Source organism: Megalobrama amblycephala, linkage group LG8 (genome assembly GCF_018812025.1).
Source record: "Megalobrama amblycephala isolate DHTTF-2021 linkage group LG8, ASM1881202v1, whole genome shotgun sequence".
NCBI classification, from domain to species: domain Eukaryota; kingdom Metazoa; phylum Chordata; class Actinopteri; order Cypriniformes; family Xenocyprididae; genus Megalobrama; species Megalobrama amblycephala.
In genome coordinates this window covers 10,658,669-11,235,384 of record NC_063051.1, presented here as the reverse complement: position 1 = coordinate 11,235,384, position 576,716 = coordinate 10,658,669, and the positions used below count along the sequence as shown (strand labels likewise).

At 36.9% G+C, this 576,716-nt stretch overlaps 8 protein-coding genes and 1 long non-coding RNA gene across 29 annotated transcripts in view; 5 read left to right on the top strand and 4 right to left on the bottom strand.

The window, feature by feature from the left end:
- herc2 (HECT and RLD domain containing E3 ubiquitin protein ligase 2) overlaps window positions 1–9,924 on the top strand; it is a 62,476-nt gene extending 52,552 nt beyond the window's left edge. For 4 of the 5 annotated variants that reach the window (XM_048199233.1, XM_048199230.1, XM_048199231.1 and 1 more), the window contains 13 exons: window positions 201–362; window positions 459–550; window positions 644–783; window positions 1,704–1,891; window positions 2,025–2,222; window positions 2,308–2,391; window positions 3,206–3,347; window positions 3,459–3,653; window positions 3,776–3,888; window positions 6,473–6,663; window positions 6,778–6,883; window positions 6,973–7,185; window positions 8,895–9,924. In XM_048199233.1, the coding sequence (XP_048055190.1) occupies window positions 201–362; window positions 459–550; window positions 644–783; window positions 1,704–1,891; window positions 2,025–2,222; window positions 2,308–2,391; window positions 3,206–3,347; window positions 3,459–3,653; window positions 3,776–3,888; window positions 6,473–6,663; window positions 6,778–6,883; window positions 6,973–7,185; window positions 8,895–9,167 (2,097 nt within the window). In that variant the 3' untranslated portion in view covers window positions 9,168–9,924. Of the gene's footprint in view, window positions 1–200; window positions 363–458; window positions 551–643; window positions 784–1,703; window positions 1,892–2,024; window positions 2,223–2,307; window positions 2,392–3,205; window positions 3,348–3,458; window positions 3,654–3,775; window positions 3,889–4,376; window positions 5,208–6,472; window positions 6,664–6,777; window positions 6,884–6,972; window positions 7,186–8,894 lie in introns of those variants that run through there. The other variant, XM_048199235.1, reaches the window with a different exon arrangement.
- An 11,909-nt stretch (window positions 9,925–21,833) lies between these two features.
- Window positions 21,834–110,692, top strand: oca2 (oculocutaneous albinism II). Its single transcript, XM_048199229.1, has 24 exons — window positions 21,834–22,229; window positions 23,184–23,439; window positions 30,046–30,141; window positions 33,306–33,479; window positions 34,202–34,259; window positions 34,361–34,433; window positions 34,977–35,137; window positions 36,216–36,298; window positions 36,611–36,764; window positions 44,095–44,166; window positions 45,043–45,108; window positions 46,547–46,603; window positions 49,128–49,252; window positions 52,432–52,570; window positions 63,436–63,568; window positions 68,714–68,861; window positions 69,645–69,702; window positions 70,392–70,500; window positions 79,619–79,746; window positions 80,679–80,738; window positions 84,110–84,214; window positions 89,363–89,456; window positions 91,151–91,244; window positions 110,287–110,692. Exons 1-24 carry the CDS (start codon window positions 22,184–22,186, stop codon window positions 110,372–110,374), a joined length of 2,577 nt encoding a protein of 858 aa, XP_048055186.1. The 5' UTR covers window positions 21,834–22,183; the 3' UTR covers window positions 110,375–110,692.
- Window positions 70,381–73,840, bottom strand: LOC125273659. The gene is made up of 3 exons (XR_007186116.1): window positions 73,774–73,840; window positions 73,590–73,650; window positions 70,381–70,496 (listed from the first exon to the last, which is right to left on the bottom strand). It is a non-coding gene; the product is annotated as an uncharacterized LOC125273659 (long non-coding RNA).
- Window positions 110,693–153,641: 42,949 nt separating the features above from the next.
- On the bottom strand, window positions 153,642–308,467 carry LOC125273656 (gamma-aminobutyric acid receptor subunit gamma-3). 3 transcript variants are annotated; one of them, XM_048199226.1, is made up of 11 exons: window positions 307,478–308,467; window positions 307,232–307,338; window positions 304,621–304,769; window positions 263,003–263,070; window positions 212,852–213,072; window positions 204,955–205,037; window positions 169,144–169,281; window positions 166,865–167,017; window positions 163,143–163,193; window positions 159,139–159,338; window positions 153,642–155,690 (listed from the first exon to the last, which is right to left on the bottom strand). In XM_048199226.1, the coding sequence occupies exons 2-11, from the start codon at window positions 307,282–307,284 to the stop codon at window positions 155,412–155,414; spliced, it is 1,395 nt and encodes a 464-aa protein (XP_048055183.1). In that variant the 5' UTR covers window positions 307,285–307,338; window positions 307,478–308,467; the 3' UTR covers window positions 153,642–155,411. The 3 variants fall into 3 exon arrangements, with proteins under 3 accessions (XP_048055183.1, XP_048055185.1, XP_048055184.1); XM_048199228.1 differs by lacking the exons at window positions 307,232–307,338; window positions 307,478–308,467 and adding exons at window positions 279,292–279,355; window positions 279,840–279,978 and having other exon boundaries at window positions 304,621–304,751; XM_048199227.1 differs by lacking the exon at window positions 163,143–163,193 and having other exon boundaries at window positions 307,232–308,464.
- Window positions 308,468–310,574: 2,107 nt separating this feature from the next.
- gabra5 (gamma-aminobutyric acid type A receptor subunit alpha5) lies at window positions 310,575–349,925 on the bottom strand. Of its 6 annotated transcripts, XM_048199223.1 has the most exons (13): window positions 349,789–349,895; window positions 347,339–347,481; window positions 347,192–347,221; window positions 345,225–345,470; window positions 344,567–344,651; window positions 344,253–344,377; window positions 342,752–342,819; window positions 342,122–342,342; window positions 332,992–333,074; window positions 323,357–323,500; window positions 320,176–320,328; window positions 317,083–317,294; window positions 310,575–312,580 (listed from the first exon to the last, which is right to left on the bottom strand). In XM_048199223.1, exons 5-13 carry the CDS (start codon window positions 344,647–344,649, stop codon window positions 312,287–312,289), a joined length of 1,383 nt encoding a protein of 460 aa, XP_048055180.1. In that variant the 5' UTR covers window positions 344,650–344,651; window positions 345,225–345,470; window positions 347,192–347,221; window positions 347,339–347,481; window positions 349,789–349,895; the 3' UTR covers window positions 310,575–312,286. The 6 variants fall into 6 exon arrangements, with proteins under 6 accessions (XP_048055180.1, XP_048055178.1, XP_048055181.1 ...); XM_048199221.1 differs by lacking the exon at window positions 347,192–347,221; XM_048199224.1 differs by lacking the exons at window positions 347,192–347,221; window positions 347,339–347,481 and having other exon boundaries at window positions 349,789–349,925.
- Window positions 321,406–411,345, top strand: gabrb3 (gamma-aminobutyric acid type A receptor subunit beta3). Of its 6 annotated transcripts, none has more exons than XM_048199218.1 (11): window positions 321,406–321,686; window positions 347,217–347,264; window positions 356,838–356,929; window positions 357,062–357,129; window positions 374,246–374,466; window positions 376,773–376,855; window positions 379,023–379,160; window positions 384,481–384,633; window positions 404,456–404,700; window positions 405,506–405,586; window positions 409,223–411,345. In XM_048199218.1, the coding sequence occupies exons 1-11, from the start codon at window positions 321,592–321,594 to the stop codon at window positions 409,562–409,564; spliced, it is 1,566 nt and encodes a 521-aa protein (XP_048055175.1). In that variant the 5' UTR covers window positions 321,406–321,591; the 3' UTR covers window positions 409,565–411,345. The 6 variants fall into 6 exon arrangements, with proteins under 6 accessions (XP_048055175.1, XP_048055170.1, XP_048055172.1 ...); XM_048199213.1 differs by having other exon boundaries at window positions 321,524–321,686; window positions 405,506–405,559; XM_048199215.1 differs by lacking the exon at window positions 405,506–405,586 and having other exon boundaries at window positions 321,528–321,686.
- Window positions 411,346–472,464: 61,119 nt separating this feature from the next.
- atp10a (ATPase phospholipid transporting 10A) lies at window positions 472,465–530,255 on the top strand. The gene is given in 23 exon segments (XM_048199212.1): window positions 472,465–473,229; window positions 486,872–487,076; window positions 489,968–490,053; window positions 496,652–496,758; window positions 497,313–497,444; window positions 498,188–498,318; window positions 498,532–498,784; window positions 499,323–499,540; window positions 499,638–499,782; window positions 499,785–499,831; window positions 501,540–502,101; window positions 506,900–507,003; window positions 508,205–508,303; window positions 508,305–508,332; window positions 508,501–508,685; window positions 511,025–511,376; window positions 515,815–515,891; window positions 519,585–519,710; window positions 520,901–521,101; window positions 521,665–521,745; window positions 522,550–522,654; window positions 524,715–524,902; window positions 525,803–530,255. Coding segments are annotated over 23 exon segments (4,596 nt in total). The 5' UTR covers window positions 472,465–472,801; the 3' UTR covers window positions 526,539–530,255.
- A 32,573-nt stretch (window positions 530,256–562,828) lies between these two features.
- Window positions 562,829–575,379, top strand: ube3a (ubiquitin protein ligase E3A). 2 transcript variants are annotated; one of them, XM_048199207.1, is made up of 11 exons: window positions 562,829–562,988; window positions 563,913–563,994; window positions 566,922–567,039; window positions 567,232–568,478; window positions 568,599–568,743; window positions 569,006–569,211; window positions 570,960–571,124; window positions 571,209–571,364; window positions 571,457–571,530; window positions 572,533–572,676; window positions 573,956–575,379. In XM_048199207.1, exons 3-11 carry the CDS (start codon window positions 566,997–566,999, stop codon window positions 574,074–574,076), a joined length of 2,301 nt encoding a protein of 766 aa, XP_048055164.1. In that variant the 5' UTR covers window positions 562,829–562,988; window positions 563,913–563,994; window positions 566,922–566,996; the 3' UTR covers window positions 574,077–575,379. The 2 variants fall into 2 exon arrangements, with proteins under 2 accessions (XP_048055164.1, XP_048055163.1); XM_048199206.1 differs by having other exon boundaries at window positions 562,830–562,988; window positions 566,726–567,039.
- Window positions 575,380–576,496: 1,117 nt separating this feature from the next.
- cnga3a (cyclic nucleotide gated channel subunit alpha 3a) overlaps window positions 576,497–576,716 on the bottom strand; it is an 8,321-nt gene continuing 8,101 nt past the window's right edge. For all 4 annotated transcript variants that reach the window (XM_048199211.1, XM_048199209.1, XM_048199208.1 and 1 more), the window contains one exon: window positions 576,497–576,716. This exon is cut by the window's right edge and continues 1,553 nt beyond it. The gene's annotated coding sequence lies outside the window, so the exon portion shown is untranslated.

Sequence of the window (576,716 nt, the reverse complement as noted above, 5' to 3'; positions counted from 1 at the left end):
TATTTTATTTTATTTTATATTTTTTTATTTATTTTATTTTATTTTATTTTATTATTTTTTATTTTATTTTATTTTATTTTATTTTTATTTTGGGGGGGGGTATTGGTACTGGACAATTTTGAAAAGGGATTTTAAATAAAGTTTAGTTAGTGGTATAATATATAATGTATAATGCGTGCATTGCCTTTGCATGTGTATAGGTGGAGGCTCTGCAGGGTCACCGGGTGATAGACGTTGCATGCGGCAGCGGGGATGCCCAGACTCTGTGTCTGACTGATGATGACATGGTGTGGTCATGGGGGGATGGAGACTATGGCAAATTGGGCCGAGGTGGTAGTGACGGATGTAAAGTGCCTATGAAGGTGAGACTGCTTGTGCAGTTACTCAAGTATCAAAGCTTTTCTTGTTAGTGATTCCAGTATGATTCATCACATCTCATTCTCTCTTTCTCTGCTTAGATTGACTCATTAACTGGATTGGGTGTTGTGAAAGTGGAATGCGGCTCTCAGTTCTCTGTGGCTCTCACCAAGTCTGGAGCAGTTTACACATGGTAATCAATCCCACAATACCGTGGTACCATAAACAGATCTTTTATTTAGTGAGGACACATATAGAGTTGTTTACATGCTCATGTGTGATTTAGGGGGAAGGGTGACTACCACAGGCTGGGACACGGCTCGGATGATCATGTTCGCAGACCCCGGCAGGTCCAGGGTTTGCAAGGCAAGAAGGTCATCGCCATAGCAACTGGTTCTCTTCACTGTGTGTGCTGCACAGAGGATGGTAGGATTTTTTTAACCTTTGTTTTTTGTTTTGTGTTAAGCAGGTCTTTGTACACCTTATCATAATCTTGTTTAAGATCTTTAGGGTCTTTATGGCATTTATAATATTTTAAATGTAGTTGTATCAAATTTAAGGCCATAAAAGCCTTAAGTATCTTAAATGGTATAATAAAAGTCTTAATTAGAACAAGAAGTCTTAAATTTGGGGACAGTAAAACAGGAATCGTGAAATGGCTTACTATTAAACTTCAGAAGACGTTGATTTAATGGAATAAATGTAATTGATGCACGTTTCAAAGAAAAAATGTGACGCTGTTGCGCGTTCTACAGATTCATGGTTTCAGGGCAGTTTACAGTCTATGAATACTGTGCATTTATACCAATCTATTGCTCATGATCTACTGTTAAAGAATTATGATCATGTTTAACTTATGGTGTTTATTTCATTATTACAAACTCGTCACATTTCTAAAAAAGTGCAGCTGCATTGTATACAGAGATTACCAGGGTAACCGCTATATTTTCTGCTGTTCTAACTATGCTATTCTTAAAATTAGGAGATATATCATGTTTTAAATTTAAATAATAATTTAATAATTTTGACTCAACCCTTTTCTTAAAAATGGTTTAAAGGCTGAAATGTGAGGTTTATCATTTTATACAACTTTTTGCTTATTATTTGAATGCTAAAGTTAATAATTTTATGGTTTGGATTCTAGCATAGATTTTGCTCTTCCCCAACCATATGGTACTAATTTTGTTTGTGCAGGTCTTAAAAAACCTTAAATTTGATTTGAATAACCCTGCAGATACCCTGTATATAGATGTTTGGTATTTTCTTTCACAGGCTGGCACAGTCTGTATACTTAGTCATTTTTATTTTGTGGAGGATTTGCTAAATACATGAATGTAAATGCACAGGTGAAGTGTACACGTGGGGTGACAACGATGAGGGTCAGCTCGGTGATGGGACCACCAATGCTATTCAGCGGCCCAGGCTGGTGGCAGCACTGCAGGGCAAGAAGATAAACCGTGTGGCTTGTGGCTCAGCACACACACTTGCCTGGTCCACTAGTAAACCTACCAATGCTGGAAAACTGCCTGCTCAGGTACCGTGCCACCAAAAATTGATCGATCACATAAGACGACAATAATAAAAATGTCAAAGAACTAAATATTTAACCATTCATCATTTTAAATGTGCTAAATGGTGAGTGTAATTAATTAAATGTTTGTCTGTAGGTTCCTATGGAGTACAACCACTTGCAAGAGATTGCCATCATAGGCCTGAGAAACCGATTACTGCTACTGCACCACATCTCTGAGCTCTTCTGCCCCTGCATCCCAATGTTTGACCTAGAAGGACGACTGGGCGAGACTGGACACGGTGTCTCCGTTGGCTTTGACACACTCCGTGGAATCCTCATATCACAGGGCAAGGTGAGGATATTTTAAAGGAGTATTATTTATTTTAATACCAATTCCTAAGTATATTTTTTCACAGTTTTGTTTTCAATATCTATAGGAGGCAGCATTCCGTAAGGTGGTGCAGGCCACCATGGTTAGAGACCGACAGCATGGCCCAGTGGTGGAGCTGAACAGGATACAGGTACACTTGTGTACAAAATGTGGTTTGAGATCTGCATTCAACCCGCAATGCAGTAAATCTCACCATCGGGTCCAAAATTAACGTTTTGCGTGAATGAATAAATGAGTGAATGAATTTATTTAGTTATGTATTTTTAACATTTAAATGTTAAGTCAGTATGTTAAATAGTTACCCATTTGAAAGAATCAGACAATCATTATTTGTTGCAATTTTAAATTTTATTTAATTGTATTTGTTTTAATTTTGAAAAAACGTTGACCAAAACTGCATGTTATTTCCTCACCAAAGCTAATTTTTACTTGCATTTCCCACTTGGTTTAGGAGTTTATTAGGATGGTAAGCAGAATCCAAAATGAACAATTACTTTTAATGGGCCAAAATAGCTTGCGGGTTCTCAGTAAAATTGTCTCCATTTCCCTAATCACCGTAATTACTGTTGCATTTCCTGCTCCATCCTGTCAGCATGGACGAACAAGTACTGTGTACACCTTGTGATTATTTTCATCCATTTTATTTTAGCTTCCATTTTGAGTAAGAGTTAGCAGCACTAAATCCTAATATTTTGAGAGATGTGTTCATTAAACAGCGTATGAATGTGTGATTTATTTTTGGATCTGCTCATCATGAGATTTACCCCCAAATATGTATCTTCATGGGCCAGTGTCCCTCTAATAGGGCCCCTTGAGTCTGGCTGGGATCTGCAAACTCTTAGAGCTGGAAAGCATAAGAGTGGAATTTATACAGTACTTCAGAGCAGAAGTGCTATATATGGAGAACCCTGTAATAATTCATACTCTCTCATTCTTTCTATCAGGTCAAGCGTTCCCGCAGTAAAGGAGGACTGGCAGGGCCAGATGGCACCAAGTCAGTGTTTGGGCAGATGTGTGCAAAGATGAGCTCTTTCAGCCCTGACAGTCTGCTGCTGCCACACCGGGTCTGGAAGGTCAAGTTTGTGGGTGAGTTTATATTTAGAGAGGGATGCTTCTACATGAAAGAGGGGATTTGGAGAAATGCTCTTAGATCATGGCCCATCTACACCATGTTTCTAACCTTGTGTGTGTTTGTAGGCGAGTCGGTCGATGACTGTGGTGGTGGATATAGTGAATCTATTGCTGAAATGTGTGAGGAACTACAGAACGGTCTCACTCCTCTCCTCATCGTCACTCCTAATGGGCGAGACGAGTCAGGAGCAAACAGAGATTGCTTCCTGCTCAACCCAGCTGCCAAGTCCCCTCTGCACATCAGCATGTTCCGCTTCCTAGGTACCACCTGCTTGTGTTTCCTACACTGAAAAGACTTGATGGGAAAAGTCTATAATTTCACAGCTGTGGTATTTCCTTCATTAGATTTGTTGGTAAACTATTCTGTTTTTATTTGTGTACAGGGGTGCTCCTAGGCATAGCAATCCGTACAGGAAGTCCTCTAAGTCTGTACCTGGCTGAACCTGTGTGGAAACAGCTGGCTGGCATGAACCTGACCATTGCTGATCTCAGTGAGGTAGGACTGTGTGTGTGTGTGTGTGTCCAAGGTTATTATAATTAACTAAAATTCTTAAATTAACCTAGATTTTATAATTATTTAGTAGTAGTAGTAGTAGTAGTATTTAAGTTTATTTTTTTATTTTTTATCTTTTTTATTGTTTTGTTTCCTTTTTGGTGTTTTTTGTTTGTTTTTGTGGCTTTTTTGATGTTTTGTTTTGGGTTTGGTGTTTTGTTTGGGGTTTTTGTTTTGTTTTTACTGCTTTTTGGTGATTTGTTTTGTGGCTTTTTGGTGTTTGTTTGTTTTGGGGCTTTTTTGATGTTTTGTTTTGGGGTTTTTGTTTTGTTTTTACTGCTTTTTGGTGATTTGTTTTGTGGCTTTTGATGTTTTTTGTTTTGTTTTTGGCATTTTGTTTTGGGGTTTTTTTTTGCTGCTTTTTGGTGGTGGTTTGTCTTGGGGCGCTATTTTGTTGTTGGTTTTTTTTGTTGTTTTTTTTTTTCAATCAGCACTTCAGAATTATACATGACATAGTAAGTATGTCTGTAGTTGCAGCTTATGGCAAGGCCTCTTGAATCCATTATATAAATGAATATAATGAGAGCACATACCTATTGTGCATTTTGTTCCTTTGTCCTGATTGTGGTCAGCTGATATAGATGACAGTCATAAAACCTACCGCCTGTAATGCATATGTACTGTAAGAAGCTTTCTCTAAATCTATGTGGTATGTTTATGCTACATTAATACTGCATTTCTCAGCAGTTGCTTACATAAAACTACAGGAATGTTTTACACTTATACAAATACAGCTTTTTTTTTTAATTGAGTGATCTTTGAGGTATAAAGCGTGAGACAGTGTGCGCACATGCACGTGTGATGTGTAAAAATGAATGTGAGTGTACGCATCTCCTGCATTCACGCTGAGATCATGTGTTGCTGAGACGTCTGCAGTGATGGCGTTTCTCAGCACAGGATGTCTCTTGCTCACAGAGCAGCTGTTGTTTGTTGTTTTTGCCTGGAGATATCAGAAAGGTTAAAGAGAAAGATTACCAGGCACAAGACAACAGTGAGACGCTGACTGTGATGCACTCACTGACACCCACACATTCCTTTAATTCCTTTACTATGGTCATTTGCACAGGTTTAGATTATATTTAGTCATCTTTGTTGAATGAAGTCATGGAAACAGTCTCCTCCGTATAACATTCTCCTGCTAGATTACTCACATCATCCAACTACAACTTGAAGGTTCGCTAGTACCTGAATCTGAAAAGTGGCAAACTTTTATTTAAATTCACTGTAGTTTAAATGTTTGGAAGAAGTCTCTTATGCTGTAAAAATGATTGTATTTATCAAAAATACAGTAAAAAGAGTAATATTGTGAAATACTGTTACAATTTAAAGGGTTAGTTCACCCAAAAATGAAAATTCTGTCATTTATTACTTACCCTCATGTCGTTCCACACCCGTAAGACCTTTGTTAATCTTCGGAACACAAATTAAGATAATTTAGTTGAAATCCGTGAGGCCTGCATAGGGAGCAATGACACTTCCTCTCTCAAGATTCATAAAGGTACTAAAAACATATTTAAATCAGTTCATGTGAGTACAGTGGTTCAATATTAATATTATAAAGTGACGAGAATATTTTTGGTGCGCCAAAAAAACCAAAATAACGACTTATTTAGTGATGGACGATTTTAAAACACTGCTTCAGGAAGCATCGGATCATAAATGAATCAGTGTATCGAATCTGCTGTTCGGAGCGCCAAAGTCAAGTGATTTCAGCCGTTGGCAGTTTGACACACTGATTCATTTGTGCTCCGATGCTTCCTGAAGCAGTGTTTTGAATTCGGCCATCACTAAAGAAGTCGTTATTTTTTTTTTTTTTTTGGTGCTCCAAAAATATTCTTGTCGCTTTATAACGTTAATATTGAACCACTGTACTCACATAAACCGATTTAAATATAGTACCTTTATGGATCTTGAGAGAGGAAATGTCATTGCTCCCTATGGAGGCCTCACGGAGCCATTGGATTTCAACTAAAATATCTTAATTTGTGTTCCGAAGATTAACAAAGGTCTTATGGGTGTGGAACGACATGAGGGTGAGTAATAAATGACAGAACTTTCATTTTTGGGTGAACTACCCCTTTAAAATACAGTTTTCTATTTTACTGTATTTTAAAATGTAATTTAATCTTGTGATGTCAAAGATGAATTTTCAGCAGCCATTACTCCAGTCTTCAGTGTCATATAATCCTTCAGAAATCATTCTACAAAATTATAATATGCTGATTTGGTGCTTAAGAAACATTTCCTATTATTATTATTATTATTATTATCAATGTTGAAAACAGTTGTGCTGCTTATTTTTGGTGAATGGAAAGTTCAAAAGAACAGTGTTTATTTGAAATAGAAATATTTTACTGCCATATTTGATCAATTTGATTACATTTTTCATTTGATCAAAGGCTAAATTAAAGTACTAATTTTTTGTTTTAAAAAATTGAACCCTAAATTTTGAAGGATGTGTATTTATAAAAATAAAGTCTTGCTTGCTTTCCACAATATTTTACCTCACTTTTTTATTTTGTGTTAGGTGGACAAGGACTTCATCCCCGGTCTGATGTATATCAGAGATAACGAGGCATCTGCGGAGGAGTTTGAGGCTATGCCTCTACCCTTCACTGTGCCCAGTGCCTGTGGACAGGAAGTCCAGCTCAGCTCCAAACATTCCCACATCACCTTAGAGAACCGCAGCGAATATGTGCGGCTAGCAATAAACTACAGGTGTGACTAATTTGATTTTTTTTTTTTATAAAGTTTTACCAACAAATCCTGAGGAAAGAACCACTTCATGAATAAAATAAATATTGCTGGTTTGTTGTTGTCTTGTTCTTCCAGGCTGCATGAATTCGATGAGCAGGTGTCTGCAGTAAGGGAGGGTATGGCTCGTGTGGTACCGGTGCCTCTCCTCTCTCTCTTTACCGGCTATGAGCTGGAGACCATGGTGAGTGCTTCTTCAACATAAACACACTGAGCAAACATGTCGTCAGGAATCCTTATTAGACTTCATGTCACTTGTTTGTGTTTGTCTAGGTGTGTGGTAGCCCTGACATCCCCCTGCACCTGCTCAAATCAGTGGCCACGTATAAGGGGGTGGAGCCCACTGCTCCTCTCATCCAGTGGTTCTGGGAGGTGATGGAGTCTTTCTCTAACACGGAACGCTCACTCTTTCTCCGGTTCGTCTGGGGTCGCACACGCCTTCCCAGGACCATTGCAGACTTCCGTGGAAGAGACTTTGTGGTGCAGGTAACTTGTAACTCTGAAAAGCATCACTTGAATGGATGGTTTCACCCGAAATTAAAATCTACCCACCCATATGTCAGTCCAAACTGTGCAAGAGACCCAAGCGGTCACAAGGAGAACTGCACCAAGATGTAAACATGGGAGCGACCAAAAAGGTGTTTAATACAAGCAGCAAATAAATTTGGTTAGGAGCAGAAATAAAACGGGTTATCTATAAAAACAGTCTAAAGTGCTGGGTACATTATCAACTCTCCTCTTCATCATTTATGGACGGGAGTTTCAGTGCGCTCAAGCAGCGCTTTAATAACCTTGTTCAAATTCACTTAAACCATAATCCGTCATCCGTTCCTCCCTTCAACTAGTGACAGTGTAGTGACAAATTGGGTCCCCCTGAAATCGGGTCTCCATTAGGACCCCGCTCGATCCCATTGGTTCATATTGCTTTTAATATGTACTCTCTTTAGTGTCTGTTTACAAGTCCTACAAAATCATGTTATAATAAATGTTGTTTCAGCTATGTTATAATGATCTTATGTACTAGCATAGCAAACGGATACCCGGTTAGCCTGATAGCTTAGTTTATACATGCATTTTCACTTACCCTACATGTATTTACAATCATCTTTAATCTAATTGTGTTGAATTAAGTGAAGAGTTCATTTGCAAAAACGGATAACTCCGTTTTTATTAATTCTCATAAATCATGATTTTGATTGTGCATTCCAAATAATATCAATCAAACGCTGTTGGGTTGTTTTGATTTAGTAACTAAAACAATACAGGTAACTTACAAAATTAAAGTTCATGGAAAGTATGTTTCTTCATAAAATAATAATTTTGTTTTTTCAGCAAAAGTCGTTTTTTTCGTGTCTTTTCGAAGGGACTAGCAGCCTTGTCACCTGACCTGAATACTGCGCGCTGATTAGCTAAAACAGACTTATCGGGTTTTGTACACAAACAACAAGGGCGTTTGTCGGATTCTGCTGTAAAATGTGAACTCGCGATGCCTTGAAAGTGGACAATACTGGCTTTTTTAACACAAAATATTTAGGGTTCAGTACATCCTATATGTGGAGAATAACGCAGTCAGTTCATTTTTTTTTTTTAAAGTGGCGTTTATCGGTTTTTGCAAATAAACTCTTCAAGTGTTAAATGTCCAAATATTTCAGTTATAAATAAAACAAATTAATTATGCTCAATTATTCACTTAATAGGCTTTAATAATTATTATTTATAAATTAACAGTTAACTTACACTTGAATTGACAATCAAGTGTAAGAAGTTACATTCAATTTGTTTTCTTGCGCATAATATACATTTATTACATACAGTATATGGGTATTTTAAATCAATATAATTCATATATACTTAGGATAATCATTAACTGACAGTTTGGGGAAACCCAATTTCGAGGGAGGACCCAATTTGTCATGACAATGGCTACCCTAAATACTCAAATTTTCCCGCTTACTATTTGGAGCATACCATTTTTTAACTCTTGCTTCATCTTGATTAAATTAATAAACACAAGATGATTAAGAACAAGAGTTAAAACAAGTCGATAAATACAATGAATAGGATGGATAAAACCAACACACATGTGCACAAACATTTCCATAAATAGCTAACGTCCCCCCCTACAGTGCTTTCTTTATATACATATGTATGTGTGCATGTTGCTCATTTTTAGAGTTTTTGCCTTGTTTGCCCAGGTTCTGGATAAATACAACCCACCCGACCATTTCCTCCCAGAGTCCTACACCTGCTTCTTCCTGCTCAAACTGCCTCGCTACTCCTGTAAGCTAGTCTTGGAGGAGAAACTCAAATACGCCATTCACTTCTGCAAGTCCATTGACACGGATGACTACGCACGGATTGCTTTGAGCGGTGAGCCTGCCGCGGATGACAGCAGCGACGACTCTGACAATGAGGACGCGGACTCGTTTGCTTCCGACTCCACACAGGATTACCTGACAGGACACTGAACTCTTAACCGCTGGTTAAACTCCTTCTCACGAACACGCACATACACACAAACACACACACGCAGACATATTGTGTGTTAAGTTGTAGTAAGTCTTGAAAGTAAGCTGACAAGAAGAAAAAGAAGTTTAAATGAAAACTGAACTGAAGATGTTTGTTTTAACCTCACTTATTAATATGTGCATAGACACAAATACAACTAAATGAAGAGAAATAAGTGTATATCATGTGCAATTAGCTTTAAAGCACTATAAGCTGGTGAAAAGCAAGATAGAGAGTTTTTTTTTTTTTTTTTTTTTTAACTTTGTTGTGAAGAGAACCAGGAAGACAGGAGAAACTACACATCTCTTTGTGTTAAACGTTGTGTTCATGTTTTATTACAGAGGACAGACCGCTTAGCCTAGCACTGTGGTAGACGACTCCTGACAGGCGTTTATGTGAAGATCTTCACATCAATTTTGTGTTAAATAGCTAGTATTATGAACTTTAGCTTCGCCTCTTTATTTGAAAACGGCAGTGTTTCTTTAAGAACCTTTTTAACTTGGAGCAGGACATTTTGTGTTCTCATTTGGTCGGTGGAAGCCTGATCAGGGGTTGTTTTTAGGTTGTCGGTCACTATCCTCTCCTCCCATATGTGTCTGCACTGTTCTCCTTATGGAATGTATATAATTTGATTGTGCCATGTGTTTATGAGAAATCTCATTCCCATGTTATAAATAAATGTTAATTTCTGTTAATAAATTTAAACTTGGAAGTTTATTATTATTAATGTTATTATTATTATTTTTTGAATTTATATAATTGTATATTTTTGAGTGTTTGTACAGAATATAAAATTTGATACAGCCTTTAAAAACAACTAGCTGATACTGATATTTGTCAAAATATTGGTCAATATATTATTTGAAATGCATAGAATCTTTTTTTTTTTTTTTTCTTCTAAATTACATAATTATACATTTTTGTAGACTGTATGTTAGCATAGCATTTTGAGAAGTACCGACTAATATTATGTTCAATAACCAATATGATGGCCAAAATTATAAATCCATATTTTACCAATAGAACAGATTGGTAATGGTTGAATATTTTTGTGAGATTGAACCACACCCCCAAATTTTGAAATGTAAGCCCTACCTCCTAATACTTCCTTCCAGTGTTGATACTGGATGATGATAATAATAATAATTAATAATGATGAAGTCATACTCATTCTAAAACTACATTTTTGTTTATTTAATATTTAATAATCCCCAAATATGCGAGCACTTTGCCACGCTTTAGATTCAGTCTACTTTGGCTTTGGTCTTGTGTGGGATTTCCAGACCTTTTAAGGCACGTTCCTCTGAAACGTAAACGGTTTAATAAAATCCCCATAATGACTTGCACAACTCATACTGGCTTACGTGGTAGAGAGTGACCACTTCCACCCCTTTACAGTTCTCACGTGCAGCCAAAGGAAAGTCAAGTGATGTTTATCCGTGATTTGGCTGAGCCTTCAAGCTCTGCATACATTACTTTTGGTTCACAGGCTGTGTTGTTAATGGGCCACAGTAGTAAGCTAAGAGGTCAAAGGTTACATAGTAAACCTGCCTCCTCTATCCTCTGCCTACATCAAAGTGTGACGTAGTTTGAGGAGATGAAAGGATATTAGGGGTGCATGACAGAGGAAAAATGGGAGGAGTGTTGGCTTAATTTGGCTTAGAAATCAGGAGCATTCTTCATCGTCTTAATGCCTTTTTCTTTCTTTCATAAGCAGAAATCACAGAGCGCATTATGCTGGAATGTGTCAGGTGCTGTACTCATGTCGGGTTGGCTCCAGGCAGGCAGAAGAAATGAACCAGGGATGTAAAACTGTACTTCATTTAGAATGCAGCAGCAAGGTCTGACTTTACTGTACATTCTCTCATAAATAGTTCAAACAGCCTGAGAAGAACAAAACACTTGTTAAATGCCAAATAATATTATGGTAATATTTTATTTTGCACAATAACCAAAATGATGGCCAATATTATAAATCTATATTCTTAAACTAAATTTAGTTATTTTGCAAAATACTTAAATTTACTGTTGTATAGTATTAATACTATATGATACTCTCAAATTATACTCTCAATATTTTTAGTGGACCTCATTGAATATTTTCTGAAATGCAGCTTTAATTCCTCTTAAAATTGAGGTGTTCCTGTATTCTTCTTGCTCTTCCTGTCTATTCAGTAAATTAAATGTTATGCAAGAAGTGTTGAATTCATTCGGTAGCGTTGCATAAGTACCCACCACTGTAGGAGGGCATGTGTGTGGGCAATTTTTTCATAACTGACTTTAGAGGAATTTTGCGATTAGGAGAGCTCAGACGGCTGGGATCCTGTGATGGCTGGGTCTGTTGGATGTTTTGTGGGATCTCAATAGTCATACAGTATACTGGGTATTTTACCTGTGTGTCCCTTTTCCTCATTATCTGAGGACTCTATTTGACCTTACAAAGTCCAATTATGCACTTCAGTGGGTTTCACAGTCTCTTCCGATTCTGATGTACACTAAATGGGCTCCCATGCACAGGATCACTCTTACTGGTACATCATATCCAGGGTTTATTCTTTGAGGACTATGCAGGAAGTGCTTAGGAAATATACATTAATCAAAACAGCTGTCTGATTGAAGGAATAGTTTATCTTACTGATTACTCTCAAATCAATCCCCTCTCATCAGTATCATGCCTTCATCAGTGCATATTAAAATGAGGAAAAAGCCCCCCTTTTACCTTAATGACAACACCACTTGAGCATGATCTCTACAAGTTATGATCCAATGAGTTAATATCACAGATTTTCTTGTTTCATTAGTGACCTAGAAAAATCTATATTTCATATCCATTTTATACCAGAACATGGTTGTTATTTTTTTCTCTCCGTTTTGGTTAGTTTTTTGTTTGATTTTGCTTAGTTTTTTATTTTTGTTTTGTTGTTCTTAGTTTTTGTTGTTTTGTTTAGCTTAGTTTTTGTTTCATTTTGCTTAGCTTTTTTGTTTTTTTGTTTTGCTTAGTTTTTGTTTCATTTTGTTGAGTATTTTGTTTTTAGTTTTTGTTTTATTTTGCTTAGTTTTTTTATTTTAGTTATTTTGTTTTGCTGAGTTTTTGTTTTTTTTGTTTCATTTTGCTAAGTTTTTGTTTTATTTTGCTTAATTTTTGTTTTGATTAGTTAGTTTTGTCTTTTTGTTTGGTTTTGCTTAGTCTTTTGTTTTTATGTTTTATTTTGCTTAGTTTTTGTTTTTTGTTTCATTTTGTTTATTTTTTATTTTAGTTATTTGTTTTGCTTAGTTTTTGTTTTGTTTCATTTTGCTTAGTTTTTTAAAATTTGCTTAATTTTTGTTTTGCTTAGTTTTGTCTTTTTGTTCATTTTGCTTAGTATTTTGTTTTGTTTTTCTTAGTTTTTTTTTTTTTTTTTTCATTTTGCTTAGTTTTTTTTTTTTTTTTTTCTCTTTTTTTTTTTTTTTTTTTTTGCATTGCTTTTTGTTTTGTACTTTCCCAATGTGGTCTCAGATTTTTGGACTGCATTAATGTACATACGTGTGCATAAAAATCTGTCTTGTATGAAAATTCTGTGTTGTTATATTGGCCATAACCCTCAGAGAAAAGTGCAGATGAGTGAAGACCTCAGACTCTGCGCACTGGGCCAAAACCCAGAAACTACTAGAAGTCACATGAAAGTCTCTCTCACTCTTTCCTCTTCCCCACAGCGATCAACAGCACTCTTTCCGACCCGTGTGATACACCACATCACCTCCATGAACATTCAGCTCTCTTCTGCTTTTATTCTGCCTGCTTCATAACATTTTCACATTCATTTTATTCTGAAATGTGATGCACAGTGGCATGTAAGAAAGTGTATAATTTTAGGTGCAATGCACCCCCATCATTGAGTCCCTGCATAGAACTGTGTGTCAACAGTTTGCCACCCCGCTTTTGGATAGTTTAGGTCTTTTCTGCTAAATGCATAAAGATGATGATGTCACATGACCTCTGACATTGAATTTCAGGGTTAATTTGCCATCTCTGTGACCCATGCCATTGATCTGCACGGTATGTCTCCACATTAGTGCTGACACCGGTTGAGTTGTAAATTCAGATGTTTTTTTATTTGTTTTTTAAATTGATGCTTGAACATTTTACATTCAGTGGATGCAGATTGTAGAGAAATGTGGAAATATGTAAAGCTGTAAAATAAACAGATTAGGAGCAGGCAAAATTGTTATTGCTCAAATATTGCTCTTTTTTTTTTGCATCTCAAGAGACTGATCAACTGTTTTGAGTATCAATTTTGGAGACTGAGATATTAAATTGTTTTTGTTTTTACTTAGGAATATCTTTGAGAGAGGATTGGACCGCAGGTCTTGTGCAGTAAGACGGATGTAATGTAGGGCAGTGAGATTCCTTCAACTAGTGTAAGTAGGAGAAGCTTTAAGCAATAACGTCATACATAGTAAGTTGCTAGTGAGTAATATTTGAGTGTGGGCACAAGAAACAGATTAAAACGATCATTGTGTGTATTGTTTTGGTTTCAAGGGGTTGGGTGTCTTCAGGCATTTGAGGGAAAGTTGGGCATGCCTTAAACTCTAACATTGTTAATGAGTGTCCACTTCCACAAGGTCTGTGGGAGAACAGGAAAGAGGCAGGGCTGTGTATTCATTCTTTCACTCTCTCCTGTCTGTGGGTCACTCCCTCCATCTCATAGAAGAAGTGAGCATCTTCCTCCTCCTCCTCTTGAGTTCATGAAAACCTGTAGCCTGTGTGCGGCACTCGTGAGCTAGTCAGACCTGTTTGGACCCACTGGACTTTTTTTACTTTTTAATTACGTTTTAATGGTATATATATCATCATCATCATCATCATCCATCATCCATTATCTTGTTGCCCACTTCATTTAATTCTCTGCATTGTCAGGTAAGGAATTAAGTTTTGCTTTTTTTTTATATATATATATATATACAGTTAAAATTATACATGATAAGTAAAATATTTCCCTATATTTTTAATTCTATTTCTATAGTCTGAACAAACTAAACAAGAAAAACTTTTTAGTTTAGATCTTCTTGGTTACAAAATTACAACAGTGTATGTACAATTCACTTATAATTTGCATATAGTGTATATTTGATTTTGGATGTAATTTAAATGTTGAATAAATGTTGAAGACTGTCATTTCAATATTATATTTTATTTTATGTTGCAATTTGCGTTTTATATCCACACACACACACACACACACACAAAATCTCTCTGCGTTTTTTTTTTATTAATTTGAAATAGTCTCATTTTCATACACAGTATTTGTACTGAATGCATTTTTCAATGGATTATAATATTTCTTGCCACACAGAGAGAGGAGGGAGGGAGTAAAAAGGAATGTACAGTAATGTCTGGAGAGTGTGTGAGAGCTTTGTGTGTGTTAAGGTTTTTTAAGCAGATTAATATTGCTCTAATTCAGAGGAAAAGCCTCAAGCCTTTGCTCTAATTTGCAATACAGGCCTAAATCCATCCATATATCTGTCAATCGGACTGTCTGTCTGACTGACTGTCTGTCTATCTATCTATCTATCTTAGTTTTAATAAGTAAACATCTCATAACATTATGAGATGGAGTAAAGTAGAATTCTGAACCACTGATTTAACAACGAAATTGAATTCAACATTAATGTTTGGTTTTTGCAGAATGACTTGCTAGTAATGTCATCTGCACCTGAGTCTGCTTTTGAATCCCTCACCCTCCCACTGTTCGGCCCACCCTAAGACTCGCAAAGTATGGCCCACCTTCCATCTCAAAACTGGAGCCAGGCCTGATTTGAATAGGGGGTAGACAGAGAAATACCACTCTATGGCAGATTACATGTTTTTGCAGGCTGTGTTAACACATTTACAGTGAGCACTTTGTATTGACCACTGGCACAATAGAGCTCGTTTGGTTCAGCAACAGTGAGGAACGGAAATCAAACAAGCACCGGTCACTAGCCAATGCTCACAGGTCACTGATATGCCCAAGCATCCATTAAGGCAGACCTTGAGCTTTCAACACACAATGACTCTCCTCTGTGTGCACACGGCTCTTTGAGAAATGGGCGACCTCTAGTCCTAATCCAATTACCCTGGACACTCCAGAAAGGGGTTTATCAGCCCCATAACTAATTATTCCTTAAACATTATTGTTTTGGCTTCTCATTGATTAGTCATACCACTTTTAAGTTGGTTTGTTTTTTCTCACTCCCCCTGGTTGCTAACAACTACAAACACTTAAGTTCTTGTCTCAAGGACATAATGGCTCTCTTTTTTTCTGCACAAACACATCAAAGGGATTGGTCATAGACAGAAATAACTCTAAAATTTCATAGGCGTGTGTGAAGTGGTCATACTCTATTACATAAAAATGAATTTTAAGTAAGCTCGATCTGCTGCAATTGAGACTTTTTTCAAGAGGCAGTCGGCTAGTAAAAAAGGGCTTTTTTTATGTCGTGTCCTGACTTTTCTCACAATTTCCACTAGAGGGAGCTGTTTAATAAAGTCAATCTAATGAGTGGTGCTTGCTAAAACTATTACCATTGCTTATTCTTAGGGTTAGGGATTTCAGTATTGAATAGACTCATAGAAAATTGAATTCTTGGAATTAATAAGTTTATTATTTTTTTTTTTTTGTATTTAATGACTGAGATTAATGCAATATGTTTAATGCAATTACATTTAAATAATTTGACTTCATAATGGCTTGGAATATCTATATAATAGTTGTATTATATTGTATTATGTGACTAGAGATCAGTGGTCACAATATTTGTGTGTATAGACCTCTCTATCTCTATTTTAGATTGAAGAAAATTGGTTAGATTTAGAGTAGGGCAGTGTTATTTATGTACTATATAATATTCATGAATATTTTAAATTAGTTTTTTTTTTCCATTTTAATTTTAGTTTAGGTTTTAGTACTTTATGATATCATATAGTACTTTTAGTACTATATGATTGTCTTTTTTTATTAGTTTTTAAAATATTTGATTTTTATTTCTGTAGTTCTAGTAATTCTACTTAAACTTTTAATTTTTTTTTTTTTTTTTAAAGGTGCCCTAGAATTAAATTTAATTTACCTTGACATAGTTGAATAACAAGAGTTCAGTACATGGAAATGACATACAGTGAGTCTCAAGCACCATTGTTTCCTCCTTCTTATATAAATCTCATTTATTTAAAAGACCTCCAAAGAACAGGCGAATCTCAACATAACACCACCTGTTATGTAACAGTCAGGATCATTAATATGTATGACCCCAATATTTGCATATGCTAGCCCATGTTCAAGGCATTACGCAAGGGCAGCCAGTATTAACGTCTGGATCTGTGCACAGCTGAATCAACAGACTAGGTAAGCAAGCAAGGACAATAGCGAAAAATGGCAGATGGAGCAATAATAACTGACATGATCCATGATATTTTTAGTGATATTTGTTAATTGTCTTTCTAAATGTTTCGTTAGCATGTTGCTAATGTACTGTTAAATGTGGTTAAAGTTACCATCGTTTCTTACTGTATTCACGGAGACGAGACTGTCATTATTTTCATTTTTTAAACACTTGCAGTCTGTATAATGCATAAACACAACTTTATTCTTTATAAAACTCTCCAACAGTGTGTAATGTTAGCTTTAGCCACGGAGCACCATCAAACTCATTCAGAATCAAATGTAAACATCCAAATAAATACCATACTTGCACGATTAGACATGCTGCATGATGAACACTTTGTAAAGATCCATTTTGAGGGTTATATTAGCTGTGTGAACTTTGTTTATGCTGTTCAAGGAGCTCCGTGGGCGGGGAGCACGAGAATTTAAAGGGGCTGCGCAGCCTGAATCGGCGCATATTTAATTATGCCCCAAAATAGGCAGTTAAAAAAATTAATTTAAAAGAATCTATGGGGTATTTTGAGCTGAAACTTCACAGACACATTCAGGGGACACCTTAGACTTATATTACATCTTTTGAAAAGACGTTCTACGGCACCTTTAAAAAATGTTCATCAAATATTCTGCATTTTATTTTATTTAAAACTTTCAGTTAACTGAAAAAAAAAAAAACAATTAAATATGTTTTTAAGTGCAAGAAGACATAAAAGTATTCAAACACTGTCTGAGACATGGCTTTCTGGGAGAGCGCTTTGCATGTTTCCAAACAGAAAACTTCCCACACAGCGAGTAGCGAATTGAGTTCCCTTTTTAAGTTTCTTGCGCTTGAATATTTCAATTGGCAAGGCTTAAACTTTCCTGAAGATGCAGCCTGTCAACTGTCCTGAGCATCATTCACGTTCATGTTCTCACAATACTGCATTGCTAGAACTTATAAAAAATATTACCAGCCAACTGTCAATTGACAGCATTTCATATACTCGCCAACATAGATTTTTACTTGCATTTGGCGCTTAATGAGTGTTCATTTTAGGCCCTGCATTCATCTGATCGATTTTTGAAGGCAGCATAGAAGTAACCTTTGCTGCCTTTGATATCCCACATTCCTGTGCTTTCCATTCTGAGACAGTTGAGCTAAAAAATAAAGACGGCGTTTGATAGTTGCGGTTGGTGGTCAGTTTGTCCCTGCGTTCCATTTGGAAGGGCTCATCCCTATGCCCTAATTCCTTCAAAGGGTTTACCCTCCGAAGTGAGAGCTTCGAAGGGATGAAGGGTGTAGGGGTCAAAAAAACTATTTTTTCATAATTCAGCGTCATCTTAGACATCAAGGAGGCACCTTCACTTTTTCCCCCTGGTTTACTCTTTGTATTAATACACATTCATTTACTGTAGTAACATTACAAGCTACTGCCGGTCATTTACATTAAAAATATTTTGTCTATGTATTTGAAACATTTGAATGGACAGATAAAGGAAGCTGTAAAGTATTTTGGTTGAAGTACAATGTCACTTTGACCATAATAATGTACCAAATCTAACTCGTATAAATATTGCAGTTGTATAGAAAAATATAGGCTACATTTATAGGTAAAATCGAACTCCTAACCTCCTGTACCTATTCTGTGACGTCAAACAACTTCCCTGTGCAAAGGATCATGGGGGCCCGAAGTGTCCATCAGTTGTACCCTTCGAAATCCTTCATTCCGAAGGGCCCTTCAAAGTGGCCAGTTTTGAGCACTTCGGTTTGGAACGACCCTTCAATATGGCGGCCATGATTGTTTTCACTTTAAGTGCCCTTCGGAGGGCGTTATCAAATGTTGCGTCCCAATTCGCCTACTTATACTACATACTAAAAGTATGTACTGTTTTTGTAAAGAAAAAGTACATACTTGTGACTGTGTAGCAGAAAAGTATGCAAGCTTTGGGACATACTACCTCGTCATAATTGCGTCTTTAACAGACGTTCTGTCGCTTAGTTACGCAACCTATAACTGTTTACACTACCCTGTCAATCATCTTGTCACAGTTAAAATCCTCCACATTCAATTAAATTTAGAAATGTAGTCGAACGTTCGTCTGCCAGTCATGGGTCTTTCATGCAATAACTCTCCTCTTCTTTGCATAATGATGCATTTAAAAGTTAATGACCAAACGCATCGTTATAAAAGTTCACAATGCTGTTGCAGTTGAAATATAATGTTGATAACATTTAATAAATATCTTTTCGTCAGGTTAGATACTGATTATTAATCATTCAAGCCCCTTGATCTTAAAGGGATACTTCACCCAAAAATGAAAAATTGATGTTTATCTGCTTACCCCCAGGGCATCCAAGATGTAGGTGACTTTGTTTCTTCAGTAGAACACAAATGATGATTTTTAACTCCAACCGTTGATGTCTGTCAGTCTTATAATGCGTGTCAATGGTCACACAATTTATAAGAGTCAATAAACATGCACAGACAAATCCAAATGAAACCCTGCGGCTTGTGACGGCACATTGATGTTCTAAGACACAAAACGATCGGTTTGTGCGAGAAACCGTATAACAAAGTCACCTACATCTTGGATGCGCTGAGGATAAGCAGATAAACATCAAATTTTCATCCCTTTAAAGTCCGCGTGAACCGGAAGTTGCAAACGACTTTTCTCCAGTGTTGTGACGTATTTCCAAGTGAAGCGGAATATTGAATAGAGGGCAGAGTTTTACTTAAGCGCTCCTCCTCTCCATCTCTTTCTCATAGCAGACTAACGGTTGGAGGAGAGTGGTTTAAGCAATTTCAACCCAAGCCGTCAAACTAATGTCATTAGAGAAGGGGCACCGTTGCACAGGGGAGGAGCATTTTCAGATTTTGATTAAATATTACGAAGCCAAACTATTTTTTTGTGTGGATTGACTTGCACGGATGAATTGTTCACCACAAAACTAGCAATTTGAGCTAACAAAATAAATAAGGTCAATTTTGATTTCATGTGTACTTTAACCGCTCTGCTTAGCCGTCGGTCTCGCACATCTGTCATGTTTGTAGTTTTTTAACACTTTTTACTCGTATTTGTAGTTCTAATCGAATCCTCGTCCACAGCGCAATGTGTTATGGGCAATATTATAGTGATGGGAAGTTCGGATCATTTTACTGACTCGGACTTTTGAGTCTCGTTCAACAAAATGAACGAATCTTTTTTCGAGTCATTTCGTTCATTTAGTTCATTTTAGCAAAATGTAATTAAAATGTTACGTGTTACTTCCCCAACACATCTACTACTTATGCAAACGTTGATCCCACTACAAACAATACAAAACTACAATGCTATAAGATTCAGAAAGATTAATTCATTACCTGGTTTAGTTTAGCAGCTGATTAAGCTCACCTCACCTCTTGTCTGACAAGCTTCGGGTTTAAGTCATTCTTAATGACTGACAGGCAGTCCCATGCTAAACCAATGCAGTCTGAGCCGGTAAGAGAATTGATTAGTTCATTTCATGAGTCTTTCGGGTTTTTGGTCGTTCCTTAAACACGTGACGACCCATACACTACGCCAATGCATTCTGAGCCGGAAAGGAATTGATTAGTTCTCTTCATGAGTCTTTCGGGTTTTTGAGTCGTTCCTTAAACACGTGACAGACCCATACACTAAGCCAATGCATTTGAGCCGGAAAGAGATTGATTAGTTCTCTTCATGAGTCTTTCCGGTTTTAGTCGTTCCTTAATCACAGACCCATACGCTATTTCTGAATTTCTGTCACTGTTTTTGTTACTGTTTCTTGAGGATCTGTGGTGTGTTATTATAAATTAAAGCCCTGTTATAAATAAAATATTGATTAATTTATCTTTTTGACTGTCTATCTGTAAATAAACACTAGGCTATATAATAATATAATAATCCAAGCCTACAATACAAAGTATTTATAGCCTAGTTTGTTCATTTTTACTCCAATTTTGAGTTTGCTGTTATAATAATTGCTTTTCCTAGGCAGACTTGACATATTGGTCTAATATAAGAAATTGCTCAAAAAGGACATAATGACATAAATTAAAAGCAAATAACATTTTGAATTTGAATTATTATTAATGTTAGTTTAAAACATCAAGGTTATGATAACTTCAGCTTTAACAGTTGTAACACAAACTCAAACAAAACTGGAGAGTTAACGTTATTTACTAATAAATATAATGTGCTTGGGTCACACAGCATAGCATATGGGTATGTCACGTGATTAAGGAACGACTCAAAAACCCGAAAGACTCATAAAAAGAACTAATCAATTCTCTTTCCGGCTCAGAATGCATTGGCTTAGTGTATGGGTCTGTCACGTGATTAAGGAACGACTCAAAAACCCGAAAGACTCATAAAAAGAACTAATCAATTCTCTTTCCGGCTCAGAATGCATTGGTAGCGTATGGGTCTGTCACGTGATTAAGGAACGACTCAAAACCCGAAAGACTCATGAAATGAACTAATCAATTGAATCATCAGGTGAACTACTTCTAGCAGTACAGAACCTGTAGAATATTGCACATGCGCGACTGAACGAATCACCCCCCGAGACGACTCGTTCTTCCCGAGTCACATTAAATATTCGTTCAAAATGAACGAATCGTTCAAGAACGACACATCACTACAATATTAGCGGTTGGAAGTGTGCACGGATCTGCACTCCGAATTCTAACCGGAAAAAGTAGACCATCCGGGTATCTTTGGAATACTCATTTCAACATACTACGATTTGGGACATGCTAATTCTTTTTTTCGAATACTATTTAGGACGGATAGTATGTGAATTGGGACGCAGACTATAGAATAACACAAGACGCGTCACTGGGATTGTTTTGAATGGCAGAAAGTGCAACGCGCAATATGGCGGAATAAGTCCCGCCTTCAAAATAAAAGCCAGTCGCTGACTGGTAAAGTCATCGCGTCACTGCAGCAGCCGTTAGAAGCTCCGGTTTCTATAGAAACAGTGAGACGCGCGCCTCCGAAATTAGGCACAAGAGGCGCGCATTTCGGTCTGCTCGTGTGCATTAGCTTGATCCAGCCTAAAAAATACAGTTTTTTTTTTGTCATGATTCGAGCGTTTGGAAAAAATGTATGAGACAGTTGTTGTTAGATTTCATTGGTGATTACAAATATGAAATTTAATCCAAAGCTTGGCAAACAGCTTTGGAGAATTTGATGTTTCCCCATTCAAAGAGATAGGAGCTGCACTTGAATGCCTGAGAGGCGTTTCAAAGATGGCCGCCGAGTGAAATGACTTGTCTTAAAGGGACTTTGGCGTTATATCCCGTTTGTAACGCACCGTGTGTGTAAATATAATTTTTTTTGACCAACGTTTTCCATTTCTGATGTCATTTCCAGTGAGAAATATTAAAATATTTCCTTAGTTATCAACAAAGCAGAAGCCTGTCCAAAATCAGTTTACTTGTAACCTTACCTTTGTTCACAAATGCTGCCTGCCTGCAGTCTGATAAGTCAGCTACCTAAGTTTTCGGACGCAGCCATTGAGTAGACTCGCTCCCTCCCTCTGTCAAAATCGAGGCGTCGGGGGTATGTACAAATAATCTTCCCTCGCCCACTTGATGAAGTTGAACGCACTTCAAAATGGCAGCGGGGATTCCTCCGAGGGTAAGTGCTTAAGTAAGCAACTGTGTATATGTGGAGTCCTAGCGGGATGGGTTTCGCGGGAAATACGTTACTCGCTCATGCGTGTCTTGTCATATCCGTAAATAGAGAAAAGTTGCTCTGGCCTCTTTGATGCGTATATGGTGTGGGAGTGGCGTTTTTACATTTGTAATTTACGTTACATTTATTTTTATAACAATTGAGTAAGGTATTTTATCAAACAGATAAATTACTATATGTAGCTCCCTAACCGAGTTCATTGTAAAGTAGGCTATCTATTAAGGGTCATTTCATTATGGTGGCGCTGTGCTGGAATTTATTTTCAAGGAAGTATTGTGTCTATCAATAGGTAACTTATAGCTACAGTAATGTCTTCATCTAGTCAGCTTGAGAATGAGATAATTTCCATATAATCTGCATCTCTTAAGCCTAGTAGTGAATGTTTTATGAACAGTAGGATAACCATTTCCATCCACACAGTCATGCAGAGCCGAAACACAACCAAAACAATATTCTTCTGCCAATGCATGCAGTTTTGTTTTTGTAACCTCTAGACATAGTGTACCTTTAAGTGCTTTAGACATGAAAATCGCACAGGGACCTATAAAGGGGCTATAAAATGTGACCATACACTTTAAGGTATATATATATCTAATGTGTCTTGGTAACAAGTCCTGATGAAAAAATGTGAATTTTATTTGAGTGTATTTGCTAGCATGTGTAGCACTAGAGGGGACAGGTGCATCCTTATGGAATGAAATCATACGCAATACAGTTCTGAATCTCAAATTATTTCTTTCTATTCAACATTATTTTATATGTGGTTTATAAAAGTTTCTTACATTTTAATCTGGAAATGTAAGTCTCAAGACAAGTCTCAACTGCTAGTTACCATAAATATGACACCTATGCTGCATTAAAAGATCATTTGACCTCAATGTGCCCCTTCTCCCCCAGTTGCAGTCCAGTGTGCTGGAGTGAAGATGTACCTGGAGAATAAGAGTAATATTGAGGTGGAGATGTCTCAAACTGGAGGCCAGGGTCACTCCAGCAGGGTAGGCACCAGAAAGTCTGACACTGTGGCTGGGAACTTTGATGAGCTTCGCCTGCTGGAGGGATTCTCTGGTAAAAGAGAGACACAGAAATTGCTGCAGGCTGCAGCCATGCCCTCGGGACACTGCATAATCTACACTGACGTCCATCAAGAGGATAGGTAGGACAGAAGTTCTTGGGTATTTGATATATGGTATATGACTGTCAAATCTGAATTCCGTTAAAGGGATAGTTCACGCTTTAATTAAAATTCATACATCATCATTTACTAATTTAAAATTTTTCCAAACATAAAATACTTTCTTTTTTTTAAGGTACACAAAATAATTTTTCAACTGTTTTTGTCCATATAACAAACGTCATGGGGTACAAAACAAAATTGGATCCCATTGACTTTCATTATATTGACTGAGAAAAAAAGAATGGAGACATTTTTCAAATAAGTCATGTAAGAAAAATTGATTTAGGCCATCAATAGTGTTGGAGAAAGTTACTTTTAAAAGTAATGCATTAGAATATTGTGTTACTCCCTAAAAAAGTAACTAATTGCACTACTTAGTTACTTTTTATGAAAAGATTTCTCTTAACACAGGGACGGGAGAGGTGTCACAGACAATAAATGGGAACACAGATTAACTTGCGTTACTTATTTGAAAAAGTAACTCAGGTATTTTGTTGTAAATTTAAAACTAATGTGTTACTTTACTAGTTACTTGATTGCATAACTCGCATTACTTGTAATGTGTTACCTCCCAACACTGGCCATCACAAAGTCAAAATTACAAGTGGGAAAAATCTAAACTTTCTTTAAGCCCAGATTTTCCAAATTGGGGTTGTGTCAGTGAGAAAATATGGTGGATGTAATAGATGCAGCATCTATATTGATGGTAAATTTGTTGAAACTAAATTTATATAATTGTTTAATTTACAATAAAGCTACGTTGCATGAACAAAATACGATAGTATTGTACACTTACAATAAAACAATTCAATTTACAGCACCTTCATAAAAAAAAAAAAAAACACCTGATCCCCATTATTTATTTATTAGAACTAGAATAAAAAAAGGTACATTGCCATCTTGTTCCAACCAAAGTAACTTGAACGCACCTGATGGAAATAATTATGAAACTCGTAAATACAAACTTCCCAGGAGGATTTGAGTGTACTATATGTCAAAGATGATTTGGACAAACAGGTAGTCTGCCCCAAACATACTCAATTGGTTGAGCCAGAAGTAAAGCACAAACAGAACAATGTTGTGCCACCATCACAGTGTTTACACTCTTTAGGGAGATCAGTCTATGTACGACTTAGTTGTCTCTGCACATTAACATGTGGTAGGAGAAAGCATTTTTAACATAAATAAAATAACATGCGTCAACTTTAAAATATGTTTCTGAGAGACCTCGTGCCGGGAAAATCATTAATTTTGGGAAAAGAATCCTAATGTAAAATGTGCTTTACAAATTCATTAACATTGCACTTCTACTATTATGACTGACATTCAGCTGAACGCATTTGGCATATAAGGTTCCTGGAACCCTTTGTGAGAGCTTTTCTGTGTGAAACAGCTGCTAATCGACTCTAAAGAGGATTGGTGCTCACGTGTGGAGTCACATTACTGTAGTAACGTCATTTCAAATGTGTGTATATGTGGGAAAAAATGTGTGTGTGAGATGGTACTGAAGAATATGACGATGGGGGTCTTAATCTTAAGCTTGTGGTTGTGACACTTTCAGATTAGACACTACAGTTTTCAGCCATCACGTGGTTAATTGTTAGTCAGGCATGAGATCAGATCTGCTTCTACTCTCGTGACTGCTCTCCTGCAGGAATCCTTTAATGATAACCACTGCTCTCAATGAAATCAGCTGATCACATCACACAACACATCACAAAATATGCATTTCAATAGTTGTTTGTTCTCTCTTTCTGTCTTGTGGAAAATATTCCATATCTAGAAAGTTTCAATAGTTGTTTGTTTTCTCTCTTTTTCTGTTCTATGAGAAATATGCCATAGTTTATATATAACTATGGCAAATTTCCAATAATTCCACAATCAGTGTTGAAAACAACTAGTATTTTTGTGGATATCATGATGCATTTTTTCAGAATTCTTTTATGAATGGAAAGTTTAAAAGAACAGCATTTACTGTATTTAAAATAGAAATCTTTTGTAATGCTGCAAATGTCTACCTGAAATGCAATTTAGTGTCTCCAGTAGCATTATTAGACTTTGTATAATTAGACTTGTATTCTAAGAGGATGGTAGGTGTCCCACTGGGTTATGTACCAACCCCCCCTGCCCCCACCCCCCACCCCCCTTCCGTTTCATTCTCATCTGGACCTCACACACTCAGATCCTGGCACAATAAGAGAAGGCTTTACTTCATTTATAAATCCTGCATTCGGTGAGCTAACATTTCAAATCTCCTCTCCGTTGTGTAACTGCAGAGAGAGGGATTAAAGGCCTTGAAATATCCTGTCTAATCTCCCTTTTGCCCAAACTCAACACCAGGATATATCCTGGAGGCCATGGCTATTATGTCTTGTCTGGAGCACACAGACACACACACACACACACACATCCTGTCCCAGCTGTTTGCAGTGAACTGAGGCATCGGTAGGGGTGGGTGAGTTGTTTGAGTCCTCTGTAATGCTAAGCAGCTGAGGTTTGGGATTTGCCCAATGATGTGTTAGAATTGGACTGGGATTGACTCTATAGTCTGGCCTGTGCTGAGCAACATTGATCTATTCTGGCATTCTGCAAAGGCCTCTCCATAACTCACACACACAATCTCAGAGCCAATTGAAGAGATAAGAGGGACTTTACCCATTTAAACTGTCATTAATTATGACAAACAGCATTTTTCACAATTATTAGTAATCTGAAGAGGCTCCAGTAATTAGCCTGCAGAATTCTTGGGATTTCCATCTGTTCTATTCATACAGGCCAAAAAATATCAACACTGGTGTTGTCTCTGAGCAATAGCTGAGAACCAATCCTTTCACTTACCCTTCTTCTTCGTGAGACTCATATTGATTTTCCTGTTATTTACTATATGAGATGTGAAATGTTTGCTTTATGACTACAGTAAATCAAGATGTCCTTGTCTGAGGAGGTTGAGAGGATAAAGTGTGATTACCAAATGAAGGAATACTAACAGTGGCTCAAATTATATTGAAATTTATTATTATGGTACTACAGTTTGTGTGTACCATATTAATATATTTATATACTTTTTTATGATCCTTACATTGCAAAGCCATTAAAATGATAATTATTGATGTATGCCATATAGAGAACAATTTAATTTTAAGTAATTTTAATTTGGGAAGAACAATTAAACATTTAGCTGAACTTTAGCTTCTTTAGTTTTAAAATAAGGTTCCGTTTGTTAACATTGATTAACTGCATTAGTTAACTTGAACTAACAATGAAAAACACTTCGTAAGCATTCCTTCTTAGTTATTGTTAATTTCAACATTTACTAATACATTATACATAATACATAATACATTATTGTTTAGTTAATAATACTTTATATTTAAGTCATTTTTAATGGAAGAAATCCACAAAAAATAGTTTAGAATTAAACAATAATTGGCAGACCCCCTGCTTGACTGCCATGGAACCCCTGTTCTAGACTCTAGAACAGACATTAAGGGCACATATATGTGGCACATTTCACTAGAAACAACTGATTTCCTGGGTCAGGATTTCAGGCTTTATATGCATTATTTTCCCCATTTCTTTAAAATTGGAGGATATCTGATATATGACATGTGTTAAAAGATAAATACATTAAAATCATGAGACCGTGGCACTGACTTTTGTGGGGATTCATGCATTACATGAGCCTGTCACTGGCACAGATAAAGGTAACTGTTCAAACTGGTCCGGGTTCAAATCCCGGATGAACCCCCAAACTGTTAGATCAAAATCTCAATAATAGATAGAATATTTGTAATTCCAGTCATCAGTTAAGAAACAGGCGACCTTAACCCCTGTGATGTGTGGCAGCAGCAGCGTGAGGCCTCGGGAGAATGACCAAGCAGACACAGATCAAGTGTGGTACAAAGCATTCTCAAATTTATTCAGGAAGAAGGGTCATATTTATAGACACAGGTCAAACAACAGTCTCCAGGATGGCTTGAGCATCCAATCATACGACTTAAAAATCAAACCTTACCATGTATGGCATTTCAAGAAATATAATAACAAATAAGAAATGTATGTGCGTAAATGTGTGTGTGTCTTCAACCTCTGGTTGTGTGTGAGAGTGTCGGTGTGTCCAAGGACTACTACTTCTTGTTTTGTCTAGATAGGTACATGATGTGCACAATGGAAAAATCCCAAGACACAGAGAAAGTCAAAAAGTGAAGCCCAAGAAATAAGAAATTATTTAACAGTAACAAAGCAATTGTTTGATTTATTTCATTGTGCCACTGTGTTTTATAGCATGTAAACCAAGGACAGAACATTATTTTAGTCTTCAAGGCCCGGATAAGCAGAATGATGTTGTCCTTAAACCTGTCATAACCATGCCACACTATTGCCTCTGTGAATCTGCACACCACCTGATGCCCACATTCGCCCTGACAAGTTATGAGGTGTCGGTTAAATCATCAAGACAACCTGCCTACAGAAAGCTGTAGGAGGACACAATGGATCAGAAGGATGACTTATACAATTGCTGTTAATCTTTTGGACATGTAACCTGTCAGGGCCATGCACAGACATTTTGGGGGGGCCCTCATAATTAGGCTAATATATACAGTGGTATGAAAAAGTGCTTGCCCCCTTCCTGATTTTTTTTAAATTTTTTTGCATGTTTGTCACACTTTAATGTTTCAGATCATCAAGCAAATTTAAATATGAATCAAAGATAACACTAGTAAACACAACATGCAGTTTTTAAACGAAGGTTTTTATTATGAAGGAAAAACAAAATCCAAACCCACATGGCCCATTGTGAAAAAGTGCTTGCCCCCCGCTGTTAAAACATAACTGTGGTTTATCACACCTGAGTTCAGTTTCTCTAGCCACACCCAGGCCTAATTACTGCCACACCTGTTCGCAATCAAGAAATCACTTAAATAGGACCTGTCTGACAAAAGATCCTTAGTAGACCAAAAAATCCTCAAAAGCTACACATCATGTTGAGATCCCAAGAAATTCAGGAACAAATGAGAAAGAAAGTAATTGAGATTATAGATAAAAGGTTATAAAGCCATTTCTAAAGCTTTGGGACTCCAGCGAACCACAGTGAGAGCCAATATCCACAAATGACAAAAACATGAAACAGTGATGAACCTTCCCAGGAGTGGCCTGCCGACCAAAATTACCCCAAGAGCGCAGTGACGACTCATCCAAGAGGTCACAAAAGACCCCACAACAACATCTAAAGAACTGCAGGCCTCACTTGCCTCAGTTAAAGTCAGTGTTCATGACTCCACCATAAGAAAGAGACTGTGCAAAAATGGCCTGCCTGGCAGAGTTCCAAATTGAAAATCGCTGCTGAGCAAAAAGAACATAAAGGCTTGTCTCAGAAAACATCTTGATGATCCCCAAGACTTTTGGGAAAATACTCTGTGGACTGACGAGAAAAAAGTTAAACTTTTTGGAAGGTGTGTGTTCCAAAGTAACACAGCATTTCAGAAAAAGAACATCATGCCAACAGTAAAATATGGTGGTGGTACTGTGATGGTCTGGGGCTGTTTTGCTGCTTCAGGACCTGGAAGACTTGCTGTGATAAATGGAACCATGAATTCTGCTGTCTACCAAAAAATCCTGAAGGACAATGTTCAGCCATCTGTTCTTGACCTCAAGCTGAAGTGAACTTGGGTTCTGCAGCAGTACAATGATCCAAAACACACTAGCAAGTCCACCTCTGAATGGCTGAAGAAAAACAAAATGAAGACTTTGGAGTGGCCTAGTCAAAGTCCTGACCTCAATCCTATTGAGAAGCTGTGGCGGTTCACGCTCGAAAACCCTCCAATGTGGCTGTATTACAACAATTCTACAAAGATGAGTGGGCCAAAATTCCTCCACAGCGCTGTAACAGACTCATTGCAAGTTATCGCAAATGCTTGATTGCAGTTGTTGCTGCTAAGGGTGGCCCAACCGGTTATTAGGTTGAGGAAGCAAGCACTTTTTCACACAGGGCCTTGTGGTTTGGATTTTGTTTTCCCTTCATAATAAAAACTGCATGTTGTGTTTACTTGTGTTATCTTTGATCAATATTTAAATTTGTTTGATGATCTGAAACAATAAAGTGTGACAAACATGCAGGAAAAAAAAAAAAATCAGGAAGGGGGCAAGCACTTTTTCACACCACTGTATGTAGGCTACAACAAATGAAATTAGTTACATATTGTAGAACAGCTTTAAATTACTTTCATAATAATTTATTTAAATATGTCTTTTGTTGGCATTATGCTTGGCGAACTTAGAAAAGGGCCCTTATTTAGTCAGAGACAAAAAGGGCTGGTACATTTATGTTATGATCATGTAGCTTAGACCTTGTTTGACATTTTAAACCAAGATGATAGTGCTGTAAAGATGACTAAGAAGAGACCAAAAAGGAAGAATGACTTTCAGATCTGCTCAAAGACTTTTAGTTCCATTTTATTTCGGCTGACTGTTTTTATAGTAGAGTCATTAAAAATGGATGCCAAGAATTGATTTCTAAATGTGGCTGAGATGTTATTTATGACAGACATCATGCTCGGATTTAATAAGTCCTCTCCTTGTTTCCAGGCACAGCTTCAGCATGGTAAACCTCCTGAAAGGCAAATCCAACCAAGCCAACCACACAGAACGTTCACCTCTTCTCACATTACCCCAAAATGACAGGTGAGACTATGTATATTATTTCCTAGTTAGTTTCACAATATTTCGTTTTTGTTATTTTTTAGTTCTTGTTTTTTTTCCTTCTCTTCAGCAGTAAACAATTCAATGAAGGTTTGTAAATAAAAAAGAACCTACTGGAACATACTTCATAATAACTTTTTTTTTCAATTAGTCATTTGCAATCATTATATAATGCTTTGACAAGATCTGAAGTTGAAGTGCATTCATATACCAAACTGCACTATCAAAATGTAATGGCATTTCTGCCTATTTCAATATTCATTATTCATATGTTAATTGTTATAGAATTTCATATTCTTTGCAAGTTATTATAAAGCATTAATCAATCGTACACAGGAAATTTCTGCATCTTTCTTCCAAAGTTGCAGATTCTAAAGACCTGTTGACTTTGCTTTTGTCAAGGAGGCTTCTGCAGAACAGCTGTATGAATATTACCTGGGGTCTGTAATTACCGACCTTGTTCTCATTCAGTAATGAGAAAAAGTGGCTTTGTGACCTTCATTTTCAACAATTACTTTATATATTGCCAGGTTGAAGGCAAACACAGTTCCTTACATAATGTATGGCATTTTGATATCATGAAGTGGTCTTGACCTCTATGTACTTCTTAATTAAACCAAACACTGCCTGCAGTATGCTATCTGCACTCTCAGTTGTCAGGCTCTATAATAATCAGGAATGATTCCAACAGACCGAATTTTTCACAGCACAATTGCTTAACCAGTCAGGGATATGTTATTATTAGACATTTTATTTGCATAAGAATCTCCAATTTTCCATTTAAACATTTGGTATTTTTTCATACAAATCAATATTTTTTTTTTTTGTGGGAAGCAACTATAATAGTTCTTAGTTCTTCAATATTTTTTGTCATTTTGTTTTTTGTTCCATTTATTTCCTGTTTCCTCAGCATGTGTCCTTGATTCACCCATGCATCCCTACCAGAACTCTAAAGCCAGTGATTTTTATGTAACATTGTTTGAAGAGTCATAGGCATAAGGATTACACCTGTATTTAATTTTGTTTGGATGTACCAACAAAATGTTCTCTTCAATGCTGAATATTGCTATTTTCACTAAATTTTATTTTATCAGGTAAATAAGAAAATCTCATATAAAGCAGGATTGAGCAGGATAAGCCTTCTCTCATTGCTAATGAAAATTCAAATTGAATCAAACACAGGATTTTAATGTATTCATTGTTTGTCTATGTAAGGTCAAGTTACCTTTATTTATAAGCGCTTTAAATACAGATTGTTTCAAAGCAGCTTTACAGTGATAAACAGGAAAATAATGGTTCAATTATGCAAACAGCTGTAAAGCAGCTCTAAAGTTCCATTCAGTAACTGTGTGTAAAGTTCATATGGAGTTCAATTCATCATATAGCAGCTCTGGAGAAAACAGTGATGTCATCGTCCAGCCCAGTTCAGTTCTCATCCAATAGTGTCAGTGTATTCAAGTCATTAATATTTCTGAATATTAAGTGTCACAACTAAGAAAGCCAAAAGGTGACAGTGGCAAGGAACACAAACTCCATTGAAATCTTGAGAGAAACCAGGCTCATTCTCCTCTGGGACCCCTTATTGCAGTCTTCTCAGCCATAAGGTCGGGGCCCAGTAGGCTTTTTTTCTTTGAAGAAGAAAAAAAGTGATTCCCCTAGTCTTGGATATATGAGGTCAAAAAGGTTAAGAACCACTGCCTTTGTTGCTTTTTGAGATCGGCCTATAATAACATATAGTACCATATTAATGTATTTATAAAACTTTGTCATAATTCTTAAATTGCAAAGCCATTAAAATAAAATGTTTTAATGTACAGAGTAATATACGTCACATTATATGGTGACACTTTATTTGAAGGTGACAGTTACATGTTACTATATGAACTTATAGAAATAATAGTAAATTATGCATAATTACAAATAACTAACCCTAAATCAAACCCTAACCGCAACTCTATAGTAAGTACATGGAGTTAATATTACTCAGTACTTATGAGCAAGTACAACATAACTACGTCACCTTAAATTAAAGTGTAACCCATTATATTTTAATAATGAAACACTGCTGCACTTCTTGCTGTACTTAGCCTCTTGCTGTACTAGCTGTAGTTAAATTAAAATTCATTTTGTTTAACATAATTCAGTTTTTCACACATTAGTTTTATATTAAACAATTGGTGGGCCCCCTACAGTACCGCCACAGACCACTGCTATGCGTTATCATAACAGCCCTCTGAGATCAAGGAGCCTACATGCAGTAAACTGTTGTCATAGTGCTAATATGGCTGGCTGCTATCTGCTGCCCTCGGTAATACATTTTTCATTCCTTCTGTAAGGCAGTGAGCTGAATGCTAATGCTGCTAGCGATTATATTGTGTTCTCAGTTGGAATAATCTATCTTGCTGCCTATAATCAACACAAAAACCTCTAGTTATGCCTAGGAACTTGTATCCTGTCTTAGCATGACTTCGCCAGAACTGTGTATCATAACAAGCTTTTAACACCTTTCGTTGGTCTTAATCTCTGTCATGTGGCTGCTATTAGCATTTAGATGAATGATCACTTTCTACCCCTGCAGAAGTGAATCAGCCATATGTTTTACTTTGAATTACAGTAAAAGTAAGCCTAGAGGTTGTGGATTTTCACAGCTAGCCTATAAATGTGAAAATAATTTGTAAAGTGTTTAATTCCTGTGCAACTTGCAGCATTGAGTGGGACTCCAAAATGAATGATTGTTTCAAACAGGATTCCCAGGCAGGGTTGCCAGGTTTTCACAACAAAACTAGCCCCATTGCTACTCAAAACTAGCCCATTCACATTCCAGGTGGTAAAACCCTCTTTTTTGGGAAGGTTCCCTTGGTAAAATTTGCATTCCAGGAGCTAAATATCATGTTATTTTGGGTCGCTTCAACCCGCGGACATAAAAAAACAACCCACGGCAGCAGTGTAAAAGTAGCCCGATTCTTGACAACACTGTTCCCAGGTCAAACTATTTAATTTTTACCGCTAAACAGATAGTCCCACCCTAAACTCATTAACTGTTTGTTTGAGCCAGAAGCTGATGTCTCGGATTGCTCAAACAAACAGAGCAATATTTTGCAAGCACCACAGTGTCTAACCCATTGTTTTTATACTGTTTTATGCAGTATAACCTACATGACGCTGCATGAGCCCAGCCTGGGGTCTGGAGAGGAATCATGGGAGGCTAGCTCTGCTGAATTGGAGAGGAGGTGCAGGCTTGGCAGTGAGGTGACCAGTCTGTCCCACATCACATCCATGGAGAAATGTGAACATTACTTCAAACTGTCATCCCCCATCAGGTATGGCATAAATTCAACCGTTCAAACCATTCCAAATTTGGGGTCAGATAAGATTTTTTATTCATTTATTTTTTTGGGAAAGAAATTAATCATTTTATTCTGCAAGGACACATTATATTGATCAAAAGTGTCAGTAAAGAAATTTATAATGTTACTATTTTTACTATTGCTGTTATTTTGAACTTTTGTTTCATATTAGCATTCATTTTCTATTCATCAACGAATCCTGGCAAAAATGTTTGACAGTTTCCACAAAAATATTAACTGTTTTCAACATTTATGATAAGAAATCTTTCTTAAGGACCAAATCAGCATATTAGAATGATTTCTGAAGGATCATGTGACACTGAAGACTGGAGTAATGGCTGCTGAAAATTCAGCTCTGCCATCACAGCAATAAAATACATTTTAAAACGAATTTAAAAAGAATGTAGTTCTTTTAAATAGCTTTTACTGTGTTTTTGATCAAATAAACGCATCCTTTGTGAGCATAGGGCACTTTTTTCAGAAATATTGAAAAATCTTACCAACCCCAAACTAACTAAAGTTAAACAAAGTTAACAAAGCTGAGTAGGATAAGGCAGAAAGTATTAAATGGTTGTGCAAAGCGCTTTACCGTAGCTCTAATTCAAAATCCCCTCCGTTAACGACTGTCTGGGACATTAACTGTGTTTCTGTTGCAAAGTAGATGTCATAACAAATGCCTGCGTTTGCTTTTACAGATATTGCTTAAGGACAACAAAAATCATCACCATCTTCATCATTGTTGTTCTCTGTTCAGTAAGTTGTACAGACCTGATCAACGTTTATGAAGTTCATAGCTCAGATTTTATTTGTCTGCCTTTGTGACACTTTGAAATAACTATATTTATTTGAATCAGCTGTTTTTCAGCATGTATCCTGACAGGGAGAGCCCCTGGAGGATGCTGGCAGTCTCATCTACTGAGAGTTTCTGTATCCTCACCATTTGTGTACTTTAGGGAATCTGCATTGTTTGGCTTTGCTTTGACTAGATAAATAAGAATCATTAATGCACAAGTCAAATATTGTGATGATGCGTGCCACTGCGCTAACTCCTCAGACCCTGCAGGGATTTTATATTTGGTTCGGAGATTGCACTGAAGGGCTGCGCTAATTCATTTCCGTTTCTGTGACAATCTCACCATCTGCTATTTACAGCGGCCTGTGTCATGGTAACAGTCTTGCCTATGACTTTGTGCATAACAACAGATCTGCCTGATACTTGCGGCAATCTGTGAGTCCTGCAGAGATGTAGAGATGAATGTGAAGAGTGAACAATGCACTGAAGTGCTGCAAAGTACCTTCTGCTGGTGGGAGGGAATTGTCTGTCCAAAATGAAACGATGGCCAGCTGACATCTGTTCGTGAAACTCTTCCAAAACACTCGGGTTAATGCTTGATGGATATTTTGTGTAGTGTATTTTCTTTTATATCCCTAGTCCATGGAAGTTTTCCTTAACCCAAATGATCACTGTAGCCACAAATCTTACTGATTTTCGTGACAACTCCCTGCTGAAGCTGCAGGTTGGTGGGCCGTTTTTGGGAGGGATGGAAGCAGTACAAGAGGCCCAGGAGTATATTCTGATCCAGGTGGAGCAGACTGAGGAGGCGGGGCCTCGCCGGAGAAGAGCTCAGCAGGTTAGAGTTGTTTTCAACACAGCCAAAAGGAACAGTTATACACTTTATCTTACCAGCAGAATAAACTATTATTTAATATAGTTAAAGACTCAATGTGATGACCTTCACCTGTGGTTACTATAGGCACATTTCACAATGTATGGCAACCAGACAGTGTCAAAATTATTTTTGACTTAATTTTGAACAGTATATCTATTGTTTAATAAATTCAAACCGATCAATCTTTTTTTGTGGATCATTTCACTTGAAAAGTGTATTTATGCTTTAGTTTAGGGTCAGTAAGAATGTTTTTATGTTTTTGAAAGTCTCTTATGCTCACCAAGTCTGCAATGATTTGATAAAAAATATAAAACCAGTTAAAAATATTATTACAGACTGTAATACCCTTTAAAGATTTTATTGTTTTAAAATGTCATTTATTCCTGTGATGACAAAGCTGAATTTCAGCAGCCATTACAGTCTTCAGTGTCACATGATCCTTCAGAATTCATACTAATATACTTATATATACTTAAATATTAATATTATTTGGTGCTCTATGAACATTTCATTATTATCAATGTTGAAAACAGTTGTGCTGGTCAATATTTTTGTGGAAGCTGTGATACATTTTTTCAGGATTGTTTAAATAGAAAATTCATTCAAAAGAACAGCATAAAAGTAATTTCTTAAAATATATATATATATATATATATATTACTGACCCCAAAATTTTGAATTTTGAATATAATATAATATAATATAATATAATATAATATAAAGTCTTAAAATATATATATATATATATATATATATATATATATATATATATATATATATATATATATATATACAAATATGTCTTTAAAATAAATGCCACTTGTTGGTATAATGTTTTGTATTATATTGTTATATTATTACATTGTAGTATATCATGTAAAGTCTTTTATACATTTTAATGTGTCACTTATAAGTATCCAAATACTTTTTGAGGCTGCTGTATGTGAAATATAAATAGCAAATATTTTCTTTTCTCAAATAGTCTTTACGGAGATTATTCTAAACATTCACAATATAAACGGTAAGATTTTTCCAACAGGTGCTTTATAACTGGACAATACCATTGCATTCCCAACGAAGTGACCAAATTCTGAGAACAAGGACATTTGAAATGGTTAGCAGGTACGATTACACATTCCTCGTCACACAAGATCAGCACAATTCCATTAATGAACTGGCAAAGGATGGACCAAATGCAAAGACATTTCATGTTATACAGTGCTCATTATTGCATCTGCTGGATAATGAAAATGTAGAATAATCTTGTCATACAACTGTCAGATTTCAGATTTTAATTTAATCACATTTTAAATTGCACTTACAGTTCAGTAAACGTGATTATGTGATAATATGGGTTTTGCAGTAGTTCCTGTCATGGTGTGTGCTTTAATGTGTCTCCACCTCTGTAATCTGTCTCTTTGTCTTCCCCTCAAGCACTCCTATTCTGATCAGTGTGCAGGCCTTTCTGTTAGACAGTCAGGTGGTCCCTCTGTCCATGACTCACCAGTCGCTCTATGTAACCGTGGAAACACAGGTGCTTATCGCTGGATTGATCCTGGCAGGAGTCTATGTGCTCATCATCTTTGAGGTAAAATATGAGGTGTCGGTGTGAAGACATTCTTTTCACACTGCAAGATAATCCATTCAATGGTCTTTCATGACTCATCCCATATTTCATCCCCATAAACAAGATCATCGTGGCTGTTTTGCCACATTGACTCTGTGCAGAGTCGACTGAGGTTTGTATGTACATGTCTGTGGTCTTTTGTAACTTCTCAGGAGGAGTAGAAGTCACAGTGGGTAAAAGTTGAGCTTGCAAATCAAGCACTATTCTGATAAGTCCTGAGCAGTGGCTATTCATGATTTTTCTTTGTACCACTGTTGAGCACTAGAGGTCACTGGGCTCTACTAAACTTAATGGGAAGAGATTTCTACTGGCCCAGGCCCACACAAACTGATTCCACCGAAGTATGTTGGATTTGTGGAATATCTAAAACCGATGTATGAATCGAAAAGTGGATTTAGCTGGTCATATTTTAATGCAACACCAAATTGTATTGGTCCAAATGTGAGAAAGCAATTTTAATTTTTCCTTTTAACTTAGATACAGTTTTAAGCTTTGGAACAATTTTAAATGGAGAAAAGTTATGAGGCAAACTAAAGGATTCTTCTGCATTATTTCTAGGTCAATCATCAAATAAGCAATTTTGTGACACTGACCATGTGAACTCCTTTGTCGAAAATGTCAGATGTCCCTTGCTTCCATTGAACCTTCAAATCTTGCTGATATCATGAATCATCCAGTTTAGGACAAACTTATGGAGTTCATGCAGCTTGAGTGCTGCTGTCAATCAGAGGGACATACTGAATAGTAAAGCATTCTGTCAAAATTGTATTAAATAGAAGCATTTTCATTAGACTCTTTTGGATCTTATTGTAGTAGTAGAACTCAATTTTCTGGTCTCTTTCGCTCATGTTGCTTGAAATGGCCAGCTCTCCTGTGAAATGAATCATTTCCATTTTTATATTTATTCAGTTTTTGGTCACTATATATCTCTGTTAGTGTGAACAGCTCTTAAGGGATGTAGATTATTACAGAGCCTCACAGCAAAACACTCCTCCACATTTTTAACTTCCTCTTCTCCCTGTAGTGCACACTTTTTAGAGTTTGCGAGAAAGCTCCGTTTTAGTGTGGCTCCAGGGGGACATGAGGGCAGAGGGGACCTCCCTTCTTAATTACATTTATTTCTTCAGGAGGGACAACATGCTGTGTGTCGAATAGTTTAATTAGGCCTTTGTGAGAATGCTAATGGAGACACTGGGGGCCCATGTTTCCACTTTTACCGAAACACGACGTTTATACTAATGCTTCATAAATATGGCTACACTATCTTCAAGGTGCTAAGAAAATATACATTCTGTTTTTAAAATCAAACTAATGAATGAATTTTATGTTGATTAGGTGCTTTTAAAACAGGGGTACTTTTTTTTTGAGAACAGATAAAAGGTAAAGTTCATCAGATAATCATGACTGCTTTATTATATTTTATAAAACGGTTAGTTCCTGTCCTTTATTCTGATTGGTCAATAGCTGTGTTTTATTCACGATAAAACACGACTATGACCGTTTCACCCAACGGTTCTGTGTATCACTACACAACACCCTTAGCAACCACTCAGCAACGTAAACTGTATGTTCTCAATTGATATTTTTCATTATTAAAGCTTACTGTTTTATGTAGAAGAGTATTGTGAGAAAAGGATCAAATGAGCAGGTTTATTACCTGCATTCAGATTTAGCATTTTCCTTCAGGTCAGTCCCATGTTCATAATAAAAATCTGTTTAAATGTCCAATGTATTATCTTGACCTTTTAACAGTTAAGGGGTTTTTCCGTGACTGACAGCGCTACACTGCAAAAAATGCTGTTCTTACTTAGAATTTTTGTCTTGTTTCCAGTCCAAATATCTAAAAAATCTTAGATCAAGAAGCATTTTCTTGACAAGTAAAAATTATTTTCTTGTTTTTAGGAAAAATAAATCAAAATTAAGTGAGTTTTTCCTTAAAGGTGGCGTAGAATGGAAAATTGAATTTACCTTGGCATAGTTGAATAACAAGAGTACATGGAAATTACATACAGTGAATCTCAAACACCATTGTTTCCTCCTTCTTATATAAATCTCATTTATTTAAAAGACCTCCGAAAAACAGGCGAATCTCAACATAACACCGACTGTTACGTAACAGTCGGGATCATTAATATGCACGCCCCCAATATTTGCATATGCCAGCCCATGTTCAAGGCATTAGACAAGGGCAGGACGTCTGGATCTGTGCACAGCTGAATCATCAGACTAGGTAAGCAAGCAAGGACAATAGCGAAAAATGGGGAGCACGAGAATTTAAAGGGGTCGCGCACTGAATCGGCGCATATTTAATGATGCCCCCCAAAATAGGGAGTTAAAAAAATGAATAAAAAAAAAAATCTATGGGGTATTTTGAGCTGAAACTTCCCAGACACATTCAGGGGACACCTTAGACTTATATTAGATCTTTTAAAAACACGTTTGACGGCACCTTTAAAACAAGCAAAATAATCTGCCAATGGGGTAAGCAAAATAATCTCAATCCAAACTGAAAATAAGATTATTTTGCTTGTTTTAAGGAAAAACTCACTTAATTTTGATATTTTTTTATATTAATTTTAATATTTTTCCTGAAAACAAGAAAATAATTTTTACTTGTCAAGAAAATGCTACTTGATTTAAGAACTTTAGGATATTTTGACTTGAAACAAGACAAAAACTCTTAAGTAAGAACAGCATTTTTTGCAGTATAGTAAAAGCATTTGTCACTTGTGTCTTGTTCCATGTTCACAACAATTCAGTCTTTTCAGTGTAAAAGTCTTCGCTACTGACTGACACACTCATAAAGACATTCTTTGCTGTCTAATGGCGTAATAACGTAACTTCTGTTGCTGTTCACAGTCAGGGACTATTTTTTCCGGCAGAAGGAAGGCTTTTAGTGAAAGTTTACTTCATGAAATTTATTAGTCCACGACTTGAAGCGATACTAACCCCCCTTCCACCCCCCCAACTCAATTTTTTAACAGAAATTGTTTCATTTTTTTTTACGCTGGAACACAATTGGGCTAGTTTTGGCCGTGATTGTGTAGGTTTTGAATAGCAATTGAGCAGGTTTGTTTTACGATTCAACCTGGCAACCCTGTTGAAGACGCACAACAGTTCTGCTGTGGCTTTGTTTGGAACTATTTTCATTGGCGAAATTGATCAAAAACAGACAATATTGGCAATATTGTGTCAAAAATTTAACACAATATTAAGTTCTTGTTTATTGAACTATTAAATATCACTTTATGCACAATTTCATTGTGCAGATGTTCGGGAAAAAACAGCACTCTTGCTCGTGTGTTATCAAAACTATCATCTGATATAAATGTAAGACAAAAACACAAACGGGGGCATTTTTCATCCTCATATTTCATATTTTAATGGCATAGGCTTCACACAGACAGCTGTTACCCTACATCATGCTCGTAACTAAACTGCATGCAATATAAAAGGGCTTAGAGGTTAGGGCCAGGGCAGACATTTCAGTAGAAGCAACATAACACCTAAACAACACTTGCTCACATGGTCCATCTTAGTCTACATTAGTCTACATCTTCATTTATACTTCTGTAACTTTTTGATCTTGGTTTTTAATACTTGGAAACATAATCACCATTACCCAGTCCATTTAAAATAAAAATACTGCTGCTTCTCATTTATTGATCTGAATGGCAAATGATATAGCACACATGTATGTGTGTGTGTGCCAGATGGAAGGTGCAGCTGCCCAGATTGTGCCCTCATAATCAGCTTTTAATAGACTGCTGAATCGAATGATATAATACAGTACTGGACATTGAACTTCAAATGCCTTGGACCACTAGTAAAAATGCTCCTATTTAAATTTTTTTTTTATAATTACATTATTACCATAGCAATTTGAGTGAAAACAAATTAACATTTAAATGACTTTCAAAATGTCTTGCTATTTGGTTTGACCCACCTTTGCAGCACTTGAGTTTTTGTACAACCTAATGATTGTGTTGAGGCATGATTTGAGATCTTCAAAAGAGAGTCTTGTGTTTCAATGGAAGCAAGAATATCTATCATCATCAATACCCTTTTGTACAGAGGAGTTCACATGGTCAGTGTCACAAATTGGCTAGTTTGATTAGTGGCGAAGTATTAGTGCAGAATCTTAAATACTTCTTGCTCATTTTATGTCATAACATTTCTTAGTTTAAAATCTAAAACTTAGTTTATTTCCAAGTTAAAATAGATTTGATTTGCATTACAGATTCCACAGAAGTCTGTGGTCTCAGACATTAGGACCCCATTGTAAATAAGGAAGCATTTGTTGTATTGACCTGGCCTGTTCTTCCTATCTGCCTTGCACAGCAGCTTGGTGATAATCCTCAGAGCTGATCTAGAATCAGCACTCTGAAAACTACTTTGATTAAAAGGGCTCAGATGGTGAGTTTCATCAGCAACTCTGATAGCTAAAACTCATTTGCCCCAAGAGAGGGCAGAACCTGAAATCTGAGATATATAATAGTATGATGTGCTTATAAATATTAATATGCCTTAAAAGATTCATGAATAATGCATTTTCACATTCTAATTGCAGATATCTTGTAAACATTTTAATAATGGCTGATAGATTATTCCTAAATTAGACTAGAGCAGCAGTTTCTCAGTAACTGGGCGGCTTTTAGTATAAAACTAACATTACATCTCACACAGGCACATTTTGACATTTAATTTAGCCATAAACTGTTTCTTGGCCTATAATTAAGAGTAATTGGTTTAAATCACAAAATAGAGAAACATTAGTCTCAGAGGATACTTTCTTATGCAAAGCAGCACAATGTATATCCATGTTGCTGATTAATTCTGCTCAGAAAGCAGTGTTCAACCATTTATCTTAATGACCTGTTTTAGACTTACAATCACAACATTGCACCAAGTGTTCTTCCCCCTCAGGGAAGTTGTCGGACTGACACAGATTACTTGCTCCTTGGAGACTGGAGTCATTAGCTGTTAGTCTGCATGTTATGTAGTCATTGTCCTTCTTTCGCTCTTCTAGCTGATTACACAGTCTTGTAATGACTGCTCCATCTTGCCACATGACACTGAAAGAGGTGCATCAGACAAAGCTTGATTCAGGTGTCCCAGTCAAGTGCTCTCACCAAGAAAACAGATGCTGAAGATGCTGATATCTGACCGTGCACTTTAGTCCAGAGGGTGATTGAAATGCGGAAAATCAGAAGATGCTGTCACCTGACGCATATCTATTGTGGGGCGTAATTTATTCAATTGATTATCAGAGTGCACAAAAGGGTCAGAATGAATTTAATGTAAGAAATGAGGTGAATCAAACAGCAAAAGAACAAAAATGAAGTGTGGGGAAGAGGGTTATTTAGCATTTTGAATCAGCAAATTTGTTCAGTTGTCCAACATATTTAATAGTGTTTGTTGAGGCAGGAATCACTATTACCGCTGCTGATGCGGAGGGTTAGGGATTTGAACAAACACCTAGGGCCCTATAATACACCCGGCGCAATGCGACGCAAGGCGCAGCGCAAGTGTGTTTGCTAGTTTGCGTCCGGTGCCGTTCGCGTTTTCCCGTTCAGCGCCACATCCTTAAATTAGTAAATGCATTTGCGCCAGTTAGTGCGCCCATGGGCGTGCTGGTCTAAAAAAGAGGTGTGTTCAGGCGCATTGTCGGCGCATTGCTATTTTAAGGAGCTGAAAATAGACTGCGCCATAGACCAACTCAAACCTGGTCTAAAGTCTAAAGTCAATGGCGCAATATTTTTTTTGTTAGAGCGCGTTGGTAGAAACTGCGCTTCTGGGCGCGTCCACAGTGCGCTTATTACACACAGGGATGTGCATCACACAAACATGCCAAATATTAAAAACAAAAGGATTACAGTGTAAAAGAATATTATTGTGTACATAAATATAAAAATGTAATGGTGAATAGTCATTGCGTGTATTAGAATTAGGCTACCTATTTTCAATTCAGCCTATTACTACTTATAATGATGAACGAAATTGGCTAATTAATTGAACAATCGTGCCAATACACACACATATATATTAACTGACTCATCGCGTGTACGCCATGTAAACAGCAATCCGCCATGGCGCGAGCGCATCTCGCTCTTAAAGGGAATGGGAGATGACTCTCGTGCCCCGGCGCACGGACCGTTTTTCCGTCGTTAAAATAGCAAAAGTGGATTTGGACACACCCTGAGTGCACCTGCTCCGTGCGCTTTACACTTTGCGTTTAGATCGTTAAAATAGGGCCCTTAATCTCAAGTATTACAATTTTGTGTGAGAATGATACCTCATATCATGCAGCTTGTTTAGATGAGTTGTGCTATTCCTTTTCAAAGCAATCAGACATGATTTTTGCCTGGAGGGTGATAAAATGGCAAGAAAACCACATTGGCTTTTATTCAGGGCATAAAACTAATTTTTTTGCCACACCTGCCAATGGCCACTGACTTAAGAAAAATTACCAACCAAATTTTTACCAGCCATTACACAAAAACAGGCAGTTATAACACAAAAAATTTAAGTTGGCCTTTGTTGTTTGGTTACAGTTAAAAAAGTAGACAGTATCAGGGTTATTAGGATGCTGTCACTTTAAGACTAAATGCACACACAGATCATACGTTTTGTGTTTGTGTTCACTTAAGGCATAACCGACAATGTTTACTAAGATACTCGCAGAGACTGGCGTTTTTGACGTAATTTTGAATGAATTTTTTCATTGAAGTGCAGGAAGGCATGAAAGAGAGTTCAACTTCATGCATTGTCTGAGAGACGCGGCTTTCAGGTCGCGCGCTTCGAATGTTAAACTTCCTACACAGCGTGAAAGTAACAAATCCTCTTTTGCGTGTTCCAGCACTTGAATATTTACATTGGAAAGGCTGAAACTTTCGTGATGTTGAAGCACTGACCCATCAACTGTGCAGAGCGTAGTTCACGTTTGTTCATGTTCATGTTGTCACAACATTGCATTGTTAGAATTCAAAAAAATGTTTACTGGCCAGTTGGCGACTGACAACATATCCTTCACTCGCCAACTCCGATTTTTACTCTCATTTGGAGCTTGGGGAGCCCTGCTTATATTTAAGGAGAACATAATAGAGAGACTTTGGGGTGAGATCTTTGAACATCCTAACAACCATAACATGCTTAAATCTAGTTTGTGGTACATTGTGGCTATTAATATATGACAAAAAAAAAAAAAGAGTTAATACTGTACTGAAAAAAATGTTCCTCGACCTTATTAATTAATTAATTAATTATTATTATTTTTCCCCTGTGTTTGCAGATTGTTCACCGCACTCTGGCTGCAATGTTAGGATCCCTGGCCGCTCTGGCAGCACTGGCTTTCATTGGAGATGTACGTTTGGATTTAGAGAATGTTATTTATTCCAGTGACTGCAGTGATGGTCTTTAGTGTTATTAGCTTAAAAAGTATGAGAGAACAGCAGCATTCTGTCATGTGCAGAAGTCTGCATTAATAATATATAGTGGTAAATTTAGATTCAAATTACAGAGCATGAGCTTCATATAAAGATATAAAGATAAAAAACACCTACATTTACACAATTAAGTAAATCGGACTGGGCCATTTCACATAAATGGGATATCGGCAGTAATTGCACTGATTTACTCTGTGAAGCGTAAGATTGTGAATAATTTAAATCTTGACTTTCTCTCTGCGGCTCTACGAATTAGTTATTGTATTACAGAAATTGGAGATAAGTACATTATTTGAGCACAAGTGAAATTACTCAGTGCAGTTCTGTTTGTTTGATAGATGGAGTGCCATTTAAAAAGACCCAGAGCTTTGTAGTCTCAAATGTTTTTTTTGTTTGTTTTTTTTTAACTAAAAACTTTATGAACTCTGAACAACACTTTTTTTTAAGTTGAAATGTGTGTGTATGTGTATGTATGTATATATATATATATATAGTTGTTTCAACTTAATATTCAACAAAAAAAATGTGCCGCTGCCTTCAAATTTTAAGTTTAGTCAACTTGAAAGATAAAATTGTATTAAGTGAACTTGAATATTTGTGTTACCTCAAGTTAAATCAGGGGAAGTTATTCTAATGCAAAATGTTATGTTCTGTTGGTTAATTGTAACAATATATTTTTTTTTATCATAATTGACACCATTATTTCAAAAATTCAGAGAACCCAGTTACTGTAAGTCTGGAATGTTAAAATGTATCTGAGATGAGCTTCTCATTCCATTGTCTCTTTACAATAGAGGCCGAGTCTGATGACTGTTGTGGAATGGATTGACTATGAGACACTTGCCTTGCTGTTTGGAATGGTAAGTATAATTCTAACAGGTCTATAGTAGCTCTCTTGCAGCTTTTTTACTCAGTCAACATGAGTAACAGTAGTATAGTTAGTATATATTAAATGTACTGTTAAGTCACAGAAGGGCTTTTTCAAATGAAAAAAGTAAAAAGGTAAAATCTATTTATTAATGGTGCACCATTTGTGCTATGATCGTGAATGATACCTCAAATCATGTGAGATATTGAGAAGTGGTGTGTTGTTACTTTTAGATATGTTTGGACTTCTGAATTTCTACTAGTGGATGATAAAATGGGCAAAAACTACCATTGAATTATCTATCTGGAATTATCTAAGCCAAATCAAGCAACCATAATGTCTGCTAGACTAGGAGGTGGGCTCTTTTCCATGCAGAACACCCTAAAAACATCCTAGCAACCACATAGCAACAAGTTAAACCCACTCAGAACACCCTAGAAACCACATATCAACACATTAAAACCATATGCAACATCCTAGAAATTGTATAGAAACTGCATAGAAAAAATGCATAGCAACCACCACCATGTTTTCTTCAGAAAAAGAATCTAGTTATTTAATTCTTTCAGACAGCATTAGAACCTTGTCTCTGAAGTAATAAGGTGCTGTTGGAGAAAGATGTTCTGCTAAGTGCTTGACAAGCCCCTAATCCACCCCCTAACCTGAACCCATATCAGCCTCTCAGGCTGCTCAACCTGACAGGCACTTAGTGGGGCAACTTTCTTTAAACTGCTGTTAACCTAGCGCTTCTTTTAGAAAGAGTTCTTTAGGGTTCTGTGATCATTTATGGTGTTTCTTTGCATCGCACTTACTTTGCAGCAGCAGCACACAGGATTGATTTTAGAACATGTGAAATGTTTGTTGGGTATGGCTGGTTGTCTGCATATGACATTAGTCCATATTTTACATGGTAGTGCAACAAAATGTGACCAAAACATACGAATACAGATTAAAAACGCACAGCCTCTCTAATATTATTGCTAAAGTGCCACCCTTTTCAAGATCTCTGTTTGTTCAGCTGCTGTCTCCATGGAAACAAATACGTTCAATCAGCCCTCATCCAAAAGACTACATGTAGGAGTATGTGAGGAAAGGCATAAAAGAAAATCAGAGACTGATGATAGAAAATGAATCACAGCATCTGTCAATTTTAAAGACTGAGTATGAAATGTTAGCTTTAATAAACTCAGAAATATTAATGTTTCTCTTTATTGATTTTCTATATTTCAAGGATGTCTGTTTCTGTATCTTAGGCACCAAAAAAAAAAAAAAAAAATCAGAAGGATATATGTGGCATGAAATTGTGTGAGGGACCATGCGTGTGGCATTTGAGACGTAATGTGATTTTATAGCAACACATGTGGCAGTAAGCACTAAAAATAGAAAGCATGAAATGTTCAATTCTCATAACCCTTACTATTTACTTTCAGATGATACTGGTGGCAATATTCTCTGAGACTGGTTTCTTTGATTACTGTGCAGTCAAGGTGAGTTTTCTCAATCTTTATGTTGCACATGCTTGTTTGTGATTTATTTTGCAGATGTCTACTTAAGCAAAATTCAGTTTCTTGGTTATGTCCTTATATTCTCTATAAAATTAGGCCACTCAATCTATCCCACCCACTTTAAATCTAATGTTATATATTTTATAATAACATTTATGCACATTACAGTATATACAAACACATACAAATAACTACTAACTAGGGATGTCCCGATCACGTTTTTTTGCCCTCGAGTCCGAGTCCGAGTCATTTGATTTTGAGTATCTACCGATACCGAGTCCCGATCCGATACTTCTATAATACATGAAAAAGAATAAAGAGCGAAAAAAAACAGATCCAGGAACAGTGCTTTTCAGGTTTTTCAGGAATCTAACAATCGTTTTCACATACAGAAAATGGATAAAGTAATCAAATATAAAATATCACTGCATATTATCTTTACTGTATAAAATAAATAAAGATTAATCATTATTGAAGTTACAAAAACTATTCAGTCAAGAGCAGTGAGTGATTTCTTTGTTATTTGTTGTTTGATTTAACATTAAAAACAGGCAGCAGGAATAGTTTTTTTTCCCTATAAGACATGCACGATCCAGTACATATACTGTTACACATGCGCTGTCTTTCTCGACTAATATACGTTCACTTAAGACATAACCGACTATGTTTGCTAGGATACTCGCTAAGACGAGCATGTTGACATAATTTTTGTATGAATTTGTCCGCTGAAGCGCAAGACTTGAAAGAGAACTCAGTATTTGCGCGCTGACTGAAATTAGCGTGTGCGCGCTTCGGATGAGCGCACACAAATCTTCTCACAGCGCGTGCGAGTTCTCTTTCGCGTCGTGTTCTTGAAGGTTTAAATCAGCAAGGCTTAAATGAGTTAGTTTAAACACAGACAGCAACGTGTGCTGTTCAGGTCTCACCTGTATCAACACCCGGGTGATGACGGTGTAAATGACTGGACATTAGAGCATACGGCACTCGCAGTTAACAGTTTACAAAGAGTGTCTGTTTTGTCCACGCCTCTATGGTCCACGCTTTCTGATTATCGTTGTTGTAACGTTTTGCGCATCCATCGACTGAAACATACATTATTTGAACTCTGTCTGTCTGTTTTCCACGTTGCTATTTTAAACAAACCATTAACCAATAGATGCGTCGTCATTCGAGATGGACCGCGGTGCAAGTGCGTACCGAACCGTAAGTGGAGAACCGTAGGGTTCGATTTTTTACTGAGAACCGTTGCACCCCTAATACATATATATCCGAGTCCTGATCGGGTGGTAACGTCCGATTCCGATCGAGTCTGAAACCACGTGATCGGGCCCGATTTCCGATCACGTGATCGGATCTGGACATCCCTACTACTAACAGTCAACAACAAAAAGGTTGCATGTGGTCTGTTATTGAATCAGTCTTAAATGCTTTCATTTCACATTATTGATATCCCTGTTTTTGATTTAGTCAATGTGTAATCAATGTAATGCTACTTTACCCAGTTAGCTTTGGGGAAAAGGAGCAGCTGCCCTTAAAACCCCTATCATTCACTCTCAAGCAAAGTGATGAGAACCCCACAAATGTTTTATATATGAAATTTATGGGTGAATATCAAGTCCCAGTAGAGATGTGAAAAGAAATCAGAAGGAACAAATCTTTGCCAAATGATGCAAATGTTTATAAGTCTTGAAGAAAATGGGTTAGAAGTAATGAAAGCCTAAAAATAAATCTTACAATGAGCTTCATTGGATGAATATCTCATCCCTTATTTTCAGGAATTCTGTGCACTGCTTTTAAAGCCACACATTATGGATGTGTTCTGGACATTATGAGGGCACACGCTTATGTCCTCTCATCCCATTCATGAATATTAACAGAGTTCTGGACAAGGGCATGTCCCACAAATTAAAACATTGCCATAGAAACAACCCTCATGATTGAACACCATCTCACACTTCTTCTATCAGCATGTGTAGTCATATGTGGGTGTGTTACTCTTTGTTTTTTTGTCAGTTACCATCGTTTTGAGTCAGAAAGTGATGACATCACAGGTGGGTTACAACCCCCCCAGTGTTACCACTTGATTAGAATGATTCCAGACAGCCTGATAATGTCTCCATAGCGACAGGCTCTTAAAGTGCAGGTCTTTTTTATTTATTTATTTATTTTATTCTTTTCAGACTTGAACATTCTTTTAATGCTAAAGCTTGAATGAGCAAACACACTATGGATCTCTGTCAGTTTTTAGAGTGAATTCCTCATTAAAGTTCACTTTTGAACATTGTGTTCTGAGACCCCCTCTGAGGACCATTCTCGATTCTGTCTTTGAGGCGCTTTTAAATCTGTCTCTCCTTTCCACTGCAGGATTTTTTGAAACATTTTGTTAATGTTCATAAACAAAGGCAAGCGATTTTTCGCTTAATTTGTTTTTGACCCAGTTAGTTTTCATTAATGTGAAGTTACAATCTTTAAGGTATTCCCAACCATGTTCTTTGTCTCCATACAGGCGTATCAGTTATCGCGAGGAAGAGTATGGCCCATGATTATCATTCTTTGTCTAATTGCGGCCGTTCTATCAGCCTTTCTTGATAATGTGACAACTATGATGCTCTTCACCCCTGTTACAATCAGGTAATGGTCGCTCTTCCTAAATCAGTCTCTCTTCTTCTCTTTCTTTCTCTTCTGACCCAGTTTAGTAATGTGCTTACAATATAAGTCTCTGTGGCAAGAAATTGCACTGGAATAAACATTAAAATACAATGTTATGTTAGACTTGTGTATCTTCAGGAAAGCTCCTGAATGCCCGGCCCCATAGACTTTCATTAGCTACTTTCACACAGTAATCCCAGTAAATTACCATAAAATTACCAGAACGACTTTATTAGTAAATACACAAATATGCTGTTCACACAAGCAATGGAGTTCTGGCTTTTTACCATTAAAGGGATAGCTCACCCAAATAAATGTATACATTTCTTTGTTATGCTTCTTTGTAACCAAGCAGATCTCACCCCCCATTGACTACCATAGTATTTATTTTTCCTACTATGGTAGTCAATAGGGGGCGAGATCTGCTTGGTTACAAACATTCTTCCAAATATATTCCTTTGTGTTCAGCAGAACAAAGAAATTTATACAGGTTTGGAACAACGTGATGCGCCGTTGTCTTCATTCGTTATCTTCTTGCCTGCATGAGAAGCGATTTAATTTCAATTCGGTTCAATTTTAACATCATAAGGGGATGATCAAACAGAACTCATTTTTGCCCTTAAGAACATAAGAAGCACATAATAGTATCCAGCTACAGAGCCACAGTGCTGATGAATGGAAAAGAAGGCTGGGTCTCAAGCACAGCACGCTGAAAAAGCTGCGAGATGTGGCGCAACGGTCAAAGATGTCCATCTAGTGAACATTTACATAGAAAAACTATTAAACACATTTACATACAAAAACTGTAATCAGCACAGCATTATCACGTTATCTCCATTAGAACTTTATGGTTGGCCAAAAGCAGACTTCTTACTTCAGTGTGTTCTGACTTTGTACGTGCTCATACTGGTAATCTTCATTCTTTGTACACACACAGCACGATACCAGTAATTTATTGTTAATGTTACAACTTCTCATACCGGTAAATTGCCAGAACCGACACTGTATATGTCAAAAAATCAAAAAAAGAGTCTTTTCTCAGTAAAGACTGTGTGAAATGGGCTATTTTAGTGCTTTGCTGTACACCTGACTATTTTTTACAATCTGAGGAACGAATCCAAATTATTTTCTTATAGTAATTGACAGCAATTATAGTAATTGACAGCATGCCTCAGACGCTGTCAATAGAGTTTAACGTGCATTGAAGCTGGAACATTCCTTTAAAAGGAGGTTGTTTAGCTGGACTACTACTACTAAAAAAAAAAAAATTATTCCCAGAAGACCTTGGCTTTTTACTGGGCAGGAATGTCTCTGTCAGTTTGCTTAGAATTATATGAGGAGACAAAGAGTCATGTCTCTGCGCTATAAACTTCCCACTTCATTGCTCGTTTCAGCTCCATTTGAGCTTATTTTCACCTTCCATTCTTTCACCGTTACACATCGTCTCACAGTGTGATTCATCGGTACCTGTGCACATTATATTTGTTTTTCCCGAGTCTTTTATGTTTTATATCCTGATGTACAGCATTATTTATTTAGAGTCATGTTGGACACCCTGTTCCTTCAGAGGATGTGATGTGAATCAATTAGGCACTGTGTAAAATTGTTTCATGCCACATCACTGCTGAAAAAAAAAAATACCAACAAATCAACTTTTTTGTTTTTGGAGTAAGGATTTTTTTTTTTTTTAAATCCCTCTGCAAATTTCATCTGTCAAATTCTTATCATCTTATGTGGACCTTAAAAATCCTTAGTCTGGTAGAATAAAATAAATCTATATTTCACATATCCATTAAAATGTTATCCGCTGCCTCAGCACTTTCAAGACACTGCTGGTGAGAAATGACTCCTTTTTTTGATTATGCATCACCAATTGCATCTTCAAACACCTTCAGGGCTTCAGGGTTTAGAAACACAGGACACACACACTCGTTAAAAAGCGAATTTAAGAAATTACAGAGTTCAGCTTTTTGATAACAGGCAATTTGCTTGTGCAAGTATTTTTTTCATGCCAATTTAGCAGGGAAACTGATTTGCTTATCTTAAGATTTGCTTAAAATTCAGTGTTAATAACTAAAGTTGAATTTGTGCACCTCAGCTTAAGCTTTTGCTGTTGATGAATCAGGCCCTTTCCTCTCCATATTTTATGGTACAATTACAAATATGGCAAATATAAAACCTATGAGCCTGTGTAAAACTTGTGGTCATGATACTAGGATATTATGATGTTTACCATAGTGTTGCTATGTGATTTCTTAGTTGTTCTGTGTTGCTATGGTGTTCTAGGTAGTTGCTGGGTGGTTTCTACAGACCCAAATCAATCTATCCCATCACCAAGTCTCTATAGAGTGCAACAGTTGGGTTCCGGAAGTATTTTTTCCTATTCGTTTTCTCCCTAGGGAAATTGATTTTTAACGATAACTTAAAAACCTTTAAAGTCAGCCCTACTGTGAGCTACGAGGTTGTTAATAGATGCTATTTGCTTCTGCTGAAGCCATCAGCCTGCTTTATTTTAAAATAATCATGTTTTACAGCGCAGTCTGTGGTGAAAAACTTCATTACCCATGATGCTCTGCAGAAAATTCCACCAATCAGTCAAAAAAGGCAAAATGTGCTAAAAGAGCTCTTTAACTCCGTCTACTCCCATGAAGCACTGCGAATTACGTAATTGAGTCGATCTCGCTACGCTATATGCATATTTTGTAATTAACTTGAAGTATATTGTTTTTACATAATCAATATTTGTAAATGAGTAGTTTCATGTTTCTCCATTGTTTTTAATTCTTTTGTGCTGTTTGCAATGCTTCATGAGATTGTAATTCTTTTTACACAGTCTTGTACCTTTGACTTTTTTGCTTCAAGGCAAAGTTTATAATGTTATGATTCACCTCATACCTGGTTTGCTTGGTTCATGGCTTACAATGCTTTAACAAAGACCTTTTTAAAATCCCTAATGGAAAATTGAATGGAAAAAATATTTTCGGAACCAGAGCCGCTGAAAGAGGGGACGGGCACTAATGCCACCGCCTTATGTTCAGGTCCCACCCCTGTGGGATTTTTTTTGCATATTTTATGACAAAAATCGTGAAAGTATGATGGAAAGATTGATGTTCCAGGATCATCCATGCTAATCAAGCTTTGTAATGTCTTTTGTACTCTAGGTTATGTGAGGTGCTTAATCTGGACCCTAGGCATGTCCTGATTGCTGAGGTAATCTTCACCAACATCGGAGGAGCTGCCACTGCTGTTGGAGATCCCCCCAATGTCATCATCGTATCCAACCAGGATCTGCGTAAAAAAGTATGTAATTATTTCTCACCGTTACCGTTTGATGCTGGGTCATTCACGGGTGAAAGGATATTGTGCTGCTGCTGTGTGCCGGTTGAAAGTGTCTCGGGGAACTTGTTGGACAAATTATACATGACTGCACAAATAAACAAAACACATTTGCGACCAAGCATTTTTCTGGCATAGAATGATAGCCTCGTGCCAAACCACCCTGTCACTATCTACTCAAGGCTAAAACACCATGGCATCCTGTCTTACACCTCAGACTATTAATTATGTAGGAATACTTCTTGCCAGCTTCAGTCACACTCTGCCAAATTCTCTCTCTCTCTTTCTCTCAGCAGAGTTTGAATCTTTTTAACTTCAGTAAAAGCAAAACCACAAACCTGTAACAGTCATTGTGTATACAAACTCCGAAACCAGAATTTCCAACTAGGAGCATGCAGGATGTTTGGCTGCAATAGACTTGTTATTTATAGTTTCACACCTGTTTTCACTGTATGCGAAAACAGCAAGTAAGGTATTCACACTGCCCGCACATTAATTAATCTGACTGAATCCAGACAGTTTAGCCAGTTTTATTTATTATATTAGCACATTAATTACCATTTGAGTGTAAATATCCAATTCTTTTTGTATGTAAAACAGATTTTATGATGATCAAGTTTATGAAGATTCCCTGTTATCAACTGTGTTGCTTAAAGCTGTTGAAGTACAATGAAGCAATGCCTAGCTGATGGATGCGAGTGATTACAAAAATTTGGCATGTCCTTTCCTAACATAATCACAGAACAGAAGCACAAGCACTTTCTTTCATCGTTATACTACCTTGGAGTCTATGATCAAACTCTTTCCATCAAACCCTCACTCACAGGAAAACACAATTTAAAGTTCCATCCTGCCAATTGGACAAGGTCACGGGCAGGCTGAATAAACTCCAGGTTTCTGATGTGACCTCAAAGCAGAGAGTCTTGTGTGGTTCTGTGTTCATTGAGCCTTGTGTAATATCGGTTTGATTGAAAAGGTGAGGGGACTTTTTGTGATTTATTATTCACTTTAATGGAGGAGACGGAAAAGTGTGACCCAGGTTTGTGGCTGTGATTGAAATTTTCATCTTCACATTCAGACAGAGATCAATGCATAACCTCATCGGTGATATGACTAAATGCACAGTAAATGTCTTGGAGTTTGTTTGACTTTACTTGAGTGTCTGCCAGTTTGTGTTTTTGTAGTTGGGTGTGTTATTTTATTGCTCTTATTAAGGATTATGTATTTGAATGCAGTTCAAATCTCTAACTCTATGAGTGCATTTCATAACACAACTCAAGTGTGCATTGCGTTCTTGGTATTGCCGCAGGTTGGCATTAGCATAAACTGTCTGCTTTTCCCCTTTAAATCATCCACTGCATTGACAGAAGGTCAGTTTGTAAGAATGTTGCTGAGCAAGATAGATCTCATAAGTATGTTTACTTGAATAATCACATATCAGATTTAATAGCAAAGACATTTGAAGCTAGCTCTATCATCCCATGAGATTTGTTATTGTCACCATAGCGCACAAACGCACATTAAATGTGTTCATTGGATCTGTGCACTTGCAGTGCTTCAGCCTAACATTTGCATAAAGTATACTCCTGGCCTAAATCATGCACCTTGTTGAGGTGTGCTATTGCTTTTCTAATCAGACCTGGTGATTTACAATAAAACAGACAAAGAAAATCCCATAGATTTGCATTGAAATTGCACTGGGAATAGATCAAGGGAATAGAAATAGAACATCATACAGACTTGACATTGGCCAGTGAGCAACCAAAACACCCTAGAAACCACCTAGATTCCTAGTTTCCTCATAGAACTCATTAGGAACACAGTAAAACACCTTAGCAACTGCATAGCAATACCTTGGCAACCACCTGTGATGTGCATCAGAAAATGTTTAAAAGCCATGTGTGCTATTGTATTTGAATGTATTAGTTTATATGGTCAAAGTGTGTGTCAGTAAGTATGTGAAAGTGTCCAGCTAAAGCCCTGAATGAGACACAGAGGACGAAATAGAGCTCTTTCATCTCCAGCTCCAGATGCTGATTAAAGATGCTCTCTTTGGAGCCACTCTACCCTGCAGCTCTTTCTGTCACACACTACCACAGACACAATGACTAAAGACACAAAACCGTGTGTGTGTGTGTGTATCAGTGCAAAAGACAAAGCGAGCGGAAAGAGGGTGGCTATAAAAGTATAGGAGATCCATCTTTTTCTGACAGTCTATTTAAAAGGCTACATGCCAAAAGAACAGCTATATGCCTAAAAAGCTCAGTCTATTTGGAGCCATACATTTTTATGCCAAATAAACATCTTGTCAGCGAAATTGATTTCCAACCCCACTGCTCTTTTTGACAGAGATGGATGAATTAGTGTGAGAAGCACATTAAATTAGCTATTTTAATTGAGTGCTGCTTCACGTTTTAAGTGTGTTTTAAAGAGAGAATCTCAAGGCTGGCTTGGGTCATGCAAAGGTAAAGAGCGGACTTTTCTGCTTCTATTATAACCAATAATGGGATTTCGGGTGGTCTGAACATTCTGTCTAGGCTTGAGTGCCCCCAAAAGAAGTCAAAGCAAAAGATTACATGTTAGTTAGGTCTCATTTTCACCTGAACCAGATGGATGCTTGTGGACTGTTCATTGTAGGCTCTTGAGCAATTTCCATTATGATCAGGATAGGATGGTACTGTCATTCTTGATAAGATATAGACAGTCCAATAGCATTTCATCATGACTGAGGGGGGGACCTCATGCTTGGGGCAGTCATTAAATCATTCACTCAACTGCTTTGTTCAAAAACACTGATTCATTCTGGATATACCCTAAGTATTTCAATATACATCATGTTTTAGAGTATTCATGGTAACCTTTTACAATAAGGCTCAAATCATTAGTTAATTAGGGTATCATGAACTAACAATAGCCAAAATTCCATCCAAGGGATTTTAGTTCGCTAAGGGATTGTAGTTTGTGATGTATCAATTTTTTATCAGTAAAAGGCTGATTGGATGAAATTCACCTAGAGACAGAAAATTTCACATACTTAAACAAACAAACAATCGCACACATTTTCACTTTGTCAATAACAGAACAGTGCCAAAAGTGGATGGAAACTATGAATAACAGTTTTATAAAGCATTTATTATTCTAGGTGAGTGTTAAGTAATGTGTTCACTGTTCATTCATGTTTGTTTATTAACTAATGTTAAGTAATTAAAAGGTTAGTTCACTCAAAAATGAAAATTCTGTCATTAATTTTCTCATTAGTATTCTCAAAGCTTCATAAAATTAAGGTTGAACAACTGCAGTCATGTGGACTATTTTATCGATGTCTTCAGTGCCTTTCTGGGCTTTGAAAGTGGTGGTTAAATTGCTGTCTATGGAAGAGTCAGAGAGCTCTTGGATTTCATCAAAAATGTCTTAATTTTTGTTCTGAAGATGATCGAAGGTCGTACGGGTGTGTAATTAATGACAGAATTTTCATTTTTGGGTGAACTAACCCAAAAGTTCAGATGTTAAAGTTATATTAGTATATATGCAGAAATTAACATTAAGCTTGGCTTACAAATGCTGTAAAAGTTTTGTTCATTCATTCTTAGGCCATTATACACAATACATTGAACTAACATCAACAGACTGAACCTTATTGTAAAGTGTTAATGGACTCTTGGTAAGAAAGGTCATTAAACCCATTAAAACCCATCAACGAGGGCGGCTTAAAAATTTCATGAGAAGTTCAATATTTGCCATCAGTTTTTAATTTAGTTATTCCTCACACTCTTCCATTGGCGACAGAAAGGTGCCTGGTTTAAATTGTTGTTTCATCAGCTGGCTTTCAGAGCTGAAATCGCTGTGGGGTTTGAGTTAATTTGTGGCTCAGTAGAAACATTGTCCTTGCCTGTCAAACTGGCTGTTGCACAGGATGATACAGCGGTAATCATGCTCATGTTACATTTTCCACATCAAGGTCACTTCCTGCTGGGCTGCAATTGACAGTGGGAAGTTTCTCAAAAACCCAATATCCATAAACTTGCATTTCTGACAGGCCTAAATCTCTGGAGGGTGGAACCCATCAAATGTACTGAAGCCCCCTGCTCGAAATTTCCAACTTTATAAACATCATTTTGGGTTCCGTCAGGATGTTCGGTGATAAATATGCTCCTGTAGCAGATGCACAGAGGAGGTGCTGTGACAATACACGTGTGTGAAGAGCTGGACAGATTCATCCATTCTGTTCTGTAGGGAGAGATTGCATCTGCTGTAATTATTGACATGGATGCAGTGGTTTGTGTTATCTCTGTGTTACACGGGCCACATTTGTTTATATTTGAGAGGGCTTCTGTTTGTGTTGACAACATGCAGATGATGAATGGTGATACAACTTCATGTGAAAAAAATGACACACACACACACACACAATTCAATACATGTCATTTGCTTATCTGTTGATTGCTTTGTTCATTGATTTGGTACCTATTTTTTTGGCTCTTAAAGTCAGTCAAACATAACAGTGTTATGGCAGTACTAAGAGAGATTCCCTGCATTATGAAACACTTTTCTGGTTTACACATGTCTGTGTGTGTGTCTGAGGACTCGAGTTCCTGATGCAATAGAGGTAGGAGTCGATGAAACTCTAGGCTCTCTGTGAATGACTGTATGATCCAAAACTATATTTAAGCTCGTGCAAACAGGTGCTTTTATAGTGTATGTGGGTGATCTGATGTAATGTAGTTTATTGATCCTGTATTTAAGATTAAAAATTCTATTAAGTAATTTTTTTAAATGAGTGCTCTTATCACTGTACCTGACACTGATATTAGTGTCTTGAGGTACCACATCATTTTATTTTATGTTTTTGAATTTTTGTTTTTCACATTAAAAATTTTAATTTCAAAATTTAAAGGATTAGTTCACTTCAGAATTAAAATTTCCTGATAATTTACTCACCCCCATGTCATCCAAGATGTTTGTCTTTCTTTCTTCAGTCGAAAACATTCCAGGATTTTTCTCCATATAGTGGTCTTCAACAGGGTTCAACAGGTTGAAGGTTCAAATTGCAGTTTCAGTGCATCTTCAAAGGGCTTCACATGATCCCAGCTGAGGAATAAGGGTCTTATCTAGCGAAACAATCGGTCATTTTCTAAAAAAAAAAAATACAAATTTTATACTTTTTAACCACAAATGCTCGTTTTGCACTGCTCTGCGATGCGGCACGCATTATATAATCACGTTAGAAAGGTCACGCGTGATGTAGGCGGAAGTACTGCGGTAGTGCAAAAAACTCATCTCATATTCTCCTCCAACTTCAAAATCGTCCGACATTGGTTCGTTGTTGTACCTTTTTTTTTTTTGTAAAGGTTTTTTGACTTAAAGCCTTTGCACACTGAGTTCGAAATTCGAATGTGAAACTTTCGCACATTAAAAAATAAATTCGACCTCAAGTTATGTCAATTGCATTTGCACACCACCTCCGAAACTTTCATCCGTCAAAAAAATATTCGGATCAGGTTCGATTTTCTGCGTTTTTCGCATCCGTGCCACACATTTTGAGAGACGTTTTGACAATTCAGAGCCACCGTACGCGAACGCAAAAATCCAGAATGCCATCTGACAAGTTGATCCACGTCTTCTACAGCACAAAACAGCAGCACAACGTGCGGAATACAAAGATACAGAATATAAGACAGATTGTGTACTAAAGCATCAAACTGAGGCACTGACATCCTGAAGTAAACTTTGAAACGCTCGGGATAATCCCGCATCTCCTTGATGAGGTGAACTCTCCTTTCTCTCTATGCGATCGGGATTGAATGGACTAGGGCTGGGCGATATATCGCATGCGATTCTCACGCGCATTTCGTCAGTAAAGCGGGTTCCCTGATTACCGCTAAATCGCCATCACCTGCTTTCAAATGGAGCGCCATTTAACAGACAGAGCCGTAGTTCACTGATAAGCCACGCAATATCACGTTCATATCGCAGATGAATCGCCTTCGATAATGAACGCGATATTTGCGTGGCTTATCAGTGAACTACGGCTCTGTCTGTTAAATGGCACTTCATTTGAAAGCAGGTGATGGCGATTTAGCGGTAATCAGGGAACCGGCTTTACTGACGAAATGCGCGTGAGAATCGCATGCGATATATCGCCCAGCCCTAGAATGGACCCAATATTTCCTCTTTCTTTTTCTCTTTTTAAGAAGAGAGGAGATAACTAAATCGTGCTCACTGCTTGAAGACTTCATTTTGTATTGTTTTGCGAACACATTAATTTTTACGCATCGGACTCAGTGTGCAAGGTCTCTGTGCGTGACGATTTTCTATTGCGCACGTTCACTTTGTAAACACTGGATCGGTACTTCCTCTTACGTCACGCGTGACCTTTCCAAGGTGATTATGTAATGAGTGGAGCATCGCAGAGTTAGTGCAAGATGAGCATTTGTGGTTAAAAAGTATACAATTTTTGTTTTTTTTAGGAAATGACTGATGCTTTCGCTAGGTAAGACCCTTATTCCTCATCTGGCATTGTGTAGAGCCCTTTGAAGCTGCACTGAAACTGCAATTTGGACCTTCAACCCATTGACCCCTTTTGAAGTCCACTATATGGAGAAAAATACTGCATTGTTATCCTCAAAAACCTTAATTTCTTTTGACTGAAGAAAGAAAGACATAAACATCTTGGATGACATGGGGGTGAGTAAATTGTCAGGAAATTGTAATTCTAATTTGAACTAATCCTTTAAATTAGCTTTGAACATGCTATGTAAACTGTTGTTCTCTGCAATATATTATGTCAGTGAATGAGGGTGTGCGTTTTTGTCTGTATGCTTGTGTATAGACCTGGATTTAATTTCAGTCTAGTGAAGCCATCACCTTCTCCAGCAGTCACTTAATCCTTTTATTAAGCTCCAATCAGCCTCAGGATCTTTAGAGCCTCTGGAATCTGAATGAAAGCTCTGCCATACAAATAGATGGATGACATGGTGCCATATAGCTTAATAAAAAGCACAGTGCTAGAAATGTGCTTTACGAATCAACCTCAAAAGATGTTATAAAACACCTTGAGTTACAAAAAGCAAATAATGCTTTAAGACCAGTAACATCTGGAAAAGGGATGCCATGCAGCATATATACTGTACACTACCGTTCAAAAGTTTGCTGTCGGTAAGATTGTTTTAATGTTTTTGAAAAAAGACTCAAAGCAAGGCTGCATTTGTTTGATCAGAAATACAGTAAAAACAGTAATACTTTGAAACTGTTTTCTATTTCAGTATATTTTAAAATATCATATTCCTATCAGGGAAAAGCTGAATTTTCTGCAGCCATTACTCCATTCTCCAGAAATCATTCTAATGTGCTGATTTGGTGGTCAAGAAACGCATCATATTATTATTTTTTTTCAGGATTTCTTGATGAATTGAAAGTTCAAGGAAGAAAGGAAAATGGAAATGTGATTAGGAAATTATACCGTGATAAAGGTCTAGAATCACAATTTTTAAATTTCCAAAGTTTCCAGGTTTTCCTTTACCGTGGGAACCCTGAACGATCTTTGCTCGTCCTACATTTCCGAGGAAGCAGTCAGTCGTGACAGAACATCTTGTACTTGTGGCCTCTTTGTTTATTTGTTTGTTTTTCTCTGTTTGTTTGGGTTGTGCGAGTGGAAATGCCCACCCCCCATCGGTCTCGACAGGATCACTACAGCAGGGATGTTGCCATTTGGTCAGTCAAGCATCCATCTGTGGTGCTCTCTGTGGATCAGACATTTGTGGCTGGGCATAAGGAGTGTTTCAGGGTCGCTGAGGAGACATCTCATGCACCTTGTGCTCTCTCTCTCTCTCTGGCATCTACTGGGCCGTCAGTCACACTTCCAGAAATCTCAGCTGCCAATCAGCGCTTCACCAGGCCCCAAGCAGATAGGCTTTGGTGGACTCTGGTTTGACCGTGGCCCCTGACTGCTCACTAATCAGCTAGTGCCAACAGTGAAGGTCTTTTTGCATAGTTATTTCTCATTCCCTCTTCTCCCCCACTTCCATTGCTTTTTGAAGTTATTTTCTTGGCTGATAAAAGTGGGATAGTGACAACAGAAGTGAGGGGAGTTCTCACTATGTCTAAGTCATTATCAAAACATGCCTGCCTTCAGGACAAAACAAGAGAATCTACAAAGAATTATCCACAAACACTGCCTGTTGTCTGCAACTGCATTACTGACAAAGTAATGAGGACTTATGCATATACTCTGTATGATAGGGCATTCAGCTCAACAGCACAGGAAGTCCATGAGGAATAAAGCAGAGGACCACTTTAATGAAATGTTATCGACAGATCCCCAAGCCCAGCTAGCCCGAATGAATGTGTGAGGATATCTCTTATTTTTAGTCGGTTCAGTAAAGCTCTTGGCAATTAGATACACTGATGAAGAAAGAACTATCGCTAAAATAGTTTTTAATTTGTGAAAATGTTCAGTTAAAAAAGGTTGATTCATTTTAAAGTAAATTAAATATATATTTTTTAATGAAACTTCCATTATCATTCTTCTATATCATTCTTTATTTGAATCTTAAAGTGATAATTCACCCAAAAATTACAATTCTTTATAATTTACTCACCCTCATGCTGTTTCAAACCTCTGGAATTCTGAAACTTCTGTGACTGGATCACTAAGTCAATAAGTTGAAAGAACCAGAAGAGCTGGATCAGGTTGATTCTTAAAAAAAAAAAATAATAATAATTTATAAACAGTTTAATTGAAAACATCCCATTCAAAAGACTTCGCTTCTTGGCATGAGGGCGAGTAAATGATGACTTTTCATTTTTAAAGGAAATGTTTGTTCCTATTTTTATATCCATATGTTTTTCCCCTTGTCCTACAGCAATCCTCTTAGTTCTGCCTGTCTTTTCAACTTCTCTCTCTCCCCCTCTCTCTCCCTCACTATTACTTTTTTTCCTGATCTCCTGTAGAGGTCACTGTATACCAGTCTCATATCTTTTTGTCTCCATTCACGTTTGTCTGGCTTCTGAGATTAGACATGTTGTTTGTTTGCTTGCATCTTAATTTTTTATTTTTCTAAATCATACAAGGTCGTGTTTATCCTTTCAATCATGTTTTTGTTTTAAGGGTGGAGGATTTAGTACCTCAAGCTGCTTTAGGGATGTTATACTTACTAACAAAAAACAAACTGTTTTTTTTTTTTTTTTTTTTTTTTTTTTTTTATCTTTTTCATTTCTAAAAAGTACCTCTATGTCCTGGATTTTTTCCAAGCTTAAGCAATGTGGGGAGCCGAACTACAACAGGGATGCAATTATCTTGTATCTTGCCAGTTCCTTTACAGAATAGAGGAGACTGTGTCTAGTTGTCACACTTTTTTTTTACTCATTTAGCATTTTTCATGGTCCATTTCGGTATAGGCACATACACTATAAGCTATAAGCTTTAATAATACGTTATTATCTTTTCATTTTCCAAGAAAAAGATACAGTTAATTTAACACCTGTTGACCTTTTGTCAATGATTTTGGGCATTATATGTGCTAAATTGTCACAGTGGTAACCTGCCATTAAATAAACCTGCCATTCAAAACTATCACTTCTGCCAATATGGATCAGCGTTTTTGATGACATCACCCTGCACTTCAGCTTCTCATTAGATTTTATGTCCAATCAAATGCTCTCTAGAATCTAAAGCGTCCCGCCCCATACGTTGGTCTCTTGTTCACACAATTACTATTTTCTACATGGTGAATGACACACAGTGCACTATATAGGGGATAGAGAACGATTCCGACAGTGTAAATATACTTTCCATTGGGGCGAATGAGGTTTCACATTAGTGTCACACACCGTCTGCTTCAGTCCAGAGACACAATAGCACAGAGCGGATCATTTTCATGACTCGGCACAGACCACAAAACATATCGGACCTATTTGAATTCTACTCAGAATGCTATATTTTAAAGTGATATGGAGATTAGGAGGAAACTGCAGCTTTACTGAGATTGACTGAGATTGAGCTGGGATAAAAATGAAACGCTATTGGCTGTTTTAAAAAAGGGGAGGAGCTATTCGATATGTTCCACCTTGTCTTCCTGTTTCAGTGGAAATTACATCAGTACACTGAATAATGCTGCACGTTCCAAGGCACTTCAGTGGGCCTTTAAGAGGGTTTTAAAATAGGTTTTAAAACCAACATACAAAAACAAGCATTTGAGACTTTATATTTTGCATCAGAATAGCCCTGTGACAACTTCCCTTTGTGACAGCTATCTCCTTTTTCTCTCTCTGTGTGTAAATTATCCTTGTACAGCTTGTAAACAAGCATAGATACCTCACTGCAATGGGTTATACACCAGCCGTATATTGGGAGATAAGTCGTAGGATTAGATTTCAGGCCACACAGATCTATTTTACACATCTCTATCAGTGGTGCCATTTAAAAATTTTATGCCATCTGGTTATGATGAGAGATGGGGTGGGTGCACAGGCAAGGAAATATCTGAAGCTAGATGTTTAGAAGGCTGTGTGCTCTTGATATGAATGATAATTAATAAATAGGCAAGTGCATTTTAAGAGAATTTATGCCTTATGCAGGTGCTCATTTAAATCTTATATAAGTGTTTAAATGCATCAAGATTCAAGCATTAAAATGGGGAATATGATTCTGTTTATGAAATGTAATCAAGGCCTCCATCCACATTATATGGAGAGCCAGTAAAGTGGATGTGATCTCTACTTAAAATACTTGGAATAGATTTCATGAAATACCGCCGGAAAAATAATTGCACAAGTTCACTGTAGTCGCATTTTAAAAGGGTGAAAATTAACCCGCCCTCTTCTTCCTCTAGGGGATTGACTTTGCGTCCTTTACGGGTTACATGTTCCTGGGAATCTGTCTGGTGCTGCTGACCTCATTTCCTTTTTTGAGAATGCTGTACTGGAATAAGAAACTTTACAACAAGGAATCCAGCGAAATCGTGGGTGAGTATTAATTTATTCTGCTCTCTTTCTGTGCATCAGGTTTCCCAAAATCACTTGGATCTATCCTCAAGTGTGCTGCGGGGCAACTCGGATTTCCTCTCTTTATGATTCAAGCTCTTTTGTTCTGACATGTGCAATGAAAAATTTATTCATAATCTTATTGACTTAGATCTTAAAGAATGAGCAATCATTTCTAAAAAACATGGAGTGGTTGAGAGCACACTTGATCTTCCTTGTTGACAGCAGTTCTTCCTATATGAGAATGTGAATGAGTGTCATACACCCGTCATACACTATTTACACCAAATCTAATATCCTATCCAAAGCTCCTTACATTTGACCTTTGAGCCTCTGTGACTGGGATAGGCATAGTCTACCCTTTCATGGATGATTATAACCTCAGCAATACATCAATTTTTCATCCTCCCCTCCTCCCCCACTTCACACGATCACACTGATGCGTTTAGTCTCTCTGTACCCTTCAGGCTGTTTTCCCTGATATTTCCATTATTCTTATCGGATGAGCCTGTGCGGAAAACCTTAACGCGTCTGTATTAAATACATAAATCCTGTCATAGATGACCTCTCTCAAGACCTAGACTTATGCACTACTCTCAGACAGGACTGAGAGTACTGACTTTTTTTTTTTTTTTTTTTTGAGGGGTCAAGGTTTGGCTGGTTAGCATGCCCCATTTAGCCCTGCTGGTAGATGTCGTAATTACACCATCTGGGCTCACAAGGCATCCTTTTCCATTGACAGCCATTCAAAACTAATTTTGTATTTTGAATATTATATATACATTTTTTTTTTTCGGGAAACATTTATTTATTTAGTTGGCCTCTTCTTTTTCCCTTTACGCCACAATAGTTTTCTCACATTATTATCTGTAAAAATACATCCTAACAAAGTGCATGTTAGAGCATGGTTATGTTTGTATTGTAATCAGCCTGTCAGGTTGTATGTTTTACTTGTGTTTTGATATCTACAGTACCATTGTGTAACATTTGCTTGAAGTGTCAAGGAATTGTGCATTTATGACATTCTGAAGGAACAGGGCACATTTAGCCCAAGTGTGAAGGCGCTAACACCGCTAGAAAGGCTGATAAAGCTATCATAGACACTGACAGGTCAATACCACTCTCATCTAGGGAGTCATCTCTTCATCACCACCTCCACTGAGAGCCCAGACATGCTCTGTTCTTCCCCTCTTCTTTCAAAAACAGGATTTATATATTTTCTCAAAAATTTTTACATTCTGGCAAGTCATTGAAATTAATGGACAAACAAATAGATGTACTAGTAATGGATATTACAGTTTCCTTACCTTCACAGGCTCTTTCTTTCTTTCTTTCTTTCTTTCTTTCTTTCTTTCTTTCTTTCTTTCTTTCTTTCAACCCAAAATATTTTGAAGAATAATTCAACTGTTCTGTCCATACACTGAAAGTCAGTGGGGTCCAAAACAATACTGAAAAAAAACTTACCCTTTGAAGATTTCCAGCTTCAAATAGGATGCAAAAGTAAAAAAAAAAAGAAAAAAGAAAAAAGAAAAGAAGAAAAGTGGTAAAAAGTAGCACAATCCATTTGATAGCTTCTATTCATTTCAAAATAATCACATCTTTTTTATACAGTATATGTATTTCATTTGCTTTTTTGGATCATTTTTAACCTCAGTCAAATGGTTTTTGGTCTTTTCATTCCATTATCTGTAAATAGACAAAATAATCAGATGAGTCTTCCTCCAGTTGTCTAGCTCTCTCTCTACAGATGGCCATTAGCCTCTTGAGCAGCTGCTCCCTCTACTCCACAGAGACCAAGTCCTCACATCTCCCATACACCTCCACACCTGAGCTCACACCTGAAGTATGACAATAGGTCCTTTATAATAAACCACTCATTTCAGCCATTCATAGTCTGAATACAGGCTCTTGGGCTCCCAGAGAGGCTTTCACCATACCTACAAATCATAATGTGAAGAAAACACAAAACCTTTTCTATCACCGTGATGTTTTCTTTCTAAATGTTCTTAGAGTCGCACAGTGGTTGATCATCCAATTTCAACCAGGAATTTGAGTCATCCTTTGATTCTATGAAATAGCATGATGGTGTATGAGAGCTGCATGCTGATCAGCCCAGTGTCACAGCAGTTTTATATCATAATCTGCAAATATGGGCTGATATAAAGAGATGATATAAATATTCCTGTGTATTTTTACGTAGAGTGTGTGGTTCACGTTTCATACACAACGAAACGTACAATATTGACATATTGACAACACTAAAATATAAATTATTTACGTATGAGCAACTTTTAGGTGTACAAATGTGTACGAATTGTTATTTATCAATATTAAAATCATGGCAATAATATTTGATTCTATTGTAATCAATTGTTTTAAAACCATAAAACACGCCAAAACCCAACATGAAAAAAGTAAAAAAAAGTAATCAATTTTATTTGTGCGCTGTAATCCACATCTTTAGAATCTATACGTTTGTGAGGAAACAATCTTCTTAGCCATTCTCAGCAGAGACCGCAAACATTAAATCGGGATTGGGATAAGTCTAAGATTCTCAGCAATCATTAACCTTAAATTGGCTCTGTACCTTATATAAATTTATTACTCTATATACCGACATAGAGGACTGCGACTGCAACACGTCGTCATTTGAACTACTTTTGGTACTGCTTTTGATATTTTTTGCAATAAATAAATTATTATAATTCCACTTCATTTAGTGGAACATATAGTATAACTTTGTTAGGTGTCATTACCATTCTTATCAGTATTTGAGAATTTTAACAGAAACACTGTTTAGAAACAGTGATTATATTTGTTCATGCTTACAGAACACCTACACAAGAACTGTTATTTTGAAAAAACCCTGCAGGTTGCATGAGTGGATGTGTCACACCTAGAGACTTAATTACATTTATGTATGTTTTGTGCCTGTTATTTTAGAGATAAAACAAAATGACAGACAATCAACTAAAAAAAAGATAATTTCTTTTTTTCAGAAGGCAGAAGGGCATGCTTTCTCCCACACCATTTGCCTTTGCCCACTGTGAGGATTGACATCATCAGCATGGGACTAGCATCAGCCAGAATGCAAATCCCCCTTCCTGTGATTATTGGGTTATTTGGTGGCTGACACAGTGAGAGAGTGTTGGTCGGTGTGGAGTTGATGCAAAGTTTTAGAACTCTGCTCTATAAGGAACAGAACTTAAATGATCGTTTTTCGGTTCCCCGTGTGTGCTGCGTCTGGAACGAAAGACCTCCAGTAGGCCTGATGGTGACCACTCAATGCCAGTCCAATTTCTAATTCTGTAAAGCCTTAAGTCCCCACAGAGCCTCACTTTCAAAAAATCAAACCTGCTGTGCGGCTGATATAGTTTTCCAGGCCCTCGGCATGATGCATTACTGTGTCGATTGTGATCAGCATGTTTTTCCTTTGTCAATTAGCTTCTGGAAAGCTTTCCTAGCAGCCTCACCATCACATGGTGAGGAGTCATGCTGAAGGACTAGTACAAAACCTTGCCTCTTCTATATCTTTCTTTTTCCTTCTCCCTTATCTTCTCTTTCCTTACCTTCTCCATTCTTTTTGTAGCTGCTTAGTCTCTGCTTCATCCTCTTCCTTAATAATTAAAGAATTTAAATTCTGTCATCATTTACTCACCCTCATGCTATCTCCATCCATCCATCCATCCATCCATCCATCCATCCATCCATCCATCCATCCATCCATCCATTTATTTTTTGCCCTTTTTTATCTACTTTATTGACCATTGTTTTCTGAAACTGGTGTTGCCAGTTATTAAATATGAATAGTAAATGGCCCACAATGTCAGAGACACTCACAGCCATTTTAATCTGATGGGGAAAAAAAAGTATTTAAAAAATGTCACTAAATTAGACTTTTTGGGGTGTTACTTTTATAGAAAGTGCGTGCTTTCTTCCGTATCCGCGAATCCAACACATTAAACCCAATGTTGAAGCAAATGAAAGAACAGCAAAGCACAACTAGCACAACTTTTCAGTTTGACTGCAGCGCTACAGTATAAATAAGCAACAGTGACACATGGTAAAAACATTGTTACTCGCACTTGTGTGTTGCAACATTACTGTCGGATCCAATGTAGTCGACACTCATCTTTTATTTTCAGTCCCTCTTTGTCTTGTTTAAAAATGAATCCGCAGTAAAATGAAGCGAACAAATGAACAGCGTCTTACTGTCGCGATCGGTAATCGTAAATAAAGGTCATCCACTCTTTCTTAATGTTAGGATTACAAGGAAGGCAATTGAATGACTGTTTTTTCACAACTTGACATTTTAAAATGTCTTATAATTCTCAAAGGCATCTCTATCTTTTTGTTGTTGGAGTGATCCTGTGTTTCCGTCTCTCGTATTTACTACTACATGGTATGCGTGAATTGGTGGGCGGGGCTAAAGAAGCAATGATGTACAAGTAAACATAGATTTTCTTCTGCAGAGGCGGTCTTTCATCAAACTTTTATGGTATACTTTGACAAAATCCAAAACAAATTTTGGGAGCTTGGTTTCAATAAAAAACTATTTTTGGACTAATGAGGAAGTTTTGAGTTCTAAAACTTACAGGATATTTTTTATAGTACAGTGATCTCTTATATGTCAAAAGATTTGATTTCTCAATTTATGACCCCTTTAAGCCATCTTAAGCTTCATGTAATTTTTTTTCTTCAAATCAAACATTTATTTTAAACCATTATCGCTTCCATTAAAAATGTGACTTTTTTTGGACTAATTAATTTGGTCACAGTATTTAAAAAAAAAAAAAAAGATTTTGAGATTGGCTTGTCTGCATTTAACGGAAAAATTAAGTTATGAAAGTAATTGTCATAGGTAGTGATTACAGACATGTTAAAGATGGTCCAATTGCAAAGCTTTGGGCAAAAATATTCTGAATAAATTATCCCTCCCTTTTTCTTTTTTTTCTGTATTGGCTCTGTTTGACCATAAATCCCTATCTTTAATAGTACTTGTTATCTGTTTTTTCACAGTTTTTTTTTTTTTTTTTTTGGAATAGATTTGAAATTCTTATCTTAATTCGTATTTGTCTGTTCTACTGCTGAACCCTTTATCTTGTCACGATTTGTGTCGCCCTGCAGAACTGAAGCATGAGATTCTGGTGTGGAGGCAGACAGCCCATCGCATTAACCCTGCCAGCCGAGAGGAGACTGCCGTCAAGTGTCTTCTCATGCAAAAGGTGCTCAATCTGGAAAGCCTTCTGCGCAAGAAGCTCAAGACCTTCCAGAGGTACTACACTCATGCTCAATCCATTCTTTTCATTGTCTGTCTAGTTAAAATGGAAGCAGTCTGTGTACACCGTGCTTGTGTTTAAAATCATGGATGTATGATGAATATAAATGGTTCTTTAGTTCTTGTTTCATTGGCTAATTTTTTCACTTTTTTCACTTGTGTTGTCTAAATGTCATGAGGATAATGGTGGAAACAAAATGAACAAAACTAATTAAGCCACACTCATATTCAAGATGCATTCTCAAAGTCTCAAACCTTTTTGATATTGCATAAAATACCAAAGATATGTCTTCAGGTCACTTAAAAACACTTTATAAGGTCCAAAATATATCAATTCCCACTGCATGACACCTGTTGTGTCTGACAAAAACACAGACCCATAAGCCCAGGATGATAAACGAGAAATAATTAACATGTAGAAAAGTAGGTAATTGTTCTCAATTGCATAGGCCCTTCTTGTAGAGAGCTGAATTATTCATGCAGAATAATTTTGTTCTCAGTAGCTTATTTTTTATTTTTTATAAATAATTTTTATTTTTATTATAAATTCTTCTTTTAATTAAAGAAATTGGATTAGTTCTGCTTGTGATTTTGCGGAGCTTGTGGTTTGCTTTGATGACAGATAGAATGATCATAGAAACCATTTACAGCCTCACATGCTGAGTAGAAAAGGTTTGGGGTGACCACATGAAATCACCTCCTACTCATTTGCAGGTGTCCATGCTGGCTGAAAGGATGTGTTAACACACTCCATTCTGTTTTATTCCTTTCTTTTCACAGGCAAATATCACAGGAAGACAAAAATTGGGAACACAATATTCAAGAACTGCAAAAAAAGGTAAAACAAGGCTGCATTAAGATGGCTCTGATTGATTTAGTGTACCTCTTTGCTAACCCTGCCTTATCTTTCCGATGTTATCTTATTCAATGATAAGAAACTTCCAGTGAAGTCAGCGTTTAGAGCACTGGCTCTCAAATTCATTCATTCATTCATTCATTCATTCATTCATTCATTCATTCATTCATTCATTCATTCACTCACTTTGTACAAAAATAAACAAAATGTCCTTAACACATCTACGCACAAATTTACATTTATTGATGCAATAATATTATTATGAACTGCATAAGCATGTTCAAATTTAAAATTTTGTAATCGCATAAGCAACTGCAGAAGTGTTTACAGTGTTTATAGTTTGGTTTCTAAATAATGAATTGAAATTTGATGGTTTTATTTTTGCTTGGCAGCCAATAATTCACTAAAATATTGGTTAGGACACACTATCATTAGCCTTGTTGCAGTTGAATCTGTGTGTCTGGGTTATGTTTTTTATTAAATACCATTTATTGGAGTTTAATTGGACATATGACCATTGATGTCAAAACCAAAAGATATGTTTCTAGGTGCGTTCACAGCATCTCTTCCTTTGTAAACCCACAAGAAACGCTCGTTTAGAGGGCACAATAGGTATTAGACATGTTTCTTTCTGTCTCGTCTCTAAACATGTTTTTCATGGTCTTTTACAGCACAGAATAACTGACAAAATCCTCCTGGTCAAGTGTCTGACTGTCCTTGGGGTGGTCATCTTTATGTTCTTCCTGAACTCCTTTGTTCCTGCCATACATTTGGATCTGGGTAAGAGAGAGACAAACAAGGACACAAATAATCAGGCTTCATCCATTTCTATTGCTGAACTGGCCCTGCTGTTTACACGCCTCACTATCTAATTATGAGGGCTTGTTTCCTCTCTGTTTGAGCAGAGGAAATGGAATCACAAGAATACTTCACTATTTTGGAAATGATCAAAAATGTGCCAAATCCTCTACCACAGAGAAAACATTTCATTTTATATGCATTATATTAGGATGAGAGAATGAAAATAGAGAAACAAATGTTATTCTAATAAAGCTGGCCGGATCCTCCCATGATCTAATTGGTGCGTGTATATCCGTCAATGTGTTGATGTGGTAATTGTTTGCAGCTGGGCTTTAAATGTAGATAGAGACACTAACACAAAGCCATAACAATGGAGTAGCTGAGATTTAATAAGACAGCTAGTATTACTCGCCCCAAAATTAGTCGTTTGTTTCTGTTTTCATTTTTTTCGGTATATTTTTTTTCCCCCGCCACACAGCCTTCCTTTTTGCTCTAGCTTTGTCGAACTGGTTTATGTACATGTTTATTACACGGTGAATGAGATGTCAATTACTGATTGAGAACTTCACCAAACATTATTAGTGAGAAAGACTTGGTCAATCAGAGAATGCCAGTCAGCCATACAGCTCGCTTAGGTTGTTATATTGTTTGGGTCTGATTGTGTATTGATAATCAATTCTCAATTGTGGACAGTTTGATCTTATGGAGGGATGACACATGAATATTATTTTCAAAATGATCACCTCTCATCTTTTCATACATTTCATACAAAATCATGTTTTTTTTTTGACTTTCCACAGCTGTGTATATAATTAATTGGCCACTGATCACAAAAATAATCACTGTACATTACCATTTTTAAAAAAAACAGTGCGGTTCTGCTTTTGAATTCTCCTCAGTCCTTCGTTCTGATCAAAACCAGGGCTGGCCAGCATGGGCTGCAAATGACTGTCATTAGACTTTCATTAGGTTGACACATCACCACTCCGTTTGACCTTTGATATTGATTATTTAATCATGGGCGAGGATACAGTGCGCCTGCTGGAGGGCAGTGAAGCACACAGGATGCATTGTGCTCACAGAGCTCCACATGAGTTTCCAACGAAAAGCACATTCATGACAATTAAGTGATTCTTAAGCCCCAAGGCCATCCATTTCCCAGAAAAATTATGTAATTACAATTTGATTCTTCTCTAATTGACTAGTGAACATTAGCACATTTCTGTGAACAACATTAGCAGTAAAAGTGCATCTGGGGAGTTTTCTTGATTTTTAAGTCAATCAAAGAATGTCAAGGGGAAAAAAGGCTCTGAAAGGTAATTTCTATAGGTCCATGAAAACATTTATATGTAGGACATTTTTAGGAAGGTTTTTAAGAAAATATATCAGTTAGATTCTCAGTTTGAGATTTTACTCTGAAAGTAAAGATATTAACATGCTCTCAAAATCTAAAAAAAGGTTCATAGAAATCATCATGCAACTTTTAATTTAAAAATCTTGTGTTAATCAATAAACTTTGGCCTCTCTAACGCCATCTCTGTTTTACTCATAAAGTAACTTCTAACATGGGTTGTGATCAGGGCTTGACATTAACTTTTTTGCTCACCAGCCACTGTGGCTAGTGGTTTTCCAAAGTTACTAGCCACTCAGCATTTTCACTGGCCACAATTTTAATGTTGGTAAATTACATTTTATATGATTAAAGTTGACTTTGTTATGCTTAAATTACTTTATTTTGAGTCATTTTACTTGATTTAAAACCCTTTCAAACTTTTAAATGCAGATTGACCATCCAAATCAAGACTACATTGTATATCAGCTGGTATGTACAGGTGGGCAAGAGGTAGACAATATGAGCATGGGCTAATATGAGAAATTTGTAAGAAAGTTATTTGTGTTAGGCTATATAAAAGAACAAAGAAGCAAATTACAAAAACAATAGTAAATTAAAAATAATCTTTTTTCAGATACAGTAGGTTTATTTAACATATAGCCTAGCCTACATTTATTTAACATCTTTTGTTGTTTGATTAACATTAATGACAGACAGGTAGGCCTATTTAATTGCATGGACGTAACTGACGCATATTCAGTTATTACCCACCTGTTTATGTCCACTTAAGCCATAACCGACTGTATTCACGCGAGGTACTCCACACGATGGACATTTAGACATCTGTGTGCACGTGTATTTGACTATTAAGGCGCGAGGAGAACTGATCGCGCGCGCAACAGAGAGAGAGAGCGCTTCTGTTGTGTATCATTCAGCGCAATTCCGCCTATCCCTCCTTCACTAACTGCACATAAATAACGAATTGTGTGATTGGATTGTAATTTTGTGCTACGACGATCTTCGACGATCATTTGGCTGTAAACTGAAATTATATTCAACCCGTCAAAGTGGCTAGTGGGAGTGGCTGTCTTACCCACCACAGCTGAAATCTACCCGCATTTGGCGGGTTGGCGGGTGTTAATGTCAAACCCTGGTTGTGATGCATCTGAAGCTATACATATTGAATTTGTTCATTTTTAACCAACAACTCTTCTGTACTGTGACTTTGAAGTATTATTATTTTATTTAAATGTCGCCAGCCAATAGCCTACTGTAAGAAATAAAGGCCAAAACACAGGCAAAACACTTAAACTTGGGGTCTTTTATTCTCGACTGTGACCAAAGGGACACAGCATTTAAAAAATAGCTTTGGCTTTTGGGGTTGAAGATGAATGAGTTTACAGAATAGACTAAAATGTTTAGAAATAAAAAATAAGATAAGAATTGGTTTCCACTCTCCAAATTATAAGAATCAATGTGGCATTTAAAGACAACAAAAACAGAAAGACAACGGTAGTGGCCTTTACACCCCTGAAATTAAAACAGTAGCATATATAAGGCCACATGCATCATTCAACTATCACTGAATTGTCACAGTATTAGCTTTATCATAGATAAAGTCTTGAATTTTAAACAAATAATCCAACACAAATCCAGATTACACAAGTTTCAAAATATTTGCACAAAATGTACAAAATATGCATTTATGATTCAATATAAAACATAAATCACTCACCCTGAATTATTGAACACAATCCAAATCTCACAGAGGGCCTATTCAGCGTTATTTCTCCCCTCTAAATTTGATAAGAAAAGCAGTACTGAACTTATTATACAATAAACAGTTTTCCCACTTTATGCACAATATAATTTCCATAACATATTATGAAATACATTACAAAATCAAATACAACACTTACGCTTTTGATTCACGATTCACAAATGAGCTTGAGGCACGAACAAACTCTCCACGTGAGCTCGCAATCAATCCTCATGTGAACCAACTCTCAGGCGTGATCTTGACTCACCGAAACCTTAAAGGGCCAGTATCACAATGCGTTATCAGTGTATATACTGTAAATGTAATCTTCATAATGTAAGATGGTGATCTTAGACATTTACATTACAGGTCATTTTTCCCCCCGGTTACATAAATTTTAGAATTTAAGATCTGGAGCACATGCATATTAAAAATGACTAATGTATCTCATCTCTTGATATAGTCATTTATAAATAACCAAATTAAGATATAAGACAATTTATCTCCTGGGCAGCACAAAAGCAGTACCACCAAATAATGAATGAGGAAACAGAGGAAGATTAATCAAAGTAGAAAACACGCAACAGCTCATTTCTTCCTGGAACATCCTGAGAGAGACAAGAGTTCTTTATAAAAAGGTGCTTGTGGAAACACATTTGCTTTAAAAAGAAGAACATGATGAGGTGGTGTTTGTGTCTCACTCAACGGGCCGGAATGCCGGTGTTGTTTTGGGTATGATGAATGAGCCTCCAAGGTTTCTCAGCAAACTTCTTTTAATTGCAGGGCCTTTTTCTGTCTCCTTTTCTTTCTAATTTTTCTGCTCTGTTTGTGCTGTGCACTGCTGAAGGCCCCCAATTCTTCATCCATCTTCAGTTGGATGCCGTGGGGGAAAACTGAAGCGGAAAGCAAATCAAAAGTTACTTTTTTTGGACTTGTGTTGTGACAAAACCGTTCCAATGCCAGTGTGGAAGAAGTCTGGGATTCATTTCACACCACGCATGAGCTACACTGCCTGTGTGTGTGTATGTGTTTGTGCCATTCAAATCAGTGAATATAGTTTACTCTTTGAGAAAAGATACTTATAGCTACCAAAAAAAAAAAAAAGTGTTTTAAAGTCAGATGATTTCTGTCTGTCTTGTCTATCTGGTGGTGAATTGTGATTTATATGTCGTTACTTTTCACTAGAGAATAAAAACTTAAGGTATCCACTTGTGACGTGAAAGTTTTCATGAAATGCCTCATGTTGTGTTTGACCCCGAATTCTGTTTAATACCTCAAAAATCGTATTTATAATGTATCAGCTTGATACTTCTTGACTTTTTTTAATCTTTTGAGAACCCAAACAAATTTTGCAATCACAGTCTCAAAGAGATTAAAGCTTTATTATTTTCTTTCTCCTGGGTTTTCATTAGATGAGAGGATATTCAAAGACTCTGGTGGGAAATTGGAGCTTATTCTTGGAATTACTTTTATTTTAAAATATACATCTTTAGGGTATCATCCAAACATGAGGGGCATAACAGATATTTGAATAATGCATGTCACTTACAGACTCTTATTTTTACAGCTAATACATTGTATTATGTAGCAGTTACATATAAAAATTGCATCCTGATTGCCACAATCCACTATTTTTTTTTTTTTTTGTAAATGGACTTGGAGATTCCATTAACTAGTTACATAACTTTGTCTTCCATCGTTCAGCTATTCTGAACAACATTGCCTTTTATGATCTTTACCTTGTTTAAGTCAAAACCATCTTTCCTTTAATATATTCTCCTCCACAATTACAGTACATCTGTGTCCTCTCTGTGACTGCATCTGAATCTTTCTCTCTCTTCTTCTGTACTTTCTCTTCCCGTCTTTGGCTCTTCCTCTGTTCGTCCTTCTCATCCCTTATTAAATGATTTCCCATGGGCAATCTCCAGCACTCACCTGTTTAATCAAATTTTGGCTAAATTGGAAGCATACTGTCGCCCCCTCCGCTATGATTTATAGCGTATTGGTTTGTTGCAGCATTTACTGACCAGTGTTGGTCATAATCCCAAAAGTATTTGTTCATGCATGTGGTGTTTTGTGCTAAATGTGGGAAGCTTTAATAATAATAACTGTTTGACAATTGTCAAGCTTTTTTTAATGGAGGCACTTCACTCACTGTCATCGCTGGCTGGAGTTCAAAGCCTCTGTCTGGCTAACAGGAAATAGTCTTTCTGGTTGAAGTGGGGTCTTTAGATAATTGCTCAGTAAATCACTATTCTGCTTTGAGTGGTGTGGGTTAGATTTTTGACATTTATGACTATTTCTGGTGTCAAAATACTAGTGAGTTAGTTCATAAAGAGATTGTAAAACTAATCCATAGTTTTAAGATTGGACCACTCTGAAATGAGTGGTAAAGTCAAACGCTTTATACGATAAACAGATTTAATTTAGGCTTTTATTCACATATAAACATTGATCAGCAAACATAAACCGAAGCTCAACTGAAACTGCTTGACGTGCGAGAACAAACTTCTTCCGGAAGCTCAAACGTGCTGCATAACACACGAGAATGAACCTCAATGCTTAAGCCGCTGTTTGCCACAATTGATGTGTGAGCTGATGAATGTGAATGTAAGTCTAAATTAAATCTGTGCATCATATAAAGTGATTGAGTCTCTTCAGAAAATTTGGACTAAACCGCTCAGTTCATATGGATTAGTTTTGCTCTTAGTATCTCTTTATGAACTTTTTGAAGCGTCAAAATGGTAGTTATATAGCTGTCTAAGGAGAGACAGAAACCTCTCAGATTTCATCAAAAAGATCTTCATTTGTATTCTGAAGATGAACGTAAGTCTTAAGGGTTTGGAATGACATGAGGGTGAGTAATTAATGACAGAATTTGCATTTTTGGGTGAACTAACCCTTTAAATTCACAGAGTGCTGGTACAAAATGTTAAGGATGACTCCACTTTGCTGGACCCAAGTAGTGGGTTTTGCTTTAGGACCCAGATTTTACATGAACAACTCAAAAAAGATCTTGTTTATCGACCAAAAATATTAATAATAATAATAAACTGTCTTAAAGAGGACCTCTTTTGGAAATGTGTTGAAACTTATAGCAGTTATAAGGGGCGTGACATTATATGTTTGAAACGGTTGACCAATCCCAACACACTGTTACTGCCGACCAATCAGAGCACATTGTGAAGGGGCTTCATAGAGACAGGATTTAAACAGAGAGTTAGAGACAAGTCCAGATGCGACAACAATGTAAAATATGTTTTAAAAAAAGGTTTTTTTAATTCAAGTTTGAAAACTTATTCTAGTAGACCTCAAAAACAAAACCAAGACATTGTAAAAGTGCATAATATGGCTTCTTTAAAATGAAATTTTTCAATGATGTGTGCATTTTAATGATGGCACCTACTTTTGCATGCTTTTAATGTAACTAATACATTTGTGCCAAAATATCAACAAAGAACTCCCTAAAAATAAAGTTTATTAATTTTTATTTAATTTCAGTGTTTGCATTTAGCATTTTTTCCCCAGACCTGTGACCCATTTTTTGGATTGTGGCGCACCAGTTGAGAACCACTTCTATTGAGCCCCTTGGTGGTAACAGGACCTGATTTCTGAATGTCCACTTCAGACAAAGGCGCTGTGTTGTTATATGATAAAAATGTCATTTCGACCCTAAAGCTTTGATAGTGTGTGACCATCTGCTCAACACATGCTGCTTCAAGGACTAAACTCCTTAGAGTCCACACTACGTGTTCCTGCTTTTAACTCGAGGCCAAAATACAATCATATACACCATACCAATCGAACACCATCCACTTTTCAAGCTCTCATATTTGTATTCTTACTACATTGAGAGTTAATATTCAATAGAAATATTAATACTGCACAAACAAATAAATGTAAAATAACAAGAAATGTAATTTCTTTTGTTCACTGTTTTTTGGTAAATGATGACAAACAATGTACGGTGGAATACGATTTCCAAGAACCATTTTATCTGGATGCTTAGTTGTAAAAGACAACCTAGAGATGATAATCTACTACCTGCACTTAAATACATTTTAAACTCTGATCTTACTGCTTGTAAATGTTTCTCCAGGTATATAAGCATTCATCAACTGTACTAATGGCTTTTGTTTGTTTGTTGTAACATTTGCAGCTAGTCTTTTTTTTTTTTTTTTTTATGGTCAGTGTCAAACAGTTGCATGTAATATGCAGGTCCAGAATAAAGCCTGCTTTTTTGTGGCTATTATAGTAAAGGTCAAAGGCTGACATGTGACGCATTAGCCCTGATCTCTAAATGGCACACTTATTATGATGGACTTCTAACACCGCATGTGATGTAGCATTATAACACTGGCCCACGTCATGCCGTATTATTAGTCTCACTTTAGTGACTCGTACATTTTGTTCCTGACATGCTGCATGTATTTTTATTCCCAGAGGCTTCTGAGAAATGGTACATCAGCTAATCAGTATTAAAATATCTGCCAATATTTCTTCACAGCATGCACATTTCATGTTCATTTCAGTTAATGTCCTTTTCATTTTACCTCCATAGAATTTTCAGATTGATATCACAATAACATCTGAGTGGATTAAAATAAACAGGGTTTAGTAGTTGAATCTTATTTTGCTATGATATTTACTGTACAACTTAAAGGAAACATATGAAAATGAAAATTCTGTCATCATTTACTCAGCCTCTTCCAAACTTTTTTCTTTAGTCCACTATTTTTTCTTTAGTCCATGGAACACACAACAAATATACTGTATTTTTGAAAAAATGTTTCAAAAGGAAATATCACCCCCCCCCCCCCCCATACATTTCCGCAAAGATAAACATTGATAATAATTAGGAATGTTTATTGAGCAGCAAATCAGCATATTAGAATGATTTCTGAAAGATCATGTGACACTAAAATATTCAGCTAAAAATTCAGCTTTGCCTTCACAGGAATAAATTAGATTTTAAAATATACTAAAATAGAAAACAATTATTTTACATTTTAATAATATTTTGCAATATTACTGTTTTGACTGTATTTTTGATCAAATAAATGCAGCCTAGGTGAACATGAGATACTTCTTTTGTAATCAATGCAACTGAAGGCTGTACCAACCCGATCTCACGGCAATTCGTACCTATTTTACTAGGTGGCTAATTCATACAAATTTGTACGATTGCACTCGTACGATCTCACTTGTATGCATTTGTACGTTTTTTTGCTAAAGCGTACATATTTTACGAGTTGCTAAATTCGTATGAATTCGTATGAATGACCTACCCCTAACCCCGTCCCTAAACTTACCCGTCAATGGGGTGTAGACAAATCGTATGAATTCGTACGAATTAGCCACCTTGTAAACAATAGGAGGTCGTGAGATATCATTGGCTGTATGTATAAAAGCATACAGAATTAATTAATATGATTTACTCTCTCAAGGAAACCACCACATTTATGTTCTGTTATCTCTGTTGTAGTTGCGATTCCCATCGTTTATTTAGACTGAGGTAATTAGATCAGTGTCAAACACATCACAGAAGACTTTAATGAAGACTATCCAGTAACTGGCTTAGGTCTATTATTCTTACACCCTGACAACCTGTAGTCCATTGTGGTGTCGCAGAATTCCTGTGGTGTCAGTGTATTGATGTGCAGAGCGTTTATGAGTCTGTTTGAGGGGTGGCTAGACTGTGTTTCTAATTGAATGCCACTGTTTGGTCTCACTCCTGCTGACTGAGGATTTGTGTGAGTGGAATACCAGATTTAGGACCACTGTGGTCGGCTGATGAGAATGTGTTTGTGGTCATGGGAAGGCAAGATAGATAGAGGCATAACATATGATTGATGCATTGCATTAACTACCGGTCGGCTGTTTCCAGGATTCCATTATCTTAAAACCTTTACGTGCAACAACAGGAAATAAAATTGCATTTGTGTTCACAGTGTTCTCTGTACTTTTCCAGTGATCTTGGCTTGATGTACTGTTTTGTCCCTCAGGTTGGATCGCTATCTTGGGAGCTCTGTGGTTACTGGTGCTGGCTGACATTCAGGACTTCGAGATCATACTTCACAGAGTGGAATGGGCCACTCTGTTGTTCTTTGCTGCTCTGTTTGTGCTTATGGAGGTATGGTAATGCTCACGAACTGCACGCAGACATGCTTGAAAACACAAACGCCCACATATCCCAATGTTCTGTTATGTATTACATCACAGTGATGTCTAGTCATTGTTTACAAGGCTGAAAAGACAGTTTAGTTGGCCGCTGGCCCGTGTTGTTTTGTATGCATGTTCCAAGCTTGTCATGTTCAAATCAATCAATCAGTCAGTCAATCAATCAATCAATCAATCAATCAATCAATCAATCAATCAATCAATCAATTGTATGATTTAAATGCAACATCTTTTTTTTAATGTCAACTAAATTAATTTGCTCAATTATTGTAAGAAAAATTATTCTTTTAAATGTAATCTATTTTTAATTATTTTTTATTAAATATATTTTCATATATATATTAAATATATATATATATATATAACATTTTTCCTTTTTTTTACAAAACCGAGCCTAAGGGAAAAAAGTGCATTGATATAAAAGATAAAATATTTAATAGTGTATATAATAGAGTGTTGTTATTTTTATTTTTATCTTTCACATTCTTAAATAAAGAGAGTAAAAGAAAGAGGGTGACTTAGAGATTGGGAGTCTAAGTAAGGGAAAAGTTAGCATGTCAGCAGCATAAATGCTGGGTTTGCTGTTTGTGTTGGCTTAATCCTTTGTTTTGTAAGGAAGACAGTATTCACACAGGGAAGCCCACCCCTTGGGCCCAGTGGGGAGCTTAATGCTTCTCCAAGATAAACTGTTTGCCCTCTACAGCAGAGCCAACATTCACAATCACTCATACCAGTGTGCACCACAAGCAGCGAGACAAAAATATATGAATTTTGATATTCCACTTCCATTGTTTAAAAGATGGAAAATCAGGACTGTCAGGTTAAATGTCTGTTTTTTTTTGGTTTCTGGTCTATGGCTTGATTTTCTCTTTGGTGTGTTTTAAGGCCTTAGCCCAGCTGCAGCTCATCGACTACATTGGGGAGCAGACAGCGGTGTTGATAAAAGTAAGTATTTGCTCCAGAAATATTTTATACAGTCTTTGGGGGGGGATTTCAAAACCTATCAAAAAAGATAAGATATCAACTCTTGGGTGATACGATCACAAGTGGGGAGGTGACACATGTTGCTGTTTACACTTGGAAGTAACATCAAATGCCTCTCCTGTGGCTGTGACCACTTGTGATCGGATTTTGAGAAAAATTCTGTTTCTGCCTCAGAGTAAAGGCAGAATATGAGAATAAAATAAAAAAATAAAGTTATTGTGCGTCACATTGTAAGATATGATGTTGTAACTGCAAAATATAAAGTCGCAGTTATGAGAAACAAAGCTGCACTTGCAAGATACTGTATAGTCACATGGTGAGAAGTGTCACTTTATGAGATATGAAATCACATTTTGATATATAAAGAGATATTATGTGAAACAAAGTCCTAGATGCCTTTTGATTGAAATGGCCCTTCACTGTTCACATCAGGAAGGACTAGCATTTACACTACAAATGCAATGGGATCATATTACAAAGCATTATGGATGCTTTATACCTGTATTTAGCATTGTCCACATTTGATCAGATCACTCGAGAAGATTTTAATACCAGCTACTGTATAATCAAGGTCTATATGTTATGCAGCAGCTTAGCTTACTATGGAGTGCAAAAGTTGGGTTCTGAAGTATAATTCCATTAATTTTTTCAATAGGGGATTTGATTTTTACCAGTAACTTATACACCTTAATGACAGACCTATGCTGTGAGCAACAGTACAAGGTTGCTAATCGATAGTAAATACCCATCATTCCGCATTATTTCAACATTTTTTTTTAAAGCTGCCCTAGAACGTTCTTTCACAAGATGTAATATAAGTCTAAAGGCCCCGGTATACTTCAAACGAAATCGAAGAACGAACTGATGTGATGTCATTTCGAACAAAATCAGGCCCAAACGAAGTTCGTTTTGTGTTCTTTTTGGAATTTCGAAATGGCTTGCCAAAGCGAACTTTCAGGAAAAGTTCACTCCAGCTGCAAAACACCTTCGTACTACCATTGCGCAGTGACGATAACGTAATAGGAGGTGTGCGCCGAGGCTCCGCCTTCTCTCGCGTGGGAAGCGTCTCTGGTTCATTTCGTGTGTGTTTGAGTTCGTCGAGGTAAGATCTCTGTGGGTGAAAACATGAGCACATTGGATAGCCGCTTTTTTACTTCGTTTTACCCCTAAACGAAGAACGAAAAAGAACTTCGTTTGAAGTATACCGGGGCCTTAAGGTGTCCCCTGAATGTGTCTGTGAAGTTTCAGCTCAAAATACCCGATAGATTTTTTTAAATTAATTTTTTTAACTGCCTATTTTGGGGCATCATTAACTATGCACTGATTCAGGCTGCGGCCCCTTTAAATCTTGCACTCCCTGCCCCCCGAGCTCTCAACTATAATACAGTGCATAAAGTTCACACAGCTAATATAACCCTTAAATGGATCTTTACAAGATGTTCGTCATGCATACTGCATGCATGCTTCGGATCATGTGAGTATAGTATTTATTTGGATGTTTACATTTGATTCTGAATGAGTTTGAGGCTGTGCTCCGTGGCTAAAGCTAACATTACACACTGTTGGAAAGATTTATAAAGAATGAAGATGTGTTTATGCATTATACAGACTGCAAGTGTTTAAAAATGAAAATAGCGACGGCTCTTGTCTCCGTGAATACAGTAATAAACGATGGTAACTTTAACCATATTTAACAGTACATTAGCAACATGCTAACGAAACATTTAGAAAGACAATTTTCAAATATCACTAAAAATATCATGGATTATGTCAGTTACATCTGACATTTTTTCGCTATTGTTCTTGCTTGCTTACCTAGTCTGATGATTCAGCTGTGCACATCCAGATGTTAATACTGCCTGCCCTTGTGTAATGCCTTGAACATGGACTGGCATATGCAAATATGGGGGCATACATATTAATGATCCCGACTGTTACGTAACAGTCGGTGTTATGTTGAGATTCGCCTGTTCTTCTAAGTTCTTTTAAACAAATGAGATTTACACAAGAAGGAGGAAACAATGGTGTCTGAGACTCACTGTATGTCATTTCCATGTACTGAGCTCTTGTTATTCAACTATGCCAAGGTGAATTCAATTTTTGATTCTAGGGCACCTTTAAATAATCATGTTTAACAGTGGGAGTCCTGGTGAGAAACTACATTATCCATGATTCTGCAAAGAAATCTCCACCAATCAGAGAATTACAACAAGCAAATTTTTTGGCATCTGCCCTCTCACATGAGGCATCACAAATAACATAATAGATTCTTCCTGCTCTCTCAAACTACTTAAGTATTTGTGTGTATATATACATAGCAATGAACATAAGATATCAACAGCTTTAAATAAATAGTTCTATAATTCTCCACTGTTTTCCATTTGTTTTTCATCTGCGGTGCTTCAAGGATTTATATTTCTTTCCCCCATTAAAGATGTTAAGTACACAGTCTTGTACCATTGTTTTTTTTTTTGTTTGATTTTCAAATACATTTTTTGCTTCAAATTAAAGTTTGTAATGATGTGATTAAAAGAAAGGAAAGAACAGGAAAAATACTTTCGAATCCAAGGCCCCTGAAAAGCAGCTCTTCAAGCAGCAAGCAGCTTTTCTTTTTTCATACATAGACCATAATTCTAAGAGCAAGTGTTTCCACACATAAAAAAACTCCGTAAAACCAGCCAAATGAACCTCATTAAATAATGTGGCTGGCTGAAATTATTGTTATCTTTGATCCCGTAGTGGGGCTTTGTGAGCCATAAATAGAGAGATTTCCACAGGCCTGGAAGTGTCCAGCTTTGCCTGGCTGGCGATCACACTCTGATAGACCCGTCAGCTTGTGTTTGGTGTGCGGGCCTTTTACAATCACAGTAATTATTCATGACAGGTGCTGCTGTGGATCTCTGATGCATTCAATCCAATCATCAGCACCAGAACCCCTAAAATCTCACCATGTACAGTAGATAAACAACCAAAGAGAAGAATAGTGGAGAAACGACTGAAATAAAACCATGTTCTAATAAACAGGACGCGTACATGCTTAAAAAACAAAGCTACGGTGCATTTTCACATACATTATCAAGATGAAAAACAGGCATATGGTGAGAAAGTGTGTGTTTATGTCTGCTTGTGTACATGTGTGGTGTTGTGTTTTGGTTTATGAAAGCAACAGACCGTGAAATAATGAATTCAATGTGACTGTGTCATGAACACATTGTCTGCAAAGCCTCCCACCTTTGTGTTGGCATCTACGGGACTTGAGACTGACAGAGAGACAGGGCTTGTGTGTGCGTGTGTTTGGTTGTGACATATTTTATTGTTATCTTCTCTCCCAGGCAGTGCCAGAGGATGAGCGGTTGGCCATCGCCATCATTTTGGTCATGTGGGTCTCAGCGCTGGCCTCCTCTCTTATAGACAACATTCCCTTCACCGCCACTATGGTAAAGAACACGCACACACTCCATCAACCATTTGCACACAAACACAAAGATGTGGTAAAACAAAACTAGCTCTAAATCACACTATCTTCTCCATTATATTTAACTTTTCTTTTTCTTTTTTTATGGTTGCATCAAGATATAAAGTTGAATATAATCAATTTTATTATTTTAATCTTTTAAACTTCATAGAATGTTACTACAGTTCAATAGTCAATAGTTTTTTAATGTTTTTTGAAGTCTCTTATGTTCACACAGGCTGCATTTATTTGATCAAAAATGCAGTAAAGTATTATAAAATATATTTACAATTTAAACATTTTATTTTTTTTATTTTAATATATTTTAAAATGTAATTTATTCCTGTGATAGCAAAGCTACATTTTCAGCAGCTTTTACTCCAGTCTTCAGTGTGTCAGTCTTACAGAAATAATTCTAATATGCTGATTTGATGCTTGAGTAATATTTCTTATTATTACCAATTTTGAAAATAGTTATTTTATTCAGCTTAATATTTTTGTGAAAACTGTGATACATTTTTTCCATTTACATTTTTATAAACAATTTTAATTCTTTGATGAATAGAAAGTTCAAAAGCACAGTGACATTATACATGTTTGGATCAATTTAATTCATCCTTTATGAATTAAAAAAAATAATTTCTTTGTAAAAAATCTTACTGATCCTAAACTTTTAAACAGTATTGTATGGAGCACCTGTTTGAAGCGATGTGCCTTGCCCTTCAGTTGATGTATTAACAGTTGACTTTTGTTGTTGTTTATGCAATTAAAATGATAAATATAATTACATTTCCTTCCCAGTGGAGGGCCCGACACTTTTTTGGAATAGTTTTTAATTTCCATCTGGGCAAATTCTGTCAAAATAGTTATCAAAGATGAGGATATTGGGTCTTGAGAGCTAAAGCAGTGGTACAGTATCTAAGAATAAAAAAAAATATATTATATAACATTGTTTATTATGAAATGCTGTCAACATGCTGATTAAGAACGAAGTTAAATGTAGATAAAAAATTGTCTTGTTTCTGCATTGTTTTAGCGAAAGTATAAATCTATTTTGCTGTTCAATGCATTTTTGATACTGTTGTTAAAATAACCGCGTCATCTTCAGCTGTTAATGTGGCGTTTTAGTATCTTTAGCGGGAGAGAGAAGCAACGTGTACAGAATGGAAAAGGCTTGAATGAAGCGTGTTTAGCTCTAGATAAAAATATTAGAGGATAAAGCCGAAGGATAATTATCATAAACGAAACTGAGCGTTTGTGATGTGTACTGCTCTGTTGTTTTGATGTGCTGCTCACCTTACTGCTACCGTTGTATGCCTTGCGGTCCAGTTCGAACCAAGCCAGGGTCTGGAACCAGACCGCTAATTCAGGACTCCTGGCCTAGACAGTCTTTTATACAGATTTTTACAGCCAATGTAGAAGACAGGAGCTGTTGTATGTTAATAAATTAATTAGAAATATGTTTTTCAAACGTAGCTCATGCTGCAGGACACTGCCGTCACTGCTTGACGTGTCAACTGCCCACGTTCTGTTGACAAATAGGTGAAAAAAGTGCATCTTATTCTCTATAGTAGGCTGAATCGTGTGAGGAACAGTGGTGAGTGATGATGTGCTATCGGAGCAGCGCATGAATCATGTGTATCATGAAGGAACACGTGCTGTGAGCTGATATGATGAACATGCCACCAAACAGACAGAGCTGTGCTGCCAATCGCTCACTGCCAAATGAGCAGAAGGGAAGAATGCAGGGCAGATGAAGAGACAAGTCACTCCAGAAATCACTTAGCATTTCAAAAGCCTTTTCATTTCTTTCTTCTCCAGCGTTTTCCACACATTTAATTTGATCTGTCTATTTTGCCCTCTTTTCTTTCTTGCTTTCTCTATTTCTCTCACCTCTAGTAGTAGGGATGTGCAAAACTACATATTTTTAGGTTGCCTAAATGGCTAATTGATTACTCGAATTAGCCAGTTAATCTGACCCTGATTATATACATTTCTTAGGGAGCTTTTACATATAGATCTTACCCTGTTTGACTAGTTGGTTGTTGGACTAGTTGGCCACCGGTTGACCTGCAGCTTTCTTATTTTGCCTCATTCTCTTTCTCATCGTCTCTCTTTCTTTAGCTTTGTGAAAAAGGAGAGATAAACAGGGTGAAATGGACTTGAGCTCAGCATACACTTGTGGCGGCAATGAATCACATTGATTTTGCCGGACCCGTCACTGTATAAATACAGAAAACACTTCTCAGCAGTGCCCTCTAACAATCTAAATCTAAAAAGGCCATGCAGTTAAACAGGCACTTCATTTTTGTTGAGCACAGAATGAGCCTGTTTTTGACTCTAGTACCAACAACAAAAATCAGCATGCATTCAGTTATTTTGAACTGTCCTCTTGAAAAGTGGTATAGATGCTGGTGTGCCCACCAGACCTCATAACTAGCTTAACCAAAAGTCTCATTACTGTTAAGTTTCATTACTCATCACTTTTAAATCTTATTTGGTCAACCAGCTTCATAGAAAGACCTTTTAATGCTAGAAACCAGCACTAAGCAGAATATATATCGTCATGGAAATTCATGCTGGTCTAAACAGCAAATTTCTTTGTGTTTCTGTGGTCAGAATTTTAAATGGTATTTTATTGACTCCATATCACACCGACCATGCATAAAGCAATTTTAAATTGGCCTTCATGTGCTCGTCATGTCTAGGTCCACATATCAGACACAGTGTGTTAAGTTTGAGTATTCTATACATTTTCAAATGTGACACAATCACTGACATCCATATGGAGCATTGAACACCTGATCTGAAGATCAATACATTGTCTAGAAGTTGTTCCCTGGACTCGTCTATAAGGGATTATATATGACACATACATGGCCAAAGTCATTTCTCTCTTCTCCCTCACCATGTTTGTAGATCTCCTCTGTCCCTGGCCATTTGTTGGGTGACTTGCCAAGGATTCTTCTGTAATTACAACAAGTAAACTGGATAAAAGTGCCTGTGGGATTTGATGAAGGTGATCATATAACATGAACATGATTGACCGTTCTTTACTTGTATAACTATAGGTCCTGTCTGTGTGGTAGACCTAGTTTGAACCACAGCTGATGCTTTCAGGAACTCTCAGTGGAAATCCTGCAATAGATATACAAACAATCCCAAGAGAACCTCCTTGGGAGAACCAGTATATCCAACAGAATCTAAATCTGAATCTGACTGATGACAAATTAATTATTTATACAATTAAATATGTCCTTGGTCATTATGCAAAACAATTTAAACTATTTTTGTTTTGTAAATTTTACCTTTCTCCCTTGCCGCTAATCTTCTCCAAATCCGAGTTGTATCGCTCCAGTCTCTCTTTTTTTTAAATCAAGTTATAAAATAATTTCATATTTCATTATTATAGTTAAAAAGTTTGGGGTCATGCATTTATTTGATCGAAAATACAGTAAATACAGTAAATATTTTTACAATTTAAAACTTTTAAACTTTTCTAATTTAATATATTTTTAAATGTAATTTATACCTGTGATGGCAAAGCTGAATTTTCTTCAGTGTCACATGATCTTTAGAAATCATTCTAATAAGCTGTTTTGGGTCTCAGGAAATATTTCTTATTATTATCAATGTTGAAAACTTTTGTGCTGCAAAAGAATTTTGTAGAAACCATAATATATTTTTCAGGATTCTTTGATAAAAAGAAAGTTCAAACAGCATTTATTTGAAACAGAAGGTTTTGTATATGTAAACAATGTAAAAGTCTTTCCTGTCACTTTTGATAAATTAAATGCTTCCTTGCTGAGTAAAAGTATTAATTTCTTTAAAATTATTGAATGGTTGTATATATATCAATATATGATAAATATGGTTTCCATTTTTTGCTAATAGAGTATTTTATTGCAAAAAAAAAAAAACGTATTCAAGGTGATACAAGACATGGTTACTCTGTTGGTGTTACTTTTTTATTTAAAAATGGCTGGCTGTACATTATCCCTTATATTATCCTTATCTCTTCACATTTGTAAAAACAGAAGAAATGTCCCCAATAAATCTTGTTCCGGTGTAGCTGCTCATTTATAGACAACTTAATGAAAGTTTAATCCACATTAATTATCAAACAGTTGTTTTATGTATAAAAAATAGACTAATATGAGTTATGATTACAGAGATCATGTTTGAGATCTGTGAAAATGTTTCTATTCCACCTGTGTCAATTTAGGATTTTCCACACAGATTAAAATGTGCTATTTGCGCTCCACTGCAAACATAAAACTGCTATTTTCTTGTCAGCACAAGTGTATGGTTGCTTTGGCTCCTGGTGCCCTCCCATCCACGGTGGCGATGCCACAGCTGAATGAACCGGATGGCAAATGTAGTAGAAAATGTAATCACAGTTGTGCTGTGTAATTTATTCAAGTCGATTGCAGCTGAAGCCGCTGTTAGCTGGGAGGCCAGCGTGTAGCAGACAAGTGGCTACACACTGAAATCTTCGAGGCAGAAGGCATTTTCTGCAAATATGCAATCTTTAAATTAAGCTACACTGGTGGGAAGATCGAATGCTTATGTGCCTTGAGAAATGGATGCATGCGTGATTCTTGTTGTCACCACAGGGGATGCATTCTCTGCCTCTCACCGTTATATGCTCATGCTTAGCACTGATGGCTATAGCCATTGTGGAGCCATAAGTGTTTTTGTCTTGTTTATATCTGTGTAGATTTCATGCCTGGGCCAATGCGGTGAAGCTTGGTTCATACATGCTGTTTCATGAGGTTTTCATTTGCTATTTTTTTCGAACTGTGTGTCTGTGCAAAAAGAGAGGAAAATGGAAAAGAAATCTAATGTCATCCACTATTGATTTTCTTGTTCTTGACTAGTGCAGTAGAAGAATATGACTCAATCTGCTAATAGGTTGAACGGCTGTCAGAATTATTGAATATAACATTCTTCATGACCCTGACATTCACAATGCTTAGTTCTTGACAGATGGTTGTTTGTAAGAGGCATTGCTTAATTGTTTATTCTTCATTTACATTGCCTCTGACAATTATGATTCATGCCTTCTTTTTGTCAGTCAGACCATCCATCCATCATTAAGTTTGTTTATTTTAATTTTTTTTCCCCATAGATTCCCGTGCTCATAAACCTCAGTCAAGATGCCGATGTCAACCTGCCAATCAAACCTCTCATTTTTGCATTGGCTATGGGAGCTTGCCTTGGAGGTCAGTTCCATTTTTTTTTCTATATTATACTGTATATTATACAAGTGTGTTTTAAAACAAACATATCATTACAGCAACGTTGGTTCAAGTGGTTTGATGAACTGAAATGAACACTTCTTTTAAAAGACATCCTTTGTAGCATTTCATTTGAATTGCAAGCCACCTTCTACAAGCAAAGAAGTATTTGTTTCTGTGATATCCATTACTATTTTATTTTAGTAATTCAAACTTTCGAATCAGAAAACGGATCTTATTTTATTACATCGTGTCATCTTTAATAAGCTGTGGTTTTTCAGTGCCACTCACTTTTTCCTCACTCGCTTTCAAAGTACAGAGCACAATAGATTGCTCTACATTTAGGAATGTAGTGTGCTTACAAGGCCCTCTGAAAATGCCTCATTGCCTGTTTGGCTCTAAGGACAGAGAGAGAGAGATGTGGTTGTCCTACAGCGTAATCACAAGAGATGTGTTAGCTCTATTATCGATCCATGGAATGCTAAGGCAGGCTTCTGGTTTTGTTGTCACGCTGACACCTTTTGAAATGTGAACATTTCATATCAAGACCATTCTTCTACATGGCCCACCAACACACTATAAGAAATATGTCCTTTAGGAAATGATGAATTGATGGCTATAAACTGCTTTTAGAAACTTAAACCCCTAGAAGACATTTAGGAATTAAACTGAAAATGTGGTGTTGGCAATGCTTTTGTGAAGGAATCAAGATCCTTTATATTTAACTTTATTTTTGTTGTCTTTTTAATGTCTTACATCACAGTTGTAATTTGTGTAAAATATGTATTTATATAATTATTATTTCATAATTATGATTGTTTCAAACTCTGCTTAAATTATCAATGTTAAAAACATTTATAGGTTAATTTTTAGGTTATTTTTATAATGGATTTTCTTCATATCCAAGACAAAATATTAAAGGCGTTTGAATGATAAAGACATGCAAATGACCTGACCACTGTCTAAAACAGCAACTTCTGACATGCTAAAGCCACATAACACTGGCAGTTTCATCCTAGTTTTGCAAGTCTTATGAGATTGAGCTATGGCTTCAAATGTCTTTGAATCTCCACCAAACTACAAACTGATGAAGCCACTTGGATCAGAGGTGGGACAGTAAATTGAAGAACACATCTAGATGCTCCAGAGTAAATTTTTTTAGACATGCTATTGATGAATTGATGACCTCTGTCCTTCATCAGAAAGCTATCATGGCTGTGATTTGAGTTGGATTCTTCGTGCCATGCATTATCAAAAGAGGTACTACAAAAGAAACCCTTGCTAAATCACCACTGCAATTTAGCACTGAAGGTCATTTCATGGCTGATCCTCTAACAGGAGTGATTGCACATTGGAGAACTTTAAATTGCAATCAGCATAACAAAATCTGCTGTGCACATTGGCACCAAATCAATTCTAATATTCATTTATAAAGATCCATGTTTGTGCAGTGCTGTGTTTGTAGAGGACATGTAGTGCTATTTAAACATTTACAAATTCTCAGATCTCTCTCTCAAGGCAGACTCAAATGATTGGATAGAGTATACGTACATGGAAAAATTCACTGGGCAAACTTTTTTTTTTTTTCATTAAATATAAATGAATGTCTATGTTTATTCAGGCTATCAGAGTTATCCAAGATAGTCATTCATTTTTTTTCCCTTCTCTTTCTTTGAAAGGAAATGGGACACTGATTGGAGCATCTGCAAATGTAGTGTGTGCTGGGATTGCTGAACAGCATGGCTATGGATTTTCCTTCATGGAGTTCTTCAGGTATTTATATTGGGTACACATTTATTCTTCCACAGGTTTTATTAAAAATAGAGAGTCTTTTGTGTCCAACTGTGGTAGGAAATTGATCTCAAATTCCACACACATTTTCTGCTGTTTTTATTGTGTTTTAAAGAGACAAGTTATGCTAGTATTTTAATTAATTTTTTAATGCCACTCTATTTGTTTTCTATAGTCAGTATCCCATGACTCTATGTTCGGTTGCTTGACATTTTGGTCAGGTGGTCTGTTTCTTTCTAAGTGGGCAGTTCAAAATAAGCTGCGATGAGCACCAGACTCCGACAGGAAAAGAATATATGTTTTCTTCTTTGTCAAAACTAGTATTGCTAACAGCAAAATTACCCAAGAGTGCAAGAGTCAATCCACTAGCTTTATGTCCAGATGTTTATAGCCTTTTTTGTACTCTTACTTCATGTCCAGATGTTTATAGCCTTTCATGTACTCTTACTTCAGGGAAAGCTGTGAGTATTCCAGCCAGATCTGTTGGCCACTGGTAGCTTAAGTGACACTTAGGAGGTCTGTTTCAGGGCAAACTCTAATACACTGCTTGCAAGCAGCTGCTGCAATCTGCTGCTTCTCTGTGGCCGGTTGCATAAACTGCTAAGACTAGTCTTACAAATTATTCTTCAAATATTTTTCTTCTAGACTGTTCATAATTGTTTATACCAGTTACATAAAAACCTAGATTGGTCTAATTTGATACCTAAAAGTAAGACTGATTACCCCTAACTAACTGCTAGTTGATTAAATTAGTTCTTATAGGATTAGTTCAGTTCAGAATTAAAATTTAAGATTTCTGAGGAAAACATTCCAGGATTTTTCTCCATATAGTGGACTTCACTGGGGTACAACTGGTTGGAGGTCCAAATTGCAGCTTCAATGCAGCTTCAAAGGGCTCTACACATGAGATGGAGCTCTTGCCCTACCACGGTACTTCTGTACACGGTACTACATCACGCGTGACTTTCCAACATGATTACATAATGCGCTGTGTATCGCAGAGCAGTGCAAGATGAGCATTTGTGGTTAAAAAGTTTATAATTTTTTTGGGGGGGGAAAAGACCCTAGACCAGAGCCTTTTTCCTCGTCTGGGATCGTGTAGAGCCCTTTGAAACTGCATTGAAACTGCCCCAGTACCCCAGTGAAGTCCACCATATGGAGAAAAATCCTGAAACATTTTCCTCAAAAACATTAATTTCTTTTTGACAGAAGAAAGAAAGACATAAACATAACATTTATAATATAATTTATCAGGAAATTTTAATTCTGAAGTGAATTAATCCTTTAAGACATAGTCTTAACATAATGGCTATGTTTATGCAAATGGTATGTTCTTCATTCTCTAGTCATCACTTTATAAAATACATTATTTAAAAATGGAGCAATATCAGAAAGAGAACAGCAGAACCATCAGTTACAGTCAAAATGGCACTCAACACAATCTCACTTATTTAAATGTTGTCATGTGAATGCTTTAGTCTTTTAGACCAAGATAATGCGGTTTGTATTTTGGCTTTGTCCAACATTTATACATTTTAATCACACTATAGTTGCTCTTGGTGTTATGCGCATACTCTGAAACATACAGTTGACTGTATTTAATCCTTCAAATATTTGATTATCTGTTGTGCCATGTATACTTGGACAGAGAGATGAAGACTGTAGCTCGACTATGTAAAAATCTAGCCTGATTATATGTAAATGTACTTATTGGTTATTCTACTTTATTGCTTACTTATTGTTGCTACCAGTGTTTACTTAATATGCAAGTAAAGTTAAAGAAGAGAAGGACAATATATGAACTTTCTTATAAGTCCTCTGTATTAATATAATTTTTGTTGTGAACACATTTGTCTTTACATGTTCTGTGTAAAATCAATGTAAATGGAGCATGTTCACCACGTTCCAAAAATATCCCTAAGTGTGCCTCTCTTTTTAAGAAGTGACAGATCTAGTTTTAGAGAGACTCTTAAGACAGCTTGATTTCAAGCACTCTCTAGCGTATCAACAAATACATCTGAATGTGGAAAAGGAGCTGCTTGCTGATTACCTCTTGGTGAGAGGCTTGCGAAGATATTCACCGTCTCTTTTGATTCGGTTCTCCCTGCTTGTTACCACCTGCTCGATGGAAGTGCTTTCCATGCACATACAGATGCATGCAGATATCTGGCTTTCTCCCAGTTGGTGGGGTGTTGGTGGTCAATGGTGAAAAAGAGGAACTTGAATGCACATCTGATTGGACTGTGAAATGATCCCGGTGGGAGACAGTGGGGTCTTTCATGCGGAGTATATAGAATCTGAAAAGGAAGTTCAGACATGCCTAGCACAGAGCCAGACATGAAGGCACTTCACATTTTCACTGATACCTTTGGGACTTTGTGTCTTTGGATTTACTTAAATACTACTAACAGTTTACTTTGAAATGTGCTCAACCTCCTATAATTTATAAAAAGGCTTATTCTCCATTAATTTCTAAATATTTGAATGAATTATCTGTAAACAGTAGTGTGTGTGTGTATTTTAAAATGAAATAAATAAAATATATAAATAAAAATATTAAAATATATATATTAAAATAAATATATATATATATATATATATATATATATATATATATATATATATAATGTGTTATGTAAAACATACAATATTATATATAAATATAATTAACATTTTAATATTTTTCCATGACCTAACAATCCATCTTCATTGACAAGCAATCACTTACTATTTTGTGGTTCTTTTGCTTGTCTCTCTGAGGGGCACTTTTTAAACCCTGAAACAGGAGAAATCAATGGCATTAGCCAGAGCCCAAGGCCCCTCGGCTCAACACAGGGAAGGAACGGGAGCTCAGTCTAAACGGCACATCAGACAGGGAGATAAGGTAGATCAATTCAAGCTAATCTTGGGAGTGAATCCAATCCATCCTAGTGTTTGCAAGAACCCCAGATTCTGCCTCGCTCTTCACTTTTAGTTGAACGGCTGCCACTTGCTTCAGATTCTGTTTCAGTAATGAAGCACCTCCCCTAAGCCAAAGACCTGTTCACCACGTGCACTCATGAGATTCTCTCCTATTCATTCTAGGGCCCATAGGACTGTCCAGAGGCAGGTAGAGCAGCTGGGCAACTCTGGGCTGAGCCAAATGGGGATGGGCTGGTGGCAGTGGGTGGGTGGGGGAGGAGGGAATCGCCTCTGGGATCTTATTTTTTTTGGCAGTGCTAGGAAAACAAACAGGGTGGCAGCAGATGTTTGAGTAATTGCTCATTCATCATTAACCTCCCCCCTGCCTGATACTCACAGAGAATCCAAGTCATCCTTATCAACTGCTGCATATCATCTTAACCGCTTTTATACCACTTCAGGTACAGTCCCAGAAGTAGATAAATTGCGATGTAATCCTGGAATATTCTCTTGTTGCATTTTGGGGCTTCATTTGAATACCTTGTGATAGTTAGAACTTTGTGATGAATGGGTAAGTCCTCAGCTCAGCCGGTAATTGGCTGATTGGTCGGTTGCTATGGGGATGAAGGGGGGACTGAGACTTTCTCTGGTGCTTTGGTTAGAAACTAGTGATGGAACACCACTGAGCTTCACAAGTGCTTCACAAAGCAGCTGAAACTGTACTACACTGTTCCTCTCCTGATTTGTAAAATAACAAGACCACCTGAGCAGGGGACTAGTTTATTCTATTCTGAATCTAAGCACAATATTTACTATATACTTTTTTTTCTTTTTTTTTTGCTTTCATTTTAGCTTTAGCTTCAATCTTTTTAGTTAATGTACTTTAAAAATGTAGTTAAGCCAACTAAGGCTGCGTTTACACAGCAAGTCTTAAAAGGGACCTATTATTCAAAACTTACTTTTGCATGGTGTTTGGACATAAATGTGTGTTGTCAGTGTGTGTACACAACCACCCTATAATGATAAAAATCCAACCACTCCTTTTTTTTTAATCCCCATAAATCATAAGTAGTGTCTCAGAACAAGCTGTTTCCAGATCCCTGGCAGTGTGACGTCACATAAGCCACAGGCCCTGCCTACAAATGATGACAGACACTGCCGTTTTAACATAGAACCGCCCTAAAGGAGTTCACAGTCCGCCATTGCTGCACTGACGAGAATGTCTCCCAAGCGTTAGGTGTTCTGTAGCTGGATGGATTAATCCACATAGCTCTCTCCATTTAATCCCTAAATCTGAGCTGCTGAAGATGAGGTGGTTTCATTTTGTTTTTGAAGAAAATGCTCCCTCAACTCTACCGAAATTTGTTTATCTGCGCGAATCATTTCACACCGGACTGCTTTGTGAAGAATGCCAATACAAAGGGACAATACAAAACATACAGTCTCCAGAGTGATACTGGATACAGCAGTAATAAAGGTGAGGGCACTTTATTACAGTTCATCGGAGTTGATTTACGGATATAAAGTTTACCAGTTTGTTAAGCACCACCCGAAAAGGCATAATGTCCTTATATATTTGTTTACTGTTATTTGTAACGAGTGTTTCTGTGTACTTTGCTATGTATGATGATGATAATGCAAGGGAGAGAGAGAGAGTTTATAGATAATATTTTAATGCACACTTGCACTGTGTTATTTTAAGCTCTTACAGTGATCCCTGCCCAAAACATTTTTGTTGGTGATCACTTTACTATGCGACATGGACCTCGGGTTTTGAATGGATGTGCTTTTAAAATTATTCATAATTCACGCGGGGCGGTACCATTATTATTTGACAGCATGGATAAGTTAAAAGCTGTCATGGATGTTTGCAGTGCAAAATCTAATTGAACGTATATATAACAGCAGATCTACGGTTCTTTAGATCTAGAATTCTGAAGTAAAATAGCATGGTTGTCACAATTGAGTACTTGCTCCACCGCTTGCTCCATGCTACTCTTCAGCTCCGCATCGGGCCTCCTGTCTACCAGCTTGAGTTGAGGTTGAGCCCTTGGCTTCACATTAGCCAAGCCAATAAAAGCCAATCAAACTGTTGTCTCTTGTCTCTACCTCGACCGGTCAGCCCATCGGCTCCATCCCGGCTCTGCACTCCCTCGACTCAGCCTCGGTCAGTCATTGCTCTGCCTCTGCCGCTGACTTCGGGTCTCTGGCTGCGCCTCGACCCTCCACCCCTTTGGCTCCCTTGGGCTTCTCCTTCCCTTCGGCTTCCCCGTCATCCTCACTCCCTTTGTCGTCGCTCCTGTCTCCCGAATCCCCGTCTCAGCTTCGGGCCCGCACGCCAGCAGCTCCACCTTGGGCTTCCAGGTCGGGGATGTCGCCCTGGTCCGTCGACCGCTCTGCTCCGCCGGATATCGCATACACCCTGGTTCCACCCCCGCCGGCCATCCCCAGGTTCCACCTAGACCTTCAGTCAAGGCTTCACCCTGGCTACAGGGCTACAATCCCATGTCATTACTGTACTTTTCTGTGAAAGTGTAAAAGTGATCATGCTGCATTCCGTGTTGTTCTCTGACAATGAAATGAATTTAATCTAAACTTTGTACTTGCTCCAAAAGTCTTGGTCTGATCTCTCCCATTGTAAGTGACAGAAAGTCTTCCATTGGTGTTCAGATGAGTCCAGATTTTATTAAACCACGCATCACTTTCTTTTCCTGTCAATCTCCTGTCCTTTTCCACTCACCCTAGCCTATCCCAATAGTGGCGATATTGGCTTGTGATGACTCACTTGGCTCTGCAGCCTTGCTCCTCTGACCTCCATATATACTTTTTATCAGAAAACCATCACTGACTGTGTTTGGCATGAGGAGGGTAGTCAGAATGACCAAGGCTTTGGGGACCTGCTCTTACATGGAGCATGTTTATCACACCAGGGCAAGTTGCCTATATTGAGCACTTTTTTTCCCTATGCAACATCCATCTTCTGGTGGCATTTTCCATCTTTGGCCAAGCCCTCTTAGTGAACTGCAGAATTAATGAAGTGACATACGGAGACATACTCTGACCAGCTGTAAAACTTTAATGATGCAGAGCTTGTAAATCCATGTTATATACACATTATTGATAGGCTGTAAGTCTGCCTCCTGACACCTTTTTACACAAGTGTGACCTGAGCAGCTCTCAAGAGAAGAACCTGGTGGAGTATATAAGCAAAATAGTGAAGTTAACCATAACAGTTTCATAGTTAACCATAACAATTCGCGACCTAAGGACTCATTTGAACAGATTCATTTTAATGAATCATGACAACAACTGATCTGTCCACACGGTCTATAATGAATCATTTACTCGAACAACTCTGAAATGAGAACATAAGTGTGCTTACCCCATTTAGCAAGAGTGTTTAGTAAAATTAGCCTTAATAATCAACAGTATTTTCAGGTTATTTAAAAGGCAATGTGTAGAAAATTAGGCCTACCTATAAAATCAGTTAGTTTAGACTGGAGTGAGGTGAAACCAGAACAAAGCAAGTTGTTGTTAGCTAGGTGCATTCTATATGGTAGAAAATTATATTATTAGTTAATATAACTTCTAAATGCTACTTTTTAATACTTTTCAGGTTTAGCAAAAAAGCATATTCGCTTTTTTTTTTTTTTTTTTTTTTTTTTGCAAAGAAGGCAAGAAAGAATTACAATGAGAGTGACGGGTACTTTATTGTCAGTATCAGGCTCGCAGATCACGTGAGTAGGGCACTTTTTACTGTTTGTGTGGATGACCATGTCTGTCACCACCGAAGACCATTTTTGACCCAGGAAAAACCCTGCATTGATTCATTTGAATTGAAATATTTAATACTTTCACAGCAAAAATTATGTATGCGATTAATTTAGATTAATTAATCACAGAGTATGTAATTAATTAGATTAAATTTTTTACTCGATTGACAGCCCTAATATATATAATATAGCCCTAATATATAATGTAATATAATATAATATAATTTTTGTGTAAAATTACACTCTTTAGCTTTAAGATTTTTGTATTATTATTATTACAGTATATTTCATTTATCATTTACATGTACTCTTCCTGGTTTTTCTTACTTTAATTCTCTTGTTAAGATTATGTGGTGCTTAATACAAACACAGTACTCTGAAATGGTAGTTTCAATTAAAGGAAAATTAAGTGTCAGTAATGCATGTATTTTATACAAGATATACTGTATATTTGCATCTGTATGTTTGTATGTGGTTTACATTAAGATAGGTATAAATATAGATGTTTGCATTTGCATACAAATGCATCAGCATTTTCATTAATGCTGAATTAATTAAACTGAGTCTATTGCAAAACACTTCCAGCAAAGAATCCATGAATACCATCGACTTTCTTCAGGGCAGATAAACAGTCAGTGTAACTAAACAACAGAGACAATACTGTCTGATTTACTTGGAAAGGGCCTCATTCTGTTGTTTCCAATAGACGAAGCCCCGCTTTCCTCTTCTGTGGATCTCCCACGTCATGTGATGTAATTAGCATTCCCATTTTCAACCGCTGTGTCTTGATACCCCTGTGCCACACACAATACCAAACCTGTGCTTGGAGACTGCAGGTGTGTAATCTGCATTTGGCACTGAATCAATTACTTACCCTGTATGGTAAATCAAGAACAATGAATCCCATTCTGCATGGACCACCAGAGACAACCTCTCCTCAAGATGTAATAGCTGTACACAACTGAACACCTAAAGAGAAAATAATAGAGCAAATCTTTTTCACTGCCTCAGTCATGCACCTTCTGCTACCTTCTGGCTTTAAAACAATATTGAATGCATTTTATAACAATAAAACGGTTTATTTCATTGTTGTATAGCGTATTGTGTAATGAAAACTGTCTAGGTCTAGGGCAGAGCAGGTTGGGACATGGAAAGAAAACAGAAAGCAGACACATTCAAACATGGATGTGACTAATACAGTTTGAATGGAGATATGTAGTGTGGACACATACTGGACAGGGAGGATTGTGGAGGATTGATACAAATGTTTATATTGTTTTGTCCACTTGCCTGGAAATTAGAATTTTACTTTTGGTGCTTTGCTTAATCTATCAATCCAAAGAGTTGCAAAAGTGCTGAGATAAAGTTTTTAAGCTGTATTGTCCTTCAAGAACAAGTGGTAAACAAAAGTAATAAGGATAAGCAGGAGAAACACAAAAAAGTTGCCATAAAAAGTTTTCTTGAATGTTTTTCTTTAGTTTTCAATGCACTAAAGGGTTCTTTGGTACATAGATTTTGATTTTATTGGAGGCACAGATACAAAATCAAAGCATGGTTTATGCATGCAGAATTCCCTCAGAATTTTTTAGAGAAATAAAAAATTATGTTTTAGACCATGTCTGTTAGCTCTCGGGCCATCTATATGCTAGTGTATGCTTAAACATTGACAAAAATTACTTTTAGCAGATATACACATTTAAAATGTATAGTCTTTCTCTTTCAGGAAAGTGGAACAAATATTGATGGCTCATGGTGTGCCACACTGATTTTAGTCCAAATCCAATGCTCTCTAGAATGAGACTGAGCCTCCTCCTGCGACCAACCAGCATGTGCTGCAGCAAATCATAGTTCATGGATTAGTTAACTAAATTTTTCTTCCTCTTTTAATAGGACATTAAAAACTCTGCTTATCATGTGATTTCATTGGATCCTTAAAGGATTAGTTCACTTTCAAATAAAATTTTCCTGATCATTTACTCACCCCCATGTCATCCAAGTTGTCCATGTCCTTCTTTCTTCAGTCTAAAAGAAATGAAGGTTTTTGATGAAAACATTTCAGGATTATTCTCCTTATAATGGACTTCAATGGCCTCCAAATGGTTGAAGGTCAAAATTACAGTTTCAGTGCAGCTTCAAAGGGCTTTAAAAAAAAGCCCTTATTCTTCAAAAGCTTATGCTGTATGTCCTATGCCTTCCCTATTCTACTTACGGATCAATTTTTTTTCCGTAAGTAGAACAGGGAAGGCGTAGGAAGTACAGCGTAAGCTTTTTGAAGAATACAAAAATGCGGTTTTGGTGGAAACACTTGGACGGCGATCATTTGTTTATATAAAGCATATACATTTATATTTTTTTAGAAAATGACCAATCGTTTCGCTAGATAAGACCCTTATTCCTCGTCTGGTATCATTTAAAGCCCTTTGAAGTTGCATTGAAACTATCATTTTGACCTTATAAGGAAAATAATCCCAGAATGTTTTCATCAAAAACCTTAATTTCTTTTCGACTGAAGAAAGAAAGACATCTTGGATGACATGGGGGTGAGTAAATTATCAGGAAAATTTTATTTGAAAGTGAACTAATCCTTTAAGCATATCAATCGTAAAATCACAATTCGCAATAATTGATTTGTAGTTGGTATTTCTTTCTTTCTTTCTTTCTTTCTTTCTTTCTTTCTTTCTAGATAGCTAATGGTAAGGCAAGGTTTCACTTGTTCTTCATACTTCATACCAAAAGAATGCATTATTAGGCCACTTACTCGGACTGTGGCTGTATGACTGCTTTGATTTTATTGAAAGATTCAATTTCACTAAGATTGTACTGAGATTATTAAAGTCATTCAACTGTTTATGGGCCTATTTCTAATGCTGTGCTTAGAGATTATAATTGTACAATTGGCCTGTAATTGTTGAGAACTGAGCCACTTAAATGATTCTTTTTTCAGAGTAACTCGCACTATAACCACTTTTTTAACCTTTATGCAATAGCTTTTAGACATAATCATGATTGCTGCCCATTCAGAGCTTTTATGATCAAAGTTTCATGCTATTACCGGGCTGCAATAAGACCCCCTCTCCATGTCAAATGATATCACTTTCCCATTTGTTTGAAGCACTGTAAAAGTCTTTGCCACATAGGAATGCTTATTAGAAATCGGACTACATGCTAATGGATTTCCTCTTTAACATTAATTTAGGAACAAAGAGAAAAAGGCTTTTAAAAGTTTATCCTGATCCCGATGTTGCAGTCACCATTAAGGTGCTGTACTTCTAAAGGCTGTCAACCTCAAGTCTCATGTAATTTTGTTTGTGTGTTTGAGGGTGAGTCTTGGCAAATGATTAGGGGCCCATTATTGCAGATAGGGAGGACCTAGATTGGAGCTATTTATAGCTCCTGCTGTAGAGTCACATTGGGAGCATGATGGATGCTGTCAGGCTTCTGTAATTAAGGGAGGGAGTTTAAGTGGCACACCTGGGTATACAGGTTTACAAAGAAAGATCAGTGTGTGAGTCTGTGTGTGTGAGAGATGCAGGCTTTCAGAAGAACACATCCATTTGTGTAGTCTTTATATTATATTAGTTTAAATAATAATTTTTAATGGATTTATTATTTAACCTGAGAACAGTGACTGGTGTGTAAATTTAAATTCAGAAAAATATTACATTTTTGTTTGCACAATTTACTATACCAATTTCAATGCCACTCCAAATCAAATATGCTTCATTGCTATATTGTTCAAGAAGGTATTTGAGTAAATAATCAGTAAAGATCAAAGAAATGAATTAAAAGTAATTCAGCTCCATTTGCATTTCAAAGCCTAATGACAGATATCAAATATTTTGACACATCCATTTTTTTGTCCTGCTTGTTTACATTAATACCTCACCAATACAGCCATTTTGACCAGGAAGCGCATTTGATCGCCCACTGCTCAAAACCAGCTGCCTCTCTGTAAGTGCATGGGAAACTAATTAGTTTGAACAATACTGTAGAAAGAAAAAGATTTTTTCTCTTGTTAATTTTAGTATCAACGTGCTACTGAACTAGTGCTTTTCATATCATGGCTTTGAATTACCCAGTTAATTCAATTAGTTGAAGGGTTGTGATGTCTTCATCTACTATAGATACAGAAAGCTTGTGGTTTTAGCCTTGTGATTTCTGTCCCCGTTTTTTGATTTTCACACAGTAGTTTCACTTATATTCCTAGAGAGACCAGATTGATCTAATGGCCTAATGCAAAACATTGTTCTGTTTCTTTTTTGTAGTGAGTGGAATTGTTTATTGCTTGTTTGCCTCAGCATTACATTCTTTATAGTAGACAGCTCAGTTATAGCTAGTCTACTTCCACAGATTTCTAAAAATTCTTACATTTTTAAGGATGATATTGAGAGAGCTCCTTTACATGTTTTTTTTTTTATATATATTTTTTTAACATTTCTAATGAGACTCTATTCAGCTACCACTTTCATAGTGGTGGAAAATGCAGGCCTAAATTGTGTACACTGCAACAACAAAGTTTTTTAAATCACTTTTATTCCTCAAATCAGTAATCAATTTTAGTTTTTCAGTTTGTTAAAATGACCATACTTCCGGATATAAAGCCAGAGTGAACTATGATTACAGGAGCACCATTTCATTGACTTAAAAACATTTATAATGACTTTATATGAGATGTTATTTGTGGAACATAACATATCCTTACCTGATAGAGCTTCATTCAGCAGTGAAAGTAGTCTGGCTATCACCAGACCAAGCTCAATTTCAAATTGAACATTGGTCTGGGGAGTTTGCTATGTATTTCCTACTGCACAAGAGGCGTGATCAATGAGCATTAGTCACGCAATTGGATAGTCCTTCAACCAATCAGATCAACGATCCGGGTGACGTACTTTGCAGAGCGATGCGAAAACTCCAGACAGGTTTACCGTGTGTCTCAATCAGCTCCCTAGTTCAGTAGTCAGGGCACTGATCAGGGAATCAGCCACATTCACTTTCATGATATACTGATTCACGACCTAGGGAACTAGGGAGCTGATTGAGACGCCGGGTTAGTTTGTTTTGTTTTGTAGCATTGATCCGCGGTTTGCAGAAGCAGCATCGAGCGATTTTTGCAGGTTGTGCAAAAAACATGAAAGTGATCGGTATTTACACCCACCTGAGCGATTTGTTTGCTAACTAAAGAAGTCATTCAGCATCGTCGAGAGTTTAAAAGGCGACTCTGATACTGTTCTGGTTCAGTGTAAATGAACACAGAATATAGCCGCCCTAAACTACGTCATTGTCATGACAACCAAAAAGAATTCCAGTCAGCTCAGGCGGCGCGAGATTCAAGAAGCAGGGAGATGAAACATATAGAGCAAATAATAAATATATTGTCTACCATCAAGGGGCATTAAAGTAAAAGAGTCCTGTACTCACATCGTGAAGCAAACCACCAAAATAACAGCAGAGAATCATTGTGTGTCATCAATCGCCGTTTGTAATCTTCCTATGAAGAGACTGTCGGATCAACGCTCTGATACATTTCTCTCAGATAAGGTAAATGCTTAACACAATCGGCGTCACTGTGATTGTGCATTATTATTTTGGAGTGACGGTCGTGCGAGAGACGGGTAGATCAGATGAAAGCTGCTTGCTGTCGCTTCTCTATCGTCATCGTGTTATACCCGCCAATAGCGAGCCAGGTGGATAAGCCATTCTGTGATTGGTTCCCGCAAAAGTGTAACAGAAGCAATAGAAATGAATGCACGGGTTTCCAGACTGAGTTGCCGAGCTAAATCAAATCGCCGGCAGATCAGGCTGGGTTTACCCAGACTACAGTGAAAGGGTAATCACTTTAATCTTTTTGGATCATTTGATAGTATTTTATGTATTGTCTAGTTTCCCCGTATTATCACTGACATGCATTTGAGAATGGATATAAGTAACTGTGTAAAACTGCAGTTTGCAAGAAATAGAGGTGCACTCTCTGACCTCAAAACAGACACAAAAACACATAGAGGCAAAATAAATCTAGTTGGTTTCCCTCTGACTGATTCAAATTTTCATGCAAATACAGTTCCTTATCTTCTTTTTTATTTCAGAATTGTCATCCAGCATTTTATGGGGACTTTCCATAGACATAATAATTTTTATACTGTACAAACTGTATATTCTATCCCCTTACCCTAAACCTACCCATTACAGAAAACTTTCTGCATTTTTAGATTTAAAAAAAACAAAACAAAAAACACTTAGTGTGATTTATAAGCTGTTTTCCTCATCAAAAGATGTGCCCACAAGGACAATGATACATAGTATATCCCTTTTAAAGCCCTTGTTGCAAGCAAAAATAGTCTTGAGATCCCAATATTTTGTTGTAGTGTCTTATTGAAACATACTCTAAGAAATGTGTCCATTTGGTGCCCAAAACCAGCTTGATAAGGGCTTATTAATATTAATATGACTTGTAAACAAATTGTTCAGAAATTCAACCTATACTAGCCAATTTTGACAATGTAGTTTTGCACATCCCTACTTTCCATTCCCAGTCAGTCTCTTTCCCCCATCTGTTGGTGTGAATATACTTGTATTTCTGTGCTTGTACAGAGGAGAGAAGCAGCATATGTGTGTGTAACCATGGGCAATCATAGCCTATTGTACAAACAAACCCAGAGCTTGGATCACATTGTTATTCCCAGCACCATGCCAAGCCACTTTGGCCTTCAAAATCCATCATGTGCCCCCTAACTCTGGCATGTAAGATAATGGTGGATGTCCAAATGACAAACCATCTGGTGTGTCCCTATTGAAAAGTACTGAATGATGACGATGATGGCATTTATAATAATGTCCGTAATATCAGACCTAATCAACTCTGACCTTAATTTCCACTCAGTAGCGTGTCTTTGTGTGACTTTGAGAAAGTCATTTCCTTCACTAGTTTTAATGGCTTTCCACTTTTTTCCTCCAGTTATAACTAAAAATGGCCATTCTGACACTTTCTGAGCCACATGAGATGGGTTTTCACAGTCGTAAGGAAATGTTGTGTACATCAGCAATCTTGTAGTGAGATTGGGTGAGATTGCGGCAGATAGCTGTTCTGATCTCATCTCATGTTTGAAATTTCGAGGGTTTTTAATACAAAATGTGCCACATAGTCTATAGCCTTGAGCAAGGAAGGGTGGACAAAATGGATAAAAGAGTCATTCATTTTTCCCTCAACTCAAAACATATTTTCCACCAAGGTCATGCTTATGGATGTTGTAGTTTAGTGGTAAAGATCTGAGCTTATAATTCAAAGGTTTTAGGTTTAAAGACCATACAAATGCTGTGGATTAGCTGTTAGACATTTTGCATGGTAAAAATGGTCACTGTCAAATGACAATATATAGTTATAGTGATAATGTATAGATAACTTGTCAGGTTTAGTTAAATGTACAGTGTGGTGCGGTTAGGAGCTCAAAACTAACTGTATAATTATATACAACTAGATATAAATAGATTTACTGTAGGATTCACAAACTTTTATGTTTTTTTTAAGCTATTCTTACTTTAATGTTTTAAGCTATCAATACATCCATATTGTATGTTTCTATAAATGTCAAAAATATATAGGTATTATATGTATAGGTAATGTATAGGTAGCCTATTGTGTCTCACATTGTTTTTTGACCCGTCATCTGGGTTCCAGTTTTAAGACACCTCAAAGCTTTTTGTTATGTGTATAGTTGTTGTTATGGTAAAATACCTGAGCTTGTAATGGAAAGGTTGTAGATTTGAACCCAAGAAGGAACAATTAATGAGTTGCCATCATATAACCCTTGAGCAAAATATTTAAACTAAGGTTATTATGATTGTCCCTGTAGTAAAAAAAGAAAAAAAGATTGTCACTTTAGGTAAAACATCTGCTAAATGAATGTCATGCACTGAATAGCTTGAAAGACTGCCTCAGTATGCATGTTGAAGTCATTGTTGTCCTCAACATAATGGATGTATCACCTTTAGTCACATTACTTTTCCTTTCATTAGGCCATTAAAGATGAGACAAAACATGACTTTTATTTTAGGATGCTTTATGCAGTACTTAGTGCCATTTAATGTGCTATTTATTTTATTCAGCCATTTTAACAAACCACATGTGGAGCTGCTTTTCAGGTTGTACAACTCACACCTTTGATACTCTGTGTTTCGGTGCACATCGATTTGTCCACTTGACTTCTTATGAATCAGGCACCTGGCTGCTTCATTCACATCACTTGAATGTACATTAGCCGCCTGACCTGCCCTCACAACCTGACGCACGTGCACCTGCTTTGATGTATGTCACACAAATGCCGTATGCAGCTAATACACACCTGTTCCTTATGAAACCCAGCATTTAGTCTCCCCACCTGCCTTCCGGATACTGAACACCTGGCTTGTTCTCTGGACCAGCTGTGATTTTTGCCATACTCAACCTTAAAATATGTGCTTTCCAATAATCTAATCTAATTTTAGAGAATGTTAGAAATAGATGAAATAGAGGACAGGAAGCGCTGGAGGACACTTAAATTCCAATACGATTGTCTTACTCTCATGTCTCATTTTCTTTCTAGATTCGTGTGCTTTGACAGCCCTTTTCTCGGTTGATTTATTTCACCAATTTCTTATTTGGATTCCTTTCCGTCCACCGATTTTGATTCCTAATTTTATACAGTTTTTTTTTTAGTGTTAAGGAGACAAACTACAATTTTGGCCGTAGTTCATTTTTACATTCATTTATGCATTTTGAAAAAGTGACTTACACTGCATTTAGAGTACACATTTTATCAGTTCATGACATCTTTGAGATTGACTACTGAATAATCTACTGTTAGGGCTTGAAGAACACCTCAATTTAGCATCTTTGCTAAATCTCAAGCATTTTTTGATATTGTGATTTGCAACATTATCAGGAAACCCTGTTTCTTCCTCCCTGACCCATTTACTTGTTCTTTCACTCTTTTTATCATCCATTTGCTTTCCATCTACCTCCTCTCTTTTCCTCTCAATCAGTGCCCACTTGCTCTTCTTAGCTTGTTGATTTCCCAGTGTCCCAAGTGTTCTGTATTTACCCATGCACTCAGTCAGCATACACTGGGCTGCTGAAGGTATGCACTTGGGCTAAATGGATGTCCAGAGCTTTCATCCTCACAAGCAGCTTTTCACTCATTTATTCATTCCAGAACCCCTTTCTATGGGATTTTTTATTCAGCAACAAGACCTGACTCTTTTATGAACTATCAGTGAAGTAAACAGAACAGAAATTATTAAAATTGCATGTGGATTTTCAGTGTTCTATGAAAAGAAAGAGACGACTCAGTATCAGCAGGCCGTTGGGCAAAAACAAGACGGAATATTGAAACGGAATATTGAATAGAAGGAAGAGTTTTACTTTAGCGCTCCTCCTCTCCATATCTTGCTCATAGCAGACGAACGGTTGCAGAGGAGTGGTTTACGCGTTTTCAACCCAAGCTGTCAAACTGACGTTATCAGAGAAGGAACGCCATTCCAGACCGGAAGTAACTTTTCAGATTTTGATTAAAGATTACAAACAATTTTTTTCTGTGTTTTAACTTGCATGGATTAATTGTTTACCACAAGACCAGTAATATGCACTAACAAAGTAAATAAGGTCAATTTTGATTTCATGTGTACTTTAAAGGTGCAGTGTGTAATTTCTGCATTTTTGGTAACGGGTAACACCAAGCACACTTGCAAAAAAAACAACAACAACAACAACAACAGGTTTTTAAACAGGTTTCCTAAACATTCCACCATATGCCATTATAATACTTATTATAAATATTTTTTTCTGTAATCAAAAAAAAAAAAAAAATTAATTTTGGAAATTCGTCAAGGGCCTTTAAGCTTCAAAATCTAAGCACCCCCCCCCCCCCCAAAAAAAAGGCAAACTGTTAAACGGGGAACTGCTGCAGCGATTCATGAGCAAGTCATTTAGATTCAGGAATCGTTCTGATTCGTGAACAAAATGTCCAGTCTGATTTGTGAACTGAATCAACTACTGATTGATTGACAAGAACCAGTTGAGATTGATTCTTTACTGGTCTGTTCATTCTGTTTCAATGATCCAGTCACAAAGATTCTCAAGTTATCAGCTCACTGAAGGGAACAGATTTTGGCCTGTTCCCTAAACAAAGCTATATATGGCTTCAGAAGACGACATATTGCACAAATGTGGTACTGTATGAGCCACTTTTGGTACGTTTTTTTGTCATTAATGGTAATTTTTTTGTCATTATTGGAGACTACCAGCCATGAACCTTATGAACTTTGTTATATGGAACAAGAGCTACATACTGTATAAGGGGCTTTCAGACCAGAGGAACCTTTTCATGGTTCCTAGAACTAATGGTGGAAGTAACCCGCTTTTTGACGTGTTTGAGAATGGGAGCGCTATGGCTCAGGCTCTGCTGTTCTCAGCGTTGTCAAAATAAATGTCCGTCGCACCATCAAAATAAAAGTCACAACAACAAGCGTGGCTTAGGTCACTTCATAGTTCCTACTGGTGGTGTGAATGCAACCAGGAAAATGGCCCTAGGGGAACATTTAGTTATCTGGGAACCGCTCTGGTGGCTAGTTCCTATAACTCCTAAAAGCCCCTATTGATGCTTTAAAATTCTTCTTTTGTGTTCCACAGAAAAAATTAGCACTCAGTTTTGAATTGGAAACAGGGTGATTTAAAGGGTTAGTTCACCCAAAAATGAAAATAATGTCATTTATTACTCACCCTCATGTCATTCTACACCTGTAAAACCTTCATTCATCTTTGGGAACACAAATTAAGATATTGTTGATGAAATCCGATGGCTCAGTGAGGCCTCCATTTAGAGCAAAGCCATTCAAACTGTCAAGGTCCATAAAGGTACTTAAAACATATTTGAAACAGTTCATGTGAGTTCAGTGGTTCTATCTTAAAATTATAAAAGCTTAAAATTATAAAAAAAAATTATAAAATTATAAAGAATGCTTTTTGTGTGCCAAAAAAACAAAATAACTTTTCAACAATATCTAGTGATGGGCTGATTTCAAAACACTGATTCATGAAGCTTCTGAGCTTTATTAATCTTTTGATTCGAATTAGTGATTCGGATCTCCTGTCAAACGGCTAAACTGCTGAAATCATGTGACTTTGGCACTCCGATCCACTGATTCGATTCGTAAAGCTCTGAATCAGTGTTTTGAAATTGGCCCATCACTATATATTGTTGAAAAGTTATTTTGTTTTTATGGCGCTTGAACTGTTTCAAATATGTTTTTGGTACCTTTATGTACCTTGAGAGTTTGAATGGCTTTGCTCTTAATAGAGGCCTCATTGAGCCATGTGTTCCGAAGATGAACGAAGGTTTAATGGGTGTAGAACGACATGAGGGTGAGTAATTAATGACATAATTTTCATTTTTGGGTGAACTACCCCTTTAAATCACCCTGATGCTCTTTCATGTTTGCTGTGTGCTATTGTCCATTTTCCCTGTATAATCTGTTCACTTCCCTCATAATCTGTTGATTTCTTTTGTACTGATTTACTCAACAGTGTGTCTATGTGCAATTCTTAGTTCTGCTGATAATGTGTGAGGTTGGACAACATGTAGTTTAATCCTCATGGACAGATGAGATGCAGCACATTGAACTGAGGGTCAGAAGGGCACTGATGCATGCCGATCGAGTGTGGAGATTAGGCCAGTGTCCAGTTGTAATTACAATGGTAATTCCACTCTCCAGATGGATGCTTTTACAAGAGAGTACATCAAGGACGTCCACATTGACGGCTTTGCGGAGGCTGAGGAAAGCAGCTTACGTTAAATGGGGGGACGGGTATCATCAGTCTATTGCGTCTCGAGCCTCTGACTTCACCGTTAATGCCTGGAGATCATACTTTAATGCTGTTGTCCCTTGCTTTTGACTCTGCCATAATGTTTAAAGACTCACTTTAATACCACTTCGATGAAGCGGGTAACGTGCCTGCCATGCTCCTCAGCGGGAGAGCGTCGAGACCCCTGCTGTTCAGAATCGAATCCCACACGCACACACAAACAGGCATAAACAAATGCACCGCAGAAGGGAAAATAATGTGGAACTGTTTAGAAATTGTCATTTGATTGAAAGAGGAACAAAGATAGAGTAGGGATGAAACATAGGAAGATGCTGAGGGATGAACTTTTATTGGGACACAAGAATATCTATATTCCAGTCTTCCAGATTCTTGTCCTAAACGCTTCATCCTGATTTTTTTCAGTGTAGCAGTGTGGGATTTACAGACTTTCTAAGCTTCAGTTTTCATCTTGGTAGGAACTTTCATGTAGGGACTCTCACTGTGCTTTATTTCACAGGTTGGGCTTCCCCATGATGCTGATGACCTGCACGATAGGCATGTGCTACCTGCTCGCAACTCACATCGGACTTGGCTGGAACACATAAATGTCCCCTCTACATGGGGAGCCAGAAAGACTTTTGGTGTGTCTTCAGGAGTGTGGATGCATGTCTGTTCTTCTTGGATGGATCCTCGACCTTATTCATCCTGAGAGACTAATCTTTACATGTAGGAGAGGTACAGAGAAGATAAACTATGAGAACATCTGATCATCTGCTGTATTCTTACAGGTGTATCACACTGCTATGGTGCTACTGCTGTTTTGTGATAATGCTACAAATGTGACAAGTGAGAGATTTTTGGAAAACCTGTTTATATTTGCCAAAAAATATTAATAATAATAAAACAGAAGATTCTTTTTTTAATGCAGTTATCTGCTTATTTATTGATGCACAGTTTGGATTACAACATTTTAATTTTGAGACATTTTTGAAAGGGATCCTCTGTGGCCCACAATCGTTGAAATGTTTAAACTCTAACAGTGTAGAATTCACCCATCACAGTTTGCAATTAATTAGATATTATCTAATTCACAAAACCGGTCAACACTGTTTCATCTTATTTGTGAGCTCTAAGTACAGATACTGTATAATATAGGATACAATTTAATTGCAAAGGTTTAAAGGGTTAGTTCACCCAAAAATGAAATTTCTGTCATTAAGTACTCACCCTTGTGCCGTCCCAAACCCGTAAGACCTTCGTTTGTCTTTGGAACACAAATTAAGATATTTTTGATGAAATCCGAGGGTATCTGAGCCACACATAGGCAGCAACGACATTGCACCTTTTGAGGTCCAGAAAGGTACTGAAGACATCGTTAAAACCGTCGATGTGACAACAGTGGTTCAACCTTAATGTTATAAAGCTACGAGAATATGAAAACAAAACAAAAATAACGACTTTATTCAACAAATTCATCTGTCCCCTGTCATACTGCTACGCTATTTTTGTTGCAGAGCTTCAGTGTTTACGTCCAAACGGCGCCTTAGTATTGGCCAGCTCTGGTCACATGAGCAGCACGACGCATGCGTTTTTTGTTTTTTTGCACAAAACGTATTCTCGTCACTTCATAACATTAAGGTTGAACCGCTGTAGTCATGTCGACTGTTTTAACGATGTCTTTGTACCTTTTGAGGTCCAGAAAGGTACTAATGTCGGTGCTGCTTATGTGTGGATCAGAAACCCTCGGATTTCATCAAAAATATCTTAATTTGTGTACCGAAGACAAACTAAGGTCTTATGGGTTTGGGACAACATGAGGGTGAGTGCTTAATGACAGAAATTTCATTTTTGGGTGAACTAACCCTTTAATGACAAAAGTTTCATTACCACAAAATGTAGTTGGGTAGCACTTTCTGTGATGCCTGTTATGCACCTTATAATAAGTTTTGTGTTGTAAATACACTTTTAATGCTTACTGTACCTATTAGTTGTTATACCTTTTTTAACTATAATGCATTAAACATTGATCACAAATGTTTAAACGTGAATATGCAAGTATTAATTGTGGTAACAGTTATTTAAAGCAGTGTTTCCCAACCCTGTTCCTGGAGGCACACCAACACTACACATTTTCCAACTCTTCCTAATCAAACACACCTGATTCAACTCATCAGCTCATTAGTAGAGACTCCAAGACCAGAAATATATGGGCCAGATAAGGGAGACATCCAAAATGTGCACTATTGGTGTGCCTCCAGGAACAGGGTTGGGAAACACTGATTTAAAGTATTAATGTAAATATACCTCTGAAGATCTCTATAATGCATAGTGCAGTGTGTGGATGCAGGACACATAGAAAATGTTACTGTTATAGGTGTTCTCAGGCTTTTTGTTTTCAGTCACTGTTTGTTTGTAACAACAAGAAAATCTTGCATCTGACTGAATAGAGAGAGTTTATGTAATCAGTGATGCATTAGATGGCCTGTGTTTTAATCAGTGCACACCATTTTTTAATTTGGCCATTTTAGCACAGACCTAATTCATCATTTCTATCACAATCCACTACAGAACTACCAGCTTTATGAAGAATTAAATGTGTAAGTACTTAAAGTAAATTAATGCAATTATCTCTATATTAAACCCATGACTTGTTTTTAAACAGCTTAAAAAATGCCACCATATAAGAAAGAACCTTACTAAAACCCTCTATTAAAGTATTAATTTATGTGTGAATAAATAATAATCTGGAAATTGTAACTTCACATAAATGTATTTGATATAACTGATTTTGCCATTTACCTGTAGAGATTATATTTTTGAGGAGAGTCATGTCTAAATAATATAATCGCCCATGTTTCTTAATAACGCGTTTTGCCCCTGGTGGATAATTCTTTTTTTAACCCCCATTATGGACACTTGCTGAAAACCTGTAAAGGATGATCAGTTTGTTGCTTGTCTGTACATGTTCTGTGACTGGAACTAACAACTGCTGTACAGTAAAAAGAACCACCAAACCTTCACTTGAGAATTTGATTCAGTGGCTTTTAGAATATTTCATGCACCAGGCAGCTACATATTCAACCATGTCAGACAAAACACCTGTGTGTACTAAGATTCCTTGTTCCCAGCATCTCAATCATGCATGGGAAGAAATGATAAATCTCACAACAGCATTCAGTTTGAATGGGGAAAAGACATTAAGATTCATCAAGATAAGAAATGTTATATATAAACAGGAAAACTTGGGAGCAGTTGGGGGTTTGTTGCCTTGCTCAAGGGTCTCACCTCAGTTGTGGTATTGAGGATGAAAGAGAGCGCTGTACATTCACTCCCCCCACTGACAATTCCTGCCGGTACTGAGACTCGAACCCACAACCTTTGTCGACAGTCCGACTGTCTAACCATTAGGCCACGACTAAAGGTGGAGGAAATTAAAGCGACAAAGCGCTGCTGATTACCTCCAGCAGCCATGAAATGTCACAGGCGACTCTGGGCATTGAAGCAGTCACTCAGAAACCAGAATGCCTTTGCTTATTCCCTTGTTTCCATAAATGCCTAAACAATTTCAAATGTCAAAGATCGTTTTTGGGAAGCTGCTACCGTATGTCTTTAGTACATAAGAGGCTGTAGAATGCTACAAATTTCGCAAAAGTATTATTTTGCCTGATTTAATTATTATTTTGGCAGTTTAAAATACTCAAATACAAGGAAAAGCACATACCTATTACATTTTTAGCAAAATGCCAACATACACTGCGTTCCAAATTATTATGCAAGTGACATATCAGTAAGATTTCAGTACAATAAACATTCAGATTTTAGTTTTTCTAAGAAAATGTTTGTTTATTTATCCATGCCTTTTTAGATAACTGGTATCAATCTCAGACAAAATAATTTGCAAGGTCTATGGAAACCCTACTTAGAGGTTGTTCCACATTATTAAGCAAGTCACAGTTCTCATGTAATATGGGGAGGAAGAAAGATCTTTCTGTAGATGAAAAGCATGAAATGGTGCAATGTTATGCAAAAGGCATGAAAACAACTAATATTGTGTGAAACTGAATGGAGATTATCAAATTATCATGAGATTTGTGAGCGATTTAGAGCACAGCAGAACTCGGTCAGATAAAGGCTTATTAATGAAAGTTCCTGTCAAAAAAATGAATTGTATTAAAAGTACAGCTATAAAAAAAAAAAGCCAGTATTGAGCAGCAAACAGGTATTTGAAGCTTCTGGTGTCTCTGGAGTCTCAAGAAGCTCTCCATGCTGGCAGTTGTGCGTAAAGATGCATTTTAGTCACCACTAACCAAACCTCACAAAGAGAAACATTTACAACCAGGTGAGGAGTACAAAGACAAGTGTGTCTTGCCTACAGTCAAGCATGGTGGTGGGAGTGTCATGGTCTGGGGCTGCATGAGTGCTGCTGGCACTGGGGAGCTACAGTTCATTGAGGGAACCATGAATGAGCAGAGCATGATCCCCTCCCTTCAGAGACTGGGCCGCAGGGCAGTATTCCAGCATGATCCCAAACACACCTCCAAGACGACCACATCCTTGCTAAAGAAGCTGAGGGTAAAGGTGATGGACTGGCCAAGCATGTCTCCAGACCTAAACCCTATTGAGCATCTGTGGGGCATCCTCAAACAGAAGGTGGAGGAACGCAAGGTCTCTAACATCCACCAGCTCTGTGATGTCATCATGGAGGAGTGGAAGAAGACTCCATTGGCAATCTGTGAAGCTCTGGTGAACTCTAGCCCAAGAGGGTTAAGACAGTGCTGGAAAATAATGGTGGCCACACAAAATATTGACACTTTGGGCCCAATTTGGACATTTTCACTTAGGGGTGTACTCACTTTTGTGGCCAGAGGTTTAGACATTAATGGTTGTGTGTTGAGTTATTTTGAGGGCACAGCAAATTTACACTGTTATACAAGCTGTACACTTACTACCTTACATTGTAGCAAAGTGTCATTTCTTTAGTGTTGTCACATGAAAAGATATAATAAAATATTAACAAAAATGTGAGGGGTGTACTCACTTCTATGAGATACTGTATATAAGGATGTGGATTCTTGTGTAGTTTGTGTGTGTGTGCTTAGGCTTGGGAAAGAGGATGTTAAAAGGTAAGTCAGTTCTCCTCTGAGTCAGTCTCAGAATAAAGCACACTGGGCTAGACAGCACATATGGCATGATAACACTTCTACCATGGCAACATCTGCTGCGCATCTTCATCTCCTGAAAATCCACTGCATGTTTCAGACTCATAGAGCGTTAGCATACTAACACGAGTTATTTCCTTGTAGTATCACTGTGACACATTTGATGCAAAATAAGACTTAAGACATATTTTGCCCGCTATAAACAGGGAAAATTGTGCATTCAAAAGATTTTCCACCAAACGTATAAATAATCTTTTTGAAATGTTAAACCGTTCCCTTTTACACAGCAGCGCTACAATTTTTGTATTTAATTTCTTGATCTTTTGGATTTTGAATCTCTGTCAGCAACATTTGTCAGCTGGTTCCATTAGTTTCCAGCTTATTGTTCCCTTGACTTTCTATCAAATAAGGTAATGCAGAGATTTATAGGGTAATGGCTGCAGAGAATAGCTTTTAACATGATGCATTACATTTCTAAAATGTTCCCAGGTCTACAGGGTCTGATTAGAAATGTGTGTTAAATGGTGTATTGCAGAATTTGATGGAATGGGAGTTTTCTGACAGCTATACAGATCATTCTGATCATTTTTGTTTGTTTGTTTGTTTGATTCAATCAAACCAGACTATTTCTGTGTATCCCCCCCCCTCTCATTTTATTTACAAAAGCTCTAATAATAAAACAACAATCTTTAGTTTGTCCTTTGTGATATAACCTTTAAAAAAAGTGTGTGGAAACTGACTGCTGTGCCACATATTGCAATGTTATTAAATTTGTATTTGCAAATTGCACTTCATTTACCAGCTGAGGAAATTCAATCAGTTCAGTTCTACTTAGCGATTAAGTCTGTCATGTAAATTCAGTTTCTTTTGACTGGCAAATTAGACAAAAACAAGCTACAATGGAGAGTCAAGATTGTTACCAGGATTATTGGTAACATATAGCGTAGTAGACTTTTTGGAGGGCTCTTAAAAGCGAGAAATGGACAGATTTGTTTTTCCTGACAGGTTTGTCACTCATGGAGGACTTGAGACTGTGCGTGGATTTGTTCATGTGGATGTCATTTCCCTCCAGTTGCAGAGTGAATATATTTACATGGTATTTACGACTCAAAACGTTCTGTGGTATGAGCAAAGATGGCAGATTTCAAGTCCATACAGTACTGTGCCAGTCAAATAACTGTCATTGGCATGAGTAGCTTGTCAATGTATTATACAACCTCTTTGTTACAATTACGCAAATATTGCAAATATGCAAATTACTGTATTTTATACTTTTTTTTTTACAAATAGTTTTATATATATGATATATCTAAAATATAAGTATTTGTTCATGTTATTATGTAATTCTATCTAGAGATAGAATTGTATTTCTGTTTTCTACTAAAAGTCTTTTTTTTTTTATTCTGATCACGTGAAGGTCATGTTGAATCACGCCTTCCTTTCTCTTTTTTTATACCGAAACTGAAAACAATGGCATCTTTATGTCTCACAAATGTTTTCATCAGTATAGAAAACAAAAAGGGATCCTTTGCAATGCTTTGATTCAGAGTAAAGCCAATAAAGGCCTGCGTTTGAATTGTTTCGTGGTATTGCCATGACAGTCCTTTGGGAATCTCACAATTGGTGCAGTGTCCTTAAAGTATTGTGTTTTCTGTTTTATTTCACAGAAAAATTACATTGTTTCTTTCTTGTTTCAAGTGAAAATCACATCTCCGCGGCAGTGAGGTTGGCAGGAAATTGCATTATCGAAGGCTTAAACAGGCTTTTGGGTGGTGGCAACAAAGCACGTGAAGATACAATTTCATTATAGCTAAACTGATGCAATTTTGTCCGTCATTTTAGTGTGCCCCTCTGAGTTACTTTCTTCCAGGTTAGCCTTTCAAGGCTTAATATGCAATGTAAATGCCATTTAAAGAGCTGGATCTGCACCCCAGCTGCCAGCAGTGATTAACGTTAGTTAGCACTGAATGAGTCATTATTGTGGTGCTACATCACCCGCTATCTAATCTGCGTGCTTTACGCTTGTTTGAGGGCTGATCCCTAAGGGACGGAAGCGTTTGGATCTTTTCCAACCTCATATTCCTGTAGTTTTAGTTCTAGTCTGTGAATAACTCTAAAGTCTTTCGTGGGAGAACATAACTGAAAGTCTTGCCTGAGCTTGTCAAATGTCATTTGTTGCTGAAGTATCCAAACCCTCTGACACCAACTTTAAGAGTGGAATAGATACTGTCCTTACTAACTCATAGGCAGAGCAGCTTGTACAGTAGATCTAAGCTAATTGGATTTACTTCAAACCTATGAGACTCATAAAATGAGTGGCAAGTGTTATTCCGTCTAGTTCAGGAGCGCCTGAAAGTGCACAATTTGAGAAACCAATCACCTGGATCATAAAGGCAGTGTGGCATCGCTGAAGGAAAATGATGATACTGATTGAGTGATGGCAGAACACAGAGTCCCAAACAATACACATTTCACAAGTCACCATCCTTTAACTGGCAGTCTATTATACAAAGAAAAAATATTAGCAATACATGCACTGCCATTCAAAAGTTTGGGGTCAGTAAAAATGCTGTCCTTTTGGACTTTCTATTTATCAAATACTTCTGGGGAAAGCATATCATGGTTTCCACAAATATATTAACATTAAACATTTCTTGAGCACTAAATCAGTATATTATCGTGATTTCTGATGGATCATGTGACATTGAAGACTGGAATAATGGCTGCTGAAATTACTGCTAATGGTAGTGTGTGTGTGTGTTGCTTGCCAAAACTTTTTACTTTTTATCAAAACAACATGCCTTATTTTGAATAGACCAGAACCAGACTAAATGCATGATGCATATCATGCATTTATGCGTCTATATTTACGCATTGCCAAATCACAGAGGCTAAAGAGAGCATGCTGGATAATGAATGATGCTGTTTAGAAGCATATAGAAGCATTCATAAACATACAGTATCATCATTTGCATTTGAATATAGCATTTGACTAATCTATAATCTCCTTTATGCACGGTGTCGAATGGGAAAAATACCCGGTAAGCTGTGTAGGAGGCTTCGCCTGACATGGCGGTTTTACAATGTGAATTAAACTGTTATTCTTTTGTTCAACCAAGACAGATACTGTAATTGTCCTTTCAGCTCTCTGACCGAGTTTGCTCTTTCCCTGATTGTAGTCTGTGTCTAATTTTCATTGCCCTTCTCTCCCCAATACTACTGCATGCCGAGTCCGTATTAATTAGAATGGGATTAAATGGGTTATGTCGACTGTAATTAAGAAGTTGGGTTTAGAGCTTAGGGGAGACTCGGTGGAAGGTTTCTGAATAATCGAACCTTGGCCTGTAGAAGCCCAAAGTAATAAGACACAAGATGAGATCAGTGTTGGCGCTGTCAGTCAGCAACCTCTGTGTGTTTCCAGGGATGACCTTTGAAATTCATTCCAAAAAACAGCATATGTTTCCAGAGTTCATTCTAAACCAAACAATCGCAAAACAGACCAGACTAACAAGGTAAGAAAGAATACAGAAAGACTACACACTCAAGGTTATGTAAGGAATAATGGACGACGATCTGTTGAATTATTAGAAAATAATGCACATTCGAGGTGGTAATGCGGCCACGACGACAAGCAGCTGCACACCTGAGGTGTGCATTATTTTCTAATAATTCAACAAACTGGAGTCAATTATTCTGGTTATACTACTGTTACCACACCTCAAGATATTGTTCAGATGTTATTTCAAGACATTTGTCAGGGTTTTGTTCTTAAAATGTTCTTGTGTGTAGGAATTTATTTCGCATCTCATCCTACACCTTTGCTAATTCCAAAACTTAAGAGCTAGTAAAAGAGGCTTGAGCCATTGATAGCAGACTATCAGTTATCAGATTAGTTATTAATGCAGTCTGTTCCTCTCAATAGTTCTGTGTGTATCTGTATTGTATCGTGTAAATTCGGATGCGAGAGAGAGCGGGAGAAAGAGAGCATACGCTTTCTGTGCATAAAAAAACATAGTTTTGTGGTAAAAACATAAAAAAAAATTGTCATTTTTATCCTATTGTTTATTATATTTATTTGCTTGGCCAGCGTCGTTGTGGGTTTTCGTTGTTTTGCTGTTGTAGGACTGTAAGGACCTTTGAAATAACTGAAATCATTTGGCGAAGTGATATGTAATGTTCTCAAGACCTGCCTGGAACCACTTGCTGTGCATTTCCCTGAAAATAATTGCACACCTTAGAACAGGGATAGGCAAAGTCGATCCTGAAGTGCCGCTGTCCTGCAGAGTTTAGCTCCAACCCTGAAAAAAAACTTCACCTGCCTGTAGCTTGTAATCCTGAGGACATTGATTAGCTTGTTCATTTGTGTTTGATTAGGGTTGGAGTATGGAGTCAATTCCATGCCATATATATTTGCAAAACAATATTAGTTTAAAGTTAAAAGTTAAAAGTTAGTTAGTTAAAAGTTTTGCGGTAACACATTTCAATAAGGTTCATTAGTTAAACATTACTTAATGTATTAACTAACATGAACTAACCATGATCAATACATTTGTTACTGTATTTACTAATCTCCATTAATGTAATACAGTCGTATTTTCATTAACTAACAGATTAACAAGATTTTGATAATGCATTAGTAAATTTGGTAACACTTTATAATAACTGCACACTATGAAGCATTAGTTAAGCATTAGTTAATAGTTATTTCATCACTTATAAAGCATTAATAGACATTAGTAAGTAGTTTATAAATACAGCTATAATTGCTTTATTCTTGATTTATAAGCATATCTATAATGTGTTTAATAATTGTATTTTCATACTTTATTAATAATCAATTTATCATTTCTAAATTAAGTATTACATTATTTACAAACCAGTTATTTAGGAGTTGTCAGTAGTTCATTTAGTAAGTCTAAGTAAATGATTAATAAACTATTTAAACATTCATTTATACATCTTATTATTTAGACACATAGTAATAGTTACTTAGTGTGTTAGTAAATGTTTTATTAACACATATTCCTACTGCAATTCATGATTAATTCAGGTAGTTATAAAACATTTAGAAGTAGTCAGTTAACTATTTTTGTGAGCTCATCTAAAGCTTTGTAAAGCTTTTATAAATGAGATTTAAAGGTTCAGTGATCTTCTGCACTGCTGTTCTCTAATGTTTTAAAGTTAGTACCGAGGTAGTTTTGACACTAGGAATATGTTAATAAAGCATTTATTAACACACTGAGTAACTAATACTATATGTCTAAATAATAAGATGCATAAATGTACATTTAAATATTTTATTAATCATTTACTTACACTTCCTAAATGATCTTATGAACCAATGACAACTCCTAAATAACTGGTTTGTGAATAATGTAATACATAATTTAGAAATGATAAATTGATCATTAATAAAGTATGAAAATACAATTATTAAACTCATTATAGATATGCTTATAAATCAAGAACAAAGCATTTATAGCTGTATTTATAAATGGCTTACTAATGTCTATTAATGTTTTATAAATGATGTTTTATAAACTATTTACTAATGCTTAACTAATGCTTCATAGCGTGAGTTATTCTAAAGTGTTACCGTAAATTTTGAAATTAACAAAGATGAATAAATTCGGTATAAGTGTAGTTCATTATTAGTTCATGTTAACTAATGAACCTTATTGTAAAGTGTTACCAGTTTTGCAAATATATATGGCATGAAATTCCATATAAATAAAATAGTGCAAAAATAAAGATACAATAAACTGCAAAAATCAATGACTGCTGTAGAAGAAGCTAAAGAATTTTGCAACACATATTTTTCATGGTCACACTCACTAATTCATTTGCATATAAAATATGTCTTATATTATTTTTGCTTGCAAAAGACCTTGGGACCCACTTTATATTAAGTGGCCTTAACTACTATGTACTTACATTTAAATTAATAATTTGATACAATGCACTTATTGTGTACATCCATGTTTTTACATTGTACTTATATTTTAAAAACACCTGCATGTAATTACATCTGTAATTAATTTCTGTAATTACATTTATAATTACACTGTTGACCTTCCCTTACACCTTACCCCTACCCTTAAACCTACCCATACCACCAAACCTGTCCCTAACCTTACCCATATCCACCTCAATAGCAGCAAAAGTGTTTTGCAATACAATATGAACCCAATAAGTACATTGTACTTATTCTTTGATGCAAGTACATAGTAGTTAAGGCCACTTAATAATCAAGGTCTGGTCCCACTTTATATTAATTATTATATTATATTATTTTATATTTCAGGAATCTATACTAAGCACCTGCAACAAGCTGCGACTTCAAAAGTTGTTGATTGACAGTTTTGAAAGAGTTTTCTTGAAATCCCTGCGGCTAATATTGAAGCTCTTCTTGTATCCATGGATACAGCGATGGCATGCCGTATGTTTTCCTGTTGTTGTGAAAGGGTGTTTTTGGGGGCTTTAGAAAAAGCCAGCTACACAGACACAGGCACACAAGTCATGTCAGTGCCAGTGAAAGCAGTCTAGTCACTGTGACATTCATATTGATGACCCTCTCATTAGTCTTACCTTCAGCAGCATGGGGGCGGCCAGGGGTTGCCAAAAGCTTTCTACTGTCAAACACATACTTTTATTTATTTATTTATTTATTTACTGCCTGGGTTCTCTGCATCTTGTTTTCAAGGTTAGCCCCTCTTTTTTATAGTTCATTAGCATTGCTGAGCCCTGCATTATATTGAACTACGCATTATGATGCAGTGCAAAAATGTGAACAAATACTGTAAGAAAAATCACTGGATACTGGAATTGTGTACACTACTGTTCAAAAGGTGAATACTTTTGAACAAATACTTTTATTGAATGAATACTTTTATTCAGTAAGGATGTTATCTGTCTGTCTGTCTATCTATCCATCCATCCATCCATCCAAATGACTTCTCCACTGTATGAAGTGGAATACCGAGGAATAACCTTTTTGGAACAGCTTTTATGTTGGAAGTGCATGAAACAACTGGAGGCATCATCTGTGTCCATCAGCTGAGATAGATCTGGAGGTGACAGACATATACTACATGTCAGGGAAACACACAATGATACTAAGAGGCATGGATGCATTTATCATTTAAAGGATAATAAATATGAGAACAGTGGTTGCTGTACTCTAACAGCACTCAGCTCTGTTGGACACAGAGAAAACAGGGATTTTCTCTGAAAGGTGTTGTTGCTGCTTTGATAGCTTTGAGTGTACACAGTAAAAAATATTGCACTCGAAATGTCTAAATATTTTCTATCTTATCTCATCTCATCTGTGAGTAGACCTAAAATAGTAGGCTTTGCTCAGAAAATTTAAACGATCTCATGAATAAATAGAGCTTAGAGTACTATCATCACGTTAAACTTTTGAACCCAGATGTGTTTTAAAGTTGATGAGAATGAGACCTGGGGGAACTGGGTGTTTTTTTTACGCTACTGTGGAAGAGAATGGACACAAATGCCCATGGCCTCTGCAAATGTAATGATTATCTTTACTCAGCTCAAATAAAGATTTGAGATTGCTCATGACCTCATTCTCAGGTTAGCTGGCCTGAATTTAGCTATCAAGAAATTACATTTAGGCTATGTGAGACGTACTGACTAATCTTCCCTTCTCAGAAGATCTGCGTAATTCTCTCAAGAATTTCAAAGAATCTTCTTCATTTAATGAACATAGGACGAGTCTCTCCTTTGTCGCCTTGTCTTTTCTCTCTCTCCCGTCTATCCTTGCCTCCCTTTTCCTTTTTTTTTTTTACGAAAAAGATATACTTCCACAGCTTCCGGTTATGCGGTGACAATGCACAATCCAAAGATTTCTGTACCTGTTGTACTAGGTAGCACACAGATAGCTGTATGTATTTCAAGGTACTAAATTGATGCATTGAATATAATTTATAGAAATAGTATTTGCTTATCTATGCTATTTTTTATTTTTAATCGTTGTTTATTCAGTTAAACAGTTGTTCATTGTTTAACAGTTTGGTGTAATTCTCTATAATTATTTATTTTAAAAACATGACCCAGAACAAAGATTATAGAAAGCATACATACAGTCAAACCAAAAATTATTCAGGCATTTTTAATATTTTTGATATATTTTTACTAGTGGGTGCAGGACACTATAGTTCATTTAAGTGAGGATTGCAAAATAAAGTAAACTGTGACATATTATACCCAAAAATTCTTCATACAGTGGACTACCAGTAAAATTGATGATAAATTTGGAACCAAAAATTATTCAGAAAGATTATTTTTTTCTGACACAGTTTAACTCTGAGTTCTTGTCCTATTTTATTACCATTTTTTTTTACCAACTATAGTGAATAAACTATTAATGAATTAAATGTTCAAGGAGTCTGAATAATACATTTTGGTTTGAGGTTAAAATTAGGTTAAAATGATACTGATGTGAAACAGTAATATAGTAAAAATTGTATTACAGTTTAAAAATAACTGTTTTCTATTTTAATACATTGTTAATGTAATTTATTCCTGTGATGGTAAACCTGAATGTCTCAGTAGAAATTACTCCAGTCTTCAGTGTCACAAATATATAGAAACAGTTGTGCTGCTTAATAATTGTAATGGAAACCATGCTTTTTGGGGGTATCCTTTAATAAATAGAACATTCGAAAGAACAGCATTGATTTGAAATGGGAATCTTTTGTAACATTGTACATGCATTTACCATTCCTTTAATGCATTCTTACTGAATAATAGAAAAATAAATAATAAAAAAATAAATAATCTGATCCCAAACTTTTGAACAGTACTGTGCACTATTCCAATGTGGCTAGTAAACTTAATATTTGTCCATTCCTCAGCATTTTGTACATTAAAAAATATGTGTGCAATTGCTCAGGTGGCCTATATCCACACTGTAAAACCGAACAGTGAAATTAATTAAATTAAATGAGTTTGTTTCACTCAAATAATAATGAAAGTTCATTGTACTTAATAGAAAAAAGTTGCATGAACTCAAAATTTCATTGTAGTAAGCTGAACTTAATATGATTGAGTTGAGCTGCAGCAGATTTCTAATTCCCAGCATGCTTTGCGTCAGACCATATAAATAACTGTTGAAATTGTTATTTTGTGTGTTTTTGCACAAGATTAACATATGGAGATGTAAGTTAATGTTTAATGTTGTGTTATGTTGGGATTCAGGGGGGTTCTGTTATGTTAGTTTTGTAGGGTTACCACTGTGGTGAAGAGTAGAGGCTGTGGTTAGGTTGAGGATGAGCTGCAAAACATTTAAGACCGCATATGTTGTTTGATTACATATATGCAAGTATGTAATGACAGTCTCTCTGATAGTTATAATAACATGTGTTATTTGCTAACATTTAACCAAGATCTGAATGTGATGTTTATGTAAATTAACTGTATGTAATTAACATTATGATGAGTTGGGAAAGGGATGCTGGTGACGGGATTGTTATTGAGAGACACCTGTGCACCACACTGGCCTTGATCCGCTTCCATGGCTCTTAGCCCCGCCCCACTTGTCACAAAAATTTTAAGTTCTACCAACTTTAAAAAAAATGAGTTAGTTTACTTAAATGTTTTGAGGTAATAAGTTTCCTCAAATGTTTTGAGTATTCTGAACTTAGTGGGTTTTACAGTGCAGTAGTTCCTTCTTATCATAGCAAGTCACAAAATACACAAGAATGAAGTCAGCCTGTCCTTCTTTGACATGTTAACTTTTGCATTGTTATCTATGCCCTCAGTGAGAGGAGGTGACCCAGTGTCTGCTCACCCTATGAGTGACACATCTTAACAGCAAAGAACATCTTTTCTGCTCCGTCAGCAACACACCATCTGTCACATCGATAGGTCTCTTTAGCAAGAATGGCCTTGTGAATGTGTCTCTGATGCACAGAGTCTTCAGTTTGTGTGTGAGCCATGTCTCATGAGAACCCGAGTTTCAGGACATCACACTTGGACAGAATAACCTTCAGAATAACCTGTGTCACAGCCTGTGTGGCGTGTAATCCACGGCTATAGTCGTCGTCTTCATTCTCTTTTCCTTTTCTTTATATCAATTTTGCACCTTGCATTGACTTGTTTTTTATTATATGATCCTTTTATTGGTCAAACACTTACTTTGTAGACCCTCCTGAATAGCTTTGGTCAATATAAAACTTTATAGTGTTTTCAGAGAAGTGTAGCTGTTTAAGCATTAGTTTACAATATCTTTATAGGTCGACGGCCATTAGATCTCAGTTTAAAAAGCTGTGATTTTTGCGTAAGCTACTCTGCAGTTGGGAATGAGAAGACCTGCAGGCAGCAAGTAATATATTCAAACCAGTACTTTTCTGCAGTAATTAAGTCTTAAATACTGTATCTATTCTATTTCTTGTCGCTTCCGATAAAATGATCTTAATTGAAGTTTGATTATCTCCAATGACAATCCTATCTATGTTAATTCACACCACTAATGATAATAATAATACCTGCCACTTTTGTGCAAGGTTTATATTTTGATATAGAAATTTAATAGACTCCAGAACAGCACGTCTTTTATTTAGCGAAAAGCTCGACATTCAAATCTTTGATCAATGTTAATTACATGCAGGATAGAAATGTCATCCTTTCACTTAAAGTTTAATTTGAAAAGCAGTAAATGTAACAAACTCTACTCATTTCAGTCTGTCATCTAAACTTTTGCAGGCAGCTGTGAGCTCACAGAGTTCAACATACATCCTCACTGGAAGATTCACTTTTAAAAATTTGAAAGTAAAATGACTAAATAACATTTGTGACATTAATGACACAATTTGTTGTAACAAACAGTGCCTTCCTACAATACTTGACACGGTCTTTCCATCTGTGACCCAAAACGAATCATAATCAGGGGCAAATATTTATTACATTCATAATGGCAGAAGTATTTGAATAATACTTTTATTTGAAGACATCCTATTTTATATTCGGAACACTGTCTTGCATGCACAAGGGATTTATGTCATTGCTAAACATCCCTCTAAAACAAGGAGTTGTTTACTGCATTTCAAATCTTATCAGGATAGCCTAAATATGTGTATGCAAAGTGATATTTTGTCCCTTCTATGGATGGCTTAAGGATGGCTTGTGGTTGAGGAGAGGATTTTTATCTCTCTTGTTTGTAGAGGAGTGAGTAAATCTCAACAGTCATCTCTCAACTATCATAATAGGATATCATGCATAGTTATCCAAACAGCTTTGTGCCTCAAATTAATTCAGTTTCGAAGGCTGCAGACACAGACAGCTCTATCTCCAGGGAAATCATATCTTAATCTAAAGATCAACTGTTTTATTGTTAAAAAGCGAATTATTTTATCTTGTATGTGTGTTTTACCTTCTAAGCACACTTCAAAAAGTCTCTGTAGATACTTGAAGCATGTCGTTGAAATGATCTTGACAATTTATTTACATGTACTTCACAGCGCTCTTTATTTTTGACACTTTTTGACACTCTTGAAACATTTTCTTGTGTCAAAAGTGTCTTTTCCTGTTACCATCAGAGCAGACGGATGTACAGTGCCCTCCACAATTATTGGCACTCTTAGTAATTATGAGCAAAAGCAGCTGTGAAAATAAATCTGCATTGTTTATCCTTTTGATCTTTCATTCAAAAAATGCACAAAATTATAACCTTTCATTGAAGGAAAACAGTTGAAAGTGGGGGGAAACTCACATTATGAAATAAATGTTTTTCTCCAATACATGTTGGCCACAATTATTGGCACCCATAGAAATTCTTATGAGTAAAATATCTCTGAAGTATATTCCCATTCATATTTAAATTTTTTAGCACACCAGGGTGACTAGGAGCATGAAATTGTCCAGCCATGACTTCCTGTTCCACAGGAATATAAACATGAGGAAACACAAATGCCAAATTCCCGTAATCATTCATCACAATGAGTAAAACCAAAGAATATAGTTCTGATGTGCAGCAAAAGATTGCTGAGCTTCACAAAATAGAAAGTGGCTGTAGGAAAATACCTAAAACATTGAAAATTCCCATTTCCACTATCAGGGCAATAATTAAGAAGTTCCAATCAACTAAACATGTTACAAATCTGCCTGGAAGAGGACGTGTGTCTAAATCGTCCTAATGTGAAGTGAGGAGGAAAGTTTGAGTGGACAAAGACTCTCCAAGGATCACAGCTGGAGAATTGCAGAGATTAGTTGAGTCTTGAGTCTCAGAAAGCCTAAAAAGAATGATCAAACAGCACCTACATCCCCACAAGATGTTCAGAAGGGTTTCAAGAAAAATCCTCTGCTCTCATCCAGAAACAATCTCCAGCATATTCAGTTGTCAGACAAGACTGGAACTTCAAATGGGACCGGCTTCTATGGTCAGATGAAACTAAAAAAAGAGCTTTTTGGCAGCAAACCCACCAGATGGGTTTGGTGCACACATGGATAAAAAGTACCACATGCCCATGGTTAAATACTGCTGGATGTTGTAGGCCTATTTTTTCTGCTGGAGGTCCTGGACATCTTGTTCAGATATATGGTATCATGGATTCTAGCAAATACCAACAGATAAAAAAACTAAACCTTGCTTCTGCTAGAAATCCAATAATGAGATGTGGTTGGATCTTCCATCAGGACAATGATCCAAACATCAAATCCAACACAAAAATGGGTCACTGAGCACAAAATGAAGCTTCTGCCATGGCCATCTCAGTCCCCTGACCTGAACCCTAAAGAAACTGAGTGGAGTGAACTGAAGAGAAGAAGCACCAACATGGAGCTGGAATCTGAAGGATCTGGAGAGATTCTGCATGAAGGAATGGTCTCTGATCTCTTGTCAGTTGTTCTCCAAACTCATCAGGCATTATAGGTGAAGACTCAGAGCTGTTATCTTGGCAAAAGGAGGTTGCAAAAAGTTTTGAATAAAAGGGCGCCAATAATTGTGGCCAACGTGTTTTGGAGAAAAACATTTATTTCATAATGTAAGTTTCCCCCCACTTTCAATTATTTTCCTTAAATGAAAGGTTATAATTTTGTGAATTTTTTGAATGAAAGATCAAAAGGATAAACAATGCAGATTTATTTTCACAGCTGCTTTTGCTCATAATTACTAAGGGTGCCAATAATTGTGGAGGGCACTGTATTTCCTTTGGTCACACTTTACATTAGTGTTGTTCATGCTTTAGCGTGTGTACATTGAGTAAAGTAAATGAAGAATCATTCATTTAGCTTAATTTTAAGCTTGCTATGTAACTTTGGTCCTGCTCTTATATATATTTTTAACATTATTTATTATAGACATTAAAAATGCTCCCTAGTTACTCCAATTAGGAAAAAAGTTTTGTGAGTTGCTCCACAAGACTAAATAATTCATCACTTTGGATTTTTAAGGTTCTATCTGACATTTTTGTCAAAATTGAGTTATTTACAACTTATTTACAATATGTGATTTTTTTTTAAGTTATTGAATGCAAAAATGGAATGCTCAATATCTCAAAACTGCTCAGAATGCAGATAGAACCTTACAATTCCAAGGTGGCGAATTGTACAAATGATTTTACATCAAAAATATCTTCATTTGTGTTCCGAAGATAAACGAAAGTCTTACGGGTTTGGAACAACATGAGGGTGAGTAATTAAAGGGTTAGTTCACCCAAAAACGAAATTTCTGTCATTAAATACTCATTCTCATGTCATTCCAAACCCGTAAGACTTTTGTTCATCTTCAGAACACAAATTAAGATATTTTTGATGAAATCTGAGAGATTTTTTGTCTCCCATAGAAAGCAACGAAATTCCCACAGGTCCAGAGAAGTAGTAAAGACATTGTTAAAATACTCAACGTGACTGCAGTGGTTCAACCTTAATGTTATGAAGCGACGAGAATATTTTTGTGTGCAAAAACAAAACAATAAAGGCCTTCTGAAGTGAAGCGAAGAGTTTGTGTAAGAAAAATATCCATATTTACCAAGTTATAAAGTAAAATATCTAGCCAAAAGTTGAATACTGAAGGCGGTCTGGTGGAAGCTAGATATTTAGGGGCCCGAGCACAGGTGGTGTGAGGACCCTATTGGAACTGCTCAGTCAATTCTTCTTCTCCGAAATGAATCGCATTTTTGAGGGCCTAAACATGCTCGAAAATTCATGAAACTCAGAAGTGGTGAAAATTTACGTCAGATATGGGTTTCTGAATTAGGTATGGCAAAATGGCTCGATAGCGCCTCCTACAAAATTATAATTAAGAGCCTTTCACGCTGTTTCTTGTACAGGTATGAAATTCAGTAACAGCCCATACCTACAAAAAAGTTCCTGGGTGCAAAATCTGAAAACCCAACATGAAGTGAGATATTTTGAGTTTTCTCTGCAAAATTTTTGCAGTTTTGTGCACAAACACATCACTTCACTTCAGAATACCTTTATTAACCCCCTGGAGCCATGTGGAGTGCGTTTATGATGGATGGATGCACTTTCTTGAACTTCATACTCGTTGGTCCCGTTCACTGCCATTATTAAGCTTAAACGCGTCAGGATATTTATTAATATAACTCTGATTGTGTTCATCAGAAAGAAGAAAGTATACAAATACACCTAGGATGGTTTGAGTTTGAGTAAATCTTGGGGTTATATTTATTTTAAAGTAAACTAATCCTTTTAGGGAACCACTGTAGTCACGTTGACTATTTTAACAATGTCTTTACTATTTCTCTGGACCTTGAAAGTGGTTATTTCATTGCTTTCTATGGGAGATTAAAAAAACCTCTCGGATTTCATCAAAAATATCTTAATTTGTGTTCCGAAGATGATTGAAGGTCTTGCAGGTGTGGAATGACATGATGGTGAGTAATTGGTGACAGAATTTTCGTTTTTGGGTGAACTTACACTTTAACTGCTCATATACAGAATGTACAGTAGGCCTACTTCACTTTCACCTTCCTTTGTTATTCGGGGCTGCTGTTTCAGTGTAGTGTTGCTTTGCTTTCACGAAAATTATGACCAAATATCGTCGTCAACGAACCTTTATCACGTGTCGAAAACGAGACGAGACGCGACGTAAATTCTGGTCATGTGACAATGACTATAATTAAACGTATAATGCAATATTGTTGACGAATAAAAACGAGACTAAATGTGGTTTACAAAATAAAAACTATGCTAAAATGTCTGACAAGACGAAATGTTATAACGTTATTTCGTCTCGTTTAGTCGCGTTATTATTATTATTATTTTGCAGTTTTTCTGTCTCACTTCAGGAGCTGCATCAGATCGCACTGCGCAGACTCAGGCGACGTCACTTCTTCAAGCCCCACTCGCGGCATTTTTTTAGAAGATGCAGCTGCAGTGAGTTTAGCATAAGTGACAACAAACAAAGTTAAGTCTGACACAGAGAAAGGGACCTATATGTAGGGAAATAAGTAGATTTCCGTGCTCATAACTTTATGAAAAATGCACAGATCATAGAAAATGCACATCATTATTTAAAGCAGATTCTTAAGATTCTTACGAAATGAATCCAAAATCAACATAATATATTGCATTGTTCACAAGATAGGCTATTACACAGGAAATGATTTAACATACTTGGCTAAAAACGTGTCTCATCTTTCCGGGATGCAGTGTGTATCCAATGATCCCGGACCCATCCATGTTCGTTTTCCAACGTGGAATAACACAAGTTATTCCTGAGTTATTCCATGTCAAAAATAGCTGACATGTTATAAAATATGATAAAAATATTATTTTTGTCTTTTATCAGCAGTTTTTCAGCATGAAAATGTCCAAATGTAATGTAATTTATATTTTCTAAAACATTCTATCAAATGACTCTCCTTGCTACGGTTTTGGAGTTATGAGTCTTTACTTTTTTGTGTGTCGCTCAGGAAAAATAACATCTATTGACTGGGTTAAATAGAGTTGCATTACTAAAAAAAGAGACTAAAATACAATTTTCATTGAGCAAAATAGACTAAATGTCATCAGGTGTCGTCGACTAAAACTAGACTAAAATGTCATCAGTTTTCGTCGACTAAAACTAAACGAAAATAGTCATGGATAATTCTGACTAAAAAAGACTAAAATGCTCAGACCTTTAGTCGACTGAAACTTGACTAGACTAAAAAGTGTATGAACGTGACTAAAACTAATAAAAACTAAAATGACCGCTTGACACAAAGACTAGACTAAAACTAAATTTAAAACAGGCCGCCAAAAACAACACCATTTCAGTGTTGCTTTTATTCACCTGTGAATCCCAGAAAAGTGGTGTGGAGCATATAGGACAGGATTTTAAAATGTGTCAAAGCTCATTAGTACTGGATCTCTGCATCCATTAGCCAGGCTTGCCAATGGAAGGCAAGAGATGAGAGGATGCATTTGACAGAGATTCTAGATGTAAGATATCCCTGCAGACACAATAAGTATAATGGAGGGTGGGGAACATTCATGCTCTTTTTATAGGCTAGTGATTCTCTGCAAAGCAGCCTGGGGTGATCCTGCTACAGAAAGCTTATACAGTACCTACCTTGACTGTACCTACCTTTTTTTTCCAGAAGTTATTATTATTATTTTTTTTACCTTTTTTTTCTCACTCCTGCGTGAAATGCTTGACAGACCCATAAATGCTTTTATTTATTTATTTATTTATTTTTAAAGAAAGACGGGTTTATTGTTGAACATGTACTGTCCTGGCAGTTGTTTTGTCTCTTCGTCTTTTGTATATTGGACTTCGCCTTTCTAGTGTTAGACACATCTGGGTATGTCTCCATGGGAACACCTTCTATCTTGCTCCCACACCACCGTGTGGTGCCAGACTGAAGCAATCAATCTACCGATCCCATCAGGCTGAGGAGAAATCAGATCTATTAGTGTGCGCAAAGCAGAAATTCAACCTCAGGGTAGGGCTGTCAGTGCAGCCCCGGATAGGAGAAGAAGAGACACAAAATCTAATAATTGAGACTGAAATGCCTCTTCATACCAGAAGGCATCTGCTGTCCTAGAGAGAGAAGGTGTTTAGAAAGATTAAACATCTTCTGGTTACACAGCCAAACATTATGCTGCAAAAATAGAAAGCACTCGTTTGACTCCTCTTAGCATTCCAGTATAAGTTGCAGGTGTTCTTGGTTCACTGATTAGTATCATCAGAAATCTTTTTCTAAATAAAATGTAAAGTTTTAAAGGGGTATATGTATATATACATATATAAACAAATATATGTGAAAAAAATTGTATTTTCAACCTTCATTCTGAAATGAAAACTGTTATTACTGTTGTAAAGTGATTATAATGGGTTCTATTTGCTTAAGTGACGCTCACATCCAGTGTAGGCAAATGCCAGTTGTTAAAGGGTTATTTATTCGTTATTTACTCATCATGTTGTTTAATTTAGGCTTTTATTCACATATAAACACTCATCAACTCACACATCAGTCATGGTAAACGGAAGCTTGCTTGATGTGCGAGAACCAAAGAGATTCATTCTCCTGTGTTACATGAACCATTAAGGTTTGTTCTTGTGTGTCAAACAAGTACGGTTCAGCTTCTGTTTTAATGAATAAAATAAATCTAAATGCAAACTGTTCATCATATAAAGCACTCATGTTTCAATTTTAGACTAAACCGCTTAATTCATATGGATTAGTTTTACGGTCTCTTTATGAACTTTTTGAACCCTCAAAGTGGTAGTTGCAGACTGTCAATGGAGGGACAGAAATCTCTCACATTTCATTCAAAATATCTTTATTTGTGTTCTGAAAATGAATGAAAATCTTACAGGTTTGGTATGAAATGTGGGTGAGTAAATGTTGAAAGAATTTTATTTTTTGTGTGAACTAACCCTTTAATGGACACACTATGGTGTGATGATGACGTATAACTATTCGTCAATGTCTTGCTCTGGAGAGATATGCAATTGTATTTTCCCATGTGACATCACAGATCTCGCAATATCAAAACAAGATTTGGAGCCTAATTAAATAAATGCTTTGTTTTGAACGAGGAGGATGATTTAAGCTATGATACTATGAAAGGATATTTTAATGGTTCAAAGACCTCTTATATTTCAAAGGATCAAGGCAAATTGATTTCTCAAAATGACTACAGGCCTACAAATGAAGATGAATGTTTTTCTGTAAAGATGTGAAAGCATTGCAATATATTTAGATATGTAACTAAGATGGGTTATAAAGAATAGGATAAACTAATGTAACACTGTTGGGGTTGGGGATGTTCTGTAAGTTTAAAAAAATATTGAATTTCGAAAATTATTGAAAATAATTGAATTATTTATCCAAAATGAAAATTCGAAGTTATTCTTTCCATGGAACACACAAGGAAAATCTTCCCTTCTAATAAGCTGAACCACTGTGATTGGATCAAAAGGATGATTCATGAACTAATCCAGTTTTCAAGTTCAACTCACTGACTCAATCAATGAGTTGAATGTGAGAACCGAATCACTAAATGAATTGTTATTCTGATTTGGTTCACAAATCAGACTGAACCTTTCATTCATGAACCAAACTGATTTGTTCACAAATTGCACTTCAACTCACTGACACAATCTGATCAAGTTTGGTCAGTTCATCACACAAAGGTGTCATATAACTTCAGAAAATATCTTTTGTTCCATGGAAGAAAGGAAGTCATATTGTCATGCTAACGTAAACAGTGTTTCATTTTTGGATGCACTATTGCTTTAAACAAACAAGTATACAAACTAAAACCTATCTAAATCTAATTTTATTCCTTTACATGTGTATGAGGGTATTAGAGTTTGCTTCCTCTGTGAAGAAGCCGTATCCTACATCTTATAAAAGTTGAAAAGCTAATGGAGGCTAAAGAAAGCCATTTTAGAGCTTTCTGGAGAGCCCACAGCGTACTGATGTATAAAGCCTGAAAAGATGCTTTTCAGATGGACAGATTCCATTTAGGTTGCTCCTTACCTACGGAATGATGGGATGGCAAGGATGTCCAAAGTCTCCATGATAGACATACACTTTTCTGAATAAAAAATTAATTCACCTCCATTTTAAAATCAAAGGCCCATATCTCAGGGAACTGGGTTGGATGTTGTACCCTGTCATGTTGTATGTACTCTGTACATTTACCAGCGGAACATCTTTCATCTTTAACTCCTCCAGTAATCGTCATCTATGTTGAATGCACTATTGCAATTTGACAAACTGTCAAAACAGAGCATTCCTGGTTAGCTTAGTTATTTGCTATATGACTTTTATCCACAGTGTCTTGAAGTATAACAAATGTAGGGACAGTCCTCTGGGATATACCGGAGTTTAAATGGCTGCCTTATGATTGAAGATGTTTTTGGGACAGATCAATCTTTAATTATCTTTATCACCGCCTGCTGGCTGATATGACCATCAGTCATTTATACAATGGTTTGGAGGATACCTTAAAATGTCGGCATGTAGGTTACTGCAGTATATGCGTTGAAAAGAATCATTTCTACAACTCTGACAAGTGCTGAGATTTGTGCACAAAGCGTCATATCTCAGTGGGTGGTCTGCTGTATAGCTTGTTATTATGCTCAAATATACAGTATAAGAGAGGAATGAGCAATTAGACTACCTTTCTAAGTCATATATTTAAGAGAGAGAGAGAGAGAGAGAGAAACTACTTACTGAGAGCCTAAGAAATATTAAAGCAATAAGACATGTATGTTGCACACACAATGCTTTTTAGAGAACTCAGTGGTAAAATCACAGTTACAGTACATCCAGATTTAAAGGGATAGGTCACCCAAAAATGAAAATTTTGACATCATTTACTCACCCTCACGTTGTTCCAAACCTGTATAAAAATTCTTACACAAAGAAGGATATTTGGAAGAATGTTTGTAACCAAGCAGATCTCGTCCCCCATTGACTACCATAGTATTTTTTCCTACTATGGTAGTCAATGGGGGCGAGATCTGCTTGGTTACAAACATTCTTCCAAATATCTTTCTCAAGTTGTTCCAAACCTGTATAAATTTCTTTTAAGATGAGTAATTGATGACAAAATTTTTATTTTTCGTTTTTTTGCTTTTATAAAATGGCATCAACAATAGGCTGCTATGATAAAAGGCACCAGTGTTAAATGAAGAGTTACATTTATTACGGCTAATTATCAAATAAACAATTCTTCTTCCAAGTAGTTCATTATACTAACATTAGGCTGTTAGGCGGTTGCCAGGCAGCATAGCAGTTTGGCACATTAATATGGAATGTTCATTCACAGGTGTGCTTTTTTCTGGGGTTAAAATTTGAATTATCCATTTTAGAATTAATGTTTTATGACAATTGCATGTGTACTTTCATAAGATATTGCACTGTAATTAAATAAAGTGTTCGGAAAGTCACTCAGGACACACGAGAAAAGAAATTGGACAAAGGCTAATGGCAGTAAATCCTCACCCATGAAATTGCTGGTGTTAGAGTAAGTATATTGGAAAGCGGTACAGTTCCTGAGATCCCTGGAGACTTAGTGTCGACTGTCAACCATATCTGAAGCCTGACAGTATGGCACCCCACAATTTCTCCAAACATACTTTGATGAGAAGAATACAGGTTTTAGAAGGCAAGTACCAAAGTGATGCCTCTTTTGATCAGAGCTGATAGAGGACTCTCTTGCTCTCGACTGCTATAATGAGTTATTTGCATATCTATGACTAAAACATATTTCAATCACAAAGGCTTATCATTTATAAACATGTATCAAGTAATTGCAGGGAAGGGAAATGAGACTGGTTCTGCCTGAACCTAATTAGATTTCTTATCAGAAAATCGGGTATACAAAGAAACAATGCACTATTGTTGGCCTTGAAATTATGTACAGTTTGAACTTTTAGTTAACCTTCTGAATCAACCACTCTGTGTGAACTGTGTTTGCATGATGCATGAATAAAAAAAAATATTTGCTCAAAGAAATACATCACTTCATATTGTGTAATATTTCATTTTTATTTAATATTATATAGCTACGGGGCTGTTGAATTCTTGAATCGGATTGGCAGACGAACATTCTAAGGTGTGCAATTATTATTTATGGGCTTACAGTATTTCTATGTATGAATTCTCTAAAGATGAATTTAACAATACATGTAACCTGAGTCACTGTGCATGAGTAACCTTTAAACAGAGAGAGAGAGAGAGAGAGAGAGAGAAAACATATATAAAGTCAGCACAACACGGCTCCAAAAATAGAATATCTTTGTTTTGTGCCAACTTTATTTTGAGTTATTTTTGGCCAAGCACCTTCTTTGAGCAATCTGCTATTGATGTGCATGCTATTGTTTTGTGTTAAAATTGAACATTGAAATTTAACTCACTTTAAAGAATTTAAATGCTATTCACTTTGACAAATTCCGTTAAATTTACGGTAAAAAAAACTGCAGCTGTGGTTGCCAGTAATTTACTATAAAAAAACAAACAAACAAAAAACAGTAGCAGCATTTTAAGGTTTTTACAGTAAAATACCATATTTCATTAACTGATATAATGTTAATTTACCAACCTATTGAAGAACTAATATCTGTTTTGTACTTTTATAATACACTGACAACCATCAAACACAGTGGTGAGTCACATGATGATTCAAAGTTCATCACAAGCAGCTGAGAAGGACAATACTAATATATAGAAGGTGCACACAGTGTCATTCACACTAAACACCATCATGGTAACACACATGAAATTAATAAAAAAAATGCAATAAACATTTATTTAACAACATTAGATGTAACATAAAACCCTAATCTACATAACTGATTAGAAAAAAACTCTAATAAGAAACAGTTATTTCAAGAAAAATAAATCAAATGTGAAATGTCATGCAGGGAATTCTGGGAAAGTCAATTTAAGCTTTTTTGTTTTTTTGTAAACTGTAAAAAATGACTGTGATTTTAACAGTAAAAGACTGTAAAAATGCTTCGGTGAAAAACTGTCAATTGGTTTACAGAAAGTTTTCGTACTATATATGGTGAATAACTGTAATAGATCTAACGGTACATTTAATGTAATTTTACGGTAAAATACCGTTAAATTCACAGTTTTTGAAAGTGAAAAATAACAATTCATTGTAAAAATTTACAGTGAAAAAACGTAAATTGACATTCCCACAATTCCCTGCATGACACTTCACATTTGATATATTTTCGTTGAAATAACTCTGTTTCTTCTTAGTTTTTCTCATTTTTTTCTAATCAGTTCTGTACATTAGGGTTTTATGTTACATCCAATGTTGTTAAATTAATGTTAATTGCATTTTTAAAATTTCATGCATGTTACCATGATGGTGTTTAGTGTGTGTGTGAATGACACTGTGTGCACCTTCTATATATTAATATTGTTCTCCTCAGCTTGTGGAAAATCTGCTTGTGATGAGCTTTGATTCATTATGTGAATCTTATCACCACTGTGTTTGGTGACTGTCAGTGTATTATAAAGGTACAAAACAGATATTAGTACTTCATTAGGTTGGTAAATTAACATTATATCAGTTAATGAAATACGTTATTTTACCGTAAATTTTACTGGGATTTTTTTTTACAGTGTATAATGACATTCTTTTTCACTTCCAAAAACAGTATTTTACTGTAAAATTACATTAAATGTATTGGTTAGATCTATTACAGTTATTCACTGTATGTAGTACAGAAACTTTCTGTTAACCAATTAACAGTTTTTCACTGTAGCATTTTTACCGTTAAAATCATGATCATTTTTACAATGAGGCCAATGAAGGTTCCAGTTGAAAACCCCATGAGACATTTTACTGAACGTCCCAATTACTACCTCTGTACCTTGTACTGCATAATGATCAATTGTCCTGACCTGAGCGAACAACAGCCGAAAGAGAAAATTAGACAAAGTTAGAGTGAGTTAGTTGGGTGGTTCATCATTGCTCACAATTCCTATTGAATCATTACAATCCAAAGTATAACTAATTAAGAACAACATAACACAGCAAATTGCTTAAGTATCAAAAGGTGCAGCAATTAGTGATTTCACTTACCAGAGGTTACCACACAGCTATACGTGAACTAATACACGTTTGTTGTTTGGAAGTTCAAGCTGTTGGCATTACTATTGACAGAGGAAAAACTTTTGGAGTCCTGAGCTGAAGCAAATAGCTGAGAATGCAGAAAAACAGATCTCTCTTTCTTTTCTATTTTTTTTTTTTTTAACTGGATTTACACCATCTGCAAACAGAGCAAGATTCTGCAGGAAAAATAAATAAATAAATAAAGTAAAGAGGAATAAAGAAAAGCAGTGGGTGAAAGGAAAATTGTTATTTTTGTTATCACTACAGACCCAGAAAGGAACTTCTAAAGACACTCTCCTGATTAAAATGTAATTATGAAGTGGTCTAGCTTCCATCCATTTATGAGATGATAATGGTTAAAAGTATGACTATAATCATTTCTGTGCTTCTTTACGGCTTCAATAATGACATTGCTCGAACGATGAACTTCCACTTCCACCTCCAACCTGCTATTGTTACACTAATCAGTGGCCATAATTCAGTATACTGTCTTTTTTTCAGAAATTGGAATGGAAATGGAAATACTTCATCTAATAAAAAAATTCCCGTCAAACAAAAGGTTATTCTCATCAAATCACATTTTCAATAAAGCATAAAGCTTGTGATTCAAATCGGTCAGCAAAAATTCTGCTCACGCCTTTAGACATGTTTCTCAATGAAAATCTCTCTCAGGAAATTGATGTGCCAGTTCTGACATTTCATGACATCACTTTATTCAATTTGCTCATTGTCTTCCCTGTTGCCTTAGTAACAATACCTCATTGAGACTTCACTAAATAGAAAGGGGTAGATATTGATTGCTCCTAGAAAATTTGCAATGCTGAGATCTTTGGCCAAGTATTGAAGCTTTAAAAATGTGCTAATAGAGTTCAAAATGCGGAGTACAGAGCGACTGAATCCATTTCAAACTTCTTTTTTGTGTGTGTCAGATTTCATTCACATTACAGCTTCTTTTGCGGAAGAATGTTTGCCTGGAAACATTTTGAAACATCTTGTGTGACACTGGTCATCGTGTTAGAGCAAATTTTTCTCTGGATAGACAAATGTCATGTTTTCACCCTCTAATAGATGTGACAAGAGAGGGACTCGTATGAAGGCTCTTAGTGCTGGAAAGCTAAACAACTGAACTGTGAAAGCTTTCAAGGGATGGGAAGGAGGTGCAGTATAACCTTAAAAGAGGAGAGGCCTATAGCTCGGCTGGATCTGTGGAGCGTACACAATACCGCTCCATCTTTCATGTAGAGGCTTGTTGCTGCTGATGGACTTTCATCAGGCTTTTCTATGGAGGCAGAATGCTTGGTTATGGGAAAGATGAGAGACAGACCGTGACATTTCTGTCCTGCTAAATTCACAAACATCCATCACCCAATCTGGAAACCAGCCTTCATAAAAATAAACAGCAGCATGTGTTAGAAGTCTGGAACTGACAGCAGTGAAAATGACAGAGGGAGAATCACCAAATTGTCACTGTTATTCTGAATCTACATGATGAATTATATAAATAACTGGGTCAGTGACAAATTAAGATATCCGAGATGATGAACAGGAGAAATCTTGTAAATGTGCAGTTAAAAATGTAAGTGTCAAGTTCGTAGAAATATAATATTTGTATTCAAATTGCTCTCATACATTTTTGAAAAAAACAATTATCATGCCATTTTCATATACAGTAATGACTCAAGCAGTGTAACCATCAAGTGAATTCAAGCACTCGTGTACATATTTTGAAAAAAAAAAAAAATGTTCATTTCAAAAATATATTTTATACATATTAATGAACTAACCTTATCCTTTCACCAATAAAAATAAATAAATAAATAAATAAATAAAATAAAATAACATTGAAACAATCAACATTATATTCTCCCAGTATCCTCCTATATATTACATCCTGTGATATAATAAAAATAGCTTCCTATATGTTGCTTACACCACTTTAATTTGGTTTACAGATAATAATAAACTTTTCCAACTTTTCCTGTACTTTATACTGACTACTTTAAAAATTTGTTAGATTTTTAAAATATAATTTTCATGCCTTTAAGTGAGACCTTTTTCTTTGAGCAGTTATACCATCTAGACCAGTGGTTCCCAAACTTTTTAGCTTGGAGTACCCCCTGAAGGGATTACCATCCTTCTGCGTACCCCCTTTCTTCCACTTCGATTGCAGTCACACCTTTACCATTAAGGGACAATATTTGCCCCCTAAATTGATTTTTCAGTGCATTTTTTTTACCTTTCTGTATAACTTTATAAAATAAATACTGTTTTAAATAAAAATGTTCAATAGAGAAATATGCAATGATGGTAAAACTAAGTAAAACTTTTAAATATTAAACTAAAACCGCCAGTAGGTGGCAGCAAGTCGCTGTTTTTATGAGTGAGTCATCGAGTCATTCATTCAGTAATGAAGCAAGTGGCTGTAAATGAATCATTGAATCATTGACTCACGATTCGTTCGAAGCTGCAGAATTTGTTCGCGAAACACAGACGTGTGTTGTAGTTCTGCTGTGGTCGTTAGAACTATTATTTCATTGCAAAATAGAGTAAATACTGACAGTACTGTGTTTAAAATGTACGTTTTATTTTTTGACCTGTTGTATAATAATGTCACGTTTGCAGTGGATATTTGGGAACAATTGCATTCTTGCATGTTATCATCATTAAATTCAAGAACTCACACAAGGTATGTTTTTGTATCGGAGAAAGTTTGAGTCTTAAATCGAAATTAATCCACTATCTGTGTCTATATTTGTTCTTCATGCGAGTAAGTGCTAAATCCCTACTTTTACAAAGGTGCATTGTCGAGAACGACAGCAATTTAGCGCGATTTAAGAGCAGATTCAGCACGCAGTCTATCATATGGATGCTGCTTCTGTGGATACAGTCATTTTTGACTGCAACTGATGAGGTAATTTGATTAAATGTACTGGATTTACGACATTTTGGCAGTTAGAAATACATGCTCGATTTTAATATTATTTTAAGGTAGAATTAAATGAACTACTCAGCATTTTGTTCGCGTACCCCCTCTTTTCACCTCACGTACCCCCAGGGGTACGCGTACCCTAGTTTGGGAGCCACTGATCTAGACATTTTGAATTGAAAGGATTAGTTCACTTTCAAATGAAAATTACCCCCAAGCTTTACTCACCCTCAAGCCATCCTAGGTTATATGACTTTCTTCTTTCTGATGAACACAATCGGAGAAATATTAATAAATATCCTGACGCATTCGATTTATAATGGCAGCAAGCGTTACCAAACGAGTATGAGCTGAAGAAAGTGTTTCCATCCACATCCATATATCATAAACATATTCCCCCGGCTCCGGGGGGGTTAATAAAGTCCTTCTGAAGCGAAGCGATGCGTTTGTGTAAAAAAATAAAATATCTAAAAAAATAAGTAAAATATCTACCTTCTGCCAGACCGCCTTCCATATTCAAGTCATGAAGAAAGTGTAAACTGGCGTCACGTCAGTTAAGTTTTTTCCATAAGTTGAATGGGGAAGGCGTAGGACGTAGCGTAAGCATTTTGAACTGCTAGAGTTTTACACTTTTTTCATAAGTAGAATACGGAAGGCAGTCTGGTGAAAGCTAGATATTTCACTTCATAACATGTTAACCCTTAAATGCATGACTGTTTCGCCAATCATTCTTACATATTCGGGTCTTTATTGACCCGGATCTATATCTAACACGGAAGGATCTCTACCTGGCGCGATAATATAAAACTCCTCTGATATTAGAGTAGCAATTACAGAAGAATAAAATAAATCGTATTTTGTTACCTTTTGGAGCTTGAACGGGCTCAGTTTGAGCAGATATTTTATGCCATCATCACTGTCCTCATCAGAGCTTATTTCCCAGTAAATTCAGCAAATAATAGGCTAGTTTTATGTTTGAGGTCGCAAATATGAGCCCATTCGCGATCTCAAACATATTCTCAGAACTATATAATTTTCATCATCTTCAAAATCAATATTTCGATCACTAACAGCTTCACCAGTTCCATCCAGTAAGAGTTCTAGTCATATTTGATTGCGTTCAGCACTTGCTCTGCAGTAAATCGCTGAGCCATTTCATGTTTTTCTTATTATTTCGTTTTCTGTCTGAATGAGTCGTCACTTCAGCATTGTGTATCAGACATTGCCACCTTGTGGAATAAAGGTGAATTGCACTTATTCCGTCATCTACGATTCTAATAATTTTGTGCAGAAAAAAATATACATACACTGATACACACCTCGGGTCGTTAGCGACCCTATACAATTTTTACAAAAAAATAATTCAAAAATAGGCATTCTTTTATAATTTTATGTTATATTCTTTATAATGAATTGATTGAGGAATACCAAGAAGGTTGAAGTCTAACTTTAAAAAATGAATGAGAAGGAGGGTAGTGAATGACGTCTCGGGTCACTAAAGACCCGAGGTATGCATTTAAGGGTTAAATATGGATTCGCTTCAGAAGGACTTTATTAACTCCCCGGAGCCGTATGTGGAATATGTTTATGATGGATGGATGTGGACGGAGACACTTTCTTCAGTTCATACTTGTTTGGTAACACTTACTGCCATCATAAAGCTTGGATGCATCAGGATATTTATTAATATTTCTCCGATTGTGTTCATTAGAAAGAAGAAAGTCATATGGCTTGAGGGTGAGTAAAGCTTGGGGTAATTTTCATTTGAAAGTGAACTAATCCTTTAAGCCCCACAAAATTTGCTAAACAAAAGTTAATTTTCTGTATTAATACAGAAATTCAAAAAGTGTTAATCAAAGAAGTCACTGTCTGTATGAACTTCATTTTCAATGTATTTTTGATACATAATGAACAAACAAAGATGTCATGTCTGCTAGATGAAAGTGCTTTACAGAAAACTTACCACAGAGTTGTTAGATTAGATCAGATGATTTCAATGGATGTGTTTAGATATGCCTGAAGATCAAGGCTAGTGCAATTCTTATTTTTAGAATCCATTTCATTGGAAAGAATTTTCTCCAGAGCACAGAATCCATGGAATCAAATGACAGAGATACAATATTGTTGTTTAACACTGTCAGTGCAATCAGGTCATTTGTCATAACCCTCCATATTTATCTTGTGCATGGCCTCTGAACACTGTATGTATTGATTCAGTCAGAGTCGCTTTTTAGGACTGCGAAACACTCGAAATGCTCATGTTGGTCAACATTCGCAATACAAGATGTCATGCTGTCATGTGCCCTTCTCTGTACAATATATAGCTCCAGATTTTTCATTTGAAAGCTCTTTGGTAGCATTTAGAGACTGCAGGTTTATATATGAAAAACAAAAACATAAAATAATGAAATAAAATAAATACAAATAAAAAAAAGTTTGCTGAGACATTAAACATACACACTTGCTGTACCTGGGTTAGGAGGACATATAAATGTTTCATATTGAGTGCATACTTCAATAAAAAATGCATGTAGTTTTTTAGAGAAAAAACTATGTTCCACACTGTTAAATCTCTAAGTGAATGACAAAAGGTAAAACCACCATCCCCAGATAAACACTGCACTGTGTTCAGGGACATTGAAGACATAACTTCATAAAGTGAAAGCCAAATGGAGAGTTAATAATTCATAATTCTAGCCAGCTGAAACTGAGATGAAAAGGGTTTTGGGGCAATTTAAATTTGTGTTTTAAATTTTATTTAGGTGTTATTAGGTTATGGACACGAAAAAGTGCTTATGTAAAGCGATAAAATCGTTTATACATTCAAATGAACGGCCTGCAGGAACAGTGTGCACATATCAAAGGTTTAGAGTATGTATGAGGTTAACAAAGATTTGCTGTTATTCTGAGATAGGAAGGGCTTGACTTGTTAATATTGTAGCCTGAGGATAATTAAATCTCTCGAACTGAGCAGAATAACTTACATTTTTGTGATTAATTCATTGCAAAAGAAGCAAAAAAGTTTGATGGATTTGTGTTCGATAATATTATGCAGTCTGATAGGATCATCAGGGGACGTTTTCTCATATTATAATGAATGTGATGCAGCGGTTTTCATCTTCATCACTATATGGTAAAGTCACATAGCTTTATTCACTGAAAGTCTCATTGTTTTTATTTTGCATTATTCTTAAATGGAAAATTGTGGCTTTCAGAAAATGAAAAGATGAAGCTTTTGTTTTCAACCAAAACACTTCCTCTGTTATTTATGGAAGCTTGTTTATGCCACGGAATAAAAAAATAAAAATACAAAAGGTAACTGCGACTTTTAATCTCACAATTGTGACTTTTTTTTCTCAGAACTGAAAGATGAAAAACTTATGGAAGCTTGTTTCTGCCACTAAATAAAAAATGAAAAAGTTAATTGCGACTTTTTATCTCACAATTCTTTTTTTAATTGCGAGTTACAAAGTCAGAATTGTGAGATATAAACTTGTAATTCTGACAAAAAAATCTGTCTTTTTTACTCTTCAGAATTGGAATTTATAACGCACAATTTTCGAGTTTATAGCTCACAATTCTGAGAAAAGTCAGAATTGCGAGAAAAAAGTCAGAATTGTGAGATATAAACTCGCAATTACGAGAAAAAAGTCCGAAATACGAGAAAAAAGTCAGAATTGTGAGATATAAACTCGCAATTGCGAAAAAAGTCAGAATTGCAAGAAAAAAGTCAGAATTGTGAGATATAAACTCGCAATTACGAGAAAAAAGTCTGAAATACGGGAAAAAAGTCAGAATTGTGAGATATAAACTCGCAATTGCGAAAAAAGTCAGAATTGCGAGAAAAAAGTCAGAATTGTGAGATATAAACTCGCAATTACGAGAAAAAAGTAAGAAATACGAGAAAAAAGTCAGAATTGTGAGATATAAACTCGCAATTACGAGAAAAAAGTCAGAATTGTGAGATATAAACTCGCAATTACGAGAAAAAAGTCAGAAATACTCGCAATTGTGAGAAAAAGTCAGAATTGTGAGATAAAAAGTCTGTTTTTATTCCATATAAACTCCAAATTGCTATAAGTCAGAATTGCGAGTAAAAAGTCAGAATTGTGAGATATAAACTCGCAATTACGAGAAAAAAGTAAGAAATACGAGAAAAAAGTCAGAATTGTGAGATATAAACTCGCAATTGCGAAAAAAGTCAGAATTGCGAGAAAAAAGTCAGAATTGTGAGATATAAACTCGCAATTACGAGAAAAAAGTCCGAAATACGAGAAAAAAGTCAGAATTGTGAGATATAAACTCGCAATTGCGAAAAAAGTCAGAATTGCGAGAAAAAAGTCAGAATTGTGAGATATAAACTCGCAATTACGAGAAAAAAGTAAGAAATACGAGAAAAAAGTCAGAATTGTGAGATATAAACTCGCAATTACGAGAAAAAAGTCAGAATTGTGAGATATAAACTCGCAATTACGAGAAAAAAGTCAGAAATACTCGCAATTGTGAGAAAAAGTCAGAATTGTGAGATAAAAAGTCTGTTTTTATTCCATATAAACTCCAAATTGCTATAAGTCAGAATTGCGAGTAAAAAGTCAGAATTGTGAGATATAAACTCGCAATTACGAGAAAAAAGTAAGAAATACGAGAAAAAAGTCAGAATTGTGAGATATAAACTCGCAATTGCGAAAAAAGTCAGAATTGCGAGAAAAAAGTCAGAATTGTGAGATATAAACTCGCAATTACGAGAAAAAAGTCCGAAATACGAGAAAAAAGTCAGAATTGTGAGATATAAACTCGCAATTGCGAAAAAAGTCAGAATTGCGAGAAAAAAGTCAGAATTGTGAGATATAAACTCGCAATTACGAGAAAAAAGTAAGAAATACGAGAAAAAAGTCAGAATTGTGAGATATAAACTCGCAATTACGAGAAAAAAGTCAGAATTGTGAGATATAAACTCGCAATTACGAGAAAAAAGTAAGAAATACGAGAAAAAAGTCAGAATTGTGAGATATAAACTCGCAATTACGAGAAAAAAGTCAGAATTGTGAGATATAAACTCGCAATTACGAGAAAAAAGTCAGAATTGTGAGATATAAACTCGCAATTACGAGAAAAAAGTAAGAAATACGAGAAAAAAGTCAGAATTGTGAGATATAAACTCGCAATTACGAGAAAAAAGTCAGAAATACTCGCAATTGTGAGAAAAAGTCAGAATTGTGAGATAAAAAGTCTGTTTTTATTCCATATAAACTCCAAATTGCTATAAAGTTGCGTTGGCGCAAAAAAAAAAATCAGCTCACAATTTTCGACATTTTTATATCTCACAATTCAGACTTTATAACTCACAATAGTGTGTTTATATCTGACAATTCTGAGGAAAAAAAAAAGTCAGATTGCGAGTTTATATTTTGCAATTCTGATTTTTTTCTCAGAATTGCGACTTTATATCTCACTTGTGAGATATAAGTCACAATTACCTTTTTACATTTTTTATTCAGTGGTGGAAGGAAGCTTCCAGATAGGTTACATATTGAAATAGGATACAAGTATTTTAACATAAAATTGATCACCTTTAGCATTCAGATTGTGGATGATGTCATTACCCCCTGCAGTTTCAATAAAATGTAAAAATTAGGTGAGGTTCAGCTAGATCTGTTAAATATCGTATTAAATACAAATCCTGTAATGCTTCATTCAGGAAAGTTGGTGGGAAAACATATCTGTGAGACGGTGTGTGATGGTGCGATGTGATATAACCACTGAAACTCATCACTGGTGAGAGCTGACTGATTATGTCAAACAGCATGTAAGTTAGAGAAGGAGTTAAAATGTCTTTAAAAAGTAGGTCAGACACTCCAGTTCCAAATCAGTCATCTCTCATCTTTGGCTTCACTTCATTACACACAGAATGAACAATGTTCCCATAGCAACCATTCCAAGTTTAGTGGTAGAGAGATTCAGGCCTCATCAGAATAGAGGCAGGAAGAACATTTAAAAAAAACAAAAAACAATTCCACATGTTTAAATTCATTTTAATTCCTAATTTGTTTGCTACATTATTAGTTTTTACTTAGATGGCAATAGCTATCTGTATCACCAGCCAGTTTAAATTTAGGGAATATTTGTGGGTTCATGGGTTCGATCCCAGAGGATTGCACATACTCAGATACAAAATGTATAGTATAATGCAATGTAAGCCAAATGCATAAATGTAAATGTAAATGTAAATGTGTTAGGCTAAATTTCTAAAGAGATACATGTAAGGGGACACTGTTTTCAACTAAAAACTGTTTATGTGTTTTGGCCATTCATTTACACTACAACGGCATTTTGTGGGCCTGAAAATGCAAATTTTTGAAAACAGGTTTCAAATTGCAAGTTTTTGAAAACGATACAATTATTGTCTCCATGTAAACCACAAAAACGCGAATTTGTGAAAACAGTGGCGTCATGCGCATGCGTATTACGTGTTCAGTCTATATGCGTGTAGTGTTTCTTAACAAAGTGACATCGCCAACTACTGGTCTGGCAGCAAAATACAGTGTTTTTAATCATTTTCGCAGATCCGTGTGAATAGGGATCGTTTTAACAACGTTGTCATCTGTACGCAGAAAACGCAACATTAACAGAAAACATTTTATTACATTGTAGTCGTGTAAACGCACCCTATAATTAAGTGAAACACTCAAGATCAGCATTTTCACTGAAGCAATTTCAAGGGCTAGTGTTAATGAACCCTCTATATCATTTGTCATATTACAAATGCCATTTGATATTGCCTTTCCCCTCAAAAAATCATAAAAATGTGTGATTTAACAATATGTAATAACATGGCTCTTCCGGGTTAGTGAACTTTAGAGGGACAGTCTTTTAGATGAAATGTCAGATACATCATTATCTCATATTTTGACGTCATGTATCATCCATCCATTTGCCCAGGGAATCGGATCTGTGACATTATAAAATATAATCATCCACCCGTCTCCCTGTGCATTTTATAAATACTGTGTTCTCAAGGTTGGTAATGCTCAGTGAATTATTTTGAGAGCGCAGGGCTTTTGTGGATGCATGCGGAACACTAACAGCATTAACCTACTTTTAGATCCCCAGTTTTACACGCTTACTGCTTCTGATGTTTTCATTGTTTATTTCCTCTCAGAAAATAGGAAATTTTCATTTTTAGTTGTGATTTGCTTTTAGCTGAGATGCAGTTTTATCAGTCAACTATTGCTGAGTAATCTGCACTGCATCAAGAACACATGAGAATGCAGAAGCAGTTCTCTACCGGGTAGTGTTTTTAAAGGAATAGTTCACCCAAAACTGAAAATTCTGTTCTTATTTATCACGTACCCTCATGTCATTCCAAACCCATGCAGCCTTTAAGCTTTAAAAGTTCCTTCAGAACTGTTTTGAATCAACTGATTTATTGAAAATTCAACTTAAAAGAATAATTTGTGTGTTCCATGGAAGTAAGTCATGTGGCTTTGGATTAACATGAGGGTGAGTCAATAATGACAGAATATTAATTTTTTAGGTGTACTATCCCTTTAAGAGGGCTGATAACACTGAATATGACCAGTGGTTATTTTAATGCATAGGCACTGAGGCTGTTATTGACAGCTGCTGGGGCAGAAATCAATGTGGAATCGACTTGAACGCTCTCCTACATCAGTCTTATCGGACCATGTACTGTAAATTACAGTGTTAAATGAGATGATAAAAACAGATGAATGAATAAAGTCAACGCTTCCAGCTAGCAAAAGAAACTTGCTCCTACTTACAAAATACCTTTAATTTGTTGTAAATACATTGAACTAAGTCACTTATAAAGTGCAGGTAAGATTGCAGTGATATACAGAAATGGGAAAAAAGAAAACAAAGTTTTATTTCACATCTTCTGATTCACCTCTGCACTTTACAATTCAATTATAAAAAGAACTACATATATGAAAATAGCACAAGAAATAGAAATGAGTTTATAGACAGGCCAAAAACTCACATAAACCCTCTATTATCAAATCCAAATGACAACCCCATTGACAACACTGCACATTGTGAGCACTCACAAACCATAGAAACATGGGAAATTCACACCAAATTGTCATTGTAAACACAAAGCAATAATCTACAATGAAAGATTGTGTGTTAATGTGAAAAAGAGGTGCACGAAGTGTGCCTGGGCGACCGGGGCGATAGAGAAAATTTATTATTATTATTATTATTATCGCTATCAGGACTGGTTATATTTTCAGACTATTCCCAAAAACAGTACAGGCCACTGACATTGATTGCTACTATTCTGACCACTTGAAACAAAAAGCTTTCGGACACTTTCAAATGTGAGGAATTATGCTGTAATTTACCGTACTGTAAGGAACAAACAAATCCCAACAACATTATTAAGCAAAATGAATGATATGAATGGGGGGAGCCATCTTCATAGCAGATCAGTGAATGAGATTTCTTTGGCATTCAGCCTTTAACGATCGACCTGCACTTTGAAGGTTTTATTAATTAAATTACAAATTTCGATGATTTAAAAAGAAAGAAAGAAAGAAAGAAAGAAAGCATTGACCGCTTTAAAAACCAGATTAATCTGGTCTGCTTAGTGACTAGACTGTGGGAAAGATGCTATAGAATATGGTTCACCATGATTTTCCCAAGTAAGATGTGTTCCTGGATCAACATATTGTGTTGATCTTGGATCAACATTACACTCTGAAAATGTAGTGTTAACCCTATCCCTACCCATAAACGAGCCTTGTCTCATTAAAAAAACATACCTGTGGGCACGTTTTCACGAGTCGCAAAATACATACCAATACGTACATATCGCTGCAGTTTCAATGTGAAATGTCAACTGAGTGGCGCTAAAAGCATGTTCATTTTTTTTTTTTTTTGCCGGAACAGATAAATGTTAATATGGTACGTTTTTATGACGTTTTTAGACGAATCACCACAGTTCTGATTTGAAATTTTGTCCGGTGAGTGGCACTAAAAGTGTACTGCTCCATTATTTTTAAAAATAACGTACCACCAACACTACACCTAAACCTACCCAATAGTGTTAAAGGTGCCATCGAACGTTTGGTGTCCCCTGAACATGTCTGTGAAGTTTCAGCTCAAAATACCCCATAGATTTTTTTAAATTAATTTTTTTAACTGCCTATTTTGGGGCATCATTAACTATGCACCGATTCATGCTGCGGCCCCTTTAAATCGCGAGCTCCCTGCCCCCTCTGAGCTGTCGACCATAATACAGTGCATTTACAAAGTTCACACAGCTAATATATCCCTCAAATGGATCTTTACAAGATGTTCGATACATCGATTCCTGTGAGTATAGTATTTATTTGGATGTTTACATTTGATTCTGAATGAGTTTGATAGTAGCTAGGCTGCAGCTAACGGGCTAAAGCTAACATTACACACTGTTGGAGAGATTTATAAAGAATGTAGATGTGTTTATGAATTATACAGACTGCAAGTGTTTAAAAATGAAAATAGCGACGGCTCGTCTCCGTGAATACAGTAAGAAACGATGGTAACTTTAACCACATTTAACAGTACATTAGCAACATGCTAACGAAACATTTAGAAAGAAAATTTACAAATATCACTAAAAATATCATGATATCATGGATCATGTCAGTTATTATTGCTCCATCTGCCATTTTTCGCTGTTGTCCTTGCTTGCTTACCTAGTCTGTTGATTCAGCTGTGCACATCCAGACGTTCTGCCCTTGTCTAATGCCTTTCATAATGTTGGGAACATGGGCTGGCATATGCAAATATTGGGGACGTACACCCCGACTGTTACGTAACAGTCGGTGTTATGTTGAGATTCGCCTGTTGTTCAGAGGTCTTTTAAACAAATGAGATTTATATAAGAAGGAGGAAACAATGGAGTTTGAGACTCACTGTATGTCATTTCCATGTACTGAACTCTTGTTATTTAACTATGCCAAGGAAAATTCAATTTTTAGGAGGAACTTTGATGCTGTACCATGGGTGCAGCAGGCGCAACGATATTACCAAAGTCCCTTTAAGTCAAGTCATTTCACTCGGCGGCCATCTTTGAAACGCCTCTCGGGCATCCTGGGCATCATGCAGCTCCTATCTCTTTGAATAGGGAAGCATCTGATTCTCCAAAACTGTTCGCCAACCTTACGATTAAATTTCATATTTGAAATCACCAATGAAATCTAACAACAACCAACTCATACATTTAGTTTCTAAACGCTCGAATCATGACAAAAAAGCTGTATTTTTTCAGGCTGGATCAAGCTAATGCGCATGCGCAGACCTAAATGCGCGTCTCTTCTGAGGCGCGCGTCTGACTGTTTCTATAGAAACCGGTGATTCTAACGGCCGCTGAAGTGACGCGATGACTTTACCAGTCGGCGATTGACTCTTGGCTTTAGAAGGCGGGACTTATTCCGCCATATTGCACGTTACACTTTCTCCCATTCAAAACAATACGAGTGACACGTCTTGTGTTATTCTATAGTCTTTGATATTACGCAGCGGCTGTGACCCGTTTGCACAGGGAGCGTGCCTTGCAACCATGGCATGGAGACATTTGTGAGAGGCGCGGACATTTGTGACATTTTGCGACTCGCGAAATCGTTTCCACAGGTATGCCTATGTCTTTACATGAGACCAGGTTAAACCCAACCCTACCAATAACTTCTCCCTAAAATCAGAGGGAAATGATACAGTAGGTGAATATCACTAATGTAGAAGCACCAAACCCTGGTTGTAAGCCTAAATTTGACATAGACTTATCCCTCAAATCTGATCGGTTGATTGGAATTTTGTTCCAGGATCAACAAAGGTGTTGATCCAGGAACATACTTGGTGAAATCATGTTCACCAGAGTACTGAGTGTTCAGTGAATGCATGTTATATATCATTAAGGATAGCATATCCACCCTCTTAAAGGTCACTTGAATGTGTAAATCTTTTTTATCCTTGCAAACAATATAGATAAATATAAAAACCTAAACATTATATATTTTGCGCTTAAAAGATCCCCTAGCTTGAATGGTGAAGAAAGATATCCAGTAGCCTACATCCAATGACAAAACGTGACCAAATAAGCTTGAAATACATCCAGGGCTAATGCTCAAGATTTTCTATTTCCTTCCTCAGAGTACTTCGTCATTGGAATTAATGTCATTATTAGGCCACTATAAAAAGCAGTATAATTGGATTTAATTCCAGCATATGGCTTTAGGTAACTAACATGAACTTTTGGCAAAGTCAGATTTGTCTGATTCCTTGGGTGTGAAGAGCAAAAACTAAACCGCTGCTCTCGAATGATGGTTGAACTCGAATGATGGTTTGAAGCTCTAGCACCACTATAAATGAACAGCTAATAATTATTGTACGTCAAACTGAGTTAACAGCCGCAATAACAACATGTTAAAGCACTCACAGATTATCATCAAACAGAATCGCAAAACAGGTCAATAGTGGGCTGACACCTTCAAGAAGCCACAACAGAAAAATCACTATAGCGTCATGAAATGCAAGAGGAGAATCGGCTTGGCAGCAAATCACAGCACATTTCTGGTTATTCAGAACATCGTTAGCAGACTGTGAAACAATCCTTAAAGATGACCTTGGCACGAACTAAAATGAGTAAGTGTCAGAGATGAAATCAAATAAAAACGTGACTCCAAAGATTAAAGTTACAGAGAGTGGGTGGAAATGATTTGATTGATTAAACGTTGATACCTTCTGTTGGTCAGATGTATTAGAGCTGAAACTGGTGCAGAGCACGGTAGAATCCACAGCCCACCACAGTGGTATCAGATGGACCAAAATGCTACAATCATTGAGGAAGAAAACAACAATAATATTGCCTCTGGTGTGCATCACACATTAACATTTTACCTATGAGACAATAACGATAATGAAGATCATGACGACAAATTAATTAATCAAGAAAGCTTGAGATTGCCTCAGAATGTTTTCAGCTAATGTGAATCCTTTGGTAATGACTATAATTTGAAGTAGATACCTTATATTAATCCATTTGATCCCTCCTAATGGATCATCTCACAGTATCTCTGTGCAGGTGACCCTAAGGCAACACAGTAACAACTCTTATTGTGAATTACAGTTTGGTAATGAGCACAGTGAATATGTAGGGTTTACTGCAGTGTGCTGAAGATTGTTTGGTAACACTGTACAACCTATTTCAATTCATCACTAACATTCGCTAACGCATTAGGTATCATGAACTAGCAATGAACGATACACTTACAGCATTTATTAATCAAAGTTCATGTTAATTTATACATAAATTCATTTTAAACATTTCAAGTTGTATAAATTAACACAAGTTAATGTAATATGAATGAACATGAATTAACAATGAACATCAGTATATTTATAAACTGACATTAACCTAGATTAATAAAGGCTGTAAAAAAGCTGTTCATTGTTACTTCAATGATGCACTTTGTGCAACCATTTGAACCATTTTTGTAAGGTGTTACTGATTACTGTTTAATACTGACACTCCATCTTATTATTAAATGGATAGTTCACTCAAAATAAATAAAATCTGTCATTATCTACTTACCCTCGTGTTGCTCCAAACCTGTATGATTTTTCGGTAACACTTTATTTTATAGTGCCCTTGTTACACGTTACATGTAGTTACTATAGTAATAACTATAAATGATGCATAATTTCATGCAACTAACCCTAAACAAGCCCCAATTCCAACCCTATAGTAAGTACATGTAGTTATTATTATTACTCAGTACTTAAATGTATAATTACACCGTGACACGGTCACCTTAAAATAAAGTGTAACCTTTTTTTTTTGAAAATGACCACAACCCAATTGTATTGTTTGGAAAAGCACAGCCTTGATATTCTGCTAGATAATTCCAGTATTCTGTGAGAAATTTAATGTACAGTCAAACCAAAAATTATTCAGACATTTTTTATATATTTTTACTAGTGGGTGCAGGACACTATATATAGGATAGCAAAATAAAGTAAACTGTGACATATTATACCCAAAAATTCTTCATACAGTGGACTACCAGTAAAACGGATAAAAATTTGGAACCAATAATTATTCAGACATGTTTTGCTCAAGTGTTATCTGACATAATTATTTTTTTTCTGACACAGTTTAACTCTGAGATCATATTTTATTACCATTTTTTAAACTATAGTGAATAAACTGTATTAATGAATAAAATGTTCAAGGTGTCTGAATACATTTTGGTTTGACTGTATTTGAGAGTAAATTAACCTGCAAGTCCTAAACAGAACAATAAAGTCTGCAAATAATGCAAATGTGTCCATGAAGATCCAGAGACACCCACTTTTCCTTGATTTCCTTTGGGCGGTGTTGATTTTGCTATGCTTGGCATAAACATGCATAACAACTATTTTGCCAGTTGGACTGGACTGAAGAGTGAGAGTCTAAGGAACTTATGATCCATTCTATGCATGCACTTTTTAACTAATAAACTGATGCTAACTGACTTTAGGCATTTCAAAATAAAATATAGTCTACTATATAATTTATTAATTTAATCTTTAAATAACATTTGTTCTGTGTGGAAAAATTATGCTATAAAAATCTAGAAATATAGGCAAACACTTGCAATCTACATACTAATTAATATTCCAAATCTTCCAAAATGGTTCTACTCTCTTGCCATTATTGTGCTGATTCAGGGTAGAGCTTAATACTATAACATGCAGTGACAATGGGTTTAGACATGTTGAATGCATTAAAATAATGGATGACTATAACTAAAGGTTGAATAAACTCCAAAACAAAACCATCAGCGGTCAGTCAAGACCAGATGATGCTCTTGCCATCATTTCTAAGATTTCTCTGCCTGATGGCTTCTCCTCCAGTGGAAGGCACTATAGATGGCTCTGTAAGCTCCGCTTACATGAAAGCCGGTCTGGTTTTGACTGATGGCTAGATGACAGGTTTCCATTCATGTGAACGATCTACCAGGATTGTAAGAGACACCAAAAGTCAGAGGGTGACATGCTATACAAGGCATTTTTTTTCTCACGTTATCTTGGCCTAAGGATTTTTCACACCTTGACTTCTTACAGTTGCTCTCTCACCCATAAAAAGACGAGATTGTGGGAGAGGAACGTTGTGAATCATTTTTTCCCCCCTGGTACCTGAAGAACAAAAGGCAAAGATCTCTGCCAGAGAATTGCAACCACTTAAAGAGCTTGTGGCAATATCCTTCCTGACCATATAAAAACAGCCTGGTTTTAAGGGTTTTGACGTATCTGTTGTAGCTTTCGATTTCTGTAGTCTCATTTTTCATCTCCTACTGGAGAAGTCCTTGTATCACCACAGCTCAACTCTGATAACCGGTATCCGTTCTTTTTTTTTTTTTTTTACCGTACCTTGAAACTCCTGGTTCAGTCTATTCTTTGTTTCTTCTCTTGACCAAAAGTCAAGTCCTTTGTGTCATGAGGTGTGTAGGACCGCTAAAGATACAAGTAGCCTACCCAGTAGACAATATTGAACAATAGGAAAGAGGTGGGAAAGAAGACACGAGAGTATGCATCGAGTTCCAAAATGTCTATATGCACACGGCCCTTTCGCCATGCTCCATCTTTGCACTCTTCGTAGCAGCAGAAGAAACTCTGGCAGTCTTTTCCATCCAGGCACTCATAAACACAGGCATCATCAAACTCCTGCCAGTACATGGAGTTGTTGAGCGTGATAACTGTGGGAGGAGGACCCACATCCAGCACTGAGTAGTTCTGTTGGACAAAAAACAACATCCTTTTAGGATTTGAAGGGCTCTCGTTTGCAATAAACATCCAAAAAAACCTTGGAGTCATAAATTTGGATGTGTTTTGCATGTACTGTACACAATATTTCATCCGATTGAACAACAAAACTGTATTCAAAGTGTATGCTTGTACATCTAATCTATGCCATGAGCAAAACAAATCCTTTAGAGTGGGCTGTCAATCAAAGCATAAGATCATGGTGGCTTCTAAGAGATTCCCACTCACTTGAACTAACTTCTCTTTGGTGGGCATGTCAAGTACAGCATCAATCTCTCACAGCTAGGTATGCTGACCTGAGCATGGCTGTCTAAATCCTTTCTCGAAACCCTTTTAGACCACACAATGAAAACTCTCCAATAGTATTCTGCCACTTATTCCCAGTTATTTGTCTCATTATAGTGACATAACTAGCAAAGCATGGTAATTACAGAACTGAAAGATAATATATGTGAGATCACCTATAGGGTAATATTTGTTTCGTGTAAAATTGCTATGGTAATTATCCGTGCTTCTCAGCAGAGATAAGATCTAATCAAAATGAGTGATCGGCGAGAGAGTGGGAAAATTTCACCTGCGGAGACTGTCACCGGAGAAACACAATGAATAAAAAGTAAAACGTGCTTGCTCAACCATAATTTAGCATCACATTACACACATAGACAAAGACTAACAACATCAGCCTAATGAAATCATCTTTCCATACCATGCCGTCTTGAGAGATCGCCTATAACAAACACATATGCGAAAAGGGACTTCTGTCCGCATACATTTGATAGCAATAGTACATAACTATGTTATGAAAGTAAAACAATAATAGACTCTACCTGAATTATAATATCACAATATTACGATTTTCAATGCATTTTTGATTAAATAAACGCAGCTTTTTAAAAAATCTTACAGACTCCATTTTGAACTGTAGTGTATACGTATATATTCATATATATTTAATAATCACTGCTAAACCCTACTAATGCTACTTCCATAGCTTTTGCGTTCCTTCGCAGAACGTTTGCATTCTCTCACGAAGATATTTGCGTTCCCGTGCAAAACTTTTGCGTTCTCCTGTCTGAAATGAAGTCAAGAGCACATTATTTTAACATGAGAGTGCATCCATGAATCTATCATCCGTGGATTTCCTTCACTCTCGTAGAAAACTGGATGCGCAATCTCCAATATAGGCCTACAGTGCTCTTATGAACTGCCTCCCCTCTCGTTCAGATGTGCGCGTTCAAACTGTCCTGTGCACTCACGGATCTCTCTTTTACAAGAAATTTATTCTCTTCGCTTCTGGATTAAACATCAAAAGTTATCAATCAATCAGAATAGATGATTGACCAATTAAAATGCTAAACCGAATATGGCTAAGAGTGAATTGCACTTTTACAATTTAATAACATTCAATAATATTAATAAATGTATCTTAGAATTGGCTCGGAATGAGGCGCTTGGATGTTTTACATTCCCTAAATACTTAAAATGTGGAGACTAAATATACAACCATAGCAAATTTCTCATATTTGTCATATTAGCATAGCATTATATTCTATGGAATTAGTGCATTTGCAGACAATGTAGTGACCTGTAACCCTAACTGTATATTCACTGTTATAAAACATCAAACTGTTGCAAATAGTAACAAAAGTATTGGGATAAAAGTTTTAAAGTCCGGATATAAACACTGATGTTGCGCCAGCCACAATCAAAATGAGTAATTGACCTTTGAAACTAATGTTACGCTTCAAATAAAGATTGTATCTATTACATTATTACACCAGTAGGTGGGGACCAGAGACTGTTAAAATGTATTTGATTAATTAATTTCAACTATTAATTTCTTTAACATAACAAATTAATTTAAATGAATATATTTTTAAAAAATATATACGAATTTATAACGTTTTAGATATTTATAAAAAGACTCATTTATAACAACAAATAGAATGTTTTGATTTTGACAGAAGTAAATTACATGTCATTTTGTTTAGTTGTCTTATTTTTTTGTTTTCAGAATTGTGGGAGAACAGTACGGAAGAGGATTAGGGCTAAGCAATAATAAAAAAATAAAACCATCTCGAGATTAAAATTGTTAAACTTAGAGAAAATCTCTTTAAATTTCGAGAAAAAAGTCGAGATAAAATGTTGAGAATAAACCCGTTAAATTACGAGAAAAAAATCGTTAAATTTCGAGAAAAAAGTCGAGATAAAATGTTGAGAATAAACTCGTTAAATTACGTGAAAAAACTCGTTAAATTTCGAGAAAAAAGTCGAGATAAAATGTTGAGAATAAACTCGTTAAATTACGAAAAAAAAATCGTTAAATTTCGAGAAAAAAGTCGAGATCAAATGTTGAGAATAAAGTCCTTAAATTACAAGGAAAAAAGTCATTAAATTATGAGAACAAATTCGTTAAATTATGAGAAAAATGTCGTTAAATTTCGAGAAAAAAGTCGAGATAAAATTTTGAGAATAAAGTCATTAAATTATGAGAAAAAAGTCATTAAATTACAAGAACAAATTCATTAAATTACAAATTTGTTCTCATAATTTAACGACTTTTTTCTCGTAATTTAATGACTTTATTCTCATAATTTAATGAGTTTATTCTCAACATTTTATCTCGACTTTTTTCTCGAAATTTAACGAAATTTTTCTCATAATTTAACAACTTTTTTCTCGTAATTTAATGACTTTATTCTCAACATTTTATCTCGACTTTTTTCTTGAAATTTAACGAGTTTATTCTCAACATTGCATTTCGACTTTTTTCTCGAAATTTTATGAGTTTTTTCTCGAAATTTAACAACTTTAATCTCGAGATGGTTTTATTTTTTTTATTATTGCTTGGCCCTAATCCTCTTCCGTAGAACAGTGATCTCTATTTAAAAAAGCATTTTTTATACTTGAGTTCAAGTTCAAAATATATTTGTGAGAGAACGCAAAAGTTTTGCAAGGGAACGCAAAAGTTTTGTGAGAGAATGCAAATATATTTGCGAGAAAACACAAAAGTTTTGTGAGAGAACACAAATATATTTGCGAGAGAACACAAAAGTTTTGCAAATCTTTGAAAAACATTTTTTCCTCCCATCCCACTTTTTTTTTCCACCACCATGTCCTTTTAGGGGCTCCGTACAAACCAAAGCACATCGATGCTAAATAAAAACAAGTCTACTGACTGTATTAAAAATGGCCCTGGAAAATTTCAGTATTCATTTTAATATACATGGTGGACATGAAACTTTGATAGATGGCTAGAAGCTCAGGAGTCCCCTGTTAGAGCAAGAAAATGAAAAGAAGAAGGAAAAAAAAAAACATTCCCTTACATATATTGCGTGAACAGGATGCATAGCTTTCTCCTAAAAAAGGACAGCATAAACTCTGCAGAATAAAGATTCGGGCAGAACATGGTACTCACCGATCTTTTCGTCTTGTTGCAGGTTGGTCTACGAGCATTATAAGAGTAATAATTGAGTGTGGCATACTCCATGAGAGCAGCAAAAACAAACAGGAAACAGACAGTGACGAAAAGGTCCATTGCTGTGACGTATGAGACCCTGGGTAGTGATGTCCGTGCCACCGTGCTGAGTGTTGTCATGGTTAATACTGTTGTTATTCCTGCATAATCAAAAGAGGATATTAGATGGAAAGGCTGGTAACAAGGGAAACGCCTGCTAATGAAAAATATGAGCTAAATCATCTAAAGCGTACACTGACATGGTTAGCATGAGTAAAATGTAGTTTCACATCTCTGCTGAATACAAAACACTGTTATTTTTTGTCTCTAAGCTAATTATGTGACGCTTTTTCACTGAGCAGACCTGATTAAATTCCATCTAAGGTGCCATTGCTCTGGTTCTTGTTGGACACGTATGAAAAAAATAACTCTGTTCCAGCTGCCTCACTAGGCTGCCTATCTAAAATGGAACCTCATAAGTGACTGGCTTGACATAGGCAGAATTTTAATACAGGCAATACATGAAAGGAAAAAAAAGTAATGCAATACTTTAACCGCCACCATAATTCACCAATACCGCAAATTATTATTCTATTCCTCAGAAAGGAAAAAAACAACAACAACAACACTATTATATGCCTTTATTGTTGTTTTTCCTTTCAATTTGACACCTGTCCAGATGCTGAAGTCCTTCTCTTGCATATGATAGAAACAGAGACACCTGCAAATTAAAAAAATTCCACCCACACAAACACCTAGATTCTTAGAAGCGTGTAGACATTCTTAGCTTCACTCTTGCATGGACATTTAGAGTTGCCTCAGAGAAGCAGTGACTGTGCCCCTGTTTTGCAAGGGTTTCTATGGAAACAAGCAAGCTTCATCTATTTCAGAGAGAAATTTTGCACCCCATTCCTTTTTTCCTCTGCTGTTGCTGGCCACGGTTATTACCTTCACCTGTTAGACAGACTTCCCCTGACACAGTGGCACTTAGTTAAATGACTGCCTGCCTGAGTCAGAAAAGACTGTGAATGAAATATGCATTTCAAAATTGCACTCTTTCCTGAACTGCTTAGCTCCATTTTAGCCTCATTAGTTCTCTCATCTGTTTTTTTTTTTTTTTTTTAACGATGGATAAGAATGACATAACAACTGGCTGGATGTTCAAATGACTGTAATGCTGTACTTCCTGTACTTATCAGTGATGGTACCCAGGCAGTTGGTTTGTGGGTTGAAAGAGTTCGTAATGATTGTAGACCAGCTGTAAGGTGTGTTCAGTACTTTTCTACTCTTCCCCTAGATAATTTCCCTGTTTTTCCCCAATCTTTTCCAACTATTCAAAAGTGAGACATTTTGATTTTGAAAAAATTCATATCATTATAATATCATCAATATACACTACCATTGAAAAGTTTAGCGTAGGTAAGATTTATTATTATTATTATTCTGTTGAGTGATGTCTCTTATACTCACCATTTATTTGATAAATAAACAATATTGTGATATATTATTACAATAAAACCGATACTTTTTTTTAAAGTCCCCCTGTAGTCAATTATTTTATCCCTTAAATCTCATTTTTGATCACCAAAATTACATATTTAAACATTTTTTCCTGTGAAAAAAAATCTTAATGCCTTAAAATAGCTTGAATGTAACTCTACACCTTTGCCTCATTTAATATACACAGATCTATGAATATGATAATTAGCCCCGCCCCCACTCGCTCGTGCCAGCTCAGAACCACTCGGTCAACTTACTGAAGTAAACGTTGCACAATGGTATCGCTCTTTACAACATCGGACACATAACGGTAATTAATATGATTAGCCTTTTTCTTGACTATGTTATCAATCAGGTAATAATGTTTTGCTAATGTTACACAAACCATGTTCACACTCACGAGTCAGACAGCTGCCTTCTAACAATCCTTAGAAACGCTTTGAACAACTCATAACGTCAGTGGAGAAAGGCATATAGTTCATCATAACATCGTAATATATGCATCATACACCCGCTATATTGATAAATCTACGCGATTTTACGTATCGACAGAGAAATATATACCGGGATAACCTTCTTTTGAGATTCCCTTGCGCGGTCAGTTAATGATATGCTAAAGCCCGCTGGCACGTTGACGTGATTGGTTACAAGGTAGTTTGTGATGTCAGAAACACCAGCGATTTCAAACGGCGGGTTTGAGACTGTCTTTGATTTACTGCAGTTTTTAAGAGAAAATACTCAGCAATGGTGTTGACTTATGAATTTGCACATGGTTTGCTTTAAAGCATGTTAAAAACACCAGATAGACATATGGACAACATTAAAAACTTGATTTTCACCACAGGGGGACTTTAAAGATTCTTTGTTGAATATATTCATGTCATATTCATATCATATCATTATAAATGTCTTATGTCACTTCTGATCAATTGAATGCATCCTTGCTGAATAAAAATTGTAAACATTTTCATGACTCCAATCTTTTGAATGGTACTGTGTTTTATTTCTGGTTCTTTTTGTTTTATATATCTATATTTTAATTTATTTTAATTTTAATTTGATTGAAATTATTATTGGAATGATAGTCTAACTGTGTGGAAGATTCATTCATTCATTCATTCACCATTTCAGTCGTATTCGACTCATCTGAACATGTAAACTCTAAACAGAAAGGCCTCCTGGTTTAGCTGGGACTTAAAGGGATAGTTCAACCAAAAACTTTTATTTGGGTGTTGAAAACCTTGAAAGGAGCTATTTCTACCTGGACTGACCTTTAAAATTACTTTCATTTGTATAACTAAATATAGTCAGGTAGATTTAGTCATATTAAACAATTAACACTACATTACAAGTATGTGGACACCCCCTTATAATTAAAAGACCTTTATAGTTATTGCTAGCAGGTATTTAAGCAATGAGCATTAAGCAAATAGACGTTTTTGTTGTTGATGTTGTTGAATGGGCATGCTAATTCCCCATGCACAAAGTGGGGAACATGGAAGAAATTGATTGCCCAGACCTGAACACCACTGAAGACCTCTGGGATAAATCTGAACAATGTGCCTGACCTCACTGATGCTCTTATCCTAGCAGCCGTGTTCCAACATAGTGGAAAGTCCTCCCAGCAGAGAGACATTTGTTATTGCAGAAAAAGAAGGACAAAATTCCTATAATCGCCCATGGTTTTAAAATTAACAAAGCACATAAGGATGAGCTATTTGGGTTTCTACATTGCTTTAGTACATAGCCAAAAAGTGTTTATTTAAATGTTACCACACAAAATGCATTTTCAGATTAAGCTGGACATATCTTCAACATCTGACTCACCACCCTATATTTGACCCCTCACAATTTTTCTGGGTTCTGTCTTGGTCACATCCTTTTCTAACCTGACATTTCCACGGCTGTGAGTCCAAGCTCTTTCTCTCTCCCACATTTTATCTCGGCTGCCTTTCTCTCTGGACTTCATCGATCAACCGGACGCCTGTAAAGCAAATCTCTACTTTTTCTCCTGCTCCCTTTCTTTCCACTGAAGGTATAATGACTTCTTTTGTCAGACAGATTAATTGCATTCATCCTTTTTCTTCTCAGAGTATGTTGCCAGTTTATTTCTTTTCTTCCAAACATAGATTGTGCAGGGCCTTTTCTTCAAGTTTTCTTAGCAGTTAGCTATAGGATCAGTGTAGACACCCAATTTATGTCAATCTATGACACTTTTTTTATGACTGTCACTGATCCTGCTTGTTAACTTGAGAATACTCAGTGGGAACACCATCTCAGGCCACACTTATCTGTTGTGTGCTTAGAGTTAATCCAACAATACAGCCTAAGAGTGGCAAGCTAATCAAGTTATATCATGAGATATATGGGGATACATGTAAAAAAAAATAATAATATCAAGGTCTAATTATTTGATAAATAAAAATAAAATAAAATAAAAATTAAAAATGAAAAAAGCAAGTTACCTTGACAAAAGTGACATTTACCAGGACAGGACATGGACTTAAAGCAGGAAACTATAAAGAAATGAGTAAAGCAAACATAAACAGAAAAAGCACTGTAATGAAACAAGAATAAATGTGAACAAACAGACACACTGAAAGAAAACACATAGATTTTCTTCTTATGAAAACATTTTTTTGTAATGAAACTGTCTTTCATTCTCATATGTCAACTTGAATTTCGTACACACAACCCGTATTCCGTACACACAATGTACTGATAATTCAGGAAATTCACTATAGCATTAAAGTGCCCCTAATACACTTTTCTTTTTCAGATTACCTTTCATGTAATGTGTAATATAGCTGTTTATGAATGTAAAAGACACACAAAGTTCAGATCAAAGTTCATGATAAATAGAGTTATAAGCCAATTGTCTACCATCGGGCCAAACAGTTCTAAGAACACTGAGGCACGGTTCCAGTTATATTTCCACTTGAGCTTTGTTCGCCACGGCAAGAATACGAACCATTCTCGGCCCAGAATTCTCAGCACGTTTGGCTAACTGTGCTGAACCATGCTGGTACAATGTGTGAAGTGACGTTGCCACTCAGGATTGGTCACTTGACCGATTATCGACGCTAATATTTAGCATTTTTATGGTTATCGGTATTGGTCATTTTCAAAACCGGTTTGCCGATAAAATAATTTAATTTTAAAATGCGCTATTTGGCTCCCACCTCTGTTGTAACTCACTACTCTGTGGCCTAGAGCAATGTCCACCCACTGCCCATCTGATTTGTTGGGAGTCACGAGTCCAGCCAATCAGTGCAGAAGGCTGAAGGCACTGAAAGTTTTGCACTCACACTCTCACAGAGCCCTTGTTATTCTTAATTTTGACATTCATTTAGATTTTTACACCAGACTTACAGTCAAACCAAAAATTATTCAGACATTTTTTATATTTTTGATAGCACACTATAGTTCATTTATGTAAGTGAGGATAGCAAAATAAATTAAACTGTGACATATTATAAAGAAAAATTCTTCATGCAGTGGACTACCAGTAAAACTGATAAAAATTTGGACACTTTGACCCGACCATGTTTTGCTTAAGTGTTATCTGACATAATTAAGATTAATTTTTTTTCTGACACAGTTTAACTCTGAGATCTACGGAAGAGGATTAGGGCCAAGCAATAATAAAAAAATAAAACCATCTCGAGATTAAAGTTGTTAGAAGTTGTTAAAGTTGTTTCGAGAAAAAACTCGTTAAATTTCGAGAAAAAAGTCAAGATAAAATGTTGAGAATAAACTCGTTAAATTACGAGAAAAAAAGTCATTAAATTACGAGAACAAATTCATTAAATTATGAAAAAAAATTGTTAAATTTCGAGAAAAAAGTCGAGATAACATGTTGAGAATAAAGTCATTAAATTAACGAATTTATTCTCGTAATTTAACGAATTTGTTCTCGTAATTTAACAACTTTTTTCTCGTAATTTAATGACTTTATTCTCAACATTTTATCTCGAATCTTTTCTCGAAATTTAACGAGTTTGTTCTCATAATTTAACGACTTTTTTCTCGTAAATTAATGGCTTTATTCTCAACATTTTATCTAGATTTTTTTCTCGAAATTTAATGAGTTTGTTCTCGAAATTTAACGAGTTTATTCTCAACATTTTATCTCGACCTTTTTCTCGAAATTTAACGAGTTTTTTCTCGCAATTTAATGAGTTTATTCTCGAAATTTAACAACTTTAATCTCGAGATGGTTTTATTTTTTTATTATTGCTTGGCCCTAATCCTCTTCCGTAGAGATCTTGTCATATTTTATTGCCATTTTTTAAACTATAGTGAATAAACTGTATTAATGAATGAAATGTTCAAGGTGTCTGAATACATTTTGCTTTGACTTTTTTCTCGTAATTGAATGACTTTATTCTCAACATTTTATCTCGAATTTTTTCTCGAAATTTAACGAGTTTGTTCTCATAATTTAATGACTTTTTTCTCGTAAATTAATGACTTTATTCTCAACATTTTATCTCAAATTTTTTCTTGAAATTTAACGAGTTTGTTCTCATAATTTAACGACTTTTTTCTCGTAAATTAATGGCTTTATTCTCAACATTTTATCTAGATTTTTTTCTCGAAATTTAACGAATTTGTTCTCATAATTTAACGACTTTTTTCTCGTAAATTAATGGCTTTATTCTCAACATTTTATCTAGATTTTTTTCTCGAAATTTAACGAGTTTTTTCTCGTAATTTAATGAGTTTATTCTCAACATTTTATCTCGACCTTTTTCTCGAAATTTAACGAGTTTTTTCTCATAATTTAACGAGTTTATTCTCAACATTTTATCTCGACTTTTTTCTTGAAATTTAACGAGTTTTTTCTTGTAATTTAATGAGTTTATTCTCAACTTTTAATCTCGACCTTTTTCTCGAAATTTAACGAGTTTATTCTCGAAATTTAACAACTTTAATCTCGAGATGGTTTTATTTTTTTATTATTGCTTGGCCCTAATCCTCTTCCGTAGAGATCTTGTCATATTTTATTGCCATTTTTTAAACTATAGTGAATAAACTGTATTAATGAATGAAATGTTCAAGGTGTCTGAATACATTTTGATTTGACTGTAAATACCGGTTCTTATCAGTCTACTTGATGTGTAATAATCTGTATTGGCATCGGCCCTGAAAAACACATATCAGTCGACCCCTAACCTGGCTACCAGTTTCTCTGTAGCTGGCCAAGCATGTTATTTGAATAAAGTTAATAATAAAATTAAAAGAAATTGAATCATCCTCCATAACGTGGTCACTATTAATACTATCTCATACCGTCTGTTAACTCTTGTGTTACTAAAGCAATGGCTGACACATTTGGATTACATTCCTAAGAGCTCCGTTATCAGTGCAAAATGTAACCATATCTGTACCAGCTGGGCCGGATCGGCACAGAATGGAACAATTAAGCATGAAAATGGTTTGGCACAACGGTAGAAAAACTGCTATTGTCTCCCAAAAGACAGAACCAATTCTGAACTGCCTAAAATGTGTCGTTCGTAAATCCAGTCTTACTACCTGACAAACTTACATAGGTTTGTGACAAATTTGCATAATGCCAGCCTATGGTCTTCATTGGCTGCCCGTGAACAACGTCTACTTCGACCCGCCCTCAAACACTGTAGTTGTACCTGAGGCCTGGAAGATTGTGGTTCGTGTTCTTCATGTTGTCATGTCGAGGAGACTCTGTTTTCTGTGCTGCAAAAGCACATCCACTTTGCATGCACTTCTAAAGGATGCCATTGTTACGGTTCGTATTTTTTCCAACACGCTGTAAGCAGTAGACCAATCACAATAGACTGGGCCAATCCAAGGAGGCGTTTAAAGAGACTGAGTCCTTGATCGAACCATTTGAGACACTGTGAGAAAAGAGGTGATGCTTGCTGCAATGTATATTATCAGAAAATTAAAGTGTTTATACTGACCATGGATGCATGTAAACCTATTGTAGGAGACCTCCAAAGCAAAACTAGGAACCTTTAAAATAGTATAATAGGGGCACTTTAAATCACTCCCAAAACTTTGCAGTGTGTGCATGGCCAAAGTAATTTCAAAGTTACTTTAACACTGCCTTTTTCTTTTCTTTTTTTTTTTAAAGAAACACAAACATCAAGTCACACATGAATGAATCACACAAGGACCAGTTGTCTGTATTTACTGCATGTACCTAGTGCTGTTCTGGCTGGAGTTGCATCTTTTTTGATCCAAAAGGACACCCAAGAGAGAACCACAGTAAGTATGCAGGGGATATAGGTCTGAATTGTGAAGTATCCCATTCTTCTGCTTAGGTCAAAATATACAGTCATCACCACATAGTCACCTAGAAAGAGAAAAATACATTGCCAATGAAACATCTCTAGAAAGAAGAAACCAATGGTGTCTCAAATACATTGATGTACTTCAATGACTTAACTTTATTCATACATGCATTGACAAAGCAAGTCTAACACTTCTGAAATGTGAAGGTCATATTGCCTTTATATTTTCTTTGAAAAGCCCTCCTGCCAGTTTTCATTTTTGTATTTTTTTTAGAGACTGACCAACCTTGAAAATATCTTAGCTCGGATTTAATTGCAATGTTTCTCCTTTCTTTATTGACATGGTTATATCTATATTTCAAGGCTATTTTTAAGTGAAATTTGAAATGGTACAAATAGAAAAATCTAGGTGTAAAGCTAATATGCAAAAACTCTCAATTATGGAGATCCTTGAGCTATGCTAATATACACTATAGATACTCATTTAAACCTCACAGGCCTAATCTGAAGTTTTCAAATGTCTGAAAAGCATCTTGTTTCTCTCATGTTACACTGATATTGTGACTTTTTTTCAGTCATTATTACTGTTTTGTCTGGAGGCCTAAACAAACCTTTTCACTTTCCATTGTAGCCTACAGAAGTGTCAAGTTTTTTTTTCATCATCCATACAATGATAAACAGTTTCTATTCATTTTCACAGGCTGAGAGTAAACTGTGTGGAATTACTAGGTCTTTTGATCTTTTTTCACATATTGCAAATCATTTTGTTTTAACAGTCAAAATGATTTGCAATATTTGGAAAAAGATCAAAAGACCTAGTACAGTCTAATAGTTTTTTTTTTTTTTTTTTACATTCATGCTGCAGTTCTTATATATTCGCCTCTTGTATTGATAATTTGAAAAACGATGGCAACGCTACTGTACTGTATGCAGTTTTCATTTGTTAATATAATCAGTATTACCTCAAAGCAAAGTTTGGTGCAACCTTTATCTCTCTCTGAAAATATGAAACATTACTTTATATTTTGATTTAATATAACTTCAATGTAAAATCAATTTGCACCAAAAATGCCATTCTGCATCATTCTTGTATAACAGATTTGGTATATGAATATGATAATGAAGATATAAAATTTCTAGTTCAGTCCACTGACCATGTTCACACTAAGATTTACTAGGCCCTGAGAAAATGTCATCCAATAGTGCACGTACAGAAGTGCTTTAACTGAAGTGACATTTCAACTGCTTACAATCTTTGGACCCAGAGATTTCAATCTTAATGGGGGTCTATTAAGATACTGCAGGCGGTACACATACTAAATATAAAACATTATATCTATATATTTATTGTCAAGCAAAACAACCTCATATATCATCTTTGGTTGATCTAGTCACTTCTATAGAGCGTAAAACCAACATTAAACAAATGCAAATGTCTGTCAACCAGAAAATACAATGGTGTGATGAATCCAGGACAATAAAAAAGATGTAAAGGTAGCTGCTTGAGAAAATAGGTCAACACTAGTTTAGCATAATTCAATAATGTAAATTAAAGGGAGATATTATTCTAAGCATTTTTAATCATACTACATTGGATGGGAATACCTGGGTTAGAAACAGTTGCTTTGAACCAAACTTCTAGCGCTATAACTTACATTATGATATTTACATCACCGTTCAAAAGTATGGGGTCAGCATTTTAAAAAAAAAGAAATGAATACTTATAACTACTTATAATCCTTAGTTATGCATTAAATTAAAAAAGTGACAGACTTTTACAATGTTACAAAAGTTTTCTATTTTTAATAAATGCTGTTAATTGAACTTTCTATTAATCAAAGAATCATGAAGAAAAATACAATAATGTCAATAATAAAAATGTTAATAGTAGTGATAATAATAAAGAATGTTTCTGAAGTAATGCTGATGAAAATTCAGCTTCACCATCAATAATACTTTAAAATATATTCAAACAGATAACAGTTATTTTAAATTGTAATAATATTTCAAAGTATTACAGTTTTTTATTTATTTTTAGCAAATAAATTCACAGTATTTTTATTTTTTAAAAAAATCCACTTTTGAACACTAGTGTATATCAGCCTTCTAAAAAATTCTATTTATCAATAGCCAATAAATAATCATAACCATACTCTCATTAGATCCAAACAATATAGTAGAAAATGACCTGCTGTTGTCTTAATTATATCTGTGGTGTTCCTCAGGCCCATGAAGTCGAACTGGTAAAGTCTCCATGACTTCTGATCAGCCGCCTGCACCGAGTTCTTCCTCCACTTGTAAATCATTTCATCTCGTGGGTATCCATCTGTAATTACATAGAGCATAAGCTATTGACCCCTAGCGCCCCCTTCACTTGTGATGGATGCCTGAGTGCAGCCCAGTGCCAGGCATCGAACTGGAGCATTTGTCTCTAGCCCAGAGCATGCTAATAAAACGCACATCACAGGCACAGGGAAGACAATGGCAGAGAGAGAGAACAAGTAAATGAGAAGTTTGGTTCGATTATACACAGCATCCATCTTGATGCTGACACCTAACCTTGAGATCTATGTCTCTCGCGTACAACCTGTGGCCCAGAAAAGAGATTTGAAACAGCCTCTCTTGAGGCTCAGGAGCTTTAATCTTAAAAATGATCACCGTTGCTGCTCTTGCATTGATTATCCATGTCTCTTAAAGGTGCCATTGAACGTTTTTTTTACAAGATGTAATATAAGTCTAAGGTGTCCCCTGAATGTGTCTGTGAAGTTTCAGCTCAAAATACCCCATAGATTTTTTTTAAATATTTTTTTTAACTGCCTATTTTGGGGCATAATTAGAAATGCGCCGATTCAGGCTGCTGCCCCTTTAATTGCTCGCGTCAGTTATTCATGTCAGTTATTATCGCTCCATCTGCCATTTTTCTCTATTGTCCTTGCTTGCTTACCTAGTCTGATGATTCGGCTGTGCACATCCAGACGTTAATGGCTGCCCTTGTGTAATGCCTCGATCATGGGCTGGCATATGCAAATTTTGGGGGCGTACACCCCGACTGTTATGTAACAGTCGGTGTTATGTTGAGATTCGCCTGTTCTTCGGAGGTCTTTTAAACAAATGAGATTTATATAAGAAGGAGGAAACAATGGAGTTTGAGACTCACTGTATGTTATTTCCATGTACTGAACTCTTGTTATTCAACTACGCCGAGGTAAATTCAATTTTTAATTCGATGGCACCTTTAAGCATTGCTAAGTGTATGATAATTCATGCTCTTTTTTAAATTTTTGCCTTAAAGGGATAGTTCACCCAGAAATGAAAATTATGTCATCATTTACTTACTTTCACAAAAAGAGAATTTTTAAAGACTGATTTCAATGTTATTAAACAACAAGATGCATGTGTCTTCTGGATCCATACAATATTTTGCCACTCTTCCATACAATAGCCATACTTCTGAAATAAACAGATCAATATTTAAATCCTTATTCAATGAAAAGCTTGATAAGTGTCTCTACTTGGCTAGTTCATGAGAGAAGTGATGTCGGATTGATTTGGATCTTTTCAATGAATCAGTTGATACAGTTCTTAATTATTTGTTAATGACTCAGTACCTGTTCATTGTAATTGCATGGCAAAGAGAGACCAGAACCATTCTTTAAGTTGTTGCAACCCCTTCAGCCGTGACTTATTCACGATACAGCATTAGCCTTGATTACCTTATTGCTTTTATAAAATGGTTACCACACAATACAAATATTAAAGAAAAAAGTAAAAAATAATGCATCCATCCATAAAAAAAAAATAGTAATCCATATGACTCCAGGGGGTTAATAAAGGCCCTCTAATGTGAAGCGATGTGTTTTTGTAATAAAATATATATATATTTAAAACCATAAATTCAAATAACTAGCTTCCGGTGGACGACTATACGCAGAATGCGCAAGTTGACTTGCGCCAAATGAGTAATCCTCTGACGCGATATATGATGCAGGATGTAGGAGTATTGTAAACTTAGGCATCTCTCGTGGTTCAAACAAATAGGGCTGTGCAACAGATTTAAGCTTCTCTTCTCTTCTATTGAAATCGTTTTAGACTTATAATCCATGACCGGTGATTTGTTTTGCTCTATCCTCTGCGCCTCTGCGTTTGTCATTACGTTGTGCGTCAGATACTCTTCTTCCGCAAATCGACTTGCGCATTCTGCGTATGGTCGTCCGCCAGAAGCTAGTTATTTGAATTTATAAAGTTTTAAATATGGATATTTTTCTTACAAAAACACATGGCTTCACTTAAGAAGGCCTTTATTAACCTCTGGAGTTGTATGGATTACTATGGATTTTTATGGATGGATGCATTATTTTTTACTTCAAAACCCCATTCACAACCATCATAAACCTTGGAGGACTGAGGATATTTTTAAATATATCACTGATTGTGTTTGTCTGAAAGAAGATAATCATATACACCTAGGGCAATGGTCGGCAATAGGCGGCCCGCTTTCCAAACTGGCCCGCCAGCAATAATATCTGGCCTGCGCCCGCAGCCAGATTATTTTTTATAGCTGCCGGTTCTGAAATAGATTTTTGTCTCGTGGTGCCGTCTAATATTATCACCGTGTCTACACCAGACACAACTTTTTTCATGGCACAAGCTAAAAGCTGTCTACACTGAACGCAACAAACCAACAGTTGCAAAGCACTTGGACTAGTCAGAAACAGAGCAGGGAATCTGTTCACTGTCGGGAATGTGTTGACTCACTGATTAAAATCACTGATTAAAATGGGTTCTATTATGTTTTTACGTGTCGCATAGTGCCGCTCGCGTCTGTTGTGGACACGGTGTTATATTCTTTGAAAACACCGACAACTTCATTGCAGATAAGACACACCGGCTTTGCAGGCTTTGCATTCACAAAACTATTTTCGCTGTCAACTTTCCTCTTTAGACTCTTTGATAGTGCCATTTTCTCTCACCAGCTAGCTTAAATGTTAACTTCACATACCTCCAAGCAGACAAACAATTAAAAAAAAAAAATTCAGTTTAGTACGTGAGAATGCCAAGGAATAATTCTGAGTGTAAAAGTAGGCAGTGTCAAATAATTATTACAATAAGTTAGGCTCCATTGTGTAACAAGCAAATTAAAATGATACTAATAATACATTTATTATTCACAATATGGAAAGAGGAAATAAAACAAAGTTTGTTAAGAGCATGACTCAAACATGTCATTAATAGGCTTATTCAAGTCCTCTTTTATTTTTTGAGGTATTTTTATCCATTCTGCATCTCCCATATGTGTGTTTTAGCAAGGCGGTCTGTGTTGCAAGTTGGTGAATGAAGATACTTGCCAGGTTACATGTCACTACTCTGCTTTATTAATTTATCCAGTGTAAAACCTGGGCACCACCACACAAATGTGGCTTTTTGTTAATGACTGTCCTACTGCAGGATTTAACACAGAGTAACAGCTCAATACCAGTTACAAAAGACACTGTAACAGTCTGTCACAGGCAATTCTAGTAGCATTTTTCATCAGTTAAATTATCCTTTGACTATGTTCTGGCCCACCATCTAGTGGCAAATTTTTTTTTTTTTTGGCCCGATGCCAAACTTAATTACCCCTGACCTAGGGTGTCTTGAGGGTGAGTAAATCATTGGATAATTTTAATTTTTGGGTGACCTATCCCTTTAAAGGGTTAGTTCACCCAAAAATGAAAATTATGTCATTAATGACTCACCCTCATGTCGTTCCAAACCCGTAAGACCTCCGTTCATCTTCGGAACACAGTTTAAGATATTTTAGATTTATTCCGAGAGCTTTCTGTCCCTCCACTGAAAATGTATGTACGGTATACTGTCCATGTCCAGAAAGGTAATAAAAACATCATCAAAGTAGTCCATGTGACATCAGTGGGTTAGTTAGAATTTTTTGAAGCATCGAAAATACATTTTGGTCCAAAAATAACAAAAACTATGACTTTATTCAGCATTGTCTTCTCTTCCGGGTCTGTTGTCAATCCGCGTTCACGACTCCGCAGTGACGCTGCTCTTAGTTCTTCGTCCGTGTATTCAGGTTCAAATAAATATGGCTGAGCAAAAAAATGCAAGTCTTCCTCTGTGTCGAAATCATTTGACATGTTTGTGAAGGTTGTTTTGTTTACAGCGTTGCGTCTCACTCAGACTGTAAACGAAGCTCGGGCGCACCAGATAACACATCAGCAGCGTCTTACGTCAGCAGCGTCACTGAGGAGTCGTGAACCCGGATTGACAACAGACCCGGAAGAGAAGACAATGCTGAATAAAGTCATAGTTTTTGTTATTTTTGGACCAAAATGTATTTTCGATGCTTCAACAAATTCTAACTAACCCACTGATGTCACATGGACTACTTTGAAGATGTTTTTATTACCTTTCTGGACATGGACAGTATACCAGCACAGGAACACAGGAACATTGGGTGAACTAACCCTTTAAGGTAAGTAAATAATGACAGAATTTTCACTGTCATTTCAAGCAGCAAGGGTGCTGGTGTTCAAGCCATTTATGTTCCATGATGCCTAAAGAGTTTTTGTTATTTCTTACAGAGCATTCTTTGATAACTGAGTGGATGCACTTCACCCAGACAGCATGATTAGACTTTCAAACAAATATATATTAATTCTGTTGAACACACAATGACCTGTGCTGTTAAATGGTAATCAAGACTAATAGCCATCTGAGGTAATTGTCATTCTCTTAACAGATTAAGCACACTAAATATGAAAAAATATTGCTAATTTTGTTTTTTGATTAATTGAATTTCATTAAAACCTCCTTGGTCTGTGCTGCAGAGGGCATTCAAGTAGCAATGAAGACGGTTGATGACATTTTTTACTAGTGAATAATAATCAGTATGATGTTGCTTAAGCATATAATGGGTCTTAAAGGTATAGTTTACTAAAAACTGAACTGTACTGAATGCATATGCAGAATTAATGTATTAAATCCTGAATTGAATATGCAATGACAAAACAAATCTAAAGACAAATCACTAGAACTATTCAAAAGAAGTGTTTTGTACTTACACTGTGCAATACTACTACTGTGTATTTTGGGGAGAATACTTGGTGTTAATTTAGCCATAGCCAGTGTGTCATAAACACCTGCTGGACATGCATTAAATTCACAATCCCGTTAATTGGCACTATCAAGAGCAGTAGTAGAGATATATATAGGGTTAAAGGAAAGGGGGGGAAACAAAACACTTTATTAATTGGCACTGAAATAAGCTGAAAAATCTTCATCCTCACTCTGAGTAAATCCCGTTGTGCCATCCCTGTGAACTTTGAGAAATAATTAGTAGTGTATTGTATAGAGTTTACAACTTCTTGGCTCAATCAGCCATAAAGAGGTTGCAAAGGATCAGCAAAATAGTTTCAATTAAAATTCTGTGTACACAATAGTAAAATAGATGCTGCCTCCAGATGATTTTCGGGGGTACCAGGGGGCCAGAGCTGAAACTGTATTCTCATTGTTTGAGTGTATGAATATAATAAATAAAGATATATTTTTTAAAAAGATATTTTTATTGGTATTATTGCTGGTAGAATAGTGAATGGTAGTAGTTTATAACAAAACTAAACACTCAAAACCTCTTTTTGAGTATAACGGTCCAAATGAATGCTCAACAAGCGCCAAAAGCAAAATAAAAATTGGCTTCGGCAAGTAAATAAAATTTAGCTAATGGTAATTTGGATGGACTTGATTAGAAACTAACTGCTAAATAAGTGCATAGTTGAAACAGCGATAACAATAGTCTGACCCTTGTTGTTTTAATCATGTGAGTGAATCAAATTAAAGACATTCACTACTGTGCAAAAGCCAGCAGGAAACATTATTTTTGATTTTTAGATGTTGCTTAACAGTATATACTTGGCCTCTGTTAAACTCTAAATGCCTTTTTGTCACTCAAAGCAAAACAATAAAAACACCTACAGCTGTTTTCCTTTCAATCATATTGTTGAACTGTTTGTCTCTCAGACATTATAATAGCCATCTGTGTCCACCTTGATGCTACAGTGATCTCTTTATGTTTCTTTTGATAATTATCCATGGTCAGTGTAAAAGATACATTCCTGCTCCATTTCATCACAACAGCCGCCCTGCCACCCTCTGTCTCTGTCTCCCCCATATGCATTGTCCTTGGTTCATTACTGTATAACCCTTAGGTCATGATGGGCTAAAAGGTACAAGCAAATTCCACTTAATCAGAGGAAAAAATAGCCATCGCCATGGGAACCAGAACACTATTCATTGGCTTCAGTGGGTGAAGAAAGGAGTGCTGATGAATCACAGCATGCAAGAGCTTCCTGTGATGGTGGAAACTTCAGGCAGCGGGAGGAAGACTATGAGATTTAAACCTAATAGGGTGTGTGGAGAATGCCTTGCTAGCACAACAAATAACTTTGTAATTTCATCATTCATCAACAAAGGAGCTATTGATTTGTGGAAGACTAAATGCGGGTCATACATTCCAGTTTAAACATTCTGCCTCTGTCCGCCAAAGTGGCTGAGAATGTCATGGTCATGTGGGCAAAAAAAGATTTATGGCTCATCTTATGACCTGCAGCAATACCATAAAATATGGAAAGAATAAACAGATTGATCTTAGTTTACCATTCACTCATTTTACACACATGTGCACGCACACACAAAAAACTGCACTGTCAGAGCTAAAATGAATTATTTCCAAAATAATGGACAAAAACAACTGACATTGATATACACTATCTCTCAAAAGTTTGGAATTTTTAAGATTTAAAAAAAAAAAAAAAAAAAAAAAATTTTTTAAAGAAGTCTTTCGTGCTCACCAAGGTTGCATTTATTTGCTCAAAAATACAGTAAAAACATTTGTGTAATATTGTGAAATTGTCTTCAGTGTCACATGTTCCTACAGAATTTATTCTAATATGCTGAAGAAACCATCTTACCGTGATTTTTTTATGAATCAAATGTTTAAATATATATATCATATATTTAATATATATATATATATATATATATATTTAGAAAATGACTCTTCTTTTTGCTAGACAAGACCCTTATTCCTCAGCTAGGATCATGTAGAGCCCTTTGAAGCTGCATTGAAACTGCAATTTGGACCTTCAACACGTTGGTAACTGTTGAAGTCCACTATATGGAGAAAAATCCTGGAATGTTTTCCTCAAAAACCTCAAAAACCAAATTTCTTTTTGACTGAAGAAAGAAAGACATACATATCTTGGATGACATGGGGGTGAGTAAATTATCAGGAAATTTTAATTCTGAAGTGAACTAATTCTTTAAATGTCACAACTCATCAATTTAATGTGTCCTTGATTAAAAGTATTCATTTCTTTTCTTTCTCTTTTTAAAATGACTTACCCCAAACTTCTGAATGGTAGTGTATCACAGATTCCACAAAAATATTAATCAGCAAAAACAATGTTTTAAACATTGTAAATAATAAGAAATGGTTCTTGAGCAACAAATTGACATATTAGAATGATTTCTGAAGGATCATGTGACACTGAAGACTGGAGTAATGGCTACTGAAAATTCGCAGGAATTAATTAATCCAAAAATGTATATTCAAATAGAAAACAGTTCTTTTAAATTGTAATATTTCACAATATTACTGTTTTTATTGTACTTTTTATCAAATAAATGCAGCCTTGGTGAGCCACTTCTTTTATTTGAATGGTAGTGATTTATTTTTTTTTTTTTATAATGAGTTAAGTAAAAATATCTTTTTAGTTTTAGGGTCATGATGATAATATGTAATATTAATAATATTAATATGGTAATATGTCAAAGATGCTTGTGGAAAAAAATATAAGTAAGCAAAAACCAAACATGTTTCTCCGATGTTTAAAAATGAGATATTAATAATTTTCGATTAAACATTCTTTCTTTTTGAAAAGCAGATCCAAATACAATTTGAATAAAATCAGCATGAGCTCTATCTTTTGTTATTTGATGAATAAGAAGGGGGAGAAGAGAAATACAGCAATGAAAATAATCTTGACTGACACCATTGATACAGAGATGTGGGGAATCATCTAGCAGAGTGGAGCTTTACATCTCACCAACAAAAGCAGAGCGAGTAAATTCTTTAGTCACACATTTTAAAAGAGATTGCAAAATCATCTCCTCTTCACTCAATAATCAGGACAGCTAGCATGCAACATTAGCATGAATATGCACAGAGAGAAAGTTACATTCAGACCAGCTGAGACATGGGTAAAACAATGGCTTTAGTCAAGGTTGGTGTGACAGATTTGGCCTTAAGTACTAAAGAAGAAAATAGACATGACGGTTATTGAGGAAGAATGACTAGGGAGTTTTAGATCTGCTGAAAGTGGGTGTCGATGGGTTTCAGTGTAGCTGTGGGCCATGCAAAAGACACAAAAATGGAAAGGGAAAAGTTATAAAAATATGCATAGGCAAGGCAAAAACAGAAAAAAAGGAGTAAACAATCAAAAAAGGAAAGACTGAATCACTGGTGGCAAAAGAGGTAACCTTGATATCAGCCTGGCTGTGGGAACTATAGTGCAAATATACATGAATTAGGGCTGGGCGATATATCACATGCGATTGTCACGCGCATTTGTCAGTAAAGCTGGTTCCCTGATTACCGCTAAATCGCCATCACCTGCGATATTGCGTAGCTTGTCAGTGAACTACGGTTCTGTCTATTAAATGCTGCTCCATTTGAAAGCAGGTGATGGTGATTTAGCGGTAATCAGGGAACCGGCTTTACTGACGAAATGCGAGTGACAATCGCATGCGATATATCGCCCAGCCCTAACATGAATACATCAATTTATGTACTGTATGTTCAGTGACTCTTCCTGCAGGTTATAATGTTACGCCAGTAGGTGGCGACAAGTGACTGTCTTAATGAGTGAATCATTGAATCATTCGTATTCATTCAAGTATGCTGATTCATTCAGGAACAATTCAAGTGGACTGTTTTAATCAGTGAGTCATTGAATCATTCACTCAACTGTTTTGTTCAAAAACGCAGATTCAGTCAGGAATGAAATGTCGCCTACTGTGTGTTGCTTGGAAATGAGCAACAGTTCTACTGTAGCTTCATTTGGAACTATTTATTGTAGGAGAAAAAAAACAGACCAAGCAACTGATACTGAGTCTAAAATGTAAGTTACTGTACACGATATTACTGAACTGCTGTGTAAAAGCAATGTCACACTCACACATTTTCCAAGCAAATTACTGTACATGTTTCTGTAAGCAACATGACCAGGATCTTTTGACCTGGCTCAAAGGAGCTGAATCATAAGTTATTACAGCATGTTAGCGCAGTTATTGATTAATGTGAGAAACGGTAAGAAACAGACATACTAAAACAGTACTTTGTTTTAAAAAGTTGTGGGGACAGATGGGGGTAGGGAAACCACAAATTGACAAAGGTTCATAAATGTTAATTAGGTTATGCACAAAAAATTTAACATGAGGTAGCAATCTTTCTTTTCAACCAATTCAAGTGCTCAAAAGAACTTCCAATTTAATTTTGCAAGCTAGCAAGTCCTGCTAGCAAATTGTTCAGGTTTTCTGCAGATCTTCTGCCAAACAAATAACAGGCTATATCTGAACACTGATCAAACCAATAGGCAATTTTCAATAACACAGAGAATGAGAAATGAGCAGCTAACTGGCTTTAAATTTTCTAATCGTCAAAACTGAATGATTGACTCTTCTGTGGAACACAAAACATGGGGTCAATGGGGTCCAATGTTGTTTGGACTTCTTTGGTGTTCTTCTTTTGTATTCAAGTTCCAATATGCAGCAACCTTACAAGGGTTGAGCTTTTATTGAGGGTCGGGCATTAATTTCACCAACTTTGTTGTTTGTAATATTCTTTTTTATGTGTTAACATGATCTTCTTAGTTCTACTTGAAGACATTTTTGTCCACTTCCCAGCAATACTTATTCACTAATCTTCACCAACTCCTCTGACATCTAGGTATTAAGAGATCAGCATGTGCTCTTTTAGTGCCCGTTGGAAAGAAAGAGCTGTGTTTCAAACAGAAGAGGTGCATGATCAAAAGGCAATCACAGCAGTCCCCATCATCATTTAAAAATTCCCACTTTATTTAATGAACTGATTCTGTCCTAGATCAGCACTATAATTGGTGTCTGAGTGTGTTGCTCAATTTGAAACATAACATCCTCCCTTTGTTCAACTCACAATATTACTGATTGCCTTTTTAATCAAAGCTTGGAAATAGGAGAGTGTTACTTTTATTTTTAGTCAAATATACCACAGTATATACCATTTAAAACTTTCAGCTGCATAAACTTTTTATCACCTTTTATTGTTTGCAAGCCTTTGATGATTCTATAAAACGAGTAAAGATAATGGGCAGGTCCTCTAATTTCACAGACCTTTTAAGTTTGGATTATGACAGTGACTTGATCCCTTAAATTACTTGAGGGAGCATTAAATAGAATGAGAAAAGATGTTTTGAAGTTGACATCTTATTACAACATTTGAAACACTAAAAATATAGATGATAAAAGAGTGGAGAGAGCATAAAACAAATTAACAGAAGAATGGGAACAAGCATAGAATTCCCTGATACTGACACAAAAAAGACAAGGTTTATTATGATTTATGTGCTGCACACCAGAAGCAAAAAGCTGCTAAATAAGCTGCCAATCAATTTGATTTTGGAAGTTATTATAATCTTGTGAATTGCATTTTTGCATACTGCTTAGTCACTTCCTAATTTCCAAATCTCTTCGTCATTTTGTGTCACCTGTCACTTCTTTAGTCTCACACATTATTGAGAACATTATTGGAAGCAAATTATTCTCTGGAAGCTTCTCTGTTAATAACCCCAACATTCATCAAGATCTGTTTTTGACCATCCTTTGAAAATGACCAATAAATGATCTGGCATTTCTGAGTGGAAGTGCCATCAGAGCATGAAAGCATTCATAATGGTAACATCTTCCCCTCCAAGCGAATCCATGAAGGGAAGTCAAAGCAATCGGATGAGTTAATGTCAGTGATTCTGTGCGGCTGGAAAAGCAGCTCCCATCGGTTAGGGCCACAAAAGGTGGTTTTTGCAGGTATTGCAAGCTTTTCCGCAGCACTTTGCCACCTTTTAAATGAGTCTGAGCACTCCATCTATCTTCATTACCAACTGTACAGAGTTTCATGACCAAAGACTTTTCAACAGGTCTCCAAATGGTATTTGGGTCATATTGCTTGATGGATTTGATGCATGTGGCCTGGACACAAACAGGTATTGCTTTATCTGAATAATGTGGTAACCATTATAGTGTAAATATTTGTTCCATTTGAATTCTGACATTTCTGCCTAGTTTATTCTTCCACTTCAACACAAATCACACATTGCTGTGATGCAATGTGTATAGCATCTAGCATCATTTTTTTTTGTATTCTGAATAATGACACTATTGTCTTCTGTAGTGCTGCTTATCATTTTCACTGGCCACAATTTTGACATCAATACCATGGGGGAAAACTGCAATATAGACCTTTTTAATATTATTTCATAATTTGGCAGCAGTTATATTAGGCTGCTGTCACTTTAAGACCTGACGCATGGATCCATTATACTGTTACACTTTTCTTTCTCAACTGTTTACGTTCACTTAAAACATTACTGACTGTGTTTACATGAATACTTGCCAAGACCAGCATTTTGACATTATTTTGAGTGTATTTGACTGGTTAACTCCCTGAGGTCTGAAAACGCGCCGGCGCGTTTTGCACGATTTTTTTCACATTGCAGCAAAACAGACTTAAAATACTCCGTCATTTCTTGTCATAGAGACATAAGTAATATATCAATTGAAACTATAGAATATCTTCTTTTATTTGTGTACACTCAGAGTAAAAACACAATGTTGTGCTTTTTGTAAAATAAAGAAAACTAACATGATGCGTGATCTCTCCTCTCCCTCTGAACGAAGTCCAATCTGATAGTTCTCAGAAAATGAACTGTAACTTATGAATACTAGTGACAAAAAAAATGACACTTACGTCTAAAGAAATGTTGAAATGTCAGGTTTTAAATCGTGCAAGTCAAATCGAAAACAAACATTCTGTGTTTATGTAATCTGTATGAAAAGAGAGCCATGTCAGAAGTCCTTGATTCAGCTCATTATCCGCTAATGCGGCCACGCCCACGGAGCCAGCGCTATTCAGACACAAATTCAGAGGCAATACATGCATTCATCGTCTCAATCGTGTATTTATTGTCTTGAAAAGTGTTTATTTGGATGTTAAAGCAATGGTTAGCGATCTCTAGAAGACATGCCGTTAGTTCCTAGTTCCTTTTCTTCTTTATATTATGAATTTGTGGACTAAAGGTGTACAGAGCGCCCTCCGGCTGCAAGTATGAATTAAAAACACAGTATCCAGCACTCATAGTGATGACAATAAATATTATTTCTCAGTATAGAAAATTGACATAAATATATAAGAATCCATCAATATTTCTCCAAATGTGCATGCTTTTAAGCTAAAAGCCTATATGAAATGCCATAGAGGTAACATAATTGTTCAGACACTTTGCACCACAGAAATACATTATATTTTAAAGAATATAATAGAATACCATTATTTTAAATTGTAATAATATTTCACAGTATTGCTGTTTATGATGAGCTGAGACATTATTACAGAGGGTTTTTTTCACAGCCTACCTGACTGATAGGCCTCATTAATATGCAAGTCATTTCAGATCATTACTATGTGATTCCTTTGTCTTCTCAGGTGTAAATGGCCCATTATTCATGCAGATTCACGCCCCCACGCATACTGTGTTTCTTGACAAAAAGTGTCTTACAAAAACTAAATCAATATATTGTTTTATATGAAGGAGTAGGCAGCATAATTTTTACATAATTCTGAAGCAAAAACTCTAGTCTACAACCTCCAATACCCAAAAGTCTTGTGAACATAGATTTAATATACTTTTTTTGGCCTTATTTCAGTGACTTAAGTTTTTTGTTTTTTCAATAACCACGCATAAACATTATTCCTTCAAAAATACAAACATGTACATACATGTTCCTCACATATTATTGTAGCCTAGTTTGTGCTGAATACAGTGTAATGACACTTTTTCCATTAATATGTTTATGAACAACTGAAAAAAGCACAAATGTCAGGGCATGTCAAAACTTCTCCAAGTCCCAAATCAGCCTCAGACTCCAGAGGGTTGAGTGCAATAAGCAGCATAAAAGAACTCAATTTAGTACTGAGAGGCGGCTTTATGTGTGCGCATTTTAGGTGTGAGCACAAAATATGTGGGAATGAGTAAAATTATGTGCAATACGTGCAATCCCACACCGAAATTCAAGCCCTGTAACACCAACCAGAGCAAATGAAACAAGTGAGTGAGGGGAGGCGGGTTTGTGTGTCGACTCGCTGCCGGAGAGTAAGAAAGCGCAGCTGGTATCGTGTATCTATTCTACGGAAAATGAGCATTGGAAGCGTTTCAGATATTTCAGTATAGTTATAGAAAAATCGACAGCACTGTAATGCACTTAGTTTATTATTTCAGACACCTTTTTAAAAGACTACAATTGAAAAAAGTATATATTATATATAAAATTCAACCCACCAAAGTAGCTAGTAGGAGTGACTGCATTACATGCCAGTTGAGAGTGAGGCCTGCATCCTTTTTCCGACTTCACTTCACTGTCCGATGAAATAAAAGACAAGAAGCCCAAAAATATATAAAAAATTATGCCACTTTAATGTTATTAGATAGTGAAAGGTCATATCCAGGAGGCAGGTGATAAACACAGGTAGAAAAGTGCCCACTTTACTCGACAGCTTGTTTCAAGTGGACCAGAGAGGACAAACCTGATGCCTGGTGTCAGGTCTGTAAAACACCTGAAAGCTCCTCATTCCCTGCAGGGCAGGTACAGACACAATGACTGGGGAGCGTTTCATTTGTCTGTTTGTTTATGCACACAGAGACTATAGCACTGTATGTTTGAGTATGTTAAATATGCTTTAGAGGACAAGCTGCTGTGCTGGGCAGTGAGGTGTGAAATATTAAAATAATCTTTCTGGCAAATTGCTCCTCTCGGGTGCAGATGAGGGACCATTTTGTCTGTGACTGATACAGGGGGAGGCATTTCAGTCCGAGTACGTTCGCTCCTATGTGGCCGCTAACATGAAAAGGTCTGCAAGGTCCTGCCTGATGGGCATTAACCTTCATTTGCATATCAATTGAATTTAAAATGCAAGGCCTGGAACCCAGTGCTGGTTTCGCAAAAACAAATGGCAAATGCAGCAGGGAAATGGAAGAAAGTGGCTTAGAGGAAGAAAAGGTCTGAGGGTGTCCTGAAGCTTGAGAGATTGCTTAATATGGCTCATTCTCCTTTTCTCAACAGTGAAAATTCGGCCCATACTGTGTTTTAGAGGCCCTACGGAGAAAGTTTGGCCATTAGACAAAGAGATCTAAAAAAAAAAAAACATTACTTACATCCATTGTCAAGAATCCTCAACTGAATTACATCATCATATAATACCTGGGGCCGGTTGCATAAACTACTAAGACTAGTCTTACAAGTTAGTCATCAAATTTCCTCAGGTTAATCTCGGCCCAATTAAATGGTAGAAGGCTATCACTTTCTGCTACAATTAGGTTATCAGGAATATCCCACCATTGTATTACATGATTCATGGTAGCTGATAATAGTATGTTGATTAACTATAATAATTCATCTGAACAGTTAAGTGTCCCACTTTAGTGAACATGTTGAGTTAAAGGGGAACACTACCTAAACAGATCTTTGCAAACAATTAAATACAGATATATCCCATCTTCTTGGTTTCGGCCATAATGTCATGCTCAATTGACCCTTCGCTAAGCCACGCCCGAAAACCGCCACAGGCCAATCGTAGTTTAGCAACCGTTACTAGGCGCGGGAGGTCTGTCAAGCTTTCAAGCGAGGGAACATGCCGAAGCGTTGTGTTTATGCATTGTGTTAATCTGATACCCGGTATCCTAACAGTTTAGACGGGGTGGTGGAATTTTTTTTCCTTCTCGAAACCTAAAGGCAGGAACACACCAAGCCGACGGTCGGCCGTTGGGCAGTTTTTCTTCGTCGGCTGAAGTTGGTCCTCGTCGGCTTTTTTTCGGCCGATTCGACATGTTGAATCGGCGTTGGAGGTCGTCGGTCCGTCGGGCCATCTGATCATTCTGATTGGCTGTTCAGATACTGCCGTCTGCTGTTTGGAAAGGCATTTCATCTCACGCAGGCGCAGAACTGACGTGCTACTTGGCTGTCGGCTGTTTAGCGTTGGTTTGGTGTGTCAGGGCAACTTTGGACACAGACGCTGCCGATGTGAGCCAACCCCGCAGTTTGCTTTCGTCGCCACTAGTTCGTCGGCGTTGGCTTGGTGTGTTCTGGCCTTAAAACCCAAGGGGAAAAGTACCGGTGTTCTGACAATTTGTGCTACCCTGTCAGATTTTACTACCTCCCATTGAAACAGTGGGTAACGTTGGCAAAATCTGAAAAAATGCTAACGTTACCTATCAGATTGTGCTTCCAGCGTGATATTAACGTGGTTTATGGCTTTATTAACATCTACACTTTCCCCAACCCTAAACCTACCCTTAACAATAATGCAAGTACAGTAATTGTGTGTTATTTATCATGATGACAATGATGTAATATTGATGTATGCATACAGTAAGTCCGGGTAGGTTAGCTAGCTAACTAACTTGGCACATCATTGCTTGGAAATAATGACGGTTCTTTGTTGAAAATGCATATATTTGAACTTGAAATAATAGGATTAAAGGCAAGACGGAGTAACGTTAGCCTGGCGTGCTAAAATTATAAGCGGGAGAATGACTTGGGTAAAGTTGGTTTTATATTCGCATATTCGGACTTCTGATAAATTCAGACTTTCCAATAAATGTGCAATAAATTAATGTTTGTGAATTTTAAGCAGCGACATGATATTAACAACCAACGATTGTCAACTTACAACATTTTTCAGTCGATCAAAATAGGCAAGTATTGTTTTAATGGCATATTTACTTGTGAATGTCAACTGAATGTCCAATGTAGTGTGATTAACAAGGCTATTGAATACGGATGTCCGAATGTGCGAATATAAAACCAACTTTACCCAAGTGGGAGAATGTTATCATTGCTAAGTGGTCAGGCTAACGCCATGTGTTTATTCCACAAAACGTATGGATAAGCTGTTTGATTTATAATTATTAGGTTATTTTCACAAATTTCACTTAACCTGCTGTGGATGAACAAAGCTTTTCCTCAATAAACTGTGTTTCCCATTTGAATGGTCAGAGTATGAAGCGGCTGCTGCTCGCGCTGGGAGCTTTAGCTTCAATTTTGATCAAATTATTTTCTAATCGGTTGCATATTATGTCGTGGATATATCCCTCGAATGCATACTGCAGTCCCTTTTGTCTTGCTCTCTCAGATATTTCACCTGTTCGCCAAAAATGACTAATTATCTCCTTGAAAATGTCTGACACCGGTGCATACACACTGTAAATGACTTGCCAGACGCGAAAGCTTGACAGGCGTAGCAACAGTAACTATGGAGGGCGGGGCTTAGCGAAGGGTCCATTGACTTTCGCAGGTAAGTTTAAAATATTCTGGCTGACCCCCCAGCGTGAGTTTTTTAAGGCGACCGTTATTTAGAACGTATCACTTTATGGTTTCCATGGTGACGAGTCATAGCTTGTCACGTATCACAGCACAGCGCTGTATGACTGATGATCTGCTTTTATTTTGTTTTTCCTTCTTTATTCAAAATATTCACAAATGTGTTAACAATAGCATGAAATATCTGATATTCCGATTGTCAAATATGCGCAAGTGGATGTGTTTTGCTGTTTAAACACCTTTATAACGATCATGTTAGTTGAGCCATATGCGCGATGGGCGCCACCATGTTAGTTTGCGAGAGAATCGGATCTGTTGGATTTACAACCCGTGAATTCATCCACTTCTCCCGAAATATATGAAAGTAAGTGAGCCAATGAACTGGGGAAGAATAGAGTAAGCTTTTAAGTTACTTTCACAATGTGTATCTGATATGAATAAAACGTGTCGTCTAATTATTATGGAAAGGGTTGTTATGTCGGCCCCGCCCCTTTTCAGCGCTGCGCTCGTTGTCTTTTGACTTCCGGCTTGTATTTCCACAGTGATCTTGTATTTATGAATGAACTGCTCATTTTAAAATCTTCCAGGTCTACTGACATTTGTTAAGACATCTGCTTTAAACATAACAATGCTCATGATAACTTTCTTTGACTCTACAACAGGTAAATCCACTTCACCAGTTAATTATTCTTATTCTTATTTCCATAGAAATATACAGGGCTACCGCAAAACCGGAAGTTCAAAGACAATATTCTAAAGATGGCGGCGCGCTTGTTTCTCTGAAAAATAAGGTCTATAGGCATCAGTGTGTATTTTACAAACTCTAAATGTATTGTTTTGTTAATACTCATGTGTATTTAAAAGTCTGAAACCTAAAATAAACATTATTTGGTTGAAAACACTGCATAAATGTGATATATGAAAAGCGCTGCGCGTGTCAGTCTCTGGTTTAGCGCCAGCCAAAGCGCGCACGCACGCACATTTGAATTTGGCAGTTGATCACGTAATGCGCGTACGCTCCAGGGACCAGCCAAGACTGATCACACCGGTGTGATCGTATGCGTTAAAGGGTTAAAAAAAAGAAGAAAAAAAAAAAAGAAAAAAGAATGATACAGACCCTATTGGCAATTATTAATGACTGTTACGTGTCATTATCCTCTGATATTTAAAGGGCAATTGATCATGATTTTTTTTTATTTATGTGATTATTTATCCCCCTGTCCAAGTTTTGCTGAATCCAACCTGCTCAGTGCAAAAATTACTGCCTGATATTATACATCAGGAAAATGTTACACATTTTAAGCATATTGTACACAGGAGGACCACAACTTTTGCTGTGCATCTGCATCTTATGGACCAGTGCCAAGGACAAGAAGTGTACAGAGGCAAAACAGAGAAGACAGATGGTTTTCAAGGCATAAAGGGTGTCATGTAAATATGCATCCCTGCCCAGTGAGGAGAGGGTTGGTTGGTTTGTTGATTGGTTGGGGGTGCTACGACATCTTATGAGCTACTTACAATGCCGTCCTGACATCTCTACATTGGCATTTCGCTCCAATTCAAACTCACACAGCGATTGTGATTCACAGCATCAGGCAGGTGATTTCCTCAGTGATCTAAATTCATGCCTTCACTGAAGCAATTCCCGCAGCAATCTGGGAGTTGTGTGACATGATAAGGTTAAATGCTGGGGATATTCCCATCGTTCTACTACTAATGAAGCCATCTTCAAACATCTTCAAACCATGAGTAATAACTTATGTTGTATTGAATGAGCTCTGTCTGAAATTAAGATTCTCCTGCAGCAGCCTGAAAGATGGCTGAAAAGGGTGAGTTTCTGAACACTGTCACTCTACAAATACCAAGTCATTCAAGTTTGCCAAATCACCTGTGAATGCTAAATTGTCAAGGAGCATTTAAATCTTTTTATTTCTATATAAAGGCTGACCATCTGTTTGTTTCCCCTGATGGTACACCTATCATTATGAGGACATTGGTTTTATACTGAGCTAATGACATTTTCGAGCCCTTACCCCTAAACCCTTAACCTACTCATCACAGAAAACTTTTGGCTTTTTTTAATTAAAAAAAAGAAAAGAAAACACTGTTTAGTATGTTTTTTTTTAAGCCATTTTGTTTATGAGAACACAGGAAGTGTCCTCATAAACCATATTTACGTTGTAATACCCATGACATTACACACATTTGTGTGCTCATATAGAACACACACATACACGTTTCCATGTTGTATGGAAACTTTCCATCAACATAATGCGTTGCGCTCAAATTCTTGGCTTAATTGATTTTCTGTACATATGGTTATAAGTATGATGTTGACTGAGTTTGGTCTGTTAATATCGCTGTCTTAGTAGGCCTACATTAAGCCACGTTAAGAAGATAGAATGTCCCGACTTTTTTGAGAGAAACCCCCCCCAGATAAATCGCATTGGTGTAGGCTATCAGCTGCATTTTATTATTACATTCAAAAATAATGTAGCTAAAAGTACCGGTAAAAACAAAATATTTAGAATTTTTAAGCATGTATACTATAAACATGTATTTTAGGCTATTTCCACAACAAATCCTTTAAATTAAATGGTATTCAATACAAAACAAGACTGAAAATATAAGTATAAAATAAATATAAACATAAATTATAGTGGCATTCATTACAAACAATATTTATTTAAAAGCCTAAACAAATTTATTTAAAGTGAAACTGAAACTGGCGTTAGGCTCCTCTCTCATTTGGCATGAATCCAATTGTTTCTATTCGCACTTGGAAGCTAAAATATTTATTATTTTGTTAACAATGCTTTCATGTCCCAAAACAGCATCCTTCACATGCGCAAAAAGGTGTTTGGAACAGGGTCGATTAGGATTTCAATATTAGGGGGGCTCAGCCCCCAATGAGGGTTTTAAAAAATATATAATTAATGAATATTGCATTAATTTCTAATCATTCTAAATAACCAGCTAATATACATGAATATTCTTTAACAATATCAACAAACTTTATTTTAGGCTACTTTATTTGTCTAGATATGGCAATATGTGGGTAAAATATATATTTTTTTTAAATATTTTTTCAAATACATGTAATGTTTTAAACACTATAGCTATTTTTTTAACTCTGCATTTGTGCAGTAAAATTAACTTGAATGAAAAGGAAGGATGCTGTTTTACGTGGAGTACAAAGCATTGTTAGCATAATAAATAATATAGTTTAGCGTCCAAGTGCGAAAATAGAAATATTTGGATTCGTGCCGAATGGGAGAGGAGCCCAAGTTTCAGTTTTGTTTTAAATAAATTAGTTTAGGCTTTAAAATAAATATTGTTTGTAGCTAATGAATGCCACTATAATTTGTTTGTTTTATACTTATATTTATCATTCTTGTTTTGTATTGAATACCGTTAAATTTAAATGATTTGTTTTGGAAATAGCCTACATGTTTATAGCCTAATTATTGTGAAAATTTCATTTTTACTGGTATTTTATGTTATTTTTGAATGTATAATACAATGTGACTGATACACCAATGAGATTTATCTGTTTTTTTTTCTTCTTTTCCACTCAAAAACTTAAAGGCAGGGTAGGCAAAAAATTTTGTTCCAAATTTGTTTAAACTTTCTATATATATCAATGCATAATTAAAATGTAAGTACTCTGATAAAAAGAGTATAAAAATCGAGTGACTCTAGACCGTTTAATCTGTATTAAACACAGCTCATTATTTCCATCCGGGACGAAACATAGGATTGGCTTAGGCGACTGTCACTCTCTCGCAACCATGGCAACCACCCTTTTGCCACACATGACCTGCCCACTTGCGCGCGCATGTTTGATTTGGGGAATTCAAGAGGCATGGATCCTAGGAATACCAAAACAATGGCAGAGAAACAGCAAGCAAAATTCACAGTACCGGCCTATGCAGTTAGTGAAGGCAAACCAGGCAAAAAAGGAAGACAGTAACAGTACAAGAAAAGGCAATGAACAAAAAGTCTTTGGATAAACAAAGAAATAAAATATCGGCGTGGCTTTCCAGCGATGGCGAGAACTGAGGGAACTCAAGGGGCTGAAAAGTGACTCCTTGATGGCTTTATTTCTGCTGGACAGGTAAATCTTTCTTTTTGTATTTTGATCATACATATTTTTTTGTTTATTTTTTCATGAAGCATGTGTCATTAGCACACGTAGCTGCGTAATATAGCTAACATAACATTACTTAGCGAGCCGTAGTAGAGACGATAAATAATCTATAGGCCTAGCTCAAGATGATAGCTATAGTGTTGAATTGTGCATAATTTTGCTTTAGATAACTAAATACATGTTTAACAGATAGTAGGCCTAACGTTACTCCGCATCTAGGAACTTTTCTTAGAACTATATTTACCCTCTGTCTAACTCTTTTACCATGTTCACCTGTAAGTTTATCTGTTTTTTTTTTGCCTTTGTTTTGTTTTTATATTCTCTACCTATGTTTACTGATGTCTTTATCTTGTATCTGTGTGTGTCGTACACACTTTGTTGTATGTGTGTGTTATTATTTTGTGTCTGCAATGCAGTTGTGAGTTGATATTTGAGTGTATGTTACTCTGTTTATCTGTAGAACAACGTATATGTTATGAATCTTAGACGAAATTCATCTTCATCACAGTGTAAATGATGGTAATGGAAAAACGTGTATCATGCAACCTGTTTTTAGCTTTGCCTTATAGATAACTAGCTCGTTAGCGAATCAAAAAATATATATTTTAAACTTTACCAATATCAATATGCTAGCTTGATAGTGAGTACTAAAATCTTGTTTGTTTATCTTCATAATTATAAAGTTATTTTTATTACATGTGATTCTGACATGATGTCACTACATGCACTGTGCTCCTTCCTCTCCGCTCGTCTCAGGTAAATAATGCGTCTTCCAGCTCAGTGGTCGGAGTCGCGCGTTCATGCGTTTTGGGGGCGTGGCTTTGGAAGGAGCCCAGAAGGGAGGGGGTGGAGTGAATGGAAATAATGAGCTGTCTTTAAAACAGTCGTGAGAGGTCTACAGACACTCGATTTTTATACTTTCTTTTTCAGAGTACTTACATTTTAATTATGTATTGATATATAAATAAAGTTTAAACAAATTTTGAAAAAAAGTTTTTTTATACATTTTTTTTTACCTACTCTGCCTTTAAATCTGACCTGGTGCATGTGACAATCGGGTGTGGCTATTTTCCAAAAAATAAGGAATGCTAAATGATAAAATTGTGCTTTATTATTAGAAACTGCATATTTACAAATTGGGATATATGCCAATAAAACAATTATATTGTGTCCATTACTCTATGGGCACTACCATTGATACAGGCTTCAAAAGGTATTTTACACTAGGCCTATATTTGTTTCTGCTTTTCGAGTGCGGAAGTATAAAGGTACTGATCTAGGCTATATAAATTATCTATTATAGATCAGATAAAGGTATACATACACGTCATGTACAAAATATGTAATTTTAATGACATAACATCTCATTATTACAAGAAAATATGTCGTTTTAACGAGAAAAAGTTATCGTTTTAACGACATAACATCTCGTTATTATGAGAAAAGCTGTCGTTTTAACGACATATCTAATTTTTACGAGAAAAGATGTCGTTTTATTCTGCATTTTTACATTTTCAAAAAGCATCATTTAGTATGATTTTTTTATAAGCTGTTTTTCTTGTTTAAAGCATAAACTCACTTAATTTTCGAAATTAAACAAAATTAAAGTCTCAGAAAACAAGACTTAATTTCCTGTCATTTTGTCTCCAAACAAAATGGCAGTTTTCAATTTATGATTTCCAATCATAAATGTCTCCTGTTTTAAGTTTGTACTGGAAAATGAGACAAAGGCGGAATAAAATCATATTTTGCAGTAAAAAACTTTAGAAGTTTAGTCAAAAATAAATTTGTTCTGCTCTAAAGATGAAGTAAAAATAATAAAATGCCCCAATTTTCAACAGATAAAAACAAAATCTACATACCAAGTTCAAGATTTTATAATTAGTAACAATTAGTAATTCAAAGACACAGACAACAAGTCTAAGATGCATGGTCATCAATTTACTAATTAAGTTATAAATGAAAAGTGTACAACAGAAAGTGCACGAAAAGTAGCAATAGCAAGCATAATGATCCATTTAATATATCAATGTTTCTTCAATTAAAAGTAGATGAATAGAGACTTTTTCTTATAGTCACCTGATTGTCAGATGTTTCTCATCTGCAGCAATTTTTGTATACCTCATAGCCCCATCAGTAAGGATCAAGTACCTCTTCATCGACACCAAAGCAAAAATGTGTTTGTTTGAACTTGTATTATACTGCATACTATTTAGCATTATCATTAGCATAACTACAATGACCATTATTAATATTATTCCCTTTGGGTCAGAAGAGTAAAGAACACTGTTGCAGAAATATCTAGATATATGTGTATATATCTTATGAGATAATCATGATTAAAAAATATTTTTTATTATATATATATATATATATATATATATATATATATATATATATATATATATATATATATATATAACCTGCTTTAGTACACCTTTGATTAGTAGTTTCCACACAATCTTTAATAAACATTACTGTTGAAATGGTGTAACACATACAGTAGCTTTCTGTAAATGGGTGTTCGTACGGTGGGTCATTCTGAGCATGGCTCCACAAATGAGTATGAAAAAAAAAAAAATAAATTTTGAGATGAGCAGAGAGCCTTGATATGTGTTAGGGGGTAGAAACAGAAGCTAGGTGAGAAATAGAAGTGAGAAATCATTACACAGAGACACAAACTTTTCCAAATTACCTATGCCCTTCTTTGCCTGGACTCTTAACACCACAGATGCATCACCCATTACCCATCACCCTTGAGTAATGTCACTCATGACACCCTTCTAATGAAGCCAGCTTTCAAGAGCCCATCGGACATGCAGAGTAATTACCAGCCTATCCGTGCCCTTGGTGTATACATGCAATGAAATCCATGGCCTAGTTTCTATATAAGAGAATAAATAGAGAGCAAAAATGAGATATTACATCATAAAGCATGAAATCCTAATCAGCTGTGACACATTCCCTACAGCAATACCATGTCTACCATCAGAACAGTGCACTTGCAATATTATCCATAAAATCCAATTTTACAGGCTAAATATCACTTCTGATTGTCTTTCTCAGTTAAAGGGGTCATTTCGTACATTTTCGCCTTATTTTCCCCCCTGAAGTCCATATATAATGTAATTTCTTTTATGTCAAAACAGTCATAATTTAGTTTTTCATGGGCAATTTCCTTCCTCTTGCACCTTTAAAATTAAACAGTACATTTCTTTTGCTGCTGAGACTCCAATAAAAACGCCCCTTTCACATGTGAAATATTGCCAAATACAGTTTGAATTGCTTTTGTGGCAAATCTGGTTTACTTGCTATTAATCGAAACTGTTATTGGTGTTGTTGTTATGAGAGAAATGTAATAAAATAAAAAAACATCCATTGAATCTAATAGTGGATTTTCAGAACATTTCTCACTTGTTTGAGAAGATATGCGAGTATTTCAAAGACATTCCAGGGCATATTGTTCTTCTAAACGAAACATTTACTGCATAAAAGACAACTGAGTGAGAAATGCTTTGGCCATTCTAAAAGATCAAAGTTACCTATATGCAACTGTAACCCTTCTGATTCTACTCCTCCGATTCAAACTGCCGCTTCCGGCATGGGAGGCGGGTGCGCTAATAAGGATGCTAATGACCACTGCCTCTATCATCAGTTGCTAGTGCGCCTCTTTAAAAGGGAGTGAGGTTTAGCTGCACAGCTCTTACTAGCCGGCATCCGTTATGCTCACCACCCTAAACCTCAATCCCATCCGGGTCACGGCACCAATGTAACTGGTCCTACTTGAGAAGGATTCCAGCATGAGAGGCAGATGCGCCAACAAGGACAGTAAAGGCCGCAGTCTCTAACTTCAGTTGCTAATCCGCCACTTGAGGCCAGGGGAGTGAGGTTTACTTGCACAGCTCTTACTAGCTGGCCTTTGTTACACAACACTCAGGCATGTGCACAGATAGACCCCAAGTGGTGCTCAAGCACCTGCCCTTTAGGCCTCTGACTAGAAAAGCGCCCTTTTTGCAAGACAGTTTTTTATTTTATTTTTTGTTTACATTTGGCCTGTGGCATCAATTCTCAGCGTGTGCACTCCAATTTATACTTATTCTTAACAACACACTCTGACATCCCTTGTCACAGCTACCACAGTGCTCTGCAGAGCAGGCATCTCCCAGACCTGCCTTTGTTGGTGACAGCCAGGTAACGATCATGTTTGCCCTAAACTTTGGCACTGTTTGTCAACATTGTAAAATTAAACTACTATTAAAACACTGTTTTGTGTGTATAGCATGGAAGCTTGTTTCCGCTACTAAATAAAAAAAAGTGGTAATTGCGACTTTTTATCTCACAATTGCGAGTTTGCGAGTTATAAAGTCAGAATTGCGTGCTTTAAAGTCAGAATTGCGAGTTATAATATCAGAATTGACAGTTATAAAGTCAGAATTTCATGACATAAAGTCAGAATTGCGAGTTATAAAGTCAGAGTTGAGAGTTATAAAGTCAGAGTTGAGAGTTATAAAGTCAGAATTGAGAGTTATAAAGTCAGAGTTGAGAGTTATAAAGTCAGAGTTGAGAGTTATAAAGTCAGAATTGAGAGTTATAAAGTCAGAGTTGAGAGTTATAAAGTCAGAATTGAGAGTTATAAAGTCAGAATTGCGAGTTATAAAGTCAGAGTTGAGAGTTATAAAGTCAGAGTTGAGAGTTATAAAGTCAGAGAGTTATAAAGTCAGAATTGCAAGTTATAAAGTCAGTTGAGAGTTATAAAGTCAGAGTTGAGAGTTATAAAGTCAGAATTGCGAGTTATAAAGTCAGAATTGCGAGTTATAAAGTCAGAGTTGAGAGTTATAAAGTCAGAATTGAGAGTTATAAAGTCAGAGTTGAGAGTTATAAAGTCAGAATTGCGAGTTATAAAGTCAGAGTTGAGAGTTATAAAGTCAGAATTGCGAGTTATAAAGTCAGAGTTCAGAGTTATAAAGTCAGAATTGAGAGTTATAAATTCAGAGTTGAGTTTTAAAAAAGAATTGAGAGTTATAAAGTCAGAATTGCGAGTTATAAAGTCAGAGTTGAGAGTTATAAAGTCAGAATTGAGAGTTATAAAGTCAGAATTGCAAGTTATAAAGTCAGAGTTGAGAGTTATAAAATCAGAATTGCAAATTATAAAGTCAGAATTGCGAGTTATAAAGTCAGAGTTGCGAGTTATAAAGTCAGAATTGAGAGTTATAAAGTCAGAGCTGAGAGTTATAAAGTCAGAATTGCGAGTTATAAAGTCAGAGTTGAGAGTTATAAAGTCAGAGTTGAGAGTTATAAAGCCAGAGTTGAGAGTTATAAAGTCAGAATTGAGAGTTATAAAGTCAGAGTTGAGAGTTATAAAGTCAGAATTGCGAGTTATAAAGTCAGAATTGCGAGTTATAAAGTCAGAATTGCGAGTTATAAAGTCAGAGTTGAGAGTTATAAAGTCAGAGAGTTATAAAGTCAATAAAGTCAGAATTGCAAGTTATAAAGTCAGAATTGAGAGTTATAAAGTCAGAGTTGAGAGTTATAAAGTCAGAATTGCGAGATATAAAGTCAGAATTGCGAGTTATAAAGTCAGAGTTGAGAGTTATAAAGTCAGAATTGAGAGTTATAAAGTCAGAGTTGAGAGTTATAAAGTCAGAATTGCGAGTTATAAAGTCAGAGTTGAGAGTTATAAAGTCAGAATTGAGAGTTATAAAGTCAGAATTGTGAGTTATAATGTCAGAGTTCAGAGTTATAAAGTCAGAATTGAGAGTTATAAATTCAGAGTTGAGTTTTAAAAAAGAATTGAGAGTTATAAAGTCAGAATTGCGAGTTATAAAGTCAGAGTTGAGAGTTATAAAGTCAGAATTGAGAGTTATAAAGTCAGAATTGCAAGTCATAAAGTCAGAGTTGAGAGTTATAAAGTCAGAATTGCGAGTTATAAAGTCAGAATTGCGAGTTATAAAGTCAGAGTTGCGAGTTATAAAGTCAGAATTGAGAGTTATAAAGTCAGAGCTGAGAGTTATAAAGTCAGAATTGCGAGTTATAAAGTCAGAATTGCGAGTTATAAAGTCAGAATTGAGAGTTATAAAGTCAGAATTGCGAGTTATAAAGTCAGAATTGAGAGTTATAAAGTCAGAGTTGAGAGTTATAAAGTCAGAATTGCAAGTTATAAAGTCAGAATTGAGAGTTATAAAGTCAGAATTGAGAGTTATAAAGTCAGAGCTGAGAGTTATAAAGTCAGAATTGTGTGATATAAAGTCAGAATTGAGAGTTATAAAGTCAGAGTTGAGAGTTATAAAGTCAGAGTTGAGAGTTATAAAGTCAGAATTGAGAGTTATAAAGTCAGAATTGCGAGTTATAAAGTCAGAGTTGAGAGTTATAAAGTCAGAATTGCGAGTTATAAAGTCAGAGTTGAGAGTTATAAAGTCAGAGTTGAGAGTTATAAAGTCAGAATTGAGAGTTATAAATTCAGAGTTGAGTTTTAAAAAAGAATTGAGAGTTATAAAGTCAGAATTGCGAGTTATAAAGTCAGAGTTGAGAGTTATAAAGTCAGAATTGAGAGTTATAAAGTCAGAATTGCGAGTTATAAAGTCAGAGTTGAGAGTTATAAAGTCAGAATTGCGAGTTATAAAGTCAGAGGTGCGAGTTATAAAGTCAGAGTTGAGAGTTATAAAGTCAGAATTGCGAGTTATAAAGTCAGAGGTGCGAGTTATAAAGTCAGAGTTGAGAGTTATAAAGTCAGAATTGCGAGTTATAAAGTCAGAATTGCGAGTTATAAAGTCAGAGTTGAGAGTTATAAAGTCAGAGTTGAGAGTTATAAAGTCAGAGAGTTATAAAGTCAGAATTGCAAGTTATAAAGTCAGTTGAGAGTTATAAAGTCAGAGTTGAGAGTTATAAAGTCAGAATTGCGAGTTATAAAGTCAGAATTGCGAGTTATAAAGTCAGAGTTGAGAGTTATAAAGTCAGAATTGAGAGTTATAAAGTCAGAGTTGAGAGTTATAAAGTCAGAATTAAGAGTTATAAAGTCAGAGAGTTATAAAGTCAGAATTGAGAGTTATAAAGTCAGAGTTGAGAGTTATAAAGTCAGAGTTGAGAGTTATAAAGTCAGAGAGTTATAAAGTCAGAATTGCAAGTTATAAAGTCAGAGTTGAGAGTTATAAAGTCAGAGTTGAAAGTTATAAAGTCAGAATTGCGAGTTATAAAGTCAGAATTGCGAGTTATAAAGTCAGAGTTGAGAGTTATAAAGTCAGAATTGAGAGTTATAAAGTCAGAGTTGAGAGTTATAAAGTCAGAATTGCGAGTTATAAAGTCAGAGTTGAGAGTTATAAAGTCAGAGTTGAGAGTTATAAAGTCAGAATTGAGAGTTATAAAGTCAGAGTTGAGAGTTATAAAGTCAGAATTGCGAGTTATAAAGTCAGAATTGCGAGTTATAAAGTCAGAATTGAGAGTTATAAAGTCAGAATTGAGAGTTATAAAGTCAGAATTGAGAGTTATAAAGTCAGAGCTGAGAGTTATAAAGTCAGAATTGTGTGATATAAAGTCAGAATTGAGAGTTATAAGGTCAGAGTTGCGAGTTATAAAGTCAGAATTGCGAGTTATAAAGTCAGAGTTGAGAGTTATAAAGTCAGAGTTGAGAGTTATAAAGTCAGAATTGAGAGTTATAAAGTCAGATTGAGAGTTATAAAGTCAGAATTGCGAGTTATAAAGTCAGAATTGTGAGTTATAAAGTCAGAGTTGCGAGTTATAAAGTCAGAATTGAGAGTTATAAAGTCAGAGCTGAGAGTTATAAAGTCAGAATTGCGAGTTATAAAGTCAGAGTTGAGAGTTATAAAGTCAGAAGAGTTATAAAGTCAGAATTGAGAGTTATAAAGTCAGAATTGAGAGTTATAAAGTCAGAGCTGAGAGTTATAAAGTCAGAATTGTGTGATATAAAGTCAGAATTGAGAGTTATAAGTCAGAGTTGCGAGTTATAAAGTCAGAATTGCAAGTTATAAAGTCAGAGTTGAGAGTTATAAAGTCAGAGTTGAGAGTTATAAAGTCAGAATTGCGAGTTATAAAGTCAGAGTTGAGAGTTATAAAGTCAGAGTTGAGAGTTATAAAGTCAGAGAGTTATAAAGTCAGAATTGCAAGTTATAAAGTCAGTTGAGAGTTATAAAGTCAGAGTTGAGAGTTATAAAGTCAGAATTGCGAGTTATAAAGTCAGAATTGCGAGTTATAAAGTCAGAGTTGAGAGTTATAAAGTCAGAATTGAGAGTTATAAAGTCAGAATTGAGAGTTATAAAGTCAGAGTTGAGAGTTATAAAGTCAGAATTGAGAGTTATAAAGTCAGAGAGTTATAAAGTCAGAATTGCGAGTTATAAAGTCAGAGTTGAGAGTTATAAAGTCAGAGTTGACAGTTATAAAGTCAGAATTGAGAGTTACAAATTCAGAGTTGAGTTTTAAAAAGAATTGAGAGTTATAAAGTCAGAATTGCGAGTTATAAAGTCAGAGTTGAGAGTTATAAAGTCAGAGTTGAGAGTTATAAAGTCAGAATTGCGAGTTATAAAGTCAGAGTTGAGAGTTATAAAGTCAGAATTGCGAGTTATAAAGTCAGAATTGCGAGTTATAAAGTCAGAGTTGAGAGTTATAAAGTCAGAGTTGAGAGTTATAAATTCAGAGTTGAGTTTAAAAAGAATTGAGAGTTATAAAGTCAGAATTGAGAGTTATAAAGTCAGAGTTGAGAGTTATAAAGTCAGAATTGAGAGTTATAAGGTCAGAGTTGCGAGTTATAAAGTCAGAATTGCGAGTTATAAAGTCAGAGTTGAGAGTTATAAAGTCAGAGTTGAGAGTTATAAAGTCAGAATTGAGAGTTATAAAGTCAGAGTTGAGAGTTATAAAGTCAGAATTGCGAGTTATAAAGTCAGAATTGCGAGTTATAAAGTCAGAGTTGCGAGTTATAAAGTCAGAATTGAGAGTTATAAAGTCAGAGCTGAGAGTTATAAAGTCAGAATTGCGAGTTATAAAGTCAGAATTGCGAGTTATAAAGTCAGAGTTGAGAGTTATAAAGTCAGAATTGCAAGTTATAAAGTCAGAATTGAGAGTTATAAAGTCAGAATTGAGAGTTATAAAGTCAGAGCTGAGAGTTATAAAGTCAGAATTGTGTGATATAAAGTCAGAATTGAGAGTTATAAGTCAGAGTTGCGAGTTATAAAGTCAGAATTGCGAGTTATAAAGTCAGAGTTGAGAGTTATAAAGTCAGAGTTGAGAGTTATAAAGTCAGAATTGCGAGTTATAAAGTCAGAGTTGAGAGTTATAAAGTCAGAATTGCGAGTTATAAAGTCAGAATTGAGTTATAAAGTCAGAATTGCGAGTTATAAAGTCAGAGTTGAGAGTTATAAAGTCAGAATTGCGAGTTATAAAGTCAGAATTGAGAGTTATAAATTCAGAGTTGAGTTTAAAAAAGAATTGAGAGTTATAAAGTCAGAATTGCGAGTTATAAAGTCAGAGTTGAGAGTTATAAAGTCAGAGTTGAGAGTTATAAAGTCAGAATTGAGAGTTATAAATTCAGAGTTGAGTTATAAAGTCAGAATTGAGAGTTATAAAGTCAGAGTTGAGAGTTATAAAGTCAGAATTGAGAGTTATAAGGTCAGAGTTGCGAGTTATAAAGTCAGAATTGCGAGTTATAAAGTCAGAGTTGAGAGTTATAAGGTCAGAGTTGCGAGTTATAAAGTCAGAATTGAGAGTTATAAAGTCAGAGTTGAGAGTTATAAAGTCAGAATTGCGAGTTATAAAGTCAGAATTGCGAGTTATAAAGTCAGAGTTGCGAGTTATAAAGTCAGAATTGAGAGTTATAAAGTCAGAGCTGAGAGTTATAAAGTCAGAATTGCGAGTTATAAAGTCAGAATTGCGAGTTATAAAGTCAGAGTTGAGAGTTATAAAGTCAGAATTGCAAGTTATAAAGTCAGAATTGAGAGTTATAAAGTCAGAATTGAGAGTTATAAAGTCAGAGCTGAGAGTTATAAAGTCAGAATTGTGTGATATAAAGTCAGAATTGAGAGTTATAAGGTCAGAGTTGCGAGTTATAAAGTCAGAATTGCGAGTTATAAAGTCAGAGTTGAGAGTTATAAAGTCAGAGTTGAGAGTTATAAAGTCAGAATTGCGAGTTATAAAGTCAGAGTTGAGAGTTATAAAGTCAGAATTGCGAGTTATAAAGTCAGAATTGAGTTATAAAGTCAGAATTGCGAGTTATAAAGTCAGAGTTGAGAGTTATAAAGTCAGAATTGCGAGTTATAACGTCAGAATTGAGAGTTATAAATTCAGAGTTGAGTTTTAAAAAAGAATTGAGAGTTATAAAGTCAGAATTGCGAGTTATAAAGTCAGAGTTGAGAGTTATAAAGTCAGAGTTGAGAGTTATAAAGTCAGAATTGAGAGTTATAAATTCAGAGTTGAGTTATAAAGTCAGAATTGAGAGTTATAAAGTCAGAATTGCGAGTTATAAAGTCAGAGTTGAGAGTTATAAAGTCAGAATTGAGAGTTATAAAGTCAGAATTGCAAGTTATAAAGTCAGAGTTGAGAGTTATAAAGTCAGAATTGCGAGTTATAAAGTCAGAGGTGCGAGTTATAAAGTCAGAGTTGAGAGTTATAAAGTCAGAGTTGCGAGTTATAAAGTCAGAATTGAGAGTTATAAAGTCAGAGCTGAGAGTTATAAAGTCAGAATTGCGAGTTATAAAGTCAGAATTGCGAGTTATAAAGTCAGAGTTGAGAGTTATAAAGTCAGAATTGCAAGTTATAAAGTCAGAATTGAGAGTTATAAAGTCAGAATTGAGAGTTATAAAGTCAGAGCTGAGAGTTATAAAGTCAGAATTGTGTGATATAAAGTCAGAATTGAGAGTTATAAGGTCAGAGTTGCGAGTTATAAAGTCAGAATTGCGAGTTATAAAGTCAGAGTTGAGAGTTATAAAGTCAGAGTTGAGAGTTATAAAGTCAGAATTGCGAGTTATAAAGTCAGAGTTGAGAGTTATAAAGTCAGAATTGCGAGTTATAAAGTCAGAATTGAGTTATAAAGTCAGAATTGCGAGTTATAAAGTCAGAGTTGAGAGTTATAAAGTCAGAATTGCGAGTTATAAAGTCAGAATTGAGAGTTATAAATTCAGAGTTGAGTTTTAAAAAAGAATTGAGAGTTATAAAGTCAGAATTGCGAGTTATAAAGTCAGAGTTGAGAGTTATAAAGTCAGAGTTGAGAGTTATAAAGTCAGAATTGAGAGTTATAAATTCAGAGTTGAGTTTTAAAAAAGAATTGAGAGTTATAAAGTCAGAATTGCGAGTTATAAAGTCAGAGTTGAGAGTTATAAAGTCAGAATTGAGAGTTATAAAGTCAGAATTGCAAGTTATAAAGTCAGAGTTGAGAGTTATAAAGTCAGAATTGCGAGTTATAAAGTCAGAGGTGCGAGTTATAAAGTCAGAGTTGAGAGTTATAAAGTCAGAGTTGAGAGTTATAAAGTCAGAATTGAGAGTTATAAAGTCAGAGTTGAGAGTTATAAAGTCAGAATTGCGAGTTATAAAGTCAGAATTGCGAGTTATAAAGTCAGAGTTGAGAGTTAAAGTCAGAATTGAGAGTTATAAAGTCAGAGTTGAGAGTTATAAAGTCAGAATTGAGAGTTATAAAGTCAGAGTTGAGAGTTATAAAGTCAGAATTGCGAGTTATAAAGTCAGAATTGAGAGTTATAAAGTCAGAGTTGAGAGTTATAAAGTCAGAGTTGAGAGTTATAAAGTCAGAGAGTTATAAAGTCAGAATTGCAAGTTATAAAGTCAGTTGAGAGTTATAAAGTCAGAGTTGAGAGTTATAAAGTCAGAATTGCGAGTTATAAAGTCAGAATTGCGAGTTATAAAGTCAGAGTTGAGAGTTATAAAGTCAGAATTGAGAGTTATAAAGTCAGAATTGAGAGTTATAAAGTCAGAGTTGAGAGTTATAAAGTCAGAATTGAGAGTTATAAAGTCAGAGAGTTATAAAGTCAGAATTGCGAGTTATAAAGTCAGAGTTGAGAGTTACAAAGTCAGAGTTGAGAGTTATAAAGTCAGAATTGAGAGTTATAAATTCAGAGTTGAGAGTTATAAAGTCAGAATTGCGAGTTATAAAGTCAGAATTGCGAGTTATAAAGTCAGAGTTGAGAGTTATAAAGTCAGAGTTGAGAGTTATAAAGTCAGAATTGCGAGTTATAAAGTCAGAGTTGAGAGTTATAAAGTCAGAATTGCGAGTTATAAAGTCAGAATTGCGAGTTATAAAGTCAGAGTTGAGAGTTATAAAGTCAGAGTTGAGAGTTATAAATTCAGAGTTGAGTTTTAAAAAAGAATTGAGAGTTATAAAGTCAGAATTGAGAGTTATAAAGTCAGAGTTGAGAGTTATAAAGTCAGAATTGCAAGTTATAAAGTCAGAGTTGAGAGTTATAAAGTCAGAATTGCGAGTTATAAAGTCAGAATTGCGAGTTATAAAGTCAGAGTTGCGAGTTATAAAGTCAGAATTGAGAGTTATAAAGTCAGAGCTGAGAGTTATAAAGTCAGAATTGCGAGTTATAAAGTCAGAATTGCGAGTTATAAAGTCAGAATTGAGAGTTATAAAGTCAGAATTGCGAGTTATAAAGTCAGAATTGAGAGTTATAAAGTCAGAATTGCAAGTTATAAAGTCAGAATTGAGAGTTATAAAGTCAGAATTGAGAGTTATAAAGTCAGAGCTGAGAGTTATAAAGTCAGAATTGTGTGATATAAAGTCAGAATTGAGAGTTATAAGGTCAGAGTTGCGAGTTATAAAGTCAGAATTGCGAGTTGTAAAGTCAGAGTTGAGAGTTATAAAGTCAGAGTTGAGAGTTATAAAGTCAGAATTGCGAGTTATAAAGTCAGAGTTGAGAGTTATAAAGTCAGAGTTGAGAGTTATAAAGTCAGAATTGAGTTATAAAGTCAGAATTGCGAGTTATAAAGTCAGAATTGAGAGTTATAAAGTCAGAATTGCGAGTTATAAAGTCAGAATTGAGAGTTATAAAGTCAGAATTGCAAGTTATAAAGTCAGAATTGAGAGTTATAAAGTCAGAATTGAGAGTTATAAAGTCAGAGCTGAGAGTTATAAAGTCAGAATTGTGTGATATAAAGTCAGAATTGAGAGTTATAAGGTCAGAGTTGCGAGTTATAAAGTCAGAATTGCGAGTTATAAAGTCAGAGTTGAGAGTTATAAAGTCAGAGTTGAGAGTTATAAAGTCAGAATTGCGAGTTATAAAGTCAGAGTTGAGAGTTATAAAGTCAGAATTGAGAGTTATAAAGTCAGAATTGAGTTATAAAGTCAGAATTGCGAGTTATAAAGTCAGAGTTTAGAGTTATAAAGTCAGAGAGTTATAAAGTCAGAATTGCAAGTTATAAAGTCAGAATTGAGAGTTATAAAGTCAGAGTTGAGAGTTATAAAGTCAGAATTGCGAGTTATAAAGTCAGAATTGCGAGTTATAAAGTCAGAGTTGAGAGTTATAAAGTCAGAATTGAGAGTTATAAAGTCAGAGTTGAGAGTTATAAAGTCAGAATTGAGAGTTATAAAGTCAGAATTGCGAGTTATAAAGTCAGAGTTGAGAGTTATAAAGTCAGAATTGAGAGTTATAAATTCAGATTTGAGTTTTAAAAAAGAATTGAGAGTTATAAAGTCAGAATTGAGAGTTATAAAGTCACAGTTGAGAGTTATAAAGTCAGAATTGCAAGTTATAAAGTCAGAGTTGAGAGTTATAAAGTCAGAATTGCGAGTTATAAAGTCAGAATTGCGAGTTATAAAGTCAGAGTTGCGAGTTATAAAGTCAGAATTGAGAGTTATAAAATCAGAATTGAGAGTTATAAAGTCAGAGTTGTGTGATATAAAGTCAGAATTGAGAGTTATAAAGTCAGAATTGTGAGTTATAAAGTCAGAATTGAGAGTTATAAAGTCAGAATTGCAAGTTATAAAGTCAGAGTTGAGAGTTATAAAGTCAGAATTGCGAGTTATAAAGTCAGAGGTGCGAGTTATAAAGTCAGAGTTGAGAGTTATAAAGTCAGAGTTGAGAGTTATAAGGTCAGAATTGAGAGGTATAAAGTCAGAGCTGAGAGTTATAAAGTCAGAATTGCGAGTTATAAAGTCAGAATTGAGAGTTATAAAGTCAGAGTTGAGAGTTATAAAGTCAGAGTTGAGAGTTATAAAGTCAGAATTGCGAGTTATAAAGTCAGAATTGAGAGTTATAAAGTCAGAGTTGAGTTTTAAAAAAGAATTGAGAGTTATAAAGTCAGAATTGAGAGTTATAAAGTCAGAGTTGAGAGTTATAAAGTCAGAATTGCAAGTTATAAAGTCAGAGTTGAGAGTTATAAAGTCAGAATTGCGAGTTATAAAGTCAGAGTTGAGAGTTATAAAGTCAGAGTTGCGAGTTATAAAGTCAGAATTGAGAGTTATAAAGTCAGAATTGAGAGTTATAAAGTCAGAGTTGTGTGATATAAAGTCAGAATTGAGAGTTATAAAGTCAGAATTGTGAGTTATAAAGTCAGAATTGAGAGTTATAAAGTCAGAATTGCAAGTTATAAAGTCAGAGTTGAGAGTTATAAAGTCAGAATTGCGAGTTATAAAGTCAGAGGTGCGAGTTATAAAGTCAGAATTGAGAGTTATAAAGTCAGAATTGCGAGTTATAAAGTCAGAATTGCGAGTTATAAAGTCAGAGTTGCGAGTTATAAAGTCAGAGTTGAGAGTTATAAAGTCAGAGTTGAGAGTTATAAAGTCAGAGTTGAGAGTTATAAAGTCAGAATTGCGAGTTATAAAGTCAGAATTGAGAGTTATAAAGTCAGAGTTGTGAGATATAAACTTGCAATTCTGAGATATAATGTAGTTAGGATTGCGCAATAGTGTTAAATAGTGTAATCAATTGAAAGATTATCAACAATATGTAACTTTACTTTGTGTAAACTTTGGGTGTCCTTTTACTCACTTGAGCACCTGCCCCCCAAAATGACTATGCACAGCCCTGTCAACACTGTACTGATATGCTTCAAATTAAGCATTTCACAAGGCATGTTGATATTGTTGTAGCTTCATGAATACATAAGGTTGTCTTGTACAAAGAACAAATGACAACCAAAACATTCACAACCAAAAAAGAAAAGAAATGGAAATCTAAAGTTGTGAATCTGAGGAGACTAAAGGGAAGAGATACTCACAGCTGGAGAAGATGAGGGGGCAGGAGTGCTCATCCATAGGGAAGTTATGCAGTTGAAGCTGGCACTCTGCGTTTATGGTCAATCTATGAAGAGAAGAAGCAACATGCAGTTACAATGGAAAAGAAATGTCTGCACAATATAAAGAAACATGGTCATGGCATTTGCTGTAAGTGAAATATCTAAGTCCTATTTTCCTTAAGCAAACGATAAAGGAGTGAATGATTATATTTTGATTCATGATATATCAGCTGTTGCCCTCACGAGGGACAAAACATAAGTACTTATTTTACTTTCAATTTTCTGGATGAGAAATTGGCAGTTTGAAGAAGCTTGTTTGACAGATGTCTGCTCGGAAACAGGTTTAATTCTCTTTAATTCTCTGACAGCAGTGACGCTCAGGTGAAATCACTGACGTTTGAAGCGTCTGTTTCATACATTAGTGTAGGATTTAAAGTTTTAATTATTCTCTCCCACAGGAAGAATATAATGAACCACAGCTGTGTTGACTGCATGCTTATTAACCATATAGCATGAATAAGGATGACACTGTTAATATGAAACAGAAATATTATTCTCCCCTTCCTTGACATTTGTATATCTATGAAGTCATTCTGTTACCTGCATTTTGGCTATACCTCTAGTTAGCATTCTGGTAGATACTGTATAAATTCTAAACTGACATGCATCCTGATGAAATAAAAACATATAATTGCTAAAATTTTGCGATTTTAGATGTTATGCCTGTGCCCAATTATTTGAGGGTTCATAAAAGTGTGAAATAGTGAGCCTGCTATTGAATTGGCTATTGTCAGCCAATCAGCATTGACATAATTTCCTGCAGCTTGAGAGTGATTAATCGCATTTACAATTCAGGTAACTGTTTCAAAAAGTTCTGTGTCCCCACCAAGAAATACAGTTTTTAGATATTGCAGTATTGCACACAAACAGTAGTTAAATAAAAAAAAAAAAACAAATTTCATTCATTTAAAAACAACAACAACAACAACAACAACAACAACAACAACAACAACAAAACACCTAAATGGGAAAATAACAGTTACAGTTAGTGGTATCTGTGAATTTGAGAAACAGATAACATAGATTCTCTCCAGCTTGTTAATGTTTCATGGGTTGAAACACTAAATGTGCCTGACCCTTATTCTGATATCTGGAAACAGTAATATGATAAATAAACATCAAGTAGATTGTATGTAAATTCCAACTCCTGTGAGAAAAATTGGTGGATAGCTTCTAGAGCTTTTAAAATGAATAGACAAGTAGGTACACAATGCTCCATTGGCTGCTTAAACACAATCCCTTGCTTCAGTGGGTAACATAGAGCCAGTGGATAATTGGCTTACTGTTGCAACCTTAGCCTTCACAAATATGTGACAAAGAAGCCATCATGGTAAATATTGCCATATTGGTAAACAAACGGTCCGACAGCACATATTAAGCATTATGGAGAGGTATGGCAAATCAAATTTCTCATTTCTCAGCTCAGACCTGAAACCGTGCCATCGAGCTCTGTGCGTTGGAGCTCAGAAAGCTTACAGCACTCACAAAATCCAGCATTGTTTACTTCAAAGCTCTGATGACTGCAATTAAAATAGAGAGTGACATTTCGTAGTCTGCACTACCCTTTTCTCTTCACACTCCTCCTAAATACCACTGCTGCATGTCTGCTGTGTCACTGAATATCGATCATGAGCTCCATATGGGAGCATCTAGTTAGCCTTTGTTCCAGATTGGCTTTATCCTCAGAATTTGCCCCTCAGCATCAGTGCTGTTTCTCCTGTTGCCAAGGAAATATTTCACGGAGCACTGGAGACGGCATGATGTAGTCTCTCCACTGGCCTGTGAAATTTCCTCTAGTCCAAATAGACGCTGTGGTCTTCAGGCAGCTGAGAGATACCTGAATAGGCCATCGCCCTGCCTGAGATGCATTAACCAAGTAGCTGTTTTCCTAAAATACTTCTCTTCTGCCAAAAGAGCACCGTTTGTTCTGTGTCTGTATGTTGTTGTTGTTGTTGTTGTTGTTGGTGTTTTAACTTCACCTTCATTAGAACTTGAGAATCTAAAAGTATATTTAGCATAGGTCTGGAAAGCTATATACAAAGATTTATTTAAATGTTTATGCCTAAGGCGAATACTAATAATATAACAAAAGTCAGAGTTATCAAAGAGCTTTTTATAACAGTTACATTTGTTTCTCCAATTTGATTGGACAAGAGGCGTTTCAAGAGTGCTGACAAATAAACATACTAACAGGCTAAACTTCATCTGAAATGTACACTACTGTTCAAAAGGTTTTTTTTTTTTTTTGGAAGAAATTAAGGTAACACTTTATTTTAATGTGACATAGTTACATGTTACTACATGTACTTACTAATTACAAGTAACTATCCACAAATGAAACCCTAACCATAACTCTATAATAAATATGGGTAGTTAATTAATATTCAATACTTCAATACAATTATTTGAGAAAGTACAATGTAACTGTCACCTTAAAATAAAGTGTAACAGACATTAATACTTATAATCATTAAGATTGTTTAAGATCATAATAAAAAATTACAAAAATATTCTATTTAAAATAAATGCGGTTCTTTTAAACTTTCTATTAAAAATATGTACCACGACATCCACAAAAAAAATAAAAAAAATAAAAAATTTGAGCAGCACTTAAAACTGTTTTCAACATAGATAATATGATGAAATGACTACTTGAGCACCAAATCAGCATTTTAGAATGATATTTGAAGGATCGTGTGACACTAAAGAGTGGCGTAAAGGAAACTGAAAATTCATTACTGTAATAAATTACATATTAAAATATATTAAGTTCTAGTAAATTGTAATAGTATTGTTATTACTGTATTTTTTTTCAAATAATGCTTGGTGAGCATTAATGACTTCAAAAAAAAAAAAAAAAAAAAAAAATCTTACAGACCCAAACTTTTGAATGTTAGCATCAGAATATTACTCAATATGAACGTCTTTGTAATTGATGTAAGCTATATAACAGCAATATAAAAGCATTCATGTTTTTGTGCTGAATATCAGACTTGACTCTCACTCTTGTGAAAGTGCTTCATTGTTCTTTGCCAAGTTAATGCCAACTTTCTCTCAGTATATTTATTTGAACACATGGCCTTTAAATCATGACTGAACCTAAGCAGACAAGGTCTTGATCTTGCTGTTGTTCTCATTGGGGTAAGCTTTTCTGATGGGACAGCTTGAAAAGGACATGACAAGCAACGTAGCAGTGTGTGTTTGGATGTCCCGATTTGAATAACTAGGGCAGAGTCGGCTTCAGTGGACACCCACTCATCTGACTATATTTGGAAAACCGCAGCAGTAGTTTCAGACTTATGAAAAGACAGTAGACAAGTTTCATGTGACAGGCTCATATTTTTCACATTTTCACATTTCTCTTCAAATCAAAGTTGGAATCCTTAACCCGACAGTGCAATTCAAACGAGAAAAAGATTTTACGCATTTCGTAACTTGATGTTGTTAACTAGCAGCTTTGGGTTTTGTTGGTGTAGCCGACACTGGGATAATACTTCACTGCTGAAGAAAACGTGTGAACCATTTGCTTACATTTTCAAGTGTTAGTTTGCTATAAGCAAATGATGCTTTCTCATGTGCGCCCCAGTCTGTCGTGATGATGCATATGTATTTATAACGAGAAGTGCCAGAGGCATATGCTGTAATTCACATTACTGCTCTCATTAGTAATGTCTACAGTGGTGTTAGCACATTTTCTCTCTAGTGCTTTATTAAAAAAAAGAAGGGAAAGAAAAACTTTTATGGTTTCTGATAAGCCATTTTATGGTATTTGTTCTTTTTCCTAATACTAATATGTGGTTATGTAATGCTATTGTGGTTATGTCAGCGTTAACGCTTCTCATTTACTTTGAATGTGGATTGTCGAACTGAATTGTGGGCTCTGGTGCGTCGTGTCACTAACATTGCTCACAGCAGAAGGTAAGTAATGTGATTGGCTGTTGTCACTATGACAGTTGCACAGTCACCAAGTTCAGACACGCCCACCGTCTACTGTGAATGCAGCGTTAAGGATATGCACCAGTACTTCCACGAATCCCTAAGGAATTCTGGAGCTCTTCTCACATTTGACTGACTAACTTGAATTTACCATTAAGATATTTCTGTACAGATCCTTTACCATGGTCACTCAATCGCCATGTGACAGAGGGCTATCTCAAAGCCACTTACTCATAATAGTTTTCCTTGTCTGCATCAACAAGGGATAGAACATGTTTTTATGATTCTCAAGAGAGCGGGGCAAGAGAGTCTTTCTTAAATGGACTTTTGTTGCAGCTGCCATTTGAATCAAAAGAATTTTATTTCCCCACAAGTCCACCACAAAATACTAGCAATAGAAGTTGTTGTACAGTTCATCCACAGTGTGATTGGCCCCTATAAAAGTTTAACCAGAGGAATGTGCTGCTGCCCATGCAGGGTACCCAATGGTTTGTTCACAAGCCCCAATGGCAGTGGACTGTTAAATAATATAACAGGCAGTTTCTGCAGCTTCCTGGCCTAATTTTGGTTAAACCTAGCCTAGAGTCTTATTGAATAGGTCTGTCACAAATACAAGCGCTGAACTAAACTGGGCTAGCTGGATATGAACAAGTGTCATCACATCTCAACATCACAGACACTGGAGTCACACCAGACCCGAAAGGCTATCTCACAGTGGAGCTCAGAGGATGGGGTGATGTCACTGAAAGATGAGAGTCTTGGAAAAAATAGAGGATTGGTTGATCTTTGGTCATATATCCAGTGGTCTTTAATGTTCTGATCATAACACAGACATCTCAAATCCATCAAGTATAAATATTACTTATCAGGGCTGAACCCTGTGTTTTGCTGTGTCCGAGAATATTCTTTGACATAGTGTTTTTGACAGTGACTATTGACTTTTGTGGCTTTTTACATCTGGAAAGTGGCATAAATTTATGACCGTGTACCTCAATTCATCCCAGCTCTTGATATTTCATCAAGGACTGTGAACAAGATGACCTAATCTGAAATAGAGGCGCCTAAAAATGTCAAAGTGACATCTGCAAAGAGACTGATTAAAGGCATTGGACATCATGTTTAGGAACAGAGGCTTTGGAACTCAGAAACAGGGATGTAAAAACCACAGGGAAACTCTAAAAAAGAATGCAAAGTACACATTTAACTCAAAAGCCAAAGTATCTAGTCAAAAATTAATATGAAAGTGAAAAAAATTAATAAGATTTTATTGCAGTAAAGTAGTTCATGCTTTTGAAATAGACTGATAAAATTATATCATAGACTCTTTAGGGCCTTTTGCACCAGAGGAACCTTTTTTATAGTTTCTATATGAACGATTTTAGTTCTAGGAACTCCTTTTAGAGTAGGGTCTAAACCAGCACTATAGGAACTATCCATTACGTAAATGTATGTTGATTGGTCAAACGCATGTCAAACACTGGCACCTGACCATTTTAAAAAGCTGTGTAAACATATTTACTCCACGAACATGGAAACACCAATAATGGCATTAACCTGTTGTCTGCAGGGTTGTGTTCTTTTCTCTGCCTCGATGATACGTAATACTGAAAGTTGTCATAGGAGATTTTGCTCTTTTTGCTCTTCATGCCCGTAAATTCTGCATCTCCGTTAACACGAAACCCACAACAAACACAGCGTGATCACGGCATCCTCCATTCACCGTTTTTTAGTGTTTGTAAATGCCGCGCTTAAACACGCCGCTGTTGGCCGCTTTTGAGTTCCTATTCACGGTGCGAATGCAACCAGGAACATGGCCCGGGGAGAAATTAGTTCTCAGAGAACTATTCTAATGGCTAGCTCCTAGAACTGAGTTCCTAGAACTATTCAGTGCGAAAGCCCCTTTTGTTGCATACCGTTTGTTTTAGCATGTATTTTAGCATCCAGCTAAATGTATTTCTGTACCTTAAAATTCAATCATTTACTTTCAAAAATGATTTGTTGCTATGTTTAAACACTTGAAAAAATTTAAAATTAACCCTTAAATGCATACCTCGGGTCTTTAGTGACCCAGGACATCATTCACTACCCTCCTCCTCGTTCATTTTTTAAAGTTAGACATCAACCATCTTGGTATTCCTCAATCAATTCATTATAAAGAATATAACAAGAAAAAAATCATAAAATTATAAAAGAATGCATTTTTTTTATTCATTTTTTGTAAAAATTATATAGGGTTAGATGATGGAATAAGTGCAATTCACCTTTATTCCACAAGGTGGCAATGTCTAATACACAATGTTAAAGTGACGACTCATTCAGACAGAAAACGAAATAATAAGAAAAACTTGAAATGGCTCAGCGATTTACTGCAGAGCAAGTACTGAACGCAATCAAATATGACTGGAACTCTTACTGGATGGAACTGGTGAAGCTGTTAGCGATCGAAATATTGATTTTGAAGATGTTGAAAATTATATAGTTCTGAGAATACGTTTGAGATCGCGAATGGGCTCATATTTGTGACCTCAAACATAAAACTAGCCTATTATTTGCTGAATTTACTGGGAAATGAGCTCTGACGAGGACAGTGGTGATGGCATAAAACATCTGCTCAAACTGAGCCTTTTCAAGCTCCAAAAGGTAACAAAATATGATTTATTTTATTCTTCTGTAATTGTTACTCTAATATCAGAGGAGTTTTATATTATTGCGACAGGTAGAGATCCTTCCGTGTTAGATATAGATCCGGGTCGATAAAGACCCGAATATGTAAGAATGATTGGCGAAACAGTCATGTATTTAAGAGTTAAACATCTTGACATTTCCCTCTAGCCATCTTGCATGATGGGTCTCCATTGTTAGAGCAATTTCTGTTCATTTTTTACAAACTGAGGGACAAGTCAAAATTCAATTCTCTGGTAATCAACCACAGGTGCTTTCAAACGTATTTAGCCTGTATTAACCTGAAATGATATTGTTTTTACATATGTTAGGAAGACATACAAAGGGAAAATATACATAATACTATGTACATTTTACTCCTTACAATTTCATTAGACATTATACAAAGTCTAATTTTCAATATATAAAATTATATTTATTTATATTTTTAATTATATACAGGCAATTTTATACATAACCTAAAATATTCAGTGTCAATAGTACTAAGTATATTCACAATTCACAAAATAATACTTAAGTATTACACAGAATTACTCAAGTACTTTAACCCTTACTTCAAGAAAGTGCAAAAAACTGAAATTATACCACTGACACTGACCTACTGCCTACTTTATTATTACATCCCGTTTTTCTCTTTTATACCTACAGTGCTGTTATGACCTTGTCAAAAGCTTGTAGGTCTTAAAAATCTACTTTTCTTTTCTTCTGGTAGCCTTGTCAGGGTGATTCTATATGAATTGACACAGTCGACAGCTCTTGTTCAGCAACAACATTTCCCAATTTTGACTTTTTATCTTGCAATGGTCAAAAGTAGTGAATAAAAACATTTTCAATAAAGACATTGAAAATCAGCGACCCGCTGTCACTAGTGGTTCACATTAAGAGTTTTGTGTTTCAGAGTCAAGGAAAGGCTTCTTGACTTTTTATTTCAGATTTCTAAGAAAATAATTGTGCACATTCTTTGTGCTCAAATGCCATAATTACAGAAAGCAACTGATAAATTGATGTTTTTGCCACAAATTATCTTGCTAATCAGCCTTGGTTAGTTTTAATTTTTTTTTTTTTCCTTTTTGAAATTTATTGGATAGTTGTGGGAGTAAAAAAAAAAAAAAACTTAACCATAAATAACATTTTGTTTTTATTCATATTCTTACTCCTATCTCGATTCATCAATTTTATTATCAAATATCAGATGGCTTACCTCAAAGTGTAAAGTATTTTCCCATCATTCCATATTCTAAGTAGCTGATTTGGTGTAGTAATCCAATGTGAATCTGCACTCTTGGAATTTCTGAAGATCGTGTCCGGTAGCCAAATGAGTCCAACCATATTACTGTTCAAAGTCAATATTTTCATAGTGCTGTTATATCTGAGCCGGCTGTCTGTCCACGTCTGTGCAAAAATTATGTCAATCTGGTACTCCTGTGGAAATAAGAAAAAAAAAGTCATGTATCAAGTAAGATGAATGACATATTGACTTAATAATATATATTGCAGCTCTAATAGTCATCACTTTTGAACCATAAATACATGTCGTTATTTTTGTTCACTGAATGAAAATTTAACCCATTCTAATACAACCTGGTCTTAAAGGCATTCTTTAGCACTCTTAACATAATCCCACTGTGATTTATTCCTAAACAGCTCTGATGTGTGGAAACACAGAGCCTTACAGTAGCAGTCAGAATTCATAGAACCATCCCTTAAATTAATGCCAGAATTATTCAGTATTCAGTGATGGAGCACCGCAGATCCCACTGTGGTTTGGATGGAAGTCAGAGTCAGCTTTGAGATACTTTAACAAGGATTATGAGGTTCTGGCACTGTAGAAGCAGGCAGTAGGAGCCACAGGAATTGAATGTGGGGAAAGACACATAATCACACCTCATGGTTCACAAACTTGCAGGGATTTCTCAGTCTTTATAAGCCATCCCCGGCAGTTGTACAGATACCCTCAAAGGCTGCTGAATACTTCAGTACATCTGACCCATGCAACCTGTGAGGAAAAATGCCTAATCACTTTGTTAAAACCACAGGGTTAGAGCCATCTGATATTTCATATCATATCAGAACTGTTTTGGGGTCAAGAGGTCTTGGTTTACTGAGCAGGAAATTTAAAGGATGGATCATTTTAACACAGCTAAAAGGGAATAGGCAACAACAATTAAACAAAAAACGAATGAGACCAGAGTTTGTTGAAAGCTAAACAGCTGTTTCATAAATGCTCTTTGCCATTACAGTCTGAATTAGCCTCCAAAAAGGGGTAATTTTGAAATCAGATCATACCATTAATACATTAACTATGGTACACTGAATCCAAGTCCATGGAGTTTTTTTTTTTATTGTCAGAATGAATGTTGAAAAATACATAACATGGTGCAGGGACTAATAGAGGATGTGCATTTAATCAGTACTAATGAATGTTATTTAGGTGTAAATGTCTCACTGATGTATAACCCTAATGCAGAATCTATGCCAGAACTTGAATGCAGAAGTTGACAGGGTCTCTGAGGTGTAAGAGTCACTGCATCTGAAATGGTGCATAAATAGCTCAAAATCAATTTCCATTTCAAACATCTGCCACGATTAGAACTATTCTGTGGAAGCAGTCCAATCAAAATATGTGCCTATGAATCATTGTGTGTGTGTGAATGTGTATTTGAAAAAGACCTATCTTCTTTAGAGTGATTTGAGGCAGGAAAACTAATGGCCTCATTATCTATTCCAGCTTTGATGTCTGAATCCAGCCCTATAAACGTCCAGCTAATTTACTCCAGCCGTTTCAACCGGTCAGCCTTTAAGTGCACTGACCCCAGTAAAGTCTGCACAAACCTCCACACAGATCTGATCAATGTGACCTGCGCTAACTCAGTAAAACATCCATGGGCAAGATAAATGTGGGCATCTGTGCACTACATGACAGATACTTCCTTAAAATGTCACCATATTGAATACCAAACTCAATGTGATGACTTCGTATTTGTTTGAATGCATTCACAAAGAGCTCTGAATATTTCTTAATGTTTTCAAACTGGGGTCAATGTAATAAAAAAAAAAAGCAATAATTTTCTAACCCTTACATATATTTTATTCTCCATTTAAAGGAAATAATCATGAGAATATTATTGTATTCTATTAACAAACATTTCTTATTTTTCTTTCTAAGGATTAATTTCTCTGTACCAGCAATGTACATATACTTTCAAGAAGAGTTTGTATTTGTTTGTATCTTTCTGGAGAGTTTCTCATCGTGTTTGTTGCCTTCAGCTTGCTCACTGGGAGCTGCGAGGCAATATTTTCTGTAAAGCTGCTTTGGAACAGTATTTATTGTGAAAAGCGCTATAAAATGATTCTCTTTGCGTATATAATCTATTATTGCTCTAATAGTTGGTAGAAAAAAGATACACTGCCAACTTAATACATACTTAATAATTGTTTTTGGCTTTAGGACAATGACAGGACAGCCAATTATTTTATTTTGCAAAGAGCATGTCTTAATTACTACCATTTCTCACACAGTAAATTGGGTTTTATTCATGAAAACATACATGAATGTATGTTGATGTATGCTAATGACTAGATGTTTTTCTATACATTTTTACAGGAAAGTATGAGTGTATATTCCATTATATTTCAGGAAGAAACAGGAAGTCAGTACTAAAATTTTAAAAATGTGATGATACCAGGGTTTCCCCCAAGCATTTTGAGCGCTGATGAGCGGATTCTTAAAGGTGCCCTCGAATGAAAAATTGAAATAACAAGAGTTCAGTACATGGAAATGACATACAGTGAGTCTCAAACTCCATTGTTTCCTCCTTTTTATATAAATATCATTTGTTTAAAAGACCTCCGAAGAACAGGCGAATCTCAACATAACACCGACTGTTACGTAACAGTCGGGGTGTACGTCCCCAATATTTGCATATGCCAGCCCACGTTTCCAACATTATAAAAGGCATTAGACAAGGGCAGCCAGTATTAACGTCTGGATGTGCACAACCAAATCGTCAGACTAGGTAAGCAAGCAAGAACAATAGCGAAAAATGGCAGATGGAGCAATAATAACTGACATGATCCATGATAACATGATATTTTTAGTGATATTTGTAAACTGTCTTTCTAAATGTGCTCAACAGATATGTCAATGATCAATGCTGCAAAAACATGTTGTAAATGGACACCTTTGACGCTCTTCACTGAGCACTTACACAGATACACAAGGAAGCATTTGAAAGCAGGTGTCTATCAGCGGATATATTAGGGATCTGCTAATAGACACCTGCTTTCAAATGCTTCCACGTGTATCTGTGTATGCGCTCGGTGAAGGGCGTCAAAGATGTCCATTTACAACATGTTTTTGCAGTGTCGATCATTGTAGCCAATCACAGACATATCTGTTGAGTGTGTGAACACAATGGCCAATCAGAGGTGGTTAAGAATCCGCTCAACATTGCTCAAAATGCTTGGGGGAAACCCTGGCATCATCACAGTTTTAAAATTTCAGTACCAACTTGGTTCCGAAGTCGGTATTGACAACATTAGCGCTTGACATCAAAAAGTTTGAAAACTCTGTTATAGTGGCACCTCCTCTTTTCTTACGACTCTAAACTGATTGTCCCCTTCATAATTAATGGCGGTTGTCACCCTCCAACCCCACATACCTGCGCCAGCCTGACAGTCATTTGACCTTTTGCTATCTCTCCCCAAAGGTGGGTCTCTTCATTATAATACCAGTCTCATTTATCACAAGTCAGTGGGCATGAGAGCAGTCAGGCCATAATTGTGACCTTTTGTTCCAAAAGCTAAAGGGAGTTCAGAGGTAGGCGGAAAAGAACATCACTTCAGGTCTAATCGCCATCCAAGTGAAAATGTGTTGAGCGTCAGAATAAACAGAACTAATGTGAGGTGATTCCATTACATCTGGACAAAAACAATGCACAGACAATAGAGAGAGAGAGTCTGTTCAAAGAAGCCTCAAGTCAAACTGTTGCCATTTTATAAGCCACAAAGTAAAATTAACTTTGTTATTTTCAACAGAAAGATTATGAATGACCCCGTATAATAAGATGAGTGTAAACATTTTCTTGTTGTTTGAGACTTCCAGACTTTCACAGTCTGTGTGCTGTGACAATCTGTTATATTAATTAGGTTTTGGAGTGCTGCTTCAAAGCTGCGGGCAAGCATCAAACGCTGAGAAAAAAACCCGAATGTTTTACAGTATTGAATGTGCACTCTAAATCACAAAGCTGATGCCGATGCCGGAGAGATTCAAAGCTTTACTGCTGTGATAAACAAGGAATTACATCGTCAAAACATTAGTAAACACGACTCACACTATAAAAGTATACAAAGTTATTGTACAATGATGTAAATAAGTGCGTAAAGATGTTGTGTGGCAGTGCAAAATTTCCACGGACTAAGAAATAAATGGTGGAATGTGGCAACAGGTTTGTTTGTGTCCCACCGGATGTCCTTATCGCAAGGCAAGCCCTCACATAACTTATGAGGTCGCACATTTACTCAGCAGGCTTGGCAGTTTGTGGATTTCCATTGAAATAATTTTGTTATTAACAGTCTGCCATATTTGAATCCACCAGACTTGTTTTTGTCCGTCGGGACTGCTGTGGGGAGGGTAATGTGTGGAGAACGCATATAAAATCAAGGTTCCTGCTTTGTGGTTCACTGCAGTGGGGAGACTTATTTAATAAATAAGAAATTAAACAACTAATTTCCCCTTCCTTGGAGGTCCTGACAGACACATTTATGTCAGTGGTTGTATATGATCACATTCATTAGCTGCTGGTTTCAAAGGATAATAACCCTTGTGTACAACTGCATTTCAGTAAGAACCACTACTGCCTCGCTGCTCAGAGTGAAATGTCATATTTGACTTGACATTTGATGTTCAACAGTGCTTTGATCTGCCTGCATTGACACTATTCTTTAAGAGCTGCTGTGCAGCCAAAATAATGTACCAGTTATCAATGTAAAGCTGCTTTGACACAATCTACATTGTAAATAGCGCTATATAAATAAAGGTGACTTGACTCTTATTACTAGATCTACTATTGCTATGAGTTAAATGTAAATGCACTTTCAAGGTATAATTCACCCAAAAATGAAAATTCTGCTATTATTTACTCACCCTGATGTCATTCCAACAATATATGCTGCTATTTTTTTCATTGGAAAAACAGCAGAAACCTTTTTAATGATTTATCCTCTTTTTTTTGCCAAACAATGACAGTTCATAGTGACCACAGGGGTTCTTTTATAGTGCTTTTATGTTGTTTTTTTTTTTTTCAAGAACTGTTTTTTTGTGTTTTTTTTATCATTACTTGGTCATGGATATGCTTCACTTGGTTTTATTATTTGTGGATAATTGTGATTTTTATTTGTGTTAAATTGCCATGTTTTATTATTATTATTTTAGGTTGCCAACTTAAAATCTGGCAAGGTAAAACTGAAAATGAGCCTGCTGGGCTAACTCTGGCTTATTTACAGTGTCTCATTGTTTATTGATGAGCAATGTATCAAATAAATACAAATACAAATTAAAAAAAAAAAAAAATCCTTTATTTTCACAGAACAGATAACAGTATATAGGTTTGGAAAGACATGAGGGTGAGAAAATAATGACAGAACTTTCTTTTTTTTATCTCTTATTTTAAGTGGGCATCAGAATGGCTTAGATCTCACAAAGCAGGTTTATAAAAAATTATCATAGTTTACATCAGTATTACTTATACACTGTAAAAAAAATTTTCATAATTTGTTATCACAACTTTTTTTCTTTTGTCAAATTAACTTAGATAATGTGGTTCAGATAACATAGGGCTAATATTGTGAGTTTCTATTTATTAAACCAATCTCTTTCATTGTATTAACTCAAACTTTTAATTTCAATGAACTCAAAATTTTAAGGCAACCAGGTAACTTACTTTTTTAAGTTAAACCAACAATATATTTTTTACAGTCTATGCAAAACCACCCTGGCTTTGTCAGCTCTCAAAGAACATACCATTTTGATGGCAGCTTTCCACAAATACGAATCTATTTTTACCCAGTAAAGTGTCGTAACCTCAAGGGAGATTTCTTGCACCTGTGTACTCGCCTCCATAAGGCTTCATTCAAAAATATTCTCAAAAAGTATTTGAGAGTGGAAATATTTTCATATGAAATTTCTGAAGGACTAGTAGGAATATCACTCATTACAGTAAATTGTCTGGCCCAGGCTCTTGTGAGTAAGGAATCATTTTCTGCTCTGGTTCCAATCGTGTCCACAAATGACCTGCATACAGATTAGTGATTTCCCTGAGCAGAGTGGCTCCCTCAGCTGTTGAGATCGGAATGAGTGAGTTAATTCCACCACGCCTGACAGGCACATCACGCCATTTGTGGTAATGACATCTCCCTGCTCCGCTGTCCCACGCACACACTCTTTCACCTTTGATTTGTGTGTGAGAGCCACACAGTATCAGATTCATCAGGCCCCTTCTCCTCCCATAGCTCTAATTAAATTCTTTGTGCCATTTATCATCTGAGAAAGAGAATATATAAATAAAGGCCTGTTGAATGAATGATAAAACAGGCCAAGGCAGAGTTATGCAAGCTCTGGAACGCTCACGTCCAGGGGGATGGTATGGAGCAGCGTTAAATGAATATGGCATTTAGCCATGACACGACCACAGGGGATTGGCCCGCAGGAAACAGACCGCAGGGAGTCCGGGACTGAGGTGTTCCAAAGTGCTAAGAAAGTTCTTTCTTTATTTCTTGCCAAATTTTATTAGGATATTCAGAGAAATCCTAGTCTGTGTTACCACACTCTAAAAAATGGTGGGTTAAAAACAACCCAAGTTGGGTTGAAAATGGACAAACCCAGCAATTGGGTTGTTTTAACCCAGCGGTAGGGTTAAATGTTTGCCCAACCTGCTGGGTAGTTTTATTTAACTAAACTATTGTTTAAAAATTACTGTATTGCTTAATTAAAATTAACCCAAAGTATGTTGGAAATGAACATTTATTAATGTTCAATGAATAATTATTAAACAATAAACATTTATTAAATTGCTTATTAATAAATTTATATGAATAAACTATTAAACTATTAAATTTATATTAATAAAATATTAAAGCTTATTAATAAACATTCACCTTTTGTCTATTATTGTTGCCTCTAATTGCATCTGGTTTTTCATTTTAAACTAGCCATATAGCAATTTTTAAACAATAGCTGGTTTAAATAAAACTACCCAGCAGGTTTGGCAAACATTTAACCCAACCGCTGGGTTAAAACAACCCAATCGCTGTGTTTGTCCATTTTCAACCCAACTTGGGTTGTTTTTAACCCAGCATTTTTTAGAGTGCATCCTTCATGTTCCCAGTAATTCAAAAGTATGTACTTATAGTATGTTAAAACCAAACGACAACCAAAAATTGCAGTTCAAGGCAGAATTATCAACTGAATTACATTAATTAACAAACGAGAATGTTGCTGCAAAGTCTAACAAGAACTGATGAAATTGTAATGTAGAATCAAACGGGGCCAAGAACCATCGTCTGACAGGCATTTTAATGTAGCCAAAAGTATGTATGTATTTATCAATTTTATTTAGTTATAATGGATATTATTTAAGACTAGGGATACTGTAATGAAAATTTTCACAAGCACTTTATTTTCCAGATACAAATTCCACAAAAAATCCAATGTTATACATTCAATCTGCACAATGTAATGCAATGTTGAATGATGCTTGTACAAACATGGCAGGGATCATTGTTCCATACTGTACTGAGACATTATATTATCTTTATGCAGATCTATAAAACACTGTAGCTTTAAGAGTACATTCGTAATTCACAGACAACTCTATAAAGATCCAACATGATTGGCATTCATCCACTGTGATGGCAAGCTATGTTAAAAGGGAATACTCTTCTTGATACAAAAAAAGGAAAGAATAAAGAATGCATTCTCAAAGCACAAAGTCTGAAAGGAACTGTACTTTTGTGTTACAGTTTCCCATTTAATTAAACATACATTTTATCCACGTAATTACACAAAAGTTTCCTACTGTTATTGTCAGCAAAGCTTCAATGAGTTCTTCCTTTATGTTAATAAAGATGCGGTTAAGCAAAATGTCTCCTTGTTTTTTAACAGTATATTATGGAATTTTATATAATTGTAATTCTGAAAACAAACCATAGAAACTACTGTATTAATAACATTTAGCTAATCTTAACATTACAAACGTAGCAATGTAAATCAAACTAGAGAAACTCCATTAAAAACTGCATAAAGATATTTGTATTTATTTATTCAGCAACTTCTGCACCCGAGAAATGAGTTAAGGAAATAACAATGTATTCTCAGAGGGCTTGAGTAAACTCTTTAGATTAGTCAGTGGAAAAGTTCTGTTTCCAACTGAGCTGCAGATCTGTGTTACGTCTCCTGAGGACACCATGGACTCCGAGGAACCGCATTTATATTACAGAGTCAACAAACCTGTAAAATTGTATCTTTAAACCACTGAGAAACCAGTGTTAATATAATATGTAACATTTCCTCACAATGTTGACAGCATCAGCAACATTGGTGCAGATTACAATGCACAATGGTTTTTGCTTGCTAAAGGTAATAAGTTGCGCTTGTTAGTTTGACTAAGCATTTGCGATGGATTGGTGTTATATTCTGCCTTTTTAATAACTGCCACGACCATTTATATCATGTGGAGTGAGTTCCTCAAAGATGTTATCCTCTCAAAGAAAAACAGTCACTTTTCATCCTCTTGAGACAATGCTAATTAACACTTAGCATCCCCTATGGCCTAATAATGTAGCTTGCTGTTTTCGTCCTCATTGAAACTCTGCAATTTACCTCCCGGTGAAAGTCTCTAGTTAAAGAAATGTCTGTGAACTGTTCTGCATTCGATTTTTACCCAATTAAAAGAAAGTAGGATGACCTTGTGAACATTTCGAATTTCAGAAACAAGCCTGTTCTTTTCTGTTTATGTTTTAAAGGGATAGTTCACCCAACAAAGAAAATCCTGCTCACTCTCATATGGAACATTTATAATGAATTACAATGGGACTCAAGCTTTCAAGCTTCAAAAAGGATGGAAAAAAAAATCACAATAAAAGTATCATAAAAGTGGTACAAATGACTCATGTGGAATCTGAATTTTAGTATATTTATCGAGCAAGTGAGAATCTGTCTGATTTGTGAATTGGAAGATCACATTCAAAAGAACAATTAGTTCATGAATCGGACATTACTTCTTTTCTCTTTTGACTTTTGTTTGGTCTTTTTGTCATACAAAGCTATTGTATGACTTCAAAAGACTTTGAATGTAGCACATGCTTTTTTTTTGTTGGTCTTTTTGGAGCTTGAAAGCCCCAGTCCTCATTCAGTTTCATTATATTGATTTGTGTCCAGGATATTCTTCAAAAATGGCACGAGAATGAGTAAATAATGACAGGATTTACATTTTTAGATGAACTATAGCTTTACCCAAGACTCGAAATAGACACAAAATAGTTGTGAATAGCGCTCAAAGAAAAAGCCAGTTTCACTGGAGGAATTCCCTCTTGGAGAAAACTCCTTTCAGATTCATGTACTTTCCAGTGAAGCGAAAAAGTGCTTACAGTGCTTTTTACTCCAACTCATTTCTCACCCCTCCCTCTGTCCTCCATGTACACTCTTCTCATTCCACTCCCTTTCTGTCTCACCTCCCCGCAGTTTCTCCCCACTCCTGCACACCCTCATTCACATTCTCCACGTTGCATTCTCCTCTGTCCGTGGCCGTCTCAAGTGCTCACCTTTCCACCCGCAGTAATCTTTGTTCCTCCCACTCTCTCTCTCTCTCTCTCCGCCCCTCTTTTCTTTCCATCATTTCATCTCTCTCCATGTTCAAACTCACCATCTAACTCAGGTGCTTACCTGGTACTTCAAAACTCAAACCCTCTATTTCACACCCTCTCGAAAGAGAAATAGAGACCGTGATGATCTCCAGCAGACAGCCCTCCCAAAGTCGTGAAAAGTGGCATTTTTCTCTGATCATCTTAGCCCACCCAGACCAAGTGACAGATAAGTGGGCCGCTGACTTGTGGAGAAATGTTGGCACTGCTCATGATTATGCCGCAGAATTCTGTGAGGTCAACCTCAGCCCCCGAAAGAGGGTTGCATATGCTCGTTGGCAGAGCTGGTGGCATGTGCTTCTGCCCTCATTACAGACACCCCAGGGTTATTTTATCGATGGGAACTACAGGGTTTTCCAGCCTTACTGAAAAAGCTAAATAGGTTACGGCTCCAAGCTAGAGGCGAAGCCATGAACCTCGATCTAAACATTCCATGCTGCTTTCTTCTTAATCTTTCAGATGGCTAAAGTTCACCCTGCAGTGTTCACATACAAAAACTGTATCATACCTCTGTGCCATGCTGTTAATATCACAACCTCCCTGAAGCTACATATAAATGAGTTAACACATTTGCCCTAACTTCACAATCTTGCTTTTCATGATGCATCCTGACATCCTCTGTCAAAATACTGTCAAAAAACGCCTGCTATATTTGTTTTTATACACATAAAGAGCTATAATTATTATATAATAAGGCTGAAAATTAAGTTGAAAAAGTTAGCTATATAATATGGCTGACAATTTATATTCTAATATATAGTGGGACTTGCTATGGCATCAGTAAATCCCTAAATATAGTACATTTATATTTATGCAAAATGCAGACACTTTTATCAAAGAGACTTAAAAGTCCATTTAAGGTAAATATTTTAATATAAATAATATATATTATAATATAGATATATATATATAGCTCAACTCATGGTTATGGAAATGCCAAGGTTCGCAGGGAATACACATAAATTCTAGTTTATATAAAGCTAGTCTATATGCATTCTATTCATCTGTGCTTTCCTCAAGCTTTAAAATGTTTCCATTAAAATGTTAGACAAGCAAAAAGGTCACCACTAACCTTAAGTGAGAGAGCTGCACTTTAATTAAAAAGATCATATCATAAATGACATCCAAATACCACAAAAGGAACACGCAAACCACTCTGGAGGTGGTTTATCATTAACAGACCATTAAATCATCAGTGAGTGGTCAAAGATATTAAACAACTCAATAAATTAAGCTGTCATTATAATATATGATGCAACCTAAAGCATGTAATTATGTCAGGGAAACTCCTTTGAAACTATAAGCTACTCATAATTTAATGCAGTAAAATGACAGTCAAGAAACAAAATAGTTAACTACACTACAATTTATGAACATATAACAACACTGAAACTCTTTAAAGGGCTAATATCTTTTGAAATATAATTCAAAATTTAATCAGAGCTTTATTTCCATGGCACAATAAACTAAAATACATTATAAAATTCAACATAAACTAAAATACAGCCTAATTTATATAACAGAGATTGCTTAAAAAAACATCTAAAATGTTTTGCAATGACTTAGTGATTTTGTGAATTGTTTTGAATTGGTTCATTTATATGAATGAACAATTTGGACTCTCAAGGCTACAGAGAGGACTGTTTAGGAGAGAGTGTCTGGCTGACATTAAAAAGTGATGGAGCATTTTATCATGCAACTTATTGTTTAAACTAATACATTGTTAGATAACTGACTTAAACACAGTCATCTCTGATAACAGATCACTCTAAATTGTAATAGACATGTATTTTCTGTAAAGCTGCTTTGAAACAATATGTATTGTGAAAAGCGCTATACATATAAATGTGAACTGAATTGGAAAATGTAGCTGATTACTGAAAAAAGCTATATTAAAATGTGCAGTTAAAGGTACACTGTGTAACTTTAGGCTCTCTAGCGGTTAAAAAAACAAAACTGAATGCATTTCACTGAAGAACAATGTTTTGGTTGTGCTTTGGCTCTGCTTGACTGTGTGGATGAATATATTTATCCAACTGCTCATAAAACATTCACTACTAGGCTTAAGAGCTATTACCAGTTTAGATGGAAAGGATCTCAAGCTGACTCAAAGACATTACTGTAGCTATTCCCATTAACAGACAGTACTTCCTTGAAAATAAATTCCAGCACATCGCTACAATAACCATAATGAAATGATCCTTCACAATAGATAATGCTTTGTAATGATCTCTGTTAGAGAGCTACATATGGCAGTTTATCTGTTCAATAAAATACCTTGTTGAGTAATAAAAATGCCATCCCTGTGTCGCTTTTACAACATTTCAAATCCCTCAGTTCTCGCCATCTCCAAAAAGCCAAGTCAGTGTTGATTCTTGTATTATTACAAGCTCTGTCACATTATCTTTTTGCAAGCAGACTCTCCTCTGTTCAATTTTTTTTTTTAAATGGGTGATTCTCCGGAGGTTGGAGATTTAGCATGCTCCATGTCAACCATTCTCACTCATTGTGACAACTAACCTATCCCAGTCCCACACCATACATGCATCAAAAGAGCCGGAAAACATTTCTCTATTTACAGATATGACGAGACACGCATGGGCGAGTGACGCATGTACGCAATTTCCCATGCAAACCATCCCACCAGGTCTAAACTAGAAACACTCAAAATAGGCTTATAGTGATTTAGGGTAAGACAAAACAGGTTTTTGAATAAGGATTGATGGTAAAGGCTGGCCTACACTAAAAGATTTTATTGAAAAATCACTCTTAACAAACATCACACCACAGTAAAATCCTAAAAGATAATCTGTAGAACCATCTAGATAACCAGGACTTTACCTAGGATTGTCGAAAATTGACAAATTGGGTCCATTATTTAATTTTTGTTAATTTTGAACAAAAAAAGTTACATGGTGTACCTTTAAAGGTGCCATCGAATTGAAAATTGAATTTACCTCGGCATAGTTGAATAACAAGAGTTCAGTACATGGAAATGACATACAGTGAGTCTCAAACTCCATTGTTTCCTTCTTCTTATATAAATCTCATTTGTTTAAAAGACCTCCAAAGAACAGGCGAATCTCAACATAACACTGACTGTTATGTAACAGTTGGGATCATTAATATGCATAACCCCAATATTTGCATATGCCAGCCCATGATCGAGGCATTACACAAGGGCAGCCAGTATTAATGTCTGGATGTGCACAGCTGAATCATCAGACTAGGTAAGCAAGCAAGGACAACAGCAAAAAATGGCAGATGGAGCGATAATAACTGACATGATCCATGATAACATGATATTTTTAGTGATATTTGTAAATTGTCTTTCTAAATGTTTCGTTAGCATGTTGCTAATGTAATGTATTGTTAAATGTCGTTTCTATTCACGGAGACAAGAGTCGTCGCTATTTTCATTTTTAAACACTTGCAGTTGTATAATTCATAAACAACTTCATTCTTTATAAATCTCTCCAACAGTGTAGCATTAGCCGTTAGCCACGGAGCATACTATCAAACTCATTCAGAATCAAATGTAAACATCCAAATAAACACTGTACTTATGCGATTAGACATGCTGCATGACGAACACTTTGTAAAGATCCATTTTGAGGGTTATATTAGCTGTGTGAACTTTGTTTATGCAGTGACAGAGTCGAGAGCTCGGGAGGGGGCGGAGAGCGGCGATTTAAAGGGGTCGCAGCCTGAATCGCCGCATTTCTAATTATGCCTCAAAATAGGCAGTTAAAAATATTAATTAAAAAAAATCTATGGGGTATTTTGAGCTGCAACTTCACAGACACATTCAGGGGACACCTTAGACTTATATTACATCTTGTAAAAAAACGTTCGATGGCGCCTTTAAGATAGTAGAGTGACTTTTTAGTTTACTTTTAGCTGCTTCCTGACACATTTATCTCACCTATCTTTGTGAACACATAATTCGAAAAATAAATGTAATAAATCCCAATGCTGCTAGAGAATGGCCTGAATATCTTGTTAGCAGTCCATCTGCACTGTAATTATTAAATTCCTTATTAGCTTCTATCATGTTTAGAATGCAGTGAACAAGCACAGGAATTTCATCCACAGAGGAATGTTCTGGTCCTGCATCTCACTTTCCCATCATCATGTCCTGTGCTCTTTGATAGTTTCCTGTAATAAACTGATTTACTGCAGAGGAAGATTACATACGAAAGGCACTCATCCCCCTCCTCACTGCATTGTTCAGGAGGAAATTAAATAGAAGAATGGCAGCGACCACAAAAATTGAGTGTGTTTAATCTGAAATGAAATTGGGGGCACACAAGGTTAAACAGACATGCACAAATAGATTTGCTGTTGTAAAAATCAGAGAGCACAGATCCCCATGACTATTGGGCCACATTCAGTCTTCAAAATATTCCAGCAACCTTCGTTTGTACCCACAGCATTTTACGTGATGCTTGCTCTTGTTGTCATGTCAGCATCTAAGCTTAATATTCATGGAAAGAACTGGGTAAAATCGGCTTAAAAAGCAAATAAACATTTAAAATGAGACAGACAAACCAGATAAATAGTTTACATAGAAAGATAGAATATATATAATATTTTTATGCAAACTTAAGATAAAATACTGCTTTCCTGTTGACACGACTAAACATCCTTTCAAGAGCCTTCAGAACAAATTGCTGTCTGGCAACATTAAAAGCTGTTCAGAAAAAGTATAATTTAACAGTCAAAAGAGTTTTACAGGAGCAGCAAGATGGAATTTCTTCATCCTTCAATATAAAGAGTCTGGTATGATTTCCTGTGTAAATAAGATTTAAAAAGCTTGGGATTATAGGATATGGTACAGTATAGCCAGATGGTCAGTAATTACAAATAACTCAATTTAAATTACCCCCTTCATTAAAGGTCAACTTACTGAACATATTATTAAATGGACATGAAAATAATGACAAAAGTTGGAATAATTTTAATATAATAATAAATTTAATATATAAATAATAGTAGTACTATGCAGGAAATTGGATTCCATGGACAAATCAGACTGCAGAATGTCATGATCGACCAATCAGAATCTAGAGAGAGTAGAGTATTAAATATAAATGTAAATATATCACAAAGCCTTCATGTAAATGAAAGCTGAACTCATACCAAGCGTAATATCAAAGCAGTGATTCAAAATAACAGGCAACACTCGGTGGATAAAACAGGAAACATTTGATGGATGATTGTATGTGCTGCATGAGTGGGAAAAGGTAAGTTCAATCAAAAGTGTAAGGTCAATCAATTCTCTGAGGGTCACCAATTTGCAAGTCATTTGCACTCAAAAAAATGAACTTTCACTGTTGTTAGTTTCACTCAAACCATCCTTGTTCACATTACTTAAAAAACTCATGTAACTACATGAACGTAATTTAACTGCGTTGTTTCTACTAAAATTGAGTATTGTCAGCTTTACTTAGTAAGTGTTTGTTCAGTCAACTTAACATTGCTGTGTGAAACGCACACATTATTGTTGACATAACTAACTGTGCAGTGGATCCGTAGTTCCCAGCATGCTTTGCAAGGGACTGCATTAGGAGAGTAAATTTAGGGATTAAAGTGTTATTTTATGTGTTTTTCAGTAAAGGGAAAGATGTTGTTAGTTTATGTTAGTGTTTAACGTTCAGTTATGTTGGACATTTAGAGTAGTTTCTGTAATGTTTTTGAATTTTGTGGTTACCATCATGCAGAAGAGTGTTGCCTGTGTTTAGGCTGTGCGCACTCATATACGCATGTTTATAGGATGAAATTCCTGCTTTCAATTCAATTGAGTTTGTTCAATTAGTTATTTATTGAGTGCATTTTGGGGTGAGGGGCTGCATTCTGATATGATGTATCCTTTTTATTTAAATTATTATTCAAAAAAAAAAAAAAAAAGAAATGTGTTCATCTTACGTAATCAACATAACATTATTAAGTAAACTGCACATATAAACACTATGTAACAGTGACATTCAAATGATTTGTATTTACTCAAAGAAATTTTGTCAGCTTTACTTGAATTTCTTTTGTTCATTTAACAGTTTTTTGTACAAATTACTCAATATTGTTGCGTGGAACCACTTGACACTTATTTTTTAAGTAAATCCAACAATTCATTTTTTTGAGTGTGGGACTCACATCTACAGCTAAGTTAATTAAAAAAAAAAAGTTCTGTGCATGAATATCGAGTTCAACTTCAAGCTACCTCATTATGCCAAACAAATAAGCAGGTATGGAGCTCAGCGCACTCAATGACATCACTGCTTACATCGTTGTTGTGCTACTTCATCAGACTCGAGCAGAATTTACATCTCCATACCAATTTGCAGGTGCACAAATGCAACTTTGATTTGGAACCTGCTTTGATCTTCTGCCACATCCTACGTCATCACGCGTCATGTCCTACTGTAACCGAGCCTATTTCCAAACAGGAAAACTGTGTCTTGATTGCATTGTCTGTACAACAGCAATGTTGGGGGTTTGAACAGATCCCGTTTAAAAGGCGAGATCAAAGGGAATACTGTCTTAGCGTTCACACTCTGTTTGTAAGACAGAGAGTTTTGGGACTTACCAACAGCTCTGGGATGTTTTCCTTTTCGTATTTGATCATGTTTGCTACCCTTATGCTGTTGTTTGAGCACTTGTGGTGCTTTTGCTAAATGTTTCTTTTTCTTTTATCACGTTGTTGTCGTTGTGTCACACTCCAGGCTAAATTTCAGACTTCACCAACTTTGCTGCTATACATGAAGGAAAAAGTTTCTGGGACAATCTTGCTGAATCAGCCAGATCCAAGCCTGCCGAGGGGACCCACACGGGAACACTCCTCATGACCTTCTCAACCCGAAATGTACTGAAATAGCCAGATGTGAAAATTTGTTAATGTATGCATCCTTTGCTGCTGTATGACAGTGATGCGTATATTAATCTCACGCCTGAGATAAAGTGAGCTCTGCTGCCCTGAGAGAGATGCCTCTATTTCATATCCTGTATTTTTTTGCATGCACAGTTCTAGATTAATGACCTACTTTCTTCAGCATACTTCAGTGATTTTCCACCAAACTCACCTTGTTTGTTTAGGTACTTTCAGAACACAATTTAAAAAGTGCTTTTTTTTGTGGTCTACATACAGTGAGCTACAAAAAGTTTGTAAACACCCTAGGTTTTATGGACAATATCAGCACAAAAATATCATAATTTCGTAAATGCATTTGGGAAAAAACTTGATTTTGTTCTTTATTACATGATAATGGATAATAAAAAATTTTTTTTAATAGTTTCTTTTGTCTTCATACAAACGTAAGGTCATCAAAAAAGATTTATGCTGATATTGTCCAAAACCTCACTCTGCCAAGGGTGTTTCCAAACATTTAGACAGCACTGAATATATGTGTGTGTGTGTGTGTGTGTGTGTGTGTGTGTGTGTGTGTGTGTGTGTGTGTGTGTGTGTGTGTGTGTGTGTGTGTGTGTGTGTGCATTAGACTGGCCTAACAATCATAATCATTCACGTACACTGTAAAAAATGACCGTGGTTTTAACAGTAAAAGACTGTAAAAATGCTGCGGTGAAAAACTGTCAATTGGTTTACAGAAAGTTTCCGTACTATATACGGTGAATTACTGTAATAGATCTAACGGTACATTTAATGTAATTTTACGGTAAAATACCGTTAAATTCACAGTTTTTGGAAGTGAAAAATAACAATTCATTGTAAAATTTACAGTGAAAAACCGTAAATTGACATTCCCATAATTCTCTGTGTGACACTTCATATTTGATATATTTTCGTTGAAATAACTCTGTTTCTTCTTAGTTTTTCTCATTTTTTTTCTAATCGGTTATGTACATTAGGGTTTTATGTTACATCTAATGTTGTTAAATTAATGTTTATTGCATTTTTAAAATTTCATGCATGTTACCATGATGGTGTTTAGTGTGTGTGTGAATGACACTGTGTGCACCTTCTATATATTAGTATTGTCCTCCTCAGCTTGTGGAAAAGCTGCTTGTGATGAACTTTGATTCATCATGTGACTCTCATCACCACTGTGTTTGGTGACTGTCAGTGTATTATAAAGGTACAAAACAGATATTAGTACTTCATTAGGTTGGTAAATTAACATTATATTAGTTAATGATATACGTTATTTTACCGTAAATTTAACAGATTTTTTTTTACGTTGCTACTGTATTTTTTACGGTAAAGTTCTGGCAACCACAGCTGCTGGTTTTTTACCATAAATTTTACTGGGATTTTTTTTACAGTGTACCTCTGCTATCTATAATTCTAAGACTTTTGTTTGGCATTAATGTATTTTTAGTGATCAGATCACATATATATATATATATTTGACAAAAACAATTTACTAAAACTTTAAAATGAAAACAAAGTATAATAGTATCCCAATGGCAGTAAGATAACACTGGATTGGATCAATGAAACCACATTCAGAGGTTGTCAGGAACAGGTTAGATAGAAATGCTAATGTGTTTTTGTTTTCCACATACAACTATATACAATCATTAGTGAGTCAGCACTAATAGTCATTACATTTATCATCATGCTCCATCTTTTTCCATCATTAAAGCACTGCGGCACGTTCTTGGCTTTTTTTTTCTTCTTTTTTTTTCTGCTTTCGCAACATGAACAAGACAACAAACACTGTGGTTGATTTAATTAAGAAATATTGGTACTTTTGTAGGGTAGCACTACTTGTATTGTCTATATTAGATTAATTGCTTCTGCTTTATTATTCTCTTTTGTAAGTCACTTTGGATAAAAGTGTTTGCTAAATTAATAAATGTATATGTAGACTTGCAAGACTTCTTGCTACAGCAAAAACCTGTTCTGCTTCCACTCCACACCACTTATATAGGCTACTCTGTTCTGGAACACCACAAACACAGGCAAACAATACAAACAACAGGAAGAGGACCAGAACTAATTGTTGTATATTGTGTAAAGTACATTATCGGATTAATTATTCCACTGGGCTACACTCGCACTCGTTTCTCTCCCCAAATCCATATTCATGTGTCTCTCCTGGTCTATTTTTGCAGGGGCATTAAAAAACTGTATTTTGAATCGGTGTATGGAAATGTGTGGCAATTTTATGCAGGTCAGTGCAATTGGATCTATTCGACACTAGTTGCATTGGAGCGCAAAGTGGAAATGCAATCCAGCAGAAGAATATGCAAATACTATTTTGATATGAAACATACACAATCCACACTTTCTTAAAACCCACTTTCCCTTGAAAACATCCACCTGCAGTAGAGCTATTTGTGTATTTATACATAGCAAGTAGTAGTGCAAAGTACCAGTGTCATTTGCATGACTAGGGGTGTCTCTGCATCAGTGTACGCGTGGGAGATGACGGGGGCTGGTGATAGATAATGGACAATTTGATTCGTAAGGGAAAATGTCTTGTGTGATAAGCAGACCAATTTGTCACATGAAAAAGCGCAGAGAGACCACAAGAGTGATGAAAAGCTCCCATAGTGATCAATACATTTTCAAAACAGGGCCATCTATATAGAGACCAGCGTCTCCTTTCTTAACCATGTATTAGTGAAGACACATATCGCTTTGCTGTGTCAATCAGTGCAACAGCTAACCAATGGATGAGTAGGTGGAAATCAAACCGCCTTTTAGGCTAAAACAGAAAACACAGCTGTGGCACAGATAATTAATAAAAGTAATTATATACTGACCTTGAATTGCAATAATCATTGGATGGTTTACGGTCTAATGAAGTGAACTGAATTATGATGAGTTTTGAAGGCTTTTGGAGTTGTACTAGGTGCATTCATATGCTCATGGAATGATAATGGTGTTTTGTTAAGTGCTCCTCATGTTTAGAGTCATCGTACAGTTGCAACTATCAGCCCACGTTTGTATTTCTATTAAAGCAAAGACATTGAAGGGAGAGAGAAAAAACAAAACAAAACAACAAAAAAACAACAACAATAATATTCAGTGTGATCCCACTGATGACCTATAAAGCTGATTATTTTGCAAAATATTGGCCATTTTTATATACATAAAACTACATACATTTAAAGTCGGTGATACTGTCTCTGTTTAGTGAGGGAAAACTTTCCTCAAATTAAAAGAATACTTTTTATATACAGGTTTATGTATATAAAATCTGTGGCATTTTCCACAGAAAACAAATTAACTGCATTGAAGAACTAATTTCAATAGATCATAAATTTGTCACTTAACAGATATGACCACTGACAATGTTTATGACAAGTCTTTAAAGAAAAACTTTAGCATGCTCTTTATATTTTCCATTTAATTTACATAACTTCTTTCTAGCATCAAAAGTGAATGAAATCAAGTGGTTTCCTGCCATTATCTCTAGTTTGTAAACAAATGCAAAAATCATAAATCAATAAATTATGTAAAAATCACAATGGGTAGTTGCCAAATGCATATTAAAATCATAAATTGTTTGCCTTCATTAGTTCTTTTAAATGGTCCTGCAGTGTGACAAATGAATTCACAAAACTGCAAATATCCCATGATGAATCTCAACAAATATGAGGTCATAAAAGTAATTAAATTAAACTTTGCTAAATGCTGTTTAAAGTTTTGAATGTAGTTTATCAAGTCACACCGCAGGCCACATGGTTTCTGACAGTTATGACTCCCATATGCAAGCATCCACACAAATAGGTAAAGCTTTTAACTTATTTTATGCTTATTAATGAAGCATCACTCTGTAAGGCTGAATGCATGGACATGGAAGTATATTTACATAAACATTACACGTTTAATTAAGAACGGTATAGGGAAAAAAACCTTCTAACTTACAGGCTTGAAAATGTTTTCCTGTTCTCTGTTTTCTTCCTGTTGGGGTCCTGATTAGCAACAGTATCCCCAAGAGATTTCCCATTTAGAAATGGTAATTTAGTAATTGATAACTTTTCCTTTTTCAATTTACAAGGTAGTATGTAAATTCATGACCACTCATTTAAAAAAAAAAAAAAAAAAAAAAATAGACCCCAATTGTAAGGCATATTTAAAGGGTTAGTTCACCCAACAGTGAAAATTATGTCATTAATTACTCACCCTCATGTCGTTCCACACCTGTAAGACATTCGTCCAAAAAAAAAAATAATAATAAAAATAACGACTTTATTCAAGGTCTAGTGATGGGCGATTTCAAAACACTGCTTCATGAAGCTTCGAAGCTTTACAAATCTTTTGTTTCGAATCAGTGGTTCGGAGTGTGTATCAAACTGCCAAAGTCACGCCCCCCAGTGGTGAACCATTGAAATTTCGAAACACTTATGACATAACGAGGCCAAGTTTACTGAAATCACGTGACTTTCACAGTTTGATACACACTCCGAACCACTGATTCAAAACAAAAGATTCATAAAGCTTCAAAGTAGAGGTCTGCATTCCCACGGCTCTCCCGCGGGGACCGCGGGACCCGATAAGATTTCTTGCTGTGCGGGATTACATTTTGAATGAAAGGCGGATTGCGGTCGGTAACTATAGTGTTCTTTAGGCGGGAGCGGGCGGTCTGACAATAACCCGGTCGCTCCCGAGATGCTTTGACATCAGCGCATCTGTGCTTGAACTTGAAGTGAACAAAACTTTCTGCAGTGGTGGCGTTCACACAGTCCCCAGTTCCCTGTCCTGAGAACCCTGGCAAGATATGTTTTTTGCATTAGAGGTCTGCGCGAGTGCACCTTCAGAGAACATTCAACCTTTGTGATCGGATTTTGGAGGAGAGACGTTCTGAGACGGTCGTCATTCAGTGTCATTCTGTTCTTGTGTGGATGTTAAAAAAGATTTAATTTTGCAGTAGCCTATAGCTAGTAGCCTAAGCCAACAGTTTTTGTTTATATATGTATTTTTGGCTTAGCTTATAGTTTTGAGGGACATGTTGTAGGCTATTTAATTTAGCCTATTTTTCTCTGTGATATTTAGCCTATCATTCTTTGTGACATTTTTTCTTTGACATTTTTTAGGGTGTTGACAGCATCATAGACAAATAACAAATACAAATCTTGTATATGCAACATTTTATATTTGTTATCCCCAATCACTCTCTTTCTTTAGGGGAAGTTTAAACGCGAGATTCTGGAAACGATCTTTAGCGGGACCCGTCGGGTCGGGAAGAAAATCACTATATGCGGATAGCGGGTGAACACAGAGTGAATTTTAGGCCAGAGCGGGTGCGTGCGGAATAGAACCATTGCGGGAATGGGACAAAAAAAAAAAAAAAAAAAAAAAAAAAAAAAAACCCGCGCAGACCTCTACTTCAAAGCTTCATGAAGCAGTGTTTTGAAATCGCCCATCATATTGGTATTGTTGAATAAAGTCGTTATTTTGTTTTTCTGGCACACAAAATGTATTCTCATCACTTCATAACATTAAGGTTGAACCACTGTAGTGTGTTTTTAGTAGCTTTCCGGGCATCTGAAAGTGTTAATTATCTTGCTGGCACTGGATGCCTCACTGAGCCATCAGATTTTATCAAAAAATATCTTAATTTGTGTTCCAAAGATGAACGAAGGTCTTACAGGTGTGAAACGACATAAGGGTGAGTAATTAATGACAGAATTTTATTCATGTTTGAAATGAATGAATGATGTTAATATAGACAAAATCAGTGTATAAGTGTATCAGTGTATAAGAGGGGGAAAACATTTTTATTTAAGAGGACAGTGTTTTTTAAGTGTCCATATTTTCAATAGTATTCATTTAAAAGTGACCGAAGGTTGCATCCTTGAGCGCACAAAGGACTAAAATGAAATGGCATTTTACTCTGACTCATCTGATTTGTTCTTTAGTTATTTAGCATCATACTCAGGTACAGTGCCATGATGTCATGTCTAATTCAACTCACATCAGTCAGCCATGTACAATGAGCTCTTATGACTTCAGGTGCACTCCACGGTCACATCACTCCAATGTGGCGAGAGAGTTTCAGCTCTTGTTATTTGAATAATTGCATTAAAATCACTATTATGCTCTGACAGAAGGAAAAAGCAAGAATGAGACATGTAAGAAGCTGATATGCTCGTCTGATGCTTTCATACTTGCCCTTAATGTGCTCCCTCAAGCTTTTTCTCAAATTAACTGATATCCATGGAAATGGAGAAAGAGCGGTGTGTCAGCATTAGTCACAATGGTGATGAAATTAGTTAGATGAATTTGAGCCCATCTGCCCATCAGATATATATATATATATATATATATATATATATATATATATATATATATTATATACAAACCCATTTCCAAAAAAGTTGGGACACTGTACAAATTGTGAATAAAAAAGGAATGCAATAATTTACAAATCTCATAAACTTATATTTTATTCACAATAGAATATAGATAACAAATCAAATGTTGGAAGTGAGACATTTTGAAATGTCATGCCAAATATTGGCTCATTTTGGATTTCACGAGAGCTACACATTCCAAAAAAGTTGGGACAGGTAATAATTAGAGGCCGGAAAAGTTAAATGTACATATAAGGAACAGCTGGAGGACCAATATGCAACTTATTAGGTCAATTGGCAACATGATTGGGTATAAAAAGAGCCTCTCAGAGTGGCAGTGTCTCTCAGAAGTCAAAATGGGCAGAGGATCACCAATTCCCCAAATGCTGCGGTGAAAAATAGTGGAGCAATATCAGAAAGGAGTTTCTCAGAGAAAAATTGCAAAGAGTTTGAAGTTATGTTTCGACTGGAGCCGATTTATATACTCACACATGGAATCTGAACACCGGCTGTAATCGCAGACTGAACGCAACTGACTCTGACTGGACGCATTTGAGCGCGATCAGTCATAAGTATCAATTTACATTCATAATCGGCCTTATAATCGTTAAGTGTGTGCGCGGCTTTAGACAGCACTGCATCACATACAGGAATGCTACTGTAATGGAAATCACAACATGGGCTCAGGAATACTTCCAGAAGAAGCCATATCTAAACATGAACCAGAAGCGCAAGCATTTTCTCTGGGCCAAGGCTCATTTAAAATGGACTGTGGCAAAGTGGAAAACTGTTCTGTGGTCAGACGAATCAAAATTTGAAGTTCTTTTTGGAAAACTGGGACGCCATGTCATCTGGACTAAAGAGGACAAGGACAACCCAAGTTGTTATCAGCGCTCAGTTCAGAAGCCTGCATCTCTGATGGTATGGGGTTGCATGAGTGCGTGTGGCATGGACAGCTTACACATCTGGAAAGGCACCATCAATGCTGAAAGGTATATCCAAGTTCTAGAACAACATATGCTCCCATCCAGACGTCGTCTCTTTCAGGGAAGACCTTGCATTTTCCAACATGACAATGCCAGACCACATACTGCATCAATTACAACATTATGGCTGCGTAGAAGGAGGATCCGGGTACTGAAATGGCCAGCCTGCAGTCCAGATCTTTCACTCATAGAAAACATTTGGCACATCATAAGATGCAACAAAGAAGACCTAAGAAAGTTGAGGAACTAGAAGACTGTATTAGACAAGAATGGGACAACATTCCTATTCCTAAACTTGAGCAACTTGTCTCCTCAGTCCCCAGACGTTTGTAGACTGTTATAAAAAGAAGAGGGGATGCCATACAGTGGTAAACATGGCCTTGTCCCAACTTTTTTGAGATGTGTTGATGCCATGAAATTTAAAATCAACTTATTTTTCCCTGAAAATTATACATTTTCTCAGTTTAAACATTTGATATGTCATCTATGTTGTATTCTGAATAAAATATTGAAATTTGAAACTTCCACATCATTGCATTCTGTTTTTATTCACAATTTGTACAGTGCCCCAACTTTTTTGGAATCGGGTTTGCATATTAATATAATTCTCATATATTCATATGTATATATGTTTTTTCTACCAACCTTAGTTTAAGCATTCTTCCTCAATACATCACAAACATATCACTATTGAATCAGGGGGCTGACTTTTCTGTATAAAACTGAGACCTAAATAAATTACATGGCTGATGCAACAAGATTGTACCTTTTCTTTGAGCTCAGATGAAACAGTTCTACCCCTCTTCTCAGTAACACCTCCACCCCCCAAACCGCCACGGCCCGAACAGCACAGAAGGCGTAGGTGTTGCTCTTGTGCAGCAAATGCATGTGATCCGAACCCCTGGTTAGCTAACGTCAGGAGAGATCAACATCGCTCCTGGTTAACACACTGAGAACAGCGTGTTCTCCTTTCTTCATCCTGTGGAAGGCCTTTCACATCCTCCTCTTCTCCTTCTATTACTCTAGGCAATGAAAGAGGGAAGGAGTTTGGGAATGGTGTACCTCCCTCACACTGGCTTCTCAGGGGATGAACGAAGCCTGCTGCGTGTTCCTTGTGTGTGGGAGGTTTGGGGAGCAACTTCTCCAGCATTAATTAGCTAATTATCATGGTTAATAATGGGTAGGGGAATTAATTTTTGACAAGGCCTGTGTATTTCTTCTACGAAGTGCATCTTTTTATTTGCTTTGAATTATTGAGTTCACCTCAGTTCCATGTTGTTTTTCGTAACAGCATAATCTGGACAGCTGATTATTTTTGAATAAATACATTCCCTCTTTTGACAGCATTTTTTTTTGTTATTGTGTGGTAATCTACAGAAAGTTTTTTTATTATTAAAAGCATTCAGACAGTTTTCTGATAAACACGTTTTAAATGCTAGTGCTATGGTCAATTAGCTATTAATGCATGTTTAATGAAGAGTTTGCTATTGGTAATGCATTCCTGATAAGCGCTTAATTCAGCGTATCATGTTCTAAGACATTACTGCATGCAAAGGGAAAAAACTATGACTTCTGTTTGCCCTCCAGGACCTGTTGAATGATCTCTCTGACACATATACTTATATGTGCAGAATATATTTAAATATATAAAGCCACAATATCAACAACACAGTGTGTAATTATTGAAAGGGGAAATATAATGCCCCTTTTACAAGATGTAATATAAGTCAAAATACCCCACAGATCATTTATTATACAGTCAAATTTGCCCCTATTTGGGTGTGACACGCAATTTTTGTGTGTCCCTTTAAATGCAAATGAGCTGCTGCTCATGGCCCGCTTTCCAGAAAAGGGCGGAGCTTTAACAGCTCACGCTAAATGTGCTAAACATGCTAACAGCAACATTACACACCAGCTAAATTTAAAAAAGTGAAATCATAATTAACCACCCCTCTGTTTTTCCCATTTCCTTCAAAAGTTTTGAACATCTGATTTTTCCGCCTGACATGGACAATATAATGTATATAAGTTTTTATGTACTGTATAGTAGAGACTGAGACAAGTTAGTTGCAAGGGCTATATTTCAGCAAATATAAGGTTTTGAGTCAAAAGTCTGATTACACAAATCAAATGTTTTCTCTAGTTTGCTAGTTCAAAACCCGACAGATTTTTTCAACGTTCCAATATAATCTTTTCTTTTTTTTTTTTTTTTTTTTTTTTTTTTTACAATAGCTGTTGGGTAAAAAAATAAATAAAAAATAAATTTTGCTGTTTCATGAATTGTTTTGAGTTTCATAATTTTGTACTGTTTAGACTTATCTTAAACTGTTTATTTTCAATTTCTTTTTTTACTACTACCTTTTTTCTAATTACTTTTAGTGACAACAATACCGAAAGTCAAAAAGTGTTCAATAATCTGTATCATTTTGCAATAACGGTGAAAATGTTCAACAGCATTTTTGTAGGCAACACAGAAACAGAACAAGAATAATTTTCTGTGTCTATGTGTGTGAGCGAGCACAAGACAAGAGCACCATAGGACTGGGAAAGAGTTTGAGACCATAAATAGCGGCACTTCTCTCTGCTAGATTTCAGGCATAATAGAAAAGCAAATCACTTCTCAGCCTCTCAGCCAGCAGTTCTGTCAAAGGCAAAAGATGATTTCTATGTAACAGCTACAATCTGTTCCCATGTGTTGTTGTGAAGCATCCAGCATGCCAACATTAAGGATTATAGGGTTGACCCACTGGAGGTAATGGAGACACTGGCCAATGAACTATGCCATACATTACTGCTCAGGTCAACTCCCTACTGGTCAGCCGGTCAGGACCCAAATGACCACTTGGTCTGATATGTGTCTTAGATGTGGTAAGGTTCTGGATGAATGCACTGGATACCTTTGGGAATAGCTTCAAGTGGTATGCTTTTCTGCTGTGTCTTTATCTGTGAAGTATAATACATAGAAAGTCGATATTTACTTCCTACTAACACATCAGTATTTTCAATTAATCTACTTCGTTTTTGAAAATTGAAAATTTCCTGGTGAAATCCCCATTATTTTATGAAATTTGTAGCAATAATGTATCTAATACAATCTCCAATCATTGAGTTTCAAGCTGACATGCAGTTGCAATTTTAAGTATTAAAGCTGCAATATGTAAGATTTTTGCAGTAAAATATCCAAAATGGGAAAAAGGGTACATCTGTTTTGATACATTTATAGACAGAAAACGAATCATTGTTATATAGCAAGCTCAACATGTTTAGTCTTATTGTTTAAATCTAATTTTCTTGATTTTTGCGAGAACCATTTACCATGCCTTAGAGAAAAACACTATTTTGTCAAGTAGCTAACATAGCATAATGAGATGCAGCTTTATTTTTAGTAACAGTAATACAGCATTTTCTCCATCATACAATACGTTTTAAAATGAATTGCATGCCATTTATCAACACAGCCCATCCAGCATTTAATATGATATTCTAATATCGATCTAGCTTACAGCATTGTGCAACAAGTTTCACAGCAATTGCCGAGCGAACGCACAGAGTAATGTCACAACATAATTTTCAACACATTCAGATGTATCTAATATCATAAACAGAGCTGCGTTCCCTCATTCTCATGAAAAAGCGGAAGCAGTGTGGCATAATAAAAGTTCCACTGCTTGCGAGGCATGCGTTGCGCTCGTCTCTCATTAACAATCGCTCCAGCGGCCTCATTCAGCTCCCACAACACGCAGTCCTGCTCTGCTTCATGCTACAGTAACGTTAATAATAGCATTCATGAACATGATTTCTGCCCGAGTCCTATCCCGATTCTTTTCCACCGGCTGTGAGGTGAAGACCACATGTCCCAAGATTCCTCGCTCAAACTTGGCATCATCAAGCTACGCCTTGAATAGGCAATTTCTACCGGACGAAAAAATACATATTGCACCTTTAAAATGAGTTCTGTTAGTAGCACTAGGGTAGATTTAGCAACATATGTATTTTCAGTGACTTGTTCTGTAGATTATAGTTTCACAGGTGGATACAAGTGACTGTCTTTGTAAATAACTCAAAGGATTTGTTTAAAAACACTGATTCATTCAGGAATTAGACAAGTGTGCCTTAATGAGCGAGCCACTGAATCATTCATTAAACCGATTTGTACAAAACACTGGTTCATTCAGCAGAATCATTTAGTCACTGAATCATTCACTAAACAATTTATACAAAAAAGTTGATTCATTCCAAAATGAAACACTACTACCATGCGTTGCTGTGGCTTTGTTCGAAACTACCTATTTTTTCTGGCTGAAAGAAACACCTCACAATAATAGTTGTAAAGTATGCATTTATTCATGATTAAAATATACTGACCCCATGACATTCAGCTGGATTCTCATGAGGAAATATAATTTTCTAGCGATAATGATTATGATAGTGTAAGCAGATGGCAGTTGGTGTATTTATATGCAATCATCTATGTTTTGGGGCAAAGGAAATTAAGATGCTTTTCTTTGTGAGATGATGAGTAGGAGGTTGGTATTATCTTTTGTTTGAAGCAATTGAACATCTTGTGTAAAGAAGATGTCAATCTCAGTAATGACACTAAAGCGTCATAATATTGAATGGGTTGAAAAGATATAACAAATATTCTATATAACAAATAACTAAATAAAAGAGCAAAACAAACACACCAAGGTACAATGACGCTCAGTGTGCTTTTTATCTGTTATAACTGTGTTCCTTTAAGTGATTTGTTTCTGTGCATCACGTGACACTGACAAAACACAAAAACAATCTTGTTAATCTGAGTTCCCATGCTGGCATTCCATTTAACCAGAAAATGAGTCACAGACTGAGATAATTTCACTTCACAACAATTCAATTCAAGTTTTTGGTTCAAAAGCCACTGGCAAATGATTCTGAGCCAAAATACCAAAATATTGAAACAAGGAGAACAGGCTTGGTGAGTTGCATGAAAAGGGGTCATATAATAAAGCAATAAGCCCCAAGAAGCTGTGGTTTACAGTGAATTTATAACAGCAATTTATAAGGGACGTTGTTAGGCACGACAGGGAGCGGGGCTTATAGCTTTTATAAAATGGTTACCACACAATACAAATATTAAAGCCAAAAAATATGTATCAATGCAACTTTCATGAAGTAAAATCATTAAAAGCCTTCCTTCCGCTGGAAAAAATAGTCCCTGAGCTTGAACAGCCTCTAGATGGCAGCAAAGACTGTCTTTATGAGCGAGTCACTCAGTCGCAAAGACTTTTATACTGAAACTTGTGAACACGGAACAAGTGTTTACATTGCTAAGAGTGGTTGCTAAGACAGACACAGCAACATACACACTCAGTAGCACAGCGATACTTATATAATGCGGTCAGCTGTATGTTTTCGGGAATTTTACAATGGCTTCGGACGCGGCTCAACCAATCAGAATCAATGGCCAGAACTATCTGTTTTTATAATGCCACTTTTACAAGATGTAAAATAAGTCTCTGATGTCCCCAGAGTGGGTATGTGAAGTTTTAGCTCAAAATACCCCACAGATAATTTTTTAGCATGTTAAATTTGTCACTTTTTGAGGGTGAGCAAAAACACTCCGTTTTGTGTACCCCTTTAAATGTAAATGAGCTGCTGCTCCCAAGAAGAAGGCGGAGTTTCAATAGCTCATGTTAGCAGCACCGATTACCTCATGCAGACTCACTGAAAATGTCAGAAACTGCTCAGCCTTTTATGTTCTAACCGGAGTCAGAGAGTGATGGAGAGACTCAGGAAGAAGTGACAACACTTCAAGTGACAATAGTTTTGTTTAATTACGGTTATAACTTTTGTTGTCATCTTGCTTTTATGGCATGCTATTGCATTTGTGTTACGTACTGTATTGCAATAACATGGCCTCACCCCGTCGTTTTAAATTTTAGGGTTAGTGATGTCACTAACCCAGGAAGAAGCTTGTTGTAGTCCCTACCAGCCATTTGTTGTAGTCCTTAAACAGAGAATTCTTTAAAAGAAAATAACTCCCTTTGCTGTGAACTTTGAGCATCCCTACTGTACATATGTTGTTTATGCTTAAACAGCAACATTACACACCAACTAAAGTTAAAAGAGTGAAATCATAATCAACCACCCCTTTAATACATTTTTCAGACTCTGAAAGGATCAGAAAATTTCACATATAAAGAATGTTTAGCATATTTCATTTTTACATTCATATGCACCAAATGTAATAGTTTTATCATTTCATTCTGCTTTCTAAATACAGTCAGAAACTAATTAATTGGAATTAATTGTGTGTGTGTGTTATTTTTTTCTATGCACAACACAAGATATTGCTGGAAAAAATAAAATATCTTTACAAAGTTCTGTGAACAAACAAAAACATTAAAATATTAAGGGCCCTATAATACACCCGGCGCAATGCGACGCAAGGCGCAGCGCAAGTGTGTTTGCTAGTTTGCGTCCGGCGCCGTTCGCGTTTTCCCGTTCAGCGCCACGTCCTTAAATTAGTAAATGCATTTGCGCCAGTTAGTGCGCCCATGGGCGTGCTGGTCTAAAAAAGAGGTGTGTTCAGGCGCATTGCCGGCACATTGCTATTTTAAGGAGCTGAAAATAGACTGCGCCATAGACCAACTCAAACCTGGTCTAAAGTCTAAAGTCAATGGCGCAATATTTTTTTGTTAGAGCGCGTTGGTAGAAACTGCGCCTCTGGGCGCGTCCACAGTGCGTGTTGACTTTGCTTATTACGCACAGGGATGCGCATCACACAAACATGCCAAATATTAAAAACAAAAGGATTACAGTGTAAAAGAATATTATTGTGTAGGCTACATAAATATAAAAATGTAATGATGAATAGTCATTGCGTGTATTAGAATTAGGCTACCTATTTTCAATTCAGCCTATTACTACTTATGATGAACGAAATTGGCTAATTAATTGAACAATCGTGCCAATACACACACATATATATTAACTGACTCATCGCGTGTACGCCATGTAAATAGCAATCCGCCATGGCGCGAGCGCATCTCGCTTTCAAAGGGAATGGGAGATGACACTCTGATTGGTTTATTGAACGTTACGCCCATTACTCATTAAGAGAATAGGGACAACCCATTTCAAAAATGCGCCCCGGCACACGGACCGTTTTTCCGTCGTTAAAATAGCAAAAGTGGATTTGGACACGCCCTGAGTGCACCTGCGCCGTGCGCTTTACACTTTGCGTTTAGATCGTTAAAATAGGGCCCTAAGTGTTTAATTTAAATTGAATATGTAGCCTATATATAACTTTTTTTTTTTTTTTTTTTTTTTTTTGGAAACAGCATATAATAATTGATTTTGTACAAAGAAATAAACATATCTCTCTTTATATTTTAGAAACTCACAAGAGGATCATAAGGGGTTCTTGGCATCAGAAAGCTTGAAAACTATGTATTCATAGTTTTCGCAATGGACTCCCCAGTATTAGATATCAGTGCAAACTTAAAAACTCAGTCATGGTATCTTTATTTAGGTTCTCATGCTTTCTGTTCAGTTTCTCTCTAAAGCTAAAGCAAAACCCTCCTTACCAAAGCACAGGCTTCGAAAACACTGCAAAACACTCAGACACAGACAAAATCGCCCATGATCCTTTCAGTTCCGGCCTTGAGATTGTTGGAAGTCTAAAGTCTCCTTTAGCCTTTCAAGAAGCATTGCAGGAATGAAACAAGCAAAGTGGTTTGTTGTCTGCCATGCTTGTCTTGCACTCCATTAATCTAAACAGTGCACTCCTGATCGTAAACGACCCTTTGACTTCAAGGTGACATTCTCTGGCAGAATGCCTATCTGGTTTCTGTTCCAAATCTCTGTCAATGGTGTCCACTTCAATCTGCTCTGTTTCATTCTGAAGTAGTGAGTAAACCCATCCTCCATTAACTCAGTTCAGCGCTTCAGTCTTAGCCCCTAGTTCTCCTCCATCTCCTGCTTACACACAGAATCTAGTGATTATCACAGCACGACTGGAACACTGTGGTGACAGTTTGAGGGTGACTCATTCTAAAAGCAAAACAATTAGAAAAAAAAAAAATGGCAAAAAGGGTGAGCAAAAACCTTGAGAGGAAGAAAATAAAAAAATAAATTGTTCCTGAACTATGCCATTTATGATGAGTTTGTGAGCTAAGCGGATTGTGCCAAGGATGTTTTTTTCAGAGAGTCGGAACATTGGTGTTTAATAATGGAAATTCCATAATGGAATTTAAAAAAAGATATATTATTAAAAAGACAATGATCAAAAATTAAAGATATACACTACCATTCAAAAGTATGGGAATCTGTAAGATTTTTAAAATGTCTTTCAAAGAAGTCTATCCATACCTGCAAACTCAAAAGAGGTGAAAAATAGTTGTAGGGGGATCAGGGGTATCCTCCCCCAATTTTTGTGATTTTAACATGTAAAAAAAAAAGCATTCTGGTGCACTCTGACAAGAAAATAAATGAAAACAATAACAACAATAACAACAACAACAACAACAAAACAAACAAACATTTGCTTAAAGTAAAAAAAAAAACCAACAATTATCGACACTAGGGCTGGGCATTGACACAAATTTCACAATTGGATTCAATTTTGATTCAGAAGCTTGTGATTTGATTTTGATTTGATTACCTTCAATTCAATATTGATTAATTTGGGGCCTATCAGGTATAGTATGGCAAATTTCCTCAAAGAAATAAATATCTCTCAACTAATGCTGTAAACTATACAGGGAACCACAGGTGGTACATTATTATAATATTAAAGGTTAAAATTAATTTATTTGTATATTATTATATAAATGACACATAAGGTAGGTTTTATAATTACATTATAATAATTTTTATGACAATTATGTTTCTACTCGTTTTTTTTTTTTTTTTTCTATAGGCCTAAACGTTTGAATGGTGGCTGTCATAAAATGTATTTATACATTTAAAGGCGGATTCGGTAGAATTTAAAATACACTGTTAGTCGGGCCAACACCAACAACGAACGTCTAACCAATCAGCATTAGGGGGCGTATTACGGTCGAGGAGAGAGAACGAGCAAGAGGAAGATTTGAAAATAATAAAAAAAAAAACTGCAGAACAAGAGATGGGACACAATACAAAAGAGCTCAAAAGAATATCACTGGAATGAAGGTTTATGGCTGGTCAAGCGCTTTAGGACCTGCGTTAATATTAGAAAAGCTTTCCAGTGCTGGAGAGAGCTACAGGTGCTGGTCATATAATTAGAATATCATCAAAAAGTTGATTTATTTCACTAATTCCATTCAAAAAGTGAAACTTGTATATTATATTCATTCATTACACACAGACTGATATATTTCAAATGTTTATTTCTTTTAATTTTGATGATTATAACTGACAACTAAGGAAAATCCCAAATTCAGTATCTCAGAAAATTAGAATATTGTGGAAAGGTTCAATATTGAAGACACCTGGTGCCACACTCTAATCATTAATTAACTCAAAACACCTGCAAAGGCCTTTAGTCTAGTTCTGTAGGCTACACAATCATGGGGAAGACTGCTGACTTGACAGTTGTCCAAAAGACAACCATTGACACCTTGCACAAGGAGGGCAAGACACAAAAGGTCATTGCAAAAGAGGCTGGCTGTTCACAGAGCTCTGTGTCCAATCACATTAATAGAGAGGTGAAGGGAAGGAAAAGATGTGGTAGAAAAAAGTGTACAAGCAATAGGGATAACCGCACCCTGGAGAGGATTGTGAAACAAAACCCATTCAAAAATGTGGGGGAGATTCACAAAGAGTGGACTGCAGCTGGAGTCAGTGCTTCAAGAACCACGACACACAGACGTATGCAAGACATGGGTTTCAGCTGTCGCATTCCTTGTGTCAAGCCACTCTTGAACAACAGACAGCGTCAGAAGCGGCTAAAGACAAAAAGGATCAGACTGCTGCTGAGTGATCCAAAGTTATGTTCTCTGATGAAAGTAAATTTTGCATTTCCTTTGGAAAGATAGTGAGAGTTTTGCAATTAAACTGCTAGAGAATGCAGTGTTTATCGTCATTGTTTGAAGGCATTCTTGCCAAAAGATTTTTGTTATTATTCTCATTTTCTATTCAACATTAGTATTACACTAATTTATTTGCACTATGCTGATTATGGCAGTACCTGGAATGCTGATAATATAATGTTCTCTCTGAGGCATTCATTAAGAAAATAACCACTCATAAGATAGAACTGCATATTTGTGGGGCTGCTTAACTCATTAACAGTTTATGCGGCTCTATTAAACCCATTTTAATGTGTTTTTATGTGTGCTACGGCTGTTGATGTGTATGAACAAAGTGACACTGATGAGGAACTGGCTGACTCTGTTGTTTTGAAAAACCTGAAATATTTAAAATGCATTGACTAATTCCACTTAAGCTTGTAAATGTTTAAAGGATTTCTCCACACATCTGAACAACAAGATAAGTGTAAAACGCTGTTTTTTGTGAGCTCAAATACAAACATAACCTCAACACACTGTTCCAAGGAGACATGCTTAATGTAACTTGCCTAAGCAGGACATATTCCTGGATCAACATTCTTACTGGTCTTGAAACAACATTACCATCGACCAATTCGATTTTAGAAGCAGGTTCCTAACCAGACGCAATGAGATTAAGCAATGCGATAAAAGCTATCTTCTGTGTAAATCTTTTTTTTTTTTTTTTTTTTTGCTAAACAGCTGCAACATGACCTGCTAGTGTAAAAGTATATCATTAACACTTCACTGTTTTACCATTAGTTAACAGTAATGGTTAATGCATTAACTAACAATAACTAACAATGAGCAATACATTTGTTAAAGTATTTGTTGATCTTTATTTACGTTAGTTCCATTATTCTTGTTAGCTCAGGTCTATTAAATAATAATAACAATTACAATTTTTGATTAGAATAATATTAGTATTTTTCAGTATTAATAGATGAATAATTTTTCATTGTTAGTTCATGTGAACTATTGTAGTAACTAATGTTAACACATGGAACCTTACTATAAAGTGTTACAAGTATCATAATGTTTTGCAAAATGTGAAAAAAATTTACGGGAATTTTATGGGAAAACAGATGGGCGCGAGTGAATTTGCTATTTAAACAATGTGGGCGCTGAATGTGATAATGATAACTGCGTCAGGCTGAAACTAGCAAAAAACACTTGCGTCGCGTCCGGCGTCACATTGCTTAGGTGTATGATAGGGCCTTAAGAGATAAATGGCAGTCAAAACATGCCTGAAACAGGTTTAATCACATATGAAACTAGACCTAACCTGCAGTAATGTCTGCAAACGTCCATAGACAGGAAAGTTGTTCATATAATCTCCTGACTTTTAAATACCTCACTGAAAGCAAGTAGGTGGCTGCACTAAAGAGATCCAACTGTACTGGAGGGTTTGTGTGGGTGAGACTGGCTTGCCAGCATGTTACTATCGATGGGTACCACAATGAAGGATTTCCTTAGCTACACATGGTTGCCTAGGACACAGACTGACCTAGACGTTTAAAAATAGCCACCCTTGGTACCACCACATTGAAGCAGGGCTTTTCAAGCCGTGCCCTGTTAATGAGGTGAAACTCATTGTCTTTGTGATTTGCCTAGTCATAGCACCTTCTTATACTCACACTGTTTACCTGAAAAAAAAAAAAAAAAAAAAAGTGCCAGAGAAGAAGTCAATGCAAAGGTCTATCTGAGAAAAAGAGAGTACAGCAAGCTGTCAGAGCTCCAGAACTTACTGCCTTTTAAACGACTTTCGGCTTTAGCTATCTTAGCCATATCACTGACTAAATCTCTGTTACCAAAGAAGGTCATAACAAATGCTGTGCATAGGAGGACAATCGATTCAGTGCAAAGTTAATTTTACCCATTTTGGTACAAGCTTATCACTGCGTCTTCATTTTCTCTGTTACTGAGGTGTCATGCTATAAAGACATCCACAGGAGACGTATTTTGTGACATCAAGAGCATTTTAGTGGAGAGAGAACAGCTATTTTTATTTGCCTGAACCTGGGATCAAGAGAATTCAGAATCCAGACAATGTTATATGCAGGGCCCTTGTGATTTCCTAGCACGCATTACTGGCAATTCTCTTCAGATGTGCCAGAGACAGATTTCAGCCTCTTATCTAATGTCAAGAGAAAGCTTGTGGCTGAGCTCATACAGCTGGAGATGTGTATGTAGATAGGAAGAGTTTCTTCCATTAAAAAATTGTCCCGCCTAGCTCTGCTAGAGACTAGTGAGGATCTTTTGAAGGTGCTGGACAGCAAGTGATGGCCATGGAAAATGACTATTTATAGAGTGTAATAGAATATATGCCAGAATAACGAGGGCTGAGATTATAAAGGAAGAGAAAAAAAAATGTAAAAAAGAAAAGATTTCAAAGGAACAGTTAATCTAAAAATTAAAATAATAATAATGATAAAAAACAAGATTTTAAAAAGATTTGTAAAAATATAAAAAGAATTTAAAGGAATAGTTCATCCAATACATACATATATATATATATATATATATATATATATATATATATATATATATATATATATATATATATATATATATATATACAGTGGGTACGGAAAGTATTCAGACCCCCTTAAATTTTTCACTCTTTGTTATATTGCAGCCATTTGCTAAAATCATTTAAGTTCATTATTTTTCCTCATTAATGTACACACAGCACCCCATATTGACAGAAAAACACAGAATTGTTGACATTTTTGCAGATTTATTAAAAAAGAAAAACTGAAATCACATGGTCCTAAGTATTCAGACCCTTTGCTCAGTGTTTAGTAGAAGCAACCCCGTTATTTTAGCTGTGTGCTTAGGGTCATTGTCTTGTTGGAAGGTAAACCTTCGGCCCAGTCTGAGAGAAGGTTTTCGGTTTCGTCCAGGATATCCCTGTACTTGGCCGCATTCATCTTTCCCTCGATTGCAACCAGTCGTCCTGTCCCTGCAGCTGAAAAACACCCCCACAGCATGATGCTGCCACCACCATGCTTCACTGTTGGGACTGTATTGGACAGGTGATGAGAAGTGCCTAGTTTTCTCCACACATACCGCTTAGAATTAAGGCCAAAAAGTTCTATCTTGGTCTAATCAGACCAGAGAATCTTATTTCTCACCATCTTGGCAAACTCCATGCGGGCTTTCATGCGTCTTGCACTGAGGAGAGGCTTCCGTCGGGCCACTCTGCCATAAAGCCCTGACTGGTGGAGGGCTGCAGTGATGGTTGACTTTCTACAACTTTCTCCCATCTCCCGACTGCATCTCTGGAGCTCAGCCACAGTGATCTTTGGGTTCTTCTTTACCTCTCTCACCAAGGCTCTTCTCCCCCGATAGCTCAGTTTGGCTGGATGGCCAGATCTAGGAAGGGTTCTGGTTGTCCCAAACCTCTTCCATTTAAGGATTATGGAGGCCACTGTGCTCTTAGGAACCTTAAGTGCAGCAGAAATTTTTTTTTTGTAACCTTGGCCAGATCTGTGCCTTGCCACAATTCTGTCTCTGAGCTCTTCAGGCAGTTCCTTTGACCTCATGATTCTCATTTGCTCTGACATGCACTGTGAGCTGTAAGGTCTTATATAGACAGGTGTGTGGCTTTCCTAATCAAGTCCAATCAGTATAATCAAACACAGCTGGACTCAAATGAAGGTGTAGAACCATCTCAAGGATGATCAGAAGAAATGGACAGCACCTGAGTTAAATATATGAGTGTCACAGCAAAGGGTCTGAATACTTAGGACCATGTGATATTTCAGTTTTTCTTTTTAAATAAATCTGCAAAAATGTCAACAATTCTGTGTTTTTCTGTCAATATGGGGTGCTGTGTGTACATTAATGAGAAAAAAAACTGAACTTAATGAACTTAATGATTTTAGCAAATGGCTGCAATATAACAAAGAGTGAAAAATTTAAGGGGGTATATATATACACACACACACACTCTCTCTCTCTCTCTTATACTCAAACTCTTCCTTTATATAAACTATGAACCACAAAGACAGATTTTAAAGGAATAGTTAATTCAATAATTAAAATAATAATATTAATAATAATAATAAAATAATGGACAACAAAAATCAAAACAAAAAAAGTATATATAAAAATAAAAAATTAAGAGCCACAAATAAATTTAAATATTTAAATAAAATAAAACATAAACTGTTAAAAATAAACATTAATAACAAAGAGAATAGATTAGTACATAGCTCATGTGAAAATTAAAAGTATAAATATGAATAAAAATTAAGGACCACAAAGGAATAGTTCATGCAAAAACTAAAATAAAAATACAAAAAAAAACAAAACTAAAACATCACATTTATATTCCCAGTAAGAGAGTAAATAATGCTAAATCCCCACATTTCCTCCGTTTGATAAATCACCTTAAAAGACAGCTATTGTACCCCGGGAGAAATATTTCTCCTTTTGACAGATGACAATGACACCTGTCATTTGTCTGAGAGAGCACATACCTGCCTGACTCTGTAAACCGTAGACCACCGACAGAGGAAGCTGAAGGATGATGCTCAGTTTGATGCTATCAATCATTTCTCAGCTTTCACACGGGATCATTGATTTTCATGCAGGGCTTGACATTAGCTCAACACATCAGCCAAGCTAATGTGGGTCCACCTCAACATCAACTGCATCATGTTGTCAACGCTTTTAGCTGTGTGGCAGGTAACAGATCAAGATGATAAGTAGAATGATCTCACATTTTAACGTAGATCTTAAAGCTCCATTAATTACAATTATACTATCAGTTGCGGTTTAGGGACACGAGGGACACGAGGAACAGGGATGATTAATGCTAATTTATCAGCCCTATTCAGTGTCTGGCTGCTAGCTGACTCATGTTCTATAGAGCCATTAAAATCAAATTATATGGCGCTTGAGACTCGTTTTCTGCAGTGAATACTATGAAGTTGGCTATTTCAGCTTCACACAATTAGATTGATGAGCAAAGCTGATTTCTCATGTGGACAAAAATCAAGCAGCACTCAATGCAGCTTTGATAATCATGGTCAGCTATTTGGAGTATTCAGAATTCTGAAGCACTTTTATAGCATCATATCATACTGTAAGCAAACTACAGTATTATTTTCATTGCAAATCTATTCAAGCCTTCTGCGCTGCCGTTCAGATAGTCACGCATTGCCTCTTAACAGAAGCCCTCACACAGGCCATTTCTTACCCTTCCAATAAGCCTGCACACCCTCGGGTAATCATTGGCCAAGGCCAAGCTTGAAACGCTCAGTGAATGGAATGACCGCTGACTTCAAACTGACAAGCAGATGTTGGCTGATGGCTGCTTTCCTTATTCAATACCTTCTTAGTAATCCTGCACTCCAGCCTGAGGGAGAAACTCTTTCCCGTCTAAAATCTGCCTGTTTGTTTGGGCGCCACAAGAACGTGAACAGACCCATGTCCTAAACTTTCCCAAAATGTGTTGTTAAAACGTTTTTACTAACATAGCTCAATAGTTCAGTGTTTTCTGCAGGGCCGGCGCGTTCCTATAGGTGAACTAGGCAGCCGCCTAGAGTAAAGTGACCAGATTTCTGAAATGGAAACCGGGGACATTTCCTATTTGGGTGGTCAAAATATCACTAAAATCTAATTTGTTATTATCTATTTATTAAAAAACGGGGACAATACATTTTTGAATGTTTTTGTTTTTAATTGTCGTGGGTTCCTTATATTATTACATGATTATGATTTAGTTTGATTTTTAGGATTTTTGCTCTGATTTTAATACAATTCGCCAAAAAACTATTACATGATTAATAAAAGCATTGTAAAAGCCATTCAAAACAATATGCTTGTTATAACGCAAGTACGACTTTACAAAATGACTTTACATTACAAAAATAAAACATAAGTATAATATGATAAGACAAATAAAATGGCATTTAACAAATATTTTAACATTTTAGATTTAATATTTTAATTTTCACAAGCTGTTTTTACTGTATACAGAAATTACAACTGTTTTAACTTTTAACTAGTTTTAACTATTATTTTGCATTTTAGACTCATTTTAAGCACAAAGTAAGTTGCACGTGTATTATTTATTTTATTTAATTTTTTATTCATATCTGAGTGTACCTTCACCACGTGATATAGTTAAGACGTGTGGAAAATGCTGCGTTGTGAACTTTTGTGGACATTTAAAATTGTGCAAAACAATCCCACACCCTGTTGAGGCTTTTATAAAACATACAAACAGTATTACTTTAATTTAACATGAATAGTTAGCATGTTACCTTTAAACCGATAACGATGTTTATTTTGATATTTGACGATAATGGCGCGGTCCAGATCCAGATTACGTTTTTCATGAAGTAGCAGCGCGCGCGCGACCAAGTGTATTTGCGGGTTGTTTTGAAGGAGCTATAAAACGGGGACATTTCCGGGGACAGCCCCAGTCGGGGACAGAACACCAAAAACCGGGACTGTCCCCGGAAAACGGGGACGTCTGGTCACCCTAGCCTAGAGTGACAAGAAAGAGAGGGATTTTTTTATTTAGTTAATTTCTTTTTTTGGACATTCATTTGGAATTATTTCACTTATATCAAAAAGTTAGCACCTGATTAGTTATTCTAAATCTAAATTAAATTTACTTCATTCTACCAAGTACCACAACCCGCCCTGCCCCCACCCAAGAGTGGCATATCGATCTACATGCAAAAGCACCCTGATGTAGCCTACATTCAAAAATAATCATAAAAACGAATAAAACTATCCGGACATGAACACAAAAGATGATGACTTTTATTGCTGGAGATGATTAATGACTTTTATGACTTTTGAAAGGTAGGCTTATGTATGTGTCAGCTAGCGTGGAATTTACTCACTTAAACCACTGCCTGCTGCTCCTTCTGATTGCTTTTAGGAGGAAAAGCTGCCCATAACTGCTGGTCTAGGATCAGTTTTCTCCGTAATAATAGCATATTGGCGAAACAGATTTGGAAAACAATCTAGTGCGTCTGTGCAAGTATGCGTTTGCGCTCTAAAGAATGTCAAAGGTTTCCATTTACAACATGTTCTTGCAGCGTTGAGCAATGTAGCCAATCACATACATATCTGTTGATTTCTTGAATGCAATGGCCAATCAGAGGTGTTAGCACTGAACAAAAACTCTGGCGTTTTGAGAGGTAACAATAAGAAACAAATTGTAGACATGTATGTAAATAAGAGATTGTGCAGACAGCTTCATTTATTATAAGAGACCTATGTGAGATCACAATGAAGATGGCAGCTTTTTAGTGATTATAGAGGGAGTGCTCTTTGTGTGCTTTCTGCCATGCCAAATCCCTTAAAAATGTATGCTTGCTTTTCTGTTAAAATTAACAGTGGTCTGTGACACTTTAAAAACAAATTATTTATCAGAAGCATTTATGCTGGGCTGTGTACTGTAGGTTGTGCGTCACACATTAAGAAACTATTACAAGAAAATGTATGTGCTTTTAACGGGGAAGCGCACCCCATGTGTGTGAGAGAGAAAGCGGGGGAGAAGTCACGTAGCTCACCTTTTTGTGTGCATAATATTTATGTACGCCATATATTTATAACCTCTACTAGCACCGCTTGCAACTGTCGCTTCACCACTACTAGCACTACCACCAATTTGCCGCTTTCCATGTTTCTCATTGAAAATGAACTAGAGACTTGTGCTTTGCGTGTCCCGTGTAAAACTGTCTTTATGTCAAAGTGGTAGGCTACTGCCTGCCCAATTTATCAGCGGCCCAACGGGAATTCTCCTGAATCTTCCAGGAGATATGCTTATTATATAATACAGAGTTTGCATTTGCAGCTAGTGGTTGCATGCTGTTTTTTTTTTTTTTTTTTAATAATCTAAAAACATTCTTGTGCGTGCTTTTATTTAAGTGCAAGTTTATGAATAAACAAAACCTCCAGTCTTTCATAAGCATCTCAAAGTTTGAGTTTAATTGTGTGAATTGGAGCAGCAGCTGAGCTTGTGCCGGCCCTGGTTTCCTGAAACCATAGTTCATACAAACATTCACAATTAACATCAAACATTTGTGTGGTTGGAACTACAGCCTTCGACCTGTGGTTTGAAGCATAGTTTCTTTTTAGTATGACATGTGGACATAGATTATGCTCTTAAAAGTGCTCTATGCAATCCTGGGTGGAGTAACTTCCTGTAGACGTTCGAAGTGTTGTCAAACAAAACAGAGGCTAACTAGACCCTCCCTCCTCCTCCTCCTCCTTTTGGAGCTTGTAGCGACTACAGAGACCGCGTTTTCTTACAGTGTGTTCAGGGGACAAGCAGCTAGCGGATAGTGAGGAGATGTTTGCTGTATGTGACAAAAAATGTTTTGGCCTAAAAGTGACATCGCTTAGAGCACCTTTAATGCTGCGTTCACACCGAACGCGTCTGGGGCGTCTGATTTACATGTTAAGTCAATGTAAACGCACGTCTAGACGTCCTGCGGCGCAAATCAAGCGTCTAGCGCGGCACGAATCAGCCGTTGACGCGCGAATTGAGCGTTCACGCGCCTGACACGTCTGACGCATGAATTGAGCGTCTGACGTCCTAGACACTAGAGTTGAAAAATCTGAACTTTGGCGTAAATTCGCGGCGCGTTAACCAATCAGGGACTCTGCTTTGGTAGTAACGTGTTTATGACGTGATCAGCGGTGGAGACCAGAACAAAGATAATAGTCGCTGTGTGTGGCCACCCTGAGCTCTATGATGTGTCATCATATTTTTATCGAGACAGGAATAAAAAGGACCTTGACTGGAAGAGGATAAGCGAAGAAATTTGACAATCTGGTTAGTTGTAAAACGCTTTGCATGATTTTAGCCGTTGATACTAGCCAACCTGCTAGCTAGCAAAAGCCGGCCGGAATAACCGAGTTAAACTGCCGCTACTGGTTTCCAACTGACGAGATGATGTGTTTATTCAGAGGATCTGTGCAGAAAGATGGAAGCTCCTCCCATGACGCGAATTCACGTTTGAACACACTTTAGACTCGCGAATAGAGCGAATTTGACGCGCGTCTGAAGCGTCTGACTTCAAAATGTTCAAGCGTCCAACTAGACGCGTCTGACGTGAATTTGGCACCCCAGACGCGTTCGGTGTGAACGCAGCATAAGTAGTGCTGGGTGGTATGACCAAAAATTTGTATCACTGTATTTTTAAAGATTCTGGCAGTTTCATGGGATATATTGCACTATTTTTTATTTATTTATTTTTGAATGGCTGTCAATGTAAAAAGTTGCCAGATGGTGTAGTTACAACATCTACCAGCAGGGGCAAACTGGGTCATGCTAACCAACTAAACTTGAACCGTTGCGTGAACTGCCTGTTATTGATGCCCTTTCCACAGACACAGATGCACAAAAATAGATTTGACCAATACTCAGAGTAACTGTAGCAACACATTTTAACCAAAAAATAAAAAAATTCTTCTCTAAGCATTAGTAAAGCAAACACATGAGCTGCAGTGCAAAATGTGCCATTCATTCAGAGCCTAGGAGTGAATGACAAGTGACAGCCATGTTTCATCATGAAATGAGCTCTCCCCGGCCTTATCAGTGCAACCAAACCAACTGAAAATTTGATTTAGATGTATATGCACCACAGTGCATGCGTTATCAAAATATAGTCTCAGTATGTAAACACCACTGACTGATACATAGAGATTTGACAGGTCTTGATATGTTTGAATTCAGAAGACAGAATCACTGCCAGTTTTGTAATGGCAGTAGACTGATGAACGGATTTCAATTTCAATATCTCTCCCACAGGTAGAGTTTCACGGTATAGTGATATAAAAAAGTATTGGTACAATACCTGTATTGTTCATATTGAGGTACCTGACAACAATGTTCTGCAGTTCATTACAGTTCGGCAGTTCAGAGAGCGTGAAAGCAAATTTACTGTTTAGCAGTGTGAAAATACATTAATGTCAACTTTAGAATTAAAATTTAAAGGGGACCTATTATGACCTTTTACAAAAGCCCCATTTCCATCACAGGAACTTTCCCCAGGAACTAGGAACTTTGGGATGGTACCCGGTGTGTTTTGACCGCAGGAACAAGGGTCTAAATAAAGTAAAAATTCTCCCCTCAAAACATCCCTGCTCGCGAGGTAGTACTTTTTCAAAGTTCAGGAACTTTCGGGGTTGGGACTTGGGTTGGATTGGTTGAGTTCACCCAGCATTTTGATCGGTTGACTCCACACAGCATTCTATTTCAACCACCATTTTAAAAAGTCTGTTGCGGTGCGTGTAGTAAGAGTTGTTTGCTATTTGAATCAACATTGGAGTTTAAAAATATGACGATGGACCGACAACGATTTTCAGGCTTGTAAGTGGAGGACGAAATCCAGCGGGAACTGCAAAGTCGTGTGCAGTCCTACGTCACGACTCTTTTTCACAGTACTTTAGACCGCTATGGAAACACAGACAGCAACAGGTCTTGGGGGGAAAAGTTCCTGGTACAAATTGTTCTTGGTAATTTAGGTGAAAACAACACTCTAAAAAATAAAACATTGGTTCAACAACAACAACAACAAAAAAGCATATGTTAACGTTTTCCACTAGAATTTTTAACTTAAGCCAACTGGGAGAATTACATTAATTCAAAGCAATATTTTGAGTTGATCCAACATGTTTTAAGTACAGTGAAGACGTTTTTTTTGCCACAATAAAAACACATTTCTAAGTAACATGAACTTAATAATTGTCAACATGAATGCAACTATTTAAGTTGATCCAACATAATGTTTTAAGTACGGTGATGACGTTTTTTTTGCCACAATAAAAACACATTTCTAAGTAACATGAACTTAATAATTGTCAACATGAATGCAACTATTTAAGTTGATCCAATATAATGTTTTAAGTACGGTGAAGACATTTTTTTGCCACAATAAAAACACATTTCTAAGTAACATGAACTTAATAATTGTCAACATGAATGCAACTATTTAAGTTGATCCAACATAATGTTTTAAATAAGGTGAAGACGTTTTTTGCCACAATAAAACGCATTTCTAAGTAACATGAACTTACCAAGCACCGCTTGTCACCATGACGGTAAATCTCCAAAAACCCACATTAACAGAAACTCGAAACACGAATACTGCTAAATCTCCCTTACCATTAATCTTGTGCAAAAAACATTATATAACACTTAATTTTAACATTTACTCTCCCTTTCAAGTGCCATGGGCAAAGCATGATGGGAAATATAAATCCCAGCCCAGTTTCATTTAACTTAAGTTCATCTAAATTAAAAGAAGTGTTCATACAACTCAAAACAATGAAACACTTTTACACGTCATCAGATTGTATTTTACATAAACACAACTTAAAATTAAATACATTTTTGATTAACTGAAAATGTTAAACTATGACAAGTCATGATAGTATATCGAATCAATAGGCATAATTTGTGTGTCATCCAAGCTCAATAAAATAACAATTACAAGTAAAAAGTCTTACAGCATTTCAGAACTTGATTTTTTATTTCACAACAATATATATATTTTAGTAATGACTAAAGGTCCCCTGAATTAGTTTTTAGAGTGAAGGCTAAAGCCTTGATTTTGTTTTTGTGGTCTACAAAATAGTTTTTCATTCTTCAATGGTTCAAAAAACACATTATTTTGTACATAATTGACATGGTTGCAGCATCTCTCTTCTCAGTCTCTGTCAGGAACACTCTGTTTAGTTCCTGTCTTTATAAAGCCCCTCCTTCTGAAAAAGCGCAATGTGCTCTGATTGGTCAGCTGGGCCATTGTGTTGTGATTGGTCAACCGCTTTGAATGTGCTTCAGAAATCTCAGGTTTCACACTACTAATGCAACTCAACCAGGTTTCGCCTTGACACTTGAGCTGTAATTATTTAAATGAGTGATACTGTGGCATGTACATTCCCAGAAGAAAACTCAAGACTACAATCGAGGCATTTCAGGGAGTTCAAAAGCACTGCTTACTGATATAGAAAATAACTCCATTTGGAGTGGACGTTTTCATGCTCAAACAGCAACATTACACACTAAAGAAAGTTGAAAATGGAAAAAGCAAAATAGGACCCCTTTAATGTATTACATTTTAATGTCAAAATAATAATGCATTACATGCATAAAAATAATGCATTTCATAAAAATATGTAATGTAGTTTGTGTGTGCAGCTGAATTTTTTTTAATTTGCTACAATTGATGGCTGTCTTCATTTCTGAAGAAGAAGAAAACTGTGGTATGTGGTTAGAGAGTTTAATGATTTATGATCCAATAATTGTTCCCAAATGTTCCCATGATATGCAGAGCTTTAACATCTATTCAGCGGTCTGTTTGGTATCGAGCCAACACTACTCACTGGTACCACATCTTATTGATCACATACCATCCCTAAAATTAGATATCAAACAGGTGGCATGAAAATCTAAGGCTACAATAATCAATCAAAATCAACATACTTTGGCAAAAAAATAAAAATCGCAATGACCGATGGTCTCTCCCGGGGAAATGATTGCCATCCGTAACAGGTGAGCAGGAAGGAAGTGCAAGCTGAGGATGAGATCAATACGTAGCTGAAAGAGCCAAGGTCTGGGGGCAATCAGGTGTGGCCACACTCACAGTCAGCCAGAAAAGGACTGAAGCTTGAGAACCGTGCTTAAACCTTTTCACCTTTTCTGGAGGGAGTTGTGAGCTGGACAAGGATGCTGAGCACAGAGAGACAGGACCTCTTCCTGTCTCTGCGGGGTATTAACTGTGTTTTGTGATGGTGATAATCTGCTGAACTAACTAATCCCCACATTCTTTCATATAATTGTTACCTATAATCCTTGGGATTTTAAATGGCACATGAAGAATTAGGTGCAGCTAAAAGCGACCTGCTGTGTTGGAGGAAATTGATCCTGTCGATCCTCAATTTTCTCCTAGGCCTTTAATTTATTGTGTCTAAATGTTGTGCTACAGGAGTGGTGGAGGAGATGATGGGTGAAGCATTGAGAGGACCAGATCAGCACCTGTGCAAGCTCTTTCCACAGACACCTGTACATTCGCTTTCCTGTATTAAAAGTTTATTCAGAGTTTTTCAGAATCAGAATAACAAGAAGCACAAATGAAGACCTCTTTTAAGACAACAATCAATGGCATATTAAATGTGTTAGCTACCACAATTATGGAGCAGCCCAGCAGGAATTCTGGTGCCACAAACAAGACATAACGAGAGTTTGTCGCTGTTTGACAATGGTTTCGGCACATCCTGCATACCAATTATTAAGCTCTATTTCACTAATCTACAATCACAGCGTGAATTTGAATAATAATGGCTTGATTTAATTGCAGGTAAATTACACACAGTATTTCCTGTCCATTACAAGTAAAGCTGGTTTGGTAGATGCTGATAATAGTTTTGTATTTATTAATTTCCATAAATGATGTATGCCATTAAAGATAATTACAAGGATAAGTAAAGCAGAGTACACAAAATATTTACATCAGTTAAGTTAAAGAGTGTATGCCATAATAAGTGTAATTAATCACAGTTAAAATAATTCTAATATATCCACTAATATAAATATTAATAAATAGTAAACAAATAAATTATCTTTAATAACTGCATTAAAACAAAAACATTATTTAATATATATATATATATATATATATATATGTGTGTGTGTGTGTGTGTGTGTGTGTGTGTGTGTGTGTGTGTGTGTGTGTGTGTATATATATATATATATATATATATATATATATATATATATATATGTATGTGTGTGTGTGTGTGTGTGTGTGTGTATATATATATATATATATATATATTTTTTTTTTTTTTTTTTTTAATAATGTCTTTGTTTTTTTGTTTTAATGCAGTTATTAAAGACATAAAAATGTAAAATTAAACAAAAAATTTTGCTTATTGGTATGCTGAATTAGATCATCGAAGGTCAGCTCAAAGGCATTGGTAAATAAAGGGAGATTAAATACATTTTACATATTTGTGTTTTTTAATATTTAATTGCTGCAAGTTTGCGTAGTATTCTGAGTTTGCATTTCACTGTTTTTATTCATTTTGAGCATTACTGAACCTGTTTTTGTGATTCGGGAGTAAATTCATACTAACATTTAGTCTAGAACAACAATAAACATCATGTTTACACAGCGCACAAAACGCCTCTGAACTTACAATTTTTCTCAACATGGAAACAGGAGTCAGTCAATAAATGGGAAAACAAAGTAAATTGCATTACTTAATTACTTACTTACTTAAAAAAGTAACAGACATTTTAGTTCTCAGATATTTTGTTGTAAATTTAAAGCATAGCGTTACTTTACTAGTTACTTGAAAAAAAAAATCTGATTATGTAATGTTTTACATGTCTGACTAAATTTTTTAAATTACTTAAAATGATTATTTTTCCCCAAAATCTTAAAAACTATTGCGGAAGGGTTAAAATGGTTGCTACAGTATGTCCCTGTATGTCACACCTGACCCATGCATTTAGTGATTCAGTTCCACAGCACAACCAAAACTTTCCCACTGGAATCACTCATGAGACTTCTGCGTAGGTGTTTATTCATTTTCTAGAGTTTCCACACTATGTAATACGGCAGTGGCCCAACAAAGGAAAGCACAAACAGCAGGAATTAAGCATGACGGGAGAACAGATGCCTTGGTGAGGGTGTTGTTGAGTCCTAAACAAAACATGCAACAATATATACTGCCTTTAATATATACTTTGACAATATATTAGCGTTCTCCTCGTTTTGTTGTGTAAACCTTTTTATTTACTAAGGTGGACGGTGTAAAGGCCAGCAGCAAAAAAAAATGTAATTCGGTCCTTCTGGATGTGCAAATAACCTGCCTGACAAAGAATTGTGTGTGCAGCATTTCAAGAAAATTAAATTGTCACCGACAATAAATGAGATATTGGGAGATAGAGAGACATAGTGTCGCAGAGCACGATAATAGATTAATTCAAGCATATTTAAATGTTTCTCGCACTCTCTTTGCATTCTGACAACTCATAAAACCCATGCAATAAACCGAAATGAAAAGATAGAAAGATAGTTACATATTTCATGTTAATTGACTTCCATTCATACAACTGTGAACGCCAAATTCCTCTGAAAAATGAAACATTTTTGTTACTTCTGGCTGAATATGCAAATAAATCATGTGAATATGCATGAATGGGTTCGTTGGGCAGGTCACAACCTCTGTTCCATTCAGATGCAAGTCTAAAGAGAATGTCAATGTTCCGAACTTAAACTTAACATTTAGACCTTGAAAACTTTCAGCATTCTTGAATATTCTTGTCTGCTGTGAATTCTAAGAAACATCTCCCTCAAGGCTTTAAAACAGCCCTTAAGCCACTGTTTGGTGACATATCAATCGATAGCTGCTATTTCTTCAGGTGCTTGTTTGGGTGCTACTTATTATCCAACCATTCTCTCTCGCTCTCTGAGCCCTGGACCATAATAATTGGAAGTGAATACACACTCGGATTTTCAAGGATGAATCTGATGTATTGGGAGCCAAAGAAAGAATTGAGCTCCAGGGTAATTTAACATCCATTTGAAGAGATCTGTCACCGCTGTCCACATTAACATATTATATCTATCGAAGCGCACATAAATATGGAACATTTATAGCAGTAGATCCAGTCGATTCATTTTTAGGAACTATAGTATCAAGTGGCAACTAATGTACAAAAAACTGAGATAATCTTTTCCTATGTCTCACTTTATTTTCTTTCTGTCTCTTACTTTTTCTTCCTCTGTCTTTCCCCTGAAGCTTTTCCGTGCCTCAGGGGAGATGAAGCTTAAGCATTGGACTCACATCTCAGAGGGATAGCTAGTGGCCCTGCTTTCAACTCAAACCTAGAGCCATGTGTCACCTATGGGACTGTACTGTAGCTGTTGAATGTGTGAAAGAGAGAATGTGAGAATGACTGAGAAATAGGGAAAAGGAGACACTAAAGGAATGAAAGTTCACAGCAAAATTAAAATTCTCTCATTATTTATGCTGTTTTTAATGGAAAATAGCAGCAGATTCTTCAAAAAATCTGTGTTTGACAGAAAAATAATATATCATATCATATTATATATATATATATATATATATATTATAATGACCAAAATAGCACAGCTTTATGGACATGCATTCACTCACCATATTTATTGATGACACAGGTCCAATACTATTTACGAAGATATCAACATCAATGACTGTCGGTTTAACTGCAGAGAGAGAAAGCGAGAGAGAGAGAAAGAGAGAAAGTAAGATGACATGAGACTCAATGCCATAAAACAATTATTATTTTTTTTTTTTTACTAAAATTAGGAATTGTTTCACTCTTCAGCTGTTTATGCATCATGTGTGAAAGCAACTGTATGACAATGTTTAAAGAGTTTAATGAATGAACTGTCTGTGCACCAAGATGTCATCACATTGCATAATCTTCTCTCCCTGAATCCATTTGAAATCTCTTTTAAAGGATTTCCTCTTTAAGCAGTTTATCACAATAATCTACAGTTTTAAACATTAGCTTGATTGACATTAAGCGTGGCTGAAAAGCACTCGTCACTTTTGAGAGATGAAGTGGAAAGTTGGAGGGGGGAGCAGAGGAAAGGAACTGTGAAAATTTCAATATGAGTGAAAGCCTGGTCTGACAACCCTCCATTAGGAAAGCATTTTCTGTAGCCGAAGAGATGAAGGAGGGGTTCATTCTTCACAAAAACAACAAAATGACAAAAAGACAGTGAGTCAAGTATGATCATCATATTATTCTCATAGCAGCATATAGTGTCAGACAAGATGATGTTCGTGAAACATCTAAATTTGTTCTCAGGATTTTTAATTTACTGTGAGCCACCACAATATTTAAACATTTTGTAAAATAGATGTATTTTTTAATATAATAAAATCAAAATAAAATCAAAATATGACATTATGTTTTAGGCTAGTAGATTCGGTGAGAAAAAAACCCAGGTTGCTTTAATTTGAGATAAAACAGATGATGTAAAAAGTATATTTTGTCACAATCTTTGAAGAATATAACAACCGCAATGGAGAAGAGTATCACAAAACCCCATTTTGTTCATGTTGCCTTAGCCAACCTCTGACCACTTGTCAGTCCAACAGCGCTCGAGTGGGCACAACCCCCTCAGGTGTGCTTACACTTTAATATGAGCATGACATTTTCAATCTCCCCTCTCATTTCCTAAATGCCTTCATCACTGAGTGTGCATCAAAATAAAGATTCCCATCTGTGCAAGAATTAAAAGTGTCAGTTGCCTTGATTTCTCACATGCTGTCTTGAAGTAATGAAGACAGTACCACATTAGGGTCATGATATACAAAGAGGATACATTTAAACTGTGTGTGGAATTCAAGGTTTATTGTGGGTGATTTATGCAATTAATCACATGCAGTTGAACACATCCTCTAAAATGAGACTTTTGCATGTAGCAATTCTATTAAAGGTGCCCTAGAATTAAAAATTTTATTTATCTTGGCATAGTTAAATAACAAGAGTTCAGTACATGGAAATGACATACAGTGATTCTCAAACTCCATTGTTTCCTCCTTCTTATATAAATCTTATTTGTTTAAAAGTCCTCCGACGAACAGGCGAATCTCAACATAACACCGACTGTTACGTAACAGTCAGGATCATTAATATGTACGCCCCCAATATTTGCAGCTCATGTTCAAGCATTAGACAAGGGCGGGACGTCTGGATGTGTACAGCTGAATCATCAGACTAGGTAAGCAAGCAAGGACAACAGCGAAAAATGGCAGATGGAGCAATAATAACTGACATGATCCATGATATCATGATATTTTTAGTGATATTTGTAAATTGTCTTTATAAATGTTTCGTTAGCATGTTGCTAATGTACTGTTAAATGTGGTTAAAGTTACCATCGTTTCTTACTGTTTTCACGGAGACAAGACTGTCGTTATTTTCATTTTTAAACACTGCTGTCTGTATAATTCATAAACATAACTTCATTCTATATAAATCTCTCCAACAGTGTGTAATGTTAGCTTTACAGCAAAATAGGCAGTTAAAAAAATTAATTAAAAAAAATCTATGGGGTATTTTGAGCTGAAACTTCACAGACACATTCAGGGGACACCTTAGACTTATATTACATCTTTTAAAAAGACGTTCTACGGCACCTTTAAATGTTAGCCATGCAGCTTACTAAGTATCATTCATTCATTCATTCATTCATTCATTCATTGGTAGATTTGATATAATGTACACTAGTGTTCAAAAGTTTGAGGTCAGTAAGTTTTTTTATGTTAAGTCTCTTTTGCTCACCAAGGCAAAAATACAGAAAAAGAACATGGGGCATGAATAATTAATAAGGTTTCATCACTGCTTTTGTTGTTAGGTTTAGTAACTTGCGATTTTGTGACATCATACTCAAAATTACACATTCATACTCACAAATGATCATTCGAATGTTACTGTCATTGTGTATTGTGTATTGTAAGTATTGAAGTCACAGGGCCCTATGCACAATGCGTTGCCAGGCACGACGCAAGTGTTATTTGCTAGTTTCAGCCTGACGCAGGTATCATTTTCGCATCCTGCACCACATTGTTTAAATAGCAAATGCATTTGCACCCATTTGTGCGTCCATGGGCGTGCTGCTCTGAAAACGAGGTGTGTTCAGGCGCATTGTTGGCGCATTGCTATTTTGTGGCAACTGAAATAGACCGCGCCACTGACCAACTGAAACCTGGTCTAAAGTTAAATCGCACAATATTTGTTTTGTTATTTAAAGAGTACGTTAGTAATTTGCGCCTATATGCGGGTGCACAACGTGCGTACACCCTCTGTTTATTACACATACAGGGACATGCAGCAGCACACAATCATGTCAAATATTAAAAATAAAAGGATTACAAATGTAAAAGATTATTATTGTGTGCAAAAAGATAAAAATGCTTTGGTGGAATGCAGCTTGTCCCGTAGATGGTCTGCGGATCCGTTTCCTCACTAGAGAAGCGTTCAGTTTTTCCTTGCAAATTCCGCCATGTAAATAGCGAATCCGCCATGGCCGTGAGCGCAACTGGCTTTTAAAGGGAATGGGAGAGGAATTGGTTTATTGCACGTTACACCCAAAACACACCCACGACTCATTAAGAGAATAGGGACAACCTTTTTAGACCATGCGCCGGCATTTTTCCCGTCGTTAGACTAGCAAAAGTGGATTCGGACACGCCCTAAGTGCACTAGCGCCGTGCGCTTTAGACCATGCGCTTAGATCGTTAAAATAGGGCCCTGTGTGTTCCGTTGAGTGCCGCATTACTCCTATTATGTATTAATGGTGTTTACACAATATCTATTGTATTATTTACTTAGATGTTTCTAATTAAAGCATACACTTTAAAAGCAAGGTTTAATTACATGTTAGACTATTTGAGTAAAAAGTTAATTTTGTTAAATTTACTTAACTTATTTAAGTAGATTTTACTTAATTCTATAACCCCCTGTTTCACAGGCAAGGCTTAAACTAGTCCTAGAATAAAAATGCATGTTTGAGCTGTTTTAACTGAAAGCAACTTGCACTGACATATCTTAAAATATGGTTTTACTTGATAATAACAGGTAAGCAGCTAACAGCATTAGCAGCTGTGCAGAAGTTAGTTAATTAACTTCAGACTTCTTGCCACAATGGCAGATATCAGATTGTACAGTCCTAAAGTGCTGACTAGGGACTCTCGTGGAATTCTCTTCTTTGCACTATTTCGGCATAGTTCTGATCACGTCATCTCTGCCTGATTTCATAAGGTCCTAGACCTTGAAATCTTGCTTGAAACATTCAGCTAGTCACCATTCACTTTCATTATGTGTATTTCATTACATGTATTAGCAGCTTAGACTTTCTTCTATAAATATCCTTAACAGATTTTAAAAAGAAATTTTAGTTGAACTACAAATTTAATTTGTTGTTTTCTTCATTTTTCATGTTTTGACTAGACTAAACAATGAATTCTTTGATTTGAAACCAAGACCATGTCCCTGGCTAAGTATGCACTGCTATAAACATTAAGCATTTATTATGCACAGGAGCAATAGTTCATACCTGTTTTAAACTTTTATTGGATATGTTTGATTAATTATAAAGAACTATAACACTAGCTGTCAACTTTGAATGCGATGTGGGAAATAACAGCTAAGTACCATGAATATTTCATTACTCACGTAAGTCACAGTTCATCATCCAATGTCCTATTTCACAGCTGGAAAATTACATTTACAGTTTGTAATTGCTTTCAATTTACAGCAATGATACAAATTAGACAGATATTGTTGCTGTGCTATGATAATGTGCAATAAAGTTAATGAGCTTAGTGTTTGGATCTGGACACAGAATGTTTGGATGCTCTTCCATATAAGATTTATAGATCTCTCCCTGTTGTCTGCCAATGTTATTACGGCTGAGCATCACCATCCACACGCTTTCACTCTTCCTCTCTCACACCTTACTTTGCAAAGTCAGGGAGGAAGCATGGTTAATATTATTCCATGTAATCTCTTGTTTGGCAACCGTCGTCTGGTGTCCGCTGGCAGCTGTGGGGTGCTGTCGGGCGAGGGGGTCATGGGCCTGTCTCCGACAAAGGATGTCCGTTCATTAGAGTTAGGATGAGGACAAGCACCTGCATCAAATGTCACACTTACTCATTAATTGCTCTACACGCACAGATGTGCCCACATAGCCAAAAGAAGAGAAAACTAGGTAAAAATAAATGTAGAAATGACTATTTGGAGGCATAATACTTGCAGGAGGACAAGCTAGAAGAAAATCAGAGTAGAAAACAGACCCTTAATTTGTGCAGCAACAAGCCAGGGCTCCAGTTCTCAAAAGCATTGTGAGCTAAGATGATCGTAGAGACCATTGGTGCCAATCTAAGATCTACTTAGGCTTATGATGCTTTTTACAAAATGTAGCCCAGATCCAGTCTTCAGTATTTTAGTGAATCCACCACCACATACACCTTTGAAAGAAATGTATGTTATGACCAGTATGTTCAATGAAAATAAGGTATAACAACAATGTTCTCAATAACTTGCCATTAGGGTTGTAATGATGTACCGGTAATCACGTACGATTATCATATCGTGTACATTTGCTTATCTACAGTATTGATAAAAAAAATCAGACATAGAATCTCACCTGTGCATATCACAACAACATGACTAAACTCTTAACTTGCTCTACTCACACATGTACAGCGGGGACGATGTCAGAGACAGAGGCTGCTATCCCACGTCGAAAAGTAAGTTCAAATTTGCAGTATGGGAATATTTTGGATATAGAAAATAAACACGGGGTAGTCCTCGAGGGTGGATATCCAGTTTGCAAAAAGTATAACAGTAGCTGCAAAAGGAGGAAACACATCGAACGTGTTCCCATATATTAGAGAACACCATCCATGCAGATGCAGGTTTGTTCCGTTAAATGATTTCTGTGATGCAGAGGGAATCCCGGAATCCAGTGATGAAAATGGAATTTACAGTATAACGCAGATGTCACTTAAAATGCATGATTTGACGGATTGATGAATAAAACAAAAGCAGAGCTGTACAATAGATCAAATCGCGACATGGTCTACTCTCTGTGCATATTAAAGTGCAAAAAGACTGCTGTATACATTTGTTTTGCATGTCTCTGTGTGAATGAGCGGCACAGTTTCGCGACGCTCATATTGTTTTCAGTGTTTGAGCACATAAACACATAAACATTTCTCAGAGCAGCCTTGGATAATGCTTAAAGGTGCCCTAGAACTTTTTTTTTAAAGATGTAATATAAGTCTAAGGTGTCCCCTGAATGTGTCTGTGAAGTTTTAGCTCAAAATACCCCATAGATTTTTTTTTAATAAATTTTTTTAACTGCCTATTTTGGGGCATAATTAGAAATGAGCCGATTCAGGGTGTGTGGCCCTTTAATTCTCGTGCTCCACGCCCCAAGAGCTTGCGCTTGCCTTAAACAACATAAAAAAAGTTCACACAGCTAATATAACCCTCAAAATGGATCTTTACAAAGTGTTCGTCATGCAGCATGTCTAATCGCGTAAGTACAGTGTTTATTTTGATGTTTACATTGATTCTGAATGAGTTTGAGGCTGTGCTCCGTGGCTAACGGCTAATGCTACACTGTTGGAGAGATTTATAAAGTATGCATATATAATGTATATATTTATAAATATATGCATTATACAGACTGCAAGTGTTTAAAAATGAAAATAGCGACAGCTCTCTTGTCTCCGTGAATACAGTAATAAACGATGGTAACTTTAACCACATTTAACAGTACATTAGCAACATGCTAACGAAACATTTAGAAAGACAGTTTACAAATATCACTAAAAATATCATGTTATCATGGATCCTGTCGGTTATTATTACTCCATCTGCCATTTTTTGCTATTGTCCTTGCTTGCTTACCTAATCTGTTGATTCAGCTCTGCACATCCAGACGTTCTGCCCTTGTCTAATGCCTTTCATAATGTTGGGAACATGGGCTGGCATATGCAAATATTGGGGGCGTAACAGTCGGTGTTATGTTGAGATTTGCCTGTTCTTAGGAGGTCTTTTAAACAAATGAGATTTATATAAGAAGGAGGAAACAATGGAGTTTGAGACTCACTGTATGTCTTTTCCATGTACTGAACTCTTGTTATTTAACTATGCCGAGGTCAATTCAATTTTTGAATCTAGGGCACCTTTAATGAGCATTTCATCAAATGTCAAATACGCTCTGAATCTCAAATCTCACTCAAGTTCACTCAAGTTCAAAATAAAAGTCTGTTTTTTAACTCGAAGAAATTGACAGAATGTACATCTCAAAATAATAATAATAATAATAATAATTTTTATTTAAACCATATAAGAAAGATATTTTTTTGTCCATGTTTTAATTTAGTAAATCTCAGTTGTGCAGCATTTTAACAATTAATTAATGTTTTAAAATGTAATCAAATGAAAATTTAACAACTTTTATGTTTTGGCAAAGTTTTATGCATTAATTTCATTACCACCTTTTTTTATATTATATTTGTAATTAATCATAAAATCCAGAAGAATTAAGTCAAACTAGAATTTCTAAATTTTAATAAATTACTAATGATAAATATAAGTTGTTAATCTAATCCATAATCAGTTATTAAATTTAATTGATATGTTTTTCATTATTAAAATTTGAATAAACAAAACAAACAATTGCTTTCAAGTTTGTTATAATAAAGCATTTGTTCAACAACAACAACAACAACAAAAAACCTGAATGTTTTCATTATTCATTGTAACTGATGATAATAATAATAATTGATTTTCTAATACCATATACCATGATACCATGAAACCGTGATATTTTATGAGACGGTTATCATACTGTGAAAATCTCATACTGTTACAACCTACTTGAAATTTCACTTTTAAAATATCAACAAAAAAAGTAGTCACACATTTCAGTTGTTTGTTAATCATGTTTTAACCATAATTTTGATTTGGCACATAAGCACACACACAAGCAAGCTATTTGTTGCGTTCCAATTAAAAGTCACAAAATTCAACTATTTATATACTCACAAATGAAGAAAATGTTCTTTTCTGGTAAAACTATTTTCTAATGCAAGTTATTAAGAGACTAACCAATGCTTTAGCAACAAGTCATCTGTACCCAATCTACACTACAATAAGCCTTAAGTAACCTCATAATTTACAAATTAACAGCTGAAGACTGAAGGAAATATTGGGCAGATACTGAAAAAAGATAGTTATAACAGGAGAGAATGATAGAAAAAATACTTGTTCTGAGCTAAAAATAATCCATATATTATGGCAGTTGGGTGTGTCAATTAAAAATGAATAAATCAGAAAAAAAGGTATATGCGCTCCTAGCCGAAAAACAAAAATTGAATTCAAATAAATACAAGAATCATGAAGGTTTGAGTCCAAGAATGAAGATCAGATCAATTTTGCTGAAATATACATGTGATCAAATAAAAGGTGTTTATGGTGCATGAAGAAAGCAAAAGCTAATTTCTCAGTCCCTAAAAACTATCTTCTGTGCTTCAAATAAATAGTTAAGACAAAGTGAATACAAGTAGTAAAACATTTATATGCAATGGAAGACATAGCGAATTACAATCAATGAGTAAACAAACATACTAGATCACAATCAAGGTAACTAAATGGAACTAACCAATGAACATTACGTTACACGCGGTAAATCAAGAAAACAAGAGATTCAAACAATAAGACTAACCGTGTTGAACTACATAACAATGATTTGTTTTCTGTCGATAAATGTATCCAAACAGTTGCTCCTGTCTAATAAAACACATAATATATTAAAGTGTCTTTGGTGTTTCCATGGTTTCTAGGGTAGGAAATCAAGGCGATGCAACAACATGGGCCGTTGCACTGTTTAAAATAGCTGATTTCTCCGGATTTAAACATTGTTGGAAACATTTGGGATAATGTAAGTACACAAGCCAACAAAATATTGTTTTAGTGGTTTTTTGGATATTATTTAAGCATATTTAAGCCTCATGTTAAGTTTTAAGCTACTACTTCTGGGGCTTTCGAAATAAGTATAGGTGTATGATGATCCTGGAATGGTACAAGTGGAGAAAAAAAGTGGACAAAAAAAGAAAAGGAAGAGAGAAGAAAGAAGATAGAAGAACATTAGCTGAAGCTAAAGTCTGCTCTGAACCCTGTGACAGTCTTGTGCTCAACCTCTCATTCATCTGTATTCCTGCCGGAGCACTTTGGGCCTCCCTGCATCCTCTTCCATGCCTCCACATTATCGAACCACGTCATGAACAATTCATCGGTGGGATTTCATGTTCAGCTTCCACCCAACATTTAAAGAGCAATCTTTTAAATGTATTAGCTCTTCCCTGCTATAACCAGCCATTCACGCTTGTGTGGTAAATTGCACAAACATCATTATGCAATCCAATCCAACACAGGTCTTATGTCTCGGCAAATTAAATCAGTGCAGAAAGTTTTGCGGTCTAACAACAGGATTTTGTCACATGCAGACGAAGGGATTCATCATGCATTTATATCCCATTGTGCCGCTGAGGGATATCCCTTCTCTCCAACATCACTGTAATAAAGTGCATGTGCTTTGAAATGCGATTTGACAAATAGTCCTTTGAGACACTAATGGCTTGAGTCCTATTGTTATCTAGCTAACATGTATTGACAGTGGCATAGCAGAATGCATGCTCTTACAATTTTACAACCCTCTAATGTTATCCAAGGGAGGTGGGTGTTAGGTTGCTAAGAAGAAGATGTAAATTGCACTGGGAATGTTGATAGGTTAGATGAGACAGAACTCATAATAGGCAACGTGTCCATGAATTTCTCAGCTATCTCACAAGAGTCGGCACAAAAGCAAAGGAAGCGATCAAAGTGTATCCTGTTTTTTCAAGTGACCACGTCGTGGCTGGACATTGTGTCGTGTCTTACGTTTTCTGTCAGCACAGCCATCATCATAGGGGAGAAACAAATTAGCAGCAATCAACCCTGCATGGCCACATTTAGCCCCTGCACCATTATGTTTCCTCCCAGAGCTGTGTGTGTCCATCGATGAGAACATTAATATGCAAGCTCTCTGCCCAGAATCACCATAGACACACTAATTAAATCACCCGCAACAGACCGAGAGCAGGAACATTAATGATGACATCCACCACCCCATAAACAGCCATTAAAACTCTCTAAACACAGAAACCCTGAACCTGTTAATGATGCAACCATTTAGAGGTAAATAACATTTGATGAAAAGTCTGTCACAAAACCTAATGAGCTTACTCTGTGTCCACTATCTACATGTACAGCTATCTTGAATATAAAATGTTCATAGGAAACCAATCTGATATGTAGCAATCAAGTAGGCCTATAATGCCTGAATTTTTTACCTTTCCAAACCATTTCAGTGGCTCTTGCTTGGCTGGGCAGTCAAATAAAAAGTCAGTTTTATACTTGATAAATAATCAGGAATCGAGCTCTTGGCTAATTCTGAATGGCCATCAATAAAGTAGAAGAACAAATAGTAGAACCTTGTATATAGCTAATTCAACTCTTGAATAAGCACAAACGAATGTATAGCTCATACAAATATTGACTACAGTTATACATTGTTAATTAGACCAATCTATTTCCTGTCAATACTGTTCAATATGAAAATGTACTTACATTTATTAGTAATGTTTCCCATAGCTAATGAAAGTAAGATGGAAATCTTTTAGTTGAATTTATTGTTACTGTATGCCTGAGATTTCCTAATCCATGATGAATACATGCAGGATACAAATGATTTGAAAGGACTTCAAATTTCAATCACGTTACCATCCAAATGGAATTTTAAGTGAATATAGAAATGCCATGAAATGCCCTTTGTATTTTTTTTCCCTAGTGCAGTAGTACATTATGTAAGCACTCCAGATAAACTCAGACAACAACCTGCACTATACAGTTAAAATAAACCACATTCAAAGGATCTTCTGAAAAATGTATGAAATATAAACCACCATCTGCACTGGTTCATACCACACTCACTCAAAAGTATAAACAAGAACATTGTGCTTTATTTATTTTTTGTCATTTTTGTCTATTATAAGTTGGGCCTCTTTAAAATCACTGGTATAAGTAAAGAGAATTCAGGACATAAATAGATTGCTACCTAATAACATTATTTTATTGTTGCTGTTAGTATGACTATTGTAATATTGGTATAAAATAACAGTGTGAAAAGAAAGTGGACTGAGACAACGGTCCAATATATATATATATATATAACACTCAAATATAAACATAAATATTACAATAAGGTTCATTAGTTAAACATTAGTTAATGTATTAACTAACTGAACTAACCATACAATAATTTGTTACTGTATTTACTAATCTTCATTAACGTTAATGAAAATACAGTTGTTCATTGTTTGTTCATGTTAGTTCACTGCATTAACTAATGTTAACAAGTTTTAACTAGAACCAGTTTTTACAAGATGTAATATAAGTCTAAGGTGTCCCCTGAATGTGTCTGTGAAGTTTCAGCTCAAAATACCCCATAGATTTTTTTTAATTAATTTTTTTTAACTGCCTATTTTGGGGCACCATTAACTATGCACCGATTCAGGCTGCGGCCCCTTTAAATCACGCGCTCCCTGCCCCCCGAGCTCTCGACTATAATACAGTGCATTTACAAAGTTCACACAGCTAATATAACCCTCAAATGGATCTTTACCAAATGTTCGTCATTAGTGTTGTCACGGTACCAAAATTCCAGTAGTCGGTACCGATACCATTGTTTACGGTTACCAATTTCGGTACCATAGCAAAATCTGTTGGAACTATTTTACTATTTTATATAGCCTATTTAAATTTAAATATGATTTGGAGTGTGTGTGTATGTTTGTGTGTGTATATATAGGCTACCTCAATTAAATAATTTTTGAAATATAAATAAATAAATAAATAAATAAATAAATGCTCAAACATCCATTTTGTACTGCTGAAAAAATCAGCATATGCTGGTAAGGTAGGTTTTGAAGCTGGTATGCTGGTTTGAGCTGGTTTATGCTGGTCAAGTGCTGGTCCTATGCTGGTCCTGCTGGTCCTGGACCAGCATGGACCAGCATAGGACCAGCATAAACCAGCTCAAACCAGCATACCAGCTTCAAAACTTACCTTACCAGCATCTGCTGGTTTTTTCAACAGGGGTAACAGACGTGCGTGTTTATTTGAGCTATTTCGTCAGTGAAACGACACACTACAGCCTGTAAAACTATGAAATAAATACCGGTAAATAATGGTAACCTAAATAATAAGAAAGTTAAATATTATTTAAAAAAATATTTGTTTTTTATTTCCACACAAAGATGCGTCATATAGCCAAGTCCCATTATAGTCTTTGATATAGCCTACCGCTCTGCGCTTTGAGAGGGATGTGGGACACGAGCAGGAAAGAGACCATTTCTCTTTAATAATATCATGTTTTCTCCTGATGTTACACTTGTTGTAAAAGGTCTGAAGGGCAAGTTTTATCCTCCGCAGGGGCAAGACATTCAGGCTATGTTTGATTTAGCGCTGCCAGAGAAAACGAAAGTAAAAATCGCCAGCGTTTGTGAAACGCGCTATAGACAAATAAACTTGACGCGCCTTATAAAGTCTAATAAGGAGCACAAACTGTGTTAAATAGAAATTGACGTGCAAGCAAAAAGGTTTCTGTCCTATGGTGTTTTTTCTACTACAGTAAATAATGCGAATAGCCTATAATAGGCCTAAATGCGAACAAAAGAAACGTTTATAATCCCCTGCGTGAGTGAAGATTTGGGAAAAGAAATGGAGATACCTAATGGAATTCCTAATGGAATTATAACTAATGGAATATTGTTAAATTCTCTGATAATCGTGTGACCAGATCGCGATTCGCAAAACAGAATACAAAGCTTAACTGTATGGACTCACGTGCCTCTCATTCGGCATGAATCAAAATGTTTCCATGGCTGCGATGTCACATTTAATTGCTAACCTATTATTTCTTTTGTAAACAAAGCTTTGTGCTTCACTCGTGTCATATTCACGTAAATACTGCCACAGCCCTATTTTTGGGTACCGAATTAACCCGGATTAACTGCCTATTTTCGGCATCATTACTATGCACCGGATTAGGCTACAGCCCCTTTAAATCACGCGCTGGTATCGTCACATTTTCAAAATTTCCATACCGACTTGGTACCGAAGTACCGGTACTTTTGACAACACTATTCGTCATGCATACTGCATGCATGCTTGAGTATGGTATTTATTTGGATGTTTACATTTGATTCTGAATGAGTTTGAGGCTGTGCTTCGTGGCTAAAGCTAATAATACACACTGTTGGAGAGATTTATAAAGAATGAAGTTGTGTTTATGCATTATACAGATTACAAGTGTTTAAAAATGAAAATAGCGACGACTCTTGTCTCCATGAATACAGTAAGAAACGATGGTAACTTTAACCACATTTAACAGTACATTAGCAACATGCAAACTAAATATTTAGAAAGACAATTTACAAATATCACTAAAAATATCATGTAATCATGGATCATGTCAGTTATTATCGCTCCATCTGCCATTTTTCACTGTTGTCCTTGCTTGCTTACCTAGTCTGATGATTCAGCTGTGCACAGATCCAAACGTTAATACTGCCTGCCCTTGTCTAATGCCTTCGATCATGGGCTGGCATATGCAAATATTGGGGGCGTACATATTAATGATCCTGACTGTTACGTAACAGTCGGTGTTATGTTGAGATTCACCTGTTCTTCGGAGGTCTTTTAAACAAATGAGATTTACACAAGGAGGAAACAATGGATGTCATTTCCATGTACTGAACTCTTGTTATTCAACTATGCCAAGGTAAATTCATTTTTTGATTCTAGGGCACCTTTAATAATGTATTAGTAAATGTTGAAATTAACATTAACAAAGATTAATAAATGCTGTATAAGTGCAGTTCATTATTAGTTCATGTTAACTAATGTAGTTAACTAATGTTAACTAATGAACCTTATTGTATAGTGTTATTATATATTCAAATTTATACAACAGTTCTTTCTGAGAGCCGTGCGATATTCCCCCAGTATCAGCACTGGAACCATTTCACCGTTTGTGAGCGACTGTCATGGTGGTTGAGCAAATCCACTATATTTTTTTACAAATACTACTGTTGGGTCACGGAATTAAGTTTTTTAGGCAAGAATGTAGTTATTTAGACCTCAAATATATGACTCACAAATAAACATAGCGCCTATTTTACAATTTGTTTAGATGCTTTCTGAGATTTGAGCTCCAGGCTATCAGTGGTCATTCAGCACTCATGTACCCAAAAAGAACAGCTTAATCTTGGCCAGTCTTTCAGGAATTTGCAGCTGGCTCTTATGTAGATAGTGGTTAAAAATGAGATATAATTCATTTGGGGTATATCAAACGGGCAATCTTTGGTCTTATTAATCTATTACATGTTTCAGAGCAAATCGATTTTGGTTAAGGGGAAAATTAAGTTTCATAACTTTATATTTAGGCTATATTTAACTTCAATCCTGTACAAGGAGTGCTGCTTTTGTATGTTTGACTGAATCCGTGGCGTAAGGAAGTAGTTCTGCACAAAAGAGTGTTTTTAAAAACACTCCATTGTTGTTTCTTATTTATTTACTCACTTGTGCCGTCGAACTTTTGTATAAACACAATATTACATGAGTAGCCATGCGATATGGCTGTATATCAGCATCAGCACACTGTGATTACCTACGGCCAAATCACAGCCATATTGCACGGCAACTCGTGTGATATTGCTCATGTATATGAAAAATTATGTTAAATATTATAATTCTTGATATCTACCCTTGTGCAATCTGTTCATAAAGCCGTAAAGGGGATGTATTTTGTGTGCATTTTTGACTTCCGCCTATAGGACAACAGCAGAAATAGCTTTTGGGTAATACTGACGCAATGCATGCATTGTGAATTGCTTCTGTAAATTAATAAGTAATAATGGTAACACTTTATTTCGACGATACACTATCTTTGCAACTACATAACAACTAACTCTCAATAGATTATTAGACGGTCTGCTTAATATCTGCTAACACATTATTTTCTTGTTCCCCCAACAGACATCTTACTGACTATAAGTAATGTATTCTACTAACGCAAACCCAAACACCTAACAGTCTACTACAGTCTACTTATACTCTAATGAAAGTTAGTTGACATGTAGTTGCAAAGGTACTTATAGTTAGCAGAATGTCTAAAGTGGACAATCAAAATAAAGTATAACCATAATAGTTTTTAATCCATAAATGCATTTTAGCTCCCACTGCAAAAGACATCAATCAAGACAAAATAATTAAATTGCAATCTGTATGAAATCTGTATGACAATTCCTCCCAAATTTCATAATCATAACATACACATACATACATACATACATTGAATGCATATTACAGTATGTCAAGCCAGCATCAAAAGGTCAACCCGCAAGCTCAAATTTTCTTATTGAGAGCAAGACTACATCTTTATTCTGGTACTTCACCTGCTAACAGGCAACATCATAATTAGCTCAGCGTCTGTGGTTAGATCGCAAGATGATAACTAAAGGCATCTCAGCAGCTGCCTCCAAAGGGCCATACTAGTGCTGTTACTTCATGTCTAGACTTTATCAAAGTCACACTAAGCAAGATCTAATAAAAGAAAAAGACAGCTTTTCCATTCCATTTTGCACATTAAATTTTAATAGATATCCCTCCAAATACTTTTCCTCCTTTAAAATACTGCTGTGCTGTGCTTTGCTTACGAATATGAACGGCTTGTATATATTCTCTCTGAAGCGATGTGAACATCCATTCATCAGCAGTCAAAATGAAAAGTGGACAGGAGGGATTCCGGGAGGCTAACATTCGTCTTCACTTACGCCCCAACCCTAATGAAAGATTGCTCAGGCAAATCGAGAGTGTACCATCACGTCTCCAAAACTGCATTGCCGCCTGAGACGCTGCAATTCAAATTCCATCCCAATCAGCTGCCAGCAAATATCTACCGCCTGTCGGAGCTTATATTAAGACCGCAGAAGCTCTGAGAGCCTGGTCGTGTTAGAAAGTGATACATTTTTAATGCTATTCACAGGGCTCTGTGTGGGAGGAGCTGAGAGAGGGTCGGACTATCACGAGCAATGGCTAGTAGGAGATATTACTTGTAACTTGTGAAGTTTGGTGTAGTTGTTAGTTCCATTAGAGAAGTGCGTGTTGCCCTCAGGAAAATGTCTGTGCTCTTATTTATTAACCTCAACTGACCTGTGCAAGTGAAATAACAGCAGGGGAAGGCTGAGCACTCACCAATCAGCACTGTGGCATGGGGCAAGGCGATTTGTCCCTCTCTAAACATTTCCTGGAAAATATTCTTAGTCTTTTCAAAGCCATTATTCTCTCTATAACAAAATAAACACACAACTAAAACAAGAGCGGTAAAAATAGCAGTTAAGAAAGCATCTGATCATAGTGACATGGATATGTATGCAATATTCTGCAATATTATTGACTTGAATGCACTGACACTCTTGGTTACTGTTGTAACCTCCGTTCCCTGATGGAGGTGTTGAGATGGATCAATGTTTTCTTCAGAGCTGCTTTAAAGATGAATTGAACTCATGCGATAATTAATGAACTTGACACAGTTATTGAACCAGACAGAATCAACACTGAACTTATTTCAACCGAATAATGACTGTTTACTATTGTCTTTTTTTGATCTGCTCTACAACAGTATTGAATTCTGTTTGTATCACTGAATCATTATTTTCATGTTTATCACTGTAAAGCTACTTTGAAGCAATCTGTATTGTATTGTATTGTGTGTGTTCATATTTTTACTCACGGACTGCGATGGACTGAACAGAAGAAATAAACCGGAGAAGATTTCCACGTCAAAGCACACCTACCTATTACAAAATTTAAATGGTAAAAGTTATTTACCAGCCGGAGTGAACTTTTCCGGAAAGTTTGCTTTGGCAAGCCTTTTTAAACTCCCAAAACAAACTCAAAACAAACTTTGTTTTAGAATGATTTCGATCCAAAACGACGTCACACCAGTTTATTCTTCGATTTTGCTTGAAGTATTTCAGGGCCTTGCAGCAACATTAACAAAATTTTGCATGACCAACTCAACCCATTGCGAAATTTTCCTACTGAAATTACTGCATTTTGCTGCCAAACATTTGCCAAGCAATGGTAAATGTGACACCTTTAAAGAGGAGATGGCTTCTGCGTTGCTTTTAAGGCTATAAAAAGACCTTTGTATTCATTGTGGACTAACATTTACACACCATTGAAATGCCTGTCAAAACTGCAAAATAACAGCAAATTGTTCTAAATTGCAAAGCTGAAATAAAAAGTACTGCATGCTCTTTAAAGTGCATTTCTTACCGGAAAGATCTTTCACATTATAGTGGTGTTTATGAGTCAACAACAGAGAATCATTGGCCAACACCTTTCATCTCCTCCTGTTTGGCGTAGGTGTATTCATAATGTTCTCACAGTATGCGATCCAAATTTCAGCACAGTTCTGCAACAAAGCAAAGCTTGTGTTTACTCGCCATTTACATATGAGCTTTGATTTCCAGTAAACCTATAGCACCTAGAGGCTTCTAATGGATTATTTTAGTATTTGTATCAAAATGCTGTAGAATTTCACATCCCACTAATACCACAAATTGTCGTATTATTTATAACCTCACACCAGTTCTCTGTGTAGTGTAAAGTTGGCAATGGGAAGAAAAAAAAAAAGAAAAAAACCCAAAACACTGAATGCATTAATCGTCCAGATTTTCTTGCTCGGGGTGATGGTAAACTCTGTGAATGCATCATCAGCCAAGCAGATGTCTTTGAGGCCAGCTTGCATTTGTGTTAAAAAACACTCAAACAAGTCCTATGACATAATCCATACATCACTCCATGCTGTTTTAACAGATTATAACTTAAATACTTCAGTGTTTACAGCAACACAATATCTGTGCTGTCACATTGGCCAAGCATACATTTTAGCCAAAAATAAAATGTCACATCTGGATCTAATAACAGCTCCATGTTCATACACATTAAAAATCTGGGATTCAAAACACACACACACACACACACACACACACACACACACACACACACAAAGTGTAGTATCAGTAAGACTGATTCACTGACTGACTGAAATTAATACTTTCAGAGAATCTTGAAAAAAGTTTCCACAAAAAATATTAAGCAGCAAAACTGTTTTTTGCATTGACAATAATAACCAAATCAGCATTATTATTAGAAAGAATTCTGAAGGATCATGTGACAATAAATACTTAAGTAATAGCTGCTGAAAATTCAGCTCTGCAATATTTCATATTCAAGCCAAAGCATATTAAAGCCAAAGCATTTAGATCACCCCCAGGTGGTTGGATGGAGTATAGGTCATAAACCCCACCCTCTCCATGTAAACAAATGGGACATGAGCCAAACTAAACAATCAAATTACACTTCAAATAAATGTATTTCAAAGATAGTTTCTGTCATTCTAGGCAGTTTTTATTACGCTGATGTAAGTTAAAGTGTTTTTTTTTTTTTTTTTTTTTTTTAAATAATGGTTTTAGTTAGTTATATGATGCCATAAAACTGGGGTGTGACATCATGATTGACAGCTGTGATTGACAGTTTCTCTGAGTGTAGTTGTCACAGAGGCAGACATCAAATTTGTTGCAGTCAGGCTACTTAAAAAAAAGTTAAAGGGTTACTTCAGGATTTAGCATTAAGCTTTGTATTAGTAGAATACCACTAGTATTTTCGAATTACCGTGCTTTCCCCCTTCATATCAGCCCGAGATGAGAGATTTATGCATTTTTATTCTGTAAAAAAGCCTCCGATGACGCAAAAATCGTCATTTTGCGTCATCGGAGGCTTTTTTGGCCAGAGGCATTAAAATACAGCCAGTAATAGGAGAAGGGTCTGGCTGCAGACCATGCGAGTGGAGCTCCACTCTCGAACAGGAAATACGAAATGTTTTACTTACATCTACACCTAACCCAACCCTAAACCTACCCTTTACAGTAATGCAAATACTTGTTTTACTAACGTCTACACCTACCCCAACCCTAAACCTACCCTTACAAATAATGCAAATACAGTAATTAAACATTGGAGGCGTATTTCCTGTTCGAGAGTGGAGCTCCACTCGCCCCCTCAGGCTGCACAGACCCATTGGGTAATAGCAGGTAGCAGGTAGTTCCGCATTTTTTCACCACGCCCATACATATGCGCTTTTGAGGTTACTCACGGACATAGATCAAAGATTTTATCAAAAGTGGGTGTCAATTATATTTTTAAGCTTAACATATTTTGTTATAGTCTGCACTACATCAGTGGTTCATCTCGCAAATTTATCGGTCTCTGCAGTCATCTCAACCAATACAGCAACAGGCTTTTGTGGTAACGTTAGCATAAATAGATAAATAGACTAACTCAGTTTTACAGAACAGTGGCTTTACTTTGATAACAGTCAACTTATGTGCAACTTATATGTAATTGTCTATCTAACGTTACTTTGCTAAGTTTGCAGTTTTACTGCTACCTATGTGCTACCTACAACACTACATATAGGCTACTGTGTTATCAGTCTAGTATCAGCGAGTCTTACCTCTAGGCGAATACGCTTAGTACCAGATGCCCAGGCTGTTCGTCTGTGGGAAAGTGAATATCGATCGCGGTGTCCTTCAGAATGGTTCTCTTCATTGCAAGGATATTTGGTTCGTAGTCCTCGTGCTTGAAATGGAGATTACATATTCTGCGGTTTTTTAGGTTTTCTATAACGGTGTCATCTCCAAACTTCGGGTGTTTGATGGCCCGCAGCCACTGTTTACATCACTCCAAATCTTTAACTTAATCGGAAAATGATGGAAACTTACTTGTCCTTTCCTGGTTTTGGGTGTACATCCAGGTACAAAGCAATTTATCACCATTTCGCTGTAAATGTATGAACTAACTCACGATTTATAGAATTAATATGTAACAAAGCAAGCCTAGTTGTTTGAATTTTTCTGGTAATTCCGCCTGTAACCGATAGGCGTGGTTTGGGCGTGGCCTCGCAGGGGCAGCAAAACAAGTGCATTCTGGGAGTTGTTGTCTTTCATCCACATTAGTCAAAAATACATTTTCTGCCTTTTCTCAGTCTAGAAAACTCCAAATTCAAAAATAATTTCACATTTCTACTACATAAATGACCAAATTTTAAATACACATTCATCTTTCCAGGGGTGAAGTACCCCTTTAAGGGGCGTGTGCTTGCAATTGATTCTGCGGGAGTGTGGGCAGGACCTTGATAACGCAGTTCCACTTCATGCTCACTACTGCGTAGACTCGGGCTCCAAACAACGTAATTAGTGCAAGATCTTAGTGGAATCTTGGGGGGACTGGCGGCTTTACTTTTCTACAATGGAAGAGAATGAAGGTGCGTCACCCAAATAAATAAAGATAAGACAAAATAATATATAGTAGTACTTTAATATATGAAGAGTTTGGTTCCAAAACGCGATAAACGCCATTTTCAAAAAATTGAGTTTCTGCCAAAATCAGTATTGTATCTGGTCGGTATTGAAAAGTCATTTATTAGTTTTGCGCAAAATGCGATATCCGTCGTGTTATTCTGTCATGTTTTCTCCCTTTCTTCCCAAAACGCGACAAACGCCAGTCTCCTTTTTCTGCAGAACGTGATATATCCGCTCTCAACCAATCACAGCGCACCATTCCACACACTGTAAACATTAAAGGCTTTTTTAAAAGCCGTTTTTAATACCAATGTACGCAGAAAAAAAGTGTGTTTATTTAACCGTGCGGTGGCGCCAGATACTCTTTAATCGGTAATGACAAATAATTCATAACATTAACAAGATGACCATTTTGGGAGCGACGGTTGAATGTATTTTTAGTAAAATGGCTGAATATAAGATAAATATTGGCAAAGTTTAGACTCTGTGATATATGTGAATCAACTTACTTTGTTGTGTATTTTCAAAATGAAAAATAACTTTTATATTGACAAATTAATTGCATTTTGAAAAAAAAAAAAGTGTCATGGATTTATTGCATTTTGGGAAAAAAAAATAATACGTTTTTATAATAAACTTTTTAAAATCAAAATGTAGATTTGAATTTTTAATGTTTTTATATCCAAAAGATGCTATCTGAAAGTTTGAAACAGAAAATAGGGGTTTTCATCTTGCCACTTACTTGGTAAAGAAAACACCTTTTTACTCAAAATAATCAAAATGGAGTTATTGCGTTTTGGAACCAAACTCTTCATATATAGGTAGTATAATATATAGTAGTAGTATATAGAAGTATTATATGTAATGCAACATGACGATTACAGCCTAGAAAAAACATTTACATTTTAAAACATTTCCAGAACAAGCATATTGTCTCTGCACAATATGCTTGTCTCTCCCCCTCTGCATGCCGCAGCCATAGAGCGAATGCATGGTGTTGGTGCAAGAGAAGAAATTGCAGGAAAAGAGAATCAACAGATTTTAATCAGATGATGTGGTCATCGCCAGAACCTCAGCGAGGCAGATGATGCCTCCAGAAAGGCTGGCGTGTGGGGGCGTGTAAACATCCCTCGGGGGTGAGTGCAGCTGATCTGTAGCAGGGTAATGACCAGTCAGAGGAGGAGTTTATGTCACAGTGAAGTTGAACCATATCAATGTCAAACACTCAGACGCACAGGAGACATCCGGGAAGATAGGGAGGGCATTATAAATAAGGCTGATATGACCAGTGGGCAAGTGATCTCTCTATCATCTCTTTCTCCCTCTCTTGTCATTTCTCACCTCCCTCCCCTCTTCCTTTCACATGCCAGTCTTCAGCTTTCATAACTTGCCTCATTTATGAAACTTTCCCCCGTATGTGTAAATTGGCCCTAAATAAATTGGCATTAATGAAACGGCTTCTTTCACTGACACACATTTCTGTCAGACAGACACCTACTCCTTTTGGCCCATCAACCCCAGTTTGTAATCTTCAGTACATAATTCAGTCATTTTTTCCCCTGTAATTCAGCTATCCTTAATTGAAAATGGCCAGTCGTTCATAATCATTGGTCAACAACCCCGTGCAATCACACATTAGGCCATGCATTATGCATAAACATAAATTAGAGTACATTTGTACAGTGTCATCAGAGCAGTTATATTAATATGCATATCTTTGCATTTATGATTATGAATTTTATAAATGAATCAGTATTTCTTCAATTATGGACACTTACATGTCCAAGGGGGTCATATTATTGAAAAACTGCCTTTGCAAGAGAAAATAATCGCTGCTTTATTCCAAAAATGTTTAAAATGTGATTAAAATGTTCACAAAGTACATAATTTCAGATGTAGTGGAAATTACTTAAAATTTGGAAATTTCATGAAAAAAGACTATTCTAATGTGATGTATGTCCACAGTTAACAGTATGAAGAGTCTTTTAACAGTTTATTTTCTAAAAGGCCAATAGTTGAAGACATTCTAATATGCATATTGCTGTATAGAATGTTAATAAAAGTTCATACTTTTATTTCAAAATTTCCATTCACATCGTTTTTGTATATTCCTGAATATTATTTAAACAAACAAGATTATGCGGGTGCATAAAAATGTGCCCAAACTTTAAAACCATGTGAACATTAATTAAGCTTTACTGCAAACCAGTTATAAATATGTTTGTCGTGTTTCATAAATTAGGACCAGAACAACTGTCCAACTCTCTCAAATCCTCTCCTTCATGTTTCTACATCACATTTATAATTTTATTTTCATCCATCCATCTTTTTTTCTCTCTCTCTCTTTTTTTTTTTGTTTTTTTTGTTTTTTTGTTTGTTTAGGAATTCTATATGAATGCTGGATTGGAGTGTTGTGTTTGTGTGTTTGTGTGTAAAAGAAAGAGAGAGACAGAAAGTGACAGACAGAGAGGAGTCCTGGAATTACACCCTAGTCAATTAGTGTGACATACGCTGACAGAGACGGCACACAAAACAAAGCTTGTGGCCACAGGCAGAGTTTTGCCTTACTAGTGCAGATCAAATGAATAGTGTCCTTGTCAAGACAAGTTACTGCATTTTTCTCATGGAGAGAAATTAAGATTATTATGATTGCTGGCATAAATGATACAGCAATAGGTGAATGATATTGTATTTGGTATATGATAACAAGCCTCCTACACCTTTAAAGCTACAAATTTCCATGACTAGCATGTGAGATTAATGGATGAGCAATTTCAAAAATGTTGATTTTCATCTGTATGTCAGGAACTAGTCCTTAATAGATATAGTTAACAATGATATTTATTAATACTGATAGAGCAATGTATCGACAGGACAATTAATCCTTATTTGGGCATTTTAAGCGTTTGGCCAATAATCTGTAATGAACAGAAACAATTTACAACAGGTTCCATTAACATTAGTTAACCTCATTAGTTAACATGAACTAACAATGGCATTTCAATGAATTACAATTCATTTCACTGCTTATTAATACATTATTACAAATCATAAGTTGTATCTGATAATATTATTTAATGGATCTGAGCTAACATGTACTGACAATGAAAAGTTGTATTTTTATTAAAGGTGCCCTAGATTCAAAAATGTAATTTACCTCGGCATAGTTAAATAACAAGAGTTCAGTACATGGAAAAGACATACAGTGAGTCTCAAACCCCATTGTTTCCTCCTTCTTATATAAATCTCATTTGTTTAAACGACCTCCGAAGAACAGGCGAATCTCAACATAACACCGACTGTTACGTAACAGTCGGGGTGTACGCCCCCAATATTTGCATAATGCCAGCCCATGTTCAAGGGATTACACAAGCCAGTATTAACGTCTGGAGCTGCACACAGCCGAATCATCAGACTAGGTAAGCAAGAACAACAGCGAAAAATGGCAGATGGAGCAATAATAACTGACATAATCCATGATAGCATGATATTTTTACTGATATTTGTAAATTGTCTTTCTAAATGTTTCGTTAGCATGTTGCTAATGTACTGTTAAATGAGGTTAAAGTTACCATCGTTTCTTACTGTATTCACGGAGACAAGAGTCGTCGCTATTTTCATTTTTTAAACACTTGCAGTCTGTATAATGCATAAACACAACTTCATTCTTTATAAATCTCTCCAACAGTGTAGCATTAGCCGTTAGCCACGGAGGACAGCCTCAAATTCACTCAGAATAAAACGTTAACATCCAAATAAATACTTTACTCACATAATTCGAAGCATGCATATAGCATGCATGACGAACATCTTGTAAAGATCCATTTGAGGGTTATATTAGCTGTGTGAACTTTGTAAATGCGCTGTAATATAGTCGACAGCTCGTGTGGCAGGGAGCACACGATTTAAGGGGGCGGCGCCGAGTGTAAATCAGTGGCATTGTTAATGATGCCCCAAAATAGGCAGTTCAAAAAATTTATTAAAAAAAATCTATGGGGTATTTTGAGCTGAAACTTCACAGACACATTCAGGAGACACCTTAGACTTAAATTACATCTTGTGATAAAGCATTCTTGGGCACCTTTAACTAACGTTGACAAAGATTAATAAATACTGTACTAGCAAATGACTTGCTAATTATGTATTAAGTAATGTTGCTTAATGGAATCTTATTGAAAAGTGTTACCTAATAAGTATTTTCTGATTATAAACATTTTAAAATTTTCAGTATATATTATATAATCTCATTTTATTTGAACAATTTTGTGCACATCTCCTGTTTTGATTAAATTCTATTATGTACACTATGGTTCAGAAGTTTGGGGTCAGTAAGATTTTTTTTTTTTTTTTTTTGAAAGAAGTTAATGCTTTTATTCTGCAAAGATGAATTAAATTGATCAAAAGTAAGCTGTGAGACAATAAAAACATTTGCATTGTTAAAAAATGTATCATGAAAAAATGTATCATGGTTTTCACAAATCTTCACAATATTACCATTTTACTGTATTGATCAAATAAATGCAGCCTTTCAAGAACATTTCAAAAATCAAGCTGTTGATGATAAGATTGTGATAATAACAAGATTGCGATGCCATGCAGAGGTTGTGTTGTTCCTGGCAGTGGAAAAACATAACCTTTGCATAAGCTGCCGAAGTATCCCGATGTCAGAGAAAATTGGAGTTTCTTTTTAACGAACGTCCTAGTCACATCAGTGCTGACTTGCGTGTTTGTACCGTACATGTTACTAGCGACTATTTTGAGAACAAATCCCAATACGATACTGGCTTTGCCCAAAAACTTTTGCTCAAAGATCAGGAATCAACTGTTCTGGGAATCAGCAAGGACCTTGCAAACTGTAAGTAATATATATCATTTTAAACTGGTAATGACAGTTAAATTCATTATGAATAATATAATCCTAGTATTTTTACTTCAAAGAAAGCTCACTTTATAATGGCTGAAGCTGTTGATCATGCAGCGCTAGTTTATCTGGACACTTGCTAAATAACGCTCTTATACTACTTAAAGGTGCCCTAGATTCAAAAATTGAATTTACCTCAGCATAGTTAAATAACAAGAGTTCAGTACATGGAAAAGACATTCAGTGAGTCTCAAACTCCATTGTTTCCTCCTTCTTATATAAATCTCATTTGTTTAAAAGACCTCCGAAGAACAGGCGAATCTCAACATAACACCGACTGTTACGTAACACTCGGGGTGTACGCCCCCAATATTTGCATATGCCAGCCCATGATCGAGGCATTACACAAGGGCAGCCAGTATTAACGTCTGGATGTGCACAGCCGAATCATCAGACTAGGTAAGCAAGCAAGGACAATAGCAAAAAATGGCAGATGGAACAATAATAACTGACATGATTCATGATAACATGATATTTTTAGTGATGTTTGTAAATTGTCTTTCTAAATGTTTCGTTAGCATGTTGCTAATGTACTGTTAAATGTGGTTAAAGTTACCATCGTTTATTACTGTATTCACGGAGACAAGAGCTGTCGCTATTTTCATTTTTAAACACTTGCAGTCTGTATAATTCATAAACACAACTTCATTCTTTATAAATCTCTCCAACAGTGTAGCATTAGCCGTTAGCCACGGAGCATAGCCTCAAACTCATTCAGAATCAATGTAAACATCAAAATAAACACTGTAGTTACGCGATTAGACATGCTGCATGACGAACACTTTGTAAAGATCCATTTTGAGGGTTATATTAGCTGTTTGAACTTTTTTAATGTTGTTTAAGGCAAGCGCGAGCTCTTGGGGCGTGGAGCACGAGAATTAAAGGGCCACACACCCTGAATCGGCTCATTTCTAATTATGCCCCAAAATAGGCAGTTAAAAAAATGAATTAAAAAAAATCTATGGGGTATTTTGAGCTGAAACTTCACAGACACATTCAGGGGACACCTTAGACTTATATTACATCTTTTAAAAAAAAGTTCTAGGGCACCTTTAATGAATCTCTTACTGTATTTAAATCATGTTAGCATTGTTAGTTAGGGTGAAAGCATTTTGTGAGAGTGCATTTTCACTGCATTCATGCGATCAACAGAATGTCACCTGCTCAATGTTAATCACTGCAACCTTCCATGTGATAGGAATAGATCTAAATATAATGCAATAATCAACACTTTTCATGGTTTTTTAAATCTCGACAGCTGTAATAGTAAAAATGTGGTAAAAGTATTCGAAAGGATTCCACATGTAATACTTATTTCTATTACAAAGATGTCAGCCAATTACAGCAGTGGGTGTTTACACTGAAGTCTCACAGCAAAATTGCCATTTATTTCTAAATTATGACAATTGTTTTGATGTAAAAATCATATTAACATTATAAGTGCACCTCAGGAAACATTATGAAATAATAAAAAAAATCCACTCCTTTAATACCTTCTATTACTCTTCCAGGCGTCAAATTCACAATTTAAAATTCTAGGAAATCTAGAAGAAATCTGAAATATACAAAGAGGAATGCTCTTCTGATTAAACAAAGCTGAAGAAATAAACGTACAGCATTTCACAGTAACTTATCTCAGCGTCACTCTGTGTCTGAAGCGGTGATAACCTGCGATAAGTACTCGTGATCCTGTGGAGGAGGGCGATCTTTAAGTCTTACATCCTGGCAGAAAGGTGTTAAGCGTTCCTTCATGCTCACCTTTTCTACCTAATCAGGAGCGTCAGACTTCTTGCACACTCGCTGGATTATGAGGGATTTCGGCATCACTACACTAAATAAATGGGGTCTAGTCCAGGTGAATGAGCAGCAGAAGCGTGTCTGGCTGATGCTTTTTCGCTTCAAGCCAAAAGGGTTTGGATTAATGAAGCTGAGCCTGACTCTCCTTAGCTCCCGCCCTCCTTCCGCAGATGTGTATAGGATCATTACAGAATGAAATGTCAAGGGGTTTTGAAATATTCAATGAGCAGGGGCAGATATCCAAGTCAAGACCTGAAAGATGTCACGGACGCTATGAGGGAAAGAGACATATGAGGCAGGTGGCATAACAAGGAGGTAACAGGCCTGTGGAAATGGCTGGGATCAGACTGTCGGCCTGCTGAGGGGCCAGAGGAAAATAGAGAAGCACTCTGACAGCTGGGCTCACTGACCTTTATTAATAGGGATTAATAAAGACTAGCAGCCAATTCCAGGACAATCACCACTGGTAAGGCTTTAACTAGGAGGGTCTTGAAAATAATTAGTGTTAATGAGGGGAATTTGTTGACAAGCGAAGAATGTCCACAGACCATAGCATTAAATGTATAGTGCACCCAAAGAATTCTGTCATCCAAAAGCATAAAAATGCGATTCACTTCATGTCTCCTGAGATACCTTCATCTGATCGATTTTTGAAGGCAGCATAGATATATCCTCCAATGCCTTTGATATCCCACAATCCTCTGCATTCCATTGTGTGACAGTTGAGCTACAAAATAAAAATGGCATCTGAACGTTGCATTCGGTTGTCAGTTTGTGTGTAAATGTACATTTTTTGACCAAAGTTTGTCCACTTTTGATGTCATTTCTAGTGAGAAATTAGTGTAGTAGTAATTAAATATTTGCTTAGTTATCATCAAAGCTCTCTCTATTTTGTTGTACTTCATTATGCTGCCTCAGAAGTCTGTCCGAAATCAGTTTCATGAGGTATATTCATGCGCGGCAAACACTGCCTGCAAAGACATTGCCTGATAGGGTAGCGATGCAACAAGTCAGCTGCTTAAGCTTTTGGACGCAGCCATCATTTACTCAAGCTCATGTCGATCAAAACAGGAACTAACTTTCTTCTAGGGAACACAAAAGAATATATTTAGAAGAGTGTATCAACTGTTGTTCTTACAATGAAAGTTTGTGAGGTCTAAAACAATATTGACTTCCATTGTATGGAGAAAAAACACTGCCCTTACCCTTAATCTGAAATTTCTTGTAAAAATGTTCTCCAATTAAATTGAGTCAGTTTCATTGAGCTAATTGGATTAGGTCAAATTAATGTAATATTTTAACTCAATTCTATTAAGTTTGTCAAACTCATGTTAGTCCAACTTCATAGTCCAACTTAATTTATCATATTAAGCATTAGTTTCACTATATACCAGCAATTGCGAATTTTAGCATGCTAAATTTAAAGTTAAACAATGTTCACCTCATGTAGCAATGAAAGCTCCACTCTTCAGCACAAAAAGAACTATAAGAACTCTAGCATAAAAAAAATTGTTCTAAATCTCTAACATAACTGAACACTGAACAGAGTGTTTCCCTTTACTCAAAAACACATAAAATAACACTTAATTTTAACATGTACTCTCCCCAAACAGCAAAGCGTGTTAGGATACAGAAATTTAAAAAGTTATTTCAACAAAAAATATTCACGTAGTTGCAACACGAAAGAATCAATTAAACTTCCATTTTACAAGTTTGTGTATTGAACGCAATGAAATTAAGTTATAAGCTACACAGATAAAATGCTCAAATGTGTTGATTTAGCTCATGTTAAGCAAATTAAACAAGAATCAAATATAATTTTTGAGTGTAACGTTTTTAAGATATCTTATTTTGTTTTTTTGCAGAATAAAGAAATGCATATAGGTTTGTAACAACATGAGGGTGAGTAAATAATGACAGACTTTTTATTTTTGGTTGAACTATCCCTTTAACTGCACTCTTAGCTACCCAGTTTACCTTGATTGACTAATATAAGGTCTAAAATATAGAACAAACTATATTATTGTGTTTGAAAACCTCTTTCTGTTTCTCGAAATATCGAAAGACTGTTAATAATTCAGTTCACTCAGCTATGTTCATTTTGAGCATGAAGAAAGCAAATCAGACCTTAATGATGAGAAGTTAAATTATTGAAAGGTTGCTTATGTGTCTGTCCTTGCCGGCAGCTGCACATACTATGGATATTGTTCAGAAATGTCTGAAAGGAAGCTCTTTTTCTACTCTTAAAGACTAAGATGCCCTCAAGTGAGATGGAAAATGTCAAAATCATTTCCTTGCATTTGTTCTATTTTTGAATATTAAGGTAGCCTGCAACATCATTCATTTTTTCCTGGGAAATTAGCAATTTCATGTACAAGCTCTCTTGGGTCTGTAAGAACATTCCACCTCAAATACCAATTTTGTGCAAAACTAAACCATTTTGATGATTCCAATTTGTCACAGTTATATCATACTGTATGCATTTAGTGTTTATCGTCGATTCCACAGACCCTAGAACAGGATGTGCAGTTTGCGTAGAGATGAATGAGTTTCTGTGGAACACAGCTCATTAAATAAACATATACACAGAAGACACAGAGTCAAAGAGAAAGGGAACACAGTAAAAAGACTGAACAAAGTTAATGGCCGCACATTAAGCCGTCATGTTAATATGCTAGTGAATAGAGCTGTATTTTAGTATTTTAGTGTAAAACTGAAGTATTACAATCTTTTACTCAATATGTTTCTGTATGCTCCTTAAAATATTAATATAAAATATGCAAGTTTTGGGGTTGGTAAGATTTTGTAATGCCTTTGGGGCTGCATTTAACTGAGTAAAAAAATAGTTTTCTATTTTAATATTTTTTAAAAATGTAATTTATTCCTGTGATGGCAAAGCTGAATTTTCACTAGCCATTACTCCAGTCTTTAGTGTCACATCATGATCCTTTAGAAGTCATTATAATACAAAGTTCTGTCATGAAACTCTAGATAGCACAGGCTGATAGGTCCTTAACTCAATATTCTAGCAATCACATCATTCTCTATAGGGCACAGCTGATTGGTTCCTGCTGTATTAGTAGCCAATGAACTAGCTGCTCAATCTTCAAATACTTGGACAGCATTTGTTGTGGCAGTTTTCAGCAGATTCCCCAGAAATCCTCTGAAATTTAACATCTAAGATTAGTGAACATAGGGCTACACTGCGAGCTGCTTCACATATGCACCTCATGGCAGCCCACATGTCTAATGGCTAAATCTGCTTGAGGGAATGCCCCATTTCTTATACTCAAATAAAACAAAAAAGCCAGGCACATACGGTTCCTATGGCTCTTTGAAGAGGCAGCAGCAGTATGTTTTGGCTGTACAACTGCTGGGGGCCCCCGAATCATCTGCTTTGTCATCACCTTGTCTACTGCATGATGATTTTCTATGACGTACCTTGTATTGTTCAGTTTTCATTGTCACCTGCTCTGATGGGGGGTAATTCATGTATGATATTTTGTACAGCAGTAGCATGTCTTACTTGCTCACAGCACTGTGTTGTGTATGTATTAGCAGTAACATGTCCTGTACTTTCTCTGCAGCAGCAGCAGCATAGTAGATCTATTCCACCAAGACTAAACATTGCCAACAACACTGTCATATCCATTACCATGCCAAACACTCTGAGAGTTGTTATGACAGAAATATTCTCATTTTTCTTATTACTATTCATTTTGAAAATAGTTTGTGCTGCTAAATATTTTTGTGGAAACTAGAGCTGCACGATTAATCATATCGCAATCGCAATCGCGATGTCAAGCTTGTGCGATTATATGACGCAAAATGCTGCGATTTTATGAAATAAAATAATAATAAGTTAATAAATAAATAAAAAAATAAATGTGTGGACACAACAACCCATTATCTGAGAGCTGTTTGCCCATTTTATACACCGCTAATAAAAAGAAGACCAGTCAGTTTCAGTTTAGGCAGTGGCATGTGTGGCGCGCATGGTCATGACTTTTCCGGTGTGCAGCACAGAGAACGGGTAAAGATGGATGCGGAGCAAACTGTCACTGAACTGGTGGCAAGAAAAAACGCTACCTTTGTTATATGGCGATATTTTGGCTATAAGATTATAAACCCAGATTAGTAGTGGTTGAAGAGGAAAGAGGATTTAATTCGGTATCGCACGCAGCGCTGTTATCGGTGCGCACATGACGCACATACATACAAGGCTCGCGCGCACAGAGAGAGAGAGGCGCGTTATAGCTCGCGAACTCCAAATTGATTTCTCTTTCGCGTCCTCAGTGCACTTGGATGGTCACATACACGCATTATGTCAGTCAAAATACCCCTCTCAGCAAGTATTCATGTAAACACATTCAGTTATGTCTTAATTGAACGAGGTGAGAATTCGGATGTATATCTGTCCGATGTGTGCGTGCATGTCTTACTCTTAAAGTGACAGCAACCTATAAATACCTGCTGTTAGTCTTTATGTAGTATTTATCTATGCTTGTTGTAATTGGTGTACAGTATTTGTTCTTATTACAGTCTGTTCACTTGCCTTTAATAATGTATTATTTAGGCTAGCAGTTTATGCTATGGTATCAGAATAGTTTAAGTGGGCTAAGTAATAAATGCAAAGTTAAGTTACCCCCATCAAATTATTATTTTTTTTTTTGTGCTGATCCGAAGTATGATCCGATCTGTGACGTCATAACCGTGATGTGATCCGAACCGTGAGTTTTGTGATCCATTGAACCACTACAGATTAGTAAAGAAACAAATATCTTAAATGGGATTATAACAAGTTTGCAGTAATGCAAAGATGTTATTTAATTTCATAAAAATATTTTAATTTGAAAACGCTGTGCATTTGTTTGCTGTTGTTGCTAGTTTGAGTTGAGAAATACACATTTCAGCATTATCAGTAATCTGTGTATTTTCATTGAGAACCAAGCAAGATGACTCATGATACTGTTTGTTTATTATATCGCTATCGCAAATCGCAATCGCAATATTGACCTCAATAATCGCAATATGACATTTTCCCCAAATCGTGCAGCCCTAGTGGAAACCGTGTTACATGTAACCCGAAGGTACGCTGGTTCGAGTCTCAGTACCGTCAGGAAATGTAGGTGGGAGGAGTAAAAGAACAACCCTCTCTTCCACTCTCATAACCTACAACTGAGGTGCCCTTGAGCAAGGCACCTAACCCCCAATCGCTCCCCGGGCGCCGCAGCAAAAAAGGCTGCCCACTGCTCTGGGTGTGTGTTCACGGTGTGTGTGTGTTCAATACTCACTGCTGTGTGCGTGCTCTTGGGCGAAATGCAGAGCACAAATTCCAAGTATGGGACACCATACTTAGCTACACATTACATCACTTTCACTTGATAAATCGAAAGTTCAAAAGAACAGCATTCTTTTAAAATAGATATCTTTTGCAACAATGTAAAAGTCTTACTCTCACTTTGAACCATTTAAAATATCACTTTTGGCATGAAATTACTGATAGTATTTTGAGGTAAAATATTGCAAAAATTTTGCAATAGATTTTTTTCTCTAGCCTTTTTCAATTTTGACTCATGAATAATATTGTGCAAGCTAAATGTAAATTGACATCAGTATTAAATTGGCCAACCTGTCAAATCCCTACAGGTGCTGGTCATATAATTAGAATATCATCAAAAAGTTGATTTATTTCACTAATTCCATTCAAAAAGTGAAACTTGTATATTATATTCATTCAATACACACAGACTGATATATTTCCAATGTTTATTTCTTTTAATTTTGATGATTATAACTGACAACTAAGGAAAATCCCAAATTCAGTATCTCAGAAAATTAGAATATTACTTAAGACCAATACAAAGAAAGGATTTTTAGAAATCTTGACCAACTGAAAAGTATGAACATGAAAAGTATGAGCATGTACAGCACTCAATACTTAGTTGGGGCTCCTTTTGCCTGAATTACTGCAGCACTGCGGCGTGGCATGGAGTCGATCAGTCTGTGGCACTGCTCAGGTGTTATGAGAGCCCAGGTTCCTCTGATAGTGGCCTTCAGCTCTTCTGCATTGTTGGGTCTGGCATATCGCATCTTCCTCTTCACAATACCCCATAGATTTTCTATGGGGTTAAGGTCAGGCGAGTTTGCTGGCCAATTAAGAACAGGGATACCATGGTCCTTAAACCAGGTACTGGTAGCTTTGGTACTGTGTACAGGTGCCAAGTGCTGTTGGAAAATGAAATCTGCATTTCCATAAAGTTGGTCAGCAGCAGGATGCATGAAGTGCTCTAAAACTTCCTGGTATATGGCTGCGTTGACTTTGGACCTCAGAAAACACAGTGGACCAACACCAGCAGATGACATGGCACCCCAAACCATTACTGACTGTGGAAACTTTACACTGGACCTCAAGCAACGTGGATTGTGTGCCTCTCCTCTCTTCCTCCAGACTCTGGGACCCTGATTTCCAAAGGAAACTTACTTTCATCAGAGAACATGACTTTGGACCACTCAGCAGCAGTCTAGTCCTTTTTGTCTTTAGCCCAGGCGAGACGCTTCTGATGCTGTCTGTTGTTCAAGAGTGGCTTGACACAAGGAATGCGACAGCTGAAACCCATGTCTTGCTTACGCCCGTGCGTAGTGGTTCTTAAAGCACTGACTCCAGCTGCAGTCCACTCTTTGTGAATCTCCCCCACATTTTTGAATGGGTTTTGTTTCACAATCCTCTCCAGGGTGCGGTTATACCTATTGCTTGTACACTTTTTCTACCACATCTTTTCCTTTCCTTCGCCTCTCTATTAATGTGCTTGGACACAGAGCTCTGTGAACAGCCAGCCTCTTTTGCAATGACCTTTTGTGTCTTGCCCTCCTTGTGCAAGGTGTCAATGGTCGTCTTTTGGACAACTGTCAGGTCAGCAGTCTTCCCCATGATTGTGTAGCCTACAGAACTAGACTAAAGGCCTTTGCAGGTGTTTTGAGTTAATTAGCTGATTAGAGTGTGGCACTAGGTGTCTTCAATATTGAACCTTTTCACAATATTCTAATTTTCTGAGATACTGAATTTGGGATTTTAAATAAACATTTGAAATATATCAGTCTGTGTGTAATGAATGAATATAATATACAAGTTTCACTTTTTGAATGGAATTAGTGAAATAAATCAACTTTTTGATGATATTCTAATTATATGACCAGCACCTGTATATCATTCGACCTAAAGGCTTTTTGGCTTTAACGCCACACGATTTTAGTTTGACAGTCTCCAGTGACTTACAGTGACTGAATCAGTCAGATCTTGAGTAAAAAATGTCACACAGATATACAGTGCATGTACTGCACAGTGGTACTGGCAGAGTGACTTACTGTACAGTTGCAAGAAAAAGTATGTGAACCACTTGCAGAATCTGTGAAAATGTTAATAATTTTAACAAAATAAGGGAGATAATACAAAATGCATGTTATTTTTTATTTAGTACTGTCCTGAGTAAGATATTTTACATAAAAGATGTTTACATATAATCCAGACAAAACAAAATGGCTGAATGTATTAAAATAACCCCATTCATAAGTATGTGAACCATTGATTCTTAATACTGTGTGTGGTTACCTGGATGATCTACGACTGTCTTTGTTTTGTGATAGTTGTTCTTGAGTCTCTTGTTTGTCCTGAGCAGTTAAACTGAGCTCTGTTCTTCAGAAAAAATCTCCAGGTCCCGAAAATTCTTCAGATTTCCAGCATTTTTTGCATATTTAAACCCTTTACAGCAGTGACTGAATGATTTTGAGATCCATCTTTTCACACTGAGGACAACTGAGGGACTCAAACACAACTTTTAAAAAAGGTTAAAAAACTTTTAAAACATGATGCATTAATAGTCGGGTGTGAAAACATTTGGAATTTGAAGATCAAGGTAAATTGTATTTAATTTGTCTTCCGGGAAACATGCAAGCATCTTCTGTTGCTTCCGAAAGGCAGTACTAAATGAAAAAAAAATTATATTCAAGCGAAATAAGAAAAATTTGGACCTCTTCATCCTGTTCAAAAGTTTTCACCCCCCCCCCCCCCCCCCCCCCCCGACTCTTAATGCATCGTGTTTCTTTCTGGAGCATCAGTGAATGTTTGAACCTTTTTTAATAGTTGTGTTTGAGTCCCTCAGTTGTCCTCCATGTGAAAAGATGGATCTCAAAATCATTCAGTCACTGTTGTAAAGGGTTTAAATATGCAAAAGATGGTGGAAAACTGAAGAATTTTTTGTGACCTGGAGATTTTTTCTGAAGAACAGAGCTCAGTTCAACTGCTCAGAATAAACAAGGAACTCATGAACAACCATAACACAACAAAAAAAAAAAAAACAGTCGTAGATCATCCAGGTAACCACACACAATATTAAGTATCAATGGTTCACAAACTTTTGAACTGGGTCATTGTAATAAATTCAGCTATTTTTTTTGTCTTATGGATTATATGTAAACATCTTTTATGTAAAATATCTTACTCAGGACAGTACTAAATAAAAAATAACATGCATTTTGTATGATCTCTCTTATTTTGTTAAAGTTTTGCACATTTTCACAGATTCTGCAATTGGTTCACATACTTTTTCTTGCAACTGTATGTGGATTAGTACCAGGACTGTGTGGAAAAAGGACTGCTGCTAATATATATATATATATATATATATATATATATATATATATATATATATATATATATATATATATATATATAGAAAAAGGATAAAGGAAAAAGAAAGAGAAGAGAGCGAGGGATTCGTTTCAGCACAGTATTCATGTTCAGAGAGGTGCTGCACCTGGGCTTGTGCCTGTGAGAATCAAATCTTTTTATGATGCTACTTTTGCACACTCTTTCTGGCACACAAACACGCATGCTTACATGTTTTTTAGTGGCTGATGATGAAACAAAAGTTGTTTTCGCTGATGGCAAGAAGGGCCTAAAGGTGGAGGCATGTGCTTTACACAAGTCAGCTTTACACACTCTCACTCTACATATACATGCACACAAATATTCCCACACTAACACTCTTTTGCCTGAGGGCTTGTGTACAGTACCTCTCTCTTCCTCCCTCCCACATTCTGGCTCTTTGTTTCTGGATCATTACTTCTTTCTCACCTCACACTGTCTCTCCGCCACGATAAAAATCACAACATAGTAATGACCAGCCCGCCTTCCCCCGCTTTCCCACACCACCTCCACCACGCCCCCAGCTCTCTCCATCTCTCTGCTGCATGGATGAATCTGGGCTAACACAAACTAGCACTTTATAATGAGTGTTCCTCCAGGGGGCTGGTCATGGGGCTTATCCAAAGTGAAGCGATTCTTTTTCCCTCTATTTATGCAGCAGACAGAGCAGATTGTTCTAGCAAGTCTGCCACTCACCATACGCCATCCGCCATATGAAGGAAACTCTCATGGATGGCCCAGGATTCGCTTCCTGAATTCCAATGCGCATGTGTCACATGCGTTTAATGTCCCTGATCCCTCTTACCCAGTCTTTCCTTTACCCTGGTGATGATGTCGCCCGGCTGAGCGAGGCTCAATGTACATGAAAGGCAAGCGAAGAGGGAGGCTGACCCACTTTGAAGGGTTTCCCCTACAGCTCAGCCCAAAAGAGAGCTGACACAATTGGGCCACTGTGACACTGCTACTGCTGCGACAGTTGCGGTGTCAGTACCAAAAGTGCACACACACCTCGTGCAGATGCCCGCCCCCGGAGAGCCGTTTAGACATCTCATTTAAAGGAGCATTTCATCAAAAATGAAAAATCCATCATGACAAATTGATACTTTTTACAGTTCGTAATAATCAAAAGCACTATTAAAGTAGTCTATAAGGCCTTTGCACACTGAATCCGAAATTTTCGCATGTGTTTTTTCGTATTTGTGATCCTAAAAATTCGTCACGCACAGTCCGATGTGTATTAATGAATCCGTTGCGAAAAAAAAAAAAAAAAAACGCAAAACAATACAAAATGAAGTCTTCAAGCAGTGAGCACGATTTAGTTGTCCTCTCTCTTCTTTAAAAGAGAAAAAGAAAGAGGAAATATTGGTTCCATCCAATCCCAAGATTGCATAGAGAGAAAGGAGAGTTCCACCTCATCAAGGAGCTGCATGATTATCCAGAGCGTTTCAAAGTTTACTTCAGGATGTCAGTGGCTCAGTTTGATGCTTTGCTACTGGCACAATCTGTCTTTATATTCTGTCTCTTTGTATTCCGCACGTTGTTTGTCATACAGTGCTACTGCTTTGTGCTGTAGACGACGTGGATCAACTTGTCAGATTGCATTCTAGATTTTGACGTTCGCGTACGGTGGCTCTGATTTGTCAAAACGTCTCTCAAAATGCGTGCCACGGATGCGAAAAACGCAGAGAATCGAACCTGATCTGAATATTTTTATGACGGATGAAAGTTTCGGAGGCAGTGTGTAAACGTGATTGACAACGTGAGGTTGAATTTATTTTTTAACGTGCGAAAGTTTCGGATGCGAATTTCGGACTCCGTGTGCAAAGTAGTATGTTCAAAGTCTTCTAAAGCTATACAATGGCTTTGAGTGAGAAAATAAAATGCAGTTCAAACACCAAAACCAAACCCCTCCAGTCAAGTGGATCACTGAGTCAAACAAACTCAATTCATGAATTAATCAATCATAACTATCTATATATATATATATATATATATATATATATATATATATATATATATATATATTCACACACACACACAATAGTTCTTCTGGCTTCTTGAATCTGAGTCCATTCAAACACAACCAGGCTGAGTGGGCTCGCTGGCTGGAGAGAGTGCGATGTGGAGCGGGCTCTAGTGATAACAGCCTTGGAGAGACTGGAGCGGGCTCTGGAGAGACTGGAGCGGGCTGGAGCCTGAAGGCTCAAGAGCGGGCTCTGGAGTCAGCGCGGCTTTTTTCCTCCTCCTCCGCTTTCTGGCAGTAGAGGATGTGGGTCCAGCATGGGGCAGGCAATTGGAGGGTAGCACGGAGAAGTGGCCCGGACTGTTTTTTCAAATACTGAACCCTATCCACTTGCGACTACGAATCTGGTTCTCAAAACGGTAGTCATTTCCACAAGTATAAAACTGCACTGCTTGTTGTACTACGAACTGTAGTTTAAGAGTATTTAGGCAAGAATGTAGTTGTCAGAAGAGTTTGGAGGAGCAGGAGCCAGGGAGACCTAAAATATGTGATTCATATAAACAACGGCAGGGAATTAATCATAGCGACTATTTTATAATTTGTTAATACATTTTCAGAGATGCAAGCTCCAGGCAGCAGCCGTTCAGTGTTCCTGTACCCGCCGAGAACAGTTTTGGGTATTTGCCGCTGTCTCTTATAGTAGTTAAACATGAGATATAATTCATTTTGGGTACATAAAACAGGAAATCTTTGGTCTTATTAATCTATTACTTTCCTGAGCAAATTGAATTAGGCTATATTAAATTTAATAATTTAATATTAAGGCTGTATTTAACTTACATCCTGTGGAGCACTGCTTTTGTATGTTTGATTAAATTGTACAATTGTGTTTATTTCCTAGTGTCATTTATAATGGCTATTGTTGTTCAGTAAATATTATTTTATATAAATAATATGTTGTATTTGGTATTGAGAAAGGGTCCAGTTACATATAAGTTACATTTATATGCCATTAGATCGCGGCAAACTTTACAAGAGACTTTTAAATTGTAAACAAAGGATGTTGTTTTAGTGCTGTTATGGAAAATTCCTGTATGGAAAAACTGTAAAAAGTGCAAATACAAAGATTGCGTTCCTCATTTTATCATTTCATGAATTCATTTTTATCAGTTCAGGCATTTAAACCCATGACCAGAATCAAATCTATGACCTCGCCGTTGCTATATTTTATATATATATATATATTAGAGTGAGTCAATTTTTATAATTGTATCATATAATCTTTAAAACACCCGCATAGACAGATATCGGTTTATGATGGACTCAATAACATGCTATACTGCATGAAAAAACAGCTAATTAGCCTGTTAGTAACAAACTCTTTAATATGCATCCATCTTTTCCAAAACATGTCAGTGTGATTTAGTGTATTACTGTTGAATTCCTTGTTGAAAAAAAGCATCTGCCCCTCTCTCTAATTGCACTGCATATTAGCTTTAATGCACCAGTCGTTTTCATGCTTTTAGAATGCAGTACACTAAGAGCAGTAGCCATGTGACCCTTTTAAAAGACAACCTTGTAACTAGTTGATTGAGCTTAGCACAGATGGCTCCTTGAACATTGGCCAACAAAAGAAGCAAAAAACAACAAATGAATGCTAAAGAAGGAAGAGTGCCATCTGATGCTAATACCCAGAAGTCAGTGAACCACTGGTCAATTCACTGGCAAAATGGACCCTAATGAGAAAACAAAGCTGATAAATACAAGCAGGTTCTTTGCACCCAACTAGCACCCTTCCAGCTAATTCACTTCCACAGATGGACTACCATCCGTTGACAAGCTCCATAAAACAACACCATGTTTTACAGTGACGTTAATGTACTATTAATCACAGGCATTCAGGATAATGCACCGGTCCCATAATCGAATCAAATATGGTAGACGAGTTTGAGGACAACATCATGGAGAATCAGGAAATTGGCAGTGGCAAGTGTTTACCGAAGCTCCTCTTATCGTAACAGGCATAATAAGAATAGAATAGAAAAATAACCTGAGAGTGCTTTTTACAACCACAGTAAAATGTAATATTATGACAATAACGATGTACAATACACCGGTTTTCAGTACAAGGGGATTTCAGAAAATATGCAGATAAACAGTAAAAGAGTCTGTAATGTACCAGCACAGCTCTGATGAGGGTCTTTGTTCTGTAATCTTTCATTGTTAGCATATTTCACAATACTACGTTGGTGCACATTTGACAAATAAAACTCAAGGAATGTGGAGCATCTGTAGATATTTTACCATTTTATAGAGGACAAAAGGGAAAACAAACTGAATTTAAGTTCTGTAAGTTTCTGCAATAAAATCATATAGGGTTTACTGAATAATCTAGGGATTTATGCACAAATAAAGAATGTTTCTACAAAGAAGATCGTTTTTATGCTAAAATCATGCTTGAACTGTGTCCAACAAGAATCAGGAAAAGTTTTCAACTAGTGCTGATGGTATAAAGGTACCTGAGGAGTTGTTTGTTTTTAATACTTCATAAATCATCTGTAATTGTGCCATTTGCAGTAATGCTCATTTGCAGACCTGCTGATTCAATAAACACGAAGCTGGACAGAACAGCATAACACGCTATTTTTAATACTGAAACACTGGATAGATAAACAATTATGGTCAAGAGGATTCTATTATTTGCACTCTATTATTGTATTTCATAACTTGCATTTGAAAATCTGGTTCAAGAGCACTTTCTTTTTTTTTAATCAGAAATTGTCGCTAGAAAAAAAACAAGAAAATGACATTTCTGTCTCTGAACAAACAGTCTAAAGTGGTGGTAAAGCAAAAGAGAGAGAGAAATAATGAACAAAAGAGAAAGAGTCTTTCTCTCTCTCTCTCTCTCTCTTTCTGTGTGTGTGTGTGTGTGTGTGTGTTGAAACAGAAGGTCCAGCTGTAGAAAGTGTATTAAAGCTTTGTTCATTGACCCTCTCTGCACTCGAGTTGACAGATCTGAGACGTGCCCACCATCTAAGCTTCTCAATTTCTAGGGACTTCAACTGGAATCTTTCTACTTCCTTAACAGTGTCTCATGTAGCTGTCTTCATACATAGTATCACAGACATTCAGTGGTGTCCTTGATTATTATATAGCAGTAGAGTTCTCTCCAAAAAGACCGAGCTACAAAGGAGAAAAACAAAAGCTATTTCACGGCAAGGTGGCTCTGAGGCAATATGCTTGATTTGTGTGGGCTGTTGTAGGTGTGGTGTGTGTGTAAGAGAGCACATAAACATAGTCTTCCTCTTTAAAATCAGATGGTAGTATAAGAAATATAATTTTGAGACTGTCATCCATCAAACATGGAGGTTGTTCGTCTCATTGAAGGGAAACAAAAAACATGTAGAAATGGTAAGATTTTTGCAGGGATAGGCTTTCCAAAATGCTTCGAATCCAATATGATGCAATATATCATAACAATGCCACAAAGCCAATAACAGACCTGACAGATGTGTCAAGAGCGGTTGTGATGTTCTACGGTGACATCTCAGATCGAGTACAGAATGCGCTGCTTGAATTGCAGATTGTGATTTCCTCTCATGGCACTCTATTTAGTTGCATTTACTAGAAAATAGCATCAATCTCAACCCTGATATGTTGTTAGTCTGAGTGAAATGATAATTTCATGTTATTCTGACGAAATGCCTGAAATTTCCTGCCGGATCTATGAATCCTGCTCTCACAGAAGCTAATATAACTCTTGAAACACATGAAAACAAGCAAATCTGTAAAATTACATTCGAAAGTGGATTGTAGAGCAGTGCATGAGGCTATTAAGAATGCTGTATGGTTGTTGCAAAAAAAAAAAAAAAAAAAAAAAGCCTGTATAAATAAGTAGAAAATCACAGGAAAATATTCCACTGCTCCAGGAATTCAATTACTTAATGTAAAACAATAAACCAGCAGTCTAGCTGTTGCTCACTCTCAATGTCTCTCAGACAGTGAATACATTTGACATTTTTATTCTTGCTAGTACAAGGAAAATTGCGTCGCTTAGTGTAATTTGCGGCCGTATTCTCTACTCCACAGTATAAAGCTAATGCACTTCACCAGTTTACAAATGCATGATTTGTTGGGGTAAACACAACAGTTGGACTTCAAGTAAATTCGATTTACGTATGACATATATTTGTTTGCATGTAATGCCTGTAAATGGAGCCTCAAGATGAGTAAGGCTGAATGCTGTAAAGCTGAATGAATTTCAGTACCATGGACAGCTCAATGCTCACATCTGCAAAACCACTCACCTCCAATATCTGGGCGCAGTTTTTTGTCATACTCCTTTAGTAAGTTGTTTAGTATTTGCGTTGCGTCTGTCTCGTGGGTTTTGGGGGCCAACATTTGATTCACAGTAACGTCATCGTACTCATCATCCTCAGAAGCGGCTGTTTGAGAACTAAAGAAATAAATGAAAATGCATTTCACAGGTCACCATTGGGGTCATTTTCTGTGTATCAACTTGTGTAAAGAGTTCAATAATTAATTGTTTTGAAGACAACATTTGCAATTGGTTTTAAAAAACAATTGCATTTAACTACAAGTAGCCTATATCTGTCAGAATTGAACAATTACAGCAATGTGGAATAACAGAAGCTCATTAGTCACCATTTTCAGAGAAAACTTTCTAGGTTTTTTCAGAGCATGGAAGACTGGATGCAATCAGCCAAAAAAATAAACAATATGGCAGTAGAAACCCTTTCTCATTTGCACTCATAAAAAAAAATGACAGTTGAAGGCTGGGTTTCCCAAAGCACTCAGTAGAACTTTATTCACATGTACAGTAGGTACACTGTAAAAAAATATTTTCGTGATTCTTTTGTCAAATCAACTTAGATAATTAATGTAGTTCAGATAACATACTACTTTGGGTTATTGTTTATTAAACCAATTGCCTTCATTGTATTAACTCAAATTTGTAATTTCAATGAACTCAAAATTTGAGTTCATTAACTTACTTTTTTATGTTAAACCAACAATCCTTTTTTTACAGTGTAATACTTATTCTATACGTCATGTTTCCCAAAAGCATCATTATCCAGGCTGTAATAACCTTCATAAATTAACTATAGCCTCTGATCACATCATTACATGCAACTTAAAATGGATATTTCTCTTTTTTCTACATTTTATCAGAGACCAAAGGACTAATTAAATTATATCAATGTATTTTGATCATTGCAAACCATTGTACTGTACACTAAATCTGAAAATAACAACCTCAAAGACCTGAATTTACATGACAACTTTCTAAAGGCCTACTTTGACAAGTTTAAGTAACTAATTGCAATAAAGAGGCAGTATATTCTTATATTATGAGAGATATTTCCCAAGAAAACGTATACATAGAGATTACTATTACTATTAGCCATGTAACCATACCCTCACGTCACGATTTGATACATATCACGATACTGAACTCACGATACGATATTATTGCAATATTCCAAGACATATGGTAAAAGTTTAACAAAAAATTTACTGTTGATTAAAATGCTAAATTTGGTATTACATTGGGGGTGGAAATGGATAGGCTTGGACTTGGTGCTGGTAACCCAATGCACAGGACAATTTTGACACAAGAATAAAAATATTCATGATTCTGAAGCTGAAAATACAGAATTACTCTGTATTCCAATATGCTTGCAATCTGTTACTGACTAGATATATTTAAAGTAATGTAGGCCACTTTTTACTGGTAACATAAGACATTTGGTATTATCAGGACCCACAAACATTCCTCCATTTTATCATTGTACATTATATTCAACATTATATAGTATATATGTTGTACTGACACTAAAACACAATTTTTTTTCTCACACAGTAATTTTCATTTTGAGTGAACTATACACAATACACATTGTCACTATCCACAATAGCCTACATATTGTTGCATTTTTGTATTGTAATATATTACTAATTATTATTACTATAAAAATATTCATAATAGGTGTTTATTTAGCTAGCATTGTGTCAGTAGAGATAAAACAAAAGACAGAAAGATAAATAGATATAAAAATTAAATTACACATTGGTTCTAAATATCAGTTATCTGACTCTTAAACATTGAAATAATAGCTAAACTGGTCAAAGAAAAACAATATCGTTTGACCATTTGAGTCTCTTCCTCCTACAAGGGCAGGTTCAGATCTGCTCCAGTAGCCTTGACTGTATCATAACAGAGACATAGTCACATAATGCAACATGCATGATACACATCGCGTGCAAATTATTCATCACAAGTTGAGCCAATTCCTATCAAAGCCATTATCATTTCTATAATTAATTTCAGAACTTTTTAACAACTTTTCAACAAAACAGCATGCAATTTCCACGTTTTCACGCTATTTTCTGGTTAGGAAGACAAACTTTTGGACATACTTAGTACAGCACCTTTGGAACTGACAGCTCCGGTAACGACGCACACATGCGTTATCTCTACAGTAAAATAACGTACGACGGTAGTTCGAATGATTTTAAAAACGTAATTTGCAATGTTATCAGGAAACCCAGCCATTAAAGACCGATCTCATAGATTACTCCCACAGAGATGATGTGTGAAGACATGACAATAGAGTTAAGTCTTACAGAAGCGCTGACAGAAAAAAAAAAAAAACCCATTCGAAGATTGAAATAAATATACACAAAGTCTTCTGAACTTCTTAAATAGCACAAATCAAAAGACTTATTCTTAAACTTAGGTGCTTAGTGCGTGCATCACATCATCATCGCCAGATTGGTGATACATTATGTGGCATCAGGCTAGACTATGCATCAGAAATCTGCAACGGATAAACAGAATTACCCTTATGAACAATTAATACCTGTCAAGACAAAGAGGGTAGCAACGTCACTTACCATGCACGAAACACTGACAGAAGTAAGAAGTAGAGGAACAATTTGGTGGACATGTTTTAGGTGAGATTGACTCCGTGTTGAATGTGGTACACTGCCCGGAGACTCTTCTAAGAAGAAAAAATAGTGACAGAGCTGCAGCCTTTTCTTCCAGGCTCAATTAAAACAGTGGCGAGTAGTCTAGGTTATAGTCCAACGGGAACGGTAAGACCTCCTCGGCTTAGTGTCCGGTGCTTAAAGTTCACTTACATTGGCAATTAGCGAGATCAAATAATAGAAGAGCCCCTCCTGCTCCTTGAAGTTGCGCTGCCTTAGATTGCACCACCAGACACACATACTGACGTTCGCACAGAGACAGAGCGCAAACTTCCAAAGTGGACACCTTCAAACCTCGAACGCATCCGTTAGTTTCTTCAAATTACGTCATAAATACAAAGTCTGCTTTCCCAGACGCTTCAGCGGAACTTGAGATCCTCTTCGGGTACATCTGATATTTTCAGCGTCAGAATGCTTCGAGGAGAGACATTAAGAAGCGGCTGTTTACAGTATCGCTATCAGAAATGATTACTGCGCGGACTGTGTTCGGAATTAAAATTGGCGCATAATTGCAGCAATTACTTTGCACGTGCATTGATCGCAGTGCGATTAACCCGATAATAGAACAAGACTGAGGGTGAAGGAAATGTCATCATCCAATTTGGAGTCGAATTAATTATCACAGGCTATTATTAATTGTATACATTCTCATGTTTCGAGCATAAATAGAAATAGAAATGCAGTTTTTCTGTACTTTGCCATTTTCCGTAGGCTGTTTTTGCCAGTGAAATGTTGTTCGTCATTCTTTATTTCTTTCTATTACTATCTGACTCGGATATACATAACTACTGCTGCTAATTTAACGTTTAAAGCTGGAGAAATGCCTATTTGTCCTCGCATTGTAGTGTCTGTATGAGCAGGTGCACATATGCAGTATAATATTTGAGAGACAGCGCCGACATTTATCACCACAGGCAGCTCCCAATCGCCCACGCACTTTGGAAAAAAACAAGCCCCTTTCTCTCTTTGCTCTGCGTGTTGTGAGATTTTCCTGACTTTTCTCTAGAAAGTTCAGTATCTGTGGTACGCTTAAAATATGCCAAAGGCGAATCTACTTTTGGTTATTTGAAAGACGTTTTTTGTCATTTTGACAAAGAAATAATCAAATATTAATTTATTTAAATAAATAAATAAATACATTTAGTTTTGCTCCACCAGCGTCAAACAACGTAATTTAAAAAAAAAAAAAAAAAAAAAAAAATGGCGATTGTTTCAAACAGGTTTCCTCGTACACTCCCCCCGCCCCTCCCCAAACACACGCCATTGGATGAGTCTATGAGGTGCTTGTCGAGATCGAAGTTTGGTAGTACCACATAGCAAACAGCCTAAAATGGCTTTCTTATAATGGTCTCTGAATATAAGATAAAGTATTTTAACATAGAAGAAATTACACACTTTAGCTTCAGTAACACATAAAACTACACGCCGACCTAATTCGCTTTGTTTTCAAGTTTTTATGACGGTATGGTGTCTCCCTTTTTGGGTTAGTGAGAGCATGAACTCAGCCAGTTCAAATGCATGATAGACTATCCTCTTGTGGCTGATTAGAGTAATGCAGATTGGAAGTGCAGCACACAGTTAACCACAGCACATACTGTACTAATCCAAACATTGGAAGAGCAAAAAAAGGAGTGCAGCTAACCACAAGAAAACTGCACTGTCACACATTTTGACTCACTAGAATTGAAAATGTAATTTCTGATGTACAATCAAAGTAGTGCAAAACGTTCTAGTGAAAAAACGAGCACTTTTTTAAGACCACTTTGAGTAAACCATTTTGAGAAAACAAATGCAGAACAAAACCCTGTAAAAGTGAAGTGAATAAAATTAGAAAAAAAAAAACTGATAATTAAATGGATGGAAACAAAGACATTAGGACAATAATGATAAAAATATTACACACTGCTATTAAACACTGCTTTTAAATCATTGCTAGTTTTGACATCTCTATGCTTAAATTGTGGATGGTCAATGCAATTTTTCACTTTTTAAAAATGTATTCCATGTTAACAATCATGCCACCACCACTTTAAATCGTTTTCAGCTGTCATCTCTGCACAATAGATTAAATCAAAATAGTGACATAACCAAACCTTTTTTGAAAAAAAAAAAAAAAAAAAAAAAAAAAAATGCATTTTCAGCTTTAGGATATGCAATCTATGTTTTTTTCTTAATAATACAATGAAAGCAACTGGGTATCTGTCCACGATACAAACATAAATCTGTGAGGAGATATCTGAGTGACAGCTCCTAAACTACACTAGCGGAATTCCGGTCCGGCACCAGGAATAGGATTCCAAGCTCTCACTCTGCCACTCAGGGGATTAAAGGTTTAAAGTCCATTGGCATGCTGTGCATTATTGTGTGAGGAATGAGTTCAGTATATTGGAGTGGCTTACACTTGCCTTACATGTAATAAAATGAAGTAAAGTCTTTCCGTGAGCCCCCAACAACAGTGTGACATGTCAAATTAATGTCAGTGTGAAACAACATAGTATAACATTCATAAAGCTTACTTGCCAAACTGTAAATGGGTAGAATACACAAATTTCATTTGTATATTCTATGTACTTTGTACAGGACATCACACACTGACCGCAGCTGCCAGTGTACAGCAATATGCTAGTATATATCACTCATAATGCAAAAATGCAGTCACTTGGTTGCACTGGTCCTAGTTTAATTTAGTACCATGTATAGGAGTACTGGTTGGAAAAAGCAACTTAAGTGAAGCTAAATCCTTCTCAAACAGATGTGAGCCAGATGTTGCCTGCACACAGGACCAGAGGAAGGATTCCGCATCCTCCCTGCTCCAGGAACTCTGGTCTTGATGCGTGCATGCATGTTTGCTCGCGCGCGCGTGTGTGTTTTGTATAATCCCAGGAGTAATCCCAGGAAGAATCCTTCTTCCAGTTACAGTGGCTTCTGTAGCCACTGTTCCATTAGGAAAACATCATGCTAAGCTTCATGTGCACAGTCTTATTGCTATGATCCTGTGAATAGCAGCCATGAACCCAATAAACATAAAACCCCTACAATCTCATCATGGCACATCATGGTCCAGCGTTAACCAAAGCAGCAAAATATTTTTGATGTAAATAAGATCCTTGTTGATCTTCATTCCTTTAACTGAGCTCATCTATGTGGGAATATTTCCTTGTAAGGTGATGTCACTAACATTCTAGGTCAGGTTAATTCTAAAGATTGCAATTAAGAAATGTCTTCAAACAGAAGTAATCACAGAACTTGGTCAAGAAACATATCAGGCAGAATTTATTGCTTCAGACATGTATGCTTTGAGGAACAGCTGTACATTTCTGGAAACATCCATTGTTGTAAAAGGGCACATTACTGACTCACTTGAACTCCTTTCATGATTCATTCTCCTATAGGCCTGAGTGGCATACAGAGGAGCTGAGCTTAATGGCTCTTGTAGTTGGCCTCTTAATGAGCTACACATCATCCATTGGGTCACCTAGGTTTTTTGTGCAGTCTCACTTCCATGTAACAAGTTCAGAATAGAATGATTACAGGATAACAACCGAATCTTCCCAAGTCACATTTTCGAAGTAACAAGGTCATTGTTCTCTCCTCCATGTAATTCCCCAAGTAAGTAGCCATGCATTTTGGTTTGAAGGCCAGAGTGTGACATTTCCATTTTAACATGCTTGACTACAGCAGGTTCCACCTTTCTACTACTGTATGTCTGACTTTCTTTCTTTTTTCCTGTCTTTACGTTTTTAGAATCTGAAAAAAATTCATTATTCTATGTAAATGTTTAATTTTTCTTTCAGAACTTTTTACCTGATCATTTCACATTAGTCTTGGTAACACAAAAAATATATATATATTTCGCTAGGTGTCAACATTTAAGGCTTTTGCTGACTCGTTCCAACCTCAAAACCCACTGACCAATTTACAACACAGAGAAAAGTAAGAAAATGTCTGTCACCTGCATGAAAAGCCAAGTTAAAAACAATTAACTGTAAAGAAATGGCATATTCTGTCAAAGCCTACAATATTTCACAATACAATCTGCGTTTACACCATCGGCAAGCTAGCTCTCATTCATGTCGCTTTGGCTGCACATTAGAGTAGCGTAGCAGAACCATTTTCAGCTCTTCCTCACTAATGTTAAGCCGCATCTACATTAAAAGCAAAGCATACACAAGCTATGTACAAATGATTTGAAAGTCTTAGCTGCAACCCGACCTTGTTCACCTTGCAGAATATCTTGGTCTAAAGTGTGAAAAGCTGCCTAAGGTGCGCAATTCTATTTAGCTACTTCAAAAAAGCTTAGAAAAAATGACAAATGAAAGTGAAATCAGTAATTGCGGGACATTTCCGAGCACTCGTATGAAGTAATCCCTCTGAAGGCAATGTTTTTAGCATGGCTAAAAACTTAGCATAGCATCTGTCTGCCTTACTCCACTGATGCTAAAGCCATTAAACATAAAGAAGAGAAGCCTCAAGTCCATTAATACAAAGCAAGGGTTTCATTATAAGCAATTACCCATTACAACATAGTAGAAAAAGGTTTTTGCATAGCATTTGGCCTTGCTGTACTTCTTTTCAAAAATCATTTTTATTCTGTGATTAATGTTGATGCCAAATGCATTAATTTTTGTTCAGGTCCTTTGGAAACTTTCGTGAATGAAATGGTAGCTTGTATGGCACTCATTTCATTGTAAAATGAATGCAATAACCAGTGGAAACCAGGGAAATACTGTATAAAATAAGAAGTCAAGGCAAATATGGCAATTATATTCCCATGCAATTTATGATATCAGGAGGGAAATGCAACAAGAGCACTCCTTTTATAGGTTAGCGAAGTGAGAGGTGCAGTAAATGAGTGCTCGTCATCATTTTTTTGCGAGGTTAGCTTGTCACTGCATACTGAAATGGAGAAGAAAAAGAGGCTGTGAAGGGGATGTCGCGGTGGCGTTGGGTATTTTGTGTGGGTTAAACGGCACCTTTAATCACCGGTTCCCTGTTGAGGTATGTGGCCCAGTAGACCAAGTTAAAAGTCCCAAAGAGGACCGGGAACACTATCCGGGACATCTTGTCAATTTTGCTGACGCTGTTGTACGTCTTTTTGGGGTCCATTGCGGGCTTGGTCTCAGCACTCTTCAACTGAACAGTGGTGCTGTTGGAGATGGTGGAGATAGCCGCATCCTTTGTGATGTTGGGGGTGAAGTTAACTCCGGATGAACAGGCATTGTTTGGCTTCTTGGAGAGCGCGAGTGGGTCTTTTTTCTGTGGTTGAGAAAGGTGAGGAGAAGATATTGTTAGAGTTAGGAGATTTTAAACAAGATTGTCAGTGTAAGAATGAAGCTCCTATCTATCTGTTTGGAGAAAGCCCAGATAATGAACCAGTTTGAAGGTCATAAACTTCTAATTAAAGGTGAAATACAGTCAGGGTTAACAGAGATCTGACTCTGAACATTAAACAATGTCCTCTGCAGGACCAGAAGAGATTAATTAATAAAGCAACAGTATAATAATGGAGTGGTCGAGACTGCAGTTCAGATGGTAGATTGCACTTGAGTATGTGCAGGTGACTTTGAGGCAGTTTTTCCAAGTGAAATGTCATTTAGATTATTACAGTAATCTTCTGTTCTCAATCAGTGAGACATTGGGCAAATGTTCATCTACAGAAGTTATAATGCTTTTTTAAAGGATTTTTCTCCACAATTAGTATAATTACTTTAGATTGAAGAGAAGTGATTACAGCTCTAAAAATCCTACAGCATATACTGTATCCAGCACTTCCAGTACTTGCAGGTGGGCAGAGGTAATCTGTTACCATGCCAGCTCATAGGGGTGGCAGACAAAAGAATCCGAGTTGCTTCTAGCAACCCAATTTACTATTACTATTCACCTTGGCTTAAAGGAACAGAGCTTTCAAGCTTAAAAGAGATGCAAAAGCACCATTAAAATAGTCCAATCAAGTCTATGTGCTGTATTACAAGTCTTCTGAAGCCATACAAAAGCTTAGTAAAAGGAATAGACCAAAATTTATGTCAAGTTCATTAGAGAAGTAGCGATGCCTGGTTTGAAAACAAGTCTTTTCAATAAATCATTTGATCCAGTTCACAATACTTGAACTGGATCAAATTGGAAAGATCCATTCTCGAGTTTCATCTCACAGATTTTATGATCTGGTCATAGCAGTTAACAGCTCACTGGAAAGAAAGATTTTTATTGAATAACAACAAAATTGCTGTAAAGAACTCAGAACACTTATACACACATACACTACAATTCAAAAGTTTGGGAGCAGTAATATTTTGAATGAAATTAATACTTTTATTCAGCATGAATATATTAAATTGATCAGAAGTGACAGGAAAGACAAAATATTGTCAAATCAGCATATTAAAATAATTTCTGAAGGATCATCTTAGGTTGCAACCAGGTTCGGTGAGAAGGGGAACAAGATGCTGTGTCTTAGGGTTGGCACTATGGGGAATGCGTGACCAGTATCTGAAGCGCGTGTTTAACCACACTTCAATATTCATTGGTGGATGACAGTCCATGACGTCATAAGTGGAAAGCCAGTGAGTATTAAAGGGCACCTGTATTACATGTCATCAACTCTTTTGTCTGAAGGAGACGTGCAGCAAAGCCCGAGGCATGGCAATGAGGCGCAGTGTCTCCTCAGGGAACCTGGTTGCATATGCAACCTAAGACATTCCCTTTCGAAGTGGAACTTCGACACTGTGTCTTGGTGTTGATGGCATGGGGAACGAATAACCACTATGCCATGCTGAAGGGATGCCTGCCTCACTAAGCTGTGAATATGCACAAACACAGTAGGCATAGCATTAAATGACTCTATGAAACTCAGCCAGAGTCAAGAGCACGTCAACCACAAGGATGCATCCTATGTGACTTGCAAAAAGCTATATAGTGGCACTACTCCTTAAGCCAATATCCCAGGTACTAGGGGGAAAAAAATCCCCAAGCTTCTATGCTCCATAGCAGAAGTCTCAGCTAGTACAATCTTCCTCCCTCCCTTGCGGGACAGGCCTCAGCCCAAAGCCCCAAGAGCAGAGCTATTAGGGGAGATACACAATATAGCCTCAGCTGTGTTGTAATATGCCTCGCCATCACCTTAGGAATATTACCTGAGAGGCTCTTAGAGAGCAGCGTACCAAAGGGAGCATGCAGTGTGCTAAAAACCTTGGTCATTATGGCCCCAGCATAGACAAGGAGTGGAACTACTTGTTTTTGTAAGATGTAGCCCAACTCCATAATGCCCAAGCTACAACATACAGTAATGACACCAAACCAAGGAGAAGCATACGTCCCTATCATTATTCAGGACAGGAGGCAAAAAAGAGAAGCACATATTGCAGTTTGCCCATTAACTCTCATTCATCAAGCTCTATACCCAAAGGCAGCTGCAGGGTAGCTTAGACCCTACTTCACCATACATCAACCATACATCACTGGGGGAGAGCAGCTCATACCCTGACTTGAGTAAAGGCACTTCACACAAGACCTGTTACAGCTAGCACTTCACTTCTTTCTTTCTTTCTTTTTTTTTGGCCCTAAACTATATTATGCAACAGATAACAAGGAGGATGCACCCCGCAGACGATCTACCTCTACTTGTCAACATTCTCATCACAGATCATACTAAAGAGGCCTTCAAGACTCAACAGTAGTTGGGGAGGGAGGTAAACGAAGTAGGGGGAAACTCTACTACCCACATAACTTCACTCACATCAACCCTAAGGTGGCACCTGTCTAAAAGGAGCAGGTGAAGGGAGCTGGATGTCCACAGACATGAGTGGCCAAGCTTGCATTCTGACCCTGTCTCAAGCTGTCTGAAGACGGGCAAGGAGAATTGGAGGCTCTAAAATGCGAAATGGACCGAAATTATAGCAGCAGCTGTGGCGCCACGGAGGGCCAAGTCTGTGGTGCGGTGCAGCTCAGCGACCACTTCAAGAGACAATCCCTACTCCTGATCCAAATCTCTCTGCAGATATGCCTGCAAAACATCTATTGTGTGCAGGGCACCATCTGCCTGATCCGCACCTTGCCATTCAAACGCAAGTTGGTCTGTAACTGTTTAGATGGCAAGATCGGAGCCTTCAAAGAGGATGCCTCACTCTGCAAGAGATAGCTAGCTAGTCTCTTTGACGGGAGACCTTCACATATCCCTGCTCATTTAATCCTTCCACGTTCACAGAATTTGAAAGTTGAAAAGTAAAAATGCGCGCTAAATACGATTTCTTCCAGGATCTCCCCACCTCAGTATGAAGATCCGGGAGAAACAGCATTGAGTCTACCGCAAACAACTTCCTGTTTCTCACTCTCCTTGCCCTCTCCTACTACATCCAGCACCTCAGAGCTAGACGGCTTCAGTAACATGCTCTCTGCTAGATCTGAAGATGCCAACGAATGGGCTTCCTGATCAGATCGTTCGAGCTAGCAATCAAGGATTGAGAAAGAGAAACACATTTCTGAAATTTCTCAGCCAGCTCGAATATGCTATCGACACAATCTAAGTCTCCGCGTTGTCATGGCAGCAGCAGAACCCAAACCGCAGGGTGCAGATACTTGTCCCTAATCCATCGAGAAGAGGGCCAAGTGTGAGCGGAGCTTCCTAACTGTGAATTTGTCACAGTGAACACCTCGTGCTCCGCTCTCAAGCAAAACAACACAAAGATCGTTGGTGTCCTCAGGTGTCATAAAACAAGGACACGGAGGCATGAGATTTCTAAAGTATTTGCTGCTTGTTTTCTCCATAATTCGTCTTCGTTATCACACACTACAAACAAACGGGTCCTAAAGACAAAAAAGCTTAAGTATAATACAGGTGCCTTTTTATGCTCACGGGCGCTCAGCTTGTGACGTCATGGACTGCCATCAGCCAATTAATATTTAATGGCTGATTCAGCTTTGTCATTTACATTTTAAAATATATTAAAACAGAAAACAAAAAGTTATTTTAAACTCTAATAATTTTTCACAATATTACTGTTTTTACTGTATTTTTGTTTGAATGTGTGTATAAACCATACTGCCAATAATGAACAGTCTTTTGTCTACATCACTTCCTGCTCTTGCCTAAAGAAGAACCCCACAGCAGTGGTTTTGGGCTTTTAGAAAGACTCCTCAGCAGGAGAGGAGGAATAAGCTGGTGTTTGATAAAAAAAAAAGTGAGGGTGACATTTAAGAAAGCTGTGCTGGAGGTCCAGATCTGACCTTCAGAGGTCTGAATGTAGAGCCTTTACTAACACACTCACCACAGTGACACGTGCACTGACCGCTCTTTGAATTCTGTTTGTCCAGTGCGGATGAAAAATTACCACCTGGGTGAAAATGGATCTTGCATAAGGAGAAACCTGGCATTTACATGTACATCAAACAAGCAGCTCTCAGAAATTTCAATGAAGTGGTTGGTCTGAAGGGCATTCTGGGTAAAGGCTAAAATTCATCCTGTAGAATTTCAAAATGTGACAGCCATCAGCAACTAACACAAATGCAGCACATCTAATAAAGCTGTTGACATTTGAGTTAGTGTCACCCTCTGAAATGTTGTGACTGAGCTCTCTCAAGCTGTTCAGGTGTCTCAAAACAATTAAAAAAAGAGCATTATTTAACCATGATGAGGGATGCAATGTATTGTAACCTTCACGTCAAACAGAACTGAGCTGCCATGTTATGCAACTGCACTCAAAAAACACTCTTTCTGAGAGTTGAACATCACATATGCACAAACACTCAAAAACAATCTAACTTACTTTAGGCTGCTGAGCTTCCAAGGCCTTCTTTCCATCCCATGCCCAGCTGCGTTTGGTAAAGTAGTTGACTGTGGCAAACTCAATAAGAGCTGAAAACACAAAGGCATAGCAAACGGCGATGAACCAATCCATGGCGGTGGCATACGCCACTTTGGGAAGAGAGTTGCGGGCGCTAATACTGAGGGTGGTCATGGTCAACACTGTGGTCACACCTGTAGAAAATCAAACACAGATATTAAGAATATTATAAGATAAGAGATCACTAAAGCAAAGTTCAGAATAATTGTTTTTGAAGGAAGTCTCTTGTGCTCACCAAGGCTGTATTTATTTGATCAAAAACACAGTAAAAACAGTAAAATTCTGAAATAGTCACAATTTAAAATAACTTCTTTATTTCACATTTATTCCTATGATGGCAAAGCTGAATTTTATTCTGCCATTAAGCTGGTCTTCATTGTTACATGATCCTTCAGAAATCATTCTAATATGCTGATTTGGTGATCAAAAAACTTTTCTTATTAAAATCAATATTAAAAACTTAATATTAAGTTGGCTATGACTTAATATTTTTGAGGAAACCATGATATAATACAATCGAGATAAGATACAATTTAAAAATAAATGAATGAATAAATGAATGAATGATTTAGACATTTATTTAGAATATTAGAGTTATTTCTGAAGAATCCTGGGAGGTAATGGATGCTGAAAATTCAGCTTTACCATCACAGAAATAGAAGCAGAATAAGCAAAAAGAAAGTAGTTGTTTTATATTGTAATAATATTTCACAATATTACTGAGACTTCTTTAAAAAATATTAGGAAATCTTAAATTAAAAATATAATAGACAATATAATCTAAATTCTTAAGGTTTGCATCTTTGTAAGACTCCATAAATCAAATAACACACTTAATTTAAAAAAAAGGTATCAATTTAAAATATGTAAGTGTTAGACTATAATTTATTTTTTAAAATGTATAAGTGTTAAACTATAACTTCATACAATGCAATGCTTTTAAAATAAAATGATTTGTGTGCCGAAAGTGGTCACAGTAATCCATCAAAATCTTTTCAGTCATTTTGTGAATGCCGCTACCAGTAGTGAGCAGGGATATTTTGTCTTTCATCCAACATAATTCTTTTAATATTTAAAATACTTTGCATGAATAAAATATTGGTTCATGAATCATACACTCATCTTAACAACAAAACAAAGCAAACCAGCTGGCAATACTGACATTAAGATCATTTCATTCCCAGAAATGCAGTTTAAAGAAAAAAATAAATGTACAAAAGGTGGGAGTGAAGGATCAAACACAGCAATGCAGTTCAAATATAACAGTTTTTAATATCCAAGATGCCCTTGGTGTGACATTATTATTATTTAATTCTTTATGTAAAACACCTGAGAATAGTTCTGGAGAATTGCTGAAGGAGCGGAGGTGTTCTGTCCCTGTCAGAGGAGGATCTGCAGATTGCCCCAGGCAGCGGACATAGAGACCTTTAGACATAAATAGCTATGGTACTACAGTCTCTTAGGCACACGGCTCCGGGATTTCTCAGCCTCAGGCTATGCAAATAAAACACTGTCACATGCGCGATATCAGCGAGCGAGCCTTTGAGCCTCTGTTCATGGATATTTGTATATGTATGTGTGTGAGAAAGTGTTATGTTTTGATGTATCCTTTGTTGGCCAGTCATAGAGATGTTGTTTGCGTGGGCATATTCCTTGTGGACTGTCTGCTCGCTTATTATTGCTGATTATTGCCAAGATACAATTCCAGGCCTCAGAATTAAATGGGAATGGCGGTGCGAATTCAGAAACAGTCATCTGAGTGGATTAGTTCTTCATTCCCTCTGATTGCATCAGTCAATTCTGATTTCCATTTTGATGAGAATTATCGATGTATCAAGCAAAACATTAACTGATGGCCAAAAGGAACAATAGCTAAGAATCCATACATGTTAGGTAAGTGAAAAGGGAATATAGTTTTAAAAGATGCTCTGCATACGGTCAGGCTTTGGGGAGTAAATATCTTATTCTATGAAGTACAATATAACGAGTTTTTAGAGGTGTAATCAGTGTGTGTGCTTTTGTGTAAGAGGTCTTTAAAAACTGGAGAAAGTTATTAACATTATCATAACTTTTTAACCAATCACATAAGCTATAAATTCTATACAGCTAATTTACTCATTAGATGAAGACCCGATCCATGTAGAATAAAACTTTTCTGAATTATCAAAAAAAAAAAAAAAAAAAAAAAAACCTATATAATAATAACCGGAGAAAGAATTTTCTCAACTTTTCAAGCCAATCACCTAAGCTATAAATGTTATATAAATCGAGCGCAGCGTTAGTTCAGTCATAGTGCTGCAACCAGCTGATGTGGTCAGCTTTCAAATCGCTCCAATCACTACCATTCTCCTATTAGACACGGGGCATATACGTGGCATTACTGCTCGGTAAGTATGCTCAAACTGCTCGCAACCCTCTCTCCCCATTATAAGCATGAGCATATTACTGTGCACCTTCTGGTTGTCGTCTTCTTTTGTTTCAGATTACTAAGGCTTTCAAGTCCCGGCTGGCATGGACCGCACTGCTGAGAGACACTCATCCTCATAACCAAGCTACAGTATAGACGTCCCACTGCCACATCTACATGATTACCACTGTTCGCTTTTAAAGACATTACTAAAGTGTCTTAATTGTCTATGTATTTCCAAGCTGATGGTTCTGGGGGGTTAATGTTAAAGCTCTAGTATGTTCAATTAATTGAACCCCCATAAGGAAACATACCACCAAAGATAAATTGTTTTTCAATAAACCCAAGTAACTTGCCAAAGTGGTCCTGTCTGAAATATGGCTAATTTGTGATTTCTCAATGAAGAAAGATGTGTCCAGAATCAGATGGTGAATTTACAGCATCAACCAGCAGGGCTAACAGCTAAACATTGTTATTGTTAAATAATAATTTGTTTTTAATGACAAAAGTATGTGATCTCAACATGGCAGCTTCCATGAGGGGGTGACCCGATCCATGTACAATAAAAATTAAAAAAAAAAAAAAAAAATGCAAAAGGAAGCACTAACCGAAGACAGTCCTGGCAGGGACAGATTCACGGTTGAGCCAGAATGAGACTTGGGACAAAATGACAGTCATGAAGCAGGGCATGTAAGTCTGAATCACAAAGTAACCGATTTTCCTCTTCAGGTAGAAATGGGCCATCATGACTGTGTATTGACCTGCAGGGGGAACAATGAAACAGAAGAAGAATAAATGGGGCAATTCCAAGAGGGTCATCGCACCATCGGTGCTCGGGCCCTAACGAAATGAGAGGAAGGATGAGAATAGAACACAGTGATGGAAAAATAAGTAAGAGAAGAAACAAAGGGACTAAGAGAGGGAGGGATAGAGTGTGATTAAACTCTTGGGGGGATAAGTGCAAACCAGCTGAGAGGTTTAAAAAGAAAATGAGAAAAAGAGAGAGAGAGAGAGAGGGAGAGAGGTGGTGATACACAAGTCAATGGAAGATTGAGACATAATAATATGAGATAAATCAAAACAATTGATGCGATTATGGAATTTTCCAACAGTACTGTCAGTATTCTTACAGAGTAAAGGGAAGCACTTTGACTTCCTGGTTGGTGGTCTCATTAGCACCAAATAGTGGACAGTTACTGTAATGTCTGACCACAAAGATGATTTAACTGTGTATTAGTAAAAAAGTACAACATAATATAATAAATCACTTAAAAGGAATAAAAACTGCGGTGGATTGAATCATCTAAATAAAAATGACATTTATGGTATGTTTGAGAGCTGTCACACTGTGCATTAGAACATGGTGAGGTAAATCATTAACTGGAATAAAAAAGAGAATACAGAGTGAAAAAACATTATATATCCTGTTAACCAAGCGAAGATTGAATTTGAAGCTTTTTTAAAAAAATCCTTTTGAGCCACACAGTCTGATAAACTATAGAAAATCCACTGATGACTGCTGCTTTCTCCTGGCAAAATCGGATTTTTGTGTCCCGCTAATCCCTTGTCACAATCTGCATCCTGCAGGCTTCTCTCACACACACACATACACACACACACTCGTCTGTCTCTCGCTCTTTCAGTAGTTCCATCCATTCTGTCAGGCCAGGCCATCCGTGTTTAGGATATACTCTTTCTCAGCACGCAGAAAGAGAGTGAGGAACAAAACAAGGACGAAAACAACATAGTGAAAACGCAAAATCTAGTCGGGATCAGAGGGGATAGATCAAGTGGATCAGATGCAGAAGACGACAAGCTGTTGAGCTTTGGAAGTCAAGGAAAAGTTTGAACGAGGGCCCTGGGGGCAAAGATGTCCTCGTCAAGAGGGGCTCGTCGCATCCCCTTCGGCTCGCTCGCCCCTTTATTTCAATGACAGGGAAGAAAGCACAACTGGCAGTGCCCCATTTCAGATATTCTGCCTTGGATGTGCCCTGCGGGGTGGGAATCTTCTGAGAGCTGCAAACATGCGACTGTGGTGGATTTTACTGCTAAGTTTTTGGAGTGTTTATGGAGAACTCCCATTCATAGCAGAGAACAACGCTGCCATGCTAGTCAACTGGTGAGTGGTTTGCTTTTCTACGCTCAAAGAAAAATAACAGAGAATTGAAAGTCGACAGGGATCAGCTTCTAAATCAATTTGAAACAGTTGGGAAGGGCAGGTGCTATTTTCTGGATGGAAGTTCTTATTAATAAAAGGTGACAGGTTATCTGGATGTCTTTACAGTGTGAGCCATGTGATTGAATGTTGACATTTCCACCGGAGATAATTTCACCCCTGTTTGGCAGACTCTAGAAAGCCTTTTTTTCCCTCTTTTGCTCTTTCTTTCTTCTCCACTGGGTTTTCTAAGTTGAGCTAATGACCCTGCGCTCATGATATGAAGTCCCTGTGGATCTATTTCTGACTTTGTAAAGAGGTTTGCACCTCAGATTAGCAGCAGTAATGACCAGCTGACCTTTGTCCTGCAAGTCAGCCAGAACAAAAATTGGAAGGGGGGAGGATCTCCCAGAAAGGAAGGCTGTGACCCAGGAGCTTGTTTCTAAAAAAACCTTCTGGCTCCCTGATGACAGCTGGCAAACTTTGATGTGTAAATCAATAGAAAGAGAGATGGCTAAGCAAGGTTTAGAACATGACATGGTCAGCGCAGTTGATAGTGTCTTCCTAGCTCATGATCAAAGTATGATAATGTCTTATTGAATATGACTGTATGCCAGCTCAGCACGGTTATCCATATATGTACATCCATAAAGGCGGAACAAGGGGAAGCCCCCGACCCCCACCCCCATGCTTAATGATTACAAAGCTAGAGGCAGCCATGATATGAGTGTATTACCAGCCCTCTTTACATAACCGAATTAAGCAGATGCCGCCTAGGCCCCCTTCTCCCCCTCGTTAGGCTCCCATGTGTCTCTTGCCGGCTTGAGCCAATGGCGTCTGCCCGACGTCACATGGTAAAAGCACAACTGATGGGGAGGCACAAGGATTAACCCTCCAGGCCCAATGGCTCAGGATAAGTGTTGTTTTTTCCCCTCCCTCTCTCTCGCTCTTTCATCTTCATCTCTTCCTGTACTCTCGCTGGTCCTAGAGACAGCTGGCCATGAGTGGGAGGTGTACTGAAATCCTCATCACTCATTTGTCATCCAGCTTGATTTGAAAAAGCTATAATCACCGAAGGGCTATCACTTTATTTAAGAGAGACAACGTCACACAATATGGAATAATAAAACTGAAATGGTGAGATGCAACACATCTTGTTCCTGAAAATAATGCATGAGATGCAACAGGTAGATCAGGTAGAAGATCAGATGAACTATGAAAAAAATATATACATATATATGACTTACGAGCAAGTAAAAAGAAAAAGTCAGTGGACAGCTCTATAATAAATTGCAATGTGGACTTGCAATGTAATTCATGAAAAATAAAAAAATAATAAATAAATAAAAACATTGTGTGTATAAAACTATGAAAATAGACAAATATAATAATAACAATAATATTGATTTATATGATTTTTTTTTAAAGAAATGTAAAATTTTTCTGAAAGAAACATAATACAAAATACAGTTTCTTGGACAGTAAGAATTATTTATGGGCATTGTGTTTTCTCAATTCAGGGAGATACTACAAAATGTGTTGGACTAACTTGAAGTTAATTCACAGATCTGTTACCAATTGACTGATTGACACCAATTACTATGAATGGGATTGGGTCAGACAAAGTGGCTTACCTCTACTTGTGCTGATATCTTCTGTACCAGCCGAGTGGCCAATCAAATGGTATTGGTTGAGACGTGACCCTTCCTCTGCCACTACCACAGATTTGCCAGGGCCTTTAGTCCACTTATACACAACCTCTGAGATAGGGTAGGCATCTGGAAAAAAATACAGTAGTTTACACTTTATACCTGCCACAAAGTTAGATTATGTAGTGATAATGGCTTATTACCCAGACATAGTGAGTGGCTGGAAGATTAGCTCAAATTAAATGTAATCTGTTCAGTACCATCTTTAAATAAGGTTATATAAGTGCTACTCACTCTTGATTGTACAGTCATTGTCAGTTTATTGCATTGTGATTTGCATGCAGGCAAGTTTCATTTCTCATATTAAGCAGGTGCTGTGTCTACACCTGTCAATCATGGGGAAATATCTGCTTCATCAACAATGTGTATCTGCCAAGTGTAGAGCTGGGAGTAATAAATGTAATAATCTGAACCTGTGTTGAATAATAGGATTAGACCATCAGGTTTAAAAAAAGAGATTTTCACAGACAGCTACACCTAAGTTGAAGACAACAAGATGGAACACTTCAGGCCCTATTTTAATGATCACAGGTGCACTTATGGCGTGTCCAAATCCACTTTTGCTAGTTTAAAGACGGAAAAAATGGTCAATGCACCATTTACTTTAGACCCGGTTTTTGTTGGTCAATGGCGCAGCCGTATTCAGTTGACATTTTTCAGTTTTCAGACCAGACGCCCATGGGCGAACAGAGCAGAACGTGGGTGCTGGACGTGAAAATGATAACTGCGTCTGGCTGAAACAAAAAAACAAAAACAAAACACTTGCGTCTCGCCTGGCATCGCATTGAGCCAGGTGTATGATATGGCCCTTCAAGTGTAGCACGTCTTCGTTAAATATGTTAAAAAAGTGTGTAACCTTATATTCTTTGTCCTATACAAAAAAAAAAAGCAAGGGCCACTAAATCTAAAAGCAGGCAATCCTCTGATAATATGCTGATCCACAAATATACATTTTCAATTATATTCTGTAATTTAATTCATTTATTTAAATTATTTAATTTTAAATAATAGTATTTAATCAACATAAGAACAGATTTAACACAATATGAAATAAAATTTTCAGTAGATGATTGTGTCACATAAAATAGCTGCAGCTTTCTATTCACTGACTTTCTTTTCACTCAATTCTTTTTCACTTTCGCCCCCTCCTTCCATCGTGACATTCATCTTGAAACAAAACATTAATCCTGCCACTCTCATGACGGATGTCTCCATCACAATTAAGATTGACTTCGACAATCTAGACTGAGGGATTATTCTGCCAACCATCTACACACACACGTTTGTTTTTGTGAATTGTGGGGACATCCCATAGGCATAATGGTTTTAATAGTGTACAAACCAAATTTTCTATCCCCCTACACTATCCCTACCCCATCACAGAAAACTGTGCACATTTTTACTTTCTCAAAGAAAAAAACATTCTGTAGGATTTATAAGCCTTTTGAAAAATGGGGACATGGGGTAATGTCCTCATAAATCACCCTCTCCTTGTAATACCTATGTCATACCCATGTCATTATACAAATTTGTGTCCTGATATGTCACAAAAACACGCGCATGTGCGCGCACACACACACACACACACACACACACACACACACACTCACAAAGACCTACAGTACGCACCCCTAGATACCCCTAACAAATTCCTGAAGTTCTAATTTGAAGTTCAAAAATTGTCTTCCCCTGACTATTGGAAAATAAAACGCGCTATCAATATTGCTACAAATCTTCTGACCAAGTCATGATTAACACATAACACATGACTAACCAGATGCTCCTCTGAATCAGTACATCTACTGTACTTTTAGGAAGCACTCAAAGACAGTTAATGGTTTTTACCAAAAAACTGTGCCATATTTCATTGGATGGTTGCAGAAATGAAGAGTTTAGCATATTGAAATAATGTAATATTGTAATGTTATATAAGGCATTTTAGGCAAGTAGTTTCTGGGCCATCCTCAGACACTTCTCAGAATGGACAGTCCACTTGAGGACAAGTCCACACATTGCCTATTAAGACTCTGTAGGGAACTTGCCAAATGAGATTTTAAAGTTAATACTGAGTACCTGGACAGAGAGCATATTTAGGTAGCTAGTGAAAAATGCTGGCAAGTCCTATGATTTTCTATTCAAAAGTACTGCAATTTATAAAACACTTATACTGTACATTGTTAACACACTTTTGGGACAGATGTATGTTTAATGTTTACTGTAAAAAGTTCACAGGGGGTTTTATTCATGAAATATGAGCAAAATACTATAATATTTTTGCATTCAAATCAATGATTCAAAATAAAAATTCTGTTTTCCATGAATAAGGACCAGTGATTTTATAGAAAGTTATCAATCTCTCTAAATTTCTTGTTGCTAAACTACCTTCCTCTGGTATTTTTTGTATGTTGCTATAGTGCTACTTCCTCTACAAGCTTTTTCAATATTTTCATATTTTCAGTATGTTATCATGCTGCGTTATCTCCCTTTTCTACCCATTACTGCTGTCATAATTATTGTGCATTTGTGGTATAAATCTTTACCAACTATGTGTGAAATTTCAGACTTCATGAGAAAACAGAGACTTTTTTTTAAGGTTAGATATCAAAAAGAAAAGTGTTTGAAGCTTGGTGCGAAGTTCAGGTGGGGAGATGAAGATAATGAGTGTCAAGACAGTATTGGTACTAATTATGGGTGGTGACTGTAAGTGGATCTAATTGGATTTGAATTTAGTGGACATCAGCTGATCCTAATAAGCTCTGAACTTGTATAAGTTAAAATGGGAAACTATAACCTTTGTCAAGTCCAATACTACACTAAAGAAATGCTGGGTAAAAACAACCTGAGTTGGGTTGAAAATGGACAAACTCAGTGATAGGGTTGTTTTAACCCAGCGGTTGGATTAAATGTTTGCCCAACATGCTGGGTAGTTTTAATTAACCCAACTATTGTTTAAAAATTACTATATGGCTGGCTTAAAATGAACCCAAAATAGGTTGGAAATTAAAAATCAGACACATAATTACTATAGAGGCAACAATAATCATCAGAAGGTGAACATTTATTAATAAGCAATTTAATAAATGTTTATTGTTTAATTATTATTCATTAAACTTATTAACAAATGTACATGTATTAAACATATTAATAAATGTTAATTTCCAATATACTTTTGGTTCATTTTAAGCAAGCAAAACAGTAATTTTTAAACAATAGCTGAGTTAAATAAAACTACCCATACAGGGGTGTGTTTCCCAAAGCAAACTATGGTCGCAAGTTCTGTCATTACCAATAGAGTTCAAAGGGACTTACGACCATAGTTTACTAACAATGCTTTCGGGAAACGCACTCCAGGTTGGGCAAAATTTTTCTAGTTTGTCCATTTTCAACCCAACTTGGGTTGTTTTTAACCCAATCGCATTTCAGTGGGGTCCCACAGGGGTACCCCTGCGTTCCGGGGGGTAAAATTAGCGTTTTTGAAGGGCTCCCCTGGTAAACTTCACATTCCAGGGGCTAAATATCACGTTATTTTGGGTCGATTCAACCAGCAGACATGAAAAACCACCCACGGCAACAGTGTAAAAGTAGCCCAATTCTGAGGGAAAACCGCAGACTTGGCAACACTGCTCCAGTTAGCAAGTGCTTTCGGTGCAAGAGTGCAAAACGTTCAGTGCCTTCAGCCTTCCGCGCTGATTGGCCGGACTCGTGACTCCCAACAAATCAGATGGGCGGTGGGCGGAGCTTGCTCTAGGCCAGAGAGTGGTGCGCTCGGACAGAGGTGGCTGCATCAGAGCCAAATTATTTTATCGGCAAATTGGTTTTGAAAATGACCGATACCGATAACCATAAAAATGCTTAATATCCGCGCCGATAATCGGTCTGCCCCTAGGATTTTGTTTTTATATTATACTCAGAGCACTCTGAGAGGTTTTATACTTTTTTGACATACTGAAAACAGTGTTTGATAAAGCAAAGGAAGTGACAAGGTCTAGCAAATGGAGGACAAAAATATTTCTCATAGGTCAAGTGTTTAGACTTGAGGAAAACAAAATGTAACTCTTCATTAAGACAGGGTCACCACAGCCCACAGAGTGAATAGCCTGTAGAATCACCTTCTTACTCACACATGACTGAAACACTTACAAGAAATTGTTCAGTGAGATTGGAATGTCAGGGTTTTCATTTTGCTTGTGTGCATCTCTTTACAATCTACTCTTGCTTTTAATGTAACATTCAAGGCCTTTCAGCATTTAAAATCAATGACATTGTGAAGTAACTGAATTAGACTCTAGGTTTCTTTCAGTCTCTCTCTTCTACAGTATACTTATAAAAATTAGCACTCAAAACATTCTTAAAAAAATGACAATCTCTAAAAATTAAATGTCTAAATTAATAAAATTCAATCAAATTAAAATAATGTTGATAGCATTTTGCCGTTATTGTGATTAAACTTCTCTGAAAGTGTGTAGTAGCTACATTCAGGAAAGACAAAGATTCACCAAGGATATTTTCCACTATAGCCTGAAACAGTGGCCTTTAATTAACTTTGATAATTACATATAAAGACTTTTTACTCCCAGAATGACATGAGTAATATAAACTCCATTTGTGATGTGATCTGCGAAAACACATCGCATGGTGAAATTTTACCTATCACAGGTTTCAATACCATATGAAAGCTGGATTCAAGCCCTTTCTAAATCTGTTTTTACTTCTTTTTATAGCTTGTCTGTAACAAAAGTTATCTGAAATTGGCTGATCGCTATGACTTTTAGGAACAGAATTTTGAGGAAAAACAGGTTTAAATAACTGTCACCCCCTTTTTTCGCATAGACATGAAAATGCACTATCCAAACATAAATGGTCATAATTCAAGAATGCTTTGGAATATAGACATAAGGTTGGTCTTGTTTTAAAGAAGACACTAGTCAGATTATTGTAGAAGTGAAATAAATTATGAAAGTGAAATAAAAAAAAAAGTTATAGAAGTTTACGTTTATGAAAATGTAAAAATATAATTGTTTATATTTTATAATAATATATTACAAAGCATGTTTTACCCTTAAACTGCAAGACAATAAAAGCCAAAAATGTCAACATTCCAAATTTTAGGTTGAAATATTTCAAAAATGAGCTTTAGGTAAGATTTTGTTGGGGCACAGTACCAAACTTTTCACTAGATGACACCCAAGCTCCAGATCTGACCATTTAAGGGCGCCTCCATTTATTTGAGTGATCTGAACCATATATTTCCACATTTTCATACATTTTATGAAGTATACATCCTATTCAGAAGTGATATGGGCAGTTTGGCAGTATTTGATTTCAATTCAATCTCTAATAAAACATAATTAGGACATGTGTGCTCATTATAGCTCCATTGTTTTCTTGTGCTCAGCCTTCTCATGATAACATTGTATTAGAAAAAAAATCTTTGCGTGCCGTAGTTTATACAGGACTCGTGGGAAATTTGCATTAATACACCTTTATTCTACATGTTATGTGGTTTATTCTGATAAGTGAACTGTCTTTGTAGTGTTAAGAGAGGGAAAGCTATGGCCGTTTTTTTTGTTGTTGTTGTTGTTGTTGTTGTTGTTTTTACGGGTTTTGGTTAGCTAGGAGACTGGGAGGCTGGGAGACCAGCTTAAACCAGCAGAACACCAGCTAACCCAGGCTGGGAGACCAGCTAAAACCAGTTACTTCCAGCTTAAAATAGCTTAGGCTGGTTTTAGCTGGATTTTTCAGCAGGGCTCCACTGGGTGTGTTCTGTACTGTTAGAGACAGCCTTGCCACTATAAATTGCTATTTTTCTGCACTGAACAGGTGAATTTTAATGTTTTCTGAGATGATAGACAAGATGTTATAGTATGATAATTTAATGAAAACCCAATTTTGACCAAAAAAATGACATTCAACCTATTTTTTGACTTTACTGAAAGCGTTCCATCGCAACATCCGACGGGTTTTCCCAGATTGCGTTACATTTCTGCAATGAAATAACATAAAAATAACACTCTCTCCTTTCCTACAAATTCCGCACCTTTCAACCTGTAAGGTTGAAAGTAAGCCTGTCTTTCTTTACACTGATTATAAGGCTTGACTGCCCTAAGTTGAATCTAATACTATATACAACAGCTAGCATCATTTTTAGCATCATACAGAATATGTTTGTGATTGTAAGGTTTGGTTGTTGAAATGCTTGTTGAAATGTCTGTGTTTGGACGGATTTTGAATGATTTTGCATATTTGTTTACTGCCTATCCTTTAAAAAGGCCTATATATTGATAAGTTATTTTGTAGACCAGCATCATATTGTACATCTTCCATTGCTAACCTATACCTTAGCTTATTTCTCTCCCAAAACTCTCTGGGAAGAGATATATTGGATTAATCTGAACAAAAATATGATTCACCATTGGGGACCTTTACAAGGTTGAATCATCCCACAGTAATCTTTGGTCTGTATATAATCTTTTGAGGTGAATCTGGCCTGCATGGCACGAGAGCCCGAAGGCTGTACTGCAGTACAGGAAGTGCCAAATATACAGGATATTGGTACTAATGTCATAAAATAAACCTTAATGGACATGACATAGAGTGAATGTCAAAAAAGAGATACAGAATGAAGAATATGGAGTGAAAGACAGAGATAAAAATATCAGAAAATAGCAAATTACTGTTGTTGTTGTTGTTGTTGTAGCTGAATAATGACTGTATAAATGATGGCTCATCTAGAAATCCTACATAGCTGTACTTGTGTTTTCTCTCCAAAGTCTCTATATGTAACTAACATATCTCTATTTATTAAATTGTCAAGAAACCATGTAATAAGTGGGTTAATGTACAGTCAGACAGTCATTTAGAGAGTTCAGAGCTCCTAGACAGTCTCTTTCATCTCAACTAATAAAATAATTTCAACGCAAATCAATATTTCATGTCAAGCCATGCAATAAGTGGGATAATGTGCAGTCAGCCAGTCTTCACAGCAAAATAAACCCTCTCATGGTGATACAAGACTCCTCAGCTTCACGTCATGGGCTGTTTTGTGATAATGACCCTTTGACTATATACATTAATCCTGAATTCAAGCCTTTGTACAGGATTCACTCAAGATGCTTACATGTAAAGGATAATACCCATAGCCAGAGATGACTGTCTGCGTCTCTTTGAGGAGCAGAATATTCCTTCTGAAAAGGCTCCACGTTAACATAATGCACACAATAGTTTCACAACACAAATCTGTTGTCGTTTATATGGGCAGTGTTGCCTTTCTCAGGCATTTTGGTTGAGATGACAGTTAAAATCAGGCGTCTGTCACTGTTATCCAACCAGCCAAACAAAAGCTGCTAAGTGCAGACAGAATTTATATAACCCTTTACATAACACAGCACAATACTTCAAGTAAACACATTTGTTGTGCGATTTACAAGTTAAATCACTAATTCTCTGCCGCCTGAATATCGAGTAACTCTTGCAGGGAAAATGGCGTTAAACAAGTCTGTGAACTCGAAGTAAGAGCATTCCTAAGTCCTAATGAAGGCTAAATTTTCAATTACCACCTGACAATGAATAATTAATACCATTTGAGACATTTGAGATAGCTCACAGGGTGTTTTAAATCTTAAGTAGAATGTAAAATTAAAAAATCTCAAAAAAAAAACGCAGAGAAATTACTAATTAAACAAAATGACTAAAAGCCAATGATTTCTGTACAGAATAGTTCATGTTTATTCACACCGTTCTAATCATTTCTAAAAGTCATGTTCAACCTTCATTAAATATTTATGGTGGGTAAGGTAGTTCTTGTTTCTATGATAAAATAGATAATATATAAATATATATTATTAATATATAAAATCAATGAGAGGGAAAAAATTAAAACAATTAATGTTGTTGGATATGCTATTGTCCATAGGAAAGATCTGAAATGTCAGAACAAACAAGAACTGGTTGAGGGAAAAAAAATCCTGGAGAACTTAAGCCAGTCTCCAGAACTGACAATAAGAGATCTTTTGAACTACTAAGCCTTGTTGGAAAAATATTTTCACTATACTAGTCAGCCCATGAAAAGGAGAGTTTTTCTCGGTGCACAAAAGGTTTTTTAGACAGCGGAGTACCTTAAATTGATGCAGTGTGGCTGGTTCAATATTTGTTTGAAGGGTTGTCTACATACATCAAGGTCAAACTATTCAGGCTAGTGTGATTACTTTTTATACCCTACTGTACTTCTAACTGATGTTCTAATTTAACAATCCATCCAATCGCATTGGGAAGCCTATGAGATGTCCAAATGCACGGCATCAGACTCATTTTAGGTCACGGGCCAGATTAGATTAAACGTCACCTTATGCTGGGCGATTTTTATTTGATAAACCTTGATGTACCCATGGAGAGCATAAATACATGGCCTTATGCAACTATTACATTTCAAGAGCAACATTCACATGATTAAATACACATACAAAATTGATAAATGGAAATATTTATTACCCCATGACAACTATAACATTTAACACAAATGAAAGAGCTTATCCAGACTGATTTCTTCTGTATTCTTATCTGTGCTTAACACTGCTGCCTAAAAGCCTATGAGAGGTCTTCAAAACCTAAAGAACGTCAGATCAGGATTCAGGATTTTACTATGCAGCTACAAACGTACAATTGATCAGATATTCAGATATGCACAATCCTGAAACATGAGTGACACCCCTCTTAAGAGCTGTCTGTCATGGTTTCTGCAGTATCCTAACTCCATGTACAGTACTATCCTGTAATGCCCTAAACATCAAAGAAAGCTGAGCTCATCTCAGGTCATTCCTGGCTTCTTAGAACCAAAAAAGCCTTTCTTTTATATGTGTGCAGTGTGTACGTGAGTGTGGGAGGGATGGCAGGACAACTTCCAACTAATCCAGTCCTTAAGTCACCCTCCTCTCTGCAAGCACCAGGTGATAATCTTAATCCTGCTCTTGGACAGGATGCCACGTGATAATGAGACTAAAGTGAACTCAGTATATGTTCAGACATACCTTAAAAATCAGTCTGTCAAGCTGCCAAAAGTGGGCCAAATTAGTACACAATGTTTACTCAATATTTCAATATGCTAAAACGTATTAAGAAAATATGCAGAGAGAAAAACTAATGCAAAGAGGTGTTTGGTACATATTATCAGAAAGATGAATTCCCTTCATCTCCTGTAGTGGAAATTTCATATGAAAAATGTTGCTTCATATTACCATGCTAATGTTTCATAAATGAAACCATGCTGTGCTAAGACAACCAATGTACTGTATATATTCCACAATTTTTTTTTTCATCCAAATAAGAATAGAAGATGCTATTCACAATAACTGAATAACAGATGGATGTAATTGTGCATTTTGAGTGACTATTTAGAGGGATTAGAGGGATCTGTTATGATTTCTTAGAATCTGCTATTTAAAATCTTTTTGTAATGCCAATGAAACATGTACAAGAGTTTTTTTTTTCTTTTTTCTTTTTTTTTTTTTTTTTATGTGTGGCAAGGGGGATTTTTCCACATTCAACATAAAACCTTATGGACTTACAGCTGCCAAATTTGAGTGGGCAGGCATGAGCATCCATAGGGAAATCCTCCAACTGCATGGGACACTCGGCTGATATGGTCAATCTGAAGAGAGAAACATTAAGATATGGTTATAGATCAGCACTTCTGACAATATGTTTTAGAGATCAGTTGCTAATATAAACATGCCTTAAATTATCATTTGCATCACTGCAACACTGATGATTCAATCAATTTTCTTATTGGAAATCGTCTTAAAGTAAGCTATAGGATTGACTAACGAGTGTATATTAATAGGAAGACTGAGCTTGCATGTGTTGAGAGCTTTTAGATGTATTTATAGAACAAGGGTGCCATCATGTGCCAGAAGTAGGAATGCTGCCAAATCGGTGAAGTAAATCACTGCTAATTCTGGCTTTGCTCATAACCACACACACACACCAACTGCATAAACACATACATACAAATGTCATTTCCTATTCAATTATTCTCAGTTTTCATTCATGCATACAGCAGGATTTAAAAGACCTATTCTGAGCTGACAACGCCACCTATTGAAATATTTGAGGACTAAAAGAGACTTTTTTTTTTTTTTTTTTTTTTTAAATATCACTACTTTCAGTTCTGTCACCAACAAGTGAAGACTGATTCAGTTTCAGCCCAGTTAAATTATTAAATTATCTAATAATTAAATTACATAAACTAAAAGAAGAAGACTGAAAGACTGACATACTATTTTATTGTAAAACATACTCCAATAATCTTTGTTTTATTTACTATGAAAAATAAAATATTTTTTTATATTGTACATAAAATTACTATTGTTTTTGTTGCTTTTCATCATTTTGTTTTTCATTTTAAGAGATATCATACATGCTTTCACTTCATAGAATAACTTCTGGTTTCGGTTAAACTTTTTGCAGTTTCATTTTCACTGTCAGCCAGTCTTTTAACAAAAAATTGTCTTTTTATTTATTTATTTAATTTTTTTGCTCATTTTTTTGAGAGAGAGAAAATGAATCTGTACAATGTGATTTTCACTTGTGAACTTAAAAGCAATAATTTTAATGTTTATTGATTATAGCTGCTTCGGAATGACATTTATTGTGAAAAGTGCTATATAAATTGAATTGTTTCTGTTCAGGTATATATCTACTATTATTCTAATAGCAGGTAAGAAAGAAAATTCTACAAACTTAATCAGGGTTTCTGCAGGTTTTATGAAGGTAAATTTTAAGACTTTTTAAGACAGAATAAAGAACATTTAAGGAATAAATTTTAGGGAACCCAATATACATCAATATTTATGTCTAAGGAGAAACACGAGTTGTATTATCAACACTTCGGAGTTTGAAAATACAACTTCCAACAGATATCCATTACTTTTTAATTCATCTTACAAATGAGCTTGAATTGCTCTGCTCCCATCCACTAGAATATGGAAATAATTTTTACTGTACCTTCTGATCACACAACAAAAAAAGGGATGTTCTTCCTCAGTATTTTTGTCTTCTTTCCAGTGCAATTGTCTAAAAATTCTTAAATCAAGATACATTTACTTGAGATGCAAAATTACATCAAATATTAAGTCTTGTTTTATGTGAAATTGATTGAAATGAAGTGAATTTATGATTTAAAAAAATATAACAAATATCTGCCAGTGGGCTCAGAAAAAAAATCAACTTTATTCAAAGGGAAGTTTTCATAAAAGATAATTTTCTTATTTTAAGTATAAACTCAATTTTTCAAGACTTTGTTTAACATTTGCATCTCAAGTATCTTTATTTAAAGATGTTTAGATATCTGTATTGGAAAACAGGACAAAAATACTGAGGAAGATATTCTTTTTTTTTTTTTTTTTTGCATGCATGCATGCAATATTTAATGCCATTACTATATGAATTTTTGCGTTTGATTTAAGAGAGAGAAACCCTGCTTAACTTTTCCAAATAATATTTTAATAAATTAAGTAATAAAATAAATTTTAATACATTTAATAATTAAATTAAATTATTAAAGTACTGTAAATAATTGGCTTTAGTACAGTTACAACATAAAAGTAAATTATTTATTTTTGCATACATGTCGTCTTTACATATAAATAAAAATCACTATGTTTCACACAGTATAAATAAGTCTTATGAAAATAGATAGTTGCCTTTATATTTTATGGTGTTCCCCACAAGGGGATCCTTGGTATCAAAAAGTTTGAAAACCCCTGATGTAGAGAAAGGTGCAGTGGTTCTGCAGTGGCTAAATCCACTGTCCTGTAGCCCCCTCTAGTGGAACACTTATGAAACAGTTTTTTTTTTTTTATGTTTTAACTGTATGATTTCCTGAAAAGATCTGTGGCCAAAGACATTGTGACTGAGATGGATTTTGCAACTGGACAACATTAATTCATCCTAACAGAGAGAGTACCCTTGAATCCGATAGCTGGATGTTATAGAGTATATAAATGATCTAACATGGCATTAGAAATATGAAATGGAAGCAGCATCACATAATTATCGTCTCTCTGTCAAACAGCCAATGGTTTCAGGAATTTCCTGTTGCAAAGATGTATGTAACAAAGAAATGTTCATGCATCAAACAGACTCGTCCATGTCTTGTTGCATAAATTCTATTTAAATCAATGTCCAAAGTCTGCTGCTAAAGAAAGTCATCAGCAAGGCCATTTAGCAAAGCAATTATATGAGATCAAGTCTGATCATAGCTAGCATTACCATAATGAGAACAGGATGGCTGGCTCATTATGCCACCCTGTGGCCATTAAGCCCTCCCTTAACGTCCTGGCTGGAGCCTATTCACTGCTTTGGTGTAAGCAATGCAATAAGATGTCAGCACTGACCCTCAGCTGACAGCGTAATGAAGGGCTTGATATTGCCATGGAACCGGAACTGCTTAAAACCTCCATCATCAGCAAGTGAGGATGGGACCAGGGTTGAAGGGCCCGTGGTTGCATCTCTGACTGGAAGTCCTGCGAGAATGTAATTAATGGGGCGGGACACGTGAGGCGCTGTTCCTTCACTTAATCAGCACAGGGCCTTCATCTCTGACAGCTCCATGATGAATTGCTGTATTGGAAAAATCAAGGACTGTCCTCTAAACTCAACCTCCATTCGACCAGCTCACACAACTTTATCAAAACCAGCCATATGGGAGGCGAAGGGCTCGCTATGTACTTACTGAACACAGTTAGTGCTGAGGTCAGCATTGCTGGATGTGGAGACGAAATGATGTGGCACTGGGGCCTTGACAAATCGTGAGCGCTCAGAGCTTTATCCTGACGGTGAGCTTTATTTGGTCTGTGATAGCCCATTAAAGCTCATAAATTATATATCATAGAGCGTTCTATCCACCTTTTTCCTATGCCCCACGACGCTTTGTTTGAATTATGGGAGTAACTTCTGTTAAACTGTAAACAATCAGAAAAAAGGTTTGCTCTATGAATACAATAATAAGCTTTAAAAAAAAAAATTGGGTACAATGAAGTGACATTATTCTTCTTATCCTTTAACCTTAGAACATTAAAAGGAAATTTAAAAGTAATTTAAGAAATATTACAGACGTGTTAAATATCACTGTAGTAATATATGTCTGTATTATACAACATACGTTGCCTTAAAGGTGCCCTAGAACCAGTTTTATCAAGATGTAATATAAGTCTAAGGTGTCCCTTGAACGTGTCTGTGAAGTTTCAGCTCAAAATACCCCGTAGATTTTTTTTTATTAATTTTTTTAACTGCCTATTTTGAGCCATAATTATATATGCACCGATTCAGTGCGCGGCCCCTTTAAATCTCGCGCTCCCCTGCCGCCAGCTCTGGACTGCCTTAACCAGCATAAACAAAGTTCACACAGCTAATATAACTCTCAAAATGGATCTTTACAAAGTGTTCGTCATTCATGCTGCATGCATGCATCGATTCCTGTGAGTATAGTATTTATTTGGATGTTTACATTTGATTCTGAATGAGTTTGAGGCTGTGCTCCGTGGCTAAAAGGCTAAAGTTAACATTACACACTGTTGGAGAGATTTATAAAGAATGAAGTTGTTTATGAATCATACAGTCTGCAAGTGTTTAAATTATGGAAATAGCGACGGCTCTTGTCTCCGTGAATACAGTAAGAAACGATGGTAACTTTAACCACATTTAACAGTACATTAGCAACATGCTTAAACAAATGAGATTTACATAAGAAGGAGGAAACAATGGTGTTTGAGACTCACTGTATGTCATTTCCATGTACTGAACTCTTGTTATTCATCTATGCCAAGGTAAATTACATTTTTCATTTGATGGCACCTTTAAACGCACAATATGTAATTTTTCGCCACTAGAGGTCGCCTATTCAAAACAAAGGCGTAGCTTGATGACGCCGAGATTAAGCACAGAATCATGGGAGATGTTGTCTTCACCTCACAGCCAGGGTAAAAGAATCCAATGGGACTCGGGCAGAAATCATGTTCATGGATGAGATTATTAACATTACTGTATGAGGGTGAGTGATGTTGGAGCTGAAGACGCTGGAGTGATTGTTAATGAGAGACGAGCGCGACACATGCCTCGAGAGCAGCGGAGCTTTTATTATGCCACAGTCGCCGCTTCTCTTCTTCCAGTCAAGCGTATGTGAGGTAACGCTGCACTGTTTTATCATATTAGATACATTTGAGTGTTTTGAAAACGATGTTATAACATTACTCAGTGTTATAATGTTCACTCTGCAGCAGTTGCTACTAGACATTTGTTGCACACTGCAGTAAGCTAGATCGATATTAGAATATCATATTAATATAATCAAGAAAACGAGATTCAAACAATAAGACTAAACATGTTGAGCTATTTTTAGTTTCTGTCTATAAATGTCTCCAAACAGTTGTTCCCTTGTCTAATAAAACATGTAATATATTAAAGCGTCTTTGGTGTTTCCATGGTTTCTACAAAATCAAACTGGAAACCGAGGGTAACGCAGGTATGATGTCATTGATAGGCGACGCACATGTCTTGGTTAAAATTGCTTATTTCTCTGGATTTAAACATTCTTGGAAACATCTGGGATAATGTAAGTACACAAGTCAACAAAATATATAACACTGTTCTATTGGTTTTTGAATAGTTTACTCCAAAAATCTTACATATTATGCCTTTAATCAAAAAATGTGATAAATTTTAGCATTGAGTGATTAATAGTGATAATCTCAAAGTGCTTTCCGTCATTTTGGCTGATAACAAATACTGTATTTACCTGCTTTAGAAACATTCCAGTAAATGCTGCTAATAGGGATTAGAATTAAAATTACATTTTAAAGCATCTGTGTGAAAACAAACCTGAAAAGAGACGTGGGGTTTTGGGAGAAAAACGAGAGATTCTTAGTGCATTCCAGTGAATTATTCATGTGATAAATCGTGAATTAAATCAGGAGAGCAGACCACAAAAGCGCAGTATATGTTGTCTTTTTTCATATTTTTACAGCAGAATACAATGAAAAAAGAAAATAATCAGGAGGAAAAGAATGCAGCGACTGAAAAGAGTTCTTGCCATGGATATTCTTGTGATACCATATCACATTAAAATACTAAGTGTTACGTTATTCTTCTGACGTCTGAAAATAAAACATGAAGGGAAATTGACAGCTCATACAGTCAAACTGGCTGATAAGGATTATTTGTAGTGCAGCCTTATTATTTGATGTTCCCCAAACCGGAAGTTCCACCAATAATTCAAAATGCAGTAGGCCCCTCAGGAAAAAGGTGGATAAAAAAAAAGTCTGTATCTATAAATAATGGTGGCTGATTCTGTGCTAACACAATATTAAGATACAAACCTCAGGTGTATATAAATAATGCACAACTTAAAATACTACTTTCTTACTCTTTCCTTAAATATTAAAGAGATAATATTGTAATAGTTTGTGCTTTTTAATATTAGATGTACAGTATCTACCATTCAGGTTGCATATACAGTGCATGTATGTCATTGCAATATATGGAAATTATGCTATCACTACAGGACTTTGTATTAATTTGCACATTCACAGTCAAGTAAAGTAATTGTTTGAAAAACATGGAGAATCAGATATCTGTGTCATTACAAAGTGGTATTTTTAACAGTTATTTACATAGACAAGAATATAAACAGATAATAATTTATTAATAGATTAACAGATATTAACACATTTAAGATCGCTTACTGAAAAACTCATATTGGTCAACCATTAATCTGAATAGTAAAGTGGATGTGTCCCCCTCAACGTTTATGTTGGTTATGACACTGTTGTTTTTATTTATAAAAATAAAAATTAAAACCCTGTTGTTTTATTAACATATTTTAAAATGTTTTTTTTTTACACTTGCAATTTTTACAATACATGTTTGCCTACTGCACCATTTTTCTCAACATCAAACTCAAGCTAAGCAGTTATTTTCAAAACATGGCAGATCCTTCAGAAGATTTGACAGTTTCTAGAACATCTCCCTTTTGTTCGGTCTCATAACCTCCTTTTTAACTCTAATAAAAGCCTGTAGACTGCATTCCACTTTTAGAATGTGGGTGGTGAAACTGTTTTGCCCTGCTTTTCATGGCAGCTAAGGTGCTCCTTTCCATCTCAGCAAGAAAAAAAACAACCTTACTGCTGATCACTATTCCGGAAACAATGTGTGCATTAGTGAGTGGTAAAAAGCCCTTTTAATGGTTTGCACTGTTAGGAAATGCAACACTGGGCAGAGTTTATTGTAGGCAAGCTACAATAGCTCCACCATTGATTTCTAAATGACATGCTCCAAGTCATTTCCTCTCAGAGTCATTAATGTTTGATTGATGGTCTCATTCAATCTACAGTCTAAAAAGCAGCTCTATCTAAGGCTTTATCAATTGAATAATTTTGTAATATGTATTTGATCTCACAATATACATCACAATAAAACCGAAACAGCAAAGCTTCGCAAATGAGAAAGGAATGTGTTTTGTGTAAATTAAATGATCCATGTTCTTTGCCTTTTTAATTTATTTTATATTACTTTAGCCCTACTACATGAAATCTAATTGTTACCTCTATGGAAAACTCGGCAAATCCCGCATTGCATTTGAATTTGGGTTAATAAAAGCTAATAACTCATTATATAATGGATCATCATAACTGTAACCTCGGAGAATAAAAATTACTAATACGTAACCACCACAGTCTAAACACTATTACGATTGTGCGCCTCAAAATTCAGCACTTAAACAAGCAGGTTCTACTATAGAGAAGATTTAGTATTGATGCCATTTCAAGAACAACAATAGCAGCTTTTATACAGCACTAACACAGCAGTGCACTGCACTTGGCAGTAGATTGTTGCTGATGATAGCTTGGAGAGCAGAAACTGTGTGTGTATGTGATTGTAAGTGTGTGCATGTGTGTGTGTGTGTGTGTGTTCTCTCGCTGTACCCTGGTACTGCGAGTAATGGAGCAGACAGTCTGTGAAGAACAACTCAACAACAGGGGCATAAAACATAAAGCAAAATCTCTTCTGTTTTCTCGTTTTCCTTTGTTTCTGTCTCTCATTTTGTCTCACCCCCCTCTTACTTTCTTTTCTCTGGAACACCCTTAGGTTGAAACACCCTTGGATGACTGGTCTAAGGCATAAAAAATAAAAATAAAAAAACTAGATACAGTAGGTACATTTTCTAAAGAAAATGTGTGTGGAGTTTCAACAAATTTTGAATCTGTGTTATTGAAGGGTCCACAAATAGAGCCTTTGGGGCATCAGCACACTAACCAAAGTCAAAAGATTTTTTTTAATTGCGAATCTTACTGTTTAGTCAAAAGTGCAAGAATGTAATTAGTCTTGTTAGCTTCTGTAATGATAGATTGAAAATTACAATACAATCAGTTTTTTTTTTTTTTTTAAGATTTTGCAGTATACTGCATTCCATCATTTTCCAGCAAAAGTGTTTATGAATTAATTGCTGTTTACTACGGAGCCCCATACATGACATGCAGGAAAAAAATAGCAGGCTAAATCATGCGCACGATTTATTATTTAGTTCCCTCGATTTATAAATCATGTGCAAACTGCGCACGATTTAGCAAATTGAGCAACGAAATAGTAAATCGTGTGCAGGATTTAGTAAATCGAGGGAACAAAATAGTAAATTGTGCGCACGATTTAGTAAATCAAGGGAACGAATTATTAAATCTAAATCTATAGTATGCAAAATACTTTTTTTTTTGTTCTTGCATGTCATGAGTGGGACTCCGTAGTTTACGGTATAATTATAAAAGCTGTATAATTTTCAGCTTTTTTGTAAAGAAAAGCTTAAAAATTTGTATTTTTTATTTTTAAAAATAATTTGTTTAAAAACGGGAATATAATATGTTCAATAATAAATATTTATTAATGCATCAAAAAGTAGTAATTATTTAAATTATAAATATAAAAAATTTTAAAAATGAAAAAAATATATATAAATTTGTATTTTTGTGTGTTAGGGCTTGTAAAAATGTCGGCAGGGCATAAATAAAAAAACAAAAAAACAAATACACAAACGTTACTGCTGAACCCTGCCTAGGGGCCTGAAAGACCCTATACATGGCCTCAGGACATGAGGTACCAAATCAAAAGAGCCCACCTCAAAGATTCTATGATATTCTGAACCTGAGAGATGATGCTTCTGATCCCTTTTCAATGTAAGGCTATGTGAATTCTTTGCCTGTTGGGAAAATCACTGTGATTGTGACACTGTGTAGTATCATTTAAGTCTATAGCATAATAAGAGCAAGAAGAATTTTGTCTGTGAAATATAAAGAGAATAAATAAGCATGAGGAACCACTAATGAAAACAACAAAGAAAAAATTGTGTCCTCTTGTGAGAAGATGGAAAAAGTACAGAGAAAAAGCTTTAGCAGGGGGCAAGCTGAACATTCCCACTGAGATAGTACGATGTGGAACATGAGATGCTGAGTACAGCGGGAGCCGAGTTCGTGTGTGCTTAACACATCTGTCACATGGCAGAGGGTTCAGCAGTGCAAAACAAGGGTGAGGAGGCCATAAATGAGTTGAAGGTTAAATGTATGGCTGCACTACCCATAACTAATCTAATCCATCCGTGCAGACAGCAGTTCATACTGTGAAATGACAAGGCATTGTAGCTTAAACTGGTACCTCATGGTGTACAGCAATGTCCCATCATCCTTCAGTCTCAGAAGCTTGTTGGGCGTAGTCATGTTGTGAGCAATGGATTTTTTGCCATTAAGGAAAAAGGTGTCGGGTGTCCAGATGTTGCTGGCCAGCAGGTTATTCAGAGGTAGCATCTCCATCGGCCCTTTGAAACACAAACGCTCATCTTTCCAGCTTTGACGGAAAAACACATCAATGGTGTATTCCTGTTCAAAGGAAAATGTTCATTTAGTGTGCAGCGGAAGGCAGGGTCGTCGTGAGGGACCCCAGGCCCTGTGATGAGGAGGAGGGGCCCACTAAGGCCTCCCCATAAACTTTTTCTCCAGGGGCCCATGAATTACAGCGATGACCTTGCCTGAAGGCAAAATCAAATGTGCCACATGACTGAATATAAAAATTAACAATAGTTTCATTCATCAGATCATACTGTGACCTACCTAAGATACTGCATGCAGAATTTCAGGAAATGTTGCAGAGGTGAAGTAATGTTACAGATGGAGTCAGGATTTAATGAAGGGGGTCTTGATGAAGAGTGATCTCAGTTGGGAATTTCCAGCTGTAGAGGTGAATGAATGGTGTTTCATCATGAAAAAAGAATATGGTTTAAATACTTACCATCTCAGTATCTGACACTGGCCCAAAGCTGGTGACAAATATGTTGGTCTTAATTTCAGTCACTTTCTCTGTAAAGTCACAAAAAAGGTCATTTATTAGATTAAGTTTAATTTTGGATGTTATATATTTATACTATAATCGAAATTCTGCATATATATATATATATATAGAGAGAGAGAGAGAGAGAGAGAGAGAGAATTTCCAATAAAGTATAAATGGTAACACTTTACAATAAGGTTTCATTTGTTAACATTAGTTCATGTATTAACAAACATGAACTAACCATGAGCAAATACAGTAAAAAAATTTTTTACAGTATTTGTTAATCTTTGTTAACGTTAAAGTTAATAAAAATACAGCAGCTCATTGTTTGTTCAAGTTAGTTAACAGCTAATGTTAACAAATACAACTCTTGATTTTAATAATGTATTCGTTGATGTTGAAATTAACATTAACAAAGATTAATAAATGCTGTAGAAGTGTTGTTGATTATTAGTTCATGTTAACTAATGTAGTTAACTAATGAACCTTGAAAAGTGTTACCATATAAATATATATATAAATAAATAAGTAAATAGTGTGTGTGTGTGTCTGTGTATACACACACATACATACATATATAGTAAATGAATATATAGAATGTTTATATTATATAAAATATATGCAGAATTTCCATTAAAGTATGCATTGATTCACCCACAATATTTCTGTTTGTTGCATTCATTTTAAATGAAAAGCAATTAATTTCAGGCTCCTGACTGCACTTTCCTTCTCAAAGCACTAAATCAAGTCCAAATCCATCATTTGTCAATTGACATCATGTTGCTGCTGCTACAGTTACGAGATGTGCTACCTTGAACTCTCTCACATGGAAACAGAGCAGCCTTATTCTCTTTCTCTGCCATAATGGCATGCTTTCGACCTCTGAGAACAATGAACCTGCACCTTTTGAAAAGAACGATAGCTTTCTCAAGGTCAGCAGCAACATTCATATCCCTTCTCTCTCCCACCCTCTCTCTCTCTCTCTCTCTCTCCATCTCTCTGTCTCTTGCAAGAACACTGTAATTGCAAGTGCCGGGAAATAGTGGCCATTTGATTTTCACAGAGGACCAGGCAATTTCAGTGATCACTTCTGCTCTGTGCAAACATCTCCTGTATGAAAACACAGATTGTTTTTTGTAGTTTTTTTATGTACTTTTCTTCACAGTTAATGGATTGAATAGAAGCAGCATCTCTCCCTCTCTCTTTTTTTTTTTTTTTTTTGAAAGTCCTTCATGCTGCTGGTCACGATGGAATGTGCAGGCGTTCTCTCTGTTTTTCAAAAACCATCTGAAGCCTTTATCTGAAAACATCTATTCACAATAACTACCGGAGGTCAATGCCAGACATAAATTGCCCTAATATACAAAGAAAAAAAAACACCTCTCACTAAATCACGATCTTGCTACAGATTGTTTTTTTGTTTTTTTTTAAATGAAAATGGTATCTAGGCAGAGTTTACCTCCAAGCCCAGGTCGCAGTCTGTTATCGTAGCCATCCAGCAATCCATCCAGGATTCGTGTAAATACTGTGATGTTATCATTGAGCTCTGACTCTTTAGGAGTCCCTGTAGTAGACTGGGAGAGGCTGATGCACAAGACCCCACAGATAATTAATAACTACATGTATTAGTTCCCATACATTAGGTGACCACACTGATAAAATGATACGTATCAATAGACATACATGTATACATTAATTGACCCCTGCAATTAACTAGAAAATAATATAAAGTCAATGAGAAATAGATTAAGTTACATTAAACATGTAATCTACCTCAGATGGCAGGTGAAAGTTATGAACAAAACACCGACCCACAGACTTCTCATTTTGGTGCTGCAGTGTAGTCCATATCCCATACCTGCAAAGAGTCCAGCATATGGAGTCATTCATACAAGCATGATAATCTGACCATTCTCCATGAAACTGAATTATGCACAGATTAATTTAAAATAAATTAAGAAGGTAAGACAGAAACAGATGTGCATACAAAATCCCTAAAATGGGATGATCAGTAAACTTAAAAACAAAAAGTGTTGAACAAATAACAATTGGGATTGTTAAATTGCTACAATTGGGACACTTTTTTATTATTTATTTTTAATAAAAATCATAATAATAATAAAAAATAAGTAATAATAATTCAAAAATAATTTATTTGACAATTTCAGATACTATACAAGTTCTTTGAATTTTAAATTTTAAGAATCCGTTCTGTCAAGCAACCATGTTTTGTGCATTTCCCTTGAATGCCAGTTTGCAATATTTCTTTCAACGTGATGGTTTGTAAAAAGCTGTAGGAGCGCTGAGTTTGCAGCAGCTGTAATGCTTAGTTTTAACAGCCTCTGGCGTATAAACTTGTCGAACATTTATAGTGAGTCCTACAAAGCAGAGTTGTGCAGAGATAGTGTACAGTAAAAGCCTCGTACCTTACCTTAAATACCTGAATGGTGCAGTAGATCCACGTTGATAAAAAATGGCAATGAATTCCTTTTGAAGCAGTGAGCAAAATCCCGCAACGTTCAGCTTACAGCAGTAGTATGATGCGTTGTTCTTCAGATATATCCAGTCTTAACCATACAGGCTCATTGTTCTGTCCTCTTTTACGATTCAGTGACTGAACAACCGCTGCAGAGCATCCCTTCCTTTCCCCCGCATCCCAAAGAGCTCTTCATCACTCCTAAATCCAATTGAACGACAGTAACCAGACAGCCCTTAAAATAGACTTTGTATTCTCTCTTCCCCTATTTTCCCTCTAGTCAACACATTCCCTTTAACAGACCATTACTTTTCCCCCTTCTTTCCTCTGTGGCAGCCTAGCACGACATCTCAACGCTTATCTGCGCAACCGTTCACGCGTTACAGAGTTTAACAGGATTCTCCGCTTACCGGGTCGCCAGTTTGGACGTCCGTTGCTCTCCTCACTCTAGTCTAGCCCGACTGTCACTCTAGTGGCATTTGTTCGTGTTTGGGACCAAAGTAATAGGACGTCACCTCCGCTCGCGCTACATAATTACCCCCCGAGGGAAATTTAAGCGGCCGTTGGGTTTTGAAACTTATCTTGTTTGAGCTTATTCAGAGAAAAGCGCGATTACCCGTCACCGGCGCGCGGACGTTAAAAAATGAGTGGATTTCCCAACAATTCTGCTTACTATGCATTTTGCGCGCGAGCGTTTACCCTTAGGCAGCCCCCCTGCGCCAGGCTGTTTAATGAAGACTGGCTTTCTCTACATGCGGATCATATCTCCACTGGGGATATTTAAGGTTTAAAAGTATCAGTTTTGCCCAATTATAACGGGTTGTAAATTATAGAATAGTCCTGCGTATAAATGAGTTAAAATATATGAAGTCTAGGTAGGCTATATAAAGATATCAAGGTATCAGTCAAATATACATAATATTGATTCGGTAGGACTATATAAAAATGGTTTGAGAGCAAGGATTGTTTTCTAAGAAACAGAATGGAGTAGTAATGAGGACAGCCATCAGAGGGAACTCTAATCCCATTTTTTTTCTGATGCTGATATCACTGCAGTGCCTCAGTCAATAAATGAAAACCTTAAAAAGCTCTACCTGCTCCAATTTCATGTTGTGCATAAGTGAAAAGAACTTATTGAACTAGTTTCTCTATAATGACACATTTTATGCTTATTTGGGGTGACAAGACAACTGGGAAATGTCTGCAGTGTCATACACATCACAAAAAAGCGTTACTACTATTCTAGTGATCATGCAAAACACTATAAATGCATTAAGATTATAACTTCAAAAATAAACAAGCAAGTGTATTAAAGAATCTCGATAAAATGCACACACTATGGGTAATTCACGTTGAAGTTACATCAATTTACAGCAAGAGAATCAAAGAAAGTCTTTGATTCAACTGAGTAAATTAAACATCTGCTTTGGGTTGACTTTAATGGTCACAGTGCTATCGGAAAAAAAAAAAAAAAACATGCATTCGTTAGGACAAGATTCATGAAGATAGCACAGACAGTTTGTTGAATAAGCATAATGTGATATTGTAGTAATGTGATTTGGGGATTTGAAGCGCTTTTGTCTGACTGCTGATTGACTCCATTGATGTGCACTCCAGAGATTTTCACACAAGAGCAGCTGTTACATCTACAGTCCACCTGTGTCCTGCGAGCATCTGATAAACATGATCTAGTTTAGTGTGTATGTGCACATGTTAAATAGAGCTTGAATAACTAAGATCACTAGAATGACACAAAAGCAGCCTGTTTGAACCCAATACATACTGTATATGTGATATATTTGGTAATGTTTTTTGGGATTCTTTTTTTTACTCTACACAATCAGAAACATCACAAATGTTAGAGAGTGTGAAGATTCCAAAAATAGTAACATGGCATTGAATGATGGGAATAGTAACATCACCTCCCTTTTATGTTCTGTTTTGCAGGAATGCTGTGGATGGGAATAAAAAGCTGTTTGCAATCTATGACACAAGGTGAGTTACTCATTGTGTATGGTATGACATTTTGAAGTAGAAAGACTGTAATAGTATTTTCTTGTAAGACTTACTCCAATAATCTTTGTTTCCTCCACATTGTCTACTGCATGTTGTTAACGTCTCAGGATGTGTCCATGCATCTTTTCCGTATTATCGCAGGGGTCTGAATTTTTCAATGGACATTACGAGTAATTTTGCAGAGTTCTGTCTCAATCTAAAACAAATCAGACCCACAATGTCAGCCACGTACATACATTATTCATTCAGCACAGAGCAATATTCACTCCATCCAGAGGATCTATTTATCTGTGTCCATTTAATCTGGAGGGGGTGGTGGGGGCGTGCGGAGGAGAGGTCTTCTGCATCTGCAATTTGACACAAATGGAAGGAAAAACCCTTTCAGTGGAAACCAGTATAACCATGTTTTTATTCCCCTCTTGGTGATACTACCTCACCCCTATAGAGTAGATCAGAAAATTGCTTTGATAGTGGGCGAAATAAGGCAAAGTGCCTTGTGAACTTGTGAACGCGGCCTTTTACCTCACAATTAGAGAGGTCAGGGGACACTGGTCATTTTAAAGGCAGAGACAGGATCATAGTGAAAGGTTCTAGTCCTCCCACAGCCTGTTTGACTAGTGTTACTTTAAAGGCAATCTACAGCATTAACAGCATTTGGCTTGGTGTGTGACCATGACTTGGTGCCATTTGCTCAGCCCACACACTGAGGAGCCTTTGCATTTGCAGATGATGTGTGAGTGGAGTGCTTTGTTTGGATGATGGGATGTGGGTGTGTGTGGGTAAGTGCTGTTCAGAGCTACCCTCGCTTTCTATCTCTCTCCTTATAGTAGCTGCTCTTGATAAATGTTTATGCTGCAAGAAGCATAGAAATCATTCCAGCTACATGTACAGCTATAACAAAAAAAAAATCTTAGAAACTTTTTTTTTTTTTTTGCAACAATATTCAATACATCATACTCTATTAATGCCAACAGAATATTAAAAGGTGCAAGGGCACTGACTGAGCATAATTTTAAAACTTTAAATTTTAGTTCTGTACAGAAAGGGTTGTTGCAAATTTCAGAACTAAAGAATTTGCACCCTGCCAATCCATGAGTTTGGAATTGACCACAAACAAAGTTAAACTGTAAATTAAAATGGAATGATAGCAAAAGGAATTTACTTTTGCAATTCAAAGAAATTCGACAACGGGAAATGAAGTGAGATTTCCCTTTCCAAAAAAGTTGCAAAATTTCAACACAGATTTCAGCATTCAAGAACTTAATAATCTTTACTTGCCTTCTTAGAATGTCAAGAATGGTTACGCTGGTACAGACAGAACCAGCTGTCCTAAAATAGATTAATATTTGTTAACAATTCTAGATATCTAGATAATATAGTCCTAACACTTTTTCAGGCTGCGGATCAAATGCTAAATGTTGCCACACTACAGAATAGTATGTATAGAGGGCTGAAAAAAGAAGCATCTCAGTGGAGTCTTAGCCCTTGCCTCTCTGGAATAAAGCTTCTGAAACAGTACCAGGAAGCACAGCCACATCCCTCTGCATCAGGCATCTGCTTCTAAAAGCATTAGGCAGGCATCAGTCTGCACACTAGTCTAATGCAGCTTGAGAAATTTAAGAAGGCCACTAACTTCAACCACTGACCATGTAAAATCCACCAACTGCTCCCTTAAACAACCTTTCAATCAGAACATTGCAGACCAGTTTTGAACACAGGTCAAATTAACAGGATTAGTTTGATTAGTTTTTAAAGCTTGGTAGAAGCCATTACACTTCGGCTTAATCTCCAGCAGACTGTCAAGCCTCACTGAAAATCTGATTATGTATAATAAAATTGTCTAGAGGCTCAATGGAGGAGCCTTAATATCCATTGATGGGGAGTGGTAGTGAGAACAAGTAATATATCAGATTGATTGTATCACAGAAGGTGTCAATAAAGCAGCATTTTTTTTTCTTCCACTCTGTGCTATGATGTTCTATTTATCACTATTAGCGTGCTCGTATAGTACAGGAGGTGTTCCTATAAATGTAATGTTCTAATAAAATTATAAAGCACTGCCATTTGATACCACCATACCTTGATGTACTGTGCAGCTGAAATGATCTTCTCAGAAAGAGAAAGATTAGCCTACTAGTGTCTATAACACTCAAATGGAAGGAATGAGCTGAGTAGCTACTTAATTATGACAGAACATTTTTTAAAAGTTTTATTATTATTATTATTATTAGCACACCTTAAAGGCGTTCTTTTTAAAAAAAAAAAAAAAAAAAAAAAAGCCAAGTTTTTAATAATATATGTATTTCATATCTATAAGAAAGTGATAATGGTTACTTAAAGGTAAAATGTTTAGGATATTAGCCATGTTTTAACCATGTTTAACCATGAATTTTACGGCTAGTGCGATTTTCTGCGCATTCTTGATGCAAGAGATTTTGTGATTTACTGAAATTTTCTTGAAAATTACTGATGACATATCTATTTAATAAATATATATACTTACGTATATCTAAAACGAATCAACTGTTTATGGCCCCTCCTCAATCATTCTTTGGTTTTGACTTCCTGTCTTCCAATCAAGGTAAAGCCCCAAACATGTTTACATTTCCTGCACTTGAACAGCAAAGGATGAATTTACAACGCAAGAAGTTGTGATTTGGTCATCATCCATGCGGATTTGTTGTAGCCAGGCTGCTTTCTCCTCACAAAGATTTTTGATGTAGGAGCAACGGCAAGCTTTTTAATAAATCGCCTAAAATACTCACCGTTGCTCTCCATGAACGAAAAGTTTACGAAAACGTACTCGGTTACTAACGTAACCTCGGTTCCCTGAGATACGGAACGAGTACTGCGTATGGGGAAAGGTCTCCCTTTTTCCCCGCTGCTGAAGCCTTTTTCAATAACGCAGTGTAACTGCACCGTCATTGGTTCACTCATAGACAAGTTGTTGAACCAATGGCGGCGCGGCATAGCTGCGCGGCCTATGGCGACAAAGCGCGCGAATATTCCCGCCGAAATGGGCGGGGTATAGGGCTATATAAGCAGGCGTTTCGCCATAGGATTTCAGTGTCAATCGACTGAAGCGACGACCCTGAGCCGCAGCCTCGTGGCACGGCAAGTGACGCAGTACTCGTTCCGTATCTCAGGGAACCGAGGTTACGTTAGTAACCGAGTACGTTCCCTTTCGATACTTCACTCGTACTGCGTATGGGGAACGAATTCAACCACGCCGTGCCACGGCTGGGAACGATATAGCTTGCATTTGGCCAACCCAGAGGGGGGCCAAAAGGACAAGCGGAGGCAAAGCCTAACCGAACCCATGGTTACACTGAAGGAAGATACTTCCTATGGTGGCGTGAAGCGGGACTTGTTGGAGGCCGCTAATCACACCGACAGGACCCGAGCTTGTAAGGTCGGGACATCGAGGTGATAGAACCTGACAAAGGTGGACGGCGAAGACCAGCCGGCCGCCTCACAGATGTCTTGGATGGAAACTCCGTTGGACCAAGCCCACGAGGAAGCCATTCCTCTAGTGGAGTGGGCCCTGACTCCTATGGGGCAATTAGTGCCCAGTGAGGAGTAGCACAGGTTAATAGCATCCACTATCCAACGGGAAATGCGTTGTTTCGAGACCGGAGACCCTTTGGTGCGGCCGCCAAAACAAACAAAGAGCTGATCCGACTGTCTGAAAGACTGTGATCGGTCTATGTAGGTCCTCAATGCCCTGACTGGGCAGAGTAGCTGCAGCTCTGGTTCGTCCGCCGAGGGAGGAAGAGCAGAGAGCGAGATGACCTGAGCTCTAAACGGAGTTGAGAGCACTTTAGGGACGTAGCCATGCCTAGGTTTCAGAACGACCTTAGAGTCACCAGGCCCGAATTCGAGGCATGCAGGGTTCACGGAGAGGGCCTGCAAATCGCCAACACGCTTTACCGATGCTAGTGCTAGTAGCAGAGCGGTTTTTAGCGTTAGGGGCCTGAGGTCGGCTGAACCCATTGGTTCAAATGGGGCTCCTTTCAAGGCCCTGAGGACCAACGAGAGGTCCCAGGAGGGAATAGTGAGAGGGCGAGGAGGATTCAAACGCCTAGCACCTCTCAAAAAACGGATCACAAGCCCGTTTCGTCCCACTGATTGGCCAGCAATAGGAGCGTGGAACGCTGCAATGGCTGCTACGTAAACCTTAAGCGTGGAAGGGGAGCGCCCCATTTCCAAGCGTTCTTGGAGGAAAGACAGTATGGAAGATACGTCACTCTCCACAGGGTCTATGTTGCGTGTTGAACACCAATCAACAAAGACTGACCACTTCTGGTCGTAGAGGCGCCTCGTAGACGGGGCTCTAGCCTGAGAAATGGTATTTAGGACGTCCTCGGGGAGGCTAGTCGGCTCCCATCGAGGGACCAGAGGTGCAGAGCCCAGAGCTGCGGCTGTGGGTGCCAAATTGTTCTGTTTGCCTGAGAGAGGAGGTCCCGTCTCAGGGGAATCGGCCACGGGGCTCTTAGAGAGAGCCTGAATAGCTCTGAGGACCAAACCTGGTTCCTCCAGAGCGGGGCCACCAGAAGGACTCTGTGCTGGTCTTCTCTGATACGCCTGATGACCTGGGGGATCAGTGCGATCGGAGGGAAAGCATAAAGGAGCGTGCTGGGCCATGTGTGGGCCAGAGCATCTACTTCCTTCGAGAAAAATGTTGGGCAATGAGAGTTGTCTTCTGAGGCGAAGAGGTCTACCTCTGCCTTCCCGAAGAACTCCCAGATCGTGAGGACCACTTGGGGGTGGAGCATCCACTCGTCGGAGGGGATGTTGCTCCGTGACAACATGTCCGCACCCAGATTGTTCCTGCCAGGAACATGAGTCGCTCTGAGCGACTGAAGCCTCGGAAGAGCCCATTCCAGCAGACGTTTCGCCAGAGCGCATAAGCGGCTGGACGAAAGACCGCCTTGGTGGTTCAGGTATGACACCACCGTCATACTGTCTGACCGAACTAGAACATGACGTCCCGTCAAGTAAGCCTGAAAGAACTGAAGGGCTTTCATCACTGCTAGCATCTCTAGACAGTTGATGTGTAGATGGCTTTCCTCGTGGCTCCACGAGCCGAAGGCCGGTCTGCCCTCGCACACAGCGCCCCAGCCCAAGTTGGAGGCGTCTGTTGAGAGCACCGTCCTCCGTGAGACCGCCTGTAAAGGGACTCCGCGCTGGAACCATACTGGATCCATCCAAGGTTTCAGGGCTAGAAGACAGGCCCGATTGACCTTGAGACATAGGCGGCCGTGCCGCCATGCGCTGGGAGGAACCCGGAACTTCAACCAGTACTGAAGAGGCCGCATCCGAAGAAGGCCTAGCTGCAGCACCGGGGAGGCGGAAGCCATCAGCCCTAGCAGCCTCTGGAAAAACTTCAGAGGGAGATAGGCTTTGTTCGTGACAGATGCCGTGAGCTGCTGAATTGCCAGGGCGCGCTCTGGCGAGACTACTGCCGTCATACGGACCGAGTCGAAAACTGCTCCCAGAAACGAGATTCGTTGAGTGGGGCATAGCGAGCTCTTGGCTAAGTTGACCCTGAGACCCAGGCATTGTAGATGGCTGAGGAGCACGGATCTGTGGCGTTCCAGCTCGTCTCGCGAACGGGCTAAGATGAGCCAGTCGTCGAGATAATTCAGAACCCGGATTCCCATCTGTCTCAGAGGGGAAAGCGCCGCGTCCATGCACTTGGTGAAAGTGCGGGGAGCCAGAGACAGCCCGAAGGGCAGGACCGTATATTGGTATGCCACCCCTTCGTATGCGAATCTCAAGAATCGTCTGTGACGGGGGGCTATCTGGATGTGAAAATACGCATCCTTCAGGTCCAGCGAGCAGAACCAGTCCTCGGGGCAAATGTGCGCGAGGATCTGCTTCAGCGTCAGCATTTTGAACTTCCGTCTCATGAGGGAGTGATTCAAAAGCCTGAGGTCTAGGATGGGTCTGAGACCGCCATCCTTTTTGGGGACCAGAAAGTAGCGGCTGTAAAAGCCTGTCTCGCTCTCTGACGGAGGAACCATTTCCACAGCTCCTTTTTCCAGCAACGACATGACTTCGGCCCGGAGGACATGAGCGTCGTCCGGATTGACCGATGTTTGAAGCACCCCAGCGAAGCGGGGGGGCCGTCGTGCAAACTGGAGCGAGTAGCCCTGGTTTACGATCCCCATGACCCATTCTGACACACCGGGGATGGCCTGCCAGGCCTCGGCCCGAGTGGCTAGGGGTTGAATAATGTTGGGTGACAGACCGTCGTTGAGAGGGTCGTACACCGCGAGGGGTGGAAGAGGAAATTTGCTCTTTTTGTGATGAGGTAAAAATTTGTTCGCCGTGAAAACGGCGTTTGGAGTGGGCGCAACAGGTGTGGGCCCAGCTGTCACTTGGAGTTTGTTTCCCACACCCGGAAATAAACGAGGCGGAGGGGAAATTACTCGTGGGAGCTTTTGGGGTGGTCCGGTCATAACGGGACGGTCCCCCATCCTCTTCCTGTCCGACGAATCAGGACGACTTCGGAGGCACCGGGTCCAGCACAATCCTGGGCCGGGGTCCCTGGCGCCTCGGGAAGGGAGGGCGCTTCGCAGGGCGCGAGCGCTGGCGATGCTCCTGGGGCGGCGCTGCCTGTTTTGCAGGTGGGGCTGGTTTGTTCTGCTGAGCCGGCGCAGTCCTGGGGCGGCTAGACGCAGAAGCGGAGCTGGAGCGCTTAGGCAAGAAATGCCTCATAGCCTGAGACGATTTCTGCGCGGCAGTAAAGCGCTCAGTGAAGCCATCCACTGCAGGCCCGAAGAGACCAGAAGGCGAGACCGGGGCGTCTAAGAAGGCCGTCTTGTCTAGGTCTTTGATCTCCGTTAGGTTGAGCCACAGGTGGCGCTCCAACACGACCAGGCTGGCCATGGAACGACCGATGGCCTGGGCCGTAGCCTTCGTAGCTCGCAGGGCAAGATCCGTGGCGCTGCGGAGATCTTTGAAGGCTGGCGCGTCGATTCCAGACTCATCCAGAGAGCGGAGGAGTTTGGCCTGGAATACTTGAAATATGGCCATGGTGTGGAGCGCAGAGGCAGCTTGGCCCGCCGAGGTGTAAGCCCGTCCAGCCAGAGTAGAGGTGGTCCGACAGGGCTTGGAAGGAAGGGCCCTCTTCGTCTTCCAACCCACAGCCGCGGGAGGACAGAGGTGAGCAGCCACCGCTTCATCTAGGGGTGGCAAGTGCTCGTATCCCTTCTCCTCGGCGCCGTCGACGGCGGTGAGGGCGGAGCGGTGCGTAGTGTGGAGGCGGGCAGAGTAAGGAGCGCGCCACGACTTCGTCAGCTCTTCGTGGACCTCAGGAAAGAAGGGCGCTGAACGCTGGCGAGGTGCTTGGCGGCGGCCTGGCAGAAACCATTCGTCCAGGCGGCTGCGAGACGGCTCCTCTGGAGGGGCCCACTCGAGGTCCAGCTCTTCAACGGCCCTAGACAGGATGCGGAAGAGCTCGGCATCCATGCCCTGGCCATGCTCGATGGGTTCCAAGGGAGGCGGTGGAGCGGGGTCTTCCGGCTCGCCAGCCCATCCTTCCGCTTCGGAAGCCGCAAGAGACATGGAGTCGTCTTGTTCGTCGTCTGTTCCCCGAATGAGACGAGGTCACTCGCTTCTGCGGAGGGACGCTGCTCAGGGCGAGAGAACAGAACGGGAGAGAGTTCCCTGGGAGGAGAGGGCGAGGCACGCGGGGGCTGGGCCGGCGTGAGCTCGCTCAACTCCTGGCGCTGAGTCGCTCTACCCCGCTGTCTTTTCCTCGCCGGCTCGCGGGAGGAAGGAGACGGGAGGGCGCGAGCGGCGAGATCGCCCTCAGTGAAGAAGGCGACCCGCGAGCGCAGGGAAGCGAGACTCATACACTCGCAGTGCGGGCATGAGTCTCCAGCGAGCGCGCCGTCTGCGTGGGGCTTGCCCAGGCAAGCGACACACTCGCTGTGTCCATCGTCGTCGTGCAGGGGGGCCCTGCAAGTACCACATGAGTGGCGGGGCATCGTGAGACGCCGCTGCCGTGAAAACGGCAATTGGGTGGCTCTTTTAGAGCGGCGAGGGCCGCGGAAGCTCTTAGAGCGGTGAAAACCGCTGAAAATCGCTCTTTTAGAGCGGCGTTTAAGCCGCGGATGAAGCTCTCAGGCGGCGCGCCGGATGGCGGCAGGGGACGCACAGGAAGCGGCCGGAAGCGGGAAGCGGGAGGCGGCGGCTCGGCGACGGCGCTAGAAGCTGCAGTCCGCGAGGGCGCCGGCGCTTTCTTCCACCGGCGAGTCCAGGCGAGTCCGCTGCGGGAGCCTCTTCAGACGGCGGCGAGAGCAGAAGGCGGCGAGCTTCTTCGGCTTCAGGCGGAGATCAGCGAAGAGAAGTAGATGTCGTCGCTGAAGGAGAAAACACTGAAATCCTATGGCGAAACGCCTGCTTATATAGCCCTATACCCCGCCCATTTCGGCGGGAATATTCGCGCGCTTTGTCGCCATAGGCCGCGCAGCTATGCCGCGCCGCCATTGGTTCAACAACTTGTCTATGAGTGAACCAATGACGGTGCAGTTACACTGCGTTATTGAAAAAGGCTTCAGCAGCGGGGAAAAAGGGAGACCTTTCCCCATACGCAGTACGAGTGAAGTATCGAAAGGGAACTCATTCACTTCGACGTTTACTCGCGTGTATACACACCTTTTCTACTAGATAACAAGCCCAACGAAACAACACGGTGTTTTGGTGTGATATACAGTTCAGTTTTTGTTTGAACTGACATTCAAAAGAGTTATTTCGATAAACTCCGTACTACACACAAAACAAAACGGCGTAGCTTGTGGAATGTCACGTGACCACTTTACTTATAGTGAAGTCCTCGTGCTCACATGTCAATTTCATCACACTCCGGTAGACTCGGTCATCATTTTCGAAATCAGTAGCCGAAATTTCAGTTTCAGTTTCCAATTCTCACATTTTCCCGAGCGAACATCTGATAACAAGCGTATTTTTGTTGGGAAAATAAGTCATAAGACCTTGCTTTGCTTATAGCTGAAACAAAAAAGAGGCGTAAGACTGAGACTTCAACAGAGGGTGTAGATTCGGGACAGCACAGCTACGAGCGTCAAAACCGAAGGATGGAGATCTGGCTGTGCCCCAAACACCGACTCCCCTGCTGCAAGCTCCGGTAGTGTCTTGGGCAAAATGCATTGTATTCACCGAGCACCTAACCAAATAACGCAGTCTCCGCAAGAACGCGAAAACGCGGATCGCAGCGATTTGTTTACGCGTGTTTGACAGTAATTGGAGTTCTTTAGCAAAGACCCACTGATGGAATAACGTAACCTGTTACCTACGCAAGGAAACCTTACAACGTCCGTTTTGTCGCTCGATTCCTTGTCTGATAGAGTATAAGGAATGTTTGGAATACAGAAACGAAGGCTGTTTGGTGTTCTTTCATTACCGGTAATTGTGGCAGTGATGTGCTGTGCTCAAAGGTAAGAGCTGGTGGAGACCATGGCGCGAGAGCATAGAACTCCTGGGCTCTAATATGACAGAATAACCTTCTTTATTATTTCTTTACAGCGCCAATGAACCAGGAAACATGTCTTTTGTCAAAGAGACAGTAGACAAGCTTTTGAAAGGCTATGACATTCGTCTTCGACCAGACTTTGGAGGTATGCTGTGGCTCACTTCATTATTTCTTACTTTTAATGTTACATAAGTAGTTAAAATTGTTTTAAATATTGATATAAAATAAAAAAATGGTTTAGGTTAACTTGAGGATTATGTTTTTCTTCTCATTTAAGGTGCACCAGTGGCGGTTGGCATGAGCATCGATGTGGCAAGCATAGACATGGTGTCTGAGGTCAACATGGTATGTCTGTTTCCATCTTTAACTATTTATCAAACCACTGATAAGTAGCTTTTGGACATGTCCTGTGAATTTGTAAAATAACTTTCCATGGTGCTGTCCATGGTGCTGAAACCACATAGCTTAGTGTCTTCTGCCTGTGAGTGATAGAGCTTTACTCAATCTGTTTTAGTGCCAAGGTCCAGTAAGGGAAGTGTTTTTAAAATTAAAATCCTGCCAGGACTTTATTGTCGAGGATGTGGTGTTTCATCATGTTAATGCTTTTGCCGTGCAGATCAGCACCAGCAGATCACTTCCAGTGTCAGATGATAGCTTTTATTGTGATTTGAATTAAAAAAAAAAAAAAACTTGAAAAATTGAAAAAGACTAGAAACTGTAGTGCATGGTGCATTTTGAGTCAATAAAAGTTTGTATTCTGTACTGAAGTGTTTACGATTCATGAATACATGGCAAACGAAGTTAAGAAGTTTTATTTGGAGCATTAGTGGATACTATATGAAGTTTTTGCTGTAGAACTCATGCAAATTTGACTATACCTGTACGAAACATCGTATCAAAAGTCCTCAGTGGTCCACATCAGCGTATGAGACAGAGTTGTCTCCATGGCGACCGTGTCCATTTCACAGTCATGAATATGCAGATAGGTTATCCCTCTCACCTGGGCACTGAAAGGAGGATGCTGTCAGCTTAGAGTCCCACAAGCGGATGGACACATATGCTAAGAGCACAGCTTGACTGTGACACAAGAAGTTATCATCAATCACCTGGACCTGTGTTTATTCACTTGTAAAGTTGATAGAGACTGACATGATGAAATTGTCCAGTATCTGTCCTCATCTACAGTACATAGCATGATATGTCAGACAATTGTCACAGTGTGGATCGAAACTGTTTTGACATATTTACACTTAAATTTTTCAATATTGTATTCTTTATGACAGTCGTTATGTCTGATCTCAGATACTTTGACTTTGATTCGCCCTGCCATTGTGTCAAATCAGAGGATGTGGGTGCTAGAGATTTGATATGTTACTTTACCTTTAAGACTGCCACTGATCTTACTTTTTAAAGGTGAGAGTTTGAACAAGGTGCACTAATCCTAGATTAACCCCAAAACACGTCTGTTGGAGCTCAGAGCAGTGAAAGTCACACAACCCATGTAATCACAAAAAAAACCTTGAAAAATCAGCCCAGATATGGCATAGTTTTTCATTTTGAATATGCTAAACTGAAATTTAGCAGATTGTCCAGATTAAAGCTACTTTTGATTTAGTTCTATCTGTAAGAAAAAAACTCCAAACTATTTATTGCATCATTCTTCACTTGTCGTCATGTGAGATGTGCTGCTCTGATTGGAGCTGTCTGTAATGCTATGCCACTCAGCCCAACTGTTCTTCCCACATCTTTCCTTTTACTCAATTCTCCCACTCACTGTAGAATTGCATTGATCAGTGCATTTTTGCAATATTAAGATCATTAATAATTAACCATGGCCACACTTAGTCTTATCAGGTATGTGAATTATTCACTATAGCCACATTTAGCATTAGTTCTCCCGTGGAGTAAAACTGACCCTGTCAGCATGAAATATTAACTCAATTTGTAGCCGAAATCAACAGTGCTGCAGACATTAGCCCGGTTGATGAGGTTAGCCATGTGACTGAACTTAGAGCGCTTTCACAGGAAGTCTAATGGTAAGGTAATCAAGCAGACGCTAACAGGATTTTCCAGCCTAAGAATGGTGTTTGCTCTTTACAGATTAGTTATTTCTGTATAATGGATTAGCTTTCTTTAGAGGTACAAATTAGGATTACTTGGCCTGTATTGTTAATAGCAGTGATCCAGGGAGGGTGAGGACAAAAATGTGTGTGTATGTGTGTGGCGGGGGTTGGCTCAGCTCAGCAAAGCTCAGCGCAGCCCAGCACAGTGGGGATATCAGGGAAACCTCTGTGCACAGTAGGGATTACAGCAGTCAGTGTGATTATTATTCTGTGAGACAGTTAAGCATCCAGGGAATGACAGGAATAGAGAGCAATATGAAACATTATCCGTACAGGCATATCCGAGCATGCAGGCACACACGCTCCGCCTGCATACATGACTGCTTATGCAGACCGTATGGAATAGTTCAGGTCTCTTGAGATTATCTTTGAAGTGATATGATTGAGAGTGTGTTTGCTGGTGTGAGAAAGGGAAAAAAATATTAGTATTCATTCATATATGCATCAAAGTTGAATGACTACTTACACAAAGTACTGTTTGTGAGAAGGAAAATGAATTGTAGATACGTACAGCCGAAATCATAGCGTCACATGTATAGGAATGTTGCTGTCCTTGGTGCTTTGAGAAGGATTGTGCATATTTTGAGATACTGACATACGCTGGGAACACACTACAGGATTTTCAAAATTGTCCGATCGCTGCTCTTCTCACGCTACACAATGGTTTGGGATACCATTTTGTTGCTGTTGTGTGCACACTACACAACAGATTGGCGAGAGGGGGTCAGACATAGGAACAATTGCCGCTTTACAAAAAATGCATGTGTCTACATTACAATTTAGAGTTATTTGTTATCAAAGGTGACTGTGTCCAAGTAATGTATGTACATATACAAATCACGCATTTAGCTAACATCATGTATTAATTATAGGCAATGAGCTCATTGAAGTAATCATTACAAGTTGTGAACATAATGATTATAGAAAAATTAGGATAGGTGTATGTTGATTCAGAGTTTGCGTCATCTGTAGTCCTCGCAGGAGTCGGAGTTATCTCTTTACAGGTTTTGGGCATCTGAAGTCTTCGTAAGAGGCTGGATTCAAACTGGACCTGACATACTCTATAGTTACCTCGGGATGGGCATCCCGAGATAAAATAGAAAAACAAATGGAAAGTAATTAGCGTAGCTGCTGTTCATAACATTTCAAGCAAAGATAATCGTGCATTTGATCGGATATAACTGGAGTACAAGGTTATGAGATGTATTTTGTGAATGCTTGGCTAAAAAGATATGTCTTTAGTCTAGATGTAAACTGGTGCAGTGTCTCTGAGCCCCGAACATCATCAGGAAGGCTATTCCAGAGTTTAGGAGCCAAATGCAAAAACGCTCTCCCTCCTTTAGTCTACTTAGATATACTAGATACAATCAGAAGTCCAGAGTTTTGTGATCTTAAAGAGCTTGATGGATTGTTGGGCGATAGAAGATATACAGGAGCTAAATCATTAAGGGCCTTATAGGTCAGTAGCAGTATTTTGTAATTGATACAGAAATTAATAGGTAACCAGTGTAGAGATGATCAAATTGATGTTATATGATCATATTTTGTTGACCTGGTAAGAACTCTAGCAGCATTTTGGACTAACTGTAGCTTGTTTGAGGATACAGGACAATCTCCTAGTAATGCATTACGGTAATTCAGTCTAGTTGTCATGAATGCATGAACTTTTCTGCATCAGAAACAGATAGCATGTTCCGTAGCTACTAGCTTAGCGATGTTTCTGAGGTGGAAGAAGGTTGTTTTTGTATCATATCAAATATGATTTTCGAAAGACAAGTTGCTGTCAAATATAACAATCCTTTTAAATGCAAATTGTATTCTAAGAGATTCTGCATGTTTTTGGTCCAATAAGTACTGTAATACCTCAGTCTTATCTGAATTTAATAGAAGAAAATAACAGAGGGCCTAACACAGATCCTTGGGGTACTCCATAATTTACTAACGTTATCTTAGATTTTTCCTTGTTTGAATAGACAAAATGGTAATGGTCTTATAGCTACGATCTAAACTACCTTAATGCCTGTCCCTAATTTTGTAGTCAATCTAAAAGTATGTTATGATCTATAGTGTCGAATGCAGCACTAAGATCAAGTAAAATTATTGTTGAGATACAGCCTTGGTCAGAAGCTAGAAGATTTCAACTTTCTTTAGTGTTTAATGTTGCTTCTTGATCATGAAAAAGGTCTGCAAAGTTACAAAGCACAAAGTTCACTCCAAAGGGAGTTATTCTCTATATCAGTAAGCACTGTTTCTGAACTCCCTGAAACGCCTCGATTGTAGTCTTGAGTTTTCTTGTTGGAACGTGCATGTCACAATATTCCTCATTTAAATAATACCCGCCTAAGGCATACACAAAATAAAGGGGACGAGGCCTGGATGAGTTGCATTAGTTTCCACCATGTCCAAGAGATGTTGTTTTTTCCACCCTGGATCTAAAGTGGTTATGATAAGTTGGATGACATTTCCAAAACACACTCAAAGCAGTTGACCAACCACAGCACACTCATCCAACAGATCAGTCAGAGCACAATGTGCTTTTTGGAGGGAGGGGTTTCATAGAGACAGGAACTAAACAGAGCATTACAGACCAGGAAGAGAGATGCTGCAACAATGTAAAATATATGAAAAATAAGATTTTTTTTTAAACATTGGAGCATGATTCTAGTAGACCCTAAAAGGGCATAATAGGTCCTTTTAAACAATTAATATCACAAAATAACACATATTAGGACAAACATAAGACATTGTTTTACTACTTGTGAACTTTGTACAATATATAGTGGTGACAGTGGTGTAATTTTACCATGTACTAAGCTCTATTCTGTTTTTCTGATATTTATAGTCAGGCACACGTACATATTTAACAGGACCTTACGCTGTCAATATGTCACATGAAACAGCTTTCATTTTGTGTTTGGTTCATTTCAATTCCAGGCCCCTGGTGTGTTCAATACAGATTATCCTGTAAGTGTCCTGGTGTGTTCAATTCTCATGTAAGTGTGGCTGACAACACCAAAGGCTTTAGGAATTTCAATTTAGAATTTCCTCGACCCCAGTTTGCCTTTAAATGATAATGTTCTTCAACATCCCAGCTTGAATAGCCCTTTTTTGTATCAAGGCAGAGCTTTTTCAAACGTTTAAAGGTGCTTGAATATGTTGACTTATGTTGATTTAATTATAAAATAATAGGTTTGCTAAGTATTGTGTAAAATATGCTATAGTATTCCTTCAATTTCAGCAATTTTGTGTGCATCTCATCTGCTAACATCAATATTTTAAAATAAATTAATACTTTTTATTCAGCAAGAGTGCATTAAATTCATTTAAATCAGCAAAGATCATGACACCAAAGACATTTATTATGTTGCAAAAGATTTATATTTCAAATAAATGCTATTCCATTTGAACTTTCTATTCATCAAAGGATTCTTAACAAATGTATGAAGGTTTCACAAAAATTTTAAGCAGCACAACATTGATAATAATGATAAATGTTGCTTGAGCACCAAATCAGCATATTAGAATGATTTCTGAAGGATCATGTGACACTATTACTGTATTTGTTATCAAATAAATACAGCCTTGGTGAGCATAAGAGACGTCTTTAAAAAACATTAAAATATTGACTCTAAACTAGTAGTGTACACTATATGGCCAAAGGTAAACCCCTATTGGTCAACCATGAGCTGTTTCCAGAACAGTATGTATACAAGTAAGAGCTAACAAGGCTACACTAACCAAATCTTGACCCCTCAGTGGAGTCAGGTCTATTTCACTAAAGTAAATGATGCTCAACTGTTGACATTTAGACTGTTAAACGACAGGTGTAACGGTATGTGACGTGTGTGATAGATTGTTGGAGGTAATATAGTGACAGAATTGCACAACTGCCTCATCCAGTCATGATTAGTCCAACCTGTTAACTCTTGCCATTAGCCAGTGAGTCACAGGAAAACATGTCCTGATTGACTGACATATCCACGGCTTTTCTTACGCCCCTGTTGACTGTGACAAGGCCTGATTGTGTGGCATAGTGTATAAATAGCCGGCTGCCATGGCAATGAGGCTCGCACTTGCAGAGTGTCAGGTGGGCAGGCGGTGTGTGCGCATGTGTGTGTGTTGAACGTTTAATTGTGGTACCTCATTAGCTAGACTGACATGCCAGAGACAGACATGAAACACATCAAGATTTTAGTTAGTACGTGTGTTAATGAAACCAAGAAGAACAAAATCAATGGAGTGGATGTTTTTCGAATGTCTTGCCGTCACATTGTATGACAAAAGTAACAGTCCCAGAGGTTTGGTAGTGACATTACAGAAGAATTTGTGGTTTCCCCACAGCATTCAAGCGCATAGACTGAGACAACGCTGCTACACTGAGATGCGCTCCAGATTTTTACCCCAGAGGCTTGTTTTTGCTGCTTTCTCAGGGTTTCCTCTGAATATCTTCATTGGTTTTTGCTCAAGCTCTAAAAGAATCACTCTTTACTGTGACGGGTTGTGGTATAATCATATCATACGCTGAAATTTGTTCTTGAAAGTTACACCAATGTTTCTTGTTCAGTACAAGTAAAGCTTTTTAAATATCGTTCCATTGAGCTTTAATATATTTTATATTTCAGTTTTTGATTTGATAATTTTAGTACTCCAACTTAACAAGCTCTAAATTACAATGGGTAGTAACTAATTTGAGGCTTTACTTGGTTTATGATTTATATTAATGAATGTTTCTTTTATAAAATGTGGTGTATGAGCTGTAAAGTTGTCTAAATCATCACTTTAGTGGTGGGACTACTGTTTCAGATTGATAAGAAACTCTGGATATGTGTGGGTGACTTTAAAAGGGGTCATGAGAATCAAATTTTTCTTGATCTTTTGACATATGAGAGGTCATTGTACCTTAAAAATATCCTTAAGTTTCAGAACTCAAAACTTCCTCGTTAGTCCAAAAACAGCTTTTATTTTAACCAAGCGACTCGTTTCGAATTTTGTCACATTATTACGTCATAGTGTGACCAAAGACCATCTTTACAGAAGACCAACACCTACTTGTACATCATTGGCTCTTTAGCCCCGCCCGTTCGTTCATGTCATGTAGTAGTAAATACGAGACAGACGCAAACGCAGGATTATTCCAGCAACAAAATGATAGAGATGCCTCTGAGGATTACAAGACGTTTTGAAGGCAAGGCAATTTTATTTGTATAGCACATTTCATACACAATGGCAATTCAAAGTGCTTTACATAAAGAAGAACCAAATACATAAGAATAAAAATGTCCATGAAGTGTCAAGTTGTGGAAAAACACAGTCTTTGCATTGCCTTCCTTGTGATTCTAACATTAAGAAGCATGGATGACCTTTATTTTAACAAAGTTCCAGTCAGATTGTGGCAGTAAGACACTGTTCGTTTGTTCGCTTCATTTTACTGCGGATTCGTTTTTTAAACATTGTTCAGCACGTGCTTTTCAGAGAGACTGAAAATAAAAGATGATGCCATGTCGAATACATTGGATCTTAAAGTAATGTCGCAACACACAAGTGTGAGTAACAATGTTTTTACCATGTGTTACTATTGCTTCATATGTTTGATATGTACTGAGTATTTATATAGTAGCACTACAGTCAAACTGAATAGTTGTGATTTGCTGTTCTTTCCTTTGCTTCGGCATTTATGGGTTTAATGCGTTGGATTCCCAGATACGGAAGAGAGCACGTAGAGAACGCTGCTTTTGTTATTGTTTTGATCTGAACCATTCTCTGTAATCCTGAATAAAAGCTTCAGTGAGCTACATCTTGTTTTGTCATCAGTCAGACATTACAAGACATTTCTTTTTATTTAAAATGCAACACTGCAAAGGACAATGTATACGTTTTTCACTTTACCGAAAGGAATGAACTATGTGACAAACAATGGTACATTCATTCATAATTCTGTTTACAGTAAACACCGTGAAGTCATCCTTTGTCAATTATAACTGTGGTAACTCCAAATACAAACTTTATTTGCCACAACTAATACTTAAGTAATACATATGTAATACACATAAATGTTTCACATTGTTGGCAGATGTTTCAACTATGTAATGAGATATTTCTTAACATTGGAAGTGTTTGGAAGAGAGGGTCAAAAACAAGATAGAAAATAGCTTATTACTTCTAAATTAGCATATTTTTTGATGTAAAAATCTTGATAACATTATTAGTGGACCTCAGAGAACACTATAAAAAAAAAAAAATGCTGTTCATGACACCTTTAATCATATAGTAGTTATGTCACATCCCTTCCTGTTTCACAACTTTACTCAGTTGTAAAGGTTGAATGATTGCTCAGACAAGGTCGGTAAGCAATTCAGTCACAATAGTCAATGTAAAATCTTATGGTTATATTTGTATATTGAATACAGTATTTTAAAGTTTATTCTGGTGCATTATCTTGTTCCATAGTCTTTCAGTAGAAATGCACTTCACTGAAAACACAACACAATCTTTATTTGTTTTGAACAAGCTGAAATGACTTAATAGCTTAACCTGTATTGAACCTGGATTGTTCCATTAAAGTAGGTTTATGATCCTTTTACCTTTTGTTGCTCCTACAATTGCTATTTTTTGTCAAAATCTCCTAACATTCTGTTACTCAAATGTATTGCATGATATGTCCACACAGCTTCGGCTTGAAATGTGATCCATCCGTTGTCTATTAAGGTCTACTTTTCAATCTTGTGCTCTTGATGTCAGTGCATGCAGCTGTATACTGTCTTCAGACTGGAAGTGGCAGGGCTGTTAAAGACTAAAAGCTCTCATGCTATCAGTGCGGTAAGGTCAGTGCCTTGAGTAAAAAGATTTGACTTATGTACATTACATTTTACTGTACTAGTGTCTCTCTCTCTCTTTTCACTTCTAAATTCAGGGTAGTGGGAACGTACACACAGAGAGACGTATTTTCACTAATAGAGTTGAGCCGTAGCGCAAGAATTATGGCATGAAATATCCCATTCCAAGCTGTCTGTCAGCAATATTGCTTGGAAAAGGCAAAAAAGTGTTGAAAATATAACACTCTTCCATAAAAATGAATTAAATACAATTTGCATCTAACGGACCGTGCTGCTTACACAGCCTCTCGAGGAGGACCCAGCACAGGCGGTATTAAATTACCCTGTCAAAATGTGCTGTTAGCAAGCAGAATATTTCTCAGAAATCAAAAGCATTCAGACATAATCAATATACTGCTGCTGTTCTGTGTTCAATCAGGGGGGTGAATCTCACAAAACCTGTCACATTTCCAGTCACATTTCACCCGAAAAAATAAAATAAAAATAATAATAAATATAAATAAATAAATATATATAAATAAATAAATATACACACACACAAAAGTTCTGTCATGAAACTCTAGATGGCACAGGCTAATAGGTCCTTTAACTCAACCTGCTCAACCTAATCACATTGTTATCTATAGGGCACAGCTGATTGGTTCTTGCTGTATCAGTCGCCAATGAGCTTGCATGATCAACCTTCAGATACTTAGGTAGCATTTGCCTTAGCAGTGCAGCGTGCTTTCAGAAACCCTCCACCTTCCCCAGCTCCACCTGTGTAGGTCTGCTATGGGTAATTCATGTACGCTATATTGTACAGCAGCAGCATGTCTTACTTGCTCACAGGCAGTATGTAATGACAGAAATACATATGGTTACACTTTATTTGATGGTGTCCATGTTGAGGTGTAATTATGATTACGGAGTAATATTAAATAACTACATAACGTACTTACTATAGGAATAAGGTTAGGATTAGGGTTTGGTTTAGGGTTAGTTGCATGTAATTATGTTTAATTTATAGTTATTACCATAGTAACAACATGTAACGTGTAACAATGACACTGTAAAATAAAATGTTACCATATTTTTTATTATTATTTAAAAAAAAATATGAAAGAAGGACAAATTAACAAACAAATAAATAAATAAATAAAAATAGAAATTGAAACAATATATCTGTACTTACTACAGTAATGAAAATCTGTCAGGAAATGTGTTTACTGTTCATGAAAATAATGTCCAAATGCAAAACATCTTCATTTCAAGACTTAATTTATTATGCGACATATATCTTGTACGTATTTTTAGTTGGGGTGAAATGTGACCTAGACATGTTTTCGTGAGATTCATCTAGGAAAGACCCCTCAAATTAATTATGGATGCATTTAAAAGAATATCATAAATCTCTCTTTCTCTTTCTCCTTATGCTTTGATGGGTTGAGGGGCAGTCTTTGCCTTTCTTGACAACATCTGAAGTCAGGGAACATTTCATAAGTGCTACTGACGCACAGGACTGAAATTCTCATTCGTGCACAAACACGAATGAAACATATTCAGTGTGATAGTGCTGCATGGATACACAGCAGATGATCGCTCTGGCACAATATGTGTGGCAAGTATAAGTGGTTGCCCTGGAAACCAATATCATCTTTAGTAAGGATTTGAAGATGTTTGTGGTACTTACCCAGGTGAAGAGGGAGGTGGGGGTGGCTTTATGAAATTAGTTTTTTTGTTTTTTTTCTTGTTTTGATTTTTTTTAAAGCATGTGGCCCTGAAAATGTAATTATATCTACTCTTATCTACTCATATCTACTCCTTTCATACCTTCTGCTCTCTGGTCAAGCTTTGTGTAAAAAAAAAAAAAAAAAAAAACTTCAGATGAATAAGTTGATCTGTGTGGCATAATATAAAAAAGGGGGTTTCAGAAACATTATGATGAATGCTGGTGGTTTCCTTTAATTTAATGCAGCTGTACCTGATGACTGAGTTTGGTCAAAGAGCTTTCAAGGTGAAAGTGAGAAGGAAAGGCACATAAAGCGAAGATTGCCCGGAAAGCCTCAGAAACGCACATGGTATCGGCCCAGAGCTCAGCAAGCCTGTGTGGGCGTTCTGCAGAGAGGGAGCGTCGTCAAGGAGACCGGAATTATTAATATATTTTGTCTTTTGTTTGCTCTCGCCCCCTTTATTTTTAGCCTGATAGTCAGCTTTGTGGCCTGTAATTGTTCAATCAGGCGTAATATCAGTGTATAGAAGTGTTAACTCTGAACTTCACTAAGTGCCTATTATCTCCACCTTTAGGATAAATAGGTGTTCTCCGGGAACCATTTCCTTCCAGTGACTGGTATGTGTCATATGACCTGAAGGCAAATGGAGCATGTTGCGGTCTAAGTGCCCTCTAAAAACAGTTTGTGTGGACCGCGAGGTGACATCCAGGGGTTCTCTTCAATTATAGATGGAGTTAAGAGGACATTCCACTGTTTTGAATCATGCCAAAATGCCCTGTTGGATACTTTCAAGCTCCTGTTGAAAGTCTCGTTGACACACAGAATGCACTGCAAAGCTCCTGGGCTTATCCCTGCAGAGCACCAGCAGGCAATGGAGAGGGCAAGCGGCAAGATCACGCTGTGACATCAGCCTCTTTGAACACCATGTTAACTACAGCCTGTTGAGTTGCAGAGCTCAGGGGATGAGTGCCTCTCTCCGCTCCGCAAAGTTTTTTTTTTTCTTTTTCCTGTGCGCTTTACAATGGTTGTCTTTCTTCAATGCTGTTGTTTGCATGGGAGGAAGCACGTTGATGTCAGGAGGAAAATCAATATCATATGAAAGAAAACTGGCTCTACGACTGACCTGAACCTTGAGCTGCCAGATGTAATTTCTGAGCAGAGGATGCAACGCTTCTGGGGTCGAAAGTACTTTAAGCCATTAGGAATTTTTCTTAAAGGGTTAGTTCACCCAAAAATGAAATTTCTGTACTCACCCTCATGTCGTCCCAAACCTGTAAGACCTTTGTTCATCTTCGGAACACACATTAAGACATTTTTGATGAAATCCGAGTTTTTCTGAACCACATATAGGCAGCAACGTCATTGCACCTTTTAAGGTCCAGAAAGGTATTAAAGACATTGTTAAATCCATGTTACTACAGTAGTTCAACCTTAATTTTATGAAGACAATAATACTTTTTGTGTTCCCAAAAAAACAAAAACTGCTTTATTCAACAATTTTTTTCTCTTGCCTGTCAGTCATACAAGTTTAGAATAACATGAGGTTGAATAAATAGTGACAGAGTTTTCATTTTAGTGGTGAACTATTCCTTTAAGAAATAAATGTACACAGCTACACTGATTTAGGTCTTGTGGTAAGTGTAAGCTGTAAGCACTAAAAAGAACTGATTCATTATAGTCATTCATGAATCAGGCTACATTGGTTGCACTGTATGCTTTTTATTCACTAACAAGAACCAGTTCATATGAGTCATTTATTCTATAATCAAACAACTACATAAAAAATTACTTGAGTGTACCTGTAAAGTCATTCATTTTTGCCCCGCTAAAGTACCAATCATTGAGCATTAAAGGGTTAGTTCACCCAAAAATGAAAATAATGTCATTTATTACTCACCCTCATGCTGTTCCACACCCGTAAGACCTTCGTTAATCTTCAGAACACAAATTAAGATATTTTTTGTTGAAATCCGATGGCTCCGTGAGGCCTCCATAGGGAGCAATGACACTTCCTCTTTCAAGATCCATAAAGGTACTAAAAACATATTTAAATCAGTTCATGTGAGTACAGTGGTTCAATATTAATATTATAAAGCGACGAGAATATTTTTGGTGCGCCAAAAAAAAACAAAATAACGACTTATTTAGTGATGGCCAATTTCAAAACACTGCTTTAGGAAGCTTCGGAGCGTTTTGATTCTTCTGTGTCGAATCATGATTCGGATTGCGTGTCAAACCGGCAAACTGCTGAAATCACGTGACTTTGGTGCTCCGAACTACTGATTCAACACACTGATTCATACCGCTCCGAATCTTCATGAAGCACTGTTTTGAAATCGGCCATCACTAAATAAGTCGTTATTTTGTTTTTTTGGCGCACCAAAAATATTCTCGTCACTTTATAATATTAATATTGAACCACTGTAATCGCATGAACCGATTTAAGTATGTTTTTAGTACCTTTATGGATCTTGAAAGAGGAGATGTCATTGCTCCATATTCAGGCCTCACTGAGCCATCGGATTTCAACAAAAATATCTTAATTTGCGTTCCGAAGATTAACGGTGTGGAACGGCATGAGGGTGAGTAATAAATGACAGAATTTTCATTCTTGGGTGAACTAACCCTTTAAGCTAGGATAGGAGAAAGTGCTTTAATATAGAACAAAAAAATTACACGCTTCTTCTTTAAATGTAACATTTTTTTAGCTTATTTATACATTAAATACCCACACTACGTATTTGTGAAGTTTTCACTCTGACATATACACACTACACAGAGGAATCTCTCTTATTGCTGTTATTCTGGTATTCCCAGTAGACGTGGTGGTGGTAAATTGACGTAAATGCTCTCTGACTGGCATGCTGAAAGCTTGTCTTTGTGCGAGAGCACACACTCCTCACCCAGCTGATGACACTATCACCTCAGCCTCCCAAAGGGTCTCATTTATTGACGGGATTTTTCTTTCCTTTTCTATGATTGATCCTCCTCTTCACAAACTTTCATGTTTACTTAGACTATGTAGGGTCTAAATATGGTGAAAAGTGTAGTTACAAATCACTCCAGATTGTAAATATTGATGATGATTATTATACATATATACATTTTTAATTTTGTAAATATAGTGTAAATATTATTATATTTACACTTGTAAGTTAACTTATTTTATTATTACATAAATTAAAATACATTTGTTATAACTTTAATTATTTTTATAATATAATACATATTTTCCAGCCTTGTAACTGTAATCTGGATCTAGCCTCTGTTGTGAGTTCCTATGTGTTTGATATCAGCCCCTACATTAATAGATTTTCAGTTTCAGATTTGAAATAATGTCTCTCTGTTTGTTTCTCCTGCATTTCATCTGTTATTTTTATCTGTGGGACAGGGGAAGTAGTGTATATGTCAGAACATGGTGTCACTTTATCATGAGGGAATCCCTCTCAGTGGAGAACAACAACAACAATGATTTACTGAGGAGTCATACCCTGAGATGTAGCAAGCAGCATCTTAAGATGTCTTTATTTTTAGCTGTTTTCTACTTGCAGCTTGAATATGCTACTATAAATTTTGCCTGGTAATGAATGATTGATGGCTTTACTTGTTTTGTGTGACCACTGCAGCACAATTCCCCAGATATCAAAAGTATCAAATCGCTCAGCTGGCACGACCGCATCTGTTTACTCCATTATTAAACAGACATGAAAATGACATTGGTTCTTACAGTTTTGAGAGCACTTCTGGCTTTGCTGGTTTGTCTGGATCAGGTTGGGTAATAGTACAGAATCACTGAGCCCAAACAGTGAAGACCCAAGCGCCTCAAGACACCTCTCGCTGCAGAATATGCTAATGTAACTGAGGCCATCTAGTAAGAGCTAAGAAACCTCACTGTGCCGGTCTCAAGAGGTGCACTAGCGACTGACGCTAGAGGCTGCGGTCCTTGTTAGCACGTCCCCCTCCCATGCCAGAAATGCTGGTCTGAGGTTCATAAGTCTGAGGTTCAGACAAGCATTCAGAAGAGTCATTTTGTCTTAAAAAGCAGATATGAACACAGTAAAGTACAGTAAATAGTGAATTAATGACTGTCTGCTGCAGCTAATGTTTGGCTAATGGACTGTGTGTGATATACAGTACATGATTATGTGTAATCATTCATAACTAAACATTGTTTGTTATTTGTGATGTGAGCGTCTCTGTGCAGTGGTGTTGATTATATTGTATGTAAAATAGTTTAAAAAAATAAAAAATAAATAAACATTACCAGACACAAATGGCCCTACACACAGGTATTTGAGAGATGAGTATCCTCGGCATCGTCTCCAGTGTGCATTTGTATACTGTTGGGAAAATTGTGCAGAAAACATTATAACAGAAAAGTTATAGTAAGTGAAGCTACTTTATAGAACAAATAGCAAATATTTATTTTTTAGCAAATATAAAAAATAGCAAATATTTAAAATTTTTAGTTACAGTACTGTTCAAAAGTTTGGGTATGATTTTTTTTAAAGGAAGTTACTTATGCTCACCAAGGTGTAATTTATTTGATCAAAAATATTGTAATATTGTAAAAAATATTATTAAAGGTTAATATAACAGATTATTATTTTAATGTTTTAAAATTTAATTTATTCCAGTATTTATTTCAGCATCATTACTCCAGTCATCAGTGTCACATGATCCTTCAGAAATCATTCTAATATACTGATTTGCTGCTCAAGAAAAAATTTTTTGTTTCTTGCTTAATAATATTTTTGTGGCAACCGTGATACTTTTTTCCAGGATTCTTTGATGAATAGAAAGTTCAAAAGAACAGAAATATTTTGTAACATTGTAAGAATCTTTGCTGTCAATTTAATGCATCCTTGCTGAATAAAAATATTAATTACTGTACTTTTGAATGGTAGTGTATATAAACTTATATTATTCGTTGCTGCTTTTATTACTTTTCAAAATGAATATTCTGTCTTCATTTACATACCCTATTACTGTCCAAGCTTATGATTCTTTCTTCTGCAGAACACACACACACAAACAACGATTAATATTTTTTTAACATTGATTGATTGCATGAAGATGCAATTTCTGTAGAGTCTCAAAAGAAAAAAGAAAGTCATACAGGTTCAAATGATATGAAGGTGAGTAAATGATGACAGAATTTTCATTTTCGCCAAACTATCCCTTTAAATCGTCACTACTGTGTTGCTTCTACCCAACACTGACTGGTGTATGAAGCATTTGTAATACTAATTAGCTTTGGTATTACTTTTGGTAATGTAGGGTATAATGTATTGTGAGAAAGATTTGTATCCATCAGTGTCATTTAGCGGATTAATTAAAACAAAAGCCTTACAGAAAGGGATGAAGGGAGAAAGGAGGAGGATAAGAAGCAGGAAGAAGGATGGGGTGGAAAGAATGTAAGACTGAGAGAGAGAGGGAATCACAGACATTAGTAATCATAAAGAAGGTGTCCCTGTCATGTCGTCCCCCCTCATCTCGTTAGCTAATGAACTCAGCTTACACGCTCTCTTGCACAGCCTCTGCTTTCACAGATCTGCTGGCACAGTCTGAAGTCAGCCCCAGGGACCTAAGCCCGTTCTAACATATGTTTCTAAGTGAATTACTTCTTATTACATCAACAGGTTGTGCACATTGTGGTGGACAGCATGTCAGGTCTTCATTTTACCCATGAGTACCTAATAGCAGACACACAAAGTACACACATACACCTCCGTGCTTCCTACTGGATTTTAACCAGGTTCAACTCTGGCTCAGGGGACAAATAAGGTCCATAAATTTTGTGATTTCAGCCTTTTTAAAATTCATTGAGTCTCAGAGGTGGCCCAAATAACGCCTATCATGCCAATGCTTTAGTTTGATTGAATTTCTATACTGTGAATCACTGAGGTCATATAGTATAGCTCTTCAAGATGATGTCGAGTAGACTACTGAGACTATGTGGCAATGGTAATGGAAATCCATAGTCCGTGCAGCGCAGACCAGACTGCCTCGCAGAGATGGCCACGCAGCATCTTCGTGGCAGACAGGCTTGAAAGATGGAGGCCGAAGGCAGCTTGTTTCCAATCCAACTTTGACGCTTCTATAAATATTACTCAGACAACAGAAAATCTATTTGCTGAAGGCCACAGCCTTTAGATTTCTATTTCTGACCTTGACACTTTTGACCCTTCGGGAAAAACAGAGTGTATGAGCTCTGTTCCTAAATCTAGGGTGAATTCCAAATGGCATTTTTGCATCCTTTAGGGACACTGCAACAAGGGGACACTACTTGAAGGGTCATTCCAGAACAAAAGTGAGCATCTGAATGCTTTTTTAAAAGGCTGCTAGCTAAGGGTACATGTGATGGTCACTTTTTTTGAAGTAGTAATTTTGTCATTTATGATCACATGGTCTTAAATAGACAGATCAAGTGTATCCTCAAAATTTATTGTGAAAATCTAGGTCATTATTTTTCTTTTTTTTTTTTTGTTAGCTAGTGCCACATGAAAAGACAGTTCACAAATGGAAATAAATTGAAGATGCAATATTTGACATAATATATTGTTTTATAATATTTTGAGCAACAATCTATCTTCTGAGTAATGACATGATACACATCATCTTAAAAATAGGTAAAAAAATTTTATTGCACTGAACACTTTCATTCTATTCTTTCTATAAAAAGCTTAGTGAACAAATTGCAATGTAAATTTTATGGCTAAATGCTGTAGATGCTTTTTTATAATAATTTTGTTTGATAAAATGTTGCTAATGTTTCTCTTTCACTTTCCTGCAGGACTACACATTGACCATGTATTTCCAGCAGTATTGGAGGGACAAGCGGCTTGCATATTCTGGAATCCCTCTCAATCTTACCCTAGACAACCGGGTAGCTGACCAACTCTGGGTTCCTGACACATATTTCCTAAATGACAAGAAGTCTTTTGTCCACGGTGTCACAGTGAAGAACCGCATGATCCGCTTGCACCCAGATGGCACAGTTCTTTATGGATTAAGGTGAGCACTGATAACATAACTACAATAAAGTAATAGTCTAGTTAACAATTATTTGTTTGTATAGCATATATAATGAATTTGATATTATTTAAATTCCTGGAACCTTATCAGTTTGACAAAATTTTCTACTTCAAAGTGCCATGGAAAGTCAGACTAACTTTACATAACATTCTTATGTTTTATTTCCTACTCCTTAACTGCTCTGCAAATGTAAAGATATTGGTACTGTATATTGGATATATGGGTACTTGCTAGTTTTGGTTATGGGGGGGGGGGGGTAACCCATTGGATCAATGGATTAATTTTTAATCCAAAATTATCATTCAAAATGTTTTTCACACACTACTTTTCACATAATTTGTTTGTATTTGAAATTTTAACTATTGAGGGAAGAGTATGACAGTACATAGCTTCAGCGAACAAACTGATCATCAGAGCATGCCCTTTTTCGGTCAGTGCACTCGCCTACTAAATTGCATAAGTGCTAATGTGTGCCTTTATCTTGTTAAAACCCTTTAGTGTTATCAGAGTCTGATGAGCTGCGTTGCTCGTTCCCATGCGGAAGAGTATGGGTATGATTCCTTCATCCTGTGTACCAGCTGGAATGCACTATGAGCCAGTTACCGTAGCCTAATTTAGCTTTTCGTTTTGTTCCAAATGAGATCCCGTGGACTAATGCTGCCATATGCTAATGAATGGTTCTTGCTTATAAAGTTTATTGAACCATTTCCGTCCTTTCGTGATTTATCTCCTTGTGCTCAAATGTAACATTAGCAATCCATTGAACATCATTTTACAGTTCATCTTGGTAGTTCCCAAGCCATATAATACACATACTGTAGTTTGACAAAGCGATAGTGTGGATGGAGGGCTTTTATTTGTTTGCCTGAGCTGGGTGCCATTAAAGAAAGAAGAGCTTGCATATTTATGGTAAGGCATTTGAGTGTGCTCTCATTAAAACGACTCTGAAGATGGAATGAAGACACTGAGCTTCCTCTTTAATTTACCCTCTCTAGGAAGGAAGGACGGACCTCTGAAACATAGTAACAACCCACTCTAAAGCAATGTTATATGCTCATATGTCAAAATGCTTATTTGTGGTGATCCTTAAATCTAAATCGAGGGAAAGCATGCAATACAGAGATAAAAAAAAATTGGAATGAATGCTTTAGTATGTTGTTGGAATGTTTTACCAGAGGGATAAAAACAAGTAAACATTTTTAATTGCATGCATGATAAAGGTATTTTAACTTTCAAACAATCTGTCCAAAAGTCACTGACTTTAGTGAAACATTCAAAATTTTGTGAGCCAAGAAGAATGCATAAAAAACGGTTTAAGGTGTGGTCACATTATCAACATTTTGGCACAGTTTTGCAGACAAAAATGGCCCATCGTCTCTTGTCAATAGTGTAGCAATGTATGAAGTCATCTCACACAGAAGTAACTTTCAAACCAAGCTTTCTGTTGGTCAATGACTGAAGCTAAATCTGCCTGGGGAAATCTCTCCCCAAAGGCCCTCACCCAAAATGCTCAATCGCATGAATTCCTGTTGAAATGACTGGATTTCGCCTTTCGAAAATTCGCATAACAATGGTATATGTGACCCCACCTTAAGTAATGATGCATTTCCAGGGCCATAGCTTAAATTTACAGAGCCTGGGACAAAAAATGAATCTCCTAGTACCTCCCATGTTTGAGACCCCCTTGGCTGTACCCCTGTCCACAGCCCTGCAATTGTCCATATAAGATTAAAAGGATTGAATATGATTTTCCACTTATGATATGTTTATTTCAAATGTTACCAGGAAGAGAAATCGATACCTGGGTGGTATTGTTACCTGGATGAGAAACCAAACCTCACTTTAAATGTTCATTGATATTGACTCACAAAAAAACATTTGTCGTCACATTTTAGTGTAAGCTTACACTTGTAAAGTATCATGATGAATGGGGTTATATGAGATATGGGCCTTCCTTGAGCTTACTTGGCAACTTGCAGTACCAATAATCAGTACCCACTTTTATGGGCCAAAAAACACATTTTCATTTATTCAAAGCTGCACTATTTGTTCATGTCCACTGATGCATATGCATACTTTGTGCTATATTTGGTTCAAAAGGCTTTTGAAGGGCAGGAGGAGCCATATTTTAATTTGTTCCATCTTGCTCATCCTGTTTACGAAGAGATCCACAAAAGTTTTGCAGTACTGCTATATATTACCGTTGAAGAGCTGTGAGCACCTGAACGTATAGAATTGTGGCTTTGATTTTTCTGTGACCTGTTTGTGCGTTTCTGTGTTTCTAGAATCACCACCACTGCCGCTTGCATGATGGATCTGAGAAGGTATCCATTAGATGAACAGAACTGCACTCTGGAGATAGAGAGTTGTAAGTGTTCTCTCTCCTCGCTCATTTACACACACCCTGCTGCAAAGACCAGCATACATTACCACACTGTTCCTAGCTGGTTTATACTAGTCAGTGCTAGTTTTGTATTTTTCTGCTCTAGTGCCTAAAATAATAATAATAAATGTTTACCCTTCGAAAATTCAACTTTTTTATAAGTTTTGAATAGAAAATGTTGTATGACCATATCCATTATGCCATATACATTTAAAAGTTTGGGGTCATTAAGATTTTTTTAATGTTTATGAAAAATTTTATTTATTTAATGAAAAATACAATAAAACAGTACTATTGTGAAATATTACTGCTTTCTTTTTGTAATATATTTTTAACATGTAATTTATTCCTGTGATGGCAAAGCTAAGCAGCCATTATTCCAGTCTTCAGTGTCACATGATCCTTCTGAAATCATTCTAATATGCTGATTTACTGCTTAAGAAATTTTTTTTTTCTTATGATCAATGTTGAAAATAGTTGTGCCGGTTAATATTTTTGTGAAAACCGTTTTTTCAGGATTCTTTGAATGAAAAGAAGTTCAAAAGAACAGCATTTATTTGAAAGATAAATCTTTTGTAACATTCTAAATGTCTTTACTGTCAATGATCAATTGAATGCTTCCTTGCTGAATAAAAGTGTACATTTAATAATAATAATAACAAAAAATCTTACTGAGCCAAAACCTTTAACATAGTTTAGCTCAAAATTAAACCTTTTTTATATGATTATTATGTAGTTTTATGTTATTTTTAGCAGGCTAATTATAAGTAATAAATAATTTAAATTAATGCAAAAATAAGTTTTAGCTTACCTTGTTAAAGGTGATAGAGAGGATTTTTTCGTTGACTGAGAATCCAAAGACTGTTACTGAGTTTTTGAAATGAGCGCATGCGTAAGAACAACCCCCTCCTTCACGGCTCATTTCAAAGGAACGCCTCCCAAAACTCGTGCACAAGTATTGGAACACGAGTGTTTACCACCGGCATTCGCTGTGTCGTGTTAGTGGATTCATTATGTCGGACTCACCGCAGGTAACTCATAATCTGCAGTTGTTATTCCTGTCTCCTGACAAAAACATTGCATGCAGCGCCTGTAGAGAGTGGAAAGTTACTGGAGAGCACAGCCGCGCTCGTCTCTCACAAGGAACGTCACGGCAGTGATTGACAAGCCAGAGGGCCAATCGCGTAAACGATTGGCTGATGTTTTTAAGGCCCTACCTCGTGCACAGATGATGTATATTAATATTATTACTTTCAGTGCACCTAATAAATAGTCTTTTATAAGTTAGTAAAGACAGTTTCAAGTAATATTGCAAAAATGTATACAACAAAACATCCTCTTTAGCACCTTTAATCAGTTAGCAGACTAACTGAAAACAGAAAAAAGGGAAATATTTTATTGTTTTATCATTATTACTTATTTTTATGATTAAGACAAATGATCAGGGTATATAGTTGGATTTTCATCTCCAATCTTAAATCTTGCATGACACCTGTGATTGTTAGTAAACTTCTGTTGACAGAAATATTGTTTTGTTTATGCTCATTAAACTGCATTTAAGCAATCAGCTCTCTCTCTGGACCATCAATTTTAATTACATCACTTCTTTAACATCTAGTTATTCAGTTTAGTTGTAACCAAACTTTCAGTTTAGTAAAAACCAAACTTTAAGTTTACGCAGTTCTTCATGCACACTAATAAAACCACCTAGCTCATTATGGTTTACAAACACAGCAATGCTGGTATGAAATGGAGCGGTCTGTGTCACAGTGGGAAGTCTGACCCCTAACAGCTCCCCACACAAAACAGATGCTCATATGCATGATTATGCTAACAATGCACTTGTGCTGACTTTTTTTTCTTTTCAGCATATGTTACACATACCAATTATGGAAAAGAAATGCTATTTCCAGGAACCGCATTGTTATAATTGTAAAAGAGGGAAAGTTGTAGTTTTTTTTAAAAGAACAAGCATTGTTTATTCAACATAATTTGGAGTTGCTTTGATTAGTGAGTTGAAAGAAAGGGATCAAGATTCAGTAAGAAAATAAGTAAATCTCTCAATAAAACATTATTTGTGATCTGATATTTACTTTGGCCCAGTAATTTATATTTTACTCTTTGGCAAATTTGATTTATGTTTTTCCTGTAGATGGTTACACAACAGATGACATTGAGTTTTACTGGAAGGGAGGAGACAACGCAGTTACCGGTGTGGCACGTATCGAGCTCCCACAGTTCTCCATCGTGGACTACAAACTTGTGTCCAGAAATGTTGTCTTTTCCACAGGTAAAGTAGCAAGACATGCTGAAATTATAACCAGTAAGACTAAAAACACTTTGTATGAAAGCATTTCCATTTTCAAATATTTTCTTTGCACTAGACTTCACTTCACTTTTCATCTTTGAAGTTGACTGTTATTTGTCTGCTTGAATAACCCTATATTTGCAACCTTGTGGTCATGACCCCTTAAAGGATTAGTTCACTTCTGAATGAAAATTTCCTGATAATTTACTCACCCCCATGTTATCCAAGATGTTCATGTCTTTCTTTCTGCAGTTGAAAAGAAATTAAGGTTTTTGAGGAAAACATAGCAGTGTTTTTGTCCATATAGTGGACTTCAGTGGGGTTCTTCGGGTGGATGGTCCAAATTGTAGTTTCAGTGCAGCTTCAAAGGGCTCTACACGGAATACATGGTCTACAGGAATACAGGTCTTGTCAAGCGAAACGATCGGTCATTTAAAAAAAAAAAAAAAAAAAGTATATACTTTTTAACCACAAATGCACGTCTTGCACTGCTCTGTGATGCACGATGCATTACATTGAAGGTCACGCGTGACAAAATTAACTTCATCTAATTTTGTCCTCCAACTTCAAAATCATCCGATATCATTGTTTTGTTTTTTTGGTTTTTTTGGTAAAGGGCATTTTGGCTTAATCGTTGCACGGTTGCTTTATAGACACTGGATCGGTACTTTCGGCTATGTCACGGATCGCAGAGCTAGTGCAAGACGAGCATTTGTGGTTAAAAAGTATATAAATTATTTTGTTAATCGTTTCGCTAGATAAGACCGTTATTCCTCATCTGGGATCACATAAAGCCCTTTGAAGCTGCACTGAAACTGCAATTTAGACCTTCCACCTGGTGAACCCCACTGAAGTCCACTATATGGAATATTTTCCTCAAAAACGAAAGAAAGACATAAACATCTTGGATGACATGGGGGTGAGTAACAAAGCATAAGCTGCACATAGCAAAGCTGTAAGCTGCACCTTTATATTAATACAGTAAGTTGATTGTCTTGTGCTTAAAATATTAATGAATGTAAAATTTCTACAACATAACCTGAATTCAAAAAGTGAACTCACTGTATCTACTCCTGTGCATCCTGGCAGGCATGTTATTGTACTATAAAATGTGGCTCTGAATCTAGGAACTGTTTGCTAGCGCTTATTCTTTAGTACTATTATATATTATTATATACCAAATATATTGTGCAAGGCAGGTTTCAGCATACTTGTTTGCATCATTAATTAATTAATTAAAATGTATAGCTTAGATCTCAGATATGGATCTGGGTGCAAGGCCTCAATAAGTTTGCTACCAAAAGTCTGAAGTCTATCCGCATAAAACATTAGTCTTGAATAATGGTGTTCGTATATTTTAAAGCTCTGATCAAGATGAATTTTTTTAACCAAGTAGATTTACAGCACAGAAAATTGATGAACAGTACAGAACATGCTTTTTTTTTTCTTTTGTAAAGTTTTTTTTGGTTGTCCTGTTTTCTGCCCACGCCCTCATGAGATTGATATTTCCATGTACCGCTTATTTGAAAAGCTGCCTAATTAGGGCTTGTGCATCAGATATTTTTCTTCCTCATGATAGAACAGACCAGTAATAATGAAGGAGCAATTACCACTCTATTTCCTCAAGCTTCTAAAGAGAAGAGCAGAGATGGAAGGGGAAAGAAAGTGAGAGATGGAGTCAGAGAGGGGAAAAAACAGCCACTTGATACAAACCATCACATATTCATGAGGTAGAAGACCCACTGCATAAATTATTCTCTTCTAAAACCGAGGCATTCATAGAGGCAGTGCTGTACTGATTATTCCCCACCCTGAATTAATGATACATAGAAAGAGACTGGCTATCTTCTGCACATAGTGTATGATTATGGGAATCATGAAGTCGTGAATGAGAGGATGTGATTATATTGCTGATGCCATGATGAGCTTTTTCTTGGAGGAAAAACAAACAAATACTTTGGGTCAAAATTGTGTATAGTAGAGACTAACTGACCTATGCTAACCAGCCAAACCTTGACCAGCCCAACATTAACTCTTAATCACTGTAAAAAAGAATTGTTGATTTAACTTAAAAAAGTAAGTTACCTGGTTGCCTTAAAATTTTGAGTTCATTGTTAATTAAAAACTTGAGTTAATGCAATGAAGACGATTGGTTTAATCAAGAGAAACTCAAAATATTATGTTATCTGAACCAAATTAATTATCTAATTTAATCAAAGTTGGATTTAATTTAGGCTTTTATAAACATTGATCACAGGCTGTACATAGAACACCCAAATAATAGTAAACGGAAGCTCAACTCTACTTGCTTGACACATGAGAATAAACTTCCTTGGTTCTTGTGGAAGCTCAAAAATGCTGGCATGACACGCCAGAATGAACCTCACTGGTTCTCACACATAAAGCAAGCATGCTTGAGCTTCCGTTTACCAAATTTCATCTATACGTGTATAATTGTGTATATATGTTTGTGAATAAAAGCCTAAATGAAATCTGTTCATTATATCAAGCGATTGTGTCTTTTCAGAACACTTGGATTAAAATGCTCAATATAAATGCTCTTATGGATTTCTTTTGCAATCTCTTTATTAAAATTTTGAAGCATCAGAGTTTTGGGTGAATAGACTTTAAATCCAGGGAGAGAAATCTCTCAGAAAAATCTATATTGGTGTTCCGAAGATGAACAGAAATCTTGTGAAGAGACTGTATGCAGTAACATTAACATTAACCAACAGTGTGCGTTTAGGGGCGGGACTATCTGTTTCTTTGACCAATAGAAGATAAGGGGAATGTTCACAAATCACACAAGTAATTAGTTTGAAGTATATTGGTAGCGCAAGTTCATCACGTAGGTTACATGTTTTTATAGACTGTGATGTGAGTACAGGTTGCATAATATGCATCTGTAGGTTGTGTTATATGTGTGTAGGATGTGTGATTTATTCATAGCTTGTGTGCATGTTTGGGTGTGTATGTGTATCTAGGCTGAATGCTTGTTAGTTGCTTTTTTTCTCCTCCATAAATAACTAAGCAGAGATTTCTCCTCACATAAGCTGCATAGTTCATATCACTCTTGCTTATTTTTGCATCACGTCAGTATTATAAGGCAATGTTTCACCATGATGTGTAGATACCAGCCCCTTCTGTTCTTTGGATTGATGACAGAGTTGAAAAGGGTTGAACAGTTGAACTCTACATTGAATATGGATTCGAACCCCTAACCCTAAAGGTCACAAAAAAAGATCCATTGACTATTGTCAATCATGTAGTGATGTAAGCACAGCTCACACAGAAGTTACTTTCAAACCAAGCAGTGAGCTTCCCATTGTGAAATTTGTGTGGGGAAAATTCTTGATAGTGTGGATTCCTTTTGAAATGACTGGATTTTGTCCATGAAAATTCACCAAACAACTGTAAATGTGACCGCACCTGAATTAATTCTCTTTACAAGCACATTTTCCTATCATATCTTAGGTCAAAAATGCCACTGAATATTACAAAAAATACTCCTGAAATTCTAAATGTGAGGGTAAAATTGCCTTTTTACGAAATATTTTCCTATTGTAAGCGTAAAAGATTGCTTGTTCTGACATAATTTGAAGTACGAATCGAATTGAATATGATCATATTTGATATAAAAATATGACAGTACATGTTATACAGTATGTATTTAGAATAAATATGCCCTTATATATAAAAAAATGCTGATTAAGAGCAATCCCATTGGGGTGAATATTGCCTCTTAAAGGTGCCCTAGAATCAAAAATTGAATTTACCTTGGCATAGTTGAATAACAAGTGTTCAGTACATGGAAATGACATACAGTGAGTCTCAAACACCATTGTTTCCTCCTTATATAAATCTCATTTGTTTAAAAGACCTCCGAAGAACAGGCGAATCTCAACATAACACCGACTGTTACGTAACAGTCGGGATCATTAATATGCATGACCCCAATATTTGCATATGCCAGCCATTCAAGGCATTAGACAAGGGCAGGCAGTGTTAATGTCTGGATCTGTGCACAGCTGAATCATCAGACTAGGTAAGCAAACAAGAACAATAGCGAAAAATGGCAGATGGAGCGATAATAACTGACATGATCCATGATAACATGATATTTTTAGTGATATTTGTAAATTGTCTTTTATAAATGTTTTGTTAGCATGTACTGTTAAATGTGGTTAAAGTTACCATCGTTTCTTACTGTATTCACAGAGACAAGAGAGCCGTCGCTATTTTCATTTTTAAACCCTTGCCGTCTGTATAATGCATAAACACAACTTCATTCTTTATAAATCTCTCCAACAGTGTGTAATGTTAGCTTTAGCCACAGAGCACAGCACTCATTCAGAATCAAATGTAAACATCCAAAATAAATACTATACTCACATGATCCGACGCATGCATGCAGTATGCATTACGAACATCTTGTAAAGATCCATTTGAGGTTTATATTAGCTGTGTGAACTTTGTTTATGCACTGAATTATAGTCGAGAGCTTGGGGGGCAGGGAGCGCTCGATTTAAAGGGGCCGCAGCCTGAATCGCTGCATAGTTAATGATGCCCCAAAATAGGCAGTTAAAAAAATTAATTAAAAAAAAATCTATGGGGTATTTTGAGCTGAAACTTCACAGACACATTCAGGGGACACCTTAGACTTATATTACATCTTGTAAAAACTGGTTCTAGGGCACCTTTAATGTAAATGCTGTGTTGACATATTTCTATTTGAAAGAGGAAGTTTAGACAGGATATTATTCTGTAGTAGGAGGCAGTACATTCTCTATTTAGAGAGCATTTGATTGGGCAAACATCTATGTAGTGCATGAGTCAATAATATCGTTTTCCAATTTTCCTGTTAATTTTAAATGTTTATTATTATGTATTTGTATTTTTTGTAAATCTCTGAAATGTGCTAGCAGGTAGAAGGCTTCAAAACTAATAGACTTGGACTACAAGCCATAATAGTTCAGTTTTGATTTCATAAGGGACTTTAACATTTAATATTTGCTCTATTTCATTCTCTTTCTTGTCTCCTTTCATACTGTGGTGTTTGTGCTCAAGGCTAAGCTACAACAAAACACAGATTTTTTTTTTTTTTTTTTTTGTCCACGCTTGCTTGTTGCCATAGCAACAAAAGCTACCCATGCTGCCAATGTTACTGATGTAAAATGTAAAGAATGTCTCCAAAGCTGCTGCTTCTCTCTCTCTTGTGTCTCCCTATTTACTTTTTTCCTCACAGTCTTTGCTTCTCTTTTTTTTTCGTTCTCTTTAAGTATCTTTCTCATTTCCTTAACAGGTGCCTATCCTCGACTATCTTTGAGCTTCAAGTTAAAAAGAAACATCGGCTATTTCATCCTGCAGACCTACATGCCCTCAATCCTGATCACCATCCTGTCCTGGGTCTCCTTCTGGATCAACTATGATGCCTCAGCAGCCAGAGTGGCATTAGGTACACTATTTATTCATTAGCATGTCCTGTATGCATCTGACAGGATGTAAGTCCTCTATCGTTTCCACTGTGGAAGTGCATGCTTTATTTAACAGCACATTGTTGGATGTTCCAATAACTAGAATGCCAACATTCAGTATTCTGTTTGAATTGTAACTTTTTCTGTACACACTCCAGGTCTCCTTAGAGTCCTCACCCTCCCTTTGGTTTACTTTTTCTTGGATCTTGCCTCCAGACAAACACAGACTCACACATATACACTCAGACACATACACAGACCGATATTGTAGGGGCGCATGCATCATTTAACAAGGAGCAGGTAGCCACAAACCCATTGCTTCTGACACACTACAGCGACTGCTCACAGAGGGAGACAGTTCTCAGTGTGTGTGTCTTTGCTCTGATGTTGTTATTCCAGAATGAGGAGTGACTCAGTTTGCCCGAAAGGCTACAGAACCTCTGCAGCTGCAGTGAGTCGCAGGACATAAAAGCTGTGTTTCAAAACCCAGCATAAACACACTCCCGTTCCCGAAATTTTGCCTAAATTTTAGGGAATGTTCTTGGAGCCAAAAACCTGAGCAATATAATAAGAATTTACTGCTTGTTTACTTTTATGTAGTATAAAACTTTCGTGTGTGCCATGTATTTTTATACTTGTTAGAGCATCACAATTGTGTGTCAAGTGTCCTGTGCGCTTCATGTAAGGAGTGCTATATGTATGACTACTACATTTTTTAGTAGCGAGACAGTGTTTTTTCATTCATTTCATTTCATTCATTCGGGGTCAGTATGTTTTCAGTAAGAATGGATTAAATTGATCAAAAGCGACAGTAAAGATTTTTTCAGTAAAGATTTTTTTTTTAAATTGCTGTTGCTATGCATCAAAGAATCCTGAAAAAAAAAATGTATCATGTTTCCACAAAAATATTAAGCTGCACAACTGTTTTTAACACTGATAAGAAAAATATTTCTTGAGCACCAAATCAGAATATTAGAATGATTTCTGAAGGATCATGTGACATGTGATCATGTGATGAAGACTAGATTAATGCAAAAATCAGCATTTCCATCACAGTAATAAAATTTTAAAATGTATTAATATAGAAACTAATTTTGTACTAAGATTTTTTTTTTAAAAAATGTTTTTTAAAAAATGTTAATTTAAAAACAATACTGATCTCAACTTTTGAACGGTGTATATAATATCATTTAATGATAGCATACAGTGCACAGCATAAATGTGTACACCCCCTCTCAAACTTCTGAAAGTCAGCAATTACTCAATTACTTAGAAGGCATGTTAGGCTTCTTTAGAGATGTAATGTTCCAGCAAGTCTGCTTAATCAATTACCAAAGAAGCATGTCAAAATTATTCAGGAAAATAAGATATTCTTTTCAAAATGATAAAATGTGTAGCAAAAATGAGTACACCCTCCTAAAAGTTACTGAATAAAATGAAATAATTTTCTGGTGTAAGTTTAAGGCAATGTTTGATCAACATGTAAGTATGTTGAATCAAAACATTTAAAGAGAAGTAATTTCTTGACAATTAAAAGTGTTATATAGCCCACTGAATCATTCTCAGACTTAATGCTGACAACAATGGAACCACTTGTGAGAGAACTGTCAGGAGACTTATTTCTGAGCACAAAAGAGGACAGTGGTACAAGAGGATTACCAAATCATTGTTTTAAGTGTGAAAATATAGAAAAAGTAACACAAAAATTCAAAAACAATAGACTTGTGACAAGGCCCCTGAAATAATCAGGCCTTCATTTTAAGCTTTCATTTAGTGATGAGGGATTTTTTGCTAGACAAAGAGCAGGAGAAATACCAAGCGAGTGTCTCAGAGCCAGCAGAAGCTATGAAAAGAGTGACTTTATCTCACAGAGTAAGATGCAGCCTGCAGAAATGACATGCGTGGTTGTTGTTCTCACTGGAACTACCTTCTGTAGCCAAAGCACAATAAAGTCAGTTAGCCATTTCCAGAGCCCATATTTATTAAATTTAGATTCTGGGAATCAATACTCTGGTCTCATGAGACCAAATCAATCATTTTGGATCTAACAACATCCAAAATGTTATGGTGTTGCTAGAGGAGGAGTACAGTGAGAAGTGCCTGGTTCCCACAGTAAAGTTCAGTGGTAGTAAAGCTCTTATATAGGGATGTATGAGTGCTGAAGGTGTGAGGGAGTTGTGCTTCATCAATGCTGCCATGAATTCCCACACCACTGTATAATTTAATACACAAACGAAACAGAAGATGTTACCCTTTCCTCATTCCCTGCATTGTTAGGCATTTTTTCAACATGACAATGAGGATATGCATTCTCCCAAGGTGAAAAACTTTCTGTGGACATGTATTTCACCCAATCTTAACACTCTTGAGCGCCTGTGGGGGATTCTGTAGAGACGAGTTGAGCAACACGCATTTAAGGAGCTCATCATCGAGGAGTTAAACAGGACAGATGTGACAATTTGTCATGAACTTGTACACTCCGTGCCAAGAAGGGTCAGAGCAGTATATTCAAAATTATGGAGGGCATACTAAGTACTAGAATATTATACATTTGTTGAATTAAATCTAGGGTGTACTCATTTCTGCAATTCTTAATTTAAACAAAATTGGCTAATTTACTTATTTTATGGCTATTAATGACATATATTTCTGTATATGTTTAATACATTTTAGTTTTGCCATCTTTGCATGAATTTTATTAGTGATCATAAAGAAAATGCATCTTTTGTATTTGTTCAGAGGGGGTGTACTCATTTATGCTGTGCACTGTATATGTAATCGTAATTTGCCATACTATTAAAATATCTTTTATGCAGTTGACTATTTTGGTAATAAGGTTTACAATTTAAACATTAGTTAACAATGCTAACAATGAACAAAACATTTGTTACAGTATTTATTCATCTTTGTTAGTCAGCTGTTCATAATTTGTTCATGTTAGTTCACAGTGCATTAACTAATGTTAACAAACACAACTTTTCATTTTAATAATGTATTAGTAGGTTTTTAAATTAACATTAATTTAGATTAATAAATGCTGTAAAAGTATTGTTCACTCTTAATTCATGTTAACTAAAGTAGTTAAATAATATTAACTAATGAAACGTATTAAGTGATACCACTACACTGTAAAAAATAAATCCGTAAAATAACGGAAAAAGTACTGGCAGCTCATTACCTGGACATTATTCAGTAATTTTACAGGCATTTCTATTAACTCTAAAACATAACTCAATGAAGTGCAAAATTCTAAATAATGGTAAAACACCTGTAAAAAAATTAAATATGGAAAATTACGTTAAATTAATACAGTACATTGTGCCCTGTTTTTATGGATTTTTTGTGTGTGTGAATTATTTATTGTTTGCTAGTAGTATTGCTACTCTAACTGCCTTTTTACCAAAAGCTATAGCTGAACTACTTTAAATTACGAGCAGCTTGTTCCATTTCAGTCAGGATGCTGCCCAGGAGCACCCTGCCTTTTTAGACAGTTGACAGCAGGGCAGCTTACTTGGTTGTGAAACAGAGCTACTGTGAGCGTCTTTTAAACTAAATTTCAGTCTCACTGCCTCCAGCCTACTCACTGCCTGTGTGGACACCAGACTAGGAGCATGTGAGCTCGGATTTACAAAAGCTTCTACTGTAGTCTTTTATGCATGTACAAAATTATCATCTGGGCATTTTTAAATCACAGAGATAGATCACAGGGTGCAGCACAATATCTTTTTAATTACATGTTTAATGTGCGTGAGAGTGTGTTTGTTCATGTACCCAGGTGCAGCTCTTTGAGATGGATGTGATATGTTGGATATGGGCCTTCTTTAGGGAAATTGTCCTCATTAACCATGTTAAGCGGAGAAATGAGAACACTTTACACTGGGAGGGAAGAGTCTCCTGGGTCCCCCACACATATACCACCCATCTCACCTGCCTCTACGCATCATTACAAGGCCACCCCACCCCCGTCATTCTATTTTGTAGCGCTCTCTCTCTTTCTATTCCTCTTTTTCTTTGTCTTTTTCTGCTGTCCTCCCACAGCCAGGCAGCCCAATGAAAACAAAGGGATCAATGTAGCTAGAAAACAATTACATTTAACTTCCATTTCAATCCCAAGGCATGCTGCAGCACAGATGAATCTCTGCCTTAAATGCCTCTGTCTCGCCACCTCCCACTGCCTTGCTGACTCCATCCATTCTCTGCAGCCACATCCGGCCGGCCCAGGCCTTATATCTCGCACTGCATTACTGCAGCACACTTAAGGACTTCCTTTCATTTCAGAAAGGAAGTTATCAAATGATGCAAGAAGCAAACATATCGAATGATGTGGATGATGTTTCATTGATGTCTTCCGATTGTTTTGCTGAGGTGATCAGCCGTGTAGATATTTTCAGAGGAGATTATAATAAGATTTCAAGACTAAAGCCCTGGATACACTGCAAGATTTTAGCAGTCCTATAAGATCATTACAAATCACACTGTGCGACATGGATCTATTAAACTTGGGTACGACATGCATGTAGACTGTACGATGATGACGCCTCTTGACTCGTAGGCTACGATGCAAGTTTCTATAGAATAAAATGTCATCAGCATGTGCAAGTGGTAAACAAAAAGACCATGTTGAATCACACTTTGGCAGTTGTAGATTTTATGTGTGCTGAAAAAAAGGAAGCGACAAAAGAAGGGAAAAGAGCTTGAGGTAAGCAGTTTTAAATTTTAGCGCCATGTCACGTTGATTTCATATCGCATTTTCATTGGCTGGTCATTAGACGTAGGTCGAAGCAGCAGATACACTGTGCAATGATCATGCTGAATTTCTGACACTGTCAGAAAATGATCGTAGGCTATCTTTGGTCGCAAGACCGGAAAAACGTCCGTCTCTGAACCTCTCTCACTGTACGACATAGGACCACCGATTAATAGCCACGATCACAGAAATTGCCACGGTTGTTTCACGATGGCAGTCTTTCATCTGGGACAGCCAAAAATCGTGCGGTGTGTGCCGGGCTTAAAGCAAAGCACACTGTGAGTTACTTTCTCAATGAGTGTGGCTACATTCTGGTATGTAACAGCTACTTTTATGATTTATTCAATTCCCGTTTGATAAAATCATGTCCCATCCTACCTTTTTCTTTCATATACATGCATAATTAACAGCTGCTCAAAGATGTTAGTTTCCAAGATGGCTACTGAGTGTACTGGCTTGCCTAAAATGAACAGTTGACCAAAACGTGACCGTTCTGTCATTTACTCACCTCACGTCATTCAAAACCCGTACGACCTTTTTTGCATGGAACACACATTTTTTTTTTCTGTTTCAATGCAGTAACAATGAATGGATCAATTAAAATGAAGCTTTCTAAAATCATAAAGAATGCAAAATCACCATAAAAATATGTTAATAATGGTCCATATGATTTGTGAGCTCTATTCTAAGTCTTCTGAAATCATACTATAGATTTATGTGGCAAAATCAGATTCTTAAACAAACCATTCTGAAAGGTTTTTACACTGAATCAACAGATTGACTGAACAGATTGGACTGAAAAGAAGATATGAGTTGCTACGTCTTGCATAAACTCTCATGAACACACCAGTGAGAGCCAGGACAGATGTCAGGATTTAACATACATAATAGAAGCCACTTTAACCACTTTTAGGGACCGTTCACACAGAACACGTTTTTCCATTCCACTGCGCTACTTTTCCATAATTTTTTCTTTGTAAACACACGCTAGACGGATGTTTAACTATTGCGCTCGTGGTGTTCTAAAAATGCGGCACTCAGTTCAACTTTTTTTTTAACTTCAAGGTTTTATTTTTTTTATACATCACCATAAGATACATATACAAAACTATACCATACATTGCTGGATACAAAAACAAGACAAATAAACAGATCTAGATTCTACACCCCCCCCCCAAAAAAAAAAAAAAAAAACACTAAACTGTAAACTTATTGCTTAAATGCAATTCACTAAATGGCTAATTTATCCACACCTTTGATTATATGCAGTATTTCATGTTTCAAGTTCATCTGTCCAGGAACTTTAGAAGAGGGCTCCATATTTTTTCAAAAGCAGTCATTTTGTTTCTAAGTGAGGCAGTCATTTTCTCAAGTATTAATGTGTCTATTAATAGATTTGAACCATTGGGTAATAGATATATTTGTTCTAACATTCCAGTTTAATAGTATTACTTTTCTTGCTAATATGGATGAGGTAAATCAGTTATGGACAAAAGCCTAGTCAGTAAAATCAGTTCGACTTTTTAAAAAACGCATCTCAAGACCAAGTTTTTTCCCCATTCCACTGCCCGCATCTTGCATTTTTCAAAGCCAAAACGAATTCTGTGTGTACTTTTTGTCCGTTTGGATATTGACCATCTTAGCTTTCATTTTATTGAAAAGAGTGGCCATGATGTTCTGCAAAAATCCACCTTTTGTACAATAGAAGCCATAATGTACAGGTTTGGAATTACATGAAGTAATATAAAGTTTTCATTTTTGGGTGAACTATTTCTTTAAAGGAACTTTGACTAAACAAGTCTGGTCAAAGAGCTTGAAAAAACTCTGATATAGATCTTGAGTGGTTGCCGATGTTGTGCATTTCACTTTCAAAAGTCTAACTCAAAAGAACGACATCCCACACTATTCACTGCAGACAGGTCTGTGTGAAGGTATATGTTTGTTCTGGTTAGGTAACTCCCCTGCGCTGAACTCTCTGTGCTGAGCTGAGTTTGATCCTCCCTTGCTGTGACCTGGTCATGCACAAATCAATGCAATGTGCTCCGTGTGCAGCCCTCTTCTTCACACCAGAATGCTGCTTTTGAGTTTATGTAAGCTAGGACAGGCATCCATCTGCCCACACATGTCCTCTCTCACTCTGGGGACTCAGGCCTTTACAGTGAACACACAGTGGGAGTGAAGTGCCAACCATTTTTTTTTTTTATCTCTATGGTTGTTAAATTGTATTCTATGTTCTAATATTCAACTCTAGTAATAAAGCTTGTGAATAAAAGGTCTGAAAGAGTAGACATGCTAATTTTAGTTGAATTTGTGCGGTTCTGACAGCTCACCTTTATCCAGGACATTTGTTGATGCTCTGTACACTTAATTCTGTCAGCTTATATGAATTTATGACAGACTGGTCATTTAATATAGAACAGCTTTTCCCAACCGAACTATTCAGCAATAGGTAGATTTTGTTATTTAATTTTTTTTTTTATTAATATTGTGTGAATTAATATATATATAAAAAAAAAAAAAAATATATATATATATATATATATATATATATATATATATATATATATATATATATATATATATATATAATATTTATATATAATATTTATATATAATAAATATTTATTGATATATATTTTTTTTATTTAAATCCCCCAAAAAATATGACACTGGCATAATGGCTGCTGAAAATTCTGCTTCACCATAACAGGAATAAATTCCATTTTAAACAAATTAAAATAGAAAACATTTATTTTAAATTGTCTAAATATGTCACAATATTTCTGTTTTTTGTTTTTTTGGACAAAATAAATGCAGCCTTGATGAAGACAAGAGATGTCTTTCAAAAACAAGAAAAAAATATTTGTAAAGTCTTTTTGTATAGTTACATTAACACATTCTACTAATTTATAAAGAAAGCAAAACAAACTGTATAAATTGTTTAGATGAATATGTATATGTAGCCTATATAAAGACATCCAGACAAAGGTAGTACATGTCTTTTCTCAATTAATGATGCTATAGGCCTATTGAAGTCCAGTGCAATGAAACATTTACCAGTTTCTTTTTTTCTTCTTTTGGTCAGTGAAGGGCTTCTTGAGACTTACTGATGGGGCTGTGGGGATACATAAGACAAAAAAGGTCCTAGAATATGCATGTCAGTCAAAAACCATGAAAAGAATATTCACCTCATAATCCTGTACAGAAATCACTTTATTGAGTGGGAAACCTGTTCACTGCAGCATTAAGGTGAACACTAAATTATTAAAGCCATTTAAATAGTCAGGAGACAAGAGAAAATAAGAAAAGCATGTACATTCTTTTAAAATACACTGTCTGAGATGTTCTGGGCAGTCAAAGTCACGGTCACAAAGTGCCTGGATTGTAATTTCAGGAATTCTGATAAATGTAACTTTAAATGTTAATGTGATGCTGCTCAGGGAAGAAACTAGGACGTGGCTGCTTTGCAGTCAGTCGACGAGACCCTTTTCTCGTTAACGAGGTAACAGCATTCCTTAGGGAGTGTGAATGTGACGGAGACAAGGTCCCCTGTAAAGCACGCTGCCCTGCACTAATTACACTTTAATTAGAGGAAAAACCCAAAGTTACAGTGTGTAACTTTAGTGCTCGAGATCTAAGCTAAGATCAGGCTTGTCATAGTCAGGATGTACTCTCGTTGCTTCCTCTGTGGAGAGAACTTCAAGTAGTTTTGCAGTGTGATTTGGGACAGAAGTTGGCAGTTTGTTTGAGAAATTAGCTCATCTATGATGGAGTCTTGCTGTGTTTGTTGTGGAAGAGGTTGGTCCTTTGCAGGGCAACAGAAATATTGACAGTTCCATTTCTTGCTCCAGTCAGGCATATTCACACTTAAGTCCCACTACAGCTACAGCAGAGTCAGCAACAAACATACTGATTTGAGTGGCAGCGTTAACCGCGAGCCGATGTTCGTAAAGCAGATTTATGTCTAATCTGAAAATGAGATTTGCAGAAAGGTAAAACTACTAAATATGCAGAGCAGCAGCTGAAAAAAGCACATGTTAGAGGGATAGTTCTTCTAAAAACATATTTTGATGAACGTTGGATTTGATTGTATAGACAAAAAGACATTTTTCAAAACATATCTTTTTTGTGTTCCACAAAACAAAACAAAAGAGACTCCTTTTATCCTCACATATGCCTTTGACATTGTTTGCATACCGACAGTAGTTTTTGTTTCTACATCAAAACCATTCATAAGGAAATCTTCTTGAAAGCATCGATAAGTTACATCAAGATTCAGTATGTCACAACTAGTCTCACTTTCAGACGGCACGTCCTCAGACCGCCCACAGTCTGTTCACTGACCATCTGACTGATACATATTGCTCAAAAAACTGGAAAGCACTGGCAAGCTCCAATCTGATTGACACTCAAGTTGTGGGAGTGCAAGCATGCAGGGTTATTTATCAGTCTGCCTGGAAACAAAGTCATGTTTACGGTTACTAGGTTGATAAAAGTGCTTTTGATAATTAAATAATCACTGGATTTGCCTATGTTGGTCAGGTTAATGGCATCAAATAAAAAAAAAAAAATGTATATTCAGAGTTGTGTTATAGTTTTAAGTAATAATATCAAGTAAAATATACAGTGGGTACGGAAAGTATTCAGACCCCCTTAAATTTTTCATTCTTTGTTATATTGTCCTGTCCCTGCAGCTGAAAAACACCCCCACAGCATGATGCTGCCACCACCATGCTTCACTGTTGGGACTGTATTGGACAGGTGATGAGCAGTGCCTGATTTTCTCCACATATACCGCTTAGAATTAAGGCCAAAAAGTTCTATCTTGGTCTCATCAGACCAGAGAATCTTATTTCTCACCATCTTGGCAAACTCCATGCGGGCTTTCATGTGTCTTGCACTGAGGAGAGGCTTCCGTAGGGCTGCAGTGATGGTTGACTTTCTACAACTTTCTCCCATCTCCCGACTGCATCTCTGGAGCTCAGCCACAGTGATCTTTGGGTTCTTCTTTACCTCTCTCACCAAGGCTCTTCTCCCCCGATAGCTCAGTTTGGCCGGCCAGCTCTAAGAAAGGTTCTGGTCGTCCCAAACCTCTTCCATTTAAGGATTATGGAAGCCACTGTGCTCTTAGGAACCTTAAGTGCAGCAGAAATTTTTTTGTAACCTTGGCCAGATCTGTGTCTTGCCACAATTCTGTCTCTGAGCTCTTCAGGCTGTTCCTTTGACCTCATGATTCTCATTTGCTCTGACATGCACTGTGAGCTGTAAGGTCTTATATAGACAGGTGTCCAATCAGTATAATCAAACACAGCTGGACTCAAATGAAGGTGTAGAACCATCTCAAGGATGATCAGAAGAAATGGACAGCACCTGAGTTAAATATATGAGTGTCACAGCCAAGGGTCTGAATACTTAGGACCATGTGATATTTCAGTTTTTCTTTTTTAATAAATCTGCAAAAATGTCAACAATTCTTGTGTTTTTCTGTCAATATGGGGTGCTGTGTGTACATTAATGAGGAAAAAAAATTAACTTAAATGATTTTAGCAAATGGCTGCAATATAACAAAGTGAAAAATTTAAGGGGGTCTGAATACTTTCCGTACCCACTGTATATAAAGTAGATGTACAACTAAATATTCTGCAGTGTTTTTTGAGTTAAACTGTACAAAAATTCTGATAATTTCTGCTATTCTTAGTGTCTCTACAAACATTTAACTACATCCTTTTCATGCCAGTTTGTTATTGCGGTATAGTCTATTTCAGAAAGAAACTCTTATCTACGGCCATAATTTCCCAAAATTCACCATCACTTGAGAGAACTCTATGGCAGATTGCTGGAGTTTGGAAGAAGTTTGGAAATAGTGGAGATATTTTATAGAGTGGGAGTTTGAACCGTATATTTGTGTTATCTTCTATGTGTGTGTGCTTGTTTGTACATATTCGAGTGGGTGTTTTAGCAGTTGGAGTATCGCTCCTCTTTGAACTCGCAGTGATACTGACTCAGGATTGACTCACAGTATATAGAGAATAGAGTATCACAGCTTTGAATCAATAAAATGCATAGAAAATAGAAAAAAATGCTATTGACTTTTCTATTTATATAATATTATCTATAATATAAGACATTCTATTAAATATGAATAGCATGTGGGAAAGCTTGGAGAAAGGAAGGAAGACACTAAAGGGAACAAAAAAACAACAGTGCTGGGCTATTCTCTTCAGCTGTGGCCAAGTTGATCAGTCATGCTGTTTTATACCCTGTATGTTATTCTTGATTTCTCAGATCTGGCCTCGGTACAAATGAATCCAATCTAATCAGTTAATTAGGTCAGTACTCACTTAATGCATAATGTACAAAAGGGCGCAGTGTTGTGGCTTTGTAGTGGCAATTAAAGGTTCAGAGACTGTCAGTTATGGGATAAAACAGCATTTTATTTGGTACTGCAATCAATTATGAAGTCAACCAGGCTTCTGCCATCATAAGTGGATTATTCAAAGCTAGATTTGACAGTGTTGTGGTTGTGTAATTCCGTTCACTAAGCAGGGCTCGAATCTGGCATTTTAAACATTGTGACAGCACTCAATCTGTAGCAGCCATTCTCAGAGTCCAGATTCATGGTGGGCGTTAGAACAGAGGTGTCAAATGAGAGCGCTTTCATCCCTGGCTGAGTCCTTCCCTGAAATTTCAGTCAATGTGTTTTGCCTTCCATAAGCTTGTACTTCAAATTGCTTACACTTGGTTGTATTGAGACTGACCGTCTGTGTAAACCTTAAAGTTTGCTTAGACTTCCTAGACCATACATTGTGACTGTTTAAAGGGATAGTTCGCCCAAAAGTGAAAATTAGATCATTATTTACTAACCCTCATGTCATATTCTGCTATTTTTTCTGTAACAAAAACTATTTTCTATATTTGATTAACTTTTAATTTAACCCCATTGACCTCCATATTTTTTTTTTTTTTTTTTCTTTCATACTATGGAAGTCAGTGAGGCCCAACAACTGTTTGTTACCGATATTCTTCAAAATATCTTCTTTTGTGTTCAGCAGAAGAAAGAAATTCATACAGGTTTGGAACAAGTTGAGGGTGAATAATGATGACAGAATTTAATTTTTTGGGTGAACTATCCCTTTAAGGAGTAGGAAATAAGGGTGAACTATCCCTTTAAGGAGTAGGAAATAAACAATTTCAATATAAGAAAATTTTAAGTTGGTTTGAGGCCATTTTGCAAAAATAAATAAACAAATCTCACAAGGGAGCAGAATCTGCGTAATAGCGCCCCCTACCATATAACAGTGAAAACATGGATTGCTAGTGTTACGGTTTAACTGATGGCCGTGTGACTTTACGCTAGTCGTGAACGGTCGGCCGCAGATTCATCAATTTTAAAAAAACTGCACAATGTTCATTGCAATTAAACATTCTTACTACATGATGTTGGTATTTTTGTAAAGATAAAACATAAGTGATGTCATTACATGGAATGACGTTTACACGGAATTAAGTTTTTTTCACAAAAAAGTCATCCTTGTTATGGGATTCGACCTCATCCATCAAAATACAATCAATGCAGCATTGGCATGTCCTGTCAAGTTGAGCTATTTTACCACCACAATTAACGAGCAGATCCTGATCTTTAAGCTTTTCTGATGTTTCATGATGCCAATGTGCCCATGTTAACTTGTGCCGCACATGCTCACTCTGATAGCCTCATCTGAATACATTGTATGACACTTAGTGACATGTTCTTGTCAAAACACTGCTCCCCCAAATATTGTGCAACCTGATACTCTTCATCACTCAGTATTTCAACGAACAAACAAATGACCTAAATAAATAAGCCCCTTTAGTAAGCTGAATTAGTCACACTCATAACACATACTCATTCTTGCAATAGCAAACAATGCACGATTTCAAATCATGTTTCTGAATCAAAGATATTACAGTAATACTGGCTACAGTTGCCATATTGGAAAATACATTACCTCACTTGTGTAAATTACATAAAATGTATAATGTTTGTAACAGTATCTACCCAGTGTGTTATCAAAAGTTGTGATAAAGATATCACATGGCCATGGGTTTTTGTGCTAGAAAAGAATATGCTGTCAATACAGTAAATGTTCCCACTGAACCATAATGTATACTCTAGTTGACCTTTTAAATGAAGTATAAGTTATGGCACTTTGGTAGTCTTTACCAGGGTAAGGATAGTATCACATGGTATTCTGTAATGTAAAATGTGTGTATTTTAATGGTTATCCTACCTGGTCTGGTCCTTCTGATGGATCTTGGATTAATCTAATGGTTACACTGTTATTGATGGTTTCCTGTGTTCACAGACTCCCTCTCTCTACTGTAACAAGATTTTTTTTTATATTTGCAAAACCAGTTCTATAGAATCTATATAGAAATCTATAGATGTACTGATAAGATTAATTAACTATTCAAATCAGGTGGATTAAATGATAGACGCATGTATTAAATTAAAGTAAGCATTATGAAAGGTAGATGAAACACTTATGTGTAGTGAAAAGGATACTTTGTGATGTTGTGTTTTATACTAATATTGAAAATTGAGCATGCTGTGAAAAAACTGTAATAACTCAGCTCAATGGAGGACTTATTTATTTAGGTCATTTATTTGTTCGCACAATATTTGGGGGAGCAGCATTTTGATGAGAACGTCACTATGTGTCATAGAATGTTTTCAGATGAGGCTATCAGCGTGGGGGCGTGAGGCACAAGTTAACATGGACACATTGGCATTAAAGGATTAGTTCACTTTAAAATGAAAATTACCCCAAGATTTACTCACCCTCAAGCCATCCTAGATGTATCGGAGAAAAATTAATAAATATCCTGACGCGTCCAAGCTTTATAATGGCAGTGAACGGTACCAACGAGTGTGAAGTTCAAGAAAGTGCATCCATCCATCATAAACGTACTCCACACGGCTCCATGGGGTTCATAAAGGCATTCTGAAGTGAAGCGATGCGTTTGTTTAAGAAAAATATCTATATTTAACAAGTTAAGGGGCCCTATTTTAACGATCTAAACGCAAAGTGTAAAGCGCACGGCGCAGGTGCACTCAGGGCGTGTCCAAATCCACTTTTGCTATTTTAACGACGGAAAAACGGTCCGTGCGCGGGGGCGCATTTTTAAAATGGGTTGTCCCTATTCTCTTAATGAGTAATGGGCGTAACATTCAATAAACCAATCAGAGAGTCATCTCCCATTCCCTTTAAGAGCAAGATGCGCTCGCGCCATGGCGGATTGCTATTTACATGGCGTACACGCGATGAGTCAGTATATGTGTGTGTATTGGCACGATTGTTCAATTAATTAGCCAATTTCGTTCATCATTATAAGTAGTAATAGGCTGAATTGAAAATAGGTAGCCTAATTCTAATACACACAATGACTATTCATCATTACATTTTTATATTTATGTAGCCTACACAATAATATTCTTTTACACTGTAATCCTTTTGTTTTTAATATTTGGCATGTTTGTGTGATGCGCATCCCTGTGTGTAATAAACAAAGTCAACGCGCACTGTGGACTCGCCCAGAGGCGCAGTTTCTACCAACGCGCTCTAACAAAAAAATATTGCGCCATTGACTTTAGACTTTAGACCAGGTTTGAGTTGGTCTATGGCGCAGTCTATTTTCAGCTCCTTAAAATAGCAATGCGCCGGTGTTACAATATATTCGGTTCCTGAAATATTCTGTTCCACTGGGTGGCGCTTACACGAATATTCATGATATCCTCCTTTTGTGGGCGTGTCCTTGAGACAACGCGCAAGCGAATGGAACTGAAAATATTAGTACATGCTCCTCAAATCGCATCGGTTTAATGGATTATTTCGAAAAGGTAATAAAATATTCAATGTTAGTCAACAGTTCACATGTTCAAAGTAATACATAGTTTGTAATATGATAAATCGTCTGAGCTATTTTGCCTGATTGAGTACAGGCATTCAGATAAACAGAAGGATACAGCAGAGCAAACATGAGCGAATAACCTTGTTTTACACTGATGTGTTTTCTGTTTTAGTGTTTTTATTTGTGAGGCTTTAAAAAGTTTTTGAATAGTTTGATAGTTTGCTTCCTTCGTTGTCATTCTGTGACTATACAGGCTACTGCATAGTGTTGACAACTTGAAATAAACCTCTACAAATGTATCTGTGACCTAATAAAAAGTATATAAGCTATAGCCTGGTGTGAATATACTGTGTCATCCTTAATTTCTCGATTATTTGGATATTTTCAGTGTTTATCACCACAGTAAGGCTACCCTTATCAACTCTAAACTACAAATATTTCCAATTTTCTCATATTTTACTGGATATCATGACAAATTATCATTAAAGTCAAACAAGTAAATGCACACTTGATGTTATTTGTCACATATTTTTGTTGCAAAGCAACAACAAAATTTTTCAAAAAATTTGAGTTTTTCACTTTCAGCAATTTTTTTTTCCCCAGCAAATTTCTTAAAGTATTTGTACAAACAAAAAGATTCAACAACTGAGACATAAACTGAACAAATTTCACAGACATTTGATGAACGGAGTATTTGAAAGTCTGAAGTGGCACCAGCTGCTTTAGAGCATCTCATCCTCAGCACCAGATTTGCAGATGTTACTCCAATCTTCCACCAAGGCATTTCACATTCTCAAACATGTCTGGGGGGACTTATGGTTACATGTGGTTTGGCACTGAAAGACTTATGGTTACATGTGGTTTGGCACTGGAAGGACAATCAGCTGTCCTTCTGTCTCCCTTTACCACTGTCTCAGGCATCTTACATTACGGACATTGCAGTTTATTGCTCTGTTCACACCTGCAGTCATCTTGTCTCCTGCAGCAGGACTAAGGCACATTCACGTTCAGAGACCCTGGGCATCTTTATTCTGCTGTTTTTCAGAGTTAGTAAAAAGGTCTCTTTAGTGTTCTAAGTTATTGTAACTGATGACCTATACTGTAGGTGCATGTGCAATAATTGGAAAAAAAAACATGACAAACATTGTTAAAACCCTTTCTAAAGATCTGTAAAGCTCATTTGGATTGTAATTATCTTTAAAATATTATCCTGAAAATTGACTTTTCTTTTTTGGTGTTTTTTAAAACAAATCATATAAATACTAATTTCATTAAATGTTATAACAAGTACAGTAGTAATTGCTATGAATGTAACTCAAATTGAAAAGACATTCAAAACAATATGTGAAAAGAAGAAATGCTAAATGTGAGGTTCTGAGGTAAATATTAAAACGGCCTTGGCATTCGGGAACAGCCTTCATTATGTCTGGATCACACACTGCCAGAGCTACCCAATTGTTTATTTATACCCTTTATTTTTTCTGTGCATTTGTGCTGTATTACCTCACAGAAATAAATGATATTATTATTATCAGAATTATTTTATTTGACTGCTTTTTAAATTGTCTTAAATCAGGTAGGCCTACATAAGGTTGTTTGAGTGGCCTATGTGTTATTTGACACATTTCAGGGTTTTGTGCTGCAATATCCTGCCTTGTCAAACTTTAAATATAATGAAACTAAACTATAATTTTCTATCATAATTATAATATTTTGAACAAAAATAACATTCTTTAAGTAGCTGCTGGCATGAAGACTGTAATCAAAACTAAGTTCCAAAGGTATATTCCAAAGGAATATTTTATTACCTTTTCGAAATAATCCATTAAACCGATGCGATTTGAGAATCGTGTACTAATATTTTCAGTTCCATTCGCTTGCGCGTTGTCTCAGGACACGCCCACAACAGGAGGATATCATGAATATTCACGTAAGCGCCACCCAGTGGAACAGAATATTTCAGGAACCGAATATATTGTAACACCGGCAATGCGCCTGAACACACCTCTTTTTTAGACCAGCACGCCCATGGGCGCACTAACTGGCGCAAATGCATTTACTAATTTAAGGACGTGGCGCTGAACGGGAAAACGCGAACGGCGCCGGACGCAAACTAGCAAACACACTTGCGCTGCGCCTTGCGTCGCATTGCGCCGGGTGTATTATAGGGCCCATAAAGTAAAATATCCAGCTTCCGCCTTCCGTATTCAACTTAAGAAGAAAATGTAACGCCTCTCGTAGTTCAAAACACTTACGCTACGTCCTACACTTTCTGTATTCGTTTTTTTTTTTTTTTTTTTTTGGCGGTCTGGTGAAAGCTAGATATTTTACTTCATAACTTGTTGAATATGGATATTTTTCTTACACAAACGCATCGCTTCACTTCAAAAGGCCTTTATTAAGCCCCTGGAGCCGTGTGAGTACGTTTATGATGGATGGATGCACTTTCTTGAGCTTCATACTCGTTGGTCCTGTTCACTGCCATTATAAAGCTTGGATGCATCAGGTTATTTATTAATATTACTCCGAATGTGTTCATCAGAAAGAAGAAAGTCATATACACCTAGGATGGCTTGAGGGTGAGTAAAGCTTGGGGTTAATTTCATTTTAAAGTGAACTAATTCTTTAGGAAACATTAGGCTTAAACCAAAGTTGTGTTGATTGTATGTTGATGGATGAGTTCGAATCCCATAACAAGGATGACTTTAAGCTTTTTTTGTGTGTGTGTAAAACGTACTTCTGCCGTTTCAGTTAATGACATCACCTGTTTTATCTTTACAATGATACCAACATCATGCAGTAAGAAAGCTTAAAGGGATAGTTCACCCAAAAATGAAAATTTGATGTTTATCTGCTTACCCCCAGGGCATCCAAGATGTAGGTGACTTTTTTTCTTCAGTCGAACGCAAATTATGATTTTTAACTGCAACCGCTGCCCTCTGTCAGTCAAATAATAGCAGTGGATAGGAACTTCAACTATAACAGTAAATAAAACTTGCTTAGACAAATCCAAATTAAACCCTGCGGCTCGTGACGACACATTAATGTCTTAAGACACGAAACGATCGGTTTGTGTGAGAAACCGAACAGTATTTATATCATTTTTTACCTTTAATACACCACTATGTCCAACTCCGTTCAGCTTCCGGTGTGTGAGGTCTGATCGCGCTCTGACAACGGAAGTGTTGTCTCGCGCTCATTGAAGTATATGGGCGAGACATCACTTCCGTCGTCAGAACGCGTTTTTTGACCTCACTAACAGGAAGCTGAACGGAGTTGGACATAGTGGTGTTTTAGAGGTAAAAAATGATATAAATACTGTTCGGTTTCTCACACAAACCGATCGTTTCGTGTCTTAAGACATCAATGTGTCGTCACGAGCCGCAGGGTTTAATTTGGATTTGTCTAAGCAAGTTTTATTTACTGTTATAGTTGAAGTTCCTATCCACTGCTATTATTTGACTGACAGATGGCAGCGGTTGCAGTTAAAAATCATAATTTGCGTTCGACTGAAGAAACAAATTCACCTACATCTTGGATGCACTGGGGGTAAGCAGATAAACATCAAATTTTCATTTTTGGGTGAACTATCCCTTTAATTCTAATGAACACTTTGCACAGGTTTTTCAAATTGACAAATCTGCGGCCCATAAAGTCACAACTTAACACGTTCACCAGTTAAAGGTCCCGTTTTTCGTGGTTTTTTGAAGCTTTGATTGTGTTTATAGTGTGCAATATAACATGTGTTCATGTTTCATATGTAAAAAAACAGTATTTTTCACATAATTTACTTATCTGTATACCGCTGTTTCCACTGTCATAAAAACGGGTTGATGACTTCCTTGTTCTATGAAGTCCCTCCCTCAGAAATACGTAACGAGTTCTGATTGTGCCAGCGGTTCCTGTGTTGTGATTCGACAGCTCTGAGCGCACCGTGCCCGGAAAAGTCACGCCTCTTACCATAACGTGGAGATGCACCAGTGCCCAAGGAAGTCGACCGGAAGTTGAAGTCGGCCGGGTGCCGCCATCTTGTAGCAGAACTTCACTTGCGTTAGCATCCCCATTGACTCCCATTCATTTTGGCGTCACTTTGACAGTGAATAACTTTACATCTGAGGCGTTTAAAGACTCCATTTGTCCATTATTTATTTCTAAAGATACACAACAATGTATAAAGGGCTCCATTACCTTCTATGTTACATTATGGCCCCGTAGATACAGTTTTTGTAAAAATAGGCTAACGATTGCGTCATAACCACTCGACTCTCTGTCGCACAGTAAAGAAATTACCGCACAGACAGGAGGAGAAGCTCGCAGGCAATAGTATGCATTAACTTAATATGGCGTACTGGCGTTACATTTTAAAATACTATACAAAATAATTAATCAGAATACTTACTCCTGCTCACTCACGCCAAAGAACTCCCCGCTCAAGCTCGCCGTCTCTGCAAGATTAACGATGGCAGTTTGGACGCACAGCTACTAGAAGATTTACATCTGTCAGACAGGTTGCTGACGTCATCAAGCTTAGTTTGAGTCTGCGCGTCAGAAACGGAAGTGCTAAAAATCGCTAAAAATGGGCTTCACTTGTCTCAATTGAGTTCCAATGGGGTCGCTGTGTCCATTTCTTTTACTGTCTATGAGATGCACGCGCTCAGTGTTATTGTAAACATGTCTTTAATTTTACCCTATCAATTTGAGCCGGAATCAGACCCGGTAATTGGACTGCGGGATGAAAATAACAGCGTTTCGACGACATGGCGACAAACACACTCTACAAACGCAACTCTTGTGTATTCCTGTGGGCGGAGGTTAGTCAAAAAACTGTTTTAGTGACGTCATTAAAGAAGGAAGTAGAGGGATGTAGTCCAAACTGGCTGTTCGATGTAGGCGACTTCTGTTAAATAAAATATCTCGCTTGGCATTGAACTTTGAGCTTTAAAATTTTACAGATTTTATTTATACTCTAACAACAACATTACACACTAACTAAAGTTTGAAACATGGGATCACGAAGAACGGGACCTTTAAACTGTAACACTGGAAGAACTCATCAATGGTGGGGAAGCTTTGTGTCATAAATGACAGAAAAAAATCTCATCAATGGCGGGGAAAGGGTTAATGTTACTTAAATATTTTTAATAAATTAAATATTTTCTATACAGGTATTACCACTGTGCTGACCATGACCACCATCAACACCCACCTGAGAGAAACGCTTCCGAAGATCCCATATGTCAAAGCTATAGACATGTATCTGATGGGCTGCTTCGTCTTTGTCTTCTTGGCTCTGCTGGAATATGCTTTTGTCAACTACATTTTCTTTGGACGAGGGCCTCAGATGCAAAAGAAATTGGCTGAGAAAGCCGAGAAAGCCAATAACGAACGCAACAAGTATGACGGCAACAAGGTAAAAGTCATTTTTATGTGTTTCAATGCCAGTGTGAAGAATGACTGTTTTGTTTGCTAAAGAATTTAATGTTAGATTTTTTTTTTCTTTCCTTTTTTTAATAAAAGGTTGTGTTATGGTAGTCCTAGGGGAAACAGTACAAAGGCATGAGCGAAACTGGAAAAAAAACTAGAATGTGAAGTTTCTAAGTAACTGTAATAAAGTTTATGAAAAAGTTCCATTCAAAAAGCAATGCATTTCTTACCATACAGAATTAAGTAACAATGCAACATCATTAGCTGATAACACTGCAATATTAAAAGAAAATAACATTTGTGAAATCCCTTAAAATGCTCTGGACAAATAGGGGTAATGCAACACTGGTTGCCAACTGGTAAAATTAAATGAACCAAAACTTTCAAATAATACTTAACATGGAAAAAATTAAGCAGCAACACTTTTGCTAAGCTATAAGCCGTTTCCATGTTAGACTTCCTCTAGTTGTACAGTGTTCTTTCCTACTTTGACACCTGGAAAATGCTGCACTAATTTCACTTTATTTATTTCAATTATTTACTCACTCCCAGTCCTGATGAATGTCAGTATTCCTCCTGCAAATGTTTAACCCTGGAATATTGTGTCAGAAATATGGCCACTGACATTTGCGTGTGAATAGTTGTGCAACAACAACAATGTCCTGAAATATGTGTCATTTTTCCTTGAATCAAAAGACAAATTCCAGACTCAAGTTGAGATTTTTGAGGTTAAAGCATTTGTGCTGAAGCTCAGATGGAGGACAAACTCTTGTTTGTGCTTTTCTGACCAGTCTGTTCAAGAGGGAGGCAACTGCAAGCCATCATCTGTTAAACAGTCCAATCAGGTACAAGGCCACCATCACTCACGAGGGGTGAGTGTGTGTATTGCTGGCTGTTTTTTGTTAACGTTTGTAAGCTTCGTCCTGAAATCATCCTAGCAACAGTTTCCCTCTCATTTAGTGCAAAACAGTGTTTCTCAACTGGCGGGTCGACGGTCTGTTTCACATAGGCTTATATTAACTTTTAAAGGGGAGGAGAAAATGCTTCCCATATGTTTTATTATTAATGCTCAAGGCTGAGTGTTCAATCAGACTCTGTTATATTAATCACTTGGCAGAAGATAGCTAGATTAAATAGATCTGTCTTCTTACTGTAGAGCATGAAACCATAAATATTTTTTACTATTGTCATTTTTGCATTATTTGCATCAGTTCATGTAATACTAATAAATTACAATGTTTGATTTTAGAGACATTTAATTTTGTACAAAATGTTAGGACTTTGTTGAGTCGCTACTTGATGTCCAGTGTAAAATCTGGGTCTTGATTCAAAACCAGTTGAGAACCACTGAAAACACGAGTTTTTTTTTTGTGCCATCTCGCCTTTTTTTTCTTTCTCCATATGTAATGGTGTGATTTCTGATCCAGTTGAAATGTCAGCCAGATTACCATGAAATCCACTTGTCATGTCCTTCGTTCAGTTGTACATTCGGGTTCAGTACACATAACACAACAATATAGCATACTCAAGTTCTATTGCTGTTCTCTCATTTGCCCCATCACAAACACTGATCAAGATTATGAAGTGAGCTTGAGCTGTAATATTTTTGCAAGAATGTATTTCTGAATTATTTATTACTGCAGAGACTCAGAGGTTGCAGTAAATAAACAATATATCATGGAGGGACCTCCTCTTGAGAAATAACCTGAGCTTGTTGTTCAACAAAATAGCAATTACTTCTGTCATTTAGCGATGGGAGTTTTTTTTTTTTGCTTGTTTCATACTGTTATTTTAATTAATTTGTTTGATAATAAAAAAGGTTCAGTGTTTTTTTTTTTTTTTTTTTTTTTTTTTCTCAAAGTGTTTGAGTGAAATAACTCCTTACACGTCATGTTACATATTCTAGGTTTTTGTTTGTATGTTTGTTTGTTTGTTGTTGTTTTATTTTCAGTTATTGAAATCAGCTTGGGTGTGTATTGTAGTAAATGTGTGTTTATTTCCTTTTGCTGTTCCACTTTAATTGTGTTCTGTGTATGCACCATATAATAAACAAACTTCTTTTTATTGATAAAAATAGGAATGCTTTTTTAGGACTCCCACATGTCGCCTATAGGTTACATTAAAATATCACACCTTATAGATGAGAACTTCAGCTTCCTAATATGATTCTTGTAAGCTTAACAACTCCCAACTTGTTCTTATTTACAGTACCGATTCAGCTCATTAACAAAACAGCTATTTATATCCTAAATATGATTTGACATTACAATTGTACAACCTAATTATACAGAATATTACTTTGTGGCTTGTTTAGAGCATCTCATTGTCATTATTGCAATGATAAATTAGCATGTTGATGTTTTGTAGTACCATAGATTATGAAACGAGTGCTGTTCAATTCTGTATGGTGTTCTGGAGAGCAGCACTTCAGCAGTAATTAACGTCTGTGTCATGTGTCTATGGCTGTGCTTTACATACCATTATTATTTTCTTGTGAGCATTCCAATGTCGTGGATATATATAATGTAACTGAATAATCTTAAATCTTATTTTCAAATGACGACTAAATGACTGATAAAACATGGCCACATAAATCTAGTTGTCGTTCATTTTTGTGCAAAGAACTGTTTTGAAGAATATGGCACACTTGACTCTTTGCATTGAAAGCTCTTTCATTCTCTATGTATGTCATGTGAACACCTCCATTGTATCTTGTCTAACTGCCTAACTGACCACTCTTCAAAATCCCCACTTTTCAAAAACACCTCCCTTTTCCCTTTTCCCTTTTTTGTCTTTGATAATGTTTTTGGGGTTTTATTGTGTAATTGCCTTTTTAATTTCACTGTTTATAGTTTTTTTTTTTCTTAACCCTGTAAAGTCTGAAATATGAAATAATAGTCTGTAAAAAAATCTGTAACACTTTACAGTATGGTTTTATTAGTTAACATTGGTTAACTACTTTAGTTAACATGAATTAAGAATGAACAATACTTCTGCAGCATTTAATAATCTCTGTAGCTCTTTATTTTACAGTCCTGTTTCGCATGAACATACTATGTACTTATTGTGATTATGACAATAACTACGCACTAACCCTGAACCGACCCCAAAACCTAACTTGACTTAACCCATGTAATTTCCTTACACTCAGTACTTTTGTGGATAAGTACACTGTAAGTTCATTGAAAGTGCACATACTGTAAAATAAAGTGCAACCTTAATCTCAGTTTCAACATTTACTAATACATTTTTTTAAAATTAAAAGTCACATTTGTTAACATTAGGGGCTTTCTCACTGAATAGTTCTAGGAACTCAGTTATAGGAACTAGCCATTAGGATAGTTCCCCGGGAACTAATTTCTCCCCCGGGCCATGTTCCTGGCTGCATTCGCACCGGCAGTAAGAACTCTGAAGCAACTTTTTAAAAGTGCTGGTGTTTGACATGCATTTGACCAATCAACATACACTTACGTCACTGATAGTTCCTATAGTGCTGGTTTAGACCCTACTCTGAAGTAGGAGCTAATTTAGTTCCCCTCAAAAGGAGTTCCTAGAACTAAAATCATTCATAGTTCCTGCGGTGTGAACACGCCAATATCCGAGTACTTCCGCCAATAGTTCTAGGAACTACGAAAAGGTTCCACCGGTGCAAAAGCCCCAATTATTTAATGCACTGTGAACTAACATAAACAAACAATGAACGACTGTATTTTTCTTAACTAACATTAACAAATAAATACTGTAGCAAATGTGTTGCTCCTTGTGAGTTTGTTAATACATTACCTTAAAGGGATAGTTCACCCAAAAATGAAAATTTCGCATCCAAGATGTAGGCGACTTTGTTTCTTCAGTAGAACACAAATTATGATTTTTAACTCCAGCCGTTGCCGTCTGTCAGTCAAATAATGGGAGTGAATGGGAACTCTACTCTGCTTATGAGACATCACTGCCGTTGTCAGAGCGCAATCAGACCTCACTAAGCGAATGCTGAACGCAGTTGGACATAGTGGTGTATTAGAGGTAAAAAATGATGTAAAATACTGTTTGGTTTCTTGCACAAACCGATCATTTCGTGTCTTAGGACATCAATGTGTCGTCACAAGCCACAGGGTTTAATTTGGATTTGGACTGGTCATTTTTTTCAACTCTTACTGATAGAGTTCCCATTCACTCGCGTTATTTGTCTGACAGACATCAACGGTTGCAGTTAAAAATCATCATTTGTGTTCTACTGAAGAAACAAAATCACCTACATCTTGGATGCGCTGGGGGTAAGCAGATAAACATCAAATTTTCATTTTTGGGTGAACTATCCCTTTAACTAGTGTTAATAAATTGTAAATTGATTGTAAAGTGTTACCGAAAATCAAAATCCTTTTTAAATGGAACAGTTATGAACTTATATATATGTGTGTGTGTGTGTGTGTGTGTTGGGTGTGTGTGAGTGTAATAGTAGGCTTTTTAGAGATAAAGAAAACTATGGTAACCAGGATTGTCTCTGCTTGCAGGTGGATTCCCAGGGAAATATCCTTTTGACCACCCTGGAGATCCACAATGAGGTGGCTGGGAACGAGATCACTACCAGCGTCAGCGAAGCCCGGAACTCCACTTCAATGGTATTTGATAACTCAGGGATCCAGTATCGTAAACAGAGCACAACGCGGCCAGAGGGCCGCATGGACAGGAATGCGCAGTCGAAGAAACCGCGGCTACGCAGACGCTCTTCCCAGCTCAAAATCAAAATCCCTGACCTCACAGACGTGAACGCCATCGATCGATGGTCACGGATAATATTTCCCGCAGCTTTCTCTCTTTTCAATTTGATCTACTGGCTGTATTATGTGAATTAGGCTTCAGACGTCAATGGGGTTTTTTTGCCCCTTCACAATTTTTTCATGTTGCCAAGTGGAAAATTAGACTTTTTTCTTTTTTCTTTTTCTTTTTTGCTCTGACGTACTTAAGGGACGTACTTACGCGCCATATAAATCAAGGTTTTTCTACATTTGAACCCTTGTGATGTTGCGAAGGGTTCCGATGGAATACCACCTGCACTAAAACGGGCCGTCTCATCGTATGCCCAAGCTCACATACAGTACATATGTACTCAAAAAAAAAACATTTCCATGCACATACACACAAAACCAGTTTTCTAAAGACTATCTCTGTACATACGTTGCAATTTTTGAAGCCACAGGACTTCCGCATGATGCACTCAGAGCTGTCTTTAATTTGTACATGTTGATATGTTATTACGTTTGAAAGATGCTAATTGCAAATGTTTCATGCCAATAAATCTTTATTGTCGGAGTGTAGGTGATTAATATTAAAAGGAAGATTATATTGTTGTGGAAATGCAATATAACAAGGTTGTTGGTCAAATCACGTCTTCGGTTTCAGAGCTTGCTACGTAAACATCAGCTGTACTAAACATTGCCGTTATGATCTAATTTAGACAAAGTTTGTATATAATCATGTTATGATATGCTTTTGGAACGTGATTTCCATCCGCCTTGGGTTGATATGATTATACGCCACTTTTTGCAATCATCATGTAGAGTGCTTCAGTACATGTAAGATAAGATAATAATTGTACACTTATCTCATTTCAAGGTTATCAAAAAATGAGGAAAAGGAATAAAAAACACTGCAAATGTGGAATATTTAAATCAGGGCCTGCAAAGGATTTCCATGATGCCATCATGAACATCAAACATGAGTAGACAGACAATCCTAACATTGTGTTTTGCTTTTTGTTAGTAGATGTGTAGCAATTACTGTATGATTTTCAAGTGAGAGTGGGTTTGGGTGTTTTATTACCCTCCATTTTTTAAAGAATGCCTGAGTCATTTCCATCATCATTGTAGGCCTTATGTTAACATCATATGGCCCATTTACAACACATCACTTTATTTTATTTTATTTCCAGTTAGGGTTATTTATAGACAAGCTCCTAACGCATTTGAGGGAATCGTATGTTGGCATCAATACACAACTTGTCTCAGGTTCTCTTCCAACATGAAAATGGTCCGTATTTTTCTGATTGCCGGTATACACATCATATTTGTTGTGATTAATTTGTATTATATCCTTGTGTACAGCAACAATGATTACATAGCAGATTTAGTCAGCATGATATTGTTTGCATTTAGAGATTCTACACTGGTTGTATCTGATTTTGTTTTGGCAGATTTCTTTACCACCGGTCATATGCACTTACTCTATTTCAGGGGCCGAAAACTGCTGTCTGGTTAGAGAGTAACGTTGTATACTCATGCTTGCAAACCATCTAAATATATTTATGAATCTCTTTAAAATATCCCGTATGTTGTTGACATGTCACTTCAACAGGTTGCTTTGCAGTTGCATTGTGTCAGTAGATGCTCATTAATTCTTTAATTACTTTTCTTCCCTCTTCTATTGTATGTTGTAAATATATAACCCATAATCCACATGTGTGACCCATTTCTTTATTTTTTTTTCTAATATTCACTTTTGAGGTTTTATTCTGTACAGTCCACCTCACAAATGACCAGATCTCTATTTATGAAATGTTTAAATGATTAGATAAATGAGGGGTGAATGTCCAGAGGATAATATGAGGAAATGGAATAAATTTTACTCTTTCAAGTAATTGGTTTTGCCTTATTTCAAATTCTAATGAGGTGTTTTTAATATATTTTAATTATTGTCATTATCAACATCATGCATAATTTGATCTGCTCCATCATTTCAAGTCGTTTGACCTAGAAACACATTTTGAATTGCATGCACTAAATAAGAAGGAAAGTACAGTGCTCTTTTTTTTTAAATATAGTATATATTTAAACAATAATACGTTTAAGATTTTAGCGATATGCTCTTCTCTAGAGTTAATTTTTAACTATAACTGCTAGCTATGGACATTTGAATGACTTTCCCGAGGTAACGTCAGATGTTCACAAGCTGTTTTATTGATGTTTTTTCGGAGTGGGAACACTGGGTGATTACAAAATGGATCATACATTTCAGTAAGTTGTACTCTATCCCTCAACAAACCTTCTGATGTTCATTCATAGCTTTTTTCACGCTATAACTAGAAAAGAGGACAAAATTACTGCCATGCGTGATCAGTGATACCGTTTAAATGGAACGCATTGAAGAGTGTTTAAATGACATTTATTGTTTGGATTTAGTAATAAAATAGAAATTGATAACTGAAACTTAGTTTTATTACACGTAACTTAAAACGCAGTCAATCAAATTAAATTGTTTGCTTAAAGTCACGTTCGCGCACAGTAGGGAATGCCATGATATAGCAGCCCAAACCATCACTGATCCACCCCCGTGCTTCACTCTGGGCAGCAACAGTCCAGGTGTTAAGCTTCTTTGGGGCTTCACCACACTGTAACTCCCACGGATGTGGGAAAGACATTGAAGGTGGACTCATCAGAGAACAATACATGTTTCACATTGTCCATAGCCCAAAATTTGCACTGTTGGCACCAATTGAAACCGACAGTTGACATTGGCACGAGTGACCAAAGGTTTAGATATAGCAGCCCGACCATAAATATTGACTCTGTGGAGCTCCTGACAAACAGTTTTAGTGGAAACAAGAAAGTCGCATTTAATTCTGCAGTGAGTTGGGCAGCTGTGGTCTTATGTTTTTTGGATACAGTCCGAGTTAGTACCTGGACATCCCTTTCAGTCCGCTTCCTCTTGTATCTACAGTTACTCCTGTTGAATGTGGTTTGTCCTATATGGTGGTGTGCTGACATTACCCTGGGTACCATAACTACTGATGCAAGATGTGCACCAACAATTTGTCCTCTTTTGAACTCTGATATGTCTCCCATTGTGTTGTGTGGATTGTAATATTTTATGTACAACTCTGCTAATTAAACCTTTACACTCTGATCTTACTGATGGAATGTAAAACCAGTGAAGATTGGCCACCAGGCCACACATACATATGCGTGAAACCTCCAACAGAATATTGGCCAGTGTTTCAGTTTTATTGTCCAATCCCTATCTATTAATCATAATAATCACAACAGAATTTATCAGGTGTTTAGGGAGGGCATATTGGACAAGCTTGGATAAAGTTGGCAAATCCTGAGCCCAACACTCCATCATGCATCCAATTTAATAGTAATGCAAAGGCAGTATGGGGGTAATACTAACTCTGAACAACTCCAGCTTACTTTATTGGGTTTGAACAGTGTTAGGAATACAGTGCACAGCATAAATTAGTAAATCCCCTCTGAACAAATACAAAAGATGTATTTTCTTTATGATCACTAATACAATTCATGGAATGATGGCAGAACTAAAATGTATTAAACATATACATAATAAAAACTGAGAAATATATGTCATTAATAGCCATAAAATAAGTAAATTTGCCAATTTTGTTTAAATTAAGGATCGCAGAAATGAGTACACCCTAGATTTACTTCAACAAATGTATAATATTCTAGTACTTAGTATGCCCTCCATAATTTTGAATATACAGCTCTGATCCTTCTTGGCACGGAGTGTACAAGTTCATGATAAATTGTCACATCTGTCCTGTTTAACTCCTCGATGATGAGCTCCTTAAATGCCCTGATCTTTAATGGGGAGTGTTGCTCAACTCGTCTCTACAGAATCCCCCACAGGTGCTCAAGAGTGTTAAGATTGAGTACAATACATGTCCACAGAAGGTTTTTCACCTTGGGAGAATGCATATCCTCATCGTCATGTTGAAAAAATGCAAAACAATGCAGGGAATGAGGAAAGGGTAACATCTTCTGTTTCATGTTTGTGTATTAAATTATACAGTGGTGTGGGAATTTGTGATAGCATTGATAAAACACAACTCCCTCACACCTTCAGCACTCATACATCCCTATATAAGAGCTTTACTACCACTGAACTTTACTGTGGGAACCAGGCACTTCTCACTGTACTCCTCCTCTAGCAACACCATAATGTTTTGGATGCTGTTAGATCCAAAATGATTGATTGGGTCTCATGAGACCAGAGTATTGATTCCCACAATCTATATGTTGTAAATATGGGCTCTGGAAATGGCTAACTGACTTTATTGTGCTTTGGCTATAGTAGGTAGTTCCAGTGAGAACAACAACCACGCATGTCATTTCTGCAGGCTGCATCTTACTCTGTGAGATAAACAGTCACTCTCTTCATAGCTTTTGCTGGCTCTGAGACACTCGCTTGGTATGTCTCCTGCTCTTTGTCTAGCAAAAAAATCCCTCATCACTAAATGAAAGCTTAAAATGAAGGCCTGATTATTTCAGGGGCCTTGTCACAAGTCTATTGTTTTTGAATTTCTGTGTTACTTTTGCTATATTTTCACACTTAAAACAATGATTTGGTAATCCTCTTGTACCACTGTCCTCTTTTGTGCTCAGAAATAAGTCTCCTGACAGTTCTCTCACAAGTGGTTTCATTGTTGTCCGCATTAAGTCTGAGAATGATTCAGTGGGCTATATAACACTTCTAATTGTCAAGAAATTACTTCTCTTTAAATGTTTGGGTTCAACATACTTACCGGTTGATCAAACATTGCCTTCAACTTACACCAGAATTTTTTTTATTTAATTTTATTTAGTAACTTTTAGGAGGGTGTACTCATTTTTGCTACACAACATTTTATCACCTTGATAAGAAAATCTTATTTTCCTGAATAGTTTTGACATGCTTCTTTGGTAATTGATTAAGCAGACTTGCTGGAACATTATATCTCTAAAGAAGCCCAACAGGTCTTCTGAGTAATTGCTGACTTTCAGAAGTTTCAGAGGGAGTGTACTCATTTATGCTGTGCACTGTAGATACAGTATTTGAGATTAGAACAGCAGGAACTGGAGAAAAAAAGAAGAAAAATAAAATAAAAAATAGAACAAAAATAAAAATCAGCAGGACATAAGACATATTTTCAAACAGTAAATAAAAACATCAAACTCAATCTTACATTCCAAACTGGACGATCGTGCTGCAGAAGCCCTCCCCCATCTGCACTGCTTCTGTCTAGCAGGCTGAGTTTAACATAAAGGGTTAGGCATCATAAACATGACTAATGTTACTGGCACATGTGACTGGTGTCATTTAATAGACGTATTAATCAGCAGTGGTGGTGCTGCTGAGATCATGTCTTGCCAATGTAGCTGAAAAAGTTCTTAACAAGAGTGATTCATCAGTTCACCATCAGTCATTTGAAGGACGCTGTGATGAGGAAAGCACTAGATTGATATTTCTTTGTTTTATGATTGTTTTACTGTTTTAATTTTCCTAACACTATTGGGGAACTACCAATTTGACCTCTACTGACATCTTTCAGTTTCCTCATGTTGCCATAAAATCACATATCAAAGTGCTAATTGTCAACCGTCTTTTACAACACACTCTCTGCTAATTGGCAATCAACATAATATGACTCATCTGTGCAAAAGCAATTGAGATCAAAGTTAAACTTACGTTTCATCTACCGTTTGTATTATTTAATTTATCTGCAGTGTGTATGTACGTATTACACTGTGACTGAAATATTAGTCCTAACATACATTGTCCTTGATGAAATCATAAAATTCAGTGCTAGTTTTTATGTTGGATCACTTAAGTTTAAACCGCCCTTTTTTGTTGATTGTTTCTATAATGTTGTGGGTTTGTCCACTTTCATTTGCTTGTTTTTCAGTGTAATCATTAATCACTGCAATAAATATCCAGTTTCTCAGCTTCTGCTGTGAAATGCAGTGAAGACAAAATTGGATACTTAGTGCGTAACAAAGTCAGGTCAGTCTCTATCATTCATTTCTCAAATTACAGCAAATTTGTAAATATGCAGATTGTATAAACCAACATAGCCATAAAAATCAGTAGCTACACTGAACACAGATATGCTTAAACTGCAACATGCACAACACACACATACACCATACAGATACCATATTTGCCAAGTAAGCCATGTTCATGGATCAACATATTTTGTTTATCCTCGAACAACATTCTTGACCAAAAATGTAGTCCTAATCTCCCTACCCCTAAACCTAACCCTACCCATAACTTATTCCTAAAAATCAAAGGGAAATGATAGGTTAACAACTTTGATGTACAGTAGAAGCACCTAACCCTGTTTGTAAGCCTAAACTTGACTTTCAAATCTGATGTTGTACATGGTGAAATCACATTTGCATAATGACATTGTGTCGACATAAAAGGGCACAGTGATATGTATGCATGTGATTTATTACCCTCAACTAATTTGATAACTTTGTTTTAGCAGATATTACTAATTAAAGTAGAAAATGCACTTGTAAGCAGAACAAGTTCTCCTCTAATGAATCCCATGAGTTGGCTCCTAATAGATTTTTAATCTGATCTCTCCCCTGCCACCTAACTAATGGGGATATAAAACATGATCTTTGAGGTGTATCATTTTATCTTTATCAAAAATAACATAGATCAGCATTGGGCAGCAGACACTGGGTCTCTTTTTTCTTCTTTTTTTTCCCTGTAATGATCATCTTTTTGAAATTATTCATGTCAAAAAAAACCCAACTCCTTTAAGCTTAGAGGTGTGGTATGGTCATTATTAAAATGACCCCCTGAACTTGGAACTATAATATCCAGCTGTGAACTCCTCAATCCGCCTCACTGCCTCACTCTAACTTTCAAGGAGCCAAGAATACAGTTCTCCATGTAGGACTGACTTAGTAACAGATATCTGTTTCATTGGCAATAATGATTACATTTCAGTCCGTTCTTCACACAAAGGTATCATATACTCTTAAAAATAAAGGTTCATTATTGGCATCAATGGTTCCATGAAGAACCATCCATGGAAACTTTCCACAGCACAAAAGCTTACTTTGTTTCTTTTATTTACCGGTTTCCTGTATTCCTTTGTTCCCTCCAGTCCTTAGTTGCCATGGATATTCATTTAACAATCACACCTGTTAGTCTTTGAGTTCATTATCTTTGTGTATTTAAGTTCCTCATTTCCTTCTGTTGGTTATCTGGTATTGTTTTATGTTTATTGTGCTATTGTTTGTGCTATTCACGCTGTCACGTTGTAGTTGAAAGTGCTGTGTAGCACTTGTTTGAAATGCCTGCCTTTACTTTGTTTATTAAAAATAAGCTTAAACTTGATTTTCTCTGTCTTCCCTCATCTTCATTGGTTTAAAATATTACAGAATACTAGAACCAAGTAAGAAATGGAGATTGCCTCCATAAATGTTGCCCCAGCGGGGAGTTTTCACAGGCCCAAAGGGGTGGTTATTTTTATTTTTCAAGATGGATGAACCCTGGAGGACTATATAAAAGAGATTGTGAGCATCAGCCATCTCACCATGTGCAGCAACTTGACACTCATGGAGGGGTTCGGGAGCGGACTGGATGATGAGATTCGGCTGGTCATGCCTTGGGGGGATTCCTACCAGACCCTGGCGGATTACATCAATTTCACCCTATGGATTGACGGATCCTCTTTTACGGTAGGTGATGTGGAAGAGGATTCCATTCCTATCCAGTCACACGTAACAACAGTCACCACACTAGACTCAGAGCCCACGGCCACTGCAGATAAGGAGCCAGAGCCCACCACAGACCAAGAGACCTAGGTTATGCCCGCCACGGACTTCATGCCTGGGCCGATGCCCGCAACAGAGCCGGAGCCAGCAGCCTCGTCCATTCCCGGAGGAGGTGGCTGAGCTAGCCATTAAATCCATGCCAGTGGGAATATTTGTAGAATTGGAAGAAGAAGAGTAGCTCATAGTCTGAGAAATGGAGGTAGCACTACCTACCCTGATCCCCGGCCCTGGTCCCGTCCATCGCAGAGTGTTCTTCATCACCACTGGTCCAGTCTATCACAGAGTGTTCTTCATCACCACTAGTCCCATTCTGCACAGATGTTTGTTCATCATCTCTGCTTCTGCCTTCTGCCTGCTCCACCGAAGTCAGCCATTCCTACGGCCCCACCGAAGTCTTTCAGCCCTTCGGCTCATCTAATAGCTTCGCCAGGCTTCCAGTCACCAGCTCCACTGTGGCGTGGGGATTCCCTGGCTCTGCCTCGTCCCTCCAAGCCCTCAGCTGTCAACTCCGCCCTGGCTCCTCGTCCTCTCAGACCATCGTCCTTCGAGCTCCACTGAGCTCCTTCATCTCAAAGGTTCCACCTTGGTCAGTTGTCGCTCTACATTCGGCCCATAACTCCGGGCCTTTAGCTGCGCCTCATCCCTCCACCCCTACAGCTCCATCAGGCTCCTCCTTCCCTCCAGCTCCGCCTCTGTCCTCACTCACACCGTCGTTGCCTCAGTCCTCCGGCACCCTGGCTCCACCTCGGCCACTCATCACCACGTCTCATCACACTTGGTCTCCTGGTCCATCGATGTCACCTGGTCTCTCAGTCCATCAGACACCACCTGGGCCTCCACACCTCCCAGTGTCACCACTGTCAGTTGGGCTCAAGTTTCCACCTTGGCTTCTCCTGCCATCAGTTCCGCCATGGGTCACCTTCCTCCTGGCTTTCTCCTGGGTTGCTCTGGGCTCTCGTCTGCCATCCGCTCCTCCATGGGTCCTTCCAAAGTCAGCTCCTCACACCGTCAATGCCTCTATGGCTCCTCCCACTATCAACTCAACCCTGGTTTCTTCTGCAAGCATCCCTGCCTAGTTCCTGCTCTGTGCCAGCCCCTCATCCTTTCAGAGACCTTCCCTCATCTTCATTGGACTAAAACGTTACACATCTATCACTGTTTACCTTAGCGTAAATATAATTTAATGCTATTTGCACAGTTCAGAGAAAATACATTTTGTCACGATTTACACTTACTATAATAAAGTGTAGTAATTACATTTACTATAATTATAATAACCTGTAATAGCATCTATCACTATTTGCACTTAGTGCAAATAGCCACTGCCTTTTTTATACTAGAAAGGTTCTTTTATATATATATATATATATATATTTTTTTTTTTTTTTTTTATATATTCTTCACACTAAGAAAAAATGGTTCAAGAACTGTTCACAGAAATTGTGTGTGTGTGTGTGTGTGTGTGTGTGTGTGTGTGTGGATTAGATTATCAAAAGAGGCCATTTTGTAATGCTCTTTCATTGCCCAGGAAACATAGTAGACTTATCGGTCATAATTTAAACACTAGCTTTGTCTCAGATGTGTCTCCTAAAATAGAAAAAAGATCAAATTAGACCACTGTTGAATAGTACAGAGCTATAAAATGAGTGGGGAAAGCACATCTTAGATAATTTGATCTTTTTTTTTTTCTTTTTTGATGAAAAATGTTTGCTTTCATAACGAAATCTTAGCAAGACCTTGAGATCTTAGCAAATTTGAGTTTGTGATATTGTGGTAAGATCTCGTGATAATTCTTGGGGATGTTACATGTAAAGAAAAATCTGAGACGCAAGAGTCATAAGCAAAAGTCTCCAATGTCCTCCATTTAATTGCATTGCTGTCTGGAAGAAACAACTGAGATATTATAAAAAAATATAATTCAGTCAGTTCTTTCCTACTGGTATTTGGACGAAAATGACCCAAGTTAGATCATAATACAAAAGAAAGTTTAAGAATTATTCAAAAATTTTCAGCATACAAATGGTCATAATTGGATCATTACTGTGAAAACTTATATGTCTCAGTTGTCTTTTAATGCAATATAGCTGCATATTCAGGATTTCACATTATTGCAGCATACAGTATAACAGTGTATACAGCAGTTCTGTGTTCTTTGTTACAGGATATTGACTTTAAAGCAAGCTGACTCTGTCTAAACTATCAAAGGGGACATTTCATGTCGTTCAGACAAGAAATGGAATGCAACATAAAAATTAAATCTTAGGTTTTGTGAATAAGAGCAAATCCTTCCAACCACTTAATAGGTTTCATGCTTGAACAGGAATCTTATTATAGTCTGATACTCAGAGTTTCGGTCCACCCCCCCTACACACACACACACTTTTTTTTCCTGTTTACTTGATATTCTTCTGACTAAGCTGTTTTGGGTTTTCAGTTAAATCAAAGATGTGACAGCTATAAAGGCGTTACAAACAGTGCCGTAGTTTTGATGAGGGGAACATTTAAAATTATCCCTGAGTTCTGAGTGTTTTACCTAAAACACAATGACGCAAAACATGTGCTCATCTATACTTGTATACGGTGAATCAGCCATAAAATAATATTCTGTTATTATTTATTAGAGATGCACCAACATTAAAATTCTGACAGATGATCCAAATATCCATTATGGTTATACTTTAATTCGATGAGCCACTTTAGACATTCTACTACCTATAAGTAACTTTGCAACTACATGTCAACTAACTATTAGTAGACTGTAGACTGTTAAGTTAGAAATAAAGTGTTACCTCAATTATATTTTGTCTAAATAAAGTAAAAAATAAACACAAAAAACAGTAGTTTTAAATTCTACAAGTAATTTTAGACAGCAGTATGAAATGTATAGCATGGATATTCAAAATGGATATTCATTTTGATATTTCCTGAAGATTCATTTTAACAGTGTTAAGTCATTAGTGTTTTAAAAGATTAACTTTAAGTGTGTGTTTGGCCGATGTAATCTAAATAGAAAAAATAAAGAAAACATGCAAGCACAATTAAATATCCAATGTTTAAATTAAAAAATTAAGAAATTTACAATAATTGACCATTTACGAAATTGAAGAAAATTACGATAGCAATCATTTGAGAAAACAAATTATCCAGTGATTGATATGGTATCAATATATTGTGCATCTCAGGGACTATATTCAGGCAGTGATTCATACAGTTAACATAATTTTTTAAAATAAAATAATATTTTAAAATAAAATTGTCCTTAAAATTGTATGTCGTAGTGTTAAATATGATGCTGTTTCAGCTTGTACTGTAATCAGGGCTCATTTTTAGAAAAAAATGACAAAAAGCATCCCCTCTGTAAAGCCACCATCCCTCCTTACCTTCTCCTTTAGATTAACAGTGTTATGTATTACTATTATGTAAATCTTATCATGTAAACAAAATTTTAAAATCCTCTGTATGATAATTAACAAACTATAAATAACAGCAATTAACCAATCAGAACTCAGTATTGTAACGCGCTGCGATTACTGGAGGAATTCCATTTAACTAACATTGTTATATTGTGTTCTGCAAACATCTTAAATACAGTTGTGTATTTACACAACTGTCTCTCCAGATCTCAGCAGAGGAGTATTTAACAAGTCCACAAACAGAATTACAGCTTCACATATTACTAACCAGATTGACTTTATTTCTCTCATTCATCTACAGAAATTCTTATTGTGAATTAACAGAAGTTTAATGCTCATGTTTGTTTCATTTGTGACATTTCATTTTGTGATTTGTGTTTCCATTAGTGACAGTGTGTTTGTCAAACATGTTTGCAGTAGCACATAAATCTTAAATGAGATCAGAAGATGATTTTATAATCATTGCGGAATAGCATGAATTACTGATGTAATTTGAATGTAAGAATTGTGTTGTGCCATTCATTTGAATTACAAACCCCGTTTTATTGCAACATGAGATTATATTGTATTGCAGAAATTAGTTATAACACTTCAGCAATGGTCGGTTTTGTTTGCGAGATCTCAATCCCTTTCATTTTGCTATGAGATTTCAATGATGGTCACTTTGGGAAATCTCAATAGCAGTCAGTTTTGTTCCTTTACGAGATCTCAATGATTGTCAGTTTTGTTTCATTACGAGATTTCAATGATGATCGGTTTCATTACTTTATGAAATTTGAATGATGGTCGATTTTGTTCATTTAGGAGATATCAATAGCAGTCAGTTTCGAAATTTCGAAATTTTACGAAATTTCCATGATGGTTGATTTTGTTTGGTTACAAGATTTTAAAGACTGTCAGTTTTGTTTCCTAACAAGATTTTAATGACAATCGATTTTCATTGTCAGTCAGTTTTGTCCAGTTATGAGATCTCAATAAAATATGTTTTGTTCTTTTATGAGATTTCAATGACAGTCAATTTTGTTTCTTAACGAAATTTAAATAATGGCAGTTTTTTCCATTACGAGATGTTTCTTAACGAGATTTTAGTGATGTCGGTTTTGTTCGGTTACGAGATTTCAATGATGGTCGGTTTTCATTGTCAGTCAGTTTTGTTCAGTTACAAGATCTCAAGATAGTATGTTTTGTTCTTTTATGAGATTTTAATGACAGTTAGTTTTGTTCCGTTACGAGATTTCAGTGATGTCTGTTTTGTTTGGTCAATGACGGTTGGTTTTTATTGTCAGTCGGTTTTGTTCTTTTGTTCTTTTAAGAGATTTCAGTAAACTGTAAAAACAACTACAGTATTAATTAAAAATAGTTATGAAAAATTAGAGTGCTTCCATGTAAGTTGTAAGAACTAAAAATCATTTGTGATGTGAAACTAACTACCTGCATGGTGTGTGATGTAATGTAGGGATTATTTTTGCCCCAGGGTTACACCCCTTATTTTCTGGGGTTTATTTTAACCCTTTATTCAGTACAGTTTATGGTTACCTTCCTGGGGCATTGGGCAGTATGTGATGTGCTGTATGGACTATTTTACACCAGGGTGACACCCTTTATACAGTACAGCTTATTGCTACTGTACTGGGGTGTTAGGACCCACTCAAACCACAGGTTGATCAGACCCGCTTGTCTCTCTAACACCTCTTCCTGCAGCTACCCAGTCTACCAGAGATCTTCCATCCAGATATAGACTGGACTCAACCCTGATTAGCTTTGGGTATGCAGGTGAAAGCTTCAGGTTGACCGCTGCAAGGCTGCTCAAAAATTCTTCCAACCATAGACTCTCTTATATAGAAATATAATTCTCAACAATGGTGACATGCTTCATGCCACAATACATTCTATAAAATGCTGTGCATTTACGCATTCTTTTACAGAGCACTCGCCTCGCGCATGCCTATCCATTTTAGGTTGGCCACACACATGATTTTAAGCCAGATTTTGAGTCCGAGGCTTCTCGCAAAGAGACTGCTTGTCCAAACGGCTTGTCCAAAAAATCCTCTATTGTGCGGTGTCATTACGAACTGCTCCCGATCGAGACGGAGCTTTGATATTTCCGACTCTTTAGTAGGGCTGCCTTTGACGTGATAACCGCGATAGCCAATGAGAGTGAGCAAGCATCACCTACCTTGAGTGCTTCTATAGCTGAAACATAGCATCTACAAACATGCCACGAAAGAGGAGTATTGAGAGAGAATTAACCATATTCCTTGTTTTCTATCGTGTTTTTCACTGTAAAGCAGAACGTGTGACAGGAGAGCCTGCTGTGATCTTGCGAGTTTTTTTTCCTCCGGCATTCATGTGGTCTCACGGTCCGGTCGAATCATAGTATGTGCGTTCAGAGGATTATAATGCTAAAAATCGGTTGAAACTGTCATTATGTCTGTGATCTCCCACAGTTTTAAAATCGGTTAAGATTTGAAAATCATGTGTCCCAGGCCTTGTTTTTACAATTTACTGCACTATATTCTTCTCATTATTTCCCTATTGTGGTCTCGCACATTCACAGAAAACATCTTAAAGGATTACTCCACTTTTAAATAAACTTTTGCTGATAATTTACTCACCCCCATGTCATCCAAGATGTCCATGTCTTTCTTTCTTCAGTCGAAAAGAAATGAAGGTTTTTGATGTCTAGGATTTTTCTCCATATCATTCATTTCAATGGGCACCAAACGGTTGAAGGTCCAAATGGCAGCTTCAGTGCAGCTTCAAGGGGCTTTAAACGACACCAGACAATACCAGACGATGAATAAGGGTCTTATCTAGCGAAACGATTGGTCATTTAAAAAAAAAAAAAAAAAGTTTGTTTTATAAGCACAAATGCTGGCCTTGCTCTTTTCTCCGATGCGCATTCGTGACGTCACGTAATACGCAATTACGTTGAAAAGGTCACGGTTGACGTAGGCGGAAGTATCGAGTCAGTGTTTACATTACAAATGTGCGGAAGGAGGATCGTATACACAAATCCGCCGCGAACTCTATGGGCGCCGCCATCTTGCCTGCCGCCATTACTGCGTGCCTGCGAAGTGTGACGGTGTGACAATGTTTAAATGACATTTCAATTAAAGTTCATCCTGCTCATTAAAGAAAATGTCTGGTGAAAGGGAACATGGGTAGATGATGTCAGGCAGTGGCCAAAACTTACCGATAAAGGTAATTTATTGACAACATAATGTAATAATGTAAAAATGTAATGTAATGTAATTAAGAAGTGTATTAATTGATGACAACAATAAAACTGAACGCTGTCATTACTAGCTGTGTTGCTAATATGTTCACAAGCTTAAGTTTCAAATAATTATTAGGCCATCCTTAAAAATATTCTTGTTTGCCATAACCCGACCGACCCTGTCAATTTAGGACCGACCATAGACTAGGGACCGACCCAATTAATTATTTTTTCCCCTTTTAGTCCGACCGACTTGCCGATTGTAATTGCGTTAAGACCCACGGATTTTTTTTTACTCTTCAAACAGCTAATACAAATGCAATAAAATGTGAGACACACGCAATTGACGCTTTTCACAAGCTCTCACGCCACACATCCATTTTCTCACGCACAGAAAAATCGCGAAGTAAAGAGGACACAGAGACCGACAGACTAGACAGAGCAGGTTACTTATGATAGAAAAAAATCTCAGCTCTCAGATTCTGTCAATTTTATTACGAAATTCAAACAGTAAATACCGTTTTGGTGCTTGTAAATGTGACATGCTAGAAATACAGATTAAAAAATATTACAACATCAAACGACGTATAATGTTATGTTCTTGTAAACATGTTTTTCAAAATGGATTTATGTATTCACACTTACCTTCGTCTGAGGTAAATCTCTCAGAAATGACCGAACGCTGTCAGCTAGCAGCCCCTCACACAGAACCTGTTTTGGCTGATATGTACTGTATTACATCTTTATTATATTTTTACTTATATCATTAAATAAAGTTGTTATTATAATAAAAAATGCATTATATTTAAATTGTTATTTTTAAATAATACTGCCAGCTGATAGGGCTCTCTGTATGTTTACAGCATTAAGTTAGGTGAGTTGTTTTTTTCTTGAGAAAAATTAATGCCTACCTTGTGTAGCCTAGCTAATATTTATCCAAATGAGTCAATATTAAATCAAATCACAATAATAATTAAATTATAATAATTGAATAAAAATAATAAAAAAGTGTAGCTTACCAGAAATTGTAGCCTACCATGTAAACATTGTAACATGTCACTAAACCTAATGAAATTCAGCTTAGTTACTAAAATGTTTTGACAATCACAATACACTTAATGTGATGCAATAAATTTTTTTTTTTTTTTTTACATTTTTTATGACCTACCGACCATTTTTTATTTTTTTGGCTGTTACGCCAAACCAAAATATTTTTAAGGATGGCCTTAGCCACGACCAGTTGTAGCAATAAAATACATGTTCTTACAGGTATTGAAGATTATTTTATTAATCATCTGGCATGCGATGAGCCATCTCGGTTATGTGTTTCATCCACTTTTGACGCACATCTTGGTCCTCCGCTCGACCAGGAACTCTGTGCAATCCGTATGGCAGTAAACATGGGCAGTCAGTGTGCAACAAAGCTTCGTGGATTACACAAACGGTTTTATTCCAGGCCTGTAGTTTTGTGCACTGGACAGCATACGTACTAAAAAAACTATATAGCTAACATCTGCTACAGCCTAGGGACCAATACGCTACTTCTGCTACTTCCTTAGCAGCAAGGCACGCAGTAATGGCGGCGCTGCTTTATTGACCTTATTTACCAGAGAAACAAGCGCGCCGCCATCTTTAGAAAATTGTCTTTGAACTTCAGTTTTTGCGGTAGCCCTATATATTTCTATGGCATCGCTGTTGAAGAATAATTAGCTGGTGAAGTGGATTTACCTGTTGTGGAGTTAATGAAAGTTATTATGAGCATTGTTATGTTCAAAGCAGATGTCTTAACAAATGTCAGTAGACCGGTAAGATTTTAAAATGAGCAGTTCATTCATAAATACGTAAGATCGCTGTGGAAATACAAACCGGAAGTCGCATAACTGCTAGATTCAAACTGTGCTTTCGCGCTCTGGCTGCGAGACGGACGCTCTTTTGTCATCACAGCTATGCAGTGTTTTCAGCCACATAATGTTTCTTTTAAGGTTTCAGACATTTAAATACCCATAAGCACCATTAAACAATCCATTTGGAGTTTATAAAATACACACTTATGTCAGACGTCAGTGGAAGCATCAATAAACAGTGAATTCAAATATAATTTGCCGACATTTATTCATATCAGACACACATAATGGGTCTAAGTAACTATAAAGTTTACTCTCTTATTCTTCCAGTTCACCAGCCACTTACTTGCATATATTTCAGAAGAAACTGATGTATTCACCTGCTGTAAATCAGACTGACAGAACTCTTGTGAACTGCAGTGCAAACTAAGATGGCGGCGCCCATCTCGCATTATAGATCAAGATAAAGATCATTTATAAAGGTTTTTAAACGACAAAACACACTCACTCACACATATTTGAGAATCGGAATATCATATAGTTGAAGACATGTAAGCAAGTTTGCGAATAATTTAAATAAAAAAGGAAAAACAAAATAATAGTGATCCATCTCTCATACAGTGTTATTGTGGCTACGTTCAGCGCTCGTGACACGCACGCGTCGCCATGGAAACAATAAGGGCAAACGTTCTAAAATAAGGGTCGCCTTAAAAAAAACTCACTCTGGCGGTCAGTTAGAATATTTTAAACTCACGCTTGAAATGTGTGCGTATCCTGGGTGTTTTAATATTAGAAAGCCTAAAAGAAAAATTTTGTCAGGACAGAAATTTGTGACTTTTCAGAGATTTCCTATACACAATCCTGAGCGAATGAAACTGTGGTTGCTACGCCTACGTCAACCGTGACCTTTTCAACGTAATTGCGTATTACGTGACGTCACCAACGCACATCGGAGAAAAAAGGAAAGCCAGCATTTGTGCTTATAAAACTTAAACTTTTTATTTATTTATTTTTTTAAATGACCGATCGTTTCGCTAGATAAGACCCTTATTCATCGTCTGGTGTCGTTTAAAGCCCTTTGAAGCTGCACTGAAGCTGCCATTTGGACCATCAACCGTTTGGTGCCCATTGAAATGAATGATATGGAGAAAAATCCTAGAATGTTTACATCAAAAACCTTAATTTCTTTTCGACTGAAGAAAGAAAGACATGGACATCTTGGATGACATGGGGGTGAGTAAATTATCAGCAAAAGTTTATTTAAAAGTGAACTAATCCTTTAATTCCGTGTTGAAAACGTCTTGGGTTACGAGTGTAACCCTTGTTCCCTGAGTAAGGGAACGAGACGCTACGTCAGTGACGTGATGGGAATCCTCTGCATTTTTGTGTTCGTGAAGCACTATTGTATCTAACCAATGAGAGAACGCGACGTCAGAGGCGGGTGACGTCACGGACCGGAACCTATAAAGTATGCCCGGAAACAAAGAACGCTAGCTTCTGTGATATGTCTGAAGTAAGCGCTCCAGGCATGCTGGAGGTACGGCAACGTGACGTAGCGTCTCGTTCCCTTACTCAGGGAACAAGGGTTACACTCGTAACCCAAGACGTTCCCTTTCGTGGAAACTATCGACGCTACGTCAGTGACGTGATGGGAACGCTGTCCCAACTACGCCGTGCCTCCGAGTGCCTGGCTACTATCTTGTAAAACCAAAGCACCCGGAGTTCTACTCACATTAAGATTATAAAATCTGATGAAGGTGTGCTGGGATGACCATCCAGCAGCACCACAAATATCAGCCAAGGAAACCCCTGACATATGAGCTCTTGAAGCAGCCATACCTCTCGTTGAGTGTGCCCTGACATCCAAAGGGCACGGGTGCCCTAGGGCTTTATAAGTCAATGCGATGGCCTCAACCACCCATTTACTCATCCTCTGCTTGGACGCTGGCCCCCCTCGACTCGGGGACCCGTAACATACAAATAGTTGGTCTGATTTTCTCCACAGGGCAGCTCTGTGAACATATGCGTCCAATGCCCTCACAGGGCACAGCAGATTAAGTCTTTCCTGATCCGGTTTAATGAACGGAGGGGGATAAAAAGCCTCCAAAACGATAGGACCTGGGACCCTAGTGGGGACCTTAGGAACGTAACCAGGCCTTGTATGTAGGAAGGCCTTAACCATGCCTGGTGCAAACTCTAAACATGATGGTAAAACCGAAAGAGCTTGAAGGTCCCCTATCCTTTTCAAAGATGAAATGGCCAGTAAAAACACAGTCTTCAATGTAAGCATTTTATCTGACACATCTTCCAAAGGTTCAAAGGGCGCCTCAGCCAACCCCTGTAACACAATGGCTAAATCCCAGGTCGGAGATTTTGGGCGTACTGAAGGCCTCAGCCTGAGTGCGCCACGAAGGAAGCAAATGACTAAGGGGTTTCGACCTACCGAGACACCACCCATAGGAACATGATAGGCTGAAATAGCAGCAACATACACTTTTAGCGTGGAATGAGTTAAACCTTCTGAAAGTTTTTCTTGAAGGAATTGAAGCACACAGCTGATAGAAGAATGGAGTGGGTCCAACCTATGATGACTACACCATGTAGAGAACACCTTCCACTTATACATATAAAGCTTCCTCGTAGATGGAGCCCTGGACTTAAGGATGGTCTCCACAACCTCGGTTGGGAGACCAGATTCTATGAGCCTTGCCCCCTCAGAGGCCAGGCCCACAGTTTCCACATTCCTGGACGGGGATGTAAGATCATGCCGCCCGCTTGGGACAGGAGATCTTGTCTGACTGAAAGCTCCAGAGGAGAGCCGTGAAGAAGCGATACTAGGTCCGCAAACCATATTCTCGTTGGCCAGAAAGGAGCCACCAATATTAAGTCCACCCCTTCCTGACGGACTTTGTCCAGAACTCCCGGGAGCAGAGAGACTGGGGGAAAAGCATACAGGCGCCGCCTCGGCCACGTCTGTATCATGGCATCCAACCCCAGAGGAGCTGGATGCCTCAGAGAGTACCACAGAGGGCATTGAGTTGACTCCTCTGTGGCAAAGAGATCGACTTCCGCTCGACCGAATGTTTTCCATATAAGCTCCACTACCTCGGAGTGAAGCTTCCATTCCCCCGGACTCGCGCTCTGCCTCGACAGAGCGTCCGCCCCCATATTCAAATACCCCGGAATATACGCCGCCCTCAGCGAGAGTAATTTCCCTTGGGTCCACAGGAGGATGCGATTTGCATAGTGGACGAGACCGCAATCCCCCTTGGTGATTTATGTAGGAGACCACCGTAGTGTTGTCTGTCTGAATCAACACATGGTGGCCCCTCAGGTCGGGGAGGAAGTGCTTCAGAGCCTGAAACACTGCCAGCATCTCCAGCCGATTTATGTGCCAGGAGACCTGGTGTACCTCCCAACGACCTTGAGCTGAGCGACCACTCATGATCGCTCCCCAGCCCGTGAGGGACGCATCTGTCGTAAGCATTACGCAACGACATGAAGTTCCCAACACGGGTCCCTGGGACAGGAACCAAGGCTTTTTCCACATGACCAGAGCACGAAGGCATCGCCGCGTGACTTTGATCATGCGAAAAGGATTTCCCCTCGGAGAAAACCCCTTGGTCCTGAGCCACCACTGTAAGGGTCTCATGTGCAGAAGGCCAAAAGTGATAACGTTGGACGCAGCTGCCATCAGACCCAACAGTCTCTGAAACTGTTTTACAGTGAGTGACCGGCCTAACTTCACCCCATTCACAGCCCCGAGAATGGACGTCACACGAGCGGGAGACAATTGCGCCCGCATCGTGATCGAATCCCAGATTACCCCGAGATAGTTGGCAACCTGACTCGGAACCAGCACACTTTTCTTGGCATTGAGCCTCAGCCCAAGCCTCTTCATGTGCGACAGCACAACATCTCGATGTTGAGCTGCCAGACGTTCTGTTTGAGCTAAAATCAACCAATCGTCGATATAGTTCAGCACGCGGATGCCCTGGAGTCTCAGAGGAGCCAAGGCTGCATCCACGCACTTCGTGAACGTGCGGGGTGATAATGATAGGCCGAAGGGAAGAACCTTGTATTGGTATGCTTCGCCCCCGAAAGCAAACCTGAGGAACTTCCTGTGAGAAGGATGGATGGATATGTGAAAATATGCGTCCTTCAGATCTATCGCCACAAACCAGTCCTCGGATCTGATCTGTGGAATAATCTGTTTGAGTGTAAGCATTTTGAACTTCAACTTCTTTACAGATCGATTTAGTATACATAGATCTATGATCGGACGCAACCCCCCATCCTTCTTTGGAACAATGAAGTAGCGGCTGTAAAAGCCTGACATTTTGCTGGGAGAGGGAACCCGTTCTATAGCCCCTTTTTGCAAAAGCGTCGTAACCTCTTGTTCCATTACCAGAGACTGCTCTGGAGCTACCACTGTGTGAATCACTCCACTGAACCTGGGCGGACGAGAACCGAACTGAATTCTGTAGCCCTGTTCTACCATGAGCAGCACCCATTTCGAAATATTCGGAAGACGTTTCCATTCCCCCAAAAATTCTACTAAGGGAACCAGCCTCTCGAGACTGGTCTCTGGTGTTTTTTGAGCACTTGGCTCGTTTATCTGGCACGGCGCACCGGCAGATAAGCGAATCACGTGCTGGCCGATCCTCCTCGAAGGATCGACGGGGACTGCTGCGCCCTGTCGCACACTGGGTGGCAGGGTTGGCAGAACAGCCCCCTGAGGGCACCGATGGGGAACGATAGATATCAATCGTCGAACCCCTTCGGAGGGGACTGCCCTCAGAAACCCTGACCCATGAACGTCAGGATTTCTTTTGGGAAGCCTTCCGGGAAATAATGACGGTCCTCAGATCCGCCCTACCCCCAGAAGGCTTCTGCTGTACAGCGCGCACCGGTCCCCAAGCTTTCCGCGGGGGAGCACGGGCGGCCACACTAGCCTTTTGCTGGGACCTGTGTCCCGAGGAGCCGGCTGTCGGCTGAGGCTGCTCCCGCCCAGCAGCCTCAGGGGGATGAGATTTTCGGGGGAGGAATCTTTGGAACGCCGCTTTTTGTTTTTTCGCCTCCTCGAACCTGTCGACGACAGTAGCAACTGCGTCACCGAACAGGCCCTCGGAGGAAAGCGGCGCATCCATAAGGATATGTTTATCTTTATCCTTGATGTCTGCAAGATTGTGCCACAGATGTCTCTCCGTGGCCACCAGGGCTGCCATAGAGCGGCCTACTGACTTGGCCGTCTCCTTGGTGGCACGGAGAGCTAAATCTGTGGCTTTTCTCAACTCTTGAATTGTCTCAAAAGTAGCCTCCCCAGTCTCATCAATCTCCCCCAGCAGATCAGCTTGGTATGCCTGCAGTATGGACATTGTGTGCAGACATGCCGCAGCCTGACCCGCTGCCGAATAAGCCTTGCCCACCAGACTCGATGTTTGCTTTAGTGGTTTGGTGGGCAACGTCAGGGATTTTAGGGACGATGCAGACTCGGGCGAGAGATAGCTCGCAAGCGTCTCCTCAACCCGAGGCATCGCCCCATAACCGTGTTGCTTCAGCCCCGTGATATTGCTGTACATTGTCGTTTGTGGGCTGAAGACACGGTACTGCACGGGTCTATTCCACGACCTCGACACCTCGGTGTGGAGGTCGGGAAAGAACGGCAGTCCCCGACGCTGGGGTAGTGACCTAGCTGGGAGGAAGCGTTCATCTAGTTTGCTTTTTATTTTTGGAACACTTTCCTCCGCGGGCCAGCTTATTTTCAGTTTTTCCACTGCCCGGGTCACTACCTCCATAAGCTCCTCATGGGCTGGAGATGAGGGTGACGGTCCCTCATCTCCACCCTCGACACCTTCAACATCAACCTCCTCGGAGGAAGATATATTCAGTGTCGGTGCCTCCCTTTGGGGGGAAGAAACCGCAGCGCGTGCTTCCACCACCAACGGAGAGACACTAGATCTAGCAGGTAAGGGGAGCGATAAGGCAGAGCCCGTCTCTCCCCCCTCTACTAGATCCATTTGTGAACCCCACGAGTGCAGCCTTCGCTGTGCCTCGGCAGCAGCGGGACCAGACCCGCGGGGAACACTCGCCGCCGCGCCCTCCTCAAAGAGCGCTCGCCGTGAGCGCAGCGTCCTGAGAGTGAGCCTCTCACAGTGCACACAGACAGCCCCCTCGAGAGCTGCCTGTGCGTGCTCAACTCCCAGGCACTTCACACACATCTCGTGTGTATCCCCCGCCACGATGAATCGCGGGCAAGGAGGTGCACACTTAGTGAAACGCTGGCTTTCCGTCATTTTATATATATGTGTATGTGTCTTATTCACTCGTTTTGGAAACTCTTGTCCTCAGACGAAGAGATCACTTTCTTGGCGAGATGGTAGACAAACAACAGTAAATAAGACAGACAAGATACAAATAGCGCTTACTGAAGACATCAGAAGCTAGCGTTCTTTGTTTCCGGGCATACTTTATAGGTTCCGGTCCGTGACGTCACCCGCCTCTGACGTCGCGTTCTCTCATTGGTTAGATACAATAGTGCTTCACGAACACAAAAATGCAGAGGATTCCCATCACGTCACTGACGTAGCGTCGATAGTTCCCACGAAAGGGAACTAAGGTAGAAAGACAAAACAAGTAATATGCATATGTCACCTTTTTCACAGATTTTTGCAATAACAGTATAATTTTCCAAAACGTCCTCTTTGAAACCCATTCTCAAATGTTTGCTTTTTTCAGGCCATCAAAAAGCCATTGTGTAAATAAATGGCCAAAGCACATAGAAAAAAAATTCAATTTTTAGTAGAAAACAGTGTTGTGTAAACAGCCCTTTAGTCAAGAGTCAAACTCATAATGCCTTCAAACTAAACATTTTCAACACAACATCATTCTAAACCTGTGATAAACCAATGTTTTGAGTATTCTGAACTTCTTGGTTTTTACAAACACTGCATCAAAACATGTTTGATATTTACATTTTGAGATCAGTGACGCTCTGTCTCGATCGGGAGCAGTTAAATAATCGTAATGACACCACACAATAGAGGATTTTTTGGACAAAAGACGTTTGCGACAAGCTTTGAATCGAGCCACGATTGTTTGGGACAGAAACATGAAACAAGATTTCAGACAGAAACAGGATTATTTTTCTTACCCCATTGGCGAATAACTTTGCTTGTTTTAAACAAAAACTCACTTCATTTTGATTTTTTTTTTTTTTTTTTAAAACATCTTAACATTTTCAAAAAATGTCTTATGTAATTTTACTTATCTAGTAAAAGCATCCAGATTTAAGAATTTTTAGACATTTAGACTGGAAATGACAAAAAAACACTAAACAAGAAAAGCATTTTCTTGCAGTATAACACATTTACATTACAAACACTGTGTTACTGCAGTATGAGATAATATGTTGCAGAAATCAGTTTGAAGATTTAAAAAAATAAATTATTCAAAGATGACACACAAAGACATCAAGAATCAACACATGAATCTCAACAAAGGTGACAATCAAAAGTGCCATGTTGCAATGCATACTGGGAACAATAGTACAAAACTCCCAGCATGCATCACAGCATGAATAAATTATGCAGCTGAATTGTCCTATTTTCTTGAATTCGAACTATTTGGTTTTATTTTTGCTGTGGTTTTTGTTCTGTTTTTTAGTAGCTTTATGTGATGTCCAGTGTTGATCTGATTGTCTGAATATTTCACCATTGTTGAGATTCATACGCTGATTGCTCATATCTGTGTTTGTCATTGTAATGTTATTATTTTCTGTTCATGGATTTTATTTTCAATCTTCTGACTTCTAAAACACAGTGTTGTCTTATGTTACAGTAAAACAATGTTTGTAGTTTAAGCGTATAAATGGCAAAACACTATTTTTCAATTGAAATCAGTGATCCAGACTATTTCACAATGATCATAAAACCATCAATAGCTGAAAAACCAACATCTGATCTTGTTTCAGCTTTTTTGCTACCGCAAACCTGTTTGACAAACACACTGTCACAACAGCCCAAGAGGACAAACATATAATAAGAGTTAAGAGCCCAACTAATGAAAACACCAATCACCATTATGGTGACTTTAAATGACTTTAAATGAGCGTTAAACTTCTGTTAATTCTCAATAAGAACTTCTATTAAAGGTGCTCTAAGTGATCCTGGGTGGAGTAACTTTCTGTTGACGTTCAAAGTGTTGTCAAACAAAACAGAGGCTAGCTAGACCCTCCCTCCTCCTCCCCCTCCCCCTCCCCTCTGTGCTTCCTGAAACAGTCATGAACGCGCATTTAAAATCATTCTTGTCGGTTATTGGCTGGAGCATGTTTATTATGTTTTTTTTTTTTACAGTGTGTTCAGGGGAAAGGCAGCTAGCGAGTTTAAATGCAAGTTTAAGGAGGGTGAGTCACAATACCAGTATACCTATTAAAACAATCTCTGCATGGTGTATGTTTCCGAATTTCATAATGCACCGATAAGCACAGTAGAATCTCCTCTGAAAACATATGCTCCATATGTCTCTCTCAGCTGCAGTGGATGTACTGTAGTGGCAAATGTCATGGGAAGCATAATTAGCATGTGTGATTAATTAAAAAGCATTATCTATCATTAGCCTTCAGCCACAAATAATACTCTAAAAGGTGAAAATCTATAATTAGTTTATTTGGAGTAAAACAGATATGAGTGAGCAAACAAGAGTCGCTGACGTCTTCGCCGGAATTATTTTTCACAGTGCTATATTAATTTGTTCAGTAATTGGCATATAAATGAGGAATCTGATATTCGTCGGTGAGGGGAAGCGCTCTCAGCGGGGAATCGTGCCATGCAAAGCAGTTTCCTCCTGGAAAAACAGAACCCTGTGGTAACAAAGTGCCCACACTAACAGAGATCACAGCACTATGACACTTTATTTAAAAATATCTGCATGTTAAACACTGTTATTTGCCTTTCTCGTCAACTAGATAATGTTCTGATGACAGAGCAAACCACACTGGAGGGCTTCAGCATGACTCTCACAACAGTTGATTATATAACTATATGAAAATATATGTTTCTGTTTTCTTTCACACACTAAAATCACACCTATGGGTAATAGAGAGGAGGAGCAAAGAAAGCCCATATTAAATCTGACTTACTTGTGCTGCGCCTGTAGTTAGGAGGCCAATGAGTGGAGAGCTGTAGGGATGCCAATAATGTAGATTTTGGACTTAATAACAGACACCACATGAATATTTGCACAGAGGGATGTGTAATTAATCTAAATTAGCAATGTTAGAGAGAGGAAATGGAAGAATTGGTGGTGGGGAATTTACAATGTGGCCAAGTGGATGCATCGCAACAGGCAGTTCATTAAAGAAGGTTATTAATCACAAACGGGTCAAGTAAAAAGCCTTGCCCACTTGTTCTTATAAAGAGTACTGTAAATGTCAAATGGTGCAGCCCTCTTGTAAAGATGACAGCTGTTACTGTAATGTGCTCACCCAAAGAAACTGTAATGAACAAAAATGAATCAAAAATACTACAAAGAGAAAATACTAGGAGATAGATATAGCAATAATACATTCACATGAACAATAACAAACATGGAACAGACTAAACTAAAGGCTTAAATACACAAGAGAGAAAACACAACAGGTGTAGAACTAATTAACAGCCATTGAAACAAATAAGGAACTAGAACTCAGAGATCTATCTATCTATCTATCTATCTATCTATCTATCTATCTATCTATCTATCTATCTATCTATCTATCTATCTATCTATCTATCTATCTCAGTTCATGAACGGGAAGGGAGCAAATTCTTTCATTCTGAATTTTGCACAACCCTGGTAAACAATGACAGCATTTTCATTTTTAGTGAAATATTCATAAATAAATAGGACGGATTAGGTAGTGTACTGCATCAGAGAGTAAGGGGGTGTTTTATCTCTCAGAATCACATGGGTTGCAGTTTCCCTCCAATAAAATCAGTCATAAGTAAGCTAAAAGGTATAGTCTTCTGGTCCTCTGTTGACCATTGGGCCACTCAGACGATAGAACCAGGCAGGACCGAAGGCTGTTTATGGGTGATAAGGACCATGTTGTCTCTAACCCTCAGCAGAGCTCAATACCTTGTGATGGGTCCTGTACACAAGCACTTCTCCATCAGAGACTACCTAGGCATGGTGTGATGAACGAGCTGCTATAGGGGACAATTGAGCTTACCATAAAGAAAAACGGTTGGAGAAGAACCTTTAGTGGGAGAGTTAATTCCAGTAAATTAATACTAAAACAGGGTCCGGTTCCAGTAAGATGGCATGAATAGAGTCTTCGCCTTTCCCGTGAAACATATTTAGCCCTGAAGCCAAACTGACAAATAGTTATTGGAAAAAATTCTCATCAAATTCCTCCATAAATCAAGATAGTAAAAAACAAAACTGTAATGAGAGGCAAATTATGGCTGTTTATGCAAAACGTGGCAGGCGGTGTGCCATTGGAATTATTTGAGGAGTCTGACAGCTAGGTCACTCATATGTTTAATTCATGAAAATGTAAATCATAGTATTATGTGCACAATTAGCTTTACCCTTCGCTGCTCAAGCCATTTATCACCATGGAATTGGTTGTAAAATACACACTGATAGTACAGAACAAAACATGTGTGAGCAAGCAGGATTTTTTTTCCGAAATATAGTCATTATTCACTGATTATCTTCACCTATACTGTGGTTTTCAAATCAAATATGGCACCCATGCCGCAGGTTGGACATTAATAACATCTAACATTATTGGTTCTCAAGTGTCTCATAGCCAAGCACCATGATGTCAGACATGCAATGGACACTGTATTTGATTTGCAAGCCACAGCAGTGGTGAAGATTATCAGTGAAAAATGATAAGAGAAATATGCAAGCTGTATTGTCTGTCATGATTACTGGTGGCAGATTGGTGAAAAGTAAAAACTAAATACAGTATATGAAAACAATACAGACATTCACTGAATATTTTAACTTCTGTTTGCAATCATTAGCACTCAATATGCAAAAAAAGTTTATAATAAATTTATGACCAAGTGGCAATTAGCAGGGTCCAAGCAGGTGGGATAATAGGGAGAAGGGTGATTGCTCTCAAGTATCAGAACCTTGCCAAATTTGTTAGACATTCTCAGAGTACAGGCCTACATATGTGTCCTATTTCACCTAATATTTTTTAATTGCCTGGAGAGTCATGTTGAATTCAAAATTGTGTTTTAGTTTGGTTTTTACAACAACAACAACAACAACAACAACAACAACAACAACAACAACAAAAAACTCAACATGGCCAAACATTGATACCAATTCTGTTAGATATTTTATGACATTATGGATATGTTAGCATCAATGAAGATAACATCAAATTTCAACTTCCTCAATCAAATGGTACTAAATATGGTGTGTTTCCTCAAATTTACCTGGTGTTCATTTGTATAGACTTTAGGTTTAGAAGATATTAGTGAGTATGGGCCTTGCCTAAAAAAGTAATTGTCCTGAGAATGGCCATTCAGAATTAAAAAGTTCAACATGTGTTTAGTAATTATTGACAAAGGAACTCCAGAAAGTCTTTCTACAATGGTTTGACAACCTAGGACTAGTTCAGTTTTGGTAAAACTCAAAAACCTCAGCATCCCAGGCTCATTGGAAAAAAATGGGGAAAAAAACTTCTAATTTCTGAGTTATTATTATGAAACCTTTTCTTTAAAATGCAAATCTCTTGCACGAAGCCATAAGCCTTTATGACAACAATACATACATGAGCTACACTGTAAAAAATGAATGTGATTTTAACAGTAAAATATTGTAAATTGGTTAACAGTAAGTTACCATATTACATACAGGGAAAAACTGTAAAAGCTCTAACCGGACATTCATGCAATTTTCACAGTAAAATGCTGTAAATTTTACAACTTTTATAAGTAAAAAAAGACAAAATCAATGTATAATTTACAGTCAAAAACTGTAAACTGATATTCCCACAATTCCCTGTGTGACACTCCACATTTGAAAGTATTTTGTTTAAATAATCATGTTTCTTACTAGTTTTTGTTATCAGTTATGTTCATTAGGGTTTTATGTTACATCTTCTGTTGTTTAATGAAAGTTTATTGCATTATTTAAGTATTGTGGGATACCATGATGGTGTTTTGCATTTGCGTGAATGACTCTATTGTTAAAATGTCAAGAATCAAGAGCCCATCTAAAGCAAACGCTCACCTCCATAACGGTGACTTCAAACTTGATTATTTATTATAAAACATTAATATCTAACCGGTAACGTTCCCAGAACGTTCAAAGACGGTCACGATGTGGAGTTCTTTTAAGGGTTGGGGGACGTTATTTGGTGGACCTTCAGGGAACATTCAGGATGTTCTGGGAATGTTTAGGGGACTATTACTATAGGACGGTCTGTTAACTTCCCAAATGTCTTCCTTGTAACGTTCTCGCACGACCATAAAATAACCAAAATGGAATGTCCCCCTAAAGTCATATAAGGAACCTTGAACTGCAGCACTTTCATTACCAAAAGAGGATGTTTTAGGAACATCCCTAATGTCATCTTCATTTGTGTTTCCCAGGACTTGTATCCGAACGCTGTGAATCACAATTACAATGCTGTACCAGGTGAGCTACAAGCAAATTTTGTACATCAGAAAAGCCATACATATGTAGCTGGTTATGTGAACAACAAAATGTATTATTTTACAAATAGTTTACAAATTAGTTTTCATGTGCTAAGTATTCTGTATTCACAATATTGTGCAAGCAACCATGTGAAAATAAGTCTTCATTAATAAACTGCCCCCTGTAATAATAATTTGTGTAAACAGGAATAAAAGTTGTTTGTGTTTTACTGCCAGTGGTCATTTCAGCTGGAAATGGCAGTGAATTTTATGTACTTTTATGTACATTTTTAAAAAAAATAAGGTAGGCACGTTTTTCCAATTAGCCTATTGAACTTCAAACATTTCCCAGATAAAAACAGTAACCCATATGACCATATAATTTGATCTCTCAAGGATTAAGATGGGAAAAAAACAAAAAAAAACAAGACTTGCTGTCTTATGCCTATATGGATTTTAATAATCAGCATTCTATCCAAAAGAGAAACTAAGTAACTGATTTCAGAAGTAGCAACTGCATAAACTGCCACTCGGCCTCACAAAACACTCCTCAAGTAAACTGTACAAAACAATCAAAAAAGACTCGCCGTTAATTCCAACATTATCTGGCTAGGCTAAAGTCTCAATATTCTAATAAGCACAACAAATATTATCACACACAAAATTGGTGGGATGTATGTTTAAATAGATCAACTCTACAGGATTGTATTTTCTTCCACCCGAAATGTTTATACAGCATCTTAGATGGTGGATGAGGTCCACCAGTAATCCTGGGTTTTGAAAATGGCCTGGAGTCGAGCATTCAATCACCTCCTCCATTCATCCCCTGACCAAAAGGACTGAATCACTGCCCAATTGATCAGTCCGACTGCCAGAATGATAAATAGGTATCTGTCAAGAAGAGCCACCCCTTAGATATGAAGCCATGGTGGAGGCAGACTACAGCACAACCTTCACCAAACCCCAATGAATCAGTGACTTATGGGGAATAAAGGGGACCTTCTTGACCAATCAGCTCCACAAGCGGTTGGGGGCTAAACGGTCTGATAGCCTTACCTCTAATCCATCAGGCAGAACATTCTGGAACAAGCATTTACTCTGAGAAATTTCATCCAGTTCCTCTCTGTCTGATCTCCAGTCCTGCCATGCAATCCTTAGGAATTTGAAAATCCATAAATGCACACTAGATCAACCAATGATTTTCTGCCATGGTGAACTGGGACTGACAGTTCTGTAGAGGACAACAGGATGCACCTCCCTACCCATGACCTTCTCTGTCATTGGTACCCTTGGGTTTTCTGGAAAGATTGTTATTTGGCATGTATCCCAGTGGTTTTCCTAATATTCTTATTGGATGACTGTCCATCCATCCAAAATGTCCATGAAGTACATTTTCATGTCCCTGTCACATATGAACAAAGAACAATTTTATTTATTTTTCCTTTTCTCTCAGACATTCTCAAAACAGAAGCTCAGACATTCTGCATGAGATCTCAGAAAAATAGAAGGGCACCGGGTTGAGTAAAGTATGAGAAACTTCTCAAGAGAACCTTTAAGATATTTACCAGTGATCGCAAAACATCATCAACCATTGGACAACAAGATGGGCCTGAAGTTGTAAAAAAAAAAAACCTCAATGTTGGTTTGTTCTCTCCTCATTGTTTACCTTCCTGCTGTTAAATGTCAACCCCTGTTCCTGTTTTAGATATGAAGTGATAACATGAAGGAAGAACACGAGTGGTAAACTGAGAACCAGGACACTGATATGCTTCTCTGATGGATGGCTAAATCAAAGAACAGTCTTATCCCAAAAGGAGGAAGTGGGGAGAAAAGGCAATGATACAATATTGCTATATATTCCTCATGAGATGGATTAGTTCATGATGTTACTTATATGATATTATAATATGATTTTATAAGTGGCTAATTGTACCGTGGCACTCTCCCCAGCAATAATCTTTTCGTAATTACATTTTTTCTCGTATTTATCTCACTCTAAGGTCTCATGCACGTTTTCTCTCATTACAATTAAAGCATTTACTTAATGCCGTGGAGGATTTTGGTTTTGTTTAATTAACAAAACAAACTTTGTTCTTGCTGGAGGCAAAGAGAAAATGCATATCAAACAATAAATCACGATACAACGAATGCATGTTACAGGAGCGGACGTGGGTTGATGGTTTGTGCCCCTCATTAAAATCTCTGTACTTTTACATTATTCATACACTCCTGTTTTGTTATAACTGTTGATCCATAGCAATTGAAAAGCACCAACCGGTCGGTGGATTTGCGCATGATCTGTTTATTAAAAAGGAGTTAGCTCGCCTTGTGTTTCTGAAGGTATAATACAATTTCCGGAGCTCCCGAAGCTGAAAACCCAAATAAATCAAATTCATTAACTCTGTAATTGATTTCATTATTTTTCATGCTCAAAACAGAAAGGTTTTTTTTTTTTTTAAGGTTTGCAGGAAGGGATGGAGTCAGAGCTTGGGTGCATGAGGCAAAGGTTAGGCGCATAAACAGTTTGGCCAGGGGGAAAGTCGCTCTTTAATTACACCACAGAAGACCTGTGAGCCGTCGGCAAACCTTTAATCAGACCAGAAGAAGTGGCAGCACAGGATTAGAGAGTCAAAATTTAACCAAAAAAAAGGAAAAAGCAAGAAAAAAATGAGGCCAATAATATTTATAATTTTTTATATAGGCTATTATATTAATAGAAATTTAGGAAAAAATAAGTAATTAAATAAGTAATAAAAAAAAGTAATAAAACTGGCTGGTCAGAGCACTGTGGTGAAACAAGATAAATGACTGGAATGTAGAAAGAAAAGGTATGATGGAAATAGAGAGTGGGAGAGACTGCCTTCTGACCTTTATCTGAACATTTGTAGCTGTGTATGCTGGTGTGTGGGTATGCAAGAGTGTATATTTGTTTTCGGTTTCTGTCAATTCAGATTATGAACAGTTAAGAAGGTGTGACTCCAGATTCAATGACCGCAGGCCCATTGCCATAAACACACGCTACAGATTACTGGCCACTTTTCACACAACTTTTCAGACATCCCACTCTCCTGAGACACACTGAAAAACAATGTTCCCTCTCGGCTTGTTTTACTCAGGTGCTGTCCGTACCGTTTAATGTCTTTGAGATGAAATTTGAAGGCTTGTTGACTTTTGAATATCAGAACATATTCATCCTGTCTTATGTAATTACTTTTTTTTTTTTTTTTGTAAATGAGAAGAGTTATTGAAATAATCCCTAGCTCTTCCATCTGCAGAAATTAAAATATAGTCTTGCTTTATCAATTAAAGATGCACTTTGTCATTTTTTTTAGCCCAGGGGTTCTCAATTCTATTTGTTTGACAAACAAACAAGATTTTTAATAACTGTATTGACTATTTTTTGCCATGTTGAGTAATGATATTTATTAAATATGTTTAAGAATATTTTTTAATAAAATAACCTAGTCTCATTTGATATGAATAAGATTAATCTTTTTTTAACAGTAAGAAAAAAATGTAAAATGAATCAGCTTTTATTTACATGAGCATTTAAGAGTTAACTAAATGATTAAGAAACAAACTCTTTAAATAAAATATATAACATACACTACTGTGAGAAAGTTTAGGATTATCAATAAAGGAATTTTTATTTTCTCATTCTCACCACGGCTGCATTTATTTGATTACAATTAGTACAAACAGTACTATTGTGAAATGTTATTACAATTTAAAATAAACTTTATATTTTAATATACTTTAAAATGTGATTCATTCCTGCATGGCAAAGCTGAATTTTCGATTCTTCAGAAATCATTCTAATATGCTGATTTTGTGCTCAGGAAAAATGTTTATTATTATCACAGATGAAAATGATGGTTACATTTTTTTTTCTTTTCTTTTTTTCAGGATTCTTTGATTAATAGAAAGTAAAAAAAAAAAAAAAAAAAAAAAACAGCATGTATTTGAAATTAATTTCGAAACTTTTAAACTGTTGTTGTATACTGAAATAAGTTGTATACTGCATATCTACATACTGTACATAAATATGTATCTTTGAACAAAGTCTGGACAGGGAATTTGAGGATGCTTAGTATGGAGCTGTGGTTTCAACAAAGAAAAAGATTAGAGCAAAAGCCATTTGTTGTTGTTTTATAGCAGCCCTGGAGCACAATGGTAATTCAATAACAAATGCCTTTGAAACAATGATAAACCCATGCCACTGTGTTGATTTTGTCTGAATGCATTGAAAACAAGACTTTGCTGTTGTACTGCTTTACTGACTGCAGGCTGTAACTCTAAATGCCGACCTGATGAGCGTGACGGTATCAGATAATAGTATCCAGAATGGATTGCATGGCATAAAAGGTTTCCTTAACCATATAAAAGGAGCATGCAATGCAATTTTATTTCAACTAGAAGTCCTGGACATCGTAATGATACTTTCATTTCCCTGGTGTGTCTGAATGCTTTCCTTAACATATTACAAAATCAACCCTCTAAACAAGTGGCTCATAACAAAAGATGTGTTATTCTTGTATGAACCATGGCAGAATTCTAAGGAGATATGAAAAGTTGCTGACATGGAAAGTTTACTCTTAACTATATATAGTGTACACAGAACAGTGTAACTATATTCATACGTCCGGTCGTGCATTTGTGTTTTTGTGTGCTGTGCTGGCTCTCTGGAGTATTTGATTTAATTCAGAAATGTAGAAATTCCTGCCATATAGGCAATATATTTGTCAGAAAGAAAGATAGAAACTCTATCATATAAGTTTACTCATGTGAAATTGACTTATTTGAGGAACTTGACTTAAACTGAGGAACTTGTGATATTGTGGTGTAAATTTAACGAGTAACATGTTACCTTAATTACTTTTGAGTAATTTGTTTGCAAAAATCTCCAACACTGGCCCAATGCATTACAAAATAAAAACAGTACAATAGCACAGCAATATTTTAGATGACAAGTGATATACAAGATTGTTTTGCTATATCTGCATTTTTTGTTTGGCTATATGGTACCGTGTAAAACTGAACAGTGAAATTAATTAAATGAAATGAGTTTGTTTCACTCAAATAATAATGCAAGTTAATTTTACTTAATAGAAAAAAGTTGAGTGAACTCAAAACTTCATTGTAGTAAGCTTAACTTAATATAATTGAGTTAAGTTGCAGCACTTAAGAAATGAAAGATGCTCTAAGTGATCCTGGGTGGAGTAACTTCCTGTTGACGTTCGAAGTGTTGTCAAACAAAACAGAGGCTAGCTAGACCCTCCCTCCTCCTTCTCCTCCCCCTCCCCTCCGTGCTTCCTGAAACAGTCATGGACGCGCATTTAAAATCATTCTTGTCGGTTATTTGGAGCATGTTTATTATGTTTCGTGGTCCAGGCTGCACCAGGTAGTTTTTGTTGCCGTTTTCGGAGCTTGTGGCGACTACAGAGACCGCGTTTTTTTTACAGCTAGCGGATAGTGAGGAGATGTTTGCTGTATGTGACAAAAAATGTTTTGGCCTAAAAACGCGTGACATCACTTAGAGCACCTTTAAGTGTTATTTTGTGTTTTTGCACAAGATTAACATAGGGTCTTGCTCCACTTTCATGCTCTTGGCCCCGCCCCACAAAAATTTTAAGTTCTACTAACTTAAAAAAATGAGTTAGTTTACTTAAATGTTTTGATGTATAGTATTCTTAACTTACTGAGTTTTACAGTGTGTTGTGTGAATTAAGAGGTTCAAATGCATATAACTTGGAACACAAATAACCTACGTATGTAAAACCAAGCAGGAATGTATTGATTTCTCACCATAATGCCAAAGTAACAACATTTGACTCAAGGGATTGATTCAAGGAATCTCCAAGTTTCACAGTATACCTTAAAGTGGTAATCAATCATCGATCCGCACATACCGATGCTGCTTCAGCTAAGGTTGACCACAATGCTGTTCATAAATGCCAAGTTCTTTAATAGGGGTTCCCCCATGACCCAGTTCAACATCCAGAAGAATGTTCAGAGGAATATGTCTCATCCTGACCTACTTTTGAGTTCCTTTTTTACAGCAATGTGGCACTATATACATTTTTAATGTCCTTTATGATTTTTTTTGTCTGTATATATATATATATATATATATATATATATATATATATAAACATTTTGACCTAATTTGAAGTTTGACTTTGAATTAGTTGCTTTAAGATGCTTTAAGATAATTTTTTACCTCATGTTTTGTCTATTATTTGTTTTGTTTTATTTTTGTATGGTCCGTTATTTCCTCATTCTTCTTTTTTTCTTTCAAGGAGCCACTACCTCCTTTGGCTTCTCAGAGAAAATGTCTCTGAATCAGATGTAGTCTAATCCTGGATGAAATGAAGCTGCTATAGAGGTAATTTAAAAATTTCATATGTTCCAGAGACTACCTGGGTAAATCAGCCCAAAAATACTTCAGAAACGAGATGCTAAGTCTAAAGTAGAATATTGGGCTATTCTAGTCTCAAAAATGTTCAGTCCATCACACAACATCCATGTGGAGGCTGATTGAAGGCAAAATTGGGCCTGAAACCAAACTGTTTTTTCCCTTAATTTCTTTGAAAAGAGAGGCTGCATCAAAAGCACATTGGAGTAAAAAATCTATTCCCTGTGTCACAAAGAGAGACTTTAATGAGCTGGCCTACTGCTTGCTCTCTCTCTCTCTCACACACACATACACACACACACACACACACACACACAAACAACCACTCTTGAACTGAGATAAACTGTGTCAATCTGGCAAGAGAAATCACAGGGAATTTATTCTGTTCAGATTTTTGAAGTCGCACATCTCTGTTTCATACGCACATCATAGATTCCATTCTGAATACCAGTGGAAGCTCTCTTAACGACTCAGAACACCATAAATATGTTCCAAAACCTTTTAAAGAACTGTCATGGAACATCACAAGTGAATGAAATTAATTTAAATACTATTTGATGTTAGCATGCTGCTAAGCTAATATTATTACCGCTAAAAAGTTGGTAAGATATTTTTTTAAGATGCCCCTTATGCTCACCAAGGCAGCATTTAATATATCAAAATGCAATTTATTCCTGTTATAAATGTTGAATTTTCAGCAGCCTTCAGTGTCACATGATCTTTCAGAAATCATTCTAATATGCTAATAGTACATAGAAGAAAGATAGTAATAAATTATACTGTTTTATGGTACTTGAATGACTTAAATTAATGGCTTATTGACTGTGTCCAGTGATAATGAGGATGGATTGTAGTGCTGAGAGAAGCATTTTGTGCCTACTCAGTGTCTGTAACTAATGATTGAAAAATACCTTTCCTGATCTTAGGTCAGTAGATAGATGCTACAGTGTGACAAAGGCAATAAATCATGTATTTATCAGATTAATGGTCCATTTGATTCCTCCATCCGTAAGAACAGAGGTGGTTCAACTTGTATCCCTGCAACACTCTTTCACCCTAACCAACTAGACTGACATTTTCAAAATTACAATTTTATTCTAATTACATATAGGTCTAATTTAATTACTTTTTTTGTGTGTGTGTGGTTTTTTTTTTAAATAGGGTACTGTGCATCTTTTTCTGAAAAGAATCGACTCCCTCATGAGATTGAATGTTTCCAATCAACACTTTTAATCAGCTCCGTCCTCCAAATTGAATGAAAAATATATGCTCTTTTATGGAATTTCCTGTTGAAGAGCAGTGTTGCTCAAAACGTCACATGGTGAGCTCAGTCAATTTTTATTGGAGCAACAGTGTGCCTAACTTTGTTTTGTATTTTTTTTTTTAATCAATTTTGGTTATGTACTTGTATTTCGGATATTTTTTTAGATATGCATACTTTCTATGTTTTTCACATGTACGTGCAGCACTCCCACAAATTTGACTGAAATAAGCCATTCTAGGACGTGGCATAATCTTCTCACAATTGAGACCTCACTTTGAGAGCGTGCCTATGATGGCTAAAAATGCTGTCTATGTTTGCAGTTCTCCAGGTTTTGAAACTGATCCTTTGGAAAATGCTGACTGTGTTAATTCTCTCGTTGTTGTGTCTCTCATGGGTCAGTGACCCGTGTTATAACCAGCAAGCCTAAGGCACAGCTGAATAGACAGGGATGTGAATGACAGACAAGACTTTCTGCCTTCAGGCTCTGGGACCAAGAATCCTCTGATACTTAAGAAGGACTAGATGAGCTCGCAAGCAGAAAAATTATTGCTCCTGTGTAATAAGCTAGGCCTATATAGTCCAATATCTGTAAATATACCTTTCAGCGTGGGAATAAAGAGGAAGTAGTAGTTGTGTTTGTGCATGAATTAGAGGTGGACAACAGTGAACGTTATAACTCTGTTGACATTCCCAGCCGGTGAGGGGAAAGAAAGGTTGTGCTTCAGCCTTGGGGGATGCAGCTTTATTCAGGGAGTCCTTCATCTGAAGAGTATGAGTCACAGAGGCATGAACCACCACACATGTACACTCACTCACACACACAGTGATGGAGAGATACAGTATACGGGACTTACATTATAGACTTTCTGAATAAGATTGAGGTGGTACAGTAATTGCAGTCCTGGAGTGTTTTCACTAGTGCTGGGTTTTTATTCATGCTTCTAGGCCCCGTATCATTGAAGATACTGTACCAGAGCATTATAAAGTATTATAAAGTAGTGGGTACGGAAAGTATTCAGACCCCTTAAAATTTTCACTCTTTGTTATATTGCAGCCATTTGCTAAAATCATTTACGTTCTTTTTTTTTTTTTCCTCATTAATGTACACACAGCACCCCATATTGACAGAAAAACACAGAATTGTTGACATTTTTGCAGATTTATTTAAAAAGAAAAACTGAAATATCACATGGTCCTAAGTATTCAGACCCTTTGCTGTGACACTCATATATTTAACTCAGGTGCTGTCCATTTCTTCTGATCATCCTTGAGATGGTTCTACACCTTCATTTGAGTCCAGCTGTGTTTGATTATACTGATTGGACTTGATTAGGAAAGCCACACACCTGTCTATATAAGACCTTGCAGCTCACAGTGCATGTCAGAGCAAATGAGAATCATGAGGTCAAAGGAACTGCCTGAAGAGCTCAGAGACAGAATTGTGGCAAGGCACAGATCTGGCCAAGGTTACAAAAAAAATTCTGCTGCACTTAAGGTTCCTAAGAGCACAGTGGCCTCCATAATCCTTAAATGGAAGACGTTTGGGACGACCAGAACCCTTCCTAGATCTGGCCGTCCAGCCAAACTGAGCTATCGGGGGAGAAGAGCCTTGGTGAGAGAGGTAAAGAAGAACCCAAAGATCACTGTGGCTGAGCTCCAGAGATGCAGTCGGGAGATGGGAGAAAGTTCAACCATCACTGCAGCCTTCCACCAGTCGGGGCTTTATGGCAGAGTGGCCCGACGGAAGCCTCTCCTCAGTGCAAGACACATGAAAGCCCGCATGGAGTTTGCCAAGATGGTGAGAAATAAGATTCTCTGGTCTGATGAGACCAAGATAGAACTTTTTGGCCTTAATTCTAAGCGGTATATGTGGAGAAAACCAGGCACTTCTCATCACCTGTCCAATACAGTCCCAACAGTGAAGCATGGTGGTGGCAGCATCATGCTGTGGGGGTGTTTTTCAGCTGCAGGGACAGGACGACTGGTTGCAATCGAGGGAAAGATGAATGCGGCCAAGTACAGGGATATCCTGGACGAAAACCTTCTCCAGAGTGCTCAGGACCTCAGACTGGGCCGAAGGTTTACCTTCCAACAAGACAATGACCCTAAGCACACAGGTAAAATAACGAAGGAGTGGCTTCACAACAACTCCGTGACTGTTCTTGAATGGCCCAGCCAGAGCCCTGACTTAAACCCAATTGAGCATCTCTGGAGAGACCTAAAAATGGCTGTCCACCAACATTTACCATCCAACCTGACAGAACTGGAAAGGATCTGCAAGGAGGAATGGCAGAGGATCCCCAAATCCAGGTGTGAAAAACTTGTTGCATCTTTCCCAAAAATACTCATGGCTGTATTAGATCAAAAGGGCGCTTCTACTAAATACTGAGCAAAGGGTCTGAATACTTAGGACCATGTGATATTTCAGTTTTTCTTTTTTAATAAATCTGCAAAAATGTCAACAATTCTGTTTTTCTGTCAATATGGGGTGCTGTGTGTACATTAATGAGGAAAAAAATGAACTTAAATGATTTTAGCAAATGGCTGCAATATAACAAAGAGTGAAAAATTTAAGGGGGTCTGAATACTTTCCGTACCCACTGTAAATGCTATTCATTTGAATGTCATATTCATCAAAGAAACCTAAAAAAATTTTAATTATTTTTTTTTAAATATTTATCTTCACTAAAATCTTAAGCAGTAATATTAAGAAATGTTAAAATTTCATAATAGTACTCTTTTGCTTCATTTTTGATCAAATGCAATAAAGCCTTGGTGGGCATAAAAGACTTCTTTCAAAAACATGAAAAAAATCTTACTGACTAAAAAAGTATTTTGAATGGTAGGTACAGTACAATTGTACACTTACATTTAACCACGCCTTTTCCTCCTAAACAGCAATGAGATTAAATGGAGAGGAAATGGAGACTTTTACTCAAATTTCCTTCTTGTCAGACTTTTCTCCTGAGAAAAAGACTCTTGTGCTGCGTCCAAAATCACATACTCTCTTGAGTATGAATAAGTAATCACTTCACGACAGCTTTAAAAAGTATGTTCTATAGTATGCATGTGTTTTGCCTTCTCTTTTAAGAGGACATTGGCTACTTTTGTAGTGGCATACTGTTTTTCACCTACTATATAATAGAGAAGTATGCGATTTTGGATGCAGCCCAGGACTCTCACATATTTCCTCTGTAGTTTCAGAAGAGATTTTAACAGTGTCTTACACAGTGATCTTCTCAGATAACAAATCTGTTATATCAAAGCTCTTTAAGTCTAAGTCAGAAGGTCAAATTTCAACAGATATTTCAACATATATATGTATAGAAACTGTGCGTGTGTGTAGTGTTTGTGCACGCTATATTTTTTACACTATATTTACATGAAATCATCTAATTTCTCCAAAGTAATTTTAAAAGAAACACCTAATCATATGAGACATAATGAAATAACCGTTAAGCCTCCCAAACCAACCTCTGAGGAATAACAATTTCCTCTGAGATGGTACCATAGCATGTTTTGGTAACTTTTTGTAGCTACAACAGATTTTTGCATCTGTCTGAGAAGAGAAACCGTAATAACTTCCTCAGTACCAAAAACATGAAGCTACATCTCCAACAAATCATCTCCTGCTCTGTCTGGAAGACATTCCACTGTTCTTGCTAAAATGTACAGAACAGTGCTGAAAGCACACCATACACAGCATTTGCCTCTCTCCGGTTTGAAATTACTTTGAGTTGGCATGTGTTTCAGTATACTGCTCTTGTCGTTGTTTAGTGTGATGTGAATTGGAGGCTCAAGGTCTGTGTATTGTGTGGAGACACACAGAGACACAATGACTGGTTGTGTATAAGTGTTCCCTATTATACTGAGGGGTTTCTGGGATTCATGCCAGGCTTTCCAGGACAATGATACTATGATAAAACACAAACACAACATTTAGAGATATTGGAGTCTACCCGCCATTACAAGAGAGGTTGGATGAATGCAGTTGTAATGAAGCAGTATATATACGTATATATCGTTTTGGTCACCATTCTGTTCTTTGAATTCACTTCAGGGATCTACATTTACCCAAAAATGAAAATTCTACCAGTACATTCCCTGTCCAATCTGCCCTTATCCCTACAACAAAAGTGTATGGTGATTTATAAATTGTAAATTGGCCATCTCTTGATTTTGTTTTTGGGGTCTACTAGAATAGGTTTTCATGCTTGAATGTTCAAAAAACACATTATTTTTCACATTTTCTTCCCAGTCTGTCAGTAACACTCTAGTTCCTGTCCCAATTAAGTCCTTTCTTCTGAAAAGCGCAATGTGCTCTGATTGGTTGGCTGGACCAGTGTGTTGTGATTGGTCAGTCACTTCGAACGTGTTTGGGAAAAGTCAAGCCCCTTACCAAAACCGTGAGTTTCAACACACTACTAACACAACTCAACCAGGCAATGTTATGACGTCTACTTTCCCGGAAGAAAATCTCTAAATACATCATGTAAATAATAATATTAAAAAATATTCAATATTTGTTCAGTATTGCTTGATGCTATAGTGTATGGAATGTGCTTATCTCCTAATGTTGGCTGACAGTTCAATTTGTTTGTCAATACATGTTTGATTGGCAGTTCAATATTCATGCTGTTTGGGGAAACAAACAGTTCCTGAATCTGCTTGTGTTGGTTGTTATCCTGCAGAACTTTCATCCAGGCCACAGCGATGAGAACAGACTGTAATCAAGGTGACTGACACCCTGAATGATGGTGCAGGCCTTGCTGTAATAGCAGCTGTAGTAGATTCTCCCTCTACCCTCTGCTCTGAAAACCTTATGAAGTTCATACATTTACTCCTGTAGCAGTCAGGCCACATTTCATTAGAATCGGAAGACAGTGTTCTGTGTTTCACATTTCCATAATGCATTTGTCTTGATCTCTAGAAAATGAATATATTCATACCAGGTTAAATACAATATAAGCTTAAAGGGATATTTTGGGTTCAATACAAACAGCATTTGTGGCATAATATTGATTACAACAGTAACAAAAAATACAGCTTGACCCCCTTTTATTAAAGAATAAAATGGAGGTTATGGTGAGGCACTTACAATGGAAAGGCAAATTTTTGGAGGATTTAAAATGTGAACCTTATAAGCTGCATCCCAACTCAGAGGCTGCATCCTTCGAAGGCTGGTGGTGTCAAAAGCTGTCCCATTTTGAAGGCACCTTTAAACACTTTCTCGAAATGCATCCTTCATTTTCTGTTTCCTTCGTGGCCAGCACCGTCCCAAGATTCATTGCGTGCCGATGACGACAGGATTTTTTGAGAGAAAAAGCCAGACACTTTTAAATTCAAGTATATTAGGTTTCAACATACTCATACATCTAACCATACAAATGTTTGAAGAAAAAAAAAAAACACTTTAAAGCTGTTCAAATGTTGTCATATCTTAGCAAGATTCGATTTTATAGATCGTTTATACTCTTTATTATGTTCAGAAATGGACAAAGGTGAACATATTTAGACCGGTTGTGAATCCTATGTGGTTTTCAGAATATAATTTTCAAAAAAGTCCAGTACAAACGTTACTGGCACTTGTCAGTGGCAGCCATCAGAGTCGCTAGGCGACAAAAGCAATCATCTGTAGGCTAGACCGTCCCATTTAACAACACTCGGTTCGACCTTTGTGGACTTATGAAGACGTGGCCTTTGAAGTCCTCTTCCTTTGAAGAATGTAGACTTCCATTTTAGGAACATTACTGCAAAGATGTTTTCTCAAACTGTGGGATGAGTCGAAATCATTTTCTGTGATAATGAACAGCATGCCGTACTATAAATGCTATCTAACAGTACTTAACCCAGAATGTTCCTTTCTGCAAATTTCTCTCATCCCCGTGTGGAAGAACACTGGCTGCAGAGAAGTGAACTGACATTGCTAAAATGTTAAAAATTGGTTAAAATTTGTTCAAATGAATAGCTACATGCATATGTCTGTGTACAAGTCCACTGGGCCGTACTCCATGTCCCATTTGTCCCATTTTTACTTTCAGAAAAGTGCTCATTAGCGCCCCCTTTGAGAACAACAATGGACTTCAACTAAGTTACGTGCTTGTCAGAATGTGCAACTCAAGATTTGGATTTCGTCATAACAACACACTACATGTAGCAAATACTTTGGTATATTCAATACAGTATATATAAAATATACTAATATTTTAGAAGCTCAGGTATAACAACAAAGATAGTCTTTATTTTATGTAAATAGAGCTTTTATGATACAAAATATTTGAAAAAAATAGTCAGTTTGACATATTTTGTAAAATAGTGTAACTAAAATGTTATCTTCGTTATAAAATTATATGCAAAATCTGATTATTTCCAATCCCCCCCCCCTAATCTTCTCATGTGTTTTTAATGCACCACAACGTAGAAGAGAAAATATATATATACATACATTGAAAAACCTCACAAACACTCAGGCAGGTGAGACAGGCAAGAAGTGGTTCACTGGGACAGCAGCTCTGTCCCAGGTTGACACACTCGCACAATGTCCCCCTTCTTTTAATGCACCTTAGACACTACACATAACATACAAAAAACCAAAAAAAAAAAAAAAAAAAAAAAAAAGAATAGGAGAACATATGGACCGAAAAGATGCGGGGGGGAGAGTTCTCTTATATTATATTATATTATATTATATTATATTATATATATATTATATTATATTATATTATATTATATTATATTATATTATATTATATTATATTATATCACTAGCTGAAATTAATTGATTCATTGAGAGTGGTGTGACAATGGTAATCATTACATCGGACGGACAAAAAAAAAAAAAAAAAAACTTAACTAATGCAAGAATAGTGATGATGCGTGAGTGGTGGTAATGGTGATGACAATGGTAATAAATGGGCATATACACACACACCCACACACACACACACACCCAGACACGCACACACTTATATATTTACACATTTTTATTTCACTTCTGGAATTATAAAAAAAAAAAAAAAAAAAAATCAACTGCAAGCTCTCATTCAGATCCGCCTTCAACCAACGGATAGAACAAAGTTTTGTCTTTTTTTTTTTTTATAATCTGTTTAAATCAGGCATGCTGACCTATGAGGTTGTCAAATTAAAATTTGAATTTCGAAAAAAAAAAAAAAAAAAAAAAAAAGTAACTCCTAAAATACAATAACAAAATCATAATGCATGTCATAATTACCATAATTACTTACGAGATTATGATTTGAAAAATGCGTTCAGATGGGTAGGTTTAGGGATCAGGGAGTGGAGACGGGTTGGTTTGGGGATATGTAAAGTTGGAGGAGTTGGACCTGGATCCAACCTCGCCCCCTGGATCTCGTGTTCTGCAGTGAGGACCATGGCTGTGTTCGAAATGGCATACTATCATCCTACTCTTACTATTTCTGCAGTAACTAGTCTGTATGTGCGTAGTATGCAAATTTTCTGTATGGAATACCTGGATGACCTACTATATTTGCCAGAATCTGCTAAATACAACTCAAGTACACTGAAATCAGTATGGAAGCTGTGTTTGGAATGGCACACTAAAATGCAACTCCTACTATACTGCAGTGTGCAATGTGTATAATGTATATATGTGTGTATATATATATATATTTTTTATGCTGACAAAATATAGCCTGTTTACCTAATGGCATAATCTACCATAAATCTTAAGATAATTAAAAAAACAATAAATAAATAAAATAAAATAAAATTATATGCAAAATAAAATACTTAAAATATATTCTAAATCATTTCTAAATTGATTAATTCTAAATTAATTTTTTTAAATAAAAATGTAAAAAATAAATGGCATTTTTATAAAAAAAAATTTTAAAAAACGGTTTACAACAAAATGGTGTAAAAGTGAACGCTAGGTGCATGCAATCCAGAAAAATAAGCAACCTTATGTATTAATGATTCTGTCATTAACACTGAGTGAAGGTGTGAAGGAGGACAATGGATGCAGAGGAATTCCTCGGACTGTGGCTTCCAAATATAGCACATGAATGCATAATGACGTCCCTGAAGGAATGCTCGGAGGAAAAACACCCACCAGTTAGACTGAGGAAAAAAATAAAGAAAATAGTGTATAGCGATATTTATACAGTATGTAAAAAAGACTTTAGAAACGAATGTCTTTTTTGTAATTTGTACTATACCGGGATATATATACTGTGACAAATACCAGCAAGCTTTAAGAATACCACACAGGACCAGCCTGATTCTGAATAGCACACTTTAGTTTGTGTGGGCTGTACATTGAAAACCTGACTCATCATGACTGGGCGGTTTACAATCAGGCATCAGATGCAATCAAAGCTTCTGAGACATTGAAGGCTTTGGCATTGAAAGGAAGCAGTAACATATACAGTAAATCTAAAGGAATAGATTACCCAAAAATGTTCTGTTGTTTCATCTCTATAAAGTCATATCCGACAATGACCTAAATCATGACACCACTGCAGGTGCAATGTTCACTTCCCTCTGTTTCGTCATATACACCTCCATATGCACTATCAGCAAGTTCAAAGATGCTTGTCATTGGTTGGTGCCCGACAGCAAGTTATTTATTTATTTTTATTTTTTTTGAAGTGCACTTAGTTGCTTACAATGCCTTTTCTCAGTCTAAGAGCAATGCAAGTTAAGGGAAACTTTAAAAAGCACAAACAAACGCTGGTTTTCTTGGCACTTTAAGTGCTTACAAGCACAAGAGTTTACAAGAAATACCCAGGTCCTTGCACGATCTTCAGCCACTCCACTTCTTATTTTTCTATCTCTCTTTACTTCTGTCAGGGGTAACAAGCATGTTGCATTTCTCTCTCTCCCTTTTTTTTTTTTTTTTTGCAAGCACTGAGACAAAGTGAATTAAGCAAGCATTTTATTTACAGCAATTTTTGTTTGCTTCTGTAAATAATGCTTTTGCTTTTCATGGCATATAAGGATGTTATAAAGATATAAGGTGAAATTAGTCAATGAAATGTCCATGAGATTAATCTATCTACATTATGTATGTGCAGCACATGAGTTTATATGAAAATGAATCTTAAATTAATTCAGAAACTCACCATATGTCTGTATGCATGTCAAATTAGTACAAGTATATACATCTTTATGATGTTCTTTTTCAAATTTGGTACATAGGCTACTATAAAAATATGAAAATACAGGGATTTGGACACAGACTGTGACCTCAGAGTGTAAAGACCTGCACATTTTCCTACTCCCTGAAATGAGAATGAAACATTTATGACTACAAGGCAGGAGGTGAGAGTAAGTGTGTGAGAGAAAGAAAAGGAGGGGTAAGCGAGAAAATCTATTAATTATTTGTGAGCACTTTGTTTTCTACATATTACATGTGGAGATGTCATGTGTGGAATTATAAACCTATATAAATAAAGTAATATAGCAAAAGAGAATATGACTTATTCATACTGAATAAGTTGTACAGTACAGTATGTAATGATAAAAGTCTTTTACCACACTACAACACCCTAAGCTGGTTTATATACGAGTAGCCGTGCGATATGGCTGTATATCAGCACGGCTGTGATTCGGCCGTAGGCACGAGGCTGCAGGTATTTGGAAAAAAAAATAATATGTTGTTTGTAAAAAAAATACAGTTCATTTGCTCATGACAGTTGCTTCAAGCAGAGTGATACAAACGATAAAAAAGGTAGGAGTGCTGTTATCAGTAGAATATCGCACTGCTCTGAGCCAATCAGATTCGAGAACCAGAAAGAACTGTTGTATGTATGTGTGTGTGTGCACTGTAAAAAAAATCCCGTTGTTTCTACGGAAAAATACCGGCAGCTGTGGTTACCAGAACAATACTGTAAAAATGACATCAAACCGTAAACATACTTACGGAGTTACATGTGAATTTTACATTTTAAATATGTATATTTAACATTGGATTTCAGTACACTGTAAAAAAAAATCCCAGTAAAATTTACGGAAAAATAGCATATTTCATTAACTGATATAATGTTAATTTACCAACCTAATGAAGTACTAATATCTGTTTTGTATCTTTATAATACACTGACAGTCACCAAACCCAGTGGTGATGAGAGTCACATGATGAATCAAAGTTCATCACAAGCAGCTTTTCCACAAGCTGAGGACAATACTAATATATAGAAGGTGCACACAGTGTCATTCACACACACACTAAACACCATCATGGTAACATGCATGAAATTTTAAAAATGCAATAAACATTAATTTAACAACATTAGATGTAACATAAAACCCTAATGTACATAACTGATTAGAAAAAAATGAGAAAAACTAAGAAGAAACAGAGTTATTTCAACGAAAATATATCAAATGTGAAGTGTCACGCAGGGAATTGTGGGAATGTCAATTTACGTTTTTTCACTAAATTTTACAATGAATTGTTATTTTTCACTTTCAAAAACTGTGAATTTAACGGTATTTTACCGTAAAATTACATTAAATGTACCGTTAGATCTATTACAGTTATTCACCGTATATAGTACGGAAACTTTCTGTAAACCAATTAACAGTTTTTCACCGCAGCATTTTTACAGTCTTTTACTGTTAAAATCACGGTAATTTTTTACAGTGTGTGTGTAATATTAATATTAGATTTTATTTCAGCTATATTTCACTCAACGATAACAGTACTGCTATAGGCCATTACTTTTTGTAATTCCAATTGGTGCTACTAGAAGAGCAAAAGTTACACGCTTCACCTCTAAACCATTACCAAATATTTACGTTTTGGATGAAATCCAAGGTTAAAAATAATTCTTTTAAAGCAAAAAAACTACAGATATCTTCCAAGCATAATAGTCAATACTCTAGTGCTCGTGATCTTCGGGTGAGTAGGAACACAGCAAGCTGAAAAATGTGAGCGAGAGGAGTCTTGGGGGAAAATAATGAGCTGATCAAATGAGGTACTTTTATATCCAAGCAGCAGGCCATGGCAAACTGAGATGCATTTGTGTTGTGTGGGTAATGCGAGCCTGTAATGGATTAAAGAAACACCATTCTATCTCAGCGATGTTGAGCAACACTACCATGCACAGAAGTGATGAAGAGTCTGTTAGACAGCACTACCTCACTCCTGGTACCGCCGTCGTGACTGTGATACACAACACCATCCTAATGTCACCTAAACGCACAGCAATCTTCAGCGCACCATGCAGCGTACACAAACACACTCCCTCCCTGCTCTTTTTTCTTTCTTTTTTTTCTCTTGCTCTCTTCTCTCTCTCTCTCTGTAGATGCTGATATATTATCCACTGCTACTTTCTGGAATGGCTTGGAAAAATGCTCTTCGGTTTCCAAGCCAGAGCTGGTATGATAATTTTGCAACTCTTCTAAATTTAAGTGGGCTGATAGTTCTTTAATTAAGCGGACCAGTGCTTCCTTCATAAACTCTTGGGTGGCTGAAGTGATCAGGCTATGTGCTTTCTCATTAAATACCAATTTAACTTTCAGGCTTCAGCATTGCTCTTGTTTTAGAGGGGTTACAAGCGGTGGGCCAGGGAGGGCAGTTTTACAGCTGTTGACCTCTGCCGGGAGACTCTGGCTTTATCAAGTCGGTGTAACACATTCAATCAAATTACTCCCAACTCACTTCCTCTCTCTTTCTTTCTGTATCCCCCCCACCCTCCTCCTCCTCCTCCTCCTCCTCTCTTTCTCCCTCTTCATTCCCATAAATCAGCTCCTGTTCTTGCCATTTCAAATGTTGTTTAGGGTTTCATTTATGGTATACTCTATTCGTCTGCCAGGATTGGCCATCCAGAGGCTTTAATTCTCACAACTTTTTTCAGTTTCCATTAAAAAAAAGAGAAATTAATACTTTCATTCAGCAAAGAATGCATAAAATTGATCAAAAGTGACAGTAAAAACAAAAGATTTCTATTTTTAAAAAATTCAAATACTGTTTTAACTTTCTGCTCATCAAAGAATCCTGGAAAAAAAATCACAATTTCCACAAAAATATTAAGAAGCAAAAACTGTCTTCAACATTGCTAATAATAATAACCATTATTAATAATTGAGTACAAAATCAGCATATTAGAATGATTTCTAAAGGATCAATAATATTTCCAAAATATGGCTGTTTTTACTGTATTTCTTTTCAAATAAATGCAATATTATTATTACTAAAATAATGTACAATTATTTCAATATTTATAATACAAATAAGATATTGGCAATTTATATGTTTAAAAAAATGGCAGTAATGGCAGTCAATGGAGAAAGCTAAACCAGCTTTTTTGGTCATGTCCTTAGTGCTATGATTATTGGACATGTAGTTTTATGAAATACTTTGAAACACCCTGGAGTACCATATAAATATCATGGTATATGGATATGGTAATCTTTCAGTACCATAGTATATATAAAAACACACATACACAAACGCACAATACCATTAGTAACTTTGTATGGTGAATGAGAGCTATAATTCCAGTAATTTGGATGATCAATTAAAAAAGCATTGTTGGGGCATTAAGATCGTCAAGGTTACGTTAAAGTCAAATTCAACATGGCTTCTAAAAGTTACAAATCCATGCGGTGGTACCTATTTTCTCCAGGCTGCATTTGATAAACACTGGCCATAAATCAGAGCCGAATCAATCTAGATTACCCTGACAGTGGCTGAAATACACTCAATAGCAATGATAACACAGATAGCTTCTCATGTTTCTCTCCATATAACCGTTCACTCCCTTAAAGAAAGCTGGTGGAAAAAGTGCAGAGGTGGGCGGAGCGCTCTCACAGATGGATGTGTCTGCTTGCGAGAGCGGGTGGAGTGATGGACACTGAGAAAGAAAGCTGGAAAAGAGAGAGCAGATGTATTACCTAATGTCCGAGCACTTGCTTGGGGGGAAAAAAAATCACCTGTATTGATTGATCTGCTCTTTGCCGGTATGCCTCTTCCACCATATTGTTCTAATCTAATAATGCTGTTAACAGATGTGGCTGATACGGTCTCTCCATTCTGGATTCGGATCGTTTAATGTCTGGTTCGTTCCTCCCATCAGTTCTGCTTTAATGGACTCTGAAATTCCATCAGTAAGGCTGTCCTTTCCCATATTACGATCTAATCTGAAGTGGAGGCATTGTGATCTCAAAGACAGCTGAATACCCCACTTAATGCTTTGAATTATATGTAGTGTCCTATTCATTATATCTTAATAGTTCCTGTTGTTTTTAAGTCAAGCTTTTATGTCATTTACAGTAACTAATTGGGACATGAGTGGAAAAAACACTTTAGCCTATAATTACACTGCTACTGACTTAAACTTCAGATTAATTTAGCCACAAACATGCTTTTATATTATTTTAAGTAATCATTATTAATTTACTTATTTACATTTAAAGGGGACCTATAATGCCACTTTTACAAGATGTAATATAAAAGTCTCTGGTGTCCACAGAATGTGTCTGTCACAGATCATTTATGATAGCTTGTCAAATTTGCCCCTATTTGGGTGTGAGCAAAAACACACAGTTTTTGTGTGTCCCTTTAAATGCAAATTAGCTGCTGCTCCCGGCCTGCTTTTCAAAAGAGGGCGGAGCTTTAACAGCTCGCTCTTCGATTGCTCAACAACAACAAAGCTGGAGAATCTGATGCAGCCAAAATGACAATTGTCAGTAATGGTGTTCAGCCTTACATTGTTCACACCGGAGTTGGACACTGATGGAGAGTCTCAGGAAGAAGTTACAACTTTTAGAATGCAACTGGACGTTTCTGAATGGTTAGTGAATAAATTTATGTAGTTCTTGTGGAGTTGATTCAACTCATCGACTAGCATGTGCCGTCATGTTAATCTTTTGTGCAAATCCAGCGTTGAATTGACCCTCGTTTGTGAACTCTTCCTCTTCTCTAAAGCAGCCCAACATGGCCTCTCCCCCTTTGTTGCATGTTCCCGGGGACAGGGTTTATGTAAATTTTAGGGTTAGTGATGTCATTAACCTGGGAAGAAGCTTGTTGTAGTCCCTACCGGCCATTAGTTTTAGTCCTTAAACAGCCATTTCTTTAAAAGAAGTTTGCACTGAACTTTGCAGATGTTGTTTATCATTAAACAGCACTAACTAAAGTTTCAGGGTTTCTTTCACGGTCATGCAAAGCTTGAAAATAATATACAATGAGACATTTTAAAATTGTTATTTCAGGCCAGGAAAAGTCATGGAATAATGTCTGAAAAAGTCAACATAGATGATATTTTATCAGCTAGAAATTGCAAACTCTAAATTAAAAAAATATATATATTTAAAGTTGCCCAGTAGCATATAGTTTTGCATCAATTTCAATGTAGGGACAGAAATCTCTCAGATTTCAGGAAAAAAATTTCTTCATTTATGTTTCGAAGATGAATGAAAGTCTTTGGAATGACATGAGAGTGAGTAATTGACAGAATTTTCATTTTTGGGTGAACTATCCCTTTAAGTAAAACAATATCACGGACTCGCAATATGTTCTCTAAGCAATAACTTCACATACATTTCTGACTGTCCTGATAAAATCTTGCAGTAAAAATGGATCCAAAAAGTTTCAGGACCAATAAGCCAAGTTCCAGACAATGCTGATGACCTACATGTACTTGTCATCTGGAGACCAGCTCATTTGAACCCCACTGCTCATGGCCCACCACATCCCTCCTCCTGAATGATTACCCTTCTCTGGATGGAGCTTATTGGTAGGAGTGTAATTAGCATGAGCGCAAGTGTAACTGCTGCGCTAATCGGTCTCAGAGCTGTTGTCCTGTTTCTAAGATGTTCTCTCTGGTGGTTTAGGGAGCGTTTGTTTTAATATTTGTGGCAGTGTGGTGCATCCGATTAGCACAGCCAATCATCTGCTGAAGCCCACTCAGTTTCTGAGGGTCTAAAATTGGGTATCTCTTACTCTCTCTCCTAAAGGTAACACTCACTAATTTTTTAATTCTAAAAAAAAAAAAAAAAAAATTAGTTCTCTTAGGCCTTTTCCTCACCTCACACACCCCAAACTGTGACTGTAAACAGCTTAAATCTGGACTCAGTCAGATTTAATTAATATTAACTGCTGTTTATATGCCTGTCACTGCGTGTGGAATTTGCCTCAAGACTTAGACTGATCTTTTGTTCAAACAATGGGTGAGTAGTACTTCACTCCAGTTATTTATGTTACTTCATAAAACATTATATTGGAAAAGACTGTGTTGATAAGCAGGTTTATAGTGATTTTTCAATGTGTTTTCTACTGAGTTCAGTCCACTATGCATGGCAAAAAAGGCTCAGTGCCAAAACTCTATGTGGTCCTTCTGGTAGGTTTCTGCTGTGCAGCATCTCTTTGCCCATGCAGGCAATGTGAAAACTGTAACCTGTTATTTATTTCCTTCTTTCTCTGCCCCTCTGCTGCCTCTCAGACTATCTTTGTGACAGGAAGCTCAGATGTGTCAATGTGGGTGGTTTCGCATATGTAAGGGTGCAACAGTGGACTCTTCCTCACACTTCACACTCTACCTGAGATTCTGTAGTCATAGTTTGTACTGTGGCAGTGTGCTTTCTAATATGACAGTGGCTCTGTTCCAAAATAGTGAGCTGCCTGTCTAACGTCTACATAGGCACATACTTTCTTGAGGCATCCTACAGTTGTCAGCTACAGTAACTAAAAATGGTACCTTATAAGATCGAAAGACTTGAAAACAATCTATATTGGCAGCAATTCTGGCAATTCTTGACTTTATTTTTGCCCTAATATGGGTGCATCCCAATCAGCACCCTAGTTCAGTAGTCAGGGTACTGATCGGGGGTCAGCCATTTTAAGGGCTGTTTCAATCGCAAAATCCTGCAGTGCATTGAAACGTTGGCTTCCTAAAAAGTCCCACAATGCACCATGAAATCCAGGGAGCTTCGATGCTCACTATGTTCCCTTAATGGAAGTTCTGAAGCATGAAACATAAATCACATATTTGTCATTTAATGCATTCTGGGATGATGCGAACATTTTGGTCCAAAAGAAATACATTTGGGAACATGTTTAGTAATTTCTAATAGCCATTCTCATGTAACTTCTATAAAGAAAGCATGCCTAATAAGTGACTCGCCAATTGCAGAGTTCCCATCTGTCTGTAGCCACTTATCTCAAGTTAACCACGTCTATGTGTTCCATGTTTGGAACATATGACCAGATGGGGAACCACTATAGCATGAAGATCGCCCACTGTTTAGATTAAAATTTTCAGATGAGCCCTCCTTTCCAAGAAAAGGAAAAGAAGAAAATCAATTTACCACGCACTGTTCTGAACGTCAGAGTTTGTAGTAGTCATTTTAATACCTAACCATATGGTTAAATCCTAGTGAACAGTGGAGAAGAGACAGAAAAATGAAAATAAATGACCTTTAATGGAAAAGATATAGGTCATGGCATGGTGTACATGATTTCACCAAGTACAACATATTCCTTGATCAACATCTTTGTTGATCCTGGAACAACATTCCAACCAACCAATCAGATTTGAGGGGCAAGATTAAAGTTTATGTCAAGTTTAAGCTTACAACCAGGGTTAGGTGCATCTTCTACACCAGTGTTATTCACATATTATTTTCCTCTGGTTTTAAGTTATGGGTAGGGTTGGGTTTAGGGGTAGGCATAGGGTTAAGACAAACTTTTCAGACAAGAATGTTGATCCAGGAACATTTCTTACTTGGCAAAATCAAGCATAGTCCAGGAGCTTTTGTGATTGAATTTAAATTGGTTGTAGTCAAAGGAATAGTTCACTCCAGAAAAAATAATAATTATTTACTCACCCTCATGTGAACTAAAAGGAGATATTTTGATCAAAATGAGCTATTATATGAATTCAGAAGACTTGAAAGTGAACAAGTCGTACAGTCCTTATATGAGACATTTATCTTTATAAATGTTTCATAGTGAATCTTCAGTCATTGAAGCTTTAGTCCTTATTCATTCCATGGCATGGAATAAAATGACCAGTAAAATTGTGCAAAATATCTAAATAAACTCATACAGAGAACATTTTGAAACAGAATTTTCTTTTTGGGCGGGTGAAATATCCCTTTAAAGTCAGCATGAAATGGAAGTACATTCGAGTGAAATCTCGAACAAGAAAACATGTAGGGCGGGACTTGATTTTGTCCATTGGGATTTGATTGGCTCGTTGTGGTTTGCTATAGCTGTGATCTCATTTGAGCGACAGGTTGTCCTGCCCTCGTTCCAGTAAAAGCGTCATCAGAAAAGAGGTTGTTGTTGAGGGGAAGTTAATTTGATTAAAGATTAAAAGGGCACATGAATTTTTAAAAATAACGATGTGCACAGATAAATAATTTATAATAAATACTGCAATATTCCATAAAAAAATAAGAATTTTTAGTTTTGATTTCATGGTGGCTTTAATGTCCTGCAAGTTAAAGTATCGAGAGGCAAGGACCTCATCAATCGTCTAATCTAATTGTATTTCTCATTTCTCTATCATGATTGATGCGTAGTACTCAATCTCGTCAACAGCTATTTAGAAATGGAAATCAGCACAATTGATCAGATGCAGAGTGATGGTCACAAGAAAGTCATTAGCAAGCACCCTGCAGAGTGATGTATGAAAAATATGAACTGCTTTTCCCCAGTGCAAAACTCTTCCTGACATTACTTCCAACTGGCTTTGGATGATGTTAATTGCATTTGGTGCCGAAATGCTTTGGGTGAGCCTTGTGAAAGCATCAAATGTCTGCAGATGGCTGTGTGGGCTGATCGGTGGAGAGTGTTGAACGGATGATTTTATTTTTATTTGACTCTTTATCATTGTCTGAAAAGAAATGTTACACGGTTAGGTACCAGAATAGCGGTTAAATCGGCACCTTGTAGTTAGTCTCTTTCAAAGCTCTGCTGTCAGTTAACCAGTTCTTCTGTGTTGAGATGCTTGGGTTGTTTGACATCTCCTTACGATCAGAGCGAAAATAGATGTATGCTTGATATTTACAAGGGGAAGAAATAGCAGTGCGATTTTCCCATGCCATTAGTCAATTTTATTATTTCATTAGTTTAAAGGGCATTTTCGAGTACCCTCGGATGATATTAGAGCTTCTCCGTGCAGGCAGAGAGTGGCACTTTGTCTCCCATATCAACACCATCCAAATCATACTCCTGTCTCCAGGCAACCAGGACCAGATTTAGGAGGATGTTATCTAACTGTTCAGAGCTATTGTAAGGTGTCTGACAGGACCATCTCTGGACTGTGAACTTTCTGTTCCTCCTAGATCTTCCCCACCAGATTAATGTAATATCATAAGAGCTTGTGTCATTGCTGGCTATTACAATTGGCTTTTACCTAGCATTGATTGTCAGTAATACTCCCACAACCGCTTGTTGATCGTGGAAGCAGGAAAAGGAATGAGTGGTCGGGGTTTTTGAAACACGATGCCCCTCGCAGTATAACACTTATGTTGCCGATGGGTTCGAAATAACCTCGTTTTCCTGCACCGAAACGGTCTGCAGTGAATGAGTGAGACAACATAGAATTGAATCTCGCTAAAGAGGTTAACACTTTGAGGTTGTATATTGCTCTATGTCTTAAAGCGCTGACACATGTACAGTACTAACTCTGTGTAGCTCACACCTTTTCTCTCGCACACACACAAAGGCTGTTTGGAATAGCATATTAGAATACTAATCTTTACTATTTATGCGGTATATAGTGTGTATACTGTGCACAGCTTATTAAAGCCTGGAGGACATATGTGCAGTATACAACAGAACAAAGGGCATTGAATACTGTAATCCCACAATGCGATTCACTCAAATTTCCTGTAATAAATGAAGAGGAAGAAATATCCACCACAATCTGTTTTTCATCTATTTCTCATTATTTATTTTCATAAATAATTATTAATCATTTTAGGAGTTAAAAGGTTTTTAGACAAATTGGATTTAAAGGATTATTTCACTTTAAAATGAAAATTACCCCAAGATTTACTCATCCTTAAGCCATCCTAGTGTATATGACTTTCTTCTTTCTGATGAATACAACTGGAGTTATATTAATAAATATCCTGATGCATCCAAGCTTTATAATGGCAGTGAATGGGACCGAGTATGAAGCTCAAGAAAGTGCATCCATCCATCATAAACGTACTAGCAAGTATCCATATTTAGCAAGTTATAAAGTAAAATATTTAGTTTCCACAAGACCACCTTTCGTATTCAACTTAAGTTGAATACAGACGGCGTAGTATGTTGCCTGAACTACAAGAGGCGTTACACTTTCTTCGTAAGTTGAATACGGAAGGCGGTCTGGCGGAAGCTAGATATTTTACTTTACAACATGTTAAATATGGATATTTTTCGCTTCAGAAGGCCTTTATTAACCCCCTGGAGCCGTGTGGAGTACGTTTATGATGGATGGATGCACTTTCTTGAGCTTCATACTCGTTGGTCCTGTTCACTGCCATTATAAAGCTTGGATGCGTCAGGATATTTATTAATAAACTTCTGATTGTGTTCATCAGAAAGAATAAAGTCATATACACCTAGGATGGCGAGGGTGAGTAAAGCTTGGGGTAATTTTCATTTTAAAGTGAACTAATCCATTAAAATGTAATAAAAAAACTATTTGAAAAACAAAAATAGTAACACTTTACAATAGGGTCCAATTAGTTCTAGTTAGTGAATGCAATAATGAGCAATATAATTGCTACAGTATTTATTCTTCTTTGTTAACATTAGTTAGAATACAAAAGTTCATTGTTAGTTCATGTTTGCTCATGTCCATTGACTACTGTTTACATTACATTTTTGTTGCATAACAGTATTTTTCAAAAAGAGTATGCAACAATCAATGTGTACTGTACAGTATGCAGTAAGCACTAAGGTATTCCATATTGAACACAGCCAAACACTCTTGAGGCAACATGGAATTGTGAGTGTACTGGATGGAGTCTAGCTCCCTCTGCTGATGAGTCTTATATCTGTGTGCGTGTGTGTGTGTGTGTGTGTGTGTGTGTGATAGTATTGTCATTTCTACTAGACTGCAGCACAACTGAAGTCAGCTATACATCACAACACTAAGCTAGAGAGCAAAATGTAGAATACATGGGACAAAACGGACTAAAAAAAATCATGCATGAAAAGTCAACACTTTGATTTGCTTTAAAAAGTAAAAAAATAAATGCATTATTCTGAGTATTTGGCTTATGTATATTTTTTAATCAATTTTCTTCAATATATTGACAATAAATGTATTATTATTATTATATTTTAATGTAATCATGGGCTATCTGTTCTTTACTCCTTCTTCAGATCAAACCTCAGTGTCGCTCTATTTCTGTTCTTGCCACCTAAGCGCTCCCCGATAACTCATCTTTAACAGATACTGCTGCATCCTCTTGAGAATGGCTCAGAAAGCACATCCTAGAGTTTCAAAGCTCTGCTTGTAAAAGAGTAGTAGTGATGGGATGTGAGTGTGCTACTATCAACACGGCCTGCCCTCTTTTACTCATTAAAGCAGCCACGGACAAATGATGAAAACAAAATATGCTCTCATGACACAAAAAAGTATTGAATTTGTAGAGTCGTTTATCGAAAGAGCACTTCTGCAGCATTGCACATTATATACACACAATGAGCTAGAGAAGATTATGAACTATGTTGAACTGTTGACCTTGTTGTCAGTGTGGAAAAACGAATGTGCTTGATCTCGCAGATATCCATTTTATAGAGTTTTTTTTTTCTCTTTTTCACATTGTCAACTGAAAAAAGAGAGACTTTTATCATTTCTCAAGGGACAAATGTTTGCTTTATGTGTGTGTTGTTCAAGTTTTGCTCACATTGTGGAGACCAAATGTTCCTTTAAGTACAGTAAAACCTGAAATCACCTACACTGTGGAGGCAGAAATGATTCCCACGAGGAAAACAGCATAGTAAATATAATAAATGATGCCTTAATAAAAATGTGAGGTTAAGATTTAGAGTTTGGAGAAATACAATTAGCTCAGTATACAAACAACAGAAGTAAATGGAAAGTCCCCGCCAAGATTGGAAAATATTGAACATAAGATTTCTTTAGTGGCATCGGTGGATTAAATTATGCAAAGTGTGAAATAAACTTATTTTTTACTACTTTTTCTCCAGATGATTGATCATTCACATGAAAAATGCTCCTGGAACTGAGCACCTACGTGCAAAGATAACAGCATCCAGGTCGCACACTTCCGAGGAGCCCTCCTCTCCAGCCAAGAAGCTGCCATTGAGATGAATGGGAACACTAACACTTCACAAGTACTACATTTACTGAGTGCACCTAGACAGTTCATCCAAAAATGAAAATTCTCTCATTTACTCACCCTCATGTAGCTCAAATCTGTGTTTTTAGCAGAATTTTTAATGCTAAAGAGTGAATAGTGACCAAACTCCAAAAAGGACAAAAATCACAATCGTCCTCTAGTCGGTCTTGGCAGAGTAAATGATGACAGAATTATCGGTTTTGAGTGAACCATCCCTTTTAATTTAACCGGCAGTTGTAGTTTTGAGAGTGTGTGCATTGTTTTATTTGCTGAAAGGGCGAAATTTGACATGCGGGACAAAAAAAGAAAAATGAAAACCACTGTCTATACTGCAGATTCATTACTTGTGCTTAGAATGTGAGCTGTACGAAAGACCAAAATAGAGCTGAATAATATGTGCAAAGCAATTTTTTGAAGTTGTGCTATATGCGCAATAAGGCACCAGAGGACAGGACCTTTGTCTCGCCAGCACTTCTGTGTTTGGAACTCATCACAATGCCATCTGCTCCTCTTCACACAGACCTAAATGTCCCCAAAAGAATAATAAAACCTGAAATTACCTACTTCAACAGTCCTCACATGAGAAACAGCATAATAAACATACTAAATGCCTTAATGCCCATTACTTCTGTTCTGAGTATATCAAAGTTCAACCAACTCATTGATCTTTCCTGCAGAATATTGCAAAGCTTCAAATGCAATCTGGTGTGAAACATGGAGATATTAGAACCACTTACACAAATTTTATGGCTCACTGGTTCTTTATAATGGCTTATTATAATATTAAAAAGCAAATTATGATGGGGAAAAAAATATCAGATGTCAATGACAGTATGTGTTGACAGGTTGCCTGGAGAATTGCCAAAATATAATGGTGGTTAATTTGAAGGAAAATTGTATTCTTAGTAAACTGGGTGTGAATGAACAAGTCTGCAGTACAACTAGCTGATTTTTCGACTTAGATAATGTTAAAAGAACACAAGTGATTCACAAACTGTTAAATTCTTCCCTAATGAATAAAATAGGGTCTAAATAATACTAATCATCTGTAAAGTTTATATTTTTTCTTTAACAATAAATCATGTTACCTTTAACATCAATCAGCACTGTTATGGAGATGCATTTATTTATGACTGCATTCCTCTGCTGTGATTAGATGACTCAAATGAATCACTTTAATTAGTCTGTGCTCATACGGTTGATAAATGATGTTATAATTTGTTAACATGGGTGATGTGTAAAGCGATGAAATTAATGATAAGTGCTACAAATATTTTCCATTGACGACACCACAAGTTATCAGTAAATATAAAACAGACTGTAAAAAATGACAACAGCTGTACCACAAGAGGGCAGCTTTTTCAGACATAACCCCATAACACCATCAATGGCTAAATGTTCTAATTCAAGATTCATTCGATCTGCTAAATGACAATAATTAATCCACTTGCTAGGCACAATGATGTAGAGCAGCAAAACAGTGGCAAATGCTGAATCAGGTTTTAAAGCCGGCAGACATGGACACTCTCCAGGTTTATTGGAAGTGGAGGTTGCATCTATCTAAAGCTCCAGATCTCAGCAGATTTGCGAGTGCTGGGTCATTTAGCCCTGAGCGCACGGGGCAGGGGGAGATCAATCAGGGCCCTATCCAGCCCACTGTCGTCCTTGATTTGCAGTACCAGCGTCCAGCTGTTGGGTTTGGAAAAAAATAATGGCTGATTGGACTCTGTGGCATCTTGGCATTGGGGAACAATTCAATTTCCCCGTGATGGATGGTCAAAGAGTGCCGGTCCTGAGACACTGCAGCACGCTGCTACAGACCCAACGCAGAGCTGAAAAACAGTAGCGAGACAGGGAGAGTTTCCAGGCATTCGAGCTGACTGCCAGAAAGCCACTGCATGCAATGATGCACTTTTCCCAAAGTGAAAAAGCCCCAAAAGCCTGGGGAAAGAATGATCGAGATTGATCTCATTTCATTTTCTGGTCTTCTAAACAAGCTTTTTTTAAAAAAAATGTATCAAAATTGACTGTGTAGTGATGAAGAAATAAACCATTTCACATAGAATAAAAAATCTCTATCCAACATGACTATTTTGAATGAAGCATAATGTTGATGAAGCTGACCTTGCAGTGCCTTACAATTTGAATGTGGTAGAAAATATTAAATGCTACAGCTTCTATGTTTATTCAAGCAAAAAAAAAATGGATGTATTCAGACAAATTCAAGCAATTCACATTGCAAAGTTAATGAATTTAATCAAGGCCAGCCATGTATGCTTTGGATGCCAAAAAGCCTGTCCAAAGTAAAAAAAAAAAAAAAAAAAAAAAAAAAATCAGATTCAGTCCATTACCAGCCAACTTTACATTTGCATCAAGAAGCTTCTAAGTTATTCTAAATGCAATGCTGCTTTTCATTTACACCCAAGAGAGTATATAAAAACCCTGAGCTGAGTTTAAAAAGGCAAAGTAATGCCCTTAAGATAAATAGAAGTTTAAAATCTGTGACTTTGCAGCCAGACACATAAATCACCATGTAGCACAATCCCTGCAGAAATATCCTTCATTTACACCAGCAGGTATTACAGAGAAAAATATAGTGACCTATGCTCAGCATTTTCATAAAAGAACAAAGCGACACACAGTTACTAATGCATTCGCCTCTGTTGATGTCAAAATGTGTTTTTCCGTTTGATCAATAGCGATAGCAACTGGTTTATCTATTTAAAACTAGATCTTACCACATTGTCATGATTTATCGCTTAGATTGTGTAGATAACGAGAAATTCAACAGCTGGCATACGCCGCAGACAGATGTCAGACCACAGAGACAACTTGCTTTGTTCCCTTCTCTGCTCAAGGGTACATTAATAGAAAAAAGTAGTAGTATCCTGAATGGAATTTGAACCAGTTCTTGGTGCAAAGATACATTTAATTCATAGATATATATATGGGCCACTATGCGTAAGCCGTCTGCCATATTGGAATCACTCGAGAGCAAGTTGGCTGTGCATCTGCAACCATAGTTATATGCATGAATATCTAAATCTGCAATAGACTTCAGCATGTGATTTTGATAAACTAAAACAATACAACAAGATGAAAGTGTTAGCTAACATGACATTAAAATGCTACCGTATTTTAAAATCCTGCAATACTGAGTTGATACATATAAAAACACAAACCAACACATTCTCACTGCATAATGTTGTAGAATCTTGGAAAACTCATTGGTTTTTACTGTGAGTGACAACAGGATCTGAAACGTATACCATTCCAAGATGGCGGACGCATCAACGTGTCTGGAGTGGTCGAATGTGGCATCTACATATCTAACCCATGTACTTCTGTAATCAATGTCAACCTTTATATCTGTTTACACAACTGCAACAATGGCACAGCATGAAACAGCTATAATAATCCTCACTTTACTGTCTGTTAAGCAATGGACAACAAACATTTTTTTCATTTCAGTCCTCACGTTCACAAACAGAGTTACTGCAAAGTTGTTTTCGGCATTCTTAAGACAAATGGATTTATTAAATCAGAAGATAACAAGGAATAGACATATCAGAGAGTTTATTGGACTGCACTAGGCGGCACATTTGCGTTCGTCTCATTACAGGCTCCTGAGTCACAGTGAAGCTGATTAACTTGTTTGTGGAGGTAATATAAACATCACGTATCCTTAATAGTTTCATGCCTAAATGAATCTCCACCAAACAAGGGCGTAGATCTGGTGTGATCACTATGTCATGAAACGTTCATGTGTTATTTTTAATTGCACTAAAATATCCAAATTTTTGGTGTGGTCTGTTTAATAGTTCTGTGGGGAGGCAACCATCATAAAACCTACTCTGTTGCTACCGTAGAAAGACTGTCCAATAGTAAACAATATATAAATCCCTCTATTTTGAGCATTTTTACTTCTTCATCTTACCACAAGGGTCTAATTTTATCTTTTTACTTCAAAATAAACACTATAACTTTTACTCCACAAATCTAAAAACATCAATGCGTCCGCAAATCCCTCATTAACAAATAGACACAAAAAAACATTGATTTTCAACATAATATTATGTCATATATCACTATTTTTTACAGAGACACAATATTAGATCAATTAACTGTTTCAACTGACTGCATTTCGCAAATGTTGATATTCAGATGAAAGGACAAAATAAAAAAAGTGCTGAATGACATTTTGTGCCATCTATATGGTCAGGAGAAAAAAATAAGGTGGGGGGGGGGGTCATCTTACCACAACCTACCCTATATGTTGATGTGTATGTTCTTTGTTTATATCTTCTTGTTCTGTTGTCCTCCATGTGTTCTTGTTCTGTCATTTATGGAAGGTTTTTTCTAAAAAAAAATTATGCCGTTTCGTCTATGCCGAAAAAGTGTTGACTGCTTTGTACATACATTTGTCTACTGTTATTGCTGTTGATTTGTGTCGTCCTTCCTGGCATCCGACCCGTTTATGTTGTGCGCTTGTGTCCTCCCGGTCATGTGTTTAGCTCAATTTTATGTTTTATAAGTTACTGCTCTCAGTGAATGTTCTGCAGTGCATTTTATAGATATCCAGGCTTAAAAAAAATAGAATGTTTAGATTTTTTCAATGTTTTGTCAATTTTTTTTTTTTAGATACATTTATCTGCTGAAACACAAAACCCAAACTATATATAGATTCTGGTTAGTCTTTGACCCTGCTGCTGTATATCCACTAAAGAGACTTAGGCAAATTGACAGGGACTGACTAACTGAAGGAGAGCATCTTGAAAGTGAAGGGTGACCGAGGTTGTCATTCTGACTGAATTTTTAATTTTTTTTTTTTTTTTGAGAACTATCAATATTTAACTACAGATCAAATGCAAACGCCGTATTTCGGTGTATTCTAAGCAAAAACTGTATTTATGCTTGCGTCTTCCATGGAAAACGCTTTTTCTCAATGGTAACGCGTGGCACTTCCAGTAAAGAAGTTTCATTGGTAAGTGGGCGGGGCTTAATTTGCGTCATTGGTGACGTTATTTTTGTATCTCCCGTGATTGGCTTGTTTTTTCAACAAGGTCTGCGTAAAACCCCGCATCTACAATCATATGGATGGACTTTAAATAGCAATACCGATCTATAGGTTTATCCTAATGATTTATGTTTGCTAAAATCTGTAACAGCGCGTATGTATAATCGTTCGGCCCTGCCTTAAAGCATCTTCATCTACTGAAGGGAAAAAAAAGATGCCGCTGTACGTTAAAACTTTTCAGTGCTAACGAGAGAAAGAGAGAGAATTGACGCGATGGGTGAGGACGATAAAACAAAGTGAAGAACTGTTCATACGGTCCTACATCATCAAGGAGGATCAGCATGATTACATAGATACCGTCTTTTATCTGTTCAAGGAAAAGAAAGAAAAGTTTTGGGCGAAGTATGGCGCGAGAGACTGGAGAGTCTGGAGACACGAAAAGTACCAAAGTGAAAAAGCATAAAAGAAGGAAAAGCAAAAAGGAGAACAAAACAAGGACTGTACACGCCAACATTTTGTATGACCATACCAAAGGAGGGGATAACCCTAATAGACACTATGCAAACAATAAGATCAAAACCACAAAATACACTCTGCTTTCTTTCCTACCGAAGAACCTCTTCGAGCAATTCCACCGGTTTGCCAACGTGTATTTTGTTTTCATAGCCTTACTGAATTTTGTGCCAGTGGTCAATGCTTTTCAACCAGAGTTGGCTCTTGCCCCTGTGGTTTTTATTTTGTCCGTTACCGCTATCAAGGATTTATGGGAGGATTACAGACGACACCGCTCAGATAAAGAAATAAATCATATGGATTGTCTCGTTTACAGCAGGTAAGCACGTGCTTAAACTGACCCAGTACAAACTGCCATAAAGCTGCGTGTATTTGTTTAGTTTTCCCAGTCGACAATGATTTTGCCTTGCTTCTAAGGACCTGTGGGCCTGCCTACCTGTTGACCGAGGAGGGCTTTTTCACACTTGAAAGTTTTAACCCTGGGTCAATGTAATCCTATGTTATCTTGTCCCATGTTTCACACTGTCCATACTTTTTCCTGGGTTGTTACTGAGGTGCTGAGATTTCACACGGTACATTCGTAAACGTTGTGTTAGCGTTCTTACTTGAATATCGGTTAGTATCTTCTTCTAGTATTGCAACTTCTGTTTCCTGCTGACTTCAATGTGACATTGAATCAGTTTATGATTGGGGGTTGTTTAGCAACTGACAACCAATTACATTCAGCATTTCATTATATTTGTTTACCTTTGGTCCCACAACTCTGGAACAGGGTTTAAAAAAGCAATGCTCATCCCCTTGAAAAGTGCAAGTGTAAAACTGAAACTTTTCACATAGGGTACTGAAACATGACTTTAACCCAGGGTTAAATGCAGTGCGAAAAGACCTTGAGTCACAAATGCTGTCTAGGTTGGCAACTCACTAGGTTTTTGAGACTCATGTTGGGAAGCTTGGGTGGCTGTATTAGTGTGCTGCCTTTATTTTATATATCTGGTGCATTTTTTTTTTTTTTTTTTATGTGTCATGTGTATGAAGCATCTCATATTGTGAGAAAATGAGTGCTGTCAGATTGATGGATACAAATGTGCATTTCAGGCCTCAGTGTCACTCATTTATATTGTCACTAAAATATGTTTTATGTTTGTCTCTAAAATATTTGTAATGTACATCTAGTACAGGGTTGTTATTATTAGCAATAAGGGTATTATGAAATTGTAGTTGATCACCTTAGACAATATCTTTATACTCTGAATTTTGTTGAGTGCAGGGTTATTGTAATAACAGACTAGAACTTAGTTTTTTTTTTTGTAATAAAATGTATATTAAAAAACTTATTCAGCTAGTTGCCAATGCAGCTTTTTCATTTAGTTTAACAAACTGAAATAAAAATGGATAAACTATATATATATATATATATATATATATATATATATATATATATATATATATATATATATATATATATATATATATATATATATATAACTAATAAAATGACAAGCACACAACAAAATGTAAATCCCTCTTCAAACTTTAAAAACTAGTGAATGGAGTTCAGCTCTTTTATCATTGTTGACGTAATGTGGCAAACGCGTTACCCCTAGTTGTGAAAGTGTGTCAGATAACCAAGTTAGTCACTTTTTTTGAGTGCTGTTTCGTCCTTGGTTTAAAACATAGTGTGCTTACAGTGTGAACTTGCTGGAACAAACTATTCACCTCCAGCTACAGGTCCTTTAGCAGATAAGACTTGTCAAGAAATTTCACTTTGTACAGAAATGAAGGACGCTGTATTGCTGGTGATGAAAATTCTGCCTTGTTTGGAGATCTTCCTGTACTTCTGAGGACTTCCACTTGTTTATTTTTTGGAGTCAGAGAGTCAGCCTGGAGACTGTATTTCTTGATGAAAAGCGGCTCTGTCAGCCATGTTAAGGCCATGTATATCAACTCTGTCAAAAGCCACAGTGTTTCTCAGACTCCACAATCTGAGCTTGTGTTGTACCAATGTTGCTCTCAAGGCTGGGCTTGATTGAATTTTCTCAAGAAAATGACTCTATTTTGAAAACCTTTCCCATTGCTAACAAAGCAACACTGAATTACAACAGATCAAATCTGCTGTATGATGTCATCCCAGTATGATGAACCTAATTTGACCTTTAATATGATTGCAAAGTTTGTCACAGAATCTCACACTTGAATTGCTAGCCACTGTAAAGGACGCATTTCCATTTAGTGCTAATGAGTAAAATGTTCTGAAGAATCCAAGTGTGATTTGTTCGATGGGACCGCACATGTTTCTTAGCTCTTCTCTCTAGCAATTCCATTGGGTTTGACAGGATGTTTTTGTATCTGACCAATGTTTTCCACGTGTGCATGGCATGCCGGCACTACACTATAACTACAGACATCTGTTGAAAGTGTCATGTTGCCTGATGTTATTGAACTAACAAAGTGATTTAATAGCTTTTTTTATAAGAGAGGCTTTATATACTTTGTGCATAAAAAACATTTTGTTGTTGAACACTGCAGCACTGTGCAATTAGTCAACATTTTTTCATTTTGTATTGTGTTATTGCACAATGATGTAAAAGTGGATAGTGTTATAAAGGAATGTGGATTGTAGAATTTCTTCTGTCTTTCATCATCCATTGCATCTTTGCCTCATCCATGGATTAAATGTTTGACTGCACACAAACTTCAAAACAATTGAGAAATTATAGAATCATTTATTCCAAGTCATGTGCATATTATTATGTTTTATATAAAAGTTTTCTTCCAAATTTCATGTAAAAACAACATAATTCAGAGCATTTATTGCAGAAAATGACAACTGGTCAAAATAAAAAAGCCATGCCATGTTTTCAGACTCGAATAATGCAAAGAATTTTTTTTAACAACACAATACTAATGTTTTAACTTTAGAAGAGTTCAGTAATCAATATTTTGGTGGAATATTGATTATTTTGGTGGAATATTGGAATACTGATTTCAAAGCTTTCATGAGTCTTGGCATACCAGTCCATCACATTGCTGTTTGGTGATTTTTATGCCACTCTTGGCACAAAAAACCAAGAAGCTCTGCTTTGTTTGATGGCTTGTGGCCTTGTGTCCTCCTTCTTGATCACATTCCAGAGGTTTTCAATGAACGGTCTGGAGTTTGGGTTGGCCATGACAGGGTATTGGTCTGGTGGTCCTCCATCCACACCTTTATTGGCCTGGCTGTGTTGTAGGGCTGGGTAAAAAAATATTGATTTCTCATTTTTACGTACCGATATTGATTCTTCAAATCCCAAGAATCGATTAGTCTAGTCTGTTTTCAGTTGATGAATGAACAGAACATGTAGCATGCCTCTCATCTAATAAATCGCAATAATCTTTGTGCTTTGTTACTTTTGATATGAAGAATCTTATTACGTCCATCTTATGAGATTCCAAAAATAAATACCATTTTGGCGCTGTTTAATGTGACGTGACAGATCGCTTTTGTGCCTCAGTTAAAGAGAAGCGGCAGCACGGAGCGCATGTGAACATCCTCTCCTCCGCTTTAATACCAGTTACAGCGTGAAATAAACACGACTAAACATCTGAAGGTATGTTAAAATATACAGTACATCTTACCGAAATCCGTATCATGTCTCGTGTAATAGCTCAATCAGTGTTTCAACCTCAGAAAGACGTCAAAAAACAGCTTGTAAACAAAATCTCGTTACATCACGTTTACCTCAGAAAAAAAAAATATTCAGTGACCATAAACTCGTTAGTCAGCTAGAAAAGTGTACTCTAGAAAGCAACATTCTGATAAATATAGCTAGGCACCTTTACATATTCATTATAATTTTTAATGTTCTTCAATATTTAATGCCTGTTTGAATAAATCATTTATGACAGCCACGATTTAAAGGTCCCGTTCTTCGTGATCCCATGTTTCAAACTTTAGTTAGTGTGTAATGTTGTTAGAGTATAAATAAAATCTGTAAAATTTTAAAGCTCAAAGTTCAATGCCAAGTGAGATATTTTATTTAACAGAAGTCGCCTACATCGAACGGCCAGTTTGGACTACATCCCTCTACTTCCTTCTTTAATGATGTCACTAAAACAGTTTTTTTGACTAACCTCCGCCCACAGGAATACACAAGAGTTGCGTTTGTAGAGTGTGTTTGTCGCCATGTCGTCGAAACGCTGTTAATTTCATCCCGCAGTCCAATCACCGGGTCTGATTCCGGCTCAAATTGATAGGGTAAAATTAAAGACATGTTTACAATAACACTGAGCGCATGCATCTCCACGTTATGGTAAGAGGCGTGACCTTTCCGGGCAAGGTTCGCTAAGCTGCTGTCGAATCACAACACAGGAACCGCTGGCACAATCAGAACTCGTTACGTATTTCTGAAGGAGGGACTTCATAGAACAAGGAAGTCATCAGCCCGTTTTTATGACAGTGGAAACAGCGGTATACAGATAAGTAAATTATGTGAAAAATACTGTGTTTTTTTACACGCGAAACATGAACACCTGTTATATTGCACACTATAAACACAAAGCTTCAAAAAAACACGAAAAACGGGACCTTTAAATGTTTATATTTAAAAAAAAAAAAAATTAATTGGAGTAGAAATATTATCTAATTCTAAACTTTATTTATAATAAAAAACATTGAGTGTAATTTAAGTGTTTGTATATAGATAAGTTAATTTAACCTTCAGTATTATTTTAGTAGTACCAACTGACTCCCATGTGTAGTTTACATCATTAGTTGAGAGATTTTTTTTTTTTTTCCTTTAGAAAATTTGGCATGTACTGTAACTGAAATACTACATCCAAAATAATCGTAATCGAATCAAATCACATGTGAATAGGAATCGAATCGTGAAAATTGTCACAATACCCAGCACTGTGTTGCATGGGGCGTTGTCCTGCTGGCAAAAAAACAATCCTTCGAGTTGGGGAACATTGTCAAATTGGCATTGATGGTTCCATGAAGAACCTTTACCATCCATGGAACCTTTCCATTGTACAAAAGGTTCTTAACAATTTAGAATTTTAAATTCTTCTTAACACTAAGGCTACCTTCACACTGTCAGTTTTTGCGATTGACAACCTCATTTACTTACATGTCCTGTTCAAACAGCAAATAAGTGTAGCATCTCGAATGCTCTCTGTATGAATGTGCAACTGGAGTCAAGCCCGTGTTCTCTTACCAGTAACCATACCAACTGTGACCAAAGTAATATCCATGATGGTGATTTTAAGGACTTAAATAAGTAATAAGGACTTAAATACAGGACTGACAACCGTATTCTGTTGCTGTGTGAACGCGGCCTAAGAAAAAATGGTTCTAAAAATGGAACCGAAAATAGTTCTTCTATGGCATCACTTCAAAACCCCCCTTTTGGAGCGCTTATTTTTGCAAGATTGTAGGTTAGCGTAAAGCCATCTGTATATGGTAGGATGTGTATTGAATGCTAGTCCAATCAATATTCTTAACATTGTGTGTGTTGGGGAAGACCACCTTTGGCCTTAGACATATTTATGAAGTGCAGAGGATGCAGGCACTGTCTGTGGCTTCTTGTTATCTGTTTTGACATGTTTATGTTCATATTTTCACCATCTTAAACATAAATTGAAGGGTTGTCTGCCAAGCCATAACATTTCTTTTTTTGCTGATCGGTTGTGCGCATGAAGGTACATGCATTTTTTTTTTTTTTTTCCGGAGGGTCATCCTGTTCAAACAGAGAACTATTTTGGGGGGACACCCACACAAATCGAGTTCCTGTTTAGCTTCAGGGTAAACACAACTTGGAGACATATCAATGATTTGTTAAAGTTGCAGGGTCTCTGTGATGTCAGCACTCAAGGCAGATGCTCTCGTTGGATGACAGGAGAAAAGGGCTATGTAAGATAAAAATGATTTTTTTTTTTTTTTTTTTTTTTTTTTTATGTAGTAGCAAAGTCTGTGAGCATTGCAATGGGAACATCTCGAGTCAGTGTGGTTTTCTTTTCTTTTTATTCAGGAAAATTACTAAAACCTTTATAACCTACCTCTCCGACAGTTTGACATGGCCTGTTGTTGTGTTTTTGAGAGCGGTATCAGGTGTAACTCGTAAAATAATGCGAGTAATTTTTCAAGAGAGACAGAGGGATCAGGAAAACAATAGAAATGTCTAGAAAGTGTGTGCGTCTCCTCCTTTCCTGTGTTTGGTGAGCAGCACCGGGATCAAAAGACTTTCTTTCTATTGTGTTCATTGCTGCTCTTTTCAAATGCTTACAACAAAAATATCACACCGTTTTTATGAAAATCTGTTTACAATGTGACATGATGTCCTGGGGGATTTTGATATCAAAACTTGTTTTCTTCAATTGGAGTTGAGAGAGGACATGAGGCAGGAATTCAAGGAATTTTGAGCTTTTGCAGGGTGAGATAGTTAACGCTTTTTCAAATGGTTCAGGTTCACCTTGGATACAGTTCTGGTACAGTTCCAAAATGGATATGTATCATGGTAGCCCTCAACAGAGGCCTTGACTGTAGTCTGAAGGTTTTTAATTTCACATTTCTTAGTCATGATAATCCATTAAAGTTGAATAAAGCAGTCTTTATTAAAGGTGCCGTAGAGCGTCTTTTTAAAAGATGTAATATAAGTCTAAGGTGTCCCTTGAATGTGTCTGTGTCTGTGAAATTTCAGCTCAAAATACCCCATAGATTTTTTTTTTTTATTAATTTTTTAACTGCCTATTTTGGGGCATCATTAAATATGAGCCGATTTAGGCTGTGGCCCCTTTAAATGCTCAGGCTCCCCACCCACGGAGCTCGCGACTGCCTTTAAAGGTCCCGTTTTTCGTGGTTTTTTGAAGCTTTGATTGTGTTTATAGTGTGCAATATAACGTGTTCATGTTTCGCGTGTAAAAAAAAAACACAGTATTTTTCACATAATTTACTTATCTGTATACCGCTGTTTCCACTGTCATAAAAACGGGCTGATGACTTCCTTGTTCTATGAAGTCCCTCCTTCAGCAATACGTAACGAGTTCTGATTGTGCCAGCAGTTCCTGTGTTGTGATTCGACAGCTCTGAGCGCACCGTCCCCGGAAAAGTCACGCCTCTTACCATAATGTGGAGATGCACGCGCTCAGTGTTAGGGTAAAATTAAAGACATGTTTACAATATCAATTTGAGCCGGAATCAGACCCGGTGATTGGACTGTGGGATGAAAATAACAGTGTTTCGACGACATGGCGACAAACACACTCTACAAACGCAACTCTTCTGTATTCCTGTGGGCGGAGGTTAGTCAAAAAACTGTTTTAGTGACGTCATTAAAGAAGGAAGTAGAGGGATGTAGTCCAAACTGGCCGTTCGATGTAGGCGACTTCTGTTAAATAAAATATCTCGCTTGGCATTGAACTTTGAGCTTTAAAATTTTACAGATTTTATTTATACTCTAACAACAACATTACACACTAACTAAAGTTTGAAACATGGGATCACGAAGAACGGGACCTTTAACAGCATAAACAAAGTTCGCACAGCTAATATAACCCTCAAAATTGTTCTTTACAAAGTGTTCGTCATGCAGCATGTCTAATCGCGTAAGTATGGTATTTATTTGGATGTTTACATTTGATTCTGAATGAGTTTGATGGTGCTCCGTGGCTAAAGCTAACATTACACACTGTTGGAGAGATTTATTAATGAAGTTGTGTTTATGAATTATACAGACTGCAAGTGTTTAAAAAATGAAAATAACGACAGTCTTGTCTCCGTGAATACATTAAGAAACGTGATGGTAACTTTAACCACATTTAACAGTACATTAGCAACATGCTAACAAAACATTTAGAAAGACGATTTACAAATATCACTAAAAATATCATGTTATCATGATCATGTCAGTTATTATTGCTCCATCTGCCATTTTTCGCTGTTGTCCTTGCTTGCTTACCTAGTCTGATGATTCAGCTGTGCACATCCAGACATCCTGCCCTTGTCTAACGCTTGAACATGACAGTCGGTGTTATGTTGAGATTCGCCTGTTTGTCGGAGGTCTTTTAAACAAATGAGATTTATATAAGAAGTAGGAAACAACGGTGTTTGAGACTCACTGTATGTCATTTCCATGTACTGAACTCTTGTTATTTAACTATGCCAAGATAAATTCAAATTTTAATTCTAGGGCACCTTTAAGTGATTATTTGTCCTAATTTATTATTTGTCTTCATTTTAAATAATAAAAAAATTTGGTGCATATTTTTGACCAAATACATGTTCAAATAAATGTTGTTCTTTTAACTTTGTTCATCAAAAATCCTGAACAAAAATGTATCAGTTTCCACAAAAATATTAAGCAGCACAACTGTTTTCAACATTGATAATAATAATAATAAATGTTTCTTGAGCAGCAAATTATTCTAATGATTTCTGAAAGATCTTGTGACAGAGACTGGAGTAATGATGCTGAAAATTCGGCTTTGCCATCACAGAAATAAATTAGGCCTACATTTTAAGATATATTCAAATTTGAAAATTGATTTTAAATTGTAATAATATTTAATAATATTACTGTTTTTACTGTATTTGTTGATCAAATAAATTCAGCCTTGGTGAGCATAACAGTTTAGGATATTATCTACGTAGATTCATGACATTCTAAATCATTCAGATTATAAAATCACTCGACTAAAAAGAATCAAGATGCTTCAGTGTTCATCCAAACACCATTTCCATTTTCAGTTGAAAAAATAGATATATATTCAGTTGTAAAAAAGTGTATTTGCCAGAGTTAATTCCAGAGTTTTAACAACTGAAGATTGTGTTTGGATGAACACAGAAACATCTTGTTTCTTTTTATGTAGACTAGTCCAGTGATTTTTAAATATGTTTAGGATATTGAATTGCATATATATTCTAAACTGTTGTAACTGTCAATTTAATTTAATATATTTTATTAATTCAGAAGCTCAAGTTGACCCTGGCAAGCTAGATTGCTAAAAAAGGAGTATTTCTGTCCAAGCAATATTTTGGAAAAGATATTAGACCATTCAGAGCGTTTGATGGCAATCATAAATGTTAGCTGGGTGTGTATGGCTCTGTTTGACAAACAGGTATGCTATGTATAGTGGGCATCCGTACGGGTTTTGCACAAAAGATTAACATGACGGCACATGCTAGTCGATGTCTTGAATCAACTCCACAGCAACTGCATAAATGTATCCACTAACTCTTTTGGAAAGTGGGCGCGGAGCAGCAGCTCATTTGCATTTAAAGGGACACACAAAAACAGCATTTTTTTGCTCGCATCCAAATGGGGGCAAATTTGACAAGCTATAATAAATGTGTGGTATTTTGAGCTGAAGCTTCACAGAAACATTCTGGGGACACCAGAGACTTATATTACATCTTGTTAAAAAGGTGCATAATAGGTCCCCTTTTAGTTTTGCGTGTTATCATTGACCTAAATAGAAAAATAACTGTTGTGTTAAAAGAAGAAAACTGACTAATACAAACTGTGTAAAATGAACACATGGTGTCAAATAATCAGCGTTTATTGCAACATTTTGGCAACCACAATGTCCTTTTTTTTCTTTTTTTTCTTTCTTTTTGCTCCCATGACACTTCTGTCTCACTCAGTTTTTCCATGCACACTAGTTTCTGTCAGTAGTTAGAAGGCTTGCTTTGGGTGGTCTGTTCAGTTATTTTCTTTCTTTGATGCTGTATCTTCAGCTTTGGCAGTGATGCCTTATTGGCTTGTATGTGGGTCAATTTGGATTTGAAGGACTTGAGTAGAGGAAGATCCAATCTGTTTTTCAGAGACCAACCTTTGTTTCTGTTGACTAGATACACCCATAAGCCTTTATTCTGCTGAGCTGCTTGTTTTCTCTCGGAAGTCTTGTTGGTGGACCGTTTCCACATTGTGTCGCTGGAGGAAATGACCTTAAGAAAGTTCAGTTCCAGTGGCCTTTTCTCTGTAGGACTGTGCTTGAATATCCACACGTCCCCTTTCCCAACTGCATTTCTTTGCACATTTATTCCTAAATTAATTGGTTTATGATATTTTATATATTATTCCATCATGTGCTGCTTTTCAAATAATACAATGTTTATTGCTCATAACAGCTGTTGGAACTATTGGATATTTGCAAAAATTAACACCGAGAATGGCTGTAGGGTGAAAAAAAAAAAAAAAAAAAAAAAAAATTGAAGGGTTCTAGAGTATGACCTCGGCCTCCAGAGGTGAAATAAAAATAATCACTGATTCCTCATGGGGGTTTGTTGTGATACATGACCGCGCTCTTCATAAAGCCCGACTCTTAAATTTAGATCACTTGGTGATTATGTTTGAGTGAGAGTATGCCAAGAAAATTGCAAAAGGAAACGCCCTGTCTGCATAAACATTATGTCTCCATCTGGTGAATGCTTACATTGTAACAGAGCTAAATCTCAATCAAAGTTTATGGACTATACTATTAGTATTGCTCTATTATTACATGATAATGGTATTAAATGGGATTATAGACATTTATTGAAAGTGTTTATTTAGCTCAGCATTATTGATTGAGTTGCTTATCAATGTATTGATTTGACTTAGACTGACAATGGACCAAGAGAAAAAGGGGAAAAAGGTCTGTTAATATAAACCAGTTTACCGTGTGACTGTTGATGATTTGCTGTTCATAATGGTTACATGACTATAATTTTTTTTTTTTTGAAATTTGTTAACCACAGTGGAGCTATATCTACTATTTTTTTTTTTTTTTTTTGGCAGCTGTTACAATAAACATTTTTACAAAAAAAAAATGAGCACAGTATAACGGCTGATTGGACAGTCATGTATATTTTTCTGGGTTTTACCTACATAGCCTGGCAACATCTCATCTGACCGCAGTTCACTGTTGTTCAACTGAAGCTCCCTCGTCGACACCTGTACCTTTTCTGCGCTCGTTTGACTCGCGCCTGGCACTGAGGCAAAGTCGGAATGCGTCTGAAAGTGTCCCGTTTGTTGTGGTCGTAATATATAATCTCCTACTGTATTTTTTGATCAGATAAATGCAGCCTTGGTGAGACTTTTTTTCTTACAGACTCTAAACTTTTGAATCATGATAGTATATTTGGTTATTAGGTTGTTTTTGGAAATGAACCTGGTTGGGAAAAAAGCATGTTCTTTATTGTAGCTTTGTAATAGGGTATTATTTTGCAAAAGCAGGCTAAATTTCATTTTTCATAACTTTTTTAATCCTCTCTCTGAGAGACCATTCAGTTATGTCCAAAATGTGAACTTAGAACATGTCTTTGATTCAAACTCAAAAACACAGATGTTGATGTGATACAGACTCACCATCCTTCTGAAAGTACAACATGGTAAAGCTCATCTTCAGGGTTAAATGTGCTGTAACTGCCTGGACATGAATCAAAGCATTTCACAGCATCAGAGTCACTATTGAAGGCCATGTTCTCCAGAACGCTAAACTTGAAATGCTAATGCAGTCAGGTGTACTTGAAAATGCGGTTTGAGGAGTTAAAGTCGGCATGAAACAAATTATGTTATAGAAAATGCTTGTTAGAGATCTTATTGTGAACAGTTCATTTATGTGTGTTTTTGTTTTTTTGTAAGCTTGTAATGTTTAATAAAAATGTTGGGACAACCTTTTACAGCAATGGCAAACCACAGCGATCCTACTATCCAATCAATTCCCGATGGACAAAATCATGTTCTGCCCTTCATATTTTCTAGTTTGAGAAGCAGTTTCACAGGTAGAGATGCATTTACATTGATAATATGACAAGAAGTCAGCAAAATGTTTAATTAAGTAATAAAGAATTTAAAATTGGAGTTTGGTCACTTTTAGTCCATACCTGTAGCTTTTTTCTAAGGAAGACTTTTAAATTAAGATCTAACCTGAAACTGAATTAATGAATTGTGTGTTCATGGTCATCCTTTCACTTGTTTTCATATTTCCTCTCACTAAACTCAATTTTCTCTTTCTCTCTCACTCGCTCGCTCGTTCATCCATGTATCACTCTCCCAGCTATGGAAGTTCACAAACCTCTTGACCAAATTCTTATGCTTTTACAGTGACCAGAATTATTTATAAAATAAGCCAGGTTTTGAATTGCTTTATCAGTGTAACATCCTTATGACCACCCCAGTCTGCCTCTGCTTCCTCTCAATTACATGTTTATCTACTTACAGCTGGACACTGTCTGACACTACTGGCCTTCAAAGTCATGTGCCTGTAATCAGTAATACACTTGGTTCAGAGTTGATTTTAAGGTGAAGTGTGTAATTTACACTCCTGGGCAAAAAGATGGGCCAAGCCAAAAATGGCAAAATATTTAGTTGTCTTTTAACGGTCTTAACCATTTTAATCACAAATCACTGGTCACGAAATTAGCAAGAATTGTACAAATACTGTAGATAAAGTAACAGCACGGAATAGCCTTCCCCAACTTGCAGACAGCTTTTTACTGGAAGAAGAGTCGGTGTTATTTCTACCCAATGTTAATGGCTTCAAACAGTAGTTGGAAAAAAGTCTCTGTTCGTTTGTTTAATGTGAGACCAAATATTCGCTATAGGGTTTAAATCTGGACTCTGACCAGGCCGAAACATGAATCTGATGGACTTGTTCTCAAGCCACTTCATGGTTGTCTTTGCAATTTGAGCAGGAGCCTTGTCTTGTTGAAAAATAACATCCGATCATTCCTCTTTAGATAACAACTTTTCATTTTTGGGAAGCAAGCCATTCTGCAATATTCTCCTGTACTCCAAAGCATTAAATGACTTTTCACAGTGAAGTAGCTCAACAATACCAGCATCTAAAAAGGCTGCCCACACAATGACACCTCTTCCTCCATGCTTCACTGTGAGATGCATTTATTATTTATTTCTCACCAGATTTTTAAAGACACCGCTCTAGAGCTTCACCATGCAACTCGTGTTTCATTGTGATTCATCACTCCACACATAACTTTCCATATTCTGCCAAAAGCTTCATTTTGTCTTTGTTAATTTTGCTAATTTCTTGACCAATAAGACAATTAAATCCTCAGTGTGTAGCCAACTTGGTCTTGGCCCATTTTTTTTGTTTGCCCAGGAGTGTGTGCCTCCAAACTGCATTGCAAAAATAACAGGTGAAAATGTGAGGGGTTTTTAATGTGGTCATTTATGTGACAAAAGATATTATCTATCAAAGACTGGAAGATACCTTCTGGTGGCCATCTTTTTACCTTTCCTCCTTTGCCAACAGGTGACTCCCCTTCCTTCCCTCTTAAGCCATGGAGAATTAGTTCTTCCTCTACTTTGTACACAACTATTGAAGTTGATTTTGTGTAAGAGGTCACACTAGGTTTCTGTGTGGCAGTAAAAGAGCACTTTTATGTGTGGAAGGGCGGGAAAAGAAACAGAAGGAAGGTTTGTTTAGCAGCAGCTCTCAGAGAGCCAGAGTCCCTGCAGCCATGTTTGCCAAAGCCCTGTAATATTATTTTTGTCCTCATGAAATAGGCGTCATGTTGTCCATCATGTTAGGCCTGCACCGTGAACACTACTCTCCCAGTTTTGAACACGGCACAGATGTGGTTTGTTTATTGTTCAGTCCCGTGTGGAGTTTGCTTGTTCTTGTTGTTTTTCATTTTCAGTGCTTACGGATATGTTTTTGGCAAATAAAGCAAATTGTGAAAATTTGTCTTCAGAGTTTCTTATTTTTAAGAGCACAGTTCTTTCAGACTGTACAGTATACTTGTTAGGTAAGACTTACATCGTACTAATAATAATATTTTACATGCAACATTGGAGTCTCTGACCCCAAACATTGAAATGGTAAGGTTAATCTCAATTTAACTTGAGATTTAAATTTGATTTGAATATTCAATATTGAAAGGCATGTATTTCTATGGGAAGCAGTGGTAGCATCTTAGCTTGGCTACATCAATATGGATAAATTATATTTACAGTTATGTTTTCTTGTACCCTTTGTAGAAGTGAGAAACTGTATGTGGAGAAATACTGGAAGGAGGTACGGGTCGGAGACTTCATTCGTCTGCGCTGCAATGAGATTCTGCCGGCGGACGTTCTGCTGCTCAGCAGCAGCGACCCGGACCGCCTGTGTCACATCGAGACGGCCACACTGGACGGTGAAACCAACCTGAAACAGAGGCAGGTGGTGCGCAGCTTTATCGACCTGGTGAGTGTTCAGGACTGTGGAGTGTTTGCTGTGAAAGTTGAGTAAAGAACTGAACAGAAGCATCCTGGTGTCAAGAACAGTTAATGTGGTGATGTGTGTATTCAGCTGGTCTGCGTTTGCCCAGATAAATTGTCAATTCACACCAAAGTCAAATATTCATTTCCCTTGGCGCTGGTCACTCTGTATGTGTTACGTCTTAAGATGTCAATAAGAGAGATCTGAAAACAGTTTGGCAATAGAAACCATATAGCAATATATAGCTCACCCCAAAAAATGACCTTAATTTGGCAAAAATGCTCATGCATAAAACAAAAGGGACAAAAAGTACTTTAAAAGTAGTCAATAAAGCTTGTGCCCTATATATTCCAAGTCTTCTAAAATCGTAAGATTTATCTGAGAAACAGATGAGGGTGAATTAAGGATGACTCGATCCCACTTTTTTTTTTTTTTTTTTTTAATGTCTGATACCACACACACACACACACACACACACACACACACACACACACACACACACACACACACACACACACACACACACACACACACACACACACACACACACACACACACACACACACACACACACACACACACACACACACACACACACACATATTCTATATATATAGAAGGATCATGTGACACTGAAGACTGGAGTAATGATGCTGAAAATTCAGCTTTGCCATCACAGGAATAAATTACGTTGTGAAATATATTCAAATAGAAAACAGTTATTTTAAATTGTAATAATATTTCACAATATTACTGTTTTTTACTGTATTTTTAATTAAATAAATGTAGCCTTGAGCAGACGAAACTTCTTTTAAAAACATTAAAAATCTTAGTGGTTCCAAACTTTTGGACTGTACTATATGTGTGTGTGTGTGTGTATATATATATATATATATATATATATATATATATATATATATATATATATATATATATATATATATATATATATATATATATATATATATATATATATATATATATATATATATATATATATATATATATATATATATATATATATATATGAGCCTATGACAAAATCTTAAATCCAGTAATAATTTTGTAAAATAAAATAAAAAATAAAAAAATAAAAAAGTCAATGGCTGTTTCCATCCAAATTTGCAGATTTAAGTTGTGCCAAAATTGAAATATTTCATAAAACATTTGCGAATAAAGAAGTGTTTCCATCCCATGTGTTCAAGAGAACAAAATCATCACTTCCTGGAAAATTGGCGCAAAATATCTGTAATAAAAATGGACGTTGCTGCAATTGGGGAAACCACTGTGGCTCTTTTTTTTTTTTTTTCTTCCTATATCATCAATGACTTGTGCCTCAGAGTGAGCAGACGAAAATGCAATAAACGCTGTCATGTTATCTTGCATTCAGATGCCTGGTGTTTGGGAATTCAGTCATGTGAGACAGTTCTGGGAGGTCATTATACCAAATCATTCTGATGACAGACTTTACCTCAGACATTTCAGAATGATCAAACCAACATTTAAGATGCAATGAAATTGGTCTGCTGTTTAGTTCAGTTATCCAATCACATACACTGCTGAGGCAAAGTCACATGCGCATTGAGGAATTTATTTGGTAAATGTGTTTTCATCTTAGTTTATGTCCATCGTCTTATCATATAAAAATGTATCTGCCTCAATTAAGCGCATACGGGACCATTTTTAGAATTTATGCATTAGATTTTTTTTTTTCAATGCAACATCTCAAAGTGTGCATATGAATAGGTGGATGGAAACATAGCTAATGTAAGTGTAAAAAGCTGCAATTGCAAATTACGGTTTGTGTTAGAATAGTGTCAGCCTTCTTAAAATCTTATAAATAATAGAATTTGTGATGGTACTACATAAATATATGCAGATTTTTAATAGGACAACAGACATGACAGATATTACAGAACAAATGAATAGGATAAATATGAATGATCTTTTATTGCACAAATCTATCATAGTGTGAAAGGCTCCAATACTGAGTGGCACGAAAGTGATTATGCTTATCCTGAATGTGTGATGATGTGCTTAAAGCAACATGGATTTATTGGCAAGCCTCGATCCGCAATGAAAAGTTCATAACAGTTAGAGAACAAATTATAATAAAATATATATATATATATATATATATATATATATATATATATATATATATATATATATATATATATATATATATATATATATATATATATATATATATATATATATATATATATATATATATATATATATATATATATATATATATTATAATATAAAATTGTGTGTCTGTGCAGCACTTAGAGTATTACATCTGTCCAACAGTTTACTGAGCCTTCAAAGTTTTAAAATGCAGTTACTGTGAATGAGTTGTAGTATTCAGTCCTCTGCTCCAGTCCTCTCATCCAATAGCATGTACCACACCATTCAAAATCACCAATAAACTCCAGCAAAATACAGTCATTTTAAACAAAAGCCCAGAACGTTATGTTCATATGCACAATAATGGGAACATTGGAACATCTTGGAGGGAGTTTTACCATGCTGACTCTTGTAACTGAATGTAGCATGCTGTTTGATGATGCTAAAAGGAGAATTACATTTGGCAGCAGCTACGGAGGAAAGAGTTTCCTTGAACTTAAAATTAATTTACTGTCTGTTCCTCAAATAAAGTAATTTAATGGCTTCAGAAGACTTGGAATATAATGCACTAAACCTTCTATGGCACTAACCTTCTATGGGACTATCAGATCAGCGCATCCATAGGGTTGAATAGATGATGGCAACTATCCATTGATCATTTATAAAAACTTTTAACTCTTTATTATTCTGGTGATTTAGTGTTCAGATCTCAAATTGCTAATTTTTTTTTCTCCCATTTGCAGGACTGTGAGTTTGACCCATTAAAGTACAACAGCATTATTGAATGTGAGAAGCCCAACAATGACCTCAACAGATTTCGTGGATACATGTAAGTAAAATGGATTATTGCATTTTAAGGGTGTTTACATTGTTGCTTAAATTTATTGCCCAACCTAATCATTTGAAGAAAATTGCATTAACGATTTATCCCGGCAGTATTAATGTCCTGGAAATGTCATATCAGTGTGCATGGTCTTTGTTACATATGTGTATTGTGGATTAGTTTAGCCCTAACAATATATGTATAATATCCCATCTGGAAATTTGACCTCCATTATATTCAATGATTTTCTTTTCCATAAGCCAGTGGTCTCAAACTCAGCTCCTGGAGGGCCAATGTCCTGCAGAGTGTAGTCAACCAGCTCCAAAACGCCTGCCTGGAAGTTTCTAGTAATCCTGAAGACCTTGATTAGCTGGTTCAGGTGTGTTTAATTAGGATTGGCACTAAACTCTGCAGGACAGTGTCCCTCCAGGAACTGAGTTTGAGACTGCCATAAGCCATTTAGACAAAGCAGATCTTTCCTTTGTTTTGTTTTGCCAGCAGTGATTAAAATTCCATTAGCTCCTGAGTTTCAAATAACCGGATGAATGGTTATTTTGTGACCCACATAGATCCAGTTTAATATATTTGTAATGGAGAGACGGTGTGTATTTCTCTTACTTCAGCATTATTCTGATGACTTTTCAACCCTGTTATTCTACCCAATTATTCTATCTCTCACCAGCAGCATTCTCTGTTGGAGAACTGTAGGAATGGGTCACAAAGTGTTTTATTTGTTAGCTTTAGGGTTGGTAGATGGAAGAAGGCGATAAATAATGCTGCCATGAAGTATGTTGAAGTATGTGAAATGTTTTTCCACCAATATTTTATTTTTATTTTATTTTTTTGGGTCTGTTTAGATGAATGCAAAAATTATATTTTAAGGGTAATTCTACAAAACGGGTGCCATTTGTGACCCTTATTTACATTATCATTCGTATTTATTGACAGTAACAACAGTGGATGCCAAATTGTTACAAAGTGTTATAGATGCTTGTTATTATTGAGGCTTAAAGTTGTGTTCCCTGGGTTATGCGTTTGCATTGTTAGTGTCATATTTTTTCCCTTTTTGTATGTAGCAGTGATTCTCAACCTTTTTTCCCAGTGGGCTGCCATTTGGTTCAAGTGCAAGTCTCAAGGGCAGCATATCATTTACATATGACATCACCAATGAAAACCAATCAGATTTAATGTTATGGTATTAGCAGATAATATTATTATTATACCTAGATGTTGCACACACAGAAGAGGCAGTGTTTTCTGGTGGCACATGCAATATTTTTTTTTTTTTTTTATTTATTCCATAAATCAAAAAAATTACTGAACTGAAGGATAAAGTCATTGTTTTCAAGAAGTGAATTCTTCAAGGATAAGTTAGTCTTTTTTGTTGTTTTATCAATTTATCTTCTGTTGTGTTATGATGTTGAGTAATGTTAAAATGTCAAACCTGTTTCTGTGATATTGGTCAATTATCATGCCATAGTAAACAATTGAAAGTAAATATTTATAGAAATATCATCATTCAATTCTGAGAAGCCCCTTATAGTTTCATGACCTTGAAAGCTTGTAATGTCAAAATAAATTGTAAAACTTTAAAGCCTTTTACTGTCAACCCTGTTACCTTTCTGGCTGTATAAACTGGCTTAACAAGATTTGATTAAAGGTGCCCTAGAATCAAAAATTGAATTTACCTTGGCATAGTTGAATAACAAGAGTTCAGTACATGGAAAAGACATACATTGAGTTTCAAACTCCATTGCTTCCTCCCTCTTATGTAAATCTCATTTGTATAAAAGACCTCCGGATAACAGGCGAATCTCAACATAACACCGACTGTTACATAACAGTTGGGATCATTAATATGTTCGCCCCCAATATTTGCATATGCCAGCCCATGTTCAAGGCATTACACAAGGGCAGGCAGTAACGTCTAGAGCAGGACAGCTGAATCATCAGACGTTGTGCAGGCAAGCAAGCAAGGACAACAGCGAAAAATGGCAGATGGATCGATAATAACTGACATGATCCATGATTACATGATATTTTTAGTGATATTTGTAAATTGTCTTTCTAAATGTTTCGTTAGCATGTTGCTAATGTACTGTTAAATGTGGTTAAAGTTACCATTGTTTATTATTGTACTCTCGGAGATGAGAGCCATCGCTATTTTCACACATCTTCATTCTTTATAAATCTCTCCAACAGTGTGTAATGTTAGCTTTAGCCACGAAGCACAGCCTCAAACTCATTCAGAATCAAATGTAAACATCCAAATAAATTCTATACTCGCATGATCCGAAGCATGCATACAATATGAGGGTCCATTTGAGGGTTATATTAGCTGTGTGAACTTTATGCACTGTATTATAGTCAGGAGCTGGGGGGCAGGGAGCGTGCGATTTAAAGGGGCCGCAGCCTGAATCGGTGCATAGTTAATGATGCCCCAAAATAGGCAGTTAAAAAAATTAATTAAAAAAAATCTATGGGGTATTTTAAGATGAAAGAGCATTCTAGGGCACCTTTAAATGTTTGAAATCCTACAAAATTGTTCTTTAAATCACTTTATCAAACTGGGAAATGGACCTGTTTAATAGAATGATCCATGCAGTCCTTGTATTTTCACTTTTTAAAAAGACTTGTTAATCTGGTGTTTAGACTTTCAAAGTGTGGATTAAGATTATTCACTGTTTAAAACTGCAAGTTTAAGTCTTAAATGATGGCTAAAGCATACAGGTCATAGGCTTGGGATTAGCATGCATAATATATTTGAGCAGACTGCTGTAGCAGTAGTAAAACAAGAACTGCAGCCCAGTCTGGGCTGTGCAGGTTGAAGTATATCTCCTGTGTTTAGAAGAGAACCTGCAGCACATGGTATGTTAATGACAGCAGGGCCAGTGAGTCAGCTGACAGGAACCAGAAGGATTATGACATTTATTTCCCTGGATGATGGAGAACAGATGCTTCTGGTGTGCTGCCAGCTTTTTTGTCCAGTTACCACAAAGTGGCTTACCGGAGCAAAAGGGGGAACATAATGCACGATGGGCGCCAAGGACTGTGCCTTGTTGGAGCGACAGCTTATTGCATTAAGACACCGTATCATCCCAGCTGGCGAATATGTGCAGTGCAAACTAAAGAGATAATACCTGGAGGGCAAAGGCATGTCTGCAACCAGGTTCTTTTGAGCCAGTCAACTTAATGATAAATACTATGCAACTAATGTGCCCTTCAAGTGGAGTCAAAAATGTTGTAATTATGCGTTCCGAGCACATGAATGACCAAGCGAATTTGAATTTGTAAGTGGAAAACTCGTCATTTTAGCTGCTACATGAGTTGTGGTGTTGGAAGGGGCATGTTGATTTGAAACGTGTCTTGACTACGTGACATCGAAATAACGTATACTTGACTCAGAGGTACGAGTTTCCCGGGTGTTCCTTAAAGGTGCTCTAAGTGATGTCACGCGTTTTTAGGCCAAAACATTTTTTGTCACATACAGCAAACATCTCCTCGCTATCTGCTAGCTGCCTGTCCCCTGAACACACTGTAAAAAAACGTGGTCTCTGTAGTCACCACAAGCTCCGAAAATGGCAATAAAAACAAACTGGTGCAGCCTGGACCACTTAACATAATAAACATGCTCCAGCCAATAACTGACAAGAATGATTTTAAATGTGCATTCATGACTGTTTCAGGAAGCATGGAGGGGAGGGGGAGGAGGAGGAGGAGGAGGAGGGAGGGTCTAGCTAGCCTCTGTTTTGTTTGACAACACTTCGAACGTCAACAGGAAGTTACTCCACCCAGGATCACTTAGAGCACCTTTAAAGGCCTGTACACACTGGGATGAATATCGCGCGTGATTATCGCTGACGTTTAACGCTTTGTGACTAAACAAAGGGCGCCAATGTGAGCGTGCACACGACACGAAAAATGCCAGGCGTAAAAGTGTCATTTAAAAAAAAAAAAAAACGCCTCTGGTTCGTTTTTTGGTTTGACGGGCCGTATTAAAAACTGGCCGACCAATGAGAGTGGTGCTTTTGTTCACGTGCCTGGCCACCAGGTCGCCCGCAACTACCACATGAGTCGCCCGCCGGAATGTTCTAAAAATAGCACACCATAGCGCCACTTACCAGTGAGCTGCATCTTATTAATTGATAATTATTGTGAGAAATCATTAACATGATCAGTGTCTTCACATAGATGAATATCATTAATTATTAATAATGACATATAATTAAAGGTAAATTGAGCAAATTTGTTATTTCAGAAGTGTGCATCCCTTCGCATTAATCAGTACCTAAGAAGTAGCCCTCAGTTTCAAAAAGGTTGGTGACCCCTGATCTAAGCGCATGGTCTGAAGCACATGGCACAGGTGCACTTAAGGCGTGTCCGAATCCACTTTTGCTAGTTTAACAACGGAAAAAATGGTTGGTGTGCCAGGCGTATGGTTCAAAATGGTTGTACCTAGTCTCTTTAACGATGGGGGTGTTTTGGGCGTAACGTGCAACAAACCAATCAGAGTGTCATCCCACTTTCCTTTTAAAAGCCAGGTGCGCTTGCACCATGGCAGATTGCTATTTACATAGCGGAATATAAACACCGTCAACCTGACAAGTCAGTTTAAATACAAGTGTGTATTGCCACAATTGGTCAAATAATTAGCTAATTTCATTCGTCATTACTGCAAATAGGTAATTCTGCAATTGACATAGACCAGGTTTTTGTTGGTCAATGGCGCAGTCGTATTCAGTTGCCTCAAAATAGCAACACGCCAACAATGCGCCTGAAACTAGCAAAAAACTCTTGCGTTGCACCTGGCGTCACATTGCAAGGTGTATGATAGGGCCCAATATGTTGCTTGCTTGCAACATAATTTATTATGTCAGAATACATGATTTACATTTGAATGATCTTCAATGCTTCAGATTTTTGTAAGCATATGATATGTTAGTAGTTATGACATCTACCAGCAGGGGATAACGGGACCAAAATTTTACTCCTTAACTAGCCAAGTGCAAGCTAACAAAGAGACCAATGGCTCTGAACTAAACCAGAACTGTGATTGACAGCATGGGGCATGTAGACAGCTAATATATCAGGTCAGCCTTTAAACTGGGGCAAAGCTCAAAGATTAATGTACTACTATGGGATAAAAAACTTGCCAGGGGCTGTGTCAGATAATTGACAAAATGAAGAGTTCACAGATGTAATCCTGAATTTAGCACTGGGATTAGTGCTTGCATTAAAGCTTATTGAGCTCCCACCACAGGTGTTTGGCATTCAGCGCTCATTCATTGTGAGTTCATTTGCATTTGCCACCATGTTTTATCAGGAAGCTTAGCCCTGGGGCCTCTTGAACTTTTCCCGGTGTTTGAGTCACACACAACATTCGGATCTGAGGTCTCGTTGGATTAAGATTTCATTCCTCGCCACTCCTTCTCTCTCATTTATCCTGAGAATCTTTTCACTTTGCTCAGTTATTTTATGACACGGCTTTGGGGTTTTACAAAAAGTGCTGCATTGACTGAACGCGAGATCCAGTTGGCCTCAGGGCTTTACCTGTGTACAGAGCCATTTTAGTGAGGCCATGGCTTTACTATTGATTTTGTGCTGAGAAAGAGGGATCCTGGGGGAAACCCTTTGGACTGTCAACGATGATTGATCGATGTGGTCAATAGAGTGCCCCAGGGATGACGCGTTTTTGTAGGCAAAACCCGGAAGCGAGTTAGCATTTTAGGACTTCCGGTTCCAACGCCATAAAGTCTATGGGTTTTTTGAATGGGTTTTTGCTAAATCGCTGAAATAAGGTCTGTGGTAAACAAAGCCTCTAAATACTTTCACGTTTTGATCTATGACATAAAACACACCAGTTATAACCCACTTGTGATTTTTTTTAAACTTTTACTGCGTCTTCAAATCAGCGGTTGCTAACAAATTGCTAAAAGGGACTACTTCCTTTGGCGGGGACTTTAGACGTTCATTAAAAACGGGACATTTGGACAGCATTTCTCATGAAAAAGTGGATAAGTATTCATACACAGCGCAGATCATAATCAGTGAGCATGTTTTTAAATAGAGTTGTTTTCTAAATAAAGTTTGAGGACGCTTGGTGGTGACGACGTTGATCCGCGACCATGGTGTGCTGTAGTCCGTTTATAGCCTACTGTTAGCCTTTTATATCTGACGACTTTATTTAGGCTTCAAAATCTATAAATGTTGTGTTAACTTGTAAAGATTATCTTGATAGACAAAACGTGTAAGTGTCATAACCATTTGTTAAACACAGAGCTTATTTTCTGCGATTTTCCAAAAGTCTATGAGAAAAATGAATAGGCTTTCAGTCGAGGGAACCCGTGCGCCGCTAACTTCCGGGTTGGCCTACAAAAACGCGTCATCCCTGGGGCACTCTATATCAAGGGACGCAGAATTATGTGGATATCCCTTGGCAATATTCACAGCATATGGCTATAAAGGCCAGTGCTCTTAGCTTTCAATTGTAAAGATCTAGCCAATGAGGACAGAGAAATTCAGATTGGAACTAGATTATGTATAGTCCTCACTGATATCTTGTATTTTAAGTGTGATGAATGAGCCTGTGTGGTGTATATGACAGAATCCATCGCAGTGGGAAGAGAGACGGCCTATACAAAGACAATCTGCTGCTTAGGGGCTGTACCATCCGCAACACAGAGGAGGCTGTAGGAATTGTCATCTATGCAGGTATGCTTCCACCTTTCCAAACCAGACCTGGAAACTTCCACTACAGTGTCATTTCCACCATATCTAAAATTATGAATTGTGTTCGACAGCTCTTCTTTGTCTAAGGTCGTTTTATTGCTCTCCCAAAAATGCAGAGTTAACATTTTTACACTTTTTGTGTAACCAACAAATTATGCAGCTTTTTTGGAAATATGTAATTAAATATTTTTATTCAAAAGTGATATTTACATTTACATATTTACAGCTTTTTAATTTATTTTTTTTAGCTTGGTTTTACTAATTTAATTGAATATATAATTTTTTTTTTTTTTTTTTTTTTTTTTTTTTTTCATATTTTAAATTAAGTAAAAAAATACAACAAAATCTTTACGTATGGCATTTGAACAGAAGCAAAATTGAAGTTATAATAAATGGGATATTAAGATCACAAAAAAATAACAATATTGTCAAAATGTGCATTTTACTTGGTTTCCTGTAATTTCATGTCTACATACAAATACCAGAATTCTCATATTATCTGTACAAAAAGTGTTTTTCTTTGTACTGATTTTCAGGTCATGAGACAAAAGCAATGCTGAACAACAACGGCCCTCGTTATAAACGCAGCAAACTTGAGCGGCAGATGAATGTAGACGTATTCTGGTGTGTCATTATCCTCCTAGTCATGTGCCTCTTTTCTGCCATTGGTATGTAATACTTTGAATCAATACAGTTTTTTTTAGAAAAATATAGTATAATATATAGTATTATAGTATTATATAGTATTAAATTATAGTATTATAGTATTATATAGTATTAAATTATAGTATTATTATTATAATTATAGTATTATATTATAGTATTATATAGTATTAAATATAGTATAGTATATAGTGTATATATAGTAGAAATAAGCTATTAATATTTTCATGTCTGAATTTTTTGGAAGTTGTTTGTGTTTATCTGCTATTTTAAATGTGGCTCATCCCATCAGAGACAGAACTATCTGTATAATATTAGTTACTGTACTGTTTTGAGTCTTACTGTTTTTTTTTTTTAGTCTTACTGTTACATCATGTGAAGCTGCCAGATTCATCTGTTATGAATAATCTTTTGCATTCATCAAGTCCCAAATAAAAACAAAAAATAATCAAACAAGATGAAGTTCTTTTAAGCATGTGGTAATGTCTATTTTGGGACAATCTTCTTATTTAATTTATAAACATTTTTTAATTGCATTTTAAGCTAAAATAATTATATTGTAATGCCTGTTACCATGATAAAAAATACTCCTACAGCAGTCTGATTTGAGGAAGCGTTGGAGAGGAAGCAGTGGTTTAACAGTTTTGGTTTTCTTGAACTTTTTTGATTCCTTTAACATCTTCAGTGTTTCTTGAATAGCAATACCCATGATTCCATTTTACATGTTTGTCTCTGAAACCTTCTTTAGGACATGGCCTGTGGATGTTTCAGTACGGAGATAAGAGACCCGTCTTTGACGTCCTGAGCCCAGAAGGAACAGACTTATCTCCAGTGGTTTCAGCCATTTATCTTTTCCTGACCATGATTATAGTATTCCAGGTAAATAGCAAGTGGTATGAAGGGAATGTTACAGTGTGCTTTAGATTCTTTTATGTAGAAAAATTCCAAAACTATTCCATTTGAAGGAACCATTCAATTAAAAAGTGCCACAGTTTTAATTTAGGAATGAACTGTTCCTTAAATTCCTCAGTGGTAGTTGAAACCCTAACAATCTACACCAAACCTCTCTGTTTTTCTTTCTCTCTGGTGCAGGTGCTGATCCCAATCTCACTCTTTGTTTCCATTGAAATAGTGAAGATATGCCAGGTGTACTTTATCCATCAGGACATGGAGCTGTATGATGAGGAAACAGACTCTCACCTCCAGTGCAGGGCTCTAAACATCACAGAAGACCTTGGACAGATGCAGTACATTTTTTCTGATAAGACTGGCACACTCACAGAAAACAAGATGGTGTTTCGCCGTTGTACTGTAGCAGGAGTCGAGTACTCGCATGATGCCAATGGTTAGGATTCTCAGTGTCTATTGTAGTTTTGCGGACACAATATTAATTCTCTGTAAATGAGCAATATGTTGTATAAATAATAGTGCTGTCAATCAATGTAGAATGTAAACTTTTATGAATTAATTACATGAAACACTAAATCAGCATATTAGAATGATTTCTGAAGGATCATGTGACACTGATTACTGGAGTAATGGCAGCAGAAAATTCAGCATTGACATCACAGAAATAAATTACATTTAAAATATATTAAAATAGGAAACAGTTATTTTAAGTTGTAATATTCAAAATATTACTGTTTTACTCTATTTTTTAAAAAATGCAGCCTTGGTGAGGATAAGAGACCTCTTTTAAAGGCATTAAAAACCTTACATAAATACTATATCATAGCTTGGCCTTCTAAATTAACATGCAACATTAGCAGCCCTAGTAAATAAATAGTTTCATATTGAATGTGAAGAATGAAGAAAAGCCTTACTGTAGGTGTTCCATGAAGCCCAAAAGTTTCAAACAGTCTAACAAAGAGTTTTTCCCACAGCGAGGAGGCTTGCTATGTACCAGGAGGTGGATTCAGAGGAGGAGGATTGTACATCTCATGGTGGAACTCTCCCACGGCGGGACAGCGTCACAAGTCACCAGAGCGGAAAAGTGGTGTTGCGATCACAGAGCACCAAATCTCACCGTCGCACCGGGAGCAGAGCCGAAGCCAAACGGGCCAGCATTCTGTCCAAACACACTGCCTTCAGTAGTCCTATGGTTAGCAAGTGCTTCTTTTCCACTTTAATTCATTCATGTATCGCTGAGTAACCCAATGCTTAATAATATTTTCAATTTTATTTTATTCGTTTGACAGGAGAAGGACATCACTCCAGATCCACAGCTCATGGATAAGGTCAATGAGTGTAGCAGTCAAATGGAGTTCATGCGATTTCACAGTCAGCCCCTGAACCAGATCCCCCCTGACCTGTGTGACATCTTTGACTTTTTCATCGCCCTCACTATTGCAACACTGTTGTGGTGTCCTCACCCAATCAACCCCGACAGAAGGTAAGCAAACAGACCACCAGCAATTAGCAGGAACTGACATTTGCAACCTATTTTTCTTCAGACTGTGACTGTAGTGTTCTGACCGCAGTTAACTTCCTGTGGTTTTCTGCTGTAGAGTAGGAGCAACTTCCTGTTTCTGCATTAAAGATGTGTGGACTATCCTTCATTGTGTAATCTTGACCCTCTCCTAGTTTATGGCATGAGATTCCCCCATAACCCAACCTGTCTGTTGTCTTTCAAGCATTGGGGTGTGTGTGTGTGTGTGTGTGTGTGTGTGTGTGTGTGTGTGTGTGTGTGTGTGTGTGTGTGTGTGTGTGTGTGTGTGTGTGTGTGTGTGTGTGTGTGTGTGTGTGTGTGTGTGTGTGTGTGTGTGTGTGTGTGTGTGTGTAGGTTGATGCTGCAATCCTTCCTTCATGCTACAAATCTGAGCTTAAACTGAGTGATTTGCATTTAGTGTTTAATGAAATTGATGCCTGATAAAAATGCTGTAATCCTGCAGTTTCTTTAACAGTTTAAAACTAATTTTTGAAAATGAATCTCGTTTCAGAGAAGGTCTTATGTATGTAAGGTTGAGGGGGGAAAAGGTTGAGAAAAGGGTACTGTTATTTGGACAATTAAGATAGACTTAAAATGTAAGCATGTCACTGCATTAGATTACAAAATATCAAACCAATTAGCATCCTGATTGTTATTTGCTCTTCTCATTTTTGCAATTACTTTTTTAACCAAATGATCTCAAGGGGATTTTTAGTGGATATATGAAGTCAGTTCACATAGAGGCATTTTTTAAAATTATTTAAATTGTTTAATAATAATTTAATAAATTATATTTTAAATTATATAATTGTATATCTTTGATTTAAAATAAATGCCACTTGGTTTGATATTTTGTTTAAAACAACTGAATTTATGCGTTAAAGTTAGGGTTGGCCATTTCGGAGGCTAGCAATAGCAAGCTAGCTTTGAAAGCATAAGATCCCATCCTCCCTTCAGAGAGCTCTCCAAAGCCACGCCTCCTCCAAAACACATGAACGCGCACAGACAGAGCAGAGTCTGCAAAGCATCACAAGAGACTTCGTTAAATTACCTAATGTCTTCAAACCATATAAAGTTACAATAATACTGAATGTAAACAACTTACAGAGCTCTTACTTGTACAACCTGACTTCTGCAGGTTCTTTTCAGCGTTGATGGTGTTGACATAGAAACGCAAAAATCCGAGTCTGAGGACGTGAACAGCCCCGAGTAGGAAGTCACGGGTCGCCGTCAAGTAATTACAGTTAGGACGTAGCATGAACGCAGCATAAGCTTGTTGTTTTGGTTCAGGAGGAACTGTAAAAGGTGGCTGCTGTTTGTTTGCGGCGCTCTGCTACTGTCTGTCTACAACTCTGCATAGCCTCATGAAATGTGCTGATGGTGTGTGATGTCTGCGTGAGTAGTATAAAAAAATGTTTATAAAATTTCCTACCCTACCTTTAAGAGTTCTTAAGTATTTGAATACTTCTTGGGGTCACCGTATGTGCGATTTAAAACAAAAAGCAAAAAAACATTTGCCTTGTCATCTGTTATGGAATGATTTACAAATTATCTTCCCCATTTGGCTGCCATATTAAGAAAACAACTGTTGCATGACTTATTAAAGTGGCTCAATCATGCACAAATATTTAAGGAGTTATGTTTTGACAACATTTCCTTGGATCTTATCAAGGTACGTCGCTACGAGTTGAAGTCTCCAGTGAAGACCATCGAGGACTTCATCAAGCGCTTCACTCCGAGCCGCCTGACCTCTGGCTCCAACAGCAGCAGCTCCTCCAGCCTGACCACCAACCGCTCATCCTCCCATAAATTGGGCTGCAGCATGCTGTCCTCCCCCTCGGCCGAGAACACACTCACCAAGCTGAATGAGGAGAAGCGTCCGGAGCGTGACCTGCAGCATGCCTTCAGCCCCGTCCCACCCAACTTTGATAAAACAAAAGCTTTGGCTCAAGATGAATGCGAGCTCAGATATGAGGCAGAGTCACCAGACGAGGCGGCGCTGGTTTATGCAGCCAGGGCTTATAAGTGTGCTCTTGTTGGACGTTTACCGGATCAAGTGACCGTGGAACTTCCACACCTGGGCAAGCTAAGCTTTGAGCTTCTGCACACACTGGGGTTTGACTCCACAAGAAAAAGGATGTCAGTGGTGGTAAAACACCCGTTGACTGAGCAAATCACTGTCTACACCAAGGGTGCTGATTCGGTCATCATGGATTTGATCAGACCAGCCACAGGTATGCTAGCACTGATGTGCACACTGTTCCCACACTTTTTCTAGGGTTCAAAATTTGGGCACCTCCAGTGCAATCAATAACAATACAGTTCAATTCTGATTCAATTCTGAAGTGTATGTTTAAAATATAAAAGAGTGACGTAATCCGATGTCCCAATCTTAATGCCCATTTCTCTCCCTATAAATATAAAAAGTTTGTACTCCATGGGGTAGGTGAGATTTCTTTTAATGTGCTCACCCATGATGCATTTATTTGACCAAAATATTGTTAATAATATTTCACAATATTCATAAAAATTATTATAGCTGATTCCTATTTTAATATTTCAAAAAGAAATGTATTCATTTGGCAAAGCTGAATTTTCAGCAGTCTTTGGTATCACATGATTCTTCAGAAATCATTCTAATATGCTGATTTGGTGCACAAGAAACATTTCTTATTATAATCAATGTAGAAAACAGTTGTGCTCCTTAAAGAGTTAGTTCACCCTTAAATGAAAATTTCAGTCATCATTTACTCTCCCTGGTTTTGTTCTAATGCCATAAGCCCTTATTTATTTTTTGGACCACAAAAAGAGGAAAACAATGTCCCACTCGCACTTTAATGGCACTTTTGATCAATTTTATGTGTCTTTGCTCAATACAAGTTTAATGTTGTTGTTTTTTTTTTTTTTTTCTTCAAACAAACAAACTTGAAAAAAAAATTTCATCTTATTGAAAGTTGGAAGCTGCAGTTCTGACATGAGTTTTCCTCCCATTCGTCTTGCAGTCTTTTGAAACTTCTCTAAAAGACACTTTCTATAAATTTCATAAGCTATATTTTCAACTGTCTGTAACTTTAGAATTATTCTTTTTATTTATTAATGGCTCTTCTCTTTTACATTTGGAATTCAGATTAACAAACATCTGGCATGTTGTCAAACCTTCCCCCATATGAAATGAATCAAATATTCTGGGTTAGTTTAGTTTGATGTTCAGTGTTGATTATGCTTAGAACGCTTGTTGATCGTACTAAAGTTTTAATGAAGTCTGTGTTTTCTCTTCCATGCCCCAGTTAGACAGTGCATGAAGCCTATTCCAGCAGAATTAATTAATAACGGCTCACGGCCAAATGGCCGAAAGTCATTTGATTTCTTCAGAACATTAAATAGATACTCTTTGTGTGTGTGTTCAAGAAATGGCAAACATCTACTAAGAGCAGACGGTGAGATTGTGTTGTTTTGTATTTTTCGGGATATGTTTTGACTTTTTCATGTCTTTGGAGTGCCTAATTTTGGCACTCTAATTTTGGATTTTGATTTACACATATGATCAATTCTGGTAGACATTTAATTCCCACATAGTCATCATGGTAAGGTCACGTCCCCTTTGTCCCCTTCACCCAAACATCTGCTGGATGGCTTCCAGATTGTTCCTGGCTCTTGATGTAGCCAAGAGTTTTAGTGGTAATAAACTATCCTAATGGCATAGGTAGACTGACTTGTTAGTATTCCAGGCACGGGAACCACCTCAGTGGCAGTTTTCTCTAATGCTGTGTACATAAATGACTGAACTAGAAGTACTACATACACAGCCCTGTGCTTTATGTCTAAATGTCAAGGCGATAGCCAAAAAAGCGATAAAACTATGGCTTAGAATAGTTCACAAGCAGTTTAGTTGCTTATCTTTTTTGAGGAAAGAGCAAAATAAATTAGAGAACATGTGGTGTTCTTTCTTTTCTTTTTTCAGTTTTTGGTACAGTAATGCATTTACATCAAGTTAATATGGCAGTTCCAGAAGGTTAAAAAGCAGAAATGTGATGTTAATGTTTTTGTATACAAAAAAGTGTGTTATTTGAATGGTAATATTTGTCAAATTGTCACGGGCTACTGTTCTAGACAAACAAATTTCTGGTTTTCGTCAGCAATACCCTTCCTTTAGGTGGAGTTTTCTGGTTTCCTTGTGCGTTTCATATGAAGTTACAGGGATTAGCAGTTTTACTTGGTCATGACAGGAGTTGAAAGATTGGCTAATATTTTGTAGACTGCAGAAACATTGTCTTGTTTTCTAGTTAAAATATGTGCATAATACATAAACCAAGATGAATTTAATTGAAGCAATGCTGCAAAGATAAGTATATTTAATCTTTTTCAGCACTGCAGATTTTGCCCCTTTGTTTAATTGGTTAAAACAAGTGATTAAAATCTGCCTGTGAATTAAGACAAAATATCTTGAATATATATTTTGTCTTAATTCCGCTCATGGTAAGGTCATGAAGGGGATGTGACCTTACCATGATGACTATGTGGGAATTAAGTGATTTTTATCACTTGTTTTAAGAAGCAACACTGTATTTGAAGACTTGTAAAATACAGTGTTGCTTCTCAAGTAAATGTATCCTGTTTCAAGAATATTCAGATGTTTTAACTTGAAATCAATAAAGAAAGGTTTATTTTATTTTGATGGTCCACTTTAGACATTATACTAACTATAAATAACTACATGTCAACTAGCAGTCATTAGCGTATTAGTAGACTGTCTGCATAATATCTGCTAACACTTTATTTTGATGCTTCCCCAACAGACATTCTACTATGTAAATTTGCAACTACATGTCAAATTATTCTACTAATCCGAACCCTAATACCTAACCCTAACAAACAATCTACTTCATTGCCTACTGTAATGAGAGTTAGTTGACATGTAGTTGTACAGTTACTTCTAGTTATGTCTAAAGTGGACAATCGAAAAAAGTGTAACTCAAAAAAGACTAGTATTTGAGATGCTGAGTAAGTATTTCTAGTGCAAGTAGTTAGGAAGTTTCCTGTCATTTCCTGTTTCTGCCATGTGTATTGTTGGCAGTCTAGAAATACATTTAGAGACCCAGGTTTTTTTAGTGTCTAGCCTATGTTGGAGTTAGTTATCAAGAGACTGCAAACACACACCCAGACTGTGCCTCACTACAGACTGTGGATTATTTCATGCTCATAGACGCACATGCTCAGTGTATATTCTTGTACTTTTGGATCCTGAGCCACTGTTCACCTCTGGGTGTGGGCTTCCATAGTGGACCAACTTCAAGGTACAATAGCTTCTTTCAGAAGCAGTGGGACATTTGCCACGCTTTTCTAATGACACAATGCGTAAAAACAGACTACAGGTGCCAAGGTTTTGACCAGTAAATTGTTGTAACTTTGAAGTTATTGACATAACTTCACTGACATAAAGCAGCTTTGACCATGCAACCATAAAGATTTGGAAAAACAAATGGTACCTGTGTGTTTCCACTCATTATGTAACATGTTAAAATGAAGCACGAATGTTTCTGAATGTCGGAAAGGACACCATGTTTTGCTGCAGGAATGGCAGTAATTTCCGTCTTTCAGTAATATGAAACTGGTGCATAATTTTTATTTCAGTGAGTAACCTTCTCTCTGGTTAAATTTCCAGACTACAGCTGTTAGTTATTACACAATCCATCATGACAGGTCTAGACCTTCTGTGTTGTTGCTGTTTAGTTTTTGGTGTGTTTGTTTGTTTGTTTGCTTGTCTGTTTGTTTGTTTGGCAACTTTTGTTTTAGTTTTTGGTGTTTTGTGTCGTTTTCTTTGTTTTTGGTGTAATTTTGTTTTGTCTAGTTTTTGGTTTTGTGTGTTTTTTTTTTTTTGTTTGTTTTTTTTTGGTCGTTTTTAGTTTTAGGTGTCAGTTTTTTTAAGTTGTTGCCATTTTATTTGTTTATTTAATGGTGTCTTGTTTTTTTAGGTAAGCTTTAAAGGATGTTGTTGTTGTTGTTGTTGTTGTTGTTGTTGTTGTTGTTGTTGCTATCATAATTGTGTTTTTATGTTGTTGTTGTTGTTTTTTTTTAAAGGTTAAGATTTTTTTTTTTTGTTTGTTTGTTAATAAAAATGCCTTCTACTATCCTAGTTTAATGTACAAAGAAAAAAGCTATTCATAGGTTGACTTGTTGAACTGTGGTTTTGTGGAGCTTACAACTTCTCTGTTTGTTTGGACAGTCCAATATGTCAACTTCTGCAACAACTTTTCAACAATAAGTCTGTAGAAGCATTTAGGGAAACATGCTGTCATTAATGGTGTTTGGGAAGCATCACTTTTGCTCATACTTGAGTATTAAACTTTCATCATTTTAGTTTCATAGCTTGTCCCACACTCTGTGCACTGTGGACACGAATGATACCACTCTTTTTGTGTTACTAGTTTAAAACTGCACACTTCGCCTTTCAATACTGTTGTTTATTTTGATGACATTGATACAGTTTTCCTTTTCACTCTTTGGAGGGTCATGTAAAGACATCATATGGGGATTTAGTTTATCTATAGAATTAAGAATATTTAATACCTGAATCAATGCATTAGAGTCTGGAAAAACAGGTCCAGTCGTCCCACAGTTGCAAGGGTGGTGATGAATCATTCGGTGAAAATGTGAGGTTTGGCACTCTCACCCCCTCGTCTTGGCTGACAGTCTTCCATGTTGGGAAGTGATCATCCCAAACAGTTTGTTCTGTTCTTCCTGCCAGGAAGCAATGCACTGAGCAATAACGCAGGAGCGATAAACCTCAGAATGGTCCGTAGCCAGATTATCCAGTCAACCTGTCAAAACACTTGTTGAGGAAGCCAATGGCAACAAAGAGAACCAACCTTGAAGAGGCTGGAGTGATTAGTTTAGGCTGTCTTCTTACAGTATGTGTTTGTCTCACTGTGTGTGTGTGTGTGTGTGTGTGTGTGTGTGTGATATTAGTTTAATAAATTCTATGTTATGTTAGAATATTACGATGAATTGTCTAATTCTGTTTTTCTTTTGTAGATGATTGCAAAGGAAAGCGACAAAGGAAAATCTTGTATAAAACTCAAAACTACTTAAATCTTTATGCTGCAGATGGCCTCAGAACACTCTGTATTGCCAAAAAGGTAACAATGACTTTCATCAATAATTAGATAATTACATTTTAAGGGCTGTCAATTTTGTTTGTTTAGAACAATTAATTATATACGAAACCTACAAAAAAATCTATGTATTTAATGTACATAAATTCCAGTAAATAGTAAGACTTGATTCAATACAATATTATATCATATTATATAATATTATATAATATATAGACTTGCACAAATAAAGTTTTTGAATAACCTAAATTAAGGTATTTCAGGTTATGTTGATACTTATCATTCATTTATCATTCAATCAAAATCTTTAATCGATTGACAGCCCTAATTTTTACTTTCACATTTACACTTTTGTGTTGACTTTATGGATAAAAATGAATTGTTTGCCTTGGGAAAAGCGTTTACACTTTTAGATGGTTAACAAGTTTGTTTTTACCAGAGTGCTTATCTGTGTGGCAGATCAACAACACCCTCTCTCTCTCACTCACTGTCACTCCATTTTTCTCTCATTACTTTCTCTCTCATATCTCATGGATAATAATATATGGTCTCACTCTCTTCTCTGACTTGTAAAGCTGGTGTTTTGAGCTCCTTGTGGGAGTCTGATTGCCATATGATGTGATAAGATGCGGTGTTCTTGTTTTTGTTTTTTTCCCCAAATATCTTTCAACAAACGTTCACGTTCCCATGGACCTACAGCTGTCATAGACTTTTTAACCAACGAAACATGCTACTTTTTTCTCTCCATTTCTTAGTCACTAAATGGGACACTCCCTATATGTTTTAATAAAAGTATGATTTTTTTTGTTTTGTTATTTTTGTTTTTTTGCCATGTTTCACTGCCACTGTTGCTAAATAGTCACCTTAACAGAAGGGAAGCTTTAAATAGCTTGGGTACAATTATTTTTCACACAATTAAGTGTGAAATCATACATAAATGGAGCTGCTTAAAGTTTAACAAGCCTTTTATTGTTAGTTTTATTTTCTCCACCCGTTTATTTTTTTTTTTTTAAGCCAGCCACCAAAATACCTTATTGTGTTCTTCTGTTTTTCCTTTTTTCACATGTCTCTTTAAAACTGAAAAAACGTTTATAGATGGATAGCTAGATAGATAATACTACAGTTTGTCAACCACTGTGTTTATCGCAAATAATATTTATTGAACATCATTGAGCTGATGTTACACCTCTATCTGTGATATGACGATAGTTTTTGTTTGGTCTAGGTGCTCAGTAAGGAGGAGTATGCCAGTTGGCTACAGCGCCACCTGGAGGCCGAGACAGCCATACAGAAGAGGGAGGAGCTGCTATTTGAGTCTGCTTTAACGACTAGAGACCAACCTCCAACTTCTAGGTGAAAATGGCTCCTAATGCACCTAAAAGCGTCTTAAATATTTCCTCCATCAAAGGACTTATTTACGCCCGATGTTAATATACATCTCCGGGATTCAAGACACAAGTGGTTAGTGCCGTACACAGGTGGATATATGCATAAAACCTTTCTTTCTGTATTTTTCAATAGGAGCAACAGGTATTGAGGACAGACTTCAGGATGGGGTCCCCGAGACTATTGCCTCTCTGAGGAAAGCGGGCCTTCAGATCTGGGTGCTGACAGGGGATAAACAAGAGACTGCCATCAACATTGCCTATGCCTGCAAACTGCTGGACCCTGAGGAGGAGATAATCACTCTTAATGCTGACTCACAGGTACACCCAACATGCACTGCTGCAGTCTCTTCTTATGGGCTCTGCTCTTTCTCATCACTTCCTTCTCCCACTGATTGCTGACTGAGTGAGGTTTCTGTCTGCATTTAATGGCTATTTTAATGTACGATTGATCTGTTGATTATTTCTTTAGTTTATCGTTTAATCAGATTCCACATCTCCAAACAATATGAAAGTTGAGGGACATCTGTTTTGACTTAAGAGAATCGGTACATTGAATTTGTGAACTGATTCATTGAAATTTGAAAAGTTTGAAAGAATTAATTTACAGAAATGCTTCAGAATTTCCAACACTAACAAGCATTATTTAAAAAAATAACAATTACTCTCAGACTTCCCACTCCAGCTGCCTACCACTACAGGGTGTGGAAATGTTTAATATCAGTTCTCACAAGGGGTTGAAAGCCCATTTATAATTATATTATGTTTCAGGAGTAGTTTATGTTTGGTCTTGTATTTAATTATTCATTCTCTGATTTGATTATTGTTCTTGTTTTGCTTTTTGCTACCAGGAATGAAAGAAATGTCTGAAGGTATTGCCCATAACCTTTAGGCCTGATTATGCCAGTTGAAAACAAACCATAGTTCCATTTCTACCATTTCTACCCCCCCACCCCACCCCCCATTCATCTCTCTATATGCACCTGGGTGTTTTTCCACTATGGGCACTTTAATCTTCCATGGGCTAGTTTTTATTGCTATAAATCTAAATGGTCTCAAAATTCGCTTTTCTGTTTGGATGATAAGTGCCAAAAGCGGGACTGTTACATTGACAGCACCAGGACTTTTATTTTGACAGTGCTGAGAATGGGAGCAGCTCGGTGCAGACGAACAGAAGCTCCCATTCTCTGACTTCATTAGTTTACTGTCTTTGTTTAACAGTTCTGTCTAATAAATGATGTCTATAAAATTAGCATTACCTGGGCTTAATTCAAGGAGTGTTTATTTAAGAGTGCACTGTTAATTATAGTGTTTAATTCCTTTTTAGTCATGCTTGTAGCATTATTTCTTTATTTGCAAAAAATACTATGATTTCAGAATTGTTTTTTTTTTTTTTTTTTTTTTTATGTTGATTCATTTTCAAATAAGTTATTTCTTATTTAGTAAATATTATGTGGAAAGAATTTTAATTGCAGCGTGTGATATCGCACTTATATTTATTTAAATATAGTAAATATCACATATTGGCTTTATATCAGCCATTGGCCACCCTGCTCTCTACGTTATCAGTTTCCATCATCAAAAACTCCATATCAGTCAACAACTAATGAAAATATATTTTATTTTTATTTATTTTGGATACTTGAAATATTAGCTATGAAATTAGCCTAAGCTACATAAAAAGTTCCATATTTTATTCCTTGTTTGAAATGCAATTTATTCCACCTAATCTTGTAAGCAAAATGCATAATTTGAGATGTTAAAAAATAAGATTTGTTAATTCAGAAAGAAATGACGGACTTCTTCTGTGATTCATATAATACTGTTGGATGTTGTTAGTAAACAAATTTAGTAAATTTATACCAAACTTTATCCACATTCCTCTGTTTAAAATGTGTTTATAATTTATCCTCTTTAGACCTAAATGGCAAAAAGTGTCTATAGTTGAAAAAAACACCCATATACCAAACTATATCCATATTCCCCTGCATGACATTGTTCATTATTAGACCGTAGATGTTTCCCTCCACAGAACAGCTGGACTGACTTGAATGAGCACTCGTGATGTTTCATTTTGTCTCCTTAGAGAACACGTGAAGCATCCGCATGAGTTTTGTTTTGAAAAAAAACAACAAAGAGTTGTCATATACTGTAGGAATGTCTTAATCACTAACTCGTTCCGTTAGTCATAACTTTCTCCTTGCTTAAAGGGATATTCCACCCAAAAATGAAAATTCTCATGTCGTTCCGTACTTGTATGACTTACTTACTTCTGTGGAACACAAAAGATATTTGAAGAATAATGGTAACCAAATGATTTGGATTACCATTAAACTAAAAAGAAGATATTTTGGGAGAGGTTTCAGTGTTTGTTTCACAGAAGAAAGTAAGTTTGGAATGACGTGAGGGTGACTAAATGATGACAACATTTTCATTTTTGGGTGGACTAACCCTTTTATAAAAGTGATTTGATACAATAAATTTATGAAATTAATAATTGTGATCTAAGTTTATTTGCATTTCTGAGCTGAGTCATATTTTTTTTTTGTAAAGTTATCTGTTTGCCACATGTTGTGTAAACCTCATGAGATCCTCATTGTGACCTTTTATGACCATCCTGATTTATTTATTTATGTGTGTCTGAATATGGACTCTTACAGGAGACCTGTGCTGTATTGCTGGAGAACAGTCTGCGCTACATCCAGGCCAAGTTCCTTTGCAACGCTCGACCAGATCCTCAAGCAGCTAGAGACTATGCTGGCATCCACTTCTCTTCTCCGGTGTGTTCCCCAGCCTCCTCTGGCCACTCCAGCCCCTTCCTGGTGCACCGGCTAGGGCTGGTGATCGACGGACGAACCTTGGCCTACGCACTGGACAAGAGTTTGGAGGACAAGTTCCTGGCAGTGGCTCGAAGTTGCAGGTCCGTTCTATGCTGTCGCTCGACACCCCTGCAGAAGAGCATGGTGGTCAAGTTAGTGCGCAACAAGCTCAAGGTCATGACATTGGCAATAGGTAAGAAAAGGATTGTTTTGGTCTTTTTATGATTCTCTCCTATCTTGTTTGTTGCAACTGCTTAATCTCAATTGGGTTTTTAACAGGGTTTAGATTAGTTGAATTTGTTGCATGAAAGAAAACAAAGGTTTTAAAGTCCAATCCGCAGCTGATAGGCACATAGTTGTCTGTAAACATCACACAACTGCAAAATTAGGCAATAATACACACAAATAAACTTCATTGTGTTCTTAATGCTGGTGATTTTAAGGGAATAGCTCAACCAAAATTCAAGATGGCATCATTTATTCACCCTCATGTTGTTCCAAGCCCATAAAATGTTTTCATGCTCCTTTCCATGCAATTACATAAAACAAATGGAGACTGAAGCACCATTAAAGTAGTCTATGAGAGAAAAGACAAAGGTTTTTCACCGGAGCAATGTATTACATCGCATATTTATATAAAAATGTTCTGTTTCAAATAAATGCTCTTCTTTCATTCATCAACTTTCTATTCTAACATTAATAAAAATATTACTTGAGTACCAAATCAGCATATTAGAATGATTTCTGAAGGATCATGTGACACTGATGACACAATGTCTGCAGATACGATGGAATGGATCTTAAAAATAAATTAACAGGAACAAGAACGTTCAAACTGTCAACTCAATGTGAATAAACAAGTGTAAACATCATAATAAGAAATAAATTATTAAATTATTAAGAATAAACATCAGTCACTCAGTATGTATTTTTAATAATGTTAAAGTCATGTAATATTTATGATTTTGATTATGTACAGTGCAATTGCAGAGAGGTTCTGCCACACGTTCTTCTGATTGGCTGTGATTTGATTTTTTTTGCATTTCATAGCCGCGTCATGTCTGGTGTGGACAGACAAATTGCTGGAATCTCATCGCATCACGTCTGGTTAGGACACAGCGTTAAGCATTAAGGACTTTTTTATTGAAAGTACCATTATGTGATTCTATTGTATATTAAGCATAATTTATTAGAATATAGCTAGATAAATGTCTAATTCAGAAAGTCCTTTAATAGATGTTTTTAAAACGTTGTCATGAAGAAAATGTTTTCTAATTGTCAAAAAAACTAATTGAAATAAATTGTAAAAAAAAAAAAAAAAAAAAAAAAAAACAGCCCTTTTTGTCATGATTATGACCAGTAGCAATGTCTGTTTTGCATTTGTTCAGGTGATATGATTTACAAAACCGATCTGGGTAGTGTTTCCTAAAAGCATCATAAGCCTAAGTTGATCGTAGCTCCATTGGTGGCAATGGTTCTACGATCAATTTAGGCTTACAATGCTTTTGGAAACGCTACCTAGGGCTGCGTTTCTCAAAAGCTTCATAAGCTAAGTTGATTGTAAAAACATTGCAACCAATGGTCTCTAGGATCTACTTAGGCTTACGATGCTTTTGGGAAACACAGCCCTGATTGGTTAGTTCATGCATCTGACTGATCTTTGATATCAGCTCGCTGATTCAGTGGCAAGATTATACAATATGTAAATTATTATGCACTGATAAAGTCATATGGACCACTTTTATAAAACTTTTGCATTTCCATTCACTCCAATTGCATGGAAGAGCATGACTAGTACAAAATGTTCATTTGATTTCAGCAGCAAAAAAGAAATCCATACGGGTTTGAAAAGATATGAGGGTGAGTAAACGATGAGAGTTTTCATTTTTGGGTGAACTATCCCTTTAAGCAATGCATGGTTCGTTCTTTGTAAGAAGCACAAGATTGGTAGCATAGATGTTATTTTTTTGTTGTTGTTGTTTCATGTACTTTTTGCTTGGCAAGTCAAATTTGGAGATTAATGGTCCCCAGTGTTGCCAAGTAAACATTTCAGTGGACTGGTGACTGGACAGCACGTGTCTGTCCTTTCCCCAGTGCAGAATGCCACATTTACAAGCCTACGCAGCACTCTGGCTAATTATCCAGATGGCTTCAGGGAGAGAGAGAGAGCGAGAGAGAGATGCAAGGTGCATCAAGACTGAGCCACCTGCCTGCAGGAAGAGTGGGTTACCTCAGGTCATCCCCCTGCTTTAAAGATTTTGTAATTCATTATGCCTCATGAAAAGAAAGGAGCAGATTTGTTAAACATTAACACTGTTGTTTTGGATAAAAAATGAGAGAGGGAGTGCTCAAACAACCCTCAGCAGTGCTGTAAATAAACTCTTTTGCCTTCGAAATTGACAGACTTCATTACAGAATGAATCAGAGCCTTGTCTCTAATGAACGGACATTTATGGTGTACAGACACGTTCGCAGCAGATGTTACCGGTTCTCACGCGAAGCATATTTGCTTTGTTGGTGTACTTCAAATAAAGGTGGTCTTGTTGAATTTGGCTGCCATGCTTGTTTGTTTCAGTTTAGACAAAGGCGACTGACGGTCTCAGCGGGCTTTTACTTTTCTATATACTTCAAAGCCTACTAGCTTTTTAGCTTGAAAGTCAGCTTTTGATGATAGCTTGGGGTCAAGTCAGCACTGCGCCTCACGCCTCAGGGCTCAGGCAACAGAAGATGATTTTAAAAACCACCTCGAGGCAGATTCAAAGGTCCAAGACAAACATCTTTGAAAACATATTATGTGTTAATTGAAGTACACTGCCTCTCACCATACAGAAGGTTCACATGTTGTCAATTTAGTTCAGAATTATGTTACTGTTATGATTGTTTATATTTTCTTTCAAAAATGCCACAGCTGTATTCTCATGTTTTACAATAAACACAATCACAAAATCATGCTTGATTTAAATTATAGTGTAATACAAGAACAATAAATAAATATTTCAGACCTCCATACAAGCTGGATGCTATATAATTGCTAACCTTACTTGCAGTTTTCCTCTGATCAGATATTCTGAAATATTCTGAGACTGTGCAACTTTGACTTTGTATGCATATTTTTTCTAACCGCTTGTTCATAATTTCAAACTCTAACAATCAAACCCAACAAACACCTTTAACCCGCTCTAAATATCTTTGTCTAACCCTGCTTAATGCTATATATCCATTAAAGGATTAGTTCACTTTCAAATGAAAATTTCCTGATAATTTACTTACCCCCTTGTCATCCAAGATGGTCATGTCTTTCTTCAGTCGAAAATAAATTAAGGTTTTTAATGAAAACATTCCAGGATTTTTCTCCATATAGTGGACTTCAATGGCCTCCAAACGGTTGAAGGTCAAAATTACAGTTTCTTTGCAGCTTCAAAGCGTTCTACACGATCCCAGACGAGGAATAAGAGTCTTACCTAGAGAAACCATCACTCATTTTCTAAAAAAAAATTAAAATTTTATACATTTTAACCCTAAATCTTGAACTAGTTCTCTTCTTCTTCTTCTCTATTAGAATTCCAGTAGTGTAGACACTGCTAAGTGTATTACTGCCGTCCTCAGGTCAAAGTTTGAACTAAATTGTCATATACAATATGCTAGTGCAAGTATATAACAATTAGTTCAAACTTTGACCTGTGGAGGGCAGTAAAACACTTATTTATGGCTAAAACATATATAACTTTTAATTTTTTTTAGAAAATGAATGATGGTTTCTCTAGATGAGACCCTTATTCCTCATCTGGTATCATTTAAAGCCCTTTGAAGCTGCAATGAAACTGTAATGACCTTCAACCGTTTGGGAGAAAAACGAAAAATATGGAGAAAAATCCTGGAATGTTTTCATCAAAAACCTTCATTTCTTTTCAACTGAAGAGAGAAGGACATGGACATCTTGGATGACATGGGGGTGAGTAAATTATCAGGAAATTTTAATTTGAAAGTGAACTAATCCTTTAAAATTGCAGGCTTTTTAAAGCTGTTTTTAACTTTTCGGACAGGGTGTTAAGCCAACATTTGTGTATTTGTACCATTTTCTGTAATAAATTTAGTTTAAGTTGTGCTTAAATAAAGTTTGTGTTCTTTAAAACTTAAAAGTATCATATAGAACAGGATTAAATGAAACCCAAAATATTTAATTTTCAGTCAAGAAGATTATTTGTAATGTTTAGATCCTTTGTTGGTCAAACGTTGCTATATGAATTTGCAGCTTAGACTTCACCAAGCTTAAACTGTGTAATGGAATGCACAATTTAGCATGACCACCCCTAATACTTGGTTTCCTGTTTGATTTGACTTTGTAGTAAGCATTTTTCAGACTATAGGTGTGTAAAAGGTGACATTGACGTAAAGTCATGTCACCCCCGTTATTGCACAGTGTCTTTCTGGTTAATTTCAGAGACCACAGCTTGCTTCTGGGTGCTTTGCGTTTAATTTATGTTGTTTATTTCTGCCAGCAGAGCATTTTGCTGCTGATGCAATGTTTGCATTAATGCAGGCTGACATTGTGCAAAGTGAACAGGAATTAATAAATCCTATACCCTTCTCTCTTGCCCTCTTTTTGTCTCTCTCTTTCTCATTCATCCTAGGTGACGGAGCTAATGATGTTAGTATGATCCAAGTGGCTGATGTAGGGGTGGGAATCTCTGGACAGGAGGGCATGCAGGTGAGGAGAACCTGAAAAGATCAGGGCAAAGTAATGCTGTTTGAAAGAGGATGTGGAGATGACTGCAATCTGGCTACATCTAGAGCATGCAGTGTGAGCACACTTTACGCTCTGCCTTAAGTGTAGAGTACAAGAGGAATGAGCATTCCAAAGCAGGACTGCAGAGTTCATGCACCAAAAAAACGTATATACATAATTCATGTTTTATGAAGATGTTTTGGCCAAGATACGGAGAGGCAGTCTGTACTCAGACAGATGATAAATGGTACCTTACACCAGTGGTTCTCAATTGGTGGTTCACAAACCAATTATGAGTTGCTGATCTCCTAAATACAAATAATAAGATGCAGTTAACCATATTATTGAGTATAGTTACACATTTTCATGTTACCTTCTGATGCGTAAATTACACGCAGTTATAGCTCAAATGTGCTGTTTGTTTGTTTTTGTTTGGTGTAAGTTGCTAAATAAGGACTATAACAACTACCACAGTAATGGGATTTTATGTGTTTGACAAATCTGACAAACATTGTAGTGGTTACATATTTATAACCATCGTGATCCAGGAGAGGATAGCAAAATACACATGTAGTTTGGGTTCTGTAACAGTTTTTAAAGGATTAGTTCACTTCAGAATTAAAATTTCCTGATAATTTACTCACCCCCATGTCATCTAAGATGTTTGTCTTTCTCTCTTCAGTTGAAAAGAAATTAAGTTTGTTGAGGAAAACATTCCAGGATTTTTCTCCATATAGTGAACTTCAACAGTTACCAATGGGTTGAAGGTTCAAATTGCAGTTTCAGTGCTGCTTGAAAGGGCTCTACACGATCCCAGCCAAGGAATACGGGTCTTGTCTATTGAAATGATCAGTCATTTTCTAAAATAAAAAATATATATAGTTTTTAACCACAAATGCTCATCTTGCACTAGCTCTGCGATGCGGCACGCATTACGTAATCATGTTGGAAAGGTCACGCGTGACGTAGGCGGAAGTACCGAGTAAGTGTTTACAAAGTGAATGTGCAAAGACCAAGTCAAACTTCCTTTACAAAAAAAAGGTCAAACAATGATGATGGAGGAGAAAATGAGATGGAGTTTTTCACCCTACCACAGAACTTCCGCCTACGTCATGCGTGGCCTTTCCAACATGATTACGTCATGCGTGGCGCATCGCAGAGCTAGTGCAAGACGAGCACTATGTTATTTTTATTCATTTTTTTTAGAAAATGACCGATCGTTTCGCTAGATAAAACCCTTATTCCTCGGCAGGGATCGTGTGAAGCCCTTTGAAGCTGCATTGACACTGCAGTTTGGACCTTCAATCCACTGGTAACTGTTGAAGTCCTGAAGTGCTGCTAACTAATTTTGTGAAATTGTGATACATTTATTTCAGGATCTCATTTTTGAGGGCCTAAATGTGCTCAAACTCATGAAACTTTGCACACGTGTCAGAAATGGTGAAAATTTACGTCTGAAATGGGTTTCAGAATTAGGTGTGGCAAAATGGCTCAATAGCGCCACCTACAAAATTTCAACGAAGTGCCCCTGACACTACATTTCACGTAGAGTTATGAAATTTGGTACACACATCTAACAGCCAAATACCTACAAAAAAGTCTCTTGGAGACTTCTGAAAACCAACAGGAAGTCAGATATTTTGAAAATTTGTGCAGTTTTTGCCATTTCCAGGCATTGTACTTTAGCAAACTCCTCCTAGAGCTTTAATCAGATCAACATCATATTTGGTCAGTCTGATCTAAAGGCCTTTGTGACATCAAATTGCGAAGATCTAGAGTTGTCCGTGGCGGCCTAACAAAGTTCGATGTTTCGCCATGAAAGAGGAAGTTGTTGTAACTCGGGTATACAATGTTGGATCTGCCCCAAACTTCACATGTTTTATTAGAGTCCTGGCCTGAAGACATCTACATGCCAATATTCAGTTACAGTCATAGCGCCACCTGCCGGCAACAGGAAATTACATGTTTAACACTGTGATTAACTCCTCATAGACATTTAACCAGAACAACATCATATATGGTCAGTCTAATCTTGAGGCCTTAACAACGTTAAATTGCAAAGATCTTGAGTTTTTGTTGGAAGGCGTGTCCGTGGCGGCCTGACGAAGTCTGATGTTTTGCCATTAAAAAGGAAGGTGTAGTAACTCGGGCAAACAATGTCCAATCTCCCCCAAACTTCACATGTGTGATAAGAGTCCTGGCCTAAAGACATCTACTTGACAATATTCAGTTAGTCATAGCGCCACCTGTTGGCAGCTGGAAGTTTGGCACTTTGAAATGACTTGGCCGTATTTCTCCGGTATTCACTCGCTTACATGCATGTCGCCCACAGTTCACTGTTTTCCTGATGCCAACGGGTGGCGGTGAGCCCGGGTGCGAGGGCCCTTTCATAGCTGCTTGAATATTTTCTTTATTTATTGCAAAAAAAAAAAAAAAAGAATGTTAGTGCTGTATTAACTTGCCACTTGATTGAAAGTATGAGTCCTGAAGCCGGTAGAGAACCACTGCCTTGTACAACTTTATCGTTAAATTGACTCTTCCACTGATATATTGACCCATGCCTTTTCTTAACGGCAGTTAACCTAAATGCACTGTATTGCAGTGGCAGCAGTCTGACGTTGTTTAGGTATGCAGCATATGGCTGCTTCAGCGGTTCATTTCTAAAGCACCCTCCACTTTTTCGTCTCTGGGAACAACAAATCTCATTCTGGTTTCTCAGAAAATCTCCACTTTGCACACAAAACACTTACCCACCCCCTTCCGCCCCGTTCTCAGTGGCAAGCCTTACAGAATCTACATCCTGATGAGGTGAGAAGAGAGACAGGAAGCGCTATGAGCTCATCTGTTTGACGCTCTGCCTCATGCAGATTAATTAATTCAGAGAAAGATCTGGACGTAATGAGGCGCCACTCTCCACTGTGTGCTAAAGTACTCTTCTTATCCGAGATCTCGTTAAGGTCAGCATTCAGTATAAACAACCCTAATGAGAATCTGTTTATGACTCTGTCCCGTAGACATAATGTACCAAACGCAGCAGGGTAATATTTGATCTCACCTGTTTTTTTTATGCTTTCTTGCTGTTGAGAGAATGACGTTGAGGGTGGAGAAACATGGCTGATGGTGCTGTCAGGCCAATTGTAACTGATTAAAATCCCAAATGCCATTAGAGGCGACAAGGCAGTATCTGTCACGCTGATAGATGACATGTTAACTGCCTGACGCGTGCAGCTGTCGAAAACGCATCATAAAGTAAAGATGGGTGATGGACGGGGGATCGTTTTCACCAGATTCCACTGCCAGGAAGGCTTTTCATAATTCTTTTATGCAAAAATGTCCTTACCACTGTTTTGTCACCAGGCTGATGTTAATCTTTTGTCTTATGAATGTATGTGGATGCCATGCCACCATGTTTGTGTGTCTCATGATGGATCTTGGGCCTCAAGGCAGATGTCACCAAAATCCATTTTATATGAATGTGTTTGAACACTTTAACTCATTGGGCCAACATGTAACAGTAGCATAGGCAAACGGCGTACGTTTTATTTTTCCCACTTTGTAATAATGCTAAAAATATACTTTAATTTTTTCATTCTACCTTTCTGAGTATTTGACATTGTGGTCATAATAATGTTGTCAAACCTTTATTAACATTTACTGTTCACATTGTGTTCATAGGCGGTAATGGCCAGTGACTTTGCCCTGCCACGGTTTCGATACCTGCAGAAGCTGCTCTTGGTTCACGGCCATTGGTGTTACTCTCGTCTTGCCAACATGATCCTCTACTTCTTCTACAAAAACGCTGTGAGACCCTGAAGTTTACTCATTTCCTGATTATAATTGGCTTTAATGTATAGATTGATCTACTTCAAAAAGACTTTGAAGAACTCTATGGCAGGGATATTATATAAGCTGGTCATTATTGAAAAATAATCTCTGACATGGTGATCAGTCTTGTATCACCCTGAATGAGGTTTATTTTGTGATAATGACCAGCTTGCTGTACATTATCTTGCTTATTTGAATGAATTATTGGTTTTATGTTAGAAATGTTTGATTAACGTGAGGAGATTGAGTGCTACAAGTGATATGGAAGGAAGAAATTAGTTGTCAGTTGGTCGTCAGTCAAATATAGAATGTATAGGGCGTTTTGGATCCTGTAAAATTATTAAAATGTCAAATTCACTTTTTTAATATCTATAAACATCTTGATGCCTTTAAAATATTGCAATTTAATCATTAAATTTAAATTTTCACAAAACTTTAATGGCCCCTAGAATATTTTGTATGAATATCAGAACATGTAATATATCAAAATAAAGAACAAAAAAACAGGAAAAAAACATGCATTCTTTTTTATCAACACTTGAAAGTGGGTAAGTTTCAACTTTCTGAACAAGACTCTTTGAAAATAGCTTGTTGTTGTTGTTTTTATAAAGACTACATAGTGCATAAGCAATGCTTTTATTGCTTGTTCCTTTTTTTTGTGCCTTTGTTTTGATCCAGAGATTCAGTACTCTTTCAGAAATTGCGTAATAGCGCCCCCTACCTTTATAATAGTGAAAACACAGAAAGCCGGAAAATTCCGTCAATGGCAGGATTGGAGTTAAATTACTAAATTTGCACACAAAAAAATTTAATGCTTTAAATTTAGTTTCTGTAAACATACAGATACCCTGTACTTCAGCAATTAAACTAAACAAATTGACATTAGGATTGATCAATCAGAATAGAGTATTCCAGAGAGCCATGTAATAGTGCATTTAGTTTCATGATGTGACTAGTTTATAGCTAGAAGCTCTTAAACGTTGTTGTCTGTTCTTTATATATTCTTTGATTAATGATGATCTATTCTTAGAGAGGTCCTAGAAACGTCTTGGTCGTAATGAAGATGCATGACTTGTAATGAGGCAACAGCTGCAGTCCTCATTGCAGACCTTTTTTGTCTTTCTCTTACCCTTTTCCCCTCTATTGTACTGTCTCTCTCACCCTAGATGTTTGTTGCCCTCATCTTCTGGTATCAGTTCTACTGTGGGTTCTCCGGGTCAGCAATGGTTGATCAGTGGTATCTGATCTTCTTCAACCTGATGTTCTCCGCCTTCCCTCAGCTCATCACTGGCACCCTTGACAAAGATGTGTCAGCAGAAACCCTGCAGGAGTTGCCGCAGCTCTACATGAATGGACAAAACTCAGAGGTACAGCCAGAACATAATTACACCATCCATGAATAGCATAAATCAAATTATTATTGCGGCTGAAAAGACTTTTGAAAGTTTAATGTAAATGGTAAATAAAAACCCATGAACAGCGTTTTGCCACATGTATTCACACATGAGTTGCCCCCAGTTTGCAGCATCAGCAGTTCCTCTATAAGCAGATGAAGTATATTACCCATGCAGCGGTTGCCACAGTTATTGCTTTGATTGTTTTTTGCTGACCCGTTTCAAAATGGGTCTTTTATTCTGTGCTGAGTTTCATGAGGGGGAAAACAGCACGAGCAAGAGCAAACATTTTATAAAAACCACTAATCATCCTGAAATTGTGCAACCTGGGATAATTAAACTGCTGTGGTTGCCTCTGCTTTGCTAACAATAAGCCTCTGCAGAGGTCTTCCTTTATTTTGATTTATTCACAAACCATTTCTTCATGTTCTATGACTCCATTAGTGGAACATCTAATGACATTATAATAAAACGTGGTCATCTGGAATCGTGGAATGGTTTTTGCCTGCCCCTGATTGTTTCAATTTCTTTTACAGGAATATAAACCCTACATGTTCTGGATGAACATGATTGATGCCTTTTACCAAAGCCTCATCTGTTTCTTCATCCCCTATTTTGTAAGTTTGATTTGATTATTTTGTGCATTTGCCGAATTTTCCATGATTTGTCTGCTCAAGTATGCCATGCTTGAGATGAAGGCAGTCTGATCTTAATGGAACATTCGGTAACACTAAAGCCTATATTTCTAATGCATTATAAAAGTGTTTTTAAAGCATTAATTTTTCCTTGTAATGCACCTTATAATTGTATGGTCTCATGAATAATTGTAATCACTGTTATAATACATTATAATACTTATGTATTCATTGTTACACCTTTAGAAAATATAATGCATTAATGGCAAGCAACCAATTTCAGAAGCAACAAGTAATCTGCAAATGTCATAATGCATTTTAATTTTGGTTACAATTATTTATGAAAGTATCTAATGTATTATAACATACATTATGAATACTGTTATAATGCATTATACGTAAAAGCTTTAAGTAAAGTGTTACAGTATTTAAAGTTGAAGTGCACTGCAAAAATGACTTCTTAATGATTTTTACTTGTTTTCCAGTAAAAATATTGATTAAAAAAATCTTTACTTTAAGCAACACATTTGAGACTTATTGTCATAGATTGTATCTTCACTAATTATGTATTTTATTGCACTGGCAGATGCTTTCTTTCATCTGTCACCTTTTTATTCATAAAAAATTTGTCTTGTTTCAAGGATTTTCAGATATTTTAAATGCAAATCTATACAAAAATACAAATTAAAACTAGGATTTTCGCAGAGTGTAATGTCAATATACTTAAAACAGAGTCTATAAGTAAGCAACAGTGTTGTCTGAACTTTGTATGTCATAATTTTGCAGGCTTACGTTGACTCTGATGTGGATTTGTTTACGTGGGGAACTCCCATCACTGCCTTGGCACTCTTTACCATTTTGATGCACTTGGGCATCGAAACCAAAACCTGGGTGAGTGAGTCTCAAAATGCAATAGGATGGTGTGATGTATTTGGCTAAAACTCATGGCCAAACTAACTCACTCTCTGGTGAACCAAATCTGAACCAAGTCTCTGGTTAAGCCTGTTTATTGTGTCTAACCCTAAACATCATTTGCAAAAATGCTGATAAGAGTAGAGAAGTCTGTTGTCAATCAGATCAATGTCCATTTTAATGAATCAACTGAGCAGTTTATTTACACCATCTGTTTAGAAATGGATGTCCTTGCATGGCATTTGCATGCATGTTGTTTATTCGTGTATTGATTCACGTTTCTGAAATAAAAATTAGAACTATAAAAAGACACATTTTATTCATTAACGTACTTGGCGAAAAACTTTTTAGTATTTTATTTGAAGTATTTTAAACTTGCAGTACCATGTTTTCTGGCCTTGTCGAATGTGTGCCCCACCCTTTTATATATATATATATATATATATATATATATATATATATATATATATATATATATATATATATATATATATATATATATATATATATATATATATATAAAAGGGTGGGGCACACATTCGACAAGGCCAGAAAACATGGTACTGCAAGTACCATGTATATATATATACATATAAGTATATATATATATATATATATATATATATATATATATATATATATATATATATATATATATATATATATATATATATATATATATATATATATAAAATATGACATACAGTATTAATTTTAATTGTTCAGGTCTTTAAAAGATCTTAAATTGTAATTTGATTTAGTAGACAAAACAGCAGCAACCCTGATATTGACTTTGTACTGCATATTTGTCATTGTTGCATAAACTTCTAAAACAATCCGTTAGGGTGTCGCAATATGTATGAGTATATATACATCTTGTGTACGATCCACCAGGATTCAGAAATGATAAAGTGCTTTAGCTTTGCTGAAATCAGAAACCCATCCCACGCACGTGTACGAGGGGAAAGAGAAAGCAAGTCTTTCCTTACTTTCTCCAAGTATGAAATGAGGCTGAACACTGTAGCAAGGAAGACCAGGATGATGCTGACACGGCCAGAGACATTTATGCAGGGAGCCTCCATGATTGGTTTGAACCGGGTGATACTGCGCCATCAGGGGCCATACATCAGCCTGACAGTCCATGCAGGCAGCCTGAGTCCAGCCCACTGTGCTTGTCTCTCTCGCTCACCACGGTGGCGTATACATGGCCGACACGCACAGGGTGGCCAAAGCTAATAGTTGATTTTACCGATGCATGTCCTGTGGTGTATTGCATTTATGTATGTGTGCAGCCCGTACCTGCTTCTCCTCTATTTTTCCCTTTTTCCGTGAGTCGCTGTTTTAGATTTATGAGGGCGAATTGGATTAGAGCTTTTTCCATTACGCCGGCGCTGTAAATTTTCAGCTGACAAGTTTCGGTGCGTGAAAAATGTCCTCTGCAGCCTCACTGTCTTTCCGGACATGATGATGGCTTCTGGTGTGAAAGAGGCCGTTCTTCACAGTAAATGGCTCAAGTACAGAGTAAACGTTTCCTATAGTTGGGCTGGCAGGTTCATCGTTCCACATGCTGCCTGGGAAAATGAACACATGTACTAGAGAGAGCAAGTGAAACTCCTTTTAGGTCATTTGAGGTGAGGTCAGTGTGGAGGCCAAGTACACGTCAGAAGGTCGTCGCACAATTTCCGCGCCCAACCCTTTTCAGTTCCATAAAGTGACGCAGTTCAGGATTAAAACAACAAGCTTTACTCTTGCTACACCAAGTGCACACTACATGCTCACCAGAGAATGGTTGAATTTTGTTACTACTTTTTTCATTTTCTTCTGTACATGGTGTAGAGACTGAATCATGTAATAGAAATAACCAGAAACGCATTTGATCCAGTGTTCTTGCATTTCTTAGTTCTCACTAATAACAATGTGAATAATGTATGAAACGTTTGCAAATTTGTTCTCATTTTGAGTCGTGGTAAAATATCTAATTCAGGCAATTTAGCAATTCTTGGTTAACTCTGCCTTGATTGTCTTTAATTATTTCACAGACATGGATGAACTGGGTATCGATTGGCTTCAGTATAGCTCTCTTCTTTACCGTGGCGCTGTGCTACAACGCCTCCTGCCCTACCTGTTTCTCTCCCTCCAACACTTACTGGACCATGCAGAAGCTGCTGGGAGATCCTACATTCTACCTGCTGTGTGTTGTCACACCTGTTGCCGCTCTTCTTCCCAGGTATTTCTAAACGTAATTATACCCTGTTGGAAGTATTTGATCTAATTGAAATTATTTGAGCTAATCATTTATTTAAGTTTAGTTCCATGTTGTTTAGATAAGAGTAAGATGCTCGCAAATGCAACAAGATCTTCGCTATTGGCGACTAAATAATGTCTATCATTAGCCATTGGCTAATAAATTCTTATATTTTACACGCCAGTGTGTGTGTTAGAGGCTAAATATAAGTTTGACATAGATATAGGCCTATTTTCACTCACTGAACGCGGACTGAGCGCTTGAGAGTTTCGCTCTCTGTCAAGAGATCTGTATTTCAATTCAGCTCAATGGATGCGCGCAGCGTACCTGTATTTGACGTACCGCAAACTCTAGTGAAGGCGCACGACTCGACGTCGCTTTGCGTGCATGAGAAACAGCGCTCTCAGCAAAGAGAGAGAGAGATTCTTACACATAATGCAGAATCAACACGCTACATGTGAACGATTTACTTTGTTGTATTGTCCTGTCAAAATAACGGAGTTCATTTGGAATTACTCAGCTTTTAAGAACAAGCAGAAGAGATTCCTGTTTGAATGACCAACAATACCTTAAGCACCACCACACGTCCTAAGTTCAGTTAAAATGACAAATATGCATTCATACATGGTTACCAAGTTTTGTAATTAATAAAGTTCATCATTAAATAGTGCCTGATAAGTATATCAGTTTGGCAAGTAAACTAAAAAATTTACTAGCCAATGGCGTAGAGGGTTGTGTATTTAAAATTATGTATGTATGTATGTATGTATGTATGTATGTATGTATGTATGTATGTATGTATAAAAATTATTTCAATATATATTTCTAATCACAGTTTTGCTGTTTCTTCTTTGCTAACCCTTTACTTTGTTCATTTCTCAGATACTGTTATAGAGCTTGTCAGGGAACTCTATTCCCAAACCCTGTCCACGTGGGAAGACAACTGGACAAACTGCCAGTGGACATGCGCAGGATCTTCATGAGTCAGAGCCAGATGAAGCTGGGATCACTCGGGTCACTGTTTGCCCCCCGCGCCCCGTTTTTCCCTCTCTGCAGGCCTTTCCAGAAAGATTACAGGCCCAGGGGAAAGCAAGCCCACATGAGTGGCACCAAACAGAAGGAGAAAGCTATAGCCAGCCCCATCCCATCAAAGAGAATGGAGATGCCGGACACACCTTTAAGCTCAAAGAACTCTGACAACCATATCACACTCAACTTCAGAATGCAGGAAAAAGTTCAGTCCTGCAGACAGGGCTCAGACGGCCCCCTATCTGAGAACTTACACTGCGTGAAGGAACCTTCGAGTCCCATTACAGGCACTTTGCCGTACTCCAAAGACACTCCTGGCTCCAGGACTATTTTGGATAGCACGGGCTTGGACGCCCCGCTGAGCCCAACAGACCTCTGTCAGGTCGGGTTGCTCACCTCCACTCCGTTGCTTCCTCAAACCGAGACTATGCAGCTCATGTCGCCTCCCAGAAGTTGTTTTTTGGGACAAAAACTAGACGATGAGGACCAAATAAACCAAAAGTCCCTACTGACACGGGCCGGGGATGTGGATCACATCCAGTCATCTAGCTGCCTACAAGAACATTCACTCAAAACAACATTTCTATGATTCTTTCTACCTGTTACGCTGTTTCAAATTTGCACGTTAGCTTTAAGAAATGTTATTATATATTCATGAATATTTTATGAAGATATAGGTTGGTACTACATATATATATATATTTTAGATGTATAAAGTTTAGAATAAAGTTTGTTTTGTTTTTGTTTTTTGAGAGAGAGAGAGAGAGAGAGAGAGAGAGAGAGAGAGTGGTCAGCATATGCAAACTGGATGGTCTTATTTTTTACTATGACTGACTTTTTGGATTTTTTTTTTTTTTTTTTTTTTTCCTTCTAAACCATCTCAAAGGAGGAGGAGGTTTATTTCTCGAGGCAGAAGCAGTGCAGACACATTCCTTTATCTGTTTATTTGAACCTGGATGTTCTGGCGCACTTTAAAGAACCTTCCTCTTCTACCATCAGACACTGCTGATAGCACTACACTCCTATTTCCCCTTCCCAATCCTAAAAATTCATGGTACCCTTCATTGTCAGTAGCTGCAGAAATTCTAGTAATACTTTGCCAAAAGTGTACATGAGAAGTCATTTACTAATACCTGAACTGATACTTAAACTTTGAATAAAGGTATGAGCTAATCGAGAACTATTAATGTGCTTAGCTGTGACTGGAGTCATTTGCATTAATAATAGTCATAACAACATATTAGTTTTGTAGAATGTTAGTTAAAACTTTCAGAAAAATGAAATCAGGTGATTTCTATGACAAAGAATGTAATGGGGCAAACCCTACTCTGACTTTTAATAAATGAATCATTCTTGATTTTAATTCATTATGATGCCTTCATAACATTTGCTTCACATTCACATCTGCGGTAACATCATTGGATGATCACGCTTTTTAATTTATAATCCCATTTAAAATCTAATTAAAACCTACATTTATTAAAGTCAGATTAGCCAATCTAATGCATTAACTATCAAACTTGTTCAAACATGTAGTTAAGGTGGCCATTATTCACATGACTCCCTCTGACTCCAGTTGTAGCGCTTAATTAGTTCTTGATTAGTTCATTCACCAATCGTTCATTTTAAAGAAACTATTTGTTCAAGTATTATTACATGATTTATGTACCCTATTTGTAAAGTGTTAGTGAAAATCTTTAAATATTCCTTTAATAGTTCTGTTTGTCGTTCGATCCCCTGTGCGACTTGTGTTAGTGTTAGGCAAGTTTTAGCATTTTATGTTTTTGCTGTTAGAAGGACTATGCATAACACTTTTACTCTATTGCGTTCCATTGTTGAAGCTCTTAGACATCTACCAGACATTAAAATGTCAGTAACTGACACAAAAGCACCATCACAGACTTAAATGAGTCAAACATTTTTTTGTAAAAATGGAACTGTCCTCAAGTCTAGCGCAGATGAGCACATCTTTCTCGCTTTTCATACATACACAGATGGTGCTTGTGGCAGGTTCCAGCTCAAATATGTCTTTTTGTTCATTTTTTGCTGCTGCTTTTATTTCTACACACATTCCTGCAGGATAGGATATCACCTTTGCCTTTTTTATATATAGTTATATTCATTCAGTCATAGTGCAGAGTGCTTTAGGAAATAGAGGCCGATGCATAAAGCTACTTAGTGTTGATTGACAGCAAAGGATCTTGATAGATATGTTTCAGTTCGTGTGCGAACTGAAGGACGCGCTGATACGTTTGCTTTAGCCATTTATCAGTTCATATATGCATCTTCTCCTATGATTGTATTTTTCTGCTGTTTCCTCTATACGTGATCCTTGACCAAAGATGCAAGAAGCACATGACTGCTGGAGTGTTTGTACTGTAACCGGTAGCTCTTGCTGAACGATTTATCATTTTGCGATTTAATCGGCTCAGCGTTGCTGCTCCTTTATTAAAGGGAAATTTCAGCCAAAATGACAATTCTGTCATCATTAATTCATCCTCATTTCATTCCAAACCTGTTTGACTGTGATTGTCAATGCAATAAAAGTCAGTGGTGTCCAAAAGAACATTGGACCCCAATGACTTTCATTGCATGGATTCCACAGAAGAAAGTAAGTCATAATGGGTTTAGAACAGCATGAGAGTGAATGAATGAAGACCGAATTGTCATTTTTGTTGGAACTATCCCTACAAGTGTCTAGCAGCCCAAGTTACTGTATCCAAACTGGTCCTATTTTTTCATTACAGGAAGCACTATGTATTATATGCATTCATGACTCGCTCGCCCTCAGGAACCGGCAGCGTATCTTCATGAAAACATTCCATTTTGATCAGTCTATTCTAAGGGAACTAATGGACTATGCTGTGACTGTGCGACTTCTCATTATTTTAAAGCTGTAATATGTGTAATGGACGGTTCAGGCGAGCACATGGGTGGTTATCCTTTTGTTCCGCAATAGAATATTCCACGATTCTGCAAATGTCAGGGGTGTGGCGTATCATAGAATCCCCTAGAGAGATGCTAAAATAGTTTTTATGAGATGATTTGTCATGCTGTGCTCGCATAACCTCAAGGCCTCACCAATCTGTTCGTTCGAGATCTCATTTGGGCAGTCGCTATCAAAACGGCTGATTTATGAACAGCCTACCAGGAGGATTATGAGATCTATTGTGCTCATTACACGATGAATGGCGCCAACAGAATGTGCTCAGACCAAAAAAACTCAAGCTCCTCGACTTCTACTTTCTTGTGATTCTTAAACGCAAAAACCTCATGTTTTTTGTGGGAGGGTCTGAGAGGAATAAACGTAGGGTGTATATAGAGGGCGACGCAGTATTAAGCTGGGTGCGATCTGGAGAAAATGACTGAATGTGTTCGTATGTGTCTGCATACTATAGTAAAACCCTAAAGAAGCTAATATGAAGCACACAAGTACTTTGTCCCCTCAGTTTTTCTTCTGCACAGCTCAGGTTCAGCGTTTGCCGCTTTGAGCAATATTTTTTTTGTCTCGTCGAAATTATAATGTTTATAGCATCCTGAACTTTGCCGAAACGTTTTTTTTTTATTTTCATAGTCTGATAATGGCAACTTTTGTATGTGCTGAAGTGCTTTAGTATATGCAAGAAAAACAGTTTTATACAATGTGGAATATATGTTATGTGCCTTAACACTGGAGAACACATATGTAGACGGCAATACATACAGTGAATTTTATATACGTGCAGTATATGTAGAGTTATTTGGAGTTCTATTAATGAATGAGGTTTAATAAAAGAAAAACATTTGGTTTTTAAGGAATTTAAGAGATGCTTTTTTTCTGTACTCTATTTGTTTTGTTGTTTTTAGATTGGAATGTGCCAGAACTTTGATCCCAGGTTTCAGGTCTGTCAAGTTCTTGGCCAAGCATCACATGCTGTAATAGAATCCATTCACAGCTGCATTCCAAAGCCTTTCCTTAACTTCAGGGCAGATCACCAGCAGGAATGCCGTCCTTCAGAGTTTGTCATAGCACACATTTAACCATTGGGTGAACTTTTTGATACTCAGCATGACTTTTGTCACTGGCGCTGCCATGACCATTTCTGGCTCATTGTACTGTAATTGGTGTTTGTTAAAGTCACACAAAGGTTCAACATGTTCTCACTGTAGACTCACTACATTGGCAGCCCTTCATAAAAACACCTGTTTCAAGTGGTTCTGTGACATTTTGGGGAGTTTGTTAAATTGTTCACTCGTTCCGTGTTTGTTTCTTGACAAGAACAACTCTTTATGGCATAAAACTAAAATAAATTGTAAGCGAATGTTTCATGTGTTCTCATTCTGTTGTTTTATTTTCTTTGTTGAACACTCCAAGAGTACAAAATCATCATAAAACAGGTCTGTATGACTTTTGCGCTATATATTCAAAGTCTAATGGAGGCTTTGTTTGAGGAATAGGCCAAACTTAAAGTCATTATTCCCAGAAAAGTTTTCCTTGCTGGTGTGGTCGCCAAATTTGTTCATGTCAATGTGCATTCATTCGTTCAAATGCCGTGTCAAGGCAGATTTATGATTCTCATGAGGCACATTGACATCAAACTTGGTGTTATGCATTTTGATGCACCATGTTAAGTAGAATATGATTGTGTTAATTGATATTTTTTTTAGTGCTCGATTCTGCTAAATAAGTCATTGGTAATATCAGGGTGGGGTTTTTTTTATTATTATTATTAATATTTTTGGTTGAGCTATTCCTCAGACTAAGCCATGACTTGCCCTGTAATACACCTCAGAGACTCTTCCTTTTTCTCAACTCTACAGGATGGTACAAGTATTCCAGCACATTGTAATTGCTCCCTCTCAATAGGATCTTTAGAATGGCTATTGCACATGACAGCTGAGTGGATGCACTCACCTCAGGGCACAGCTGGAGACATTTCCCTTGGGAATGATATACACAACTAGCAGTGGCAGGAAGCATCTTTCAGCTCAAGAACTGTTTGGTCACCCAAAGGCATGATGGTGTTTTGTATTTTTTAATGCCCTTTTACTGGTGTTACATAATGGCTGAGTTGACGATGTTCATCCAGCTTATCAAGGCTTGATGGCAAAGACCCAATATTTCTCATTCTTTGAGAGTTTCAGAGTTATGTTTTTTAGAATTAATCTATATACAAACCTGATTCCAAAAAAGTTGGGACACTGTACAAATTGTGAATAAAAAAGGAATGCAATCATTTACAAATCTCATAAACGTATATTTTATTCGTAATAGAATATAGATAACATATCAAATGTTGAAAGTGAGACATTTGAGACAAATGTCATGCCAAATATTGGCTCATTTTGGATTTCATGAGAGCTACACATTCCAAAAAAGTTGGGAAAGGTAGCAATAAGATGCTGGAAAAGTTAAATGTACATATAAGGAACAGCTGGAGGACCAATTTGCAACTTATTAGGTCCATTGACAACATGATTGGGTATAAAAAGAGCCTCTTAGAGTGGCAGTTTCTCTCAGAAGTCAAGATGGACAGAGGATCACCAATTCTCCCAATGCTGCGGTGAAAAATAGTGGAGCAATATCAGAAAGGATTTTCTCAGAGAAAAATTGCAAAGAGTTTGAAGTTATCATCATCTACAGTGCATAATATCATCCATAGATTCAGAGAATCTGGAACAATCTCTGTGCGTAAGGGTCAAGTCTGGAAAACCATACTAGATGTCCGTGATCTTCGGGCTCTTAGACGGCACTGCATCACATACAGGACTGACTACTGTAATGGAAATCACAACATGGGCTCAGGAATACTTCCAGAAAACATTGTCGGTGAACACAATCCACCGTGCCATTCGCTGTTTCCGGCTAAAACTCTAAAGAAGCCATATCTAAACATGATCCAGAAGCGCAGGCGTTTTCTCTGGGCCAAGGCTCATTTAAAATGGACTGTGGCAAAGTGGAAAACTGTTCTGTGGTCAGACGAATCAAAATTTGAAGTTCTTTTTGGAAAACTGGGACGCCATGTCATCCGGACTAAAGAGGACAAGGACAACCCAAGTTGTTATCAGCGCTCAGTTCAGAAGCCTGCATCTCTGATGGTATGGGGTTGTATGAGTGCGTGTGGCATGGGCAGCTTACACATCTGGAAAGGCACCATCAATGCTGAAAGGTATATCCAAGTTCTAGAACAACATATGCTCCCATCCAGACGTCATCTCTTTCAGGGAAGACCTTGCGTTTTCTTACATGATAATGCCAGACCACATACTGCATCAATTACAACATCATGGCTGCGTAGAAGAAGGATCCGTAGAAGATCCGTGAAAATCCGTGAAGATCACTAGATCTTTCACCCGTAGAAAACATTTGGCGCATCATAAAGAGGAAGATGCAACAAAGAAGACCTAAGACAGTTGAGCAACTAGAAGCCTGTATTAGGCAAGAATGGGACAACATTTCTATTCCTAAACTTGAGCAACTTGTCTCCTCAGTCCCCAGACGTTTGCAGACTGTTATAAAAAGAAGAGGGGATGCCACACAGTGGTAAAACATGGCCTTGTCCCAACTTTTTTGAGATGTGTTGATGCCATGAAAATGAAAATCAACTTATTTTTCCCTTAAAATGATACATTTTCTCAGTTTAAACATTTGATATGTCATCTATGTTGTATTCTGAATAAAATATTGAAATTTAAAACTTCCACATCATTGCATTCTGTTTTTATTCACAATTTGTAGTGTCACAACTTTTTTGGAATCGGATTTGTACTTGGAGAGATGAACCTAGATAGAATTGGGTTTGGTTTGATTTGTTTTGTTTTGTTTGGGTTTGTCTTTGCCAGCATAATTAATCAATATCAGCCACCACTGATTAAAAAAAAAAATGATTAAAGACATTTTAAAAAATGAATTTTGGGTCAAACTTTTACATATACATTGGGGGCTGGTCATATAATTAGAATATCATCAAAAAGTTGATTTATTTCACTAATTCCATTCAAAAAGTGAAACTTGTATATTATATTCATTCATTACACACAGACTGATACATTTCAAATGTTTATTTCTTTTATATTGATGATTATAACTGACAACTAAGGAAAATCCCAAATTCAGTATCTCAGAAAATTTGAATATTGTGAAAAGGTTCAATATTGAAGACACCTGGTGCCACACTCTAATCAGCTAATTAACTCAAAACACCTGCAAAGGCCTTTAGTCTAGTTCTGTAGGCTACACAATCATGGGGAAGACTGCTGACTTGACAGTTGTCCAAAAGACGACCATTGACACCTTGCACAAGGAGGGAAAGACACAAAGATTGTTGCAAAAGAGGCTGGCTGTTCACAGAGCTCTGTGTCCAAGCACATTAATAGAGAAGCGAAGGGAAGGAAAAGATGTGGTATAAAAAAGTATACAAGCAATAGGGATAACCGCACCCTGGAGAGGATTGTGAAACAAAACCCATTCAAAAATGTGGGGGAGATTCACAAAGAGTGGACTGCAGCTGGAGTCAGTGCTTCAAGAACCACTACGCACAGACGTAAGCAAGACATGGGTTTCAGCTGTCGCATTCCTTGTGTCAAGCCACTCTTGAACAACAGACAGCGTCAGAAGCGGCTAAAGACAAAAAGGACTGGACTGCTGCTGAGTGGTCCAAAGTCATGTTCTCTGATGAAAGTAAGTTTCCTTTGGAAATCAGGGTCCCAGAGTCTGGAGGAAGAGAGGAGAGGCACACAATCCACGTTGCTTGAGGTCCAGTGTAAATTTTCCACAGTCAGTGATGGTTTGGGGTGCCATGTCATCTGCTGGTGTTGGTCCACTGTGTTTTCTGAGGTCCAAGGTCAACGCAGTCGTATACCAGGAAGTTTTAGAGCACTTCATGCTTCCTGCTGCTGACCAACTTTATGGAGATGCAGATTTCATTTTCCAACAGGACTTGCCACCTGCACACAGTGCCAAAGCTTCCAGTTCCTGGTTTAAGGACCATGGTATCCCTGTTCTTAATTGGCCAGCAAACTCACCTGACCTTAACCCCATAAAAAATCGATGGGGTATTGTGAAGAGGAAGATGCGATATGCCAAGCCCAACAATGCAGAAGAGCTGAAGGCCACTATGAGAGCAACCTGGGCTCTCATAACACCTGAGCAGTGCCACAGACTGATTGACTCCATGCCACGCCGCATTGCTGCAGTAATTCAGGCAAAAGGAGCCCCAACTAAGTATTGAGTGCTGTACGTGCTCATACTTTTCATGCTCAGAAGAGATACTGAATTTGGGATTTTCCTTAGTTGTCAGTTATAATCATCAATATAAAAGAAATAAACATTTGAAATATATCAGTCTGTGTGTAATGAATGAATATAATATACAAGTTTCACTTTTTGAATGGAATTAGTGAAATAAATCAACTTTTTGATGATATTCTAATTATATGACCAGCACCTGTACAATAGCTAAGTTAAATAAAACTACCCAGCTTGTTGGGCAAACATTTAACCCAACATTCTTATAGTGTATTAAAAAGAGTTGTTCTTATTTATAAATAAATGGTTTTAATACATTTAATTTGTCCAAAACATAGATAGTCAATTAACTGACAAATGTTGAATTAATTTAGCCTTGTGTATGCATTTCATTTAAATAGAATGAACATTGGATGTGTTTGGATTTACTCACTTTACTCATAATTGGGTATATATGATTTAATAATAATTAATAATATAAATGCAGAGAGAATCATCAATCACCTGCCTCCTTTTACATTCACAAAAAAAAAAAAAAAAAATCCAGCGTATGGTTACAAATGGCCTGAGCATTAGTAACAGCTGTTCAAAACAACATCTTATTCTCTGATTTTTGCTGAATCAACTTTTCTCTCATGACTCAAGATGTTGAGATGAAAAACTCTACTGTACAGAGTTGGCAAGGCCTTCAGAAGTGAAGATGGATGATATCTGGCCCAGATTTGCCCTTGCTGGTCGTTGGGTGGTACATTTAGCATCTGTGGTCCCTCTTCAGGAGGCAGGAAAGAGGTTATTAATGAATTTCCTTTAAACCACAAGGGAGGGAGGGGGGGAGGTTGTGCTGATGTTGCCGTACAGAGCTTCCCTCCAGCTCCTGCCCCTGGCAAATTACTGGCCGCCTTCTTTGCACTTTTCAAAATCAACTTCCGTCATTCAGACAAGGAGATAATGATCTTCCTTTACTTGCTAACGTTGTCTCTTTTCAGAGGTTAGCACAGCACACTAGAGATCTTGCCTCTATTTTTTTACTCTTTTTACTTCGTTCTCTCTTGTGCACTCAGGTCTTCCGTGACTGTCTATTTGTGGTGATGAAGTTTGTTTTGCCTTTGCACTATTATTATTTGTCTCTGAGACCAGCTGTGATGGCTGTGCTGGAATGGAGAGGTTCATGTAGTTTGTCATAAATAGCCATTAAACTCTTAAGTAAGGGATAATGTGCAGTCAGCTGATGGTTACTGCAAAATAAACCCCAACAGGCAAATAAGGACCCCAATGTGAAGCGCAGGTGTCTTTTATTGTCCTAAAGGGGTTTATTTTGCTGTAATGACTGGCTGAATGTGCATTAAGTGCAGTGAGTATCTTTGAAAGATGCATGTATCAAAATACATTAAATAATAATTTATTCTTGTGATGGCAAAGCTGAATTGCTCCAGTCTCACATGATCCTTCAGAAATCATTCTAATAAGCTGATTTGATCATCAAGAAACATTTCTTCTTATTATTAATGTTGAAAAAAAAAATCTGCTTAATATTTCTGTGGAAACCATGATACATTTAAAATAGGATTCTTTCATGAATAGAAAGTTCAAAAGAACAGCATTTGTTTGAAATACATTTTTTTGTAACAATGCAATGTCTTTGTTGATCAATCAAACTGTCTTTTTAGATCAATATGATGTGTCCTTGCTGCATAAAAATATTCATTTATATAAAAAACAAAAAAATTGAACTGTATAGTTTTGCAGTCATTATATCAAAATATTTGACAATAGAATGCCACGATAGAATCAGAATTAAGTATCATAGAGAGACACATAATGGATTCAAACTACATTTTACATACAATTAAACATATATTTGGATCATGTTAATATTTTGTATGCCAGAAACCCTTTCTACTGATAAAATTGTCTCTTGCTTTCAAAACTTCCAAATCTTCATAAACACAGCAGGCAATGAAAAAAGGATGTTAAGTGGATAGATGTTGCAGTTCTTCTGTTCTGGAGGTAACTGAGGGTTTGCTGAGATTTAAATGTGAGGTTTAAATGCAACGCGATTCATTATTCATCTTTTTTACAGGTGTGAATCTTCAATTTCTTATGCAGCCTTGTTAAACAAGCTACTGCGGCAGTGTGTCTTCTTCACAGTTTCCCTTCAGGCTGCCTGTAGGAATAGTTCACTTGGGAGCTCACATAGGACTCATCTTGAGTTCACGATCAGAGTTTCACTTTAATAACCTGATACTATGTCCCTAGAAAAGTTACTAATCTTTTCATGAAATTTCAATTGATTGTTGTCATTTTTCACCACGTTTTAAATGTAGTTTTAGTACTTGGCTTGCCAAGGCAAATCTATCATCTTTGTTCATGGAACCACAGGCTAACCCCTTGCAAAATCCTCAAAAAAAATCACAATTAAATATTTGGCAATTATATTTTAAAATTTGCTTTTATATTTTGAGCACTGAGGATAGCAACTTGCTGAAACGTCTGCTCATTTGTTTTTAACTCACATGCATACCTTTTCTGTTCATATTTGCTTGGAAAAATTGCATTTTGACAATGCACTGATACTTTTAAATAGCCTTCATAAGAGAAAGATGCTATGTGGGCTCAGATGGTGTATTTACAGCATATATCAGCAGGGACTAACTAGTAGGCCTACTGTACATGCTATCTATCCAAACACTGATCCCTTTAATATTCAGTCCCTGGCTTTAGGCCACTAGTAACCAGTGTTGGGGTAACGCATTACAAATAACATGAGTTAAGTAATCACATTACCTTTTTGAAGTAACTAGTAAAGTAACGTGTTACTTTTAAATTGAATTTTGCATTTCCTTCAGCCTGAGGTGTATTCATTTGTGTAAAAAGGGCCTTTACAATTGCCAAAATAGATTTTTTGTTTATGTTGTTGTTGTTATTAAAGGTGCCATCGAACGTTTTTTTACAAGATGTAATATAAGTCTAAGGTGGCCCCTGAATGTGTCTGTGAAGTTTCAGCTACCCAATAGATTTTTTTTAATTAATTTTTTTAACTGCCTATTTTGGGGCATCATTAAATATGAGCCAATTTATGCTGCGCGGCCCCTTTAATTCTCGTGCTCTCCACCCACAGAGCTTGCGCTTGCCTTAAACAGTGCATAAACAAAGTTTACACAGCTAATATAACCCTCAAATGGATCTTTACAAAGTGTTCGTCATGCATGCTGCATGCTGCATGCATGCGTCGGATTATGTGAGTATTGTATTTATTTGGATGTTTACATTTGATTCTGAATGAATTTGAGGCTGTGATCTGTGGCTAACGGCTAATGCTACACTGTTGGAGAGATTTATAAAGAATAAAGTTGTGTTTATGAATTATACAGACTGCAAGTGTTTAAAAATGAAAATAGTGACGGCTCTGGTCTCCGTGAATACAGTAAGAAACGCTGGTAACTTTAACCACATTTAACAGTACATTAGCAACATGCTAACGAAACATTTAGAAAGACCATTTACAAATATCACTAAAAATATCATGATATCATGGAACATGTCAGTTATTATCGCTTCATCTGCCATTTTTCGCTATTGTTCTTGCTTGCTTACCTGCATAAAGTCTGATGATTCGGCTGTACTGCTCCAGACGTTACTGGCTGCCCTTGTCTAATGCCTTTCATAATGTTGGGAACATGGGCTGGCATATGCAAATATTGGGGGCGTACACCCCGACTGTTACGTAACAGTTGGTGTTATGTTGAGATTCGCCTGTTCTTCAGAGGTCTTTTAAACAAATGAGATTTACACAAGAAGGAGGAAACAATGGAGTTTGAGACTCACTGTATGTCATTTCCATGTCCTGAACTCTTGTTATTTAACTATGCCGAGATAAATTCAATTTTTAATTCTAGGGCACCTTTAAAAACAAACCAGCAAGCCCAGCCCATGCAGGTGAGAAAAAATAACGTAATGCATTACTTTTCATAAAACGTAACCAAGTAACGCAATTAGTAACTTTTTTAGGGAGAGTAACGCCATATTGTAATGCATTACTTTTAAAAGTAACTTTCCCCAACACTGCTGTTTACAATCCCCAAAACCATAGAAATGCACTAAAAAACACTCAGATTATCACAGTGAGGTTTTATATTTCTCTACATATCAAACAATCTCTATCAAACAATTACTTTCTGTCTAAGCACGTGAGAAAATTTTCCCATGATTTACTCACCTTCAAGCCATCCTAGGTGTATTATGACTATCTTCTTTCAGATGAACACAATCGGAGGTATATTTAAAAATATCTTTGCTTCTCTGAGTTTTATAATAGTTGTGAATGGGGGGCCACACTTTGAAGCAAAAAATGCATCCATCCATAATAAAAGTAATCCATACAGCTCCAGTGGGTTAGTAAAGGCCTTCTGAAGTGAAGCAATGTGTTTTTGTAAGAAAAATATCTATATTTAAAACTTTTTTAACTATAATAGCTTTCGGTAGACAGCCGTTCGCATCGATTTGCGGCCAAAGAGTATCCTTTGACCCGACGCAAGATGCGATGATGAACGTGGAAGCTCAGAGGATAGAGCAAAACAAATTAGAAGTCTAAAATGAGAAATTGTAAAGAGAAATGTCGAAGGATTTTGATATAAGAGGTGCGTTTGTTGCCCATCCCTTTTAGTTTGAACTGTGTGAGGCGTCTAAGCTTGTGCATTATTTTCCACCAGAAGCTAGTTATTTGAATTTATAAAGTTTTAAATATTGATATATTTTTTTACAAAAACACATCGCTTCACTTCAGAAGGCCTTTATTAACCCTCTGGAGCCATATGGATTACATTGATTATGGATGGATGCATTTTTTTTTTTTTTTTTTTTTTGCTTCAAAATGTGAAATTGATTTTGTCCATTGGGAATTAATTGGATTGTTGGATGGTTGTGGTTTGTTATTGCTGTGATCTCATGTGAGTGACAGGTTGTCCCGCCCTCATGCCGAAAAACACTTCATCAGAGAAGAGATGCTGGAAGAAGAAGGTTTGAAGATTACGAGAGCACAATGAATTTAAAAAATGATGTGCATGGATGACTGATTTATATGAATGATGATGAATGATCATTTTAGATTTCATGGTGACTTTAATGGCCACTCAAGACTAAACTGCACTGCATTGTAACTTAAGGGTGTGAGAGTCCAATCCCCAAAGAATTGTCTTGGAACGTGACAACGAGCATGTTATAAGCTTAAAATGAGTTTGCAATTAAACAAATGTGACAGGACACCTGCTGAGTGACAGCCTGCCTCAGGTATGTGGAAGGAAAGGTCTTATTAAGATCATGACACACGCTGACACTCTCCTAATTGCCTTTTATCCCTCACTACACACACACACACACACACACAAACTCTTTCACTGTAACTGTGGCTCCTTTCCAAAATTCACTTAATGATCAGAAGAGCTGTTAATATTTTCTGAGCCCGTTCAGCAACCTTCATTAACGCTCCCCTGTCGCACCCCGCCCCTGGGGGTGGGGCATGATGAGCACATGAATATTCATTAGAACCATGCTGAGACATTTGGCTCCTTAGTGTTTAATGTGCATCCTGCATCTGGGAGGTCAGCACATCAGGTTGTGTGATGAGTGTTGGACATTCTCCTTAAATAATGCATGAAAGTAGTATTTTGAAAGGTTTGTGCTGTTGTGGAGTGCCCTTGCACACTACAAATCAAGCAAGCTTGCTAAATATCTCTGTAAATCAGCCAAGGTACATCAGTGCAGGACAGTCATTCATCAATGCCTGTGAAATCAGCTTATTGCATGACTGAGTAACAGACTAAGCGTGCAACATTATCTGTGCAGAAAGATCAGAGGTTGTGGCAGGCCTTTGACTAAATGACAGTTTCTGGTTCACATTGCAACTTGCTTTTGGTCAAGAGCCACCTACTTAGACAGGAAGAGACTATTTGACCAACATGTAAAGCAACCAATCACAGTTTGTTTGTTTTGTTTTTTTGTCATTAAAGGTTTATCTTTAAAAAACTATACAAGGTGAGACCAGTGTGAAAAGAAATGTATCTGAATAATGTTGCAGCAATGGTTGTACAAAAAAAAGTACCAAGTAGCAGAAAATGTGTATAGACTTGCCAGGTCCAAAATCCCTGGACTCTCTAACATGGTGAGAGCATGTATGTGCTACATTTTGGTTGTCTTCTTATGTTGCCCTCCCTGTTGTCTGTGTCATCCTGCCTGTCATGTTTCAGCTCAATTTTGTCTTTTGGTAAACGCAAACACTTTTTTGGTTCTTGTTTTTGTGTTATTTTCAAAAAGGAGTTTAAAGAGTCTCTTAGAAGTGTAGAGAGCTCATCTGGATATGCTCAAGCTCTGTCTTCAGAAGATTAAGATGAAGAATGTCATTTAAAGGGTTAGTTCACCTAAAAATGAAATTTCTGTCATTAATTACTCACCCTCACGTCGGTGAGTAATAAATGATTACTCACCGTGCAAAAAAAAACAAAACAAAAATGACGACTTTTTTCAACAAATTCATCTGTCCCCTGTCATACTGCTACACTCTTTTCGTTGCAGAGCTTCAGTGTTTATGTCTAAACGCGGGCTCAGGCATGTGTCGTGCTGCTCATGTGACCAGAGCCGGCCAATACTGAGCCGCCGTTCGGACGTAAACACTGAACGAAAATAGTGTAGCAGATGAATTTGTTGAATAAAGTTATTTTTGTTTTGTTTGTTTTTTTTTTTGCACAAAAATATTCTCGTCGCTTCATAACATTAAAATAGAACCACTGTAGTCACGTCGACGGTTTTAACGATGTCTTTAGTACCATTCTGGACCTCAAAAGGCGCAATGACGTTGCTGCCTATGTGTGGATCAGAAGCCATTGGATTTCATCAAAAAAGTACGAAGATAAACAAAGGTCTTATGGGTTTGGGATGACATGAGGGAGAGTACTTAATGACAGAAATGTAATTTTTGGGTGAACTAACCATTTAATATTTCAAAGATGGGCTACACAACATAAGCTACATTCTACAACTCACAGATTACATCAGGAGGAGAACAACAGAACATCAGAAAGATCAAACACAATGATCACTGACCAACACAGAAAGTTAAGTTACAGTGGTGGTCAGAATTATTGGCACCCTTGGTAAATATGATCAAAGATGACTAAAAAATGGTTTATCCTTTTGAACTTTAATTCATAAAATTATAGTCTAACCTTTCTTTTTCCAAAAGAATTGAAAGTGGGGGGAAAGTCACATTATGAAATAAATGTTTATCTACAAAACACGTTGGCCACAATTATTGGCACCTTTTTATTCAATAATTTTTGCAACCTCCTTTTGCCAAAAAAACAGCTATCACGCTTCTTCTATAATGCCTGATGAGTTTGGAGAACACCTGACAAGAGATCAGAGGCCATTCCTTCATGCAGAATCTCTCCAGATCCTTCAGAATCCCTGCTCCATATTAGTGCTTCTTCTCTTCAGTTCACTCCACTCATTTTCTTTAGGGTTCAGATCAGAGGACTGAGATGGCCATGGCTGAAGCTTCATTTTGTGCTCAGTGACACATTTTTGTGTTGGTTTTGATGTTTGTTTTGGATCATTGTCCTAATGGTGTCACGATCACCTGTGAGAGTGCCTTCAGCCTCTAGAGGGCACTCCTTCCCGGACTCATTGTTTCACTCATTTCATGAACTACATTTCCCATATACACTCCCTGGACTAATTACCATTCATCATTGCACCCAGCTGTTTTGTGTTTGTTAATTAGTGTTTGTCTATTTAATCTCAGTTGTGTCTGTCCCTGGTGGTGGTTCGTTGTATTTGTTACGTGCACTGTTTATATCTCTGGCTTGTTGTTTTGTGGACTGATTACCTGGATTTTGACCTCTTGCCTGCCTTGGATTACGTTTCTGGACTCCCCAATAAATACTTATGCTGCACTTGGATCTGTTACATCTTGTTCTTGTGCACCCGTGACAGAACGAACCACCACTATGCAAGGATCCAGCAGCAGGAGACTCCGGTCATCAGTGGGGGCTGAGGAGGCTCAGGCCCTTTTGGCGACTCTCCGCCAGAGGAGAATGGGAGTGCGGGCATTCGTCCAGAAGTTCTGGTCACGGGCGGAGGGGTATGGTCTCTCTGATACGGTCCTCAAAGACACTATTAATAACTGTCTGGATAGACCTCTGCCGCAGTGGGAGATGGAGCTGGTAAGGGGGTTAAACTTTTGGAATTTCTCCAATTACCTGCATCTGCGTGGGAATGGGCCGCTTCGACTACCTCCAGCACCCGCTCCAGCCCGTGTGCCCGCTCCAGCCCGTGTGTCCTTTCCAAGGCCTGCTCCAGTCCATGAGTGCGTCCCAGCCCGTGAATCCGCTTCAGAGGCCTCAGAGGAGGTTGGCACTGAGTCTCCGCTTCCCACATCTAAAAGGAGGAAGAGGAGGAGGAAGGCTTCCATTCCCCAAAACCCGGAGGCCTTTCCAGAGCCCGCTCCAGCCAGTGAGTCCACTCCAGCCAGTGAGTCCACTCCAGCCAGTGAGTCCACTCCAGAGCCCGCTCCAGCCAGTGAGTCCACTCCAGAGCCCGCTCCAGCCAGTGAGTCCACTCCAGAGCCCGCTCCAGCCAGTGAGTCCACTCCAGAGCCCGCTCCAGCCAGTGAGTCCACTCCAGAGCCCGCTCCAGCCAGTGAGTCCACTCCAGAGCCCGCTCCAGCCAGTGAGTCCACTCCAGAGCCCGCTCCAGCCAGTGAGTCCACTCCAGAGCCCGCTCCAGCCAGTGAGTCCACTCCAGAGCCCGCTCCAGCCAGTGAGTCCACTCCAGAGCCCGCTCCAGCCAGTGAGTCCACTCCAGAGCCCGCTCCAGCCAGTGAGTCCACTCCAGAGCCCGCTCCAGCCAGTGAGTCCACTCCAGAGCCCGCTCCAGCCAGTGAGTCCACTCCAGAGCCCGCTCCAGCCAGTGAGTCCACTCCAGTCTCGCATGCTCTCCCTGTCAGTCCCGTGATGGCCAGGAGGGCTGTCTTCACTTTTTATATCTTGGCTGTCTTGCGTGCCTGGAGGATGCACTCAGAACAGCCCGAGCCCGCTTCAGCCAGTGAGTCCACTCCAGCCAGTGAGTCCACTCCAGCCAGTGAGTCCACTCCAGCCAGTGAGTCCACTCCAGCCAGTGAGTCCACTCCAGAGCCCGCTCCAGCCAGTGAGTCCACTCCAGAGCCCGCTCCAGCCAGTGAGTCCACTCCAGAGCCCGCTCCAGCCAGTGAGTCCACTCCAGAGCCCGCTCCAGCCAGTGAGTCCACTCCAGAGCCCGCTCCAGCCAGTGAGTCCACTCCAGAGCCCGCTCCAGCCAGTGAGTCCACTCCAGAGCCCGCTCCAGCCAGTGAGTCCACTCCAGAGCCCGCTCCAGCCAGTGAGTCCACTCCAGAGCCCGCTCCAGCCAGTGAGTCCACTCCAGTCTCGCATGCTCTCCCTGTCAGTCCCGTGATGGCCAGGAGGGCTGTCTTCACTTTTTATATTTTGGCTGTCTTGCGTGCCTGGAGGATGCACTCAGAACAGCCCGAGCCCGCTTCAGCCAGTGAGTCCACTCCAGCCAGTGAGTCCACTCCAGCCAGTGAGTCCACTCCAGCCAGTGAGTCCACTCCAGCCAGTGAGTCCACTCCAGAGCCCGCTCCAGCCAGTGAGTCCACTCCAGAGCCCGCTCCAGCCAGTGAGTCCACTCCAGCCAGTGAGTCCACTCCAGCCAGTGAGTCCACTCCAGCCAGTGAGTCCACTCCAGCCAGTGAGTCCATTCCAGAGCCCGCTTCAGTCAGTGAGTCCATTCCAGAGCCCGCTTCAGTCAGTGAGTCCGCTCCAGCCAGTGAGTCCACTCCAGAGCCCGCTCCAGCCAGTGAGTCCGCTCCAGTCAGTGAGTCCACTCCAGAGCCCGCTCCAGTCAGTGAGTCCACTCCAGAGCCCGCTCCAGTCAGTGAGTCCACTCCAGAGCCCGCTCCAGCCAGTGAGTCCGCTCCAGCCAGTGAGTCCGCTCCAGCCAGTGAGTCCGCTCCAGCCAGTGGCTCTACTACTGAGCCCGCTCCAGCCAGTGGCTCTACTACTGAGCCCGCTCCAGCCAGTGGCTCTACTACTGAGCCCGCTCCAGCCAGTGAGTCCACTACAGAGCCCGCTCCAGCCAGTGAGTCCACTCCAGAGCCCGCTCCAGCCAGTGAGTCTACTACAGAGCCCGCTCCAGCCAGTGAGTCTACTACAGAGCCCGCTCCAGCCAGTGAGTCTACTACAGAGCACGCTGCCGTCCCAGAGCAGCCCCAGCCTGGGCACGCTGCCGTCCCAGAGCAGCCCCAGTCTGAGCCCGCTGCCGTCCCTGAGTCCTCCGCTCTCCCTGATACGGCCACGGAGACCGTTACCGAGCTGTCCGCTCCCCTTGATACGGCCACGGAGGCCGTCACCGAGCTGTCCGCTCTCTCTGATACGGCCACGGAGGCCGTCACCGAGCTGTCCGCTCTCTCTGATATGGCCATGAAGCACCCTTGGCCTACTGCCCTGCCGCCGTCCAAGCCTTCTGCTCTGCCGCCACCGCCCAGATCTTCTGTCCTGCCGCCGTCAACCAAGCCGTCTGTCCTGCCACCGTCGTCCAGGCTTCCTGCCCTGCTGCCACTGCCCCGGCCGTTGGAACCGTTGGAACCCGCCTGGTCAGTTCCGCCAGCACCGCCCTGGCACTCAGCCAGGATTCCAGAGGCGCTGGCACCAGCCTGGTCAGTTCCTCCAGCACCACCCTGGCACCCAGCCAGGACTCTAGAACCGCTGGAACCAGCCTGGTCAGTTCCTCCAGCACCACCCTGGCTATCAGTTGGGGACCCTGGATCTGGCCCACCATCCCTCCCCCTGATCCTCCTCCTGTCCACCTCCCTCCTGAGTTTTTTTTTTTGTGTTTTTGTTTTTTGTCTGGTGGAGCGTCTGGTAGCCGCTCCTTTGAGGGGGGGTAATGTCACGATCACCTGTGAGAGTGCCTTCAGCCTCTAGAGGGCACTCCTTCCCGGACTCATTGTTTCACTCATTTCATGAACTACATTTCCCATATACACTCCCTGGACTAATTACCATTCATCATTGCACCCAGCTGTTTTGTGTTTGTTAATTAGTGTTTGTCTATTTAATCTCAGTTGTGTCTGTCCCTGGTGGTGGTTCGTTGTATTTGTTACGTGCACTGTTTATATCTCTGGCTTGTTGTTTTGTGGACTGATTACCTGGATTTTGACCTCTTGCCTGCCTTGGATTACGTTTCTGGACTCCCCAATAAATACTTATGCTGCACTTGGATCTGTTACATCTTGTTCTTGTGCACCCGTGACAAATGGAAGATCCAACCATGGCCCATTTTTGGATTTCTAGCAGAAGTGGTCAGGTTTTATTTTTTTTATCTGTTAGTATTTGATAGAATCCATGATACCATGTATCTGAACAAGATCTCCAGGACCTCCAACAGAAAAATAGGCCCACAACATTAAAGATCCAGCAGTATATTTAACCGTGGGCATGGGGTACTTTTTATCCATGTGTGCACCAAACCCATCTGGTGGGTTTGCTGCCAAAAAGCTCTTTTTTTAGTTTCATCTGACCATAGAAGCCGGTCTCGTTTGAAGTTCCAGTCTTGACTGACAACTGAATATGCTGAATATTGTTTCTGGATAAGAGCAGAGGATTTTTCTTGAAACCCTCCCAAAAAACTTGTGGGGATGTAGGTGCTGTTTGATCATTTTTTTTAGGCTTTCTGAGACTCAAGACTCAACTAATCTCTGCAGTTCTCCAGCTGTGATCCTTGGAGAGTCTTTGGCCACTCAAACTTTCCTCCTCACTGTGCATTACGATTTAGACACACGTCCTCTTCCAGGCAGATTTGTAACATCTTTAGTTAATTGGAACTTCTCAATTATTGCCCTGATAGTGGAAATGGGGATTTTCAGTGCTTTAGCTATTTCTTTTACACCAACTTTCTATTTTGTGAAGCTCAACAATCTTTTGCTGCACATCAGAACTGTATTGTTTGTTTTTACTCATTGTGATGAATGATTAAGGGAATTTGGCCTTTGTGTTTCCTCATGTTTATACTCCCGCAGAACAGGAAGTCATGGCTGGACAATTTCATGTTCATGATCACCCTGGTGTGCTAAAAAAATGTAAATATGAATGGGAATATACTTCAGAGATATTTTACTGATAAAATATTCTAGAGGTGCCAATAATTGTGGCCAAAGTGTTTTGGAGAAAAACATTTATTTCATAATCTGATTTTCCCCCCACTTTCAATTCTTTTCCTTCAATGAAATGTTAGATTTTTGCTAATTTTATGAATTAAAGATCAAAAGTATAAACAATTCAGATTTATTTTTACAGTCATTTTTGATCATATTTACCAAGGGTGCCAATAATTCTGACCACCACTGTAAGTCAATGATCCAGTAATATATGTGGAGACGAAAAAGAGAGAAGACTACAAGTGTTTTCCAGAAATACTGTCATGGAGCAACATCAGCTGCTATTTTGTTGAGATCATCTGTCAGAAACTTGAGTGTCTACAAGAAGACTGTCAGAGAGCTGACAAATGAAATAATGAAAAACTGTGAATCTCTGAATGATCAAACCTGGAGAAACACATCCTGAAGAAGCTGAAGAGGAGGATATCGACATATACTAATCACTTTAAAAGTTTTATCAGAGATGAAGTCAGTGTTTTACTCAAGATGAAGGAGAACATGATACTCCTGCAGAAGAGGATCATGGAAGCAGCACACTGTAAAGAACAGTGGAGATGCTGATTTTTGGTTGAAGAGTTTCACACAGCAGCTCTCAGATGTGCTGATATTCTCTGAAAAAGACCTCAGTGGGATGAAACGTAATGGTGTTGATGTGAAGTAAAAGAAATCGTGATTCATCATACCAGGCCACGTTCTTCCATTGCTCCGTGGTCCAGTTCTGATGCTCACGTGTCCACTGTTGGCGTTTTTGGAGGTGGACAGGGGTCAGCATGGGCACCCTGATGGGTCTGTGGCTTTGCTGCCCCATACACAACAAACTGCGATGCACTGTGTATTCTGACACCTTTCTATCAGAACCAGCATTAACTTCTTGAGCAATCTGAGCTAGTTGGATCGGACCACACTGGCCAACCTTCGCTCCCCACGTGCATCAATGAGCCTGTCTTCAGTTCACCACTGTTCCTTCCTTGGACCACTTTTGATAGATACTGATCACTGCAGACCGGGAACACCCCACAAGAGCTGCAGTTTTGGAAATACTCTGACCCAGTCGTCTGGCCATCACAATTTTGGCCCTTGTCAAACTCGCTCAAATCCTTACACTTGCCCATTTTTCCTGTTTCTAATACATCAACTTTGAGGACAAAATGTTCACCCACTAACAGGTGCCGTGATGAAGAGATAATCAATGTTATTCACATCACCTGTCAGTGGTCATAATGATATGCCTGATCGGTGTAAATAATAATAATAACACACACATTCTTCCAAGTGTAATTCTGCACTGAACACACACTTCACATTCATTGCAAACCACAATCCTCACATGCTGGTTGAATCAAAGTTTTCAAGGACAGACCATGTACTAACAGCACATGAAAATCTACTGTCATAGTTTGCTGACCATTTAACTCCAGGTTAGCATCTGCTTTTTTGCCCTTGTGAGTCCCATGAGTTGTTTTACAGGCTAAGCTTGCATTTGCTTACTTACTTTACATCATGAAAATAACCAAATAAGTTGTAACCACCATCTGTTTTCGTCATGCTTTTTATTTTATTTTAATTATGTTTCATTACATTACATTACAAAAGCTTCACAAGTACCAGCAGTCACACGTTTATACTACACAACTGGCACAACTCAATATACTCTCTGTAAGGATATATAAGTGATAGCTGAACAAATATGTACAGCTAAATGTAATTATACCTAAAATGTTTTTTTGTTCTCTCTTTGTTAGAAGAAAAAAATACAAATTGAACTTTTAAGGAGCACAATGATTCTTACACTGAGTAAAGGAATGTTCGCATTATAATGCATGAGTGAGATTACAGAGACTCCCAGTGTTCAACTGAGTAATAGCAGAAACACCAGCGTTCTGCAGTTTGATGAAATATGCAAAGGCATCACTTCACTCTTCAACTTGCTCTGTATATCTATTCATTTTGTGCACTATAAATTCAGTTGTGGTCATAGATCACAGCAGTGGCCAGCAATAATTCATCTATATGTGATTTAATATACCGTGCTGTTAGTCTCTTCTTTTTGATGAAGATATCTGTCTTTGAGCATGTGTATTAGCTGAGGCTCACATCAGGGTTCAGCAGTCCCCACTTCTGTAATATATAACTCAAATCTTATGATTTCTGTCTTTGATTTAGAGTCTACAGCCTTCCAGCCACAAATACAAATGACAGCTGCCTAAACCAAACGGCGCAGTGAATGCACGACTCCATTTCCAATTCAATACAATTACAGAATAATGACACTCTCAAGGCCACGTGGGAACGGCATACATCAGCTAGATGAAACCATACATTATTTAAAAAAAGAAAAGAAAAAAAAAGCCAGACACAAGTCAGTATGTTCTTAAATGAGATAATAAACAAAATTCAGAATGTAATAAATTGGATGAATATGATTTATCTAGTACGGAAGCCCTGAACCGCATGGTGAAAAAAAAAAAAAAAAACTTGGTAGGGAGGAAAAAAAAAAATCGAAAAGTTATCTCGTTATTTCAACATAATAAGTCGTTATAACGACATAATATCTCGTTATTTCAACATAATAAGTCGTTATAACGACATAATATCTCGTTATTTCAACATAATAAGTCGTTATAACGACATAATATCTCGTTATTTCAAGATATTAAGTCGTTATAACGACATAATATCTCGTTATTTCAACATAATAAGTCGTTATACCGACATAATATCTCGTTATTTCAACATAATAAGTCGTTATAACGACATAATATCTCGTTATTTCAACATAATAAGTCGTTATAACGACATAATATCTCGTTATTTCAAGATATTAAGTCGTTATAACGACATAATATCTCGTTATTTCAACATAAGTCGTTATAACGACATAATATCTCGTTATTTCAACATAATAAGTCGTTATAACGACATAATATCTCGTTATTTCAAGATATTAAGTCGTTATAACGACATAATATCTCGTTACAACGACATAATATCTTGTTATTTCAACATAAGTCGTTATTTCAACATAATAACTCTTTATTATCTATCAAGTATGATAAAGGACATACCTGTGATAATGTCCCCAGTGGTGCAATGTTAAAATATTGGACCGCCAGTCTAGCTTTTACTGCAATCGCCGCGGTTCGAATCCGCCTTTTGCCGAGTTCGTTCTTCTCTAGTTTCACTTCACATATCAAAAAAGGCATTTATTTTCAATAGAAATTAAAGCAATGTTATAAAAGTGCAAATAACCTGCCTAACGAGTGTTTAATAAAATTCAAAGTATTTATTGGGCAGGATTAGCAGCATGTTCGATATTACCCACTAGAGGGCAGAATAAGACAGGGAATCAATTAAACAGCGCAATAGTTATGTTGAACTACTGTTACAATTTGGTGCTCCAAAATCCCAGAGGTTTATCATGGGAATTTGCGTTCATCCCAGGCTAACCTTTATTGAGGTTAAATTTATTAGACCATAAATTTATTAGACATCCTATTTATACTAAATGAGAATAGCAGCATTTTCACGATATGCTATTTATACTAGGTGAAAATAGCGATATATTCTATTGACACCATGTAAAAGTAGCTTATCAGTTCTTTGCAAGAAGTGTAAATAGTATTTAGATGCTGTAGGCTGGTATTGGCAGATACTATTTGTACCTCAGTATTTTTGTACAGGATGCAATAATATCATATAGAGTGATTATATTTATTAAAATTATTAAATGGATGCTGCATTATTGGGAGAAAAAAAACCCTCCACTTTCCACCAACCCTACTCAATGAACACTTTTAATATTATTAAACACTTGTTCACATTTTATTTCCACTTTTTGAACATTATTTCATTTTATTGAAAATGTATATGATGAGAAAATAGGAGTGAGCTCTATTATTGGGTGAGCTCTGCAAAATGCTGATTCGACCCTGCAGCGATCGCTGTAAAAGCCAAAATCTGAAACCCTACATGCTATTGTTACGCCACTGAATACATCGAATTACAACTGTCCCTTTTTAAACTTCAGTGGCCCAACCAGACATTGGAACTATACTGTAAAGAGTGTTTGTCAACAAGGGACGCTATTTGCACTTACTGTAAATAGACACTCCGTGTCCTATTATTTCAATATATTAGCACCTATTTTGATTTTTATATCTTTAGAAAATATTACAAAGCAGTTTGTTTGCAAACCCAGAATAATAATAAAAAAAACCCGCTTAAAAACGTTTTTGGCCCCTGGACTAGTGCATCTCTATGTTTTATTATAGTTCAAATCAGATTGGACACCGGGCTGTAAGTTTGACACCCTGACATTTGCACTGTAAATTGTTTTATTTACTATGGTCTAATAAATTTAACCTCAATGAAGGTTAGCCTGGGATGAACGCAAATTCCCGTGATAAACCTCTGGGATTTTGGAGCACCAAATTGTAACAGTAGTTCAACATAACTATTGCGTTCTTTAATTGATTCCCTGTCTTATTCTGCCCTCTAGTGGGTAATATCGAACATGCCGCTAACCCTGCCCAATAAATACTTTTAATGTTATTAAACACTCGTTAGGCAGGTTATTTGCACTTTTATAACATTGTTTTAATTTTTATTGAAAATGAATGCCTTTTTGATATGTGATGTGAAACTAGAGAAGAACGAACTCGGCAAAAGGCGGATTCGAAACCGCGGCGATCGCAGTAAAAGCTAGACTGGCGGTTCAATACTTTAGCGTTGCGCCACTGGGGACGTTGATAGGCAAACCTCCTTTATCATACTTGATAGATAATGAAGAGAATGTTGAAATAAGACTTATTATGTCGTTATAACGACTTAATATCTTGAAATAACGACTTATTATGTCGTTATAACGACTTATTATGTTGAAATAACGAGATATTATGTCGTTATAACGACTTAATATCTTGAAATAACGAGATATGTCGTTATAACGACTTAATATCTTGAAATAACGAGATATTATGTCGTTATAACGACTTATTATGTTGAAATAACGAGATATTATGTCGTTATAACGACTTAATATCTTGAAGTAACGAGATATTATGTCGTTATAACGACTTATTGTGTTGAAATAACGAGATATTATGTCGTTATAACGACTTATTATGTTGAAATAACGAGATATTATGTCGTTATAACGACTTATTATGTTGAAATAACGAGATAACTTTTCGATTTTTTTTTTTCCTCCCTACCAAGGTTTTTTTTTTTTTTTTTCACCATGCGGTTCAGGGCTTCCGTAGTACAGCATTGGTACAGTTCGGATTCACAAATATATTTTTGCACATGTGTGCAGCTCATGAATGTCAGTGAACGTTTCTCAGGGTTGGTTTGTTTTTGAAAGTGAATGTCTGTGTTGACACCATCTCTAAAAAACAGATACCGTACATGTTGGTGAAATACCAATGTAAATAATTTGGATAAAAATTAGCCATGAATTATTAAATTAAGCATTTCCCCCAAAATCAGCAGGGGTAAAGTGTGCCAGTGCCTCAATAAATAGTAATCGTGAGCTTTGCTATCAAAATCAGAAATACTATACACATTTTTTCGCTAAATTAAAATATTCTTATGCACATTTTGATTTATGAAAACGGGGATAATATGCAGCAAAATAAGATTTTTAAAATGAGATCTCTCTCATTTGTTTTCATAATTTTATTTTTATTTAAAAAATAATTGTTCATGTATTCCCAATGATTCAACTTTCTCCTTGACATGGCACATCTTACCCCTAAGGGCCTTTGTTATAGACGATTTCTTCTCATTTCATTTGATTGAAGGCATCCTGAAATATAATTAAACGCATTAGTTTTACCTCATTTCTCCTTGCCTAGAGGATAATTTAAGTAAAAAGTGTCACTACCCTACTCTCGCCTGTATTAACACAGACAAGAGACACAGAAAGAATCAACACTTTATGTGGTTCTTTTTCTTCTCGCTCAGTTGATTACAACAACAGTATCATTCTGCCTTTGAAAAAGGTCTTGTGCTGATCTTAGCAAAGTAGTTTGCCCATTAGGCCTTTGAGAGAGTGACTTTGATGGCTTCCGTCCAAGATTAAAATGAATTGTTAAGACAGAAAGGCTCAGGGGCTGGCTGATTGATGAGCGTTTCTTCATCATTGCCATTTAACCAGATTCTGAAGCTGATGAGAAGGAAAGCATTGAGCGATGAGCTATCATGTGCATACTGAAGACTGCTGCTGCCATGTTAAAGAGCTCCTCACTGCTTCTGCTGATTAACTTATTAACAATGATTAGAACTCTTCAATCTGTTCTACATACATTTGAACCTTCGTAGTCTATTGAAGTCAACATGAAATCAAAATTCTTATTTTTTATGGAATATTGCGGTATCATTTATAGCAACATCCTGATGACGTTTACTGGTGTGAGGGCGGGACAATCTGTCACTCACATTAGATCATAGCAATACCAAACCACCATCCAACCAGTTCTCAATGGACAAAATCAAGTCCCACCCTAATTTTTTTCTTGTTTGAAAAGCTGCTTCACTGGGATATACAGGGATTGGACAATGAAACTGAAACACCTGGTTTTAGAGCACAATAATAATAATTTAGTATGGTGTAGGGCCTCATTTTGTGGCCAATACAGCATCTATTAATCTTGGGAATGATAGATACATGTCCTTCACAGTGGCCAGAGGGATTTTAAACCATTGCTATTCCAGAACAATGACTAGGTCACTATGTGATGCTAGTAGAGGAAAACATTTTCTGATTTGCTCTTCCAAAATACTCCAAAGTGGCTCAAAAATATTTAGAACTTCTTTTTCATGTACATCAAACTATTCTGTCACAAGTCTTGCTGTGCTGTAGCTGAATTATCATGCTTATACACAACACCACTTTCAGTCTACAATGTTTGAACCATTAGGTGCACATGGTCCTCCAGAATGGTCCAGTAGTCTTGGCAGTGACGCGCCCATCAAGCACAGTAGGGAATGCCATGATATAGCAGCCCAAACCATTACTGATCCACCAACGCGCTTCACACTGGACAGCAAGTCTGGGTGTTAAGCCTCTTTTGGGCTCCCACAGATGTGGGAAAGACAGTGACGGTGGACTCATCAGAGAACAATACATGTTTCACATTGTCCACACACAGCCCAAGATTTGCACCATTGGCACCAATGAAACCAACATTTGGCATTGGCACAAGTGACCACAGGTTTGCCTATAGCAGCCTGACTATGAATATTAACTTTGTGGAGCTCCTGACAAAACAGTTTTGGTGGAAACAGGAGAGTCGAGGTGCGGATTTAATTCTGCAGTGAGTTGGGCAGCTGTGGTTTTATGTTCTCTGGATACAGTTCGGGTTAGTACCTGGACATCCCTTTCAGACAGCTTCCTCTTGCATCGACAGTTACTCCTGTTGGATGTGGTTTGTCCACAAACCTATATACATCACAAAGACTTGCTGTCCTGGTCACAGATGAGCCAGCAAGATGCGCACCATCGATTTGTCCTTTTTGAACTCTTATGTGTCTGCCATTATGTTGTGTGGATTGGAATATTTTATGTACAGCTGTGCTATTGCTCTGTTAATTCAACCATCACTGATGAAATATAAACCAGCAGTGCGCATATATAGGCGTTAAACCTCCAACATTATATTTCATTGTCCAACCCCTGTATGTCACAATAGAAAAGACTATCGCAACTTCTGTTTCATGTCGGCAGGAAATGCTTTTGTTTTGAGGTTTTAGCAAGGGAAGAGAGGACAGATGTTGCTTGAAGTGTTCATGCATAATTTGTCATGTTCAGGTATCAAATGTCAATTAAGCCATGCTGAGAACACTATAAAGCACCTTTTAGTATCTCACCCAATGAATTATGATGATGCCTACAAGTATATCTGTTCTGAGACTGGATAAAATGTCTTTTCACAGCAATCACTCAAGCGAATGCTTTCTACTGGTCATTTTAGAAGAAGCAATTACAACCTAATCAGGACATACTTATTTATGGATTTTCTCAGGAAGACAAAATCCATTTAAATTATAGCAAAAGCACTGGCTGCTTTAAAACAGTAAACCTGAAGTAATGTCTTTGCTCTCACAAAAAAAAAAAAAAAAAAAAAAGACAAGAAGGGTTTGTTGTTGATGCATGCTCACTGAATGCCAATAAATAAAACTCTGCTGTCCTCCAACGCCTCATTCTGACATTTAGATTTTTTATTTTTTTTGCTCTGTGTGAATATGAGTGAACAAAACCAAATAGCATGTTGGTAATGAAGTGTGTACATTTTTACATATGCCTTTAATAACAGCAGAGTTATTAAAGTCAATCGGTTTATCGCTTTCTTTTTTTTAGCATTGTGATATCTTTTTAAACACAAGTGAGGCAATACATCAGAACTCGGATGTCGCACTGTGAAGAAAATACAGAAACATTCTCCAGAACCCTTTCTATCTACTCTTTATCATCTCAAAATGATTTCTGAGTCCAGCAATAGCAGCTAGCATTGCTCCTAAAGCTGCAGTTTATCACCCTGTTAAACAGGCCTGCTGAAAAGGTCACAGGGAGCGAGGCGATGAGGGGACAGCTATATGACAAATATAACTGGACCTTCTTGCTCTTCCAAAGGTCAACGGAAACATATTCCTTATGCATTTTAAACATGGTGGGAGAGGAAGATTGAGTCCTAAGGGGACTTTCTAGAATGGTCAGTGGGAGTGGGCTGTTTTTCAGTTAAAATTATCTAACACATTCTCTTTAAAAGAACATTGTTCTCTCTCCTTCTCGTCACATGCCAGCTTATCCTACACAGCTGGCCAGACTAGAAGCCCAACCAATAGCCTGTATGATTGGTTTGATTTTATATTCCTACTTAACTGACATATAGCGTTATCTTTTTTAATCTATGCATAATTTTTTTCTTTACAATATCACACAATAATATTATTAATATTCATCTTAATATTATTCATATAAAACAATTATATATCCATATAAATTCTATATTATATTATATTATATTATATTATATTATATTATATTATATTATATTATATTATATAAACAATAAAGTACGAGAGGCTGTACTGTATCGTGAATAAGTTATGGCTGTAGGGCGTTGTTAGGCAACCCTGCAACCCCTTCAGCCATGACTTATTCACGATACAGCACTAGCCTCGAGTACCTTATTGCTTTTATAAAACAGTTACCACACAATACAAATATATGCAACTTTCATGAAGTAAACTTTTTCTAAAAGCCTTCCTTCCGTCGGAAAAAATAGTCCCTGACCGTGAACAGCAACAAAAGTTACATTTTTACGCCATTAGATGGCGGCAAAGACTGTCTTTATGAGTGTGTCAGTCAGTAACGAAGACTTTTATATTGAAAAAACTGAGTTTCTGTGAACATGGAACAAGACACAACTGACAAATGCTTTGACTAGCGCTGTCAGTCATGGGAAAACCCCTTAACTGTTAAAAGGACAAGATAATACATTGTACATTTAAACAGATTTTTTATTATGAAATATAGGACTGACCTGAAGGAAAATGTTAAATCTGAATCAGATCTTTTTCTCACATCACTCTTCTACATAATACAGTAAGCTTCAATGAACAATATCAACTGAGAACATACAGTTTACGTTACTAAGAGTGGTTGCTAAGGGTTTGGTGAAGCGATACACAGAACCGTTGGGTAAAGCGGTTATAGCTGTGTTTTATCGTGAAATAAAACAGTTATTGACCAATCAGAATCAAGGATAGGAACTAACCGTTTTATAAATTATATTATATTATTGTTTAATCGGTTGTGCGTACTACTTAAATACAGTAATGTATCTTCCAAATATAGCCTATTCACAAAGAAGAGATCTTATCATTGACAAATTGATGGAGAAATCACCTCAACTGTTACCACAGTGTTTGTTTCCATTTGTTCGGCCATCACACTTGCTGCAAATCCAGTTTTCTCTCAGTCTTTTTATGTGTGTGGCTCAAGGGTACAGCTTGGAAGATTGATGCTATTTGCACACATGGAGAAGGAAAGGAAAGGACCCCTCAGACATTGACAATTCACTTACTGTTTGTTTATTGGTTTGTGGGAGCTATAATGTCTCTTTCTCCTTGAAATGAAATCATTCAAGGTATGCTGGCATTCTTTGTATGATGTCCTTTTTCTCACCACAGCAACAGAATCTTTCCCCAACATTCCATTTTGTTATGAATTACTTTAAAAATCTAATTCTTCAACACATAGCAGAGTCATTAAATTTTTAGACCTCTGGTATTTGAAAAGCCTGCAGGAATGAAAATTAAATGAATGGATAAAGGACAGCGGTGCATTAATTTATTTATTTTCCTCACCATTCTGAAGAGATCAGTTTTTCATAAAGTGGTTCTTAACACATTATAAATCTGTTTTAAAATAAATCTGTCAAATGATTGTGATCTTGCATTTCCAAACCCATAAATCAATGTGTTCAATAGTGCTTCATCACCTCATGCCCTAAATCCTACCATTAGTCTAGAGAGGGAACACAACATCACCAGAGACCTTGATTGCATGTCAGTTAAGTGTATTTCTACAGCAGTCCCTGTGGAGGTAGATAACATGTGATATAGATTATTTGTGTGTCAAATAATGACCATCTCTTTCACTGGTAGCTTGTTTATGTTCTGCAGTGAGTGTCCCAAGGCTTTGGCACTTTTTAATCTCACACAAGGGCCTAAAGTGTTCTGGGCTTCATCTTTCTCCAATGGGCTTTCGCTTGACATGGCCAAACTGGCCGAGGGCTTGTGGTGAAGAGCAGCCTCCTCAGATCAACCTAGCCAAGTCCCTCAATGTCTTCAGAAATATATATAGGCTACACTACTGTTCATAAGATTTGAAATATTTAAGATTTTTTCAATGTTTTTGAAAAGATGCTCACCAATAAAATAACTGTTTGCTATTTTAACGTATTTTATTCTGTAATTTATTCCTGTGATGGCAAAGCTAAATTTTTTAACAGCCATTACTCCAGTCTTCAGTGTCACATAATCCTTCAGAAATCATTCTAATATGCTAATTTGCTGCTCAAGAAATAGAGAGTTTAAAACAACAGCATTTATTTAAAATATAAATCTTTTGTAACATTATAAAAGCCTTTTTTTGGACACATTTCAGCAATTTTATGTGTCCTTGCTGAATAAAAGTATTAAATTCTTTTAAACTTCTGAACGGAACTGTATCACAGTTTCCACAAAAATAGTAAGCAGCAAAAACATTTTTTAACATTAATAATAATAATAATAAATGTTTCTTGAACACCAAATCAGCATATTAGAAGGATTTCTGAAGGATCATGTGCCAGTGAAGACTGGAGTAATGGCTGCTGAAAATTCAGCTTTTCCATCAAAGAATAAATTAGATTTTAAAACATATTTTAATATAAAAGAGTTTTTACAATATTACTGTGTTTTTGCATAGGTGAAGTATATTTTACAGACTACACTAAATGTAATTCTCAATTTTTTTTAAGGCCAAAAGATTTCTAAAGTATTTGTTGCATTAGGGCATCTCATGAACATGCTAATTTCATAAACATTTCATGAACATATAGAGTCTGTGTATTAAAAAATATAAATTGTTTTCTCCTCTTGTTTTCCATAGAAATGCAGCATGACAGCTGCACTCTTTGGATTAGGTCTTTCCATCTCCTAATGCTTCGGCAGATTTGTATGAGTAGGGTGGGATCTCAAACCATGTTGACTTCAGGCTAAACAGCTGTCTATATTCATGGGATCCGCATTCTCCACAGCTGCATCATCATAAACAGTCACCTTTTCCATTATTCAAGCCTACAAGAGCTTCCTCCAAATTTACAGGATGCCTCTTGTCTCTTTCATGGGGGAAAAAAGTGCTTTTCTTGTAAGTCTGTGAGATAAGCAAAACACACAGTGGGATGCATGTGTAATCTAACGGGTGATGTTCATGCATTTTATAGTGATGAATAGCTTGGGATAAGAGATGTTCAAATATCTAACATTTTCTGCATGTAGCACTGTGTTCTAAAATATTCCCAGTCACTGGAATCGTACCATCATGTAATTGTGACAGATCTTCCATTCAGTGATGGCTTATATGCTTTGCGATTTTTGCTAAGAAATGTCTGAGCAAATTGATAAATCAGTGTTACACTGTTAGATAAAGAATAAAAGGTCAGATCACTAAATGGTAAAGAAGTCTTTCACAGCTGCTGCTGCTTCTTGCATGGCTATAAAAGGCTATAAACAGGGTCTGGTGACGTGATAGGTTGTCAATACAGTAACAGACAGTTTCTTATGGAAACCAGTAAATGGGAAGCTTCCTTTATTCAAACTCGGTTATTCACAGCTATTTTATTGCAGTGCTTGAAAGGGAATGCTTTACTGATATTACTTAAAGCTGCAGTCTGTAACTTTTTTTGGTTAAAAATGATCCAAAATCAATTTTTAGCAAGTCCATAACCAGCCAGTGTTTAAAACTATCTCCTTATCTTAGCCCGATTCACAACGGTAAGCTTGTAATAATGTTTTAAAATAAGAGCAACCTGGTGGATTCGAGCATGCAGCAGTTCGTCTTTGCGTCATTACGTCATGTCCGTAAACAGAAAAAAGGAGTCCAGGCAAGTCGATTTTATCATGTGAGGATGCTGCTTATAGTGGATCATTTATAGTCTGTTCCCACAGCAGCTGAAATAATTAAACGTCAGACTGACACTGACAATCATCAGTGACAACTGGAGATTCCGTAGTCAAAAAGCAAACGACTTTGGACTGTGGAGTGCCTACAGGAATTGAAATCTACAGGTAACACTAATATACACTAAATACACATAGCATGCGTCTCAATCAGCTCCCTAGTTCAGTAGTCAGGGCACTGATCAGGGAATCGGCCACATTCATTTACACACTGATTCACGACCTAGGGAGCTGATTGAGACACAGGGATAGTCACGCAATGCTGATGTTGTTAACATTAACAATTTGAGAACAAAATATAACAGTAATAATAATTTGCACGGTTTGGCATGATCCAAGCTAAGCGATCGTTAGCAGCGCGATTTATTGTAGGCCTAATGCTTTTTTCCTCAGCTGGTCAGAACAAAAGTGGCAGACATGTTACTTACTTGTTCAGATGATATTTTCCAGTGAAAAATCTTATATTGGTCATACTTTCAAGACGTAGAATCTGTGATTCTGAAGTACAGTATCCACACCGGTGTAGTGATTGACATCAAAAATGAGATTCATCCTCTGACGAGCACAACGCACTTAACGATAACTATTCCGCATATGACTGCAATCGCATGTTTCAAACAGAGATGGCGACAAAGGGGAAAAATGGCAGACTGCAGGTTTAAACATTCTGCTTAGGTTTTTTTAGAAACCACTAAATGTAACTTCTGCAGTAAATTCAGCCTGAACCAACATACAAACTCTATTCAAACTTTATTTATTAGAAAAATTCAGTATTATGTGTGCTAATTTCCTTTTTTGTCATTTTATCCATGTGTATTAAATTTTGAGAATATTCAATTGACCAATTGAGGCCTATAACTATAACAGTAATAAAGTTTTAATAATAATCAGTCTTTTTTCTTTTTTTCTTTTTCTTTTTTTTGAGAATAGGAAAGTCCACAACTATATCTAACTAATAGAAGGTATTCTGTCTGTCTTGGGCAACATTCCTCATCCAAAATTCACTTAACTTCTGGTGTTCCTCAGGGTTCAGTTCTTTTCCCTTATTCTATTCTCTCTATATGCTTACCCTGGGATCCATTTTGAACAGGTACAGACAGTGTCTTTTCTTCTCCATACTGATGACAGTGTGTGAGTGTGTGTGTGTGTTTTCATGATTTATGAGGACACAAATTTGTATAATGACATGGGTATTACGACGTGAACGTGTTTTATGAGGACATTTTAAAATAGCTTAAAAACATACTAAACAATGTTTTATTAAAAATGTAAAAATGCAGAATGTTTTCTGTGATGGGTAGGTTTAGGGGTAGGGGTAGTGGAGGGGGACAGAATGTACAGTTTGTACAGTATAAAAACCATTACGCCTATGGAATGTCCTCACTAAGATAGCAAAACAAACCCAAGTGTGTGTGTGTGTGTGTGTGTGTGTGTGTTTGTGACATATCAGGACACAAATTTGTATAATGACATGGGTATGACATAGGTATTACAAGGAGAGGGTGACTTATGAGGACATTACCCCATGTCCCCATTTTTCAAAAGGCTTATAAATCATATAGAATGAGTTTTTTGGGAAAGTAAAAATGTGCAGTTTTCTGTGATGGGTAGGTTTAGGGGTTGGGTTGGTGTAGGGCAATAGAAAATACGGTTTGTACAGTATAAAAACCATTACGCCCATGGAATGTCCCCACAATTCACAAAAACAAATGTGTGTGTGTGTGTGTTAATAAATCAGTTGAGCAAACGAATCAGTGACTCAAAACACGTAAATGATTCAATGACTCATTAAATGGCCACAAACAACGATATTAGGCCTATTTTTTCTCAGCAAAAAACATTCACCAGCTATGAATAACATCAAAATGATGTTGCGAGAATGTTGTTCTAAGAACATTTTCTCTCAACATATCACGAGAACCTATAAAAAGTTGTATTAAAAACATTAGGCCTATAAGATCGTTCCCATAGTCTGAACTTTTTTTCCATATTTTAGTCGGGTGGATTCTGATTGGTTCTCAATGTTTTCATCAGCTGGATAAAAAAATTGTTTTGAAAGTGATTCCATTGACATTGTTCCTCTGTGTCATTATTGTTATATCGGTGTTGTGGACTTCCCTGTTCTCCTAGAATTAGAACGATTATTAAAACTTAATATTTATCGTTGTAGTTTTCGTCCGTTGTGACCGCCGTCGCCATGTACTGGCATAACAATGTAACCTGGTCGTTCCAAACCAAAGTGCTCAAAACTGGCCACTTCAAAGGGCTCTTCGAAATGAAGGATTTCGGAAGGGTAGGCTACACCTGATTAGCCCTGCGTTCCATTCGGAAGGGCTCATCCCTATGCTCTAATCCCTTCAAAGGGTTTACCCTCCGGAGTGAGAGCTTCGAAGGGATGAAGGGTGTAGGGGTAAAAAAAACTCTTCTTTTGGAACGCACTTCAGCGTCATCTTAACGAGACAATCAAGGAGGAGTAGATTGTGCAAGCTGCGCCCTTTGTTTAACGTTACTTTATTTATTTATTTATTTTAGGTTTATCGCACCATGTATATTGTATCTATGTATTTTAAACATTTAAATGGACTGATAAAAGGAGCTGTAAAGTATTTTTGTTGAAGTACAATGTCGTTTTGACCATAATAATGTACCAAATCGAACTCGTTTAAATATTACAGTAGTATAGAAAAATACTATACATTATAGGTAAAATCGATCTCCTAACCTCCTGTACCCATTCTGTGACGTCAAACAACTTCCCTGTGCAAAGGATCATGGGGGGCCGAAGTGTCCATCAGTTGTACCCTTTGAAATCCTTCATTCCGAAGGGCCCTTTGAAGTGGCCAGTTTTGAGCACTTCGGTTTGGAACGACCCTTCAGTATGGCGGCCATAATTATTTTCACTCCGAAGTGCCCTTTGGAGGGCAATATATCCCGTTTGGAACGCACCGGGACACTTCGGGCACCTATGATCCTTTGCACAGGGAAGTTCTTTGACGTCACAGAATAGGTACAGGAGGTTATAGAAGTTCGATTTTACCTATAAATGTATATAGTATTTTTCTATACTACTGTAATATTTATACGAGTTAGATTTGGTACATTATTATGGTCAAAACTACATTGTACTTCAACAAAAATACTTTACAGCTCCCTTTATCAGTCCATTCAAATGTTGAAAATACATAGACACAATATAGCCTACATGCGATAAACCTAAAATAAATAAATAAACTAACGCTAAACAAATGGCGCAGCTTGCACAATCTACTCTTCTTTGATTGTCTCGTTAAGATGACGCAGAAGTGGGTTCCAAAAGAAGAGGGTTTTTTTTTACCCCTACACCATTCATCCCTTCGAAGCTCTCACTCCGTAGGGTAAGCCCTTTGAAGGGATTAGGGCATAGGGATGAGCCCTTCCGAATGGAACGCAGGGTGAGTTTCTCGACGTTTTCCTTTCGGATTCTGCCATCTGCTGATGAATCTTAATATTACAATGGTTTTGGTTTTGATATATATAAAGTGAAATTTTCTGATTCTTGAGTCGTGTTTTAAAAAAGTTAGTTTGTGTGAGCACATGCATAACGTATTAAACGTTTCAACGGTGTTCCACACATCTCACTCAGATCTTGACTGACTGCCAGAGGTCTGTGCCGTGTTTTTATACTGATGGTCGTCCTCGTGCCACAGTGCATTGTGGGATCGCTCTCCGTGTTTGCCTCAGTTGATCAAGATGGCCGCGAATATTTTGTGGAGGGGTTGGAGTTGAATACACGCCGCACTCGGAGTGATTGTGATGTTGAAAGACCAGATTCATTCGTCCGCATCAGAACATCTTCGGAAGTAAGCTGTCAAAACATTAATCACCCTTTTCCCGTCCCGATCGCGCGTGATCGAAGCCGTAATAAGCGCTGTTAGGCCAGTTAGCCGCGCTGCTAACCCGTTCCGGGGAGGGACGGAGCGAGTTTCTGATAAACAAGTAAAATCTGTTTAGTCCCGATATCCTAAATACTCCCTCGCTTTTGATTATGCAACAGTAACCGTTAAGTAAAACCCGTGCGTTGCTTCTAAATGTCAGACTGTGGTTAGCTGCAGCTAGGCTAACTAGTTACTCAGCTCTTTCCTGCTATTACTCCCCATGACAGTTACTGCAAGGTTACAAGATCTGTTACTCTCACCCTGCCTTAAGCGTAGCGATAATCATCAACGCTTTATTCGCGGATATTGGGTGTGTGTGTGTGTTGGTTTGCTTTAAAATGATCTGTAAGAGACTGAATGTGTGTATGCAAGGTTGAAGTTGTTTGTGCACTGTCATACCCCCTGCCTGCCCCTCTGCGGCCTCTCCTCCTTCTGCTCGGGGTAAACGTCTGTTTACCGGTACACAGGATGTTACTATTGCGAAAGTACACGGTGTGTTTTTAGTTCAGGCCTCTGTTTAGGTTTATGTTGCTGCTCTTCTTGCAGACACATGGGTGTGTGTCAAATACTGGTGAGCTGACTGCCTAGACAGCATTTTTGGACATCATTGGGTTCCAAATGACTGTCTAGGTAGGTAGTAAGCTAGGTTTGAAGACACTAACTATGGTGACATTAGACACCAAAAACAGTGTTTCTCAATCATCATCCTGAGCAGTCTTAATCACTTGTTAATGGGTTAGTTTTAATCCCTTTCATCAGTCATAATTAAGTGAACTATTCCCATCATCTGTGGGTGTTGTCTGTTATTTAGCAGTAAAGCTACTGACTGTTCTCTCCGTTAATCTGCAGGATTGCTACCTGACCACTTTTGGTCTCTTTGAGTACAGAGCTGAAGAAGAGTGTGATATTGGAAACTTTAAGCAAGTCTAATGTAAGTGTCTTTGTTTTATACCTTTTGTATATTTCAACATACATAACCAGCTTCCAAATTACTGACTCTGTTTTACAGTTTGCGTTAAGAATAAGCACATTTTTCATCATCATAAAGGTGCGGTCACATTTACAATTTCTGGGCGAAAATTTGTGGTTCAACAGGAATCTGCACGATTAAGTGTTTCGTGTACGGGCAAAAAAGTTCCCTTTGCAGATTTAGGGAACTATTTTGCTCATGTGAATTTGCCATGTTGACCAACAGAAAGCTGCTTGCTCGCTAAAAGTCTTTTTTTCTCTCACTCTTTTTTTTTTTTTTTTTTTTTGGCCCACATTATTTTATTGTTTTATTGTGTCCGCACCTTAGAGATTGGTTGAAAAAGCACTATTGACCACACTGGTGGCTCATCCCTCAGTTAAAAAAAAGGAAAAGTCATGTTTACAGTAAGACACTTGGAAGTACACAAGGCCAAGCAATATAAACATTATTGCGTTATTGCAGTGTTTTAAAAGTATAAGCCATAAATCCTCAGCATTAAATATGTGTTATGAATTATATTGATGGCACATAATCCACTTAGAAAAGTCTCATTCCAGATAATGTAATGTAAGCATTACAGATCAAATAATAAACAGTTTTTTGAAAGCTGTAATAAAAATACAAGGTTCATGTATGATTTAAACCCCCAGGAAATCTGACTCCATTTACTTCCATTGTAAGTCATGTTACTGTTGCTGATTTTTATTTATTTATTATTTTTTTGTAAACTGATTGACGAGTCAGTTATTTTTTATTTAATTCTATATTAAGCCACAAATGCTGTTAATAGAGTAACATGTTGAACCCCAAACTTTATATTAGAATGGCATGAAATTAATGATGATATGAAGACAAATGTCCATTAAATGTTTTTGACACATTGTGACTGATCAATGCATGATATTTTGTTGTCTGTGCAAAAAGCATTTTGCATGAGTAGCAGCATTATAGATATGAGTCAAAATCTGCTAAAGGGTAATAATGGAACAGTTTTAAAAAGTGATTCTTCACTATTATTTCGTGGGTTTAAATAAGATTTTTGTTAAAAGAGACAAAAAAAACTACTTTGTGCATCAAGACCACTCCTTTCCTGGTTTTAAAAAAAAAATCTTGATTTTCAAAAGTGAACGGATTTGCGACAGTTGAATGTAACATTTTTGACAAGCCAAACATGTCAGTCTCTGAGTAATAAATTTTATTTAAGCCACGAAATAAACTTCATTCCATAAAATAAGTATAATGAATAACGCAAAAAGCATTTCAAAAATCTCCAGCATGTTTTATAATTACCCCAAAATCAAACACAGTTCACCCCTCACACACGTTATAATGTCCATCAATAACTTAGGCTGGCTGTCGGTTGGAATATTAGAACTAAAACCTACTGTAACACACTCATGGGTAGGGCTGGACGATTATGGCCTAAAATCAAAACCTCGATTAATTGAACATTTTACCTTGATTACGATTAATGAACGATTTTTTTGTTTGTTTGTTTGTTTGTTTGTTTGTTTTTGCCCTCATAGTTTTGTACTGTAAATATGTTAAAGGTGGGATATTTTTTTTCCTATTGAAAGAGTGATCTGATTTAACAGGTCACTTTCAGAAGTTATTTTATCTATGGTTTGTAACATTTCTTACAGATTTCTGCTCATTGTAAATCAAATACAGATAAATTAGCACAGTACCAGTACATGAGAGCGATTGCGTGTGTGAATTAGTCATACCGTCTCTATTAATTGTGAAGCTGTGGGTTGTAAATAGTTCCCTCAAAAGTAGAAAAATATATGCTATAATAAGTTTTGAGTTTCTAAGCTACTTTAGTGATAAATCACAGGACAACGCTGACAACTAGTTTTTGCGTTCCTCTCTGTGCGCGCGATCTTCACGTTTTGCTCAGCTACTGTTAGTATGAGTGTTCGTGCCACAATGCAGCTGCGCGAGCACGGTAGCTTGAAATAATATACATCCAATCGTCTAAAATCGCTTGAATGTCCAAACTGGCAAACCTAAAAACAAATACAACTGACAAAGTTTAGTGAAGACACAAGGCTCACTGCTCACGCGCCATCACTATGTGTTGAACCGGTGTTCACCTCCGTGTTGCTTTTATGCTACTGCCTGGATGGGGCGGAGTCATGTGGCTACACACACGGTAGTATGTTTTTAAGGGGGAATTATTAACAGGGTTAAAAAAACGAAATAACCGACATGGGAAAATTACGTCGGTTAGAGGTTCTGAATTTCGGTTTCGATTACTTTCCGATTAATCGTCCAGCCCTACTCATGGGCATCAGTCACTTCACTTAATACTTGCCGGCTCAGAAATACAAACCATCTGTTTTCAAATCCACATCATTTGACATTGATGTCTGTTGAAAAAAAATTCTGTGCACAACAGAGATCCACACATTACCTGGAAAGCCCATATTTTGACTCATATTCCTATCATTCTATTTCAGATTAATAATTCTCTTAAAGAATTTAAGGTATAATCCTCACTTTTTCCATCATTTTGAGAGTAGGCCTATCATGTGCACATGCAACAGTCATGTTTTGATGGCTGTTGAAGAATTCAGATGGAGGGTTTTTTTTTAGTTTGATTAGTCGAAGTATTTGCTCTATTGTGCACTTATTTTGGGATTGAACCATACTAATCCCCCTTGCTGTCCTGTTTGAATGTCTGATACAGGAAGCGAGCGGCTGCAAAGCATTTAATTGAGCGCTACTACCACCAGTTAACAGAAGGCTGTGGAAATGAGGCCTGCACGAATGAGGCTTGTGGCTCTTCTCCGGGTTTCCAGCGCATGGATAACAATGCAGCGGCCATCAAGGCCCTGGAGTTATATAAGAATAATGCCAAACTGTGTGATCCTCATCCCTCTAAGAAAGGAGCCAGTTCAGCCTTCCCGGAGAACAGTGCCAAAGGAGCTCACAACTTCTCTGCTTGCAGCAACGGGAAGATGAACCATAAGGACCTACAGCCCACAAGGGAGGACTTTAGAGGTGAATAACATTGTCATGAAAATTTCAGTCGATGCCTATAGTATAGACATTTCATTAATGGAAATACTCAGGGAAGGAAATGAACGCCAATTCTTATATGAACAATGTATAAGTTTTCTTTTCCAACTTTCTTCTGAATCATACCATTGACTTTGCAAATGTTTAAATGTGCGTTACTCTGTTCTTCGGCAGATCTGAATTTCTTGACGGAAGAGAAGGTGTATGAAATCCTGGGCCTCTGCAGTGAGACTGAGGACTATTCTCCTCTAATCCGTGTCATCGGTAGGGTTTTCTCAAGCGCGGAGAGTCTGGTCCAGAGTTTCCGTAAGGCGAAGCAACATACCAAGGAAGAGCTCAAGTCCCTTCAGGCTAAGGATGAGGACAAAGATGAAGATGAGAAAGAAACGGCCTCCGGTTCGTCCACAGCGATGGAGGTGGAACCCGAAGCCTCGGCGTCAAGTGGAGACGGGTCGTCTCACGGGGAGAACAACGTCCAAAAGTTTGATCCTGTAGAAGTTTCTGTAGACATTGAGGCAGTTAGAAGAGTGTACGACAGACTGTTATCAAACGAGAAGATTGAAGCAGCATTCCTCAACGCGTTAGTCTACCTGTCGCCCAACGTAGAGTGTGACCTCACCTATCACAACGTGTACGCCGCCGACCCTAATTACCTGAACGTCTTCATTATCGTCATGGAGAACAGTAATCTCCACAGTCCGGAATACTTAGAAATTGCACTGCCGCAATTCTGCAAGGCAATGAGCAAGCTACCTCTTCCGGCTCTGGCCAAGCTTGCATGGTTGTGGTCGCAGTACGGCGCAGACCAGATCCGACGTCTGGTTGAGACTTTCCAGCAGCTTATTACCTACACGGTTATCAGCAACGAGTTCAGCAGCGAAAACCTGGTCAACGAGGATGACGGAGTGGTGGCAGCTACCAAGTGCTTGAAAATCGTCTACTATGCAAACGTGTTGGGCGGCGACCTAGACACGGGTCACAACGAGGAGGAGGACGACGAACCGATCCCGGAGTCAAGTGAGTTGACCCTGCAGGAGCTTCTGGGCGAGGAGCGACGCAATAAGAAAGGCCCTCGGGTGGATCCGCTGGAGACGGAACTGGGCATCCGTGCCTCGGACTGTCGAAAACCCCTCATCCCCTTCGAGGAGTTCATCAATGAACCGCTCAATGAGGTGCTGGAAATGGACAAAGACTACACTTTCTTCAAAGTGGAGACAGAGAGCAAGTTCTCCTTTATGACCTGCCCATTCATTCTTAACCCTGTGACTAAGAATCTTGGCCTGTACTATGACAACCGGATCCGCATGTACAGCGAGCGCAGGATTACTGCCCTCTACAGTTTGGTGCAGGGACAGCAGCTGAACCCCTATCTTCGACTCAAAGTGCGCAGAGACCACGTCATTGATGATGCTCTTGTCAGGGTAGGTACCAGTGAGCTCAAAAAGATGAATGTTGTTTTTTAAAGAAATATATCTGAATGGTTAGTTTGTCATTTTTGAAGATTATTTGTGGATGTAAAATGAATATGTGATTGATTTTAGTTGGAGATGATTGCCATGGAAAACCCTGCAGACCTGAAGAAACAGCTGTATGTGGAGTTTGAGGGTGAGCAAGGAGTGGATGAAGGAGGAGTATCCAAAGAGTTCTTTCAACTGGTCGTAGAGGAGATCTTTAACCCAGATATAGGTAATTATCGTTCATTAGTCCTACTTGACTTTTTGGCTTTCTTTATGCATCCTAATGCAAAGTTCAGTTTAACTTCAGTTTAATTCATATTCATTGTTATTGGAATGGATAGTTTACTATTTGTATAGCCTAGTTGGCTTAACATTCCACTTAGACATTTTTAACGCTGTCGATCTGATCTGTCTTGTTGTCATCTTCATTCATTGAGTTTGAAATGGTTGTGCACCCCGTCTTACGCTTTCTCTTTCTGTTTTATCTACAGGCATGTTTACCTATGATGAAAGCACAAAGCTATTCTGGTTTAACCCTTCATCGTTTGAAAATGAAGGCCAGTTCACTTTGATAGGCATCGTCCTGGGCCTAGCTATCTACAATAATTGCATTCTCGATGTGCACTTCCCTATGGTGGTTTACAGAAAACTAATGGGAAAGAAAGGAACGTTTAGAGACCTGGCAGACTCTCATCCGGTAATTCTTGCCTGCTTACATTTTTTTTTCATGTTTTTGTAAGAAGTGTTGCTCACCGAGGCTGCAATTCTGATCAAAGATACAGTACAAAATTATAATATTGTGAAATTATCACAATTTAATATATTTCTTTTTTAAATATATTTTAAAATGTTATTTATTCCTGTGATGCAAAGCTGAATTTTCATCATTGATTACTCCATGTGTCACATGATCCTTCAGAAATCATTCTAATATGCTGATTTGCTGGACAAGAAACAATTCTTATTATTACTAATGTTGAAAACAGCTGTGCTGTGTAATATTTTTGTGAAAACCGTTATATGCTCTTTTTTTTCTTTTGATCAATTTAATGTCTTTGCTGAATAAAAGTATTAATTTATTTATTTTTTTAAAATGGCTGATCCCAAACTTTTAAACAGTAATGTGTATTTTTAAAGTTTACATTTATGTAATTCAATTTAAACTTCACTTTACTACTTTTTTCACCTGCAGGCAGACTTAAAGGATTAGTTCACATTCAAATAAAATTTTCCTTTTAAGTTACTCACCCCCATGTCATCCAAGATGTTCATGTCTTTCTTCAGTCGAAAAGAAATGAAGGTTTTTGATGCAAACATTCCAGGATTATTCTCCTTATAGTGGACTTCAGTGGCCTCCAAACGGTTGAAGGTCAAAATTAAAGTTTCACTGCAGCTTCAAAGGGCTTTAAATGATACCAGACGAGGAATAAGGGTCTTATCTAGCGAAACTGTATGTCCTACACCTTCCCTATTCTACTTACGGAACGAACGCGACGCCAGTTTCATTTTTTCCATAAGTAGAATAGGGAAGGTGTAGGACATACAGTGTAAGCTTTTACATTTACATTTTTTTTTTTTTGAAAATGACCAATCGTTTCACTAGATAAGACCCTTATTCCTCGTCTTGTATTGTTTAAAACCCTTTGAAGCTGCACTGAAACTACTATTTTGGAAGCCATTAAAGTCCACTATAAGGAGAATAATCCTGGAATGTTTTCATCAAAAACTTTCATTTCTTTTCGACTGAAGAAAGAAAGACATGAACATCTTAGATGACATGGGGGGGGGGGGGGGGAGTAAATTATCAGGAAAGTTTTATTTGAAAGTGAACTAATCCTTTAATTGTAGATTAAAATCTTGCAAAATCCAACAAGAGAGTATGTAATGTCAATACAAACAAGATAATTGTGCTTTTTTTTCAAGAGTACAACTTATGCTAACATGGCCTTAGATTAACAAGGATATAACAAGGATAAGGATATTTGGCTTCCCTGAAACATAGGCTCATTTTTTTTTCTCTCAGTATTTCCACTCCATGATACAAATTGACAATGAGGAATTGCAAAGAGCAACATTTCAGCTTTATTTCAAGTGGCTGTGCATGTCCCGTCCAAGTCATTTTGAAAGCATGCTGTGAAGCAGCCGTCTGTCTGCACTTGTACCAGATACAGGCAGATTTAGAGCAAAGATTGTGAGCAGAGAGGAGATTTGAGCAGGTACATCAGCACTTCAGGTGCAGAGTCAGTCATTATGACTTTAGCACACAGTGACTGCTCATCAAAATATTTGGAGCGAGTTGTTTCTTGCTATTTGTCACATAGCAATTATTTGATGGACTGGATTAGCTTGTAGTTAAAAAAAAAAAACCTTGTAGTATTAGTGCAGAGAAAGATTATATATGTTCTGACTCACTGTCATAATGGTGCTGATTGTCTATTTCTGCAGGTTCTTTATCAGAGTCTGAAGGACCTACAGGAATATGAAGGTAATGTTGAAGAAGACATGATGATTACCTTCCAGATCTCACAAACAGACCTGTTTGGAAACCCACTAATGTATGATTTAAAGGAAGGTGGTGATAAAATCCCAGTTACCAATGAGAACAGGAAGGTTAGTTGCATTCATTCAACTTTTAAAACCAAAAACATGTTCATATCTGCAAGTATACACATAACATGAAATGGGTCTCTGCAGGATTTTGTGGCACTCTATGCAGAGTACATGCTGAACAAAAGTGTGGAGAAACAGTTCAAGGCCTTCAGAAGAGGATTTCACATGGTCACTAATGAGTCTCCACTGAAGTATCTGTTTCGACCAGAGGAAATTGAGCTGCTTATATGTGGCAGCAGGGTGAGTTAGCTTCGGATTGTTAACTACCTCCAGGATGTTCTCACATGTGGCATATCCATACATATAAACCCATTTGTTTTGTTCTCATGCAGAATCTTGACTTCCAAGCACTTGAAGAGAGTACAGAATATGATGGAGGATACAACAAAGACTCTCGCATTATTAAGTATGTGGATGCTTGATTATATATAATTTTATTTAATGAATTAAGTTATTAAATTATATAAATATATATAATTATAAATAGTTCATATTTTATATTATATATGTATGTAATTTTTTTTTAATATAAAATATACATTAAAAAAATTATGTTCTCTAACTTCATACTTGTGATCAGCTGATTTTTGGTCATTTGGGGTTTTTAGTAGTTTCTCCAGTTATAAAACCTACTAACAAACCTTGTGAATGGATAATAAACTCAAGGCTTTTCACACTTGAAATAGTTAACCCTTGGTCATTCTAAACCCTGGGTTAACAGAATCCTGGGTTATCTTGCTTCATGTTTCACACTGCTCATAATTTACTCGGGGTTAACGATTCATTTTTGGTATTCATAAGATGACGTTTCACACTGTACATTCCTAAACCCTGGGTTAACATTTATATTTGCATATTTGCTGTGTCATTGTCATTTACTGGATAAACGCAGCACGCGACCTGTTTACATAGCTCTAGCATTGCGCATCCTCGTATTGCCGACTGTGCTATCGAGTTTATACTGAATTTCAAACTATAAAGGTAAGCATGACATGATCTCTTCTTCACTCAAATTGTCAAGTTTTCTGTCACTCCGGAGCAGGGGTTCATAACCCAGGTAAAAAGCAGTGTTAACCCTGCTTCTAAATTGTGAGTGTGAAACGTTCCTTTACCCGGGGTTAAAAGCGGTGTATAGAATGACGATAACCCGGGGTTAAGCGCAGTGTGAAAAGCCCTACTTTGTTTTCAGGTACATTGAATTAATTTAGTAAATGTTGTGCAAGATAAGTGTTGTTGCAATGATTCATTTTTATGTCAGCAATTTTAACTTTTATTTGGTGCTGTCAATTAAATATGGGCATTGGGCATCAGCAATTATAAAGATATCAGTGGACCACTAATTGTAAAAACTACTTCCTATGTAGGTAAAAAAAATATGATGAAAAATTATATTTTTGACTCTCATCAGGGATTTCTGGGAGACTGTGCACTCATTTGGGCAGGAGCAGAAGAGGCTATTTCTTCAGTTCACCACTGGCACAGATAGAGCTCCAGTTGGAGGTTTAGGCAAACTCAAGATGATTATTGCCAAAAATGGCCCTGACTCTGACAGGTAAACTCAAATACTGCCTCTATACACTGTTGGTCTATAATTAGTTCAGTTTTTTGACACCATACCTTATTTAAAATAGTTGTATGATCATGTATCAGTTCAGTTAAATCTTAAACAGAAAATAGCTAACACTCAAGACATGCTTACCATATTGTCTGGACTGTATCACTTTTTTTTCTTTTTTTTATTTTTTTTTTTTTGGAATGTGCTACAACGAATATGTATATTTACATTATTTCTGAATGTAATAATAAAAGGCAGCTTATTACGGAAGAGGATTAGGGCCAAGCAATAATAAAAAATTAAAACCATCTTGAGATTAAAGTTGTTAAATTTTGAGAAAAACTCGTTAAATTTCGAGAAAAAAGTTGAAATAAATTGTTGAGAATAAACTCATTAAATTACGAGAAAAAAATCATTAAATTGAGAAAAAAGTCGCGATAAAATGTTGAGAAAAAAGTCTTTAAATTACGAGAAAAAAGTTGTTAAATTACGAGAACAAATTCGTTAAATTATGAGAAAAATGTCGTTAAATTTCGAGATAAAAGTCGAGATAAAATATTGAGAATAAACTCGTTGAATTACGAGAAAAAAACTCATTAAATTTCGAGAAAAAAGTCGAGATAAAATGTTGAGAATAAACTCATTGAATTATGACTTTATTCTCAACATTTTATCTCTCGAAATTTAACGACTTTTTTCTCGTAATTTAATGACTTTATTCTCAACATTTTATCTCGACTTTTTTCTCGAAATTTAACTACATTTTTCTCATAATTTAATGAGTTTATTCTCAACATTTTATTTCGACTTTTTTCTCAAAATTTAACGAGTTTTTTCTTGAAATGTAACAACTTTAATCTCAAGATGGTTTTAATTTTTTATTATTGCTTGGCCCTAATCCTCTTCCGTAGCTTATACACTGATGCAACTTATCTGTTTTTTCTTTCTGGAAAATATTGTAATTGTCAAACTTGGGCTTCAATGTTTCTTAAAGGCTTTTTTCATGATTCATCCATTCACTTTTTTGTAACACATTTTTTATGGTATCAATTCAAGTAAATCTTAGTTTTTTTGAGTTTTTTACTCAAAACAAGCAAAGTTATACATGATTGCAAACTAATACTAGTGATGCTAAACAAATTATGCATTACATTCTCTACAGTTTTATCACATTAATGACACTGTATACATTTCTTTCTACAGCAATAAACATGGAAAGTCTTTTTAAAGTAATACACTCTTCTTCTTCTTCTTCTTCTTCTCCTCCTATGATCAGGTTACCCACCTCTCATACTTGCTTCAATGTGCTGCTCCTCCCCGAATACTCCACCAAGGAGAAACTTAGAGAGAGACTCCTTAAAGCCATCACTTACGCCAAAGGCTTCGGCATGCTCTGAGGCTCCAGGATCCACAAAAGAACTCACTCGCCCTCAGAGGTTTCATTTGTGCGTCAAAGGAGAATTCAGCTACATCGACAACTAAAAGTAAATATCAAGTTTAAATGTAAGGCAACGTGAAATGGGTTAAAATGGGAAAGTTCTGGTGGCCGTTTGCCTGTGCCTAAATAGTAGATAAACCACACTGGACTCTTGGCTCTCTCTCCCTCTTATGTAAGTGTTAAGGTTCCCTTTTTGTATGCACTGAGATATAGCATTATTTATTTTAAGGGATGAAATCTCTTCTGTCATGTCTGCCAGGAAATCCACTCACTTTTTGCTTTCGTAGTCATAAAAAGGAGGGACGGTTAGAAGTTTTTAACACCTGCAGGACTGATCACCATCTAAACTTAATAAAACAACAAGATCAAAGGGAGGAAGTGGAACTTTATTGATGTATTATGGTTGAACTGTGAAAGTGCACTTAACACAATATTCAGAATGTCTCTTAGTTTGTTTTGTTTTGTTTTTTTTGGTCTGCCCTTGGACGTTTTTTTTGGCTCATATTTCATAGGTCTTCCCTAGTCCATTTGCATTTGCAGCAATGCTTTCAAAGGTACAGAGCAGCTCCAGTCTCAATTTTGTGTCCAGGAATCTGTATTTATTGAGGAACTGCATTGTTTGTAATGCCGCTTGGAAAGCTGTGCTGCTCTTTTATGGCCAGTGTTCTGCATTTCGCTTCAGAGCCGGGTCTTTCTCTTAAACAAAATTGATCTGTTTGCTAAAATGAATCTATGCTTACGGTGCACTCCTGACAAAAACGAGTAGTGTTACAAAAGAGAGATCCAACCTTCCCGTAAAACTCTCTCAGAGGTTTCCTACAAGTGTTTTGTTTTGTTATCTGTCTTGTTTTAATTCAAGATGGCAGACTTTTAGTCAGTGAATGCTAATTGACAGTGCCCCATGAAGAAACTGTTTTAGTTGCTTTATTTTTTTGCTCTGCACAGTGTCTGACCCTATATTGTTGGATGAAAATGAGGGGAAATTGGCACAAATTGTACCACTATCTTGTCGTGCCAAACATTTATGCTGAGAATTGCCGCTCTGGTTTGTCCAGGCATAGCTGGAAACCCACATTAGCGATGCCCTCTATGCTTTTTTTTTTTTGTTTTTCCATTTTCCCTCTTGCATATTAAATGTGACTGTGGTTTGTTCCACTGCTGATGGCGCTAACATAAAAGGGGGAAACAGAACTTGATATTGAGAATGACAACATTTGATTGTTTCAAGTTATTCTTAAATAAATTCAAAACTGAAAAACAAACCAAGTGTGAAAATGTGATGATGAGATTCAGCTTTTGGGTCTTTTGACATGTTCCCAGATTTACAAAAAAAACTCTTATAGTAGAAGAAAACACAAATTAAATGTCTGTTTTAATATATCCAACACGATATCAAAGTCAAAATACTGTTTTTAGTAAACTCAAGATTTTAGTCATTTTAGAATTTTAGGATTCAGTCACCTGGTGTTTAGCATCAGAGTGGTACTTTAAAAAAAAATCAATTTAGATAAATGTATAAATAAAATATATTGAAATATCGTCACCTTGGAATTATAAAATTCTATCTGACACTTTTGTCAAAATTGCATTTTTCACTTAATCTTATACTGTCCAACTTATTTATGTGATGGGTTTTTTTTAGATAACAAAAAGGGTCTATCCACAAAGGAGTATGGAATGCAAAAACTTTGAAGCTCAATATCTCAAAAACTGCTCAGAATGCAGAAAGAACCTAATAATTCCAAGGTGGCGATAATGATTTGCCAAGTGCAGTCTGTGATCCCTAATGTGACGGGTTCATGTACTATACACACAGTACTGTATATACCTTGTCTGTTGAGCAAATCCATCTTCTGGTTTACATAGTCCAACTGAATAAAATTACTTTTAAATGAAACACTTTTAACAAACAACATTTGTTAGAACATTTATTTAAGAACACATTTGGGTACTTTGGTTAGTACACTAAAATGTTATGGTTTGTGTTTTGGATGTTTTTATCATGGTCCATGGGGTTAAGTTGTTCTTTCTTTGAGCAACCCTATTAGCAATATTATTGACACAATGTAATTGTTTATTGAGCAGAATCAGAACATCGGAATAAGGAATAAAATATATATTCTCACGCTTCTGCCAAATGAACAATTAGAGTATTAATTCCTTCTCTGCCTCAACTGAACACATTTATAATGTTACAAAAAAATTTTTTTTTTAAATAAATACTGTTCTTTTGAACCTTCTATTCATCAAAGAATCCTGGAAAAAATATATATATCATGGTTTCCAGAATAATATTAAACAACACAACTTTTTTTCAACGTCGATCATAAGAAATGTTTCTTGAGCACCAAATCAGCATGTTTAAAATTGTGTTTTTAAATTGTGTTAAACAATATTACTGTTTTAACTGTATTTTAGAAAATCAAAAATGCAGCCTGGGTGAGTATAAGAGACTTCTTTCAAAAAACAAAAAAAGTTTTGCCAACCCTAAACTTTTGAATGATAGTGTATCTCTCTCCTGAGGGCATGTAAACAAGATCCTGCATTTTATGCCATTTGTGCTGTTCCATACTGCATATATTGAATAAATACAACATTT

What these genes read in the sequence shown, in the direction of transcription:
- oca2 (XM_048199229.1), top strand. Translation starts at nt 22,184, where the DNA reads ATGAAGTTGAACGCACTTCAAAATGGCAGCGGGGATTCCTCCGAGG. An exon ending in CTCTGTTTGTGCTTATGGAG is followed by an intron (nt 79,747 to 80,678) that starts GTATGGTAATGC and finishes GTGTGTTTTAAG; the next exon opens with GCCTTAGCCCAGCTGCAGCT. An exon ending in TATGGGAGCTTGCCTTGGAG is followed by an intron (nt 89,457 to 91,150) that starts GTCAGTTCCATT and finishes TTTCTTTGAAAG; the next exon opens with GAAATGGGACACTGATTGGA.
- LOC125273656 (XM_048199226.1), bottom strand. Translation starts at nt 307,284, where the DNA reads ATGTCCACCAAATTGTTCCTCTACTTCTTACTTCTGTCAGTGTTTCGT. An exon ending in AAAATACTTTACACTTTGAG is followed by an intron (nt 205,038 to 212,851) that starts GTAAGCCATCTG and finishes TTCTCTTCATAG; the next exon opens with ATTGACCATAAACGCAGAGT. An exon ending in TCCAGCCAGAACAGCACTAG is followed by an intron (nt 163,194 to 166,864) that starts GTACATGCAGTA and finishes ATTTCTTTATAG; the next exon opens with TTTCCTGCTTTAAGTCCATG.
- gabrb3 (XM_048199218.1), top strand. Translation starts at nt 321,592, where the DNA reads ATGCGACTGTGGTGGATTTTACTGCTAAGTTTTTGGAGTGTTTATGGA. An exon ending in TGGTGTCTGAGGTCAACATG is followed by an intron (nt 357,130 to 374,245) that starts GTATGTCTGTTT and finishes ACTTTCCTGCAG; the next exon opens with GACTACACATTGACCATGTA. An exon ending in CACTCTGGAGATAGAGAGTT is followed by an intron (nt 376,856 to 379,022) that starts GTAAGTGTTCTC and finishes TTTTTCCTGTAG; the next exon opens with ATGGTTACACAACAGATGAC.
- gabra5 (XM_048199224.1), bottom strand. Translation starts at nt 344,649, where the DNA reads ATGGGATATGGACTACACTGCAGCACCAAAATGAGAAGTCTGTGGGTC. An exon ending in CAGTGTCAGATACTGAGATG is followed by an intron (nt 342,343 to 342,751) that starts GTAAGTATTTAA and finishes TCCTTTGAACAG; the next exon opens with GAATACACCATTGATGTGTT. An exon ending in CCCTGCCAGGACTGTCTTCG is followed by an intron (nt 317,295 to 320,175) that starts GTTAGTGCTTCC and finishes GATTTTCTACAG; the next exon opens with GTGTGACCACAGTGTTGACC.
- ube3a (XM_048199206.1), top strand. An exon ending in TTGATGATGCTCTTGTCAGG is followed by an intron (nt 568,479 to 568,598) that starts GTAGGTACCAGT and finishes GATTGATTTTAG; the next exon opens with TTGGAGATGATTGCCATGGA. An exon ending in TGCTTATATGTGGCAGCAGG is followed by an intron (nt 571,365 to 571,456) that starts GTGAGTTAGCTT and finishes GTTCTCATGCAG; the next exon opens with AATCTTGACTTCCAAGCACT.